This window comes from Triturus cristatus, chromosome 5_1 (assembly GCF_964204655.1).
Source record: "Triturus cristatus chromosome 5_1, aTriCri1.1, whole genome shotgun sequence".
NCBI lineage: Eukaryota > Metazoa > Chordata > Amphibia > Caudata > Salamandridae > Triturus > Triturus cristatus.
In genome coordinates, this window is record NC_140587.1 from 53,384,109 (window position 1) to 53,931,676 (window position 547,568).

General features: G+C 48.2%; 1 protein-coding gene across 1 annotated transcript; it reads left to right on the forward strand.

Annotated features, from left to right (window-relative positions):
- The first annotated feature begins 114,029 nt into the window (after window positions 1–114,029).
- Window positions 114,030–483,533, forward strand: LOC146830152 (uromodulin-like). Its single transcript, XM_085604401.1, has 9 exons — window positions 114,030–114,250; window positions 175,499–175,660; window positions 267,597–267,698; window positions 326,066–326,283; window positions 349,111–349,268; window positions 373,719–373,961; window positions 403,089–403,248; window positions 439,828–439,896; window positions 483,376–483,533. The coding sequence occupies exons 1-8, from the start codon at window positions 114,172–114,174 to the stop codon at window positions 439,864–439,866; spliced, it is 1,161 nt and encodes a 386-aa protein (XP_085460527.1). The 5' UTR covers window positions 114,030–114,171; the 3' UTR covers window positions 439,867–439,896; window positions 483,376–483,533.
- Window positions 483,534–547,568: the final 64,035 nt, after the last annotated feature.

A 547,568-nucleotide genomic window follows, 5' to 3' on the forward strand; every position in this document is an offset into this window, starting at 1 on the left:
TCGTGAAAAAGGAAAAAGAAGAAAAGAAGAAAAAGAAAAGAAGGAAGAAAAATAAAAACTATACACAGAAATATACAAAAATAAAATGCACACAAAACCACGCACGCGCCGAAAGCAAACACAAGACAACCACAACGCACACAGGTTTCGTAAACGGTTCGTGACGCCAAATGTTCTGCTTGGGTTTTCGGATCAGATAGAACCCGCTCAACAGAGCCTCTCTAACCCAAACCAGAACGTTACCCCCTCCCTAGGGCCTATTTACACCTAAATAACCACATATATGTACCACCTAAGGACAGGGAATTCCTACTATATATACCAAGACCTACAAGTCACAGCCTCGCGGTCCCAAATGGACCCAGGACTTCCTGCCCAGACGGCAGCCACAGCCTCGCGGTCCCAAACGGACCCAGGACTTCCTGCCCAGACGGCAGTCACAGCCTCGCGGTCCCAAACGGACCCAGGACTTCCTGCCCAGACGGCAGCCACAGCCTCGCGGTCCCAAACGGACCCAGGACTTCCTGCCCAGACGGCAGCCACAGCCTCGCGGTCCCAAACGGACCCAGGACTTCCTGCCCAGACGGCAGCCACAGCCTCGCGGTCCCAAACGGACCCAGGACTTCCTGCCCAGACGGCAGCCACAGCCTCGCGGTCCCAAACGGACCCAGGACTTCCTGCCCAGACGGCAGCCACAGCCTCGCGGTCCCAAACGGACCCAGGACTTCCTGCCCAGACGGCAGCCTTAGCACGAGTTCATCCTATAATTACCACGACATACAACAAGGGAATCAGTGTTACTATATATCAGATCACACAAAGACAGCTAGTTGAGCACAACTTGTTCCCCAGTTCGAAGGGCTCCTTTCTCCCTTATTCAGTTACCACCTACCTGATCAGGATTAACATCTGTTCATGTCAAGTCACAGCTGACTAGAAGAATAGGTTACCCTCTTACACAAGAACACGTAGCACATATTGCTTTACTACAAACTGAATACTTTATTTAGTTATTACATGCACACTCACGGAACATAATACATATCACATAACCTGCAAAGAAAAGTGAAAGATTAAGTTGTACACTCTAATAGTAAGGGGTTGACATCACCTTGGTCGTATGTAGCCTGCACTCAATGGTCATCTAGGTTCCCTTCTCGTCTGCGCCTCGGCTTCGCCTGGAAGTCACACCTCCGCAATCACGGGTTTACTCCCGTCTCCCTCTCCGAGTCACTGGGACCTCTTCCTCATCGGCTACTCTCTTCTCTTTGGAATATCTATCTCTCGGTTTTTCTCCACCTCCAAGTTTGTCATCTGTCTTCCTTGGAATAAGTAGCAGCTTTACTACTAACGGCCAGGTGCCGCCTATGGACTAGAAGCAAGTGCCCGTATCTGCCTCAAACTTTCACTAATATAGATGTGCATTTCCTCATGGAAAATTCCAGCCCGTAACCTGCCGCCCACCAAATTGTTGTACCTCCCCGTGCCAAGGACACGTTCCCAGCCGGCCGGCCTGATGTAGTGTCTTCGGCATGAAGAAAAATACAATCCTTCGATAAGGGCCGGCCTGAACCGGTTCTCTCCAAGCGAATAACACCTCCTAACTAAAACACTGCCTATGACCTAGAAACATCCCAAGCTGCCAGAGCAGGAGGAAAGATGGAGTCTCTCCCGTTTAAGGCCTACCAGGCCTGAATTCAGCACGGCTCCATGAAATACCCTCACTACAGAACAGATTACCCCTAATGCTAACGAATCTATCCCCTAGGATATGTATGCAAACCCTGATCTATGGGGAAGAACACAGGATCATGTCGAAGTGCCTAATAAATAGGCTCTATACACTACTCTAACCCTTAGACTTGAATGGAAAGAGACTGAAGTCACCTAAATCACCCTTCAACACAATAAGACCGGAAAAATCGAGCAGTACAGATCTGCACTTATGTTGCCCCCACTTTTTTTCTGATGTATACACTGGTTTCTGGCTATAGTCTGGGTGGGTCCCTGCTAATCAGGGCCCCAGTCTCTCCGTTCTCTCTAAACAACTTGGTGTGCATATTAGATGCACTAGTGATTGGATACTGTGGTACCCTATGAGCCCCTAGTATATGGTACCTTAGGTACCTAGGGCATTGATACTTCACAGGCCTACCAGGGGCTGCAGCATGTATTATGCCACCCCTGGGAAGCATTCTCAATCTGACACCACAGGCCTGCTACTGCAGCCTGTGTGAGGTAGTGTTAGCACTCCTCACTGAGGTATAGGTTCCTATGTCTCACCATACACACACATATAAACCTATCAGCCACCCCTATAGCAGGCCCTATCAATCCTGAGGGCAGGGTTCTTGGTTTACTATGTGAGGGGGTGCTTCTGCATGAGCAGGACCCCTCTGCAGCTGGAAGAGTCTATTCTCTGCTGCTGTTTGTGGATGCGGTTAAACCATATACTCTTAAGTGCATTATAACCTCGCGGGAAATGCTAACTTTGGAATGACTGCATCAAAACATGTCGTGTTTGGTGTCAAACAACTTGGAATCATACCCCCACACAAAGTAACTAGTGTGGGAGTATGAACCCACCCTTCTAGAGGGGATGACATGTACTCACTGTACTAAATAACAGAAATCCCATAGAGCCCTGGCATCACAAAATGGATGCCACCAGCACAGACACTGGGCTGCCCTCCTGCTGCTGACTGAAACTCGCAGTGGAGGAGGCCCAACAAAAGGCATCCTGTCACAGGGAGGTGTCACCACCTTCCAGACAGGATTTAGTGTATTGGAGCTGGGTGGGTGCACTCTTAGAGTGCTTTGAAGTCCTGCACTGGGGGAGCAGCAGGTTCCTCTGTGCATATGCCAGCTCAAACCGGTTCAGGGGCTACCTGCCCCTGCTTTGGCACGATACAGGACAAAAGGAAGTGGGTGTAACCACCCCCTACCCTGACCCTCCTAGAGGAGTGGTCATGGAGCTAGTCCCTCCCCTATCTTCACTATAAGATAGCAAGCATTGCCATTGCAAAGCAGATAACCCTGGACGACGCTCTAAAAAGGAGAATCCTGGCCCTTCGATGTTCCACTACCTTTGGAAGACAGAAGAATCTCCCTTGGAGTCAAGGAGTGACTCCCCTGCTTGGCAGGCACCAAAAACCTTAATCAACGGTTGCAAACTTTCCCGCTCCCGCCGGAGTTCAAAGTCCCTGCTGCCCCAGAAGTGGATTTCCTGACTTCTTGACAGCCATTGTGAGTCCCCAGCAGAGCTGTGGTGAGTGGACCCCACAAGTGACGAGGAACAGCAATACCCGGGGACCGTGCACTATTGACAAGTGAAAACCCTAAACAACGTTCTACGAACTTGTGCATTGGACCATTTGTGGCCCAAGCCTCCAGCAGGTATTATACCAAAAACCCGCTGCCTAACCCATCCCGAGTGAGCGTGGGCTCCTGTGAAGCTTTTCCTGAGGCGGTGTCTTTGTGATCACTTGCCGATTGTCTAGTGGGTCCCCCGAAGACTTTCTCATCAACTCAAAGGGCTCTTCTGGTTGCTCCAGGCCTGCCCTCACTTACCCTTGCTTGGTGAGTCCATCAAATCTTGTTGGTCTGCATCAACGACTGTCTTCAGTCTACATGAGATTTGCAGTTGCCAAGGCTTGTTGGCTCCAATCCAATTGCCAGCACCATCATCAGCTGCAGACGTCATGGGACACTCCGAATCCAGCTGCTGGTCATTGTCAATCCTTCCTGGACCTTGTGAGCGAAGAGTCAAAACACCATCGACGACCTGAGTCAACGCGACATCTGTGGTCATCCATCTTGCTGGCCCCCGGTCACTGGCAAGTGACCTTGAACACTGTCCCTTCAATTTTCAGGTCCTCTTCATCTTCAATCCACCTTCGGATTCCACCGGACACTTCTCCAGTCGTCACAAGCAGCAAGTCTTCTTTGGTCTCCATAAAAAACAGCGACGCGACCCGACACCAAAAGACACCTATGCACCCGGCTTCCGTAGGTGAGGTAACTTGTGCACTCTGGTGCCCTAGTGTGTGTTGACCCTCGAAGTACTTACCTTGTAAGTGGCTTGCTTGTTGACTTCCTCGAAGTGCCCTAAAACTTTAAAATTCAAACCGCGACTTGCTCCATTGAAACCAATAGGGAACCTGCAGCTGTGTTCACACACTGCACGCGTCTCCCGTGGTCTTGTAACTTAACTGCTAACACTGCAGTAGTGAAGCCCCAGTGATTCCCCAGGCCCTAGGCCTTGTCATTTTGCAAGTCGACTTTGTTATACCATTTTTTTAGTATATGGTCTGGTACGCCCCTAGGGCTCCAGCCATATTTGTGCTTAATTTATTGTGAAACGTTGACATTTGATTGTGTACCTGACTTCGAATCTCATAAAGAGATTAGTAGAGTGTGTCTAGAAATAAATAAATATATATTTGATATATATACCTGTGTGGTGTCCTTTCATTTGGTAATTCAAGAGATTATAAGGTAAAACAAGCTGCTTTACATTCCTCAGAGACTTAGCCTGAAGGCTGCTCTCCACAGCTACCACTAGGATAGCTTTCTTTAAAAGGTTGTCTTAAACCTATCTACCAAGAGTCGAATTGGACTGGTGCAAGGTGGCCACTATAACTAATGACCAGCATATGCCAGGCCAACTTCTCACATTGACCATCAAGTCAACCGCATAGTTGCGATCTGCTTTTGGAACATTAAAACGCTGCAGAAAGGTTTTACCTTTATCCTTCTACTAGGGTCCAAACAAGCAGCTCTGGCTCTGATTTCTTCCAGACATGTCTACTGTAATGTGCTTTTTTCTCGAAATTAATAACAAACAAAGCTGCAAATGGTATAAAATGCAAATCTCTATTTGAATTACTAACTGAAAACCACTAAAGGTACTCAAGGTACATATAAAGTCAAGCTTAGTATCAATAAGTTCTACTGAACTTAGAGCTGTTTGTGAAGGGCTAAGCACACCCTTGCTACAGCTCAAGCTAGGTTCAGTAGGCCTCAAACTAGTGTAGGTAGTACAACACTGCACAACAATTGTATGTCCTGCCAAGGTGGAGCCAGTGGGTCCACCCCAACTCAGAACAAGGACATGGCCTACACTGACTCGAAGGCCATGTGTTCTGAAAGACATCTGAGGGTAGAAAGGAGTCCATCCTCACAACACCTGATAGATCTGTTAGTAGCAGATGATCTTAGACTAGCTATAGGAGCTAGTGGATCTGGATCAGGGGGGGGGGGTCACACATAGTCTCTGGGTCTGATTATGAAAATCAAGATGACCAGGAGTCTATGGGTGAAGGGCCAGACCCAGAAAGGTCTGAACAGAACAGAGGAATTCTCCCTAAGATAACTGACAGAGTGGAAGAAAGGCCTAGGTCCCCCTCAAGGGACTCTGACCATTCATATCACTCTGTAAGAGAATCTGTTCAGCAGAGGAACTCAAACTATCCCAGAGAGACCTCCTCTGACAGAAGGTTCAAGATGCTCCAATATGAGGAAGCTAGGCTTACCCTCAGAACCAAGCAATTGGCCTTAGGTAGAGAAGCCTTGGAGCTCCAAAGAGCTTCCAAGAAAGAGGGGTTAGATACCCCTGGTGGCAGCAACAGTGTCCCTAGAGGCAGCGATTACATTCCAGACCATAGGAACCTGTCCAAGGTTGTTCCTCCCTACCAGAGTGGGGATGATATCCACAAATGGATAACTGCTATGGAGAGGGCCTGTAAAGTTCAACAGGTCCCCCAGACACAGTGGGCAGCAATCTTGTGGCTCTCCTTTTCAGATAAAGGTAGAGACAAGCTCCTCACTGTTAGAGAGGAGGATGCTAATGATTATGAAGCCCTGAAGAGTGCTTTGATAGATGGGTTTGGCTTAACCACTGAACAGTACAGGTTGAAGTTCAGAGATACCCAGAAAGCACAGACTCAGGATTGGACTGACTTTGTTGATTGTGCAACCAAGGCTCTAGAAGGTTGGCTGGTTGGTAGTAGAGTAACTGATTTTAAGGGATTGTGTAATCTTATAATGAGAGAACAGATCCTTAATAATTGCCAAAACCAGTTGTTGCATCAGTACCTGGTGGACTCTGATCTGACCTCTCCCCAAGAATTGGGAAAGAAGGCAGACAAATGGGTCAGAACCAGGGTGAGGCAGAAAACCCAGAACCAAGGTGGTGACACTAAGAAGCAAGATCCTAAAAGCTCAGATAAAGGTGGGGATAAGTCAAAAGACCAGAAGTCTTCAAAAGGGCCCCAAATATCTGCATCTGGTGGGGAGTCACAATCTGCAAAGGGAAACAGCCAATAGAAGCCCTGGTGCAAATTCTGTAAACAGAAAGGGCACTGGACTTCTGATTGTACCAAGTCCAAAGACCAAACCACCACCACTCCAGCCCCTAAGGCAACTGTTCCCCCTAGTACAGTCATTGGTGGAGGTAATACTCAGAATAAGGGTATAGTAGGGTTGACCCTGGGTTCTGATGTGGACTCTGGCCTAGTCAGAGTACCAACACAGGCATTGCTAGATTGTGAGGGAGACCTTGATATGTCCTTCCTAGTGAGCCCCAGTAATCTGGGCAAGTACAAACAGCAGCCTATCATAAATGGCAAACAGGCTTTGGCATTCAGGGACACAGGTGCTAGTGTCACCATGGTGGCAGAGGATCTAGTGGATCCTGCACAGATCATCCTGGGTGAAATGTACCAGGTGACCAATGCAAGCAATGTCAGGACCAACCATAGTCTGGCAGTTGTGAATTTTTCCTGGGGAGGGGTAACTGGCCTCAAAAAGGTAGGAGTCAGTGCAGACCTCCCTGTCGAATGTTTGTTGGGCAGTGATCTGGAGACTTCAGCCTGGTCTGAAGTAGAATTATGGACTCATGCTGAGATGTTGGGCATTCATGCAGAGGTATTTGCTGTGACCAGGTCACAAGCCAAAATGCATAAAGCTGAACCAGCTCTGGATCCTGAAACTATGGACCATATGCTACGCAAGAGGAGGAGCAGTAGGGTTAAGGATGGGCCTTCCCCTCTGTCTCAGATCTCAGATTCCCCTCCTGAGGGAGGAGAAGCAGATCCTGAAGAAGGAACTGCCCCAGAGGAACTTGAGCCTGGTCAGGGTGAGTTCTTGGGGGCAGGGGGACCTTCCAGGGAAGATCTGAGCAAAGAACAACAGTGCTGCCCCACTCTTGAACCCCTCAGACAGCAGGCTGCTGCTGAGGCTGCTGGGAGTGCTAATGGGTCCCATAAAGTTTATTTGGATGAGGGGCTCCTATATTCTGAGGCTACCCCTGGAGCCACTAGGAGGTTGGTAATACCTCAGAAGTTTAGGGGGTTCCTCTTGACCCTAGCACATGATATCCCATTAGCAGGACACTTGGGCCAAAACAAGACCTGGGACAGGCTTGTACCATATTTTCATTGGCCACACATGTCTGAGGACACCAAGGAGTTTTGTCACTCCTGTGTCACTTGCCAAGCCAGTGGCAAGTCGGGTGGCACAACAAAGGCCCCCCTAATACCACTACCTGTGGTGGGGGTTCCCTTTGAAAGGGTAGGGATTGACATTGTTGGCCCCCTTGACCCACCAACTGCATCTGGGCACAGATTTATACTGGTGGTAGTGGATCATGCCACCAGGTATCCAGAAGCTATACCCCTAAGGACTACCACAGCTCCTGTGATAGCAAGAGCCCTCATTGGAGTTTTCTCCAGAGTGGGCTTCCCTAAGGAGGTCATCTCTGACAGAGGTTCCAACTTTATGTCAGGATATCTAACTGCAATGTGGAAGGAGTGTGGTGTCAACTACAAGTTCACTACTCCCTATCACCCACAATGCAATGGGTTAGTTGAGAGATTCAACAAAACCCTAAAGGGAATGATTATAGGCCTCCCAGAAAAGCTTAGGCGAAAATGGGACCTTTTACTTCCCTGCCTTCTGTTTGCATACAGGGAGGTTCCACAGAAGGGGGTTGGCTACAGCCCTTTTGAACTTCTGTTTGGGCACCCTGTTAGAGGACCCTTATGTCTGGTGAAGGAGGGATGGGAGTTACCTCTCAAACCTCCCAAACAGGATGTGATGGACTATGTACTGGGGGGCAGATTTATGTTCCCTGGCGCATCCCTGCAAATCAGCATGGATGCGCCAGGGAAGATGCGTCACGAAAGTTTACCCTTGCGCCACAATAGATGCGCCGCATTTACAATGCAGCGCATCGTGACGCAAGGATAAACAGATGCGTGACGCATCTGATGGCGGAAGGTAGGCGCATTGCTGGAGTTGCGTCCTTACGCCTGCTTCAAGCAGGTGCAGGGTTTTGACGCAGCATGGCTGGAAAAGTGACTGAGTGAAATCTTGTAGATTTCACTCAGCCACTTTTCGGAGGCGTTCCTGCGCCGGAACGCCCCCCCCTGTGCAGGTACGCCCACATGTGGCGCAAGCTTTACAACGTGACGCATCTCCCTAGATGCGTCACATTGTAAATGGGGCGCAACATGGCGCAGGGATTACGCCGCCGCTGCGTCACAGAAGTGACGCAACGGCGGCGTAAAAGTGGCGCAAGTCCGTTATAAATCTGCCCCTTGGTCTCCGCTCCCTGATGGCAGAGTATATGAAGAAGGCAACTAAAAACCTTGAGGCTCGCCAAGAATTACAAAAAGCTTGGCATGACCAAAAGGCTGTCCTGACTGTTTATCAGCCAGGCCAGAAAGTGTGGGTTTTGGAGCCTGTGGCCCCAGCAGCTCTCCAGGACAAATGGAGTAGTCCCCATACAATTGTTGAGAAAAAGGGAGAGATCACCTACTTGGTAGATCTTGGCACTCCCAGGAGCCCCCTTAGGGTGCTCCATGTCAACAGACTTAAGCCATATGTGGACAGGGCTGACATGGGCTTGCTCATGGCCACTGATGAGGACCAGGAGGAAGAGAGTAACCCTCTCCCTGACCTGCTCTCACAGAACCCTGATGATGGGTCAGTTGATGGTGTTGCTTTGACAAGCAGCCTCACTGAACATCAGCAAACTGAATGTAGACAAGTGCTACAGCAGTTTAGACATATGTTTAGCCTGACCCCAAGTCAGACTTCCTGGTGCACCCATGAGGTGGACACTGGAGACAGTCTGCCTGTAAAGAATAAAATCTACAGGCAACCTGACCATGTCAGGGATTGTATCAGGACTGAAGTCCAGAAAATGTTGGAGCTAGGTGTTATTGAGCCTTCAGATAGCCCTTGAGCCAGCCCAGTAGTCCTTGTGCCAAAACCTCATACCCAGGACGGTAAGAAAGAGATGAGGTTTTGTGTTGACTACAGAGGCCTCAATGCAGTCACCAGGACTGATGCCTATCCAATACCAAGGGCAGATGAACTAATAGACACTCTGGCCTCAGCCAAGTATCTCAGTACATTTGACCTTACAGCTGGCTATTGGCAAATCAAGTTAGCTGATGATGCCAAGGCCAAAACAGCATTTTCAACCCCTGGTGTGCACTATCACTTTGTGGTAATGCCCTTTGGTTTGAAAAATGCACCTGCCACTTTTCAGAGGTTGGTGAATAAAGTTCTGACTGGTATAGAAACTTATTGCTCAGCTTATCTTGATGATATTGCTGTCTTTAGTTTCACCTGGCAGGATCACCTGGTCCACCTCAGAAATGTACTGGAGGCCCTGCAAAAAGCAGGCCTCACTATCAAGGCCACTAAGTGCCAGATAGGGCAGAGTCAGGTTGTGTACCTGGGCCACCTTGTAGGTGGAGGCCAGGTTCAACCATTGCAGAGCAAAATCCAAACCATAACGGAATGGGTAGCTTCAACCACCCAGACACAGGTTAGAGCCTTTTTAGGCCTGACTGGGTACTACAGGAGGTTTGTTAAGGGATATGGATCTATAGTGACCCCCTTAAATGATCTGACCTCCAAGAAAATGCCAAAAAAGGTTCAGTGGACAGCTAGCTGTCAAAAGGCATTTGATGACCTCAAGCAGGAAATGTGCACTGCCCCCATCTTACAGAGTCCAGATTACAAAAAGAAGTTCATTGTTCAAACAGATGCTTCAGAGCTGGGTGTGGGAGCTGTACTGTCTCAACTTAATGATGAAGGTCAAGACCAGCCAGTAGCTTTCATAAGCAGAAGGCTGACCCCTAGAGAGAAACGTTGGTCAGCTATTGAGTGGGAGGCCTTTGTTGTGGTGTGGGCCCTGAAGAAAGTGAGGCCATACTTGTTTGGCACTCACTTCATAGTTCAGACTGACCACAAGCACCTCCTATGGCTCAAACAGATGAAAGGGGAAAATCCTAAATTGCTCAGGTGGTCCATTTCCCTACAGGGGATGGACTATACAGTGGAACATAGACCTGGGACCCAACATGCCAATGCAGATGGACTCTCAAGGTATTTCCACTTAGAACATGAAGACTCAACTGGTCAAGGTTAATTTAATGTCCTTGCGTTTGGGGGGGTGGTTGTGTAGGAGAGTAGGATCTGCACTTATGTTGCCCCCACTTTTTTTCTGATGTATACACTGGTTTCTGGCTATAGTCTGGCTGGGTCCCTGCTAATCAGGGCCCCAGTCTCTCTGTTCTCTCTAAACAACTTGGTGTGCATATTAGATGCACTAGTGATTGGATACTGTGGTACCTTATGAGCCCCTAGCATATGGTACCTTAGGTACCTAGGGCATTGGTACTTCACAGGCCTACCAGGGGCTGCAGCATGTATTATGCCACCCCTGGAAAGCATTCTCAATCTGACACCACAGGCCTGCTACTGCAGCCTGTGTGAGGTAGTGTTAGCACTCCTCACTGAGGTATAGGTTCCTATGTCTCACCATACACACACATATAAACCTATCAGTCACCCCTATAGCAGGCCCTATCAATCCTGAGGGCAGGGTGCTTGGTTTACTATGTGAGGGGGTGCTTCTGCATGAGCAGGACCCCTCTGCAGCTGGCAGAGTCTATTCTCTGCTGCTGTTTGTGGATGCGGTTAAACCATATACTCTTAAGTGCATTATAACCTCGCTGTAAATGCTAGCTTTGGAATGACTGCATCAAAACATGTCATGTTTGGTGTCAAAGAACTGGGAATCATACCCCCACACCAGTAACTGGTGTGGGAGTATGATCCCACCCTTCTAGAGGGGATGACAAGTACCCACTGTACTAAACGACAGAAATCCCATAGAGCCCTGCCATCACAAAATGGATGCCACCATCACAGACACTGGGCTGCCCTCCTGCTGCTGACTGAAACTCGCAGTGGAGGAGGCCCAACAAAAGGCATCCTGTCACAGGGAGGTGTCACCACCTTCCAGACAGGATTTAGTGTATTGGGGCTGGGTGGGTGCACTCTTAGAGTGCTTTGAAGTCCTGCACTGGGGGAGCAGTAGGCTCCTCTGTGCATATGCCAGCTCAAACCGGTTCGGGAGCTACCTGCCCCTGCTCTGGCGTGAAACTGGACAAAGGGAAGTGGGTGTAACCACCCCCTACCCTGACCCTCCTAGAGGAGTGATCATAGAGCTAGCCCCTCCCCTATCTTCACTATAAGATAGCAAGCATTGCCATTGCAAAGCAGATAACCCTGGATGACGCTCTACAAAGAAGAATCCTGGCCCTTCGACGTTCCACTACCTTTGGAAGACACAAGAATCTCCCTTGGAGTCAAGGAGTGACTCCCCTGCTTGGCAGGGACCAAAAACCTCAATCAATGGTTGCAAACTTTCCCGCTCCCGCCAGAGTTCGAAGTCCCTGCTGCCCCAGAAGTAGATTTCCTGACTTCTCGATGGCCATTGTGAGTCCTCAGCAGAGCTGTGGCGAGTGGACCCCACGAGTGATGAGGAACAGCAATACCCGGGGACAGTGCACTATTGTCAACTGCAAACCCTAAACAACGTTCTACGAACTTGTGCATTGGACCATTTATGGCCCAAGCCTCCAGCTGGTCTTGCACCAAAAATCAGCTGCCTACCCCTTCCCGAGTGACCGTGGGCTCCTGTGAAGCTTTTCCTGAGGCGGCGTCTTGGCGATCACTTGCCCATTGGCTAGTGGGTCCCCCGAAGACTTTCTCATCAACTCAAAGGGCTCTTCTGGTTGCTCCAGGCCTGCCCTCACTTACCTTTGCTGGGTGAGTCCATCAGACCTTGCTGGTCTGTATCATCGACATTCTTCAGTCTAAACAAGACTTGCAGTTGCCAAGGCTTGTTGGCTCCAATCCGGTTGCTGACACCGTTATCCGCTGCAGACGTTCTAGGACACTCGGAATCCAGCTGCAGGTTATTGTCGATCCTTCCTGGACCTCGTGAGCGAAGAGTCAAAACACCATCGACGACCTGAGTCAACACGACATCTGTGGTCATCCATCTTGCTGGCCCCCGGTCACTGGCAAGTGACCTTGAACACTGTCCCTTCAATTTTCAGGTCCTCTTCATCTTCAATCCACCTTCGGATTCCACCGGACACTTCTCCAGTCGTCACAAGCAGCAAGTCTTCTTTGGTCTCCATAAAAAACAGCGACGCGACCCGACACCAAAAGACACCTATGCACCCGGCTTCCGTAGGTGAGGTAACTTGTGCACTCTGGTGCCCTAGTGTGTGTTGACCCTCGAAGTACTTACCTTGTAAGTGGCTTGCTTGTTGACTTCCTCGAAGTGCCCTAAAACTTTAAAATTCAAACCGCGACTTGCTCCGTTGAAACCAATAGGGAACCTGCGGCTGTGTTCACACACTGCACGCGTCTCCCGTGGTCTTGTAACTTAACTGCTAACCCTGCAGTAGTGAAGCCCCAGTGATTCCCCAGGCCCTAGGCCTTGTCATTTTGCAAGTCGACTTTGTTATACCATTTTTTTAGTATATGGTCTGGTACGCCCCTAGGGCTCCAGCCATATTTGTGCTTAATTTATTGTGAAACGTTGACATTTGATTGTGTACCTGGCTTCTAATCTCATAAACAGATTAGTAGAGTGTGTCTAGAAATAAATACATATATATTTGATATATATACCTGTGTGGTGTCCTTTCATTTGGTAATTCAAGAGATTATAAGGTAAAACAAGCTGCTTTACATTCCTCAGAGACTTGGCCTGAAGGCTGCTCTCCACAGCTAACACTAGGATAGCTTTCTTTAAAAGGTTGTCTTTAACCTATCTACTATAAGAGTCGAATTGGACTGGTGCAAGGTGGCCACTATAACTAGTGACCAGCATATGCCAGGCCAACTTCTCACACTATGTGGCTAGGACGGATGCGGAAGATGAGATATAGGATCTATTTGATACTAGCCCACCTCCACCTTATGCTCCGCAGCGTGTATATCCTGTTGTTACCCCGACTTCAGTACAGGCCCCTTCAGTTTCCGCCCCTGTTGACTCTTCTTTTCTTGCCCCTCTCGCCCCTGCTTTGTCTCCCTCTTTGCCTGAAGCAGCAACCCTCCTGCCTGTTACCCTGCCGTCTTCCGTTATGTCCCCAGTTGTTTTGTCTCCTCCCACCCCTGTGTGGGCCTCTTCTTCTGTGAGCACGACCCCGTCTCCAGCTGTTTCAACTCCGTTTCGTGCTCCGGGGGATTTCGACACACGAAAGTTGTTTACTCGTTCGGCTATAGGGCAGCATGAGAAACAGATGATTGAGGATTAGTCATCCCAGTGGATGCAACAGCCTAGTTACCATATAACTGATATATGGAGCACACTTCAAGACTATGAGCCTGTTATGCAGCAGCATGCTTTGAAACACATGGCTGCACGTCTCATTACTCTCTGGGAACAGTGTTTTCCAGAAGGGTTGGCCCCCCAAGTGATGTATGATCTCCAGGACAGGGCTCATAAGTCTGAACTTAGCCCAGAAGAAGTGTATAAAAATGTGCAGGTTTTATAAAATTATCGAGGACGGATGTATCAGAGGTGTCCCTCATGGGACACTCAGCATCCTATGCGAGAGGTCCATCCTATCCTTTATCCCGAGATACCGGAATTAAAGGATGAGTCGTTCACTACATACGCTCACCACCACAATATTACAGAGCTTGATATTTAAATCTTGATGTCTTGGCCCCATAATGTTCTGCAGTGAATATTCTGGTGGAATACCATGATTTTTCCTGGAGAGACTCGCGCCATTACAAGTCTCAGAATGAGGACGATCTCACATAGTGAAGCCCTGTAAAATGTGACATTTTGTGCCGGTTCCACGTATTCAGCTTGTGAACATCACACAACATTAATCTCGCTCTTGTTGGTGCCTGGTACATTCTAGTGAATATCTGCCTTAATTTCATATGCTTCACACACTTTCCTCCAAGACAGTCCAGGCTGGCCACCACGTCACCAGAAGACCACTTTTTAGGTCTCGCCTACGCAGCACACATGTGCTGCGTAGGAAAAGACCTTTAGAAATTGATTCCGTTTTGCTGCCAAAAACGTGCACGCATTGCATTGCTTTGAATGGCAACGCGTGCACGTTTGGCGATTCCCTTGCGAGAGCGAGCTTTCAAACCGTCTGTTTGTAATTAACAGATGGTTCCTGCTCGCTCCTGCAAGGGAAACAGGCGCAGGCCCCCTCCTCTCTCCCCTCCCCCTGCTGCCTCCTCCTCAGACTTGTTTTTTTTACTTTCAGCGCGAGGTGCCCACGCTTGTTTTATACATGTTAATGACATTTAAATAAAATACTTTTATGGGAATACACGTTTAAGGGTTTAGTTAAATCCGCTCTTTACTTGATTTGTGGTTTTTCGGTGCTGGGCTTGTTTTAGGCTTCTTTAGGCAAGCTTTGAGTTTGCTTTATGTTTCTTCCCACAGAGGAATGTACTTGTTTTTTAATTCAAACCTAGCAACACTTATGTTGCTCTTGCAGACCTCATCACTGTTGCCTGTCAACATAGTGAAAAACCTAATGCCACATTGATGCTAACAAAAGAATGAAATTACAATTTAAGAAACTAATGAAAAGATATTCTTGCTGTCTGTGAAGCAAATCTGTGTGTTTCCTCTCATTATGTCGGCAGACAGCAGCTGTGGTGACTGGGCGGCTAGGTCGGTGTTCTGCTTGGGTTTTCGGATCAGATAGAACCCGCTCATCAGAGCCTCTCTAACCCAGCCAGAACGTTACCCTCTCCCTAGGGCCTATTCACAACAAGTAACCACAGATATATACCACCTAAGGAAAGGGAATTCCTACTATATATATATATATATATATATATATATATATATATATACATACACCTATATATATATATATATATATATATACACATATACACCTAGACCTCTTATAATACAAGTGGCGGCCTCGCGATCCCAGACGGACCCAGGACTTCCTACCCAGACGGCAGCCTCAGCCTCACGGTCCCAGACGGACCCAGGACTTCCTACCCAGACGGCAGCCTCAGTCTCGCGGTCCCAAACGGACCCAGGACTTCCTACCCAGACGGCAGCCTCAGCCTCGCGGTCCCAGACGGACCCAGGACTTCCTACCCAGACGGCAGCCTCAGCCTCGCGGTCCCAGACGGACCCAGGACTTCCTACCCAGACGGCAGCCTCAGCCTCGCGGTCCCAGACGGACCCAGGACTTTCTACCCAGACGGCAGCCTCAGCCTCGCGGTCCCAGACGGACCCAGGACTTCCTACCCAGACGGCAGCCTCAGCCTCGCGGTCCCAGACGGACCCAGGACTTCCTACCCAGACAGCAGCCTCAGCCTCGCGGTCCCAGACGGACCCAGGACTTCCTACCCAGACGGCAGCCTCAGCCTCGCGGTCCCAGACGGACCCAGGACTTCCTACCCAGACGGCAGCCTCAGCCTCGCGGTCCCAGACGGACCCAGGACTTCCTACCCAGACGGCAGCCTCAGCACAAGTTCATCCTATGATTACCATAAGATACAGCAGGGGAATCAGTTCTACTATTTACCAGATCACACAAGAACTGCCAGTTTGAGCACAACCTGTTCTCTGGTTCGAGGGGTTCCTCTCTCCCTTATTCAGTTACCACTTACCTGATCAGGATTAACATCTGTTCATGTCAAGTCACAGCTGACTAGAAGAATAGGCTACCCTCTTATACAAGAACACGCAGCACATGTTGATTCACTACAAACTGGATACTTTATTATTTATTATATACGCAATCACATAACATTACTGTGTAACACATAACCTGCAAAGAAAAGTGAAAGATTAGGTTGTACACTCTAATAAGAAAGGGGTCGACATCACCTTAGTCGTGTGTAGCCTGCACTCAATGGTCATCTAGGTTCCCTTCTCGTCTGTGCCTCGGCTCGCTTGGAGATCACACCTCCGTAGCTCCCTTCTCCGAGTCACTGGGACCTCTTCCTCATCGGCTACTCTCTCCTCTCTGGCAATTCTGCTAGAAGAGTATCTGTCTCTCGGTTTTTCTCCGCCTTCAAGTTTGTCATCTGTCTTCCCTGGAATAAGTAGTAGCTTTACTGCTAACGGCTAGATGCCGCCTACGGACTGAAGTAAGTGCCTCGTAACTGCCTCAGACTTTTGCTAATATAGAGGTGCATTTCCTCATGGAAAATTCCGGCCCGTAACCTGCCGCCCACCAAATTCTTGTACCTCCCCGTGCCAAGGACACTTTCCCAGCCGGCCGGCCTGATGTAGCGTCTTCGGCATGAAGAAAAATACAATCCTTCGATAAGGGCCGGTCTGAACCGGTTCTCTCCAAGCGAATAACACCTCATAACTAAAACATCCCCTTTAACCTAGAAGCATCTCAAGCTGCCGGAGCAGAAAGAAAGATGGAGTCTCCCCCGTTTGAGGCCTACCAGGCCTGAATTCAGCACGGCTCCATGAAATACCCCCACTACAGGACAGGTTATCCCTAATACTAACGAATCTATCCCCTAGGATATGTGTGCAAACCCTAATCTATGGGGAAGAACACAGGATCATGTCGAAGTGCCTAGTAAATAGACTTCATTCACTACTCTAACCCTTAGGCTTGAATGGTAGAGAGACTGAAGTCACCCTAATCACCCATCAACACAATAGGGCCGGGAAAATCGAGCAGTACAGTCGGCTGCTCCGTGTGTGTAAGGCCTGGTGGTCAGATGGAGTGTTTGAGGGGTGCATATTAAAAACTAGCAGTCCGAAGCTTGGCCGTTCCGGACTCTGCAGGTCAGCAGGGCAGGTCTGGTCGCAAAACGGCCTATTTTCAGCTACAGTGCAAACATGAAGGAATCAGACCAGGGGCTGCACATGTGTAAGACTCCAACTCAAGAAAGGAGTTTTCGCAGTCCCTGGGCCCGACCCTTGGAGACACTCGGAAAATGCAGGGATGGGATGAACTAAGGAGTGCCAGCATCAGATCAATATATCCATAAACTTTGATGTACCTTGGTGGCTGTTCACCTTGCCCTAAGTCAATAATACACTTTCAATTTCTTAGAACTTAATGGCAATAAATGTGGCTTAAGTTGCAACATAGCAACTTTAAAAGCATCTACAAAACGTGAATAAGCAGTCTTCTGCAAATCAACACCGGCACAACAATTTCACAAGCTTCTTCGAGGGATACCTTCAAATTTGTATTCTGATTTTGTTATGGGCATTTCTATTACGCACAACCTGACACTAGTATGTTTTTTTTAGAACTGTCAGAAATCTAGGGGGTGCCTTTGCGCATGGCTTTAAGGTTTCATTTGCAGAGTAGAGTCTGAGTCGGCTTTTGATGTCACGTTTAGAAAATTGTGTTCTCATTATTCATTGCACTCTTGTTGCTTAATTCTGGCACCGCAGCACTATGGGCAGAGAACTTTACTTGTTGCTTAGACATATGTTTCACCATGAGAGCCATCAGAATTATTGGACACCAAGAAGACCCAGCCCTTCCAGCTCCCACCATAAATTAACTCAACACGTTCCCATTACACACCACATAATTCAACAAGAAACCACATAATACAAATCAACAACACAATTACATAACGCACCACATACATACAATCCACACCATATGATTTCACATCACATCACAACATTAAACAGCACACCACATAATCAAACTCCACTACATAACATTTCACAACACAAAATACCATGCCACATAGTTAATCTCTAAAATGAACAATCCCACTCCACATAATTCCTAGACACTAAATTCCACGTAATTTCAAACCACTTATCTCTACTGCACAACATACCACATAATTCTACTACACACCACATAAATTCACTCCACTCCAAAACACATAAGAAAAAACATTTTTATTTACAATGCCAATAGCATGACACTCTACTTGAATTTACAAACCTTCATTCACCACCCCTTTACACCAAAAACCTTTAGCCAAACTGCATAGCAACAACACAAATCTACAACAAAATAAAAAAAATGGACAATGTCACAACAAGCACAGTTATAAACTGTACAAATTTTATACATTAGTCAGAAACAGAAATGCTTATAATAATTTGTATTATGACTTTTAGCATGCTAGACAGCAGCCACACTGCTCTACAACATAACGTTAAGACATTGGCAAAGCCAATTGCTCTAGCTAAACACTTAAACGGTCCGAAAGGCGAGACCTATTGGCTATGCCAATGCTTGTTTGTTCTGGTGATGTTCATGGTGAAAGGTCGTCTGGCTAAACAAAGACGTCCAGAACATTATCTGGTCACTGGTCAAACAGTCCAAATATTTTCTATTAATTGAGCGGCCGGGTAAATAGTGAAGCCTTCACCTATTGTTGCCAGTCCCTGGCGATGTATTAGAGGTGGGCACTCTCTAGTGCGACTGTTGGCCGGATAAATAGAAACTTTGAAATGTGCGGCCAGGGGCACAGAGTGAGAAGGAGCAAGGAGGTCTCCACAGGACGTCCAGGGTACCAGCCCCACACAGCAGGACTTCATTCCCTGGGGGGGGAGGGGGGGGTTGAGAGCTTGTGGTGATCCATACAGTGTTGTGAAGTCACACTTTTAATGTGGGCATAGTGTCAGCCGGCACCAAACAGGCTCTACTCCCAATTTACACTCAATCAATCAGTGTTTTGAAGAAAGATGGAGGTGGCACAAGGACAGAAGTCACGAATCCGAAAACATGAACTTATTCAAAAATACTCCTTTTATTCTTCTTCATATAAAACATGGAAACACACAGGACAACAGCCAACGCATTTCGTTTCTTTTAATGGAACTTCATCAGGGCATAATGAAGTAATGATTTGTATAAAGTTTTACTAATAGTATCCAAAATGAATGTCATCCAATAGTATACAAGGAAACACGAGTATGGTATAATGCAGAGCTTTTCAAACTGTGTGTCCCGACACAGTACTGTGTCGCCTGAATATGGTGGGTGTGTCACGGGATGACACTGGTATTTGCGGGCACTTAGCACATAACTGCTGCTAATTAAGAGGCATTGCTTTGAAAGCTTTGTTCTCACTATACCTCATCTATTGCATAACGTCTCCCAGTAAATGGTCTTTTAAAGACCTGCAAAGTACTTGGGTGCGGCTGTGTGTGTGCCCGGGGAGCTGGGGTGAGGTGACAGACAGAGGGTGACAGACAGAGGATGACAGACAGAGGGACGGAGACAGAGGGTGACAGACAGAGGGACGGAGAAAGAGGGACGGAAACAGAGGGAGACAGACAGAGGGAGGGCGACAGAGGGAGGGAGCCAGAGGGAGGGAGGGAGACAGATAAAGGGGGACAGGGAGGGAGACAGAGAGAGGGAAAACGTGGGAGACAGAGAGAGAGGGAGACAGAGAGAGAGGGAGACAGAGGGAGAGAGACAGAGGGAGGGAGTCCGGGGTAGACAGAGACAGAGAGAGGGAGACAGAGGGAGAAGGACAGAGGGAGGGAGACAGAGAGAGGGGGAGACAGAGAGAGGGGGAGACAGAGAGAGGGGGAGACAAAGAGAGAGGGAGACAGACAGATGGAGACAGAGGGAGACAGTCAGAGGGAGACAGACAGAGGGAGAGAGGGAGAGAGAGAGGGAGGGAGACAGACAGATGGAGACAGACAGAGGGAGACAGACAGAGGGAGGAGGGCGACGGAGGGTGGGAGACGGAGGGAGACAGAAGGAGGGAGAGGGGGGAGTCAGGCGGAGATAGAGGGAAGGAGAGGGAGACAGACAGAGGGAGGGAGACAGAGAGAGGGAGACAGACAGAGGGAGACAGACAGAGGGAGACAGACAGAGGGAGGGCGACAGAGGGAGGGAGACAGACAGCGGAAGACACGGAGGGAGGGCGACAGAGGGAGGGAGACAGAGGGACAGAATCAGAGGGAGACAGTGCGGGAGACAGAGGGCGACAGACAGAGGGAGGAGGGAGACAGAGGGAGGAGGGCGACAGAGGGAGCGAGACAGATAGAGGGAGCGAGACAGATAGAGGGAGACAGATAGAGGGAGACAGAGGGACAGAATCAGAGGGAGACAGAGAGCGACAGACAGAGGGCGACAGACAGAGGGAGGAGGGCGACAGAGGGAGCGAGACAGATAGAGGGAGACAGAGACAGAGGGAGAGAGAGGGAGGGAGACAGAGGGAGAGAGAAGGAGGGAGACAGATGGGGAGAGAGGGAGACAGAGGGGGAGAGAGGGAGGGAGACAGAGGGAGAGAGAGGGAGACAGAGAGAGGGAGGGAGACAGAGAGAGGGAGGGAGACAGAGAGAGTGAGGGAGACAGAGAGAGTGAGGGAGACAGAGAGAGGGAGGGAGACAGAGACAGGGAGGGAGACAGAGAGAGGGAGAGAGAGAGAGAGAGAGAGAGAAAAGGAGGGAGACAGACATAGAGAGAGAGAGAGAGAGGGAGGGAGAGATAGAGAGAGGGAGGGAGACAGGGAGAGAGAGAGAGAGAGAGAGAGAGAGAGAGAGAGAGAGAGATGTGTGTACGCCGGGTCTGGTGGCTCAGTGGACGAAGGCATCCGCTGCAGGGGCCTGTGTTCAACCTCATGGTCTCAAATGCACCATTTGCCCACTTTTATTTCAACATTTTCTTCCAGGGGGAGAACTCCCCCCCCCCCCCCGAACCCCCTTAAGTGGTTCGGACTTGCTTGCTATGCTCGCTCGCTCGCTACACCGCCTTACTGTGTCCCAAAATGATGCAGCTCCAAAAAGTGTGTCACCAACATGAAAAGTTTGGAAAGCTGTGGTATAATGCATTTCAGGGCGCGTTATGATAGACGCTCTCGTTTCAAGACTCCATATCCACGATACGGGAGGGAAGTGTTTGTACAGCGTGCCTACTCATCTGTGATGTTTTCAAGGCGCTGTGTGTGGGGGCGCTGCGGACCTGTCTGGGCTCTGGGGTTCAGTCGAAGAGCCAGGTCTTGAGATCTTTCCTGAATTGGGTACACTGGAGTCTAAGAACCCCACTGGGGAGCTCTCCAAAACCATTCCAGAAATCTCCTCTGCAAACATCCTCTCGAATAAGATGACACCTTCTCCCCAGTTCCACCATGAAACTGTCACTCTGCGACTTCGACCCTACGAGCCTGTACAGCTAATTAGATTAACTTGTGCTATTTAGTGGCATCCAACATTTCAAAATGATTAAACAAGCAATCATCGCCCCAGTCTAAGACACATCAGCTGGCCGTCCCATGGCCTCCAGTGTCACGCCATTCTCTTACCGCCACTCATCAGCAAAGCTCTGAAGTCACCTGCAAGATGACTTGGAAACCAACAAGCACTGCACCATCCCAACCCCGGCTGCGGGCCAGGAGCACCCTCCACCTTCACTGAGGTACCGAGGCTCAATGTGCAGAGGCGATACAGGACGGGGGCAGGGGAGTATGGGGGGGCGGGGGTATTCCTGAAATGAGGAATAACTGCTTGTACCTAGGATTACTGTCTGATTTTCCGAGCAGATTTTCACCATGTTGGTTGAAAACAAAATGCTGACATTGTCTACCGGCTGCTGGTGATGGTGTGGGGGTGTTCAATGGGGTGCAGGGAGATGGGACCTCTTGAGACTGCCGCTGCCCGCGTCCCGCGCAGGGGGACATCAGCAGGGCAGCCTTCTAGTGGCCGCCCGTCGGAGCCTCCCCCCCCCCCCCCAATGGGACTGGCTGGGGGAGGCATGCCACCAGGGTGGGCGAGGCTAGCCCCCTCTGATCTTCCTCTGCTTCCTGCGCCGCTCCTCCCGGCAATGCGCTTCCTCTGCTTCCCGCGTGAGATGCCGTCTCTCGACTCCATTTGGTTTGTGGCCTGGTCTGGTGGCGGCATCCACTTGCATCCTTCATCGTGTGGTGCGGATCCATTGCGTTGTTGGCCGGCCTATTCGATTTTTGTTTGAGGTGAGTGCACGGGGGTTGCTGCATGCGGCGGGCGAGTGCCCCCCCCCCGCTCACCGCTTTGATCAGTGTCGTCTGCGGCGGTTGTGTGACGCTCCAGTCGTGCGTCTTTGGTTTTGATGGTTGGGCCTGCGTGGCCGGTTGATCCGCTAACCCAAATCTCCCCCCCCCCCCCCCTCCGTTGGGAGGCGGTTACTCGGTCTGGTTGTCTCCAGGAAAACACCTGGCAGAACAGGCCCGGCTTGTGCTAAACACCGCAGGTAGCTGCCGGGCACACATTCCTGAAGGGGGGGGTAGCGCTGTAAGCGATGTTTCAGTGGGTTCGGAATTACCGGAGGCCCTACTTTCCGGGACGGAACATGCCTCTTGCATTGTTTTAGCGATATCTGGGTGAAAACCTGCAGTAGAGCGGGGTCCTTGTGTTTAGTGTGTGGCGACATTCTGGGTAGTCCTCAAACGGGCTCGGATGTAGGGCCTGCTCGGTGCATAAAAGGGCCGTCCACCATATGGGTTGTAAGTGTGGTTGCGGTGGGGTTTTCTGGTTACATTGCAACAGTTTAACGGCAGCCGCAGCGTTGCAGGGTAGTGGTCTTCTTGCGATCGGTGCCCTAGTGGTTAAGGTTTCGTTATTGACATCGGTGCACTCTGGGGTCCGCGGCCGGTTTCAGGCACGGCCTGCTGGTGTGGCTTATGAGGGGGTGGCGGTAGCGGAGCAAGAGAGTTATTGGGCGGCGTTGTGGTGCCCCCTCCTCCCTAACATTCTCACGGGTTCCCCGCGGCTCGTCGCCGGACAGTGGTGGCTCAAGATTTCCGAGCGGTGCTAATGTGCAGTCCAACACGACTCTTGGAAAGGATGAGCCGAGTGTGCGTCGGCACCGGGGCTCCTGCTCCGGCCCGCGCAGGCCTGAGGTTGCGGGTGCGGGTCTGCATACCCGTGGGGGATCTGTTGTGGCAGTGAGCGTCGCGGGGCTCCCTCCCCAGTTAAGTCAGGCCTCCCCTTATCAATTACCTTATTTCCTGACTTCTACAGTATAGGAGGCTCGGGACAGTTCTAACAATGTGTCACGCGTAGTCTAAGTATTTGCCGGTAGCGTGCGCCGTGTGGCTCCCCCTCTCCCGTTCTCGGTTGGCGTTCCTATAGTTCAGATGTTAAGTAGCGCTACGTTTCAGAATTTGGCAGCAGTGACCAACTCCGCTATTGTATCTCTGGCGCCCAATACTTCTTCCTGTGTCTCGCACTGTTGTGCGCATTGCCTCTGTCTCCTTGGGGGAGTGGGTTGGCAATATACCCTGTTAGTGTCCCTTGTTCTCCAGTTTGTTGTGGCACCTCCGACCTGTATTTTCCAGGCAGGTTTTGTTTCTTTCTTGAACCTTCTGCGTGCCCCTTAGATGTGTGCCATCTTCCTACTCCTGGACTGAACTTTCTTTAGGAGAGTCCTTCCATTGGACTGTTACCCTTGCGCTGCGGTCCCCCTCTACAGAGAAGTTTTCTTTCACATCCGGTGTTCCGTGCATAGGCATAATGGCCACCGGAGGGCATCGCATTTCCTTGAAAAAGCCTAGGCCAAGAGACCAGAAACACCTTTGCGTCTAGCAGTCAACAGGTGGGCAGAAAGACAACTTGCAGCAAAAGCCTAACACCCCGACCCCGTACATGAGTTATTGAGCACCAGGGGAGTTTACTGCTAGGGGGGTTCCCTTCTTCACAGCCATTGCCCCCGCCGTTTTCTGAGAGAAAACATATTTTAGTATGTCATGCACTGGATTGATTAGTCCGACTGAGGGTGATGGTGCTTGCACAAAATAAAGCCATGCTTAATTATTTCCTGCAGGTCATCTGGCAACTAAAACGTGTAAAAAAATTTTTTTAAAAAGTGTCGACTTGTGCCCATGTTTTTTCTCAAATGAATACTATATGATCGTACTCAAAGACTGCACTCATCCTGTGAGAGACAATAACTGCCTGTAAACCAAAAAATTACTTTTGTGTGAAAGTATCATTTCTATTCAATTCAAATACATTTCATTGATTTAGACCTCTTCTGAGATCAACAATTTGAGAGAGATCAGGATTTTGTATAGTTGAGGTCTTTTGACTTCGGTGTAGTTAGTGCAGAGGGTTAAGAGGCCTGCTGCAAAGAACGTGTGCCAAGTAGATAGCAGAGTGCGTATGATGTAAATGGGCCAGCAGGTTACTGTGTTCAAAAGAGGCATCCTTTTGTGACTTGCAATGTAGATCTTAAAGCCCTAATAGTCAACAGCGAATTCAGTGCATCGGAGAGTGTGGTTATGAAGACTTGGTCACGGTAGAGGGGGACAGTGAGAGAATCTGGGGTGTAGGCGGCTTTGGGGGGGCGCCAACGAACATTGTTACACAGGGCGCCTTCGCCAGGCCGGCCTTACCGCGAGAGCGCGTGAGTCCTACAACACTTGAGTCATTCCACCCACAACAAGCACAATGCGCAGCGGAGTGTGTTTGATGCTGTTATGTTGTAACTATGTGGGGCGAATGATTGTTAGGGGCAATTATATTCCTCCTCGCCTATGAGTGTAAGTGCAAATGCGGCGATATGTCAAGCGCTCCTAGGCCTTCGGGCCCATGGCGCACTGGTTTCCTGTGCAATGTTTACTTAGCCGCAGATTGGGGACTTGCTCCTGCTCGGGAAGCTCGCTCGCGTGCTCGATGGGGTGGGCCGCCGTCAGTGTCTTTCCACCTTCACATGATCAGTTTGTATGAGATAGAGGTGGAAGAGAAGTGGCGCTTTACTGTTGTCAAAAACATGCCACGATTGTCTAATGATGCATCCCTGCTATGAAACTTGCCACACATAGAAATCTGAAACCTGAGCAGCTAGGGATGGGAGCGGACAGCTCTCGGGTGGCTGGGCAACTGATCCATAACTGTGGTTAATTCACCTTATGCAAATGGAACCACTGATCAGCCAATAGTTGGGCTTGTTGGAGGTAGTGCCCCCCCTTTTTGTAGTAAATATAGGGATGCAATGGCTGCGATGAATATGTAATGTACCTGGCGCTCATGTGTAGCGTTTCAATGCCTTGGCATCTACATACACGTTACATTTGTATAATAGATAGGTAATTCACAATGTGCGTTAGATTAATGCTAGCAAGGGCGGAGCGATCAGGCTGTCCACGGGGCTGAATGCCATAGTCAGTGCCTGAGCAAGCTGGGTAGCCCTGCAGATTCGTTTTTTCCCAGAGGCCACCATCACTATTCACACTATTGTCCCCAAGCTTTCCTTCGGTTCCTGGCTTCATGTTGAAAATGCATGGCTTTATATTTCAAATGTACTCTTTTGCGGCCCACTCGCCATTTTACTAGGGACCTCAGAGCGCTCCGTAAAGAGTGTAAAAAGTCTGAGAGAGTGTGGAGGAAAGACTGTCTCCATAGTAACAAAGACCTGTATCACATGGCAGTAAGACGCTACAAAACTGCCTTGAAATTAGCCAAATCGACACATTATGACAACAGAATCAAAACCGCTACAAACTCCTCCAAAGAATCTTACCGGATAGTTAAAGAACTACTGAACATCCTTACAGTACCATCTTCTCACTCCCCCCCCCCCCCCCCCCAGATAGAAGTCAGGATCTGGCCAACTACTTTGATTCTAAAATCCTGGGGATACTGGACTCCCTACCCACCGCTAGCCCCCCTCCCATCTTGGACATAGCGGACGCCAATAACAATCCACAGATGGACACTTTCAGAGCAGTCTCCCTCTCTGAAGTCACTTCCACGCTGGAGCAAATGAAAAGCGGCTCCCCTCTCGATCCAGCCCCGGCTAGATTCCTAAAAAAGGTATCTCACAATATAGCCCCTATCATCAAGGACCTTATCAACACCTCCTTGTCGGGAGGCACGGTGCCACCCAACTGGAAGATTGCAGTCGTTAAGGCTCTGCTAAAAAAGCCCCAACTCAACCCGGACGACATGGCCAACTACCGTCCCATCTCGCTGCTCCCCTGTATCAGCAAGATGGCGGAAAAGCTGGTCAACTCGCAACTGTCCCAATTCCTTGAGACCAACCATCTTCTGCGCCAATCCCAAACCGGGTTCCGACCCGGCCATGGTACGGACACCGCCCTCCTCTCTGTCATCTAGGAGGCAAGGGGCATTCTGGACACAGGAGGATCGGTGGCAGTGATCCTCCTGGACCTTAGTGCCGCCTTTGATACGGTGGACCACCGTGTCTTATTACATCGCTTGGCCAAGGCAGGAATTGTGGGCACGGTGCGAGCATGGATTAAATCCTTTCTCTCCAACCGCTCCTTTCAGGTGTGGGACGGTAACTCTCGGTCAGAACCTCTTCATCTGAAGAATGGAGTTCCCCAGGGTTCGTCGCTCAGCCCCACCCTGTTTAATGTTTATATGGCCCCCTTGGAAGACGTAGTGGCCCCTTATGGTATAAAAATAATAAACTACGCAGACGACACTCAATTAGTCGTCTCCCTGTCTCACCTGGACAACCATCCTGACAGCCTGCTGAACTGTCTCCAGGACATCCATACCTGGATGTGTGACTCGGCCTTGAAGCTGAACGGTGCAAAGACCGAGATCATGCTTCTGGGCAACAAATGGACGTCCATCCCACCTTCAGTTTGGCCTGACTCCTTTGGCGAAATCCCCGCACCTAAAAAGGAGATAAAAACTTTAGGAGTATGGTTGGAACCCGACCTAACCATGAAGACGCAGGCGACCAAGACTGCTGGTACGTGCATTGGTCTCTTGCGATCCGTGCGTAAGATCCTATCCATTCTCCCCCCGCTATCTAGGAAATTACTGATCCAGGGTCTTGTTTTAGCCCAGCTCGACTACTGCAATGCCATCTATCTCGGGGCCCCGGAACACACCCTGACCAAACTCCAACGCACCCAAAATGCGGCGGCCAGGCTTATTATGAACCTCCCTCCCAGAGTTTCAGCCAAGCCTGCCCTTAAAACCCTACACTGGCTTCCTGTCCGCCAGAGAGTAGAATTTAAAGCCCTGTGTATCACCCATAAGCTTATTAATGGAGTTGGTCCAGCCGCACTAAGACACATGGTTACACCCTATAAAGCTTCCAGACCCCTCCGCTCTGACACCGGACATCTGGCCACTGTACCAAAATTGAGAAAGGCTAGAACCGGCGGCCGCCGCTTTGCTGTCAAAGCTTCCAGAGGCTGGAATGCACTCCCTCACAGCCTTCGTTTGGAACCCTCGCACACCCTGTTTCGTAAGAAACTCAAGACTCATCTGTTTTCCTAACTAATATCATCCTTCCCCTTCTCCCCCCTTCTGGTCTGACAGATTTACAGCGCGGGGATGCCTACAGGTCACCAGGCGCTCTAGAAATCACAAAATAAATAAATAAATAAGTAGGCCCAGGCTGATTGTGATTAAGTTAGTCACATGTGGTCAAAGATTGGTTAAAGGTTGGATTTGGAATACCGATGTTATTATTGTGAGTTCCACGCTTGAGTCAAGAGGTGCTGCTGTCTTTCATCTTTGCCTTGCTATTCAAAAACAGCTGGTGTAATGTTTTTCTTTCAAATCAATCATAGTGGCAGCTTAGTCTATACAGGAAGTCAGCAGCTTAAGCTGTATTGAGACAAGCGGAGGGCCTGGGGGTTGTGGGTCATACATAACATCTTGAAGGTATGTATTATTGTGAGTTCCACGCTTGAGTCAAGAGGCTGCTGTCTTTCATCTTTACCCTTGCTATTCGGAAACAGCTGGTGTAATGTTTTCTTCAATTCAGTCATAGTGGCAGCTTAGTCTAGGCAGGAAAGTCATCAGCCTGAGCGGTTTGAGACAAGCGGAAGGCCTGGGTTTGTGTGTCATACATGACATCGTTAAGGTTATTCTCCCCGTTCTACAGGGAGGCAAGGTACAGCCCAGAGTGACATGGTCTACCGAGACCTAGCCTGGCTCGCCTCTTCTGCGACCTGTTGAAGTTCCTTTATTATTTATGACTGTGACAGATGCTATCACGGTTGTTGGATAGGCACCAGGGCCAGATGACATTCAAGTGCATTGTGTTCTGGGAAATAAGGATAGGGTCCAATTTTGTAAGCACTAGGAGCGGTAAATATTTGGTGTCACTCATGAGATGCACTGTGTTGGGGTGAATGATATCTGAGAGCTGTACTCCTGCGAAAAGGACATTGCCAAATAGGCAAGCCAATGGCACATCAAGGGGTCATGGTGCAAAATCTCGAAAGTCATTTTGTTTGGTAATCCACCAATACTGCTCTAATTTATACATTCTACGATGTTAATGTGTTGACGTGAAATGTTCACCTTGGCCACGTCACGACCCACAAGAATAAAACTACATGTGGCTTCCCCAGGGATCCTCTACAGGGACACTCTTTGGTGGAACAAGGTTCAGCACACCAGGTCACTTATATTGGAACTCCCCACCTCCAGAGATTAGGTCCCGCACAGACCTCATGACTTTCCGCAAACTCTTTAAAACATGGCTAGTTAGACAGGTACATGAGTAACATACCACCCTAACCGGTTTCAGAGTAGCGCCAGGAAACCAACTTGGTACGGTGCCCTACAAATTTAGTATAACATAACAAATGTTGGATTGGTTTTCATAATCTTTTAGGAGCAGAACATAATGTGTTTGTTGCACAAACTGAGAGATTCGAAAACAGAGCTGTGGAACCACACAGGATGTTTCACAAGGTGACAGCAAGCCATACTGTTGGAATAAACAATTAACGAAAAAAGAATTTACACTATTTTGAAATTAATTGAATGGAAGTCAACAAGTTTAACGATATGTTGGACGGATAGTTATGGTTAAAGGTGAGATAAGGTTACATCGTTTAACAAAATCAATTCTAAAATTGCAGTGCAAGTTGCAGCAGTCGATAACATCAACTAACAACATTATATAACGATCAGTACACAAACGGTACATATTTTCAGTGCCTCTTAAAAAGACTTTGCACATATGTTCCCGATTGTTGTGGTTAGCATTAGGTTTTGAATTAGGGAAGGAGGTGCCGAGCCAATTCACGTATTAAAACTGATTGATTGCTACAAATATTGGTTCAAATTATGCAAAAAAAAAAAAACAACTCGAATTATCTGGTTAGTAAGGTACAGAACAGGCACCCTAGGGCAGCTGGGGCGGGAGTGTGCCAGTGCCCGGAGGGTGCGGGTTGCCTGGTTAGGGCTGCCTGTTGGGAGGGAGCACTATACGGATAGCCGCAAGAGCGCGTTTTCAGGCAGAGAAGGCTGAATTGATACTTTTATGGTTGGGTGCCAGTTGCTTCAGTTATGCGCGTGTCCCTTGACAGTGTCAGGAACATCCAGAATGCAATGCTGGTGGGCGGCCTGTTGTCCTGCTTTTCAGAGGTGTCTTAAGCCCAGGCATGGCCAAGCATGGGTCTGAGGCCGGTGTCTGCCCTGGGGATTCGTGTTAACAACTTAGAGGGGCAGGGGTCGGACCCCTGGTTTCAAGGGCGAGCCGGGTCAGCCCACTTAGCAGCCTGTCCTTAGTTCACCAATACAGGTCCATTTATAGTGAGTAACGGTAAGGGGTGAACTTTTCCCGCCCTCGAGTACTGCCCGGCAACGAATTACCTATAGCACAGCAACACCGGTATAACAAGGACTGTAGGCAAACCTATTAACTCCTTTCAGCAGCAATAAAGTCCAAAAGCTAGCTTCTATTCAACAAACAAGGAAATGGGATAAACAGCAGGACTAGTATAAGACTATTGTCGAATTTAATGTAACTTAATTTGCAAATAGAAAGGCTAAAACGATGAGATGTTGCTAAGATATGGGTCAGTTTGTAGTAAACAATAGGATAATAAGATGTGAAAGGAAGAATATTGAGATACCCGTGATGTCAGCTTGTGTTTATATACGTAGGTAAGGTGGTTAACTCACACGTTACCTTCACCCTGCTTATTGTGCTGTAGCTGTTGGGAACACAATTCCAAGCCAGGAAGGCACCTAATTTGGCCAATTGAAAAATCTTAATAGGATTGCAGGTCCATAAGCGCCTATTTCACCAATGCCTTGTTACCCATGCCATATTTTCCAGCCTGAGAAACAGATTTAGGTGTTGATCTTCTCGCTCAGCCTCTCCTTGGAGCCAGGGAGGTGGGAAACGTTCACAAATTTGGGTCCTCGAGCTGAGAGATGTATTCTTCGGCAGCTCAGTCAGTCACATTGGCTTTATCCGGAGTCATGATAAAAGCCGTCCATTTAGCAGTTACGTTAAAATGTTTTGTCCTGCTGAGAAATCATTCAATCCTCGCAGCAGCAGCAGCGATTCAGGAACCATGACGCTATCTATACATCACCTTTGTAGACAAAGTGGAAATTAAAACCTTCTTCGTGTTAGGATATGAAGGGAATCGATGGATTGACAAATTCAGCTATGGTTCAGTTCTGGCTCCATATGTAGGTGCTAGATCTTCCCATAATTACGTTAGGAAGATCTGCAGTGGCATCGCTAAGAAAGTTAGGAACACCAGTAACGTCTAAGCTGAACGGCAGTGGGGCCAAAAGACATCCTTTGTTAGTCTGCCCTGGGCTTCTGAGTAATGTTGCAAATTAATGCCGTCATTTACGGGTTACAGAACAGGACCCATAATTTAGCCCACTTAAAGCTGGCTTGCAGGGGCAGGGCGCCTATAACAGCGAAGGGAGGAAGGGGGGCTCTGGCAGCGACGAAATCCTCCCCAGAGCTGTGGCGGAGTTACAGGGCGATCTGGAGGCAGAAGGGTACAGTAAGGGTACCTCTGCGACAGGCGGTACAGTAAGGGTACCCCTGTCCGGCACAGTAAGGGTGCCCGAGCCAAGGTCCGGGAGCCAAAGGAGGTTCTGCGAAGATCGCGACGGCGCCCCGTTAGTCCTTTGGGCGGTTGGGGGGCCTGACCAACCGGGGGTGTGCCACAACACGCTCCGCCCCCGTCAAAAGGGGCGGGAGTATGCAACAGATCACGTGATCCAAAGGATGATCTGAAAATATGTGCCGCACTGCAGGGCATCGACCCACCGTGCGTGCTGGCTCGACAGGCGGGCGGAGCAGCGAGGGGCTGCTTGCCCTAGATCGCCCGTAAGATAACCCACTTATCGTCATACTTATGTTGTATGAAATAAACCTGCAGCAGTTCTTCACCCACAATGAAAGTGTCAGTGTAATCTATGGGTGACGTCTGTGCATGCGTGTTGAGTGGAGCGGATGACGGTGTGGTCACTATGCCGCTGCCCGCGTCCCGCGCAGGGGGACATCAGCAGGGCAGCCTTCTAGTGGCCGCCCGTCGGAGCCTCCCCCCCCCCTTTTTGCTCCGCCTCGCTGAGGCCGCACCTCGGGGAGGGGAGGCAGCCAATGGGACTGGCTGGGGGAGGCGTGCCACCAGGGTGGGCGAGGCTAGCCCCCCTTTTAGGCGCCTCACCCCCTCTGATCTTCCTCTGCTTCCTGCGCCGCTCCTCCCGGCCACGCGCTTCCCACCCTTTCCTCTTACCCTGCGCAGCGGAGGTAGCGCGCTATTGGAATGTTTTAATGTTTTTTCTTGCGTTGCAGGCGGAGTTACAGGGCGATCTGGAGGCAGAAGGGTACAGTAAGGGTACCTCTGCGACAGGCGGTACAGTAAGGGTACCCCTGTCCGGCACAGTAAGGGTGCCCGAGCCAAGGTCCGGGAGCCAAAGGAGGTTCTGCGAAGATCGCGACGGCGCCCCGTTAGTCCTTCGGGCGGTTGGGGGGCCTGACCAACCGGGGGTGTGCCACAACACGCTCCGCCCCCGTCAAAAGGGGCGGGAGTATGCAACAGATCACGTGATCCAAAGGATGATCTGAAAATATGTGCCGCACTGCAGGGCATCGACCCACCGTGCGTGCTGGCTCGACAGGCGGGCGGAGCAGCGAGGGGCTGCTTGCCCTGGATCGCCCGTAAGATAACCCACTTATCGTCATACTTATGTTGTATGAAATAAACCTGCAGCAGTTCTTCACCCACAATGAAAGTGTCAGTGTAATCTATGGGTGACGTCTGTGCATGCGTGTTGAGTGGAGCGGATGACGGTGTGGTCACTATGAGACTGTGGTGGGGGCGTTCACTGGTCCCCCCGGACTGTAGCACATTGAGGGTAGCAGGGTTCAAGGCTTCAGCCTTGGCGCCTCTCTGAGAGGTCGCCGTGTCTCTGGGATGGGTGTATCGGGCGTGAAGATTTCACACCCGATAGCTCCAGGCACTGAAAAACTTGTAAGTGCGAAGTGCGTTATTACACCCCGAGACGAGTTAGCTACCTCAGCGGGACTACGAAGTCAACGAACCACCACCAGTCCAGGAGAGACCTGTCAATGGTTCCGCTCACAGGGCATTCCCCCATCTGCAAGGCGATCTTTGCCAAGAGTTTCTTTCACTCATTCCTTGTTTGCACTCACGAGAATGAACTGTTTAAACTTCCCTTCCCTTCACTAATATCCTCTAAACTTCCCTCCCTGGCCTTTTCCGTCCTTTCTTCTCTTTGATTCCAATCCTCACAGCGCTCAGAAGTCGCTGCTTAGTGGCATGTAAGCGCTTTACAAAACTCCTTCAATAAATAAGTAAATTGAGTGCGGTAGCCCCCACACTGGAAGAGCCCACGCGTGGGGGGCTCCGGGGCCCTTCCAGAGTCAAGCAACCCACCTTGAGGTGAAACACGAACCGATGGGTGGCGCGTGGACTCGGTACCACCCATGGAGTTACAGGTTTGTCATAGTTTGCATACTTGTGGGTTACAAACTAGAAACGAAGCTGGTCGGTGATCTGTCCTCGAGGCCTTTCACCAGTTTGCGTGCAGGGGAGCCGGCGATAACAATGGAGAGAGAATGAATGCCGCGTGAGTGAGCGACACTTCCGGGTGAGAGCCCCACAGCTACTGAGCCTTAAACCGGTTCCTCCTGGTAACAGTCAGACTTGTAATAAGACAGGTGCTGCGCGATGGTCTTCCCTTCGTCACATGCACGGATTGTAACAGGAAATATATCGGCTGCATGAGCTATGCCAAGCTCCATAAAGGCTACATTTACAAGGCATTTTTTATCTAAACCCCGCGACTCATAAAATCTGAGCTTGTGACCACAAAATGGCTTAATGGTCAGAATTAAACTCATTTTGTGGGCTGCAAATGCATTTCTGGCTTGTTAAATGGGTTGACTGGTACCCATCGAATTGCAATTAAGAAAGGACATGAAAGGGGCATTGCCTCCTAATTACATCTCAGTAAATCGCAATGCTTTGTGATAAGAATTCAACATTTTCCAACATTTGTGAGAAGAATTTTAGATTCTATTGAGCACCCAGGGGAGATATTATGCTTCTCTTTTCTTTACTACTTTTTGAACTTCAGCCAATCACAATACACTTTTAGAAAATACTACATTTCCCACAATACTTTACTATCACATGACTAACCATGGAGCCACTGCCAGATAGAACCCCTTAATGACGTAAGAGCATCCTCTTTCTGTGCACAGATCCAGGAAAACAGTTCATGCAGTTTGAGACCAGATGATGTCCGGTTACTCCCAAAACCAGGACCCTGCAAGGACAGGGCATCAGTCCCCAGGAGCAGGGAACCTGAGACCCAAGCTGGGCCTGAATCTGAACTCGGTCCAGCGGGGGCCAAGAAAGGTCCGGTGAGCGCCCTGAACATCTCAGTCGGGAATCAACTCCTCACCGACCAGTCAATCTTAAACTCCAAGAACCTCTGTCCCTGCGACAATCATTTGCCATCAGCTCCTGACAGGGAATTAAAATGTCAAGTCGTAAAACTGACCTCATCACAGGCATTCCATTTAAAGAAAGTCAAAAAGGGAGGGAACCGTGAACATGCAGAACAATAAATATCAGCTGTAATGCACAACGCAGATAAAATAATGCATCATCAGGGGTGGGATAAGTGTCACGAATGTTGGAACATTTTTAATTCAATGCGTGTTTAAAGCTGAGCCACCACATTAGAAGCCACCTCTACAATGGGTTTATGATGTAAAGGTAGATTCAGCCGACCAGTCGGCCGCTCTCATAACGTCAGCTAAAGTAGAACCCAAAGCAAATGATTTAGAAGCCATGTGACACGCGCTGAGTGGGCCTCAAACATGGACACATTAATACCAGCTCCACTCATCAGCCAACGCACCCATCTCGCAAAAGGGGCGGATGTCTCTGGACGAAAAGGTTTTTGCAAAGCAATAAGCAACTATCCCCTCATGTTAGTATGAAACTCTGCAGTACTCACCTCATAAGCTTTCAAACATTGCACCACACTGGGCTTGTGATTATCTGGGAAAGCAGGATAAGAAACTGAGGAGGAATTGCATTTGGTGCGTCGAGAAATCAAGAAGGTTACTACTTGTGGAGAAAAAAATCCATTCAACCAGATCTAGGGGCAGATTTACAAGCCCCTTATGACGACTTTAAGCCGCCGTTGCATCAGTTCTGTGACGCAGCGGCGCCGTAAACAATGCGCCACGTTGCAATATATTTACAATGTGATGCATCTAGGGAGATGTGTCATGTTGTAAAGCCCTGCGCTACATCATACCTGCATCAGGTATAATGTATGCAGGGTGGGCGTTTCGACATGAGAAAGCCTCATAAAAGTGATGCAGTGAAATCTACAAGATTTCACGGAGTTGCGTCAAAACCTTACGCCTGCTTGAAGCAGGCATAAGGAGTGAAGCAACATGTTAGGAATAAGCATACCTGACCATTGCTGGAGTTGCGTCGTGCTTGCAACATGACTCCAGCAATGCACTGCCCTTACGCCAAAAGATGCGTCACACATCTGTCTATCCTAGTGCCACGGTGCACCACATTGTAAATGCGACGTATCCATGGTGGCGCAAGGGGTTTTTTATGGGGCACAAATGAACTGATGCATCTCTGCTAACATGCACAGATGTGCCAGTTCTTGTCAATCTGCCCCCTAATGTCTGGACGTCAGACACCCTTTTACAGGATATGAGACACAACAACATAGTCAATTTGGCCGATAATTGTCTACGAGACAGATACTTATTGTCTGAACAGGACTCTAAAAATCGCAATACCACTGACACGTCCCACAAAATTGAGGATTTGGGAAGAGGAGGCCGAAACAGGCAGATGCCTCCTGACAGTTTACGCACAATTGGATGTTCCCTATGGGTTTACCATCCACAGGACTATGACCTGCAGAACTGTCGGAACAAAAGTTGGTAACTGTTCTGTATGCCATACCTCCCGAAGCTAGGGATGACAAGAAGTTCACCACCAGAGAGAAATCTGCTCCAAAGGGATCGGCTCCTCGTTCAGGGCACCAGCCACACCAACGCTTCCAACCTGAAGAATATCGCTTGTGTGTGTTGGAGGACCAAACCTGACAGATGAAGTCATTAGCCTCTTGCGAAAGTCCAGGGACACTCCATCTGTCAGTGAAACCCTCCAGGATACTAAAGAGAAGTGCTGTGACAAGACCAATGGATGAGGAGAACCCCCCGAAGATCCAGGAGTTGATTTCAACGATAAGGAATCAGAATCGGACATGCACAGGTCAGTTCTAGGAGAACCGGAAACCAAGCCTGAGCTCTCCAAAAAGGTGTCACCAGCACCAGTTCTGCTCGTTGACAGCACAGCTGAGCCAGCACCCATGGGATCATAAAGAATGGGGGAAAGGCATATCACAGATTGGGAGTCCAGTCCTGCATAAACGCATCTGTGGCTTGAGCTTTTGGATCTGAACGTCAACTGAAAAAGGTTGGAAGCTGCCAAATGAGTCGAGACGCAAAAAGGTCTACCAAACCAGGGCCCTACAACTGATTCAGTGCATGGAACACTCTCGAGTGGAGTCTCCAGTCACTGAAATCCCGAAGGTGCAGGGACTGCCAATCTGCAATGGTGCAACTCTGGCCTGGAAGGTATTCCGCCAACACTGAGATCCAATGTCGCAGGCAAAAATGACAGAAATCATTAGAAATCTCCTCCAGAATACAAGATTTTTAACCCGCTCAGTTTGTTCACATATGGAAAGGACAAAATGTTGTGCATACAAAGCAGCATGCAACAATATGACCTCCCCAGCGAAAGACTGCGAATCGCAAAGTATCTTGCCAGGAGTTCCAAACTATTGATGTGGAGGGACAGTTTCTCCTGAGACAAACGACCCTCGGTGGAGATCGGGCTGCAACACACTCCCCAACCTCAATGGCTGGCAACGGATTCGATCACAATCTCTGTAGTTGATCCAAATATCGCCCGGCAGTTCCAGGCCTCCATGTGTTCCAAGCACCACAACATCTCCGACCTCGCTTCCTCCGAGAGGAGAATCTGTTCATCATAAGTGAGTCCTTTCTGGAGATGTCGAATCTTGAGTCTCTGAAGCGCACAATAATGCAGGGGACTGGGGAAGATGGCCTTTACGAGGCTAACAAATCCATTACTCGAGCAATCGACCTCAAGGATACAGTCGGCTTGTTCAGAATCGATTTCAGTTCCTTCTTGATATTCTTGACTTGTTGGGGAGGAAGAATACATTGGCAAAGGAGAGAAACTACCTGAAACTCCAGGAATTTTTTGTCTTGAGACAGGTTTAGGACCGAGTTCTGAGAATTTACGATGAAGCCCAGCTCTTGTAGAAGGGAGATTGTCCGCTCCAGGTAAATGATAACCAGATTAGGGCATGGCACAATGAGGATGATGTCATCTAGAAAAATGATCAGACGCACCCCTCTTGCTCTCAGGGATTCTACTGCCGGCCAAAGGAGCTTCGCAAAACCTCAAGGGACGGAGGAGAGGCCGAAGGGAAGAACTTTTTACTCATAACAAACGCCCTGCCACAGGAACTGCAGAAAGCGTCTGTGGGGTGGTAAGATGGGGATGGAAGAGTAAGCGTCCTTCAAATCTAGGTGAACCATCCAATGCCCTTCCTTGAGAATATCCAGTAAAAGATGGATGGCCTCCATCTTAAAATGGTGATACACCACCCAGCCACTGAAGTCCTTGAGATTCAGTACCATGCAAGAGCTACCACCCTTCTTTTCTGCCAGGAAAATGCAGCTGAGAAACTGCATGGTGAGGGTTTAATACTACATCGGCGCCTTTTTGAAGAAGGGAGTGAACCTTGGAGGAGATAAAATCTTGCTCTTGACAGGAAAAATACATCACTGTAGTTGCGGAGGCTTGCCTGGGGGAACTGTATTGCTCTAGCTTGTAACCCTGAACTGTCTCCAGGTACCTGGCATCTTGTGTAATCGCCTGCCAAGCTGGTAGGGAAGCTTGACTCCTGACCCCCAATATCACATCTGAAAACGGAATTGATCTCACCTTCGGTACCAGAATCCTGGGAGGCACCCTGAGAGCCTCCATAGCGTCCTCTCCTGAAACGGCTCTTGTTGGCACTTCGAGAGGGGTAGAAGGAGTGATTGTTGGCATCTTGATATCCTCTGCACTGTTGTTGGTAGAAACCCCTCTGCGGGCTTTGCTGGTACCCTCGGCAGAACATGCGTCCTCAAAAACATCCGGCCCTGCCAAAAAAACAGTCTGAAGACCTTTGTGGAGGGACCCCTGAGCTTTGCCTAGACTAATGAAGATTGCCACAAACTTGGAAAGTTCCTCAGGCACGTATGACCAAACAACAAGCCCTTCTCTATTGGGCCAGACTCTGAGGACGCAAGCTCTGTAAACTTAGGGTCCAGCTTAAGCAGGATAGATCTGCGCCTCTCACTGGACATGGCAGAGTTAGCATTGCCGAGTTGACAGATTGCCCACTGCACCCAACCTATCAGTTCATCAGGGTCAATGGCCATGGAGGACTCCTTTGCTAGAAAGCAAATCTTTGTTAAGTTACCAGACATGTCTAGTAGTTTGTCCTGGCAGGCGCGCCAAGCGCTATCAATCCCTTTTTTTGGGTCCTTCGAATATTTCTTGAGGTACGAGATGAGAGTAGGGCCAACTTCAGGAGTGTTTGCGAACTTTCCCGGTAGGTCTGACCTAGGGCACTCAGAACACAGCCGAGCTCGTACCTCATTGTCAAAGGCCTGGTGCAAGTGGGATTGCACATAATCCGCCATTTCCTGTGGAGGCATCGAAGCTGTGGGGTGTGGTCACCCTCATGTTTTTTTTTGCTTGCGCTTACTGAGCCCAGGCGTTTCCTCCTGATCCAAGCTCTGCTACCTGGAAGAGCTGGAGGCAGCCTCTTGGAAAAAATTGGGTACTGGGGCCTCCGAAGAGGCTCTATAATTGTGCTCTGTGGCCAGAGTGCTGGTCAGTCTAATAAAATCTGCTGTGTGGGGACCTTAAGGGGTGCTCCCACTAGTCTTGGCATGCAAAGGAGGAGTCAGGAGCCAACCCTGTTGTTATGCATAGCCACAGAGGTGGCGCTTTAAAGGCTCGATGGCCCTTACCAGGGCTTGGATGACCGAGTGCTGCATCCCCACATCTAATGCGTTTACCAGGTGTTGCTCCAAGGACCCAGTGGGCTCCTCATAGTGGAAATCCTCTTCATAGTACTCTGCCTTGGTGCAGAGGTGAAAGCGTCCCAGGAGGATAAGACCAAAGACCACACAAAATTAGTCAGAGACAAGCAAGTCCCAAGTAGGATCAGTAAGTAGAATCTAACCCCAAGACAGGCCAGGCAATGTTTACATATGCAGTATAGAGTGGAGGGAGTGCCTGCGCAATACTCTAGGCGAAGCCTAGGGCAATTTTCCAACCCTGTGCTACTCCTGGGATACAGGGTGTCCCTTGGGAGTAAGTCATGAGGGCCTAGGGCTAGAAGATTAATTATTTGCGTCTTCACACGTTCAATTCAAGCCTTCGAGTATCGGAGGCAGCCAAAATGGCCACTGGATACGCGCAGGGCTGCTCAAGTGTGAAATGAAGAGACGATCGCTTATCAGGCAGACGCGCGTCATCGCTCCCGTCTCCCTCTCTACAGATCTAAGAAGCAGGCAGCGGGCGCCCCGCTGAGAGGCAGAGCGCTCCCAGATAACCTAACGCAAAAGTAACCAAGCATTGGCATAGCCAATAGGTCTCGCCTTTGGGACCTTATAAGGGTTTAGCCATGCAACAGTTGCATAACTAAATACTTATAAGGTCCCAAAAGCGAAACCTATTGGCTATGCCGGCCGCGAAAGTGAAAGTGATCGTTAACACGATCAAACATCAAAGCGGCCGTGGGGCCGTGAAAGTAATCGCGGTAAAGCGCGGCGCGCGCCAGCGCACATGCACTGTAGCTCCAGGCTGGCCTGGCAGCACTTTTTGGAGCCCTCTCAATAAGTCTCGCCAGACCAGCGCATGCGCTGGGTCAGGCGAGACCTAAACACGTGACAGGACCACGACTAAACACAGCTCATAAGGCAAAATTTTACTGCGTAAGCAAAGACATTTAGAAGGCAAAGCACAACACAGGCGCGAGTCGCTACGCTAACCACTAGTGACCACAACCATTACACGCAAGTTTAGAGAGACGTGCATTTAACTGGCTGTGAAGTACAAGAAGGTGTTAGTACGTCGTCAAGGGTTATCTAGGGTTGTGGCTCTATGGTTAGTCATGTGATAGTAAAGAACCATGTCAAATGTAGTATTTTATAAAGGTTTATTGTGATTGGCTGCTGTTTAAAAAGTAGTAAAGAAAAGAGAAACATAATCGAAGCATCCGGTCCCGATATAAAATTGTGGCCGTTTGTGAGATAATAAAAACACAAAGGAGGAGATAACAGATTGGCAAAGAGGAAGATGTCCCAATGAGACACCTTCTTCTTTGAAAATGGTGTCTGCAGCTTTGTCTGGGGGCGGGGGGTTACGCAGGGATCTGTTGCCCACTCGCCCTTATGATTTTCCAGATGCGAACCTTTTTTTAAAAAAACATTCAGGTGCATTTAAAAAACATGGGCTTTTGTAAATGTTAACACAAACATGGTGCTTTGCAGGCCACCGTCCCTGTGCTTGTATCCAATTGTGAGGGTCGCAAATACACACAACTAATTAGTCATTTGCATCACATCCAGTGGCTGGATGGTTTGTGATACAACTGATTAGTGCAGACGAAGCAACACAAAATTAAAGAGTGATCACAAAAATGTTGGTGGGCAATTTGGGACCACTTCCTTTTACGCAGAAGTGCAGTGCATGCTGGGAGGACTGCTTCTGCTGGTAAAAGTGCAGTGCATGTTGGGAGCACAGCTTCCACTCGTAGAAGTCCGGTGCATGCTGGGAGCACAGCTTCCACTGGTAGTAGTGGGGAGCACAGCTTCCGCTGGTAGAAGTGTGGTGCACGCTGGGAGGACTGCTTCCACTGGTAGTAGTGGGGAGCACAGCTTGCGCTGCTGGAAGGGTGGTGCAAGCTGGGAGCACAGCTTCCGCTGGTAGAAGTGTAGTGCATGCTGGGAGGACTGCTTCCACTGGTAGTAGTGGGCAGCACAGCTTGCGCTGCTGGAAGGGTGGTGCATGCTGGGAGCACAGCTTCCGCTGGTAGAAGTGTGGTGCACGCTGGGAGGACTGCTTCCACTGGTAGTAGTGGGGATCACAGCTTGCGCTGCTGGAAGGGTGGTGCATGCTGGGAGCACAGCTTCCGCTGGTAGAAGTGTGGTGCACGCTGGGAGGACTGCTTCCACTGGTAGTAGTGGGGAGCACAGCTTGCGCTGCTGGAAGGGTGGTGCATGCTGGGAGCACAGCTTCCACTGGTAGTAGTGGGCAGCACAGCTTGCGCTGCTGGAAGGGTGGTGCATGCTGGGAGCACAGCTTCCGCTGGTAGAAGTGTGGTGCACGCTGGGAGGACTGCTTCCACTGGTAGTAGTGGGGATCACAGCTTGCGCTGCTGGAAGGGTGGTGCATGCTGGGAGCACAGCTTCCGCTGGTAGAAGTGTGGTGCACGCTGGGAGGACTGCTTCCACTGGTAGTAGTGGAAAGCACAGCTTGCGCTGCTGGAAGGGTGGTGCATGCTGGGAGCACAGCTTCCGGTGGTAGAAGTGTGGTGCATGCTGGGAGGACTGCTTCCACTGGTAGTAGTGGGGAGCACAGCTTGCGCTGCTGGAAGGGTGGTGCATGCTGGGAGCACAGCTTCCGCTGGTAGAAGTGTGGTGCATGCTGGGAGCACAGCTTCCGCTGGTAGAAGTGTGGTGCACGCTGGGAGGACTGCTTCCACTGAAAGTAGTGGGGAGCACAGCTTGCGCTGCTGGAAGGGTGGTGCATGCTGGGAGCACAGCTTCCGCTGGTAGAAGTGTGGTGCACGCTGGGAGGACTGCTTCCACTGGTAGTAGTGGGGAGCACAGCTTGCGCTGCTGGAAGGGTGGTGCATGCTGGGAGCACAGCTTCCGCTGGTAGAAGTGTGGTGCACGCTGGGAGGACTGCTTCCACTGGTAGTAGTGGGGAGCACAGCTTGCGCTGCTCGAAGGGTGGTGTTGGACTTGGCCCTTCTGGCAGGTTCACCCCCGAAACTTTTTGCTTTTTATTGGTGACTTGGTGTAGTGCTTTTTGGTTTCTGCGCACTTTACCGCTGTGTCCCAGGGTAAAGTGCGTGCGTGTTGTGAGGTTGGCCTGCCCTCTCATAGGAATGCATGGGGGAATGTATGTGTCCTGGTAGTTCCGGATGCGTGGGGTGTGCAGGCCCGAGTTTGGTATGTGCGGACTCGTGTGATTGAATGCTGCACGATGATGTGTGCGGCGTGCATGTACCTAGTGTGGAAGTGCCACTTCTAGAAGTGGGCACTTCGGTGTGCAGTATGAAATGTGTGGCTTGTCTGGCGATTGGCTGGTGGAGGTCATGTGACGGACTAGGGAAATCCCCAGAGTCAGGAGGAGTCACCCAGTGGTGAATGGGGTGTTTAGCATACTGATGGCTGGGGAGGAGTACACCTGGGTCCTGAATAGGACAGGGCTTTCCCCCCACAATGCTGGCTCCGGCCCCTGTGGTGCGTCTGATGACCCTAGCCCTGCCAGTGAATAGGGAGAGGGGCTGAGCAAAACAAAGTGCTCAGGAACCTGTTGTAACTGGTTCGCCCCTTCCCTGCACCTTCAGACAAAGGGTTTTGACTGTATAAAAATGGGGCTGTGTCCCCACAGAAACTGTTCTCTTGCAGGATCAACTTGAGGGGGGGCCTGCTGCTGCTGGGCGCCAGGAGAGACCGCCACTGGGGACTGCCTCCCTGCTGGAGGGCCCTGTGAGCTGGCTCTGGGCCCAGTCTTTGCCCCCCTGCTCTGGGAAGACTTTATTGCAGGACTCTTTTTGTTTATAGCGCTGGGAGCGCTGTTTGACTTTATAGCGCTGTGAGCGCTCTGATTCTGATAGCGGGTGCCCACCCCGCGATTCTGCCGGTGTCTGCCAAGTTCGGCGGGTGCCCACCCCGCCGTTGTGCTCGTTTGCGAGGGAGCCTACCCCTCTCATTGCCGAGGAAATCACCGCCGCGGCCGGGCTTCAGCCGGAAGTCAGGCCGGCAGAGGGCGGGCCTCCGGGACAACCGGAACTGAGAACAGGAGGGCGGGAGCCTACCCCGCCTCCTACCGAGCGTCGCGGCTACTCAGAGCCCCGGAGCAGGCAGGAGCCTACCCTGCGCCCCGGGGCGCTCTGCCCAGGAGAGGAGGGCGGCAGGAGCGGATGCGGAGGTGGCGCGAGGCACATTGTCGGTGCCTGCCCCTCCGCGTGGAGAAGAAGCCTCGGAGTCCCCGGAGACCGGAGACGACGCGGGAGTCCCCTGAAGGCAGCCCGGTAAGTGCAAAGGGCTGGGGGACTCCGCGCACGTATTGAGGGGGCATTGTCTGGTGCTCAGAGCCCCGAGGCTCCAACGTGGGGGACATTGTAGTTTCTGAGCACGTTGCACGCTCCAACGACGGGGCAATATTTGCAAGAGCCCAGCGAGGCTCCACCTTAAGGGGGCACCAGTTGTTTCGTGACGGAGCGGCCCCAGATGGCAGCGGGTCGCTCCCCCCGTGCCCCACAGTAACGTTTAGGGCCACGAAGGCTCTAGGGGGCATTCTTTTGGTAGAGCCCAGAGAGGCTCCACGAGTGACGGCGATTTGTGTGCCGAGGGCACAGTGGTGTCCACGCTCAGTTCTACAGCTGCCCAGCACTTAGTGGGCAGCTGCAACGTTTGGGTGGGGATCTTTACGTTCTGGCCTGCGCAGCTGGCGCAGCTTTACTGGGACAGGGCCTCCTAGCCCGGACAAGGCCAGTTGGCCTAGGGACTGCCACAGGTGGTGGCTTATGAGAGTTTCTCGCTAATGTTCCTAACCTGCACCTCTGAATGTGTTTTTATGCGTCATGTGCCATTGCTTTACACCGCTGAATGTATGTTATGCATCATGTGTTTTCCTTCCCTACACCTCTGAATGTTTTAGGCATCATGTGTAATGTGCGTTTACCCCTACAGGTATTGTGATACTTAGGTGGTTGTTTGTTTTCTCCTAGTAAAGAGGGTGCTAGTGAGGTCCTAGTTCCCTGCGTGACATTCTCCTAAGGTGGTTAGGGTTGCGTAGGTGGTACTTACCTGATACCAGTAAGTACTGGTTGTGTGCTATATATGTTATTTTGTACTACAGTTTTATTCCTATGTTCTAAGTGTTATTTCTAAAAAGTGCTAATTCCTGACAGTGGTCCATGTGGCCCTGTCCCCTGTACATATAATCCCTTGTAAATTCTGCCCGTGCCTGTTGGCACATTGTAAAGTGTGTGTTTTTATCTAATGTTTTGTGTATAATAGAAAGGCTATTTTTATAGAATACCTTGTGTGGAGTTTCCTTTGTGGTGGGCCTTGGGTGTTGTTGCTGGGTGCGCGCGCAAACGCTTTACACCTTGCCTCAGAGATAAGCCTGACTGCTCGTGCCAAGCTACCAAGGAGGTGAGCAGGGGTTATCTTTGGCGTGTAACTTCCTTGCCCTGACTAGAGTGGTGGTTTCTGCCTGGCTTTGGCGCAAGCCTTAGCCAACCAGAAATCGCCAGTTCTAACAGGTGGTGCATGCTGGGAGCACAGCTTCCGCTGGTAGAAGTGTGGTGCACGCTGGCAGGACTGCTTCCACTGGTAGTAGTGGGGAGCACAGCTTGCGCTGCTGGAAGGGTGGTGCATGCTGGGAGCACAGCTTCCACTGGTAGTAGTGGGGAGCACAGCTTGCGCTGCTGGAAGGGTGGTGCATGCTGGGAGCACAGCTTCCGCTGGTAGAAGTGTGGTGCACGCTGGGAGGACTGCTTCCACTGGTAGTAGTGGGGAGCACAGCTTGCGCTGCTGGAGGGGGGGTGCATGCTGGGAGCACAGCTTCCGCTGGTAGAACTGTGGTGCATACTGGGAGCACAACTTCCGCTGGTAGAAGTGTGGTGCACGCTGGGAGGACTGCTTCCACTGGTAGTAGTGGGGAGCACAGCTTGCGCTGCTGGAAGGGTGGTGCATGCTGGGAGCACAGCTTCCACTGGTAGTAGTGGGGAGCACAGCTTGCGCTGCTGGAAGGGTGGTGCATGCTGGGAGCACAGCTTCCGCTGGTAGAAGTGTGGTGCACGCTGGGAGGACTGCTTCCACTGGTAGTAGTGGGGAGCACAGCTTGCGCTGCTGGAGGGGTGGTGCATGCTGGGAGCACAGCTTCCGCTGGTAGAACTGTGGTGCATACTGGGAGCACAACTTCCGCTGGTAGAAGTGTGGTGCACGCTGGAAGGACTGCTTCCACTGGTAGTAGTGGGGAGCACAGCTTGCGCTGCTGGAAGGGTGGTGCATGCTGGGAGCACAGCTTCCGCTGGTAGTAGTGGGGAGCACAGCTTGCGCTGCTGGAAGGGTGGTGCATGCTGGGAGCACAGCTTCCGCTGGTAGAAGTGTGGTGCACGCTGGGAGGACTGCTTCCACTGGTAGTAGTGGGGAGCACAGCTTGCGCTGCTGGAAGGGTGGTGCATGCTGGGAGCACAGCTTCCGCTGGTAGTAGTGGGGAGCACAGCTTGCGCTGCTGGAAGGGTGGTGCATGCTGGGAGCACAGCTTCCGCTGGTAGAAGTGTGGTGCACGCTGGGAGGACTGCTTCCACTGGTAGTAGTGGGGAGCACAGCTTGCGCTGCTGGAAGGGTGGTGCATGCTGGGAGCACAGCTTCCGCTGGTAAAAGTGTGGTGCACGCTGGGAGGACTGCTTCCACTGGTAGTAGTGGGGAGCACAGCTTGCGCTGCTGGAAGGGTGGTGCATGCTGGGAGCACAGCTTCCGCTGGTAGAAGTGTGGTGCATGCTGGGAGGACTGCTTCCACTGGTAGTAGTGGGGAGCACAGCTTGCGCTGCTGGAAGAGTGGTGCATGCTGGGAACACAGCTTCCGCTGGTAGAAGTGTGGTGCATGCTGGGAGGACTGCTTCTGCTGGTAGAATTGTGGTGCATGCTGTGAGGACTGCTTCCGCTTGTAGAAGTGCAGTGCATGTTGGGAGCACAGCATCCACTGGTAGAAGTGTGGTGCATGCTGGGAGCATAGCTTCTGCTAATTTAAGTGCTGTGCATGTTGGGAGCACAGCTTCTGCTAATAGAAGTGAAGTGTGCATGCTGGGAGCAAAGCTTCTACTGGTACCCCTTGTACAAATGTTCTAACAATGCTTTTTCCAAATCTAAGCAAGACATCTCTGATATCAGCATCATTCATAGTGCCAATATCGGCCACACTCACCAGCCCTCACACAGCAACATCCAAGTAACATAAATAAGCAGACAAGACAACTTTGAACTTTGGACTTTCTGACTATGAACTTGTCCCCGTGAGCCATTGCTAAGTAGATGGACACTTCTGCCGGGAGACTGGGTTACTCGGTGGCGTCAGAGAAAGAGACATATGATTGTGGCTGATGACTGCAACCAAGAGTGGGTCACCACAGGTCCTGCCAGCAGTGCAGCACCAGCACAGGTGCACAGGCGCCCTCTACTGGCAGGACATCAAGCACACACTCTTCACTTGTTGTAGGATCTGGGGTGGCTTCTCTTCTGGAATTTACCTGTGGAAATGGCAGGGTGTCAATCAGGTGGCATCGTGGGCAGAGCCGTTATGCTCCCTCTGAAATGCCCACACAGGGAACCTTCAGAGGATGCTGAGGCATGCAGCTCCTCTAGTGCTGGTGCTCTGGCAGATGGTCCCAGTGCTGCACTGCAGCAGGGCCTGAGCAGGGAACCTTCAGAGGACGTTGAGGCATGCAGCTCCTCCAGTACTGGTGCTCCTACAGATGGTCCCCTGTGCTGCACTGCAGCAGGGCCTGAGCAGGGAACCTTCAGAGGATGCTGAGGCATGCAGCTCCTCTAGTGCTGGCGCTCTGGTAGATGGTCCCCAGTGCTGCACTGCAGCAGGGCCTGAGCAGGGAACCTCCAGAGGATGCTGAGGCATGCAGCTCCTCTACTGCTGGTGCTCTGGAAGATGGTCCCCAGTGCTGCACTGCAGCAGGGCCTGAGCAGGGAACACTCAGAGGATGCTGAGGCATGCAGCTCCCCCTCTACCGCTGGTGCGCTGACAGATTGTCTACAGTGCTGCACTGCAGCAGGGCCTGAGCAGGGACCCTTCAGAGGATGCTGAGTCATGCAGCTCCCCTCTAGTGCTGTGCTAAGGTAGATGGTCCCCAGTGCTGCACTGCAGCAGGGCCTGAGCATGGAACCTTCAGAGGACGCTGAGTCATGCAGCTCCTCCTCCAGTGCTGGTGCTGTGGTAGATGGTCCCCGGTGCTGCACTGCAGCAGGGCCTGAGCAGGGAACCTTCAGAGGACGCTGAGGCATGCAGCTCCTCCTCTACTGCTGGTGCTCTGGTAGATGGTCCCCAGGGCTGCACTGCAGCAGGGCCTGAGCAGGGAACCCTCAGAGGATGCTGAGGCATGCAGCTCCCCCTCTACTGCTGGTGCTCTGGCAGATTGTCCACAGTGCTGCACTGCAGCAGGGCCTGAGCAGGGACCCTTCAGAGGATGCTGAGTCATGCAGCTCTCCTCTAGTGCTGGTGCTCTGGTAGATGGTCCCCAGTGCTGCACTGCAGCAGGGCCTGAGCATGGAACCTTCAGAGGACGCTGAGGCATGCAGCTCCTCCTCCAGTGCTGGTGCTCTGGTAGATGGTCCCCAGTGCTGCACTGCAGCAGGGCATGAGCATGGAACCTCCAGAGAACGCTGAGGCATGCAGCTCCTCCCGTGCTGGGACTCTGGTAGATGGTCCCCAGTGCTGCACTGCAGCAGGGCCTGAGCAGGGAACCCTCAGAGGATGCTGAGGCGTGCAGCTCCTCCTCTAGTGCTGGTGCTCTGGTAGATGGTCCACAGTGCTGCACTGCAGCAGGGCCTGAGCAGGGACCCTTCAGAGGATGCTGAGTCATGCAGCTCTCCTCTAGTGCTGGTGCTCTGGTAGATGGACCCCAGTGCTGCACACCAGCAGTGCCTGAGCAGGGAACGTCAAGAAGACGCTGAGTCATGCAGCTCCTCCTCTAGTGCTGGTGCTCTGGTAGATGGTCCACAGTGCTGCACTGCAGCAAGGCCTGAGCAGGGACCCTTCAGAGGATGCTGAGTCATGCAGCTCTCCTCTAGTGCTGGTGCTCTGGTAGATGGACCCCAGTGCTGCACATCAGCAGTGCCTGAGCAGGGAACGTCAAGAAGACGCTTAGTCATGCAGCTCCTCCTCTAGTGCTGGTGCTCTGGCAGATGGTCCCCAGTGCTGCACTGCAGCAGGGCCTGAGCAGGGAACCTTCAGAGGATGCTGAGGCATGCAGCTCCTCCAGTACGGGTGCTCCTACAGATGGTCCCCTGTGCTGCACTGCAGCAGGGCCTGAGCAGGGTACCTTCAGAGGACGCTGAGGCATGCAGCTCCTCCTCTACTGCTGGTGCTCTGGTAGAAGGTCTCCAGTGCTGCACTGCAGCAGGGCCTGAGCAGTGAACACTCAGAGGATGCTGAGGCATGCAGCTCCCCCTCTGCTGCTGGTGCGCTGACATATTGTCCGCAGTGCTGCACTGCAGCAGGGCCTGAGCAGGGACCCTTCAGAGGATGCTGAGTCATGCAGCTCCCCTCTAGTGCTATGCTAAGGTAGATGGTCCCCAATGCTGCACTGCAGCAGGGCCTGAGCATGGAACCTTCAAAGGACGCTGAGTCATGCAGCTCCTCCTCCAGTGCTGGTGCTCTGGTAGATGGTCCCCGGTGCTGCACTGCAGCAGGGCCTGAGCATGGAACCTTCAGAGGACGCCGAGGCATGTAGCTCCTCTAGTGCTGGTGCTCTGGTAGATGGTCCCCTGTGCTGCACTGCAGCAGGGCCTGAGCAGGGAACCCTCAGAGGATGCTGAGGCATGCAGCTCCCCCTCTACTGCTGGTGCTCTGGCAGATTGTCCACAGTGCTGCACTGCAGCAGGGCCTGAGCATGGACCCTTCAGAGGATGCTGAGTCATGCAGCTCTCCTCTAGTGCTGGTGCTCTGGGAGATGGTCCCCAGTGCTGCACTGCAGTAGGGCCTGAGCATGGACCCTTCAGAGGATGCTGAGTCATGCAGCTCCTCCTCCAGTGCTCGTGCTCTGGTAGATGGTCCCCAGTGCTGCACTGCAGCAGGGCCTGAGCATGGAACCTCCAGAGAACGCTGAGGCATGCAGCTCCTCTCGTGCTGGGACTCTGGTAGATGGTCCCCATTGCTGCACTGCAGCAGGGCCTGAGCAGGGACCCTTCAGAGGATGCTGAGTCATGCAGCTCTCCTCTAGTGCTGGTGCTCTGGTGGATGGACCCCAGTGCTGCACACCAGCAGGGCCTGAGCAGGGAACGTCAAGAAGACGCTGAGTCATGCAGCTCCTCCTCTAGTGCTGGTGCTCTGGTAGATGGTCCACAGTGCTGCACTGCAGCAAGGCCTGAGCAGGGACCCTTCAGAGGATGCTGAGTCATGCAGCTCTCCTCTAGTGCTGGTGCTCAGGTAGATGGACCCCAGTCCTGCACACCAGCAGGGCCTGAGCAGGGAACGTCAAGAAGATGCTGAGTCATGCAGTTCCTCCTCTAGTGCTGCTGCTCTTGTATATGGTTCCCAGTGCAGGGCCTGAGCAGGGAACCCTCAGAGGATGCTGAGGCATGCAGCTCCTCCAGTACTGGTGCTCTGGTAGATGGTTTCAGTGCTGCACTGCAGCAGGGCCTGAGCAGGGACCCTTCAGAGGATGCTGAGTCATGCAGCTCTCCTCTAGTGCTGGTGCTCTGGTAGATGGTCCCCAGTGCTGCACTGCAGCAGGGCCTGAGCATGGAACCTTCAGAGGACGCTGAGGCATGCAGCTCCTCCTCCAGTGCTGGTGCTCTGGTAGATGGTCCCCAGTGCTGCACTGCAGCAGGGCCTGAGCATGGAACCTCCAGAGAACGCTGAGGCATGCAGCTCCTCTCGTGCTGGGACTCTGGTAGATGGTCCCCAGTGCTGCACTGCAGCAGGGCCTGAGCAGGGACCCTTCAGAGAATGCTGAGGCATGCAGCTCTCCTCTAGTGCTGGTGCTCTGGTGGATGGACCCCAGTGCTGCACACCAGCAGGGCCTGAGCAGGGAACGTCAAGAAGACGCTGAGTCATGCAGCTCCTCCTCTAGTGCTGGTGCTCTGGTAGATGGTCCACAGTGCTGCACTGCAGCAAGGCCTGAGCAGGGACCCTTCAGAGGATGCTGAGTCATGCAGCTCTCCTCTAGTGCTGGTGCTCAGGTAGATGGACCCCAGTCCTGCACACCAGCAGGGCCTGAGCAGGGAACGTCAAGAAGATGCTGAGTCATGCAGTTCCTCCTCTAGTGCTGCTGCTCTTGTATATGGTTCCCAGTGCAGGGCCTGAGCAGGGAACCCTCAGAGGATGCTGAGGCATGCAGCTCCTCCAGTACCGGTGCTCTGGTAGATGGTTTCAGTGCTGCACTGCAGCAGGGCCTGAGCAGGGAACCCTCAGAGGATGCTGAGGCATGCAGCTCCTCCTCTAGTGCTGGTGCTCTGGTAGATGGTCCACAGTGCTGCACTGCAGCAGGGCCTGAGCAGGGACCCTTCAGAGGATGCTGAGTCATGCAGCTCTCCTCTAGTGCTGGTGCTCTGGTAGATGGACCCCAGTGCTGCACTGCAGCAGGGCCTGAGCATGGAACCTTCAAAGGACGCTGAGTCATGCAGCTCCTCCTCCAGTGCTGGTGCTCTGGTAGATGGTCCCCGGTGCTGCACTGCAGCAGGGCCTGAGCATGGAACCTTCAGAGGACGCCGAGGCATGTAGCTCCTCTAGTGCTGGTGCTCTGGTAGATGGTCCCCTGTGCTGCACTGCAGCAGGGCCTGAGCAGGGAACCCTCAGAGGATGCTGAGGCATGCAGCTCCCCCTCTACTGCTGGTGCTCTGGCAGATTGTCCACAGTGCTGCACTGCAGCAGGGCCTGAGCATGGACCCTTCAGAGGATGCTGAGTCATGCAGCTCTCCTCTAGTGCTGGTGCTCTGGGAGATGGTCCCCAGTGCTGCACTGCAGTAGGGCCTGAGCATGGAACCTTCAGAGGACGCTGAGGCATGCAGCTCCTCCTCCAGTGCTCGTGCTCTGGTAGATGGTCCCCAGTGCTGCACTGCAGCAGGGCCTGAGCATGGAACCTCCAGAGAACGCTGAGGCATGCAGCTCCTCTCGTGCTGGGACTCTGGTAGATGGTCCCCAGTGCTGCACTGCAGCAGGGCCTGAGCAGGGACCCTTCAGAGGATGCTGAGTCATGCAGCTCTCCTCTAGTGCTGGTGCTCTGGTGGATGGACCCCAGTGCTGCACACCAGCAGGGCCTGAGCAGGGAACGTCAAGAAGACGCTGAGTCATGCAGCTCCTCCTCTAGTGCTGGTGCTCTGGTAGATGGTCCACAGTGCTGCACTGCAGCAAGGCCTGAGCAGGGACCCTTCAGAGGATGCTGAGTCATGCAGCTCTCCTCTAGTGCTGGTGCTCAGGTAGATGGACCCCAGTCCTGCACACCAGCAGGGCCTGAGCAGGGAACGTCAAGAAGATGCTGAGTCATGCAGTTCCTCCTCTAGTGCTGCTGCTCTTGTATATGGTTCCCAGTGCAGGGCCTGAGCAGGGAACCCTCAGAGGATGCTGAGGCATGCAGCTCCTCCAGTACTGGTGCTCTGGTAGATGGTTTCAGTGCTGCACTGCAGCAGGGCCTGAGCAGGGACCCTTCAGAGGATGCTGAGTCATGCAGCTCTCCTCTAGTGCTGGTGCTCTGGTAGATGGTCCCCAGTGCTGCACTGCAGCAGGGCCTGAGCATGGAACCTTCAGAGGACGCTGAGGCATGCAGCTCCTCCTCCAGTGCTGGTGCTCTGGTAGATGGTCCCCAGTGCTGCACTGCAGCAGGGCCTGAGCATGGAACCTCCAGAGAACGCTGAGGCATGCAGCTCCTCTCGTGCTGGGACTCTGGTAGATGGTCCCCAGTGCTGCACTGCAGCAGGGCCTGAGCAGGGACCCTTCAGAGAATGCTGAGGCATGCAGCTCTCCTCTAGTGCTGGTGCTCTGGTGGATGGACCCCAGTGCTGCACACCAGCAGGGCCTGAGCAGGGAACGTCAAGAAGACGCTGAGTCATGCAGCTCCTCCTCTAGTGCTGGTGCTCTGGTAGATGGTCCACAGTGCTGCACTGCAGCAAGGCCTGAGCAGGGACCCTTCAGAGGATGCTGAGTCATGCAGCTCTCCTCTAGTGCTGGTGCTCAGGTAGATGGACCCCAGTCCTGCACACCAGCAGGGCCTGAGCAGGGAACGTCAAGAAGATGCTGAGTCATGCAGTTCCTCCTCTAGTGCTGCTGCTCTTGTATATGGTTCCCAGTGCAGGGCCTGAGCAGGGAACCCTCAGAGGATGCTGAGGCATGCAGCTCCTCCAGTACCGGTGCTCTGGTAGATGGTTTCAGTGCTGCACTGCAGCAGGGCCTGAGCAGGGAACCCTCAGAGGATGCTGAGGCATGCAGCTCCTCCTCTAGTGCTGGTGCTCTGGTAGATGGTCCACAGTGCTGCACTGCAGCAGGGCCTGAGCAGGGACCCTTCAGAGGATGCTGAGTCATGCAGCTCTCCTCTAGTGCTGGTGCTCTGGTAGATGGACCCCAGTGCTGCACACCAGCAGGGCCTGAGCAGGGAACGTCAAGAAGGTGCTGAGTCATGCAGTTCCTCCTCTAGTGCTGCTGCTCTTGTATATGGTTCCCAGTGCAGGGCCTGAGCAGGGAACCCTCAGAGGATGCTGAGGCATGCAGCTCCTCCAGTACTGGTGCTCTGGTAGATGGTCCCCAGTGCTGCACTGCAGCAGGCCCTGAGCAGGGAACCCTCAGAGGATGCTGAGGCATGCAGCTCCTCCTCTAGTGCTGGTGCTCTGGTAGATGGTCCCCAGTGCTGCACTGCAGCAGGGCCTGAGCAGGGACCCTTCAGAGGATGCTGAGTCATGCAGCTCTCCTCTAGTGCTGGTGCTCTGGTAGATGGTCCCCAGTGCTGCACTGCAGCAGGGCCTGAGCATGGAACCTTCAAAGGACGCTGAGGCATGCAGCTCCTCCTCCAGTGCTGGTGCTCTGGTAGATGGTCCCCGGTGCTGCACTGCAGCAGGGCCTGAGCCTGGAACCTTCAGAGGACGCCGAGGCATGCAGCTCCTCTAGTGCTGGTGCTCTGGTAGATGGTCCCCTGTGCTGCACTGCAGCAGGGCCTGAGCAGGGAACCTTCAGAGGACGCTGAGGCATGCAGCTCCTCCTCTACTGCTGGTGCTCTGGTAGATGGTCCCCAGTGCTGCACTGCAGCAGGGCCTGAGCAGGGAACCCTCAGAGGATGCTGAGGCATGCAGCTCCCCCTCTACTGCTGGTGCTCTGGCAGATTGTCCACAGTGCTGCACTGCAGCAGGGCCTGAGCAGGGACCCTTCAAAGGATGCTGAGTCATGCAGCTCTCCTCTAGTGCTGGTGCTCTGGGAGATGGTCCCCAGTGCTGCACTGCAGCAGGGCCTGAGCATGGAACCTTCAGAGGACGCTGAGGCATGCAGCTCCTCCTTCAGTGCTGGTGCTCTGGTAGATGGTCCCCAGTGCTGCTCTTCAGCAGGGCCTGAGCATGGAACCTCCAGAGAACGCTGAGGCATGCAGCTCCTCTCGTGCTGGGACTCTGGTAGATGGTCCCCAGTGCTGCACTGCAGCAGGGCCTGAGCAGGGAACCCTCAGAGGATGCTGAGGCATGCAGCTCTTCCTCTAGTGCTGGTGCTCTGGTAGATGGTCCACAGTGCTGCACTGCAGCAGGGCCTGAGCAGGGACCCTTCAGAGGATGCTGAGTCATGCAGCTCTCCTCTAGTGCTGGTGCTCTGGTAGATGGACCCCAGTGCTGCACACCAGCAGGGCCTGAGCAGGGAACGTCAAGAAGACGCTGAGTCATGCAGCTCCTCCTCTAGTGCTGGTGCTCTGGTAGATGGTCCACAGTGCTGCACTGCAGCAAGGCCTGAGCAGGGACCCTTCAGAGGATGCTGAGTCATGCAGCTCTCCTCTAGTGCTGGTGCTCAGGTAGATGGACCCCAGTCCTGCACACCAGCAGGGCCTGAGCAGGGAACGTCAAGAAGATGCTGAGTCATGCAGTTCCTCCTCTAGTGCTGCTGCTCTTGTATATGGTTCCCAGTGCAGGGCCTGAGCAGGGAACCCTCAGAGGATGCTGAGGCATGCAGCTCCTCCAGTACTGGTGCTCTGGTAGATGGTTTCAGTGCTGCACTGCAGCAGGGCCTGAGCATGGAACCTCTAGAGGATGCTGAGTCATGCAGCTCTCCTCTAGTGCTGGTGCTCTGGTAGATGGTCCCCAGTGCTGCACTGCAGCAGGGCCTGAGTATGGAACCTTCAAAGGACGCTGAGGCATGCAGCTCCTCCTCCAGTGCTGGTGCTCTGGTAGATGGTCCCCAGTGCTGCACTGCAGCAGGGCCTGAGCATGGAACCTCCAGAGAACGCTGAGGCATGCAGCTCCTCTCGTGCTGGGATTCTGGTAGATGGTCCCCAGTGCTGCACTGCAGCAGGGCCTGAGCAGGGAACCCTCAGAGAATGCTGAGGCATGCAGCTCCTTCTCTAGTGCTGGTGCTCTGGTAGATGGTCCACAGTGCTGCACTGCAGCAGGGCCTGAGCAGGGACCCTTCAGAGGATGCTGAGTCATGCAGCTCTCCTCTAGTGCTGGTGCTCTGGTAGATGGACCCCAGTGCTGCACACCAGCAGGGCCTGAGCAGGGAACGTCAAGAAGACGCTGAGTCATGCAGCTCCTCCTCTAGTGCTGGTGCTCTGGTAGATGGTCCACAGTGCTGCACTGCAGCAAGGCCTGAGCAGGGACCCTTCAGAGGATGCTGAGTCATGCAGCTCTCCTCTAGTGCTGGTGCTCAGGTAGATGGACCCCAGTCCTGCACACCAGCAGGGCCTGAGCAGGGAACGTCAAGAAGATGCTGAGTCATGCAGTTCCTCCTCTAGTGCTGCTGCTCTTGTATATGGTTCCCAGTGCAGGGCCTGAGCAGGGAACCCTCAGAGGATGCTGAGGCATGCAGCTCCTCCAGTACTGGTGCTCTGGTAGATGGTTTCAGTGCTGCACTGCAGCAGGGCCTGAGCATGGAACCTCCAGAGAACGCTGAGGCATGCAGCTCCTCTCGTGCTGGGACTCTGGTAGATGGTCCCCAGTGCTGCACTGCAGCAGGGCCTGAGCAGGGAAACCTCAGAGGATGCTGAGGCATGCAGCTCCTCCTCTAGTGCTGGTGCTCTGGTAGATGGTCCACAGTGCTGCACTGCAGCAGGGCCTGAGCAGGGACCCTTCAGAGGATGCTGAGTCATGAAGCTCTCCTCTAGTGCTGGTGCTCTGGTAGATGGACCCCAGTGCTGCACACCAGCAGGGCCTGATCAGGGAACGTCAAGAAGACGCTGAGTCATGCAGCTCCTCCTCTAGTGCTGGTGCTCTGGTAGATGGTCCACAGTGCTGCACTGCAGCAAGGCCTGAGCAGGGACCCTTCAGAGGATGCTGAGTCATGCAGTTCCTCCTCTAGTGCTGCTGCTCTTGTATATGGTTCCCAGTGCAGGGCCTGAGCAGGGAACCCTCAGAGGATGCTGAGACATGCAGCTCCTCCAGTACTGGTGCTCTGGTAGATGGTTTCAGTGCTGCACTGCAGCAGGGCCTGAGCAGGGACCCTTCAGAGGATGCTGAGTCATGCAGCTCTCCTCTAGTGCTGGTGCTCTGGTAGATGGTCCCCAGTGCTGCACTGCAGCAGGGCCTGAGTATGGAACCTTCAGAGGACGCTGAGGCATGCAGCTCCTCCTCCAGTGCTGGTGCTCTGGTAGATGGTCCCCAGTGCTGCACTGCAGCAGGGCCTGAGCATGGAACCTCCAGAGAACGCTGAGGCATGCAGCTCCTCTCGTGCTGGGATTCTGGTAGATGGTCCCCAGTGCTGCACTGCAGCAGGGCCTGAGCAGGGAACCCTCAGAGAATGCTGAGGCATGCAGCTCCTTCTCTAGTGCTGGTGCTCTGGTAGATGGTCCACAGTGCTGCACTGCAGCAGGGCCTGAGCAGGGACCCTTCAGAGGATGCTGAGTCATGCAGCTCTCCTCTAGTGCTGGTGCTCTGGTAGATGGACCCCAGTGCTGCACACCAGCAGGGCCTGAGCAGGGAACGTCAAGAAGACGCTGAGTCATGCAGCTCCTCCTCTAGTGCTGGTGCTCTGGTAGATGGTCCACAGTGCTGCACTGCAGCAAGGCCTGAGCAGGGACCGTTCAGAGGATGCTGAGTCATGCAGCTCTCCTCTAGTGCTGGTGCTCAGGTAGATGGACTCCAGTCCTGCACACCAGCAGGGCCTGAGCAGGGAACGTCAAGAAGATGCTGAGTCATGCAGTTCCTCCTCTAGTGCTGCTGCTCTTGTATATGGTTCCCAGTGCAGGGCCTGAGCAGGGAACCCTCAGAGGATGCTGAGGCATGCAGCTCCTCCAGTACTGGTGCTCTGGTAGATGGTTTCAGTGCTGCATTGCAGCAGGGCCTGAGCAGGGAACCCGCAGAGGATACTGAGGCATGCAGCTCCTCCAGTACTGGTGCTCTGGTAGATGGTCCCCAGTGCTGCACTGCAGCAGGCCCTGAGCAGGGAACCCTCAGAGGATGCTGAGGCATGCAGCTCCTCCTCTAGTGCTGGTGCTCTGGTAGATGGTCCCCAGTGCTGCACTGCAGCAGGGCCTGAGCAGGGAACCTTAAAAGGACGCTGAGGCATGCAGCTCCTCTGGTGCTGGTACTCTGGTAGATGGTTCCAGTGCTGCACTGCATCAGGGCCTGAGAAGGGAACCCTCAGAGGATGCTGAGGCATGCAGCTCCTCCTCCAGTGCTGGTGCTCTGGCAGATTGTCCCCAGTGCTGCACTACAGCAGGCCCTGAGCAGGGAACCCTCAGAGGGTGCTCTGGTAGATGGTCCACAGTGCTGCACTGCAGCAAGGCCTGAGCAGGGACCCTTCAGAGGATGCTGAGTCATGCAGTTCCTCCTCTAGTGCTGCTGCTCTTGTATATGGTTCCCAGTGCAGGGCCTGAGCAGGGAACCCTCAGAGGATGCTGAGGCATGCAGCTCCTCCAGTACTGGTGCTCTGGTAGATGGTTTCAGTGCTGCACTGCAGCAGGGCCTGAGCATGGAACCTCCAGAGAACGCTGAGGCATGCAGCTCCTCTTGTGCTGGGACTCTGGTAGATGGTCCCCAGTGCTGCACTGCAGCAGGGCCTGAGCAGGGAAACCTCAGAGGATGCTGAGGCATGCAGCTCCTCCTCTAGTGCTGGTGCTCTGGTAGATGGTCCACAGTGCTGCACTGCAGCAGGGCCTGAGCAGGGACCCTTCAGAGGATGCTGAGTCATGAAGCTCTCCTCTAGTGCTGGTGCTCTGGTAGATGGACCCCAGTGCTGCACACCAGCAGGGCCTGATCAGGGAACGTCAAGAAGACGCTGAGTCATGCAGCTCCTCCTCTAGTGCTGGTGCTCTGGTAGATGGTCCACAGTGCTGCACTGCAGCAAGGCCTGAGCAGGGACCCTTCAGAGGATGCTGAGTCATGCAGTTCCTCCTCTAGTGCTGCTGCTCTTGTATATGGTTCCCAGTGCAGGGCCTGAGCAGGGAACCCTCAGAGGATGCTGAGGCATGCATCTCCTCCAGTACTGGTGCTCTGGTAGATGGTTTCAGTGCTGCACTGCAGCAGGGCCTGAGCAGGGACCCTTCAGAGGATGCTGAGTCATGCAGCTCTCCTCTAGTGCTGGTGCTCTGGTAGATGGTCCCCAGTGCTGCACTGCAGCAGGGCCTGAGTATGGAACCTTCAGAGGACGCTGAGGCATGCAGCTCCTCCTCCAGTGCTGGTGCTCTGGTAGATGGTCCCCAGTGCTGCACTGCAGCAGGGCCTGAGCATGGAACCTCCAGAGAACGCTGAGGCATGCAGCTCCTCTCGTGCTGGGATTCTGGTAGATGGTCCCCAGTGCTGCACTGCAGCAGGGCCTGAGCAGGGAACCCTCAGAGAATGCTGAGGCATGCAGCTCCTTCGCTAGTGCTGGTGCTCTGGTAGATGGTCCACAGTGCTGCACTGCAGCAGGGCCTGAGCAGGGACCCTTCAGAGGATGCTGAGTCATGCAGCTCTCCTCTAGTGCTGGTGCTCTGGTAGATGGACCCCAGTGCTGCACACCAGCAGGGCCTGAGCAGGGAACGTCAAGAAGACGCTGAGTCATGCAGCTCCTCCTCTAGTGCTGGTGCTCTGGTAGATGGTCCACAGTGCTGCACTGCAGCAAGGCCTGAGCAGGGACCCTTCAGAGGATGCTGAGTCATGCAGCTCTCCTCTAGTGCTGGTGCTCAGGTAGATGGACTCCAGTCCTGCACACCAGCAGGGCCTGAGCAGGGAACGTCAAGAAGATGCTGAGTCATGCAGTTCCTCCTCTAGTGCTGCTGCTCTTGTATATGGTTCCCAGTGCAGGGCCTGAGCAGGGAACCCTCAGAGGATGCTGAGGCATGCAGCTCCTCCAGTACTGGTGCTCTGGTAGATGGTTTCAGTGCTGCATTGCAGCAGGGCCTGAGCAGGGAACCCGCAGAGGATACTGAGGCATGCAGCTCCTCCAGTACTGGTGCTCTGGTAGATGGTCCCCAGTGCTGCACTGCAGCAGGCCCTGAGTAGGGAACCCTCAGAGGATGCTGAGGCATGCAGCTCCTCCTCTAGTGCTGGTGCTCTGGTAGATGGTCCCCAGTGCTGCACTGCAGCAGGGCCTGAGCAGGGAACCTTAAAAGGACGCTGAGGCATGCAGCTCCTCTGGTGCTGGTATTCTGGTAGATGGTTCCAGTGCTGCACTGCATCAGGGCCTGAGCAGGGAACCCTCAGAGGATGCTGAGGCATGCAGCTCCTCCTCCAGTGCTGGTTCTCTGGCAGATTGTCCCCAGTGCTGCACTACAGCAGGCCCTGAGCTGGGAACCCTCAGAGGGTTCTGAGGCATGCAGCTCCTCTAGTGCTGATTGTGAGAAGTTGGCCTGATATATGCTGTCCACTACTTCTAGTGGGCACCTTGTATCAGTCCAAAGAACCCCTTATGGTGATAGGTTAAAGGCAACCTTTATTGAAAGCTATCCTATTGGTAGCTATGGAGAGCAGCCTTCAGGCTAAGTCTTGAAGGAATGTAAAGCAGCTTGTTTTACCAGTCTATAATCTCTTGAGTGCCTAAATGAAAGACATCCACACCAGGTATATATTTAAAATATATGTATTTATCACTAAACACACCTTCCTAGTCTCTTTATGAGACTAGAGGTCAAAACACATAAGTTACACTTCAAATATCACAGTAAAATAGCACAAATACACGTCAGGCCCTAGGGGCGAGCCAAACAATATACTAAAATAGTGGTATAAGAACCACAACTTAACTAGACACAAGGCCTAGAGCCTATAAATCGCTGGGACCCCAAGGAACCTCCCAAGGTAGTGACACAGGGGACCCACGGGGGCCGTGTGCAGTGTGAGAACACAGCCGCGAGCTCCCGTTAGCTTCTATGGGGAAAGTCGCGGTTAGATTTTTAAAGATTAGGGACACTTAGAATTGAGTCAGGAACAAACCCTTTGGGACTTAGGAAGTTCTAGGGCCAACACCCACGGGAGCACCAGAGTACTCGTGTTACCTCACCCAGGGAAGCCGGGTGCAAAGGTGTCAAATGGTGTCGGGTCGCGTCGTCGATTTCAATGGGAGCTGGCAAAGAACCACTGCTGCCGGGAAGATGCGTAGTGTCCGAAGAGATCCAAGCCTGGATCGAAGATGAGAAGAACCTGAAAGCAGAGGGGCCAGAGTCTGGGTCACTAGCCAGTGACCAGGAAGGCGATAGGCAGATGCCCACCGATGTCGAGGGATTTCAGGTGAAGGAGGTGAAGCTTGACTCTTCAGCCACGAGGACCAGGAGGCATCGAGGACAACCAGGAGCTGGATTCGAGCTGTCCCACAAAGGATGTCGAGTACTGCAGCGTCAGTGCCCAGATTGGACACAACAAGCCTTGGCAACAGCAACCAACACAGAAAGTGAAAAAATGCTTTGGTGCAGACCAGCAAGCTCTGAGGGACTCTCCACTTGGTTGGGAGTCAGGGAACATATGGAGCAACCAGGGAAGCCCAAGGAAAATCACAGTTACCCCCTCAGGGACCCACCAGTCAATGGACCAGGGATCGCAAAACACAAAATGGCGGACCACGGGCCACTCGGGGTGACTAGGCTGACAATCTTCGGTGGATTTAGTGCTCGAGGTGGGGGCTACAAGTGAGCCCAAGCACGACTTCAAGAGACGTCGAGAAGTCAATGCACTTGCAGAAATGCACGGTGACCAGGTGTTCCGGTTCCATGCTACTCACGAGCGCTGCGGGTCTTAGCTTTGTTGGGGACTCGGGTCGGCCTCAGATGTCTGGAAATCATCTTCCTGGGCTGCAAATACTTCGGAGTCCGGCGGGAGCTTCAATAATGCAGACCAGCAAAATGCTTTGTTGGTGCCTGCCAAGCAGGGGAGTCACTCCTTGACCCCAAGGGAGATTTCTTCAGTCCTCTAGTCTTGAGTAGAGCGTCGAAGGTCCAGGATTCAGCTTCAGAGTTTCGTCCAGGGTAATCTAAAGTTCTGGTTACAGAGGTTCCTTACTTATACCTAAGGAAGGGGTTGGACTAGCTCTGAGGACCCACCTATGGGAAGGTTTGGAAAGAGAGGCTGCTACACCCATTTCTTTTGTCCAGTTTCGCGCCAGAGCAGGGGCTGGAAGCCCCTGAACCGGTTTGAGCTGGACTATTCACAGGGACACTAAATGTGCCCCCAGTGCAGGACTTCAAAGCACTCAGAGAGTGCCCCCACCCAGCCCCAATACACATAAGCCTGTCTGGGAGGTGGTTACACCTCCCCGTGACAGGAAACCTATTGTCCAGGCCTCCCCTGTTGGAGTTTCCGTCAGCAGCAGGAGGCCAGACCCGTGTCTGTGGCTGCAGCATCCATTTTGTGATGCCAGGTGTGAGAAGGTGGCCTGATATATGCTGTCCACTAGATCTAGTGGGCACCCTGTATCAGTCCAAACAACCCCTTTGGTGATAGGTTAAAGACAACCTTTTTTGAAAGCTATCCTAGTGGTAGCTATGGAGAGCAGCCTTCAGGCTAAGTCTTGAAGGAATGTAAAGCAGCTTGTTTTACCAGTCTAAATTCTCTTGAATGATCAAATGAAAGGACAACCACACCAGGTATATATTTAAAATATATGTATTTAGGTTAACACACCCCTCTAGTCTCTTATGAGACTGGAGTTCAAAGTACTTAAGTTACAAGATAGCAATCATCAGTAATAGCACAAATACACGTTTGGGCCCTAGGGGCGTACCAAACCATATACCAAAAAAGTGATATAAGAACTACGATTGGAATAGACACTAGGCCTATAGCCTCTAGAATCGCTGGGACCCCAAGGAACCACCCAAGGTAGTGACACAGGGGACCCTCGGGGACTGTATGCAGTGTGTAAACACAACCGCGGGTTCCCGTTATCTTCTATGGGCAATGTCGCGGTTGGAAATTTAAAGATTAGGGACACTGCTAATCGAGTCAGGACAAAACCCTTTTGGACTTAGGAAGTTCTAGGGCTAGCACCCACGAGAGCACTGGAGTACTCGAGTTACCTCATCCAGGGAAGCCGGGTGCATAGGTGTCTTTTGGTGTCGGGTCGCGTCGTCGATGTCAATGGGAGCCTGCAAAGAACTGCTGCTGCCGTGAAGAGAAGTGTCCGGAAGGAGATTCAAGCATGGATCTAGGATGTAAGGAACCTGAAAGCAGAGGGGACAGAGTCTGGGTCACTTGCCAGTGACCTAGGGCAGGATGGACCAATGTCCACAGATGTCGGGTGCTTCAGGTGAGTTGATGGGTGTCTTGACTCTTCAGCCACGAGGTCCAGGAGGCGTCGATGGAGTCCACAAGCTGGATACAAGCTGTGCCACAAAGTTTGTCGTGTGCTGCGGTGTCAGCGACCAGAATGGACCCAACAAGCCTTGGCAATGGCAAGTCACAGGAATTCAGAGAAAGGACTGTGGTGCAGACCAGCAAGGTCTGAGGGACTCACCCAGCAAAGGTAAATCAGGGCACATCTGGAGCAAACAGGAAAGCCCAAGCAGAAAAGGAGTTGCCTTCGTGAGGACCTGCTAGCCAACGGGCTAGTGATCGCGAAGGAGCCTCAAGCGGTCGCACTTGAAGCTTGCCCACAGGTCACTCGTGGAGTGGAGGCCAACAATTTACGGTGCAGGCGGTGCTCAAGGCTGGGGCTACTCAGAGCCCAAAGCACAACTTCAAGGAGGACCAGGAAGATAGTGTTGCTGCAAAAGTTTACGTTGTCCAGAGGTCACGGTTCCACGTCATCCACGATAGCCACAGGCCTCAGCTTTGCTGTGGACTCAGGGTAGCTTCGGGGAAGTCTGGAAATCCACCTCTGGTGATGCAAAGACTTCGGCGTCCGGCGGGAGCTTCAGCGATGCAGACTGGTCAGTTGCTTCTTTGGTACCTGCCAAACAGGGGAGTCACTCCTTGACCCCAAGGGAGATTTCTTCAGGCTTCTAGTTAAAGTAGAACATCGAAGGTCCAGGATATATGTTGCAGAGTTTCGTCCAGGGTAATCTAAAGTCCTAGGGACTGGATTCCTATACTTATAGTAAGTTTAGGGGATGGACTAACTCTAAGGCCCCACCTATGGGTGGGCTTGGAAAGAGGGGTGGTTACACCCATTTCCTTTTTCCAGTTTTGCGCCAGAGCAGGGGCAGGTAGCCCCTGCAACCGGTTTGAACTGGGCTATGCACAGGGACAGCAAACGTGCCCCCAGTGCAGGACTTCAAAGAACCAGAGAGTGCTCCTGCCCAGCCCCAATACACATCAGCCTGTCTGGGGAGGTGGTCACACCTCCCTTCAACAGGAAACCTATTGTCCAGGCCTCCCCTGCCGGAGTTTCAGTCAGCAGCAGGAGGCCAGACCCGGGTCTGTGGCAGAGGCATCCATTTTGTGATGCCAGGGCTCAGGAAAGTCCTACCGGGTTTAGCCAGTGTGAACATGTCTCTCCCTCTAGAAGGGTGGAATGCTACACCCGCCACCAGAAATGGTGGGGGGTAGTATTCCAAAGCGTTTGACACCAAACACGACATGTTTTGATGCAGCCATCCCAAAGTTAGCATTTACCGCGAGGTTATAATGCACTTAAGAGTATATGGTATGGCTGTATCACAGAAAAAAACCAGGTGGTGTAAAAGAAGCAGAAGCCCGAAGCTTGAGGAGCAAGGGCAGAGTCTTGTAATCAATATATCTTCAATTGAATTGTCATCAGCCCAGCTACAGGTCCTCAATAAGGGCACGTCTTTTGTACCGGTTTACCATACACATGCATTTGAGTTGGAAATTGCTGTTTTCAAATTTATGAGAAACTTACGATTGAAACACTTTTTTTCTAACGTGGTTTCTAATCAGCAAACACAAGTTTCAAATGACTATGATTCACGGGCAGAATTGAGCATCTTCAAACCCAAAAGTGTTTTTGTGCCACCTGTTTCTCACAAAACTCTAGATACTTTTGAAACATTAATTCGTAAGGATTTGTCTAAATTGAAATTACAGACATCCACCCAGACTAATTTAAAAAAACATGAAGCTGCTATCATTAAGCAGCTAGCAAATGATGACAGACTCACATTTCAACTGGATGACAAGGGCGGAGCCCTCGTCATCATGGATAGAACTTTTTATGAACACAGTGTCTGTATATCTACAAGACACTACAACGTACATCAAATTAGATCAGGATCTTACCATGATGATCAAAGAAACTCTCCAACAGATCTTGGAACACGCTGAAGACATGTCATGGATCTCTTCTAAAATCCGCAACTTTTTGCCGGTGCCTTTTCCAAGAAGGCCTACACTTTACATGCTGCCGAAGGTTCATAAAAATTTACAAGATCCGCCCTTTCGTCCAATTGTGTCAGGATGTGACTCTTTATTCACGCCTCTAGGTCAATTTGTAGATCATTTTCTCCAGAAATTTGTTCAGACATGGAGCAGTTACGTAAAGGACACTACACACTTTTTAAACCTCTTGAACAATGTCATTGATAAATTTTCTCCTTCATGGTTACTGTGTACAATAGATGTTACATCGCTTTACACATCTATACCATTAAAAGATGGCATTGAAGCATGTAAATGGGCATTGCTCCAGTTACCAGATATTGGTGCAAACAAAGTGTTCATTTTAGAACTTCTGACATTTTGTCTACAACATAGCTACTACCAGTGGCAAGATGATTTTTATTTACAAATACGTGGCACCTCTATGGGTTTTTCTGGGGCCCCAGTCTATGCCAATACGTTCATGTCCAAGTTTGAGCATGATTACATTTTCAATGACAGCCAATGGAACATGAATCTGGCATTTTATGTCAGGTTCATTGATGATATTTTTCTCAGTTGGAAAAGTTCACAATCATCCCTTGTAACATGTATCAATCAATTGAATGCCAAAAATGCTCGTATTAAATTTACAAACAACATCAGTGACAAGTCCTTACCATTTCTGGATGTATTATTTACCAAAAACAGTAACTCTTTCGTGACTACTGGTTACTCCAAACCTACAGATAGGAATAATCTATTGTTGTATTCCAGTTTTCACTCACCTTCATTACTTCGCAACTTGCCTTATTCTCAAGCATTACGCACTAAAAGAATTACATCGGATCCACATCAGTTAGACAAGGCCCTGTTGGAGCAGTGCGCTAAATTCAAAGAACGTGGATATCCCCAACAGGTGTTAAATTCAGCTGTGGCTAAAACAAATCAAAAAGAACGCTCTGAATTGCTTTCTCCCAAGCTAACAATTAGCCAAAACCGTCAAGTCTTTGTGTCTAAATTCTCCACCAATTCGGTTAACATCAGAAAAATCATCAAACCCAGGTGGGAATTGTTACAACACGAACCCGATTTCAACGGTTTATTTGCTCAGGAACCTCTTTTTGCATACACATGTAGCAAAAACAACAAGGATTTACTTAAACAAACTCATGCCGTTAATCCAAAACCGTTTATCGGAATGCGTAAATGTCTCAATTGTGTCAACTGTCATAATGTGATAACTGGCAATACAATTAACCACCCTCACTCAGGGAAAGCTATTTCACTAAGATACAATGGAGACTGTAACAGTATTAATGTTATTTATACTATTAAATGTCCATGCGGATTACTGTACGTAGGCAAAACATCACGTACACTCAAGATCAGAATTTCAGAACACAAAAGCTCTATTCGAACTAAAAGTCTCAAGTCACATTTAGTGACACATTGGTTACAGCATCAACACACCAACGCTCAGTTAAAATTCATGATTCTTGAAATTATTACAGCACAATCCGGTACAGATCCAGCTAAGTTGTTAGCTCAAAGAGAGGTTTGGTGGACCAAATATCTTCACACGTTAGTACCCGCCGGGTTCAATGACAAACTTGAGATGCAATGTTTTTTATAAAGTGTTTAGATTGTAAGTACATCTCTTTCCACACAATTATTAACTCCGTCTTCACTTCTTTGTTCTCCTGTTCATCACATTTTTCGTTTAGCATAGCACCCATTTTTTCTGTGTCTTTATTCATTCATCTGCACTACTTACTTTTCATTTCATTATTTATTTTTCATTTCATCATTTTTCCTTATAATCAATTTCTTTGTTTCACTATTTTGTCTATCACATGAGTAGCATTTGGTACACTTTCGTCAATTATTATTCAAATTTTCCTAGCCCAGTACTAACATTGTCATTTTATTACATATACCAGTATTTGTTGTATATTACGATTTCCAGCGTGAACTTTATACAGATCGGCCTTGTAGCCATCAACTCGGTTCACCATACAAACACACGTTTTCGTGTGTTCTTTTCACCTAGCTGTGCTGCCTTATATTGATACAATTTTGCTGTTTAACCACAACTTATTTCGAGCATAGTCTGAGCTTTCTGATGTGGTTGTAGTACATGTCAGGAAGACATCATTTGAACCTTTGATTATGCATTTATGTCTACTTCTTAGTAGTAAGTTTTGCATCGCTGATCCCGATTGAAGATGGCGCCCTGTTCAGTTTAGTTTCAGTCCTTCTTCTCTGTCGACTCTTATTTCTGAAGTTTCGCGCGTTAGACGTTTCGAGTGACGTTTATAAGCTGTCCGTGGTATCTCGGCGTCTTTAAGCATAACTATTACCGAGACCCCTTTTTTGATCTATCACGTCTGCAGGCAAGTGCTAAGGTAAGCTGGTAGCGATTTGGCAGTTTATACTCGTCTCCTAGTATTTTCAGAACGAGTTTTTATCAACGTGTTATTGATTAGAACGCTGTTATTTAATCTCAGGTTTCGGCGTTTGACAGCCATATTTGTTCGGATGCCTTGAAACATCAGTTTGGACAGTCGTTTTCTTGGCTGAACCAAGTCCTTATTCCTAACGGCTCAACATCACCTACTGGTATTGTTTTGATACACGGGGTAACTTTTGTTATTTCTTTTTCCATCACTGGTCAATTAATTGTCTTAGCTTTGTGCTTTTTCTTTTGTATTATTAGATTAGCAAGAGTTACTACACATTTAGCAGTGCAACGAGAAGGTCTCGTTTGCGTCCATCATAGTGAGTACATTCTTGGTGGCATGTTTTTTCATAACAAGGAGCAAGCATTTTAACATGGTTCCTCTCACGTTTCTTAGAACTTGAGTGCACAGACATTTTCCGATCAGCAATAGTACAGCAGATTCTTTTGGCCACAAGTAAGTGCTGTTTATTCAGCACCCATAAATTCTTCATTAATAGAACATCGTATTCTCTTCACTTTGGTTTGGGGTACAACTTGTCTATCTCTCTCCTGCTTTTTTCACAAGACACACTACTTTTGTTCATAATTTTAGAGCACTGCTTTCTTTGTTTTTTTTCTTATACAGGAACATAATTGTTTGGAGTTGAATACGTACAGGTGTGTTCTCACCACTCTGGCCATGTACGCTGCATCTGTAATTTTATTTCAGTGAGCATATGTTGTACAACTATGTGTTTTTGTTTTTTACTTATTTTTCAAACAGAGGCCCCTGAAGAAGGGATTTTTGGGAATCCCGAAATGCATTGGGCATCAATCAAAACAGCGTCAACAATGTCTGCGATTTATGTTTATTGCTGATGTCTTTACTTTATTACATGAAAATGTATTAATGTCTTGTATTTTTCGCTGATGTACACAAGCATAATTTCCATGTGTAATATTTTGTGCAGCAATTTTATTTTATTTTTTTAAATTTTTTTCATTGAAATTATCATAAAGTTACATAACATAACCAACAAAACAGGCCAGTTAATGTTACAGCCAATCGACAGTTGCGGTGCTTGAAATGTCTTTCGTATACATACATCATTAGCAGTGGGTCTCTCTGGTACACTTATACACATACACATAGTACATCATCCACTTCATGCTCGGGGCCATTTTTTACTGGTATGCCTACATATTAACATGGTTACGTATTGCTGGGCCACTTAGTTGCGACAGGGAATGATGGTATCAAAAAGTGTCTACAAAAATGCCCCCCTCCCCGCGCCATTAGTCGGACATAATTCCCAGCCCCTCCCACATACCGACACAGATCAAAGCCGTTCATCTTCGGTCTCACACGTCTGAAACATTCCCCTCTTCATCTACTCCCCTCCGCGCTTGAGCCCACTGCACAAAGGGTTCCCAGATGTCCCGCGGGCGGGAGGTCAGCGGCATCAACTCCCAAAATGTGTTCAATTGCGAATGCCCATAAGTCACATCTCCCAACCATCCCTTCACCGAGGGCACCCGGCTTCTACCCCAATAAAGCGCCACCTGCCTTTTAGCAAAGAGAAGAAGTAAAGCATGCAATTTGCGTGATTTAGGTGGAGTGTTCTTTACGTAGCCCAGTATCCCCAGTTCAGGGGATGGGGCATCAGAGCTCCCGACAATCTGATTAACCAGCGTAAAAACCTGGGACCAAAATCCTTCCAGGCTGGGGCAGGACCACGCCATATGCAAGAAAGAGGCAGGCACACCTTCGCATCTCCAACATCCAGTATCCTCCCTGATCCCCATCCTATGTAGATTAATCGGCGTCCTATACAGTCTGTGTAAATATTTAAAATTTATGTATTTATTAGCCGTAGTCTATAATTTGGAGAGAGCTCCTCTAACTGCCCACAACAAAAGGACCACTGTTCCTCTGATAGCGGAGGGTGGAGCTCCTCATTCCAATGTTGAAGGGATTGTGGTCGGACCACTGGCGCCGTGTTCTGCATCTGTCTGTACAGCCTAGTGACTGACCTCCGAGGAGACGGGGAACTCACCAGGCCCTCCAGCGCCAGGAAGACCGGGGGGGCCGCCGGAAAGGTCACACTTAGCACGCGGCATGCCGCCCGCAGTCTGTGATATAAAAATAATTCGGAGAAGTGCACCGTCCGCCCCTCCGCCGCCACTGGGGGCTGCATAAATTTATTACCTGGAAATAAATCTGCGAACGTATGAAGGTGCATCTTCGGCATCAGAGGCGGTCCAATTCCGTCCTCAATACAAGGCAACAGCGGGTTTCGCGCCAGGGACAGAGATGGGGCATACTAAAGCGGCACTTCTGCCCTCCGTCGCAGTTCCTCCCAGACCCAGCGCAGCATCTCAGCAGAGTCTACATCTCCCCGAGGGCGGCGCGCCTTCACACAAATGGCCACTTTCAGCGGGACTGGCGCCACAATGTCCTGTTCGACAGCTACATGAGGTTGGAAGGGAGTTGGGTGCACCCAGAAGAGCAAAAATTGGGCTTGTGCACATGTCTGGCGCCCCCAGCCCTCCCTGTTTTAAAGGCAAGGTCAGCATATCCCAGGATGCCCGTGCCTGGCCTCCAGCCCACACCAGCGTAAGCAGGTGTGAACGCAGCGTAGCAAAAATTGTGATGTCAAAGGAACTGGGATATTCGCAAATAAATATAAAAATTTAGGCAAGATAACCATTTTAACCAATGCGATCCTGCCCGTAAGGGACAGAGGCAGTCTCACCCATATCTTCACTTTCTCCTCCAGCCACGCAACAGCTCTGCCGTAGTTCAAATTCCAAATCTCCTGAGGGTCCCGGCTCAACCAAATTCCAAGATATTTAACAGCTTCCGCCTCCCACCTTAGGGAGTATTCTGAAGTGACCCTCGGGGTGCCATCCGTCATCGGAAAGACCACCGACTTGGACCAGTTCACCAAGATCCCAGCCAAACCTTCAAACCGGATAAATTCACGTAGTACTATGTCCAGGTTCTCCTCTGGGTTTATGAGATAAAGTGTCATATCATCCGCATATAGCGATATCAACAAACATCTGGAGCTGAACCCTATGCCCCGCGCCGTATGGTGTTGTCTAATGCGGGCTGCTAGAGGTTCCATCGCTATTGCGAATAGCAGCGGGGACAGTGGGCACCCCTGTCGCGTACCGCGCGAAATGGGAAACGGGTCAGAAACCATTCCGACCCTGGCACTTGGCATAGTATATAACAAGCAAATCTTTTTAATGAGTAACGGGCTAAAACCTATTCGACTCAGTATTGTAAATAAATATGGCCATTCTAGAGTGTCGAAGGCTTTGGTGGCATCTAAAAATACCACCGCGGCATGTACGTCCGGGTGCAAATAGTGTAGGGTAGAAAAAATCGTACGGATGTTGTGGGATGTAGAACGCCCCGGAATGAACCCCGACTGATCTGGAAGAGCTATTAGAGGTAGCATAGGTTGTACTCTGTTGGCAATCAATTTGGCGAGAATTTTCACATCCACATTGATCAGAGAGAGAGGTCTGTAGGAGTCCATCTCCTCCGCCGGCTTGTTGGGTTTTAGCAGTGTAATTATCAATGCTTCGCGCATTGTTGCACGCAATATCCCCACCTCCAAAGCTTCCTCGTAGACTGCCAGCAGTCGGGGAGCCAGTTCCTTAGCGTATGCCTTATGAAAAGCAGTAGTAAGGCCATCTGGGCCAGGGGCCTTATCCAGAGGTAGGCTTTTGATTACTTGGGCCACATCCTCCACATTAATCGGGAGGTCCATATATTCCCTATGGGTATTATTAAACCAGACCAGCGCTATGGACTCCAAGAAAGATTCCATCCCTTCCGGACTTGCTTCCTGAGTGGCAGTGTACAGGCCGGAGTAGAAGCCCGAGAAGGCATTCAGGATGGCACCTTGTCCCCTAATCGTGGCGCCCGACTTCATGTGCAACTCATAAATGTATGCCGCGGATCTGGAAGGTCTTCTCATAGTTGCCAGTGTGCAGCCTGGTCTATCCCCCTCTCCATACCTTCTGGCCTCAGCATATTTGCCCAAAAACTTCACCTCGCGTTGTGCCTCCTCAGCGTATTCTAGTAGCTTAGCCTTCAGTAGACCTATGGTGTCGTGGGTGCCCGTCTCATAAAAGTTTTTTTCAAGGTCTTTTATGCTAGCCTCCAGGGATGTAAGCGTGCCTCGTATTGCCCTCAGCACCCCACCTGGCGGGCTATGCATTGGCCCCTAATAACAACTTTAAATGCTTCCCAGAGGGAGGATTCGGTAGCCACCGATCCTGTGTTCAGCGCAAAATACTCGGTAATATCCCCTCTAATCTCTTCTTTAAAAGCCTCATCAAGCAAGGCATGCGGTGGGAGGCGCCACGTAAAGCTACGATGGGGCAGACCAGGCATCGACAACCTCAGCAGACACGGCGCGTGGTCAGACAGAGAACGGGGCATATGTTCGACATCCGTTGTCCACAGAGCCACATCCCTGGATAGTAACCAATAGTCCAAGCGGGACCATGCATAACGGTGATCAGAGATATAGGTGCCCTCCCTCAGCCCGCCATGCCTGTCCCGCCACACATCAACCAACCCCTCATCTGCCACAATCGCCCCCAGGGCGGCGCCAGCCATCGGGTGCAGGCTACGGGCAGCGCCCTGTCTGTCAAGTGCATCATCCAGGACAGCATTGAAGTCGCCAGCCCAGAGAATGGTATTACACCCAGTTGCCCCCACCATCGCCCAGATCTTGTGAAAGAACTCCGGGGAGTCCACATTCGGGCCGTAAACAGCCACGATGGTCACTGGCACCCCACATAAGAGTCCCTGAACCAGTACATATCTCCCCTCTGGATCTCTTTGTGCCATCCCTTCCTTCCAGTCCAACCCTCGCTTAATCAATACAGCCACCCCCGAGCAGAATTGGAATACATGGCAGAGTATACGTGACCCCATCTGGCATGGCGAAGTCGGGGAGACGGGGAGACATTCAGATGCGTTTCTTGAAGGAGGCAGATATCAATGTTGTGGCGAGCTAAGTAGGCGTGTACCAATCTAGCCTTCCTGCAATCATTCAGACCCCGAACATTCCACGTTAAGCAGTTTAGAACATTAGTGGACTTGTGTGTGTCGCCTATAATGATTCGATAAGCTTAACAGCACCCACATCCTTCAATAATGATATCAAACACAGGTCGGATGGCATTGTTACTGACAATAAGGAACAAAACAAAACCCATTTGGTATTAGAAAGTAGGATCATTTTCCAGTTTCATCAGGTATATATCTTTTGAATTATGGGTCTTATGATTGTTTATGATTGATCGTGCCTCATGTGTGACGCAATGACTAAAAATGAGTCATTTATATTGTTTTAGATTTGCAGTTCATCAAATAATTGAGGTACAGACTATTCCTTTTCTTTAATTATTCATAATATCAGACTCACATGGGTTGGTGAGTAGTTTCTCGAGAGGTATTTTTTCACTATTTTTTCACTGTTATCTCATATTATTTTGTGCTTTTTTTTTTTTTTTTTTTTTTTTGAAACCTTTATTACAGAATGAAAGGATATACAAAGATGGGCCTACAACCTTCAGGCCGGCCGCTAGTAAACAGTGAGAGCATCAAATACAGTCATTAAACACAAGCGGCAAGTGATACAGGTCCCAGAAGTCGAGGGGAGCGTTGGCGGCCACCCCGGCCGGACCCCACAAATGGCGGTTCCATTTTTTATAAGAAACCACAAACAAATCCACAAGGCAGCAAAAGTCAAAGCAGCATTATGAGTTCCCCTGGGGAGGACCCTACCGATCCACAGGAATAGGGGGGGGGGACAGGAGGGGACAGAAACAAAGTAGGCACAATGCCCAGAACCAAGGTGACAAACAGACTAGGGAGACTGGTCCACTGCCAAGTCAGGAGTCAGTGGCGGGGTACAAATCCCGCCACGGTAGGAGTTCCAGGGGCCCCACACCTTCACCCATTTCCCAGGCTTACCTCTCGCCACATACACTACCTTTTCCCGAAACATACACCAATCCATGTTGTCCTTCCACACCGAAACCGTTGGTGACCTCTGGGAGCCCCACAATTGTGCTATGTCACGCTTGGCCACCATATATCCCAGAGTCACCCACCACGTCTGCGGCCCCGTATAATCCGTCGGCTCCCACACATTCAGCAGACATCTCCTGGCCTCGGGAAACAACGCCACATGCGTGACCGCTTGCAACACCGCATGCACACCACGCCAGAATCGCGCCACCTCCGGGCATTCCCACAAAATATGGATGAAGGTCCCTAACAAACCACACCCACGCTTGCACAGTCCGTCCACGGCATATCCCATACGCATCAGACCCGGCCCCGAAACATAGACCCTGTGGAGTATTTTGAGCTGGACGAAGCGAAGGCGGGCCGGTATGGCCACCTCTTTCGGGGAGGCCACCGCAGACACCCAGTCCTCGTCATCCAGCTCCAATCCATCGGCGACCCATGCCTCACGAAGGCCAGTCAGCAGTCCCGAGCGATCGTTGATGAGCTTTTTATAAATCAATGAGATAGTGCCATCCGGTACATGCCCATCTAGCACTCTATCTTCCAGAGGGGAGCACTCCGGGATGGAGGCAACATCCGGGAATACAGAACACAGCGCGTGACGAACCTGTACATATCGGAAGTACTCCCTGTCCTGCAACTGGAATTCCTTCTGCAGCACATCGAACGTTTTGAATCCCCCCCTCGTCCAGAGATCGCCCACCCTGCTGATGCCTATCATGTCCCACTTCTCAAAGCCCTTCGAGGTCCACAAGCCGCCCAGTCGCTCAGATGCATACAGTGGCGTCGCCCGGGTCAACCGATCCTTCCACCCCATAGCCAAATTCGCCGCGTGCCACACCCGTACCGCGACCCGCGTAGGGCCCGTCAAACGTGCGTCGAGCGATGTAGAGTAAAGCGCCCGATTATAGTCGCCACCCGGCAGTAACAGTTTGTCCATTTCAAAAGCCGGGTTAAGGGGGGGCCCATAAAGGCCGTGGTTGATCGCAGCCAGCTGGGAGGCCCAGTAATACCGTTTGATGTCTTGGAGGGCGACCCCCCGTCATACCACGGGAGCGTCAGCTTCGCGAGGGTGATACGCGGCCTCCCATCCCAAAACAGGTGGCGCTGCAGACCCTCCACCTCCCGAAAGTAGCGCGCTGGGACGACGTCCATCGTGTTTTGTAAAGCGTATAAGAAACGTGGCAACGACATCATCTTAAACAGTGCCGCACGGCCGAGCGGCGAGAGCGGCAGGAGCCTCCAACGCGCCATATCCTCCTTCAGGCGCTGGAGAGGGGGGAGTAAGTTCCGTTGATATCGGGCCGCAGCGTCCAGGGTAATAAAGATACCCAGATACTTAAATCCCTGCGGCGCGACCTGGATAGGACAACCCCGCGGAAGGACAGGAGCCTCCCCCGAGAGGACATACACACAGGATTTAGCCCAGTTGATAACTAAGCCGGAGTTGCGGCCGAATGAGCGCAGCACATCCACCAACACAATTAGTGATTTGCGCGGGGAAGCAAGGTACAAAAGAATATCGTCCGCGTAAAGGGATACGCGATCCTCATACTCGGGGGTCCATCGGAGACCACGAATCGAAGGGTGCCACCGCAGCCACTCCGCCAGGGGCTCCAAAGCAAGCGCAAAAAGGAGCGGCGACAGCGGGCAGTCCTGCCGTGTGCCCCTGCCCAGTTCAAACGGCGCCGATACTCTACCATTCACCGCCACCTGCGCCAGTGGTCCGGAATACAACAGTTTCACCCAGCCAATGAATCCCGGGCCAAACCCAAACTTAGCCAGCGTCGCCCAAATATACGGCCACTCAAGCGTGTCGAACGCCATAGTGGCGTCTAAGGACGCCAGAATGGCTGGCTCTCGTATGAACGGGACCCTCGCGAGCACCCCGTGCAGACGCCGCAAGTTAAGCGCGGTGTTGCGATGAGGGATAAAGCCGGACTGGTCCTGGTGAATCAGATCGCACACCACGCCAACCAGCCGATTAGCCAGCACCTTGGCGAGAATTTTCGGTTCCGCATTCAACAGCGAGATGGGCCTGTAAGACGTGACCCGATCCCGCGGCCTCCCCTCCTTATGAATAACCACAATAGTGGCAAGACGCTGGTCCAGCGGGAGGGAACCTGCCGACCGGGCCGCGAGGAACATAGCACGGAGATGCGGAGCCAGCGTATCCGGTCGTAATTTGTACAATTCAATGGGAAGGCCATTAGGACCCATGGCCTTGCCAGAGGCGATCGAGCGTATGGCGAGGGCAATCTCCTCAGACGTCGGGGCCGTGTCCAACGACAATTTATCCTCCTCCGAAAGGGAAGGCAGCGCAATGTCTTTAAGCAGGTCATGGGAATCCTCTTCCGAGCGGGAAGATACCGGGGAATACACCCCACGGAAATACTCAGCGAAACAATCAACAATTTCCTCCGGCTCGGTGACACACACACCATCCAGTCTCTCAATCGACGGGACAACTCGACTCGCTCTCTCCTTTTTATCCAGCCACGCAATCAATTTACCAGCCTTATCACCCACATCATACAGTCGCCCCTGTTGCTCTCTACTCAGGCCCCTGGCTGCCTCCGTGACTAGGGCCTTGTAGTCCGCCTGTTTGAGTCGGAGAGCATGCAGTTTGTCATCTGTTACCCCACACTCCAGACCTCCCTCCAACTCAGTTATCTCAGATTCAATACGGGTCACCTCCTCCCGCTCGCGCCTCCGGGAATGGGAAATGAGGGACAGGGCCTCCCCCCGGAGTACTGTCTTAAACGCCTCCCACAAAGAAACCGCAGACGAGACAGACCCCACATTGTCTTCAAAATATCGCTCAAGAGATTTAACCAAATCAGCGCGAATTGTGGGGTCACGCAGGTACCAGGAATTAATCGGGACCACCCTCCCCTCCCCCCTCGGGACAATGTCGAAGTGCAACAGGAGCGGGGAGTGATCTGAAATACCCCGAGCCAGGTGTCGTACCTCCCTGACCCTTCCCGCCTGTGCTGCTGGCATCAGAACATAATCAAGCCTCGAAAGACTACCATGAGCCCCGGAATGATAGGTGTATTGTATCTGCGTAGGGTGTTTCAGCCGCCAACAATCCACCAGCCCCAGGGTATCCAAGAGGCCAGATAACCAAGCTTGGGCACGGGGGAGATCCCTGGGGGGGTGACGATCCACAGTTCCGGAAATTACAGCGTTAAAATCCCCCCCAACCACTAGAATCCCCTCCGGCAGGCCAAGAAGAAGGCGCCCCAAATCAGCAAAAGTAGTTGTCTGCAACCCTGGCGGGACATAAACAGAAACCAAAACAATCACTTTACCCTCCAATCTACCCACCAGAGCCGTATATCGTCCCCTATCATCATGGAGCACCTCATCAACCTCCAACGGGAGCGAGGTTTTTACCATAATGCCCACACCCCTCGAACCAGATGTGAAGCCCGAGTGGGCTGCAAGGCGATAGCCCCGTCTGTTCATGGCACGAAAGGAGTTTCCAATGAGGTGTGTTTCCTGCAGAAATACTATATCAGGTGAAATTCGTTTTAAGAACTGCAGGACCACTCCCCGTTTTATCCTGTCCCCCAGTCCATTGACGTTCCAGGACAAAAGACTCAGTCCCCTACCCCCCATCATAGCCAAAACCGATCAATCTCTCCCCAGAGAGCACTTTAGCGATAGCACGACAATACTTCTGCCTTGTGGTACAAATAAACAATACCCAACCCCAACCCAACATCCCTAACAAAACTCCCCCCTCCCTGCACCCCTGCATGAGCCCAAACAGCCCCCCCAACTTGCAGTGTGCCTGTCGCCCCTGTGTAAACTAAACTACAAAGACCCCCTAGAGGAGGAAAGAGAGCCCCCTCGAGACACAACACCACCTCCAACGGAGGGGGAACAAGACACAACAATCAAGAGACCCTAGTCCTGGCCGAAGGGTGGCATCATCTGGAATGAACCCCAGTGTCAATACCTCATACCCGGTCCGGTGGGCACTCTCCTCCCGCCGCCCCCATCCCATCCCGATCATGTCCCCCAGACAAAGTGTCCAACCAGTCCCCGGCCACCTCAGGACGGTCAAAAAAGTGAGTGCGACCATCAGCCTCCACACGCAGCCTGGCCGGGAAAAGCATGGCGTATTTTAAGTGCATGTCTCGAAGCCGCCGCTTGACGCCCATGAAACCCAATCTCTGCTTCTGGACCGCCTGCGTGAAATCAGGATAAAAGTTCACCTCCATGTTCTCCAGCTTAAGTGGCCCTTGCAGTCTGGAAGCTTGCAAAATCGCATCCCTGTCCCGAAAGTTGAAGATACGGGCAATAAGAGGCCGCGGAGGAGCTCCGACCTTCGGTCTGCCGCCAGGAACTCTATGGGCCCTCTCCACCGCGAAGAATTTACTCAGTCCTCGAGGCTGGAGATGGGTAGAAATCAGGTCCTCTACAAAGAGATCCGCCGCCGAGTCCTCCCGTCCCTCGGGCACTCCGATAATGCGAACGTTATTCCTCCGGGCCCTGCTCTCGGAGTCCTCCAGGCGCCGCTCCGTGAGCGCACTTGCCTGCCGGAACCGGCGCACCTCCGTCTGAAGGGCCGCTACCTCAGTCGTGAGGCCCGATGCGGTATGGGCCAAGGAGTCAACCCGGTCATTTGTCTTAGATAGATCTGCTCTAACAAGGTTGACATCGATGAGGACCGCATCGAGTTTGTGCGCCAAGGTGTCGAATTGTTGGCCTACTGAGGTCTTCATCTCAGCAATGGCGCCCATGACGTCCTGCAGAGTCAGATCCGTAGGCAAATCCGAGGCATCCGGGGGACACTCGGAAGACTTGTGCGATCCGCCGGGAGACCCCTTCGGGAGGGTGTAGCGATCCATACTGTTGACCTGAAGTGCGGTGCCACGCCGGGTCGATTTGGCCTTCAGCCGATCTCCATCCTGCTTCGTGGCCATCGTCGTGTATCTCGCACCCTCACCAGTCACGCAGTGGAGAGCAAGCAATCAAGGCCGTGAGCCCCGGGGGTCACCTCAGGAGGGCGGAGTGGGTCCCCACAGGCAGGCAGGCAGGGTCCCCCAGCGAGGTCACCACCACACAAAGAGGCGCCGTGATCCCACTCGCGATGACGGCAAGGGGACTCAAAAGCGAAAGTGAAAGTGTGGGGTACGCGACTCGCCAGGCTCGGCCCGCCGTTGTTATTCACTTCGCCACTGGGTCACCCCCAAACTCGAGTCCGGGGTCAGGAGAGAAGCAGGCCGCAAACTTCAGTCGATGCTCACCCCGGCCCCCGGGGTCCGATTCAAAAACGGAAAACAGGTACCACCTCGGCTCAGGTTCACCGACACAGTCCCCTCAACCGATTCAGGATGAAGACAGGATAAACGTAGGAGGTCGCGGAGGTCCTCGGGAGCCTTGCACCTACGCGGCCATCTTGGTTGCGTGCTAGGCTCCTCCTCCTATTTTGTACTTTTTAATAATATGCTGCTTTAGACTCATGCTTTACATCGTTATTCTTACACCATTTACCAACATTGTCTTATAATTTTGCCTGTTTTTTGAACCGTTTGTCTCTTTACTTTGAGTTACAGCTATTGTGTGTTGTAATTATCTGTGTTTTTGTTTGCTGCCATTTCTCTATACATATGTTATTTGTGTCACTTCCAGCCCTGAGGAAGTCGTATGGGATAATTCCCTCTAAACGACGAAACGCGTTGGGGAGTGGAAGAACTTCGCTAATAAATTAAGAAGAATGGAAGCTGTGTGATACATCTGATTCTTTTGAACTATGCATTTATTTTAAAGCGTGTGCATCAACTCTTTTTTCTTTCAAAACAAAACCCCAACTACCCTCCCACCACCCACTCCAAACCCCCAATCAGGTTGTGGATTACCCATCCCAAAATAGAAAACAGAGAACAAATCAGGGAATCTTCCCATGGGGGCGTGACTGTGCCAGCGTCTACCCCGTGTGGAACAGGGTGGCCGGAAGATCTGCGGACGTCACGGCCCGCACAAGACCACACCAACGAAGACAGGCGCACTGCATCATGGCCAGGACTTTTAAAGAAGAAGCAGACATTCGCAACAAGGCACAGGTTCCCCAAGTAGCATAACCACTGAGTCAATATACAGCAATACGATACCCTTGTTAGTCATTGTCACTCAAATGACCCTCTGTTGCCTCTGCACCCACAGTTTGCTTCCCGGGCCTCCTGCCACCTACGTATTTGGCAAATTTTAACGCCAATTTGGCATCCGTGAAAAAATGTGTGGTGCCCTCAAAGGACACCTTAAGTTTCGCCGGGTACAGCAAAGAGTAGGGGGACCTGCGCTTGAAGGAGAAGTTTCTTGGCCGGGAGGAACTCCCTCCTCGCCGCCTGCACAGCTGGAGTAAAATCCGGAAAGAACTAAATGGTGTTTCCCTGATGCGTGATCTTGCCCTTTTCTCTGGCAAAGCCTTAGGATAATATCTCTATCTTGGTAGTTCAGAAGCTTTGCAATGATAGGCCTAGGCGGCGCTCCAACCGGTGGCCTCTGACCCAGCGATCTATGCGCCCTTTCCACCACAAAAACTGCAGATAGATGCGGGTCGAAGAGTTCATGAAGTAAGTCCGCTATGTAGATCTCCATTTTGGATATAGCGGTTGTCTCCGGAATACCCGTAACGCGGAGGTTCTTGCGTCGCGACCTGGCTTCCAAGTCATCGTTCTTCGCTCTAATGACTCCCAGTAGTTTATCCATATGTAATAGTTGCTCCTTAGTTTCAACCTGAAACTCGTGGAAGTCAGTGGTACGATTGTCGAGCGTGTCTAGGCGCTACTCGTGCGTGGCAACCTGCGATTTAACAGAGTCAAGTTGCGATGTGAGGGTGTCCAATTTAGTATCAATGTTGCGGAGACTAGACCTCATCTCCAGCATGAGGGTCCTCAAATCCTCCCCTTGATCTTCTGCGACGGGTTCGCGCCGGCCCTCTGCCTGCGTCTCAACTTTGGAGTCTGCATGCCTCGTCGCTCGTTTATGGTCGAAGCTGAGTTTCGGCTGCTTCGCGTCGCGCTTCCCCATTTCAGCAGATACGTTACGCCCCCTACGAGCTGCAGGATAAAGGAAATCAGCCGTCTCACGAGTAGACCTCACCCTCCTAGACTTTGCCAATCCTCCACAGCAGGCTGTCGGGTGGGGGCAGGTGCACAGGACAGGTAAGGTGTCCTCCAAGTAGCACGGTGGGACTGGGCCACGGCCTTCCCTCCACCCTCAAGCGTGTGTCATCCACCGCGCCGCAGGCGGACCAGGCTTCACATCCACCTTTTCAGCTTCCGAGCACGGGATAACTGGGTGCAGCCTGCGAAGCAGGCGATCCCGGCTCTGCAGCAGCGTAGCAGTGTGTGCTTAAGCGATCACATCCAGGCCCTGTCTACAATAGTTAGGGTCCAGACAGGTCTCCTCTTCTGCCCAATGATAGTACTGCCAGCGGCACAGCGCCAGGTGACCACAGAAGCCTCGAGTACAGGCGGCTCAGCGGGCAGGTTCAACTGTGTTGGCCAATACACCCAAGTTGGCACGATGTGCGCATATGACAGACAGGGGGGGACCGGCAGCACAGCGACACAGCAAAGCACCTCCACAACTCACAGGGGGGGCCTGTGTCCCGCATCAAGCACCATCTAACTTCACAGCAGGCATAATATTACAGTCCGGCATCTCACCTCCTCTGCCCCTCCGAACAGGATGCTCTCGCGGATAGCAGCCACAGCGCTAGAGAAAATGGCGGTCGCCAAATACCCCCTCACAGGTATCGCAGAGTGGCGGTCGCGGCAGGGCCACCGGAGCAGCAGCACACACCGGCGCAGCAGCGCCCGCGCCTCCAGGCCGGCGCTCGCTGCCCCACCGCTCCGCACCAGGAGTATCCTAGGCGACCCGGCAGGACGTCTCTCACTTCACAGCTGCACTGGGGCCCAAGCGGCTTCCCAAGCATCTCCGCCGGATCATCAAGCAGACGAGCGGGGTCACAGCAGCCACGCCAGAGTCGGCGTCCGGGCTCCACAGGGTCGCTCAGTCAGGCCTTCCACTAGTCGCAGGCGTAGGTACACCTCACCGGCTTCAGGGCCTTAGGTGGCGCGGGCGCCCCGGGCTCGATTTTGACGGCCCCGCCCACGCTCCAGGGAGGCGTCCGGTCCTCTCGCGGCCAAGGCTTCGGCAGGTGATATCACCTTTATCTGTCGCCCTGCGTCCTCAATTTTTGGCCTGCCAATGCCACATAGCCCGCGCCAGATCCGCGGCAGGTCCGGGCGGGTTTAGCCGATCCGAAAGTGCAGGATCATTAGAGGATCTTTTCCCGGCCGGCGGAGCTCGCTCAAGAGACGGCCATTTCGCAGCTCAGCAGGCCACGCCCCCACAATTTTGATTTCTTGATAACTTCAAAATCAAATGAATACAAACATTGTTTATTTACATTAGGGTTGACACAATTGTTTTTCTTTATTGAGGAGTGTGTTTATCAGTAATAATTCCGTTCACTGCTGTGCATCTGGTATACAGGTGATAGTTCACCTGCTTCTTCCTTTGTATCACAGAACAACCATAAGGAAGTATTTCCGAAAGCTGCAGAGGGGCTCAGCTCATGCTGTCAAGTCAAATGTGCTAAGGTACTTGGCTGAGACCAAAGTATCTATAAGCTCACCTGCCCTTGGTATTGGATGGGCATCAGTCCTGGTGACTGCATTGAGACCCCTGTAGTCCATATAAAACCTCATCTCTCTTTTTCCACCACTGGTGTGAGGTTTTGGCACAAGGACCACTGGACTAGCCCAAGGGCTATCGGAGGGTTCAATAACACCTAAATCCAACATTTTCTGGACTTCTGTCCTGATACAGTCCCTGACATGGTCTGGTTGCCTATAAATCTTATTTTTAATAGGTAGATTGTCCCCAGTGTCCACTTCATGAGTGCACCAGGTAGTCTGACTTGGAGTCAGTGAGAACATGTGTCTGACCTGATTGAGCACCTGTCTGCCATCAGCTTGTTGCCGGGCAGTGAGGCTGCCTGCCAAGGCTACACCATCCACTGACCCATCATCAGTGTTCTGTGAGAGGAGGTCAAGGAGTGGGTCACTCTCTTCCTCCTGTCCCTCATCAGTTGCCATGAGCAAGCCCATGTCAGCCCTGTCCACATATGGCTTTAGCCTGTTGACATGGAGCACCCTATGGGGGGACTCCTGGGAGTTCCTAGGTCTACTAAATAAGTAACCTCTCCCTTCTGTTCAACAATACTGTGGGGTCCACTCCACTTGTCCTGGAGATCTGCTGGGACCACAGGCTCCAACACCCACACTTTCTGTCCTGGCTGGTAAACAGTCAGTACAGCCTTTTGGTCATGCCAGGCTTTTTGCAGTTCCTGGCAAGCCTCAAGGTTTTTGTTTGCCTTTTTCATGTACTCAGCCATCTGGGAGTGGAGACCAAGTACATAGTCCACTATGTCTTGCTTTGGGGGCTTGAGAGGTAACTCCCACCCTTCCTTCACCAAACACAATGGACCCCTGACAGGGTGACCAAACAGAAGTTCAAATGGGCTGTAGCCAACCCCCTTCTGAGGCACCTCCCTGTATGCAAGTAAAAGGCAGGGCAAGAGCAGGTCCCATTTTCGCCCTACGCTTTTCTGGGAGTCCTTTGATCATGCCCTTTAAGGTTTTGTTGAATCTCTCAACTAAACCATTGCATTGTGGGTGATAGGGTGTGGTGAACTTGTAGTTCACTCTACACTCCTTCCACATAGCAGTTAAGTAACTAGACATGAAGTTTGGCTCCCTGTCAGATACTACCTCCTTAGGAAAGCCTATTCTTGAGAACACACTCAAGAGAGCTCTTGACACTACAGGTGCTGTAGTGGTCCTTATGGGAATTGCTTCTGGATACCTGGTGGCACGATCCATTACTACCAGTATACATCTGTGCCCAGATGCTGTTTGCGGATCCATGGGACCAACAATGTCAATCCCTACCCTTGCAAAGGGCACCCCCACCACAGGTAGTGGTATCAGGGGGGCCTTTGTAGTGCCACCTGCTTTGCCACTGGCTTGGCAGGTTACACAGGAGCGACAAATTCCTTTGTGTCTTGAGACATGTGGGGCCAGTGAAAGTGAGGAACAATTCTGTCCCAAGTCTTGTTCTGGCCTAAGTGTCCTGCCAGGGGAATATCATGGGCTAGTGTCAATAGGAAACCCCTAAACTTCAGAGGTATAACCAACCTCCTGGATGCACCAGGATTGGGGTCTCTATTCTCTGAGTATAGGAGTCTGTCATCCCAATAAACTTTATGGGTGCCACTAGCATTCCCAGCAGCCTCATCAGCAGCTTGCTGTCTGAGGGTTTCAAGAGAGGGGAAGGTTTTCTGCTCCTGGCTCAGATCACACCTGGAAGGGCCCCCTGTCCCCAAGAACTCAACCTGGTCAGGTTCAAGCTCCTCTGGGACAGTTCCTTCTGCAGGCTCAAGATCATCTCCCTGAGGAGACTGATCAGTATACTGAGACAGGCGGGAAGGCTCTGCCTTAACCCTACTGCCCCTCCTCTTGTGGGGCACCTGGTCCATTATTCCAGAATCCAGGGCCTGTCCAGCCTTTGACATTTCTGCCTGTGACCTAGTCACAGCAAAGACATGTACAGGGATCCCTAACATTTCTGCATGTGTCCTGAGCTCCATTTCAGCCCAAGCTGAAGTCTCTTGATCATTGCCAAGCAAGCACTATACTGGTAGGTCCGCACTTACCACAACCTTCTTTAGGCCAGTTACCCCTCCCCAGGAGAAGTTAACGACTGCCAGAGAATGGTCTGTTCTGATATTGCTAGCATTGGTCACTTGGTACATTTCACCAAGTATAATCTGACCAGGATCCACAAGATCTTTTGTCACGATTGTGACACTTGCACCTGTGTCCCTGAATGCCCAAGCTTCTACTCCATTAATTAAAGGCTGCTGTCGGTATTTGCCCAAGTTACTGGGACTCACAAAGAGGGACATATCCATGCCTCCATCACTGACAAGCACAGTCTGAGTTGGTACTCTGACTAGGCCAGAGTCCATCTCAGAACCCAGGGTCAACCCTACTACACCCTTATTATGTGTATTCCCAACACCAATTGTAATTGCACTTGGGGGAGCAGGTGCCTTAGGGGCATTGGTGGGAGCTGGAGTATTTTCTTTGGCCTTGGTGCAGTCACTAGTCCAGTGAGTTTTCTGTTTACAGATTTTGCACCAAGGTTTTTTTTGGCCTTTACCCTTTCCTGACTGTGAATCCCCACCTGAAGAAGATTTTTGGAGCCCTTGAGAAGACTTCTGGTCTTTACCCGTGTCCCCACCCTTGTCAGAGTTTTTGAAATCTTGCTTCTTTGGGTCACCACCTTCGTTCTGTACCTTCTGCCTCACCCTGGTTCTGACCCATTTGTCTGCCTTCTTTCCCAATTCTTGGGGAGAGGTCAGATCAGAGTCTACCAGGTACTGGTGCAACAGCTGCTTTTGACAGTTATCAAGAATCTGCTCCCTCATTATCAGATTGTACAATCCTATGAAGTCACACACTTTACTGCCCAATAACCAACCTTCCAGAGCCTTAGCAGCACAGTCAACAAAGTTAACCCAGTCCTGATTTTGTGCTTTTTGGGTGCCGCTTAACTTTAACCTGTATTGTTCAGTGGTTAGGCCAAACCCATCTATTAGAGCACTTTTCAAGACTTTGTAGTCATCAGCATCCTCTTCTCTTACAGTGAGAAGCTTGTCTCTACCTTTGTCTGCAAAGGAGAGCCATAAGATTGCTGCCCACTGACCTTGAGGGACCTTCTGTACTTTAAAGACCCTCTTCAAGGCAGTTATCCATTTGTGGATGTTATCCCCACTCTGGTAGGGAGGGACAATCTTACTTAGGTTTCTATGGTCATAAGACCTCTCCCTATCTCTAGGGAAATTGCTGCCACCAAGGGACTCTAGTTTCTCCTTTTAACTAGCTCTGTAGAGCTCCAGGGCTTCCCTTTATAAAGCCATCTGCTGCTTTCTGAAGGTGAACTTGTCTTGCTCATACTTCAGCAGTCTCTCTCTCCTCTCTTGGGAGGTTTCCCTCCCTCTGTGAGAAGAAACAGAGGTTCCTATAGAGGAGTTAGACTGGATAGATCCCCTTGACAGAGATCTATCCCTTCTAGCCCTGTTGTCAGGCCTACCAGGAGAAATAAAGGAAGTGGCATTATTGTCATCCTCCTCATCCTCATCCTGGTGGACTGTGCTCACCAGAGGCTGGTCATTGTCACCAGTCTGGTCAGCATTAGTGGTAGGGTCAGGGGAGTTTCCACCCCTAGACCCACCCTCAGGTGCGGCCCCACCCACACTGTCTAAATCATCAGGCCCACAAGGCCCTGTGATATCCTCCAGTTTCAGTATCTTTATGAGATGCTGGGTGGATGGACTTTTGCCTGTCTTCAGCTTCCTAATGGAACATAAGGCCCTAAGCTGAGCAAAGGTGAGATCCTCATATTTATAGGGAAGGAGCTCACTGGTTCCTGGTAGGGACCCACTGGTTCCTGGTAGGGACCCACTGGTTGCTGGCTGGTTAGACATTACCAATGTGGTGTGGTGTATTGCACTACCTACTCTAATGTGGCCTACTGAACTCTCTTGAGTTGTAGAAAGGGTGTGCTATCCCTTAACACACAACTCTAAGTTCAGTAGAACTTACTGTAGCTAAACTTGATATTATATCTACCTCAGGTACCTTTAGTGGTTTTCAGCTGATCAATTCAATTGAGATTATCTGGTAAAACAATAGCAAGCTGGAGTCCCACACGCGGCACAGCAATGTGAGAAGGTGGCCTGATATATGCTGTCCACTAGTTCTAATGGGCACCCTATATCAGTCCAAACAACCCCTTATGGTGATAGGTTAAAGACCACCTTTATTGAAAGCTATCCTAGTGGTAGCTATGGAGAGCAGCCTTCAGGCTAAGTCTTGAAGGAATGTAAAGCAGCTTGTTTTACCAGTCTATAATCTCTTGAATGATCAAATGAAAGGACAACCACACCAGGTGTATATTTAAAATATATGTATTTAGGTTAACACACACCCCTCTAGTCTCTTAATGAGACTGGAGTTCGAAGTGTTGCAGCGTGGAATACTAAATCCCTCTCTTCGTCATAGACCATAGATCTTCACAGACACATTAATTCACTCCATTCACTGGTGGGGCCCATAACACCAACATTCATTCCCTATTGATCCATGTTTCTAAGGAGGTGATTTATTCCATACGCTGTAATGAGAGGAAATACACGTAGTCCTTAATAAGCAATATATAGTAAAATCACTTCAACATGTAACAAGTTTTGGGGCACATTCTTCTGATCGGTTGATTTAGTATAGTCTCTAAGGTTTCTCACAGGCATTTTGTCATGAGGTCATGACACGGGTAAAATCCGGTTTGAAGAAGTGTCCTTTGTTTTATGAATTCTTGGACGTGGTCCCGGTGTAACCTTGATGGGTACAGTCTGGCTGGGGTCAGAAGAAGGCCACTGTTGCTAGCGGCGACGCATGCGCACTTCACCCAGAGACTTCCGTAATGGAGTCAATTCGTCAGGTAGGGATGTCAGCCATTTTGTGGTAGGCCCAAATGGCCAACTTAAGCAAAAGAAACACAAAACGTAATTAATACATTGAAATGGCTATTAAAATGTTATTCCCTCGCTAAACCCCTTATGTGTGTGTATTTATCTAGCAAAAGCAACACTCATTGCGGATTATAATCACATTTTAAAGCACAAATCTCCGAATACATCACGAAAGCAACATATAACATGCAATATTCTAATTGTTTATCATTAATATGCGTACTCAATGTAGTTTACATATTAATTAGTCCATGCAAAGGCAAATCCCACGTGTATTTCATATATTAGTAAGGTTGATAAGTTCTTACAGCAAACCATTAGTACAATTATTATTAATCAATTATTCTTATTAATGTAAACCTATAGAATGGAGGGGGTATACAATTTTCTAGAAAAAACCCGCTCCAGCAGAAGTACTTAAGTTACAAGATAGCAATCATCAGTAATAGCACAAATACACGTTTGGGCCCTAGGGGGCGTACCAAACCATATACCAAAAAAGTGGTATAAGAACCACGACTGGAATAGACACTAGCCCTATAGCCTCTAGAATCGCTGAGACCCCAAGGAACCACCCAAGGTAGTGACACAGGGGACCCACGGGGACTGTATGCAGTGTGTAAACACAACCACGGGTTCCCGTTATCTTCTATGGGCAATGTCGTGGTTGGAAATTTGAGGATTAGGGACACTTCTAATTGAGTCAGGACCAAACCCTTTTGGACTTAGGAAGTTCTAGGGCTAGCACCCACGAGAGCACCGGAGTACTCGAGTTACCTCACCCAGGGAAGCCAGGTGCATAGGTGTCTTTTGGTGTTGGGTCGCGTCATCGATATCAATGGGAGCCTGCAAAGAACTGCTGCTGCTGTGAGGAGGAGAAGTGTCCGGAGATCCAAGCCTGGATATAGGATTTAAGGAACCTGAAAGCAGAGGGGACAGAGTCTGGGTCACTTGCCAGTGACCTAGGGCAGGATGTTCCAATGTCCACAGATGGGCGCTTCAGGTGAGTTGATGGGTGTCTTGACTCTTCAGCCACGAGGTCCAGGAGGCGTTGACGGAGTCCACAAGCCGGATTCAAGCTGTGCCACAAAGTTTGTCGAGTGCTGCGGTGTTGGCGACCAGAATAGACCCAACAAGCCTTGGCAACGGCAAGTCACTGGAATTCAGAGAAAGGACTGTGGTGCAGACCAGCAAGGTCTGAGGGACTCACCCAGCAAAGGTAAGTCAGGGCACATCTGGAGCAACCAGGAAAGCCCAAGTAGAAAAGGAGTTACCTTCGTGGGGACCTGCTAGCCAATGGGATAGTGATCGCAAAGGAGCCTCAAGCGGTCGCACTTGAAGCTGGCCCATGGGTCACTCGTGGAGTGGAGGCCAACAATCTTCAGTGAAGGAGGTGCACAAGGATGGGGCTACTCAGAACCCAAAGCACAACTTTGAGGAGGACCAGGAAGATAGTGTTGCTGCAAAAGTTCACGGTGTCCAGGGGTCATGGTTCCACATCATCCACGATTGCCACAGGCCTCAGCTTTGCTGTGGACTCAGGGTAGCCTTGGAGAAGTTTGGAAATCCACCTCTGATGATGCAAAAGACTTCGGCGTCCGGCGGGAGCTTCAGCGATGCAGACTGGTCAGTTGCTTCTTTGGTGCCTGCCAAGCAGGGGAGTCACTCCTTGACCCCAAGGGAGATTTCTTAAGTCTTCTAGTTTAAGCAGAACGTCGAAGGTCCAGGATATATGTTGCAGAGTTTCGTCCAGGGTAATCTTAAGTCCTAGGGACTGGATTCCTATACTTATAGTAAGTTTAGGGGATGGACTAACTCTAAGGCCTCACCTATGGGTGGGCTTGGAAAGAGGGGTGGTTACACCCATTTCCTTTGTCCAGTTTCGCGCCAGAGCAGGGGCAGGTAGCCCCTGCAACCGGTTTGAACTGGACTATGCACAGGGACACCAAGTGTGCCCCCAGTGCAGGACTTCAAAGCACCAGAGAGCGCTCCCGCCCAGCCCCAATACATATCAGCCTGTCTGGGGAGGTAGGTGGTGACACCTTCCTTCGACAGGAAACCTGTTGTCCAGGCCTCCCCTGCCGGAGTTTTGGTCAGCAGCAGGAGGCCAGACCCGGGTCTGTGGCAGAGGCATCCATTTTGTGATGCCAGGGCTCAGGAAAGTCCTACCGGCTTTAGCCAGTGTGAACATGTCTCTCCCTCTAGACGGGTGGAATGCTACCCCCGATGCCAGAATTGGCGGGGGGGGGGGGGTAGTATTCCAAAGCGCTTGACACCAAACATGACATGTTTTGATGCAGCCATCCCAAAGTTAGCATTTACCGCGAGGTTATAATGCACTTGAGAGTATATGGTGTGGCTGTATCACAGAACACCTAATAAATCACAAGTATGGGGGCTTGTGTTTGCTGCGCACTGTTCACTGGTGTGTAACCAACAATTTTTAACCGTGTATGTTCATTTTTTACATTTACTTGCTAATAAGAAAAGCATTTCAAACCTTAATAGCAAGATTTTGCATACATTTGTATTTGGTGACGTTACATAAAACTCAATAGTTAATTGAAAATTTCATTTTTCAAGTATTTCAACAAAATACATAAATTCAGTTGTACATTTACAGAAATATACATTCATAGGTGCTCATGCCCAATGCATTTCGGAACATACAAGTTCCTTCCTCAGGGAAAAATTCTGAAATGAAAAAAATATATAAAGGGTAGTTTTATTATGTGTCTGTCCATGTGGAGGCTCAAAAAAATGAATATATGTTAACTCAGCTATTTTTCATTGTGTATTGAATAATCATACCTTAAGTGGCCTGTGTATGTCCGCATAATCGATGGTCCTAAAATGCCAGATTACAATAGTGATGGTTTTAATACCGTAACGATTTAGTAAACCATAAAAGTACCCCATTTATGAAAGCTTACCTAATAAAGATTTGCCGGTAGTGTTATCTGAAATTCAGAGCCGAAAAAAATCTAATATGAAAACCATGCGGTTACATAAGGTGTAAATATCTTTTATATAACGTGAACTGCCTTACCTAAATGGCACCCATTTCATCAGATTTCTAAATGGAAACACAAAAAAAACGAAAGGACAGCTTAAAACGGAGTTGGGCTGTGAGTGGTATTTTTAAAAATGTGTGCGATTAAATCTAAGTAGCCAAAAGCAAAGTGCCGGCAAAGAAGTACCTCATACCTGAAACTGGTACGGTCGCGCTCAACAGAGTTACTTCTGTGATGCTGGTCAAATGGTGCTATGCGTTCACGTTTTAAATCGCGCGATGAGAGCGCGAAATGTAAACATAGAAGACGGGCTAACAAATAGGGAGTAATCTTGCGAAAATGTTTGTGCGGGCGCCATATTTGAACGTAAGAAAAAGAGTATCCATCAGCATGCACCTGTCTGGATGGTAATTGAAAAGTATAAAGCACGTACTAAAGCAATAGATATTAAAGAGGCGACTGATTATGCTTGATGTACCTGCTAAATGATAAGTTAATTTATCAAGTGGAATACGATACATGTGTTTAAAGATTAGCATTCCAACTGCAAGGAATGCTATTAATAAAACTACTTTTCGGTCAAAGATGTTCGCAAGTCAAACCGAACCTGAACACCAACAACATAGTGTTTGTATCTAAATATACAACCAGTTATCCAGCAATTAAAAGAATCATCAATGCGGGAGGAGAGTGCCCGGGCGGCGGGAGGAGAGTGCCCACCGACCGGGTATGAGGTATTGACACTGGGGTTCATTCCAGATGATGCCACCCTTCGGCCAGGATTAGGGTCTCTTGATTGTTGTGTCTTGTTCCCCCTCCGTTGGAGGTGGTGTTGTGTCTCGAGGGGGCTCTCTTTCCTCCTCTAGGGGGTCTTTGTAGTTTAGTTTACACAGGGGCGACAGGCACACTGCAAGTTGGGGTGGCTGTTTGGGCTCATGCAGGGGTGCAGGGAGGGGGGAGTTTTGTTAGGGATGTTGGGTTGGGGTTGGGTATTGTTTATTTGTACCACAAGGCAGAAGTATTGTCGTGCTATCGCTATAGTGCTCTCTGGGGAGAGATTGATCGGTTTTGGCTATGATGGGGGGTAGGGGACTGAGTCTTTTGTCCTGGAACGTCAATGGACTGGGGGACAGGATAAAACGGGGAGTGGTCCTGCAGTTCTTAAAACGAATTTCACCTGATATAGTATTTCTGCAGGAAACACACCTCATTGGAAACTCCTTTCGTGCCATGAACAGACGGGGCTATCGCCTTGCAGCCCACTCGGGCTTCACATCTGGTTCGAGGGGTGTGGGCATTATGGTTAAAACCTCGCTCCCGTTGGAGGTTGATGAGGTGCTCCATGATGATAGGGGACGATATACGGCTCTGGTGGGTAGATTGGAGGGTAAAGTGATTGTTTTGGTTTCTGTTTATGTTCCGCCAGGGTTGCAGACAACTACTTTTGCTGATTTGGGGCGCCTTCTTCTTGGCCTGCCGGAGGGGATTCTAGTGGTTGGGGGGGATTTTAACGCTGTAATTTCCGGAACTGTGGATCGTCACCCCCCCAGGGATCTCCCCCGTGCCCAAGCTTGGTTATCTGGCCTCTTGGATACCCTGGGGCTGGTGGATTGTTGGCGGCTGAAACACCCTACGCAGATACAATACACCTATCATTCCGGGGCTCATGGTAGTCTTTCGAGGCTTGATTATGTTCTGATGCCAGCAGCACAGGCAGGAAGGGTCGGGGAGGTACGACACCTGGCTCGGGGTATTTCAGATCACTCCCCGCTCCTGTTGCACTTCGACATTGTCCCGAGGGGGGAGGGGAGGGTGGTCCCAATTAATTCCTGGTACCTGCGTGACCCCACAATTCGCGCTGATTTGGTTAAATCTCTTGAGCGATATTTTGAAGACAACATGGGGACTGTCTCGTCTGCGGTTTCTTTGTGGGAGGCGTTTAAGACAGTACTCCGGGGGGAGGCCCTGTCCCTCATTTCCCATTCCCGGAGGCGCGAGCGGGAGGAGGTAACCCGCATTGAATCTGAGATAACTGAGTTGGAGGGTGGTCTGGAGTGTGGGGTAACGGATGACAAACTGCATGCTCTCCGACTCAAACAGGCGGACTACAAGGCCCTAGTCACGGAGGCAGCCAGGGGCCTGAGTAGAGAGCAACAGGGGCGACTGTATGATGTGGGTGATAAGGCTGGTAAATTGATTGCGTGGCTGGATAAAAAGGAGAGAGCGAGTCGAGTTGTCCCGTCGATTGAGAGACTGGATGGTGTGTGTGTCACTGAGCCGGAGGAAATTGTTGATTGTTTCGCTGAGTATTTCCGTGGGGTGTATTCCCCGGTATCTTCCCGCTCGGAAGAGGATTCCCATGACCTGCTTAAAGACATTGCGCTGCCTTCCCTTTCGGAGGAGGATAAATTGTCGTTGGACGCGGCCCCGACATCTGAGGAGATTGCCCTCGCCATACGCTCGATCGCCTCTGGCAAGGCCATAGGTCCTAATGGCCTTCCCATTGAATTGTACAAATTACGACCGGATACGCTGGCTCCGCATCTCCGTGCTATGTTCCTCGCGGCCCGGTCGGCGGGTTCCCTCCCGCTGGACCAGCGTCTTGCCACTATTGTGGTTATTCATAAGGAGGGGAGGCCGCGGGATCGGGTCACATCTTACAGGCCCATCTCGCTGTTGAATGCGGAACCGAAAATTCTCGCCAAGGTGCTGGCTAATCGGCTGGTTGGCGTGGTGTGAGATCTGATTCACCAGGACCAGTCCGGCTTTATCCCTCATCGCAGTACCGCGCTTAACTTGCGGCGTCTGCACGGGGTGCTCGCGAGGGTCCCGTTCATACGAGAGCCAGCCATTTTGGCGTCCTTAGACGCCACTATGGCGTTCGATACGCTTGAGTGGCCGTATATTTGGGCGACGCTGGCTAAGTTTGGGTTTGGCCCGGGATTCATTGGCTGGGTGAAACTGTTGTATTCCGGACCGCTGGCGCAGGTGGCGGTGAATGGTAGAGTTTCGGCGCCGTTTGAACTGGGCAGGGGCACGCGGCAGGGCTGCCCGCTGTCGCCGCTCCTTTTTGCGCTTGCTTTGGAGCCCCTGGCGGAGTGGCTGCGGTGGCACCCTTCGATTCGTGGCCTCCGATGGACCCCCAAGTATGAGGATCGCGTATCCCTTTACGCGGACGATATTCTTTTGTACCTTGCTTCCCCGAGCAAATCACTAATTGTGTTAGTGGATGTGCTGCGCTCATTCGGCCGCAACTCCGGCTTAGTTATCAACTGGGCTAAATCCTGTGTGTATGTCCTCTCGGGGGAGGCTCCTGTCCTTCCGCGGGGTTGTCCTATCCAGGTCGCGCCGCAGGGATTTAAGTATCTGGGTATCTTTATTACCCTGGACGCTGCGGCCCGATATCAACAGAACTTACTCCCCCCCCCTCCAGCGCCTGAAGGAGGATGTGGCGCGTTGGAGGCGCCTGCCGCTCTCGCCGCTCGGCCGTGCGGCACTGTTTAAGATGATGTCGTTGCCACGTTTCTTATATGCTTTACAAAACACGATGGACGTCGTCCCGGCGCGCTACTTTCGGGAGGTGGAGGGTCTGCAGCGCCACCTGTTTTGGGATGGGAGGCCGCGTATCGCCCTCGCGAAGCTGACGCTCCCGTGGTATGACGGGGGGGTCGCCCTCCCAGACATCAAACGGTATTATTGGGCCTCCCAGCTGGTTGCGATCAACCATGGCCTTTATGGGCCCGCCCTTAACCCGGCTTTTGAAATGGACAAACTGTTACTGCCGGGTGGCGACTATAATCGGGCGCTTTACTCTACATCGCTCGACGCACATTTGACGGGCCCTATGCGGGTCGCGGTACGGGTGTGGCACGCGGCGAATTTGGCTATGGGGTGGAAGGATCGGTTGACCCGGGCGACGCCACTGTATGCATCTGAGCGACTGGGCGGCTTGTGGACCTCGAAAGGCTTTGAGAATTGGGACATGATAGGCATCAGCAGGGTGGGCGATCTCTGGACGAGGGGGGGATTCAAAACGTTCGATGTGCTGCAGAAGGAATTCCAGTTGCAGGACAGGGAGTACTTCCGATATGTACAGGTTCGTCACGCGCTGTGTTCTGTATTCCCGGATGTTGCCTCCATCCCGGAGTGCTCCCCTCTGGAAGATAGAGTGCTAGATGGGCATGTACCGGATGGCACTATCTCATTGATTTATAAAAAGCTCATCAACGATCGCTCGGGACTGCTGACTGGCCTTCGTGAGGCATGGGTCGCCGATGGATTGGAGCTGGATGACGAGGACTGGGTGTCTGCGGTGGCCTCCCCGAAAGAGGTGGCCATACCGGCCCGCCTTCGCTTCGTCCAGCTCAAAATATTCCACAGGGTCTATGTTTCGGGGCCGGGTCTGATGCGTATGGGATATGCCGTGGATGGACTGTGTAAGCGTGGGTGTGGTTTGTTAGGGACCTTCATCCATATTTTGTGGGAATGCCCGGAGGTGGCGCGATTCTGGCGTGGTGTGCATGCGGTGTTGCAAGCGGTCACGCATGTGGCGTTGTTTCCCGAGGCTAGGAGATGTCTGCTGAATGTGTGGGAGCCGACTGATTATACGGGGCCGCAGACGTGGTGGGTGACTCTGGGATATATGGTGGCCAAGCGTGACATAGCACAATTGTGGGGCTCCCAGAGGTCACCAACGGTTTCGGTGTGGAAGGACAACATGGATTGGTGTATGTTTCGGGAAAAGGTAGTGTATGTGGCGAGAGGTAAGCCTGGGAAATGGGTGAAGGTGTGGGGCCCCTGGAACTCCTACCGTGGCGGGATTTGTACCCCGCCGCTGACTCCTGACTTGGCAGTGGACCAGTCTCCCTAGTCTGTTTATCACCTTGGTTCTGGGCATTGTGCATACTTTGTTTCTGTCCCATCCTGCCCCCCCCCCCCTATTCCTGTGGATCGGTAGGGTCCTCCCCAGGGGAACTCATAATGCTGCTTTGACTTTTGCCGCCTTGTGGATTTGTTTGTGGTTTCTTATAAAAAATGGAACCGCCATTTGTGGGGTCCGGCCGGGGTGGCCGCCAACGCTTCCCTCGACTTCTGGGACCTTTATCACTTGCCGCTTGTGTTTAATGACTGTACTTTATGCTCTCACTGTTTAGTAGCGGCCGGCCTGAAGGTTGTAAGCCCATCTTTGTATATCCTTTGCATTCTGTAATAAAGGTTTAAAAAAAAAAAAAGAATCATCAATAATAGATGGGAACTACTGGCCAATGAGGCGGACTTCAAGGATATATTTAAAGAACCTCCTCTACATGCTTACACAAGGGGTAAAAACCTGAGAGAATTATTGTCTCAAACCAGCACTAACGCCGCTACCTCAACATTTAAAGGCACACTCAGATGTTACAACTGTTCTCATTGCAATAACGTAATTCTTGGCAACTACATCACTCATCCTACTACAGGTAAAGCTATTCCATTAAAACATACGAGTGACTGCAATACCAGCAATGTGATATATGAAATAAAATGCCCTTGCGGAAAAATTTACATTGGCAAAACAGAACGCAAAATCAAGACTAGACTGACAAAACACAAAAGCCGAATAAGAACTAAGAATTTGAACTCGTCACTGGCGGCCCACTGGATTGAGGCTAAACATTCTATCTCCCAATTACGGTTTCAAATCATAGAGACAGTCAAAATCACGCCAGGGGTAGATAACAACAATAAACTACTCCAACGTGAGGTTTACTGGATCAAGACTTTGAATACCATGATTCCAATAGGCATGAATGACAGGTTGGACATGTCATGCTTTGTATAACGTCACAAACATGGAGCACTTACTGCACAATCATTTTCATTTTATGTTTTTCATTTTATGTTTTTCATATTTCTCCTCCGTTTAGTATTACATGCTATACAATCAGCTGTTTTTAGCTTGACTTTATACATTTATACATCTTTAGGCATTTCATCACATTATCACTAGAATCTCATGCGTTGTCACTTAGCAGTGTCATAGTTATGATACAACATTATCCCTTCATCTAATGGACAGAATGATTCACGCATATATTTTTGGCATAAACATGTCATCTTACCAAGCTTAGAAATATTACGTTCAGGTTCGGTTTGACTTGCGAACCTCTTTGACTGAAAAGTAGTTTTATTAATAGCATTCCTTGCAGTTGGAATGCTAATCTTTAAACACATGTATCGTATTCCACTTGATAAATTAACTTATCATTTAGCAGGTACATCAAGCATAATCAGTCGCCTCTTTAATATCTATTGCTTTAGTACGTGCTTTCTACTTTTCAATTACCATCCAGACAGGTGCATGCTGATGGATACTCTTTTTCTTACGTTCAAATATGGCGCCCGCACGAACATTTTCGCAAGATTACTCCCTATTTGTTAGCCCGTCTTCTATGTTTACATTTCGCGCTCTCATCGCGCGATTTAAAACGTGAACGCATAGCACCATTTGACCAGCATCACGGAAGTAACTCTGTTGATCGCGACCGTACCAGTTTCAGGTATGAGGTACTTCATTACCGGCACTTTGCTTTTGGCTACTTAGATTTAATCGCACGCGTTTTTTTTTAAATACCACTCACAGCCCAACTCCGTTTTAAGCTGTCCTTTCGTTTTTTTTGTGTTTCCATTTAGAAATCTGATGAAGTGCCATTTAGGTAAGGCAGATCATGTTATATAAAAGATATTGACACGCCTTATGTAACCGCATGGTTTTCATATTAGATTTTTTTCGGCTCTGCATTTCAGATAACACTACCGGCAAATCTTTATTAGGTAAGCTTTCATAAATGGGGTACTTTTATGGTTTACTAAATCGTTACGGTATTAAAACCATCACTATTGTAATCTGGCATTTTAGGACCATCGGTTATGCGGACATACACAGGCCACTTAAGGTATGATTATTCAATACACAATAAAAAATAGCTGAGTTAACATATATTCATTTTTTTGAGCCTCCACATGGACAGACACATAATAAAACTATCCTTTATATATTTTTTTCATTTCAGAATTTGCCACGGAGGAAGGAACTTGTATGTTCCAAAATGCATTGGGCATGAGCATTCATGAATGTATATTTCTGTAAATGTACAACAGAATTTATGTATTTTGTTAAAATACTTGAAAAATGAAATTTTTAATTATCTATTGAGTTTTATGTAACGTCACCAAATACAAATGTATACAAAATCTTGCTATTAAGGTTTGAAATGCTTTTCTTATTAGCAAATGAATGTAAAAAATGAACATACACGGTTAAAAATTGTTGGTTACACAACAGTGAACAGTGCGCAGCAAACACAAGCCCCCATACTTGTGATTTATTAGGTATTTACATTGGCAATTGTTGACAGCTCTTGCTTGCTGCAGCACCTATTGATTCTTGTATTAATTTGCAAAATTGAGGAGTGCACCCCCTACCCCACAATTCATATTCGTTACTTTCTGTCAAATTAGGAGGTTGCACCCTAGGATAATGTCATTTGAAACAATCACAAATTTAACGGACAACAGAGCTACAACGATGGGTTATACAACAGATCAGGCAACTGAAATATATGCTTTAATTCAAGAAGTCAAATCAATGGATGCCCATGGAGGCTCAATATCTCAACAATTAAAGAAATTAGAATATTTAACTAGAAGACAACTAAATCAAAAACGACATGCTTCAACGTTAGTCCAGTACCACAAGGCCAAACGCATACCTAGAGGTTTACGCTTGTCAATCAAACCTATGCTTTTTCGCTTTCGCTTAAATCCGGCTTTCATGGACAAATGGTATTCAATCTTAAACTAATGTTCACTAGACCTTATATTGCTGATCATTGAGGAATTGTCAAAAACAATACGGGAGCTTGAAGATGAAATAGCAACCTTAAAAGGAGAGTTGGAACTAAGATTGGAACACAACACCTGGCAAATCAACCTAGAGGGATTAAATCAAAAACTAGAAAAATACAGTAAAGAACTACAGGAAGGCAAACTAAGAAAATACAAGAGAGACACTATAGATTATAAACTAAATGAAGTCTATACGTGGGCAGAAATGTATGCCCGTAAAAGATTTGATCAACGGAAACCAACTACACACTCATCTGAGGAAAGCATAGTTACTGATAAAGAGATCTCAACGTCCAGAGCCCCAATGCAACCTGGTACAACAACAAACAACCAAATGGGTTCTACCACAGATGTAACAGTTGACAATCAAACAGCCAGTACATCGTCTTTTTTGTCACAGGCTCCACATCAAGGATTACCACCAGAAATAAATATAGGAACTCTAGGATCACAGGCCCAACCAGGAGAGGGAAGGGTAGGCAAATCGCTCCGAAGCGGGAAGAACGTAGTCTAATAGTAAACATTTCGTCAATGATTTTGACCACGCAACAAACCAAGATTCTCAATAAAGGCTTGTCATTTGTACTGACTAGTACCACCAACCCCCTGGAAGTAGAAGTATCACTATTCAGATTCATGTGTTCTTTACGTCTACGACATTTCTTCAACAATGCGGCAATATCTGAACATCAAACAACCAGTGAACAAGTTCGATTTAAGCCCAAAAGCACATTTCAAGCACCAACCTCTCACAAAATGATAGACACATTTGAAATAATGGTAAAAAAAGACATCAAATCCTTAAACTTGAAGAAAATGAACTATCAGAATGTTACCAGACAGGATCAAGCTATCATCAGAACAATAGCAAATGATCCAGCAATAACCATACAGCCAGCTGACAAGGGTGGAGCAATAGTGTTAATGGACACTACATTTTACCAACAGAAACTCAACGCACATGTCATGAACTCTGAAATATACTTGCCTTTACCTACAGATCCAACGTTGGAACTCCAAGAGTTACTGGATAAGATTTTACAACATGCAGTAGACATGAAATGGATCGATGGTTCCACCAGACAATATTTGACAACAGTCAACCCTCGAAGACCTCGACTATATATGATACCAAATATACACAAAAATCTTGAAGATCCACCATTCAGACCAATTGTTTCCGGCTGTGGATCCATTTTTGATCCCATAGGTAAATACCTTGATTACTTTTTGCAGAAATTCGTGCAGAATTGGACATCGTACATCAAAGATACCACCGACTTTCTTTCCAAACTAGCAGACATTCGTTCTGATATACAAACATCTTGGTTACTGTGCACAATTGATGTGGTAGCCCTGTATACCTCCATACCCCATGCAGCAGGTATAGATGCAGTAGAGTGGGCTCTACTCCAATTAGAAGAAATTGAAACAGACAAGGTCTTCCTGTTACAACTTTTACACTACTGCCTACACCACAGCTATTTCAATTGGAATGAAACATATTATACACAACTCTCAGGTACATCAATGGGTTTTTCTGGGGCACCAGCCTATGCGAATATTTTCATGGCTTCTTTTGAACATCAATACATCATGAGCAATCCACACTGGTGGTCTAAAATTGGATTATACTGTCGCTTCATAGACGACATTTTTCTCATTTGGATGGATTCGAGTGAAACACTGAATCACATGATTTTAACAATGAATTCATTTGATCCAAGAATACAGTTCACTCACAAGATTGACAACAACAAGATTGAATATCTGGATGTCATCATCACTAAAAATCCTGTTGATGCTCGTGTTGAAACCTGCATCTATTCCAAACCTACGGATCGCAATAACGCTTTAGACTACACAACTTTTCATCCCAGAAGTCTTTTAAAAAACTTACCGTATTCCCAGTTCATACGGATCAAGCGAATATGCTCCGATCCTCAAGTTTGTTTGGAAAAAACAGAAGACTATAGACAAAGATACATCCAAAGAGGATATCCTGATACCATTCTTCAAGAGTGCATACAGAGAGTCACCAATCAACAACGCAGTGATTTGTTTGTTAAACACAAATCAGCAAACACCAACAACATAGTGTTTGTATCTAAATATACAACCAGTTCTCCAGCAATTAAAAGAATCATCAATAATAGATGGGAACTACTGGCCAATGAGGCGGACTTCAAGGATATATTTAAAGAACCTCCTCTACATGCTTAACAAGGGGTAAAAACCTGAGAAAATTATTGTCTCAAACCAGCACTAACGCCGCTACCTCAACACTTAAAGGCACACTCAGATGTTACAACTGTTCTCATTGCAATAACGTAATTCTTGGCAACTACATCACTCATCCTACTACAGGTAAAGCTATTCCATTAAAACATACGAGTGACTGCAATACCAGCAATCTGATATATGAAATAAAATGCCCTTGCGGAAAAATTTACATTGGCAAAACAGAACGCAAAATCAAGACTAGACTGACAGAACACAAAAGCCGAATAAGAACTAAGAATTTGAACTCGTCACTGGCGGCCCACTGGATTGAGGCTAAACATTCTATCTCCCAATTACGGTTTCAAATCATAGAGACAGTCAAAATCACGCCAGGGGTAGATAGCAACAATAAACTACTCCAACGTGAGGTTTACTGGATCAAGACTTTGAATGCCATGGTTCCAATAGGCATTAATGACAGGTTGGACATGTCATGCTTTGTATAACGTCACAAACATGGAGCACTTACTGCTCAATCATTTTCATTTTATGTTTTTCATTTTATATTTTTCATATTTCTCCTCTGTTTAGTATTACATGCTATACAATCAGCTGTTTTTAGCTTGACTTTATACATTTATACATCTTTAGGCATTTCATCACATTATCACTAGAATCTCATGCGTTGTCACTTAGCAGTGTCATAGTTATGATACAACATTATCCCTTCATCTAATGGACAGAATGATTCACGCATATATTTTTGGCATAAACATGTCATCTTATCAAGCTTAGAAATATTACGTTCAGGTTCGGTTTGACTTGCGAACCTCTTTGACTGAAAAGTAGTTTTATTAATAGCATTCCTTGCAGTTGGAATGCTAATCTTTAAACACTATCGTATTCCACTTGATAAATTAACTTATCATTTAGCAGGTACATCAGGCATAATCAGTCGCCTCTTTAATATCTATTGCTTTAGTACGTGCTTTATACTTTTCAATTACCATCCAGACAGGTGCATGCTGATGGATACTCTTTTTCTTACGTTCAAATATGGCGCCCGCACGAACATTTTCGCAAGATTACTCCCTATTTGTTAGCCCGTCTTCTATGTTTACATTTCGCGCTCTCATCGCGCGATTTAAAACGTGAACGCATAGCACCATTTGACCAGCATCACGGAAGTAACTCTGTTGATCGCGACCGTACCAGTTTCAGGTATGAGGTACTTCTTTACCGGCACTTTGCTTTTGGCTACTTAGATTTAATCGCACGCATTTTTTTTAAAATACCACTCACAGCCCAACTCCGTTTTAAGCTATCCTTTCGTTTTTTTTGTGTTACCATTTAGAAATCTGATGAAGTGCCATTTAGGTAAGGCAGATCATGTTATATAAAAGATATTTACACGCCTTATGTAACCGCATGGTTTTCATATTAGATTTTTTTCGGCTCTGAATTTCAGATAACACTACCGGCAAATCTTTATTAGGTAAGCTTTCATAAATGGGGTACTTTTATGGTTTACTAAATCGTTACGGTATTAAAACCATCACTATTGTAATCTGGCATTTTAGGACCATCGGTTATGCGGACATACACAGGCCACTTAAGGTATGATTATTCAATACACAATAAAAAATAGCTGAGTTAACATAAATTCATTTTTTTGAGCCTCCACATGGACAGACACATAATAAAACTATCCTTTATATATTTTTTTCATTTCAGAATTTGCCACTGAGGAAGGAACTTGTATGTTCCAAAATGCATTGGGCATGAGCACCCATGAATGTATATTTCTGTAAATGTACAACAGAATTTATGTATTTTGTTAAAATACTTGAAAAATGAAATTTTTAATTATCTATTGAGTTTTATGTAACGTCACCAAATACAAATGTATACAAAATCTTGCTATTGAGGTTTGAAATGCTTTTCTTATTAGCAAATAAATGTAAAAAATGAACATACACGTTTAAAAATTGTTGGTTACACACCAGTGAACAGTGCGCAGCAAACACAAGCCCCCATACTTGTGATTTATTAGGTATTTACATTGGCAATTCTTGACAGCTCTTGCTTGCTGCAGCACCTATTGATTCTTGTATTAATTTGCAAAATTGAGGAGTGCACCCCCTACCCCACAATTCATACTCGTTACTTTCTGTCAAATTAGGAGGTTGCACCCTAGGATAATGTCATTTGAAACAATCACGAATTTAACGGACAACAGAGCTACAACGATGGGTTATACAACAGATCAGGCAACTGAAATATATGCTTTAATTCAAGAAGTCAAATCAATGGATGCCCATGGAGGCTCAATATCTCAACACTTAAAGCAATTAGAATATTTAACTAGAAGACAACTAAATCAAAAACGACATGCTTCAACGTTAGTCCAGTACCACAAGGCCAAACGCATACCTAGAGGTTTACGCTTGTCAATGAAACCTATGCTTTTTCGCTTTCGCTTAAATCCGGCTTTCATGGACAAATGGTATTCAATCTTAAACTAATGTTCACTAGACCTTATATTGCTGATCATTGAGGAATTGTCAAAAACAATACGGGAGCTTGAAGATGAAATAGCAACCTTAAAAGGAGAGTTGGAACTAAGATTGGAACACAACACCTGGCAAATCAACCTAGAGGGATTAAATCAAAAACTAGAAAAATACAGTAAAGAACTACAGGAAGGCAAACTAAGAAAATACAAGAGAGACACTATAGATTATAAGCTAAATGAAGTCTATACGTGGGCAGAAATTTATGCCCGTAAAAGATTTGATCAACGGAAACCAACTACTCACTCATCTGAGGAAAGCATAGTTACTGATAAAGAGATCTCAACGTCCAGAGCCCCAATGCAACCTGGTACAACAACAAACAACCAAATGGGTTCTACCACAGATGTAACAGTTGACAATCAAACAGCCAGTACATCGTCTTTTTTGTCACAGGCTCCACATCAAGGATTACCACCAGAAATAAATATAGGAACTCTAGGATCACAGGCCCAACCAGGAGAGGGAAGGGTAGGCAAATCGCTCCGAAGCGGGAAGAACGTAGTCTAATAGTAAACATTTCGTCAATGATTTTGACCACGCAACAAACCAAGATTCTCAATAAAGGCTTGTCATTTGTACCGACTAGTACCACCAACCCCCTGGAAGTAGAAGTATCACTATTCAGATTCATGCGTTCTTTACGTCTACGACATTTCTTCAACAATGTGGCAATATCTGAACATCAAACGACCAGTGAACAAGTTCGATTTAAGCCCAAAAGCACATTTCAAGCACCAACCTCTCACAAAATGATAGACACATTTGAAATAATGGTCAAAAAAGACATCAAATCCTTAAACTTGAAGAAAATGAACTATCAGAATGTTACCAGACAGGATCAAGCTATCATCAGAACAATAGCAAATGATCCAGCAATAACCATACAGCCAGCTGACAAGGGTGGAGCAATAGTGTTAATGGACACTACATTTTACCAACAGAAACTCAACGCACATGTCATGAACTCTGAAATATACTTGCCTTTACCTACAGATCCAACGTTGGAACTCCAAGAGTTACTGGATAAGATTTTACAACATGCAGTAGACATGAAATGGATCGATGGTTCCACCAGACAATATTTGACAACAGTCAACCCTCGAAGACCTCGACTATATATGATACCAAAAATACACAAAAATCTTGAAGATCCACCATTCAGACCAATTGTTTCCGGCTGCGGATCCATTTTTGATCCCATAGGTAAATACCTTGATTACTTTTTGCAGAAATTCGTGCAGAATTGGACATCGTACATCAAAGATACCACCGACTTTCTTTCCAAACTAGCAGACATTCGTTCTGATATACAAACATCTTGGTTACTGTGCACAATTGATGTGGTAGCCCTGTATACCTCCATACCCCATGCAGCAGGTATAGATGCAGTAGAGTGGGCTCTACTCCAATTAGAAGAAATTGAAACAGACAAGGTCTTCCTGTTACAACTTTTACACTACTGCCTACACCACAGCTATTTCAATTGGAATGAAACATATTATACACAACTCTCAGGTACATCAATAGGTTTTTCTGGGGTACCAGCCTATGCGAATATTTTCATGGCTTCTTTTGAACATCAATACATCATGAGCAATCCACACTGGTGGTCTAAAATTGGATTATACTGTCGCTTCATAGACGACATTTTTCTCATTTGGATGGATTCGAGTGAAACACTGAATCACATGATTTTAACAATGAATTCATTTGATCCAAGAATACAGTTCACTCACAAGATTGACAACAACAAGATTGAATATCTGGATGTCATCATCACTAAAAATCCTGTTGATGCTCGTCTTGAAACCTGCATCTATTGCAAACCTACGGATCGCAATAACACTTTAGACTACACAACTTTTCATCCCAGAAGTCTTTTAAAAAACTTACCGTATTCCCAGTTCATACGGATCAAGCGAATATGCTCCGATCCTAAAGTTTGTTTGGAAAAAACAGAAGAGTATAGACAAAGATACATCCAAAGATGATATCCTGATACCATTCTTCAAGTGTGCATACAGAGAGTCACCAATCAACAACGCAGTGATTTGTTTGTTAAACACAAATCAGCAAACACCAACAACATAGTGTTTGTATCTAAATAGACAACCAGTTCTCCAGCAATTAAAAGAATCATCAATAATAGATGGGAACTACTGACCAATGAGGCGGACTTCAAGGATATATTTAAAGAACCTCCTCTACATGCTTACACAAGGGGTAAAAACCTGAGAAAAGTATTGTCTCAAACCAGCACTAACGCCGCTACCTCAACATTTAAAGGCACACTCAGATGTTACAACTGTTCTCATTGCAATAACGTAATTCTTGGCAACTACATCACTCATCCTACTACAGGTAAAGCTATTCCATTAAAACATACGAGTGACTGCAATACCAGCAATCTGATATATGAAATAAAATGCCCTTGCGGAAAAATTTACATTGGCAAAACAGAACGCAAAATCAAGACTAGACTGACAGAACACAAAAGCCAAATAAGAACTAAGAATTTGAACTCGTCACTGGCGGCCCACTGGATTGAGGCTAAACATTCTATCTCCCAATTACGGTTTCAAATCATAGAGACAGTCAAAATCACGCCAGGGGTAGATAGCAACAATAAACTACTCCAACGTGAGGTTTACTGGATCAAGACATGCCATGGTTCCAATAGGCATTAATGACAGGTTGGACATGTCATGCTTTGTATAACGTCACAAACATGGAGCACTTACTGCACAATCATTTTCATTTTATGTTTTTCATTTTATATTTTTCATATTTCTCCTCCGTTTAGTATTACATGCTATACAATCAGCTGTTTTTAGCTTGACTTTATACATTTATACATCTTTAGGCATTTCATCACATTATCACTAGAATCTCATGTGTTGTCACTTAGCAGTGTCATAGTTATGATACAACATTATCCCTTCATCTAATGGACAGAATGATTCACGCATATATTTTTGGCATAAACATGTCATCTTACCAAGCTTAGAAATATTACGTTCAGGTTCGGTTTGACTTCCGAACATCTTTGACCGAAAAGTAGTTTTATTAATAGCATTCCTTGCAGTTGGAATGCTAATCTTTAAACACATGTATCGTATTCCACTTGATAAATTAACTTATCATTTAGCAGGTACATCAAGCATAATCAGTCGCCTCTTTAATATCTATTGCTTTAGTACGTGCTTTATACTTTTCAATTACCATCCAGACAGGTGCATGCTGATGGATACTCTTTTTCTTACGTTCAAATATGGCGCCCGCACGAACATTTTCGCAAGATTACTCCCTCTTTGTTAGCCCGTCTTCTATGTTTACATTTCGCGCTCTCATCGCGCGATTTAAAACGTGAACGCATAGCACCATTTGACCAGCATCACGGAAGTAACTCTGTTGAGCGCGACCGTACCAGTTTCAGGTATGAGGTACTTCTTTTCCGGCACTTTGCTTTTGGCTACTTAGATTTAATTGCACACGTTTTTTTAAAATACCACTCACAGCCCAACTCCGTTTTAAGCTGTCCTTTCGTTTTTTGTGTGTTTCCATTTAGAAATCTGATGAAATGGGTGCCATTTAGGTAAGGCAGTTCACGTTATATAAAAGATATTTACACGCCTTATGTAACCGCATGGTTTTCATAGTAGATTTTTTTCGGCTCTGAATTTCAGATAACACTACCGGCAAATCTTTATTAGGTAAGCTTTCATAAATGGGGTACTTTTATGGTTTACTAAATCGTTATGGTATTAAAACCATCACTATTGTAATCTGGCATTTTAGGACCATCGATTATGCGGACATACACAGGCCACTTAAGGTATGATTATTCAATACACAATGAAAAATAACTGAGTTAACATATATTCATTTTTTTGAGCCTCCACATGGACAGACACATAATAAAACTACCCTTTATATATTTTTTTCATTTCAGAATTTTCCCCTGAGGAAGGAACTTGTATGCTCCGAAATGCATTGGGCATGAGCACCCATGAATGTATATTTCTGTAAATGTACAACTGAGTTTATGTATTTTGTTGAAATACTTGAAAAATGAAATTTTCAATTAACTATTGAGTTTTATGTAACGTCACCAAATACAAATGTATGCAAAATCTTGCTATTAAGGTTTGAAATGCTTTTCTTATTAGCAAATAAATGTAAAAAATGAACATACACGGTTAAAAATTGTTGGTTACACACCAGTGAACAGTGCGCAGCAAACACAAGCCCCCATACTTGTGATTTATTAGGTATTTACATTGGCAATTGTTGACAGCTCTTGCTTGCTGCAGCACCTATTGATTCTTGTATTAATTTGCAAAATTGAGGAGTGCACCCCCTACCCCACAATTCATACTCGTTACTTTCTGTCAAATTAGGAGGTTGCACCCTAGGATAATGTCATTTGAAACAATCACAAATTTAACGGACAACAGAGCTCCAACGATGGGTTATACAACAGATCAGGCAACTGAAATATATGCTTTAATTCAAGAAGTCAGATCAATGGATGCCCATGGAGGCTCAATATCTCAACAAGTAAAGCAATTAGAATATTTAACTAGAAGACAACTAAATCAAAAACTACATGCTTCAACGCCTGGTAGGCCTCTGAGGTACCTATGCCCTAGGTACATAGTATACCACATACTAGGGGCTTATAGGGCCCTCAAGAATCCAATTAGATATGTACCTAATGTACATGCAAACCATTTTAGAGAGGAAGCAGCTAGGCTGTGGTCCTGATTAGCAGGGCCACAGCCAGACTAAGGTCGAAAAACAGTGAAACACCAGCAAAAAGTGGGGGTCCCCAGTACTGCACTGCATCAGGGCCTGAGCATGGAACCTTCAGAGGATGCTGAGGCATGTAGCAGCTCCTCCAGTGCTGGTGCTCTGATAGATGGTTCCCAGTGCTGCACTGCATCAGGGCCTGAGCATGGAACCTTCAGAGGATGCTGAGGCATGCAGTTCCTCCAGTGCTGGTGCTCTGGAAGATGGTCCTCAGTGCTGCACTGCAGCAGGGCACTGAGCTGGGAACCCTCAGAAGATGCTGAGGCATGCAGCTCCCCATCTAGTGATGCTTTTGTGACAGATGGTTCCCAGTGCTGCACTGGGGCAGAGCCTGAGCAGGGAACCTTCAGAAGACTCTGAGGCATGCAGCTCCCCCTCTAGTGCTGGAGCTCTGGCAGATGGTCACCAGTGCTGCACTGCAGAAGGGCCCTAATTAGGGAACCTCCAGAGGACGCAGAGGCATGCAGCTCCCCCTCTAGTGCTGTGCTCTGGTAGATGGTCCCCAGTGCTGCACTGCAGCAGGGCCTGAGCAGGGAACCTTCAGAGGATGCTGAGGCATGCAGCAGCTCCTCTAGTGCTGGTGTCTGGTAGATGGGCCCCAGTGCTGCACTGCACCAGGGCCCTGAGCAGGGAACCTTCAGAGGATGCTGAGGCATGCAGTTCCTCCAGTGCTGGGACTCTGGCAGATGGTTCCAGTGCTGCACTGCAGCAGGGTCTGAGCAGGGAACCTTCAGAGGATGCTGAGGCATGCAGCTCCTCCTCTAGTGCTGGTGCTCTGGGAGACGGTCCACGGTGCTGCACCGCAGCAGGGCCCTGAGCAGGGAACCTTCAGAGGATGCTGAGGCATGCAGCTCCCCCTCTAGTGCTGTGCTCTGGTAGATGGTACCCAGTGCTGCACTGCAGCAGGGCCTGAACATGGAACCTTCAGAGGACGCTGAGGCATGCAGTTCCTCCTCTAGTGCTGGTGCTCTGGCAGATGGTTCCAGTGCTGCACTTCAGCAGGGCCTGAGCATGGAACCTTCAGAGGATGTTGCGGCATGCAGCTCCTCCTGTAGTGCTGGTGCTCTGGTAGATGGTCCACAGTGCTGCACTGCAGCAGGGCCTGAGCAGGGAACCCTCAGAGGACGCTGAGGCATGCAGCTCCTCCTGTGCTGGTGCTCTGGTAGATGGTCCACAGTGCTGCACTGCAGCAGGGCCTGAGCAGGGAACCCTCAGAGGACGCTGAGGCATGCAGTTCCTCCTCTAGTGCTGGTGCTCTGGCAGATGGTTCCAGTGCTGCACTTCAGCAGGGCCTGAGCATGGAACCTTCAGAGGATGTTGCGGCATGCAGCTCCTCCTGTAGTGCTGGTGCTCCTACAGATAATAATAATAATAATAATCCACATTTGTAAAGCGCGAACAATCACCTGTAAGGGTCTCTAGGCGCTGGGGGCCGTCGGGAAGATTAAGCAAGCTATTGCCCAGAGTCACATGGTGCTGGGCTAATCTGCCGCCGGCGCCGGGGATCAAACGGTGATGCCCAGATTCCGGAGTCAGTCGCCCTGGCCGCGGTGCCTGCATCTCTCCCTCTACTGCTGGTGCTCCTACAGATGGTCCCCTGTGCTGCACAGCAGCAGGGCCTGAGCATGGAACCTTTAGAGGACGCTGAGGCATGCAGCTCCTCCTCCAGTGCTGGTGATCTGACAGATGGTCACCAGTGCTGCACTGCATCAGGTCCTGAGCAGGGAACCTTCAGAGGATGCTGAGGCATGCAGCTCCTCCAGTGCTGGTGCTCTGGTAGATGGTCCCCAGTGCTGCACTGCAGCAGGGCCTGAGCAGGGACCCTTCAGAGTATGCTGAGTCATGCATCTCTCCTCTAGTGCTGGTTCTCTGGTAGATGGTCCCCAGTGCTGCACTGCAGCAGGGCCTGAGCAAGGAACCCTCAGATGATGCTGAGGCATGCAGCTCCTCCAGTACTGGTGCTCTGGTAGATGCTCTGGTAGATGGTCCCCAATGCTGCACTGCAGCAGGGCCTGAGCAGGGAACCTTCAGAGGACGCTGAGGCATGGAGCTCCCCCTCTAGTGCTGGTGCTCTGGTAGATGGTCCCCAGTGCTTCACTGCATCAGGGCCTGAGCAGGGAACCTTCAGAGGATGCTGAGGCATGCAGCTCCTCCAGTGCTGGTGCTCTGGTAGATGGTCCCCAGTGCTGCACTGCAGCAGTGTCTGAGCAGGGAACCTTCAGAGGACGCAGAGCCATGCAGCTCCTCTAGTGCCGGTGCTCTGGTAGATGGTCCGCAGTGTTGCACTGCAGCAGGGTCTGAGCAGGGAACCTTCAGAGGACGCAGAGCCATGCAGCTCCTCTACTGCTGGTGCTCCTACAGATGGTCCCCAGTGCTGCACTGCAGCAGGGCCTGCGCATGGAACCTTCAGAGGATGCTGAGGCATGCAGCTCCTCCAGTGCTGGTGCTCTGGTAGATGGTCCCCAGTGCTGCACTGCAGCAGGGTCTGAGCAGGTAACCTTCAGAGGACGCAGAGCCATGCAGCTCCTCTAGTGCCGGTGCTCTGGTAGATGGTCCGTAGTGTTGCACTGCAGCAGGGTCTGAGCAGGGAACCTTCAGAGGACGCAGAGCCATGCAGCTCCTCTACTGCTGGTGCTCCTACAGATGGTCCCTTGTGCTGCACTGCAGCAGGGCGTGAGCAGGGAACCTTCAGAGGATGCTGAGGCATGCAGCTCCCCCTCTGGAGCTGGTGCTCCTACAGATGGTCCCCAGTGCTGCACTGCTGCAGGGCCTGAGCATGGAACCTTCAGGGGATGCTGAGGCATGCAGCAGCTTCTCTAGTGCCGGTGCTCTGGTAGATGGTCCCCGGTGCTGCACTGCAGCAGGGCCTGAGCAGGGAACCTTCAGAGGACGCTGAGGCATGCAGCTCCTCTAGTGCTGGTGCTCTGGTAGATGGTCCCCGGTGCTGCACTGCAGCAGGGCCTGAGCATGGAACCCTCAGAGGACGCTGAGGCATGCAGCTCCTCCTGTGCTGGTGCTCTGGTAGATGGTCCCCAGTGCTGCACTGCAGCAGGGCCTGAGCAGGGACCCTTCAGAGGATGTTGAGGCATGCAGTTCCTCCTCTGGTGCTGCTGCTCTGGCAGATGGTCCCCAGTGCTGCACTGCAGCAGGGCCTGAGCAGGGACCCTTCAGAGGATGCTGAGGCATGCAGCTCCTCCAGTGCTGGTGCTCTGGTAGATGGTCCCCAGTGCTGCACTGCAGCAGGGCCTGAGCAGGGAACCCTCAGAGGACGCTGAGGCATGCAGCTCCTCCTGTGCTGGTGCTCTGGTAGATGGTCCCCAGTGCTGCACTGCAGCAGGGCCTGAGCAGGGACCCTTCAGAGGATGTTGAGGCATGCAGTTCATTATGTGCTGGTGCTCTGGCAGAGGGTCCTCAGTGCTGCACTGCATCAGGGCCTGAGCAGGGAACCTTCAGAGGATGCTGAGGCATGCAGCTCCCCCTCTACTGCTGGTGCTCTGGCAGATGGTCCTCAGTGCTGCACTGCATCAGGGCCTGAGCGGGGAACCTTCAGAGGATGCTGAGGCATGCAGCTCCTCCAGTGCTGGTGGTCTGGTAGATGGTCCCCAGTGCTGCACTGCATCAGGGCCTGAGCAGGGAACCTTCAGAGGATGCTGAGGCATGCAGCTCCCCCTCTACTGCTGGTGCTCTGGTAGATGGTCCCCAGTGCTGCACTGCAGCAGGGCCTGAGCAGGGAACCCTCAGAGGATGCTGAGGCATGCAGCTCCCCCTCTACTGCTGGTGCTCTGGCAGATTGTCCACAGTGCTGCACTGCAGCAGGGCCTGAGCGGGGAACCTTCAGAGGACGCTGAGGCATGCAGCTCCTCTAGTGCTGGTGCTGTGGCAGACGGTCCCCAGTGCTGCACTGCATCAGGGCCTGAGCAGGGAACCTTCAGAGGATGCTGAGGCATGCAGCTCCTCCTCCAGTGCTGGTGCTCTCGTAGATGGTCCCCAGTGCTGCACTGCAGCAGGGCCTGAGCATGGAACCTTCAGAGGATGCTGAGTCATGCAGCTCCTCTAGTGCTTGTGCTTCTACAGATGGTCCCCAGTGCTGCACTGCACCAGGGCCCTGAGCAGGGAACCTTCAGAGGATGCTGAGGCATGCAGCTCCTCCTCCAGTGCTGGTGCTCTGGTAGATGGTCCCCAGTGCTGCACTGCAGCAGGGCCTGAGCAGGGAACCCTCAGAGGACGCTGAGGCATGCAGCTCCTCCTGTGCTGGTGCTCTGGTAGATGATCCCCAGTGCTGCACGGCAGCAGGGCCTGAGCAGGGACCCTTCAGAGGATGTTGAGGCATGCAGTTCATTATGTGCTGGTGCTCTGGCAGAGGGTCCTCAGTGCTGCACTGTAGCCGGGCCTGAGCAGGGAACCTTCAGAGGATGCTGAGGCATGCAGCTCCCCCTCTACTGCTGGTGCTCTGGTAGATGGTCCCCAGTGCGGCACTGCAGCATTGCCTGAGCAGGGAACCTTCAGAGGACGCTGAGGCATGCAGCTCCTCTAGTGCTGGTGCTCTGGTAGATGGTCCCCAGTGCTGCACTGCAGCAGGGCCTGAGCAGGGAACCTTCAGAGGATGCTGAGGCATGCAACTCCCCCTCTAGTGCTGGTGCTCTGGTAGATGGTCCCCAGTGCTGCACTGCAGCAGGGCCTGAGCAGGGAACCCTCAGAGGACGCTGAGTCATGCAGCTCTTCTAGTGCTGGTGCTCTGGCAGATGGTCCTCAGTGCTGCACTGCATCAGGGCCTGAGCGGGGAACCTTCAGAGGACGCTGAGGCATGCAGCTCCTCCAGTGCTGGTGCTCTGGTAGATGGTCCCCAGTGCTGCACTGCATCAGGGCCTGAGCAGGGAACCTTCAGAGGATGCTGAGGCATGTAGCTCCCCCTCTACTGCTGGTGCTCTGGCAGATGGTCCTCAGTGCTGCACTGCATCAGGGCCTGAGCGGGGAACCTTCAGAGGACGCTGAGGCATGCAGCTCCTCTAGCGCTGGTGCTGTGGCAGACGGTCCCCAGTGCTGCACTGCATCAGGGCCTGAGCAGGGAACCTTCAGAGGATGCTGAGGCATGCAGCTCCCCCTCTACTGCTGGTGCTCTGGCAGATGGTCCTCAGTGCTGCACTGCATCAGGGCCTGAGCGGGGAACCTTCAGAGGACGCTGAGGCATGCAGCTCCTCTAGTGCTGGTGCTGTGGCAGACGGTCCCCAGTGCTGCACTGCATCAGGGCCTGAGCAGGGAACCTTCAGAGGATGCTGAGGCATGCAGCTCCTCCAGTGCTGGTGCTCCTACAGATGGTCCCCAGTGCTGCACTGCACCAGGGCCCTGAGCATGGAACCTTCAGGGGATGCTGAGTCATGCATCTCTCCTCTAGTGTTGGTGCTCTCGTAGATGGTCCCCAGTGCTGCATTGCAGCAGGGCCTGAGCAGGGAACCTTCAGAGGATGCTGAGGCATGCAACTCCCCCTCTAGTGCTGGTGCTCTGGTAGATGGTCCCCAGTGCTGCACTGCAGCAGGGCCTGAGCAGGGAACCCTCAGAGGACGCTGAGTCATGCAGCTCTTCTAGTGCTGGTGCTCTGGCAGATGGTCCTCAGTGCTGCACTGCATCAGGGCCTGAGCGGGGAACCTTCAGAGGACGCTGAGGCATGCAGCTCCTCCAGTGCTGGTGCTCTGGTAGATGGTCCCCAGTGCTGCACTGCATCAGGGCCTGAGCAGGGAACCTTCAGAGGATGCTGAGGCATGTAGCTCCCCCTCTACTGCTGGTGCTCTGGCAGATGGTCCTCAGTGCTGCACTGCATCAGGGCCTGAGCGGGGAACCTTCAGAGGACGCTGAGGCATGCAGCTCCTCTAGTGCTGGTGCTGTGGCAGACGGTCCCCAGTGCTGCACTGCATCAGGGCCTGAGCAGGGAACCTTCAGAGGATGCTGAGGCATGCAGCTCCCCCTCTACTGCTGGTGCTCTGGCAGATGGTCCTCAGTGCTGCACTGCATCAGGGCCTGAGCGGGGAACCTTCAGAGGACGCTGAGGCATGCAGCTCCTCTAGTGCTGGTGCTGTGGCAGACGGTCCCCAGTGCTGCACTGCATCAGGGCCTGAGCAGGGAACCTTCAGAGGATGCTGAGGCATGCAGCTCCTCCAGTGCTGGTGCTCCTACAGATGGTCCCCAGTGCTGCACTGCACCAGGGCCCTGAGCATGGAACCTTCAGGGGATGCTGAGTCATGCATCTCTCCTCTAGTGTTGGTGCTCTCGTAGATGGTCCCCAGTGCTGCATTGCAGCAGGGCCTGAGCATGGAACCTTCAGAGGACGCTCAGGCATGCAGCTCCCCCTCTACTGCTGGTGCTCCTACAGATGGTCCCCAGTGCTGCACTGCAGCAGGGCCTGAGCATGGAACCTTCAGAGGATGCTGAGTCATGCATCTCTCCTCTAGTGCTGGTCCCCAGTGCGGCACTGCAGCAGGGCCCTGAGCAGGGAACCTTCAGAGGATGCTGAGGCATGCAGTTCCTCCAGTGCTGGTGCTCTGGTAGATGGTCCCCAGTGCTGCACTACACCAGGGCCCTGAGCAGGGAACCCTCAGAGGATGCTGAGGCATGCAGCTCCCCATCTAGTGCTGGTGCTCTGCAGATGGTTCCAGTGCTGCACTGCACCAGGGCCCTGAGCAGGGAACCTTCAGGGGATGCTGAGGCATGCAGTTCCTCCAGTGCTGGTGCTCTGGTAGATGGTTCCCAGTGCTGCATTGCAGCAGGGCCTGAGCATGGAACCTTCAGTGGACGCTCAGGCATGCAGCTCCCCCTCTACTGCTGGTGCTCTGCAGATGGTTCCAGTGCTGCACTGCACCAGGGCCTGAGCATGGAACCTTCAGAGGATGCTGAGGCATGCAGCTCCTCCAGTACTGGTGCTCTGGTAGATGGTTCCCAGTGCTGCATTGCAGCAGGGCCTGAGCATGGAACCTTCAGAGGACGCTCAGGCATGCAGCTCCCCCTCTACTGCTGGTGCTCCTACAGATGGTCCCCAGTGCTGCAGGTTTAGTGCTGCTGCATACTATCCCGGTGCTGACCCACCTTCGCCTCTCAGTGCTCTCCCATCGCCAAAGAGGTCTCAAATGTTGAAGACGCAAAATGCCGTCAGCCAAGAAGGCTGCCTGAGGCCCCTGCCCCTGGATGCTGTGGCAGTCCTAGAGAGCCAGCTCAGCCCATTCGGTGGGGTCTTCTCTCTCAGTTTCTGCTTCCATGCTCCCCTTCCCATGTCACTTCCAGGGGTACCAAGCATCCCTTGTGGGAAGAAAGATGTGAAATGAGTGACGAAAGACATTGTTAATCAATTACAAATTACAGATTTGCTGGCAGATCCAATAGCCCCCGCGTAAAGGAGAGTTGAAGTCATCGCCAGGTCCTGAATCTGTACGCCCACGAGAGGCTGAGATCCCGTCCTTTAATGAGGGCTCAGTACTGAATTCATCTTGAAGTTGTGATTGAATCTCTGCCAGCTCCCAATGTCACAAGGCTCATCAACCTGGGCCAACCAGACGCTTCCAGGCGCTTCTCCCTGTATTTACATGCAGGCATTTACAGCAACCTTCAGACAAGCAACAGCCCTTCTCTGTTGCCTGGTTATGCACTGTCACTCACCCATGTGTGTATGTGAAACAGCCAGAATCTCCAGTGTGTCTCAAGGACACAACGCTCACTGGTCTGGAAGTTAGTTCTGAAAATGACCTTGACACATGGTGGCACACATTCCTTTCATTGCTGTGTTATGGCGGTGGATGGACCGGTTTATGTTTTACCTGAGGGAGTGGAACAGAAGGAACCTGTCACTCACTGCTCTCTCCTCCCTCCCATCGTGTGCCCTCCTTTGGAGGCAGGCAGATACGAGGAGACTAGGACACCTCGCACAGATCTGCCCCCCACACCTGCCCTCTGCAGTCACCCCTCTCTTGCTGCACTTTGTCACCTCAGTTACTTCCCGCAGACACCCTCTGTGGGTAGCAGTTCGACATGACTTGGCACAGCCTAGCCCCAATACTGGGCTTTCTGCTCATCTGGACCGCGACCACCGGAGGACAGGTCACTGATGGTAAGACAGCGCTACCAGGCTCTGGGCAGCACCAAACCTCATCTTGAGAACTGACAGGCGCTGCAGACACTCCTGTGCAAGGATAGGATATTATATATGCTAATAATAGCACTTCTGAAGGCATGCCACATTTAATGTATAGTTTTAGCGCTTCTGTGTAGGCATGTCATATTAATGTGGCATTTAATGTGCAGTACTGATGTCTCTATGCAGGCATTGGACATGTAACGTACAGTTTTAACACTTCTATGCAGGCATGTGATATTTACTGTGCCAATAATGTCGCTTCTGTGCAGGGATGTAATATCTAAAAGGGCAGTAGGGGCAGTCCTGTGGAGGCATGTCTTATTTAATGTGCAGTGTTAGAGCTTATTTGCTGGCATGTCATATGTGTGTCATTTAATGTGCAGTACTTGTGCTTCTCTGCATACATTTGGTATGTAACATGCAGTATTAGCACTTCTGTGCAGGCATGTGAGAAGTAGCATACAGTATTAGCACTTCTGTGCCGACATTTGATATGTACCATACAGTATTAGCACTTCTGTGCAGGCATTTGATGAGTAGCATACATTATTAGCAATTCTGTGCGGGCATTTGATATGTAACATACAGTATTAGCACTTCTGTGCAAGCATGGGAGAAGTAACATACAGTATTAGCACTTCTGCGCAGGCATTCGATATGTAACATACAGTATTAGCACTTTTGTGCTGGCATGTGATATTTACTGTGCCAATAAGGGAACCTTTCTGTAGCCATGTTATGTAATGTTAGAGGCATTTGATGTAGCGCTAAAGGACTAACACCTGGAGCAGTATCTCGGCGCTAGCAACCAGACATGGCAAGAAACCCATTAAAACAGCCATGTTTTAAAAAGTTTTTAATTGTAGAAAAATCCCGGCATGTTGGAATTTACAAAGGAAGCTTGTTCCAGTGGAGCTGGGCAAGGTGGGAAAAGGATGGGCCACCAAATATAGAGACGCGCATGCGATGGATTCTTTGTTCTAGGATCTGAGCAAACTGGTCGACTGTTGTAAACTGAGTCTCTAATGCAAGTGCGAGGGAAGCCGTGTGGTTAATGCTTTGTGCGTTGCGCAGCACAATCAAAATACAGCCCGCCCTCTGATGGGGAGCCAGTGAAGGGCTTTCACAATAGGAGTGGAGGATGAGCGGGGGGTGCAGATTAGGGGGGCTGAGGTATTCTGCAGCACCTGGAGCTTGGCCAGCATTGACTCCCTTGCTGCCTCTAGCAGTGCGTTCCCATAGTCCAGGCGGTTGACGATCAGTGCCTGGACTAGGGTTTTTTAGGTCTCGCCTGAACTAGCGCATGCGCTGGTCTGGCGAGACTTATTGAGAGGGCTCCAAAAAGTGCTACCAGGCCAGCCTAGAGCTACAGTGCAAGTGCGCGTGCGCCGCGCTTTACCGCGGTTACTTTCACTTTAGCGGCCGCGCGGCCGCTTTGATGTTTGATCGTGATCACTTTCACTTTCGCTGCTGCACGGCTGCTTTGCATAGCCAATAGGTCTCGCTTTTGGGACCTTATAAGTATTTAGTTATGCAACTGTTGCATGGCTAAACACTTATAAGGTCCCAAAGGCTTGTTTTGGATGACCAGGAGCCGCGGGAGGGTTTTCCCGAGCAGCCGCAGAGAAACCTGATGCCTCATGGTGCTGCTTTGGTCCTTCATAGAAAGTGCCTGATCTAGCTTGACACCGAGATGTTTTACTACCTGTTTAGGGGAAGGGGCGGAGCCTAATTCGACGGGCCACCAGTCCATTGACCAAGTCTCCTGAGCCTTGCCGAACAGCATTATGTCTGGTTTTTGCCATTAAATTGAGGACAGTTGTTAGCCATCCAATCTGTGATTTTCTTCAAACAGTCCGCAAACCTTGTTTTAGCCGTATCTGGAGCTTGCCCAAAAGAGATGACTAGTTGGGTATCATCAGCATAGGACACAATCATGAAAACCCGCATGATCTGGCCATCGGCACGAGCGGGCAATGTGGACACTGAATAATGAAGAACCCTGCTGGACTCCTCTGATAACCTGCACAGAGAAGGAACTGAAGGAGCCTAACGTGATGGTTTGGGTACAGTTGCTCAGGTCCTGCTGCAGTGCAGCACTGGGGACCATCTTTTACCAGAATACCAGCATCCAGGGAGAGTCTAATGGTCTCCGTGACGGCCACTGGTGCTGCTTCCATGCTGTCCATTGCTCTGAAACCCGATTGTGAGGGGTCTAGGATTTTGAGCTCTTCCAAATGTGCGGCCATGTAATATCTGATGGGGAATTAGGAGTACTCCTGTGCAGGCATGTATCATTTAATGTGCAGTACTAGGGCTTCTTAGCAGACACACAACAGTTAATGTGCCAGTAATGGCTCTTCTCTCTCTCTCTGCATGGATGTAATGTGCAATGCGTCAGTGGTAGCTCTTCTATGAAGGCATGTACTATGTTGATGCACTGCCAGTGCTTCTCTGCAGGCATGTTTTATTGCATGTACCAGTAATATCAATTCTGTGCAGGTGTGATATTAAATATATCCCAGTGGTAGGATTTACCCACACCGTGTCAAAATTTAATTTGCAAGACGTTTGTCAAATTTATTTATTGCTTTGTTTTGGTTTAAACAAAAAAGTGACAGGTGGAATGATTACATTAATCTCAGTCACTGGTAATTACTTGAGGTCACATCACAGCCCACCCTGTTTTGCCCACGCTGCCACCTTAGATTAACCCAGCCATATGCAAATGAGCCTTGGTCCTGCTCCAGTCCGAACTGCCAAGCGAGACCCTCTCTGAACCAGAACAGGCAACGCAACACTGATTTTTCCCTAGTTGGGGGCTCTTCAGTCGGGCACAGCTTGATTTCAGTGGCACAGTGAGCAGAGGACCCACACCTGGGCATACCATTGGCACAGAAGTAAAGAAAAAAGTAATTTGGGGAATGCTTGGATTAATATCAGACACTGGTAATCACTCTGGCTGCATCCCAGTCCATCTTTCTCTTTTCCTGCAATTCAACCTGAGATTAGATTTAGCCATATGCAGATCAGTATTGGCTAGATTTGAGCTGGGGAACTGGTCTGGGAATTGTTGGGGGAACATTTGTTGAGCAAGTTTTAATTGTTTTTACGTCTGTACTCACAATTTCCTATCTGCTCCATTTTTTTAAAAAAGTGTAACTCTGCCTATTTACATCGGAATCGCCGCTCTCACTTCCTGCTTTGCAGAGCGAGCGCGCTGATTGGTTGGCTCTTATCCAATCAGTGCGCAGCCCGGGTGGAGTCTGTCGAAGCCCCTGTAGCATTTAATGGGCGCCACTGCGAGGACGCGCGGCTAGATTTGAGCTGGGGAACTGATCTGGGAATTGTTTGGGGAACATTTGTTGAGCAAGTTTTAATTGTTTTTACGTCTGTACTCACAATTTCCTATCTGCTCCTTTTTAAAAAAAAGCGTAACTCTGCCTATTTGCATCGGAATCGCCGCTCTCACTTCCTGCATTGCAGAGCGAGCGCGCTGATTGGTTAGCTCTTAGCCAATCAGTGCGCAGCCCGGGTGGAGTCTGTTTAAGCCCCCGTGGCATTTAATGGGCGCCGCTGCGAGGACGCGCAGGGCCCACAGTTGGGCTCCAGATGACTGCCCTACTTTCTGTGGACAATGCACTTACAGGATGAAACCTCCAGGACACCCTCTATCTCTAGGTCCTAGGACTTCAATACACTCCATCCTAAGCATTAACTGCCGTTCACTGTCTAAACACCATGCTGAGGTGTTTGACCTCCTCCAGGACTATTCTCCTGAGGATCTCTTTTTAACAGAGACTTGGATCTCCGAGGCCTCCATGGCTATACCTGCACTTGCCCTCCCCTCAGACTATGCCATCTGTAGTCTCAATAGAACAGGGGGGAGAGGGGGCGGTATTGCCATCATATATAACACCGTCTATTCATGCAGCTTCACTCCCGAAGACCTACCTGATTGTGAGAGTGCGCTTTTTAAAATTGCTATGAGTGCTAATTTTACTTTCTCTGGCCTCCTAATCTATCGCCCACCTGGCCCATCTAAAACTTTTAGAGAAGCTCTGGTGAATACCACTTCAATCCTAGCTCTCCAGACTGCCAATTTCAATATTATAGGTGATCTGAATCTCCACCTGCAAATGCTAGAATCCCCAGATATTCTTAGCCTCCTAGGAGACTTAGCAGCCTGCCAATTGACCCATTGGTTCCCGGTGCTACGCATAACGCCGGGCACCTCCTTGATCCTGTTTTCTCTAACCTGGAGTCACTGGAAGTTCTAACTCCTCTTCCCATGATCTGGACAGATCACTCTCTCATCCAAATGCAACTAACACTGGTTGACTTGAAGTCCTAGTCCAATCAGCCCCCCTCACTGAAACGGCTGTGGCATAAATTTGACCAGGAGGCTTTTCTCACAGCCTTGAGGACAAATCGTCCAAACAGATCCTTTAATATGGTACAGGCTGACACACTCTTTCATAGGTGGGTAACCGAAGCCCTAGATACCTGCATTCCTTTCAAACCTACCCATTCTAAAGGAACGCGGGCTAACGCCCGGTTTAATGAGGAACTGACCCTAGCTAGGAAGAAATGCAAAGTTCTAGAAAGAGCATGGAGACGCACATATGACCCTCAGGCTAAATCTCAGTATAGAGCAGCTATAAAATCCTACCACAAACTAGTGCATAGAACTAGAGCAGCCCACTACTCTAGCCTGATTACCACCAGCACCAATCGCAGTAAAACCATTTTCTCTCTTCTAAAGGATCTTGTCACTCCTCCTTCGGCTCCGGGCAGTGCCATCTCCTCTAGTCAACAATGCGAGGATCTGGCTAATTTCTTCCTTGATAAAGTAGAGGGCATTTACCATAACTTTGAGCATGCAGGAAATCATGACAACAATGAAAGGAATATGTACATCCGCCCTGAGACCGTCTCGCTCACATCTCTACCCACTATCCTCCTCAAAGACCTAGAAGGACTAGTGATTACAATTAAATCAGGATCTCCAGACGACCCCCTTAGACCTGACGCCTTCAGGAATGCTCAACAGGGTCTCCTACCAAAGTGCCTTGATCTACTGAATTTATCCCTCACTTTGGCGGTGAGCCTGAAGAAATCAAAACCTTCTCAGGGGCTTCACTGATACACCTGGTCCTTTTAAACCATCAAAGAAGAGATTGGCACAGAAGCTGTAATATAAAAGACATCTTTTTATTTAACCTCAGAAGAGGGAGAAATGCGTCATACAGTATTCTCAAATCACTGTAGGAGACATTTCTAAGGAGTACAGAGAACAGGGGCCTTATATACCCACCCAGGGGCTCAAAAGAAGGCGGTACAAGTACACATGAGAAGAGGTATACACATAGATGGTCATACAGAAAATGCACAGTCAACAAGTAGGAGGAGAAATAAGTTGCTGACATCAGTTAGAACAGCCTGACAGTTCTATACTAGGAGCAGGTGCATTCTACTAGCTAGGCCCTTCTGAGCATGTGCCAGACTCTGGGAGAGGGAAACAGCAAATGGCCAGCACATAGCTAACTAAAATGGCTGCCAAGTACAAAATGGCTTTCAGCTCGTGCTAACAGATTCCTGCAATCTTTTAACAAATGGTTCTTTTTGCATGAGCTAAAGACATTTCCCATGATCCAGTAGGAAAACAGAAAATGTGCACATTCATTTTTCATAAATTTATCAATATCCTAATTCATTGCTCGGTGGGCATTTCTCATTCTAAATATTGTTAAGCGGGTATGTATAAGGTATAAGCAGGACAGGAGTACAAAGGGAACAGAGCATTGGGTCATACAGATAGCAGAAGAGAGTAATTACTATTATCAGAAACAGAACTATTAGTTTTCTAGTCCTAAGCAAATCCTAGAACCATCCAGTAAAAACATTTTCAAGGCTCCTATGCATTTCAGTGACCATCCATTTAACTTCAGAATAGCCAACAGCACATATCTAATAAAAACATTTTCGCTAGACTTTTCCAGTGTTTCCTTTATGAGGGCTGGAGTATCAACCATTATAATCAAGGAAAGGGTAAAGCAACATTTGTCAACTGCTCAGATGAACTTTTCTCTCACAGAATAAACATTATTCCTAATGTAAATATAAAAGCAGTCAGACATATTATTACAAAAATTTTCGTGGATCCAGGGGACCAGGAGGACCACACAGGGCCATGAGAATTAGGAAGAAGAGCTGCAAAGGGCTGCTCCTCCTCAAAAATGGGACGACCAATGGGGTACATTTTCAACAAAAAAGAAGAAGAAGTCCTTGGGAAATTAAAGCCGCTGTACAACCAGCCAGAGGGGAGTCTTCTCCCTGTGTCCGTTTGAGCCTCACAGGCAGGCACTTGTTGTTCCCACGGTGGAGCTGCACAACTCGCAACTCAGGAATCACGGCCCAGTTTCAAGGGAAAAGTTTCTTCTTTCAGAATAGGGCAATCACCCACCAGGGCAAATGCTCTCAGCGATCCTGTCCAGTGTCTCAGGCAGTGCACCAGTTTTCTTCACTTCAATCTAACAGGCACCAGAGACACAGCACCTGTACCCTGAACTCAAGTCCTTCCCTAACTCCTGTATTGCTCTGCTGGCACACTGCTCTTTCGTTGGCGCCATAGATTGCATTCAGTGTGCCCAGGTATCTCTTGACCAACACAGGTGAAGACTTTACAGCCACTTTGGGACCAGGATTCAGAGGCCTGATGCTAGGATCTCTGAAGCAACCCTTGTTTCAAAGGGGGTCACCTCAAGCAAGAACTTCCTCGTCTTTCTGTTCGGTCTGTGACTCTCAGCTGGGCATCAAAAACTTGACCCACGATTTCTCCTTTCTGATTTGTGACCCTGTCTTTCGCCCAAGACAGTGGCAGGGGTACACACTTCACATCCCAGTGCTTCCGGGCCTTCTACCTTCACTGAGGTCCTAGTTGCCAGCAATGCCTGTGCTGGTTACCTTCACCTTGACTTCAAGCTGGACTGGTGCTGACTCCCCAAGCTGGATCTGATGTCCGCGCCCCTCTTGCAATGGTTGTAAGGCAGCAAATATCTATTGGTGGACAGAACAAAAAGGTCTTTAGACAAGGCACAGAAATAATCTATCAACAGAGAGGATAGTCTCAGAATACTTCCTAGTCTAGGGACGCCCCATATATTAGCAAGGCACCCAAGAACCACTTTCATCTATGTGAGAGTAAAAAAAAACAACAGCCTGGGCCTATTGGCAGGTATAAAAGGAACTCTTTGGTGAACTGACAAGAGTAATATGTCACCCAATCCCAAGCAGCCAAGGAAGTCTGTGTTAATTTACTAAATTCTGAGGAAAAGAGAAAAACAATAGACATACTCCAAATCCTTACATCTGTATATTCCTATCTTAATCATCTAAAGACCTCACGAAAAAAGGAAATGTTCTACACTTTTACTCATAGACTTTGCATTACTTGTACAGGACGGCAGACACTTCTAAAATGATTTCTCTTAATAAAAGCACCTACATTGTACGCTTAGGACCATGCTCTCATGTTATAGGAGCAACAGGAAAATCTAAAACTGCTAATTTAACATGGATTTCTATTACATAAAGAACTAAAAACTTCAACATAATGGGTAGATTTTCTCCAGCAGAACATGTTGTGACAAACTCCTATAAAACAATATTTTCCTCAAAAATGTTTGCTAAGGATCACATGGGCATCTTCCCTTTCACAATCCAAACTATGCAACATCAGCTCTAGTAAGGACTGTCAGATTATTTACACAGACTAGCTAATAAAAACTAGCAATGCCCTTGCAAAACTGTATGTAGCATGAGAATAACAAACAATAGTGGTGTTATCACCTGAGAAGTTTAGAACAAAAACTACCCACATCTAGTTCCCCTTAAAGATCAAATAAGGAAACAGAAATCTAGACTACTCATCCTTTCATAATTTCATCAGACAGGATGGGCAGTAACATAACAAATTTATTTATTCATTTTATTGATGCTAACAATGTTTAAAACAGTATTACTGAATAGCCAATTAAATGTCTCATGGCTATTTCACAGACAGTTTAGACAGGCTAAAAAGAAATTGAGAAAAAGAGAGAGAAAATATAAATTTGCCTACCCTTAATTTGTAGAAGAGGTAGCCTCCTTCCCCCATTTTTGACAGTAGGAAACCTGTAACAGGTTTCACTTCTGTCAACACTATCAACCCCTATTTGTAGCAACTGGGCATAAACAAACTCTGAGGAGGTAAATAGCACATTAAGCTAGCTAAAGAACATATATCTTTAGCAAATGTACAAGTGTAACATGAGGGCGCATGAAATCAAACTAAATCCCATTGCTTCCTTAATTCAGCCCTAAAAGCATTAGTGCTATATATATGGCAGAGCCATTCTCTTAATCAGAGCTCACATATACCATTATATTTCCCTCTGTTCATATGAGTGCACAAAAACTTGCTTTTGCCAAAAAAAGTAAACAAAACCTCTTTCTTTCCCTGCCCTGCCATTTCGTCTTTCAAATGTCGAAATGTCAAAGCAAACCTTTCACTGAGCCCTGCTAGGCTTCTAAATGTATCACTTCGACCTTTAACCTATTCGCAGCTGTTCCATCTTGCGTGCAAGGTTTTCATGCAGTTTTCCCAATTCAAAGTGACCCTGGAGACTGAGAGCTCAAGAGCAACCCACTCCATTCCTGTCTACCAGCAATTCAGAGGTAAGCTTAATAACTTCTGCCAGTTTTTTGTACATATTTATATTTGTGAGCAGTGTGCTGAGTGCTTGGCTAGCAGTATATATGTCAGTTATTCATTCTATACTTACATATGTGCATTTACTGGAGCCTAAGGCAGTTTAAAAGCTGCTCTGATTGGAATAACCTCATTTAAATAGGGAATTTTACCAAATTTCGACTTTGATGTTTGGGGCACTTAAAAATGAATATCCTACAATGTTTTTGCATAATAGTCATCCCCAGAAAGTCCTCTACATATCCCAGAGATGTGGCATCAGAAGTGTATAATGTATACCCTTATAAAAATGAGTTTTGTACGCCTGGGTAAAGTGACATTTCACATGTAAGTGACCCCCTATTGCTGTATAGCACGGCTTAAATTCAGTTTCGATGCTAGGAGGTCACAGCATCATTATTAGGCATTATAAATATTAAAAAACAAATTTAATGCACCTATTTTAAATAACATTATTTTATATAATCAAAATAATTTTTTTTTTAAATAAATCCAATTATTTTGATGAGTCCACATATGAAAAGCAAGCTGCATCCCTTGCCTATCATATTTAAACACATTCATTCATAACCCTAAGCACAGAAGCCTAACTTGAAACATGAAAGTCTGCCCCACTTTTAAAAGACAGTCATTATTATTTAACATCAAAACCACTCTTATCCTTATTTAAAAAGGCATTAAGAAAAGAAATCCCTACTGTCAATCTGTTCCCCGTTATCCAAAAATAATGAAACTATATTTCTAACTTTTAAAACAGCAGTCTGAAATGCAGGGTTTTACACCGTGTTTGCACTGACTTAAGATGTAGTCGACTGGGGCGTGGTCTGGCCACAAAGGAAGATGGCCCCCTGAATGTGAGGCTCCACTGCGAGGGGGACCCTTGACGGAGGCGGCACACTTTACACCTCAGCTAGGATCACCCCTGTGACAGCTCTGCCTTCCTATAGCAGCGCTTTTACTTGTGGCTGAATTTCAGAGTCGAACAACTCTTTTTAGGGTTAATTCTAACTGAAATACTTTCTGCTCTGACAAGCTCGTCCTGGGCCTCAGAAGCCTCGGCTCTTGCGTAACCGGAGAGCCTCTCTGGCTGCATTCTTGAGAGGGTTTTATAACCGGGCATAGTGGAAAAAGGCTCTCTTCGTTCAGTGTTCAGTGCTTCAATATTTCTCAGCCGGTAAGAAGTATCTTTGCCTTCTGCTTCTGTGATTAATTCCTGCAATGACATGACCCTTTTCAAGGTTATCTCTGACTGGAACAATTATTCTTTCACCAAATACTTCTGAAGTATCGGAACTCAGCTGTTCTATTGAAACTTCACACACAACCTTTTGCGCTTCGATTAATGTGTGAAATGTTAAAGTTCTTCACTGTTTTTTCTTTTTTTTTATATTCTCCAACCTTCGTCTGCAAACAACTGCAGAGAGTAAAATTCAAGAATGGAGTTCACAGGTCAACTAATACTTTTTTCTCTCCTGTGACATATTCATTTCCAACATGCTTTCAGATAGACTGTTACTCTTCATTTCAAAGCGCCCTTTCATGTTGGTAATGCGCAATATCTTCACTTAATACCACCTCACTGTCCAGTGGAAATATCTTTCCGCCTATGAAGTATTATTTATTAGGAATTTCTATGGCATATTATGCGTTTTTTCGCTCAATGATCTTAACACACTGTCAGCTTTATATTGCATGTTATGAAGGTCTAATGATTTTATACACAATGCAGTAGAAGATTGAGCTCTTTTTTCTTATAATTTGTATCTTGCTAGTATCTTATGCTGATGTTGTTTTTCAGTGACAAACGCTAAATATTTTATGTCATAGGATGCCATACATTGTCATTTGTGACTGATTATTTTTGTCATTATTATCGGTAAGAGACTAAAATATTTATTTAGGTGAGCCTACAGGATTAAGTGCGATAAGTTTACTCTTTCACCCTCATATTAACCCCTACGTGCTCTAATTGTTTGCATCTAATTGCTAATCGCTTCATTTGTGTCTGGTTTTTTCAACACTCTGCGGACACATTTTACAGATGTCGAATCACAAAAATTACAACAAAAATTCAAAATTGTCTCCTCCTGTAGACACACATAAGCAACTGCGCACTATGCCTACTAAAGGTTCACCCCCATCACCACCTACTTCATCTTTGGTCAACTCAACCGCTGAGTCAGCAGCAACTATGAATCGTATTTTGCAGGAAATTTCAACTATTAGTTGCCGTCTGACAGAAATGGATAATAACATTTCCTCCCTCACGACAGAAACCAAATCCATTAGAGCGGATATTGCGCAATTTCATAAAAAAACTGATGGCGATTAACTGTAGTGGAAATCAGGCTTTGACTCAGTACAAAACAGGGACCAGGATCTTCTACTTCTTCGCAGTAAGCTTGTTGACTTGGAAGATCGCAATAGAAGAGACAATGTTCGCTTCTTTGAATTTCCGGAGAAAATTGAAGGCCAAAATGCTCGGTTATTTCTATGTAAAATTCTTCCCAAATTACTTGGTACTACTTTTGACTCACCATTGGAAATCCAACGTGCTCATCATATTGGTCCTCCACGACCAAACCTGGATTCTCGACCACGGCCTCTAATTGCTTGTTTTCTGAGACATGAGCAAGTCAGACAGATACTATTATCAGCTCGCACGCAAAGATCTTACATCTATGATGGTCATCAAATACATATGGCAGCTGACTTCTCGAGAGAAACCAACGAAAGAAGGAAACTATTCTTAGCTATGCGACCACAACTGCGGAAGTTGGATATCAAGTATGGCCTGTTTGACCCAGCTCGCTTCCGCCTTACTAAAAATGGTGAATCACAAGACTTTTACAACCCTGAAGAATTACAGCATTTTCTAGAAAGTTTAACAGTTCAAGACATGGATGTACAACATATTTCTCACGAGCAGTCTGGTCAAAGTTCTACACAACCTCAACAGTCGACAGATAAAAGGCGTCGCAACCTTGGGGATGTGCGTCCTTGAGGTAGAGAAACAGAGCGACCTTTTCGTACACACGAGGATCAAGCGTCCGCCTTGCAGTCTGCAATTACTACCACACAAGATCAACGTAGAGATAAGTCCAGATCTCCCTTCAAATCTGCTCCAGATGGAGAATGAGTTAAGTCCCTATTTATTATCCTCATAGTTACGGTCTTAGTTAATATCGTTTTATCAACTTACCTGACTCTTTAAGTTCAGTTAATGCTTACTCCTTGTGTTTACTTACATCTTACTCTTCAGCCAGAAAGATAAATAAGTTCTACTTATATTTATTATAGATGATTATAATATAATACTGAGTGTTTTTCCTTATGGATATACTTACTATGTATTTTAATATGTATCTTATTTCAGTCCCTTTATCAAAAGAATTTTATTCTAAACATTATTTATAATTTTATTTCACATTGGTCATATGTTATACGCTATGATATGTGCTTTTAATGTATTACTATCTCACTTTTTAAGAACAGGCTCTTTATCCATATTTACATTGCTGATATTCTTTCTTAAATAATCCCAACGTTTTTTCTTATAGTTATTTATAAATTTAAGTTATCAAATGTTGTTTATTATGTAAATATTATGAGAATTGTATTTATGAATGATAATTTTAATAGTTCACTTTAACTTCTGGTATTCATTCTCATTCATTTATTGCTTTTAGACCCGTTTAATGCTTATCTATGTTTCTTAATGAAATGTGCTTATCCTCCTAACGCATACTATTATATGTATTTGGGTCACAGGAGTTTTCAGTCTCTTTATAGCTTTTCTAATTTATTGTCCTGGCTGATATTCATTTTAATTGTCTACCCTCCTTAAGGTGTCTGTACTCATAGTGGTGCTCCAGTGATTACATAGAACATTTTGATCCCTCTATTATATATCAATAAGAACATTCTTTTACATTTTCTTATATCTTTCTCTATTGTTCTATACAATACTTTATTATATTCTTTATTTGCTTCTTTATCACGTTTGTCCTCCATAAGTCTTTTTCTTTTCTTCTCTTTTTCTTTTCATATACTAAACTTTCTTAACCTGTAAAACTCTTATTTTCTTACACTTTTCTATTACTTATCAACCAGAGTACTCTCCCTTCCCATACAGCCCTATTCCCTCCCATTGTATTCCTACCTCTTATTTTTCCCATTTTTGACTAATACATTGATTCCCGATCCCTTTTGATTGTATCCCATCATGGCTAATATTCATCCTTTATCTACCATTACTTGGAATGTCCATGGCCTCACTCATTACATTAAACGGAAGAAGGTACTTTCTTATTTACAGTCCAAACATGTAGACATAGCTTTATTACAAGAAACGCACCTCGATGAGATTGAATCTGGCAAACTTTGCAGAGATTGGGTGGGGAAGGTCATTCACAGCAGCATTCACAAAAATGACCCCACAGATACTAACCCTTTCCGCAAATGTGGAGTTGCAATTCTTATCCGCAGATCACTTCCAGTCACGATCTCCAAGACTTGGTCAGATCCTGATGGTCGATATGTATTTGCCAAATTACGTATCGGGAATTCTTACATCTGTCTTGGGTCTATTTATGCTCCGATTGGCACTAAAAAGTCTTTTTTCCTTCAATTGAATCGCCTCCTCACAGAGATTGATGCCTCGCAATACCTCATTGGTGGGGATTGGAATTTGGTACAAGATCCTATTTTAGATAAAACTGGTTTGTTTGATAAGGCCAATGCAGCGGATAGAGCGGTATTAAATGACATTTTCGGATAACGGTTTGGTTGATCATTGGCGTCTTAGTCATCCACAAGACAAAGAAAATACGTTCTTCTCATCCTCACATGGTACATTTTCCCGCTTAGACTATTTTATGATATCGCACAAAGCGGTTCAATTAGTCACGGAATCACATATCCTAGAAGCAGCCTTGTCTGATCATTCTCCTGTCCTTTTATCTTTAGATTTAGGTCTATCCCGGCCAGGGCGTAAACCATGGCGTATGAGCATTCAAAGACACAGGAAGCCCAAGGGTAAACTTCAGTTACAATCCCATCTGCAGGACTATCTCTCTATTAACCAGGGTTCTGTCACTTCCAGCAGAACTGTTTGGGCGGCGGCTAAAGCCACTATTAAAGAGCAACTAATGCGCGATGCAGCACTTGTCAATAAGAATAATATTGCAAAGCAGACAGAATTAGAACAAGATATTCAACTCTGAAATCAAGACATGTCACCAGCAATCTTTTTTTGAGTTGTCATTATCCTCTCAATGACGGGTGTGCATAGTAGGGTGTGTAGAGGGACTGGCCTCTCTGCTGAGACCTCTCTCTGTAATGATGGGTGTGCGTAAAACACTGGCTGTCTACACAAAATGGCCACCAGTCACATGGTCAAACAACAACAAGAAGCAAGCAGGCATAACCACAGCAAAGAACACATGCAGGCCTATGTCAAAAGCACATTGGCTGCCTATACAAAATGGCCACCAGCGACATGGTCAAACAATAAGCAAGAGCCATGGAAAACAAAGAACAAATGCAGGCCTATAGACATTGACCATACAAAATGGGCCCCGGCCACATGGCAAGCGTAACAAAGACAAGTGGTGGCCTATGGTGAACACACTCACACACTGGCCAGACAAAGGAGGCATGATAATACATGAGAAAACAGCATTAATTCAGCAATGCCAAAAGTGAAAATTAACTGTGCTAAAAAAAATATTACAGCACACATCCTCCAAAGGCATCAAATATATTACTCCATGTATACACTGTTTGTAGAAAAAAAACATGAAATACCCCCCCCAAAACAATTTTTTAAAATGTAATCTAATGCCACCCATGGCCTAAATGATGTTTCAGTTAAACAGACATCACAGGAACAGTTGTTTCATGCACCCATGACTAGTACTGAGCCTACTGAAGGTCCATTGGCAGACTAGGCCACATCGTGAATTAGGTGACTATTGCAAATTTATTAAAAAAACATGGAGAAAATGAACTGAACTATGCAACATGTTCCCTTCATAAAAGAAGAAAAATTACATGCAAAAAATTAACTAGGCCTCTACTGAAACTGCTGGTAACCCACCACACTAAATAATAAAAATCGAATAAAAGTACAAATAAAATCTGATGCATTCCCTCTATCAAACAAATAACATCTTTGCACAACAGTTTTTGCAATTTCTTTTCATATCACAAAAAAAGTCCTCCAATCCAATGGTATATATGCAGCAGACAAACAGAGTGATACTTCCAACTCCAAATGAGAAGTGGCCAGGAGGTGGACAAAGGACTGGGAGGAGCCTGCTGGACAAGAGCAGAAAGTTGGAGTCTCTGGGGCACTTCCTCTTTGTTGAAAAAAAGTCAAATATAAAAAGGGTTCCTCGCACAAAAAGACAATGTGAACGGTCATTTGAGAAGTTTTTTAACTCCAAGTTTTCTTTTTGAGGAGATTTAGCTGCTTCTTGAAGAGAGAATCTTCTCTAGGTTGCAACCGCAGTCAATTGCACTCGCCTACAACAAAAAAAAAGGGCCTGTTGTGCCTAGCGCGACTGCAAAATCTCGCGGACATCAAACAAATCTCGTGGGCCCTCATGAAATGCCTGGGAATTCTCATCTCCATTGCGGAGTGAAGAGTTTATTGCTAACTCCACATTTTCTGCGGAGTGCAGAATTGCCGAATACCACAAACTCCGCGAGCAGAGCAGCATTTTAAGCCCAGGCCTAAACATTATCTTGTCCCTAAATGCCACGGCATGAACATAACTGGGAGAGCACTTAATACTGGCACCAAAGCAAGTGGCTGTCCACCTCATTAATTCAACAAGCATTTCATCATACGAATAAATGCCATCACATATACCATGAACGAGGACACCTAATACTGGAAATAAAGCATGCAAACTTTAATCGCGAGTCTCATTATTAAAATAAAGCATTAGCAAGAATCAATGTCTAAGCAGAACTGTCAACATGAATAGCGCAATTCAATCACATTTATAATTACAATACTGTGCAATCATAAACAGTCACCTAGAAGGTGCTTGCAACAAGCACTTTGAACATTTTCAACATACATTTTTTGTACTCACCCTAAACCTAGGGCGGGGACTGGGGAATTACGTTTTAGGGGGAGTATGCGTTGCTCCTGCAGCATCCCCACCCTTTGGGAACAGTTTTGGTGGTGACTCCAATCTCTTTGGGTTACCACAAGCCACAAATGTGTGGCTTTCATTTCGTAAATGTGGCAAAATCATTGAGCCCCGCAACGCAATATGAGGCACTCTTGTGAGCAAAGTGATTTTTTAAACAGCTGCTCTCCTGCTGCGCTGGGGAGAGCCGTGGCCCTAGTTTCTTTGGGTACTTTGCGCCGTTCCTTCTTCTCAGGTGCCAAGGAACCCACGTGCATTCACAGCGGTGGAGAGCAGCTCACGGAGCCCAAACCAGCTGCTCTGGCTGGCTCCCCACATAGCCAGCACACTCACTTGCTGCTGCAGGAGCCAGCCCTTTCCTCTCGTCTGCCTGCTCCGGTGGGCAGATGCATGCTGTGTGGCAGGGCAAGCGGGCCACATCTGGGAGTGCAGTGGTGCTCCCCCTTCTCATGGGTGTTGCCGGGGTCAGGATGGGTCCCAGGCCCTGTGACAGTCTTGCGGGGGTGCAGCAGCGCTTCCCATCTCCATCTCATCGCCGGGGCTTAGGGATGGGGTTCTGGGGCCCCATGCAGCTTTGCAGGGGTGTTACAGCATTTTCCATCTTGGTCTTCTTCACCGGGGCCCAGAGGCGGGGTCCTGGGCCCTGATGTGGGGTGCGACGGCACTCCCCGCCTTTGTCTTCTTTGCCGTGGGATGCTTGATTGCACTCCCAGTAGGTTTTCTTCTTGGGGGCAGCCTCCGCGCCCTAACCCACCCCAGGGTGAGACTGATTTCTGCAGCGGAACCCTACATGCTTCATCGCCAGTCCTTCCAAGGGTCAAAGATCGCCACACTTTACACATGCATATCTCAGGCCCCGTTGGGCTGATTTGGATGGTCTTCAGCTCACATTGCTCTTGGGTGTAGGCCTTAGCCACCTAGATCACTTTTCATCAGAAAGGGGGACAAACTTTGCAGTGGGTGGGTTTCACTGGCTCCCTGTGCCAGCCTTTCGCTTTGCTCTCCTTCTGGGCCTCTCTCCTCCTTGTGCAGAAGCTCAATCTTTCCACCACTGGTCCTGGGGTCAATCAGAGACAGAGGTGCTGATTCCGATTCGGAAAAAAAATTCCCCTTACGACTCGTATCCGGAGTTTTTTCCGTACGAATCGTACAAGTCCCGTACAAACTGGCAAGTACGATCCGCATGGGAAAAAGTCCGTACGAATCGCATTGGGAAAATTCCCCCACACGTACTCGGGTCGGAAAACGTGTCCGACACGTCCCCGGACGTTTTTACGTACAAATGTGAAAACCGAAGTCCGAGCGCGCAAGTACGATTCGGACCGTGCGTCCGAAGTTACAACCGTATGGAAAATACACCGTACGGACCGAACTCCCATAGCATCCATGGAGACATGTGCTCGCATACGCGCCGAACACCCCCCGGCCCCCGTATGTACGCGCCGAACCCCCAGCCCGTAGGTATGGTGCGGACCCACAGCCCCCCCGTAGGTACGGCGCGTACCCCCACCCCCGTAGGTACGGCGCGTACCCCCACCCGTGTATGTACGGACCGTACCCACACCCCACCTGTGTATGTACACCCGTGTATGTACGGACGGTACCCCCACCCGTGTATGTACGGACCGTACCCCCACCCGTGTATGTACACCAGTGTATGTACGGACCGTACCCCCACCCGTGTATGTACACCCGTGTATGTACGGACCATACCCCCACCCGTGTATGTACACCAGTGTATGTACGGGCCCTACCCCCACCCCACCCGTGTATGTACGGACCGTACCCCCACCCGTGTATGTACGGACCGTACCCCCACCCGTGTATGTACGGACTGTACCCACAACCCACCCGTGTATGTACGGACCATACCCCCACCCGTGTATGTACGGACCGTACCCACACCCCACCCGTGTATGTACGGACCGTACCCCCACCCGTGTATGTACGGACCGTACCCCCACCCGTGTATGTACGGGCCCTACCCCCACCCCACCCGTGTATGTATGGAACGTACGCCCACCCGTGTATGTACGGACCGTACCCCCACCCCACCCGTGTATGTACGGACCGTACCCCCACCCCACCCGTGCATGTACGGACCGTACCCACACCTGTGTATGTACGGACCGTACCCACACCCCACCCGTGTATGTACGGACCGTACCCCCACCCCACCCGTGCATGTACGGACCGTACCCACACCCGTGTATGTACGGACCGTACCCCCACCCCACCCGTGTATGTACGGACCGAACCCACACCCCACCCGTGTATGTACGGACCGTACCCACACCCGTGTATGTAAGGACCGTACCCCCACCCCACCCGTGTATGTACGGACCGTACGCCCACCCGTGTATGTACGGACCGTACCTCCACCCGTGTATGTACGGGCCCTACCCCCACCCCACCTGTGTATGTACGGACCGTACGCCCACCCGTGTATGTACGGACCGTACACCCACCCGTGTATGTACGGACCGTACCCCCACCCGTGTATGTACGGACCGTACCCACACCCCACCCGTGTATGTACGGACCGTACCCCCACCCGTGTATGTACGGACCGTACCCCCACCCCACCCGTGTATGTACGGACCCTACACCCAGCCCCCCTTGTATGTACCGTGCGAAACACCACCACCGATGGACGGTGCGGACCAACACCCTGCCCGTGTTCGTACGCACCCTACCCCAGGCCCACACACCAGCACCCTCACCCAACATCGGGCATGTACGAGTCGTACTAAGCCATAGGAAAGGACAGCACTGTACAACAACATGGCCCATGTACGCACCGTACAGATGCTAAAAACACTCCTACTGAACCAGAACTAACCAAAAAAACACAAGGACAGTCAATCCGAGGCACACAACACCACAATACATATCCAACAAGGCCAAATACATCCTATACACTGACCTGCAACTGACAAACAGAGAAACAGAGGCCCAAACCACTACCACTCCTTATAACACACCCACCCCAACTTCAAACACAGCCACACCCACAAATTGACCAATAAAAAGGCCCAACACACACAAACCATGATCCTTTGCAACAGATCCACTGCTGCCAGACCCCAGAGACAACGCACTGCACCATACTTCAACCATCAATACACCTTACACTTGCACTCCTTCACACAACCACCATCACAAACACACCCTCATCACAATCACGCACACACACCTGCACACCCACAACCATCCACACCCACACCCATCCACACCCCCATCCCCACAACCATCCACACCCCACACCATGCCCACCAACAAGAATCCAAAGTTCACTAAGGAGGAGCTGGAGGTCCTTGTCGATGAAATCATCAGAGTCGAGCCACAGCTCTTTGGAACATTGGTCAGACGGACCATCATATCAGAAAAAACTGCCATGTGGGAGAGGATAGTCAATTCTGTGAATGCTGTTGGGGCCACCAGAAGGACCAGGCATGAGTGCCAAGCCAGGTGGTACGATCTGCGGAGGACGGTCCGCCGCAAAATGACGGACGAGCACAACCAGGCCAACATCACTGGAGGAGGGCCATCCCGCAGACCGGTACACTACCATCCCTGGGAGGAGAAGGTGATGACCACGCTGGAGCCGTTGGCATGTGACGGACTAGAAGGAGTCCGAGATCCTGGTGAGTACACAAACAACTCACCTCACATGGGGGGAACGCCATATACAACCCAAATACCAATCATGCACGCAACCCCCCCAAAGCCAGCATCGAACACAACCACACTCCAAAAACACACACATGCCACTAGCGCCTCTATGCCCCATGCCCCAAGCAAGGCCATGCCAAGTCACAGGCCACACCAAACACCAACACAAGACAGGATGTCCATGATGCCGGGAGGGTGGGCCTCAAAACTAACATAGAGCAACTCTGAAGCACACAACAATGCCCTCAGCCCATATGGCTAAGGGCACAGCCATACAAACAGTGTGTCCCCACACAGTACTGTTTTGCCTACTAATGGTGGCCGCGTTGCAGGACGACATGGGTATGAAGGCACAATTTGCACATAACAGCAGCCAATCAAGACGCAGCACACTGAAAGAGTGTCAGCACAAACCGCCACAGCAGCAGCGCAGACTCAGACACTCCGCCCAATGGGTCCCCGCAGAGAAGAAACAAACCCACATGAACAAGCCAATGGCCTTTGCAAGACCTGCAAACTGTGTGTGCCCAGGAAGCTGGGCTGAGGTGACAGAGGGTGACACACAGAGGGAGGAAGAGGGGCAGAGTGAGGGACAGAGACAGAGGTGGACACAGGGAGACAGACAGAGGGAGGGAGGAGGCTGACAGAGGGAGGGAGAAGGGGAGACAGAGGGAGACACACAGAGGGAGGAGGCTGACAGAGGGAGGGAGAAAGGGAGACGGACGGAGGGAGGAGGCTGACAGAAGAAGGGAGAAAGGGAGACAGAGGGAGACGGACAGAGGGAGGAGGCTGACAGAGGGAGGGAGAAAGGGAGACGGACAGAGGGAGCAGGCTGACAGAGGGAGGGAGCAAGGGAGTCAGAGGGAGACGGACAGAGGGAGGAGGCTGACAGAGGGAGGGAGAAAGGGAGACGGACAGAGGGAGGAGGCTGACAGAGGGAGGGAGAAAGGGAGACAGAGGGAGACGGACAGAGGGAGGAGGCTGACAGAGGGAGGGAGAAAGGGAGACGGACAGAGGGAGCAGGCTGACAGAGGGAGGGAGCAAGGGAGACAGAGGGAGACGGACAGAGGGAGGAGGCTGACAGAGGGAGGGAGAAAGGGAGACGGACAGAGGGAGGAGGCTGACAGAGGGAGGGAGAAAGGGAGACAGAGGGAGACGGACAGAGGGAGGAGGCTGACAGAGGGAGGGAGAAAGGGAGACGGACAGAGGGAGGAGGCTGACAGAGGGTGGGAGAAAGGGAGACAGAGGGAGACGGACAGAGGGAGGAGGCTGACGGAGGGAGGGAGAAAGGGAGACGGACAGAGGGAGCAGGCTGACAGAGGGAGGGAGAAAGGGAGACAGAGGGAGACGGACAGAGGGAGGAGGCTGACAGAGGGAGGGAGAAAGGGAGACAGAGGGAGACGAAATCACCCTTGGGTGGTGTGGCCATGTCCGCTCGTCAGCAGGTGGACTGTGTGCATGTAGACAAGGTTTGGCAGTGCCTTAACCTCCCCTTCAACCTTTGATAAACACTAGGCCATGTGTCAATCTGTGCACGAGTACATCCGTGCTGCAGGCACGAACAGAACCTTACACCCAGTATACCTACCCACTGTGTTCGTCAGAACCCTGTCACAAATAGTTAAGTTACCTACCTGCATTCTCAAATAGCATGGAAAAAACACCATTTGGCCACGTACAGTGCAACACGTAAGGCGGCTCTGCATGGCTTGCTACGCCCGCTCACTACACTGCTGACTGCGTTCCCAAAAGATGCATCAACTAAGATTGTGTCACACATAGGTAAAGTGTCGACAGCTGTGGCCAAGGGACATATCCATGCACAAGTGCACTGTGTGAGGAATGCTAGCCAAATCCAACCACCCAGAGGAACTGTGCCAAATCAAAAAAGAATGAAACATGTATGTCGCATGTGACACAATTAACACTGTCTCTCTCACACACAGGTCAACGTCATCCATCTCCCCCCAACACTGGGGGGGAAGACTCACCGGACCAGGCTCTGCGTGAAGAGGAGCCCACCGGCAGCGACGACTCCCACCACTCCGTGGATGACCCAGACCAACCTGGCCCCTCTGGTGTCCATCCACCTGCAGCACCTGCGTCAGGTACAACTGTGCCAACCACCACCCCCATTCCTGCCACATCGCAGGAGACATCTAGGAGCCCTGCCCGCACACGACAACACAGCCAGTCTGCCCAGGAGGGACACGGTCCTCCGGGCACCCAGGAGGAGGCAGGCGACACCGCAAATGCCATCCCTCAGGGTTCCCGGAGACCCGATGTGCCCACAACGGCAGGCCAGGCACATGTGGGCAGGGGTGGCGGGAGTGGAGGAAGGCGGAGGCGCGAACCTGACCAGTTGGCTCAGGACCCGGCTATGGCACACGTCAGAACCATCCTGGACGCATACCGGTGTGACTCCAGAGGCATTGCCCAGGTAGTGGAGACCCTCAATGAGATGAAGGCCCTGCAGGTTGAGCATCATGCCAGGATGGAGGCAAGACATGCAGAGCACTTGGCGGTGCACAGGGACGTGAGCCAATCCCTCCGTCAGATCGCCCAAAGCCTGGCAAACCCTCCCTGTGCCACCAGGCGTAGAGCAGCACCACACACAGGGAGGGAGGAGGGGGAGGAGGATTCATCTGATGGAGCGTCCCTTGCACCGTCAAGCCAGGCGTCTGAGGGTCCCCGCAGGAAGGTGGGTCGTCCACGCAAAAGACCGTGAGAGTCAGCGGAACATCACCATCTCCCAGGTCACCTGGCCTGGCACCTGGCCCTATGTCCCAACAGCAGCACAGCAGCAAAGGACATTCTCTGCCACATGGCCTTGCTGGTCACTGTCTGACCAATGTTGACAAAGACTGTGGCACAGACTCTGATGACTGTCAATGGCAAGGACACCAACTCCCCCTGTGAACTTTGGATTCTACACTCCCGCCAAGCACCTCTTGTCACCCCCCCAAACACGTACCCCAGCACTAATAAAATTCATCACAATCACAAGATGATGCCGTCATTTCGCATTATACCACTACATGTCTGTGTTGTAAAGTCAAACCATGCCTGATCTCAGAATTAACTCCGAACCACCATACCCTGGGGTGTGAGTCTGGCACAGGACACACATGGGTCACAACGTACCATCCAAGACAGACATGGAGCACCATACCCACCCGTGATGGGCCCAACCAGCTGAGGGTGTGCCCGCACAACTGTGCCCACAGACCTATTTAGAAGAGCAACAGTCATGCGCAGAGGTCAGGGATCATGTGCAGTGTCCTGGGGTGGGAGTCCCAGGTATGTGTAGACACGTGGCAGAACCATGTCCTGCATGCTTGAGTCAGGTGGATGTGGAGAATGGTGGGCCAGCCAAGGTTGGATGCATGGAGATGGCACAATTGGGTGTTGGATCACAGTGCCACAAGGTTGTGACGTGGGTGTGCGCTGCATCCTGAGGGTGTGCGTGAATTGAGAAGGTCATCCTGCAGCTGGCAGTGATCCACTCCCCCCCATCTCTGTTGGACGTTGATGTGGCCTGGTCGCCGGATGTAGTAGCAGAGCTGTGCAGATGCACCCTGGATGTGGACAAGTATCATGGGGTTTCTAACGCACATGTCCGTAGAGTGCAGGGTAGGAGTAGACATGGATGCCATAGTTGACCTGGGGGATGGTCTCCCTCTTGCCTTGAGGTGGATGGAACTGGGGATCTTGTGCATAATGCAGAGTGTGCTGCCGCATGAGGCACAGATGCTGCTGATCAGCATAGCACATGTCAGCAAGCAATCCATGATGGACACCAGCTCGTTTGCGTGGACACTGGGTGCCCTTGCAGCAGGGCCTGCAGCAGCATGCGCCATGTCAAGGAAACAATGCCACAAGTAGCACACAAAGACAAGGATCTCAGGAAGGAACCATGCAAAAGGTGTATGTCAAGGAAGGAATGTCTGGTTCAACATGGCACACACACACACAATGGATTCACATGCGGCACAGTGGCCGTCGTGGAGACTGACATGCCACAAAACCTACACAGCCATGGACATCATGCACAATACAGATTATAATCCCTGACAAACAGCTTGCATCTTGCTACTCTACACATAGACTCATATGCACCATCTCTGAGAACAATGCCAGACATGCCGCATGCACAGTGGCAACAGACCACCATTGACAGAGATGAGGCACCTTGGAGGCAGAGGGACACCTTTATTACTCATGTGTGTCGGAATGCTAATGCAACTCTGTCAGCACATACACAGGTCATGTGGATGAACACGTGGGACCAACACTGGCACCACCCTTAGCACCACAGATGCTGGAAATCCATGGCACTGGCACACAAGTGACGGTTTACAGCTAAACACCCCCTGCTGCTCACGGAGAGCCTGCTATACACCATTGAGCCCCTAATGGGGAATTCACACACCATGTCAACCCGGTGCAACCCATATGTTTCCGAGGCCAGTGTTACACACATTGATGGCTCCATCACAATCCCATTACAGATGACTGTCACCAAGTCTGACCATCAATTCAGGTGAATTCTGCTCCAGGTCATGTGCCCCATGGTGATTCTACATGTATGCTAAGTAACCAAACATGAACAGGAGCAGTGCACACACATTCAAAACAAATACCACTCCCAAAAAGCCGTGCTGCATCCCTTACCCGAAGGAGATCTTCAAACTTGTCCGTGCATGTAACGCTGATTCAGCACATGTTGCTGTGTTCATGAGGAATAGCAGGAGCACAACGATGCCACCAGCAGACAGCATGCGCAAGTACCTGTGGATGGGAGACACACCAGAAGTTAGACAAAAGAAGTACATCCGCATGCATGTGCATGTACTCGACACGTATTAGGTTGTCAACATGCTAGGTGACAATGATGACTCTGGAAAAACATTCTTCTATTGCACCATCACTCGAGTGACACATCCAAACACACCTCAGACTCACTTGGAAGACATGCAGATGGACACACACATTGCAACACATGCCACACACAGCCCAATGCGTGCACACTCAGACACTGGAACTCACCACTAAGCAAAGAAGTCGCGTATGAGCCGACTCCGCATGTCCTCTGCCGCATCCTCCTCCTCCACATCACTTGCCTCGTGCCCAAGTCCTTCATCCTCCACGGGTGGATGGTCCTGCTCATCTGGATCCAGGATGAGTGGCACAGCTTTCTCCACTGCCATGTTGTGCAGCATGCAGCACACGAGGAATATCTTGCAGACCTTCACCGGTGCATATGGGAGTGCGCCACAGGTCTTGTGGAGGCAACGGAATCGGCTCTTCAGGAGGCCAAACGTCCTCTCTATCACTCGCCTGGTCCGCCCATGGGCGTTGTTGTAGCGTTGATCGGGAGCCGTGCGGGGGTTGCGGAGAGGCGTGATCAGCCATGGCATGTTGGGATAGCCAGCGTCCCCTACATGGAAACATCATGGACAAGAGTGGGTCAGGAGAAGCAGTAAGACAGGAAGATGACGTTAAATACAGGACTGCAAGAGTATACCCACCAACAATACATGCTCGCTCGTTGCGCAGCTGCAGCATCATTTCAGGCACCCTGCTACGCCTCATGATGTACACATCGTGTGCTGATCCTGGAAAACGAGCACAGACATGTGAAATCACCATGTTGGCACGACACACCGCAAGGGCATTAATGGAGTGGTAATGCTTGGGGTTACGGAAGGCTACCTCCTGTGCCTGTGGTGGTACCAAAGCCACATGTGTTCCATCAATGGACCCAATGACATGGGGCATCCCTCCCAGGGCATAGAACTCACGCTTGACAGCTGTCAACTGCTCAGGAGTTGGGAATTTTATGAACTCATCAAGGTGCTCCAACATGGCCTCTAAAAAATCATGCAGAACATGGCTCAACATGGTTTGGGACATCCCACCGACATGGGCAATGGTATGTTGAAAGGTACCCATGGCCAAGAAATGTAGGGCTGCCATCACCTTCACCTTGGGTGTCAGTGCACCAGGATACCTGTGTAGCGGTTGGAGGTGTGCTGCCAGCCGTGTCGTCAAGTCCACAATCAAACGTTGGGGGAAGCGGTAGCGGCGTATACAGTCATTTTCCCGCATGTCAGCCAAGTCCGGAATTGCTCGAGGGAGAGGCGGAGCCCTCCAGTGAATTAGAAGGGACAACGAAGAGTGAGTACAGTACACCACCAATGTCAATGTACTGAGCACATGGTCATCAGGCACTACACATATGCTACATACAGAGTCAGGTCTGTGCAATATGGCCTGGACACGTATGCCAGCCATGTGACACTCCTACCAAGAGACAGCTCCAAACGTTCATTCTCAACCTCATAATGCCATGCCATGAAACTAGCAGTGGCCCAGTGTAAGTGAGCAGGCAGACGCATTGCAGGAGTTACAGACAACCAAATATGTGCAGAGGAAGGATGTTTATTGTACAGACAGGTTGCGGAACACTAGAGGCACAGGTCACATGTCATCGAAAATGGACAGACCACACACCTTGCCATGAAGGATTACATTCCAAGAATGATCCCACATACATTGAGAGGATGCAGATATGTCCTTGTTTTGAAACTCCGTGTCGATGCATACACACACACCTTACGTCGGATTCCACATGTGGCCTGGTATGCGTAACACTGTGCCATGGCCCTCTACACACAGATGCATGTTGGTTGCAGCAACTGCAGATGTATTTGACCAAACACCTACAGCAAGCTAATGGGAACACACGACACATACATGACATAGTCACATCGGGCAACGCGGGGAGTCACATGTCAGGTGTGAAAACCCCTGTAGCTGGCATCAGGGGACACTTGCGTGTGTTGTTGACTGTGCCATGGCAGTGACGCTTTTCACAAGTGTTCTGTACTACATGCACACATGTCAAAGGAGTGAAGGGGATGTCTGGAACATAGTCCACCATCACACATGACATCTGTACACATCTCATCATACATCTATTGCATTCACAACTCAGGAGTAATGTGCCACATTACAGCCTGACACACCTGTGCCCCACACATGTAGTACTGCACAGACAATGCCTTGATGTCCAGCCTTGGACAAGTATGTCAGCTCTATTCCTTTCTGTGTGCTGCCTGTCACCACTGTCAGGTGTGAAATGCACCGTACATGCGCTCTGAGGGCGTGTGTACGTTCCCCATCACAATGGGAGTGCTGCCGTAGGCCTACCCATAGTGATACGCCCCGTACACGCGCGTGTACGGGCCGTTTCACTATGGCTTTGCACGCGTATGCGTACCCATAGTGATACGCCCCGTACAAGCACGTGTACGGGCCGTTTCACTATGGCTTTGCACGCATATGCGTACCCATAGTGATACGCACCGTACACGCGCGTGTACGGGGCGTTTCACTATGGCTTTGCTCGCCTATGCGTACCCATAGTGATACGCCCCGTACACGCGTGTGTACGGGGCGTTTCACTATGGCTTTGCACGCGTATGTGTACCCATAGTGATACGCCCCGTACACGCGCGTGTACGGGGCGTTTCACTATGGCTTTGCACGCGTATGCGTACCCATAGTGATACGCCCCGTACACACGCATGTACGGGGCGTTTCACTATGGCTTTGCACGCGTATGCGTCCCCATAGTGATACGCCCCGTACAAGCGCGTGTACGGGCCGTTTCACTATGGCTTTGCACGCATATGCGTACCCATAGTGATACGCCCCGTACACGCGCGTGTACGGGGCGTTTCACTATGGCTTTGCTCGCGTATGCGTACCCATAGTGATACGCCCCGTACACGCGCGTGTACGGGGCGTTTCACTATGGCTTTGCACGCGTATGTGTACCCATAGTGATACGCCCCATACATGCGTGTGTACGGGGCGTTTCACTATGGCTTTGCTCGCGTATGCGTACCCATAGTGATACGCCCCGTACACACGCGTGTACGGGCCGTTTCTATGCATTTGGGGTGCCCCAGGGCCCTGGAACTCACCGTACCTGTGTGTGAATGTCCAAATTACATAGGGGACACATGAGGGACAAGTATAAAGCCCTACATGCATGCTGGTTGTCATGGAGACCGAGTTTAAAGTTTGAATTTTTTTTCATCAGGTGCCCAGCAAAAGTCGGTTTGAAAGAATCTACTTTGTTGCAAAGTGGTTGTTGAGTTGACATCATGCTCAATAAAAAAAAAAGCTAATCCACTGACTGTGTTAGGTTTAAAGGGATTGGAGGAAGCATAGGATGCAAATGTGAGTGACCAATCACTCTGTACTCCTGTGAATGAAACAGGGCAGCAAGGCAGATATAAGGCAGCCAGGTCCCATGAGAGAGCACTTGCCTGCACATCCTTTGATTCAACTACACTGCTGCTGCTTGTGAATCCTCTGGCACCATGTCCAGGTCTGTGGAGAGGGCCCCGCCTTTCACCCAGGAGGAGAACCAAGCCCTGCTGGATGTGATCCTCCCACAGTACCCTATGCTGTATGGTCGACCAGGGGTTCAGGTGAGTGCTGAGTCCACTAGCAAAGACTGTGCCCCTTTTCAGTGACAGTGACTTCTGCCATTGTGTCCAGGTGTAACACACATGCAATGTACTGTAGGGTGGGTCCCGGGTGGGGGAATGCCTAATGTTTCCCAGCCAGAGCATGCTGTGGTGCATGTCTGCTCTCCTCACTTGCATTGTGTGTACTGTGACAATCACTGCATGTGGCATTACACATTCTGCCTGTCAAATCCTCCTGGGAATGTTGTTACTACAGTCCTTATGTGAATCTGTGGTCCCCCCAGTGTGACAGGTGGCAGTACCCACAGATGTGTGTGTGTTTAGTGTACAAATGATGTGTTTGTCCCCTGGACATTGGTGTGTGTGTGTGTAAGTCCCCTGTCATGTGGGTGAGTGCATATGTGGAGTGTAGCACCCCAGCTGCATGAGGGATGGATATACCCTGCCCATCTGATGTGAGCAGGGAACAGTGCTGTATGTCTGCGGTGATGGGCCAGCCCCACACCTGTGACACCCCCCAGTCTAGTGGCACATGTGCAGAGTGAGGTGTGTAGCTGCAGTTGGCAATGGCAGGTGATTGTCCTGTGGCTGTGTGTGTCTGTGTACTCTGCTGAGGGCTCCTCAGTGGCCTGTGGCATGTGCCTGCTTTGAGGTGCTGCACATAATCCTGGTGTCGCTTGTGATGCACAGTGTGAGCCCGGATGATTGATTGTGTCGTACCCCTTATGCCACCTGTGTACTCTACAATGCCACCTAGTGCTTTTTGCCTTCCACAGAGGAAAGTGTCCCTATGACACAGTTGTCATGAGCGTGATGCATTCTATGCCCTGTTAAAACCAGAAAAATTGCTCTAATGTGTGTCTCTGTGACATGTCGCAGGTGTATTAATGTTGTACTTTTACATCCTCACAGGTAGGCGCCTGTGCCAAGGAGCAGATCTGGAAGGACGCCGTCAGTGCCGTGAGGCAGACAGATGGTCGGAAGCGGTGCCTAGCCCAGGTGAGGAAACGCTGGCAGGATATCCGGTGCTGGACGCGGAGGATCGCACGGGTCCTGCTGGGGGACTCACCTGTCAGGATAAAGAACCATGGGTGCCGCCGTCTGACCCACATCCACAAGCGTGTGCTGGCGGTCGTCTTCCCTGACATGGACAGGTGCTTACGGGAAAAGCAGCAGCAGGAAGGGGGTAGGTACATGTGTGTTTGTTGTGTGTCACCAGCATTTGTGAGTGCACAGTTGCATGGATACACTGCCAGGGTTTACATGTGCAGTGCAGTTCCTGGTCCCCAAAGTGTAGCGGTGCTGTCCTTCCTCCCTTCCCCTCCTTGCCATGTGTACCCTGGTCTGTGTGTAGTCACACTTGCAAAAGGTCATCTAGACTGCCAGTTTATCGATGTGCCCAGTGCTTGCAGCTTCATGTGTGGGGGTGGTGTGTGACAGGTTTTGGGACCTTGCCTGTGCCCTGTCCAGTTCAGTACTTGTGGGGTCCATGTCAGTTGTCACTGATGCTGAGTCCAGACATAGGAGTGTGTCTCTCACATGTATTGCTATACAGCATGCATGTCCTATTTTGTGGCGTGTGACATGATGTGCATGAGTGTGAGATATGCAGAGTGCAGGGATGGTGGCTTGTGTTGCAGTCATTACCATTCAGGACCATGGGTAGTGTGGCCACTACTGTCCCCTGGGGCATCTTTTCCTAGGTGTCATGTGTGTAATCCAAAAATGTCGACAATCCCTGTGTCTACAGCATAGGTTGTGGTCTGTGCCATTGTACCCTGGCACCATTTGTGTTAACGTAAACTCTGCTACATGTGTCCACTGTACAGGCTGACCAAATGTCCCTTGTTCATACTTACGGGGGCCAGTGCCTGTGTGTCTTGGTACAATGATCTGATGATGGCCATTTGTAGATGATGTATTTGTACCGGCGCACCAGGGGTATTTTGTGTACAATCTGGATTTCTTGCAGGCCATTTGTTTGTATTCCAGACTAACAGATGTAAGTGCCTCCTGTGTCTCAAAAATATTGCCTCATGTAGGGGGTGGTTGGTGCGGGCAAGGCATACATGTCTAGACCTGAGGTCTCCTTGCTAGGTCTGGCCAGTGTGTGATGTTTGTCTGGACATACACTCAAGGTGCAGTGACCCATTAATGTTGGGCATGTTTTTAAGTATTGCCTTTGCAGCATGTGCCTACAGTTAATAGACATGTTTCCTGCTCATCCCTGTTTACGCCAACGCTGTGTGCTGCAGATGCTGTGCTGGATTGTCCCCAGTGCCTGGCTCCTCTGTCCAAATCCATATCATGTTATTTGCTTTTGTGTCATGCTCTCCATAGTTGGTCAGTGGCATGGTGGGTCAACCAACTGTGTGTTGCAGGGCCTACATATGTACCTTGTATTGTAGATGTTACTCATGTTGCTTTTCAGGCTATGCACTGTGACCTATGTGGATTTGACTCATGTGACATATGTATACAGGTGTCTGATTATTTCCTGTCTCTTCACCTTGCCCACAGCATCGTCGGGGGACACAGAGGGAGACACTGGCACAGACCGTGAGGAGGGAGCGAGCACCAGTGCCAGCGGTGCAGAGTTGTCTGGCACATCGACTGGCACGGAGGCCGACGGGAGTGCAGCGGAGGACCTGTCCAGTCAAGAAACCACCGACTATGACGCAGACGGGTCCGAGGCTGAGCACTCCGAGGGGGCGGAGGCTGGTCCCACAGCTGACACCAGCACTCCATCACTACCCGCCCCCTCCATTCCGATCACCGGCCTCCCACTTGCTCATGTCCCATCCCGCCGTGCTCGGTCACCACGTGTCTCCTTCTTGCCAGGCACCGCACCCCCTGCCCCTGTCTCCACTGCTGCCACCAATGCCGAGTCTGTGGACATCCTGCGGCAGTTGCGGGTTGGTCAGACTGCGACGCTTAATGTCCTCCATGGCCACAGCCGAGTGCTCGACCAGATGGAGGCATACTTGGAGGGCATTTCATCGGCGCAGTCTGACCAACGCAACTTGCTGAGGTCCATAGACTCGACACTGACTGCAGCAGTGGGTCTCCTGCAGCACTACGTCCCACCCCCTACCCCTGCCCCATCCACACTTCCCACTCCCATGCCTGTCCCACGTACACCCAGACGTCAGCATGCACACACCCCACCAGACACAGGCACCACACCAGCAGGGCAGGGCAAGCGCACACCTCCTGGCACGCACACACAGGGAGAGGTAGGCACACCCACTGGGTCAGGGGGCAAACGTAAGCCACGCAGCCAGAGTGGAAGTCCACATTCCTCACGACCACCACCCTCCAAATACACTCCCCTCAGCTCTCCTGGCCAAGAGTCGGACACAGGGTCAGTCCTGCCCAGTCTGTCCATCAGCCCCAGTGTGGCACCACCCCGCAAGTGGTGGAGGCAGGACACCGGCAGGGGAGTTGAGGCCCCCCCCTGTCCACGACCTCCCCTGGTAGCGCTGCGACCCATCCCTGCGCCCCCCCCCTCCTTGGGGTTCATTCGGGTGCAGGGGAGACGCTGGGCGACCTGGCAGTAGTGTGCAGCGCCGTGCTCCAATCCACCTTTGGCGCTGCCCCACCCCCTGTGTTGGAGTCGTCCATCCCTGCACCCACAACACCTGCCCTTGCCCCCCCTGTCCTTGCAGTGCCTGGTCGTTCCCCCCCACATGATGCCCCCCCCTGTGGAAAACAGGGTGGTCTGAACTGTGCAGGCAAGCTAGGGGACACGCGTCCCACTGTGTCCCCCTTCCAGCTGTGACCAATGGACTGCCCTATGGGCTTTGTAAATATTGAACATTATCCATGCAAAATATTTTTGGATCATGCTGAATAAAGCAATATTTTTTTCCTTAGATCACTACTGCTTTTCTGGTATTGCTGTTGGTGGGGCTGCTACATGATTTTGGGTGGTGATCATGTGTTGGGTGTGTGGGAAATGTAGTAGTGTGCTGGTCATAGGGGGGACCCTGGTATCTGTGTGCCATCACAAGGTGTTAGCTAAGTTTCTTTGTTCATGTAAGCAGTTACTGCATGGTGACATTGTCCCAAGGTGTGTTCCTTCCTCTGTGTACCCTGACATCTTCCCTGCAGGGTGTTTCCAATATGTTGTGCTGAGCTGTGTCTACATTTCCTGGGTGTGTGACGGACACCTTCAACTTTGGCTATGCATGCAGAGCGATGTCTCCACCTGCATCATCAGTGGCATCCTTGGTGATCACTGTACTTGTGTATGTAGCCTGTTGACATGACTTCATGTGGACATGTTCCCTTTTAGGCAGTATGCATGTGTGTACTCCCAGCCTCGCACACATGTGTTACATGTACTGCAGGGTCTTTGTGCACCTGACTGACAATTGTGGCCATTGGATCTGTGGGTACTCCACCCTTTTTCTTTCCATGGGCACAGCTGGGAGGACTCTGCACCCTCCCCTCATATGTCTGGGCACTGCTGGGGGGACTCTGCACACACCCCTCCTGTGTCTGGGCACTGCTGGGAGTGATAGGCACACACCCCTCCTGTGTCTGGGCACTGCTGGGGGGACTCTGCACACACCCCTCCTGTGTCTGGGCACTGCTGGGAGTGATAGGCACACACCCCTCCTGTGTCTGGGCACTGCTGGGGGGACTCTGCACACACCCCTCCTGTGTCTGGGCACTGCTGGGGGGACTCTGCACACACCCCTCCTGTGTCTGGGCACTGCTGCGGGGACTCTGCACCCACCCCTCCTGTGTCTGGGCACTGCTGGGGGGACTCTGCACACACCCTCCTGTGTCTGGGCACTGCTGGGGGGACTCTGCACAAACCCCTCCTGTGTCTGGGCACTGCTGGGGGGACTCTGCACCCACCCCTCCTGTGTCTGGGCACTGCTGGGGGGACTCTGCACACACCCCTCCTGTGTCTGGGCACTGCTGGGAGTGATAGGCACACACCCCTCCTGTGTCTGGGCACTGCTGGGGGGACTCTGCACACACCCCTGCTGTGTCTGGGCACTGCTGGGGGGACTCTGCACACACCCCTCGTGTGTCTGGGCACTGCTGGGGGGACTCTGCACCCACCCCTCCTGTGTCTGGGCACTGCTGGGGGGACTCTGCACACACCCCTTGTTAGAAGGCGACCCAGAGGGGCCCGGAGGGGGCCCTGACTGTCCTGAGACCAACCCTCGAGGTATCATAGCCGGGCACTGGCGGGAGACTCCTCAGGGGAGGAATCTCGTATCTAGGATCGTACACTCGGCACCACACGACAAAGAGACACCACACCGAGAGTTCTTAAGAGCAAATCTTTATCAGATTGGAGGGGTAAGATCTTTATAATCAGCAAGGCAAAATATATACAAGTGGAGCGCGGGCTCACAAAGTCTTGGAGGGGGGTTAGGAGGTAGCGGGACAGTCTTTGGGGGAATGGATCAAATGCAGGAGCGTATCCGGCGCACAGCTCACAATCCTCGAGCTGGGGGTTACGTTTGTCGTCGTGGGGTCCGGCGGGACCAAGGGAGTCTGGGGGCGCTGCGAGATGCTCAGCAGGCTCGAGTACAAGTTCGGAGGTCTTACGATCTTCAGGGAGCCGCGAGTCACTCAGCAGGGCTCAAGCACAAGTTCAGAGGTCTTACGATCTTCAGGGAGCCGCGAGTCACTCAGCAGGGCTCAAGCACAAGTTCGGAGGTCTTACGATCTTCAGGGAGCCGCGAGTCACTCAGCAGGGCTCAACACAAGTTCGGAGGTCTTACGATCTTCAGGGAGCCGCGAGTCACTTAGCAGGGCTCAAGCACAAGTTCGGGGGTCTTACGATCTTCAGGGAGCCGCGAGTCACTCAGCAGGGCTCAGGTGTTTCCAAGGCGAATCTGCCGGACAGTCCCAGGGCACCCCTTGTTATAGGGCGACTCTTCTTTGATGTCCGGAGTCTTTGCAGGCAGGGGTCTTGTCACCTGGGGGTCGCTTGTTGGGGGTTTCCTGCTATTGTCCTTTGATCCTTTCAGGGCCGGGTCGGGAGGAGCCCCAGACACCCAGCAGGCGTGGAGCCAGCCCTCGGGGAGGCCGGCGGGTCGATCGAAACCCACCTTCCCAGGGAAGCGCAGAGGTGTGATGAAACTGCTCCTCCCTCTCTCATCCCAAGGGGAGCGCGACGTCCTCCAGCCGGAGTGGCGCCTGTAGGCTAGGGTCGCGCTGGGGCCGGGCGGCCATCTTGGTGCATGAAGTGGGCACGCGGGCCCGGGGTGGCCGAAGGAGGAAGGCCTACGGACGGGGGAAATCCGGGTCGGGTGTGTGTGTTCTGGTGGGAAGGATCGGCCAGGCCAGGGGCTCGGGGATGGTGTGAGGTGCAGGGGTCAGGTCTGACTATGTTACGAGGGCCGGGTCTAACACCCCTCCTGTGTCTGGGCACTGCTGGGGGGACTCTGCACACACCCCTCCTGTGTCTGGGCACTGCTGGGAGTGATAGGCACACACCCCTCCTGTGTCTGGGCACTGCTGGGGGGACTCTGCACACACCCCTCCTGTGTCTGGGCACTGCTGGGGGGACTCTGCACCCACCCCTCCTGTGTTTGAGCACTGCTGGGGGGACTCTGCACACACCCCTCCTGTGTCTGGGCACTGCTGGGAGTGATAGGCACACACCCCTCCTGTGTCTGGGCACTGCTGGGGGTACTCTGCACACACCCCTCCTGTGTCTGGGCACTGCTGGGGGGACTCTGCACACACCCCTCCTGTGTCTGGGCACTGCTGGGAGTGATAGGCACACACCCCTCCTGTGTCTGGGCACTGCTGGGGGGACTCTGCACACACCCCTCCTGTGTCTGGGCACTGCTGGGAGTGATAGACACCCACCCCTCCTATGTCTGGGCACTGCTGGGGGGACTCTGCACACACCCCTCCTGTGTCTGGGCACTGCTGGGGGGACTCTGCACACACCCCTCCTGTGTCTGGGCACTGCTGGGGGGACTCTGCACACACCCCTCCTGTGTCTGGGCACTGCTGGGAGGACTCTGCACCCACCCCTCCTGTGTCTGGGCACTGCTGGGAGGACTCTGCACACACCCCTCCTGTGTCTGGGCACTGCTGGAAGTGATAGGCACTCACCCCTCCTATCTCTGGGCACTGTTGGGGGGACTCTGCACACACCCCTCCTGTGTCTGGGCACTGCTGGGGGGACTCTGCACACACCCCTCCTGTGTCTGGGCACTGCTGGGGGGACTCTGCACACACCCCTCCTGTGTCTGGGCACTGCTGGGGGGACTCTGCACCCACCCCTCCTGTGTCTGGGCACTTCTGGGAGGACTCTGCACACACCCCTCCTGTGTCTGGGCACTGCTGGGAGTGATAGGCACCCACCCCTCCTATGTCTGGGCACTGCTGGGGGGACTCTGCACACACCCCTCCTGTGTCTGGGCACTGCTGGGGGGACTCTGCACACACCCCTCCTGTGTCTGGGCACTGCTGGGGGGACTCTGCACACACCCCTCCTGTGTCTGGGCACTGCTGGGAGTGATAGGCACACACCCCGCCTGTGTCTGGGCACTGCTGGGGGGACTCTGCACACACCCCTCCTGTGTCTGGGCACTGCTGGGAGGACTCTGCACCCACCCCTCCTGTGTCTGGGCACTGCTGGGAGGACTCTGCACACACCCCTCCTGTGTCTGGGCACTGCTGGGAGTGATAGGCACCCACCCCTCCTATGTCTGGGCACTGCTGGGGGGACTCTGCACACACCCCTCCTGTGTCTGGGCACTGCTGGGGGGACTCTGCTCACACCCCTCCTGTGTCTGGGCACTGCTGGGAGTTATAGGCACACACCCCTCCTGTGTCTGGGCACTGCTAGGGGGACTCTGCACACACCCCTCTTGTGTCTGGGCACTGCTGGGGGGACTCTGCACCCACCCCTCCTGTGTCTGGGCACTGCTGGGGGGACTCTGCACCCACCCCTCCTGTGTCTGGGCACTGCTGGGGGGACTCTGCACACACCCCTCCTGTGTCTGGGCACTGCTGGGGGGACTCTGCACACTGCTAGGGGGACTCTGCACACACCCCTCTTGTGTCTGGGCACTGCTGGGGGGACTCTGCACCCACCCCTCCTGTGTCTGGGCACTGCTGGGGGGACTCTGCACCCACCCCTCCTGTGTCTGGGCACTGCTGGGGGGACTCTGCACACACCCCTCCTGTGTCTGGGCACTGCTGGGGGGACTCTGCACACACCCCTCCTGTGTCTGGGCACTGCTGGGAGTGATAGGCACACACCCCTTCTGTGTCTGGGCACTGCTGGGGGGACTCTGCACACACCCCTCCTGTGTCTGGGCACTGCTGGGGGGACTCTGCACACACCCCTCCTGTGTCTGGGCACTGCTGGGGGGACTCTGCACACACCCCTCCTGTGTCTGGGCACTGCTGGGAGTGATAGGCACACACCCCTCCTGTGTCTGGCCATGTACGCTCCATACATACACGGGTGGGGGTACGGTCCGTACATACACGGGTGTGGGTACGGTCCATACATACACTGTTGGGGTGGGGGTATGCTCCATACATACGCGGGTGTGGGTACGGTCCGTACATCCACGGGTGGGGTGTTGGTACGCGCCATACATACACGGGTGGGGGTACGGTCCATACATACACTGTTGGGGTGGGGGTACGCTCCATACGTACGTGGGTGTGGGTACGGTCCGTACATACACGGGTGTGGGTACGGTCCGTACATCCACGGGTGGGGTGTTGGTACACGCCGTACATACACGGGTGGGGGTACGGTCCGTACATACACTGTTGGGGTGGGGGTACGCTCCATACATACGCGGGTGTGCGTATGGTCCGTACATCCACGGGTGGGGTGTTGGTACGTGCCATACATACACGGGTGTGGGTACGGTCCGTACATACACGGGTGGGGTGGGGGTATGCTCCATACGTACGCGGGTGTGGGTACGGTCCGTACATACACGGGTGGGGTGGGGGTACGCTCCGTACATACACGGGTGGGGTGTGGGTCCGGTCCGTACATACACGGGTGTGGGTACGGTCTGTACATACACGGGTGGGGTGAGGGTACGGTCCGTACATACACGGGTGTGGGTACGGTCCGTACATCCACGGGTGGGGTGTTGGTACGCACCGTACATACACGGGTGGGGGTACGGTCCGTACATACACTGTTGGGGTGGGGGTACGCTCCATACGTACGCGGGTGTTGGTACGGTCCGTACATCCACGGGTGGGGTGTTGGTACGCGCCGTACATACACGCGTGGGGGTACGGTCCATACATACACTGTTGGGGTGGGGGTACGCTCCATACGTACGCGGGTGTGGGTACGGTCCGTACATACACGGGTGGGGGTATGGCCCGTACCCAGGCCTTTAGAACGTGGGTACGGGCCGTACCGCCATTATTGGGGTGACGTAGGGGTGGGCGTGGTACGACACGTACCCACGCTCTTAAGGCGTGGGTACGGTACGTACCTGACTTGTTGTGTTGCCGGTTCGCGTCTACATCCACTTCCGTTGCTGGACACGCCCCCACCCCCTCGAAGTGACCAGGCCCTGCAGGTCAGGTATGTCCAGGGCATGTATGATGTGTGACTTGGGTGGGGGTTATGTGTCCTGCCCCTGCCCCCCCCTTTGCCCCTGGGTGTTGTTCTGACCTTCTGCGGCGTCTGCGTCGGTGCCTGTAGAGCAGGTGGACTGCTATGAGGGCTAGGATGACACGTAGGTTCGGGTCCATTGCTGTCCGTCGCGTACAGGTGCTCCTTGTGCGCGTCGTCCTGATTTCCCGGCAGTTTTTGCCAGCCGAAAAATATAATCCGTGCGGGGTGACGTCGGTGCGGATCGTACTTCCTGGTTCGTGAACCGCAGCCTGAATGCGTCCCGACGTCACATCGGCGCTTTCCCGGATCACATTTGTATGCATATTTTCGTCGGTCGGTGTTTTGTACGATTCGTACGGAAATGGTGTTTCCGTGCGAATCGTACTTCCATGTTTGTAATGTATTTTTCCCGGGTACGAGTCGGACGGAGAAAACGCTCCGACCGACGGTTCGTACCCGGTTTTTCCCGGATCGGAATCGGCACCAGAGTCTTTAACCCGGAGGGCAGTCAGATGGTTCCTCCCTCCAATAGTCCATGGCATCAGCCTCCAGTCGCAGCGTACCTTAGAAAAATCACATCCGAAAGGGAGCTCTTCCTCCTGCACAAGACCTTTTAAGGGGGAGTGGGAGGTGCCAGCAGGAATTCCCTTTTTGCCTATCCTGAGGTGCCCTATCACCTCTCTGACCCTGTTTCAACCTTCCCGCACAGGCGTCTGATATACTTCAAGATACCATCACACAGGAGTCACTTGACACATGTGCTTTGGGGATCCCAGCTCTACTCCTCACTGACATAGTTACCGGGGCCTTCCCCCAGCAATTCTTCAAAGGAGCGACCCCTCTGGTCCGTTTCAGGGGTTTGGACTCCCTCCTTTGTGGAGTAGCTTGGGCAGGCCCTCGTGCTGCCACAGGATGACAGCGGGCTGATTGATTCAGAGAAATTTCACCCATTCCCTTCCTCCTTGAGAGTTGACCTAGGCACTGACAATTACTTTCTTGGAGGGGTGAAGACTTTGTTCCTGCAGCTGGGGAGAAAAGTAATTAATCCAGCCCAGCAGGGTCACAAAAGGCCTGGGCTCTGATTCTTTTTTTTTGATAAACAAATTTTTATTTTTGCAAATAAACATACAAAGTTACATGGACAACCGTCCAAGCAAACTGGCATCAAAAGATATCGTCTACGACCACTGGCAAACAACAGCAAGAACTCCCGCCCCTTACCCGACCACCTCACTCCCTCCACCCGCATTGACGTCCCTAAATTATACCCCCTAGCCACTTCCCCCATACTCTGTGAAACTTCTTAGGACAGCCCCGCGCTGAGTACAGCACGCGCTCCTGCGTTGCGCACCAATCCACCCCCCTCCTCCACGTAGCACATGTGGGTGGTTCAGACCGCTTCCACGCGGCCGCAATGTCCCGTTTTGCTACCACCAAAGCTGTAGTCAAGAAAAATTTCTCATGACGGGAGCCATCCAGACCGTCCGTTATCCCCAGCAGGGCCATTCTGGGATCATGGGGGACCTCCCACCTCAGTGTCTCGGTTAGCTCAGCCTCAATCTCGCCCCAGTAGTTCTCCAGACGCGGGCATGTCCACACCATGTGGAAAAAATCCGCCGGGTCTGCCCCACAACGGGCACAGGAAGCATCAGTAGAAAGACCCGCACGGTGGAGGCGCTCCGGGGTCAGATAGGCAGTGTGCAAATAGTAAAGCTGGATGAGCCTCAGCCTGGCCGAGGAGGTGATCGTCCTAGGTGCCATAAGGGCCTCCCTCCAATCGATCTCGTCCAGCGGCCCCACCCAAGCCTCCCAACGCGACTTCGTGTCCTCCCAGTCCATAGGGGTGTTATTGACCAGGGTCCGGTAAATACGGGAGATACCCCCCCTACCCAGAAATCCCATCATCACCTGCGCTTCTGGTGGGCTATGATCAGGGATCCGCGAGTCAAGAGGTATATGAGACCGAAGCGCATGGCGCAGCTGAAGATATCTGTAAAACTGTGTGGGGCACAGCGAGAAGCGAGCCTGAAGCTCCTGGAAGGAGCACATGTGACTCCCTCGCCACAGATCGCCTAAACAGGAGATCCCAAGGAGATCCCACGCCCGAAATCCCTCCAAGCCCGTGACCCCCCGCAGCCAAGTGCCCTGCCAGAGTGGTGTAACGCGGGTCAGTTTCCTCGACCATCGGGTATGACGTAGAGCAGCACGCCAAGCCAAGAAGGGGGCCCGCACAACATCCGGAAGCGACCGAGGTAGCGTCGCCCCGTAGAGCATATTTTGAATAGAGGGGAACCCCAGTATCTGCACCTCCAGCCTGTAGGCCGGGTCGCCCCACCCGCCCGAGAACCAGTCATGGACCACCAGGAGCCGAGTCGCAAGGTAGTATAAATAAAGGTTGGTCATGCTCATACCTCCATCGTGCGATGGAATCCGGCACCGGCCCAGGGCCAGACGGGCCCTACCGCCACCCCATAGAAACCTGGTCGCCATACCATCCAAGTCCCGGAACCACAGACGGGAGAAAGAGCAGGGCGTGTTTTGCAGCATGTATAGGAATTTGGGAAGGATCATCATCTTGTAGAGAGCAATCCTCCCCAGTGGGTTCAGGGGGAGCGACTGCCATCGCGCCAGGTCCGATCTAGCTTTATTAACCACGGGAGCCACGTTAAGGGCCCAACAGAGCTCTGGTAAAAGGGTGACCCAGATTCCTAGATACTTAAAAGAAAGCCTCCGGAGGGGAATATCGGACTGCCAATCGAAGCAATCCCTAGCCGGGTGTAGCGGATCCAAGACCGATTTCCTAGGGTTGAGGCGAAGACCCGACGCCTGACCAAACCGGCGAAGAATCCCACGCACAATAGGACCAGAGGTAGCCGGGTCTGAAAGGTAAAGGAGGACATCGTCCGCATACAGAGCTATTTTATCGGGGACCATGCCCGGCCAAGCCCACCCACGGAGAGCAAGGTCCGAGCGGACCAAAACCGCCAGAGGCTCCATCGCCAAGGCAAAGAGGAGGGGCGAGAGCGGACAGCCCTGACGCATCCCCCTCCCGATAGGAAACGGGCAGGATAGAGCCCCATTCACCAACACCCTAGCCCGTGGAGCCGCGTATAAGATCCGGACCATGGCGCGGAATTGAGGACCGAACTCCATCCTCTCCAATACCTCATCAAGGTAGACCCACCCCACTGAGTCAAAGGCTTTTTCGAAGTCGACCAACAACAGAGCTAGATATGGAGAGAGGCATGCTCGGTGGGCCATGGCGAGATGCAGGCGCCGCAGGCAGTGCCGCGTACCTCGGTTCGGCATGAACCCACATTGGTCCGGGTGGACCAGGGAGCTGAGGCATGGATGCAGCCGCTGTGCCAGGACGGTGGCGTATATTTTGACCTCAGTATTAATAAGAGATATCGGTCGGTAGTCCGAACAGGACTGCGACGGAGGCTGCGTCTTAGGGAGAACGACTATCGTAGCCGTGTCAGTCTCCCATGGGAATGAACCTGTCTCTAGCACCTCTGCATAGAGGTCCAAAAGCTGCGGAGCGAGAGTCTCACGAAAGTGGGCATATTACTCCTGCGGGAAGCCGTCCGGGCCCGGGGTTTTCCCGGGGGCCAGATGGCTGATGGCATCATCGATTTCTTGTAAGGTAATGGGCGGGTCAAGGGACTCCCTAGTCTCACGCCCCAAGCATTGCAGCTCCGCACCACCCGCTCCCAACAACTCCCTAAGGGGGGTCCCGGGCTTCCGAGCGCGGTACAGCGTGGAGTAGTAGTCAGCAAAGGATTGAGCCACCGCCACGGAGGCCGTGTGAGTATCACCGGTAGGGCCCACAATAGAGGGGATAATCCTGCTCGACCGGGGGTACGTGGCCAGCCGGTGGAGAAGAGCACCGTTCTTGTCTCCCCATCCGTACACCCGCGCCACCGAGGAGCGCCATAAGGTTTTCGCCGCCTCCATGGAATGCAGGCGAATTTCATCCCGTAGAAAGGCCAAGCGTCGTGCCCGCCCGGCGTCTCCCAGAGTCTCTGGGTCGCGCTCGAGCTCCAGGGCCTGCGCTTCACATTCGGTAAGCCGCTGGAGCTGTTTCCGGCGCTGCTGCTGTACAAGACCCTTGGCCGCACCCCTAATAGTCGCCTTCCCAGCCTCCCAGAGGACGGCCGCGGAAGAGACCGATCCCACATTGTGGTGGTAATAATTGGAAATCTCAGTTCCCACCAACTTCCGGAAGTCCTTATCCTGTAGGAACCAAGCGTTCAGGCACCACACAGGGCGGGCGGAAAAGGGGGGCGGGCCGAGGGCCAGAAACAGCGGAGAGTGGTCTGAGAGACCCCTAGGAAGAATGCGGGCATCCTGCACCCCCGCGCATTCGGTGGAGGGGACAAAAATTAAATCAATCCGGTCGTGTGAATGGTGCGCTGCTGAGGTGTGGGTGTACTGGCGGGCCTGCGGGTGCCAGACCCTCCAGACATCACAGAGACCCTGGGCCTCAGCCCAGCCCGACAACAATTTCGAGCGGGTAGCCCTGGCAGTGGAGACCGGACCCGTCGCATCCATGCTGGGTGTATATACCGCGTTGAAATCCCCCCCAAGACAAGTGCACCCGCCGGGAGTGCTGGAAGTAAGTTGGCAGTGTATGAAAGGACGGGCTGCAACAGGGACGGTGCCGCATACAAGGAGACAAAGGTCAGGGGACGCCCCTCAAGGGTGCCACAAACTGCAACCGCTGTACCCTGGGAGTCAACGTGCACCTGGGCAAGAACGAAGGGAAAAGTCCGCCGAAGCAGGATAGCCACTCCCCCGGAACCCCTAACAAAGCCCGAGTGCCACACCCTATCGTACCCATAACGAGCAAGAAAGGGACAATTGTTGCCCAGAAGATGAGTCTCCTGCAGGAGAAGGACATCAATCCCCAGACGCTGTGCGTATTTAAGGATTGCCATGCGCTTGAAGCGATCCAGAAGACCATTAACATTCCATGACAGAATACGCATGGCGGCCCTAGGAACGGTAGTGTCAGCCATCACCCCATGCTGGAGCATCTATGGTACGGAGTAGGGGGGAGTCCCTTGAGCGCGATCTCCGCAGCGAGACCAGGGGGGACGCAGGCGCAGGGGCTCCCCAAGGGGAGAGATCACGGGCAAGCAGGCCAGTGGGAAGGTCAGGAACACAATGATGCCGTAGAACAAGAACCCTGAGGAAGACCTCTTTAACCAACAAAATCCTCCCTAGAAGGAAGAAACAACCCCGAAACCACCCCAACCCCCCCACCCCCCACCCTATACTTCGAGAACAGAAGCATCTGTCGCCCTAACTGTGAAGAACAACGACCAAGCTAAAACGCTCGGGCCTGAGCACCTAGTGGACCCCCGATCAAACGGATAATGACCAAATCCCCCGCCCTGGCCGAGAGCTATCTCTGAAGCGGAGCACGGAAGTCCAAATGCTAACATTAGCAGCCCGGCAGACCATCCCCAGTCCCCTCGCACTCAAGCAAACCATCAACATAGAAGGAAGTCAAATAACTGGACTGCGGGAGAGGTCCGAGATGTCCATTTGTGCAGCGGGCAGGGCAGCAGAGCCCGACCGCACCGGGGATCCGGCCCGGCAGTCCACGGCATCGGGACTGACAGGGGCAACAGAAGAGGCAGGGGAAGCTCCAGAGGCCCGACGCGGCCGTCCCATGGAGCGTGTAACCACCACCGCCCCTTCAGCGCGTCCCCGGGGCACGGTGCGTCTCCTACGACGGGTCCTGGACGGCCTGGGCGTAACCGGTCCCTGCGATTCCGTGCCGGGGAGCCCTGCCCAGGACGGTGGAGCGGGTGCTCCTCTGTCAACCAAGTCCAAGCGGCCCGAGGCGTCTCAAAGAAAATGGCTTTGTTTTGAAAGATGACCCGGAGGCGGGCTGGGAACTGCAGCTGGTACTGAAGGCCCAGGGACCGCATCCTCTGTTTCACCTCCGTGTAGGATCGCCGCTGCTCCTGAACCTCCCGGGTGTAGTCGGGGAAGATCATGATAGTATGATTCTGGTACTTGAGGGATTCAGCCCGCCTGGCCTCCCGGAGAATGGCGTCTCTGTCTCTGAAATTAAGGATTTTAAGAATGAAGGGGCGGGGGGGTGCCCCCGGAGGCCTCGGGGCCAAGGAGCGATGGGCCCTTTCAACAACAAACCAGGCCGATAGGCTGTCCGCTGGCATCCAGGAGCGGAACCAGCGCTCCAAGAAGTCGTCAGCCCGGCCCGACTCGGCCCCTTCCGGAAACCCCACCAAGCGGAGGTTACTGCGACGCGCCCGATTCTCGGCGTCCTCAGCCCGGCGGTGCAACCCCTTAGAGTGGGTGGTGAGCTCCCATACTTGATCCTGCAACTGCCGGATATCGTCCTCCGCCGTTGAGATTCTCGATTCAGCCTCAGAGATGCGGGCAGTGGCGTTGCGCAGATCCTGTCGGAGAAGGGCAACATCTACCTTAACCTCGCCCACCATGCCCTCCAGGGAGGAACGGGATGCGTTAATGGCCTGCAAGATGGCCACCAAATCCGTGGCCGGCGCCGATGCTGCCTCCCCTGTCGGACCAGTTCCCTTTTCGGAGGTCGTAAATTGATCGATCCTGGTTTGGGTGGCCGCAGGCGCCGGTCTGGAGGCCTTGTCCTTGCCCATGCCTGCCGCACTGCAGTCCGTCGGGAACAGCCGCACCCGCCGGTGGGCCCCACAGAGGATCCCGGTGGGCCCAGGAGGGCCGAGGAACCGGGCGGTGGGAGGAGGAACGTGCAGTCAAGGCCTCCCCTCACCCGGGCAGCCGGCAGACACAGGCCCCGCAAATCGCCTCCCGGGGCGCTGCCCGATATGACAGCCGAGCCCTCCCCAGGGTCCGCCGCCGTGCCACAACTCGTCAGGGTCCAGGGTAAAGTACCGCCACCACTCTTCACCCACAGCCGATGCCGCCGCCACCCGCGGGGCCCCGTGCCCCCTCACTCCTTACAGGCGTGCAACCGCTGCAGGGCGACCCCCCGGGGCACAGATGGAAGGAGGAGAGAAGGAGCCAGGCCTCCCGACCGCCGGTCGCGGCCCGATACACGGGAACAGCCTCGGCCCCAAAGCGTCCCTTCGCGGGTCCAGACGGGCACCCCCCGAGGGCCCGCAGCAGCCACAGGGGGGGGGGGAAGGCAGGCAGCTGAGAGATCGCCGGTGCCCCCCCCGAGTCCACCACCGGATCCCAAGCACCACCGCTAGGGCCCCGCAGGCCGCCTCGATGCCGTCGCACTCACCAGCCGCCACCCGGCGCCGAGCTGTCCCCCGGAGGCTGCTCCACCCCCCCACCGGCAGGCAGGATCAGTAGGTGGGTGTTGAGGGGGGGGAAGGGCCCCCGCGATCGCCGCGGTCAAACTGCTCCCTCTGTGTCTCCGGAGACCCGGGGCCCAGAGACCTCGTGGGCGCCGCGGGCTCCCGCTGATTCCACCGCCGGGCTCCGCTCCAGGTGCTCCGCGTCCGCGTCCCGGGCCCGCCTCAAATATGGCTGGCTGGCGGCCGGGGAGGACCGGAGCTATCGAGACTTCACCCCCCAGACGCTGGACCAATGCAAGTCCTGAAGCGCCCGTCAGCTCCCGGCCAGGGCAGCGAGGGACGGCATAAGCAGCAGAAGACGGGGCCGGGCGCTCGGAGCCGCTCTGCTAGGCAGCCATTGCGGTCCGGCGCCCCCTAGCGCTCCCCTGGGCTCTGATTCTTAGCTAAGCTAGAGAATCATGACATTTCTGGATGACCCATAAGTCATACAGATATGCTTTTAGACTTTACAGAAGTGCGCTTTTCACACATGTTACAGTATACATTGGTGCGACTCTGGAGTTTGCGGTTCCAAGAGAACTGAAGCTGCACCCTAAGGCAGCCTATCCTTTTGGTGTATAATGGAGTGTGACTACATTCAAGGCATTAAAGCACACTGACTTCCCTATAAGTGTCCACCCTATCATAAGGCCTCCACCCAACTCTGCATAGTCCCTTCTGCGCCAGGCTACCTTTGCGCAGTTACTGGGCTGCGCATGGCAGGAGTCTCCCATCCACATCCCTCACACATGTTCACACGCGTGTGTACATGTGTCTACATGTAACCAGCCCAATGCCCCTTACCCTGCCTGCGTTGCAGCGGCCTCATCACACAAGGCAGCCACTGGAGGTAACACGAGCAGTCTATTTTACTATGAATTTACTGTGGGTGAGTCCCAGGTTCTGAGGCTCTCCCACAGTAAAAGGTCAAAAATCAGGTGAAGAAAAAGTAAAAAATCCAGGTGAATTAGATGGTCAGAACCATCTTTTAACAAGGACCCAAAGAAACTTTTAAGGAGAGGAGGGCTAAGTGCCAACCCTGGGACTTTATTGGCCCTAGGTTCTGCATACACTAGGGCTAGTTCCCTTGCTGTGTCCTGGGGAGCTCACCCCTGGGATACAGCAGTTTCCCTGCCCCCACTGGCATGGGCAAGGAAACTGTGTTTGCTCCTGCCTGGCGGGAGCGTTTTTAAAAGTCCCATCAAACACAAGCAATTACAAAGCATGCTCCCAGTTCGCAAGAGCTTTAAAAATGCTCCCGCCTGCTGGGAGTAGACTTGAGATCTGTTTCCCTGTCCACACTAATGCGGGCAGGAAAACATATCAACACATTTCTCCCACCCGCATGGAGCAGCAAAAATAGCTGCTCCCTCCAGGTGGGACAAATGCTGGTTCCCGCAGCATGTGGGGAACCGGCAGTGGCTCTGGGTGCCCTTGGGCTCCCACAGGCATCTAATGTTGTGAATGTTGGGTACCATGGGTACCATGGGTGGGTGCCGGGGGCACCCACCTATTTAAAAAGGAGGCCACAGGGGACAGGGTCCCCAGGGCCAAAATACACCCATGTAGGGGGCCCCTGGCCCACCTCTCCTTTAAAAAAAAGTTTCTGGGGCTTAACAAGGTTACATAAGGCTCTTGGGGATGTGAATCCCAGGGCCCAATAAGAATGGGGGAGGGAGCTATGCGGCCATCGCTGCTTTAAAGAAAAGGTCCTAGGGGATGGGATCCTTAGGGCCTACTGAGGCTTGGGGAGGAAGGGAGGTTACATGTGTTAAAGGTTAAAGTAACGGTATAGTTAAGTGTGATACAAAGATTTGTTTTTGTTTATTTTAAAAAAACATTGAAATTCACTGAAAACGCCACAGATTGAAGTAGCGTTCTAGTTAGGTGAATATGTCAGTGACAACATTAACATTTTGAACTAAAAAAAACACAGAAATTCACCAGTCATAATTAGCAGAGCTAACTATAACTTACCCCGCAATACACTGCTTATGACCTCACATATTACATCACTCATGACGTTCTATGACATCATTTATGACATCACTGACGACATCTCAAATGACAAACATTATAGTTAGGTGACAATTTCTGTCACAACATTAAACATAAAAAACCCACAGATATTTACCAGATGTAGTTAGCGCAGTTAACCATAGCTTGCGTACCCACCATGCACTGCTTATAACCTCACATATTATATCACTCATAACATTGCTGATGACATCTCAAATGGCATCATTGATGTCATCACTGATGACATCATCCAAGTTACTTTTGTACATATTACTCTATAGAGGAGTATGGCTTTAGAGGTATGAAATTAAATACCAAATAGCTCAGAATAATGTAAGGCATAATTAATGTCATGATACATACAATCCCCTTCAGTGAAACAAGCTTTTGTCCTTTGCAGCATTGACCCTATACCATACACTTCATGGGTACCCGATCTCATGTTGACAATCAGCCACACAGATATGGGTGAACCCTACTGCACATGGTGCTCAATCTGTTGAGAGAAAACCAAGTTCCTCCAGACACTTACGATCTCTTACATAACTAATGCCCTTCTGCAGACAGTCTTCAGCCTGTATCCACTCTTCACAATTCGTGAACCTCTCCTGAGGTATAAAGTGGATTTGAGTGGGAAAGTGAGTACTATAAACAGTGTTTAGCATTTGTAAAGACTTCACCCTGTACCAAACTGTTTGCTGACAGACAAACTCTTATGAGGAATATACCACAAATTATTGAAAAGTAATAAACTAATTGAAAACCTATTTGTCTTAGATGGCCTTCTTAAAGTTGCTGATGGACTGATTGTGGACCTTTCTGTGACCTTCACCCCAAGGATGCAATATGTTGATTTGGTAATACATACCATAGTGATTGCTGGTCATTTGAAGTGCTTTCCTTCTATTGGTTTTATAAATATTTTGCCTTATAATTTCACTAGTTAATACCTGGGAACGTTGTTTACTTCAATAAAAAGAATTTTCTATGGACGATGTTCGTGGAGTACCTATGAAAACCTGTATGGGAGTTGATTATACTATACTCGCCTTTGGACTTTAGGATTTGATCAGTTGGGGTTAGGATACATTAATATCCAATACATGTATCTTGGATTTATTGTAATCAATAAGGGTGTGCTATAACAGCGCTTTCATAAATACCCTTTGTTAAGTTGCCACTAAAGGCCATAAGTGTAGAAAAGTATAGAAGAAATAGAAAGCATATAAGAAATAATGGCTAGAAGAGTAATAGACAAAGGGAATCAAGAATCACAGACATCACAACAGTGTAACTAAAGAAATTCATCAATGCATCACTATGAAACACGATCAATGTAAAAACTCACCACAAAATGCAAGACTAAATCAATATTTTGGCATATGATAGTCATCTAAATTCAAACTGGTCTCTCAAGAAGTGGGCACAGGACACCTTTGAAGGACTCATTCTTATTTAAATGATACCCAGACAATCAATATCTATATTCTTGAATGTAAAGACTCACACTAAGCAGCTGATCCTTATGATCTGTTAAGACTTCCATAAAAACCTATCAGTATTTTACCGCTGCAAAGCATGACCATTGATAATCATTCAAGTAATCCCTAAAATATTCAGCATAAAAAAGCTCAAAAACCTTATGTAAAATACATTGTTTTACGAAATTCTGCTAAAGCAAGAAGGTAGTAAAACGATCCACACAAGCCTAAAAGCAATTAGCTTTAGTGTTCAAATTGGCCCCAGTGAAGAAGCAGCAAGGCATACATCCAGCTGGTCCAGTCTCTTCAGAAGCTTTAGTTAGAGCTCATCATGTACATTCCATACTACATCATCCATTCTTATATCTAAATCCTATATGCTAAGAAAACTCTAAAGGGACAATAAAGAATATGGGTAATTAATAAGGATAAGCTTACAATAATACAATTCTAATAACAACTCACTTCCCTTAAAGAAAAGAAACAACATGCTAAAAAAATATATCTGACAAGACAACTAAACCTGCAAGAAACAGTATATAATTAGTTGCATACAAAATCCTGAAATTTCTTTGGTCTAATTAGACTTTCGATCCAATCTACTCATTCTTGCTGAATCACCTACTTTGGAGGTAGATGGCAACTGCTCATCCCCTTCTACTTTGGAGGTAGAAGGTGATTGCCCTTCTCCTCCTCTAGAAGTAGAAGGTAATGGCACCGCCTCTATTTGGACCTCACCATTATCATCCACTTGTTGCAAACATTTAAGACCACTTCTACTTTCTTCTACTCCATCTTCACTTGACATACTGTGACTGCTATCGCACAATAACCAATCAGAATTCTTAGTATTCACAGCAGTGGAACCCAAATTGGTATGCCTAATTTCTCCTTTATACAGGGCACTACACCCCAAGTGTCACACTTTTTCACCACTCAACTAAACTTAATTGCACAGTACTTTCTGCGCAAGCAAAGGCTGCAAGAATTTTCCTCTACCTTTTCCATAAATACCAGTTTTTTTTTATAACTCTCTCCAAATCTCCAACCTTAATCACCATGTCCTTACATTTGTTCTTCTTATCATAATATGTTTTGCATTTATCCTGTGCCTTACACAACTGTTCCTTGATAGCTAAAGGAAGTCCACCACTCTTTTTAGAACACTTCATCCATCCCACATTGCCCTTCCCATGAGGAGTCCTACCCCTCATTACTTTAAAAGGCTGAAACCAGTAGAACATGGTTTAATACTGTACGACCACACAGTTCTCCACACTTCTTTCACCCAAGCTACCCACTACTATAGCTAGTTGTATGGTATTTTTTAGCACACTGTTGAAGCCCTCACCACATCCATTGCCCACTGGGTGGTATATAGATGTGGTCTTGTGCAAAACACCATTCCTTCTTAAAAACTCCATAAACACCACTGAACTGAATTGGGGTTCATTATCAGTTAAAACCATTGTAGGTAACCCTTCTCGTAAAAACAACTCATCTAAAAAACAAAAACTGTTTGGGCATCAACCTAGCTAACCATCTCAATTTCTGGCCACTATGCAAAACCACAAATCAACACAATGATATACTTAGGGGCTAATTAGGATGTCGGTCGGAACACCTCCGACCGCTGATCGGAGGCTTTGTAACCAACATCCCTGGTTTGACTGCCGACTGCCGAATCACAGTCATGGCGGTCGGAATTCAAACCGGCCGGTCAAACCAACGGACTTCCGATGGGCTCCAGGAGCCTGTCAGCCAGTCGGAAGGGCCGCATAATCCCGTGAATGAGGCATTTCCGCCTTTGGGATTATGATGGCACTTTCTGAGAGCAAATCTATGTTGGCCGTTCCAACATGGATTTGCTCTGGGAAAGTGCCTTTGGGGGGTTAGCAGGGTCCTCTTCCCTCTTGGCTCTCCAGGTGGATACTAGGGGAGCACCTATGGTGCCCCCCTGTGAATCCCTGCACCGTGTGGCAGGCATCATGAGGTGCCTGCCACACGGTGCAGGGATTTACACATGCTCCCAATTCTCAATGGGAGCTTGTGCTACAGCCGGTTTATGGCCGCAGCACAAGCTCCCATAGAGAAATGGGAATATGCAACCCACCATGTGCGGTCGCATTGTAATTGTGGTGTCGGGGCGGCCGACTGAAGGTCGGTCGGTCCTAAGACTGCACTGGTGTCAGGCAGCCATGAGTCCGCCTGACATCATAATTATGCCTTTAGACTGGGAACCAACTGGCACGGGGCCTAAAATGTCTAACTCAATCTCTGGGCATTTTAAAGGACAAAGAGGTGGTTTCATAGTGTTGAGCCTTTTCTCCAAATTTTTGCACAACACACAATTCTGCACCTTCTTTTCTATCTGCAGCTCTATGCCAGGCCATCACTACAACAATTTCATCCTAGACTTGGTTTTAGTAATCCCTAGCTGGCCCTCATGGAAAATATCTAGCAACATATCTTTAAAACATCCTGGAGGAATTATCCTGCCCCCACGTAGTACTTTGCCTTCTTCCACAGACAGTTGATGTCTTAATTCCCAATAAGCACGCAAACTGTTTTCTATGTTTCTCTTGATAGGTCACCCCTCCGGAATGAAAATTTTACTTTCTGTAAAATATCATCTTTCTCAGTCGCCTCAACCCACTTACATTCATGTATACCGTCAGTGATTTCTGTGACACACGTCTTCAAACTCTTCTTCTGGTTTGGTTTTCAAAGGAGGGGGCAATATGCTTAGAAAATCCGCAATCCTATTCTTGATCCCTGGAACATAGCATACATCACAGCGCTTGCGTTGAGGCTGGTGTCAGTGCGAGTTTTGTGCAGTGCTTGTCGGTGGGCCATAAGATCCTCCCCTTCTTTCCGCCTGAGAGTCAACGTACAGTTGTTACTTCTCTCGTGATGGCCAAGATTGATTATTGTAATGGTCTATATTTGAGCCTACAGGAATGCCATTTGAACAGACTGCAAACGCTTCAGAATGCGGCAGCTAGGCTGCTGTCAGGTACAGCTAAGTTTGCGCCTATTTCCAAAGAAATTAGCAAACTGCACTGGCTTCCTGTGAGGAAGCGAGTCTGTTTTAAAGCCCTTTGTATTGTGTTTAAGGCACTTCGGGGCATGGGCCCGGAGTTCCTGAAACAAAACATCCAATGGAATCATCCTAAAAGGACGTTACGGTCAATGGAAGCCAGGTTGGCGATAGTACCACGGATAAGGAAGGCTTCCTGGGGCGGAAGAAGCTTCATTTTGCGAGCCACCAAGGCATGGAACGCCCTTCCGCCCTATCTTAGAATGTGCCCTGATCTTCTAGCCTTCAGGAAGAGCTTGAAGACCTGGTTGTTTAACAGGTAGTGTGAAAGCTTTTGTCCCCTCCTTTAGGAATAATGGGTAGCGCCAGGACACCCTTGGGTAATCGCGTGCTATATAAATCCCCGTAACATAACATAACATAACATAAATATAAAAATAAAAAGGTACTTACCCACAGAATGCGCTGGCTCGCCTCCTCCGGTCCTCATGATTCCAGTCCATCGGCGCTAGTCTGCAGCAATTCTCCACACCATTTCAGGCGCTGCTGTTATGCTGCTGTTAATGTTAAGCACCATCAGAGCAGCGCCAGGGTTGGTTGGAGCGGGCTGTTTCAACGCTCTTGGGCACTTGGAGTCTGTGCCTGCTGTGCACCCAGCTGTCTAGCACAGCTGGCGGGAGAGGTTTAAAGTGCCCTTGTCAAACTGGCCATCGCAAAACAGCCAACCGAAATGACATGCGCACTCCAAACTGGAGTGAGCCCTACCCCCAAAACACGGCTCGGGCTGGGGAATAAAATGATAATAAATTAATTTTATTGTAATTATATTTTTCACCTTTGCTGGCAGCAGTGGGGCAATGCTCCTCTGCCCTAATGAGGGGACGCCACCGCAGCTGATACTAGTGTTAGCTGAGAAAGGACTGTGTCTGTGGTACCCTGCTCCAGGAAAAATCATCCCTGAGCCCCCAGACAGAAGAAGAGACTCCATGAGTCAGTTGGCTGACTTCCTGTTACAGCTAGAAGGCCACACAAGCTGAAGAAGTCTGCCTTGGCAAGTTGGTAGCCAGGATCACATGACGGCTGCTAACTGCCAAAGTGCATGCCGGGAGACTGATTCCTGACCCTCAAAGGTTTCACCCGAGTCTGCTGGACCCGTGAGAGTTGTCAGAGAGAAGTTTGGCTACCCAAGACGGACACTAGCCTCTGTTAAAGGGAACCGCTGATTTTGTTGTGACCGGAGACCAGTGATAACTGTTTTTTGGCTTGACTTAAACTGGACTTTGCGAGATATCAACCCCTGTGGCCAAAGCCACCCCACCATGACTGTGGACCGAGTAGACTCAGGAAGACCCCCGTGCCCGGCACAGAATCCTCAGCACCCTTGAGCATCTTCAGCATCTTCAGCATCTGTCCCTTGCATCAGGACCCCTCCATTGATGTCTATAGCACAACACCCAGAAAACCTGGAACTGGACTAGAGACTGCTTTAAGTGCAAGGTAACTTTTCTGGCAAGCCACATTGGCCACTTTCACTCACTTCCTGCCGGAGTTCATCACCCAAAGCATGCCAGAGTAGTTGTTCACAACTTTACAAAAGTTTTTAGTTAACTGTGGTAGATGCTAAAGCTTGTATGGGATTAGAGTGAAAAGCAGTGATTTAGTATTTGCTTCTTCAATTATACCTCTGGAACCCCCTTGTGGATTTTATTCATTTTGGTGGCTATAAATTCATAGAAATATAAGCTATTTTTACAAATTAGTATCAGAATTTCTTTGTGTCGTGTTTCTTTATTATTCAGCTTTTTGGTTCTTCTAAATGCTGTGCATGTATTCCGTTGACAAAATCTGACTGCTCAAAGCCACAACTACGCAGGGTTGAGATAAGGATTTGCAAACAAACCTGACTGATACCAAGACGGGATTATGAGTTTATTATACAGTGAGGGTGCCCAACCGCACCATATAATTAATCGCTTTCCTCACAATACCATTCCATAATATTTATCACGTTTGAGCTTTCCACAGATGTATCCATAGTTAGAAGAAAGATAACATACTCTACAGCAGGGATCATATATATATATATATTATATACATATAAAGAAGGAGCTGAGAGAGTACTGAACCCTAAAGTAGTCCACATCAAATATTCTTAGAGGTGAAAAAGAAAGGAGACATAACCACTGTTAGTAGGAACCAATTAAACTTTGCAATATGATGGCTTATTGTTTTAAACTTTGGCTGCTTACACATAGAGTCATATCCAAGTCAAGAGTCCAACTTAGCCTTATATCTTTCCAAAGTTGGAACCATTAAATTTGTAACAGACATAGAAGCACTGTCTAAAACACACTATCAATATCAGAAGTAGTAGGAAAGAATTTAGAACAAAAACTGTGAGGCCATATCAGTTAACTCCAGTAACAGTTGGTTACAATCAGTATTCAGTAGTTACAATTAGTTTAATCAAGATGTTACCAGATGGAACCAGTAAATCTGTATTAACCCCTAGGAACAATAAGAACAGTAATAAACATTAAGCATCAGTAAAAGGCAGCTGGTGTTTTAAGGACCACTCTGATAGCACCAAGGACATTTAATAGATCAAATGTGGGTGTGAGAGGTATTTCCTTGGAGTCCTGCAACAGTTGACGTCTACTGGGCATCGCCATTTGTGGGAGCATCATTTACCACTGGTCCATCAGAACTCAATACTATTGTAGTCCAAGTGAGTAGCCAGTCTACTCCCTTTGGGTATATGCCTCTCTATCTAGTCACTGTGATCAGTGAATTCTTAGTGTACAAAGTTATAGAGATTACAAACATCAATAGAGTGTGACAAATTCCATAACACGTAAAACTGTCTAGTCAGGAGTTTTATAAACAAGTTGATAAAACGATAAGTTAAATTAATATAAACGAAGAGAGCAACAAGTCTGACACAATCCTGAACATGTTATCAGCACATATTTGCTCTTAAGTCTAAACTAGGGACAATCCGCACTGTGGTCCAAAGGAGAGCTTCAGAAATGGTGGTCTTTTGTGAAGAGGTTCACTCCAGTCAGAGATTCTGGTTTTTGAAAGGTATTCTGATGAAAGAATGATGTACCTAAATTCAGTTCTGGTTTGAAACTGGACTCCTCACTGTCCACCTAAGTTGGCAGAGATAGAACCTAATGTAATGCGGTACCACAGGAATTTTTTAAACCCCAAACCAGTACCAAATGTAGTCACTGGTGCTATCCAGAAGCACCAGTGGTAGTATCAGTGGTGCCCAGGTGACCGGTCACTAATGTCCTCTAAAGATGCAGTCTGCATTTTACGGACTCGTCAAACAAGTTTCGGACCCAACTGTTTATGGTACTTTTGAGACAGATGTAGCAGTAGACCAGCACTTACGATTGAGTCCAAATGATACCTCACATTTACCCAATGAGATTGATGGCTTCACCATTTCCCACTGGGAAGTAGACTTTAAAGGTAGGTCTTGATTGTAACAACAAGAATGAAGAGGTACCCAGAACCATAAAGGGTACAAAGAAGGAGGGTCAAATGGTTCTGCAATCATGTCCTATAGCCAATTGAACAAGATCCGAAGTAGGGGGCATGAAGATGGGGCTTGTGGATCTGGAGGGAGATTACAGATAGTCAACAGACAGAAGTCAGACTGGGCAGCGCAGGTTCACTCCGTTGATGAAGACATGGAAGGTTATGGCTCATGATTCAGATCATGTCTTTTCTTCGCTCTTCCTTCTCCTAGCCAGGTGTGTTGAGCAAATCTTATGCCTCTTAGGTGACTTATTCCTGGCAGGTGAACTCCAGCATTCCACCTCTCTACAGGGCACAGCTTCTGTTCTAAAACTGGATTCCAAGACGCAGTCCAATTCCAGAAAAAAAGCTTCCACTTCTGGTTTGATGTCTTCTTCCTACTCTGTTGTGCGGGTCTACTTTCCATTCAGGTGAATTACCACGTGCTGGTCAAGAGAGCCAGTGCTCATCCTCCTCCGGTAATCAATGCGGAACGCCAGAGCAAACTTATTATCAAAGTGAGTACGCACCCTGATTCCGGAAGAAGCCCATCTTCATTTTCTTGGCTATTTCCTCACACTCTGAAGCATGGAGGTGTAGGCGAGGCCAGGCTGGACACGTACCAGTTGCCCTTGCGGTCAAAGGCAGTCAGAGAGCCATATGTATTCTCATAGCCCGGGAGACCTGCAACACTACAGTAAGAGGAAACTCCCCTACCCTGCATTTAGAGGATGTTTGGGAAACGACACCTGAGATAGAATACTTGAAGGTTTCATTTCTATCATGAACATAGCCACTCCTCACGTCAGGAAATCTTCATCTTGTGCAGCAAACAAAAGTGGAACAAGTATACCCCATTGTTTACCAAGTCATACAAAAAGTAGATGTCTCTCACTCACTCACATGCAGTCTATGCTTTACGGAATTCCATAGCAAGTTTATGAGCCGACTGTTTATGGTGCTTTTGCAGCAGATGCAGTGGTGGGCCAGCACCCACTATTAACTCAACTCACATCCTCCCACATGATGAAGGCAAGAGATCGCAGGTATGGTTACTGGCTAGAACTTTAAGTATGAAAGGCCAGCAAACCACTTGGTGGCTGCCCGCTGGTGTACTTCTCTAAAGCCAGATCCTCCTCGTTACAATCCTAACTACGTGAGGATGACTCCCACCAATGAGGCAGACGCTTCTGAAGACCTGTAAAGTGAAATGTCAATAACATTTAAAATCTTGAATGTTCTGAGGAAGCTTAGTGCTTTCCCTCTGTTTACGACTGAAGCCTCTAGGCATATATCCTCCCACTGCCGTTCAAATGTTCTATAATACCAAGCGATGGACAGAGGGCACCAAAGGTCCTACAGGGAGGAGATGGGGGGACTGAGACTGTAAGGAAGAGGAGCTCCTCTTTGGTGTAATGAAGATTACCATGTAAGCATTCCAGACAATATCTCCATGTTCACTAACTGGCTAATGACGCATGTGCCTTATTGAGTACTTTATTGGTAATGTGTCTTTATTATTATGTACCTTATTGAGTACTTTTGGGACAGGAAGTAAAGATCACAAATCTTTACTTCTTGTCCCAAAAGAAATCAATAAGGTGTAACAAAAATGAGAAGACTAGAGATGGTATACAAGTATGGCCTAGATAAATTAATAAGACTCACCGTGTCTAATGTTCTCCAGTATGACTTTTCCTGGGATGTTTCTGAAAGTAAACAGTCAAGTGAAAATGAGAAAACATCTTCAGCTGGAATCCTAGGCCAGGTCTTAAACTACGGTGTACGGAATAATCATTCAGTTTGATTCAACAGTGGCTAAAGATCCCAATTCTCCTAAACAAAGATGCCAGTAAAAAGGATACATTGGCAGAGGGGGAATGAAAAGCCAGTGAATTCAAGGGTGCTGTTGTAGGCTTCATAAGGCCAACCCGAGATCCCAGACAGGAAGCGAGGACTTGGTTTGAGCTGTTGGAAAATGTGATGGTGACAGCTTTCTATTCCTCCTAAAGCCTGATCGTGCACTCTTACTGCTCTGATGGCCAATATTAAACTTTAAAGGCGGATGCTGACAGATATTTTAAAAATTCTTCCTACAAGAAATCTAGGACTTTGGAAGAAACACAATTAAGGGCACCCAACCCTTGCGTGGAGCACCACTGAGAACAAACTGTTCAAGTGCATGTTGCAAGTGGATAAGGTAGAAGGCACACAACATTATTGAATTCATTTTATAACGTCTTCGAGACAACCTATTTGCTGAAGATTGAATCATTTGATCTTCAAACTGTTAGGTGGATTCTAAGGATTGCTGTTCAGTGGATATCTGGCTGTATTAAAGGGCTTGACAACCTGTTTAGTAGAGAAACCACAGTCTTCTTGGAAAAAAATGGGGCAATTAGAATATAGCCTTATAGCCTGTGGCCAAGGGCTATGCCAGTTGTTAAAGGCCCTGAACCTGAGTTATAGGCCTGAGCCACTGGCGAGGGCCTATTACGAGGGAGGAGGCCTTTAACAGCAGGTATAGCCCGAGGCAGAAGGGCTATAAGGCTATTGGAACATTCCGCCCACAGAGGGTAGAATGTTCTAATTTGAAAAGGGAGAAACATGAAGACAAACATCGGAATGTTAGAGGCCGGGCTTAAACCGTCATTATAAGATCCAAGCTATTCCATTGTCTTTAATTGAGCTCTCAACATTCCAATGTGATTATTAATTATTTGAGCCTTCTCCTGCTGAATAATCCTGAGCACCCATGGAGGAGGAAAATAAAATGAAATGCATTAAGGAGAACTCTGGGCTCTCCTTAGGAGAGGTCAACTATTTCAAGCACCATCGGGCATGTTGATCTGGTAAAAAATTGTGGAAGTGGAACCCCTAACTAGAATGTGAATAGGTCCATCCGGAAATTCCTAGTTGCAGAACCAAGGATCAAAATGGGTCTGAATGGAGATGAAAGTTCATAGAGAAGAAAAACACTCTGTTCAATTTGTCTACTAGGAAATTCTCTGAACCTGCCAGGAAACATGTCCCAAAAAACAAATTGAACGCTGCCCGAACCTAAGAAGTAAGCTATTTTTGGTAGGGGCTGACTTTGCTTTCTCCCTTATCCGTTTACACACAAGCAAGTCACGTGATTGTCTCAACAAACTAATACAGCATGGCCTGCCAGGAGAGGGGTGAATGCTGTAAGAGCCTGGACAACTGCAACAACACTCTCCAATTGGGCAAATAATTTCCTTCCAACTTTAACCAATGTCCTCGAACCTCAAAGTAGTACAGGGTGCCCCCTCCCATATACATGGTGTCTGTGGTTAAAGTCTTCAGAAGAGGAGGGTCCAGGGAGTTATTTTTCAACAGGCTTGAGACCACCAACCACTGTGACCATTCCTTTCTGAGTTTCTGAGATACTGAAATCAGAATTCCAGGTCATGAACACAGGATCCCCAAAGAGACAATAGATGGTGGTTTGAGGTAGAGACAAGAACAGGGGAGCATGGGCTTGTGGTTGATATGAAGCGCTGACTTTGTAGCCACTCTATTGCTGGAGTCCACTTCTTGGTGAAAGGAGTTATCAAAGGAGATTTAAGTGTGGCTAGTCCATCCAAGGAAAGAAAGTTCCTCTCTAAACCTGTGCAGAACTTGGCTCCAATGAATACTCAATCCTGAGCTGGAATCAGCTGTGATTTTCCCTAAATTAGTAGGAATCTGAGGTTTTGCAGAGCCTGGCATCCTGTGGATGCATCTTTTATATACTTCAAAATAGATGGAACATAGAACACAGTCATGGATGGAACGCTTGAATTTATCTCAGCCACTGGTAAATGTTTGGGCCACATTCAGACCATGTTTTTGCCCGCTATGTCACTGAGAACTGCTACCTGCAAATCAGTTTCGGTCCTGCTCCAATATTCACAGTCCAGACAAAGCTTCCAGGCTACATCCTCTCTAGAAGGCGACCACAAGCAACCCCAGACCAGTTTCAACTCTCCTCAGCAAAGTACAGCTTGAGTCTGGGATTGCTTGTGTTTCCTTCTGGAGGGGCCTCGTCTGGCTGTTCGGGATGGACTGTTCCCATGAGGAGCAGGGTCAGTAATGGTTTGCAGAAGGTGAGCTTCTCTCTGGAGTGACACAGTGAGTAAAACATGACGGCTTGGGATACTATCCACAGAGAATGCCAGTGGATTAGACTATTTGCATGCATTCCTCCCACTACCTTTGGTGTTTTTTGATGCAACGCACCTAGAGGGCATGGGTATGCTAACTTTGACACAGGATCTATGCTATACCTCACTGGTGTAGCATGACTAGGCTGAAACTGGTCTGGGTTGCTTATTCTTTCTTCAGGAGGGGGCATCAGATGGCACTGTGAGATGAACTATGCCCAGAAGGATCAGTGTTCAACTGATCTGCATATGGAGGACTTGTGTTTAGAGTAGGAGTACAATGATGGGTTTGAATCTTCCCCAGTGCTGTAAACTATTTATAAGCATACGTCAAATCACCTTTGGTGTGTTTGATATAATGCCGTAAGTGGCAAAGTGTATGCCTAGACAGGGATCCCTTGCTTGCTGTGCCACCTCATCCTTGCTATGCCTCTCTGAGGAGACACAAAAGGCCATAATCATTCTGCTGCTGTGCTCCCTTCTGGAGGGAACCTTGCCTGGCATGGCTGCACTCTTTCCATGAGGAGCAGGGTCAGTACTGATTTGCATACGGCAGGAGATTGCTTAGGGTGGCACTGTGCATGAACATTGATAGGTTGGAATGCTTCCAGATACAGCTACAGAGCCAGAAACAGCTGTAACTCATTGAAATGCCTACAGCAAAGGCACCGGAACAAGGTTTCTTATATTCAGATAATTATGTGCAGTTTAAACTATCAGTATTTTTATGTGTAAGAGAATGCTGAATTTCTTTTTGATGGAACAGGCCTTTTAGTAGACACATGTTTACTGGTGAAGAGATGTGAACTAGAGGTCAGAGTTGTGGACTTTTCAACTGGGGAGCCAAGATTGGATCCTGGCCTCATCTCAACATCCAGTGGTTCGGATCAAATAATTTTGCATCCATGTGAATGAATTAAATAAATGTATAATGTTTGGGCCAAGTTTGCTCCATAAAAAATGAATTAAATTAAACTCTGAGAAAGGAGGGGTGCTCTTTGGTGGCCCACAGGCTTCATATGGAAAATACCCTGTCCTTGCCAAAGGGACATTGGAATTATGCAGCATTGGAGGTTCAAAATATGTGTCAGGGTCGGTTGACTAAATTATGCGGCATCAAAAGGCAAATTATGCTGCCTAATGGGGCATAATCTGTTCTACCACTACATCATTATTTTTACATTTTTACATTTTAACCCTGTCTGAGCAAAGGTTTCACCTCATTAGCACCAGTTTTATATCCAAATATAGCAATAAGAAACTTTTGGTGAATTTAAGATAGAAAAATCTGCAGATTATGGAGTAGATGATGGATTAAGTGGTAAATGTGGCAAATCCACATTTATGCAAAAAATGCCATGGGTGCAAAATCACATAATTCCAGTGGCCCTGCTGATGAGTAAGGTGAGGCTGCCAGCATAGACGAGAGGTCCTCATCCTGCCTCACCTCAGCAGGCTCACACATCTATACCAGTCTCCAGGTGGAGACATACAAATGAAAGACAGGTGGGAAGCAGGAGAGGAGGTATGTGCCTAGAGGTGTGAGTCAAATGTTTAAAAAGACATCTGGGGAGAGGATGTGGCCTAACCGCTAGAACGGTCGACCTCGATGTTAGAGTCTGGGCAGGGACCCTTGCCATCCTGTGATTCCGGGCAAATTACTTAATCTCCCCATGCCTAACAAAATGAATGTGTCCGTCTGTAATGCAACTGGTGCTCATGTAAAGCGCTCTGATAACTTCGGGTCGAGTTTGTGCTATCTAAAACTAAAAAATAAATGAATAAGAAAACATCTTAGTACATTCAATATTTAAAACTTTATGGACATTTTACTTTAGAGGTGCCTGTCACTCTGCATTTGTGTACCTTATGGAGGGTTAATATTTATAACAGCAATTCTGATGTTACAAGTGGATGTAGTGTTGAAACCTGTCTGACCCCTCCTCACTGACACTGTATGTGTGTGCTTTTAACAGAAAACACCATAATACCTTTGACCATTCCAAGCAACTCTACAACACCGCCCTTCGTATACACTGCTGGGGCCACCGTAAGCAGCATTACAACACCGCCCCCCACAAGCTCTCTATTCAGAACAGAAGAGACCTTCACGACCATCAACGAGCTTGCAACAACAGGTACACTTTGTATCTCGATTTCTGCTGAATGATTTCTTAGTAACAAAGTAACGTGATGTTTGCCCTAGTACTATCCTAGCGGGTTTAGTGTTCAAAACATAACTTCTTGAGCAGAAACTGTTTTAGGACTTTAAAGGAATACTGGGTCATTTTTTTTTTGTCATGTTTCACTATAAGGGGCTTATTTAGAAGTCCCTTGCGCCACTTTTGCATCATTTTTAACATGGGAAAAGTGACCTAGGGGTGACGCAAGGGGCTTGTAAATAAGCCCCTGACTCAGGAGAGAGCATAAATTGTGTGGTCTGTAAGAGAAATCAAGTAACTAATGCTGCCTTCTAAACACGAACTGTCTTTCTGTCTCCTGGTTGTTTCATGTTTCATCTCAAATGCAAGACACCAATGGAAAAAATAAATCATATTATGTTGAGGTAGCAATAATTTTCAAACCAAGCACACTTTGCGTTCTGGTATTTGTAGCTTCAGTTTTAGCATTCCAATTGTATATCTACAGTTCTCAGTTCTCAGCATGCGCAGTCCTGTTAGCTTACATGACTGGCTAAAAGTGTCACAGACAGCATGGGCAATTCAAGGTGACTGCTTGGGCTGTTCCAGGTGGCTTGAGCTGTTCAAAAAGGCTGCTTGGGCTGTTCAAGATGGCTACATGAAGTGTCCAAGATGGCTGCTTGGGCTGTTCAAGAAAGCTGCATGAAGTGTTCAAGATGGCTGCTTGGGATCTTCAAGAAAGCTGCATGAAGTGTCCAAGATGGCTGCTTGGGATCTTCAAGAAAGCTGCATGAAGTGTTCAAGATGGCTGCTTGGGAGCTTCAAGAAAGCTGCATGAAGTGTTCAAGATGGCTGCTTGGGATCTTCAAGAAAGCTACATGAAGTGTCCAAGATGGCTGCTTGGGATCTTCAAGAAAGCTGCATGAAGTGTTCAAGATGGCTGCTTGGGATCTTCAAGAAAGCTGCATGAAGTGTTCAAGATGGCTGCTTGGGCTGTAAAAGAAAACACAAGATGATGGGCAGAGTGCTAAAGCTTTTCAACCACTCACCCCCAGTCACAGATCTGGATTTAATCCATCATTCTTTTGCTCACTATGCCACCCCAGTTTGGACCCAGCCATATGCAAAACAGTCTTGAGCCTGTTCCTCATGGGAACAGTCTAGCTCGAACAGCCAGACCAGGTCCTCCCTGGACTGGAAACAAGCATCATGGGACCGGTTTTGGGTATTACCTCTCATCTGCCAGGCTAGCTTAAATCCAGTGGCACAGCGAAGAAGGGACCCACGTCTGGGCATACCCTTGGCCACTTAGGGCGAACATAACAGTCACTGATCTAGGTTTAATCCATCGGTCTTTTGCTCACTATGCCACCCCAGTTTGCACCAAGCCATATGCAAATCAGTCTAGACTGACTGGGCTGTTCAAGAAAGCTACATGAAGTGTTAAAGGTGTCTCCTTGGGCTGTTCAAGACGGCTGCTTGTTTTTGATGCTTGAGCGCCCAATTCAAGCTACCTGCCCATCTCTCCACTCCGGCTACTGAAAATCCACCAGGGCATGTAGAACTGGGCTGTCCATAACATGGTGCCCGTAGGGCATTAGTGTTGTAGGAAACATTCAAGAACGTGAACAGCAGACAACAGAAGCTAAGGCTATAATGGACAAAACGGTTTCCTTTAAAAACTGCTATTTTAAACTGCCTCAAATCTGATTATAAAAATTGACCTACTCATAGATTTGTGGGGGAGCCTTCTGCGATTCTGCAGGATTCGTCAACGACTGAAAATTATCACGTGTTGTGTGACCTAATGGCACACAGACTGACTGTGAGGGACAGTATACAGGGTAAAGAAAGCCTATAGACTTCCCCAAAAATGTAGAGGTGGAAGAGTGATGGTGGCACTCCACAGGTGAGGGAGAAAATACTGCAGGAAGTGACCTGGAAGAAGTCAGTGATGATGGGCGAGTGTTGCCAAACCTGAATCAGGACACCCTCGTAAGGAAGACAAAACAATAATTTCAGTGAAATAGGAGTTAGTGGGTTGATGGTTTATGGGTTCAATAGCTTTCCCTATTAAGTTTACAGTTGAATATTGTGCCAAGGTCTATCCCTGGACATGGGTTGCCATCAGAAGAAGAATGAGTGGTCCAGTGAGGGCTGCAGGAGGTGCTCCAACATCTTCCCAGCTGCTCCTTATATCCTGTCCCTGAAGTAGCTGCTGCCTGGTTATGATATGTCATGTTATGTTCTGTTACGTTACATTACAGTTGTTTATATTGCCCACCTACACTGAAGTTCAGAACACACAAAAAACAGCTGCTCTGTTGCTGAACATGTTGGCTTTCACCATCATCCTAAACCGAAGGAGCGATTGTTCAGATTGTACAGAAAAAGTCGAAGATTTTCATCCTTTGACTACCGCCACTGAGAAGGTGCATTCAAAAAGGGAAGAGGTTCTGAGTGTTGTAACCTCCTGAAACTAAGAGGAATGGAATCCAGAAACCCTTAGAGAATAGCCTTATGTTCAACAACCATTGATTTGAATAATATTTTACTTCGGATGGGAGGACAAATGAGTTGCATTAAGAGGAGTGGAAAACTATGGGCCCGATTCCAGTCTCTTTTGGAAAGCAAACACAAAAGCCGCCTGTGTCTGGAATGCTTTCCGTACGACTCGTGTAAGGGGAGTCTGACTGAATAAGTGCGATGCATTTGAATACATCCGGATACGATGCGGTTGGACTCTCATTGACTTCAATGGAAGCCTGTGTACTGAACGCGTGCACAGGCTCCCATTGACTACGGTGGGTATCACTTGGTACTGCCACACTGTGCATGGTCTGAAAGGAAGGACCCATGGGTACCCCCACAGGCACACGTCGGAGGGCCCTGGGTGAAGGGGGGCCTGCTACGGGCCTCCAAAGACCGATTCCGGCAGCCTTTTCGATCCGGGCAAACGGAATCGTAAAGGTTGTCCGAATCATTTATCATACTTGCTCGCTTGGAAAACCTACTCCATAGAGCTGTACGATTTGGCTCTGGAGGGCTCTATCTCTCCGTATGCCTTCTGGAAATTATTTGGTCAGTGCTAGGGGGTTTCCAGGAATCGTACTTGGTCGCTCGGAATTGGGAATGAGTCGGTCAGAAAAAAGGGCTTCGGATCCGCTTAGGTAAAACCAAATCCGATTCGGAGCCCTTCCGACCGAGATCAGAATCGGGCCCTATGTCTTCTTCCACCTTACAAAGAAGCCTGGCATTCATGTTTTGAATAAGCTGAAGGAGATTCAAAACGTTTTTGGAGAAGTTAAATGAATGGCTTTGAGATACTCAAAGTGAGATTAAACGAATGCATTCATTACAGAGATGTAAACATTCCTATCAACAAGAAGAAGGATGTGCTGTAGAGTTTACAACTGAAAATAACAGGAACCGGCTGCCTTGACTGCCTGTGCTTCAAGCAACAAGTTAGAGTCAAGCATGAGTGCCAAGTTACAAAGTACTGAGGACGAAGAGGGGAAAGAACCAATAGTGAGCGGCCAAACAAGAATCTGATGTGAAAAATTCCAGCTAGACAGATCAGTCGTTACACTTTTGAAGTGTTTATTTACATACAATTCTCTGACATCCACCAACACACCAAGGCTAAGCTATGTGCCATATTGGAGAAGATGGAGAATCCTCAGGGCTGCCCAAAGATCACCGGGGTCTCGTCAGTATAGAGGTCAAAGTGCACACCCATCTGGTTGAGAAGGAGCAACAGCAGTCTCGTATAGCAAGGGGAAAGAATGGAACCCTGATGCATGCCACAATCAAGAGCTCCCGACTAAGAATTAAAAGGTAGCATGACAATTTGGTGATGGCCGATCACAAAGACATCAGCTATTTGAGTACTCTCCCAGACATAATCACATTGCTGACTCTGGTGGGCAGAGTAGCATTGCCAATAGCAGGCTGCTAAAAGATCTAATGAAACAAGGGCCTTGATTTCACCTTTATCCACCAGCCTCTGCAGATCGACAATGAGTGAAGCAACCACCAAAAAAGCCTTTGTGATAAGAACCCAAGACACTGGTCTGCTCGATACAACTTTGAAGCTGTATAAATTACAAATAAATAAGAAGAGACACCAGTCTCAAATATTCGGGTCTCTGGTCTCTGTTACCTTCTGGTCTCTGCTCTGATGCAGCTGCTCACTGGGCCATGCCCCTTATGCAGCTGCTCCCTGGACCATGCCCCTTATGCAGCTGTGTATATAAGAGAAAGGTTTTCCCCAGTTACTTTTAGGTCCAAGAGGGGGGAAGAAAAACAAATATGTGGGGTTACTGCCTCTTTACCGACCTGTCATTCTTTTATTTTCTGGTAAATACTCTCAATGAGAGTATTTACCAGAAAATAAAAGAATGACAGGTCGGTAAAGAGGCAGTAACCCCACATACCTTATGCAGCTGTGTCCTGGACTATGCCCCTTATGCACCTGCTCTCTGGACCATGCCCCTTATGCAGCTGTGTCCTGGACTATGCCCCTTATCCACCTGCTCCCTGGACCATTCCCCTTATGCAGCAGTGCCCTGGACTATGCCCCTTATGCACCTGCTCCCTGGACCATTCCCCTTATGCAGCTGTGCCCTGGACCATGCTCCTTATGCAGCTGCTCCCTGGACCATGCCCCTTATGCAGCTGTGCCCTGGCCCATGCCCCTTATGCAGCTGTGCCCTGGTCCCTGAAGCAGCTGTTTCATAGTCCTTAATGTTATTGTTCAGGATCTCTGACAAAATATCGAAGGTCAGAAAATCGACCTATAAAAATATCGATGTCAAGAATATCGACATCCTATCTACAACATGGTAAGTACAAAAATATCGAAAATAAAATATCGATGTCAAAAATATCGTTTTTAAAAATATTGGGGTTTTTTTTGTTACAGAAAATATGTAAAATAAACATAATAATACTTATAAATAAAATAAACATAATTAAATATATTTCATAATGTTAAAAATTAATAATAAATATAATTTAATAAAAAATGTATTAAACATATACATATAATATATAATATATAGACTTACTTAATAATGTTTTAATAATTATTTTAAAAAATTATAAATTATTAAAAAATATTAAAAATTGCAAAAACATTACACACATAAAACAATAATATAAATAAAAATTAAATAATTATGTATAACAAATTAAAAGATACATTTAATTTAAATATTATTAAAATTAATTATATACTACATTAGCTAAAATATTTAAAAAATATTAAATAGCAGAGAGAATAAAACTACTACTCCAGCTGCAAAAAAAACAACAGAAAGGAAAATGTTGGATAGCGGAGGGCTAAAAATTACTATATCCACTCCAGATAGTGTAACAGTAGGGAAAGTATTGGATAACGTAGAGGTATAAATTACTATTCCAACTCCAGGGAGTGCAACAGTAAGGAAAGTGTTGGATAGCGTAGGGGTAAAAATAACTATTCCAACTCCAAAGAGTGCAACAGTAGGGAAAGTGTTGGATAGCGTAGGGGTAAAAATTACTATTCCCACTCCAGAGAGTGCAACAGTAGGGAAAGTATTGGATAGCGTAAGGGTAAAAATTACTATTCCCACTCCAGAGAGTGCAACAGTAGGGAAAATGTTGGATAGCGTAGAGGTAAAAATTACTATTCCAACTCCAGAGAGTGCAACAGTAGGGAAAGTGTTGGATAGCGTAGAGGTAAAAATTAGTATTCCCACTCCAGAGAGTGCAACCGTACGTAAAATATTGGATGGCGTAGGGGTAAAAATTAGTATTCCCACTCCAGACAGTGCAACCGTAGGGAAAATGTTAGATGGCGTAGGGGTAAAAATTACAATTCCCACTCCATACAGTGCAACAGTAGGGAAAGTGTTGGATAACGTAAGGGTAAAAATTACTATTCCAACTCCAGGGAGTGCAACAGTAGGGAAAGTGTTGGATAGCGTAGGGGTAAAAATTACTCTTCCAACTCCAGAGAGTGCAACAGTAGGGAAAGTGTTGGGTAGCGTAGGGGTAAAAATTACTATTCCAACTCCAGAGAGTGCAACAGTAGGGAAAGTGTTGGATAGCGTAGGGGTAAAAATTACTATTCCAACTCCAGAGAGTGCAACAGTAGGGAAAGTGTTGGATAGCGTAGGAGTAAAAATTACTATTCCAACTCCAGGGAGTGCAACAGTAGGGAAAGTGTTGGATAGCGTAGGGGTAAAAATTACTATTCCAACTCCAGATAGTGCAACAGTAGGGAAAGTGTTGGATAGCGTAGGGGTTAAAATTACTATTCCAATTCCAGAGAGTGCAACAGTAGGGAAAGTGTTGGATAGCGTAGGGGTAAAAATTACTATTCCAACTCCAGAGAGTGCAACAGTAGGGAAAGTGTTGGATAGCGTAGGAGTAAAAATTACTACTCCAACTCCAGAGAGTGCAACAGTAGGGAAAGTGTTGGATAGCTTAGAAGTTAAAAATAACATACTTATAAATAAAATAATTCTTTAAAATAATTAATAATTTAATTATTAAATAACTCAAAATTACTTACAAATACCAAGATATTTATCAAAAACATAACTACCAATAAATAATTAATTAGCAATCAATTATTAATAAATACCAATAAATAATAATTAATGAATATTAATTACCCATTTAAAAATATTGATCAATTACATTTTTTATACCAAAAAATAATTATCAAACATTAATTACCAATTAAAAAATATTAAACAATTACCTATTTTTGATACCCAAAATAATAATTATTATACATTAATTACCAATTAATAATTACTTATTAGTATATTAATTAGACTTATCAATAAATAATATTTAAACATATTTAATTACCAATTAATTATTAATCAACAATAAATTCTTTTTCATAACCAAAATATTATAATTTTACCAATTAATAGTTAATCTCCAATTAATTAATTATCAATACCCAACAACAAATTTATAATTACTTAATTTGATTTCAATTACTTCCAACACTATTCCCCTATAAACACACGAAACACTCAAATAATAAAATAATACAGTTAACATAATTATCAATTAATCAATTAATAAAAACTAATTACCAATTAATAAAAATTAATTACCAATTAATACTTAATGAACAATAATATAATTATCAATACCAATAATTAAATAAAAACATTACTTAATTACAATTAAATTACTTCCCACCCTATTCCCCTATAAACCCACAACCCGCTACAGAAGTTAAACGCAAAAATTATTTATAATTAATTTATAATTCCTAAAAATGTATAATTAATTTCATATAATTAAATTACTTCCCACCCTAATCCCCTATAAACCCACAACCCGCTACAGAATTTAAACGCAAAAATGATTTAAAATTAATTTATAATTCCCAAAAATTTATAATTCAATTCATATAATTAAATTACTTCCCACCCTATTCCCCTATAAACCCACAACCCGCTACAGTACTAAAACACAAAATTAACTTAAAAAAACCATTATTAACATATAAAAATTGTATACATATATTTTAAAACCAGTAGAACACTTAACAAAAAATAATTAACACATACATATTAAATACATAATAAAATACATAGCAATATTATAATTATCGATATTAGTGACATCGATATATTTGATATCGATATTACTAACTTCGATAATATTAACATCGATATAAAAAAAATCGATATTACTTACCTTAGGGTCGATATTCTGTCCATCGATATTCTTGACATCGATATTCTGTCCCTTCGATATTCTAAACTCAATATCATTGTAGGTCAAAATAAAATTTTCGATATTTAGACTGCTCACCTATTGTTCATCAGTTTCTGTCAATGAAGCAGATGCTTTATAGTCTCCTGAAACAGCTCTGTCCTGCGTCCTGAGACAGATGCTTCATGGCCCCTTAGTAGTTGCTCAGTGGTCACTGAGACTGAAGCAGTCATTCCATGCTCCTGGCCCTGAATCAGCTGCTCAATCACCTTGCACCTGAGGAAGGTGCTCGGTAGTGCATGCTACTCATGCATATGCTCCGAGGTCTTTGCCCCTGAAATTAGTTGCTTTCCTGTCCCTTCCCATGAAGCATCTGTTCACTAGTACCCCCCCCCCTACACTGAAGGAGCTGCTCCCTGAGCCTGGAGAAGCTGATCTCAGGCCGGTTCCCTAAAGCAGCTGCTCTGTTGTCCCTTCCAGTGAAGCAGCAAGTCTGTGTTGACTGCTGCAGCTGCCCTCTTATTTCACAAGCAGCTGCATCCTGGTCTCTGCCTCTGATTCACAGTCACTAAAGCAGACACTCCTTAGCCTCTTAAATAGCTTCTTAGTGGTCCTTGTCACTGCAGCTCGTCCATGGTCCGTGTTTTGAATTGGCTGATTCCACATCCGTGAAACAGATGTTCCATGGTCCCTCAAGCAGCTGCTTCATGGTCCTTGGTGCTATAGCAGCTGCAGCCTGTTTTCTCCTCAGATGGTCCCTCACCATAAAGATCCCTGACCATATAGATGCTGCACTCTTTTTCATACCCTTGAGGCAACTACTCCCAGAAACTCCACTCCATGGTCTTTGAATCGCCATGCACTCCTCCATACCGCATTGTGCAGTTCATGCTGATTTTCTCAGCGCTGTTCGTGCTACTGGCTAATGAGGGGTGTTTCCCCTAGGCCGTTTCCAGGATGCTTGTTTCTGGTCCAGGGAATACCTGGCTTGGCAGTGCAGGCTGGACTGTTCTCATGAGGCACGGGGTCAAGACTGATTTGCATATTGCTTGGTCTGAACTGGGGTGGCAAAGAGAGCTAAAGAACGATGATAGATTCATCCCAGATCTGTGACTGGGGTTGAGTGTCTGAAAAGTTTCAGCACTCCGTCCATCATCTTCTTGTGTTTGCTTTGTTTGCCCTAAGTTGGCAAGGTATGCCCAGCCGTGGTTCCCTTGCTCACTTTGCCACTGAATTCAAGCTAGCCTTGCTGATGAGGGGTGTTACCCTGAAACCAGTCCTGGGATGCTTGTTTAAGGTCCAGGGAAGACCTGGCTTGGCAGTGCAGGCTGGACTGTTCCCATGAGGCACAGGGTCAAGACTGATTTGCATATAGCTGGGTCTGAACTAGGGCAGTGAAGTGAGCTAAAGAACGATGATGGATTCAACCCAGATCTGTGACTGGGAGTGAGTGTCTGAAAAGTTTTAGCACTCCGTCCATCATCTTCTTGTGTTTGCTTTGTTTGCCCTAAGTTGGCAAGGTATGCCCAGACGTGAATCCCTTGCTCACTTTGCCACTGAATTCAAGCTAGCCTGGCTGATGAGGGGTGTTACCCTGAAACCAGTCCTGGAATGCTTGTTTAAAGTCCAGGGAACACCTGGCTTGGCAGTTCGGCCTGGACTGTTCCCATGAGGCACAGGGTCAAGACTGATTTGCACATAGCTTGGTCTGAACTGGGGTGGCAAAGCGAGCTAAAGAACGATGATAGATTCATCCCAGATCTGTGACTGGGGGTGAGTGTCTGAAAAGTTTCAGCGCTCCGTCCATCATCTCCTTGTGTGTACATTTCCTAGTAAACATATTATCAGGATTGCCTGTACACTCTGTCCAAGGCTCGGAACATTGAATGTGATGCCTTTGCATTTGATTGTCCTATTGGAGACAGCTCTAAGTCTTCAGACAAACAATCACATCAGCTTTGCACCTTTGACATAGTGCAATTGGAACAGTGCTTTTATTATTTAAGCTGCCTCTGTGCCACATTTCGTTAGAGGTTTACTTCTGCTGAGAATATCCTGGTACGCTGTTCACTGTGACTGAGATGCAGCCCTGCTGACACTAACCTTCATCCTGCAAATTACGATAATCTGCTCTACACTAAGGTGCCGATTCCGATCCTGGAAAAAGTTTCCCCGTACGAATCGTATCCGGATTTTTTTCCGTACGAATCGTACAAGTCCCGTACAAACTGGTAAGTACGATCCGTATGTGAAAAACTCCATACGAATCGAATTGGGAAAATTCCCCGACAAGTCCTCGGGTCGGAAAAAGTGTCCGACACGTCCCCGGACAGTTTCACGTACGAATCGGGAAACTGAAGTCCGAGCGCGCAAGTACGATCCGTCCCGTCCGTCCGAATGCACAACCGTATGGAAAAAACACCTTACGGACCGAACTCCCACCCCGTGTAGGTACGGAGCGAACCCCCACCCCGTGTAGGTACGGTGCGAACCCCCACCCCGTGTAGGTACGGTGCGAACCCCCACCCCGTGTAGGTACAGTGCGAACCCCCACCCCGTGTAGGTACGGTGCGAACCCCCACCCCGTGTAGGTACGGTGCGAACCCCCACCCCGTGTAGGTACGGTGTGAACCCCCCACCCGTGTAGGTACGGAGCGAACCCCCACCCCCGTATGTACGGTGTGTACCCCCAGCGCGCTCCGTACCTACATGGGGTGGGGGTTCTCACTGTACCTACACAGGGTGGGGGTTCGTTCCGTACATACGGGGGGTGGGGGTTCGCTCCGTACATACGGGGGTGGGGGTTCGCTCCGTACCTACACGGGGTGGAGGTTCGCACCGTACCTACACGGGATGGGGGTTCGCTCCGTACATACGGGGGTGGGGGTTTGCTCCGTACATACGGGGGTGGGGGTTCGCTCCGTATCTACACGGGGTGGGGGTTCGCACCGTACCTACACGGGGTGGGGGTTCGCTCCGTACATACGGGGGTGGGGGTTCGCTCCGTACATACGGGGGTGGGGGTTCGCTCCGTACCTACACGGGGTGGGGGTTCGCACCGTACCTACACGGGGTGGGGGTTCGCTCCGTACATACGGGGGGTGGGGGTTCGCTCCGTACATACGGGGGTGGGGGTTCGCTCCGTACCTACACGGGGTGGGGGTTCGCACCGTACCTACACGGGGTGGGGGTTCGCACTGTACCTACACGGGGTGGGGGTTCGCTCCGTACATACGGGGGTGGGGGTTCGCTCCGTACATACGGGGGTGGGGGTTCGCTCCGTACCTACACGGGGTGGGGGTTCGCACCGTACCTACACGGGGTGGGGGTTCACTCCGTACATACGGGGTGGGGGTTCGCTCCGTACATACGGGGGTGGGGGTTCGCTCCGTACCTACGCGGGGTGGGGGTTCGCACCGTACCTACACGGGGTGGGGGTTCGCTCTGTACATACGGGGGTGGGGGTTCGCTCCGTACATACGGGGGTGGGGGTTCGCTCCGTACCTACACGGGGTGGGGGTTCGCACCGTACCTACACGGGGTGGGGGTTCGCTCCGTACATACGGGGGGTGGGGGTTCGCTCCGTACATACGGGGGTGGGGGTTCGCTCCGTACCTACACGGGGTGGGGGTTCGCACCGTACCTACACGGGGTGGGGGTTCGCACCGTACCTACACGGGGTGGGGGTTCGCACCGTACCTACACGGGGTGGGGGTTCGCTCCGTACATACGGGGGGGTGGGGGTGCGCTCCGTACATACGGGGGTGGGGGTTCGCTCCGTACCTACACGGGGTGGGGGTTTGCACCGTACCTACACGGGGTGGGGGTTCGCACCGTACCTACGGGGGGTGGGGGTTCGCTCCGTACCTACGGGGGGTGGGGGTACGGCGCGGACATGGGGGGGTGCTGGGGGTACGGTGCGGACGTGTAGGGATGGGGGTACGGTGCGTACCGGGCCCCCTTTTCGCCGTGCATCGTGGTGTACTTAGCTTTTCCGGCACTTTTTGGGTCCCGTAAAAATATTGCCGTGCGAAGTGCTGTGGGTACGGATCGGACTTGCTGGTCCGTAAAACGCTGCCTGACTCCGTGCGAATGTCGCGTACGCGGTGTCCCGGATCGGAATTGCGGGTAGAGTTTAGCCGGTCGGTGTTTTTTACGATTCGTACGGAAATGGTGTTTCCGTACGAATCGTACTTGCATGTTTGTAAGGTATTTTTCCCGGGTAGGAGTCGGACGGAGAAAACGCTCCGTCGGACGATTCGGACCCGGTTTTTCCAGGATCGGAATCGGCACCTAAATTGTCTTCCTGATACATCACACACAGGTATAGGGGTTGGTTGTCCCAGGAGATCTAGCAGAGGGTACTCCCACTATGCTCTTGCTAGTGCAGATAGAATCATAGAGCAGTATAAATATAATTATATAATCATATAATCACACAATAATGCTATAATGGTTGAACTGTTTATTGTCTTCACCATTCCTGTAATACTGGTTACAATGCTATGTTTCATCCTACTAATAATTGCAGGTCACACGTTTTATACAAGAATACGATTGTTTCAATAGATTTTTGAAGAGCCAATTCGTATCTTTCTTATGTCTCCCTTGGGCATGTCTGAATAACAACGAAAGGGTAGATCTGTTTCCATGATGTTCTTGGGAATATAGAGTGATCGTGTTCTGAGGTTACAGATACAATTGCTACTGTGGTAAAGTTAGGGGTTCAGATGGGGCACTGTGAGCTAGCGAGAAATTAGAGCAATATTTTCTGATGATGAGTATGGACTCAGTCCCCATATCCTGGTGGGGTGGGAGGAATGCTTAAATCTGCCGCAGAATTGGAAGAATTTGGTGAGTCTGAATTACTTTTGTAATGTGGAGTTCCAGCCAAATTCTGCCAAATGTTGCCTGGCATAAATTGTTCCCATGAGGCTCCAAAAATGCGAACCAGATTTGGCAGCCCTTAGCGCAATTTTCTAAAGTGGGTGATCCCGGTCAGAGGGCTGCTTCTTGAGTAGATCTGCTGCCCCTTGAGTAGATTTTCTGCTTCAGCGGCAGTAAAATCAATTCGAATGGCAGTACATTCCCGAGCACTGCATAGTGATCTTCACTCTGATTTTTCAGCACTGCTCGCGCTATGGGCACTAAATTCGGCACAAGCAACACAATCAATCAGGTTTCTTGTAAAGCACAACCACTGACATGCTAGGGTCTCAAGGTGCTGTTGGGGGGGAATCTGCGGTTCAGTCAAAGAGCCAAGTTTTGAGGCTGTTCATGAATTGAGACAGTGATGGTGATTGCCTGTGATGTAGAGGCAGGGAGTTCCAGGTCATTGCAGCGAGGTAGGAGAAGTATCTTCCTCCAGATGCGGTCTCATAAGCTCCATGGGATGGTGATCAGGGCCAGTTGGGTGGAGCGGAGATGTCTGGTGGATGTGTAGAAGGAGAGGCTGCGGTTGAGGTATACAGGTCTGGTGCTGTGTAGGGATTTGTAGGCATGCATGAGGAGCTTGAAGGTAATTCCCTTGTCAGTTGAGGTCTCTCAGGTGACTGGTGATGTGGCTGTGGCGGGAGATGTTCAAGATGAGTTTGGCGGAGGCAGTCTGAATGTTCTGCAGTTTCTTTAGGAGTTTCTGGGTGGTACTGGCATAGAGTGCGTTCCCTCAGTTGAGTCTGCTGCTGACGAGCGCATGGGTGACCATTTTCCTGGACTCGGTGGAGATCCACTTGAAAAGTAGGCAGAGCGTGTGGGAGCAGGAGGACAAGACGGTGTTGATTTGGCGGTTCATTGAGCGTGAGGAGTCCAGGATGATGCAGAGGTTTCATGTGTGGTCCGTGAGTGTGGGGTGTTCTGAGCACTGCAGGCCACCAGTAGTTGTTCCAGGCAGAGGGAGTGGAGCCCAGGATGAGGATTTCGGTCTTGTCTGGGTTGAGCTTGAAGCGGCTGTCCTTCATCCAGGGGCGACTGCCTTCACCCTGTTGTGGAAGTTGCTCTTGGCGGCTCTGGGTTAATCGGTAAGTGAGAGTATCAGCTGTCTGTTGTTGGCGTAGTAGACTATGTTGAGTCCTTGGCTTCTGACGATGGCTGCTAGCAGGCTATGTAGATGTTGAAGAGGGTGGGGATCAGGGAGGAGCTCTGAGGCACTCTGCAGCTGTTCTCTGTGGGTTCTGAGTAGAACGGTGGAAGTCTGTCTCTCTGTGTTCGGCAGGTGAGGAAGGAGCGGATCCATTCTAGGGCTTTGACGCCGATGTCGGTGTCGTGAAGTCTTGTTCAGAGGGTGTGGTAGGAGACAGAGTTAAAGGCGACAGAGTGGTCCAGGAGGATTAGTGCTGCCATTTCATGTGTATGTTTTCCTCCTGTTGCTGGACCTCAGCGCAAACTTGCAGATATTTTATGTAACTCAGCAGAATTCTGCAGAGTGAAACTCCATGAGTTCCACCCACCCCAGTCTTGCTGCAGGTGATCCAAGGCCATACTACTTTGTGGTCCCTGACCCTGAAACAGCTGCACCCTTATTTCTACCTCAGTGGTTCCAGACTCTAAAGCAGTGACTTCCTGATTTCTACGGCTGTGGTTCTTGACTTTGAAGCAGTTGCTCTGTGTTTTCTACCCCTGAGGCAGCTGCTCATGGTGCTTAGACTCTTAAGCACTACATAATGGTCTCTGAACTTGAAACAGCTGTTCTGAAGTCATGGCCTCAAAAAGCAGGAACTGTGTCTTCCCTTCCCTCTTGCAGCAGCTCCTCACTAAACCCTACTTCTGGAGCAAGTACTTCATGGCACTGGCCCTCGAAGCAGCATCTTCCTAATCTGTGAACAGCTTATTGCTGCTAGTCCCTGAAGTTATTGTTCCCTGGTCTCTGACCTGTAAAGCTGTTCTACTTGTTCTCTTTCCCCGGATTCCCTAGTCTCTGACCTTGAAGAAGAAAATCTGAGCTCCTTACACCTGCAGCAGTTGCTTTGTAGACGCTGCCTCCAAGGGAACTACTTCCCTTAAATTTTACAGCTCCCTGACCTTCAAAATGGTGACATAAAAGCGGAACACTGAAAAAAGTGATTTGCGGCCATTTCATTACAAGGGAAACATCAACTAACTCTTGATGCCGATGTTTGCCCCACAGTGATTTGGTGCTTTGTTTTTCCTTCTAGGATTCATGAGGGCCTCCCTTCTGGGAGCTCTATCATCCCGCCCTAAATTACTAAATCCACTTCTGCTGTCTCATCCTACCTTATAAATTGGATGTGTAGCTCATCACCTTCTGCCGAATCTGTCAAATCTTTTCTCTACTGCGCCACTGAGGGGGTTGTGTTGCCCCCCAGGGCCTCACCAGCACCCCTCCTAGTGTAAACATCCTGGCCTCCATCTTTGTCTGCTGCAACCTCGGGACAATGCCTAACAAACACAGTTTAACACAGCTCTCCAGTGCCAGTCCCATAATCTGTGTAAAGTGCAGCACTACATCTCTCCAGAATTCCAATATATGGAAGCATTCCGAAGTTATGTGGTAGAAGTCTGCTGAAACTTGGCCACCTTGGTTACATGTCAAAGGTGACTTGGATATTTCCTAGTAAGCTTATCTGCGATCATATAGGTCCTATGTGAAAAATGGAGGTGTATAAGCTGGAATAGTGCATTGGATGAAACTTGTTTAACTTGTGCTCGAGCTTTTTTCCAGTTTTTCAATGTCACGTCATTTGGGTAATCCACGTTCCAGCGCTCCTGAACACACCTTGCGTCCCCCACCATCTGTTTCTAAGGCAGCATATATGTGGGTTATCAGCTGTCTACAACAGGTCAGTTCCAGCAACTGTGTCACTGTAACATGTTCCTGTGACCTGGCGGGGAATGGCGGTCAGATGGCACATGCAGTATGCACCATCCTAGCTAACAGTCCGAATTGCCCTGGTACTACACCAAACATCTTTTGAGCCTGAGCAAAGGATACGAAACGGTCATCAAGATACCGGTCCCCAGCTGTCATGTAACCCCCCTTGTGCCATTCTGCAAGCAATATGTCTTTATTTATATAATTAAAACGCTTCAACACCCACAGGGGATGATCCACAGCAAATGGGGCTCTGCGGCAGACCTTATTAACTAACTTGTACCACACCACCGACAATTGCCAGATCGGGTATGTGAAGTCTCTTGGGGCACACACCCCCATTAAGAACATCTCCGGGAGGGTCTAGGGGCTGTGCATGTCTACCAGGAGCGTTTGTTCCCAATTTGGACCCTCGTCCAGCCAATGCACTGCATGCTAACTCTGCATGGCTGCATCATAAAGAAATAGGTCCAGCAACTCAAACCCACTTTTTGTCAATCGGGGTTTTGGCATGGACAAGTATATGTGGCTTCTCTTGTCTGCCCACACCAGGTCTGTCAGCAGCCTATCAACCAGTCAAATGTTGACTCTGGTACTGGGCACATCACACAGGTAATGTAGCAAAAACACAATTTTCTTCAGGGCAACCTTCCCCATCATAGACAGTGGGAGCGCTTTCCAGAAGTCAACAGATCTCGTTCCCCCATCTAACACTCTTCCCGCATTTAGATCATATTGTTCCTGTTGGCCTCGGGTCACCCATATCCCAAGTATTGGAATGTGTCTCGTTCCCAGCTGAGTCCAAGCTCCTCTGGAAAAAGGACTCCCTTGTGTCCCAGCCCACCCAGTGGAAATATTCTAGATTTATCTCTGTTGGTGCAAAGTCTTGACACTTCAACACAGTTGTGCAGTACCTTCAACAGCAGGGTCACCGAATGCTCCGTGTCCCTGAGATAGAGTAACGTATCATCTGCACATATTGAGACTACAAGGGATGTATTCACTGTCCGGATGCCCCACGGTCCCAGGGGCCCCCCCAAGACAACAGGCCAACCATTCCACCACTAGTGCAAAGAGGACCAAGCCAAGCTTAAACCCCTGTCCTACATTTCGCCACACCATGAAGCAAATGAAATGCATATTTAAGTTATAGGCCTAAAGACCATACCTCTATCCACGTTTCGTCTGGACCAAAGTGTGCTCATAGACAAACACTGGTAAGTGCTTCCACTCACTAATAACACACTTTCCAGAAAGCCCTGAAGTATAAGAACTCCATAAATATTTCTTTAGTCCTGACGAAGGCCTTAGACCCGTAGGGGCTGTTCCAGGCCGAGACCTGTCGACCCGACCACTAGGTTTCCTGGGCCAGTGACTCATCCACTAAACACTGCTTCGTTTTTAGACTTATCCCTATCCTACTCTTTTCCCCCTATAATATTCACTTAAAGGATAGGATATAATGTAATCCACTCACCACTGTCAACATCCAGACAGTCTCCCTTCTGGTGGAGGTTTTGATGTCACTTGTAGAACAGGACACTCAAGTGACAAGACTTGATGATGATGCTATCCACCAAAACACACTAAGTGGAGATTACATGCACTGCAGTCTGTGAACGTGTGGTTAAGGGTCTCCGAGACAAACGGTTCTGAGACTCTGGTATTGAGACTTATGTGGTTCATTCCCCCCCTTTCTGATAGATAACCAATGTTGAAGCATAGACATGTCATTTTGAATGATATCAAATGCAAACAAAACAATATTATTTAATGAATAATACACGTAGGCAATGTGGTGATCCCATTACCCACAACTGTCAAAGCCTTTTCAAAATTTTCATTATCAAGTCGTAATCGTTCAGCAGCTCCTTGTTGAGAAATTTTCCAAAATTCATTTTATGTGGCATAAATAACATGTTTAGAACGAGGAGCTCTGGGGCCAAATGAAAAATCTTGTAAATCCATATCATCAGAAAGCAGAGTTAGGGGATCTTTAACTGTGGACAACGTGTATGTATGTATGTGTGTATTGGGATTTGTAAAGCACAGGAATCACCCCCATCGGGGTATCTCCACACTATCGTAGCAGGTAAGTCAGATGAGCATGGGCAGACAGGTTTAAGCTCTGAATAATGCTGTTTTCAGGAGTTTCCTGAAGCGAAGTAGATTGGAGCATTTGCGCAGATCTTCGGGCAAGGTGTTCCAAAATTTAGAGGCTAGATGGACAACGGTTTTGCCTCCTGTTCTAAACTTCTTAAACCGCGGGACCACCGGCAACCCTTAACCTTCCGATCTAAGATGGCGATTCGGACAGTAGATTTTGAATTTGTCTGACAGGTAGTGGGGGCTCGCACCATATAAAGCTTTATGGGTAAGACAGCAAAGCTTAAAATTAATTCTCTGGCAGATGGTGAGCCAGTGAAGTTGTTGTAGCAATGGTCCTGAAGAGGTGAGAGGAGGTTCTTTTAGGGCCAGGCAAGACGCCACATTTTGTACAACCTGCAGTCTGTTTAGTAAAGGCTCATTTGCATATGCCAGTAGGAGCATTAAAATAATCTAAGCGGTCAATAATCAAAGCCTGAGTTAGGGTTATTTGTACAGAGAGAGTTAGCCATCAGAACACTCTGTGCAAGATGCTTAAGGTATGGTAGCAAGTCCCTGCCGTAGTCATCACTTGGTCCTTCATGGATAACAATACATCTAAGCGTACTCCCAGGTTTTTTGCCACCAAAGTAGGAGTGGGGGCTGAACCCAATGTTGCAGGCCACCACCTAGGGGCTCAGAAACTCTGGGCTGACCCAAACAACAAGATTTCTGTCTTGGACACATTTAGTTGCAGACAGTGGTTCGTCATCCACTCTGATATAGCTAACATGCCCTTAGTAAAATGATGATCAATAGACTCAGAGTCCTTATCAAAGGACCGAGCAATTGGGTATTGTCAGCGTAAGAAAAAGGAGTGAAACCGTACTCCCTAATAACCTTGGCAAGGGAAGCCACATAGATATTAAACAAAGTTGGGCTCAAACAAGAGCCCTGGGGCACCCCCTTAGTACGTTTCAAGGTTTGGGAATGGAATGGACCCAGGTTAATTGTCTCAGTGCGTTGGTCTAGGAAACTGACAAGCCAATTAAGTGCCTGTCCCTGCAGACCTGCCTTCCACAGTTGAAAAATCAATTTCTGATGACAGACCGTGTCGAAGGCTGCTGTCAGGTCCAATAAGACCAGTATCACTGCTTTATTAGCATCCAATGCCATTTTAATATAATCCATAACCCCAATAAGAGTTGTCTCTGTAAACCCAGACTGAGTGGGATCCAGAATGGCGTGTTTGTCGAGGTAGTCCATTAACTGAGTGTCAATATAACTCTCTGCCATTTTACTCATCAACGGGAGGAGTGAAATGGGGCAGTAATTTGAGAGCACATCAGCAGGCAGTTGATCTTTCTTTTAATAGGAAGTACTTGAGCGGACTTCCAGTCAAGAGGCAGAATGCCTTTTCTTACAGAGATGTTCAAAATCTCAGTAATTGGGGCGGCTAGAAGAGGAGCAAGCAGAGCATATTCATGTGCTGGCAACACATCTAGAGGAGAGACGGATTTCACCGTACTAAGCATGGCTTCCACCTGAGAGATCTGAATACCTTTGAAACCAAACAGGCATGCAGCTAAGTCCTTAACCGTTTGAGAACTAGAGTGAGTGGGCTCAGTGTGACAGGGGTTTTGAGGAAATTGATTATAAATCAAATTAATGTTATCCTCCAGGTGCACAGCTATGTTGTCACACAGTTCCTGAGAGGGGATAATCTGTTGTGCGCAGGCTGTGGGCTTAGTGAAGGAGTTAAGGACTTTATATAGTTCCTTTGTTGAGTTTCCTGCCCGGTTCAGTTTTAATATAACATGATTTTTCTGTGCTGTTTTTTAATTCTTGTGATAAGCAGCGAGAGCCAGTTTGAAGTTAGATCTTTCACTATCTAGCTGAGATTTGCGCCAGCACATGGAGTACTATCTACGTGTAAATAGTGATGTGTATGATGATGGTAACAAAACATTTCACCATAATTAACGTAATTCAAATACAAATCCTCATTCTCAAATGCAGTGTACGATTCAAATTCAGATAGCACATTAGAAACAGTCTTCAGAAATAGAACCTGAGGAGAAAACCTCATCCATAGCTACTTTAAAAACATAGGGAATTTGCAATGTTTCTGCTGGAACAAAAAAGTCATAGGGAACATTATCCCAAACAATACCATCATGGACAAGGACTGCAGTAATGTTTACCAGGCACAAGTTTCTTTAGAGCTTATGTGATGAATTCTGTATAAGCACTACAGCTACAGTTTCTGGTGAAGTATAATCCGGAAGATAGTGATCATTGATTGTTAGAAAGAAGACTATAATAAATCCAATTCAGAGGAGGAGAAGAAACAAGGAAAGTAAAATCCAACTGTAGGACCATGGAGGAATCATAGAAGTCTGTTTCAGCCAAAGGAAAAGTGCACGCCCACCACGCAGGGAAGTATGGGAAGAATCAGAAGAAAAATCATCAATGTTGACAAAATAACCAGAGGCAGTCCGAGTAAAAACAGGGACCTCATCGGTCAAAGGAGAACAGGTAGATAACTCTAAAGGCGGTTGATACTATATAACTTTATTGCTGGGAGTAGCAGTGGAAAACAACAATCTAATGTTAGAAACACATCCTGTGTTCGCATCATTATCTGTAATGATTGAACTTTCAGATGCTGACGACCTCAGCCATGGTGTAGAAATATTTGGACTGCTTAGTGTATGTAGAGGCATTTTATGCAGGGTAGGGATGGGTGTGAAGGAACTTTTCAGAAACCCTTGCGGCCTACTATGGAGGACTGGCCGCATTGTGTAACTTGAGAATACTAATAGAACTAACAATGGGACCTTCTAATTAACAGCACCTGATTCTAATGTCACCCTTTAAAGTGTTTCCCCCAATGAAGTGTTATCACACATGGATTAAGGGGATGTGTGCATTCTGAATAGCACCCATTGTTACAATGCTAGTTCCCTGGGGAACTTAATCAAACGAATAAAGCAAAAGCTAAGATGCACCACACATTTGTAAAAGACAATCCAATAGTAACAGTATATGTAAGTCAAATCCAGTTCAAAAAGACAGATAAGTGTTCCTCGATTTTAGTCTTTTTATTCCAAGTTCAATGGACAATACAGTGCGATACAGCCAATGCGTTTCGTCCTGAGCCAGGACTTCTTCCGGGCTGTTAAAAATACATAGACATATAATTACAAATACAAATATATATAACAATTAAAAGTGTCATATAATGAATGACAATCTGAACAAACAAAGCCTACACTGTGACAAACATTTCTCATGAATTTATCATTTCAAAAAAGTGAATTATAACCAAACATAGACATAATGAGGGTTATTACGTCATTCCACATGTCCATAATGTCTCAATGGACCCCACAATAAAAAAAGCTTTACAATATTACATTTTATATTTGGGATATTCTCCCAATAATAATATTGCATGAAAGTCAAGTACTCAAAGAATTTGAGACGGAAGGAAGGAAGGAAATAAAGAACAAGGTCTACACTATCATTTGCTGCATTTATTCAATCTACACCAATTATTTAGAGAAGGTAATAAAGTAATTAGAGGTTTAGTGCATATTACACCTAGAAATCCAGGGGATACCGTAAATATGGTGGGTTTGTAATATACCTACCAAGTTGTAAAAAAGAACGCTCCTATATGTTGTAATCATTATTCATACGATGGGGAAGAATGTCTTCTATGTAGTTTATTTTCGTCCGTACAGAGTTGTCTGTAATACGAGACCAAAAACTATCATTGAGAGATAGTATATATACTATTTATATGGCATTTAGATGGGCAAGAATTGTTATTAAGTAGGCATAACTATATTCATATATCATACAGTTGACACAAAGAAATTTTATCTCTATAAAAAGAAATTATTTAATTTAAAGTTTAATACTGGGAGCACATGCTTAGTCCATGTATAGCATACCTTCTCTATGTATGGAATGTCCAGGACCTTGAATTTTTCAAAGATATTACTAGCAGGATGTATTCCACTCATATATTCGAGAAAAGAAATGATCAAATCTAGAATGAGAGAGCAAAACAACAACTAAATGATAATTATATTATATCCAATCCCTCTCATAAGGGCTACAACATGCTGGACATACGACTATGTAAATATGTCCGGACCTCAACTACTCCGCTATTGTGATAAGGGCTGATTGCATTATATCTAAACCCTCTCATAAGTGCTACAACAAGCTCGACATTTGGCAATGCCAATATCTCTGGGCTATAACTACTCCTTTATTGTAAGTAACAATCAAGTTGGGGTATGTATATTTCGCTATGCCCCAAAGATTTGAATATTCCGCAATAATAGGCCAACCTGCATTTCTAGTCTGTGACATACAAGGCGGTCTTAAATCGTCCAACCCCTTTGTAAATAACCACCCTGAGCTGCAAGACAACCATTCGTGACAGCTGTAATGATATAACAAGCCCCTATCTTAACAACATCCCATCACAGAGTTCATAATGTTTCAAACAGAGCACATTTAAAAGCGAGTTAGAAGATCCTCTCTCTTAGTTAAAGCCCCAATAAAAATACACCAGAAACTAAAGTGGAAATTATGGAGCCTCCAACCCCACTGATACAAGAGTCCCAGCGTATGCTTACCGCAATATGCTAGTCGCGACCGATAACAAAAAAAGTCTGCTCCAAAATGACAGGTCCTTCGATCCGGTAACCTCCTGAACAGAAGCACTTTCATGATATAGTTTCAAATAACCCGGTAAATTTTGAGCACCTGTGTCAAGTCACGAAGTAACGCCCCCTTAAAAATCACATGACAATTAGCGCGAACGTCGTGGCCATCTTAAGCTGTATAGGATACCCATAAAGAGGTGGAGAATAATGGCAATGTATATAAAAACGGCCTGCCAATCGGACATATATATTTTAAGTTCGACAAAATTCTTTTGCATAAGAGAGTGCTAATACACTTAGCAATAATTCAAGGTATAGCACTCTTTTGTTACAAATTTGTTACATGAGGAACGATCTTCTCGAATCATATGAGGGAAGCTTTCGTGGTCGGGTACTATAAATATTCTCCTAATAATCGCATAATAAATGCTTAAGGTTAGGCAGCCAAATGTATGTATGTATAAAAAATACAACATTAAGAACAAGAATACGAATAAAAATACGGTAAATGCGAAATGTACAATTTACCTCAAAATCATATGCTAATAGAGTACAAAACGAAGAATCCACGTTATTCACATCCATTCCTTGTTCTCATTCAATACCAATAAATTCCCAGTGTATAGATCTTATAAAATCATACGGTGATTATTCGCAATATGGCGGCCATCTTGGAGTGTGCAAGTATTGATAATCATACAGATAAGTTAAGGTCTGCATGTGCTACCAAATTATACAGCGGGCCTATTTGTATACATACATAGTCTACCTTTGGCGGTCTTCTATATCTGCATGTCGATTATTACTGAATTAAAGGTTATTTTATATTCAGATCTATTTCTTGTTCCCAATCATTACCAATAAGTGCAAAGTGGAGTGATCTCATAAGATCATGCGAGAATTACTCACAATCTGGCGGCCATCTTGGAGTGTGTGAGTATGAATAATTATACAGACAACTCAAAGTCTGCACATACTATAGAATTATCAAATGGGCCTTTTTATATACATACATACTATATTTTTGGCAGTCTTCTATATCTGCATTTTGGTTATTTTAGAATTTGAGGTAATTGCAATCTGTATAGTTAAGTGCCTACACCAAGAATGTAACATTTAATGAAATGCTAGTATCTAGAAAGACTGATTTGTATAGTCTTAGTGCTAAGTTTCATATATTTGGAAAAGAAAAAGATCAGAGATAGAAGGAAAAGTAGAAGATAGGAATGACAGTGTATAAGGACAAATTTACATAGTTTCAGTTCAGAATACAATGTTAAGAGGGACTAATAGAGGAGATGCCATAGTCAAAACCAGAAAATGTCTCATTTAAATATCTTATAAAAAATAATGCATCTCATTATCGCTGTTATGCCCCAACTCTACACTCCGTAATCTGCATATCCAGCCTGCTTCCTTCTTTCTGAGTGCCAGCTCTCTGTTTCCACCCCTGGGATGGGCTGGAACATGGTCTATACCTATAAACCAAAAATTGTCTTCACTGGAGTGTTTTTCCTGCATGTGGAAGGTCAGGGGATACCTCATATCCCCATTACGATAAGCTCGGGCATGTTCTTGAATTCTAGCTTTTAGGGGTCTTTTTGTGCTGCCCACATAGATTTTATTACAGGGGCAGCCTATTATATATACTATGTATTTCGAATTACAATTAATGAGATGTTCTATTGTGTATTTGCGTCTGGTATTAAAGCAGAAGTTCTTAGTCTTATTCCTGCCTAAGTTACAGACACTGCATTCATTACATGTATAAAACCCTATTGTTTTTGTAGTAAGCCAGGTTTGTTTTTTAGGGGTTGTGACATAACTTGGACAGAGCATATCACGCAAATTTTGTCCTCTTCTGTATGTCACTTTAGGTCTTTTGTCCAATTGGTCATTTAAACCCGGTATTTCCGTTAGTAAATGCCAATGCTTTCTAAGAGTGTTGTTCACCCTACTACTTCGTTCGTTGAATTGAGTATTGAACGATATATGACCCTTGTTGGATACCCTTTTTTGTTTGACAGCTAGTGTAGTAGTTCTAGAGATCTTTTTTGCTTTATTCTGTGCTTCGCTCAGAATATTTTTTGGGTATCCCCTTTCCAAAAACAGTCTTTCCGTTTCCCTTAGGTTTAATGTAAAGTCCTCATCCATGCTACAGTTCCGTCGCATGCGGATCATTTCCCCGTAGGGGATATTCTTGATCACATGTTGTGGGTGTGAGCTTTGAAAGTGTAGAGTGCTATTAACAGAGGGCTTAAAAATAAAATTCCAACGACTAGAAAAGTTAAAAAAACACGAGATGTCCAGGTGGTGGGACGGCACCACTCTGGAAAAATACATAGAGAACGAAAAAATTCCACGAGGTCTTCGGATCTTAATTTTCCCCACATTTGAGGATTTAAACAAAGAACAGCTGGAAGATTGGGAGGGTAATCTTCGCAATGCATCATTTAATATGATGAGAATTTTGATAAAGAATGCAGAGATCAAGGGAGCAAAACTACAACAGGAAATTGAAGAACTAGAAAAAGAAATTGAAACATCAGAACTTAAGGAAACCGTCAAAAAGAATTATGCTGTCTTGGATGGAATCCTTGAAGGATATCAAATATATCTAAGAGACAAAAAGGTAAAGAAGATAAAGAGGGATGATAAGGATTACAAAGATGGCAGGGTCTACACCTTCTCCCACAAATATGATAATGTCAAGACATCAGGAGAGGGAAAAAGACAAAGGGAGGAGACGTTAGAACTAGCCTCTGCAAGTAGTATAACCTCTATATCATCGGCAGTTAGCTCAGCAACCACAGAAGACTCGGTGGGGGCTGTAGAGGGTGAAACAAGGTCCAATACTTTTTTATTGGAAATGGAGAGGCTAAGATTAAGTGCAAAAACTATGCCAAAAGATCAAAGACAAGAAGGGGAGGGAGGAAATGGCAGAAATCAAAACAAAGACAACAACAACAAGAAATCGAAATTAGAGCCGGGGGCCAGAGTAACGAGAGCCAAGAGAACAGGGAAATAATGGGAGCCAATGAGGAAGGGACATTGAAAACATTAATTGTAAACCTGTCCAATAGAGAATTGTCTAGAGATGAAATATCTATCTTGAATAAGGGACTGGGATTTTGCCCTAACCAACTTGGTGGTGATGTTGATATTTTTGTAGATTTATTCAAGTTTGTCAGATTGCTCAAACTCAAAGATCATTTCATACGCAACCCACCGATTTGTAATCAACCCTCTAATGAAACAGCTTTGTCTTCGTATACTGTACAAGAAATAAAAACAATTCAAACAATGATGTCCATTGAGTTGGAAACTTCAATTGATATGGAATCTGTATGCAATGAACTCAATATTGTTGAAAATATATGTATCAATGGTGGGTTGAAATCAAAATCTAAGCTTATACCTATTGGCACACATCCCAATATAGATATCTTTTTTTAAAGGGTTACACAAGGTTTTCATAGGCTCTTAGTGAATCCCATTCATGCTAACAAACATGCCCACAACTTGACATCTGGGGAAAAGGTAGCCCTGAAAGATCTTAGAACTGACCACACTATTGTTATCCGCGAGGCGGACAAGGGGGGAAACGTGGTTGTGATGGAAAAGGGGAGTTATATGAAAGAAATAGAACGGCAACTCACAGATACCAATTGTTACATGAAAATCACCGTAAACCCTATTAAAGCACTGGGGGATCATATCAATATGAGACTAGTGGAGTGGCGGGAGGATGGTTTGATCAGTGATGATGAATGTAGATACCTTAAAGTGACAGAGCCATCCTTTCCCTGTATCTACATATTACCCAAAATACATAAGGGCGGCTCTTTTCCACCTGGCCGCCCTATCATTTCAGGGGTAAATTCACCCACAGAAAAACTTTCTGAATATGTAGACCAATATATCCAACCCTTGGTACAGAATTTACCTGCATATATAAAAGATACGAAGGACATTCTAGGGAAATTTGAGGGCTTTACATGGTCAGAAACCCTAATGTTTGTTGCCTTAGATGTAACAAGTTTGTATACCTGTATCAAAAAAGAGTTTGGCATTATAGCCTTACAAACTTTCTTGGGACAAAGAGCTGCGGATCACTTTCATCACAATGAGATGCTATTGGAGATGACAGACATCATCCTATCTAAGAACTATTTCCTCCATGATTCCAACTGGTATCATCAAATTCAGGGCACAGCCATGGGCTCCAGGTTTGCTCCTGCTTACGCCGGGCTCTTTATGGGCTGGTTTGAGCGGGGGCACGCCTGGGGCAGACATGCGACGACATGGATGCAACATGTAATTTTTTGGGGCAGGTACATTGATGACGTTATTATACTTTGGGATGGACTTGTAGTGGACCTTATGTCATATTATAACTACCTCAACGACAACCCATTCAATGTCAAATTTACCATGAATTACAGCTCTGAAAAAATCGACTTTTTGGATATAACTTTTTTTATCCAAGACAATCACATCCATAGCCGTACACATAGGAAGACCACAGCCTGTAATAGCACTCTACACTTTCAAAGCTCACACCCACAACATGTGATCAAGAATATCCCCTACGGGGAAATGATCCGCATGCAACGGAACTGTAGCATGGATGAGGACTTTACATTAAACCTAAGGGAAACGGAAAGACTGTTTTTGGAAAGGGGATACCCAAAAAATATTCTGAGCGAAGCACAGAATAAAGCAAAAAAGATCTCTAGAACTACTACACTAGCTGTCAAACAAAAAAGGGTATCCAACAAGGGTCATATATCGTTCAATACTCAATTCAACGAACGAAGTAGTAGGGTGTACAACACTCTTAGAAAGCATTGGCATTTACTAACGGAAATACCGGGTTTAAATGACCAATTGGACAAAAGACCTAAAGTGACATACAGAAAAGGACAAAATTTGCGTGATATGCTCTGTCCAAGTTATGTCACAACCCCTAAAAAACAAACCTGGCTTACTACAAAAACAATAGGGTTTTATACATGTAATGAATGCAGTGTCTGTAACTTAGGCAGGAATAAGACTAAGAACTTCTGCTTTAATACCAGACGCAAATACACAATAGAACATCTCATTAATTGTAATTCGAAATACATAGTATATATAATAGGCTGCCCCTGTAATAAAATCTATGTGGGCAGCACAAAAAGACCCCTAAAAGCTAGAATTCAAGAACATGCCCGAGCTTATCGTAATGGGGATATGAGGTATCCCCTGACCTTCCATATGCAGGAAAAACACTCCAGTGAAGACATTTTTTGGTTTATAGGTATAGACCATGTTCCAGCCCATCCCAGGGGTGGAAACAGAGAGCTGGCACTCAGAAAGAAGGAAGCAGGCTGGATATGCAGATTACGGAGTGTAGAGTTGGGGCATAACAGCGATAATGAGATGCATTATTTTTTATAAGATATTTAAATGAGACATTTTCTGGTTTTGACTATGGCATCTCCTCTATTAGTCCCTTTTAACATTGTATTCTGAACTGAAACTATGTAAATTTGTCCTTATACACTGTCATTCCTATCTTCTACTTTTCCTTCTATCTCTGATCTTTTTCTTTTCCAAATATATGAAACTTAGCACTAAGACTATACAAATCAGTCTTTCTAGATACTAGCATTTCACGAAATGTTACATTCTTGGTGTAGGCACTTAACTATACAGATTGCAATAACCTCAAATTCTCAAATAACCAAAATGCAGATATAGAAGACTGCCAAAAATATAGTATGTATGTATATAAAAAGGCCCATTTGATAATTCTATAGTATGTGCAGACTTTGAGTTGTCTGTATAATTATTCATACTCACACACTCCAAGATGGCCACCAGATTGTGAGTAATTCTCGCATGATCTTATTAGATCACTCCACTTTGCACTTATTGGTAATGATTGGGAACAAGAAATAGATCTGAATATAAAATAACCTTTAATTCAGGAATAATCGACATGCAGATATAGAAGACCGCCAAAGGTAGACTATGTATGTATACAAATAGGCCCGCTGTATAATTTGGTAGCACATGCAGACCTTAACTTATCTGTATGATTATCAATACTTGCACTCTCCAAGATGGCCGCCATATTGCGAATAATCACCGTATGATTTTATAAGATCTATACACTGGGAATTTATTGGTATTGAATGAGAACAAGGAATGGATGTGAATATGTGGATTCTTTGTTTTGTACTCTATTAGCATATGATTTTGAGGTAAATTGTACATTTCGCATTTACCGTATTTTTATTCGTATTCTTGTTCTTAATGTTGTATTTTTTATACATACATAAATTTGGCTGCCTAACCTTAAGCATTTATTATGCGATTATTAGGAGACTATTTATAGTGCCCGACCACGAAAGCTTCCCTCATATGATTCGAGAAGATCGTTCCTCATGTAACAAATTTGTAACAAAAGAGTGCTATACCTTGAATTATTGCTAAGTGTATTAGCACTCTCTTATGCAAAAGAATTTTGTTGAACTTAAAATATATATGTCCGATTGGCAGGCCGTTTTTATATACATTGCCGTTATTCTCCACCTCTTTATGTGTATCCTATACAGCTTAAGATGGCCACGACGTTCGCGCTAATTGTCATGTGATTTTTAAGGGGGCGTTACTTCGTGACTTGACACAGGTGCTCAAAATTTACCGGGTTATTTGAAACTATATAATGAAAGTGCTTCTGTTCAGGAGGTTACCGGATCGAAGGACCTGTAATTTTGGAGCAGACTTTTTTTGTTATCAGTCGCGACTAGCATATTGCGGTAAGCATACGCTGGGACTCTTGTATCAGTGGGGTTGGAGGCTCCATAATTTCCACTTTAGTTTCTGGTGTATTTTTATTGGGGCTTTAACTAAGAGAGAGGATCTTCTAACTCGCTTTTAAATGTGCTCTGTTTGAAACATTATGAACTCTGTGATGGGATGTTGTTCAGATAGGGGCTTGTTATATCATTACAGCTGTCACGAATGTTTGTCTTGCAGCTCAGGGTGGTTATTTACAAAGGGGTTGGACGATTTAAGACCGCCTTGTATGTCACAGACTAGAAATGCAGGTTGGCCTATTATTGCGGAATATTCAAATCTTTGGGGCATAGCGAAATATACATACCCCAACTTGATTGTTACTTACAATAAAGGAGTAGTTATAGCCCAGAGATATTGGCATTGCCAAATGTCGAGCTTGTTGTAGCCCTTATGAGAGGGTTTAGATATAATGCAATCAGCCCTTATCACAATAGCGGAGTAGTTGAGGTCCGGACATATTTACATAGTCGTATGTCCAGCATGTTGTAGCCCTTATGAGAGGGATTGGATATAATATAATTATCATTTAGTTGTTGTTTTGCTCTCTCATTCTAGATTTGATCTTTTCTTTTCTCGAATATATGAGTGGAATACATCCTGCTAGTAATATCTTTCAAAAATTCAAGGTCCTGGACATTCCATACATAGAGAAGGTATGCTATACATGGACTAAGCATGTGCTCCCAGTATTAAACTTTAAATTAAATAATTTCTTTTTATAGAGATAAAATTTCTTTGTGTCAACTGTATGATATATGAATATAGTTATGCCTACTTAATAACAATTCTTGCCCATCTAAATGCCATATAAATAGTATATATACTATCTCTCAATGATAGCTTTTGGTCTCGTATTACAGACAACTCTGTACGGACGAAAAGAAACTACATAGAAGACATTCTTCCCCATCGTATGAATAATGATTACAACATATAGGAGCGTTCTTTTTTACAACTTGATAGGTATATTACAAACCCACCATATTTACGGTATCCCCTGGATTTCTAGGTGTAATATGCACTAAACCTCTAATTACTTTATTACCTTCTCTAAATAATTGAATAAATGCAGCAAATGATAGTGTAGACCTTGTTCTTTATTTCCTTCCTTCCGTCTCAAATTCTTTGAGTACTTGACTTTCATGCAAGATTATTATTGGGAGAATATCCCAAATATAAAATGTAATATTGTAAAGCTTTTTTTATTGTGGGGTCCATTGAGACATTATGGACATGTGGAATGACGTAATAACCCTCATTATGTCTATGTTTGGTTATAATTCACTTTTTTGAAATGATAAATTCATGAGAAATGTTTGTCACAGTGTAGGCTTTGTTTGTTCAGATTGTCATTCATTATATGACACTTTTAATTGTTATATATATGTGTATTTGTAATTATATGTCTATGTATTTTTAACAGCCCTGAAGAAGTCCTGGCTCAGACGAAACGCGTCGGCTGTATCGCACTGTATTGTCCATTGAACTTGGAATAAAAAGACTAAAATCGAGGAACACTTATCTGTCTTTTTGAACTGGATTTGACTTACATATACTGTTACTATTGGATTGTCTTTTACAAATGTGTGGTGCATCTTAGCTTTTGCTTTATACATTGTGTAACTTGAGCAAATCAATTGAAACTAGTCGGCTATATTTAAAACTAGCAAACTCACAGTTTGAGTACTTTTGACGACAAGAAAGATAGAAAGCGAGGACCTGGTTTCTGCTGTTGTAAAATATGAAGGTGACAGCTTTCTATTCTTCCTAAAGCCTGATCATGCACCGTTACTGCTCAAAGTCCTTGGAATTTGAATAAGGATACTTACAGATATTTTTAAAATTCTTCCCAGAAGAATTCTGAGATTTTTACAGTTACACAAAAAAGGGCACCCAACCCCTGTAAAAATCTGTTCCGATGCCTGTTATAAACGGATAAAGTAGAAGGTCTACAACATTAATGTAGTCATTCTGTTACATCTTTAAAACAACTATTTGTTAAAGAGTGAATCCCTTGACCTCAAAACCTTTAGGTAGATTCTAAGGATTGCTGTGCAGTGGTGATCTGGCACAGTAAAGGGCTTGTCAATCTGTTTAGTAGGGTAAACTGTGGGCTTCTTTGCAAAAATGGGCCGGTTAGAATTAAAATTATGCAAGCCTTCTCCTGCTGAATCTTCCTCAGCATCCATGGGAGGAGGGGAATAAGATGAAATACATTAAGGAGAACTGTGGGCAAACTGAAGGACAGGTCAGCTATCCGCCACACCATCGGATATGTTGATCTGGTGACAAAATGTTGGAAGTAAAGCCCCTAATTGGGATAGACAACTTTGCTTCGTGGGGGCCAACAACTCGCTGTTGTGCCCCATTTCACCCTGGTGGGACTTTTAGTTCCAGGTTCCATCAGCTGCCTATCACTGCTGCTGGTGTCCTGGGGGAGGCATGGTCATAGCGCTTCAAGCGCAGCCTCTTAACCTGCGACACGGGACACTCTCACTCTGCTGAACGCCTTTGCTTCGTGGGGGCCAAAAACTCGCTACTTTTGCCCCATTTCACCCTGGTGGGACTTCCAGTGCCAGGGTGCATCGGCTGCCTGTCACTACTGCTGGGGTCATAGGGAGGTGAGGTCTGAGCAAAGGTTTCACTTCATTAGTACTAGTTTTATATCCAAATACAGCAATAAGAACAGAAAGTGAAACTTTGCATAGGGCCTTCCACTGCACAGCCACATTTTGCTGCGCTTTTAGTAAGTTTTGGTAAATTTAAGCTAGAAACATTAATTTCCTTAAAATCTTCAGATTATGCAGCAGATGATGGATTAAGTGGCAAATGTGGCAAATCCACATCTATGCAGAAAATGCTGTGGCTGCAAAATCACATAATTCCTGTGGCCCTGCTGATGGGTAAGGTGAGGAGGCTGCCAGTGGACAAGAGAGGGCCTCATCCTGTCTCACCTCAGCAGGCTCACAGAACTGTGCCTGTCGCCAGGTAGAGACATAAAGATGAAAGAGGGACGGTAAGTAGGAGGAAGGTATGTGCCTAGAGGCGTGAGTCATGAATATAGTCAAACGTCTAAACATTTTACGATATTCAAGATTTAAAACATTATTGACATTTTACTTTAAATGTGCCTGTCTCAACACCTGAGACCATCCCAAGCAGCGCTACAACACCGCCCTCCACAAGCTCTGCGGCCACAACAGCTGGGACCACCCCAATCATCACACAGCTTGTAACAACAGGTACACTTTGTGTCATGATTTCTGCTAAATGGTTTATTGGTAACTCGATGTCTGCCCTAGTGCTATCCAAGAGGGGGTTTAATGTTCAAAACACAACTTCTTGTGCAGAAACTGTTGTAGGACTTTAAAGGAATACTGGGTTATTTTTTGTCATATTTCTCTCTGAGTCAGGAGAGAGCATACATTGTGTGGTCTGTGAGAGAAGGCAAGTAACTCATATTTCTCTCCCTCCATCATAGGCTCCTCCGTATGCTCAATGGCATTCCTTGATTCCAACCAGGCCCTCAGCGCCTTTTGGTATTCCTCCTTTCTGGTGAGGCCTCTCACAGAGATTTTACATTTTCTGCAGACAGCTTTAAGTTGTGTCACGGTGTAGGTATCAACCCTTTCCTCTTCAAATTCAATATCTACAGTTGCAAGTGATGCTGGTTTACTCATGGTGAAAATTGGCAGTTCTCAAGATGCAAAAAAAGTCCAAGGAAAAAAACTCTATGGTCTACACTATACTAGTAGTGTACACCAATCACTGTGTGTAAGTCACAAATGCAAGTCCAGATCCTCACTTCTGACCACAAATGTTAGAAATGGGGGTCTCTAGTTGGCAGAGGTAGGTACCTTTGTCCAAATAGGGACCCTTGCTTCTAGTCAGAGTAAGGGGGATACACTTCTAAAATAATCCCTGCTCACCCCCTTGGTAGCTTGGCACGAGCAGACAGGCTTATCTCAGAGGCAGTGTGTAAAGCATTTGTGAACACTTACAGTAATACAGTGAAAACACTACAAATGGACACCACACCGGTTTTGAAAAATAAATAATCTTTATCTAAACCAACACAAGACCAAACGACACAAATCCACAATACAGTAATAAAAATATGACTTTCAGATGGTAGAAATAGTTTGGTTCAAAGCAAATTGCAGATGCAACACTTTTCCCACAAAGTACCTTGGATGTGTCACGCAAACAGACAAAACGGGACGCACGGAAGGTGATGCGTTGGTTCCTTACACTCAGGGACGGTGATGCGTTGGTTCCTTGCTCGGGGGAGGTGATGCATCGGTTCCTTATTGCAGCGCAGGAGAGGTGATGCGTTGGTTCCTTACTGAAGAGGAGGCGATGCATCGGTTTCTTACTGTGTGTGGAGGTGATGCGTCGGTTTCTTACTGCGTCCCCCAACGATGCAACAAACTTGGCACCTCAATGCGATGAGACAATCCGGGACAATGCGTGAATTCTTGTAGCTGCACAGCAGACCTTGCATCGAACTCAGTGCAATGATCTCGGACTTCGGAGATCGGTGCACTTGATGCGGAGTGCGGTGATTTCTCGAGCCGCGGCAGGAGCTGCGACGATTTCTTTGGCGGAAACAGGTGAGGTTGCGTCTCGCTTCTTCGAAGTTGCATTACTTTTCCAGATCCCTGAGGAAAACAGTCTCTAGAGGTCCAAAACAACAGCAGGCACCTCTTTGCAGGTCAGACCTCCCAGCAAGGAAGTTCAGGAGAGATGGTGGTGAAGTCTTTGTGTCCCTGAGACTTCAGAACAAGAGGCAAGCTCAGTTTCAAGCCCATGGAGATCTTTTTTCAAGCAGGGGACAAAGGAAAGAGCAAAGTCCTTTTCTCCTATCCTTGGTAGCAAGTAGCCACTGCAGGCCAACCCCAGAGAGCAAACAGCACAGGGGCAGTATTCCTCCTTAGCTTCTCCAGCTCTTCTCCTTGGCAAAGGTTCCTCTTGATTCCCACAAATGATCTAAAGTTCTGTGGTCTGGGCCCCAATATTTATATCACAAAATCCTTTGTTCTCTGGTGGCAGAGAAGCCCTGGGCTCAGTCCAAACCACTTCCGTCCTCTCTGGTGCAGCTTCCTGGCAGGAGGTGGAAACATCCTTGTCAGACCAGGCCCATTCAGGTGAAAGGAAATCTCCTCCCCCTACTCTGAATGCAACCCATGTCTATTCAGCCCAGCCCTGACTAATCAGGCTCTCTGGAGCCACTGCACCTCTCTAGCCTCTGTCATCCAAAAGCCAGACATGCAATACACAAACCTAGCAGAGGCACACTGGATGGCTGAGCAAGAAAATACCTACCTACTAAAAGTTGTATTTTCAAACACAGAATATAAAAATCACCCTCACTAAAAGATGCATTTTAACATTCTGAATTCAGGCATACCAAACTTTATTTTCCTACCTTGTTCCCAGGGGTAGTTCTGTTTATAAGATGTTATAAGCAAACTCCCCATTCTTTCCAATGGTAACAGGTAGCCTTGCAATAGTCAAAAAAATGAAATTGGCAGTAATTCACTAGCAGGACGTGCCACCCACAGCAGGACATATCATACCTTTCACATACACTTGACCCTGCCCACAGGGGTACCTTGGGCCTACCTTAGGGGTGACTGATATGTAAACAAGCATTTGCAATGCAATCGGTCTCGCATTTGCAAGAGTTAGAGCTATTGTATTTGTAAATGACAATGTATTTTACCCAAGTGTCTTGGTCTGGATGTATGTGGTTTAGAGTGGAATTATGTGGGTTGAATTGGAATTTTTAGTTGTGGAATTGGGTGGGGTGGAATTGGGTGGTGTGTAGTGTATTTGTATGGCGGAATTGTGTGGCATTGTGAATAGATAGGGGTGAGAGCTGCACAGAATAGATAGGAAGATAGAGAGGGATAGGTAGTTTGTGCACGAAGTGGTGAATGAACTCCAGACAGAGGAATAGAAAGATTGTGTGAGAAAGAGAGAAAGAAGGGGAGGACAGGCCATAGACACCTAAACACTTAAGTTCAGGATAGTACTTAAAACCAATAGTGACACTGAATAACAGCTAAAGGCCTGCTTAATTACTTTTCTTCTACACTTGGGGAGCGAGTGTGTGGCAAAATGACATTTTGCTTGCAGCACTCAGGCACTAAAATTCCGGTGCACTGCTAAGTTGAGCATATAGGTTCATGGTGTTGTGCAAAGGGTTGGACAGTTAAGGCAGTTTAAAATCCAGGTTGCGTTATACAAAGCATCAGCCATTCAACATGCCACCATTAGGAGCAAAAGAAATGAGATTGCATTTTCTAAAATGCAAATGCCACGGCAGCTGGGCAGACAGTTGATGTTTGCGCTACGAGGGTAAATAGGTTGGGTTGTAGCAGGCTTCATTATCTAAACTTTTCCATCTACAGAACGTGAACAGAAATGTGATGCACAAATGAAAGTCTACCTACAAAACTGCTCAAAAATACTGTTTCCGAATCCCTGTTTACATATAATGACTTATAGGCAAAAAAAAGATCCGAAAGAATGGAATTTTCCCTGGAAAGTTTCTATATTTAGCATGTGATCATGAACTCAAAAACTCTGCCCATCCTCAACTGCGCAAAGTCATGAAAGAGACACTATAGAGGTGATTTGTGTAAAAGACAACAAAGAAGTGTAGTGCAAGCCTCGTTTTGGATAATATTCTGGACTATCTAGACAGTGTGGTCCTTGAAATATCGTTATGGCCGCAAGCTTTGGTTGGTCTGTCTTTCTTTGGTTACAGTAGGAGTACGACCTAAATTTGTGCAAAGACAACAAAGAAGTGTGGTGCAAGCCTTGTTTTGGATAATATTCTGGGCAAACATTTAGACTGTTGTCGTCCTTGAATTATCGTTATGGTAAGATGGTTGCAAGCTTTGGCTAGCCTGTCTTTCTTTGGTTCCTGTAGCCGTACGACCGTAAGCCTCTTTCAGGCTGTTGTAGCTGATACATTTACAGTGGAACAGAGGGGAGCGAGGGGTAGGTAGTTTATTGCAGTTATTTTGAATAAAGTAATTGGGAAGCTTTTTTTGCAGCTGATTATCACCCCTACAGAAGAGATAAGCATTCGAGGCACGCGCAGGGCAGCAGTGCAACCTAGCATACCGTGCCCTAGTGCCTGCGACGAACAGTGTCACGAGGCCCCTGCAGCACCTCCCTGGCACCTTCCATGGTGAAATACACAATTCCCAAAAAATGTGTTCGCAAGAGAAAAACACGATTCGTTTTGTACAGAAAAGAAAGCCCTTTCATCCGAGGAGTTGCAAAAACATCAAACAGCTTCAATAAATTCATAAACACTACACATTAAAAAAACAATGGTCCGTTCACAACGGAACAACTCCTTTTTTGCCAAACCGAAAATAAAAGCAGTTTCAGCCATGGAACTGAAACCAAATTGGAGAATAAAGCACGTTCATCCAAGGAGCTGCTAACACAACCTGCAGCTTACACAAAAACACTACAAATGAAAAATCGAAATGTGCAAGGCTTAATCCAGCAGCAGCAGTCCAGGATAGCAGCCGCAGAGGTATTTATTCTGCAGCAGTAAGGGGTTTGCTTGCAACGCGATGTAAAATAATTGGCGAAAATAAATGATATGTCAATAACACCCTTGGCACGTCATTTTATTTTTTTAAATGAACACTAAAGCAGGTTCAGCTAGGCCACGGACTAGGCGAGGTAGAAGAACCAAAGTTATTTATAGCCAGCCCAGTGCAGTCGGTCTACTGTTAGCACAGCATATGGCGGTGAGCAGCGGTGGAAAAAAATAAACAAGGAAGTAGTCCCTACATCAATAGATAATGCCGAGCAGTGGAACAAAACTGTATTTGGTTGCTTCCTGCAAGACGGAAGCCAAACGGAGGTGACGCATCGACTTGCAAGCCAACCAAAAGCCTGCTAACAAAATAAATGCAAGAGTTAACAAATAGCAAGCGGCAGGAGAAACTACCGGCATGTTTCTCAACATACAAATTACTTGATGCCTCGTAGAGGCAGTGCATACGCTGCCCTATGCGAGACCTAAAAAAAGGGAAGGGTAGCGCCTGGCAAGTGGGTGCACTTGTCAAGTCGAGATGGCAATACCAGACTGCACACAGGCTCTGCAATGGCAGGCCAGAGTTATACTTACAGGCTACTTACGTAGGTGGCACAATCAGCAACTCTAGGCCAATTGTTTTTGTATAAAAAATATACTGTTTTATTTTTAGAACCAAGCAAGCCTGGCACAGGTAAGCATTAAACACTTTACAGTAATAAGTTGCTGAATATAGAACACTTTGAAAATAGGAATTGTACTTTGTTTGATTTACAGGGGATGCAGTAGGTTGTAATACTTAGCAAATACAGTACATTGAAAGGAATAGGCTTTTTCAGTAAATTACAGGTAAGTTACTTTTTATGTTACTTTTCTAACTCAGTGCTGGATATCTAGATTCAGCACTGCAACATTTCTTGCACACAGGTAAGTAAATAAGTTTTGGTTCTTCGTGCAATTTTTAAAGAATATTTTTAGGCTTCAAAACTCCACACAAAAACTTTTTGGGAGAAAATTGTCAATGTTATCCTATACAGGTTATGGGTTCAAAGGTAAGTTATCGACTGTGGGAGTTAAGGTTCTGGGGTTAGACTCAGGGGTCCCCCAGGGTCAGGGATGCACTCTTGTTTCATCCTCAGAGGCACTAGGGCAGCCAGGTGCAGAGAGTTGAGGCCCAATGTTATCCTATGGAGGATAGGGGGTCTCCGGTTGGTGGCTGCTAGCAAGCAGGCCACACGGCTGAGCAAAGCACCTAGGGTTTAGCTCAGGTCAAATGAGGAAACAAATTAGCACCTAAGGTGCACCCTCAGTGGCACTAGGGCGGCCGGGTGCAGGGTGCTGTTTCGAGGTCGGATGCCCTGTTGTTTCCAATGGAGAACCTCCGGTCTGCAAAAGCACTGCAGGCAGGGAGACGAAGGACTTCTGGGTGTGAGCACCACTACGAACGGTAAGTTGGGAAGTTAGGGGTTGGTTAAGCACCGTCGGTTTGGGCACACAAGGCCGTGAGGCGTTGGGTGCAGGGGTGTCTTTTGGGGTCGGATCTTCTTACCAGCTCCTGGTTGAGGTAAGGGGGGTGTTGGAAGGCGGACCCCGAGGAGTCGGCGAGACCACCAAGGGGGGGCCCTCACACTGTATGAAGTAGCCGAGCGCTGCCGAGAAGTCTCCTGAGAGATCCTTCTCCTATCACGTACTAGCACAGTAACACCACCACACAGGACTCAAGGAGGTTGTCTCAAGACAAGCGATTCTTTATCAGCAATAAAAAGGTTACGAGGTCAATATTTACACGAAGGGATCGAGGGATCCACCAAAAGTCTTAGTGTCTCTTTGGAAGGGTAGGGGTAGCGGGACAGTCCTTGGCAGGAGTGCGGTACGAGGGTACCTGGGGCCCAGTTCTTATCCTCAAGCTGGAGGACCTCCGGATCTCGGAGGGGTCGAGCCGCGACGGCGTCAGCAGGGCTCTGGCGGACAGTTCGTGGAGAGCCGCGATCCAATCAGCAGGGCTCTCAAGATGGTTTCTGCTCAGCTCGAGCCGCGATGTCATCAGCAGGGCTCCGAGGGAGGTTTCAGCGAGGTTGGGCCGCGACAGCGTCAGCAGGGCTCCGATGTTCCAGGTGGCTTCAAAGTGTTCACAAGAAGGAGCCGCGACGCAGTCAGCAGGGCTCGTGATGGTTCCGACAAGAGTTCTTCTCCGTAGGGTCAGCCGCGATTCAATCAGCAGGGCTCTCGACTCCGGGATACAACTGCCGATCTGTGGCGGGGTCGCCCCAGATATAGGTCTGGAGCCCTTTGATGTCCGGACCCAGGCGCCCGGTGGGGGCGGAGAGGCCGGGTGGAGGTGGCCAGACGCCCAGCAGGAGAGGCGCCAGGCCCAAGGGAGTTGCAGGGTGATCACACCTCGAGAGGGGAGGACAGTTGGGGGTCCCATCGATACTGTCCTCCGCCGGGGGCGATGAATGGTTCCTGCGGCACCCCCTGGCCAGTTCGTGGTGCCTCGATGTCGGGGCTTCGCTGGGGTCGAGGCCGGGTTGAGCGGGGTCGCGCTGGCTCGTGCACAGAGTCACGTGGGTGCCAACAAGATGGTGGAGCCACGAGGGGTATGCGACCTCGTGCCGCTCAGGAGGAAGGGCCTCGGTGCAGTTCAGAAGGGTGGCCCGTGAAGGCCGGGGCAGGGAACGGGCACAATCCCCGGGGGTAAGGACCATGCCACGAGGCCGGGTCCAACAGGCGTCCCCCCCAGCCGAAGGCATGGAGAGTCACCCATCTCCTTGGGGATTCTCCTCGTCAAGGCGGAAGAAGCGGGACAGGCCGTCGGCATTGGCGTGGTCATTGCCGGGCCGGTGTTCAACGTCAAAGTCCATCCCTTGTAGCGAGATGGACCACCGCAGCAGCTTGGGGTTCTCGCCCCGCATTTGCATTAACCACCGCAGGGGCCGGTGGTCGGTCTGGACCCGGAAGTGGGTACCGAAGAGGTAGGGCCGGAGTTTCTTAAGGGCCCACACCACAGCGAAGGCCTCGCGCTCGATGGTGCTCCATCGTTGCTCCCGGGGCAGTAGCCGTCGGCTGATGAAGGCCACTGGTCGGTCGAGCCCCTTTTCATCGGCCTGGGACAGGACGGCCCCGATCCCATACTCAGAGGCGTCCGTCTGCACCACGAACTCCCTATTGTAGTCAGGGGCCTGTAGCACCGGGGCAGTACACATTGCGGTCTTTAGGGTGTCGAAGGCTGCTTGGCAGCGGGGTGTCCAGTGCACCTTCTTGGGCTGCTTTTTGGACGTTAGCTCTGTGAGGGGGCCAACAATGCTCCCATAATCCCGGATAAACCGCCGGTAGTATCCGGTGAGACCCAGGAAGGCCCGGACAGCGGTCTGGGTAGTGGGGGGTTCCCAGGCCTGGATGGCATCTATTTTCGGTTGGAGAGGGGCCACCTGCCCGCTCCCCACTTGATGGCCCAGGTAGGTCACGGATCCGTGGCCGATCTGGCATTTGCTGGCCTTGATTGTGAGCCCGGCCCGCTGGAGGGCGGCCAGGACGGCTTTAATGTGAAGGAGGTGCTCTGCCCAGTGGTTGCTGTACACGGCAATGTCATCTAGGTAGGCCGCGCTGAAGGCCTCAAGCCCGGCCAAAACCTTGTTCACCAGTCTTTGAAAAGTGGCCGGGGCGTTCTTCATTCCGAAGGGCATCACCCGAAAGTGGTAATGCCCATCCGGGGTCGAAAAGGCGGATCTTTCTTGGGCGCCGGGGGTGAGCTGGATCTGCCAGTACCCGGCGGTGAGGTCCAGCGTGCTCAAGTAGCGAGCGGCCCCTAAGCGGTCAATGAGTTCGTCGGCCCGGGGTATAGGGTGGGCGTCCGTCTTGGTCACTGCATTCAGGGCTCGGTAGTCCACGCAGAATCGCGACTCCGGGGGGTGGCCGGGAGCTGCGGCCTTTGGCACCAGGACGACAGGACTGGCCCACGGGCTGTCGGAGGGTTCGATGACCCCCAGGGCCAGCATCTTCGTTACTTCGGCCTGGATGCATGCCCGCACTCGGTCGGGTACCCGGTAGGCTCTGTGTCGCACGGGGGGGCTCTCCCCGGTGTCGACGTCGTGGACGCACCAGTGGGTCACCCCCGGGGTGAGGGAGAAGAGGGCTGCGTAGTCCTGCAGCAGTTGCTGGCAGTCGTTGCGCTGTTCCGGAGTCAGGGAAGAGGCGAGTTGGACACCCTCGATTGTTCCATCATGGACGTTGGACTGCAAGAGGTCGGGCAGGGGCTCGGAGTCGTCCTCGCCCCCCTCGTCGGTCACCAGTAGCAGGCTCAGTTCGGTCCGGGCAAAGTGGGGTTTTAGCCTGTTAGCATGTAGGACCCGGAGGGGGTTCCGGGGGGACTCCAGGTCGACCAGGTAGGTGACGGGACTTTTCTTCTCCACTACCTTGAAGGGCCCAGTCCACTTGTCCTGGAGGGCGCCGGGTTCAACCGGGGCCATGACCCATACCTTCTGACCTGGCTCGAATTCTATGGTGGAGGAGTTCCGATCGTACCACCGCTTCATGTCCTCCTGGCTGGCCTCGAGGTTGGCTTCGGCCAGGGCTCGGAACTTGCGGGTCTGGTTTCGGAGGGTCAGGAGGTATCGGTAGACGTCAGGAGGGGTGCCTTGGGGCTTCGTCTCCCAGCTCTCTTTGACCAGGCTGAGCGGTCCGCGGACCGGGTGTCCGTACAATAGTTCAAACGGGCTGAACCCCAGGGACTTCTGCGGGACCTCCCGATAGGCAAACAGGAGGCACGGCAGCAGGACATCCCATCTCCGCCTGAGGGGCTCTTCTAGGCCCTGGATCATTCCCTTTAATGTTCTGTTGAACCGCTCAACCAGTCCGTTCCCCTGAGGGTGATAGGGGGTCGTGAACTTGTATGTGACCCCGCACTGCTGCCACAGGGACCGCATGTATCTGGAAATAAAGTTCGTGCCTCTGTCGCTCACCACTTCGCGGGGAAATCCCACTCGGGAGAAGATCCCCATTAGGGCCCGGCCTACCACGGGGGCCGTTACAGTTCTTAGCGGGACCGCCTCCGGGTACCTGGTGGCGTGGTCCACGAGGACCAGGATGAAGCGGTGGCCCAGGGCGGTCTGGGGGTCCAGGGGCCCCACGATATCGATTCTGACCCGTTCGAACGGGGTGCTGACGGCTGGAAAGGGTTGGAGGGGGGCCTTGACCCGACCCCCCGTCTTCCCGCTGGCTTGGCAGGTCTGGCAGGACCGGCAGTGGTTGTCCACGTCTCTCCGCATCCGAGGCCAGTAGAAGTGGGTCACCAAGCGGCTGTACGTTTTGTCTTGCCCCAAGTGTCCGGCGAGGGGCACATCATGTGCCAGGTTGAGCAGGAACTCCCGGAAGCGGAGGGGGACCACCAACACTCGGCTGGCCCCGAGTTCTGCCACTTTCTGCTCACTGTATAGCAGGCCCTCGGCCCAGTAGACCCAGTGGGTGCCGGTCTGGTCCCCGTTGGTTTGGGCGGACGCTTGTTGGCGGACCCCTTCGAGAGTGGGGCAGGACTGCTGCTCTTGTTGGAACTGCTCCCGGGTGGGGCCCCCTTCGTGTCGCCATTGTGTCAGCTCTGGTAGGGCGCACGGGGCAGCCATCTCTTCGGGGGAGGATTCACTAGGTCCAGGGTCGGTGTCCGCCTCCCCCTCGCTGCTGGCGGGAGGTGGTGCGAGCCCCTCGGGCTGGGCGGCCCCGGAGGCCGAGGATGAGCGGGGGGCCCGGGCGGTCATGGACCGGGTGATGGCACAGGCCCAGTCAGATAGTCCCAGCATTCGGAGGTGCTCTCGTCGCTCTACTTGAGCCCAGGGGGAACTCTCCAAGTCGTTCCCCAGGAGGCAGTCTATGGGGGCGTCGTCGCGTACCGTCACCTTCAGCAGGCCCGTCACCCCTCCCCACTCGAAGGGGACCAGGGCCATCTGGCACAGGCTTTCGCTGTTGTCGGCCGTCCGGACGGGACACAGCACATTCGGTAGGATCTGTTCGGGGGTCACCAGGTGGCAGCGGACAGCGGTGACACTGGCGCCGGTGTCACGAAGGGCTTCGGCCCGTTGTCCATTGACCGTGACCTGCTGCCGGTACTTCTGGGTGTTGCTTGGGATGGGGGTGCAGGGTACCATTTCTCGGCTACCCAGGCAGACCAGGGACATGGCTGCCGGCTCCCATTCAGTGGTCCCTCGGTCGAGGGTCTCCTCTTCCTCTTCTCCTTCTCCCAGGGCGGCAGCCGCCAGCTGTCGGGGCGGGGGCCCGCCGGCCCCGTTTCTTCGGTTCAGGGGGCAGACCGGATCGCTGGCATAGTGTCCGGTTTGTTGGCAGCCGTAGCACGTTACTGGTGGCCGTGGTCCGGATCTGACCGGGGGCGCCCCCCTTCGGGCTAGGCTCGGGGAGAGTTGTTGCTGCTGTGGCCCTCGAGGGGGACTCCTGGGGGCCCCGGCGGGAAGGGTCTCGGTTCCTGTTCGGCCCTCCCCCTCCACCGCGTTGGCGGGGGGGTCCGGTGGGGTTCCTCTGGTACTCCCCCATTGAGTTCCGGGGGACCCGGGAGTTGACCCATCGATCGGCCTCGACGGCGAGTTTTCGCGGGTCGGTCATTTTGCTGTCGAGGAGGTGCTGTCTCAGTTCCACGAAGCAATTGTTGGAGAGATGTTCCCACACGATGAGGTCAACCAGCTGCCCGTAGGTTGTTACTTTGCTACCTCTGATCCACCCTTCTAGGGCCCGACTGAAAAAGTCCACATATTCCACCCAGGTGGTGCCCGGGATTTTCTTGCAGTCTCTGAACCGCTGGCGGTACATTTCTGCGGTTAGCCCGTAGCGGGTGAGCAGAGCCTCCTTCATGTGATCGTAGGAGGTCATCACCTCCTCCGGTAGCTGGAGCAGTGTGTCTCGACCCTCACTCAGGAACCGCCCCCACAGGCCCGCGCCCCAGTCTTTTCGGGGCACCCGATGAGAGGTCATGGCCACCTCGTAGGCCTTGAACCATTGTTGGATGTCGTCATTCTTGTAGTACTCCTTGACGACCTCTTTCGGGATATGTACCTTGGTCTCGGCAGGCGGTAGAGTGTCTCTAGTACTGGGGGCGTTGGTCCCTCCGTTCTTGGCCTTGATTTCGAGCTCCTTGAGACTGCGCTCGTGCTCAAGGGTCAGTTTCTTTTCCTCCAACTCCCGGTGTCACCTCTTCTCCTCTATCTCCTCTTGAAGCCGTAGCTGTTCTAGGGCCAGTTTCTTTTCCGCCAGCTGGAGTTTGCCGTCCAGCCGCAGTCGTGCGAGCTCTAGCTCGTGGTTCCGGACCTTCTCCCGCTCTCGTATTTCTTCTTCGGAGAGGCCGGTTTCTAGGCTCTTTCTTCCTCCGGTTGCCGGAGTCCGTGCGGTTGATGAGGTCTCAGTCAGGGGTAAGGGACCTTCTTCCTGGGAGGGGCCTGCCCCGGCCTCCAGCCATGTCCTCAGAGCTTTCTGCATGTCCTCTTTGGCACTTAGGCCGGTGGTTGCAATGCCATTGTCTTTGCAGAACTGTTTTAACTCTTTGTGCGTATATTCTTCCAGCCGTTCGGGCTGGAACTCCATTGTCGCGTTGTTTTCCTGGCTGCTCATGATTACTGTACGTTTGGATGGGTAGCTAGTGGGTACTGGCTGGTACGTACTGCGTTTGGCTCGGATCCCGTCGCTGGCCACCAAATGTTGGAAGGCGGACCCCGAGGAGTCGGCGAGACCACCAAGGGGGGTCCTCACACTGTATGAAGTAGCCGAGCGCTGCCGAGAAGTCTCCTGAGAGATCCTTCTCCTTTAACGTACTAGCACAGTAACACCACCACACAGGACTCAAGGAGGTTGTCTCAAGACAAGCGATTCTTTATCAGCAATAAAAAGGTTACGAGGTCAATATTTACACGAAGGGATCGAGGGATCCACCAAAAGTCTTAGTGTCTCTTTGGAAGGGTAGGGGTAGCGGGACAGTCCTTGGCAGGAGTGCGGTACGAGGGTACCTGGGGCCCAGTTCTTATCCTCAAGCTGGAGGACCTCCGGATCTCGGAGGGGTCGAGCCGTGACGGCGTCAGCAGGGCTCTGGCGGACAGTTCGTGGAGAGCCGCGATCCAATCAGCAGGGCTCTCAAGATGGTTTCTGCTCAGCTCGAGCCGCGACGTCGTCAGCAGGGCTCCGAGGGAGGTTTCAGCGAGGTTGGGCCGCGACAGCGTCAGCAGGGCTCCGATGTTCCAGGTGGCTTCAAAGTGTTCACAAGAAGGAGCCGCGACGCAGTCAGCAGGGCTCGTGATGGTTCCGACAAGAGTTCTTCTCCGTAGGGTCAGCCGCGATTCAATCAGCAGGGCTCTCGACTCCGGGATACAACTGCCGATCTGTGGCGGGGTCGCCCCAGATATAGGTCTGGAGCCCTTTGATGTGCGGACCCAGGCGCCCGGTGGGGGCGGAGAGGCCGGGTGGAGGTGGCCAGACGCCCAGCAGGAGAGGCGCCAGGCCCAAGGGAGTTGCAGGGCGATCACACCTCGAGAGGGGAGGACAGTTGGGGGTCCCATCGATACTGTCCTCCGCCGGGGGCGATGAATGGTTCCTGCGGCACCCCCTGGCCAGTTCGTGGTGCCTTGATGTCGGGGCTTCGCTGGGGTCGAGGCCGGGTTGAGCGGGGTCGCGCTGGCTGGTGCACAGAGTCACGTGGGTGCCAACAAGATGGCGGAGCCACGAGGGGTATGCGACCTCGTGCCGCTCAGGAGGAAGGGCCTCGGTGCAGTTCAGAAGGGTGACCCGTGAAGGCCAGGGCGGGGAACGGGCACAATCCACGGGGGTAAGGACCATGCCACGAGGCCGGGTCCAACAGGGGGCCTTCTGGATTTAGACTGCAGGCGTCGGCTGGAAGCTTGAGGCTTGAGGCAGGTCAGGTATCGCCGGATCTCGGTTTAGGATCGCCGGGGTTACCTCCTCGAGCTCGGACAGGGTTCGGCGGTTGCAGAGTGGGCTGGATTTGTGGTTTCCGTTGAACAAATCCGGTGTTCACAGGAGAAGCAGTCTTTGGAAGTGAAGGTTTTTGAGGTTGCTGGCTGCAAAACACACCGGGATTTCGCAGGAGCAGGTTCGAGGGGAGACAGGCCTGTAGGGCTGGGGCCAAGTCAGTGGGCGTCATCCTCTTGTTAGCTCTGCTCGGTTCTTCTGTCCTTCTTCTGATCTTCTTTCTAGTCGCGTCTGGATCTGAGGAAGCAAGGTTCAGGGTGCCCCCTAAATACTAGATTAAGGGGAGTTACAGGTAGGTAGAGGGCAGGGACCAATGGGTCCCTTCCCTGGGGTGGGTACACCCCCTATTGTGCCACCCTCCAATGGGAGGGGGCATGAGCCTGTCCCTGGTGGGTTGGGACCCCCATCCTCAAGATGGCTGGGACTTAGAGCTGTGCTTCACCTCGCCTTCCCCACCTGAAGGGTGGAGTTGGCAGAGGTGGGCACACCTCTTTCCCTCACTTTTTTTTTGTTGCCGGTTCTCCCACCCAAAGTGGGGGGCAGAACCAGTGGGGACCAGTTGCTGAAAGCAGCAAGTGGTCTGGGGAAGCTCACAAAGGCGGCATGCCTGTGAAGCTTCCCCGTCATGAACCCTGCTCATCCTGGGGGAGGAGGCTTGGCACCTCATCCCAGGATGTGCATTATTTCAGGCCCCCGAGAGCAGCAGGCTCTTGACCCAAGGGTCCAGAAACATGTCTGTTGATGGCAGCCTAAGCAGCCACTCAGTCGGGAAACTATAAGTTGGTCGAGTCTCAGGGGGCATCTCTAAGACGCCCCCTGTCATGCATTTTACATTACATCCCACACTGGCATCAGTGTGGGTTTAATGTGCTGAGAAGTTTGATACCAAACTTCCCAGTTTTCAGTGTAGCCATTAAGGTGTTGTGGAGTTCATAATGACAAACTCCCAGCACAATATGCTCTTAATGGCAGCACTGCACTTACAATGCCCAAGAATGGTCTTGGGCACTGTAGGGGTACAGGGCTCATGCACCTGTACCCCCACCACTGGCATAGTGCACCCTGCTGGAGGGGTGCCTGATCTAGGCCAGGGCAGTGGGTTGTAGGCATTGCACACAGGGATGTGTGCCATGTCAACTCTTCACTTTTGTTCTGCACCAAGACACGCAGCCTGCACAGGCAGTGTGTGGGTGAAAAGGTGCAGGGCCTCTAAGGGTGGCACAATAAGTGCTGCAGCCCTTAGGGGCCTTCCCTGGTCACAGTGCCCTGGGTACCTATGGTACCATTTACCAGGGCCTACCCGTGGCGAGGGATGCCAATTGCGTTTAGGCTTCAATGCAATTTTAGGGAAGGAACATAGGCCCTGGGTACCTGATTAGCAGGAGTCCAGGGCACACTTAGTCAAAGAACATCAGCAATTCAGCAAAAAGTGGGGGAATACCATGCAGAAAGAGGGTACTTTCTCACAAAAATTCCAGCTAGACAGATCAATAGTTACACTTTTGAAGTGTGTATTTCCATACAATTCTCTGATGTCCACCAACACACCAAGGCTAAGCTATGTGCTATATTGGAGAAGGTGGAGAACCCTCAGGACAGCCCAAAGATCACCTGGGTCTTGTTAGCATAGAGTTCAAAGTTCACACCCATCTGGTTGACAAGGAGCAACAGCAGTCTCGTATAGCAAGGGGAAAGAATGGAACCCTGCTGCACACCACCATCAAGAGCTCTCGGCTAAGAATTAAAAGGTGGTAGCAGGACAATTTGGTGATGGCCGATCACAAAGACATCAGCTATTTGAGTACTCTCCCAGACATAACCACATTGCTGGTTCTGGTGAACAGAGTAACATTGTCAATAGGAGGCTGCTAAGAGATCTAATGAAACAAGGGCCTTGATTTCATATTTATCCACCAGCCTCTGCAGATCGCCGATGAATGAAAAGCCACCAAAAAAGCCTTTAAGACTCCAAGATTCTGGTCTGCTCGATATAACTTTGAAGCTGTATAAATTACAAATATATAGGAATAGATATCAGTCCAAAATATTAGGGTCTCGGATCTCGGAAGCTGCCACGTTCTTGCTTCTCAGATGCTTATTGGTCTCTGCTCTGATGCCGCTGTGCCCTGGGCCATGCCCCTTAAGCAGCTGCTCCCTGGTCCCTGCCCCTTATGCAGCTGCTCCCTGGACTAGGCCCCTTACGCAGCTGTGCCCTGGGCCATGCCCCTTATGCAGCTGTGCCCTGGGCCATGCCCCTTATGCAGCTGCTCCATGGAACATGCCCCTTACGCAGCTGCATCCTGGACAATGCCCTTTATGCTGCAGATCCCTGGACCTGCACCCTGTTTCCTACTCAGGTGGTCCCTAACCACGAAGATCCCTGACCATGTAGATCCTGCCCTCTTTTTCCTACCCTTGAGGCAGCTGCTCCCAGAAACTCTACTGTTGTATCCTAGCAACATGTGCATTGTATCCTAGTGATGCTGAACATTCCAATGCTATTGGAAAGTAAGCCGAACTGGAACTGCTGTTGCCTGAAGAGGAGTCTTCAGGGGTTGTTCTCCTGTACTGAAAAATACCTTCTTCAATTTAAATCCTACGTGTACCTCTACTTAAAATCTACCCCATGGTCTTTGAACTAGGGTTGGATGGACATTCCATCGATGGAATTGGCAGACTGTTTAGGCTCCTTGTTACTCTTGTAATGCAGAGTTCTGGGCAAATTCCGCTAATTGCTGCATAGTGTGATTTTATTCCTGTGAGGCTACAGAGATGCAAGCAAGATTTGGAGTCCTCTAGTGTTGTTTTCTAATGAATGTGTCCTTAGGTGATTGTGAACGGTCATGGTCAGAGGGCTGCTCCTCGAGTATATTTGCTACCTCCAGAGTAGCATTTCTACTCAAGCGGCAGCATATCAACTCAATTGGCAATGCTCTCCTGCGTACCGCATGGCGCAGTTCGTGCTGATTTTCTCAGCCCTGCTCATGCTACTGGCACTGAATTGCAGCACAAGCAGCGCAACGTGTAAATTTTCCGCTCTTTGAAGGAACTTCACGGAATCTCGCTGAGTTTTTATGTAACTCTGCGGAATTCTGTGGAGTGAAGCTCCACGAGTTCTGCCCATCCCCACTTTGAAACTGACGCAGATTCTCAGTGGTACCAGAGCGAAAGAAGCAACTCTGTGGTCCCTGACACTGAAGCAGCTGCTCCATCATCCCTTCCATGGAGCAAATACTTCATAGTCTCGTCGCCTAAAGCAGTATCTTCCTGGTCCCTTAACCTCTTACTGGTTCAGCCCCTGAAGCAGTTACCCCCTGGTCTCTGGACAATGAAATCGCTGCTGTCTACCCCCAGCTCTTAGCTGCTTTGCGGTCCTTTCCCATGAAGCAATTGCTTTGAAGTCCTTCCTTCCGAAGCAACCACTTCCATGGCATTCCAGCTCCAGGAACTTTAAACAGCTCATCCAATGTTCGACCACAGAAACCACTGCTCACTTAAATTCAGCTTTATGCCTACTTGTAAGGTTCAATATGGCCGGTGTTAAAATCTCCATTTTTAAGTACACGTTTAACTTGACATCTTTTTCTAATGGTGACTTTTTACATACTTTGCACTAACACGATAACATATGCAAAAAATCTTCTGTACGCAGATAATTTTTTTGTAGACAAATTATCAGGGTTTTTGTACACTCTGTCCAAGGCTAGGAACATTGAATGCAATGCCTTTGCATTTGGTTGTTTGGTTGTCCGATTGGATACACCTCTAAATCTTCAGACAAAGAATCACATCAGCTCGGCACCTTTGAAACAGTGCAATCAGAACAAGGCTTTTATTTTATGAAGTGCCTCTGTGACACATTTCGGTAGTGGAGCACATCTGCTGGGAATATCCTGCAACGCTGTGCACTGTGACTGCACTGAGATACAGCCCTGCTAACTCTAACCTACATCTGGCAAAGGACGATTGCCTGCTCTACACTAGACTGGCTTCCTGATACATCATACACAGGTATGGGGGTTGGTTGTCCCGAGAGATCTGGTACAGGGTACTCTCACTATGCTTTTGCTAGTGCAGGTAGAATTAGATAGGAGTGTAAATATAATTATATAATAATATAATCACAGAATAATGTTATAATGGATGAACTGTTTATCATCTTCACCATTCCTGTAATGCTGGTTACAATGTTATGTTTCATCCTATTAGTATTTGCGGCTCATGCTTTTTATACAAGAATACGATTGTTTCAATAAATGTTTGAATAGCCAATTCGCATCATTCTTATGTATCCCTTGGGCATGCCTGAATGACAACAAAAGACTAGATCCGTTTCCACAATTTCCTTAGGGATATCTTGTGATCGTGTTATGAGGTTGCAGATACCATCTTGTACCCTGGTAAGGATGGGGGTTCAGATTGTGAGCGAGCGAGGAATTAGGTCAACATATTCTGATGATTTATGTGAACTCAGTCCCTCTGTCCTGGCGGTGTGGGAGGATTGCTTCATTCTGCCTGCGGAATTGGAAGAATTCGGTTACTCTGCATTACTCTTTTAAGGCGGAGTTCCAGCCAAATTTCGCCAAATGCTGCATGACAGAAATTTTCCAAAAATGCGAACGAAATTTGGTAGCCTCTAGCACGATTTTCTAAAGTGGGAAGTTATGGTCAGAAGGCTGCTTCTTGAGTAGATCTGCTGCCACTCAGGTTGATTTTTTTATTCGACCGGCAGCAAAATCAACTCAAATGGCAGTGCATACTTGAGTACCGCATGGTGCTGTTTGCGCAGATTTTTCATTTCTACTTGCGCTTTGGGGACTAAATTGCTGCTCGAGCAACGCGATGTGTATATTTTCCTTCTGTCGAGTTTTTATGTAACTCAGCAGAATTACGAAGAGTGAAACTCCAGAAATTCTGCCCACAGCTACCTTGCAGCAGCTGCTCCAAGGTCTGACTACTTTGTGGTCCCTGACCCTGAAGCAGCTGCACCCTCATTTCTACCTCATTTGTTCCTGATGCTATAGCAGCGACTTCTTAATTTCTACTGTTGTGGTTCTTGACCTTGAAACAGTGGCACAGTGTTTACTACCCCTGAGGCTCTGCTCATAGTGCTTGGACGAGGACGCACTACTCCATGGTCTCTGGAGTTGAAGCAGTTGCTCAGAAGTCATGGCCCTAAAAAGCAGGACTTTCATCAGCCCTTCCCTCTTGAAGCAGCTGCTCACTAAACCATACCTCTGGAGCAACCACTTCATAGCACTGGAACCCCGAAGCAGCATCTTCCTAATCCATGAACAGCTTCTTGCTGCTAGCCCCTGATACTGTTGCCCTGGTCTCTGGCCTGTAAAGCTGTTCTACTTGTTCTCTTTCCCCTGATGTAGGATTTCCCTGGTACCTGACATTGAAGAAGCTACTCTGAGATCCTACACCTGCAGCAGTTGCTTTGTAGTCGCTGCCTCTAAGGGAACTACTTCCCTTATTCTTCAGTTCCCTGACCCTGAAAATGTGACCTAAAAGCAGACCACTAACAAAAGTGGTTTGCGGACACTTCATTGCGCGGCAGAAATCGACTCACACTTGATCCCTGTGTTTACCCCACATTGATTTAGTGCTTTCTTTAATTTTTAATGTTTATTTCCCCCACTTCCAGGATTCATGGAGCCTTCTGCCTCGGGGCACAGTTCTTCTAATGATCACCCGCCCCAAGTTACTAAGTCCACTTCCGCTGTCTAAATCCCATCTTGTAGGTCGTATGTGTAGCTCATCAGCTTCTGCTCATTCTTTCAAATCCTTCCTCTACTGCGCCACCACAAGCATGTCATGTAAATCCTTCGTGCCATACCTCAAGCAATGGGTCTTTATATTATTAAAAGGCTACAACATATACATGGGGTACTCCACTGTAAATGAGGCTCTGCGGAAGACATTATTAACTACCTTGTACCACTCCATTGACAATTGCCAGATCAGGTATGGGACGTCTCTCGGGACAATCTCAATTAATAACACCTGAGGGAGGGTATAAGGGCTGTGCATGTTTGCCAGGAGCACTTGTCCCAATTTGGACCCTTGTCTAGCCAATGCACTGCATGTAAACACTAAGTGGCGGCATAAGAAACTAATAGGTTCAGCAGCTCCAACCCGCCTTCTGTCACTCAGAGTTTCAACATCGACACGTACATGTGTCTTCTCTTGCCCACCCACACCAGATATGTTAGTAGCCTATCAACCAGGCAAATGTCAATGCTGGTACAGGGCGCATCACACATTTTGCAGGATGTACCGACTCTGGAAAAAACACCATTTTCATCAGGGCAACCCTTACCATCATAGACAGCGGGAGCGCTTTCCAGAAGTCTGCAGATCTTGACTACCCATCCATCACTCTTCTTACATTGAGATCATATTGTTCATGTTGGCCTCATGTCACCCATTTCCCCAAGTACTGGAATGCGTCTCGCTTCCAGCCGAGTCCAAGCTCCTGGCAAAAGGAATCCCTTTCGATCCAGTCCACTGAATTGAAATAGCTTTGATTTACCTCTGTGGGTCCAAAGTCCTGACACTTCAACAAGGTTGTGCAGTACCTCCAACAGCAGGGGCAGCTAATGCTCCTGGCCCCAGAGATAGAGTAATGTATTCTCTGCATACATTGAGACTACATGGGACATTATCACTATCCGGATGCCACATGGTCCAAGGGGCCACCAAAAGCGGCTGACCAACCATTCCACCGCCAGTGCAAAGAGGACTGGGGACAGAGGGCATCCTTGTCTAGTCCCCCTGCACAAGTGCCATGGTTTAGAAATTATGTTCCCTGCCCATGCTCTAGACACTGGTTTTGTGTACAGTAGCTTAACCCATTCAATAAACCCTGGCCCAAAACTCATTCGATGCACAATCAACCACATGTAAGTCTGTTATATGGTTCTTTCAAATCTAGTAAAATTGTGTATTTGGAACAACAAATTTAATGTTACAGAGACTGAGGGCCCGATTTAGATCTTGGCGAACGGGCTACTCCACCACAATGGATATAATGGGATTTACATTTCGGTGGACGAGATATCTGTAAACGTTGTAACAGAGTAACTTGTCCACCGAGATCTTAATCAGGCCTTTAGTCTTTTCATATAATCAGCAAATGTTGGTCTGTTTGGCTAGCTCGCAGTACTGTATCTAAACCCACAAAGTTATAGATGTTGTCGGTAACCTAGAACATGACTCGCAGATTCCCAAGGAAATCATGGAAACAGATCTAAACATTTCTTCTGTTACTTTTGCATGCCCAAAGTGTCATAAAGAAAAGATACGGTATTGCATTTCCAAACGTTAATTGAAAAGCTCAAATCTTTGTAAATAAAACATGAACTGCAATTATAAAAAAGATAAAACAAATCATTGTAATAAGCATTATTGGAATGGTGAAAAACACAAGCAATTCAACCATGTTAATTGTTCGTAATATTACGAACATTACTCCCATCTATTACTAATATCTCTATGTTAAAGAGAACATCTCAAGTGTACCCATCTTCTAAGCTTATTGGTAATGGCCCTATCCCATATTTATTGTACGTCAGGAAGCCGGAGTTATTGCATATGATGCACTCTATCTTGAGTGGACACTCGCACAGCTATCTTCCTACACCGGATGAACGTTGGGGACAGCTAAACTGCATCTCAGTCACAGTGCACCCTCAGCATTCCGTGATGATTCTGGCAGGAAGTGCAACTCTCACCAACTTCAGCATGGATGCTATTTTTATGAAAAAAATGTTATGCTTATATCACACTGTGCCAGAGGTGGGAATCGATGTTTAAATTAGACTGAAGCAGCTGACTCGTCTCCTACGAGCACAAAACAATAAAACAAGACAGCGTGTTCTGGGTTGTGTGACCCTGGAACTAAATGCACAGACAAGGCGACAAATTTTATCAAAAATAAAATCAGTACAGGACACATTCTCGCAATAGTGAAAACATGTGCAAACCGCCACTAAAAACATATGCTAAGTTAAAAATGAAAAGCTAAAATCAAGACTAAATGTAGGCTACATAACACCCTCCCCTTGGTCTGAAAGGAGACGACTCAAAATAAAAATAAGTGAATACATGTATAATGCCTTGTGATATGCATGTAAATTTCCCTGTTTTTCACATAAACAACTTAATTAGTGGAAGCAGATGATAAATGCCATACAAAATGGCAAATTAAAACCAGAGAAACTGTTAAAATATTAAGAAAATACATTTTCTTAAAACAAAAAATCAATTAAAAGAGTCTAGTAGGCATCTGAATTGAAATGAGGAATGTCCAACATGTCAACCACATCCAAAATTTAGGTGGGCACAGAAATGAACCCCCATCCACAGACAATATGTCACCAGAGATCCCCTCCAGATAGGACCACAAGCAATCCAGTTTCAACCTTTTTAGATCTCCTCAGTGAAGTACAGCTTGAGTCTGGGATTGACTGTGTTTCCTTCTGGAGGAACCTCATCTGGCAGTTCTAGATGGGCTGTTCCCGCGAGGAGCACTGTCAGTAATGATTTGCAGAAGGTGAGCTTTTCTCCAGACTGACACAATGAGTAAAAAATGATGGATTGGAATACTATCCAGAGAGAATGCCAATGGTTTAGACTATTTACATGCATTCCTTCCATTACCTTTGGTGTTTTTTGATGCAACGCACCGAGAGGCCATGGGTATACACAGACGTGGGTCCTTTGCTCAATTTGCCACAGAATCCAAGCCATACCTCACTGATGAAGCATGGCAAGGCTGAAACTGGTCTGGTGTTGCTTCTGCTTTGTTCAGATGGCACTGTGGGATGAACTATACCCAGGAGGATCAGTGTCAGTACTGATCTGCATAAGGTGGGCTTGTATCTAGAGTGGGAGAACAATGATCGGATGGAATCTTCCCCAGTGTGATTGCTAGTGCTTTAACCTATTCGTTAGCATTTCCCCCGATCACATTTAGTGCGTTTGATATAATGCCGTAAGTGGCAAAGTATATGCCCAGACAGGTGTCCCTTGCTTGCTGTGCCACTTCATCCTTGCTTCATCTCTCTGATGAGACATAGAAGGCCATAATCTTTCTGTTGCTGTGCTCTCTTCTGGAGGAGACCTTTCCTGGCAGTTTCACTCTTCCCATGAGGAGCAGGGTCAGTACTGATTTGCATACGGCAGGGGTCTGTTTAGATTGGCACTGTGGGTGAACATTGATAGGTTGGAATGCTTCCAGATAGATACAGCTAGAGAGCCAGAAACAGCTGTAACTCATTGAAATGCCTACAGAAAAGACACCAGAACAAGGTTTCTTATAGTCACATAATTATGTACAGTTTAAACTATCAGCTGTTTTATATGTAGGAAAATGTTGAAATTCTTTGTGATGGAACAGGCCTTTTAGTAGACACATGTTTACTAGTGAAGATATGTGAACTAGGGGTTAAAGTTGTTGACTTTACAACTGGGGAACCAATATTGCATATTGGCCACAGGTTAACAGGTTGTGGTTCTGAGTAAATAATTTTACATCTTTGTGATTGAATTAAAATTTGTAATAATATTTGGGTTGCATGTAGAATGTCAGGGGCTTGTGTAAAGCAATCTAATGCATTTTGGCCAAATTTGCGCTATAAAAAATAAAATTAACACCTTGCCCTGAGAAAGTAGGGGTGCTCTTTGGTGGCCCACAGGCAAAGTCCTACTGAATTGAAAGCACTTGCTGTGACCTGTCAATGGAAGTTGAGGAATTCTGGTTTAGCTTGGGTTCCTTTACTGCCTGTCTTCATATGGCCAGGTACTACCTACACCCCCTCCTCCCCATTCAGGACCCGTGACAGGAGAGAAGTGTTTGGATGCGGGGGGCGTGACACCCCCCGGCTGTATTTATTATGTACAATTAATACACATTAATCATAATTACAATATTTACAAAATGTAGCAGAAAATATACTTTACACTGATTACAATTGATAAGTACAGATATCTGATGGCTAACCTTAACAGAACTCTAATACAAAGGTTTCCTATCCGTATCTAGACATATCTTTATTAATCTTTACAAACTGTATTTTCTGCGTACCTAATAGAGTCTACGGCAAGGTCACTAACTGGCGTCAGATCCTTATCAATTTCTAACCACGCCCTCCAGTCGGAGTGCGCATGCGCAGAGGGCCCGTTCACTGTGAGGGTACTTCCCCCCCCCCCCCCGGTTACCCCCGTACGCTCTATACCTGATCTCCATAAAGGGGCCCTTGCAGCCGTTGTGCACGTGCGGGATGGCCAATCAGCCTAGAGAAAGCGTGACTCCCTCCTCCCCCGCACCCAACTGCCCCTGGAGTTCTAGGAGAGACCAGTTGTCCCTCCCACTTGGGCAACACCATTCGGGAATGGCGCCGCCCTCTAAGGACCTTAAATTTACTGCTCACCAATCATGACCTTACCGCCACAGGCTAGCATAGTTGACCGACTATCTAGCCCCCCCCCGTGCTCACTAGAAAGGTCATCCCTTACGACTAAGGCCGCTCAACCATGCCAACATATTCTCCAGGAACACCTCGTTGCCTACTTGGGATAAGTGAACGCCGTCTTTTAAGAAGCACGGCTCACCCCTAATGCATCCATGGGCCATGGTCTGTAAGTGAGGAGCCCTGAAAAGTCTCTCAATCTTGTTATTTATTTTCCTTGCAGAGTGATTCAAAGCCTTTACAGATTCCCCCCCCCCTCCATTGGAATCGGGGTATCATCTGAGACCACCCGATGATGCAGCCCTGACAAGTCTTAGCTAATCAGCCTATTTCAGTGACTATAGTTTCCACCAACCCTCTTCTTCCCAGTCTTGCTAAGTCATTCCCCCCCCAAGTGTAGTATGATTATGTTAGGGGGCGGACCCCTTTTCTTTAACAGGTCCAGTACGATACCCCTGAACCGATCAAAACATAGCCCCCCTTTTCCATGGCATGCTATTTCAAAACCTGCCTGCCGTGCTCTTTCCCTATAATCAACTGTAGAAAAAAGGTTAGACAGACGCCTTACATATGAATGACCTATGATCCACACAGTCTGTAACCTTTCCTTCCGCGGTGTTGACATCCGAGTTGTTGAATGATGCTGGTGCAGTGTCTTTAGTTTCTCCCCTGCGTGACAGGCTTGAGAAACTGTAATGGAAGCAAAAAACAATGCATCAGCGCTGTGTGGCTCTCACACTCACAGCATGTGTAGGCGCACATAACGTTTGTAACAATTGGACACCCATCTCCCTATCTTCTGTAAGTCGCTGATTGATAGACCCCTGGCCGTTGCTTCAGTGGCAGCCCCTATCCTAAAGGAGTGGGTACCAAACATTTCTGGATTCTGACCTGATTTCAGAATTGTCATGTCCAGCACCCTTTTGAATTGAAAGTGTGTCAGCGGGACCCCGTCCGCATGGATCAGGAAAGGCCCCCCTACGTTAAGTGGCCTAACCTGTAAGTAGCTCTCAAAGTGTGATACAGGGCAGCATGGGTTACCCTGTGCCCGGTGGAGAACTACTCCATCACCCCGGGCCTCCTGATCGGTCTTGGACTTCTTGATAGATATTAGTAGGGTGTCGGCCCTGATGTTAATGCATTCAAACTGCAGGCCGCCGTGTATGTCTAGCTTGTTTTGTGCCACTAGCTCCCCAATTCGAAATGTGCCGTAAAAGTCCAACGAAAAGGCTACCGTGGATAACCGCACTTCCCCTGATGTGCTGCAAATTGCGGGGAGGGCTGCTAGTATTGACGTCAGAAGGTCCACCCCAATTGGCTGTTTTGTGTCTGGGGCCGCCCCTGGAGGCGTTGCCACCCTTTCAGAGCCTTCCTCACTGTGAAACTGTTGGTGGGATCACCCATGTCGCTGATCTGAGCGAAGAAGGAGATCGCCGCCACCTGCCTCCTCGCTGCTGCTGCCGAATGCCCGTTGGTCCTTAAACAACCCAAGTATGCAATGAGTGCCCCAGTGTCGTTCCACCGCTCAGCACACCCTGCACCCAAGAAAGAACAATATTGCCAAAACGCCCCTTCGTATGCTTTCCTGGTCCTGGGTGCTAGGCTGGCTGCCACGAGGTCCGGTAGGTGGGGGCACCAATCTGCCAGAGTCGTTCTGGGAAGAGGGTGGCACACTCTGCCGCTGTCGGGAGGTGGGCCCTGAAAACCTGCATCTTAAAGCGAGAAAGTGCATCAGCAGCATGATTAAGGACCCCAGGCACGTGTTTAGCCCTAAATTGCACATTCAATTTCATGCATGTGAGAACAATCTCCTTCAAGAGGCGAAGAATCATCTTACACCGGGCCGCTTGCTGATTTGAAGTACTCCAATTTTTGAGACCCCAGAGGTGCTAGGGGTAGCACCCTATGACTTCGAGTACTTCCTGATGTGGTATTATAAAATTCTGCATATCTTGATAATATCACAAAGAACTTGGCAACAGAAGCTGAAATATGAAAAGACATCTTTATTAAACTCAAATGAGTGAGACTACGTCGCACAGAAGCCTTAGCAACTGAATGAGGCAGTCTGCAGAACAGAAACCAGTTTCCTTTTTTATACAGAATCTGGGCAACACCGCCCTTCTCTTGCAGTTGGTCTTTCACATATTTTACTTCAAAGAACAAGCAGAGTCATGATTGCAATCTCACATTTCAGTTCAGCCAGCCCGCAATTATTTACCCAGCAAGGCTCAGATCCCACATCTGACCCCAATAAACATGAGCATCTCCTGTTTTGAGAAACAGGCCATAAAGCAGGAACAAGCAGGTGCGAAAGTGATTAGCCGGAGGCTTGTGTGCGATGAAAGGACTTTATGGTGTGTCAAGCCCTGATGCTAATCACAGGTGGCCGGAGGAAGGGGAGCTCGTGAGACCGGACTGACCTGGGGCAGCGGAGACCAGCTGCCCAGGTCATGGAGAAGTCAAGCAGAAAGTACATGTATTCTAAAGGCCCGTACTTGCTTATAATGTGTTTGTCTATGTGAGGGCAATGACAAGATGGCCACCGCTCCAAGATGGAACCCACGGAGTCAATGTATAATAACGTATACATAGTGCATTTGGCAATGGGACGTTATGCAAAGCGCTTGTAAATACCGCATTGACCAATCGCGGTTTGCTAATACATGAATAAACAGGGGTAGGGCCCTGTCTCCTACGTGGTCCCAAATACCAAAGTACGACAGATTGATGCATTCAACCACTGTCATGTTGTCTGACCAGAAAACTACTGACTGGTTACACAATTGTTCAGGCCATACCGTCAATGCCACCCATATGGGGAAGAGCTCCAGGAACCCAATGTTACCTGTTAGACCATTCTATACCCACCAAGGCGGCCAACGTTGTGCCACCCACTCAGTACCGAGTATGGCACCAAATCCCTCACTGCCCGCGGCGTCAGTTATTAAACTCAACTCCGCGGACGCCGTGGGCGGACCAGGCCACACTACTCTGCCGTTGAAGTCCTGCAGGAATGCCATCCAAATCCGCATGTCCTGCCGAACCTCAGCAGACAGCCTTGTGTGGTGATGTTTCTCCTTGAGGTCCGCCATGGCTTGGGAGATGGATCTGGAGAAATGTCTAGCCATTGGAATGACCCTTAAAGCAAAGTTCAGCTGCCCTACTGTCTGCTGCAGCTGGTGTAGTGTGACCTTCTGTTTGCCCAAGCATAGTTGTAAAGCAGCCCTGAACTTGTTGACTTTGTCCATGGGTAACCTACTCATCTCTGAACAGAATCCAGCTCAATGCCCAGGAACTCTATCGTAGAAGCCGGCCCAACTGTCTTTCCCGGAGCCAAAGGAACCCCCAGATCATGCATGAGCGCGCAAAATTCCTGCAGCGCCCACCCACATTCCGGGGAGCCCCGTGTCTCCAGGATAAGAAAGTCATCCAGGTAATGCATGACCCACTGGTGCCCTGTCTTCTGTCTGAAAACCCATTCCAGGAATGAACTGAATTTTTCAAAACATGCGCATTAAACAGAGCAGCCCATTGGCATACACATATCCATATAAAAACTCCCTTGAAATTTAACACCCAGCAGGTGGTAATCATCCGGATGTACCGGGAGTAACCGAAAGGCCGATTCTATGTCAGATTTTGCCATCAAAGCACCAGGGCCCAAGCCCCTGAGGATCTCCACCGCTTGGTCAAAGGATGCGTATTTAACACTGCACAACTCATTATCAATTGCATCATTCAGTGAATTACCCTTGGGTGCTGACAAATTGTGTATTAGTCTGAATTCCCCTTCTACCTTTTTGGGGACTACCCCCAACGGGGAGCAAACAAAGTTCTGAACCGGCACAGACTCGAAAGGGCCCGCCACCCTACCCAGGCGCAACTCCTTGGCAATCTTTGAGGAGACTACACCTGGATTGGTCCGGGCAGAGAGTTGGTTCTGGCACTCAGATGACCCCATATAGTTAGGGGCTGGTATCCTAAAACCATCCCTGAAACCCTCTAATAGAGTTCTTGCCGTAATGTGGCATGGGTATTTGTTGAGCCATGGAGTCAGAGCCGTCACATCAATGGGGGACCGTGCTTTGAGCGGGGACACAATCTCACTCCTGCTTCTTTCTACCCTTATCCTTTGCTCTTTTGAGGCATTTTGATTTGGGGTGGGATGGGTTGGTGCAAATGGAACATGCGTGTTTGAACCTGCACTGCCCCTGTAGTCTGGTGCAAGTCCGCCTGTTGTAGTCCCAGCACGTCCCCTTCCTTCCACTATTACTGCTTGAACTAGTGGTGTAGCTTGTGTTACCCTGTGACCGAAAGAGCTGAAAAGGCTGAGCTGACTGCAGGGGCTGACTCTTTGTGTTCCCCTGTCCCTCGCCGCCGAAAAGATCCAACCAAGATATAGTGTAAATTCGGTCCCATGACAGTGTTGGGTCGAATGCCTTGGCCACCCTGAAATTTTTGTCATAAACTAACCACCCTCCGCCTGCAAATTTATCGTGGGCCAGCACTATCCTGTTCTGGTAACAGGCCATCTGTGCCTGTAAGTTTGGGAAACGCTTCGCTGTAACTGCCATAAATATGGAAAAGGCTCTAATCCAGTTGAGTAATTTCTCTTCCACCCTATATTTCAGCATCTCACTGGCCCATTCTCTGGGGAGCATATAATCTTTGTTCTTCCTCCCTCTCCCTTTCGCAGATCAGTAACGAAAACATGTTAATATATATTCACTAGCCCAAATTCTGTTCTTCAACTCAAGAGACACGTGCCTGCCTAAAAACTCTCGTTCGGAGCTGGCCTCGCCCACGCCCAACATTGGTAATGCTGGCAATTTACCTGTTACCGTTGTCCCTGGTGCCTCGGGCTGAATCCCTGCCTCCGCACTGGGGACTGACACCCCTTTGTTCTCGAGAGCGCCGGAACCCCCCCTGAAATGACAGGTAACGGTGCAACTGGCCCAGCATTGATTGGTTCCTTGGGCCCTACAGCTAAAGCATCGGTACCCAACTCTTTTACTCCCACCGCTGGGGCGAGAATGCCTGCCTTCCCCAACCATGGCAAAATTGCCGCGAAATGTGACACTACATCCTGAGGGACCCCTCCCCCTCCCCGGTGGAGTCCCCCCCACAGGTGTTGGTAGAGGAACGGCGACCGGCACGGCGGGGACTGGGTTGGGGCACTGGAACCACGGGGATCGCTGGTGGCTCTGGGTGCAGGGGTGGGATCAGTGGTGCCCCTGGTGGTGTAGGTACTGGCGGGGCTGTTGCGGGGAGCGGTGACAATGGGCACACTGGCTCTGGTAGAGGTACAGGCAATGGGGTAGGTGGCACTGGGTCGTTACCTCCCGGGGTCTGGGGAGCGAGTGGAGGCATTCCCTTAGGCACACGCTTTTTTATCCTAACCTTTTTGGGGATTTGCGGCAGGACACCCTTGGGAGGCACATTATCTCCTTCTCGGCCCTCCACTTTCTCCCTGAGGTTAGCCAGATCCTGCCCCATCTCAGTCACTTTCTTCATCATATCCTCTAACAGCCTCTCCATGCGAGAGCCCTGCTCCCCCCTCTTAGCCTTCCCTGCCATAATGTACTCACTCTCAGTCAACTGCACCCCTTAACCGTGAAGGTGTTAAGATGAAAATTGATTTCACAAAGGCTAAACAGGTGGAGAATGCTAATTGCACAGGGTCATGTGACTTGAACCAGCAACCTTGAGTGTAGCCGCCTACAGCCAATAATACAAACTGACGTTTGACTTGATATGTTACGAGTTCAGCTGATCACACACATTCAATCACGTTGAACGTGCCACCCTGCGAGTAAGCATCTCAGACCATAACCATCAGGCTACCCTCACAATAATACAATGATCCACATTCATATGGCACAGTGTAACAGAGATCAACCTGAACAGCCTTCAAATGAAATTGCACCTATCACCTTTGGAGTAAGAGTCTCAGACCTTAACCGTTAGGCTACTCTCATAATAATACTAACCTACCAAAAAACAAACAGCGTTTGGATGAGGTTTTACACACTAATCTTAAAGCGATCTACCTGAACAGAAATCTTTAGTTGCTCAAGCAATCACAGTCCCGCAACCGTCAGGTACGGCAGTACAATTGGAGCCTTTAGCCCTTCACTCCTAATCTCGTGGGGATTTATACAGTTATTACTTTGCCCCCAATGCTCGCGGGTCTAAAAGGATGATTTTAGCCAAATACAAACCAGCATTAACCATGAGCTGACGACTTTCAGAAACCGAGCAGGACGTGTGCCCCAATGCGTGCGTTACGAAATGCGCGCTGTTTACTTAAGCTTATCTTCCAGTCGGCCCCGGCGCTCTAACGCTGCCGACCGCCCACACGATTTCAGTAATACCAGCGCGCACACAATACGACAAGCAGCCGCCGGAGGGGTGGGCGCTCACACGAGCCACTCGCGCCACCACCTCCTGATACCTGCTGCTGTTCCTCGACCGTCTCGCCCTCAAGTGCTCCGCCTCAAGCGATCCCGTGGCTCATCCAAGCTTGCTTGCACCAAGCAGTCCCACGCCGATCGCGACCTCCGGGGGCGTATCTTGACCGCAAACCGAGAAACGAGGAACGCGACGTTCGCGATGGTCCCACGATGTCGATCACAGTTTGTAGTCCCGATCTCCTTGCAGCACCGACCTGAAAAACAAACAAAAAATACAAGTTACCGCCTCCTAGCGAGGCGTGTGGGGCAAGCTGGGGAGTCAGGAAACAAGAGGCCGGTTCCCTGGCTCCCTGGCCCTTTATACCCGGACGTTTGGCCATCGTCACGACCCGGAAGTGATTCAAGTCACTTCCGGGTCGCGCCTGAGCCAATGGGGAACGGGGGCGCGCCTGCCGCGTCACCTTGTGCGCGAGAGGCACGCCCCCGGCTGTAACAGAGGGGGCCACCTCGACCGCCATACTTTTGGCATGGCCGATGCCGGCCCCGCCGTTCTATATGAAAAACCCCTTCCCATGCTAAAGGGCCATTGGAATTATGCAGATTGGAGGATCAAATTATGTGTCAGGGTCGGTTGACTAAATTATGCGGCCAGAGAAGGCAAATTATACTAGATCATTATTTTTTCATTTTTACGTTAGCACTCTCTGAGCAAAGGTTTCACCTCATTAGTACCTTTTTTATATCCAAATACAACAATAAACAACACCAGTCAACCTTTACATTTTGCTGCGCTTTTAGGAACTTTTGGTCAGTTTAAGCTAGAATTTTCTTTTACTTAAACTATGCAGATTTTGCAGCAAATCCACATTTATGTAGAAAATGTAGTGGCTGCAAAACCACATATTTCATGTGGCCCTGCTAATAGGTCAGATGAGTCTGCCAGCATAGACGAGAGGGCCTCATGCTGCCTGACCTCAGCAGGTTCACAGATCTGTGCCCGTTTCCAGGTGGAGACATAAAAATAAAAGCATTGGTAAATGCATTATGTTTCACTTATGTGATTAATAATAAGCTGTTTTTTGTTGTAAGTTGTAGGTTACTGAGTAGATGTACAATATAAGTTACAGAACATCTGTTAAAGTGTTATGACTTGTTTATTTACAAAAAGGCTGTTTCTAGTAGTATGTTGCGGGTAAGTTAGAGCAACATTTTGAAAAATGAAATGAAAGAGGGAAATAATAAAATTAATTGATGTAATAGCAATAGCATGTGTTTAGAGGAGTTCTGACAACTTTTGGACCTGGTGCCACTGCACCTGCTGCACCATTCAAACATGCCCCCATTGCCTGCTAGATAAATGCACTTGTGACTGTCTTGCTTAGTAGTACAATTTAGCAATATCTGGGTTTAGTGGGGTACCTAGAGCTTTTGGCCCCAGTTCTACTGCACCTGCTGCACCCTTCAAATCAGGTCGCTTTTAACTGCAAGGTAACTGCAATTGTGACTGCCTAATTAGGAACAAAATATAGTAATATTAGGCGTTTAGTGGGATGCCTGGAGCTTTTGGTCTTGGTGCCACTGCACCTGCTGCACTGTTAAAATCATGAACCTAGTACTTGCTAGATAACTGCACTTATGACTGCCTGTTTAGTAGTAAAATATAGCAATATTTATTGGTTAGTGGAGTAATGACAACTTTTGGTCCAAATGACACTGCACCTGCTGCACTATTTAAATCAAGACCTTTCAGCAGTATTAGGTGTTTAGAGGAGCCCTGACAACTTTTTCGCCCAGTGCCACTGTACCTGCTGCACCATTCAAATCATGACCCTAGTGACCGAAAGAGAACTGCACTTATGCCTGCCTGTTTAGTTGTAAAACATAGCAATAATCGGTGTTTAATGGGGTGCCTGGAGCTTTTTGTCCCAGTGCCACTGCACCTGCTGTACTATTGAAATCACAACCCTAGCGCTTGCTAGATAACTGCACTTGTGGCTGCCTGTTTAGTAGTAAAATATAGTATAACTCTTGTATATTAGCTTTGTTTTTAACGTGCAATGTTTATTACAACATTTAGAATTTCATTATAATGACCAGATAGATTAAGTTGAAAAAATCAATCCGATAATGCCGACAAAGTGCAAAGAACGGTACCGAGGTGCGAATAGGAAATGCCACAAACGTTGTAAGGCTAAAGCATCTGCTTTACACAACATACAGCCTCATGCATCAACCCAAAATCCAGTCGGTAAAATACCGATTCGCTAATAGCTCCCGGTATTAAGTTAAAAATACCCAATCCCAATGCATCAACCCAAAAGCAAAAATCGCTATTTAAGGAATCCTTAAATAGCGATTCTTTAAATAGGGATTCCTTAAATACCGATTCCTTAAATAGCGATTGCATTTAAGGAATCCCAAAGTGAGATTCCTTAAATGCAATGCATCAAAGTTAAAAAAATAGCGATTTCGCTAATAGGGGGAGCAAATTACCATGAAGATGAACTGCATGGTAATTTGCAAAAACTTTGAAAAATGCACTTTTGTGCATTTTTCAAAGTTTCATGTTGCGCACACACATGCCCTTAGAGCATGTGTGTGTGCCACATATGTGCACATATCATTTTCAGGGGTGCTATAGGGTGTCATTTTGACACCCTTGCACCCTTGAAATTGCATGAGCAATTTGCGAGAACCTACTGGTACTCGCTATTTGCTCATGCAATCTCCGATTCATTCCTATGGGCCTGGAGGCCCATAGGAACGATTGGGACGGCATTCCTTAATTGCTACTCGCTATTTACTAGTAGCAATTAAGGAAAGTTAAGGAATCGCTATTTGAATAGCGATTCCTACATGCATAGCCTTTTGCTATTCCTTATTAGCGAATCCTTATTTTTCGCTAATAAGGAATCGCAAATGCCAATGGTGATGCATATGCCCCTAAGTAATAACACTATGGGCCATGTGTAGGAAGCCTAATACCGGTTGGTAACGGCCGATTTTCGGTAAATATACCGTTACCGACCGGTATTTAGGCTTTTGAGATGTAGGGGGATCATTTCTGTATTCGGTAATTTACCGAATCGGTAAAATTACCGAATCGGTAATTTTACCGATTCGGTAAATACCGAATACAGAAATGAGATGTAGGGGGAGTGTGTGGTGGGTGTGGGGATTCGTTATTTACCACCAACTGAAAGTTGGTGGTAAATGACGAATGTCTCTGTTAATGCATTATTAGGCCCTTATATGTGTGCAATGTGGCAGACACACATGCCCTCAGGGCATGTATGTGTGCCACATGTGCACACATGCAGGAATCAGGGGTGCAACAGGGTGTCAATGTGACACCCTGCCACCCTTGATTGAGCTCCCCCCATTACCGATTCGGTATTTACCGATTCGGTAATGGTAACTGGCTTCCCATTGATTCCTATGGGCCTGGAGGCCCATAGGAATCAATGAGATACAGGTTACCATTACCGAATCGGTAAATACCGAATCTAAAATACCGACACTTACCGAATCGGTATTTTTTTACCTACATTACATTTACCGATTCATAAATACCGAATCGGTAAAATTCGGTATTTAAGAATCGGTAAATGTAATTTACCTACATAAGGCCCTATGTCTTCTTTACCACTTACAAAGAAGCTTGGTGTCTGTGTCGAATAAGCTGAAGGAAATTCATATCATTTTTGGGAAGTTAAATGGATGCTTTGCAATAATCTAAGTGAGAATGAACTAATGCCTACCTGTGCTTCAAGCACCAAGCTAGAGTCAAGCATGAGCCCCCTGTTCCGAAGTACTTGAGACGAAGAGGGACAAGAACCAATAGTAATCATTTGTATGCGTTTGTTTTTATATCCAGTCATCCCTTTGGCAGAAATATTCCTATTTTTTCTGAGTAATCTCAGCGCCATTGATTCTCCAGGGAAAATCAGGCGTTTTCCAGTTGAGCGCGACAGGCGTTTTTAAAGGAGCGCTTTGAATGCTGCTATAAACAACCCTTTGGGACCCTTCTTTGGTGACATCCCCTTGATGGTTCAGTATGGGAGCTGTCTCTGAGAGAGGTCCTGTAAAAAGGTCGTCGTCACTCCATCAGCAGGAACGCGGAGACTCGGCAAAGGTGGAACAAGTGGATTTATTAAAGTGAAGTACACAGGAGGACCCCAGCCACAGCTGTGATTGCGAACACACTCTCGTCAATGTTTTGTGCAGGGAGCTCACCTTACAACGTTGGCCACTATGACATTCTAATGACTGTCACAGTGGCGACCAACAGAACACCAGAAGAGAGGGTGGGTGGCTCAGAAAAGGATCCCCCCGTGGCGGAGGATACCACACATCCCCCTCCTTACACATTTGAAGTAGAGTGCAGATAAAGTAAGAACAAATTTACAGACTATTTGTCAACATAATGTTCCAAGTACTTGGGGCGGCAAATCTTCCTGCCACTCGCCCTGGGAAGAGGGTTAACCAGTCTGGAACACCCCTGCTTTGGCCCCTCGTCTCTGCAGGGTACTGCTCTCATGCATAGAGGCGTTGTTGTTGTCTACAGTGGGAGCAGTGTATTTAACTACCCTCCCCAGGTTTTATATTTTCCCTTCTTATGTCTTAACAGCATTATTAAACAATTTCACCATCTTGGTGGGTTCAGTGTACTTGGACCAGTGTGCTCTGCCCGTGGGTGCTTTGATTTTGACTAGATCTCCCACCCGGAATTCCACCTCTTTGACCGCATGCCGTCTGTCGAATCTAGTTTTCCTCTCTAACATGGCCTTGCGTTCTCTGTCCTGCCACTGTGATTCCTTATTGAGACTTGTACACCCTTTATACCGCTTCATCCACCCTGGAACTAACCTTGTGTTGGGTTTTCTTGCTTTCAGCAACTCGAAAGGTGTCACACTAGTGGTTTGGTTTGGTGTGGTGTCAGTCTGTAGGCTTCAAGACGCTTCAAGAACTCATCTTTCCAACACAACCCACTGGCCTTCACTAGTTGGATGCCCTCCTTAATAGTCTTATTGAAACATTCGACCATCCCATTAGTCTCTGCGTGGTAAAGTGCACACCGCTTGTGTTGCACTCTAGGAATTCACTAATTTCCTTCGAGAAGAGCTGCACCCCATTATCTGTCAACTAACTGCTTGGCAATCCTTCCCTGATAAACACTTCTAGCAAGAAATTCATGACGACCCCGGTAGTGATTTCTGACACAAATTTCACTTCAGGCCACCTGGAGTAGAGGTCTATCAGCATCAATATGTAGGGTGTGTGATGTTCCCCTGTCAGATGACCTACGATGTCTAAAGCCACATCCACCCAGGGACCCACAGGAAGAGCAAAACACACAAGATGATGGACGGAATGTTGCACATTGGCAAAACATTCACCCCCAGTCACAGGTCTGGGTTTAATCCATCGTTATTTTGCTCACCACGCCACCCCAGTTTAGACATGGCCATATGCAAATCAGTCTTGACCCTGTGCCTCATGGGAACAGTCCAGCCCGAACTGCCAAGCCATGTCTTCCCTGGACCGGAATCAAGCATCCTAGGACCGGTTTCTGGCTATCAGCCGTCATCAGCCAGGATAGCTTGACTCCAGTGGCGCAGTGAGCACGGGACCCACGTCTGGGCATACCCTTCCCACACAGGGCGAACAGCAATTCAACTCAGGAAGATGTTCCAATATTTCTTGCCCTTCTGCTCCTAGAAAGTGCAAAAGAAGTGCCACTTTCCTTGCCAACCCCAAGTTAGGTCCACAAACCACTGCACAGTTTTGAAAAACTTTTTTCCACTTGTTCCATTTTAGGACTGGCTCCTCTGGGGTCGTTAGGAAAATAGGTGGAGGAGTAACATTCTGCATGCTGTCTACAGGATAATATAGATGGTTAATGGCAATACCATGTGCAACACAAAATAATCAATATTCTTGATGTTTCAGCTCACAACTGCACGGCTTCCTGCGCTCCAGAACTTTCACACCCTTTGTACAAAACAATTTTGTGTAGGGAACTGAGGGAGCAACTAATATGGAAGAAGGAACAATGATCTCCAGTCTGTCCAGGCGTAATGGGAAAATCAAACAAAAGGGAACAGTGTGGGGAATGTGTAGTTCTAACCACTAGGTGGCAGTATGTGCTTGAGAATCGGTTTTCAGCATAAGTCACAGTTCCTCTCACAAACCACTCGTCATGTGTACAGTGCACGTTTTATTTCCTCTTTGTCGTGGATAGAGAAGGCCAGGACTGTACTCTTCCTGGATCACGCTCCTAGATCAGTGACTCACATTGAACATGTTTGCTTACACGCCACAATTTCCAATACCGGCGTGACCCCAGCACTTTTCTTTTCCTCACCGAGTGGGAGATGCCTGTGAGGAAATTGGCGCCGATCGAATGGTGAGAGGAAACGCGGTGCCAATCAGCGTGACAGGCCACAATTTGGAACTCACGTGGACAGAGGCTGCACACAAAACTTCCCTATGCCATGGAGCAGTGCCAGTCAGCATGACCGGCGATGCTCTGAAGCGTTGAATACAGTCTCTTCAGCGGAACGTGTTTTCCTTTAACATCGGGCGGGCCACACACCTGACGGGACGATGTCTCGTGGGGGGCTTGGGATGCGAATCTCCTCACCACCAACACCAGCTGTGACTAGCATGGGATGACCTGCTGTCACCTGCCCTTGGTAATATTTCCAAACAAAAACAAGGCAGATGTCACTCGCCGCTCCGGCTTCACATCAACACGTGGCAGCTTGGGCAAGAAAAAATGTACTTGTTCCTCGAGAAGCAAACCACATTTGTGTTTTTCCCAAGAGCAAAAAGGTGCTCGCAGAGTCGCTACCTCATCGATATCGAGACTAAATGTCACCCAACTTCCTCCGCCCAAAACTGCGCTCGAACTCCACCTAAGAGCCAAGACGCCACTCGCAGGGCTGGCGGAGTGTCTGCGAAGGAGCCCACCCGGTGGGGTGATACTGACGCCCCCCTGACCCCCAGCTGCTCTAAGTTGACGATCGGACACGACAAGTGCCCGGGACAGTCTGAGAGATAGCAGTCCCAACCGGCAAGGTGAATACAACTTCACATACGTTTTCGAGGTGTTTTCCAATTCAGACAGATCGTGAGTGTATACTGTTTCCCTTAACATGTAGTCGGGAGCTGTTCCTTTTAGTGTCACGATTCCTGTCAGTCACCCTTCAGCATACTTCGTGAGCGTGTTGAGGCCCCTCTCACAGGTACTTCTGGTGTTAAGGATCCCAATAGTCGTCGCCAGTGTAAGAAGGTCGTCGTCACTCCATCAGCAGGAACGAGGAGACTCGGCAGAGGTGGAACAAATGGATTTATTAAAGTGAAGTAACGGTCTAGTTGTTCCGACAGCTAGCAACCCCGGAAGAGCACACACACAATGTATCACTCTCTGGCCAGGTGTGGCCAGAGAGAGTATAAATAAAAGGGCGGAGGTCGCTCGGAACCTTCCGGCCCGTATCAGTACCCCTGCCTCATGTGTAGTTATTTATCTGTCCAGTCCCCAATGACAAAGCAAGCCAACGCAGGCGGGCCAGAGTCCACACACTTAGGCCAGGATGTAGAGTACTAATACGAAACAGAAGGAGTGGAGGAAAATTCCGGACGCCCTATGAGGATGGTCCTTGGTCGGTGCGGAAGGTCCGAGGAACAGCTGTAACGGTGGGGCGGAATGGAGTGGTGATAACCAGGAACATCTCATGGTTTAAAGAAATTCCTGAGTCAGGGAATGGACTTCAGAGTGGTGGGCAAGACACAAGCCTAGACTTGACCCTCCAGGATGCAAGACCTGTTCACACCGATGGACCACAACAAACTCCGGCACCAGCAAGACAGGAAGCAGAGACTGAGTCGCCAGGGAGGAACAGCAAAGCAGGAGTTGCCAGTCCTACCAGAGGATCAGGCACAGGGCGACATCAATACAACTTGCGCCCAAACCCGCGACTAAATTGCCAGCTAACTGAATTTGCATGGGGAGCGCAAGTTGGACACGGAAAAGAAAAGAACTGATTTGAAATGGGATGTAACGGTCTAGTTGTTCCGACAGTTAGCAACCCCGGAAGAGCACACACACAATGTATCACTCTCTGGCCAGGCGTGGCCAGAGAGAGTATAAATAAAAGGGCAAATGTCGCTAGGCCCGTATCAGTACCCCTGCCTCATGTGTAGTTATTTATCTGTCCAGTCCCCACGTGTCCCCGTACCTTAGGCCGTCGGCGTCCACTGAGTCCCGGCACCCGAGACTCTCACACTGGCGACGAGGGTGGGATCGGAGCCCTCAATTGAATCCCTCGCGGAGCGTAGACGTGCCCCCGATACACCCACGGTGTACCAGCAGGTGTGGAGGCCTGTAGAAGTGGAGCGGCCCATCTGCTGTGCCCGGTTCGCGTTGCAACGCGAGATACAGTTGCCCAGACCCAGCGCCTGCCGACGCGTGTGCTGCCGAGGACGAACACCGGAGGAGCAGTGCGCGCGCGTCCTGCGCGTGACTCATCGTTTCAGCGGAGTGCCGGTAAGCCTGGGGAGAGACACGTGCGCGGCGGAGCGCTGAAGCCACCAGCGTCGTGGGAAGGGCTCGGCGAGCCAAGGGTGGAACACAGCCTTCGAATAAACATTGGGACACACAAAAAAAAAACAAAAAAAAACATTGCAACATCTCCTGTCCAGTCCTATGTGCCTTGTGCATAATAGAAGGGAGGCATTAATGTAACCAAGCATTGGCAAAGTCAAGAAGACTTATTCACAAATTACCCTAGTGCATCTCAACATTGAAGGGAAAAGCGTACGCAAGACAACACTTGTGGGCAGCGGTACAGACAGCAGCTTGCTGGCAGAGGCAAACAAGCATTGGCAAATACAATTGGCGAGACAAGAGCTTATACAGCTATGGGCAAGGCACGCACATGAGACTACACAGGGAAGCAAAGCACGCGCTACCCCACGCTAGTGCAGACCTGGAGAGGCGCATTTTATCTGGAACGGCGTCCGGCAAGCAATCAACATGATTGACCAAGCGGGGGCAGGGACAAGCCAACAACCAGTAGCACAAGCATTACCAGCAGCCCACATACACTAGCAAGTAAGCGCGCTACCCCCATTCAGTGAACTAATTGACCCGGCAACGGCGTCACCCAGATGGAAGGTGTAGCTGGGCCGTCTCGATAACTATTTCATAGCAACGAGGGAAACCGACGACAAAGTCAAAAGATCACTCCTGTTGCATTTTGCGGGGGATGAAATCTACAAATTATTTGCACACCTGCCAAACACAGGGCCGGCAACAGACTATGACGCAGCGGTCAGGGCATTAAATGCGCACTTTGACCCCCAACTCAACCCAGATTATGAGCGATTCAAGCTGCGGCAAGCGCGCCAGCGAGACGGTGAATCCATGGATGCATTTCATGCCCGTCTGCGAGAACTAGCCAGCACATTTACGGAGGATGACCCAGTCAAGGAAGCACGTGCGCAGTTAATCCAAGGATGCCAAAACAAAACTTTGAGAACGTTGATCCTCCGCCAACCTCGCATCTCACTGGAAGACATCCTAATTTTAGCGAGATCTCACGAACTCTCAGATGTACGTGCGTCCGCGATGGAAACGGCTCTTCACACAGCAACCGAACAGACGGTGACCGTCAAGACTGAGCGCGCTGATGCAGTATGCACAATGTCACGTGGAGCTCGAGGGAGGTGGCCCACCAGAACGCCACGAAGGTCGCAATGTGGATACTGTGGCAAAGAGGAGCACCCACAGGAAAACTGCCTGGCAAGAGGGAGGACATGTACCAAGTGTGGCATCCCTAATCACTTTGCCAGTGTGTGCAGAGGCAACGCAAGGCCGAGAGGGGCGTCAGGGAGAAAGGCACCGTATAGACAAGTGAAACAGCTGTCGTTAGACGAACTGGCGCAGTCAAGACCACCCAACTCAGGGCCTGCGCGGCGGCAATATTTGGAAGACTCGTCAACAGAGGAAGAGGAAGAGTGCCACTTAGTGTCATTTGTGAACGACTTAAAACGACGACGTCGCCCACAACCAACCTGCGATATCAAGATAGCCGGAACGCCGGTCACTGCTCTGATAGACACAGGGGCGTCCGTCAATGTCATGGGATACCAACACTATCAGGCGCTCACAATCAAACCTCAGCTAGCGCCATCCAAGGTGAAGATCCTTACGTACGGGAGCCAGATACCGCTCCCATTGAAAGGGAAAATGGTAGTGGCCGTTCAATCAGAAGACCAGGAAGTCACCACGACATTTCATGTTGTAGACAAGGAAGCCGACATTCTACTTGGGAGCCACACAGCAGAAGACCTCAATCTAGTCAAGTTCGCTAATACTGTGAAAACTATACAAACGGAAGACATCCTGGAGTCATTCCCACAACTATTTCAAGGACTAGGGAGCATAAAGAGGCCTCCCATAAAGTTACACATCGACACAGCAGTAAAGCCAGTAGCGCTACGACACCGACGGATACCATTCCACCTGAGACCGCTAGTTGAGCAAGAACTACTAAAACTCGAACAACAAGGAGTTATTGAAAAAGTATCAGGTCCAACTCCGTGGGTGTCCCCGATGTTGATTGCTGAAAAACCCCGCCAACCAGGGAAAATCCGAATATGCATCGACATGAGGATGCCCAACCAAGCGATCAAGAGGGAACGGCATCTGACGCCCACCGTTGATGATATCTTAGCAGACCTGAACGGATCACAATGGTTTTCTAAATTAGATCTGAACGCGGGATACCACCAGCTGAAGCTGGACAAAGACAGTAGATACATCACAACTTTTTCAACACACCTGGGCCTGCGAAGATATAGGCGTCTGAACTTTGGGATATCATCAGCTGCTGAGATATTCCAGAATGCAGTAAAAGAAGTGTTGACAGGCTTACAAGGAGTCATAAACGTAAGTGAAGATATCTTGATACACTCGGCGACGCTGGAGGAACACCATCGACGACTCAAGGCAACCCTGAAATGGCTGGCCGAACATGGAGTGACGCTACACAAGGAAAAATGTCAGTTCTTTCGGCGCTCAATTGAATTCTTCGGATACGTATTTAGCCCTGACGGAGTGAAGGTAGACCCTAAGAAGTCGAAGGCGATTCAACTAGCACCTGCACCCAACACGACCTCAGAGGTCAGGAGCTTCATGGGTATGGCAACATACTGTGGGCGGTTCATCCCGAACCTGGCAACCATTGCAGAACCTCTACGCAAGTTAACAAAGAAAGACGCAGTGTGGCAATGGACCCAAAGAGAGGAGGAGGCATTCCAGAAGGTAAAATCGTCGTTGCTGGCAAGTACGACGATGGCGTACTTAGACACCAACCGGCAGACAGAACTGGTAGTGGATGCCAGTCCCGTAGGGCTCGGGCCGTGTTAACTCAAGAAACAGAACCAGGGATCTGGGCACCATTGGCGTTCGCCAGCAAGGCGCTGACAGCAACAGAAGCCCGATATTCTCAGATAGAGCGAGAAGCGCTTGCCATCAAGTGGGCCTGCAACCATTTTCACTTATATGTTAGCGGGCATCCATTCCGAGTAGTGACAGATCACAAACCACTACTGCCATTGTTCCGAGGGTCGGCGCCACATCCCCCACCTAGAATGGAACGGTGGGCAATCCAACTCCAGCACTACCAGATGGAGCTAGTGTATCGTCCTGGCGCAAAAAATCCAGCGGACTTTTTGTCACGACATCTTGCGCAACAAGAAGAAACAGATGCTGGTCAAGAACAAAAAACCGAAGAGTTCGTCAACATGGTAACTCAATGGGCATGCCCGCAGACAATCTCCAAGGAAGAAATAACAGCTCACATGGAGTCGGACATGGTCCTCAGAAGAACGACGGACGCAATACGAAGAGGATCGTGGTATGGTTTCCTTCACGACACCCAGGGGTGGAATGAAACAGAAAGAACACGACTGGGGAAGATGTGGAGAGTCCGAGACGAGCTAAGCACTGCTGAGTGTGGTATTCTACTAAGAGGATCACGCATCGTCATCCCTCAGAGTCTGCAAGACCGAATAATTGCCCTAGCACATGAAGGCCATCAGGGCACCGGAAGGATAAAATCCCGGATAAGGGAAAAACTATGGTTCCCAGGGCTGGAGGAAGCCGCAGAGAGGGTAGTCAAAAACTGCCGAGCATGTCAACTAACAGGGAATGCCGAGTCACCAGCCCCAGTGATAACCGAAGACCCTGCACCAACACCCTGGTCATGGGTGAGCCTGGACTTCGGGAGTTTCCCCGACGGGAGAGTGACAGCGGTAATAGTAGACAGCTACACTAAATACCCCTGTGTCGAAATTTTACCATCCACGGCTTTCAATCATCTGGCCCCGGCACTCATGAAAATATTTGCACTTTTTGGTCTACCACACGCAATTAAGACTGACAACGGACCTCCGTTCCAGGGGAGTGAGTTTAAAGAGTTCCTATCGCTACTGGGGATAAAGCATCACCGCATTACGCCACAATGGCCGCCAGCAAATGGCGAGGTGGAACGGTTCATGCGAACCATCAACAAGATCTTACGTATAGCCGTAGCGGAGCAAACAGACCCTGAAGTAGAACTGCAAAAATTTCTGCGTGAATACCGCAGCACACCACACTGCACTACTCAGAGATCCCCATGGTCACTGATACTAGCGGGGCCTCGGCGTGACCAATTCCCGGTAGCTGACAATTGGAAACTGGAACTGTAGGAGAGTAGGGTCTGCTATCCTATGGTCACCCCAAATTTTTGCTTTTTGCTTCACTGGTTTTTGACATATTGGGGCTGTGGGCCTGCCAAACAGACCCCCAGCCTGCTGTTCTCTCTACTAAATTGACACTGTGCACCCTAGGTGCATAACCTATTGGAATTGGATCACCCTGTGAGCCCCTGTACCAGTGTTCACTAGGTACCCAGGGCATTGGTGTATCTAAGGCCTACCTGGGGCTGAAGCATGTATTATGCCACCCCTGGCCTGGCCTAACAAATTTGACACAACTGGCTGATCACTCAGCTGGGGTAAGTTGGTGTAACCACCTCTTACTTAGGTGTAGTATACCTATACCTAACCTTAAATGGGACACATGTTAACCTATAAGTCACTCCTATGGCAGGCCTTAACAATCCTGAAGGCAGAGTGCTTGGTTCCATGTGAGATGGTGCTCTGGCATGAGCTGAGCCTGTCTGCAGTGGTCGGAACAACTTCCTTCTACTGTTTCCAGATATCGTCATACCATATACTCTTAAGTGCATTATGAACCTCGCGGTTAAATGCTATCTTTGGTTTGGCTTTATCAAAACATGTCGAGTAAGGTGTCATACGAATTGGAATACTAACCCCTCGCCAATTCTGGCGACGGGGTTAGCATTCCACCCTTCTAGAGGGACACGACATGTACAGTACCTGAAACCCGGGTAAAATCAGACATAGCCTCAGCTCCACAAAATGGATGCTGCCACCACAGACACAAGTCTGCCCTCCTGCTGCTGGGAGTCCTTCCAGCTTGGGAGGTGTGGACAAAGGGTTTCCTGCCAGGGGAGGTGCGTGCACCACCCCAGACAGGATTTTGTGTATTGGTCAGGTAGGGCTTGAAAGAAACCAGACATGCCTGAGGCTCACAAGGAGCCTCGGTGCATATGCCAGTTCAAACCGGTCCTGGGGCACACCAGTCCCGGGCCTGGGGCGAGCTGGACAAAGGATTGGGGGTGTAACCACCCCCCTTCCTGGTCCCACCCATAGGGAGGGACCTAGCAGGTAGTCCGGCCCCTAGAATCCGCTTAAAGGTAGGAGCTGTGTCCTAAGACTTCAGACATCTTGGAATCAACTTGAAACTAAGAAGAAGACGGGAACTTCGACATTCTGCTGCACAGAAGACTGAAGGAAATCTCCCCTGTGGTCAGGGAGTGACCACCTTGCTAACGCAAGCACCATCCAGCGAATCAACGTCTGCTTTGCCGCCGCCTCCCGCCGGAGCCCGAGCCCAGAGACTGACAAGACCTGGACCTCCAGACCTCTCACCGCCCGATCCACAGTCCCTGAAAAGAGGAGACCCGTGGAGGCACCGAGACACGTGGAGCCAGCCATCTTGGAACGACTACGACAAGCTGACAAGTGCAACAACCGAGGCTCCCTCCAAGTTGTGCTTTGGGATCTGAGAAGCCCAACACCCGAGCAGCATGTGCACCAAAGGTGAGCCCTCCAGCATCTCCACGATCTGCGTGGGGCCCTTCTGCATTTTGCCACTCGACGCGCCTAACCGGTTGCTGGCCCGCTGGCTAGTGGCCATCTTGGCAACGAACTACACAAAATACACCGCTGGTCTGGTTGCTCCAGACTGGCCCTTGCTCCCCTCCAAAGGAGCAGACCCTCTGACCTTGCTGGTCAGAGCCATCAGCTTATTTCCTTTCCTACAACAATTGCTTTTGCCAAGGCTTGTTTGCTTCGATCAAGTCGCCGACACCGCCGACAGCGAGAGCGTGCGTGGGACAGCTCGTGACTCGACTCCTGGACGTCGTCGACCTTCAGGGACCACGTGGCTGCAGAGACAAGCTACACCTTTCTTCCTGTTTGCACCCGACATCGCCTGGTACCCACCTGGTGCCACGCTGGTCACTGGCTGGTGACTGTGAACACTGTCCCCTCTGCTTACAGGTCTTCAACATCTCCGATCCACTCTTGGATCCACCGCATCTCTTCCAGACCGACCGCCTGCAGCATCTTTGTCCACAGGCTCCACGGAACAGATAAAAGAAACCCGACGCACTTCGACGCCTATGCACCCGCTTCCTGTGGGTGAGGTAAAGCTGGCACTCTGGTGCCCAAGTGTAGAGAATCATCTCTAGTGTCTGTGTTTCCAATCTTAAGTTCCTAGGTCATCCGGAAGATCCTCTTTGCAGTAACTTTGTACTTTTTACGCACCCATTGAAACCTATGGGAGCACGCGTGTGACTATTTGCTCTGCACACGCAACCCGTGGACCTCCTGGTCACTAACTGAAGTTAGCTCCTTGTAGGCCCAGCGATTCTAGAGGCCCTAGGCCTTTTCCCTTTTCTGTTCGTGGTACTTATACCACTATTTTAGTATATGGTTTGAGCGGCCACCAGGGCCTATCCATATAAAGTGCAACTTCTGTGTATTCTACTGTAATCTTGTTTGACGATTTGTGCTCCTGTGCTCATAAAGAGACTAGGGGTTACTTTGAGAAATAAATACATATATATTTTGAATATATATCTGTGTGGTGTCCTTTCATTGGTATAAAAGGGGGTTACATTTGGTAAAACAGCCTGCTTAACACGCTTCACGAGTTTAGCCTCAAAGACTGCTTAGCCTACGCTACCACTAGGGCAGCTAGTCCGAAAAGGTTGACTTACAACCACACCATAAGGGTTGCTTGGCATGGTACAAGGTGGTCACTTTAACTAGTGAACATCATATACCAGGCCAACTTCTCATATTGGTGAGCAGCGGTTGGATTTGAGCTTGCTGTGTTTTACCATTGTAATCTCTTGGTTACCAATTGAAAGATCACATAGGTACCTGTAGGTACATATAAAACAAGATTAGATATACATAAGTTCTACTGAACTTAGTTGTTGTAGAGCAAAGGGAGTAGCACACCCTGACTACAACTACTAGATAGGTTTAGTAGGTAAACCCAAGTGTAGGTAGATTGCAACACATCCACCCACACTTAAGAGCAATGGCTGGGGCAGAGGGGTCCACTGTACCCATCTCTGTTGAGAGTGACCCCCAGAGGGCACCATCCATCTTTGCTACATTACATCAGAATGAGCTCAGGCATTTGGCAACTCTTAGAGGCCTTAAACAGCCCAAGAACCCTACCTCTGCTGAGCTCAGAGAACTCTTACAGAATGATGAAAATCAGAAAGAGCTCGAGAAAGCTTCCCAGTTAGCCCCCTTAGGGACAGGAACAGGAGGCCCCCCTTCTGAAGATGCTACAGAGGTACCCAGTTCCAATAGTCACCCCTTAGATGGCAATAATACCACAGAGGATGAGAGTGATAAAGGTACTGATACAGAGAGTAGTGATGGTGAAGGGAGAACTAGCCCAGTGCCAAGTGTTATACGTGGCCCAGCTAACCTAAGGCTATTGGGGACTGATAGTGGGTTCACCCCATTGGATCTCCCCAGTGGACTTAACCCAGGGCTTGGGAGGCGAAGGAATCGCTCAGGTGACTCCAATGCTTCCCATGGCTCTAGAGGCTCTCAAGGTCACTCCAGAAGGAGACTGACCACCCCTCAGAGGAGGGAACATGAGGCCAGAATGCAGGAAGCCCAGTTGAGGATCAGGAAGCAGGAGCTAGAAGTAGCCCTGATGGAAGAAAAACTGAACAAGGCTAGGCAACCTAAAGAGAGTGGGTCTATACCCACTGGTGGCAGCATTGTCCCTAGGGACAAAGATAGGGTCTTTGACAATAGGAACCTGTCTAAGGTTGTGCCCCCCTACAAAAGTTGGGATGACATCCACAAATGGATGACTGCTCTTGAGAGAGCCTGCAAAGTGCAGCAGGTTCCTGAAGACCAGTGGGCAGCAATCCTCTGGCTCTCCTTTGAAGGAAGAGGCAGAGACAGACTCCTCACTACTAGAGAAGAGGATGTCAGAAATTACAGAGTCCTGAAGAGTGTCCTAGTTGATGGGTTAGGCTTAACCACTGAACAGTACAGGTTAATGTTCAGAGACACCCAAAAGACACAGACTCAGGACTGGTCTGAATACATTGAATGTGCCACTAAGGCTTTGGAGGGTTGGTTGCTGGGAAGTAAGGTATCTGATTATACAGGATTGTACAATTTGATGATGAGAGAACAGATTTTAAATAACTGTCAAAACCAGCAACTGCATCAACACTTGGTTGACTCTGAGCTGACCTCTCCCCAAGAATTGGGAAAGAAGGCAGACAAATGGGTCAGAACCAGGGTTAAGCAAAAGAACCAGAACCAGGGCCAAGGGGGTGATCAGAAGAAAACAGACCAAAAGGGTGGAGATCAGAAACCTAAAGACCAGAAGTCTTCAACAGGGCCCCAAACTACTGCTAAGGAGGGTGGGTCCCAACAGTCCAAAAAGAAGAAAGAAGGTCAGAAGAAACCCTGGTGCAATCATTGTAAAAATACAACTCACTGGACTAGTGATTGCAAAAAGGGTGGAGCCCCCAACACTGTTGCCCCTAAGGCACCTGCTCCCAGTACTACTGTTAGCAGTGTTGGTCCCCAGACAAAGGGTGTAGTGGGAATCACTATGGGAACTGAGGGAGATTCTGACTTAGACAGAACCCTGACACAGGCAGTCTTGATCTGTGATGGGGACATTGATTTGTCCCTGACTGTGAGCCCCAGTAACCTGGGCAAGTACAGACAGACTCCTTTAATCAATGACAAAGTGGCTCAAGCCTACAGGGACACATGTGCCAGTGTCATTATGGTGACACCAGGCTTTGTGGACCCTGGACAGTACATACCAGGTGAGAATTACCTGGTGACCAATGCCAGCAATGCCACTACTTCACATAGTGTGGCAGTTGTTAACTTCTCATGGGGAGGGGTAACTGGCCTCAAAAGGGTTGTGGTTAGTGCAGACCTCCCAGTAGAATGTTTGTTGGGCAATGACCTAGAGAGTTCTCTATGGTCAGAAGTGGAGTACAGGACTCATGCAGAGATGTTAGGTATATCATCACATGTCCTTGCTGTGACTAGGTCACAGGCCAAAAAGTGCCTCACTGAACCTCAGGTCTTGGATCCTGGAACAATGGACCAAGCACCTACCAAGAAGAAGAACAGGAGGGTCAAGGCTGTGCCTTCCCCCCTGCCTCAGAGTGATGATCAGCCTTCCCAGGAAGCTGATCTAGAGGACCCTGAAGGAACTGTCCCTGAAGAGCTTGAACCTGATCAGGTTGAGTTTCTGGGGACAGGGGGACCTTCAAGGGCTGACTTGAGGCAGGCTCAGTTATCCTGTCCCTCTCTTGAACCCCTCAGACAGCTGGCTGCTGCTGAGGCTGCTGGGAATGCTCAAGGTACCCATAAAGTGTATTGGGATGAAGGGCTCCTTTATTCAGAGGCTAGAGACCCCAAGCCTGGTGCCACCAGGAGGTTGGTCATACCTCTGCAATTTAGGGGCTTCCTTCTTACCTTGGCCCATGATATTCCTTTAGCAGGACACCTAGGCCAGAACAAGACCTGGGACAGACTTGTCCCTCACTTTCACTGGCCTCATATGAATGAAGATACAAAGGAGTTTTGTCGCTCCTGTGTGACCTGCCAAGCCAGTGGCAAATCAGGTGGCACAACAAAGGCCCCCCTAATACCACTACCTGTGGTGGGGGTCCCCTTTGAAAGAGTGGGAATAGATATAGTGGGTCCCATGGATCCTCCCACTGCATCTGGGCACAGATTTATACTGGTGGTAGTGGATCATGCCACCAGGTATCCAGAGGCAATTCCCCTTAGGACCACTACAGCACCTGTTGTGGCCAGGGCCCTGCTGGGAGTATTCTCCAGAGTGGGGTTTCCTAAGGAGGTAGTATCTGACAGAGGTACCAACTTTATGTCAGGATACTTGACAGCTATGTGGAAGGAATGTGGTGTCAACTACAAGTTCATCACCCCTTATCACCCACAATGCAATGGGCTTGTTGAGAGATTCAACAAGACCCTAAAGGGTATGATCAAAGGATTACCTGAAAAGCTCAGGCGAAGATGGGACATCCTTCTACCCTGCCTTCTGTTTGCTTACAGAGAGGTCCTACAAAAGGGGGTTGGCTACAGCCCCTTTTAATTGTTGTTTGGGCACCCTGTGAGAGGCCCACTGTGTTTGGTGAAGGAAGGATGGGAGTTACCTCTCAAAAAGCCTAAGCTAGACATAGTGGACTATGTACTTGGTCTCCGCTCCAGGATGGCTGAGTATATGGAGAAGGCATCCAAAAACCTTGAGGCAAGCCAGGCCTTACAGAAAGCTTGGCATGACCAAAAGGCTGTCTTGGTTGAGTTTCAGCCAGGACAGAAGGTATGGGTGTTGGAGCCAGTGGCCCCAGCAGCACTCCAAGACAAATGGTCTGGACCCCATACAATCCTGGAAAAGAAGGGAGAGGTCACCTACTTGGTGGACCTAGGAACTCCCAGGAGTCCCCACAGGGTACTCCATGTTAACAGGTTAAAAGCATATGTTGACAGGGCAGACATGGGCTTGCTCATGGCTACAGATGAGGGACAGGAGGAAGAGAGTGACCCTCTCCCAGACCTGTTGTCTCAGAACCCTGAAGATGGCTCGGTTGAAGGAGTGACCCTTGGAGGCAACCTCACTGCCCATCAGCAAACTGAATGTAGACAGGTTCTACAATCATTTTCACATATGTTTTCCTTGATACCTAGTCAAACTGACTGGTGTACCCATGTGGTGGACACTGGTGACAGTCTGCCTGTAAAGAACAAGCTTTACAGACAACCTGACCACGTCAGGGACTGTATAAAGGCCGAGGTACATAAAATGCTGGAATTAGGTGTCATTGAACCCTCAGAGAGCCCCTGGGCTAGCCCAGTGGTTCTGGTCCCCAAACCTCACACCAAAGATGGCAAGAGAGAGTTGAGGTTCTGTGTGGATTACAGAGGACTCAATGCTGTCACCAGGACAGATGCACACCCTATTCCAAGGGCAGATGAGCTCATAGATAAACTAGCTTCTGCAAAGTTTTTGAGCACATTTGACTTAACAGCTGGCTATTGGCAAATCAGATTAGCTGAAGAGTCTAAGGCCAAAACAGCATTCTCAACCCCAGGTGGGCATTATCAGTTTGTGGTGATGCCCTTTGGTCTGAAGAATGCACCTGCCACCTTCCAAAGGCTGGTGAACCAAGTCCTTACTGGGTTGGATGACTTTTGCGCAGCATATCTGGATGACATTGCTGTCTTTAGCACCACCTGGGAGGATCACCTGATCCACCTGAAGAAGGCTCTTGAGGCTCTGCAAAGGGCAGGCCTCACTATCAAGGCTACTAAGTGCCAGATAGGGCAGAGTAAGGTTGTGTATTTGGGCCACCTTGTAGGTGGAGGCCAAGTTCAACCACTGGAGAGTAAGATACAATCCATCAAGGATTGGTCCCCTCCAACCACCCAGACTCAAGTTCGAGCTTTCTTGGGCTTGACTGGGTACTACAGGAAGTTTGTTAAGAACTATGGGTCCATTGTGACTCCTCTTAATGATCTGACATCCAAGAAGATGCCCAAAAAGGTTCAGTGGACAGTAAGCTGTCAAAAGGCATTTGATGACCTGAAGGAGGCCATGTGCTCTGCACCTATCCTAAAAAGTCCTGACTACTCCAAAGAGTTTATTGTCCAAACAGATGCTTCTGAGTTGGGTGTTGGAGCTGTGCTGTCACAACTTAATGTAGATGGTCAAGACCAACCCATTGCTTTTATTAGCAGAAGGTTGACCCCCAGAGAGAAGAATTGGTCAGCTATTGAGAGGGAGGCCTTTGCTGTGGTGTGGGCCCTGAAGAAGCTGAGGCCATACTTGTTTGGCACTCACTTCAAGATTCAGACCGACCATAAGCCCCTCTTGTGGCTAAATCAGATGAAGGGTGAAAACCCCAAACTGCTTAGGTGGTCCATTTCCCTACAGGGGATGGACTTTACAGTGGAGCACCGGCAAGGTACTGACCATGGGAATGCAGATGGTCTCTCCAGGTACGTCCACTTAGGACATGAAGACGAGACTGGTCAAGGCTAGTTTAATGTCCCAGCGTTTGGGGGGGGGGGGGTTGTGTAGGAGAGTAGGGTCTGCTATCCTATGGTCACCCCAAATTTTTGCTTTTTGCTTCACTGGTTTTTGACATATTGAGGCTGTGGGCCTGCCAAACAGACCCCCAGCCTGCTGTTCTCTCTACTAAATTGACACTGTGCACCCTAGGTGCATAACCTATTGGAATTGGATCACCCTGTGAGCCCTTGTACCAGTGTACACTAGGTACCCAGGGCATTGGTGTATCTAAGGCCTACCTGGGGCTGAAGCATGTATTATGCCACCCCTGGCCTGGCCTAACAAATTTGACACAACTGGCTGATCACTCAGCTGGGGTAAGTTGGTGTAACCACCTCTTACTTAGGTGTAGTATACCTATACCTAACCTTAAATGGGACACATGTTAACCTATAAGTCACTCCTATGGCAGGCCTTAACAATCCTGAAGGCAGAGTGCTTGGTTCCATGTGAGATGGTGCTCTGGCATGAGCTGAGCCTGTCTGCAGTGGTCGGAACAACTTCCTTCTACTGTTTCCAGATATCGTCATACCATATACTCTTAAGTGCATTATGAACCTCGCGGTTAAATGCTATCTTTGGTTTGGCTTTATCAAAACATGTCGAGTAAGGTGTCATACGAATTGGAATACTAACCCCTCGCCAATTCTGGCAACGGGGTTATCATTCCACCCTTCTAGAGGGACACGACATGTACAGTACCTGAAACCCGGGTAAAATCAGACATAGCCTCAGCTCCACAAAATGGATGCTGCCACCACAGACACAAGTCTGCCCTCCTGCTGCTGGGAGTCCTTCCAGCTTGGGAGGTGTGGACAAAGGGTTTCCTGCCAGGGGAGGTGCGTGCACCACCCCAGACAGGATTTTGTGTATTGGTCAGGTAGGGCTTGAAAGAAACCAGACATGCCTGAGGCTCACAAGGAGCCTCGGTGCATATGCCAGTTCAAACCGGTCCTGGGGCACACCAGTCCCGGGCCTGGGGCGAGCTGGACAAAGGATTGGGGGTGTAACCACCCCCCTTCCTGGTCCCACCCATAGGGAGGGACCTAGCAGGTAGTCCGGCCCCTAGAATCCGCTTAAAGGTAGGAGCTGTGTCCTAAGACTTCAGACATCCTGGAATCAACTTGAAACTAAGAAGAAGACGAGAACTTCGACATTCTGCTGCACAGAAGACTGAAGGAAATCTCCCCTGTGGTCAGGGAGTGACCACCTTGCTAACGCAAGCACCATCCAGCGAATCAACGTCTGCTTTGCCGCCGCCTCCCGCCGGAGCCCGAGCCCAGAGACTGACAAGACCTGGACCTCCAGACCTCTCACCGCCCGATCCACAGTCCCTGAAAAGAGGAGACCCGTGGAGGCACCGAGACACGTGGAGCCAGCCATCTTGGAACGACTACGACAAGCTGACCAGTGCAACAACCGAGGCTCCCTCCAAGTTGTGCTTTGGGATCTGAGAAGCCCAACACCCGAGCAGCATCTGCACCAAAGGTGAGCCCTCCAGCATCTCCACGATCTGCGTGGGGCCCTTCTGCATTTTGCCACTCGACGCGCCTAACCGGTTGCTGGCCCGCTGGCTAGTGGCCATCCTGGCGACGAACTACACGAAATACACCGCTGGTCTGGTTGCTCCAGACTGGCCCTTGCTCCCCTCCAAAGGAGCAGACCCTCTGACCTTGCTGGTCAGAGCCATCAGCTTATTTCCTTTCCTACAACAATTGCTTTTGCCAAGGCTTGTTTGCTTCGATCAAGTCGCCGACACCGCCGACAGCGAGAGCCTGCGTGGGACAGCTCGTGACTCGACTCCTGGACGTCGTCGACCTTCAGGGACCACGTGGCTGCAGAGACAATCTACACCTTTCTTCCTGTTTGCACCCGACATCGCCTGGTACCCACCTGGTGCCACGCTGGTCACTGGCTAGTGACTGTGAACACTGTCCCCTCTGCTTACAGGTCTTCAACATCTCCGATCCACTCTTGGATCCACCGCATCTCTTCCAGACCGACCGCCTGCAGCATCTTTGTCCACAGGCTCCACGGAACAGATAGAAGAAACCCGACGCACTTCGACGCCTATGCACCCGCTTCCTGTGGGTGAGGTAAAGCTGGCACTCCGGTGCCCAAGTGTAGAGAATCATCTCTAGTGTCTGTGTTTCCAATCTTAAGTTCCTAGGTCATCCGGAAGATCCTCTTTGCAGTAACTTTGTACTTTTTACGCACCCATTGAAACCTATGGGAGCACGCGTGTGACTATTTGCTCTGCACACGCAACCCATGGACCTCCTGGTCACTAACTGAAGTTAGCTCCTTGTAGGCCCAGCGATTCTAGAGGCCCTAGGCCTTTTCCCTTTTCTGTTCGTGGTACTTATACCACTATTTTAGTATATGGTTTGAGCGGCCACCAGGGCCTATCCATATAAAGTGCAACTTCTGTGTATTCTACTGTAATCTTGTTTGACGATTTGTGCTCCTGTGCTCATAAAGAGACTAGGGGTTACTTTGAGAAATAAATACATATATATTTTGAATATGTATCTGTGTGGTGTCCTTTCATTGGTATAAAAGGGGGTTACATTTGGTAAAACAGCCTGCTTAACACGCTTCACGAGTTTAGCCTCAAAGACTGCTTAGCCTACGCTACCACTAGGGCAGCTAGTCCGAAAAGGTTGACTTACAACCACACCATAAGGGTTGCTTGGCATGGTACAAGGTGGTCACTTTAACTAGTGAACATCATATACCAGGCCAACTTCTCACAGGAACCATACAACGCGTCAGCGACACAGCGCAGACAAACAACGACTAATGACAAAGCAAGCCAACGCAGGCGGGCCAGAGTCCACACACTTAGGCCAGGATGTAGAGTACTAATACGAAACAGAAGGAGTGGAGGAAAATTCCGGACGCCCTATGAGGATGGTCCTTGGTCGGTGCGGAAGGTCCGAGGAACAGCTGTAACGGTGGAGCGGAATGGAGTGGTGATAACCAGGAACATCTCATGGTTTAAAGAAATTCCTGAGTCAGGGAATGGACTTCAGAGTGGTGGGCAAGACACAAGCCTAGACTTGACCCTCCAGGATGCAAGACCTGTTCACACCGATGGACCACAACAAACTCCGGCACCAGCAAGACAGGAAGCAGAGACTGAGTCGCCAGGGAGGAACAGCAAAGCAGGAGTTGCCAGTCCTACCAGAGGATCAGGCACAGGGCGACATCAATACAACTTGCGCCCAAACCCGCCACTAAATTGCCAACTAACTGAATTTGCATGGGGAGCGCAAGTTGGACACGGAAAAGAAAAGAACTGATTTGAAATGGGATGTAACGGTCTAGTTGTTCCGACAGTTAGCAACCCCGGAAGAGCACACACACAATGTATCACTCTCTGGCCAGGTGTGGCCAGAGAGAGTATAAATAAAAGGGCGGAGGTCGCTCGGAACCTTCCGGCCCGTATCAGTACCCCTGCCTCATGTGTAGTTATTTATCTGTCCAGTCCCCACGTGTCCCCGTACCTTAGGCCGTCGGCGTCCACTGAGTCCCGGCACCCGAGACTCTCACACCCAGCCACAGCTGTGATCGCGAACACACTCTCGTCAATGCTCCGCGCAGGGAGCTCACTGTAGAACTTTGGCTTCTGTGACATTCTAATGACTGCCACAGTGGCGTAAACCAACAGAACACCAAGAGAGAGGGTGCGTAGCGGAGGATACCACAGATCCCCCATATCATATTTTCTTTGTTTATGGGATGCCATTTACAAAAGGACTTCATGATTGTTTTACTGATATTGCTCTGAGATGAGACGGGAAGGATATACCTGGTTAAAAGGCGGTCTAACCAGAGGAAAGGCGGAACCTGTAAGTCGGTCAGCTTTAAATATCCAGACCAGATCAGGGGTGTGTCCCTTAGAGTGAGTTGAGGTAGAGGTGTGTTGATCTAATTTTGAACATTTCATTAACTCCAAGCATTCTAGTGCGTTAGGTCCTGCTCTATCCTGCCCTGTCAGTTTTGACCCAATGCTGACAATTTAGTCGGTGACACAGCCCTAAGATGCAACTTTGGTTAAAGTTGCTCTTGTCTTTCATCTATAATAGCCTTTGCTGTTGACTATTGACACCTGCTTACAAGGGATTCTTTCAAGGATGATTATTCAATGGCTTACTGGTTGGCTTCTAAGACAAACTGAGGCTAGGATGCAAACTGCCAGTACAGTGCATGTTTGGAGATGGGAGCTGCTCACTCTTTAAATGAGCGCCGTATGTTTTATACCCTTGTGCACTCTTGATCTAGAAGCCACCCTTGTGGCTCATTTTTTCTGTTCTGCACCTCAAGGTTTCAGAATTGGCTATTGCTAATGTGAGTCATTTAAGGCCTGGCCTTGGACACAGCTGTAGCTTTCCCACAAGACTATTGTCTTAAAAAAAAATAGATATTATATCAGTATATATACATACAGAAGGGGTTTTGCTCAGTAGGCGATATCCATTGGATGGTGAAACTGCGATTCACATTATGGTTCCTCAAATAACAGCATACAGTATGGGGTAACAAGTCAGTCCACTTTCCCCATTGGCTCTCTTCACTTTGAGTGCAGTAAAGTCTCTGAACAACATCTAAAATAGTTCATTTCTTCTCAATGACAAAGCTGGTTAAAATCCAGTACCTGTAGGCACCTATACACACCCCGTGACTGCTCCCACCAACACACCACACAAGCAAGGTCTCACTAACTCACCCTTGTCATAGATTGAAAGGCGCCTTCACTTCTCCAGTCTGCTGTGCGTGTGCACTCTGTCGATCCAGTACCTGTAGGCACAGGAGCACACTCCGTTACTGCTCCCACCAACACACCACACGAGAGAGCTCTCACTAACTGTCTTCTTCATCACCAGTTGAACAATTACGATGTTTAAAAAGAAAGGATGATGCGAGAGCCCCACATACATCTATCCTATAAGCAGCCAAAGACAGCTTTCTCCCTCGTAAGCTAAGTAGACATTGCACAAGCAGTGCTCTTACAGGGGGTGTGCAGAACACACTAGGAGTTCACAAGCAGTGCTCTTACAGGGGGTGTGCAGAACACACCAGGAGTTCACCTGCAGTGCACTTACAGGGAGTGTGCAGAACACTCCAGGAGTTCACCAGCAGTGCTCTTACAGAGGGTGCGTAGGACACACCAGGAATTCACCTGCAGTGCACTTACAGGGAGTGTGCAGAACACTCCAGGAGTTCACTGCAGTGCTCTTACAGGGTGTGTGCAGAACACACCAGGAATTCACTGCAGTGCTCTTACAGGGTGTGTGCAGAACACACCAGGAGTTTACTACAGTGCTCTTACAGGGGGTGTGCAGGACACACCAGGAATTCACCTGCAGTGCACTTACAGGGAGTGTGCAGAACACTCCAGGAGTTCACTGCAGTGCTCTTACAGGGTGTGTGCAGAACACACCAGGAATTCACTGCAGTGCTCTTACAGGGTGTGTGCAGAACACACCAGGAATTCTCTGCAGTGCTCTTACAGGGGGTGTGCAGATCACACCAGGAATTCACTGCAGTGATCTTACAGGGGGTGTGCAGAACACACCAGGAATTCACCATCAGTGCTCTTACAGGGAGTGTGCAGAACACACCAGGAGTTCACTGCAGTGCTCTTACAATGGGTGTACAGAACACACCAGGAGTTCAGCAGCAGTGCTCTTACAGGGAGTGTGCAGAACACACCAGGAATTCACTGCAGTGATCTTACAGGGGGTGTGCAGAACACACCAGGAATTCACCATCAGTGCTCTTACAGGGAGTGTGCAGAACACACCAGGAATTCACTGCCGTAGTCCTACAGGGTGTGTGCAGAACACACCAGGAGTTCGCTAGAAGTGCTCTTACAGGGTGTGTGCAGAACACACCAGGAATTCACCAGCAGTGCTCTTACAGGGTGTGTGCAGAACACACCAGGAATTCTCTGCAGTGCTCTTACAGGGGGTGTGCAGATCACACCAGGAATTCACTGCAGTGATCTTACAGGGGGTGTGCAGAACACACCAGGAATTCACCATCAGTGCTCTTACAGGGAGTGTGCAGAACACACCAGGAATTCACTGCAGTGCTCTTACAGGGGGTGTGCAGATCACACCAGGAATTCTCTGCAGTGCTCTTACAGGGGGTGTGCAGATCACACCAGGAGTTCACTGCAGTGATCTTACAGGGGGTGTGCAGAACACACCAGGAGTTCACTGCAGTGCTCTTACAGGGGGAGTGCAGAACACACCAGGAGTTCACCAGCAGTGCTCTTACAGGGGGTGTGCAGAACACACTGGGAATTCACTACAGTGCTCTTACAGGAGTTGTGCAGAACACACCGGGAATTCACTACAGTGCTCTTACAGGGAGTGTGCAGAACACACCAGGAGTTCACTGCAGTGCCCTTACAGGGGGTGTGCAGAACACACTGGGAATTCACTACAGTGCTCTTACAGGAGTTGTGCAGAACACACCGGGAATTCACTACAGTGCTCTTACAGGGGGTGTGCAGAACACACCAGGAATTTACCAGCAGTGCTCTTACAGGGGGTGTGCAGAACACACCAGGAGTTCACTGCAGTGCTCTTACAGGGGGGGGGGGGGTGTGCAGAACACACCAGGAGTTCACTGCAGTGCTCTTACAGGGGGGGGGGGTGTGCAGAACACACCAGGAGTTCACTGCAGTGCTCTTACGGGGGGGGGGGTGTGCAGAACACACCAGGAGTTCACTGCAGTGCTCTTACAGGGGGTGTGCAGAACACACCAGGAGTTTACTGCAGTGCTCTTAGAGGGGTTGTGCAGAACACACCAGGACTTAACTGCAGTGTCAGGGACTAGAGGTCCACACTTCATATCCCTTTGCCTAACTGTGAACATGTATGATGGCATGTACACATGTGAATGATGTGGGGTGTCCTGCTGGATGGCCTGACAGAGCTGAGCACAGGGGTTGCTGAGCATGAGATGATCACATCTTAATACACAGACATAATAGACCTGCGAGTCATGGCACCCGCAGGCTCTTGTGCTTCCAAGCTGTGTCCACCCACTTCTCTCACATGCAAAGGATGAGGATGGCCACAGAATTAAAAGCTGTCATTCCACAAGCAGTGGGGAAGGATACACCAAAGCATAGTGTTGGTGTGTTTAGCAGCATTGCCGCAAAAGGTGCCAAAGTAATCAGGCTGCGCCGAGGCACAGTGTTGGTGTGTTTAGCAGCAGTGCTGTAAAGGTGCCAAAGTAATGAGGCTGCACCAAGGCACAATGTTGGTGTGTTTAGCAGCAGTGGTAAAGGTGCCATAGTAATCAGGCTGCACCGAGGCACAGTGTTGGTGTGATTAGCAGCAGTGGTAAAGGTGCCATTGTAATCAGGCTGCACCAAGGCACAGTGTTGGTGTGTTTAGCAGCAGTGCTGTAAAGGTGCCAAAGTAATGAGGCTGCACCAAGGCACAATGTTGGTGTGATTAGCAGCAGTGGTAAAGGTGCCATTGTAATCAGGCTGCGCCGAGGCACAGTGTTGGTGTGTTTACCAGCAGTGCTGTAAAGGTGCCAAAGTAATGAGGCTGCACCAAGGCACAATGTTGGTGTGTTTAGCAGCAGTGGTAAAGGTGCCATAGTAGTCAAGCTGCACCGAAGCACAGTGTTGGTGTGTTTAGTAGCAGTGGTAAAGGTGCCATTGTAATCAGGCTGCACCAAGGCACAGTGTTGGTGTGTTTGGCATCAGTGGTAAAGGTGCCATTGTAATCAGGTTGCACCAAGGCACAGTGTTGGTGTGTTTGGCATCAGTGGTAAAGGTGCCATAGTAATCAAGCTGCACCGAAACACAGTGTTGGTGTGTTTAGCAGCAGTGCCGTAAAGGTGCCAAAGTAATCAGGCTGCACCGTTGACCAGTGTTGGTGTGTTTAGCAGCAGTGCTGTAAAGGTGCCAAAGTAATGAGGCTGCACCAAGGCACAGTGTTGGTGTGTTTAGCAGCAGTGGTAAAGGTGCCATAGTAATCAGGCTGCACCGAGGCACAGTGTTTGTGTGTTTAGCAGCAGTTTCGTAAAGGTGCCCTAGTAATCAGGCTGCACCGATGCACAGTGTTGGTGTGTTTAGCAGCAGTGGTAAAGGTGCCATAGTAATCAGGCTGCACCGAGGCGCAGTGTTGGTGTGTTTGGCATCAGTCGTAAAGGTGCCATAGTAATCAAGCTGCACCGAAGCACAGTGTTGGTGTGTTTAGCAGCCGTAAAGGTGCCATAGTAATCACCCTGCACATTGGCACAGTGTTGATGTGTTTAGCAGCAGTGCCGTAAAGGTGCCATAGTAATCACTCTGCACATTGGCACAGTGTTGGTGTGTTTAATAGCAGTGCCGTAAAGGTGCCATAGTAATCACTTTGCACATTGGCAGTGTTGGTGTGCTTGTCAGCGTTGTCATCAAGGTGCCATAATATTCACAGACTCTTCAAAGATTCTGATCTGTTGTTTTGTGTTGTTGCAGGTGTGCCGCAGTGTGACCCCGCGTGTGCTGATAACGAGCTGTGCACTAACAGTGCAGGGTACGCCGAGTGCACGTGTCAAAGAAGCAAATACCTAAATGCAAGTAAGTATGTAAGGTTCTCATGTATCGATGCATACACAGACTCTGGTGCATTCCTATAGTGAGCACAGCATTATAATACCACTCTCCACAGTCACATTTGATACATAAACACAATTGAGTAAGGCAGCACAACAGCCTCACTCTACACAGACCTAAAATACAATCCACACATACATTTCCGTAACCTGAGCAGAAACCAGCATTTGTTTTTACATAGATATAGCTGTTCAGAGATGGACAGAGGGCACATGGTGAAACAAAACAAGAATCACCAATACAATTAACTAGATATGGTTGTGGTGCAGTACATAATTCATGCCACCCCATCAGCACCAGGATTCCCTTATGAATTAGAGTGCATCTTACAAATAAACAGAACATAATATAACATTGCTCTGTGTATGACATCACACATGACATTTTTGATGACATCACAAGTGACATTATTGATGTCATCCCTTATTACATCTAGCAAATTTCAGTACTTTGTTTCGTTTGAGTGAGAATCATAACTGAGTTATAACCAAGGTCATGTTTTTATGATACTCAATTTTGAACCCCTTCTGCTCATGGCCAAAGACCCTGCACAGCTGAGGTTGGTCATGGGGCTGGGCCTCTGACCAGGCCCTAAGTCCATTCCGCAAGGACTTGGCAATTCCTACGGCATAGGGTTAGCCATAGAGCATGGCCTTCAGTCTGGCACTGTGCCCAATCTTTGGCAGATGTCCCACACCAGTGAGTGCATATAAGTGAGGAAGCCAGTGAGACAAATTGCACAAAGGGATATGACCTCCAGCCAAAGCTGTGCTCAGTGAGGGTTGACTGCAATGCTTGGTCTTCCACAAAGCCCTACATGTTGCTGATACAGATGGCAAACTCCAAATGTGCATGACTGGTCCACAGCAGGCACTAAACCCCCTGTAGCCCATGTCCAATACACCTTGGGCGGCACCATCACTGTGTACAGCCTTTGCTTGCACACCGCAACACAGTGCTCTTCACCTGGCGTCCACCAATCCCATGGCCTAGGCTTCCACAGGCTTGCTTCAGGCGACCAACTACTGCTCCACACAGCTTTTGGCCATGTGCAGCTAGGGTTGGCCAAGATAACTGGCTTCCGGCCAGGCGCTGCCGCAGCCCACTGTGGACAGCCAGCACTGTTGCGCATAGGGTTTGCATCCCCCACCTTTACATTTAGCCAGGCTGTATTCTTAACATTTTTTTTAGGTTTGTTCCTACTTTTGTGGAGCTGCGGATCTAGGGTAAGTTTCATGCCTGGCCCTTGCAAACCCAGTCCAAGCATCGCCAGCCCGTGCACCCCCTGTTGGAGAATCCTGGTTCTGATTCCGTTTCAGTGATTACTCCATTGTAGGGCTGGGAGAAATGTAAATTATGCCGGTGTAATTTGCTTGATTTTAAGAATTTCTCTTTTTGCTTCTTACTGGAAATTCCAGAAATTGTACCATTATGTGGCTTCGCGTAATTATGTATCATTCACTGTAAAAAGTTATCACATGGAGGACAGAGCTAGGATCACACAGAGATATCCACTCCCAGAGAAGCTCTGCTGTAATGCCATCCTGTACCCCTGTTGCACATTGCTCTGGGGACCCTGAATAACAGCTATGGGACGGAATCCAGAATATGAAATGTCCGGGCTGCAGAAAATGAGCTGGTGAAGACCCAGTGACCAGCCCAAAGTGCATCCTGATTGACCGTGGCTGTGAGGCCTGGCCATAAGACGCCCAGTAGTTTGGGAGCCAGAAGATCCTACCATAAGGTCCGCTGGGCGTGCCAGCTTCTCCCAGCCCTGGGCAGCTGAAAACAGCAAAGAATCTCATTGACCTGTCTGAGAGGAGTTGGCCTAACCGCTAGGACGGTCGACCTCGAATCTGGGGAACTGGGCTCGAGTCTTGGCAATGACGCTGAACATCCTGTGATTCTGGGCAAATCACTTCATCTCCCTGTGTCTAACAAAAATGAATGTGTCCTCATGTAATGCAACTGGTGCTATGTAAAGCGCTCTGATACCCGATTTGGGTCAAGTTCGAGCTATATTAAACTCTGTAAATGAAAAATAAAAAAATGAAGTGGATGACCGCATTGAGAGGGACAGTTCTCCTCAAAACACAATGCTTCCGCGGCACAAACTGCTGGTGATTGGTGTGGGAATAGGTACACGAGGAAGGAACTGAGCTATGTGGGCCAGCCTTTGGCTGGACTGCTTAACGCAAAGGGGCCTAGGCCTCATGAAGCTGTGGAGGAATAGTGGAGAGGCACGCCAATCCCCACCACCCCACCACAGAAGGAGAAATAAGGCAGGACACGATGGGGCACCCTGCTATTCATTCTTCATGCAGTAAAACAGGGGAGCTCCACAAAGGTCTCAAGTGGGGAAGCTAATGGGAAACATCAACCTGAGGTAAACTGAGGCAGTCGAAGGTGATTAGCAACACAATTACTGCTGACACTATAGGACAACCTTCACATAGCACGATCGAAGACTGTGGAGGATTACTTCCTACTCCCTAGTGCTCCTTCAGGAGCTATAGTAGCGGAATACAGTCCCCACATACAGGGAGGCAAAGGTTTGGTCAGTGGGCACTTAGGAGTTGGTCAAGAGGCCAAATATGATAACCTACCTAAAACCTATCCATTACCTATCCATGGACAGCATGCCCTCTTTCCCCCTCCGCTATTGTGAACACAACAAGGGGATACCGCCCAGTTGAATAAGGTATCTAGAATGACTTTATAAGAGCATTCTGAGAACAATACAAGGTAGATCCCAATCCCTTCCCATCAGCTACAACCAGGGAGCAAAGGGAATCTGCTAACATTCTGATCAGCCTCCCCTGACAGAAGTGGGCGTGGACTGTATCATGCCATACATCGAGAAGGCAAATAGTTAAGCATCCGCAGGCCCACAGTGTCGACAAAAAAGGACCCCCAACATCCTTGTCCACATTGCTGAGGGGACTTCTTTTCCCTCCACTTGCTGCACCTTTCAAAGGGACTTTCACCCAAAGAACATATACTACACCAGGATGTAGGGCTCAGTCAATGAAGGAGGAGCATGTCACATCAAACTGAAATTCTTCATACTCAAAAGGAACTGTCCTGCAAGATAAGACACTCCCAAAGAAAAGGCCTGCATTGCCCCCAAGACATTAGGAAGGATCCGATAAAGTATCACTAGAAGGGGCCATTAGTCAAGAAGGCAGTATCATCGTGGACCCAAGCAGCATGTATTCCAACATGCAAACCAGCTTCTAGGCAGTTATTATTCTCAGGCAGTTAGGAAAGACAGGTCAGCGCAACAGTACATCTCTGACAATATGCCTGCCAGCAATATGGAGGCTTAACTTAAAGAAATAACAGCTATCATCAAAACTCTGTCAAACATGGATAGGAAGAACATGGACCTCACTACGGATGTCAAATCCATGTGGATGGGTATGTTTTCTTTTCAGAAGGTATGGATAAAGGCAACCAAATATTAACCTTTGAAGAATCAGTCATGTACCGTATGCCTGTTGTGGGAAGAGACATTGAATAGTTAAAAGAGAAAGTGATTGACCTTGAGGATATATATAGGAAAAATAACTTCAGAATTTTTGGAATGCCTGGAGGCATCGAACAGGATGATATGCATTTCTTCCTACAGACCATTATCTCACTCCTGCTCTGCCTCTCCTTTTGAGAACCACTGGAACTATAACGGGCTCAATGAGTCTGTTGCCGCAAACCTCCTTGTTCAGAGAACACACATCCAATCATAGAATGTGCATACTAGCTGTCAAGAAGAGGAATGGACCAATTCTCCATGAAGGACACAGAATCTCTTTCATAGCTGATTTCTCTCTGACTACCAATTACGACAATAGGAGATTCCATGCATTGAGACCGTGGAATAAAAAACCTCGAACTTAAGTGTGGCCTCCTGGAACCAGCCAAAATGCTGTTGACAGTAAATGGCAAGACCAGAATGTAAACTGACGCAGCACACCTGGAGCAGTTCTTGGATTCGTATGAGGGTGAAGCAGTGGAGGACAACCCGGAGGGAGCTATAGGCCCCCTGTTCCCATGAACTACTAGATTGGGAGGAGCATCTAGGAGAGGACTATACCGAGAAAACTTGTTATAAGTTGTCAAAGTGCTCTCTCTATCTCTCAAAAGAGATAGATAAGGATAAATCCACTCACATTTGAAGCAGAATGCTCCTGGAACAGAGAATGGGAACCGCCTCTAAGGGGACAAAAGACAGGGCAGTCTTTCTTGCAAGACGCTGGATGTATACTTCCATTTAATGAATATGATTGCTGCATTCTAATGCTAATTGCTGAATATTCCATGATTGTATGCTTCTGATGTCGTGCCTCACTACAGGAAGGATCCTCCTAGATCTCTCCATGCTTGGAGAGAGCTGTATTTTCTGAACTATTATGAACTAGCAGGACTACTACCAGATAGACCTCCACACTGATGTGCCTGTGACCCTCTTGATAATCTCTAATCTCTCCCCTTGTAAAATAAAATTGTCATCGTCACTCGCTTTTGGAAACTTGCCACTGGGATCTGCGGGACCGAACAATCAATCACCCTGCATGATGGGGGACTACCCTGACACTTGCAAATCCTCCCATATAAAGTATTTCTCCCTGGATTTGCCCATATCCTTACAAATTAGAAGGGCAGGGCTCGTTAGGTGGCACACCGGCTAGCTCAGCAAACAAAGTAAGTTTAGTTCCCTGAAATCCTCAACTCCTTCCTCAATATCTGGAGAAGATATGGTGGTCCTGCATCAGGTCTACGGTGTGCTCCTTAATTTTGTTCACTCAATGCCGAATGTGAATCATACCCGACTTACATGACAATCCCTTGTAGGGATAGAATATACAGCACTACAATCATCTACACTGCTTCACAAGCATGACAAGGCCCTCAGAGACTCTCAACTAAAACTCTTGATTTTTTTAAAAATACTCAATGACTGGTATTGTACCATCCCAAGCCCAGAAAGTCAAAACTCCTGCCACATGATCAGTGCTGGAGAGTTGCTTCCATGAACGGAGATTTACTTCATATCCTATGGTTCTCTTCAGCACTCTCCAGATATTCGACGGATATCTGGATTGGCATTAAAAATTATAGTACATTCCGGAAAACCCCCTCACCCCAGAGGGCCATCCTACATGATGTCTCATTATCCAAAATATCACCTCGCAGAAGCCTGCATATATTACAACATTGGAGGCAACCCGAGACCCCAACATGCATGCAAGGGCTGATAGAGCTCATCAGGATTGCCCTACATGAAAAGGTTACATATTCTCTCAATGACAATCTAGCAGCATATAATAATATATGGGGAGTATTCGGTCCAGCTATAGCAAAGGAGTCTTAGGAAGGGCTATACCTAGGTAGGATATGAATGGGGTAACTCCTTGATATTTTTGTTCTTATACCTGCAGAGCACGTCAACTGATTATTGATGACACTGTTATGGGGAGTTTGTGGTTTTTGACTATTGAGCATAGTATACCCATCCTTCTCCTCTTTTACCTCTCCATCCCTCTCTTTCCTTGTTGCCCTTAACCCCATCCCTCGTCTTGGTCTCTTTTCTATATGAGTTTGGGCCGTTATCATGCACAACCTTGGCTATAGACTGGAATATGTTAAAAATGTTGTATGAATCCACAATGGTTGATTCCCAGAGACTTCATTGGATACTGCATGGTCATACAAATTGTATTGTAACATGCGACACACAAAAGGTGATGGAAGGCAGCATGCATTACGTCTGACCACTGGAAATAGCTCGAAGTAGTACTCCAACCCATCGTTCTTTTTCTCACTACCATGCCACCTCAATTTGGACCCAACCATATGTAAATCAGGCTTGACCTTGCGGCTCATGGGAATAGTCCAGCCTGAACTGCCAAGTCAGGTCCTCTCTGAACTGGAATACAACCAACGCAGGACTGGTTTTGCCCTAGTTATGGGCTCATCAGCTGGGTACAGTTTGGCTACAGCGATACAGTGACCACAGAACCATGTCTGGGCATATCCAATAGTATTGGAACAACAGGAAACAAGCTGCTGATGTTTGTGGTATTTATGTTTTTGCACTACTTTTTAGCACAAAATCTGTCATCATATAAAAAATGTATGTGAGGGTGCATTGCACAATAAAATAAGTGGTTGATTTGCATTTCACGCAATTATGCATTTTTTCTGGTGAAATTTAGCATAGTTACATGAAAGAAAATTATACGAATTTCACACATCCCTACTTTGTGTTTTGGTGTACCTCATTATTAAGCAAGCCCTTTTATCACAGATATTTATTTGGATCTGTGGATGCAGGAAACATTTTGAGGTGAGGAGGGCCCAGTGTACCTGTTTTTGTATTGCTGATTCCAGTCACCTTTTTCGGTGTCCAGATCCTAAAATGGATCCACACTTCCCACAATGCAACATCATTATTTTTCAGTATCTGTGCCATGAGCCTGGGCGTCAGGTTGTGCCTCTTCTAACCCCTTACAAGGCTTTTAGCTTTTCCAGGACTACACCCTGCATCCTGGACTATCCACTGCAAGAAAAATATTTTATTGGCAGCCGCCAATAAGATCACTTGAATCACCAGTGTATGCTACTGGGCAAGAAACTCCTTTGTTCAATGGATTTGTTTACGTTTTTTTTATTTTGGGATTTCTAGTGGATTTTTGGATCCCAAACAATCAAAACATATACATTACTTATATCTCAAAAACTTCAAGAACGGATTTAGACAAAAGCAGATATTTTAATGCCAAATCTGTTGTAAAACTGGTCAGTAGTTTTGACTATAGTAGTAAACAACATTTTCTATGGCAGAAAAAATGAGAAAATATATTTTCCTAAGCCCTCTTAACTTTATTCTCTCTCCAGAGATGCATGGAAATTGGCACGTTGGACCTAGCTCACTTAACCCAGTGATTGTTACATTTGGTGTAAATCCATCCACACTATCAAAAGTTATACACAAATCAACAACTGCCTTTTCAATAATAATACAAATAATGTAAAGTGCAGCTGACCCGTAACTACACAGTGGCAACATATACATTTTCTGTAGACAAAAAAACAAAAGGTTAAAGTGAAATTATGATTAGCTTTAATTATAAAACTTTAACATGTGTTTAAAAAGCACAGGTCGTGTTAAATTGAAGTTTTTGTTACAAAACAAAACCTAAATGCACTGAAATTCACCAGTCATGCTTAAGTTAACTGCCCATAAATAAACATAACTTTCCCCCGTCATGCACAGCTTTATGACGTTAGATATGACATCACTCATGACATGTTAAATGACATCATTGGTGACATCTCCAATGACATTGAAATGACAGTATGCATTGGGGTTTGACGCAGGGTTCCCCGTGCCCTACCCTTTATGGACAGGCAGTAGCCGCTGAGCACAGCCGTCAGCTTTTGGTGTAGGGCAGGCCTTTCGGGGAGCCCTTTTTTAGGGGTTGCATACCTGCGTCAAGCTTTTTGATCATGGAGCTCCAATCTGCTGAAAGTTTCACGGGTCTGCGTTGGGCTTTTGTGTGTCTTTAGATGGTGCTAAAGTCCAGTGAAAAACCCACTACCTGCCCCTGTAGCTTGCTGTGGGTCTGTGCATCCTGACAATGAAGACTCCTTCAAAGGCCACAGTGGCCCATGAGATTCCCACTGACCCAGCCAAGGGATCTGCAAAGAAGCTGCAAAATCAGATGTTTATCATTATTATTATTTTGTTTACCGAGGGTCTTTTGGGTGTACCTTCTTAAAGGCTAACTTAGACACAACGGGCCCGATTCACAGAACAAACTTAAGACTAAATCCTAAACTTAGTACCATTCTGGTATTCACAGAATGCACCTAGTACTTCTGGTATTCACAGAATGAACTTACTACTTTTGCTATTCACAGAATGAACTTAGTACTTTTGCTATTCACAGAATGGATTTACGACTACTAAACTTGCGTCCGCACTCGGGCCGGAAATTACGGCCCGGAGGCGGAGCTTCCGGCCCGGAGGCGGAGCTTCTGGCCCGGAGGCGGGGTTTCCGGCCCGGAGGAGGAGCTTCCGGCCCGGAGGTGGGGATTTCGGCCGATTTAGCTATGGCCGAAATCTCCACCTCCGGGCCGGAAGCCGGAAATTCCCCTACGAGAGAACTGGAGTTACAGGTAAGAAACTATGGGGTATATTCACAAGAACATGTGATAACTACCGCAAGAGTAGCGGAACGCAACTTTCAATATCACAGCCCTTCACAGGAAAATAACCCTGTGTCAACGTGGAATTCACAACACGGAGGTAGCATGCGATAGTCCTCCGACAACGCGGCCAATGTCCACGATACAACCACCCCGACGGAGATAAAAACACAAATCACAACACCAGAAAACTTGCGATGAGCCCGTCCGCGAGGAGGAAAGCAGGGATAAGCACCGCCCGTACCGCGAAACACACGGCAGGCGGGAATAAGCACAACCAAAGCCTGAAAAAGCAATCCAAGCCAGCAGACAACCCCACCAAACTCATTGGCAACAAAACATCGTACATGGCAGCCCAACGTGGACAAGATGAATGCATCCTGAGAGCGGAGGAGGTCAATGGCACACAATCAGAATCCCAGCAATGATCCGAAAGGCACAAACAAGCAGAAACATGCCAACAACAAGGAGGCAGCAATGCACACCGGAGGTGAGAGTCCAGTGCCACACCAGGAGCTAGATGACATGGAGGAAATGGGGTCCATCACATCAATCCGGAGATGGTGGCAGGACTCAGGGACCGCAAAATGCACCAAACAGACACAACAACAACAGGGAGAGGGACCAGCAGGGACTGGGGACGGAGGGAGATGGGCACAATGGCACACATGCACAACTCAGCACAGCACAACAGCAGAAAGAACATGCCCACGATCAACAACACTAATCATGTGCACAAGTCACACAACCCAGCAATGTCACACCACTGAACAGGCACCGAAGTGAACACAACACCACCTGAAAGGGAGAAGGGTGAACCAAATCAGAGCTGAAGGGACATCTCACACACATTGCAGCACACACACACAGGAAGCAGAGCACCCCAACACCCAACACAATGTGGGACAAACACCAACTTGCGCACAAACACAGGACACAAGTGCACCAGTCTGTGGCCGGTAAAAGGCCATACGCATCTGGCAAAGCACGAAACAGGGACATGATAATGCACAAGTACAAACACACAGTCCTGATGGGGTAGCAATGCACATATGGCAGGGAGCCAGAGAGTCCGTGACACACATTGGCATGAAAATCAAGACACAACACATCTGGAGACAAGTGAAAGTGCGGAAACTTTATCAACAAGTGCGAGTCAGTACAGACAAGAGAAGTGCCACGACATGCAGACCAATGCAGCAGCATGTCCGAATGAGGAACGTAGGAAAGCGCCCATGTTCATCTCGGGGGAGTCCCTCACCAACACAAGTCAGTGCCAACCCGCGTTGGTTGTCCGCGCCTGGAACATGAGTCCTGGCCAATGTAGCCATGTCCACGGACGTCTCTGGACTGGTGACCACATCCACAACATGCAAGCATGTGTCGTGACAAGTGCAATGACTCACATCCAGTTGTGGCAGCAGGTACCTTGTCACTTGTCGATGAACTCGAGTGCAGTAGCGTAGGCCAACATCTCCAATGAGCGATCGTTGGCCACCACATCTGACATGTCCTCGACGTAATCCATCAGCTGAGCAGGACAGATGTTCTGACTCCAACCACTGGACCCAATGTGCACCAAAGCCCAATCGGGTAGTGGCTCAATGTGCTCACTGCACACAACGATTCGTGCAATCTCCTAGGTCCAGTTTCCAGCCTGCATGCCGAACATCCATGCATGCCATAAGCGGTCATCCTGGTGACACCCTGGTCGTGGTCCAACAGGGGGTGCACACACACGTCAAAATCCAGGTCAGCTACCGTTACATTGGAGAGGCAGACATCCATGGACCACTCGAATATGCACGAGCGACAATGCAACACACGTTGCACGCAGGTGACATGCGCAAGGCGGAAGCTCAGACGGTAACTGATCCGCAGCACTGCCAACGGCAGTGCACCCAGTGCATGCGGCAGACGTGCACAGTACAGCTCCACGTGACTGGAGTAGACCATGTGTCCGGGATGGTCTGCCATTGCGTCAGTGGCTCTGCTTGAAGCGGGACTGGCCTGCCCTGAGACAGTCCGGAGAGTGAAATGGCACAGCTCGGTGCAATGAGCAGTATCTGTGTGCAATGGGTGCAGGCCTTTGGTGGCTTGGGAGTACGTGCGTAGGCCAGATCACGCACGCCAACTACGACCAAGGACCACTGCATTTGGCATGTGTACACAGTGAAGTTCTCCTGAGGCTTCAGCCGGGAGACACCCACATCAGTGCCAGTCAGTGTCACTGCATTTGCACTTAAGCTCTTTTACTCGCCACATTGTAAATTGTTTTTAAGTGTTTTAAACTGTGCGCATTCAATGTCCTCCTGAGGCTTGAGCCGGGAGAGACATTTTGGGTGAATAAGTTTGCATCGCTGGAAAGGCACTTTAACCCCGGAATTTTCCTGCATTTTAAAACCGATTTTAGGGTTTTTAAACTTGCTCTTTTTGCACACACACACGGTCACCTACCACCTGACTCAGGATTCCAATCACAAAGCCTCCCGCAGGCTGAGCGCGGGATTTCCGGTTCCTGGGCAGACATCTTGGTGGGAGTAAGTTCAGCCGGCTAGGTTTCATGCCCCTGACCTCATTTAAACAGCCGCTGGCGCGAGCACGAATGGTGAAATCCTCCTGAGGCTTGAGCTGGGAGACACCCACATCAGTGCCAGTCAGTTTTGCCGCATTTGCGCTTAAGCTCTGATACTAGCCGCATTGTAAATTGTTTTTAAGTGTTTTAAACTGTGCGCATTCAATGTCCTCCTGAGGCTTGAGCCGGGAGACACATTTTGGGTAAATAAGTTTGCATCGCTGGAAAGGCACTTTAACCCCGTAATTTTCCTGCATTTTAAAACCGATTTTAGGGTTTTTAAACTTGCTCTTTTTGCACACGCACACGCTCACCTACCAGCTGACTAAGGATTACAATCACATAGCCTCCCGCAGGCTGAGTGCGGGATTTCCGGGTCCTGGGCAGACATCTTGGTGGGAGTAAGGTCAGCCGGCTAGGCTTCATGCCCCTGACCTCATTTAAACAGCCACAGGCACGAACAACCAGCGGGCACGCCTGCGCGCCAAAGGCAAGCCCATTTATGCCCGTCCACGCTCGTTCCGTGCTCAGCGCCAGTCCCCCTGCACAAATCCTATCAGAAAAGAAGGAAACTAAACAGTACTCTAGCAAAGAGTTGAAATAATTAAAGCTAATCACGCCTACACAGATGTGCTACAGCTTTCACCCTGATTCCACGCCCCTTCAATATCAACTAACATGTCCAGGGTGCAACTCTGAGTTTCTGTTTCAATCAATATCTGCCTTAAAACATCACGAAACTCTGAGTGGGAACAACACTTCCCTTTCGGTTCGAAAATCTGCCCTCTTTAATGCAAGGTCTCTGGTCAAACATAGCCAGGAATGTGCCTCCCTTATCGAGGATGAGAAGATCCTCGTGGCTTTCATCACGGAAACCTGGACAGACAGGGCATCCGGTCCAGACCTAGTGAAAGCCACTCCTCCCGGGTACCTCTGCTACACGCTAAATAGACTACAGAGGAAAGGGGGGGAACTAGTGGTCATCTATCACAACTTTATCACAGCGAATTTCACTCCGATAGCTAATGAGGAATGTGAAGCACTAGAGTTTGGTCTAAATCTCTCACACTACTATACCTTCAGAGGTGCTCTCATTTACAGGCCTCCGGGCCCGAGAGGACGATTTCAAATTCAAGTAGGTAGTATATTAGAAAAAGGGATCAGCACCAACTCCTATACGATTTTAGGAGATTTTAATTATCATCTTGAGTCTCCCTGCGACCATGACACCATCAGTCTGCTGGATCTGATGAGGGGTGGAAATCTGGAACAACAGGTGATGGGCGCAACTCATCAGGCTGGTCATACATTGGACGGCATTTTCTCAAATAACGCGCAGTTTTCGTTAACGAGCACACTTCCCCTGGTATGGTCAGACCACTCAGCAGTGTTGTTTGAGATCACCATCCCTGACCGCACAGTTCCGAAACTAACAACAAAGGTCTCAGAGAAGAGAGCTTGGAACAAGATAGAAGCCGAGGAATTACAACAATTGCTAACCTCGACTACTACCACAACTCCTAATGATCAGGGCGGCGAGGCAACAAGGTCCTATACTAAGTGGATAGAAGCTGCAGGTAACAAATTAGCACCCCAAAAATTCCTTCGCAACACTAGGCAACAGCCTTCCTCCCCCTGGTATTCTCAAGAGCTCAGGAACCAAAAATTGGCCTGCAAGCACCTGGAAAGAACCTGGAGGAAGAATTACAAAGAAAAGGACAAAAAAGAATATAAAGCATGCCTTACATACTACAAATAGTTTCTGCAAAGTAAGAAACAAGAAAATTTTGCTAACAGAATAAAAATTGTCAAAAACTTGTCTAAAGAGCTCTTTAACTCCTTAACCGCGATGCAAATTCTGCCGCGGTGCAGGAGTTCTATAGAGTGGGTGGGGCCGCGTCAGCCAACGGACGTGCGCAGCACTAGCCAGGTACTGCTCGCGACGGCCGTTGGCCGTTGGCCGACACGCGAGGGGTTAAAATAGTAAGCACTCTGACCCGCCCTTGCTCCCCAACTATTCCTGCCAGTCAAGAACTATGCAATAATATTGCTAAATTCTTTTTTGAAAAAGTAAACGGTATCTTCCAAACCTTTTCAGATTCTTCATCAAATACTGGTAGTGACTTGTCAACCGTTCATAAGAACATAAATTATGATGGCCCACGATAAAATAGCTTCACCTTACTAACGGAGCTAGACTCCCTCAATCTATTGGCGAAGGTTAAGTCAGGCTCCCCATATGATCCTTGCCCAAGCTCTATAGCAAAACTAGCAGTGGAACCAGTTTCTCAAAAACTGACCACCATCTTTAACACAATGTATTCAGAAGGATATTTTCCCAGAGTTTGGAAACATGCATCAATCTTGCCCCTTCTGAAGAAACCCGGCCTTGAGGCTAATGATCCCAATAATTTTAGACCCATATCCAGACTACCACTACCAGCAAAAATCATTGAAAGAAATATGAATGTGCAGATCAACAAATTTCTGATCGAATCTCAGGCGCTGAACCCAACTCACTACGGTTTCAGAGAAGGCCACAGTACGGAAAGCGCACTCCTCAAGTTCACAGAAGAGATTAGGACCATCTTGGATCAGGGAGGAAAGGCTGCACTGATCATGTTGGACCTATCTGCTGCATTCGACACTGTCCATCATGCTTTGCTGATGAACCAATTGGATGAGATAGGCATCAGGGGCACCGCCTGGAAACTTCTTCGATCCTTTCTCTCCGATAGAATGCAAACAGTGGCCATGGAAGAATTTGAAGGAGAATCTTTTTCCCTACCTTGTGGTGTGCCAAAAGGGTAATCATTAAGCCCGACACTATTTAATATTTACGTGTCCTCTTTGGCACCCCATATCAAATCCTTTGGATTCGCCCTGACGTCCTATGCGGATGCCATCCAAATCGTGGTGTCCATTCAACCAGAAATGGTCCAGGAAACTGCGTCAAGACTACAAGACTGCATGAACACCATGGGTAGGTGGATGGCACAAAATTGCTTAAAGCTAAACTCCAGCAAAACGGAGGTCATGCTGTTCGGCATCAACCCCAATTTCTGGACCCTAGATTGTTGGCCCGAGGCGTCAGGTCCGCTTCCCACGCCCATAAGAAAAGTGAAGAATTTGGGAATTTGGATAGACGACAAACTGCTTATAACCTCAGATCATGCAAAAATATTATGCCACTACTACCCAAAGACGCTCAACAAAGTGTTGTCACTGCATTAACAATGTCCAGACTGGATTACTGCAACAGTCTATATCTTAAAATCCAAGAAGGGTCATTAAACAAACTCCTGATCTTGCAGAATGCAGCAGCCAGACTCCTTACAGGCACACCAAAGTTCGAGTCAATCTCAGCCAAACTTCATTGGCTGCTGGTTAGGCAGCACACTCAATTTAAGTCTCTCTGTCTGGTTTTTAAAGCCAGGGAATCGGACCACAATTTTTCAAACAGCGATTTCGCTGGTACACACCTCAAAGAACACTGTGGTCCTCAGATGCAAGACTGATAAATGTCCCCAGGGTGAAAAAGGCCACCTGTGGTGGAAGAGGCTTTACAGCAAATGCAGCCAGATCATGGAATGCTCTGCCACTACATCTGCGAAGCATGACCAATCTCTTTGCCTTTAGGAAGGCATTGAAAACATGGTTGTTTTCAAACTGATCATACTATTTCTCCTCCTCTCCTCTGTAGGCCTTCACACAGCGCCAGGACACCCTCGGGTAACAGTTAGCGCTATACAAATACCAATAACATTAACATTAACATTACCATTACACGTCGGTCTCACGCCGGGCAGTGCGAAGTGTGGGAGTCGCAAGCAAATGCCCTTGTACCTATCAGGGGGTGCTGGGCACATGCAAGTTCCTGCTCGGAGCTGCAGATGTGCTACCGCCTGATATTACAGACAAAGCACCTTTCATCCCTATGTAAACTTCGCCAGCTGCATGCATACAGGAGACGTAGAGAGGCCGGTCGTGGGTGTGGTGGTGTGTCTGCGACCCTGGGAATCATGGGTGATTTGCCCAGCACGATGCACATGAGCTGACTCACTGTGTGTTACATTGCCACACAGCTGCTCCGCCCTGCCATGGGCAACCACACTTGTGTGCGCTGCACGGTTGCATCACGTGCACTCCTACGGAACACCATTCCAATGCCTGTCCACGCATGTCCAGCACCATGCCAACAACACCGCAATGCTGGCCTTCGAAGGTGTGCGCCCACTTGGGTATAGGCCAATGGTCCAGACAGGGCGGACACAGGTGTCCAGCCCATGGCTGGCCGGGACCACGCAGCGAAAGAGGACAGGCAACAGACTCATGCATCCGCAATACTGATGCACATCACACCTGGCATGCATGTGCCAAGAGCCCTAGCGTTCTAGCCCTCCGACATGTCCCCGTACCTGCGGGCTCACCCTCCTGGAACATGCCACATTGCAACACATTGCAACATCATGTACTGTGGCCCTGGTTGCGACAACATCCCAATACAGAGACACACTTACCGCACTTCCTGCACCTGGCCAGGTCCGGAGCACGGCCTGCTGAACCAGCACACGCAGACAGCGCATGCAGGGGGGCAGGTGCGGGGCTAAATTTCCAGAGTCACTGCCAACGCTGAGGTGACATGGCAACGTCTGCAGAAGACAGCACACTGTGATGTTGCAGGGCCCGTGCCCATCAAGCTGACACAATGAACACACGGACACACTTGCTCAGATGGTGTGAATGGCTACGGGCACGTGCGCACGGCCACATTTATTAGCAGGCACACCTACAGAGTGACACCTGTGTTGGATGTGTGTGGGGTGTGTGCACACCAGCCGGCAAGTCCTGCCTGGTGCAGTCAGAAATCAACAACAGTGTACATCGTAAAGGACACAACTATACAACCATAAAGGCCCAAGATTTGTGCTGCACAGAGTTAGTGGCCCGGATGCACTACGTCCTGCACGGGCCTGCCGCCACGGGCCGCTGACTTGCGGTGCACTGGGGCAGTGTCACGAGTTCAGAGCAGGTTCTTGTAGATGACAGGGGGCTTGTCGCGGAGTGTCTCTGTGGACAGTGGTAGGTGTGTCCCCAGGGCAAGATGCAGAGAGCAGGACCAGGCATAAACAGTCACTTTGGTGGAGAGTAATGGGACAGACACATGTCGGACACCAAGTCCGGTCCAGCCAGATGAAGATGCAGGAAATTACCAGCCTCTGGACTCAGTCGCCACCAAGGTCCAACCAGATAGTGCCCATGACTCATTGCGCACAGAGTTAGTGGCACCAGTGCCGTTGGGGGATGCCGCCTGCGAGGAGGCGTGTCCAATGGTGTTGGCTTCTCCACATCTTGGCCAGGACACAGTTCCACATGTGTGACATACTGGACCGCAGTGTAGGCTGAGGCAGCGGTCAGCATGGGCCATTCACCTAGTGTCACCGGCTTAGGTTGGATGGCCCCACCGGCCTGCGTAGTTCAGGTTCGGTGGCACCACGGCTCGCGGACTTGCGGTGAACAGGGTTGTTGGCACCAGGTCAGTTGTTGATAGTGTGCGATCACCTCCGTGACTCGGATCCGGGTTTCGTCTGAACTGAGCCGCATCTTCCTCTTAGTCCTCTCCGTGCGTTCACTGGTGTGGAGTCTGCCATTCGTGGTTCGCGACTAGGTGCTGGATGTGGTACCTACTGGGCAGCAGGGTAGGCCTGAGCCCTCATCCACGTGTTGCCGGCTGGCGTTGAACAGGGATGATGGCATCACGTGTCACCGGCTGGCGTTGAACAGGGTTAGTGGCACCACGTGTCGCAAGATGCCCATATGGAACTATGCCTCACTGATCGGAGGTGTCTGGTGCTGTGGTTGCTGCCCAGGCTTTGGGGTCACTGCCATTCAGGACTCAGGACACAGTTTCACACATGAGACCTACTTGGCCGAAGAGGACGCCGGTGTAGTATGTGTTTGTGGAAGAAGTAATGCGGGCCAGCGTCGGGGGCCAGGGATGGACTGCGGAGGCCGCAGAAGTCACGGAAATGGTGCTTGGAACTTGCACCGGCATGTGGTGGACTCCCCTTGACACACGCCGGTGTCGGCAGGTGATCAGTGTGGCCTGGCTGCGCAGGGGCAGGCCTGCCGGGCAACTGGTCCAGTGTGCCGGGGTCCGGCAGGCCCACAGGATCGCAGGCAACTCCGCTCACGAGGACGGCGTTGGCCTCGTGGCACGGTGAAAGGTGCCGCCCTGGCAGAGACGTTGGGATTTCCGGAATCGGACCACACTGAGGACTACGTGCTGTTTATTCATACACCTATGCTGGCCTGGCATACGCCAGGCAATCCCACTCCGCTCACGCTTACGGGGGGGACGTGACTGGCAACATTTGTGCGAACTCCCCCACTGGCCGGGGTGACATGGTTGCGTCCACTGTCCACTACACTCCATACACCAGAGGTGTGTGTCGCCATGGATATGAGTGTGTTCTGCATACTGCGGTCTGTCCAGCACATCTCCGCCACTCTTGGCATTGTGTGCTTTCCCAATCATGGTTCTCCTGCCTTCTTCACACATGCCTGGTTGCAACCTCTGCCCACATTGGGCTAGTGTGTGGCTGAGGTGCCATGCCGTTTATGGCTCATGTGCAGGGCTTGCCCAGGTTACCATTGTGAGTTGTTCTGTCGTGTCTGGTGGGTGGGCATGTTGTTTGGCATGTTGGTTTTGATTTTGTGGCATGTGCATTGCTGGAGTTGTGAGTTGCATGGTTGTGGGGTGGATAGGAGTGGGGGGTTACTTTGGACATGCCAGGGGGCTGTGCATTTCCCTTGGTGCCATCCTGGGGACGCTGGTTGCTGATGAGCTGTCAGAGGATGACAGACTCATGCACACTGGCTGGGTATTTGGAGGCTAGATTGGTGGTGGTTCCATGATGTTCGGTTGTTTTCTGCACATTGCTTTGAGACGTGTGCTTTCTGTTGCAGTGATTATGTGCAATGTTGGCAGGGGGCATGGGTATGAATTGTGTGCTGTGGATTGCCCCCAACAGGTGCGTGCATCCAGCTATGGCGTATGGTTCTTGCTTGGTGTCCAGCGGATCCTGCGCATTGTGTTGGACGTATGGGTCTTGGGTGACAGGCTGATGGTGTTGTCCAGGTCAGGTGTGAGGGCCTTGGGTGTGGCTGGCTGTGTGACTCCTCCGACTGTGTTGGTTGAGAGGTGCCAGGGGCCAACAGGTGCAGCCAAGCCAGCAGCTTTGTGTGGGGTGGGATGTTGGTTGTCCGCTGTGTTGGTGCCGTCGGCCTGTTGGACGTTGTTGGTCAGGATGCGTTGGAAGGTGTCCCTTTCAGCCTGTGGTGGACGGTGACATTTTCAGGGGTTGGGTCTGTGCTGCTGGTGCGCTTCCTGGGGGTCCGCTCTCTTTGTCTGCGCTGCGTCTGTGGTGGTCAGGGGGGGTGTTCCGGGTGTGGGTTGTGGTCCTGGGGTGGTGTCAGTGGGTGTTGTGGCCCTCTTGGGTGTCCGGGCCGCATGATGGGTGGCAACATGGCATCTGTTGCCCTTCCGATGTGGCCCTGGGCTGTGCTCCCTTTTGTTGTGCAGGCTGCCGCCTGACTTTACACCAGGTCAGAGCAGGTGTAGATTTCCTGGTGCTAACGAACCTTATGGCCTGTTTTGTGTTTTTAGCGCAGTTCTGTCTGGTCATTGAGAATGTTGAGGTGTGATGTTGTCGCGTCTTTTGGCATGGGAACGCCCACTCTGCATCTCATTAGCGATAGTTGCGGTGGGCCTCTATGGTGATGTTTTTTGCGGCTGCTACCGCGAGTAAAATGGTGCTGTGGGCTGTTTACACAGGCTTGTGAATGGGGAGGTATTGTCACAACTTTGGCTGCGATAAAGTGACGTTAGTTCAGCTATAGTTTCTTGTGAATATGCCTCTATGCCTTCTTGCATAGGAGATTTCCATATATAGTCATAAGCAGTTAATAGAGTAGCAAGCCCATCCCTACTAAGAGAGGTGGAGTAGACAGAGAATGAACTTAGGTAGCCATTTAAGAAAATAGATTTCTGAGGGAAGCCTTCCTACGTAAGCGTCTGCTCTAGCATCAGACTCTAGGCAGTAATGTTTGGTAAATGTATAGACAGATCTCCATGTGGCTGCTTAGGGATATTCCTCAATAAAGCAACAGTAGCCGCTTTACCTCTAGTGGAGTGTGCTTTAGGTTTAGCTGCTTGTGTCTTATTAGCTTTTTGGTAGTTCAAAAGGATGCTGGAAACTATCCATTGGGAGAAGGGTTGCTTGGAAGTGGCTAAACCTGTGCGAACTGGACCATAGTTGATAAACAATTGGTTCGATCTCCGGACGTCCCTTGTCTTATCAATATAGAATTTAAAAAATCTCCTCAAATTCAGAGAATGAAGAGATCTTTCAGCTGGAGTAAAGGGATTCTTAAAGAATGCTGGTAAGGATATAGTTTGATTGACCTGAAAGTCTGAAATAACTTTGGAGAGTAGTTTCAGGTGATTTCTCATGACCACTTTGCTAGAGTGGAAGACTATATATGGTTTGTGAAAACAAAGTGCTTGGATCTCGTTAATCCTGCAAGCTGAGGTTATTGCTACAAGGAAAGCTGTCTTCCAAGAAAAGTGCTGCAAAGAGGCATTGTGGATAGGCTCAAAGGGGTCTTACATAAGATGAGAAAGTACTACTACTATTTTAAGCTCCCAGGGAGGAGAAGGATGCCTAATGGGATGGAAAACCTCCTTTAACCCTTATAGAAAATATTTGATTACATGGATTTTGAAAAAAAAGGTTTGTGAAGGACATTTTCTGTAGGTGGTAAGAGCTGCCAGGTGAACCTTTATAGAAGGAAATTGCAAGACATACTCTTCCAAATAGAGTAAGTATGGAAGAATGACATCTTCCTGCCAAACCGTAGCGTCCACGTGTTTAGAGGAACATTATATGCAAAATCTCTTCAATTTGAAGGCATATGAGGAACGTGTTGACGGGCGCTTAGCTTCTTTGGGGATCTCCATGCAGTCTTTTGGCAGGTTCAAGTGTCTGTACTGTACTAGCTCAGGAGCCATGCAGCCAAATTCAAAGAGGAGAGATTATAGTGTACCATCTGGCCTCCGAACTTCGTCAGAAGGTCTGGTTTGCATGGTAGTTTGAGATGTGAACGGACGGACCAGTAAAGGAGATCTGTGAACCACCATTGACGTGGCCACTCCGAAGCTATGAGGATCGTCTTGGTTCTCGATTGGGACAACTTGATGAGGACTCTTGGGATCAGGGGAATCGGTAGAAAAGCATATTTTTTGCCGGACCAATTGATCCATAGGGCATTCCCCAGCGTCCCCGATTGGAAGAATCTGGAGGCAAAGCTTCTGCATTTTTTTGTTTTCTGTAGTGGTAAGCAAGTCGATGGTCATAGTTCCCACAGTTGAAAGATGTTTTGAATGACATTGTTGTTTAAGACTCTTGCAAGAGTCTGTTGAGGGAGTCTGCTTGAGCATTTTGGACACCTGGAAGGTGGGTTGCTGTGATCTTAAGGTTGCTGGCTTGAGCCATTTCCAGATCGCCTGGGCCTTGTGTGACAAGGGCTTGGACCTCGTCCCTCTCCCCTTGTTGAGGTAGTACATGGTTGTTGTATGGTCTGTATGAACAAGCAGGGAGCACGATCTTAATGATGGATGAAGCATCTTCAGCACCAGATGGACTGCGTGCAGTTTGAGGAGATTGATATAGTGTATTGATTCTCTCTGTGACCACTTGCCCTGGATTTGGAGGCGATCGGTGTTGGCTCCTAATCCCATTGTTGAGGCATCTGTGACTATAGTTTGAGGAAGAACCTCCTGATCAACTGGGATTGTAATCCAGCGGTTGGCCCAAAGGGCTGTCGGCAATCGGACCGCCACCGAAGACCTGTCGATGTTTGTCTGACCTCTATCCTAATCAGGCCCTACGTTTTTGGAAACTCTTTGTAAAAGTCCAGAGGTCCTGATAAGCCCATCAAATGTGCACATATGCTCCTACATGCACTTTTCTCAACGGAAACTCTCTTGAACAGTCACTTCTCACTCCGAATCACTTGTGCTTTAATTTACACATTTGTAGCTTTTTGGAAGTCTAAGACGACCATCTTTGTAATTTGTCACATTCTCCCAGTCTCCGATTGTTGCAATTGTGTTCTGCCCATTCAGTACGCCTGTATTGTTTTGCTTTTTGGATCACCCGGTTTGGGACTTTTTATTCTAGGTGAGTCTCAGTACATGTGTCTCACCCATGATAACCACATGGCAAATGTACTGCAAGTGTTTAAGATAAGGCCACTGTGATGTAGCAAGGGTAAGGGGCACTTGAGTGGTTACATGGGAACATGTGTAGAGGAGTAGATATTGACCTGGGGTAGGCCTTATAATGTTAGCGTACATCAATAGCGAAAGTTAGGCTGCTTCAGGATTCCCTCTGGCCAAGGAACAGGGAACATGGTGGGCAGCTGAAGGGCTGGTCGGGAGCAACCCTGAGAGAGGAATCACGCGACTACTAGTGGCATGCTCACAGCATTAAACTTTTGGATTTACGGATGAATCCTCCCCTCTTTCAAGGATCTCAAGGTTTTCGGGTGATATTAGCTGCCGGTGTCGGACGCGGTAAATGGTGAACCAGGGAGCCCAGCACTGCTGCATCATGGCAGTACAACTTAGGCGGCTCCGTGACACGTGGTGTGCTCTCCCAAGAGTCTGCAGCATCGTCCGGGTTAGCGTGGGCAGAGACAGCACTGGTTGTGAGTGCAAAGGAGGGGTGCCCCGGCAGCGGAGTTCAGATGCTAGCAGGACGGGAGGCAAAGGAGACTACACCTCTAGGTATGCTCTGAAGGATGGTGAGCTCCTCGGGTCAGAGGGTAAGCCTTCTCCAGTTAATTGCCCCCAGTTTGAATGCGCAACACATACATTGGTGGGTTACAAGGAGTAGAGGTGTGGGGGCCAGATAGGAGTTGACAGACCTCAGGCGGGGGGGCAGAAGGAGAATATAAATCGATGTGGACTGAGGTCTCACAATCCTGAATGGGCAGTAGACGATGAAAGAGCGGAGTTCCCTTCCACCAGCGAAGGTGTCAATTAAGCACATAAAGCCCAATTTTCCACCGTCCTTGGGAGTGTTAATCAATAAAAATTAATATTCCATAATGGCACCGCTTTAGACCCACGGGGAGGCCATTTGTGAAGACCACAGTGAGGTCTAGTCTTTTACCGAAACTGATGACATGCGCGGAAAGAACCACTACGCATCAGTTGAAATAAGGAACCGGAGACACGCATCGCTAAGATGCGGTCTCCAGGGAATCGATTTAGACAAGAAGGCCGAGGCCAGCCTTGACGAAATAAGTAGACAGGGCGGTCTTACGTGGCATACCTCCCGGTAGCCACAAGCAGATATACTCACTTGACAACCTTTGCTTTTTCTTCAGTCCCGCGTTGATTACTATCTCCTGACGATCAAATGTTCCATTTTCTATCTTTCCTTAGGGTTTGACTACAGGCCCCTCCTCCCTGGCAAAGACCATGACGCACTAGTGTGGCGTCAAAAATGTATGTAATATGTTGTTTGTGTTTGTCTTGCGATGCCTCACTATAATGGTGGAGACATTTTCACAGCCACTGAGTGAAAGCTACGATAGTGGGCATTTTTGTTTTTTCACGTACGAAGTGATCACTGTTCTACAGTTTTAATCAGCACTCACACAGTACGGTGTTTCACATTTGTGTTTATTTGCATTACTTGGGTTTGTCAGGCAAGGATGATGAACCATTTTGTTTTTTGAACTTCTTTTTGTTTCAAATACGGAATGACACTAAAGTTACCGTATGTATAATAGGGGTATGCATATAGCATACTATCCACTGTGTCCTTATTGGAGGATTCTGAGGAGTGGTCCCAATGGGATTAGATTCCCTTTCGGTCCTGAAGAAGAGCTGTTGGAAATGGCCCTGTTGGAAGGCGTTTCCCGGGGAGGCTGCGGAATGGGTTCCTGACCACCCTGAGGCCCACCTTTCCCAGAATTAGGCCGAGCAAGAGCAGGGAGGCCCTTCCTGGAAGGGTCTCGCACCTAGGATCGCACGCGCTGCGCTTACTCTCTCTTCGGATAGAGGGACACCACACAGTAGTTCGTTATAAGGCAATAAGCTTTTATCGGTAGTTGTCAGGGATCTTTATGATCCGGCAGGCAGGTGCAGAATTAATGCCACAAGCGGCAGCGATCTTGTGATGATGGGAAAAGGGGTAGCGGGACAGTCTTTCAATCAGTGTCTTTGCGAGGTATCCGGCGCACAGCTCTCAATCCTCGAGCTGAGGGGATGTTGCTTCTCTCGGCAATCTCTGCCGATTCTCTTGGAGGAGCGGGCCGCGAGTCACTCAGCAGGCACCGGAGGGTCGTAGTTCAGGGAGCCGCGACGTCGTCAGCAGGGCTCAGATGGTTCAGCGTTCGGGGAGCCGCGACGGCGTCAGCAGGGCTCAGATGGTTCAGAATTCGAGGAGCCGCGATGGCGTCAGCAGGGCTCAGATGGTTCAGCGTTCGGGGAGCTGCGACGGCGTCAGCAGGGCTCAGATGGTTCAGAATTCGAGGAGCCGCGACGGCGTCAGCAGGGCTCAGTTGGTTTCAGAGTTCGGATAGCGTTTCTTCTGTTCGGTGAGCGATCGAGCCGCGACCAGGTCCGCAGGCTCTCGTCAGTCCAGGTCTTCTCTGCCCTCGTCCCTTCAGCACCCCTTGTTATACTCCCCCTCCTCTTTGAAGTCCGGAGTCCTCGCGGAGAGGGGTCTCGTGCCTGGGGGGCGATGTGTCGGGGTTTCCTGTCGCTCAGCCCCTTGATCTATTCAGATGTGTCCGGGAGGGACCCCAGACGCCCAGCAGGAGAGGCGCCCGCTCACCGGGGGCCTGGTGGCCGATCGAAACCTCCCTCGGGGAAGAGTCCAGAGGTGTGACAGAGTCGGCGCCTCTCTGTCTGGTTTGGGGGGGGGGTTTCGTTCTCCCTCGGCCGGGCATGCGTGTTGGGGATCTGGTCGGCCCTCGGGATGTTGGTCCACGGGAACCGGAAGGCCGTGTCCACGAGGTTCGGCGTGGTTGTAGTGTACTTTGCTGGTCGGGAGGGCCCACGCCACGAGGCCGGTCTCACACGTGCCCCCCTCAGCTGAAAGGCGGGGAGAACTACCCATCCACTTGGGAGTTTTCCTCGCTGAAGCGGAAGAATCGGGACAGGCCGTCCGCGTTGGCGTGGTCAGTCCCGGGCGATGTTCCACAGTGAAATCCATCCCCTGGAGAGAGATGGACCAGCGTAGCAGCTTGGGGTTTTCCCCTCGCATCTGCATCAACCACCGCAGGGGTCGATGATCTGTTTGCACTCGGAAGTGTGTTCCGAACAGGTAGGGCCGTAGCTTTTTGAGAGCCCAGACTACGGCGAACGTCTCACGTTCAATCGTGCTCCACCGCTGTTCCCGGGGCAGTAACCTTCGGCTGATGAAGGCTATGGGCTGATCTATGCCTTTGTCGTCGTATTGTGAGAGGACTGCCCCGATGCCGTGTTCCGAGGCGTCCGTCTGGACCACAAACTCCTGGGCGTAGTCGGGTGCTTTGAGTACTGGAGCCGCGCACATTGCGGCCTTTAGGGTGTCGAACGCCTTCTGGCAGGCGGGAGTCCAGTGTATTTTCTTGGGGTGTTTTTTGGAGGTTAGTTCTGTGAGAGGGCCTGCGATGCTGCCATAGTTTTTAATGAACCTTCGGTAGTAGCCGGTGAGGCCCAGGAAGGCTCGGACTTCCGTTTGGGTTGTAGGGGGTTCCCAGGACAAGATGGCGTCGATCTTCGGCTGGAGGGGGGCGACCTGCCCACTCCCCACCTGGTGCCCCAGATAAGTTACGGAGCTGTGCCCAATTTGACATTTGCTAGCTTTGATGGTGAGGCCGGCTCGGCGCAGAGCCAGCAGGACTTGACGGAGGTGCTGGAGGTGCTCGGTCCATTGGGAGCTGAAGATCGCTATGTCGTCAAGGTATGCTGCGCTGAACCCCTCTAGTCCGGCCAGGACCCTGTTCACCAGCCGCTGGAAGGTGGCCGGGGCATTTTTCATTCCGAACGGTATCATCCTAAAGCGGTAGTGCCCATCCGGGGTGGAGAAGGCAGAGCGCTCCTTGGCTCCCTCGGTGAGGGCAATCTGCCAGTACCCACTGGTCAGGTCGAAGGTGCTGAGGTAGCAGGCGGCCCCAAGGCGGTCAATGAGTTCGTCGGCACGGGGGATAGGGTGAGCGTCTGCTCGGGTGACCGCATTGAGGCCTCGGTAGTCCACGCAGAATCTCAGCTCGGGGGCAACACCCGGGGTAGTCGCCTTCGGAACCAGGACTACCGGGCTGGCCCAGGGGCTGTCGGAGGGTTCAATCACCCCAAGGTCTAACATCTTTGCCACCTCGGTCTGGATGCAGGTCCGGACCCGATCAGGGACCCGGTAGGCCCGATGTCTCACTGGCGGGCTGTCTCCGGTGTCCACGTCGTGGACACACCAGCTGGTGTCCCCGGGGGTCAGGGAGAAGCGATCCGCGAACTGCCCAAGTAGCTGGCGGCAGTCGTCGGTCTGTTGGGCTGTGAGGGCGGTCGACAGTCTCACTCCCTCCACCGATCCATCGGTTTCCTTCGCCCCCAGGGGGTCTGGGAGGGGCTCGGTGTCTTCTTCGGTCCCATCGTCGGTGGCCAGGAGTAGACTTAATTCGGTCCGCACAAAGTGGGGCTTGAGGCGGTTCACGTGGAGAACCCGGAGGGGGTTCCGCGGGGACTGCACATCGATGAGATAGGTGACTTGGCTCTTCCGCTCGATCACCTTGAAGGGTCCAGTCCATTTATCCTGGAGAGCGCAGGGTCTCACCGGGGCCATGACCCAGACTTGTTGGCCTGGCTGAAACTCGACCAGCGTAGCATTCTGGTCATACCAGCGCTTCATCTCTTCTTGACTGGCCTCGAGGTTTGCTTCTGCGAGTTCCCTGAATTTTCGGGTCTGGTTGCGGAGCGCCAGGATGTATCGGAACACGTCTGGAGGGGTCCCCCGGGGGGTTGCTTCCCACCCCTCCTTGACCAGGCTCAGGGGTCCTCGGACGGGGTGTCCATATAAAAGTTCGAATGGGCTGAACCCCAGGGATTTTTGGGGGACCTCCCGGTAGGCGAACAGGAGGCATGGGAGGAGGACGTCCCACCTCCGGCGTAGGGGTTCCTCGAGGCCCATGATCATCCCTTTCAGTGTCTTGTTAAAGCGCTCGACTAAGCCGTTTCCTTGGGGGTGGTACGGGGTGGTGAATTTGTACGATACTCGGCACTGCTGCCAGAGGGACTTCATATATCGGGAGATAAAGTTCGTCCCCCGGTCACTCATGACTTCGCGGGGGAACCCCATGCGGGAGAAGATCCCCATCAAGGCCCGGACCACCACGGGGGCCGTTACGGTGCGGAGAGGGATGGCTTCGGGGTAACGGGTGGCATGGTCCACCAGGACGAGGATGAACCGGTGGCCCTGGGCGGTCTTAGGGTCCAGTGGTCCGACAATGTCGATTCCTACCCGCTCAAAAGGGGTACTGACGACGGGGAAGGGTTGGAGCGGAGCCTTGCGCTTGCCCCCCCTCTTTCCGCTGGCCTGGCACGTGGGGCAGGACTTGCAGTGGGCCTCCACATTTGCTCGCATCTTGGGCCAGTAGAAGTGGGTGACGAGTCGCTGGTATGTCTTATCTTGGCCTAAGTGTCCGGCCAGGGGTACATCATGGGCCAGGCCCAGGAGGAGACTTCGGAAGCGTAGGGGTACTACTAGTACTCGGGCCGATCCCAACTCGGCCGACTTCTGTTCACTGTACAGCAGTCCGTTCTCCCAGTATACCCAGTGGTTGCCAGTCTGGTCGCCTGCTGCTTGGGCCTCGGCCTGTTGTCGGGGTCCAATGAGGGACGGGCAGGTGGATTGTTCTTGGCAGAACTCTTCACGGGAGGGGCCCCCTTCGCAGGGCCACGGGGCCAGTTCTGGCAAGTCCCCGGGTTTGGTCAGGGTTGCGGGGTCGGAAGGCCCGGATTCTTCGCCGGGAGCGGTTGGTTCGTCCAGAAGGGGGTCGTCGGCCTTTGGTGGTGTATCCTGGCTCTCAGGGATGGTGGCGGTGTTCAGGGGCATGGCCTCTCCCCCCTCGGAGGAAGGCGCCCGGAGAGTCATCGAGCGCGTGGTGGTGCATACCCACTCGGGTAGGCCCATCATCTCGAGGTGGGCCCTTTGTTCCACTTGTCCCCACGGGGAGTTCTCCAGGTCGTTGCCCAGGAGGCAGTCCACGGGCTGGGAGGTTCGGACCGCTACTTTTAACTTGCCGGTGACTCCCCCCCATTCAAAGGGGACTAGGGCCATCCGGCAGAGGCTCTCGGAATTGTCTGATGAGATGACGGGGCAAAAGGCGTCAGGCAGGATCTGATCCTCGGAAATCAGGTGACAGTGGACCGCCGTGACACTCGCCCCCGTGTCCCGGAGCCCCTCGATGCGGTGACCGTTGACCGTCACCTGCTGTCGGTACTTCTTCGTGTTGGCGGGCAGGGGCGTGCCGGGGACCATCTCCCGGTCCCCTAGGGAGACCAAGGCCATGGCGGCTGGTTCCCATTCTTCGGAGTCTTCCATCTCTTCCCCCAGGGCTACAGAGGCCATCTGTCGAGCCGGCGGGGGTGTGGTGGTGGTTCGCTGGTAAAGGGGACACTGCGGGTCACTGGCATAGTGTCCGGTCTGCTGGCAGCGGAAACATGTGATTCTCCCTCGGGGTCCCGGCCTCCCTGGGAGCCTGGTGCTGGCCGGAGGCGGAGCTGGAAAGGGCGGAGATTGTCCTCTGGGAGGGCTGAGCGGGGATCCCCCCGGGAGCTCCCTTTGCCGGCCTTGGTTCCCTCCGCCCCTCTGGCGGGGGGGTCCCTGATTGTGGCGACCGTAGTCTCCCACGGGGCCCCGGGAGGTCCGGGTGTTCACCCACCGGTCAGCCTCGACGGCCAGTTTCCGAGGGTCTGTGAGTTTGCTGTCCAGGAGGTGCTGGCGCAGCTCTACGAAGCAATTAGCGGCCAAGTGTTCCCATGCGATCAGGTCGAACAGCTCCTCAAAGGTGGAGACCTTGCTGCACTTGATCCATCCGTCCAAGGCCCGGCTGTAAAAGTTCACGTACTCCACCCATGTGGTACCGGGTATCTTTTTGCAGTCTCTAAACCGTTGCCGGTACATTTCAGGGGTGAGCCCATATCTGGCTACCAGGGCCTCTTTCATGTGACTGTAGGAGTTCATCACGGTGGAGGGCAGGTCCAGCAGGGTATCTCTCCCCTCGCTCAGGAACCGGCCCCACAGCCCAGCCCCCCAGTCTTTCTGCGGGACTCGGTGGGAGGTCATGGCGACTTCGTAGGCCTTGAACCATTGCTGCATATCGTCGTTTTTATAATATTCTTTCACCACATCCTTGGGGATGTGGACCTTTGGTTCCACGGTGGAGGAGATGGGTTGCGTTTCCGAGGGTCGGGTCTCCGCCCGCTTGGCCTTGAGCTCGATCTCCTTCAGGCTACGTTCGTGCTCTAGTTGGAGTTTCTTTTCTTCGTGTTCTCTCTGTCGTTTCTTTTCCTCTAGTTCTCCGTGTAGGCGTAACTGTTCTACTGCCAGTTTTTTCTCAGCCAGTTTTATCTCTCCTTCGATTTTTAGCTTTGCTACTTCCAGTTCGTGGTTGCGACTTCTTTCTCGGTCCGCTAGTTCCTCTGGGGATAGGCCCCCCTCGGGGGCGCCGTTCCTCCCCGGGCTGCTTCGTGGTTCGTTGGGGTGCTCTCCTTCTGCTTGTGACCGGGGAGTTTCTGCCTCGACCCAGGTTTTTAATGCCCCCTGGAAGTCCTCTTTCGTGCTTAGTCCTGTGGTAGCGATTCCAAAGTCTTTGCAAAATTGTTTCAGTTCTCGGTGCGTATACGATTCTAACTGGTCTTTTTGAAATGCCGTGCTTGGGTTGGTGCCTGCGGAACCTAGGGAAGTTTCTCCTTCCATTCTTCTCGGTGGTGCGTAAGCCGTCTACTGCACGATCTCCAGGTGTTGGCTCGGATCCCGTCGCCTGCCACCAAATGTTGGAAGGCGTTCCCCGGGGAGGCTGCGGAATGGGTTCCTGACCACCCTGAGGCCCACCTTTCCCAGAATTAGGCCGAGCAAGAGCAGGGAGGCTCTTCCTGGAAGGGTGTCGCACCTAGGATCGCACGCGCTGCGCTTACTCTCTCTTCGGATAGAGGGACACCACACAGTAGTTCGTTATAAGGCAATAAGCTTTTATCGGTAGTTGTCAGGGATCTTTATGATCCGGCAGGCAGGTGCAGAATTAATGCCACAAGCGGCAGCGATCTTGTGATGATGGGAAAAGGGGTAGCGGGACAGTCTTTCAATCAGTGTCTCTGCGAGGTATCCGGCGCACAGCTCTCAATCCTCGAGCTGAGGGGATGTTGCTTCTCTCGGCAATCTCTGCCGATTCTCTTGGAGGAGCGGACCGCGAGTCACTCAGCAGGCACCGGAGGGTCGTAGTTCAGGGAGCCGTGACGTCGTCAGCAGGGCTCAGATGGTTCAGCGTTCGGGGAGCCGCGACGGCGTCAGCAGGGCTCAGATGGTTCAAAATTCGAGGAGCCGCGACGGCGTCAGCAGGGCTCAGATGGTTCAGCGTTCGGGGAGCCGCGACGGCGTCAGCAGGGCTCAGATGGTTCAGAATTCGAGGAGCCGCGACGGCGTCAGCAGGGCTCAGTTGGTTTCAGAGTTTGGATAGCGTTTCTTCTGTTCGGTGAGCGATCGAGCCGCGACCAGGTCCGCAGGCTCTCGTCAGTCCAGGTCTTCTCTGCCCTCGTCCTTTCAGCACCCCTTGTTATACTCCCCCTCCTCTTTGAAGTCCGGAGTCCTCGCGGAGAGGGGTCTCGTGCCTGGGGGGCGATGTGTCGGGGTTTCCTGTCGCTCAGCCCCTTGATCTATTCAGATGTGTCCGGGAGGGACCCCAGACGCCCAGCAGGAGAGGCGCCCGCTCACCGGGGGCCTGGTGGCCGATCGAAACCTCCCTCGGGGAAGAGTCCAGAGGTGTGACAGAGTCGGCGCCTCTCGGTCTGGTTTGGGGGGGGGGTTTCGTTCTCCCTCGGCCGGGCATGCGTGTTGGGGATCTGGTCGGCCCTCGGGATGTTGGTCCACGGGAGCCGGAAGGCCGTGTCCACGAGGTTCGGCGTGGTTGTAGTGTACTTTGCTGGTCGGGAGGGCCCACGCCATGAGGCCGGTCTCACAGGCCCTTTTTGCAGGGTCATCCCTAAACTTTTTGCCTTCCTCCTGTATTTTTTCTAACCTGTTTTTGTTGGCTTTATGACTCTGGGCACTTTACCACTGCTGATCAGTGCTAACGTGCATATGCTTTCCCTTGGTAAATATAACAGTGAATTGGGATATCCCTGATTGGCTTATTTGGTTTACCTGTTAGTCCCTATAAGCGTGGCCTGTGTGTCCCCAGGGCTGGTAAGCCAAATGCTGCTGGTGGGCCTGCAGCGCTGGTTTGCGCCACCCACAGAAGCAGCTTGTAAAGTGTACCACAGACCTGCCACAGCAGTGTATATGTGCAGTCCAGAACTGCCATCTTGGCTGTGAAGTGCCCACACTTCCCAGACCCTGAACCTTCCCTTGGCATCATATCAGTCACCCCTATGGTAGGGTGCATTGTGTGTGTGTAAGGTAGGACATGGCTTGATATGTGTAGCATGTCCCGGTAGTGAATTACATCCCATTTTGTTTTTCACTACTGTAGGAGAGTAGGATCTGCTTCACATGGGTACCCCTACTTTTTGCTGGTGTTTCACTGTTTTTCGACCTTAGTCTGGCTGTGGACCTGCTAATCAGGGCCACAGGCTAGCTGCTTCATCTCTAAAATGGTTTGCATGTACATTAGGTACATATCTAATTGGATTCTGGAGGGCATTATAAGCCCCTTGTATATGGTATACTATGTACCTAAGGCATAGGTACCTCAGAGGCCGACCAGGGGCTGAAGCATGTATTATGCCACCCCTGGGAAGCACTCCAAAATGGCACCACAGGTCTGCTACAGCAGCCTGGGTAAGGGTGTGCTTGCACCCCTTACTGTGGTATAGGCTACCTATATCACTATCATTGCAAACACATATAAAACCTATTAGTCACTCCTATGGCAGGCCTTAACAATCCTGAAGGCAGAGTGCTTGCTTTTTTTGTGAGAGGGTGCCCCTGCCTGAGCAGAGCCCCTCTGCAGTGTTCGGAGTACCTCCTCTGATGCTGTTTGTGGTGCAGCCTGACCATATACTCTTAAGTGCATTATAACCTCGCGGTAAATGCCAACTTTGGGATGGCTGCACGGAAACATGTCGTGTTTGGTGTCAAACGCTTTGGAATACTACCCCACACTATTTCTGGCGGCGGGGGTAGCATTCCACCCTTCTAGAGGGAGAGACATGTTCACACTGGTCTAACCCGGTAGGACTTTCCTGAGCCCTGGCATCACAAAATGGATGCCTCTGCCACAGACACGGGTCTGGCCTCCTGCTGCTGACCGAAACTCCGGCAGGGTAGGCCTGGACAATAGGTTTCCTGTCCCAGGGAGGTGTAACCACCTCCCCACACAGGCAGATGTGTATTGGGGCTGGGCGGGAGCACTCTCTGGTGCTTTGAAGTCCTGCACTGGGGGCACACTTGGTGTCCCTGTGCATAGTGCAGTTCAAACCGGTTGCAGGGGCTACCTGCCCCTGCTCTGGCGCGAAACTGGACAAAGGAAATGGGTGTAACCACCCCTCTTTCCAAACCCTCCCATAGGTGGGTCCCTAGAGTATGTCCAACCCCCAAACTTAGTATAAGCTTGGGAACCCAGTCCTTGCGACTTTAGATTACCCTGGACGAAACTCTGCAACATATATCCTGGACCCTCGACGTTCTACTTTAACTAGAAGACTGAAGAAATCTCCCTTGGGGTCAAGGAGTGACTCCCCTTCTTGGCAGGCACTAAAGAAGCAACTGACCAGTCTGCATCGCTGAAGCTCCCGCCAGACGCCGAAGTCTTTGCATCACCAGAGGTAGATTTCCAGACTTCCCCGAGGCTACCCTGAGTCCACAGCAAAGCTGAGGTCCATGGCTATCGTGGGTGACGTGGAACCGTGACCCCTGGACACCATGAACTTTTGCAGCAGCACTATCTTCCTGGTCCTCCTCGAAGTTGTGCTTTGGGCTCTTAGTAGCCCCAGCGTTGAGCACCTCCTGCACCAAAGATTGCTGGCCTCCACTCCACGAGTGACCCGTGGGCCAGTTTCAAGTGCGACCGCTTGAGACTCCTTTGCGATCGCTAGCCCGTTGGCTAGTAGGTCCCCAGGAAGGCAACTCCTCTTCTAATTGGGCTTTTCTGGTTGCTCCAGATGTGCCCTGACTTACCCTCACTGGGTGAGTCCCTCGGACCTTGCTGGTTTGCACCGCAGTCCTTTCTCTGATTTCCAGTGACTTGCCGTTGCCAAGGCTTGTTGGGTCCATTCTGGTCGCTGACACTGCAGTACTTGACAGACTTTATGGCACAGCTAGAATCCGACTTGTGGACTTCATCGACACCACCTGGACCTCGTGGCTGAAGAGTCAAGACACCTGTCAACTCACCTGAAGCGCCCGACATCTGTGGGCATTGGTCCATCCTGCCCTTGGTCACTGGCTAGTGACCCAGACTCTGTCCCCTCTGCTTTCAGGTTCCTTCCATCCTAGATCCCGTCTTGGATCTCTTCGGACACTTCTCCTCTTCACGGCAGCAGCAGTTCTTCGCCAGCTTCCATTGTAATCGACGACGCGACCCGACACCAAAAGACACCTATGCACCCGGCTTCCCTGGGTGAGGTAACATGAGTACTCCAGTGCTCCCGTGGGTGCTAGCTCTAGAACTTCCTAAGTCCAAAAGGGTTTGGTCCTGACTCGATTCTAAGTTTCCCTAATCTTTAATTTTCCAACCGCGACATTGCCCATAGAAGATAAAGGGAACCCGCAGTTGTGTTTACACACTGCACACGTCCCCCGTGGATCCCCTGTGTCACTACTTTGGGTGGTTCCTTGGGGTCCCAGCGATTCTACAGGCTTTAGGCCTTGTGTCTAGTCCAGTCGTGGTTCTTATACTACTTTATTAGTATATGATTTGGTATGCCCCTAGGGCCCAAATGTGTATTTGTGCTATTACTGTTGATTGCTAACTTGTAACTTAAGTACTTCGAACTCCAGTCTCATAAAGAGACTAGAGGGGTGTGTTTTATCCTAAATACATATATTTTTAATAAATACCTGGTGTGGTTGTCCTTTCATTTGATCATTCAAGAGATTATAGACTGGTAAAACAAGCTGCTTTACATTCCTTCAAGACTTAACATGAAGGCTGCTCTCCATAGCTACCACTAGGATAGCTTTCAATAAAGGTTGTCTTTATCCGATTCACCATAAGGGGTTGTTTTGACTGATACAAGGTGCCCACTAGAATTAGTGGACAGCATATATCAGGCCAACTTCTCACAACTACTGCAAGGCTACATGTTCTCCATAGGCCAGAATGGGCAGTTTGACTATTACATTCTATATTACTAACTGACCCAAGGAACATGGTAGAAAAACAAATTTAGTACGCCTGAGCTCAGAATATTAAAATACATCTTTTAGTGAAGTTTATTTTTATATTCTGTGTTTGAAAATACCACTTTTAGAACGTAGGTATTTTCTTGCCTAAGCCTTCCAGTGTGCTCTGCTGTTATGTGTATTGGCTGTCTGGTTTTGGAGGGACAGGGCAGGCTGAGTCAGACCTGAGTTGAATAGAGAGATCTGCATTGGAGTATTGGGAGGGGTAGCTCCTTGACCTGAATCGGTCTGTGCCTGGCAAGGGGAATGCTGGCTCCACCTCCCACTGTGCGTCTGATGGCAGACCCCCTCTTTCTGAAAGGAAGGATGCAGCCTGGTAAACAAAGTGCTCCAGGTCTGGGCAGAACTGGTTCTGGCTTGGTTCAGTGACTTGTAGCCTCTGAGAACAAAGACTTTTGGGGTATAAATCTCTGTGCTGAAACCCCTACAATTTGTATTGCTCCTGGACAACAAGAGGAACCTCTGTCCGTGTAACTGAAGGAATCTGCAGGAGGTGACTGTCCTTGTGCTTGTGTGCTGTTTCTTGGATTGGCCTGCAGTAGTTACCATTGGACTTGGAAGAAGAAGAAAAAGGACTTTGAAGAAACTTTTATTTCAACTTGCTACAACAATCACCCAAGGCCTAGAAGAGAGCTAGCCTCCTGCTGGAGTCTCAGGCACATCAGACTCCACCACCAGCCTCCTGATTCCTCCCAGCGAGGATTTCTATCTGCAGGTGAGGCTCCTGTGAGTTCCAGGGCCTCTATTTCTACTACAGAGAAGAGAGTGTTGAAATCGTCGCTAACGCCCGTTTGCGAGCCGCCGCATCTAAAGAGCGTACGAAAAATCATCGCGCTGCTGCCGCCGAGCGCTCGCAAACCAAGGATCATCACATCGCACGCTTGCAGGCCACTAAGTGCTCGCTAACACCCAAAGATCATCGCATCGCACGTTTGCGGGCTGTCGAGTGCTCGCTAACCAAAGATCATCGCATCGAGATCATCGCATCACGACATCGCAGCGCGGATGCCGTGCGTCCGCCATTTTCATCGCATCGCACCAGGATCGTCGCTCCCTCGCGGAGCGCCATTTCTTCTCATCGCAACAAGGTCGCACACGCAACAGGTTCGGAGCATCATCCTCCCTTGCGGCAAGGATTCAACGCATCGCCGGTCTCGCGTGAGGAAAATCATCGCTACAGCTCGTTTGCAACATTTTGTTTGGTTTGCTACGAAATCCAGGTACTTTGTGAGTAAAAGGGTCACAGAGACCACTGCTTTGAACTGAACTCCTCTTTGCACACTTTGAACTATTTTTGCAGCATTTCCAGAGTAATTCTATTTTATAGTATTGTGGCTTTTTACCGTTATTGGTCTTGTGTTAAGTCTATATATAAAGATACTTATTTTTTATAACTACTTGTGTGGTGTCCCTTTGTAGTGTTCTTCACTGTGTTACTGTGTATGGTCATAAATGCTTCACACACTGCCTCTGAGATAAGCCTAGCTGCTCGTGCTACGTTACCACAGGGTTGAGCAGGGGTTATCAAAGGGTGTAGCCCGCTTACTCTGACTTAGGAAGAAGGGTCCCTACTTGGACAGTGGCCAGCCATTGCCAACTAGAGACCCCCATTTCTAACAAGAGCCAATAGGAGAACAGCTCAAAACATGTTGACCGATCATTTCTGAAGAGAACAGACTCGTTACAGTTCACGCCTTCAGTCACAACCCCCGATTTTAACTTTGCCGGCTAGAGGTGGGAATAAAACAATAGTCCTACTAGTCAGGTATTTATAAACTTACCAGCACTTCTTTTCCACTCCCCTTCATGTACACTATATTTATCATAGACTCCATCCATAAGGGCTCCTGTGTAACCGTTGGGTTGTATTATGCCTCAATCCGTAGAGGATTTGGATGAACCCCAATGCTGAAGCATGCCACCAAGGAGCAACCCTGGTGGGTGAGGGGTCTCTAGGAAAAGCGTTTTCTTTCTACTGAACAATCTTAGTGGAGATTCGCTGTATCTCTCACCCTCCCCTGGGCAGGTTTTTTTTCTCGAATCTTTCAATTTTTTGGAAAACATAATCCCAAACATAATCAGGACAGTGCTTACCTCCACCTCTGTACTCAATACGTTAGAAATAGTCTTACCCATAGCTAACCAGAATTCTTCTAGCACTGGGCAAGTAGCAAACGTGCATATCGTCTGCCTCATTTCTTCTGCACCACTTACATTTGGAGTAGCCACTTTCCCTTATTTCCTCCAGCCTTTTTGGGGTCCACTCGACTCTATAAAGGGTATAAAAGTGGTTCTTCCTTAATGCAGCAGATTTAACTACCGTGTAAAGTGTAGATAACGATACTTGCCATAACTCTTCCATCTCTGCGTCTGGCAAGTATCCATCCCATGCGGAAGATTGTGCTTTCATCTTTACAATGGCTGCTGTGAGTAAGTATTGGTACCATAATGCCACTTCCTTCTTCTTGGGCCCCATCTACTTATTACAGTCTGTCTGAGGGAATCCGTAAGAGTGTCAAACATAAATTCCGGAAAACCCGGAGGATCCATATGGGAGACAGCTTACTGTGGTACGCACTACCTAAAAGGGATCTAACCTCAAACCAAGTTCTGGCAGCTGCTTGTAGGCATTTTAATCTGACCTTCTTGAAGCATTTGGAAGTACCAAATTTATAACGAAAGCCTTTCTTAGGTAATCCACCAAGCATTACTCTGTACATTCCACCCACTAGGGTTTTATCAGGGCTGGATAGTAACATTCTGTTGTTTTTCAGCTGGAAGGCCAAGCAATATAACTGATCGTCTGGGAGCCCTATCCCCCCTGCTTCCACCTTTCTCTTAAACTTTTTCCAAGAAAGACGCACGTCCTTATCGGCCCAGATAAAGGATGTAATTTTCCCCTGTAATGCTAAAATGCTTTTTTTAAAATAAAACTTTAAGGGGATATTATCAAAAAGGAATGTGATTTTAGATAAAATGAAGAACATTTTTAGCAGATTAACCCGCCTGTAGATAGACAATGGGAGATTCTGCTATCTTTTTAACAATTTCCCCACTTCTTGGCTGGTTTTCTCAAAATTTGATGCAGCAAGTTTTTCTATATCCATGATTATATTTATCCCTAGGTATCTCATTTCCGTAGAACTCTTTATTTCCCCTTCATTTTGATTCCAGATCATTAATTTTGTTTTTTCTGCATTAATTTTATACCCTGATAAGACGCCAAACAATCTTGCCTTTGCCACAAGTTGGGGCAGGGCCGAGTGGACATCTGATGTAAACAGCATTGAATCGTTCACATGCAATGCAATCTTCTAGAGAATGTGTCTACCTTGAAGTTCTTTATTCCCTCATTCAGTCACAAATGGCTCAATATAAAGATCAAAAAGAATAGGTGAAAGAGGACACCCTTGTCTCGTCCCCCTTTCGATCCTTACTGGGGATGATAAGCTCTCATTCACTAGAATACGAGCAGTTGGAATTCTACATATCCTCTCTAGTGTGTCTATCAGTGGTTTACCCATACCAAAATGCTCTAATACTGCCATAAGTTAGCTCCAGTTGGCCCGGTCAAAAGCCTTACCAGCATCTACAGTTATTACCGCAAGGGGGACACCATTCGTTATGGCTAGATCTATGGTACCAATCAAAGCATGATTCAACGCTCTCAAATTCCTTAGAGGAATAAACTCCTTTTGGTCTTCATGTATTAACCCTTTCGGTGCGCCAGGCTACCGGCCGTCCTGGCACATGGCACCGGAAAGCTGAGGGATTTCTTTTTCTCCCCTGTAGCCTCGGGAGCTGGGTAAGAGCTTCCCCAGCTCCCAAGGCCCCACCCCCGTTTCTGTGAAATGACGATCAGCGCGCACGTCGCGCTGACGTCATTTCACGAAGCCGAAACTGAAATGAGCCTTTAGGCTCAGTTCAATTTCACTTTCTATGTGCTCAGGGGGCTATCTCAGCCCCCTGAGCACGTAGAAAGACAGGAGAGGTATCATTGGAAAGGGGAGAATCTCCCCTTTCCAATGGTACCCCAGTGGATCCCTTCTTGGGGATCACCCCAGGTGGGCAATCCCAAAGCAGGGATCCACCCACTAGACAATAGGGAGGGGGGAGCGGCCCCTTGGGCAAGGGCCTTTGCTCCCCCGAAACAAATTGGCCATATTCAGTCTTTCTGCCCCCCCCGGGGGTGCAGAAAGCCCCCTTGACGCCAGGGATTGTTTTGTTGGCATATGTAATTAGGGCGGGGGCTGCCCAAAATGGGCACACCAATGCCCCCACCCCCCTGCCAAAATGACAGCCTTTCTGCCCCCCCCCGGGGGGGGGACAGAAAGCCCACTTGACACCAGGGATTTTTTTTGTTGCCATATGTAATTAGGGTGTGGGCTGCCCAAAAAGGGCATGCCAATGCCCTCACCCCTGCCAAAATGACAGCATTTCTGCCCCCCCTGGGGGAAGATGGTGCAGTAGCCCCCAATCTGCCCCCTCGGGGGGGCAGAGAGCCCACTTGACGACAGGGATTTCTTTTGTTGCCATATGCAATTATGGTGGAGGCTGCCCAAAACAGGCATGCCAATGCCCCAACCACAATTACAGCCTTTATGCCCCCCCAGTGGGGCATATGGGGGCAGTAGTCCCCAATCTGCCCCCCGGGGGGCAGAAAGCCCACTAGACACCAGGGATTTTTTTTGGGGCAATTATAATTAGGGTAGGGGCTGCCCAAAACGAGCATACCAATGCCCCCACCCCCTGCCAAAATTACAGCTTTTCACCTCCCCGTAGGGGCAGAAGCCCCCAATCTGCCCCCTACAGGGGGGGCAAAAAGCCCACTAAATGCTAGGGATTTTTCTTTGGGCAATTTTAATTAGGGTGGGGGCTGCCCAAAAAGGGCATGCCAATGCCCCTACCCCCCCACAACAATTAGAGTCTTTCTGCCCCTCCGGGAGGCAGATGGGAGCTGTAGCCCCCAATCTGCCCCTGGGGGGGAAGAAAGCCCACTAGAAACCAGGTATTTTTTTTTTAAATTCGTGTAGGGGCTGCCCAAAATGGGCATGACAATACCCCCACCCACCCCCAGAGAAATTCCAGTCTTTCCGCCCCCCCCCCCGGTAGGGCAGATGGGGGTGGTGGCCCCTGATCTGCACACTGGGGGGGCAGAAAGCCCACTAGGCACCAGCGATTACGCTGGCTTTTTTTATGCATGGGCTGCCCAAAATGGGCATACCAATGCCCCCACCCCCACAAAAAATAGCCACAGTCTTTCTTCCCCCCTTGGGGGCCTATCGGGTCAAACCCCCCTCCCCCGATTTCCCCCCAGGGCGGCAGAAATCCCACTAGGCACAGACTTTTTTTTAGCAATGTACCTTCCTGTGGATTTTGGGCCCTAGCGCAGCTGGCACATAGGGAACCCTAGCAAACCTGTAATTTTTTTTAAACTGGCCACCAAGGGGAATCCAGGATGGGGTGACTTGTCTGGCTCTCACTGGGTTCTGTTACCCAGAATCCCTTGCAAACCTCAAACATTGTCAAAGAAAACACATTTTCCTCACATTTATGTGGTGGAAAGTCCTGAAATCTGCATGGATCCACAAAATTCCACCCACTCCGCATTCCGCAAAGTCTTCCGACAAAAATGGTACCTCACTTGTGTGGGTAGCCCTAGTGCCTGCGACAGGAAACGGCCCAAAACGCAAGGTGGACACACCACATTTTCACAGTGAAAATTGACCCTATTTTTGCAAAGTGCCTAGCTATAGATTTTGAACCCTAGCTTTGCGGGCACCTAGGAAAACCTAGCAAAGTAGACACCCAGGGGAATCCAGGATGGGGTGACTTGCTGGCTCTCACCAGGTTCTGTTACCCAGAATCCCTTGCAAACCTCAAAATGTGTCCAAAAAACCTAATTTTCCTCAGATTTCTGTGGTGGAAAGTTCTGGAATCTGCAGGGATCGACAAAATTCCACCCACCCAGTGTTCCCCAAAGTCTTCAGAGAAAAATCATACCTCACTTGTGTGGGTGGGTCAATTACCCGCGACAGGCAAGGGCCCAAAACCAGTTGATGCGACGTCAAAATTACCTATCACAAAACAACCTGGTTTTGCAAGGGTGGTCCCATGTGTTTTGGGCCCAGGGCTCGGCGGTCATCTAGGGAAACCTAACAAAACCACACATTTCTGAAAACTAGACACCCTGGGGAGTCCACCAAGGTATGGCTTGCGTGGGTCCCCCAACATTTCCCTACCGAGAATCCCCTGCAAACCTCAAATTTAGATGAAAAAAATCACTTTTTTCTCAAATTTCTGTGTTGTAAAGTTCTGGAATCTGCGTGAACCCACAAATGTCCTTCTACACAGCATTCCCCCATGTCTCCCGATAAAAATGGTACCTCACTCGCGTGGGTGGGTCAAGTATCCGCGACAGGCAATGGCCCAAAACCTATTGAGGCGACATCAAAATTACCTATCACAAAACAACCTGGTTTTGAAAGGGGGGGGGTCCCATGAGTTTTTGGCCCCGGGCTTGGTGGCCACCTAGGGAAACCTACCAAACCCTCACATTTCTGAAAATGAGACACCCGAGGGAGTCCATCAAGGTATGGCTTGCATGGATCCCCCAACATTTCCCTACCCAGAACCCCCTGCAAACCCCAACTTTTGTTGAAAAAATATTTTTTTTCTCACAATTCTGTGTGGGAAAGCTGTAGGATCACAGGGCTGATACACATTTCCTACCACCCAGCGTTTCCCCAGGTCTCCCGATAAAAATGGTACCTCACTTGTGTGGGTAGGCATAGAGGCTGCAACAGGAAATGGCCCAAATCGTACTGTGAAGACTTCAAAATTACCTATAACAAAACTACCTCGTTTTGGGGGGGTGCACTTGGGGTTTTGGCCCCGGGCTCGACGCCATCTAGGGAAACCTACCAAACACACACATTTCTGAACACTAGACACCCTGGGGAGTCCAATGAGGTATGGCTTGCGTGGATCCCCAGATGTTTCCCTACCCAGAATCCCCTGCAAACCTCAAATTTAGCTGAAAAGAACACATTTTCCACATATTTTTGTGTGGAATCACTGTGGCGGCACAAATGTCCTACCCCACAGCGTTCTCCTTAGTGTCCTGAGTAAAGTGATACCTCACTTGTCTGGGTGTCAAATGCAGAATTGGCTAAAAACTTATTTTTAAAAAAATGTAGCGCTTAGAATTCAGTACTATACCCTTATTCCCTATGTTTTGGGATCTTCCCAGTCACAGGCCCATGCCCCACCCACACAAGTGAGGTATCATTTTTTTCGGGAGACTGATGGGAACGCTGTGGGGTAGGACATTTGTGCCGGCACAGTGATTCCACCCAAAAATATGTGGAAAATGTGTTTTTTTCAGCTAAATTTGAAGTTTGCAGGGCATTCTGGGTAGGAAAACGTTGGGGGATCCACACAAGCCATACCTCGCTGGACTCCCCTGGGTGTCTAGTTTTCAGAAATGTGTGGGTTTGGTAGTTTTCCAAGATGGTCGTCAATCCCGGGGCCAAAAACCCAGGTGACCCCTCCTGCAAAACCAGGTTGTTTTGTGATAGGTCATTTTGATTTCTCTTCAATACCTTTTGGGCCCTTGCCTGTCGCGGGTACCTTCCCCACCCACGTGAGTTAGGTATCATTTTAATCAGGAGACCTGGGGGAACGCTGGGTGGTAGGACATTTGTGGATCCACCTAGATTCCAGAACTTTCCCACACAGAAATTTGAGAATAAAGTGATTCTTTTAGCAAAATTTAAGGTTTGCAGGGGATTTTGGGTAGGAAAACGTTGGGGGACCCACGCTAGCCATACCTCGCTGGACTACCCCGGGTGTCTAGTTTACAGACATGTGTGGGCTTGGTAGGTTTCCCTAGATAGCCACCGAGCCCCAGGCCAAAAACAAATGGGACCCCCCTTGCAAAACCAGATTGGTTTGCGATAGGTAATTTTGATGTCGCCTCAATAGGTTTTGGGCCTTTGCCTGTTGTGGGTACTTGACCCACCGACACAAGTGAGGTACCATTTTTCTTGGAAGACTTTGGGGAACGCGGGTTGGGTGGATTTTTGTGGATCTACGCAGATTCCAAAACTTTCCAGCAGAGAAATGTGAGGAAAAGTGTTTTTTTTTTACAAATGTTTAGGTTGCAAGGGATTCTGGGTAACAGAACCTGGTGAGAGTCAGTCAAGTCACCCCATCCTGGATTCCCCTGGGTGTCTAGATTTAAAAAATGTATAGGTTTGCTAGGTTTCCCTAGGTGCTGGCAGAGCTAGGGTTCAAAAACTACAGCTAGGCACTTTGCAAAAAAAGGATCATTTTTCATTGTGAAAATGTGGTGTGTCCACGTTGCGTTTTGAGCCGTTTCCTGTTATGGGCACTAGGCCTACCCACACAAGTGAGGTACTATTTTTATCGAGAGACTTAGGGTAACACAGAATTGTAGAGCAACCGTTATTACCTATTGACTTTCGATGCATTTCTGCCTTCCAAATGAAAGACAATGTGTAAAAAATAAGTAATTTTGAAAAATTACCTATAAATCTCATGCTAGTATAAGTACTCTTTCAGAAATGTGCAAATATCTACTGTTTCTAATCTCTATATTTTGTTCCCATTTCAGAAATACATAGGTGTCTTTCATACCAATTTTTCCATGTATTCATTGTCCCAAAATAATTGCTATATACCCGGTACTTAATAAAAAACCATTGCATGATGCCCCTCAGTTATTGGCTCTGGGTTCGTCGGGTTCTTGGTGAACCTACAAGTCCTATATATCCCGACAACCATAAAGGTCCTGTGGATGCAACGGTATATTGCTTACAAACAGCTGTCATAATTAGAAGAAGTTACAGGTGAAAACGTTGACACAAATGGCTGTTTTTTTCAACTAATTTTCAATTTTTCCTATATTTAACTTTTAGTTTCTATACAGTAACCTTGAAGGATCTACACAAATGACCCCTTTCTGAATTAAGAAAAATGCCAAAACTGTGTAAAACATTTTGGTTTTCTGACAAAAGTCTGCTTGTCCCTGAAAGCTGGGAAGATGGTGATTTCAGCACCACAACCCCTTTTGTGATACCATTTGCAGGGGAAAAAACAGACGCTTTCATCTGTAGCCCTTTTTTCCCATTTAAAAAAAAAAAAAAAAAAAACATTGCTATATTTTTGCTAATTTCTGGGTCTCCCCTAGGGGAATCCACAAACCCTGGGTACCTTTAGAATCCCCATGATGTTGGAAAAAAAGGACGCAAATTTGGCATGGATACCTTATGTGGTCAAAAAATTACAGGGGCCTAAGCGCGAACTACCCCATATAGCCAAAAAAAAGGCTTAGCACAGGGGGGAAATGCCTAGCAGCGAAGGGGTTAGGTGTCCCGCTACCTTATTGATACAGGCTGCCACAATACTAGTAAAGATTTTATTGTCACTATTGAGTAAGGAAATAGGATGAAATGATTGACATTGAAGTGGGTTCTTACCGGGCTGCGGAATAAAGGTTATTACTGCCTCATTCCATGATTTACCCTCTATTAAAATTGAGTTAAAAAGTTTAATCCAGATTTGGATAATCTCGTCTGCAATGGTGGAGTAGAGTTCGCTAGGAATGGTATTGGGCCGGATGCCTTGCCTTTTGTTATTTTCTTTACTGCGTCCAATATCTCCCCACCAGTTATTTTCTAACCTAGGTACCCTTGCTGTTCCTGAGAAAGTTTTGGAAGATGTTTATCTTTAAGCCAGGCATCTATACTCACTCTAATTGTTACAATGTAATCTGAGTATAGTTCCTGAAACAACCCCTTAAAGACCTCTCTTGCTGCTCTTTTCTGTGATATGTCCAGCATTATTCACTTTAATCTTCCTGATAAAGTTTTGATTCCTCTCTAACCTTGCCTTCCATGCCAACAGTTTTCCACAGTACTCTCCCTGCACTATATCTCTGGCTCTGCTAGCGTGCCACAATTGCCGGACTTTCTCTTCTATCTTAACTTTAAATTCTGTTTGTACTTCCTCAAGTGTTGCAACTGTCTTTTTCCTTTCTTCTATATCCTAAGTCTTACTTTTCAATGCCATTTCTACTCTCCCTATCCATCCCTCTAATCTAGAGAATTCAATGTTTTCCCTCCTTGCCCTGTTTATTTATATACTTTTAAGTGTCCCCCTTAGACACTGCCTGTCTGCGGTCTCCCTAGCGACGTCTGATCTAATCCTGAAAATAACTCCCAATACCTGCAATGATTTGTCTTTCAGGACCAGACTTAAAAGCCTCTCTTTCATGGTGTTGGATAGGAAGTTTACCAAAATCTTGTGGGGGCTCTTTCTCCCTGGGCGTAATTTAAAGGGATCTCTGTGCACTCGCTGTATTTCTGCTTCAAGGTTAGCAAGACTCTCCTCCTGTGTGAATGCACTTCTCAACAGTTTTATCACAAGGGGTTTCCTATCTGTTCCCTCGCACCTTCCACAACCCCCCATAATTTTGACGTTGTTCCACCTGGTGTTATTCTCCAATTTTCTAGCTTGTCCGACAGTATTTTCTCCCTTTGTTTCAAGCGTACTACTTCTTGGATGTTTCCTTGAACTACCCTCTGACGTTCTTTTAACCCGGATTCTAAAGCCTGTGTACGTTGCGCTAGGTTCTCTAACTTTACTTTCAAACCCATGCAGGTTGCCTGAATCTCCTTTTGATTGGACTCTGTGATCGAGAAACAATCTTTGATCTCTTGGGCAAGTTGGCCTAACATTCTCTGCACCAAGTCTTTTCCTTTTGGCCCATCGTTACCTGACTCCACATCTAGTGTGGGGCTGCGTGGGGTGATTTCTACTTCACTACCATTAAAAGAAGGGATCGAGGCTAGTGAATGGGCTTTACTACAATTACCAGAGATGGGCATCAATAAAGTTTTTGTCTTGGAACTTCTTACATTTTGTCTGCAACACAGTTATCTTCAATGGAAAGATGACTTTTATCTCCAAACCAGCGGAACTTCGATGGGCTTTTCTGGTGTCCCAGCGTATGCCAACACATTCATGTCGAAGTTCGAACATGACCACATTTTCTCAAACTATCTATGGAGTTACAATCTGGCATTTTATGTCAGATTTATTGATGACATTTTTTTAATTTGGAAAAAACTCCAAGGACTTATTGGAAACACAAATTAAGGAGTTGAATTTGAAAAACGCCCGCATCAAGTTCACACACAACATTAGTGCAGACAATTTATCATTCTTGGATGTACTTATCACTAAAAACAATAATGTTTTATCAACCACAGTGTAGTATAAACCTACTGACAGAAACAACCTGTTGTTGTTTTCGAGTTTTCATTCTCCATCGTTGATTCGCAACCTTCCTTACTCGCAGTTGCTCAGGATAAAAAGAATCGTATCGGATACTAACCAGCTAGAAACAGCCTTGCGAGCACAATGTGACAAATTTACACAACGTGGATATCCTGACAACATGTTAGAACCAGCTATCACGAAAACTCGTGCTAAGGAACGTATCGAGTTACTATCCACCACACCTAAAAGCAGCCAAAACCGCCATGTCTTTGTTTCCACATATTCAACTAATTCAGCTAAAATCCGCAAAATTATTAAATCTGGATGGGAACTATTGAAACATGAATCTGACTTCAATGGTTTCTTTGCTCGTGAACCCTTATTCGCGTATACACGTAGCAAAAACATCAAAGATATGTTGTCACAGAGTAGTACATCAAACAAAGAACAATTTAAGGGCATGCGCAAGTGTCACAATTGTGTAAATTGTCATAATGTTATTACAAGCAATACCATCTACCACCCTCATTCAGGTAAATCTATATCATTAAGATATAACGGTGATTGCAATAGTACCAATGTCATTTACACAATCAAATGCCCGTGTGGCTTACTGTGTGTTTGTAAAACATCCCGCAAAATCAAAGTGAGAGTTTCTGAACACAAGAGTTCCATCCGCACAAAAAGTTTGAAATCACATTTAGTCACGCATTGGTTAGAACACCAACACACCATCGCCCAGTTGAGATATACCATTCTTGAAATCATTCCTATGAATTCTGTAACCAATATTGACAGATTATTAGTCCAAAGAGAAGTATGGTGGACCAAGTATCTGCAGACTTTACTGCCAGACGGATTGAATGACAAATTAGAAATGCAATGTTTCTTGTAATTTCTCATCAGATTGTAAGTAGGCTAACTCCCTAGCAATCGTTTCACCGCCCTTTACTTTTATTTATCATGTGGGTCAGGTCACAGCATTTTTTCTTTCTATTTTTTTCACTTTCACTAGTATATTTGTTTTTATCATTATCATTCTTCATTTTAATTTTATTTTGCATTCTACACTACACGAGTATTCACTATTTATTTGTGTTTTACTAAACATCTTTCTATCTCATCATTACCTCCTCGCTGCTGCATCATAGTTTTTGTGCACAAAGACATATATTCCTTTTTTTATTCCTTGATATTACTTTTCATTCCTTTCTTTTTTCCATTTGAATTATTATATATTTTCCACTTTCATCTTCCTGCTTGGGTTTTGTTGTGTTACATTCGGTATTTGGGTATTGAGTTTTTTCTTTAATTATCTCCCCTATTTAAGATGGCGCTCACATTCGATAGCGTCTAGTCCTTTTTCTATGCTATCTTTCGCTCCACTTGATATTATTACACCCACGTGATAATGCCCTCATTTACCGGCAAACATTGCCGATGCCTGTTCACATTTTTTCAGCAACGCGCTTAGGCACATCGGTGAACGGACTTTCTCGCCAACCATAGGTAAGCGTATCGCGTTGTTTCAGTCCGCACCACACAGGGGTTATTTAGCAACCATCCTTGTATTCCACTGCGTTTCCTTCCTTTTTTTCTCTTTTTTTCGGGCAGAAGTTTGTATCACGTTAACACCAACGCCAGTCATACACACTTTTCTGGCTACTTCTACATTCGGCGTCCAGACGCACTTCAAGCTGTATCCATATCAGCGTGTCTATGAGCGGGTCTACAATTACCAGGTATCGCACCACCGCCTCTAGGTTTTTCAGCTACGTTTGGTTATCTTCTGGTTTTACTGACAAATGTTCATTTGTTCCAGCAGCGTTTCCATACCGCTCCTCGTCACGGTTTTTTCAGCAGTCTATTCACTTGCAGTAAGTCCCTTGCACATGAGTTATAGACTTTCACGTAACTGTTTACAATTGTTTGTTCTCCATATACATGAATCACTTTTTTCCTTTCATAGAGACCGAGCCAGCGTTTATGGTTTCTCAGACATTAAGTGCACAGCTATCAGGATCCTTCTAAAGCGTCTTTCTATCAGTAAGCAATCACTGGCAGTCACTTTTGATTTTTATTTGAATAGCGCCCTGCACTAATTACTATTTTAAGCATGCAGTCTCTTCACTACACACACTTGGCATGTTTTTGTTATCACGTTTTTCAATTTCTGCTTTGATTTGTGCACCAGTTTTTCACTTTTCTATTTCACGGGTTTCTTTATTTTATTCTTTCGTTTTTCTTTTTTCGTTGATCATTGCTATGGCTAGAAGCATACAGGAATTTCTATATTATTTGGTTACGGACCCTGCATCTTGTACATTGTTTTCGTATACATATTATTACTTAACTTATCATTGATGATATGTTCTAAAATGTATTTCCATCATTTTTACAGCGGCCCCTGAGGAAGGGATTATTCCAAATCCCGAAATGCATTGGGCAGATCTTTGTCATTTGACGCATATTGTTTGCTGTTAGCTTCAATGTTAGAAATGGGGGTCTCTAGTTGGCAATGGCTGGCCACTGTCCAAGTAGGGACCCTTTTTCCTAAGTCAGAGTAAGCAGTCTACACCCTTTGATAACCCCTGCTCAACCCTGTGGTAACGTAGCACGAGCAGCTAGGCTTATCTCAGAGGCAGTGTGTGAAGCATTTATGACCATACACAGTAATACAATGAGGAACACTACATATGGACACCACTCAAGTAGTTATAAAAAATAGGTATATTTATATAGACTTAATCACAAGACCAATAACAGTAAAAATCCACAATACTAGAAAAATAGGGTTACTTTAAAATGCTGCAAAAATAGTTCAAGGTGCACAAAATGATGTTCAGTTCAATGCAGTGGTCTCTGCTACCCTTTTACTCACAAAGTATCTGGATTCTGTAGCAAAGCAACAAAAATCTCGCTAAGGAGTTGTAGCGATAAATTTCCTCACGCTAACCAGCGGGCAGGACAAAGCGACAAACTTCTTCACGCTAAGCCGGTGATGCGATAAAATCCTTGCCGCTAAGGGAGGATGATGCACCGAGCCTGTTGCGTGTGCGATCTTGCTGCGATGAAAGAAAATGGCGCTCCGCGAGGGAGCGCCGATCCTGATGCGATGCGGGGAAAATGGCGAGCGCTCGGCGTCCGCGCTGCGATGAGCTTGATGTGATGGTTTGGGGTTAGCGAGCGCTTTGGGACCCGCTAACAAGCAATGCGACAATCCTTGGGTTAGCGAGCGTTTTCAGACCCGCAGACAGGTGATGCGACGATCTTCGGGGATAGCGGGCGTTTTCAGGCCCGCAGACAGGTGATGCGACGATCTTAGGGGATAGCGGGCGTTTTCAGACCCGCTGACGGGTGATGCGATGATCTTCGGGGTTAGCGAGCGCTCGGCGACAGCAGAGCGAAAAATTTTCTCACGCTCACCAGCTGCAGCGGCTCGCTAACGGGGGTTAGCGACTATTTTCAGCACTCTTTTCTCAGCAGTAGAACTAGAGGCCCTGGAACTCACAGGAGCCTCACCTGCAGATAGAAATCCTCGCTGGGAGGAAACAGGAGGCTGGTGGTGGAGTCTGATGTGCCTGAGCCTCCTGCAGGAGGCTAGCTCTCTTCTAGCCCTTGGGTGATTGCTGTAGTCACAAAATAAAAGTTCCTTCATAGTCCTTTTCCTCTTCTTCCAAGTCCAGTAGTAACCACTGCAGGCCAGTCCAAGAAACAGCACACAAGCACAAGGACAGTCCTTCTCCTGCAGATTCCTGTAGTCACACAGACAGAGGTTCTTCTTGTTGTCCAGGAGCAATACAAATTGTAGGGGTTGGGGCACAAATATTTATACCCCCAAAGTCTTTGTTCTTAGGAGCCACAAGTCTCTGAACCCAGCAAGAACCAGTTCTGCCCAGCCCTGGAGCACTTTGTTTACCAGGCTGCATCCTTCCTTTCAGAAAGAGGGGGTCTGCCTTCAGACGCACAGTGGGAGGTGGAGCCAGCATTCACCTTGCCAGGCACAGCCCTATTCAAGTGCAGGAGCTACCCCTCCCCTCACACCAAGGCAGATCTCTCTATTCAACCTAGGTCTGACTCAGCCTGCCCTGTTCCTCCAAAACCAGACAGCCAATACACATAATAGCAGAGCACACTGGAAGCCTTAGGCAAGAAAGTACCTATACTCTAAAAGTGGTAGTTTCAAACACAGAATATAAAAATAACCTTCACTAAAAGATGTATTTTAATATTCTGAGCTCAGGCATACTAAATTCGTTTTTCTACCATGTTCTGTGGGTCAGTTAGGACTATAGAATGTAATAGCCAAAACCTCCCATTCTGGCCTAGGGAGAACAGGTAGCCTTACAGTAGTGAAAAACGAAATTGGGTGTAATTCACTACTAGGACATGCTACACACATCAGAGCATGTCCTACCTTACACATACAATGCACCCTACCATAGGGGTGGCTGACATGATGCCAAGGGAAGGTTAAGGGGCTGGGAAGTGGGTGCACTTCACAGCCAAGATGGCAGTTCTGGACTGCACGCAGACACTGCAGTGGCAGGTCTGAGACACGCTTTACAAGCTGCTTCTGTGGGTGGCACAAACCAGTGCTGCAGGCCCACCAGCAGCATTCGGTTTACCAGCCCTGGGCACACATGGGCCACGTTACTAGGGACTAACAGGTAAACCAAATAAGCCAATCATGGATGTACCAATTCACATGTCGTCATCTTTACAAAGGGAGCATTCGCGCTGTGGCACTAAATGGCAGTGGCACAGCGCCCAGAGCATCTATAACCAGCAAAAAACAGAGGAGACACAGCGAAAAATGGAAGGGAGACTCACGCCAATGGTGCCAGGTCTAACACGCGTCCCCTCCAGCTGAAATGTAGGGAGAACTACCCATCCCCTAGGAAGTTCTCATCACTAAGGCGGAAAAATCTGGACAGACCATCAGCATTGGCGTGTTCTGTACCAGGGCGATGTTCCACCGTAAAGTCCATACCCTGTAGGGAAATGGACCACCTTAACAACTTGGGATTCTCACCCCTCATCTGCATCAACCATCTGAGGGGCCTGTGGTCTGTCTGAACCCGGAAGTGAGTCCCAAACAGGTATGGTCTCAGTTTCTTCAGTGCCCAGACCACAGCAAATGCCTCACGCTCAATTGCACTCCACCTCTGTTCCCGTGGAAGTAACCTCCTACTGATGAAGGCTACAGGTTGGTCTAGTCCCTCCTCATTCATCTGTGACAGAACAGCCCCCACCCCATGCTCTGAAGCGTCTGTCTGGACAATAAATTCCTTAGCAAAGTTGGGCGCCTGGAATACGGGTGCTGTACACATGGCAGTCTTGAGGGCATCAAAAGCTTTCTGACAGTAGTCAGTCCAGTTCACAATCTTTGGCTGCTTCTTGGAAGTCAGCTCAGTCAAGGGGGCAACAATGCTGCCATACCCCTTGACAAACCTCCTGTAATAACCCGTGAGTCCTAAGAAGGCCCTCACCTGGGTCTGGGTCCTTGGGGGCTCCCAAGCCAGGATGGTTTCAATCTTGGGTTGTAGAGGTGCCACCTGGCCACTCCCTACCTGGTGTCCTAAGTACACCACGGAACCCTGCCCAATCTGGCACTTAGTGGCCTTGATTGTGAGGCCTGCTCTGCGCAGCGCCATCAACACTTCCCAGAGGTGGTGTAAGTGGTCCTCCCACGAGAAACTAAATACTGCAATGTCAGGTAGGCGGCACTGAAATCCTCCAGCCCAGCCAACACCTGGTTGACCAACCTCTGAAAGGTGGCAGGGGCATTCTTCATTCCAAAGGGCATCACACGGAACTGGCAGTGACCATCTGGGGTGGAGAATGCTGACCTCTCCTTTGCCCCATCAGTAAGGCGATCTGCCAGTACCCAGATGTTAGATCAAACGTGCTGAGGTACCGGGCAGCCCCTAACCGATCTATGAGCTCATCAGCTCTGGGGATGGGGTGCGCGTCGGTCCTCGTGACCGAATTGAGACCTCGGTAGTCCACACAGAACCTAAGTTCTGGAGTGTCACCAGGCGCTGCAACCTTTGGCACCAAGACCACGGGGCTGGACCAAGGGCTGCTAGAGGACTCAATCACCCCCAGGGCAAACATTTTGGAGACCTCCTCCTTAATGCAGGCCCTTACCCTGTAAGTTACTCTGTAAGCCTTGTGCTTGACAGGAGGACTGTCCCCGGTGTCTACCTCATGGACGCACCATTCAGTGACACCAGGTACCAGGGAAAATAAATCCGGAAATTGCCCCAACAGCTGGTGCCAATCTCTCTGCTGCTCAGGGGTCAGTGTGGTCTAGAGGACCACACCCTCCACTGACCCATCCTTCTCTCCTGCGCACAGGAGGTCAGGAAGAGGCTCACTCTCCTCCTCCATCCCTGCATCTGTGGCAAGAAGCATGCCCACTTCAGACCTCTCAAAGTGGGGCTTTAGGCGATTCACATGCAGGACCCGCAGGGGGTTCCTGGGAGATTTAAAGTCCACCAAATAGGTAACTTGACTTTTTCGCTCCACCACCTCAAAGAGACCGGTCCACTTATCTTGGAGCGCACAAGGCTCCACTGGGGCCAGTACCCAAACCTTCTGACCAGGTTGAAACTCGACCAGAGTGGCATTCTGGTCGTGCCAACGTTTCATCTCCTCCTGGCTGGCTTCCAGATTTGCCTCAGCAATGTTTCTGAAACGCCGAGTCTGGTTCCTGAAGGCCAGGATGTAGCTAAACACATCCTGGGGAGGTTTCCTGGGAGATTGCTCCCAGCCTTCCTTGACCAGACTCAGAGGCCCTCTTACCGGATGGCCATAGAGCAGTTCAAAGGGACTGAACCCTAAGGACTTCTGTGGCACTTCACAGTATGCAAACAACAGGCATGGCAAGAGGACGTCCCACTTACGCCTCAGGGGCTCTTCTAGGCCCATGATCATGCCCTTCAAGGTCCGGTTGAACCTCTCAACCAGACCGTTACCTTGGGGGTGGTAAGGAGTGGTGAACTTGTAAGTCACCCCACACTCCTTCCACAGAGACTTCATATACTGGGAGATGAAGTTGGTCCCCCTGTCGCTCACCACCTCTCTGGGGAACCCCACACGGGAGAAGATCCCCATCAGTGCACGTCCCACCACGGGGGCCGTCACTGTCCTGAGCGGGATGGCTTCAGGGTACCGGGTGGCATGGTCCACCAAGACCAGGATGTACCTGTTGCCCATGGCTGTCTTGGGGTCCAGAGGCCCCACAATGTCAATGCCCACTCGCTCGAATGGGGTACTAACAACTGGAAAGGGCTGGAGTGGGGCTTTGATCCTCCCCCCACTCCTTCCACTTGCCTGGCAAGTCTCACAGGTCCTACAATACGTATCTGAACTCTTGCGCATCTGGGGCCAATAAAAGTGGGTGACCAGCCTCTCAAAGGTCTTGGTCTGCCCCAGATGTCCTGCCAATGGAATGTCATGAGCCAACCCCAGTAGGAAGGCTCTGAAGCACTCGGGTACCACCAGCACACGGGCTGACCCCGGCTCAGCAACCTTAGGCTCGCTATACAGGAGACTGTTCTCCCAATAAATCAGATGTGAACCGGACACATCACCTGCTGCCTGGGCTGCAGCCTGTTGCCGCATACCCTCAAGAGAAGGGCAAGTTCTCTGCTGCTCACAAAATTCCTCCCTGGTGGGCCCCCCTTCCTGCTGCCACTGGGTCAGCTCAGGCAGGTCCCCCAGGTCGGTACTCTGCTCCCCGGTAGGCTCCAGGGCATACCCATCGGGGTCTGCTCCCTCCTGGGCCGTGGGAACCAAGGGGGCCGGCTTCCCGCGCCCCCTGCCCCTTCTCTCTAAGGCAGGGACCTGGGCCATACTCTCAGGCTCCAGGTCTTTCTCAACACCCTCTTTGGCCGCCATGGACCGAGTGGAAGCGCATGCCCACTCAGGCAGACCCAACATTTGTAAGTGAGCTCTCCTCTCCACCGTAGCCCACGGTGAGTTCTCTAAATCATTGCCCAACAGACAGTCCACAGGCATGGCGGGCCTCACAGCCACCTGAAGAGTTCCTGAGACCCCCCCCCCCCTCAAAGGGAACCTGAGCCACCTCACATTGGCTCTCTGTGTTGTCTGCAGACACTACTGGGTAGAATGCATGGGGCACAACCTGCTCTTTGGACACCAACCGGGAGCTGACAGCAGTTACACTGGCTCCTGTGTCCCTCAGAGCCTCCACTCTATGGCCATTGATGGTTACCCACTGCCTGTATTTTTTTGTGTTATCAGGCAGTGCAGGCTTAGGAACCATTTCAAAGTCTCCTAGTGAGACAAGGGTCAATTCTACGGGGTCCCACCCACCTTGGGCACCCTTCTCCTCCTCCCCCAGGGCTACACTAGCAAGCTGGCGGGGTGGTGCATGGGGTGGTGCAGGAGTATCCCTTTGGGGACACTGGGGATCAAAGTATCTGTGGCCCACCTGGCCACACTTAAAACAAGTAGGGGGCCCCCTTGGAACAGGCCTACCTGTTGGGGGCATTGGCTTCTTATCCTGGGGAGGCTGGGACACCACTGCCTGGTTCCTTTTGGAATTATCTTGGGGCCCTCGGTGGAACACCCTTGGTTTACCCCCGTCCCCTCCACCTCTCTGCTGGGGACCCTGCCCACCTTTGGCGAAGTCTCCCACTGGACCCTTGCGAACCCGGGTGCTCACCCAGCGGTCCGCCTCCTCAGCAAGCTTCCTAGGGTTAGTTAGCTTGCAATCTATCAGATGCTGGCGTAGCTCAGGAAAACAATTACTAGAGAATACTTTGCTGCCATTTACCCAGCGCTCCATTGCTCTGCCAAAAAAAGACACATATTCAACCCACGTGGTACCCTCTAACTTCTTGCAGGTTCTAAATCTCTGCCTGTACATTTCAGGGGTCAAACCATAGCGGGTAATCAAAGCTTCCTTCATGTGGGCATAAACCATCCTACTTTCTGGGGGCAGGTCCAACAAGGTATCCCTCCCCTCACTCACAAAGCGTCCCCACAACGCCGCTCCCCAATCCTTCTCAGGGACCCGGTGGGACACCATAGCTAATTCATAAGCGGCAAACCATTGCCCAATATCTTTCCTTTTATGGAGATCCTTAATAACCTCTTTAGGTATATACACTCTACTCTCAGTATGCACTACTGGTATGCTGCCACCAGAGGGGGAGATCTCTATACTCTTTGCTTTAATCTCCAACTCCCTCAAAATTCTCTCATGTTCAAATTTCACTTTCATCATCTCAAATTCTAACTTCTTATTCTCTAGGTCTCTGACCATCCAATTTAAGTTTAGCCATCTCCATATTATCCCGCCTATCTCTCTCCCTGTCCTCCATCTCTTCTGGAGTCAGGCTCCTTGAGGACACACTAGTGCCCGGGCTGGAAACTGCTTTATCTCCTACCAAATCTACCACTTTCTCCTGCTGCTCTCCTGCATTCTCTCCCCCCTCCACAGGCCCTTCCATATTCCTAGGGGCATCCCTGGCTTCTAACCAGGCCTTCAGCGCCTTGTAATACTCTTCCCTTCTAGTGAGACCTGTGATAGGGACTATGAAGCGTTTGCAAAAATATTTGAGCTGCTTGGCATTGTAGGTTTCTAATTTCTCTTCTTCCCAGGAGAGATCCACCGAGGTATTGGATCTGGGCTTGCCCATTGTAGCAATAACTGGCAATATCCATCAAAAATAGAATCAAAAATCTCAAAAAACGTATGTGGTTATGTTATGGTCTGCTCTCACTAGTAGTGTACACTATAATTACTGTATGCAATCATAAATGCAAGTCCAGATCCTCACCGCTGACCACCAATGTTAGAAATGGGGGTCTCTAGTTGGTAATGGCTGGCCACTGTCCAAGTAGGGACCCTTCTTCCTAAGTCAGAGTAAGCAGTCTACACCCTTTGATAACCCCTGTTCAACCCTGTGGTAACGTAGCACGAGCAGCTCGGCTTATCTCAGAGGCAGTGTGTGAAGCATTTATGACCATACACAGTAATACAATGAGGAACACTACAAATGGACACCACTCAAGTAGTTATAAAAAATAGGTATATTTATATAGACTTAATCACAAGACCAATAACAGTAAAAATCCACAATACTAGAAAAATAGGGCTACTTTAAAATGCTGCAAAAATAGTTCAAGGTGCACAAAATGATGTTCAGTTCAATGCAGTGGTCTCTGCGATCCTTTTACTCACAAAGTATCTGGATTCTGGATTCTGTAGCAAAGCAACAAAAATGTCGCTAAGGAGTTGTAGCGATAAATTTCCTCACGCTAACCAGCGATGCGTTGAATCCTTACCGCAAGGGAGGATGATGCGCTGGGTTGCGGGCAGGACAAAGCGACAAACTTCTTCACGCTAAGCCGGTGATGCGATAAAATCCTTGCCGCTAAGGGAGGATGATACACCGAGCCTGTTGCGTGTGCGATCTTGCTGCGATGAAAGAAAATGGCGCTCCGCGAGGGAGCGACGATCCTGATGCGATGCGGGGAAAATGGCAAACGCTCGGCGTCCGCGCTGTGATGAGCTTGATGCGATGGGGTTAGCGAGCGCTTTGGGGCCCGCTAACAAGCAATGCGACAATCCTTGGGTTAGCAAGCGTTTTCAGACCCGCAGACAGACTCTGCGACGATCTTCGGGATAGCGGGCGTTTTCAGGCCCGCAGACAGGTGATGCGACGATATTCGGGGATAGCGGGCGTTTTCAGACGCGCTGACGGGTGATGCGATGATCTTCGGGGATAGCGGGCGTTTTCAGGCCCGCTGACGGGTGATGCGATAATCTTCGGGGTTAGCGAGCGCTTGGCGACAGCAGAGCGACGATTTTTCTCACGCTCACCAGCTGCAGCGGCTCGCTAACGGGGGTTAGCGACGATTTTCAGCACTCTTTTCTCAGCAGTAGAACTAGAGGCCCTGGAACTCACAGGAGCCTCACCTGCAGAAAGAAATCCTCGCTGGGAGGAAACAGGAGGCTGGTGGTGGAGTCTGATGTGCCTGAGACTCCTGCAGCAGGCTAGCTCTCTTCTAGCCCTTGGGTGATTGCTGTAGTCACAAAATAAAAGTTCCTTCAAAGTCCTTTTCCTCTTCTTCCAAGTCCAGTAGTAACCACTGCAGGCCAGTCCAAGAAACAGCACACAAGCACAAGGACAGTCCTTCTCCTGCAGATTCCTGTAGTCACACGGACAGAGGTTCTTCTTGTTGTCCAGGAGCAATACAAATTGTAGGGGTTGGGGCACAAATATTTATACCCCCAAAGTCTTTGTTCTTAGGAGCCACAAGTCTCTGAACCCAGCCAAAACCAGTTCTGCCTAGCCCTGGAGCACTTTGTTTACCAGGCTGCATCCTTCCTTTCAGAAAGAGGGGGTCTGCCTTCAGACGCACAGTGGGAGGTGGTGCCAGCATTCACCTTGCCAGGCACAGCCCTATTCAATTGCAGGAGCTACCCCTCCCCTCACACCAAGGCAGATCTCTCTATTCAACCTAGGTCTGACTCAGCCTGCCCTGTCCCTCCAAAACCAGACAACCAATACACATAATAGCAGAGCACACTGGAAGGCTTAGGCAAGAAAGTACCTATACTCTAAAAGTGGTGGTTTCAAAGACAGAAGATAAAAATAACCTTCACTAAAAGATGTATTTTAATATTCTGAGCTCAGGCATACGAAATTCGTTTTTCTACCATGTTCTGTTGGTCAGTTAGGACTATAGAATGTAATAGCCAAAACCTCCTATTCTGGCCTATGGAGAACAGGTAGCCTTACAGTAGTGAAAAACGAAATTGGGTGTAATTCACTACTAGGACAAGCTACACACATCAGAGCATGTCCTACCTTACACATACAATGCACCCTACAATAGGGGTGGCTGACATGATGCCAAGGGAAGGTTCAGGGGCTGGGAAGTGGGTGCACTTCACAGCCAAGATGGCAGTTCTGGACTGCACGCAGACACTGCAGTGGCAGGTCTGAGACACGCCTTACAAGCTGCTTCTGTGGGTGGCACAAACCAGTGCTGCAGGCCCACCAGCAGCATTCGGTTTACCAGCCCTGGGCACACATGGGCCACGTTACTAGGGACTAACAGGTAAACCAAATAAGCCAATCATGGATGTACCAATGCACATGTCATCTTTACAAAGGGAGCATTCGCGCTGTGGCACTGAATGCCAGTGGCACAGCGCCCAGAGCATCTATAACCAGCAAAAAACAGAGGAGACACAGCGAAAAATGAAAGGGAGACTCACGCCAATGGTGCCAGGTCTAACATTCAATGTTTTATTTATTGATGTATTCTTATTTGCAATTGTTACAGATTCTTCTAACGTAACATGTACGCACAATTTGAATTTTGTTTTTGATTGATGATCAAATAATTGTTTTGTGAAGACATGTGATCAATTATCTGGAGATAAATATTGTGCCAATCACAATTGTTTCACTTTCGTCATGTTTGTGAATAATTGGTTGAAATATTCATTAATTTTATTCAGCTGTGCACCCAGTATACTGGTGGCAATCCACCAGATGTTAGCTGTGATTCCTACTTCTGCCATAGTGCCCTCTCTTTCCAGGTTTAACTCCTCTATATCTAAACATGAGAATTAATTTGGCTTGAAGAGAAGTTTATTGGTAACACCTCAGACACAGCTTGGAATGTCATGTCGGAACATTCTATTCTTCGAAGGAAGAGGGAGGGCATAGGCAAAGGGTGAACCCTTATGGAGGATACCACACTGCACCATGCTTACATTTTTCCAAAGAGCTGGTTACCCAGGCAACGCAGATGCGCTCCTCGCAGCCCTCACGTTGACCATCATAGTTTCCGTCTCCCGTGGCAGGAATCGATGAGCTGGTGGGAGAATGGTTGAAGGATGATGAAGTTCAGAAGAATGGAGAGGACACTTTATAAGTTTTACTTCATGGCTATCATCTCGTTCAGCTTTTGTAAAGGAGTTGTGGACGGTACTTCTTACCTCATATATTGATCTTCTAAATCACATGCACTGACCTCAATTGTGAAGGCTTGACCATGGAACTAATGCCTGAAATGCACTTCTCAGGTCAGGTGAATGGCTGACTGGAAGAGTCTAAAAGCCCCTTTCTGTATGCCTGTGCATATGCATGTGAATACCTGTGCTGTATGTTGTATTTGTGTGGAGTTTGAGTGTCAGTAATTTGTATTTCCACATAGCTAATGCGGTCTATAGCGAGACCTAAAGAAAGGCAGTGAAACAGTTACAAATACAAGGAGTCCAACTCGGTTTCCATGACTGCCCCCTTGCTTCGACCACTGACCTCCTTGGCCTGTACTTAGGGGTGGTGTCTGTGATGTACTTAAAACATGAACACCATACTTTAAGAGAAAGACTTTACTCAGTGCAAATATGCTGAAACATGGAGTCAGAAAATCTCAGTGTGCATTTTGTGGTTATTGTGATTGATTGTTAGGGTGTGTCTCGCAGATTGATAAACTACAGGAGTGGTAAATAATCTGTCTGTGCATGTGAATATTTCTCAACCGGTTGTGTTTTGTTGCAGGTCGCAGTGACATCGTTCCCACTGTGCAGTGTGAAGGTCCAGTAATGACAGTGTCTCTCAACAAGTGCCTCCTGGAGAGGTTCGGGTACAGCGTCCCGCAGATACATTTTGCGGATACGAGCTGCATAACCACAATGTATCTGCAGCTGGAGGGAAATGAGCGGGTGGTCAGAGCTAGCATTTTTGCACGGGCAGGATGGTGTGGAAATAATATGACGGTAAGAAAGGATACACTGTGTGCATTTCAGGCCTTTCATTTCGCAAAGGTGGTTGTTGTCATATGACATATTTACTTCAGTGCAGGAATGCATTGTGCAGTAGTGTTCTTCAACTCTTTCCTAAATTGGAGCAACATTGGGGTGGTCCTGAAGGAGACAGGGTTGCTGTTCCAGATCGTGGGTGCATGACTTAAAAGGCCGGCTATCTTGTTTTTAAGTCTGCAGTCTGATGGTTTCCTGGCTGAATGATACAGCTGGTTTAGAAGATGGTGGGCTGGGAAGGAGAGTCAATGGAGTTCCATTATGATGGGGTGATGTGATCATATTTTTTCAGGCCCTGGATGAGTCTTGCTGCAGTGTGTAGAATGCCTCTAAGCGGTGCCAGTTCAGATTCTGATAAGCAATGGAGCAGGGAGTAAACACTATCCAGATGCAAGAGCTCTACGATTCAAACAACAATTCTGATGTCACTTTCTGAGAGAGCTGGTTCCAGTCCATCTTTTTTTTGACAGTGTGCTGCTCCTCGAGGGTGACATTGATGTCCAGGGTGAATCCAAGTGACTTGGCATTCGGTTAAGTTCGGATTCGAAATGATCAAGGTTCATGTTTTTATCATGTCATGTCATATCAGGTTTGTAGGGTTTCTTGTTTTTTGTTCTTGACAAATAATAAGAATTCTGACATGGTTGGGAAGAGCTTCGGGTAGGTGCTGAACATCCATGTCTGGATGATGTGCGGGTAATGTTTGAGGCTTTGGATGTCTGAATAAATGGAGGCTTTCAAATAGAGTTGTGTATGACCAGCATAATGGTACATTTGTATGATTTCTAGACCACCAAGCGCTATGTGGGATCCAACAGCTGGTAGACACTCAGCAGATTCAAGGCTTGTGCAGGTGAGATCTAACACTCGCTAGCTGCTCATTAGTGTCAGAGATCTACTTCATGTGCAATCAAAGTGCTACTAGACACTCAGCAGATGCGCTGCTGCTAAATGGAAGATCTAGCAGCTGTTAAATACACAACAGACTCACAGCTACTTCATGTGGGATCAAATAGCTGCTAGACACCTAGCAGATGCACAGTTGCTGCATGTACGGTCTCATAGCTGCTAAATGTTCACTATTATAGCCATATAGCCCACTGTAGAGGACAATACCAGCCATTAAAGGTCTGTTCTAGCATGAAAGGCCTGAGCCGAAGGCTTTTCCTCATTCGGTGGGTCTTAATTTAGAAGTTACTTACTTTCGGTAACACTCTTTATGGTACATAATATTTCTAGCTGCATTTTCCTCACCTTTACAATATCTCCAAGGGCGAGCCTTTTTTTTCTGAAATGCACCTGTGATCCACTAGATGGTGCCATATGGCTCCTTATTGACTACATAGTAGCCTGAAGAGCGTGGTTTCTAGCTGCTATGTTGATCCAACCTGTAAAATTGTTCACCGCCATACCCACCTACTTATTTGATTTGAACAGAACCTCAAGCTCACCTCTGTCTATTTTCTGCAGTGGGCGGCACTTTACAGCGTATGAAAGTTTGGAGGGGCGGTAGTTGTTTTCTGGTACCATTACATTGAAAAAAACTGCTCTGTGATCTGTTCACGTTAGTGGTAAGACTTTATGACCAAGCATTTGCAGTACAATAGATCTTGCTTTAGGGAGAGTTTAAGCTATCGGCATTGTAAATAGCAATGCCTTTTATTCATCTGATTTGATAGTTAACACAGAAATAAAAGGCATTGCCATTTACGATGCCAATAGCTCAAACTCTTGTACATGCGAGACCTATTTCACTTCAAAGAAGCGACCAACAAAGTCTCGGGCTGCTTGGAAAGTGAAAGCGTTCATGGCATGCTCAATGTTGCAGGAGAGCATGTCATGCCTGCAGTAGGAGAAACACATTAAGGAAAATAGTGCTTACGGAATAAATAAGACCTACCGTGTAACAACAGAAGTAAAAGGGCCAGTTCTCATTAGGGGTTACAAATGAAGACAAGGCGGTACTAAGCAGGGAATAACAAGCCTATTAACGAATCAGAAGCCAGCGTTTACGAAGGACAATGACACAAGCCAATGGAAAATATGGATGGAGAGTGGGCGGGGCTTCAAGTCCATTCTCGAATACAGCATGCCTCACAGAGCAGCGTATGCGCTGCCCAGGATCGACCTAAAAATGAGGCCACATACATGTCAATACTGCCAGATGGCTCCATATGCCAGAGCTGCTGTGTTTTCTCTTTCCCCGGAGGATGTGTGTTTTTTAAGTCTGGTCTGACAGCCTAGCTGACGGCAGATCTATTGTTGTCAATGTTTTAAATTACATGAAGAGCACTTTGCCTCTGCCCAGACGACTATTTTTCTTTTCACCTCATGCTATATTATCAGCCCAAGGTATTTTTATGCCTCTTGTGAAGGCACCAGGCATTATTTTACATCTCAAAAGTATAACATATGTTGAATACTAAAATCAATCCTGTTTTTTTTACAACAGCAGAGTTTATCAACTCTTTTAGTCAGGAAATGCATCACAGACAAATAGACATTTATGTTTTCGACACACAGCCTTAAAAGCACACAGCCCATCTGCTTTACAACAAAACACGCATTGGCAATGCAAATGGCTTTAATGTGGGAACGCATCAAAATATAGCATACACAAATGCAGTTTGCATCCATCAGCACCTTAAAGTCAGACCTGTTGAGTTTGCCAATGCTTGTTTACACATAGAATAAGCTGCTCATGGCACCTGGCAAAATGGAAGATGCTTCTAATGGTGTCCCACATTGGGTTTGTGACCCAGGACCCACAGAAACTTTGAACAGCCGATCTCCTAAACGTGCACTGGAGAGATACAACAGTCAACACTGCTCCTGCACTTCAACACTGAGGATGCCTTACCCCACGCCTTCCTACATCATTTCTGTTGCATGCATCTGTCGCGCTGCACCACTGTCATCTGCACATGCGCACACCTGCACGCCTCCGTGGGCAAGATAACAGCACACACGTGACAGCAAGGACAAACAGTAAAGAAACAGAAGCAGGTGGTGCAAATTGTTTTTGCCATTTTATATACTGAAACAACAGTTTTAACCGACTGACCCAACATAAACAAGACTGGTATGCTAACTGAAAATAAAAAAGTAACAAAATCTTTGAAAATGCAAACACTTAGAACACTTTGTAACATTTAGTGGCTACTAGTGTCTGTGTAGCGCCCAGACCCTTGTGATGAAGACAGAAGACATCTGAAAAAAGATGTTTGTTAAAAGTTTAGCCCATCATTTAATCTTTCCTCTTTGAGAAAATGTTTCCTTTGTTCACTATGCCTCTGTATTTTTCCTTTTATTAAAAAGAAAGAAAATCCAAGAGAGGCCAAAGGAGGGGGAGGGTCACCTCGCAGTGTGCCCGGGGAGTTCCCTGTCTGCATGGGAACTCTTCACGACTGACAGCTCCATCTAGGCCCTCTGTTATCATTGAAAAGGCCTTTTTCTCAGAGTCGGGCCAGTGGAGGGCATTTGGTTTGATGGCCCCAGGGGGAGAGAGAGGAAACAAAGTCGCCGTTTGCAGTGCCAGACATTAGCAAAACAAAGAAGCTGGGAGGCGATAAAAAAACATAATTAAGGCAAAATTCTACCCACCCCCAGAAAAAAAGAATAAATACAGGACGCCCTCCCATTGTTTTTAACTTTAATCCCTTTTATCAACAAGATTAGGAGTATTGCTTTGAAAGAGGGTTTAGCTATTCGAGAAACGTGCCCAATGTTACTTATTTAGAAAGTGAAACTGTATGCTTAGTCGAAAACGCCTGGGGAAATAGCACATGAGAGCGAATGCTAGGGCCGAGCTAACTGTAGCCTAATCCTTTTCCCCGGAGGCGTTTGGAAAGACTTGAGCAAGAATTCTTTATTTTTCTGTCTGCCTCGCTCTCTTTCCCTTTCCCCGTTTACAGACGCGTTATTTTTTTCTCTTTTATGCCTTTTCTTCCTCTCACAACAGCCTCGGTTTTAAGCGCACCGTAAAAAAACAGTAAAACGGAGACGAAGTAACCGAGGTTTTGTTGTGTTTAAGAGGGGACGCAGTGCAGCTGCTCTCTGTCTTCAGCCAGTGCCGGTAAAACTGAGGTTGTTGTGAGACGAAGAAAGGGCATAAAAGATATGGGGGCAGATTTACACGCTCCACTTCTGACTTTCTAAGGCCATTCCGGAAAGGGTAAACGCCCAGACTCCTGACCCAACATTTTATCAGCATCGCGTCCTACCACTTTTTTTGCTCACAACTGGCAGACGCAGGGATGGGGTAGGTGGACAGGTGTCAGCATCCCGGCAAATTTGTAAGTCTTTTCATTCGAGTAGGGACTTGGAAATCGTGAAGCGTTGGCTCAAAAGCATGTACTTTACATTCATGGGTGCATTTTCCTTTCCACTTTCCACTGTCTTCCAGCCCGACAATGTGCGGGCGCCCATTGCTTGAGCCAGAGAAGAACCACCATGACAGTGGGAGGTATCGACCTGGAGCGGTATACACCATGCAGTTGCAGCCAAATTATAGGTCCACAGGCTCACTGCCCGCCCTGACTGATTTAGAGGGTATTTTAATTGGTTTTATCTCACGTGCACTTTAACTTTATAGTTTTGGTCCTGAGGAAGCGCCAACGACCATTAAGGCGACGCAGGCGCGAAACATGTCGACCTATGACCTTTCTGACACCCAGGCATAGTGTGCCGCAGGGGCAAGATTTCACACAGCAGTTTAATTTGTGAAGGGTATACCATCTAAAACATTTGCTGCATGTTTACCCTTTATGAACTGATTCATCACTATGCACGCACTATTTTTACCCTCATCGGACCCCCACCCCACACACCCGCATGCACCATCCGGCAGTCCAAAAAAGATCTCCGATAAAGAGACCCTTCGGGGGACCCGTGGGGAATTGCAGCGCCGGCCCCACGAGGAGTAAACGCCCGATGATGAAGCATGACACTCCTTGGGGTGTGTGAGGGCAACAGAGGACTATTTGTGTTCCTTCATTTCACTGGTGGGTCCCCATCACCTAGGATCTCTCTTTTTTCTTCTTTTGTTTTTCCTTTTTAATAAATGGGTGACTTTTTGCACCTTTATGCATTGGTGACTGTTTGCACCATGCAATAGGAACAGTGTCCTTTTGTGGTTTTGATATTGGCAGATTTACAAGACCATGCGCCACATTTGCGTCACTTTTAACATGGGAAAAGTGACTCACGGGACTTGTAAATCTGCCCCATGGTTTGCACGCTGCGCATTCAAACCAGGCTTCTGCTCGCCTGGCTCTTGCAGGGGATGGCTGAGGCTGAGGGAGGAGGAATGAGGACGCGTTTCCGCCTGCCGATGTGTGAAAGTGAAAATGCGCATGGCGTGCTGAAAAGAAAAAAAATATTTGCAATGCATTTAAATGCCAGACCTATGGCATGGATAGAAGTGGCCGCCATTGTCCCGGCTGCTTGAAAAGAGAAAGCACTCATGGGGCGCTGAATGTAAGCAAAACACGTTGTGCCTACAGTGAGAGAAACTCAATAAAGAAAATAGTGCTTACAGACTTAAGAACACATACCGTGTAACAACCAACGAAAAAGGGCCAGTCGGCATGGAAGGTTACAAATGAAGACAAGGCGGTACTAAGGATGAACTAACAAGCCTATTTACAAATCAGAAGCCAGCATTTACAAAGGACAATGACACAAGCAAATGTGGGCGGAGAGCGGGCGGGGCTTCTATTCCATACTCCACTACAACAAGTCTCGAAGAGCAGTGCATGCACGCTGACTCTAGGCTCGACCTAAAAATGACTGCAGGATTATTAATAAAAATTCCATCCAGTGTACGACTGGGATTATGGTCGGTTGAGTGACGATCTGATTAAGATCAAAGCTTTGTGGACAATTGAACAAATGCTCAGTGTCACTATTATCTCCACTTTCTAAATGAAAATTGAAATCTCCTAACAAAGGAACCTTTGGGAATTCCATGCAAAACTCAACAAAATACTGAACGGATGCTAAGAAGATGTCTTTGGGGCTAGGTGGATGATACAGTGGCGACTCCTCCATTGGGGCGTGTGGGCGTCGCCCCACTGCTTTCTCGCAGTGCGAGAAGCAGAAACATAAAATGGTAAAACTACCATTTCATGTTTCTGATTCTCGCACGGCGAGAAAGCAGAAGTGCCTGGTTGGGGCAGGCAGGTGGGCGGTCCTGCTCAAGGGCAGGGGGGAGTGGCTTGCCCACTATTGTGGTCCCTGACTGTTTGTTCGGCTCCAGGGGCGACCAAACAATTCATGCACAGTCTACATTGTCTCTATGTAGGCTGCAGCCTACATACAGAAAATGGCCTCCCTACAGGCGCCCGGCTGGGGCGCTGTCTGCTGCACCACACCAATCACAACGCTGCCATTGCAGCGCTGTGAATTGGCTTAGGGGAGCGGAAGGGAGGCTGCTTAGGTTAATCGCAGGCTTGGCCGGGAGCAGCAGGAGCTTATGGTATGCTTAACAAACCAGTAGGTCGTTGATAAACTTGAAGCACCTAAGTAACAATTTCAGAAGTAAAGGCGCTAAAAGACATAACACCATATCTATCAGATGGCTTTAAATCCTGTATATAACGGAAAAAAGAGTGCCCTATCGTATGCGTTTGAGTTAGATTTTCTTAGCAATCTATTAAGACTGGGAATTGAAAGGACATTTTTTTTTTTTTACCTTTGAACATGTGTTTTTAACAGGCTGAGTTAATTAAATCATGACGGTGAGTTCACCCGTCCTGCGCCTCCGCTGGAAAGCGTAAAGGCACACAAAACAAGCCGAAAAACACACAGCAAGCAAACCCCGGGAACGAGCTGTCATGTTAAAAGTTGAAGTGAGGTGGGCGCCGTGTTGATGAAAGAAAACACGCTACGCTCCTCCGGAAGTGGCCGGGATACTGCCACCATGCCAGTAATAAAGTCCTGATACTAATTTAAAGGAATCTTCTTGGAATCTCCTTTACAACCAGGACGTGCACAGGCGTGTGCGCCAGAAACATACAAAAGCTGTCAGTGCAAAGATGGGGGCACACATTCCAGAATCACCCAGTTTCCTGTAACTTGGACGGTGCACCAAGTGCGCTGGAGGAGGAAGTGAAGCATTTACATGCTTGTATTGCGCATGTGTTATAGAGTCAGGCAAATTAAGCCGTCAGCAACGCGACATCAAAAAAGAGTGCAATCAGCCAGCCAATCCCACAACAAACAAGCATTTCTTAATGCAATAGGACTCGTATTTACGCGAGACCTATTGCATTGGAAACGGGAGGGTGGGGGTCCAGGAAGGCACGAACGGGAGTGGGGGGGTGAGGGGGTGGCCTGAAAAGTGATGGACTGCGGGAGAGGGTGGGTGGAACACAGGGCCAAAAATAGTTTTGGAGTAAAAGGGCCATTAGCCAGGGAAGGATATAAATGACAACATGGCCGTCAGGAGGAGGGACTAAGAAGTCGAAAACAAATCAAAAGGCAGCATTTATGATTAAAGTCAATCAAAAATTTGGCCGGAAAGTGAGCGGAGCTTCCTCCCACTATAGTGTATACTGCATGTCTCGCAAAGCTAACAGCGCGTTGCGCTGCAACGCTATGCGAGACCTAAGAAGGCACTTTTCTAAGCACATAAAGTTTAGCTATTCAAGTTTTATTGGTTATGAATTTATTTTCATTAAACCTATTTTATAAGCATCATAAAATGGGAGGACAACCTTGCAGACCTTTGGTTCCGTTTTTCGCGGGAAGTAAATAGTACGCTGTGAGACAGCCTTCGCATAAATAAAAACATGAGTATTTCTTTAAAAAACGACATCACGTTAAAAGATGAAATATACGTGTTTGTTTTCGAGGTGGTAAAAAAAATCATCCTCTGTCACATCAGCCTCAATTTGTTTCTGCACGCATGAAAGGCGAGGCAGCGAAATTACTCTCCTGTGGGACCCCCAATGGCAGTGCCCGCTGTGATGTCGAATGTAACATCTCCAACCTGCTGCAATACCTGATTTTTTCACACCGAAGGATTCAAATCAATATATAAGAGTTTACAGCTGAAATATCATGTTTAGGAAGATAAGATGTGATTTAAAAAAATGAGTCACACATCTACATACCCACTATATGCTTAATATTTCGGATGCTAATTGGTCATTCCACCGCTCTCGTGCTGGAATTCTGTTTCAAACATCCCTCAATTGAGACAAAGGGCAGAGTTTTGTAGAACAACCTGCATCTAATACTTAAGGTAAATAGGGCCTGGCACATTAGATACTGGATTAGTTTTAACAATCAATGTCAAACAAGAAAAATATAATGATGGGTTTGCATTTCACAGGCCACAGTTGAATATTCCAGTTCCTTTCGAAATATGTCAGGACGATGGGGTCTAAAATGTTCCCACTATCTGCCAGGAGACTGCCTTAATTACATTCGAGCTCGTGGCAAACTTTGCCGCGTTGTTATCTGTCTTCAACAGTCACTTTGATGATCTGCGCTCTTTGGCACCCAACACACTTCACTTTTCCGTCTAATTTATAGTTGCCACTCTCTTCATAATTGCATTTCAATCTTTCGAATCTGGGCTGTTGGCTGATCCATAGAGTATATTGCTTTCATTTTGCGCGCCTAGGATGTCAGCAGAACAAGCGATAGAGCAGAGAATGGGCACGAAAGAGATGGCCAGCGATGCCTGTGGAGCCGCTGATGTATTGGTGAAATACAGTCGCATAACAGAGGGCCAAAAAGTACCGTAATTTGCTTGTTGGCTTGTAATTGTTGCCTTGCACGGCCTGGCGTGAGTGCTTCGAACTTCCATTTTCTTGCCATATGCTCCCCTGCTGTGGTGATTGATTCTCAGAGGTTGTGTTGGCGGCCGTGCTCTCTACTCCTGTTTATGATACATTTGTGCTGAAGGTTGCACGTGGCAGTGATCACAAACGTCCTCGTGAACAGCGAAATTAACTGTTCAGAAGTGCTATGTAAATCCTTTGCCTTTGCTAAGGTCCTTTCATCCAGTGGATGTCGGAGGTACTATTTACAATACTTAAAGCAAAGGTATGTGTTTATTTCAATGTACGGCGTTCAAAGTGGAAGCCAAACGATTCCTAATGAACAAATTCTTACCCTAATAGGGACAGACTCTAGTGCCTGTTGACATTGCTCTTACTAGCATTGTACTTCCATCTGATTCAGCCCCCCCTTACTGCATACTGTGACTCCCTCTTGCTGCTCGCCTACACCCGTCTATTAAATTACCCTCCTGGGTGCAATTGTACTGTAATATATATCATCCAATGCTGCTCCCCAGGCGCGGCTGCCTCCTCGTGGCCTCTGCCCCAGAAAACACAGAGATACACTGTGAACAAGCCTGCAGGTCAGGCGAAACGCATCTAGCATTTTCAGCTGGCATTAAAGAATTTTGCACAGACACGGCGTCGATTGCTTTTTGAAGAAGTTTGGTGAATATATATATATATATATATATATATATATATATATATATATATATATATATATTCTGTCAGCTCACAGATCCTTCATCTCCTGTAAGTACGAGCCACACAAATCCAGTTGAGTTGCAATATTTTAATATTTACGGGCAAACAAAAATGACGCGTTTCGAGCAAACTTGCTCTTGGTCACATGACCATAGGTTCCGAGTTCAGTGTATTTAAAGTCATACAGGAACATAGACAACAGACTTTTCAGTTCATTCATTTGAAAGAAAAATAACAACGGTATTTAACTTATAAATCATCAAGCTGCTATGCAATGGTATTTATAAACATAAAAATATAATTTAAAGAATTTAAAAAATATACAGGAACACCATTTGTTTTCTAATGCGTCTCCTGTGAAAATCACATATATAAGAAAGACAAGCAGAATTTACATACTTCATTGTGTTGTGTTTATGTAAGTACAAATCAAACTTATAGTAAGTCAAATTAAACATAGGTTTTGCCGCCGACGAGATATACAGAAAAAATAAACGATTCATTCTTCTTAGGTTTCACCAGAAATCAAGGTATAGTACCCTATCAAGCTCAAGAAAAGTGTGTTTAGAACTCTGTTCATTACATACTATAATAAAATTCACGGTGACCCTTAAGGAGATGGTGCTAAAATATAGTCACCAAATACTCCGTGCTCGTATCAGATAACAGTAACGGTGGTGTCTGAAAGCTTCCAGGTCCCATCTAGATGTAAAAAACAAGAATAAAATTTATATTAGAACACATAGTACAGTGTCATTTGAAACACACATATATAATGTAGTATTTCTGGACTTCACCTACCAAAAGAGAAAAGATTTTAAATTCAGAAGCATATCTACAGCAGGGGTCATAAAATCAACCAAGATAAATTCTGCAGTCATTATTGGCGGCCTATTTCAAAAAATGAATAAGTTTTCTAGTACACAATGTTTCATGAATAATACCATGCATAGCAGCTAAAAAGACGACCTAAACTGAACTCATATAGCACGGAACAGTAGTAACTGGATTTCTTGAGGCTAAAACTACAACTTATCAACAATATACAGTTTACAGATGCACATGCATCTCTTCGTCATTATTCATCCCGAATGGGGCTACACTTCCTGCTTGTAAAATGAACTTGGATTCTGCTCTACGTAGGGCCTGAATTCTGTTCCCTCCTCGGGGGTCTTTAGTTATAGTATCTAGGGCAAAAAACTTCACCTTGGTCCAATCTCCATTGTGTTCTTTATGAAAGTGTCTGGCTGTACTATAACTAAAGTCTTTATTGGTTATGGCACGCCAATGTTCCAGTATTCTCTTCTTCACTGGAAAAGTGGTAGAACCTATGTACCACTTGCCACAAGGGCAAGTGATCACATAGATTACAAAATCTGTGCTGCATTGTATATTCTTGCGAATATACCACTTTCTCTTGGTTCTCTCGAGGATTACCTCTTTTACATTAACGCTGTGGCTGCACGCTTTACATTTTCCACAACGATGGAACCCTCCTATTTTGTCTAGCCAGGTGGGTTTGGTGTTACTGAAGTGGCTTCTTACAATCATATCTTTAATCGAGGTACCCTTTCTGTAGGTGATCGCTGGATATGGGCCTAACTTCTGTTTGAGTATCTTATCATGCGTCAGGATATCCCATCTTTTCTTAACAATCTGCTGGAAAAGATTAGATTGCGAATTAAAGGTGGTAATCAACCTGATAGGAGCCTCTGTTTCAATTTGTTTGCTCCTAGGTGCTTTGTACAATGCCTCGCTTCTGGTAATAGCATCTGCTCTTTTCTCACCTTTCTTCAGCATTATATAAGGGTATCCTCTATTGTTTTTTCAGTGAATTTCTAAGGTTTTTTAAATGCTAATTCCTAACTATATCAGGCCTGAAACCTATGGTTTTTTCAGTGATTATATATATATATATATATATATATATATATATATATATTCACTGAAAAAACCATAGGTTTCAAGGGTGTTATAGTTAGCTGGACTTTTCACTTGTACAAAACCATTGAAATCCCCCCGTTATAGTTAGTTCAGCTAACTATAACTCGCGCGCCCGCAATGCACTGCTGATGACGTCACATATTACATCACTCATGACATGGTCAGTGACATCACTCATGACATCACTGATGACATCTCAAATTACATCACTGATGACATCACTGATGACATCATCCAGTGAATGTGTGTTTTTCTGAAAATTAAATATGTTTTATATATGTATATCTCAAGGTCGATGGAAGAATAAATGGGTATATAAGTGTCTAAATGGATGATTTGTTTTTGAAAAATTGATTGTGTAACTGACTGATTAAGTGTATCATAGTGAATACATGGCTTAGTGAGTAATGTTTAAATATGTAAATATCTGTATCAGTCTCTCACTTTGTGTATAAGTGGCTGCATGGGTTGGTGAGTAGCTACATGGGTGTCTATATAGGTTATTAGTTGGTTTTTTGAGTATCAGTCTGAGTGTCTGCATGGTTCGGTGGGGGGTATTACGTAGTGCATAGGTGCATGAATGAGTGACTCACTGTTTGTATGTGTTGAACACAGCATGTGTGCAGGACTGTATGGGTGGATGAGTGTGCGTATGGGTGTGTTAGTGAGTGAATGACTGTCTCAATAGTGTCTTTATGAGTAACTACATATGTTTTAAACTAGTATATGTGACTATTGGTGTATATATGTGAGTATATGTGAGAGTGAGAGATTGAAAGAGTTCCTGTATGAATAAGTATGTGTTTCTATAAGTGATTGTTTAAAAGACTAAGTATGTGTAAGTTTCCGTAGAAGTAAGTATGGTGGTGTGTGTATAACTGTATATGCAAGTAAATGTATGTTTGATTCTTTATTAGCATGAGTGACTATGTGTGTGAGTAACTCTATGGATGAGTGGCATTGTGTAACAGGATGTATAGGTGTATGAGTACATATGATGAGTGAGTACATGTATGAGTGACTGTATAGGACTGTTGGTGAATGAGTGGATGTGTATGTGGATCTTAGAATTACTGAAGAGGTTGTTGTAACTGGTATTGGTATGTCCATTGTTTTGAAAATGTTAGTCTCTATTTTTGAATGTGTGTATCAAAGGTTATATTAGGGTGAGAAGAGGTCTGCCACTCTATCACAAGGATGATGTCATCAGTGATGTCATCAGTGATGTCATTTGAGATGTCATCAGTGATGTCATGAGTGATGTCACTGACCATGTCATGAGTGATGTAATATGTGACGTCATCAGCAGTGCATTGCGGGCGCGCGAGTTATAGTTAGCTGAACTAACTATAACGGGGGAATTTCAATGGTTTTGTACAAGTGAAAAGTCCAGCTAACTATAACACCCTTGAAACCTATGGTTTTTTCAGTGAATTTCTGAGGTTTTTTAAATGCTAATTCCTAACTATAACGTGCCTGAAACCTATGTTTTTTTCTGTGAATTTCAAAGGTTTTTTAAATGCTAATTTCTAACTATGCCTACAGTGATAGGACATGTGAAGAAAGAAGAAAAAATGCACAGAAAGAAACAAAAGAAGTGCAGAAAGAAGCAGCAGAAGTCCTCAAATACGAAGATAAGTGCAGGAAGAAGGATAACGTGTAGAAAGAACAAAAAGAAGAGCAGAAAGAAGCCTTGTTGCAAAATCATCCTGTACCCTCAACTTTTTCAGACGGATACTGGTGGTAACTGAGTCTGACTAACCAGTCCTAGAGCCAGTGCTATGTTAAAAGACACTTAGAATACAGTGAAAACACCTACATACACTAGGGAACATTATGCGTTGGGGTCCCCCTGTGATTAGCATGACCTCCTCTGTAAGCCCCTAGTGTATAATAGGGCATGGGGATTAAAACTACCTCTTAAAACAGGCCACAGGGCGTTTTTGCACACGTTAACTCAGGCCCCGTCCCCTCCCTTCACCACTGTGTAAACACGCCCTGTGTCAATTTTTAGTTGGGAGATTAAGTTCATTTGAATACTGAGGGTCCCTAGGGTCCAACTAGCCCACTAGGTACCTCCAGTAAGTGCCACAGAGCTGCGTTGCAGAGAGGTGTAAAAAGTGGCACGGCCTGGACCACCTCTCTGCAATGCAGCTCAGTGGCGCTTACTGGAAGCACTTGGTGGGCTAGTTAGCCCCCAGGGCCCCTCAGTATTGAAGGGAAATTATATCCCCAATTTAAAACATGCCATAGTGCGTGTTTGCACACGTCACCTCAGGCCCCGTCCCCTCCCTTCACCACTGTGTAAACGCGCCCTGTGGCTGTTCTAAGTTGAGAGATTAAGTCCCCCTGATTCCTAAGGGTCCCTAGGGTCAAACTAGACCACTAGGTACCTCCAGTAAGCGCCACAGAGCTGCGTTGCAGAGAGGTGTAAAAAGGGGCTTGGCCTCAGAACACCTGGCTGCAGCGCTGCTCCCTGGCGCATACTGGAGATGCCTGTTGGGGGCGCGTTTGCAGAGTGCTGCACGGAGGGGGCATGGCCTCCGGCACGATGCCAGTCTTTTATTTATTTTAGTTTTTTAAGAAGGGGGGCTGTTTGGTTCCCCTTCTTATTCTAATTTATTGGCCCTGATGACCCCATCCCCCAGGGCCAGTCTCCTAATTATATTTTTTTGACCCCAATCCCCAGGGCCGGCCACTGTTTTTTATTATTTTAAAAAAATATATATTTATAGACACACCTAGGACATGCTGGACAAACCGTACGTACCTATCACCATGACGATTTGCGTGATATTCATTAAAAGGCGACTATGCATGCAATGAATCCACGTGGAATGTATTTACACCACTAGTGAAGCTCTGACATGTCTGATGCCCTACCGTGCCTAATCCTGGTAGACACCCTTGTCGTTTATTTATACAAACATGGATAGCTATTGACGGGCACATTTAATACACATGCACACCAAGCCATTCAAAGGGGATTCGACAAAAATTCGACCAAAACTATGCAAGAAACCCCCCTCACGGTTAATAAAACACACATCCACTGCCGGATGTGTAATACTTTTTATTTTACTCTCTGGAAAGGGGACGAACGTCACTTGAGAGTCACAGCGTGCTCCTGACAGAGCCCAATGCTGTGTTACACCCACCATTGCCTGCCGAGTGCCACACACCTCTGTGTTGTATTCCACTAGCTAGTGCATATGCTATGACACTCTCTAGCCCATGTGCACTGTAACACCACCCCGTGAATATGTCATGCCACACTTGTCTTCGCACGGGTTATATTGCCCCATCTAACGTGCCTTTCTCGATGCCTATGTTATAACGCACAGTGCTATGCCATACATATTACAATCTGGGATCCATATCTTTGTCACAGTGCATATGCAACGTTACACTCCCCAGCACATATTTTATATTACAACTTTAGAGACTAGTTAGGTTACACAACACTGCCCTGTGCATATTACACTCCAAGGCGCATATCGCATAGCACGCGCTGGAGCCTGTGCTATCTCGCGCTCTCCAATGAATCTGTCATTGCGCACAATGTATTGCATATTATATTTCACGCCCGGTTCATCTTATATCACACTTTTTGGTGCATAGTTTATACCATACACTATATCTAGTTTTCATTTTCAATCGTGCTCTCAGGACTATGTTCTATAAACCACTGTGTTCACCTACCCTTTTCACGGGCATTACATTTTGCGATAGGGGGTGGAGGGTCAGGGGGTGTTTCTGCCAAGTGAGCCCGGAGTCACAGTCACAAACGTCCTCTTCTTCCTGAATAAAAGTGAGATTATGCTGCATACTTGTTCATATTTTAAGTAGTTCGCACAGACACAATGTTTTAAAAACAATAAAGTTCCTAATACCCGCCTTCTCTGAACAGTTAGCTTGCTGCCCCATCCCCTTCCTCCCTATCCTCTGTTGTGTGAATCCATGGACTAGCCTCCTCCCTCCTGCCATGCATGGTCTGATGTGCTGCCACTGCCCTCAATTTAGTATGATGTACCAGTCCACTCCTCCTGCCCTCCATTGCCCAATTCTATGCCCCATCATTGACCTCCTGCTTAAACTCTGTGCTTAGCTTGCTGCCCCTATTCTCCTTCCCCCTGCCCTCCGATGTCTTTGTGCATGCCCCTGCTCCATCCTTTTTGCCCACCATGTCCCATGGACCTGCCACTCCTATCTACTCTGAGTGTTCTGTTGAGCTGCCACTCCCCTCCCACCTGCCTAGCATTGTCAGATGACTGTAACCTGTCCCTGCCACCTCCACCCTGCCTGTCCACATGCCATGCCCCTATCCTCTTCCTCCTGTCCTACATGGTCCATTGTACTGCCACACCCTTCTGCCCTCCCTGGTCTGTTGTGCTGCAACTGCTCCTCCTGCCTGCCCCGTGTGGTCTGTTGTGAGGTCCCTTCCCCTGAACTTTCTTGTCTGTGCACAGGTCCTGACCCTCCCTTCTATCCTCCATCGTCCTTTGTGCATGCCCCTCCACCCTCCTTCTTGCCCATCATAGCCATTGTGCTGCCACTAACCCTCCCACTTGCCATGCATGGTCTTCTGTGCTGCCATGGCCCCTCCCACCTTCCCTGTGTGGTCAGTTAGCTGCCCCTGACCCCCTCCCACCTTCCCTCCATGGTCTGTGTGTATGCCATCACAGTCTCACTGTTGCTCTTCATGGTGTGTCTTGCTTCTAGTGCCCATCCTGCCTGACCTCCATGGCTATCTTGTTGCTCCTGCCCTGCCCCCTTGCCCCCAGCCCTACTCCCTCCCTCCTGGCTTGTCTGTTCCATTGTAATGCCCCTGATCCGTCCCTCCTGCCCTTTATGGTCTGTTATGCTGCAGCTTTCTCTCCTGTCTGTCCATTATGGTCAGCTAGCTACCATTGCCTCTTGCCCCTCTGTTCTCTGTTGTCCATGTGCATGGTCCTGTCCCCTCCCTCTTGCTTTCTATGGATTGTTGTGCTGCACTCCCGTCCTGCATGCCCTGTGTGGTGTATTGTGCTGCTGCAAACCCTGATGCCTGCCCTGCAGGGTCAGTTTGGTGCACCTCTCCATGTCCCTCCTGTCCTCTGTTATCCAAGTCCATGTCCCTATCCCATTTCCTTCCATGATCCAATGTACCATACTTGCGAACATTTTGAACTTGGTAAGAGGGAGATTTTGAAAAAAAACTGGGGTATTGATTTTCCCCTTTGAGTTACATTGAAAAAGAGGATATTGTAGACAGGAGACAGATCAAATAAAGCCCATTTGAGCTTAAAAACATTGGACGTTTCCTGGCTGAATCGGGTCTGTTGGCATGTATGGTTGTACTACCATTGCCTCTTCCTTCTGCCCACAATGGTCTATTACATTGCCACAGCCTTGAAGGAGGGTAGATTTTGTATCACAGGGGGCTCCTGGCCCGTTCTGTCCACACCTGAAGTATGAGACCCTTGTCATTGCCCTGCCAGCTGCATTTGTAGGCCGTATTAAATTGACCAGCGGGTCCTGTGTTGCTATATAATTATCCTGAGACATCCTTACCACTCAGCCAGCATAAAACCCCTGTGTAGGCCCTTCTGTTCAATATGTAGGCCTCTTTGTTAAATTGACCATAGCTCTGCAATTTTAGTGTATAGCAGTCTGAAGGCAGGTCTGCGAGGCCTTCTGATCCAAACTAGTAGCCCCCACCCTACCCGAGTGCTCCGTGCTCGGTATCAAAGTTCAACATCCCCCTGAAGCTGTCGACATACAGTAGGCTGCATCCTGGACTGGTACTTGCTTCCTGGGCAGGTTTCCCGCTTTTAAGGAAGTGGCAACCGCAGAGCGTCAAGTTAGGAGAACTGAGGAGATTTTATACATGAATATATTGAATTCCCGTACAATACCCATTATTTTCTGCTTGCTCTATGGAACTTACGATAAGCGATTGGCCTGAGAGACTGACCTTTTCACCCAGTCCATTGTCAGCATTAAGTGGGTAAATGACGAAATGTCTGGTAAAATCTGCAGACGAAGCTTTTGGGTAGCATACGTAGGTAGATGTAGCGTGCAAAGGAGCCCACAAAATGATATAAAAAGGGAGCACCCACAGATATCGACGGACTACCTCGCCGTCTGTATGTAGGTTAACAGGCAGTGCAGGTTTTCCCCAAGAGCTGGGAGCTCTTGTCTTCCTTTGCTTAAAATGTCTTGCTCTGCTTTGCTTGAAGTATCTTATTCTATTTTACCTATATGAAATGTCATGTTATGTTTAACCATTGTTCTCTTTACTTTTGCATTTAAAAGATTTTGTATTGTAATTGCAGGAATGCTTGCTCTAAGAGTAAACGTGAGTGTTCCTAGGTAACATTTTCCTTGGTGTAACTTGTTTCTCATGATGCATTTATAGATGTGTTTTCTCTCTCTCTCTGTCAGTACATTAATTGAGATACAGAGAATATTATGACAGCTGTATGATTATCTGGATTCTGTATTTTGTACTTTATGTCTCTATTCTGCGGTTTCTTTGAAGTTGCATCTTCTCATTAAACTGCCATTGTATTCTGCCTCCAATTCCATGTCTCATATGTCTGTTTTCTTCATTTTTGGAGCAAGCGTTCCTAGGCACCCCGGCTCAAATTAAGGTGCCCCTTTTGTCCCTGACTCACTCTCCTGCTCAGTTCTGTGGTGGCTCCCGGGGATCTGGGGACCGCCCCTAGCTTCCTTGACCCGTAATAGATCTTCCCTCCAACAGCCTCTCTTGCAAGTCCTGTATTGTTGGTTTGTTGCCCCTGCCCCCCTTTCCACTGCCCTCCATAGTCTGTTGTGCTTCCACGGCCCTTCCTGCCTGCTCAGTGTGGTTAAATTGTTGCCTTTGCACCCTCCTACCTGCCTTCAATTTTCAGAGTCCGTGCCCCTGGCCTCTGCCTCTCAACAGTATCCTAATGAACAACTAGATTGCTAACATTCTATATTTATTACAAAAGTGTGGAACGCCTGACATCATCTTGATGTAATCAAAACTGTAATACCTAGAGCATTTCCTTTAGAAATTACATATATGAGAGGGTCTTATTGGCATCAAAATTATGGTTAGTGCTCTAAAAGACTAAAATAAGGACATATTTTCTGAGTTTTCAAATAGCGACAAAGCACTTTTAAATTATTTGTTATCTTTATGTTTTTTTATCCAGTTGACCACTTGATTAAATGTTGCAATTAGGGGAGAGGATGTGGTGTTACTTCCAGAACTGCAGACTTTGCAACTGGGGAACCAGGTTGAAGTTTCTGCTTCAGCTCGACATTCTGTGATTCTGGTCAAATCACTTAGTCTCCCCATGTCTACAACCAAAATGAATTTGTTCTTGTGTGATGTAACCAATGCTCATGTGAAGCACTCCAATACCTGACAAGTCTGCACTATATAACACTGCAAAAACACAAAATAATAAGTGTTTTGCACACTTCTGTCATTGGGCTATATTTGGGCTACATCTGGGTGATTTTGGGCTACATTTGGGCTCTTTTGTCTCCGGTGGCCATCTTGGGAGATTTATTTGTTATGAAGTTTCCTAATTTCCTCATGTACTGCAGTCTCCTCAGTAGGAAATGCTTTCAGTTTTTTACTTTGATTCCATCATGAAGGTATTCAGATATGTCACACATTTGCCATAAATTCTGAATGTTAGCACTCTAGTTGCTCATTAGATCACTGTAGTAAAACTACTGCACCATGGAAGTCTGCTCCTGGTATTAAAAGTGCATGTTTCAGTCTGCATGTCAGAATTTTTTAATGAAATAGAAGAGGATTTGAGAAGTCACTCAAAATGTGCCCTCATTTTCTTTCTTCAGCATTAATCATAATTTCTATGGCAAAATGAACCTCCTCATTGTGTTCCTTTTTAAATTAAATGTTTTAAGTGTTACCAGTTTATTCCAATCAAGATGGCTTCAGGTGTGCCATACTTTTGTCATAATGAAGACAGTAAGCGCTCTAGTTGTTTTTAAGAACATTCTGGGACATTCTGTCATTGGGCTATACTTGGGCTACATCTGGGTGATATTTGGGCTACATTTGGGCTCTTTTGTCTCTGGTGGCCATCTTGGGAGACTTATTTGTTATGAAGTTTCCTAATTTCCTCATTTACTGCAGTCTCCTCAGTAGGAAATACTTTCAGTTTTTTACTTTGATTCCATCAAGAAGGCATTCAGATGTGTCACACATTTGCCATAAATTCAGAATGTTAGCACTCTTTTTGCTCATTAGATCACTGTAGTAAAGCTACTGCTCACCAGGGAAAACTGCTGCTGGTATTGAAAGTGCATGTTTCAGTCTGCATGTCAGAATTCTTTAATGAAATAGAAGAGGATTTGAGAAGTCACTCAAAATGTGCCCTAATTTTTCTTTCTGCAGCACTAATCATACTTTTTATGGAAAAATGAACCCCCTCATTTTGTTCCTTTTTAAATTAAATGTTTTAAGAGTTACCACTTTAATCCAAGCAAGATGGCTTCAGGTGTGCCATACGTTTATCATAAGTAGGACTGTTAGCGCTCTAGTAGTTCTTTGGAACACTCTGGGAAGCTGCAGTAGAACACAAAGGAATCAACTGACAGTCTCTGCCCTTGTTGGATGTACATGTTTTACTGAGAATGTCAGACTTCATTCTCACATGACTGAGAAAGATAATGTGAATTTACAGAAAATAAGCTCTCAGTTTAGCCTATAGATCACCTTCCAAACCTCTGTGGTAAAAGCATGAGAAAATATTTTTCTCTCAATCATGATATCCCAGCAGAAGGCTTTTTCACATGGTGAAATCACCTTAGAACATACCACAATTCCTAAAATGAGTATGGTACCATCAACAAATGATTTATAATGTAACTAAAGTCTTAAAACCTTCTATTAACTGCAATGCTTTTTAATGAGGTGCTATCATGTATATTGGTCCCAAGATGGCTGCCAACACTTCTTGGATGAAGTGCTGACAGCCAATCAGATCTCAGGATGAGATGTGTGGTTAGGCTCCGCCCACATATATATATGCTTTTAAATGCTATTTTCTCAGGAAATACTGAACAGATTTACACCAGACCTGCAAAAGGCACTTCCTTGACCTTATGGCTACCTCTCTGCCAAATTTCAAGTAATTCTGTTCAGCCGTTCGGGCTGTAGCTGTGTCTAAAGGTCCTATGGAAAAATGCATGGGGAAAACGCGTTTTGGGACCCCCCTTTTTTCTCGGCCCCTGCTTGACGAATCCCCCCGAGACTTTCAGGGTAGGAGCGGAGCGTAGCGCCCCACCTATTTTGAAAATTTCGCGAGGATTCGTCGACCGGCGCCGAAGTTATTCCAAATAGAATGTTGCGGATTTCCTATGGAAACAGGGTCCTAACTATAACTACCTACTGGCGACTGCCAGTAGGTAATATATATATATATACTTCACAGGTGGATGGGGACACCCGTTGCCTCCAAAACAAAGGGCGCGTCGAAGAAAAGACCTCCCAAACACGGTCACAGAAATTCACCAAACTTCTTCAAAAAGCAATCGGCGCCGTGTCTGTGCAAAATTCTTTTATGCCAGCTGAAAATGCTAGACGCGTTTCGCCTGACCTGCAGGCTTGTTCACTGTGAACAAGCCTGCAGGTCAGGCGAAACGCATCTAGCATTTTCAGCTGGCATTAAAGAATTTTGCACAGACACGGCGTCGATTGCTTTTTGAAGAAGTTTGGTGAATATATATATATATATATATATATAATTCAATTAAAAAACCATAGGTTTCACACATGTTATAGTTAGCTGGACATATCACTCGTAAAAAACCAATGAAATTCCACGTTATAGTTAGATTAGGTAACTATAACTCGCGCGCCCACAATGCTCTTCTGATAACGTCACATATTACATCACTCTTGACATGCTCAGTTACATCACTGATAACATCAATGATGCCATCTGAAAGCACACATTTTGGATTGCGGTCGCGCGAGTTATAGTTACCTAATCTAACTATAACGTGGAATTTCATTGGTTTTTTACGAGTGATATGTCCAGCTAACTATAACATGTGTGAAACCTATGGTTTTTTAATTGAATTTGCAAGGTTTTTTAAATGCTAATTCCTAACTATAACGTGTATGAAACCTATGGTTTTTTCAGTGAATTTGTACGGTTTTTTAAATGCTAATTTTTTTTTTTTTTTATTTGTTATCTTTTTTATTTATTTATTTTTTTTACCGTGCGCCCCGCGATATTTTTTTAAAAAAAATAAAACTTATTTTTTATCCGTTTGGGTCCTTCTTGGACCCCCTGACAAAGCCTAGGGGGTCTGCAACTGTCTGTGTTGCCCCCTTTTCTCGTTTTCCCCCTCTGTTTTCCAAGTGCGAGAGCGAGAAAATGGCGGCCGATACTTCCTGATTTCGACCGATTCGAATGTTGACAGTCACGTAACCACCAATCAGAATTGAGCTCGCGCACGCCACCGTACGCGTACGGTAAGCTTACGGAGCGCGCACGGAGCGCGCTTACAGATATATATATTGATTTAAATGCTATTTTCTCAGGAACCACTGAACAGATTTACACCAAACCTAGAAAAGGCACATCCTTGACCTGAGGACTACCTCTCTGCCAAATTTCAAGTAATTCTGTTCAGCCGTTCGGGCTGTAGTGCGGACTAAAGGTCCTATGGAAAAATGCATGGGAAAAACGCGTTTTGGGACCCCCCCTTTTTCTCAGCCCCCGCTTGACGAATCCCCCCGAGACTTTCAGGGAAGGAGCGGAGCGGAGCGCCCCATTGGTTTTGAAAATTTCGCGAGGATTCGTCAACCGGCGCCAAAGTTATTCCAAATAGAATGTTGCGGATTTCCTATGGAAACACGGTCCTAACTATAACTATCTACTGGCGACCGCCAGTAGATAATATATATATATATATATATATATATATATATATATATATATATATATATATATATATATATATATATTCTATGTTTCAGACTTGGGGTATTGGTAAAATGCCTTTTCAGAAGTTGGTCTTTTTGTAAATTAGATTAGTGAGTTTATTTGTCATGGTTGTAAATGTCATCTATTCTAATAATCCCAAAGGTTGCTTGCTCAATCTGCTCACCCATTTCTTTTCCTTTCATCCCATCTTCTTTTGACAGCTGCTTCGTATTTTATAAAAAGTTTTTTAATAATTTGCTTTCATAATTAAAATTGTACTTTTACCCAATGGTGCGTGTTTTATTGTGCTAAGAAAAGAAAATAAGAGCATATGTAGAAGTTTGTGTTATATTTTTTGAAACAGTAATTTTTAATGTCTTTATTTTCTATTTTAGATATATGACAAGACAGTGACTTATTCAAATGTCCTCTATATTCCCCCTAACGATGCAAGTGGGATTATATTAAGTAGTAACCTGATGTTCAACTTCTCATGTACATATAACAGGACAATGCAGACCAGCCTGCTCACGGCACTACATGCTAGTATTGAGTAAGTATTCATGGAAAGTGCTAAATGCAGAAAGGAATGTCTTCCACTAATGCATTCATGAATATTTTCAATCTCTAGCTTTGTGTTAAATATTTTTACTCTGGGTTTCCTTTATGCCCTTACTTTTTCTTTCTCTTTCTGCTCTGTTCTGATTTGTTTCTTTACATTATGTTTATATGAAGCATTTTCTATGGCAATGTAGGCACTTTGCAATATGTGGAATGACAAGGGAGGGTCTTTCCTGGAGTCTACAGACAGTAGTTTTCCAAGACTGGTAGCCAATATTGCTACAATAATAAAAAGTTAAATACAAAGGAACATTACTGTGGTTGATCACTCCTAAAGGAGACAATGACAAGACATGGTCAGCATGCCTCAAAAGTGAATATGCAATGCAAAAATAGTAAGTTAGAACATTTTTATTCAACAGATGCCTATGAGAATGCTTCAGATTGTGGAGGTAGGTGCAATGGTGAGAAATCTACAGGTAGAGTATCCACCTGGAAGATCGGTAACGTAGGGAAGTTACTTTTTATTCTTATGGATACTTCTACCCACAGATTGCTCACCTGCTCAATAGATACTCTAGCAGCACCCTCTTCCTAGGTGGTAGTTCTGAAAGAGTAGTAAGACCAGGAAATTCTGATGCACTGAACAAGCAAAATGCCCATCCATTCTCAATATTCGGTCCAAGCAATAATGCTTTGTGAATGTGTATGTGAAGGGAAGATTTGGTCACCTTGCAACATATATCTGCTATGGGTACTCCTGTGGGAAGCGCTAGGGTAGAGATGTTTGCTCTGTTGAAATGAGCCTGAATTCCTTCTGGTGGATTCTTTTTATAGCAATGCAGAGGACAATCTATAGTGATAGACTCCTCTTTTAGAAAGCCTTGCTCTTCTTGTTGCCCACATAACCGACAAAGAGCTGATCTTCAAATCAATTCAAATCAAACAGTATTTGTAAAGCGCTGCTAATCACCCTGGGGGTGGGGGTGTAAAGTTGTTCAGATGTTGCAGGTCTTATTCCAGGTCTTAAGTCCCTTTCTGAAGTCTGATAGTGAAGGTGTGGTTCAGAGGTGTAGTGTGGAGGTCATTCCAAGACTCAGTGGCAAGGTAGGAGGGCAGTTGTCTGGAGGTTTGGTAGAAGGTCAGTATGTGGTTGAAATATGCAGGTTCTTGGTTGTATAGGGCTTTGAAGGAATGGGTTAACATTTTGAACAGGAATCTCTTCTGGACAGGGAGCCAGTGGAGGCTTCTGAGGTTGGGGGGATGCTGGTCCATTTGGGAAGGTTGAGGATGAGTTTGGCTGCAGTGTTCTGTATGGTTTGGAGTCATTTGAGGAGCTGTGTGGAGGTTCTAGTGTAGATGTATTTCCGTAGTCGAGTTGGCTGGTGATGAGGCCTTGCATGACTGTTTTCCTGGTCTTGATCGGGATCCATCTGAAGATATTAGGGAGCATTTGTAGGGTGTGGAAGCATGAGGAGGATACTGAGTTAACCTGGTGCTGCATTGTGGGCTTGCCATTCAGGATGATCCAGAGATTGCAAGCTAGGTTAGATGAGGTGGGTGTGGGTCCGAGTTTGGTATAATCCCACTGTGAGGTGTTCCTCCCAAAGAAAAGCACCTCCATCTTGTCTGAGTTCAGCTTTAGTCAGTTTGCCTTCATCTAGTCTGTGACATTTGTCATGGCTTTACTGAAGTTGGTTCTCGTGGTGGCCAGGTGTTCAGTGAGTGAGAGAATGAGTTGGGTGTTGTCCGTGTAGGAGATGCTGTTGAGTTTGTGGGTGTGTACGATGTCGGTCTGCGGGGGCATGTATATTTTGTGGGTGGGGCTGAGGGAGGAGCCTTGGAGGACACCACAGATGATACTCTTGGGTTTGTAGATGTAGGGTTGTAGGCGGATTCTCTGAGTGCGTCCGGTGAGAAAGGATGCAATCCATTTGAGGGCGTTTCCCCGGACTCTGATGTGGTGGAGTCTTCTGATGAGGATGTGGTGGGAGACAGTGTTAATAGCCGCTAATAGGTCGAGGAGAATCAGGGAAGCTGTTTATCCTCGGCTGAGGAGGGTTCTACTGTCACAGCACTGAGGGCGGTCTCAGTGCTGTGGTTGGTGTGGAAACTGGATTGGGAGGTTGTTTCCTTCCAGGAATTGGGTGAGCTGGCGGTTGATAGGTTTTTTGAAAACCATGGCCGAGTAAGGGAGCAGGAAGATGGGACAATAGTTCTTTAGTTTGCTGGGGTCTGTAGAGGGCTTCTTCAGGAGGGGTTTGATCTCAGTGCATTGTGTACTTGAATGTGGAGATGGATGCATTGAGGATGTCTGTGACTGTGCTGCTGATTTCTTTGTGCTTCAGGTTGAAAGAGCTGGTAGGGGCAGGGGATTGCGGGAGCTCTGGAGTGAGTGGAGGTCATGATGGCTGAGGCGTTCTTTTGCGCAAGTGACTTCCATGCATTGAGTAGGTGGATGTCGATTGGTGTCAGGGAGTGGTCGATGTCTGTGGGTTGTGGCTTTTAAGTTGCAGTAGATGTTGGTTATTTTGTTGCGGAAGTGGTCCGCCAGGGTACTGCAGAGAGCTTGGGATGAGAGGATCCTGTTCTCGGTGGTTTAAGGTAATGAGATCTCTCTTAGGATGCTGAAGAGTTCAATGGTGTGGTTGGTGCTTTCTTCGATTCGGATTGATAGGGCATCTTTCTTGGTTTCTTTGAGGCGATGGTGGTATTTGCTGAGGGTTGCTCTGAAGGTGGCAAGGTCAATGGTGTTCTTGTGGATCGACATCATTTTTCTAATTGCTTGCATTTCGCGTTTGGGCCCACAGAGTTCAAGGGTGAACCAGCTGACCTGTTTGCTGGATCTGCTAGTGGTGACTGGTTTTGTGGGGGCAACTGTGTCTGCGCAGTTGGATATCCAGTTGGAGGAGTTCAGGATGTCCAGCTCCAGGTTGCTGATGAGGATGGACCTATTGATGCTGAGAGCGTTAGTCTACAGGATCTCTGTGACTTTGTTCCATCTGTGGTGGGGATGGTCGGGAGGCATGGTGGAGGAGCCCGGGGCACCTACGATGGTGAAGTGGACTATGCTGTAGTCGTGCACTTTAGTTCGGAGACATGGCTGAACTTGACTCTGTAGCTGGCTGTGAAGATGGGGTCCAGTGTGTATCCTGAGATGTGTGTGGTGTTAGTGACCAGCTGCATGAGGCCGATATTTCTCATGCTCTCCAGGAGGTTGGTAGAATTGGTGTCTGTTGGGTTGTCGAGATGGAAGTTGAGGTCGCCAAGGAAGATGTGGTGTTTGGATTTGATTGCTAGAGGGAAGATTAATTTAGAGATGGCATTGCAGAAGCCAGGGCGAGGGCCCAATGGTCTGTAGTAGAAGGTTTCACTGATGGTTGTTTGTGGGTCGGTTTGGATTTAGAAGTTAAGGTGTTCCATGATTGGTGTGATGTCATCTTCGGTGGTTGTGCATCGGGGGCTGTCCTTGTGGATGATGGAGATGCCTTATCCGTGCTTGTTGGTGCGGTCTCTCTGTATCATCTTGTAGCCATGGGGCTTCATCCATTTTAAAAACTGACCACCCTCAAAGACCAGCCTGTGTAACCTCTCCTCCTCTTTTGTGGAGTGAGGTGAATAAAAAATGTGGAAAGTGTGATGGATTGCCCAAAATTCAGTAGCCACTTTAAGTGCTGGGAATCAGCTTGTCCAAGTGACTACATGTAACAGACGTTATGATGCAAAATGACACACTGGGTTGATGTGACAGCCACCCAGTTTTCAGAGTCAAAAGCTGCAACTTTCTGCTGTGTAAGCGCTCAAATGGAGTCTCTATCAGAAATGTCAGAACAAAATTAAGGTCCCCTTGGGGCATAGTGCATAGTGAAAATTTAAGCATTAAACATCTTTTTTTCCATAATCTTCCAACAATCAGGATTTCAGCAGAGAAGGATGGTGGGGTAAATCAATGAATGACAATAAGACTGTAACGTATCCTTTAACTGTGCCAGCCACACCACCTTGCTGGGCCACATAAAAAAAACATAGAACCTCAGAAATGTGGGCCTTCAAAGAATCCACAACTGTCCATTGTTTAGCATTAGCTAACTTTATGGAGGTGTGACAAGCAAAATGAATACAATCAACCATCTCCAGTATCAGTTGAAATGAGTTCAGCAGTCCCTGATCATCTTCGTATTTGGAGGTGGAGGTGCTGCATGTTGGTGACCTGCCATTCTGTCTGAGAGAAGAGGCTCACTCTGAAATGCATCTTGAGATGGGGATGCAAGAAGAGTTTCAGAAGGTCTGCATACCACATCCTCCTTGGTCAGCCCAAAGTAATCGGAATACCTTTAAACTAGTCCTGCAGCAGCTTCCTCGATAGTCAAGGACTCAATGGTTTGAGGAGAAATACATAATGAAGTGGAAAAATCCTCGTCAAACAAAACATATTCCCCAAGACTTCCTGCAGTGCTAATTGGAGGGCATAGAACTGTGGAGAATGTGCAGGGATAAGATGTCCTGAACCACCTCCTGATGTATATGTCACTCATGGACGGCAAGATGACACAGACTCAGGCTGTCACATCTTATGTTCAGGGAGCCTGCCATATAGCTGGCAACCAGCCGGTTTCATCCACCTTCACAGAGAAGCAAAGCTTCCATGCAGGGAAGACAGGAGCCCACGCCTCCCTGCTTGTTTAAATAAAATATTGCATTTGTATGGTCTCTAGGGAGATCCGAACAATTCAGCTTGTAGCAGACATCGGGTGTGTGGAGAATGTTCTAAAACAATTTAATCCAGACTAAGTTTAAAGAAGTGTGGAATAGGGATGGGCATCGCCTGAGCAGCCTCATGGAGTGAAATTGATCCCCTGGCAGTGAGGCGCCAATTACTGACTACAGTCAAGCCGTCAGTACAACTTTGTAAAGTCTCTGTGGCAACTGGGATTTCTAACTAAAGATTTTTCATCACATCTCATGGCAAATTGAACCGTCAAGCACTTAGAAGAGGTTTCAACTATTCCTCTACACACAAGGCGGACGCACATCGTGCCGCTTTTAAGATATCAACCTTGTCCAAGTCCTGAGGAGAATCCATGAATTGTATGGATTCGAAATGCGTTGGCTCTTGTGAGCCCTGGGGATTGTGTATATTGTGCCTTAAGGAATGTAGTAATAATTTTTTCCTCTTGTGTAGGCAACAGTGGTTTGAAGACATAATCCCCGGTCTCTTGGCCTAGGCAGGACAATTAACAAAGTGTAGTTAAGAATCTAACGTCCGCTTGGTGCCTTATGTGAAAACTAGGACTGGTGTTGGACTTTCAATGTTAATGTTACTTCACACGATTGTCTAAGTTTGTTTCACTTGTCATTTTTGTCTTTGAATTTTTCCGTTTTTAAGTGGAATATAACATTGTGTATGAATGTGTTTTTGTAAATGTGGAGTTCTGTAAATGGAAGGTTTCTTTTCTAAGACATGAAAAAATATTTATTTGCTTCGCTAATCTAAATAATTTAAAATAAGCTAAATAAAGCAATAAGAACCCTAGAATTGATGGTCTAGGGTATTCTCTTTAAAGTGTGCAAACTAGTCCTTCTGGACACACTCTTTTCGCTTGTATTTACAGTGGTCCAGTCCAGGAGGTTTTAGGACCCGAGCCTTCTTTGTTCTCCCTATTTTATAAGACAGTGTATGCTTCTGGTGTTGTATGTCTGAATTAGTATGTTTTTCATCGCCAAAGACAGGAAGGAGCCCTTGAGAGTCAGACGGATTGTCCTCATCTCCAGCTAGTTGATCTGGTAAGAGCTCTCCTTGGCTTTGCAATGGCTTTGCACTGCCAGATGTCCCAGATCTCTTGAGCACCCCATGAGACAGGCATTTGTGTCAATTGTTTGTGACAGTGTTTCCTTCTGGAAGAGAATGCCTTGGAGCAGATTAAGCCTTGTGCCCCTCCATTAGAGGGGAATGCATCGCTGGGAGAGTCAGTCAGTGCTTGACTTCCCACCTGTCCTGTATTTGTGACCATTGATCTTCTAGGTACACACTGCTGCAGGAATCTCATGTGCAGCCTTGAATTCGGGACTATGGACATACAGTATGTTAGGGTTCTAAAAGTGGCCAAACAGTCAGAACTGCTGACTTCATCACTGGAGAACAAAATTCAAATCCCAGCCTCGACTCAATGTCCTGTGATTCTGGGCAAATCACTTCATCTTCCTGTGCCTAAATATAAAAGGTGGGGGACATAGTCTGGTACTTGTGTAATTCCTTTGGGTCAGGTATGTGCTATATAAAACTGCACAAACAATACTATAAAACTGAGACGAGATCGGGAGATGAAACTGAATTTTGATGATAGATTTGGAAATGTAATCTGTTTAGTAACATGGATATACATCTCAGTCGACTGGATTTGATCTTTGATTAGCCATATTCATCCAGGTAAGACATTCCTCAGTGAACAGCTAAAACAGCCATATATTTGGAGCACATACATGGGGTTAACTTGAGGCCAAATGTTGATACGGTGCATTAGAAATTAGATCTTCTTACCACAAGTCTTGGGTACCACTGCTATGGGTATGTGGAAGTAAGCATTCTGTAGATCTATCATGCAAATCCAGCCCTTTTTCTATAAATGGTCATCAATCTGATGGAAATTATCTGATGAACTTGTTGGTGAAAACCAGATCTATGAGCAGCCTGTATTCCAAATTCAAACATTTCTTTCAAATTAGGAAGTGCCTGAACTATATTCCATGCTCTTTTTGTTGAGATGGTACTCACTTGATCGAATGGTTTTTCAATAGGACAAATGTTTCCTTCTTCGAGATGGGAATTTGGTGCTGCAATGTTCGTTTTAATTTGTGATGGTTTGGTTTACAATGTAGAGAGTATCCATGACTCATAATATTTAGCACCCACTTGTCTATTTTAATCTCATTCTTCCAGGTGTTGAGATATCAGCATTGCTGTGGCAAATTAACAGCTTATTGGCTGTCATTATCTGTTTCCAGGGGAGTGTTTTCTTAAGGAGCTCATAGGCCTTGCAGGCATTGATTTATACTTTGATGATTCCCATTGGCACTGGAGCTTCTGGACTTTCTGTTGAACATGTCGCATCTGTCTGTGATCTCACAACCTCAAAGGGAAATGATAAATCTTGGAATGCATCAATGCCAAAGATTGTATAACCTGTGGCAGTGTCCACTGTGGTGTTGATGTTGATGCAAATTTGTCTGGAGACCCAGCATGACCAAAGCCTTCGATGTCTACCTCATGATCTTGAAACGTTGACAGGAATGATGATGCAGATGCATTCTGACATCTGTTAACCTCCTCACTCTAGAGCTCTCTGTCGGGGAATGTTTACAGGGTGCGGGATATGTAAAGACTGCCAGTTTCTTCTTCTTCCTCTCAACCGCAAGTGTTCCTGGTCCTTTAATGTACTTTAAGACATTTTTGGCAAAGTCACATTCTAGGGCAACTGGGGAGGGTTCAGGAACTTCATTAACCTGAAAGGGATCAGGGTGAGGCCTGCTCATTCATACTTTAGTGTAAAGAGAGAAATTTAGAAGAGAGTCCTTCTGTTTCCTGGGCTCTCTGTAGCCAGTTTCTCATCAGCCCAGTGGAAGGAGGGATGGTTTCACAGCCCAGTTTGGTGTAATGCAGTGAAAGAGGACTGCTCATTACTCCAAACCCACCTCAGCCTGGGGCAGCAGCAGCCTCGAAGGGCATAAGGGTGCTACCATCTTCAATCTACCCCAGATTGTGCACTGTGGGAAAGATTGTAGTGAGACAAACAGGAAACCCAAAATAACTTTCGCAGTAAAGAAAGATTCATTCTTAGCAAAATGTTATTATGAACAAATAATCAAAACCAAGAGCATGAAGTAAAGTTAGGCTTTTGGTCCTTGTTAGACTTTTGGTCTTTGTTAGATTTTTGGTCTAAACTTAGACCAAAAGTCTAACTTTGTTACTTGTCAAGTTGATTTTGGGTCTAAATTTAGACTTCAGGTCTAAACTTAGACTTTAATATAAACTTAGACTTCTGGTCTAAGTTTACCTTTGTGAATCAGGCCCTATGGGTTTTGAAGGCCAGTGGTCTAATTTGAGCATTGTTAAGTTTTTATCTGTAGAAGATGAATCTAATTGTGGATGCTCCAGCATGAACTCATATGTTAGAATTCGCTTGTGCTGTTCCCTTATATGACAACTTAGCTTGTATGATTTTGCATTGGAAGACCTGGGAGGTGCATTGCAATAAGGCAATAAATCTTCTGATCCTCCAGGGATAGAACTCTGCACATCATAGTCCCTTGCTAGCGCAGGCAATACATAGCTGACATGTTTGTCTGAAGAAGAAAACTTGGCTTGATCAGTGAACAAAATATTGTCTGTGCTTTCAAATATAAACCAATCTCAGCTCCTTTATATTGATGTTATATCTCAACACCTCACATTTTGGTCAGTAAGGGTTTACCTATAAGCATCCCATACTTCCAAATAAGCATCTGTCACTACAGTCTCAAATAGGAGCACATGATAAGGGGAAGTGCCCTAGCTAGACGATTCTTCTTTCTGCACCACCACATTACAGCCAAAAGGCATGATCCAATAGCTGTATCTTGTCTTCCCAACCCCCTGACGTCTGCTCCGCTGATTATTTAAGGGTGCCTGTAGAGTTCTCATGTGCAAGCTTGCATCTCAGACTAGAGACATGCATGCAGTCATCAAACTCAGAAGAGATGACTCTTGCCGAAGCAAAGGATATTGAGCTGCTCAGAGTTGCAGCCATTTCTCATGAATGTAAAGTTCCACATCTAGGTCAGCTCCTAAGTGAAGAGTTTGCAGAGTTGTTTGAGTTGGTACTAATGTTGAATATTTAACATTCACATGAAGACTCGGCTTGTAAAGAATGTCTACAGTCAGCTATAAATACTGAATAAGATTGGGACATGAGGAAGCCTTGCATTGTCAGTCATCCAGTTACGGAAAAAGTAAACACTCCTTTCCTGCGAAGCAAAGCCGGTATTACTGCCACAACCTTTACAGCTGACTTCAGTCCAAAAGGAATGACTTTGGATTGGTAGTTTTTGCTAAGTTAGAATCTCAAGAAAAATCTGGAAATTGCACATGGTTTCTTAAAAAGAAGTTTCTTACAAATTTAGATTGCATATTCAATTGCCCCACACTGAGGATGTGGGAACATCTGACCAAGGGTAGGCATACTGAACTTTTCCTTTTACTTCCATTTGTTTGCATTTTTTCTAATCCAAAATGGGTTGGAAGTCATGTTTGCGACCTTTTGTTCTCGATAAGAAGGTGACTGAACCTATTGCTTCTTTTTCCAAGAGTTCTGTGGTCTCCAAAATTAGCTGGTCTAGCATTGCAGGATTTTAGCCCCTTAATAAAATCTCAGGCAGAAATCTTGAAAACCTAATTTTGCACCCATTTTAGACAACATGCAATGCATATTTGTCTTTACTAATTTGCTACCATGCCACAGAACAGTTAAATATACTACCGCCCATCAAGGTGCTCGTCCGTGGTGGCAGATTGATGGAGCCATTGCTTTATTGGAGCTAGACCTGAGGCAGCAGACAGCTGTTGACCACTAACTATTGTAGAAGAAGTCTTTGTCTTCTGTTGTCTTTTCCAGAAAGTTGTATGTAAGTTATGCTTGTCCTTTCTGAAGGAACAAAACTGTATTCATGGAAATTATTTACTTCTGGGTCTGCAAAGCCTCAGACTTCAAAGTCTAAGCCTCAACCTCTTGCGGAGCCATCAGGAATGAAGATATCACTCTATGGCGCAAACATCGCCTTAGACACATTAAATGGCAATAATCCCCAATAACTAGATTTACAGGGTTCCTTGCAACACAAATGATATTTTCTGATATCAACACACCTTCCTTTACCCCAGCAAGTCTTACCTGTTCTTTCTTGGGAGATGTTGCATAATTTGACCCGCAGAATCCTAAAGAGTATAGTCATATTTGCTTGGCAAGGGCAGCTTTAGGAATGCTTCCAGATGTTTGTCAAGTCTTACCAAAGACATCCCCTCTGCTGTTCTTCCTTTCAGGGGGATTGAGAGATGTTGAACCCTCTGAATTAAATAAAACTTTATATTTGTTGCAACTACTACCAAGGAATCATCTGGTACTACCTCTTTCAGAAGCCTGGGATATGCAGTTCTGAATTTCTTTTTCATACGTCTCTTCACTGCCTGGACAGAAAGTGGGTTTGTGAAGGTTTACATCCTGCGTTCAAGTAATCTATGGACTAATGTAAGAATGGGAAGAGCCAGTGGCTTTGCATGGATAGTCTCAACATGAAAGAAAGAAGTGGAGTCCTGAAGATGAAAGTTCTTTGAAGCCTTTTGTAAAGTTTGTGAAGGGCAACATAGGCAACAACTAGAGAGATTCTTGTGGGAAGAAAATCTGGAGATGATGGAGACCACGCCCAGAAAGAGGATGATGCCGACCTTGAATACTGGGGGAAGATTAATAAATGAATGAAATAAAATGTATAAATCGCATACAGCTGCTCTCGAGGGGAGCGTTCTGGTGCTGAGCCATTCAGGTAACCACTATTCCTCTTAGGTTCTCTAAAGAGACAAATCCTTATGCCTTTTCCGAAGGCTGATTCCAGTTTTGTGTCCCACACATGCTCTGACAGAGCATTACAGAGCCTAGGGACCCATGCGGCGAAGGATCTTCCACCTAATCCAACTTTATGGACCCCAGGAATATATAATAAGTGCTGGTTAGCAGATCTAAGGGCACTAAGAGGAGTGTAGACTTTCACTCTGTCCTCAAAATAGATAGGACCTTTTTTGAAAATTCAAAGGTAATCACTAAAGCTTTAAATGTAAACCGGTGTGTAATGGGGAGCCAGAGCAATGCCCACATGACTTTCTGAATGGAGGGCCATCTAGGAATGTTCAACAGAAGCCAAGCAGCTGCATATTGCACAGACGGAGTCCGTTAAGCAGTTCATCAGAAGACCCTAAATACAACACATTAGCTTATTCCAATTAGGCCGTAATATAAATATTTACATGTGTCGACAGGCAATCACTTGATTGTCTTCTTGAGGGCTTTCAGTAAAGCAAAGCAAGTTCCTGTTAAAGTGCATATGTTAGGCTTAAAAGATAAGTTCTTATCCATTTATATCCATGGATCTTTCACTACCTCTGCCAATGTGGTGCATTTCCTAGAATCACTGACCAAAGACCTTTTATATCCAAGGGAGAGTGAAAAAAAGGCCAGAATCTCTGACTTATCTGCATTCATTTTGAGGCAGATTATACGGATTCAATTGGCTACTTCTGAGGCCTGGAAGTAAGCTGCTATAGAATCATAAAGGTGATAAAATGCCAGCACTAATAGTGTATCATCAGCATAAGATACAATGTTAAAATCCCCCGGTTCCACAACATGTGCCAAGGATGCCAGATAAATGTTAAATAAAGTTGGGTTAAGCACTGAGCCCTTTTGCACTCCACATCTCATTTTCATATTTGTAGATGTGAAAGAGCTTAAAATATTTCTTGAACTCTATTCAACAGGAATGATCTTAGCCAATTCCAGGCCTTGTTTAGTCTCGTAGAAAGCATTGTGGGACACTCTATCAAATGCTCATGAATAGTCAATCAGAATTATCACCGCTTTTTCCTCTGATGAAGATTAATTGTAATAAAATCAGTGACTTCAAGCAGCATCACTTCTGTGCCAAATCCAGCATAAAGTTCAGAGTAGGAGTGAATATTTCCCTTATTTTCAATAAATCTAGTCAGCAGACTATTTGCCAGTGTTTACAGTGTTGTTTTGAGCGCTGGTATTAGAGAGTTGGGTCTATAATTGTTCAGGTCCCAAGGATCTGAATTTATTTTTTAAGTAAAGGCAGTAGTAAGGCCTTTGATCCAAGCAGCAGACACAACATCCTCTGCCAGTTACCTATCACGTTTTCCTCTCCTTGGACTACATGAGATATATTCGGGTCCTTATTTTCCTTCTTAACCACATTGGTTATGAGAAAGTTCAGATGGAGAACTCTTTCTGGCCTCTTGATAATTCTCCTCTTCCTGAAATTAGCCTGTTGAGGAGAAGCAACAGGCTCTAGAGTCTAATAAAAAGGCTGTGGAAAAGGATAGACTCTCTGTGGAGATGCTGCCACTGCAGGGTTATGTGGTTCAGCTTCATTCCTCCAACAAGACTGCTACCACCACGCCTGATGACTCTGACAACGAAGGAATAAATATCTTCCTAGACTTTTGGATGGGCAAAACTGCAGTACTAGAAGAAGAGGTAGAGATTCTGATGTTTAAATATGTAATGTTCAAATATGCAATCTCCAAATATCCCTCAAGGATAAGTTGGCAGGGTATGCCCAGACGTGGGTCCCCTGCTCACCTTTCCACTGGATTCAGGCCAGCCTGGCTGATGAGGGGTGTTACCCCTCAACTGGTCCCAGGATGCTTGTTTCCAATTCAGGGAAGACCTGGCTTGGCAGTTCGGGCTGGACTGTTCCCATGAGGCACAGGGTCAAGACTGATTTGCATATGGCTGGGTGTGAACTGGGGTGGTGAAGTGAGCTAAAGAATGATGATGTATTCAACCCATATCTGTGGCTGGGCGTGAGTGTCTGAAAAGTTTCAGCGCTCCCTTTATCATCTCCTTGTGTTTGCAAATATCCCTCACATTTAGAAGGTGTCTTAACATTGAGCCAAGAAAACTTGTATCCTTTTGATGTTGATATGTGTGTGCACATTGACGCCGAACCTATGATCCTTGTGGTCAATCTTCTGTTTAGCATTAGGTGCCTTGAATTTGACCACCTACACGTCGATCAGGATCAAGAGTGTCAGTGGTAATGAGTTGCTGCCACTGGCCTTCAAAAGTTGCCCGAGGAGAAGAGAGGGTGGAATGGTGGCCTCCTCCCTTGAGGTAGAGGTGGACAAAAGAAGTTGCAGTCTTGGCTCAATTTCCCCTTTTTAGCCATGAGGCTAAACCCTTCCCAGCCTCTCCGCCTCCGATAACGCATATTTTTCCAAATTCCACAATCTGTGATGGGGTGAAAGTCAGGAATCAGAAAGACACACCACACAGACATTGTGGTTGCTATTCTTCAACTTCTTGCCCCCACAGGCTGGGTATGTATCTCCTGTGTAGTGGTATAAAACAGGGAGGTGAAAATACCCCAAGAAAATTCAGCGAAGATCATGTTTTCCTAGAATAAGTGTTTAAGTACAGGGGGCGTCCTAATACATTGAATGAAAATAACTCCAGACATTTGGTGTTAGTAGCCAAAAACACCCAAAGGAAAGCAGGAGAGTGTTCAGTATTTTTCTCACAGAGCAGAAACTATCACCGGCTGGGCATGATAGGGGACACTTCTGTATGTGGCTGCCAGTAAATTCACATTGGGACTTCAGGTACCAGAGACACTTGTATTCTCCCCAGCTGGTGTGAGAGGGTTAGGGAGATGGGCCCCTCCCTCATGCAGCTGAAGCACTCAAATGCACCTACTCTCTCCCATAACACGAGAGGTGTTCTGGTGCTGCCCCGGGCCAAGAGCTGACCTGTCGGCGCCTGTCAGATCCTAAAGGATGCTGGGCCGGGCCACCCCTCTTGATTTTGCACTCGTACATGGGACACAAATCTGTGCCAATATCCTGTACCATGGTGAAGAGGAAACCCATGGCCATCACTGGTAAGGAGCACCCTCAGAAAAGCTCAGTTGCTAACTTTCTAACTACTGGTATGTGGGTTATTAACTTAGAGATTCTGTAGAAGAAAGACTGGACATTACCAAAAGAGCAGCACCTGAAGCCTCTGGCAATAATGCCAATCTTGATCCTGCTGTCCCACCTTGCTTCCCACAGCGAGCTGTCCCTCAATTGGTGGAAGGAAGGCCAATCCATCTGCTCCAGAGGCACCACTTAGCATGGAAAGAGAAGAGGCTACAAACCGGAGTTCTGATTCACCCTTTTTACCTCCTCCCCCACCGACCAAAAACATCAAGCATTTGCAATGCAATAGGTCTCGCATTTACGCGAGTTTAAAGCTATTGGCATTGTAAATGACAATGCCTTTTAGTTATGTTTTAAAAACAAAAACAAAAATAAAAGGCATTGTCATTTGCAATGTCAATAGCTCAAACTCGCATAAATGCCAGACCTAGTGCATTGTAAATGCTTTTTTTTGCAAAGCTATTGCGGGTTTTCATTTCTTTTTTGTTACCAATCGAGCTTGGATTGCTACTCCAAAAAGAAAGAAAATAGCGCCTTAGTCATTTTGAAGGCACATGCATGCATGCGTGGTGTGCGCGCCTACAAAATCATAAACTTATGAAGGTGGCCGTATTGAAGGTTTCTTTTTTGCTTTCTAACCTTCAGCCACAAAGACAAGACCTATCCTCTTTGCCAAGGCACCTCTAAATTATGTTGCCACCAAACAGTCAACCATGGCCAGCCATTGATATCAATCCCTGATGTACATAAAGGAGGAGCATTAAGGTGCTCTACAACCAGACAGAAACTGGCTCTGCATGGTGGCACCTTGGACTTGCCTTGGGGACTGACAAACGGACAGACAAGCAAATACACTTTCCCCCATGCCCAACAGTACTGGCTCTTCCTGTGACTGCCCCTTGGGACTAAAGAATATGTTTCTGTGTAAGTGCCTGCTTCCAGGTGGTGTATGGGCTTGCAGTTATTGTGTGTGTACAGTCACTCTTTGAACACAGTCCCCTTTTGTTTGTGTATTTTGTACGTGTGCTGCCTGTATGTGCAATCATAGTACAGAGTTGCTGTCTGTAAGGTGCACATTTGCTGTGTGTGCAGTCTTGTTATGTGTCTGTTGGTGGATGCGTGTGTGCAGATATTATATATTTATAAGTGGGGGCAGTTGCTGAGTTTATGCAGCCAGCTCTGTTACTGTATGTGTGTGTGTATATGTCTGCATACATGTGGGGTTGACCTGCTAACTTAAAAACAAAATACTTCACTGTATGAGGAGGGGGCGGGGCCTCATGTCGACAAGTACCCAAGAGTCACTTCTGCCCCCTCATACCTACAAACTCCCCATTCAGAAAATAAAAAAAGCTTGCTGAGACTTTTGTGCAGGTCCTGAGTGTTTTCACACCCCTTAATAGACATCGCCTTGTCAGGGCTTCCAAATCCCATCTGTAAATGCATTGGTTTCCAACTCAACTTCCCTGCCCCTGTGTGATACCGGCTCCTCACTTGGCGACCTTGTGGATGGTGCCAATGTGGTGTACTGTGTGAGCTTGTAGGTCTGTGTCGGCATTTATTTGCAGGATGGTCTGTGTTTGTATGTATTTAGACGCTGTGGGCGTTCTGCAATATCTGATAGCTGAAAGAGAGCGTTTCTATTCATAGTCTTCTTTTAAGTGTAATAAACTTGGAAAGTATGTAACAGTGCTAGAAATAAATGATAAAAGATGAAAGCTCTGCCAATCTAGTGCCTCAAGAAAGCTGTCCCTTGGGGTCCCCAGATCGCAAGACTGGACCTCTCTGTTAGCATTCTTCCGTAATATCTTTCACAACAACGCGGTACCCTCTAATTTAATCAAACACAGCCATAATTCATTTATTTATTGCTCATTTACGCTGCCTTGTTGCTCATGTTGTGCTTTATATAACTGATAACAAGAAATGCTAATAATAATATACAGTCTTGGTAAACTGCACTATAAAGTTTAAAATGTAAAACCTTAAAAAACTGTCCACACCAGAAAAATGTGCCTGCCGAAAAGCATACAACCCAGACAAAAATCAAGTACTCCCCTGCTCTGCTCCTCCTTCGGTTCACCCTCTCAAATCAAAACACATTTCACAAACTGGTTATTTTACCGAATATATCCTTCCGGAAAACGATCAGTGTAGCAGCCAGTCTAAGGGCAGAGGATTACAGAACCAGAGGGCGCAACTGAGCAAGCCCTGAGAAGATTTGGACTGTTGAGGCCCAGTGGCTCTTTGCCCTTGGGCACAGACGTACCCGTTGCTGCCAGGGTGGTTCATATGCCAGGGACAGCAGCCTCGACTGAATGCAAAATCCATGCGGTAACGTGAATGGACACAACCTGTCCACCTTGGCAATAAAGAGGGCGGCATGGAAGGCAGTGTTCAGCCGCCCGGTGTATCCCCAGCCCTCCCATCACATGCAGCACTGCAAAGATTCGCCAACAGAACGAAGGTATCAGAAAGAAGCAAAAGCTTGATCTGCGGAGAGGTAGCTGCCAGTGCAGTCCCCAGTGCAGCCCCCAGCATTTTTTGTCGCTTTGCATCCTTATCTAACCAACGGGAATGGGAGCCTGAGGGGCAGCTGAGCACAGTGAGGTCTGCCCCCTGAGCAGATTGGGAGGGGGGGAGTTTTGTAGATATTGGGCTACATTTTTCACACACAATAAAGTGGTCTGGTGTCGGCTTGCCCCCTCCCACCTTAATCTCCCAATGGGAGCCTGGGGGGGCAGCCGAGCACAGCGAGGTCTGCCCCCCGGGCAGATTGGGAGGGGGGAGGGGGGGAGTGGCCGGAGCGGCCATTTTGTAGATATTGGGCTACATTTGGGGATAGCCCAAATGTAGCCCAATTTTATAAAGATAGCCCAAGGGGTATTTATGCTAGTTTCGCGCTATCCCAGCCACCATTTTAGGTTTGGTGACCTGGTGGCTGGGAGCGCTAGTAGAGAATTTTTTTTCTTTTTTTTCAAATTTAGGAGAAATTTGCGTTATTTGGTCGGCGATCGTGCAGGCGGAATTGGCATGGCAGGCGGCGATTACCGAGTGTTGGAGGCGATTCGCCTGCTGAGTGAGGCGGGGAGGATGGATCTACTGATCCCGGAGGTTGTGGATCTGAGCGCGGTGGGGAGGGCGTGGGTAGCGGGTACGTGGGGGGCCGGTAAGCGGGGATGGGATGGTAGTCGGAAAGGAGGTAGGCCCAGCACACCAGACCATTCCTTTTCTTTTCAGGCGGTGGACCAATAGCTAGAACGTCGCGGGGTGCCGGACTTGGTAGGGCTGGGAGCAGCTCGACGGCACCAAGGAGAAGGGAGGGTGGAGCCTTGGGCGGCGTATCCTGAACCGGCGGGGGATCCCGGCGCGGCTGGCATAAGTAGGCCCGGTACGGGCTCGCCAGCCCCAACACCCACGGGGTCACAGCGCCCCGGGGGGCAACGGCAGAGGAGCAACGCAGCGGAGGATGTTTGTTTACCGAGCAGGCAGTTTGCGCCACCAGCGGGGAGTGCTGGGGGTGTAGGGCAGGAGGAATTAGATTATGAGGAGGATAGCATGGAAGAGGGGGAGTTGCATGATGTGGGGGACGACAGGGCGGGGGGGCCGAGTAATGTTGTGGCTAGTTTTTTGCAGGTGTCACGACGCCAGGCGAGGCCCACGGGTCGGACATCGAGATGGGAGACCGACTCGGCCCCCAGGACAGGACGCCAGGAGGAGCGGCGAACAGAGACACTGGCGCCAGGTAATAAACATTTGCTCGGGCGCCCAGTGATGGTTTCCAGAGGAGTGGGGGGGTCTGTTGGTGAGGGGGGGTCGGGGGGAGGTTGTGCAGGGGAGCGTACGTGGTGGATGTGTCTGTGGGCACGGACTGCACAGGTAAGGGGGACGAAGGTAAGAGCGACAAGGGTGTGACGGACAAGAAGGAGACAGTCGATGCTAAGACAGGGGAGGGGGAGACTAAGTTGGAAAGTAAGGAACTGAAGATCAAACGGTTACTGTATATGGGGGTCACAAAGCCCTTGGGGGCGCATCTGATGTTGACAACGAAAGAGAGGATCTGGAAAGGGGAATATGTGGAGATTCTCAAACTCCTGCACAGGGAGGTCAGGGCTAAGGAGGGCTCCAAGGAAGAGGAATTTGAGTTGGCAAAGCGGCCTAAGGTGCCGTTGACGATAGAAAATTGGACGGCGGCTTTTCTCGTTTACTCTAGTGTGTATTGTGAGAAATTTCCAGAGAGGTCGGTGGCCATGTTTAAATACATGGATGTCATTCGGAAAGCGCAAATTACAGGGGGTGGATATGCATGGGCCCAGTATGACGAGGAGTTCAGGGCATGCATGGCTTGAGATACAGAGGCGAAGTGGGGAGAGCTGGACACGGATCTGTAGCAGCATACGATGGGGGTCGCGGGGTCGTGGAAGACCATTTTTACGGCCAGCGGGCTACCGCTCGTGTATCAGCCCTTTCGAGGGGGTCCCACCCGAAAGGGGGTGGGGGGAGCAGGCAAGGGTACGACAGGAGAGAAAGGAGCGTGCTGGGACTATAATAAGGGACTGTGCACGCGGGATTATTGCCGTTTTCGGCACGAATGCTCAGGCTGCGGCAAGCGCCATGTGTTGGTCAAGTGTTGGGGGGCCCAGGGTCAGTTGCAAGGTGGTCAGCAGTGGCAGGCAGGAGCCTTTAAGGCTGGGGGCCAGCAGCAGTCACAGCAGGCGGGAGGGGGGAGGGGGGCTAAGGGGCCTGGGCCAAAGGGCTCATACTCCGGTTAACGTGGAGAATTTGGTGGGGGCTCTCGGGGGATATCCGGACAGGGAGGCGGCAGAGCAGCTGCGGTTGAGGTTTCGGGACGGGTTCAGTTTGGGGTATGAGGGTCCAAGGGTCCGGAGGTGGACAGACAATTTGAGATCGGCGCGGGAGCACCCACAGGTGGTACAAGCGAAACTGGATAAGGAGGTACAGGAGGGCTGCATGGCGGGCCCCTTTCAGAATTGGCCGTTGCCTAATTTGATTGTGTCACCCATTGGAGTCGTGCCCAAAAAAGAGCAGGGACAGTTTCGCCTGATACAGCATTTGTCATGGCCGGAAGGTGGGTCGGTCAATGACTTTATTGCGGAAAGTGCGGCCACTGTGTCTTACTCATCTGTTGACGTGGCTATGTCACTGGTGGTGACCGCGGGCGCAACAGCGCAGATGGCAAAGTGCGACATGAAGTCAGCTTTCCGGCTGCTGCCAGTTCATCCAGATGACTGGGATCTGTTGGGCATACAATTCGGCGGTCACTGGTACGTGGACAAAGCATTGCTGATGGGCTGCTCCATGTCTTGCACACTTTTTGAATGCTTCAGCACGTTCCTACAATGGTTGTTTACGGAACGGACGGGTCACCAAGGCATGACGCATTACTTGGATGACTTCTTCTTTGTCGGCACCTCAGACTCCGCGGACTGCCAGAAGGCCCTGGACAGTTTCCATGAGATCATGGGGGACATGGGCGTGCCGCTGACCCAGAAAAAACACAGGGGCCCAGTACGGCACTGGCTTTTCTAGGCATTGAACTGGATTCCGTTCGGATGGAGGCGCGCCTCCCGGCGGATAAAAAGCAAAACATGTTGGAGCTGCTGGCAAGCGTGTTGGCACGACAGAAAGTGACGGTCAGGGACATCCAGGTGTTGCTGGGACATCTCAATTTTGCCTGTAGGGTGGTCAGAGTAGGGCGGACGTTCTGTAGGCGACTGGGGAGAGCGTTAGAGGGGCAGAGGCCTCCACACCATCATGTTCGGCTGTCAGCCGGGGTGCGGTAAGACTTGAGGATGTGGCAGTTTTTCCTGCAACAGTTTAATGGGGTGCCTTTGATGAGAGACGTGGACATGGTGTGGGATGTGCAGATCTTCTCGGATGCAGCGGGGAGCAAGGGGTTTGGGCTGTACTGGCAGGGGAGGTGGTGCGCAGAGCCATGGCCCGCAGAATGGTTGGAGGGAGGCAGGAGTATTGCTTTCTTGGAATTCTTTCCCTTGGTGGTGGCTGTCACGCTGTGGGGGGCTTTGTTAGCCCACAAGAAGGTCACGTTCAGGATTGACAATATGGCGGTGGTGCAGGTGGTCAACAGGCAGTCGGCTCGGGACGAGCAGGTGCTCAAGTTGTTGAGGGTTTTTGTGCTGGGGTGTTTGAGACATGATATGGCGTTTCGCGCGGTCCATGTGCCAGGTGTGGACAATGACATTGCGGATGCCTTGTCTCGTTCACAGTGGGGGAGATTCCGTGGGCTCGCCAAGGACGCGGACGTGAACCCGACAAGAATGCCAAACCAACTATGGGAAGTAGGCAACACAGGATGCTACAATTGGTTCTAGGCTCTTTAGCACAATCTACGAGGTTGGCATACCGGGCGGCGTGGGAAGAGTTTGTCCGTTCAGGGGCGAGGTGGCGGGCTTCCGGGGTGGCGAGACGGGAGGATGTTGTTCAGTTCATACTGGACCTGGTGGAAAAAGGGCTGACGAAGGTGACGATAGTGGGCAAGTTGGCGGGGGTCGCTTTCGTCGGGAAATTGTTGTGGGGATACTGGGGGCTCGGATTTTGGAAGGCTGGGCGCGGGAATGTGGGAGCATCGCCCGGGTGCGGAAACCACTGTCTTGGGAGCTGTTAGAAGGGGTGATGGGGGTCCTGCCGGGGTGTGTTTGGGGTGTGTTGTGTCCTGGATGTTTTTCGGGGCCTTTCGGGTGTCAGAATTGTTGGGGTCTAAAGGGGAGCGGGGCCTGGCCTGGGGGGAGGTCTCTTTCGGGGAGCAGGTGGTTAGTATTTGGCTCAGGAAGGCGAAAACGGATCAAAAGTGTCGGGGTAAATGGGTTGCTTTGAAGAAGGGGCGCTTGCCGCCGGTTTGTCCTTTTCGGTGGGGGTTGCGGTGGAAATCATGCTCTGGAGGGTTGGGGGAATTGGTCTTTTCCCATCGGCAGGGGCGGGGAGTTAAGGCTTTGGAATTGCTGGCAGTGCTGTGCAAAGCGCTGAGGAGACTGGGCGTCGAGGAGAAAGGTTTTGGCACGCATTCTTTCCGAATTGGGGCGGCGTCAGAGGCACATGCGAGGGGTTGGGACCACGGGGACATCATGAAGTTGGGGAGGTGGTCATCGAATTGCTATCAGCAGTATGTGCGCAGCGAGACAGGGGGTGGGGTAAAAAAAAAAAAAAGGAAAACAATAACATAGGTTTTAGTTGGTGTTTTCCTGGTCTTCATTCTTGTTTTTCTTTTCAGGTTCGGTTATGGGACCCCTCGCCAGGGAGATGTCCATTTGGATTGTGGGGCATTCTTTTATGAGACGGGCGCAGGTCCAGGCACAGGAGAGCTACTTTGGGGAAAGTTTGGGGTTCAATAAAGCTTTGTTCTCTGTGGGATGGAGGGGTAGGGGCGGCATGCGCTGGAAGGAATTGGTACCGGTGTTGAACGGGATTTTAAGGGCGGGTCGGTGCCCGGATGTGTTGGTTTAACATTTGGGGGAGAATGACATGGTCAGGGAGACGGGTTTGGCGCTGATGCGGGCTATGAAAAAGGACTTGGTGTTGATCAAGGAGAGATGGGCTGGTTGTTCCATTGTTTGGACTGAATTTGTCCCCCGGAGAAGTTGGAGGGGGGCTGTAAACCCTGGGGCAGTGGATAAGGCGAGGAGAAAGCTCAATACGGAGATGGTGAGGTTTTGCCGTCATTTGGGGATAGGGCGGTTGGCGCATAGGGACATCCGTTATGATGCGCAGGAGATGTTCAGGGATGATGGGGTGCACTTGTCGAGGATGGGGATGGACCTGTATCTTTTGGAGTTGTGGGAGGTCTTGGCACGGTTGCTAGGGGTTTACAGGCGTTACGTTTCCACGCGGTTCTGCGGGGCTTGGGGGGGGGCAGAAAAAAGGGAGGAAGAGGCGTATCCGCCTACACTTCCCCCTTTCTTCTGGGTGGCGGGGTGGTTGACAGTTGGCCGGGATTGGCTAGAGTTTGTTGTTATAGGTTTGATAGTTTGGGTCCAGGAACAGGGAAAGGGTAACCAGGTTGGATAAGTTTAGATTAGAGGTTGGATAGTTACAGTTGCACAGAAGGCAGGTAGGGGTTACGGTCAGGGGGGTTTGGGAGTTGGAAAGGCTACATGGTGTAGGATTGGGTTATATGTTGGTTATGGAATGTTATGTTGTATTTTGGGGGATGGGGGAACTGATGTGGGGATCGTAGGGGTGGGGGAAGGAACAAGGGGTCAGGAAATTATTGTATAGCGAGGTGTTAGTTTTGTAAGGCAGTGGCCAAGGAGTTAAAATTGTGATATGCACCTGTTTCAATAAAGCGGCCTTTTTCACACACAATAAAGTGGTCTGGTGTCGGCTTGCCCCCCCCCCCCCCTCCCCCCTTAATCTCCCAATGTTTTCCGTTTAATGCATCGCGCACATGCACCAAATACTAATGTCTGAACTCTGCCGTCTCAGGCACGTTAAAGACGTGCTTTCGGGCACCTTAAAACACGGGCCTCATTTGGCAAGTTTGGATGCAACTGGAGAACCTCAGAGAGTCTCAAATGGCCGGTTGTTACAGGTGTATCTGGAGCTCACAAAGCAGAGTCAATCCCCAGCTTTTAAAAGGGACGATCGTCTTTCAGAAAGAATGAGGCGACATGAGCCTGGCATCCCTGAACTGAGCAGAGTTAAACAATCCAAGCCCTTTTATCACAGGCAGCCATCTGTCTAAGGCTGACCGCGAGAGCTCTTCGAGGTGCCCCAAAATCTGAGGCAGAAAATATGTTGCGGACAGACTCACGGGCTCCAAGCTAGGAGAGCTGCCCCCGTGCACAGGCATGTGATGGGTGGAGCCTGCATCAAGCGGGTCACTTCATGTGGATGTAGAAAACCAATCACTGTCAAGCAAGGCGTGCCACAGGGAAAACAGAAAGAGGGTATGACAGCACCGGTGTTTCTAATTAGAAACACATGGCCCCATAAAGATAAGAAACTGCTTTGCGACAGCAGCAAAGCAGGTGAGCCAGTCTGGCTCACAGGCGAAAGGGCGTTAACCAAAAATCCTCATTTCCAATGGCAGGCCACCGTTTAGCAGAAATGGTGACATCAGCCAAAGGAAATCAGGGGCGGGGCTTAAAGCCCTTTACTGAAACTCCTCGTTCACAAAGGCGAGCAGCGCTTTGTGCTGCCATGCCACTAGAGACCTAAAAAGGACTCTGTGTGCAAAGCAGCTGCTTCCTTTTTGTAGTCCGTGGTTGTATCACAGTTCCTGAGGAGGCGCAAGAATTGGCCGAATGGCAGATTGTCCCTAAGTGCTTTAGGGTGATGGCTCCCATAGAGCAGCAGATTGCTGCGATCCTTGGGTTTTTTGAAGGTGTGTGTGGACAGTCGACCATAGTGCCTTCACAAGACGATGTTATTCGCATAGATGTTGTTGTCTGCAAAGTGGAGGCATTCGAATTCGGCCACATAGAGACAGGCCAGACTCGCGCAAATGTGCTCCCCATAGATGTGCCCTGGGTCTGGTGGTATAGCTGTTCCTGACACTGAAAAAATTTCTCACACATTGCTAACAAGGCACATTCCATTATGAAAGCCACCAGAGTTTTTGACGTCCAGTCTTCTGCCAAATATATTCAAATATCAATTAAGTTGTGAGGATCGCTGTTCTAATAAGTGGGACTCTGAAATGTATTTCAAATTATTGTAGAGTCTTTAATTATCAAAAATACATGATTGGCATGTTGAACATTGATTGTGTCTGGGCCAGCTATACAGTATTTGGCATTGCACAATCTCTTATTTCTGCATTTTATATTTGTATTGTTTTGACATGTTTTCATGATGAGACCATTTACTGTGTTGAGTAATTTTAATAATGTAGCATGTTCTCATAATGATGAATATTTTTACCATTTACATCTGTTTTTATGATATTCTTGTTCCATGGGGTCTTAAAAAATATCCTGCTGTACTATGCTTTTCTTTTATCTTGTTTCTTTTAGGGTTATGTTTTTATCCAACTAAATATCTTTTAATGGTAGGATAATGCAGGGTTCTAGGGTTCTTAAAGGCATGGAGGTGTTTCATGCTTGTGATACTATTTACACTGCCACACCACTTCATGTTTTTTATTTAAAGTTGACTTTCTTAGCCAAATAGCTTGCTATTCTTTCATTTTGTATAATTTGTTTAAAATAAAATTAGCAACTCTTGCTTTTAGATAATGTTTCTATTTATGGATTGGGCTAGGAAATATGAAAATATTTCTTTAAATTTGTGTTTTCCGGTATGTTGCACATGCTCAGAGGCACCCTGACTTTCATGAATATCAGAAGGTATCTCAGGGTGAAGAACTTCTCTTATATAATGGTGCTAAGTGCTGTTCGTACCAAGCAATTGCTTACCACCAAGGATATGCAACAGCATCAGTCTAAACTTTCCTGTGATCAGGGCCCTATGTTTCATAAATGCCTTTGAGCATGACACAATTCTTTCATCCCTCAGATGTATGACTTGCCATTCCCTTCTGTTGACATTAACACCAAAATATTCCTAGAAATGTCAGGGTCTGTAACACCCTCTGTCGCGTAAGGTGTTCTCAAGCCTCTTTCCTGAACACTAAACCAAATAACATTCTTAGTTTATTAATCAATAAATTTGAACCCCCTCTCTTCTATGTACCCTAAAACCTATTTTTTGTATATGCAGCACAGTTCCTCTAACACCAGAGGAGGGCTCTGGATCAATTACTGCCACCATGGCCGCCTTCAAGTCGAATTACTTTACTGATCCAGTCTCAGACAACGACACCCTGACAGTGGGCACACCGGTCTACATTGGTATTTCAACTACATTCCCTGATGGGGACACATTTACCCTCAGGGCGGAGAGCTGTGTTGCTTCCCCCAGCATCAACCCGGCTGATCCCAGCGTTGAGCTAATATCAGGCGGGTAAGTGGCCATTTCTCAATACGGATCTACCTGTCTCCTCCTGCAATAGCCTAGTCGCTCCCTACGCCCTGTGGAATGTGGGCACTTCAGTATGATCCCAATGCAATTAATAGAAGACCCTGAGTATCAGCAAATGTTATTGATGAATAAAAGAGAAAAAAAGGTTGAATACAAATACTAGAAATCAAATGACGTTAAAATGAAGGTAAATACATTTATGCAAATATTCATCATGAACTTATGCGTTTTTTGCTTGGAATGGGAATAGACATGAGTACGTTAATATTGTATCATGTGCATGGCAGCGGCTCGCGCGACGCCGCACCCTCCTCTTAAATGGTAGCGGTGAATCCATTCTTCATGGGAAACAGCGGCGCATTTGTTTTCAATCGTTCCTTAAGGAAGCGCCATAGAGTACTTCCCAGTCTAGACGCAGCAGGATACACAGTGTATGTGAGCCTGCCAAACCTACTGCAAAGGGTGGAGGGAGAAACCAGAAAGATGGTTTTCAACTCACATATAGGAAGTTGGAGGAACATTTTGGAGATGTATATCCTGGGAGACATATATTCTTTTGACTTTGAAAGGGAAAAAGAAAAGGTTACTACATATGTTGCAGAGTTAAGCCAGGTATCTAATACTTGGGAGACTGAATTTATGTGACACACTAATGCATGATTAGCATGAAGCACAAACAAACCCAGCATTCAGGAGCACCTGTGTGAGTTGATAACCCTAACCTCAGGGATGTCACAATACTATAATGTATAACACACACTGCACCATGTGTAATGGATGTTCAGCCTCCCACTGAACATTCTGTGTGTGGCAGAAAGGGTCAAGCAAAGCTGCCAACATCTTGAGATGTTTCAGGAGACAAAGCAAAAGCTGCCAGTCACAATGCCAAGATAAAATGTTTTAGATGTGTTAATAGTGGGCACTTAGCTCGTAGTCATGTATGTTGTGTGAACAATTCCACTCGCAGAAGAAAATGTAACAAAGGCCATTACGCACCTGTTAGAGGGAAATCTCACAATTCCAAGTAAAGAGGGTGCAGGAGTTGGAGCATGATGCCAGCAAAGTTCTTTTTCACACAAATGGTAATGATGAAAAAATACAAGTTCCAAGTTGTGAAATATATTGAAACAAGTCAGTTTGAAGAGATGCTTCTTCCCCATTTACAATTATTGACAAGAGCTTTTTGCCCAACAGGGAGAATCACCAATCATGAATTACTAGAGATTAACCCTGATGAGTAGAACAAGGTCCCAATCCCATCGGAGAGTGTGATAATTGTGCAAATTCCCTTTAGAAAGTATTCTACAAAAGGGAAGGTTTATATCACCAAAGAAGGGTGACATGTATTTGTGCACAAAGTTTGCCCCATACCTGGCTTCATGGGGAAATGTTCAGAAGCATTAGAACGAGTAGCAGGATAAGAGGTTATAGAGCCCATTGTGGTCACTGGATGGCTTGCATCTGTAGTAGTGGCTAAAAAGCCTGAAGATAGGGTAACATGTCGCTATGTAGATTAACATGGCCTAAATGCTGGATTGTCACCCCAAACCCAAACACAATGACCTTCTAAGGATGGTGGGTGATGCTGTTTTTTATTTAATTCATGGTTCAGTCTGTACATACCAGAATGGTGATTTCCGCCCTTAGCCCTCATTTGTTACACCTCTGGGGGCATACAGATTTCACTAAATATCATTTGGGTTGGCTGTGGTTGCAGTCACCTTAAAATACCTCACATAGGGCCATATGTAGGTAGCTAAATACCGGTCGGTAACGGCTGAAAATCGGTAATTTTCCAGTTACCGACTGGTATTTAGCCCTTTCTAATGTAGGAGGCAGGTTTTAAGGATTCAGTAATTTACCAATTCCTTATTTTAAGGAATCGGTAAAATACTGAATCCTTATTTTAAGGAATCTGTAAAATACCGAATCCTTAAAAGCTATGTAGGAGGCACTCATGTGAGTGCATTTTTGCATTCAGGATTCGTTATTTACCACCAACTACAAGTTGGTGGTAAATACCGAATGCCTTCAAAAAAGCAACAATGAGCTTTTTCAAGGTGCCATGTGGCAGACGTACATGTATGTGCGCCACATGTGCACACATGCACGATTCAGCGGTGCAACAGGGTGTCAATGTGCCACCATGCCACCCTTGAATATGCTCCCCCTATTACCGATTCGGCATTTACCGAATCGGTAAAATCCGGTATTTAGGAATTGGTATTTCATATTTACCTACATCGGGCCCATAGTGCTTATTGCTAGATCTTCCCAAAGTTATATTCTTTTCAGGATTATATTCTTACAGAATTGATATTCTAAATCAATAGAGTTGATATTGATGAACACATTAAAAAACAGAAAGGTATTAATTCACTTGAAGGCTTCAGGCCATACCATTGTTAAAAATAAATGTTACATTTGTGTGAGATCGGTTAACTACATAAGAAATCTGATTTCCCAAGAAGGTATTAGGCCTAAACACGACCTTATCTTGGCAGCGAAAGCAGCTCCTAGTTCCACTGATAAAGATCAGCTGACAACATTTGTAGGCCTCGTTGAGTTCTGTTGGAGGGATTTTAAAGAAGGGCATGCAATCTATGAGGAGTGCATGCCCCTACTTTTGGATGCTTGACATTCATAGAAGTACAATGCTCACAGCTGATGCTTGTTCAAAAGGACTAGGTGCCATACAAACACAAAATGTAGGCAGGAAAGAATGTAGAGGTGCTTTTGCATCAATGGCAGTCAAGTGATCGTAAAACCCCTATACGAACCAGAGGCACCAGCCTATTCCTGGGCTATTAGACAATCCAGGGGCCCGATTCACAGAATTAACTTAAGACAAAATCCTAAACTTACTACTTTTGGTATTCACAGAATGCACTTACTACTTTTGGTATTCACAGAATGCACTTACTACTTTTGGTAGTCACAGAATGGTTTTACAACTACTAACTTTACGTCCACACTCGGGCTGGAAATTCCAGCCCGGAGGCGGAGCTTCCGGCCCGGAGGTGGGTATTCCAGTCGGTGGCAGAGATTTAGCCATGGCCGAAATCTCCATCTCCGGCCCGAGTGCGAACGTAAAGTTAGTAGTCGTAAATCCATTCTGTGAATACCAAAAGCAGTAATTTAGGATTTTGTCTTAAGTTAATTCTGTGAATCGGGCCCCAGGTGTTTTTGGGGGGGTATGCAGTTTGCCAGCCCTACTGATTACAAACTCCTTATCCATGCATTTGCCCCTAAGGGGTCGGATCGTTCCACTCCTGCAATAGACAAAGGTTAGATGTTTATAGCTTTGTTATGGAATATAAAGCTGGTGTAATAAATGTAGCTGCCCCTGTTTATCATGCTCACCTCTCTGGGATGTTGATACTGAGGAGAGTAGCCTGGATGAGGATGTGATTCCGAATGGTGAGTGGGTAGATGTCTAGCTGATGGAGAGACTTTAGTAAAAGCACCACAAACCTTTAGGAGGGCTGGTCTAACAATATTTCAGTAGTTACATGAATATGAGTGTATTTGCCTCTGGATTACGAATGAAACACTACTAGCACAAGAGAACGAAAGACCAAAACGTGTTTTGATACTTATTACATTAACCTATTGCTTCTTCTGGGCTTACAAATAAACCCATGGTGTTCTGAAGTCAGTTATTGATAAGGGTGCCGATGGACGGTTTCACCATATACCCAGCCGTGAGCATTATAGCGCCATTCACACCTAGCTGTGAGCATTATAGCGCCATTCAATCAATTCTCGTTGTGTCTTGTAGCACTATACGATTCAACCTGCCAGAATCAATTGCACTGAGTTATCATGCTCACGGCTACATATTATGGCCCAGATTTACAAAACTCCATGCAACGCAGCGCAGCGCAGCACCCAAAGCTGCTGCGCTGCATTGCATGCGAGCGAGAGAGGACAGCACCCTATCAACCGAGATTTGGCATTCTCCTCCCCTCTCCCTAGATCCGGTGCAGAATTATGCTGCGGAGCACCACACATCAAATGAGGTCACATGACTGGTGGCCAGGGCTGTATGCTGAAAAGAAAGGTTGGGATTAGTGATAAGATCATGGTAATTCATAAAACACCTCTTTCCTCCATGAGGCTTCCGCCAAAGCATAGGCCAGGATGGCCATGGGTATTGTGAGTCCAGTACAGGGGCACAGCTTGGTCAATAAGATTGGGGGTGTCAACTTCAGACTTCTGAACAAACATGCTGGCACATCTTGTTAAAAAACATTATGAGAAGCAGACAGGAGAGAGCCTCAAGAGGCAGTGGAAAGACAGAGAAGTGCAGGTTGGGTACATGAAACAACAGCTTTCACACTAACCATGTGTTAAGGCAGAGGCGAGAGAGTGTGTGTGCGTGAGGGTTGTTCTCTGTGTCAGAACGTAGAAGTCCATGGTGAAATCTGACAGAAACCTCACCATACCCAACTGAGAAGACTTGTACCCAACTCTTTACTACAGAATACGTTTATAGGGGGTGTAACACCCCCCACCCCCACCCCCCAAAAAGACCTCCCTACCTGAGTCCAGTATCTGCCAAGGGCTTGGATGGCATCGAGTCTGTGAACTGTTCTTCTTGCTGAGATTTTCATGGAAAAGGGATTCCTGAAATACGGACCGTGGGTCCCAGTTAATGTCTGATGAAATTACATTTATTTTAAAGAAATTAAAAATGGTGCATCAGAAAACAGCTCCATATTGTCTTAGGTTCAATGAATTAGATAAGCTTGTTAACTGTATGGCTAAAGAGTGTTTCTAGAGGATCAGGGCCAAAGGTTCCAATGGATGGGATGATTTTCAAAATATTGTGTAGGCTCCCAAACTTCCCCCATCCTGTGACTGTTGCACTCTTTTTTTGTATGCCTTAGAGGAAGGGAACCCAGTCCTGAACTGCGCCCCATTGGGTTAATAATAATTGGTAAGTGCACATAGATAAGGCTGACACAATTAAAAAAGCCAGCAGAAATGTAAAAGGGAGCATGGTAAACTGCACAGTGTGAGAATGCACAGCTGGGGAGTAGGGGGCGTGGTTCAAGTTCAATGGCCTGAGCTTAAAGTAAGCAAAGGTACACACTCTTCAGAAGCTCACAGAATAGATTAAAAAAGTGGTACACATGTTTTATTACCAGATCATGGACAGTACTGGAGTAAATTTGCGAAGAATATTGTCTTATTCCTTCCAGTATACTCTGAGTCGGAAAGTTGTTGTGCTCTCCTCAGGAACGTTCTATAACTTTCGGTTTATTATGCGTCTATGAGCTACTTGAGGTGGAGTGACCTTTTTTTGCCTTAAGATCTCAATAAACTTATTTTAATTCTTACAGAAACTCTGACTCTTTTTTAATGCCCAGTAATGGGAAACAGCTGGAGAATTTCAGGTCCCATATATGTCGTTCCATTATGACAGAATTCGTGGTATCTGTGTCTAGAGGATGAAAAGAGAATTATGAAGGACAAAACCTCTCTTCATCCTTGTGTAGGCTTCATCATAGGACCTCTCCTTAAACCCCTTGCAGAGGATTGTGGTGTGGGCTAGGACTCCCCACTGTGTACAGGGGAACACTTATGAGATGGTATATGTCATGGTGGTGCTATGTGACCAAAAATGTACAAAGTAGAGTGGAATACAACTATTTCTTGGTGGACTTCGTTTGTTTTAATAATGTGCCCAAGAGATTGAGGTAAAACTAAGAGGGGAATTATTTAACCCAATAGTTGGAAGACGGTTGAGAAGTTTCTGCCTACTCTGTCGGTGTAAAGGAGAGGAGGCATTCGTCACATCCTGTATTGTTACCTGCCAACTTGTGTAATAAGGAAAAAAGAGAAAACAAGTAGCAACAAGGACTTGGGCCTGAACTATAGGAACTGGGCTAACATGCATAGACCACCTCCACCGTGAGCAGCATGGTATAGAGTTGGTTCACCAAACCCTTGGTGGCCCCCACAACCCTGGAAATACCCCATTCCTCCTTTCCAAGCTTCTTTTTTCAAGTAACTGCCACATCCCTCTTTTCTAGGAAGAGAAAGAACAAGAGGAAGGAGAGGCCCTTCGCAGGTACACTGGAGCCTTCAAACATCACCGTGGCAAACCAGGAGTGCAGCCATGGAGCAAAGGCCCGCTCCAATCCCAGAAACCACCCAAGAATTGGAGATGTTGAAAAAAGGATTGGAATTTTTTCGTATCTACCATGGTGACGACTTACCCATTCGTACAACATCAGAAACCTTCTTTAGGCAGATTAGTCTGAAATTATTTTCCTGGAAATTCCAATATCCACACCTGACCAAAATGCTGGTCTGTAAAAGAAAATATCTTTCAACCAATCTGCTCATGCTATTCCCCTGAAGTCCTAGATCCTGTCATCATTATAAATCCAGCAGCCAAAGGGGGAACTACTGTCATCCTCCAAACTACAGATTATTGCCAATAATGTTTGGGTGGCAATCCCTATTACTGCTCTGTTCGACAGGACATCACACCTATGCTCAAACGCGTCATCAAGAGACTCATCGATGGTGTTGCAGATTCAAAAGAATCACTCAGAGGAGGCTGAATGTTGTCGCTCATAAGCACGAAATTCCATATTTTATAAAGACCCACTAACCAGCGAGACCAAAAGATTCAGACATCGGTTCCATTCTGGGACTCCTTTTCAGTTTTCTGAGACATTAGAGTTGTATCTGTGGTGCTGTGATCGCGGCCTCGCATTTTTGGGGGCTCGTGGTCGGTCTCGCCTGTAATGCACGGGTAGAGTGGTGTAAGGCATTCTATGTGAGACGGTTGGAGAACCGACAGAGCAGAGGAGGCAAAGCCTCATTTGGGGCTTCACTGTAGTCAATAAACTACATTATCTTTTACTCACTGTGCCATGCCTCATCCTCAGCCCTGCCAAGTACCACGCATCACGTGTTAGACTAACGCATTTCAGTGTGGTGGTCCGCATCACCGCACTGAAATGCATTAGTCACACATTTATAGCACCCAGGAAGCACTATGAGGCACGCACATGGAGGCTGCCCTTCGATACATAATTAAGTGGCAGAGGCTGTGACCGCTGGTAGAAGTGTTCAATGCGCTGTTGAAAATTTGTAGTGTTAACCATAGGAGTCAGTTTTCAGGAGGATGACTGCTGTAATGCGCCATGCGGGCAGGATCGCGGTTCGCATCAATCAAGTCAAGCCCGGCTGACGTCTCTCAGCACACCACGTGGTCTGGGTGAGTCTGGTGGGAAAAACAAAATCCGGATTCATTCCTGTAGTGGAAGCACATGGATCCAGGGCGGTGCCATGCCTGTTGTTCTTTCACATCAATATAGGATAATGGGGTAGCCCAGTTATGTGCAGAACCTGGGGATTTGCGCATTAAAGAAAAAGTGGCTCTGCCACTAATTAAAAAATCTTATGATCTGTATTCATTTTTATATCCCTCTGTTCTGATGGGACTCAAATCTATTGCAAATGTATATGCATCTTAATTACATCAATACCAAACCAAAATCAAAAGAACCTTTTGTTTTCTTAAATACGATTTTATAATAAATTCATGTGAATCATGTATTCAAATCAGGAATACATACACAGATAAACACTGTAAACTTACAAAAGATAATAAGTGACATGAAGTGAACACTAAACAATGACTCTACTAATCACAACACCATATATAGGAGACATCAACCAAAATTCCAAAAAACAATTTGGACAAAGTGTGAAGTGTTTTTAGAAAAATATATCATCCCAGGGTGAAGTAGATCTTGTTAATCTTGATCTGGATGATCATTTACACTTGATAATGATTGTCGACGTTTCGACCCCTGAATAAATGCGAAATTGTACTCGTCTATGACGGGGTCTTCCTCAGGACTAAAAAGAGTCTGTGTATGGCCTTCAAGGAAGTTCCACCTTGAATTCTTTTGACAGCGCAATTGCTTTTACACAACTGATGACCTGTATTCGGCGTTAGTCCTCACAATTTCAAGTAATTATTGGTCCAAGGCATAGCCATGCCTCTGTATCTCCGGCGTCTGGTGCTCGGGGTTCGAGGTACAAATCGCTAGTAATTCCACATTGGATCTCATGGGGCCATCTGCCTCCTGAACATTGTTGTATATAAGGAAAAAGGCTATTTACTTGCCTTTGAAACCTCGGGCCTCTAAATGCGCCGTCTGAAATTGGGGATTCCTTGAAATTACTTGATTTTGTGAGGACTAACCCCGAATACAGGTCATCAGTTGCCAAGGTCCAGTAAGCGCTTCTAGGTGGCAATTGTTGCTGGGCTGTCCCCTTCAATCTACAGTGCCAGTAAACGTTAACAGCAGCTATTTACCCGCCCTTTTAATAAACCACTTTAATGCCGTGGCACTGCTGGATCTAAGGGCAGTTATTTCTGCACTAGTGCGAGACCCAATAAGAAAGTGCCATAGGTCATGGTTGCCATCTCTGCCTTAAAGTGGCAGTTGCTCTTTTTTACTATGCCTGGCAACTGCGAGTTCTGCTACACTTTGAACCCAGCTTGGCCCTTGGGGGCCCTTTTGTTGTTTTTCCTCAGTTTACGACGACCTTTACTGTAGTCTCCCATTATTCCTGTGACCTAGAAGATTTGCTGATTCCTCAGAGCTCTTTTCTTAACTTTTGACCTCTGGAATATTTACACTTTCATTTTACGTGCGTTAGTTCAGTTGTTTTAATTGAAACAAACAAAAACTACAATTCCCAGAGTGCACTGATTTGTCAAACGAAATACCAAGATGGCCAGCGTAGAGTCCTGGAGTCGGTGTATACTCATCTAGCAGCCCTAAAAGGATGCAGAGCTAATTCGCGTACCGTGATGTCAGCCTCTTAACTGATGTTATAACTGGGCGGTAGGTAACAGACTGTGGCAAAGTGGCCCTGGCTCACAGATGTACTAACAAGCATTTGCAATGCAATAGGTCTTGCATTTACGCGAGTTTGAGCTATTGATATTGCAAAAAACAATGCCTTTTATTATTGTTTTCGTTTTAAAAACATAAATAAAAAGCATTGCAATTTATAATGCCAATAGCTTATACTCGTGTAACTGTAAGACCTATTGCATTGCAAATGCTTGTTGTTTTAGCCTCTCAGTTTTAGGCCACTGCAGTATTTTACTGTACTGTGTTATAGCGCTTGTTTAGCACTTACTACCCTTATGTTGCGCACTGATGCGCTTATCCATGCAGGTAGCACACTACACCCTGTGGCTTGTGTGGTTAGAAGTGTGTTGTGTTTGATTTAGGCTTATGTGGAAAGTGTTTCCAAGTCATGAGTGAGGGCTACCATGGAGCAGTCATTGTGTTACAACGCAGCACTTGTCGGTGTAATGGACAAGGAAGTGTGAGAGACTGAAATATGTTTTATAAATTGTGTTATGTTGGCAGTACACATATTTATGCAATGTTGTTGAAGCATGAGGTGCTGACAAGCGCATGGAAGGGGAGGAGTCCACATGCATGTCATGGCTGGGCCGTGGGATGAAGCAGAGTTTGTTATTGGTCCCAAGATACTTCTATCTTTGAGGTATACACAAGGCTCTTCGGATGCTTACAGGGTAGCCAGATAATGCTTCTTCTCAGAAGACTGCCTCAACTGATGCGAAAGACGCTCAGATGGCACTGGTGTTATATTTCAGCTGTGTCCTTTTATGTTAAGAGTGTGTTTTCATCCTTTCTCATCAGACAAAGACCAATACAAGCCCCAGCTAGTGCCCAGTCCTTCTGTTATTCCTGAAGGGAGCAGATTGGCTTTTATTTGACTCAGGAAACCTCTTCTTAACCAGTTGCTTAGTCTAGTCACTGACATAGGGCTTAGTGGAAGACACAGCTGTGCTTTAGGTACCACAAGGAAAGAGAGTCCACTGCTGCTTAGGATTTTGGGATGGGGATATCATTCGGTAACATTTTCCTAACATTAGCTCAATTGCACTTATTTAGATCTGTGATGGAAGGATAAACGTCTGTGCCGGCCCGCCCAGCCTTGAACCCCTGACCTGCAGGCTACACTAATCCACTCATCAGGTGCATTATCCAACTGAGATAATTCACAGGCTTCATCAGATAGGCTGATGGGTCACTGAGGCCGGTGTGGTAAAGATTCTGCGGCAGGAAACATGTTTTAGTATCTAACAAAGTCAGAAACACAATCTCTGCTAAATATAGAAGCCTTGTGTGGGCTTTGATAACAGGCTTCTACCAATGGTATGAGCCTTGATGACTTCATCAACCAATACAGTAAAGAGGCAGAGATGTGTTACAGGTAGAAAACACTTAGCGGCCTGTTTCTATTGCTTGTCTTCTGGGTCATTTTGCAGGCAGACCAGTTAGAGGATTGGGCACATTTTTTATATGTTTCTAATGTTTTCTTCTCACTTGTGCTTTAAAATGCTATATTTGGACCCCGTGTGCAACAATCTGCAGTAAATATGTGGTGTAAAAGCTGCATTTGAATGCATATTTTGAAAACTTTTCTTGGAGGGGAAACCCCCGCACCCTCCTTTTGCAGTTCGGGCTCGCTCGCTCGTTACACTACAATACAATTTGTCGCCCACCAATTTCAAAATCCACTAGCCGCCCCTGCTTATCTGTCCACGGGTCCTTAAACCAACAAAGAAAAAATTGGCACTGAAGCTGAAATATCAAATAACAAGTTTATTCATCACTCATGAGTGGGACTACATCAATACAGAACCCTCAGGAACTGTAGGAGGTAGTACATAGAATACAGAAACCAAGGGTCTTTAATACCCATTTGAGTAAGCATTGAGACTAAAAGAGGAGGTACAGGCACACACAGGAATAGTCATTGACAAACATGGTCAGATAGAAATCACTTAGCCAGCAGAGTGGGAGGAGAAACCAAACTGCTTACATCAGTTAAAATAGCCGGACAGTTACACTCTAAGACAGATGCTTTCTAGCAGCTACAGGCCTTTCTGAGCCTTCATTGCTCTGGCTCAGTGCTGAAGGACTCAATTAAAGTTGATGACTCAAGCAGAATAGAAAGGCAGGCAACAGTAAAGACAGAAGAAGCACATGGCTAGCACATGGCTAACTAAAACGGCTGCCGCAACCAAAATGGCTTCAGCTCATGCTAACAGTAATTCCTGTCGATTCCCACAGACGACCCATTTAGCATTAGCTGAAGACATCTCTATGATTTAGAAGGAACATGGAAAATATCTTGCATATCTATTCTCATCAGGTTATTGATCTCCTGGTTTATTACTGGTTGGGCATTTACATTCTTAACATTTCTTTTAACGGGGGCACACGAAATACAAGCAGAAACACAAAGTATCGGGCCACATTCTATACATAAACTGCATATAAAGAGGATCTCAATGAATAGACATAGAACTGTTAACAGTTTCCAGCCCCAGGTAGTAATCAGTGTCCATAGCCATCCGGTAAAAGTCCAAGTTCCTGAATCCTGATGGATTTCAGTGGCTATTTTATGCAGCTTAAAAATTGCTTCGAAAAGTGACAGGCACGGTCAGGGATATAGACACAACAACTGCTCCCAATGATGCAGCATGCTCCACCACGATCTGCAAGGACAACATCGAGCACCATCCGGTTTTGGAGTGCCACAATTCTCACAATTTGTAGTTCTTCTGTGATGCTCCCAAGTGCCATAGCTGTCTGATTGGTTACAGCCTCCACAACATGTGTTAAGCGCCTGATCTTTCTGCTGTTTAAGGCGGCACCAACAAAGAAGAACAGTCCCAAATTGAAGCCAACATACTGTTGCCGTGCAGTATCAGTTTGATCCACCTCATCATGATTTATTGTCCTCTTAAATCTGTTTTTAGAAATATCATTAAACAGTTTATAGTCTGGCTGTTCGAGCAGTAGCGGACCCCCCCCACCCCAAGCGCCTTGAGACCCTCCGGGTAAGTAGCGCGCTATACAAATGCTTTGATTGATTGATTGATGCAGGTGCCAAAAACACAGGTGGTAGCAAAAAGGACACAAAACAAGTTCCGGACCAACCAATGGGTAAATGATAGTATCCCTTATTTCCACATATAAAATAAGTGTTGTGTGATGACATAAAACTGCTGTTATTTACTCCAGTAATATTTAACACCAGAGTACAATCACTTTTCCCCACAGGAATACTACCAACACTGTTTACACACAGGTCTGCTCGAGCTCTAGTAACACCGATACCAAAAGGTCCATTACCCTTGGCAGTTCAAGTGTTTGGGAAAACATAATGTGTGGAGGAATTTCCTCAGCGATACTCCTCCATTTCCCATACAGGTCCTTTGGCCTGTGGATCTCCTTCCTCATCAGGGTAACAGGCTTTGTTTAGCTGAAAGTTCAGTCTTCCTACGCCAAAGTCAGAAATGTTAGCAACATGTGCAGCCCATAGCGGCACAAACCAGGCTCTGCTGAAGCTGTTATGTGAAAATGGCAGAGGAATAAAAGGCGTTCCTCCCTTCTTCTGATGAGCTGACATCATTCCACACACCCAACAGTTGGTAATGTTCGTAGCATTATGGGTGTGATGTAACATTTGAATGAACGTATTGTTGAGATAAGACTGTCTATGTTTCTGCTCATGATAAGGGAGGGTGAAGTAGTGGTGCTCAATGGGGACAGGAGTAGTAGCAGTCAGTAGATTTCGAGCAGGAGCTACTCCCTCTACAACCCATGTTATCGTTACAATGATGATAACAATGGAAGTAAGCCCAATGATGAACACAATCTTTCGATCACAAATTCTCGTTGTAGTTGACTTCGTAGGCATATCCATCTCGATGTTGAACAATAAAGCAGATAACACACTAGGGTCCTGGGCAGCCGTTGGGTTCTTCACTGAGGTTGAGACGGGTATCACTAATAGGGTCCCCCCTTTGCTACTCAGGCTTTCACTAACCCAGGACAGTGACTCAACCAGTCTTTTTCAACAATGAGGTCTCTCTCTTCCTGGGTCTCAACTGATATCGAGATGTACCAGGGATCATGTGGTCCGGGAAGACTTCCTCAGGTCCTTCAGGTGTCACAGCTTGGCCTTTCTCGGTGTCCAGGATATCGCGGTGATCTTTAAGTGCAGCAGGTTCTACCAGGGCGGATGGCACCTTCTTACAGTGGGTGGAATGGACCCAGTTCTTCCGATTTGTCCCTCGGACTGCAGTTCTGGTCACCAGAAGAACTTGCTCAGGCCAATGCCAACGAGGTTCTAGGCTGCTCGACCTCTGGAACACCTTCCCCATCACCTGGTCACCGGGCCGCAGATCATGACCATCACATTGCGACCTGTCAGAAAGAGCCTCTCGGACCTGTTGATAAATAGAAAGCAAGCTGTCAGTCAACTGAGACAAATATTCGTTCATCAATACATAAGGTACATCATGTATAGGGCATGGCTTAGGAATTCCCCAAATGTTCATTGGCCTTCCAAATACCACCTCATATGGTGTGAGGCCAGATCTTGTATGTGATATCGATCTGATGGACAATAAGGCCAAGGGCAGTGCATCAGGCCATTTCAAAGATGTGGAAGCCTGTATTTTGGCAAGTTTCAGTTTTAGCGTGGAGTTGTAGTGCTCCACCAGCCTATCTGATTGTGGGTGAAACACAGCATGGAACTTCTGCTTAGTTCCCAGTCCTTTCAAAAGATACTCAACAACTTGCCCAATGAAATGGGGTCCGTTGTCACTCCACAAAACTCTGCAAATGCCAAATCTGGGGGAAAACCCCTTTAGGAGCACCTTTGCTGTAGTAAGAGCTGCCTTATCTTTCATAGTATATGTCTCTATCCATTTACTAAAGGCACAGACCACTACTAGAACATACTTCAAGTTATTACAGCGTTCCAGCTGAATATAATCCTTTTGCAGAACCTCAAAAGGTGCAGTTGGTATTGCAAACCCTCCTGTTGGAGTTTGTGTTCCCTTTCAAGGATTATACTGGACACAAATCAAACAAGACTAGACTATCTTTTTAGCTGTGCCGGCAATATCTGGCTGATCCCAAACTTGCATAAGTAACTTTGCCAATGAGGATGCTCCAACATGTGCCAGCCAATGTGCCATGTGAATCATGGGGTGTAAATAGGCTGTGGGTAATTTCTACCTAGTCATATCTTTATTCCTCCAACAGCCCTCATCATTTAGTGTTCCCTCCTTGGACCATTGATCTAGTTCATCAGCAGAGGCAGATCTCTGCATGTCCAGCGCCTCTTGTCTGACATCATGCCAACGTTTAGCCTGTGACTTGATCACATACATAGATGTAGTACTTCGCTGCATTGCAGTCTCACGAGCTGTACAGTCTGCAAAGGCATTCCCTGCTCCTATTTTGTCAGTTACTTTCTTGTGGGCGCTACACTTAACAATTGCTACTTTCTTAGGATCAGTCAAGGCAATAAGGAGATTATGTACTAATTCCCCATGCACTATTTGTGTCCCGTGTGATGTAAGGAAGCCTCTCTCTTTCCAGGGCTGCCCAAAGTCATGAGTCACTTCAAAAGCATACCGGCTATCGGTATAGATGTTAACAGACAGATCTGTGGTAAGCTCACATGCTCTTGTTAATGCCATCAACTCAGCTGCCTGAGCTGACTTTTGTGGGATGCGAGCTGTCTCAACTACCGTCTGAAGTGTTGTAATTGCGTAAGCAGCTGATGTCGTGCCATAGGGTAACTTCAAGAAAGACCCGTCAACCCACAATTCCCCATCAACTTAAGAAAGGGCGTATCTTGTAGGTCAAGCCGACCCTTTGTTTGTTCTTCAGTAAGGAATATACAATCATGAGACTCTTGTGACTGAGACTGAGTAGCTGGGAATGGCAATAGTGTAGTGGGATTAAGAGTCGAACATCTTTTCAACGTGATGTGAGGGGCCAAGAGTGTCAACTCATATCCTGTAAAACGAGCGTTGTGTTTTTATCTCATTTAAAAGGGCATTGACTGAATGGGGCGATAACAAAAGCAATCTGTGTGACAGGACTATTCCCTCACTTTGACATATGGACACAGCTGTTGCCTCCACCGCTCAAAAACACCCAGGCAACGCACAGGCGACTGGATCAAGGACAGCTAATAAATATGCATAAGAACGCTGCTTATCACCGTGTGTCTGTACTAAAACTGAGAGAGCGCAACTATCCCTCTCATGTACATAGAGTATAAAGGGCTTAGTGTAGTCTGGAGTTCCTAATACTGGTGCAGAGCAAAGAGCGTGGCGTAACTGCTGGAAAGCATCCTGACATTCAGTAGTCCATGGGAGGGGCATCGGAGGGTCTTTAGGCAAAAGGGCCAACAAGGGTTTAACGATCTAAGAAAAGCTAGGAATCCACTGCCGAAAAAAGGAAGTAAGACCAATCAGTGCACGAACATCCTTCTGAGTACGGGGCACAGGTGTGTATAAAATGGCTTGAATGCGGTCTGGTATGAGAGCACGTCCCTCCTTAGACAGGAGGTGACCTAAGTAGGTAACCTGCTGTCTATAATTTTCCATTTTTTTCCGAGAGACTTTGTGATGATGAGATGCAAGGAATAAGAGCAATGACAGTGTCCCTTCTTCACACTGTTCAGGGGTATCAGCAGCCAACAAGATGTCATCAGCATATTGAATAAGAGCCACCCCTTTCGGTACAGGAAAAGAATCAAGCTGCCTTTTCAATGCCTGGCTATAGATGCTAGGACTCTCTGTATATCCTTGTAGAGCTGTACAAAATCTGAAGGATCGATTATTCAAAGTGAAGCCAAACAAATAACATCTGTCATGATGAATAGGGATGGAGAAAAATGCATTTTTCAAATCTACTTCGCTGAATGTAGTTGCAGTAGGAGGAATCATATTAAGAAGTGTTGTGATGTCAGAAATAACCGGGTATTGAGGCACTACTATCTTATTGACCTCTCGTAAGTCGATGATAAAACTATAGATTTTAGAATCAGTGTCTTTTTTCAAAATGTGAAGAATGGGGCTATTACAGGTATTATAGGGGACTTCCTCCACAACCCCCACTCTGATCAAATCCTGAACAATGTGTATCAATGCCTCTTCACCTTCTCGAGAGATTTTATATTGGGGCAATCGAGGCAATGAAGCACCCTCCTTTACTTGAATATGTACTGGTGGAATAACCATCTGACCCTCATCAGTATCTGATGTAGCCCACAAGGTACTAGGTAGCGATGCCAAAGCAATATCGTCTTTAATAAGGCAAGACCTCCCAACCATTGGATAGTTATCGTTCAGAATGACACGTACACTTTCTGGGAAACAACATATTGTAGCACGAACATGTTTAAACATATCAAGACCCACAATGGTATCTGGTGTGGTAGGGTAAAGCAGAAATGGACATGCAGCAGTGAAGTTACCGAGACTAAATGCAAGTGGTTGTGACAGTGGGCTAAGGGAAGGTGTCCTATTGAATACTATCGATGTTATCATCGTGCCAGACGGGGGAGCCCTAGGAACCAACTGTTTAGACAGAGCACTACAAGTAGCTCCTGTATCAACCAGAAAGCGATCAGTAGAACCTAAGACGTTTGCATCGACATAGGGACCCCTTTGAGCTACTGGGACCTCAACCAGTTCCGTACCCCATCCTAGGCATTCCTATGTATAATCAGATTCCTTAGGATCATTGATCGAATAATCAGACATTTGATATTGATTTCGTCTGTCAAAAGTATTAGAAGAATTTGGATTCTGTGCAACTGCCTCAAATCTAGCATGACTATCCATGACTCCCCTATTACCTGAGTTCCCGGGATGACCTCTCATGTTCCCTCTACCCCGCCGATACTACTGACCTCGCAAAAGGGGGCACTCAAAACACCAATTTCCTCTCTCCTTACGATAAGCACACTGATCAGAAGACAGAGTTGCTCGTGGGAAAGGGGGTGCATCACACGTCCACCTCTACCACCACCTCTAAATGATGGATCATAAACTTGAGCCAACATAACTTTCGTCTTTAAATTCTCAACCTTTTTATTCTTCTTGCCTTTCGCTTCCAATTCCTGATGCTCATAATACTGGGCCATAGTCAAAAGGGAGACGGGGGAAGACGTAGTCCATGAACTCTTGCTGGCCTTTAGGCGACTAGCTATTTCTGGCAACATGTTCGCGACAAATTTGTCGACGAACAGATGCTTACCCATGTCATCTGTCAACGACTGTCCACTAAAGTCATGAAAAGTCTCTTCAAATCGGGTAAAGAAGTTTGAAACTGACTCATCTGTTTTCTGCTTACAAGACGCTTATGTAGTCCAATTTATCTTCTTAGGGGTATAAGAGTTTTAAACTTTATCACAAGGGCTTTGGGAAGATCTAATATCTCCTGTTGTGGTTTTTGCGCAGGCTCCCTATTCGCATCCTTTTCCTCCAAGTGCACCCAAGTATCACCGTAAGTTGTAATATCATCTACCATCCTAATTAATCTCCACATAACGGGGGCATAGTACAGGAGCTAATAGCTCCTTCCACTTCTTCATAAAAAGCGGCTGGGTTTTTCCGTGGGTCAGGCAAAGCAGCTTTAAGAGCCATAACATCTGCTCTACTCCAAGGAGTATAAACCCAATTATAGACAAAATATCCTTTTGCATCATCTGAATCTTTGTCATCAATCGTGCCTGCACCCTTCGTGGGGACATACAAAGGCGCAGCTTCACGCATCGGTTTCACAGTAACTACAACATTACTAAGGTCATCATTTGACCCTGTAGCTCCTTCTTGTCGCACCAAGGTCTGGACTGTTTGTTCAGTTGTGGCTTTAGTAGCTGCTTTTTTCTCTTCTCGCAGACGGAATGTATCAATTCGCAATTTAACTACTCGCCTAATGAGGTCAGGTACCTGTGAAAAAAGAAAAGTGCCCTCATGTAATTGTTTATGATCAGAATTTATATCAGAGGGCCCTAAATCGTCAGAATGTTTTCTAAAACTGGATATCACTTCCTCAGCGAACATTTCAACAAAATATAACTGCTCTAAATCTTTCCACTGCTGAACCATTGCTAGAATTTCTAGAGCAGAGGCACTCCCATGAGCTGCTTTACGAGCAGCGGATCTAAGAGTGGCCATGAATTCAGTAGTTAAAGTAGAGCGAGTTTGAAGTGAAGAGGTCCACGCAAGAAGTGATATTTAAGTAAGATTTATTCAAGTAGTTAACTGGTAGTAAGTTCCATACAACAAGTTGTTAAGTTCAGAAGGAGAGCCCGACCAGGAGCAGCCTGCCAGCTGCTCAGCCCATGACCAACTGTCACTTCACCTCTCTCAGTCCCAACATTCTGAGGCTCATCCAGACTACAACATTCTATTGGGCATTGAGCACAGACACTGGGCTGAGCAGGAGGAGAATAATACTTAACCTTACAAATGCAGGATACTACAGAGTTGTTCGCCCGACATCCTTATCGTTATCTTTTTCTTCTGAAGAAAAATGCTCCTCATCAGAATCGTCATTCTTAGGGGCACTAGGGAATATATACGGTGGCGGAGATCGATCTATTAAGTAAAGGGTAAATGGGGCTCCTAACAGGGTACTGGCCAGTTACCTCTAAGCGACGCTCCCTATCTTCTTTCTCTCTTATTTCCTTCATCTCTTTATTTTTTAATTCTAACGCTTTTTGGTAGATAGTCTTGCGTCGTTCTTTTTCTGTTATAGTTTCTTCTTTTCTCACTGTCTCATGCACTTCTTTCTCCCACATTCGTACACAATCAAAAATATCCGGACGACTTTTACGTTGAAATACACACTGCTCTACATACTGAATCTTTTTAACATCAAATTACCCATTTACTGGCCATCGTAGATCAGGATCCTTTTTGGTATATTTGTTCCACAATGTACTATACATTATGGAAGAAATACCGTATTTGACATACGTATGCCTATTGGGTGTCCTCTCTGGGGGACCAGGCTGACTTTTTTCTAAATCCCTTTTGGTACCAACAAGATAGCAACACAACCTGCGAATCGTGCTGGAAACAGGCATGACAGAAATATTATAATAAATATAATATTATTAGTTAAATAGTACTATCACCAAATATAGTACCTATCCGAATATAGCAAAAATAGAGAAAAATCTCCTCATTACCTGCCCCTTTTTATTGCAATAAAAAGAATCAAACCAAACCAGAATCTTGGCCAAGCACACCCAAAATCAAGAGTGTCGCTTCAACGACCTTACCAAACAAAAGTCTCCAGCCTCCAACTGCCAATCTCTTGTGTGGCCTAATGGTCTCTGCAAACATGTGCCAAAGTAAGTCTCAGTCGGGACCGGCCACCATCTGGAGGGTCAAATCGGGAAAACCGGAACAACAAGTCGGTCTGCAAAGACAACGTGCCTCCTCATCCAGGGTACCTCCTCAGTAGAATTCCATTCCTCTGTCAAGACCACTCCTTCGGGCAGCCGCGTCTCCGATGAGCCCCATGTTGGGCGCCAAACTGTGGAAATTAGCCTTTTTAGGGGCACACCGGTGCAGGGGTTCACCCTTATCTGTCCACGGGTCATTAAACCAACAAAGAAGAAAGTGGCACTGAAGCTGAAATATCAAATAACATGTTTATTCATCACTCATGAGTGGAACTACATTAATACAGAACCCTCAGGAACTGTATGAGGTTGTACATAGAATACAGAAACCAAGGGTCTTTTATACCCCTTTGGTAGCTGAGTAAGCATTGAGACTAAAAGAGGAGGTACAGGCACACACAGGAATAGTTATTGACAAACATGGTTAGATAGAAATCACCTAGCCAGCAGAGTGGGAGGAGAAACCAAACTGCTTACATCAGTTAAAACAGCCTGACAGTTACACTCTAAGACAGGTGCATTCTAGCAGCTACAGGCCTTTCTGAGCCTTCATTGCTCTTGCTCAGTTCTGAAGGAGTTAACTAAAGTTGATGACTCAAGCAGAATGGAAAGGGAGGTTTCAGCTCATGCTAACAGTGATTTTTGTCGATTCCCACACCCTGACATGGTCAGGTTGCCTGTAAATCTTGTTTTTAAACGACAGACTGTCCCCAGTGTCCATTTCATGAGAGCACCAACATATGTCTAAACTGATTGAGAACTTTTCTGCAATCAGTTTGCTGCTGGACAGTGAGTCTGCCTGGCAAGGCTACACCATCAACTGAACCATCATCAAGGTTCTGAGAGAGCAGGTCAGGGAGTGGATCACTCTCTTCCTTCTGTCCCTCATCAGTAGCCATGGGCAAGCCCATGTCTGCCCTGTCAACATATGGTTTGAGCCTGTTGACATGGAGCATGGGGGCTCCTGGTAGTTCCAAGGTCCACCTCTCCCTTCTGCTCAATTATGGTATGGGGGCCACTCCACTTGTCTTGGAGGGCTGCTGGGGTCACAGGCTCCAACACCCATACTTTCTGCCCTGGCTGGTAAACAGTGAGCACAGCCTTTTGGTCATTCCAGGACTTTTGCCATTCCTGGCTAGCCTCAAGGTTTTTAGTGGCCTTCTTCATGTACTCAGCCATCCTGGAGCGGAGACCAAGTACATAGTCCACAATATCCTGTTTAGGGGGTTTGAGAGGTAACTCCCATCCCTCCTTCACTAGACATAACGGACCCCTAACTGGATGTCCAAACAGAAGTTCAAATGGGCTGTAACCAACCCCTTTCTGTGGATCCTCTCTATAGGCAAAGAGAAGGCAGGGCAAAAGGATGTTCCATCTACGCCTAAGCTTTTCTGGGAGACCTTTAATCATGCCCTTGAGTGTTTTGTTGAACCTTTCAACTAACCCATTGCATTGTGGGTGATAAGGGGTGGTAAATTTGTAATTTACTCCACACTTGTTCCACATAGCAGTCAAGTAACTAGACATGAAGTTTGCATCTCTGTCTGATCCCAACTCCGTAGGAAGGCCTACTCTGGAAAACATTCCCAGGAGGGCCCTTGCCACCACGTGTGCTGTGGTGGTCCTAAGGGGAATTGCCTCTTGGTACCTAGTGGCATGGTCCACCACCACCAGTATAAATCTGTGCCCAGATTCTGTTTGAGAATCAATGGGACCAACTATATCAATCCCAACCCTCTCAAAGGGAACCCCTACCACAGGTAGTGGTATCAGGGGGGCCTTTGTTGTACCACCTGCCTTACCACTGGATGGACAAGTGACACAGGAACGACAAAACTCCTTGGTGTCTTCAGACATGTGATGCCAATGAAAGTGAGGGACAATTCTGTCCCAAGCCTTATTTTGGCCTAGGTGACCTGCTAAAAAGAAGTCATGTGCTAGGGTTAATAGGAAGCCCCTAAACTTCAGAGGTATAACCAACCTCCTGGTGGCACCAGGCTTGGGGTCTCAACACTCTGAGTAAAGGAGTCCATCATCCCAATTGATCCTATGGGACCCACTAGCACTCCCAGCAGCCTCAGCAGCAGCCTGCTATCTGAGAGGTTCAAGAGAAGGACATCTCAGCTGCTCCTGGCTCAGATCTGCCCTGGAAGGACCCCTGTCCCCAAGAACTCAACCTGATCAGGTTCTAGCTCCTCTGGGACAGTTCCTTCTTCAGGACTAAGGTCAGATCCCTCCGGAAACTGATCTGGATTCTGAGTCAGGGGGGAAGACACTGCCTTACCCCTACTGCTCCTTTTCTTGGAAGGCGCCTAGTCGATTCTTCCAGGATCCAGGTCCTGTGCAGTGTTATACATTTTTGCCTGTGACCTGGTCATAGCAAACACATCTGCAGGGATTCCCAACATTTCTGCATGAGTCCTGAGCTTTACTTCAGCCCAAGCTGAAGTTTCTAAATCATTGCCCAACAATCATTCCACAGGGAGGTCTACACTTACCATAAACTTCTTAGGGCCAGCTACCCCTCCCCAGGTGAAATTAACAACTGCCAAGGAATGGACTGTCCTGACATTGCTAGCATTGGTCACTTGGTACATCTCACCAAGTATGATTTGCTCAGGAGCCACAAGATCTTTTGCCACCATTGTGACACTTGCTCATGTGTCCCTGAATGCCAAGGCCTCTTTTCCATTTATCAAAGGCTGCTGTCTGTATTGGCCCATATTACTGGGACTGACAAATAAGGAGGCCATATCCATGGCTCCATCACAGATCAGTATAGCCTGAGTAGGAACTTTGACTAGGCCAGAGTCCACCTAAGATTCCAGGATTAACCCTACTACACCCTTATTCTGAGTACCACCACTTGGAGCTGAACTAGGGGGAACAGTTGCCTTAGGGGCAACGGTGGCTGGAGTTGAGTCCTTGGACTTGGTACAATCACTTGTCCAATGGGTTTTCTGTTTACAGATTTTACACCATGGTTTCTTTTGGCCTTTTCTCTTGTTGGATTGTGACTCCCCACCAGATGCAGACTTTTGGGGCCCTTGAGAAGACTTCTGATCTTTATCCTTCCCCCTACCCTTATCAGAGTTTTTGGAATCCTGCTTCTTTGAGTCACCACCTTGGAGTCACCTTCTGCCTCACCCTGGTCCTGACCCATTTGTCTGCCTTCTGGCCCAATTATTGGGGAGAGGTCAGATCAGAGTCCACCAGGTACTGATGCAACAGCTGATTTTGACAATTATTAATGATCTGCTCCCTCATAATTAGGTTGTATAATCCTTTAAAATCAAACACCTTACTGCCAAGTAACCAGCCCTCCAGAGCCTTAGTAGCACAATCTACAAAGTCAACCCAGTCTTGAGTCTGTGCCTTTTGGGTATCTCTGAACTTTAACCTGTATTGTTCAGTGGTTAGGCCAAACCCATCAATCAGTGCACTCTTCAAGACTTTGTAATTATCAGCATCCTCTTCTCTAACAGTGAGGAGCTTGTCTCTACCTTTATCTGCAAAGGAGAGCCACAAGATTGCTGCCCACTGCTCCTGAGGGACCCTCTGTACTTTACAGGCCCTCTCAAGTGCAGTTATCCATTTGTGGATGTCATCCCCACTCTGGTAGGGAGGGACAAACTTGTTCAGGTTCCTATGGTCATGGGTATGTTCTCTACCTCTAGGGACACTGTTGCTGCCACCATGGGGCCCTCGCCCCAATTTCTGTGAAGCTCTCTGGAGCTCCAGGGATTCCCTGTCTAAGGCCAGCTGCTCTTTCTGGATTCTGAGCTTTGCTCTCTCAAAGTCAAGCAGTCTGCACTTCCTGTCATAAGAGGATTCCCTTTTATGAGAGGTAGTGGTCCTATTAGACACAGAGACCCCTACAGAAGTACCAGAATGATTAGATTCCTGAGAAGGAGATCTAGATCATCTTGGTAAACTGTTAACCCTTCCAGGTGGGGTTAAAGAGAGGGCCACTAATGCCTTCTCCCTCACCTTCACCTTCACCTTCACCTTCAGGAAAGATTGGATTGTCCAGGTTAGAATCATCGTGATCCTCCTCGTCAGCTTCAGAGTCCAGGTCCTGGATGTTTTCACTTCCAGGCCTGTCATCATCTGCTGCCTCACCCAACTTGCCTGCCTCATCAGACGCTGGGGTCTTTCTGAGGTCATCTAAAAGCAAAGCCTCTATGAGGTGCTGAGTCCTAGGGTTTTTTCCTGTCTTCAATTTTCTAGATGCACACACATTTCTCAATTCCTGAAATGAGAGATGGTCATACTTAGTTAGCAAGGAGCCACTGGCTTCTGCTCTTGAAGACATACTAGTGTTGTGAGGTGTTGCACCTACCTAACCTAGTGGGAACTACTAAACTCTCTTGAGTTGGATAAAGGGTGTGCTAAGCCCTTGACACACAACTCTAAATTCAGTAGAACTTACTGTATTCTAGACTTGATTTATATGTACCTATGTACCTATAGTGGTTTTCAGTTAGTCACTCAATGAGATTATCTGGTAAAGCAATAGCAAGCTTGAATCCCAACCACTGCACACCAATGTGAGAAGTTGGCCTGGTATATGCTGTTCCCTAGTTATAGTGGGCACCTTGTTCCAGTCCAAACAACCCTTATTGATGATTAGGTTAAAGACAACCTTTATTGAAAGCTATCCTAGTGGTAGATATGGAGAGTAGCCTTCAGGCTAAGTCTCGAAGGAATGTAAAGCAGCTTGGTTTACCAGATTATAACCTCCTGAATGACCAAATGAAAGGAGAACCACACAAGGTATATATATATAAAATGTATGTATTTATTCCTAAACACTCTCTACTAACCTCTTTATGAGATTAGAGAGCAAGGCACACAATATTACAGTTCTAAAACGACAGTAAATAGCACAATATACAATGGGCCCCAGGGGGAGACAAAACCATATATTAAGAAAGTGATATAAGAACCATGACTTGACTAGAAACAGTGCCTAGAACAAGTAGAATCGGTTGGGTCCCCAAGGTATTGACACAGGGGACCCACGGGGGACGCGTGCAGTGTGAGAACACAGCCGCGAGCTCCGTACAATCCTATGGGAAAGTCGCGGTTGGAACTTTAAAGATTAAGGACACTTAGGAGAGGACTTGGAGCAAACCCTTTCAGACTTCTAAGACCAGCACCCATGTGAGCACCGGAGTACTCGTGTTACCTAACCCAGGGAAGCCGGGTGCATTGGTGTCAAATGGCATCGGGAATCTTCGCTATTTTCAATGGCAAGTTGCTGCAAAGTGCTTCTGCTGTGGAAAGGAAAAGTGTCTGGTGTGATCCAAGCCCGGATCGAAGATGAGACGAACCTGAAAGCAGAGGGGACAGAGTCTGGGTCACTTGCCATTGACCAGGGGCACGATAAACATATACCCACCGATGTCGGTGTTTCAGATGCGATGAGGTGAAGTTGACTCCACTGCCACGGGGACCAGGAGATGTCGACAATGACCACAGTCCGCAGGCGAGCTGTCCCATGAAGGATGTTGAGTGCTGGGGGGTCGGTGTCCGGATTGGAGAGCAACAAGCCTTGGCAAAGGCAACCCACGCAGTGAGAGTAAAAAGGCTTCGGTGTGGACCAGCAAGGTCCTGTGGACTCCTCAAGCGATGGAGAGTCAGGGCACGTCTGGAGCAACCAGGTAAGCCCACTGAAAGTTAAAGTACCCTTCTCAGGGACCCACAAGTCGACGGACAAGGTATCGCGAAGGGACCTCGAGAGGAATCACTCAATAACAGCCCACGGGACACTTGTGGAGTGTAGGCCAGTAATCTTCGGTGGAATCACTGCTCGGGGTCTGGACTACAAGTAGCCCAAAGCACAGCCTCGGGGATCACCAAAAAGCATATGCTGCTGCAAATGTGAAAGGTGTCCAGGGGTTCGGGTTGCACGGTCCCACGAGGGCTTTGGATCTCAGGTTTGCTGAGAGCACAGATCGGCCTCAGGGAAGCTTGGCAACCCACCTCCTGTGTTGCAAAATCTTCAGAGTCCTTCAGGAGCTGTGTAGTTGCAAACCGGACAGATGCGTCTTTGGTGCCTGCCTTGCAGGGGAGTAACTCCTTTACTCCAAGGAAGATTCTTCGGTCATCCAACGTCGTGTAGATAGGTGAAGTTCTGGGATTCTGTAGCAGAGTTTCGTGTAGGTAAATCTAAAGTCCTGCAGCCAGGGGTTCCTACTTTATACCCAAGGAAGGGGTGGGACAAACTCTGGAGAACCACCTATGGGAGGGTAAGGACAGAGGGGTGGCTACACCCATGTCCTTTGTCCAGTTTCACACCAGAGCAGGGGCTGGTACCCCCTGCAACCGGGGTGAGCTGGATTATGCACAGGGACACCAAATGTGCCCCCAGTGCAGACTTCAAAGCACTCTCAGAGTGCACCCACCCAGCCCCAATACTCTAAAGAATGTCTGGGAGGTGGTCACACCTCCCTGTGACAGGAAACCTATTGTCCAGCCATCCCCTGCCGGAGTTTCGGTCAGCAGCAGGAGGGCAGACTCTTGTCTGTGGCTGGCAGCATCCATTTTGTGATGCCAGGACTGGCAAAGCTGGTACTGGGTGCACCAGTGCTGTCATATTTCTCCCTCTAGTAGGGTGGAATCATACCTCCCACACCAGTTACTGGTGTGGAGGTATGATTCCAAGGTGTTTGACACCAAACACGACATGTTTCCATGCAGCCGTTCTAAAGTTAGCATTTACCACGAGGTTATAATGCACTTAAGTATATATGGTATGGCTGCATCACAAACAACCCTGGAATAGAGGTTCCGAAGGCTGCAGAGGGGCTCTGCTCATGCATGGGCACCCTCTCAAATAAAACCTAGAACCCTGCCTTCAGGATTGATAAGGCCGCCATAGGGGTGACTGATAGGTTTATATGTGCAGTGATATGGATAGATATAGTGAACCTATATCTAAGTAAGGGGTGCATGCACCACCTTACACAGACTGCTGTAGCAGACCTGTGGTGTCATTTTGAATGGTCTCCCAGGGGTGGTATAATACATGCTGCAGCTCCTGAGAGGCCTCTGGGGTACCTATGCCCTGGGTATATAGTATACCATATACTATGGTCTTATAAGGGTCCCCCAGAATCCAATCTGGATTGTACCTAAGGTACTGATAATCAATTTAGAGAGACAGCAGATAGACTGGGGTCCTTATTAGCAGGATCCCAGTCAGACTAAGTCGAAAAACAGTGAAACATCAGCAAATATTGGGGGTAACTGTAAGAAGCAGATCCTACTCTCCTACAGCATTATAAAGTCCTGACTTTTGGAACATTCTGGCAAATTCTGCAGAGTTCAGTGAACGTGAGGAGTATTGTTCTACCACCCCTTATTAAGTCCCCTTGGCTGCTGAGGGTCCTTGGGAGCAAAGAGCTCAAATTCTTGCCACCAGTACATCCCCCACAGCAGGATTGCTGAGACCTCATCGAAGGCCTTGCCCCCTTTCTCAACCACTCTTCAAACGTAACTCCTGGCGCAATATTGGCTAGGGGATGAAGTCCCCTTGGCTTCTGAGGGTACCTTGGGGCCATGAACCCCCATTGTTGCCATCAGTAAGTCCCTACCACGGGATTGCTGAGACCTCTTTCTCAACCACTCTGCAAATGAGCTTCCTGGTGCATTACTGGATAAGGGATGAAGTTCCCTTGGCCGTTGAGGGTCCTTGGGGGCGAAGAACCCCTATTGTTGCCACTAGTAAGTCCCCCACAGTGGGAATGCTGAGACCGCATCAGAGGTCCTGCCCCCTTTGTGAACGACTCTGCAAACACACCTCGTGGTGCACTACTGATTGGGGGATGAAGTCCCCTTGGCTGCTGAGTGTTGTTGGGGGCCTCTTTCTGCTAGTTTCTGACCTTTCTTTTTACCTCTTTCTGCTAGATTCTAATCTCTATTACGCCTCTTTCTTGACCTTTATTTTACCTCTTACTGCTCATTCTTGACTTTTTTTTGCCTATTTCTGCTTGTTACTGATCTCTATTTTGCCTTTTCTGCTCGTTTTATTCCTTTATTTTACCTCCTTCTGCTCATTTCTGACCTTTATTCTGCCTCTTGCTGCTCTATTCTGACCTCTATTCTGCCTCTTTCTGCTCACTTCTGCTTTCTGTTCTGCCTTTTTCTGCTTGTTTCTCACCTATATCATGCCTTCCTCTGCTCTTTGCACACCTGACCTTTATTTTGTCTCTTTCCGCTCGTTTCTGCCCTTTATTCTGCCTCTTTCTGCTCTTTTCTTATCTGTATTTAACCTCTTTCTGCTCGTTGCTGACCTTTATTCTGCCTCTTTCTGCTCCTTTCTGACCCTTATTCTGCCTCTTCCTGCTCATTTCTCAGCATCATCTTGCCTCTTTCTGGTCATTACTGACCTTTATTCTGCTACTTTCTGCTAATTTCTGACCAATATCTGCATCTTTCTCCTCGTTTCTGGCCTTTATATTGCCTCTTCCTCTTTTTTTCCCCCTCGATCGAGAGTGAAGCCTCAAGGCCCCCCTAGTCCCAGCTGGCTCTCTGCCTCTTATGGGAGCCGGCATTACTCTTGCTTGCAGGGAGCTGCTGCAAATGCGGCTCCCTGCATGAGGGACTGATATTTTCATCTGTTTCCCTGCAGGCATATTTGCGATACACCTTTCATCCCAAACCTCATTTTACTACTATGATCTTCCAAAAAGCACTTTCTAGACTCTCCCTTCCTCTACCCCTCCTTCATCTTAGTCAATCCAACAAACAGACTCACATGTCCACTGCTAAAATAAAAAAAATATATTTCCCTTTACGAACCCATCACTAATCCAGTAGCGTGCTGCTTGCTGAAAACCTTGTCAGGGGTAGTAAGCGCCATATAAATACAATTTTAATTGGAATATAATGTTTTATTTCAAGTAGCTTGTTAGCTAACCCTCTTGTGGTGACTGCATGGATGAGGGATTTGTGGTATGGTATGGTATGGATTGTGATAGTGCATATACAATATGTGTGAGCATGCTAACTCAGTACAATTGGTTCCAACAGGTTGAATGCTTTAGTACTACAGGACTCAACCAGAACTGATAGAATAGAGCTATCATGCTCACGGCAAAGTGTTGCATATGGTGAAACTGTACATCAGTACCTCTATCAATAATTGACCACACAATACCATGCATGTTATTTTTAAGTCCTGAAGAAGTGAAAAATTAAGTTTCCAAACACATGTTGGCTTTTGGTTCTTTTGTGCTATTAAAGTGGAACAAGAGAAGTCCGAAGTTCATTTTGTTTTATAAATGATCCAGAAGTAAATAAGCTCATATTCAAGTATTTAAAAAAGATGGAAAAACAAACAAATCCTGGGAACTAATTACTTTGTTAAACCTCAGCTTTGTCTTTATAACAAGAACTGAATTCACACATTTGTAAAATAAGAAAATTTCACCCATCGCTAGTGTAAGGCACTGACGGACACATTGCGGGCCCCGACCACAAAGGTAAAAACTTGGATTTAAGTCTAAGTTTACTACTTTTTGGTATTCACAAAGGTAATTTACTACCAGTAACTTTACTACTAGTAAACTTACTAGTAGTAGGTTTTGAACTACTATTAACTTTACTACCAGTAAGTTTACTAGCAGTAAAGTTACTAGTAGTAACTTACCTTTATTACTTAAATTTTAGTTTACATTTGTGAATCAGGCCCTGCAAGTCGGTTGCCTTTAGGAGGCCCTGTACTTGTATATGCAGATATTGAAATCTAGCTTCACAATGCTTTTCTCTTTGCAGCTGTGCAGTGACACAAGGCATGAATGTACAGGTAGTAGAGAATGGCCAGTCCCTGCAAGTCATGTTTGAGTTCGAGACATTCATCTTTAATGGCCAGCCTGACGTCTATATGTGGTGTAATGTGTCCCTCTGCCTGAAGGATGCAGCAAATACCTGCCAGGTAAGTCATGAGGATTGATGCAGAAAAAGAATGTAAATAACTTTTCAAACATGCAGATGTGTAAATCCCTCTAGAAGCAGGTGTGAGTGCAGCAAGACTCTTGAACATGCAGATGGAATCGTCTAGATTATATGCCACTAACCTTCATGACTACGATTCCTCCTTCTTCATCCCAGCACTTATTGAAGAATTATACTTCAGCTCCCAAATGGCCACCCCTTTCCAAGCTCTTTTTCATTTTCAAGGATGATGCCAGCTAACCTCCTATAAACCCCCACTGCCTCTTTCTTGTGTTAATTGTAGGTCTCAGCTAGACAGAGCATTCACTGTCTCTTCAAGACCTTTAGCTTTCTAACAGTGGGCTTACCACTTGTTGGCTTCATTGTCATGCTCATTTGCTTACCTTTTATTGGTAACTTGCAGTAGTCTTCATTCCTTTTCATGTGTTTGTCTCTTCCTTGGAGCCTTGATGCATTACTTGTGTCCTCCTCAGTTCATGTTTTAGAGAGTCTTTTTCAGTTGGATTCCTCCTATATTCCTCCCACCATTTTTCCTTTCCACCACCATTCCTGTTGCTTGCTCCCACCCATCCTGGTTCACAAAGTCCTCTATCAGATTGTTGATGGAGGTTTGCAGGAAGGAAGGGATGCCGGGAGGCTTGTGACTACTGAGACGAGGAAGGAAGATTAAAGATAAGTAATCTAAACATTAGCTCCACATCTCCTTCCTCTTCCCATTCTTTACATATTGAGGATATGCCCAACCAGTATGTCACAATAACAGTTTGACTGAAACAACCAACAAGACATACTACCAAGACAACAACATCCCTGTGTGCAGAAAAAAAACAATTCTATCATTACTACACTGTGGTGAAACAAAGACATGCTATGATAAGGTCAATACCAACCTTAAAAAATGCCTGCATTAGCCTGCATTACAAGGAAACCATAATCCCACAACGTAATTGAATTCACTGAGTTCCATGTGAGAAACCAGAGAACAGCCCAAGTGGAAGCCTAAAGATGTCTACAAACATGATAAATCACCTCTAGAACACATCTGTATTGAAGTTAGAGGTCCTTTGTTCAAATAGTAAGCTATCAAAAATGGTGAGAACTTACAAGTAGATACAAAAGGGATACAGCCTTGCTTAGTTGACTAAAATATAATATTTAGATCTCTGACATCAATCATCCCCAGCTGCACCAACAGAACATATTCCCATAACCTCAAGAGAATGAATCTCAGACCTTGACTCTGAAGAGACATTGGAATTCAGAATGGGATGAGAATTCTTTAGTCTCTAGTAACACTTAAAATAACACCATACAAATATTTATAATCCACAAACAAAAACAAATCTACCCTTAAACAATCTTTAACTATGGATGGGAAATAGAGATGGCTTCATTCTCCATACTCCTTGATGTTGAGCATGCTACCGAGAAGAAACTCCTTGTAGAGAGGAAGGTTGCTGAGTCTCCTAAAGAAGGTAACTCTAAAAACAGAAAACAGCAATAGTGCATTCAATGAACTGGAAAAACAGAAACCTTTGTACTCAAGTAGGTAAAACCTTAGAAAACACAAGAGCTGTCTGCAGACTAATAAAGGCTTATGGTCGCTTAAGCTTACCACCTGACAATATAAGTCAGGATTCTGCCATCCTGCCACTAGATGTCACTCAAGACATGGTTTTTTGACAGGGACACACACCCCCAGCACCCAGATACCCTTAGTGATGACAGAGCTGTGCTATATAAATACTGGTTGACTAACTCACTAGGGCCTTGCATCAATGTTGGAAAGAATTCACATCTCCACTTAGTATACTTCATTTCCCCCCACCTCCCAGCCCAGGTTTTTGTCCCAGTTCCCTGATGCATTATGGTCCTTGTAGTTCCCTCTTTCAGACCCTTCTTAGATCATGGCCTGGTGGCTGTTCCCTATTCACTAGCTTGGTTCCTGGATCCTATGGTTATTCTGACCCCTTTATATTTGCATTCTGGACAATTCTCTATATCTGTTCCAATCTATACTCTGTTCGAGGGTTTGCTATTCCTTGTCTTGTGCCGCCTGGTTTCCCCGGCCTTCCCTTCAGTGGTGGTTCCTTGATTCCGTAGACCTGGTTAAGTCCTTTCACCTGGCTTTCTCCCTGCACCTGTGCTCCTCCCTGGAGCCTCCAGCTATTTCAGCCCTGTGGGCGCAGATTCTTGTGACTTGCAATTGATTTCTGCGTGTCCTTGTGTTCTGTTGTGTTCCTGCTGCTGTAAGTACAGGCTTGTTCTTTGTTTCTGTTTCCTTTTCACTGTACCCATTTCTTTTTTTTGTTGCTATTTGTAGTATCTGTTTTCTGTCCATTGTTTTCCTTCATCTGTGTTCCTGTGTTAGCCATTGATCATCGTCTCCTGCCTGCACTCTTCTTGATTTCCTCTGTTACATGCAGACTCCCTGCTTTGTGTTCTATGTTCACGTTTGTCTGCATATTTCTGGTGTGTCTTTTTTGAGTATACATCTTTCCTAGCCTTGTTATCAGTACTTCCGCTCAGTATATTTGAGTCCTGTTCCTGACCCTGATTTCAGTCCTGCTTTTCCCTCAGCCCAGTTTCTGTTTTGGTTTTCCTTGTTCTGTTCCCTGTTGTTCTGTCTAGTGGTTATATTGTACTTTTGATTGTCCGACCTTCCAAGGGTGCCACTTAGACTCCAAGGTTTGTGCCTTTTTGGCACAGAGAATCACAAGTGCTCCTTCTCCATAGGAGCTGCTGGGTGTCTCCCTGAACTCTATGCTCCTTGCTTTTGTATAAGATTATTCCCCCATCACAGATAGATCACTAACCTGGGAGCATACAAACTATCATTTATGCTAGTTTGAATATTGTCTCCCTTCATTCCCTTTGATGTGTAACTTGTTATCCTATAGTTTCCCTTTTAAAATTTTCAGTTTCCTAATCAAAGCCTGTCCCTGCCTACTTCAGTCCTCAGTCTCTGTGCTCCCTTCCTTAGCCTTCAGGTACCTACTTGTATATGGTTTACAACGGAATCTCACACCCCCTATATTCCAGCCTTGACCCAGGGAGACCCAGCTAGGCCCCCTTTGGGAAACTTTGTTGAAAAACTCTCCTGCATGAATAGTGAAACACATGCCATAAAACCATGAATTATAAGAAGGTTTTTCTTTTTTTCATCTCTAATATGAACCAGTTTAAAAAGACCTGACCACTAGTTGAAAAACCTGAAGGCCCTCTTGGTAACACTAAGGGCCCGATTCACAGAACTAACTTAAGACAAAATCTTAAACTTAATACCATTTTGGTATTCACAGAAGGCACTTACTCATTTTGGTATTCACAGAAGGCACTTACTCATTTCGGTATTCACAGAAATTAGGAGTCCTAACTTTAGGACTCCTAAATGCCTTCAGTGAATATCGAAAGTCTTAAAATTAGGATTTTTCTCAGTTTAGGAGTAGTAAAGTTAGGACTCCTAACGTTAGGAATCCTAAACTAAGAAAAATCCTAACTTTAAGACTTTCGGTATTCACAGAAGGCATTTAGGAGTCCTAACTTCTGTGAATACCGAAATGAGTAAGTGCCTTCTGTGAATACCAAAATGAGTAAGTGCCTTCTGTGAATACCAAAATGGTAGTAAGTTTAGGATTTTGTCTTAAGTTAGTTCCGTGAATCTGGCCCTAAATGCCTTAGGATAACCAGTCTTCCAAAGTACTCATCAATTCAAGCTGGAGGCATTTATACTCAGAATGTCTTGGATCCTAGAGTGCAAATGCAGTCCTGTATTCCAGATGTCAGAGGTTGAAGGAAGTTAACCATTCATGAATACTCCATAGGACTGAAATTAGTGTATCATCTATTTATGATGAAGATTCAGGGCTACCTTTGTCCAGATTAATTTTTGTGCAAGGAATAAAAGCAGAGTTGCTATTTGCCCATACAAATAATCCTTACTTCAATATGATTAGCTCTACAAAGGAAACCCATTTCAAGAATAGTACCATATCATGGCCTATTTTCTCTAAATGGTGCCTCTTATTATTTATTAAAACACATACTCTGGTCAATCTGGAACAACCAATTGTGCATCTTCCCAAAAGTCTGATGACAAAAGGAGACAGACTCCAGAGGACGTCTGAGAAAGCAAGAACCAATTAATAAATACAGATGTTTTTAGGTTAGAATATTGGTCTAGTCGCAAACTAAAATGGAGGATCCAAATTGCTAATGAAACTCCACCTAGGAGTGTCCAGAGAATTTTCTAATGAGACCTTTTCAGAAAATATCCTAAGGGACACATTCACAAGTTCTTAGCTTCTCCCTCATTGCTTTAACCATCTGAGCCCACCTCAACCATCGGCAAACAGAACGAGGCTGGAAAACTATTAGGCTTGAAAAAGGAACATATGTTGACTGAGTTTCATGGACACTTTCTTCTTGAACATCTTAAAGCTGGAACGATTCATTGGGACAAATTGCAACCTCGACTATACGGTCATTTCTATGGAGACCACACAAAGAATCTACAAGAAAAACCTGTAGGAATTTTCCTAACTGGAAAATCAAATAAAAAGACAATGAGTTATTGAGCTAAAGTAAAGCAATCAGCAAAATTATTGTTAAGAAGATTGAAGAACGAAAATTGGAGACATTATTAAAATAATAATAAATAATAATGAGCTGAGCCCCTCTGCAGCCTTCGGAATCTATCCTCCGGGGTTGTCAGTGGTGCATCCTGACCATATACTCTTAAGTGAATTATAACCCAAAGGTAAATGCTAACTTTGGACTGGCTGCACGAAAACATGTTGTGTTTGGTGTCAAACACCTTGGAATCTTACCCCCACACCAGTAACTGGTGTGGGAGTATGATCCCACCCTTCTAGAGGGAGAGGCATGACAGCACTGGTATACCCGGTACCAACTTAGAAGAGCCCTGTCATCACAAAATGGATGCTACAGCCACAGACACAAGTCTGGCCTCCTGCTTCTGACAGAAACTCTGGCAGGGGAGGCCTGGACGATAGGTTTCCTGTCACAGGGAGGTGTACCCACCTCCCAGACAGGCTTTAGTGTATTGGGGCTGGGTGGGAGCACTCCAAGAGTGCTTTGAAGTCTGCACTGGGGGCACATTTGGTGTCCCTGTGCATAGTCCAGTTCAAACCGATCACAGGGGCTACCAGCCCCTGCTCTGGCACGAAACTGGACAAAGGAAATGGGTGTAGCTACCCCTCTTTCCAAACCCTCCCATCGGTGGGTCCCCTGAGTTAGTCCAACCCCTTCCTTGGGTATAAAGAAGGAACCTCTGTAACCAGAACTTTAGATATCCCTGGATGAAACTGAATCCTGGAACTTCGACGATCTGTTCAATGCCAGATGACTGAAGAATCTCCCTTGGAGCTAAGGAGTTACTCCCCTGCTTGGTAGGCACCAAAGATGCATCTGTCCGGTCTGCATCTCTGAAGCTCCCGCTGGACGCCGAAGACTTTGCAACACCAGAGGTGGATTTCCAGACTTCCTAGAGGCCGAACCGAGTCCCCAGCAAAGCTGAGACCCATAGCCCTTGTGGGTACCGTGGAACCGGAACCCCTGGACACCGTGCACATTTGCAAGTGCATCAGCTTCTCAACGTCTCCTGAGGCTGTGCATTGGGTTACTTGTAGCCCAGACCCCGAGCAGAGAATTCACCAAAGATTGTTGGCCTAGTTACTCCGAGTGACCCGTGGGCTGCCATTTTGTGATTCCTCCAGAGGTCCCTTCGCGATCCCTGGTCTGTCGACTGGTGGGTCCCTGTGAAGGTAACTCTGACTTCCTTTGGGCTTCCCTGGTTGCTCCAGACATGTCGTCACTTCTCCTTGTTGGGGTAGTCCTTTGGACCTTGCTGGTCTGCACCGAAGCATCTTTCTCCTTTCTGCGTGGGTTGCTGTTGCCAAGGCTTGTTGTGTCCAATCCGGACACTGACACTGTAGCACTCAACATCGTTCATGGGACCGCTAGAACCCAGCTCCTGGTTATCCTCGACACCTCCTTGTCCTCGTGGCTGAAGAGTCAAGCTTCACCTTCTTCACCTGAAACATCCGACATCGGTGGGCATTTGTCTATCGTGCCCCTGGTCACTGGCAAGTGACCCAGACTCTGTCCCCTCTGCTTTCAGGTTCTTCTCATCTTCGATCCAGGCTTGGATCTCTTCGGACACTTTGCATCTTCCCGGCAGCAGCACTTCTTCGCCAGCTTCCATTGAAAACGACGACGCGGCCCGACACCATTTGACACCTATGCACCCGGCTTCCCTGGGTGAGGTAACTCGAGTACTCCAGTTCTCCCATGGGTGTTGACCCTAGAACTGTCTAATTCCATGAGGGTTTGGTCCTAGTCTATCTCTAAGTGTCCTTTACCTTTAAAAATCTAACCCCGACTTTCCTCATAGAAGCTAACGGGAGCTCGCGGCTGTGTTCTCACACTGCACACGGCCCCCGTGGGTCCCCTGTGTCACTACCTTGGGTGGTTCCTTGGGGTTCCAGCGATTCTACAGGCTCTAGGCCTTGTGTCTAGTTAAGTCGTGGTTCTTATACCACTATTTTAGTATATGGTTTGGCTCGCCCCTAGGGCCTTACGTGTATTTCGTGCTACTTTACTGTTTATTTGAAGTGTAACTTATGTGCTTTTGCCTCTAGCCTCATAAATAGACTAGAGGGTGTGTTTAGTAATAAATACATATCCTTTATATATATAACTGGTGTGGTTTCCTTTCATTTAGCCATTCAAGAGATTATAGACAAGCTGCTTTACATTGCTTCAAGACTTAGCCGGAAGGCTGCTCTCCATAGCTACCACTAGGATAGCTTACAATAAAGGTTGTCTTTAACCTATCATCAATAAGGGGTTGTTTGGACTGGTGATAGGTGCCCACTATAACTAGTGGACAGCATATACCAGGCCAACTTCTCACAGGAAGATACAAACCAATCCAACCATGTGAGATGAAGACAAGACACCAAATATATAAGAATCCGTAAAAACACCTATTGGAAACCTTTCCAAAATACCTTTAACAGAATGTCCTGACTAGTGACCACAGTTTTATCTTTTGTTCTTGACTGTGTGAAATTAAAAACAAAGTGAATGGAAGTTTAAACTGAAGGTCTTTTTTCACAAAATGAAAATAAGAAGTCTTTTGAAGCACCTGGTCTCCACAATCAGTCCACATTCTGCCCCCTCCAAGTTAAATACCAAGTGAAGTTATCACCTTGGATAAAATGGTCTTCTCTGTAATTAACCAACTCAGAAAAAAAAACTATGGGGGGCATTAGCATTGCGGGTGGATCGCCACCGCCGGGCCGAAGGTGGCAATCCGCCTGCCAAATGCCCCTGTTGGACCCCCCGCCCTATTAGCATGGCGAGGGGGCAACACGGCGGATGGAAAGACCGTCCACTGCTTTTCTGCCAGTCAGATTGCCGACCGGGCAGAAAAGGTAGCTACTATGGTGGCGGTGCCTTGCAGGCACCACCATCCATATTAGCATGGGAAACCTGAAAGGCCTTTCCATGGCGGCGATGCCGCCATGGAAAGGCCAGAAGAGATTGCTTTGGGGGCCTGTTACGGGCCCCCGGGGAGGGTGGGGGGTTACACTTGGGGGGTACCTATGGTAACCCCTACATTGGCATACACAAGGTGGCAGGCACCGCGAGGTGCCTGTCATGTTGTGCATGCCAATGCACTGCATACATCTTGAACATTATGGCAGGTGCTGCTTGAAGCACCGCCCGCCACAATGTTCAATATGCGGGATGCGGTCGCATCCTAATAGGCACAACGGGAGCGCCGCACCCCTGGTGGCTGGTCCCGCATACCTTTACGGTGGTGGGCGGACAAAGTCCGCCTGCCATCATAATGGTGCCCTATATTTCAAACATAATGTACCATACTCTCAAGTGGAAGTGAAGTCACCCATTGAAGAATGAGAACATGTGGTTATAGAGCGGGCAGTCAAATGTGTATTTAGGGACAAAGAAAAGTAACCGGAGGAGGGGTACCTTCAGGTTTATGATCAACACTGCTGCCAAAAACATTTGTAACGCCCTACTGTGGAAATCAAGTAAGACCTTTTCAAAATACTCTGGCAACTTTTTGACAAAGGTTATGTTGGTTCAAAGTAATTCCAATTTCTGGAAAAGAATTCACTTCGACATTGAAAACCAAATTTGCAGGACAATTCATTTCAGGGTGGCAGTCTGTTCTAGAGTCCATATAAAAGAAAAGTCATATATTCAGGATACCACAGATTTTATCAAGGACACTGGAGGAATACCTTTTGACAAACAAACACAATGGTTAGCAACACTTGACATTGTCTCCCTCTATACCAATATACAACACGGAAAAGAATTGGAGGTGAATTAACTTTATTTAAAAGACAGGGCACAAACACATCAGGTACCAGCCCAATTCAGTCCTGTCTTTATCCAGAATTGCTTGAAAAAACCTTTTCTTGCTCAGCAATGATTTTTTGCAAGTTAAGGGTACTGCAATGGGTTGCTCTTTTGCCCCTGTAACAGCAATACTCTTGCATTTTTTTGGTGTTTTACCCTTATTGTTTTATTATGAACTGGAATCCCAAGAAGTCGGGTGGTGAGTTGTAGAGAGGTGGCGCCTCAGTGAAATACACAATAAATGTGTTTGTTCATACAAGTGAGGAAATGCGGTGCTAATGGGGTAGGGAGAACCACACCTCTCCCTAAAATATAGTCAAAGACAACATAGTAATAAAGGAAAGGTTGTTGAAATCTTTTAGCCTCATAAGCCAACTCGTGTTACGTCGCTCACAGGGAAATATCCAGCGACTTCCTCAGGGCAATTTTCTCTTTCAAAGTTTGGCCATGGCTAAGTAGGTAGCCAGCCAACAGTGTTCATACGCAGACACACCAGGGAGATCTGAGATGTCATGTAGTCTGGCCAGCTGGGACGTTTCATTACTTTTTAATGCATCACTCTTTCATAAACGCTGAGGACGCTCCGCCGCGCGGGACGTGCTATTGGAGGACCTTACCAGACTCTTTGCTTTGCTTTTCCAGCTTGCCGTGACGGGAACGGCCATCGTGGGGGCGAGGTCAGGAGTGTAATAGCTCCTTAAACACCGCGAGGGGCGAGGCCGCTGGACTACCACCCCCAGAAGCCTTGGTGCTGGGCGCATGCCGACGACGTCATCCGGCTGCGCCTAGCGCATTCATAAACGCTGGGGACGCTCCGCCACGCGGGACGCGCTATCGGAGGACCTTACCAGACTCTTTGCTTTGCTTTTCCAGCTTGCCGTGACGGGAACGGCCATCGTGGGGGCGAGGTCAGGAGTGTAATAGCTCCTTAAACACCACGAGGGGCGAGGCCGCTGGACTACCACCCCCAGAAGCCTTGGTGCTGGGCGCATGCCGACGACGTCATCCGGCTGCGCCTAGTGCATTCATAAACGCTGAGGACGCTCCGCCGCGCGGGACGCACTATCGGAGGACCTTACCAGACTCTTTGCTTTGCTTTTCCAGCTTGCCGTGACGGGAACGGCCATCGTGGGGGCGAGGTCAGGAGTGTAAAAGCTCCTTAAACACCGCGAGGGGCGAGGCCACTGGACTACCACCCCCAGAAGCCTTGGTGCTGGGCGCATGCCGACGACGTCATCCGGCTGCGCCTAGCGCATTCATAAACGCTGAGGACGCTCAACCGCACGGGACGCGCTCTCGGAGGACCTTACCAGACTCTTTGCTTTGCTTTTCCAGCTTGCCGTGACGGGAACGGCCATCGTGGGGGTGAGGTCAGGAGTGTAATAGCTCCTTAAACACCGCGAGGGGCGAGGCCGCTGGACTACCACCCCCAGAAGCCTTGGTGCTGGGCGCATGCCGACGACGTCATCCAGCTGCGCCTAGCGCATTCATAAACGCTGAGGGCGCTCTGCCGCGAGGGACGCGCGCGGGCAGCGCCCAGGCGAAGCCCGGGCCAAGGGTGGGCCCGTTTAAGCCCGTTAAAGACTGGGTAAGACTGGACTGGGCCCCCCCCCCCTAATATGTGCCCTGGGAGTAGCCGCCCTGCAATTCGTATGATTACTTATATGTGCTGAACTGTAATTTATAACCTGTCTGACACTTAGGTTGCCCACATTGTTGAATTAGTGGAATGAAGACGCGACCTCTGACCCTGTCACCAGGCTGGTCGCTCCCTCACCGCCGCACAGCCCCTGTGAGACTCGCGCTCCGCTGCTCCAGCCGCATGCCAGGGGATTCCTTGTGCCCCGCACTGGTGTGTCCCTGACTGTTTCTCTGCTTGTACCCTGTGCCTTTTCCCTTTTTGCCTTCTGTACCCTTCCTAATCGCTCTTGCTTGTACCCCTGTGCCTGTCCCTTTTTGCTTCCTGTACCCTTGTGCCCCCTCCTCCTTGCCCCCCTGCCTCTGTTTTCCCGCCGCTTTTTGCCCCCTTCCTCCGTTTTCCCGCCGCTTTTCCCCGCCGCTGGCCCTGCGGCCCCGCCCTCCTTGACTCCCATTGGACACCCCGCTCCCAGCTCCTCCTCCCTCCCTCTGCCCTCCTATGGAGGCCGCGCAGCGGTAGAGAGAGCGACCTCTGACCCTGTCACCAGGCAGGTCGCTCCCCTCACCGCCGCACAGCCCCTGTGAGACTCGCGCTCCGCTGCTCCAGCCGCATGCCAGGTGATTCACTGTGCCCCGCACTGGTGTGTCCCTGACTGTTTCTCTGCTTGTACCCTGTGCCTTTTCCCTTTTTGCCTTCTGTACCCTTCCTAATCGCTCTTGCTTGTACCCCTGTGCCTGTCCCTTTTTGCCTTCTGTGCCCTTGTGCCCCCTCCTCTTGCCCCCCTGCCTCTGTTTTCCCGCCACTTTTTGCCCCCCTTCCTCCGTTTTCCCGCCGCTGGCCCTGCGGCCCCGCCCTCCTTGACCCCCATTGGACACCCCGCTCCCACCTCCCAGCTTCTCCTCCCTCCCTCTGCCCTCATACGGAGGCCGCGCAGCGGCCACGCAGCGGGCACGCCGCTGGCGCACCGAAAGCGCGCCAAAGGCAAGCCCGTCTGCGCCCGTCCGCGCCTGGACCGTGCCCAGTGCCAGGACCCCTGGCCCCCGCCAACGCCAGCCCACACGACGGATCTGCGACGCCGCAACCCTCAACGCACTCAATACCGGCCGGAACCCCACCTGCTGCCGGTCCGCCCCGAAACGCTTCCACGGACCCTTCACCTGCACAACTTGCAAGTTCACCTGCCTCCGAACATGCACCGCGCCCGCCAAGCCAAACTCCAGCAGCAACCTCAAGTGCATCCTGCTCAACACCCGCTCCGTCCACAGACACGCCGTCGAACTCTGGAACCTCCTCGACACAACCTCACCAGACATCGCCTTCCTTACTGAAACCTGGATGAACGCCTCCTCAGCCCCCGACATCGCCATCGCCATCCCAGATGGATACAAGATCATCAGGAGGGACCGCGTCAACCAGACCGGAGGAGGCATCGCCATCGTCCACAAGAACACCATCCGCATCACGACCGACGCCGATGACACCTACGCCACCGCCGAACACCTCCACTTCCAGATTCACACCAACCCAAAGACGACCCTCAGAGGCACCCTCATCTACAGACCCCCGGGACCATGCACACAATTCAGCGAAGACATCACGGTCTTCATCAGCCCACACGCCCTCCCCTCCGCCGACTACATCCTCCTAGGGGACCTCAACTTCCACCTGGAGAACAACAAGGACCGCAACACCGTCACCCTGCTGGACAACCTCGCCAACCTCGGACTCAAGCAACTGGTCAACTCCCCCACCCACTACGCCGGCCACACGCTTGATCCCGTCTTCTCATCCAGCAAGCACATCGCTTTCAGCCACTCCACCGGACTTCACTGGACCGACCACAGCTGCGTCCACTTCAGCTTCAGAAAAACCACTACCCACCACCACCCGCAACAGGTCCCTCACAGAAGCTGGAGCAAGATCACCGCCGACCAGCTCACCACCTCCCTCAGCCAGAACCCACCTGCCAGCACACCGGACCCCAATGTAGCAGCCCGCAACTTCACGCAGTGGCTGACCGCCTGCGCCGACGACCTCGCACCACTAAAGAACCCTCCCAGCAAACCCAGAAGCAAGAAGGCCCCCTGGTTCACCAGCGAACTCAAGGACTCCAAGAAGACCTGCCGCACGCTCGAGAAAGCCTGGCTCCTCGACCAGACCACTGACAACATGACCGCCCTCAAACACGCCACCCGCAAGCACCACCAGCTCATCCGCACCACCAAGAAGAAATCACTGAAGGATCGACTGGACAACAACGCCCACGACAGCAAGGAACTCTTCAGCATCGTCAAGGAGTTCTCCAACCCCAGCACCGGCAACAACAACATCACCCCCTCACAAGATCTCTGCGACTCCCTCGCCTCGTTCTTCCACCGCAAGATTGCCGACATTCACAACAGCTTCGGCACACCATCCTCGCACCCAACCATCGAACCAACGCACCCCACCGCCACCCTCCGTACCTGGACCACGGTGACCACCGAAGACACAGCCCGCACGATGAATACCATCCACTCCGGATCTCCGACTGACCCCTGCCCCCACCACGTCTTCAACAAGGCCGCCTCCACCATCGCACCCCAACTCCGAGACGTCATCAACACCTCCTTTGACACCACCACCTTCCCGGAGAGCTGGAAGCATGCCGAGCTCAACGCCCTACTGAAGAAACCAACAGCAGACCCCACCGACCTCAAAAACTTCTGCCCCATCTCGCTCCTCCCTTTTACGGCCAAAGTCATCGAGAAGATCGCCAACAGACAGCTAGCCGCCTTCCTCGAGACGAATGGATCCCTCGACCCCTCGCAGTGTGGAAATATGGATTTTTATGATCAGTTATGTCCCCTATCTTGGACCCCAACGGTTTCATGTATAAATCACAAATACATGTATGTTCCCTCCAGTTCCAGTTATGAAGACGCAAACACATGTGCGTCCACCGTCAACATGTCCTCTTTCAGATCCGCCATGAATGGGCCGGATATTCTATTTCTAAGTATGAAAGGCCACCGGCTTTATATGGTTCACTTCCCACATTTTACAGTCCAGGCGAATAGGCCCTGATTCTGCCATTAAGCCTTTTCCTGCCTTCTGCCTCTGAAAGCTCCAGTCTGAGCTCGCATCTGTACCCATGAACTTTGTCCTACTCCCTGCGCGGCTAACGGTGCCTGACTCGATCTGTCTGCTTGCCAAAAACTGTATTTCACCTTCAAGATTATCTGCTCTGCTCCGCTCCTCACCCAATGCATTCCTGTCTAGTAGTTTAAGTAAACATTCTTCCAGCTACCGAGCAAAAGGCCCGGCTTCTCTGTCTTTATGCAAGTAATTCATAGCCCTGTTACCATGGAATATTCCTACCCCCTCGCATCTAGTGTAGACACTTAGACGCTTGTACACGCACTAACAGTCAGTATAGTCAGTATAGAATAAGATTCTATCCTAAGAGACCTCTCTTTTTGGATAACATAGTTCTTTAAACATAGGATGTTAGATATGATTTGGGATTAGGTTGACATAACCCCAGACTTCTGTCTCCACATGTAGAGCTAAATGTCAAGTCCCCTTCACCCCCTAGTCGCACGTCAATCACACGTCATGCTGCTGCGCGCGCATCTCTGCCAAGTATTTCTGTTGACATTGAGAAATTCTTTCATGGAACCACCCTATTGTGACATCATACCTGATGACGTTCTTTAAGTTACGCCCAGTTACACCCATTTTAGTTACGCATGTATGTTCTTATCTTTGTTATCAACTGTTACGCCTCCTGCATCTGTTTCACTGTAATGCCTATTGTATAAAAATGATTACTTGTCAATAAAGTTGGTCCTTCACTTCCTGAACCTTCGTGGTGATGGAATATGGAGTCCATCAATTCGAATTGATTTTGGAATAAAGCCCGTTCCGAACCTCTAATACCACGGATTCTGCCTCTTATTTTACTGAGCTATTATTATAGATTTTCCGCATCAAATTAAGTCCCGGTAATTAAATTATTTACCACATATATGGCGCCCGAACAGGGACACTTTCTCATCTCACGCGCCGGAGGTGCGTTGCAGGCCCGGTCTCCTGTCACAGCTGGACGGACAACAACGCGTACCCACAGGATTTCCTGTATCTCCCTCCTGCCGAGCGGGGGTAACTGAGGCTGCGATCAACACCCAGACGAGGCGGTGAGAAGTGCGAAGTATCCCGACCAGAGCCTAGCTGAGAGAGCAAGATCCGAGGTATACAGAGGCCCACCAGGTTCCGAAGTTCCGAAGTTTCGAGTCGAGTCCAGTCCGGTCCGAGTCCAGTCCAGTTCAGTTCCGAGGCCTTCCGTTCCGAGCTACCCGGTGAGTACCATTGTCGGGGAGGCGTTCTGACGTGCACATAGGTTGTGCCGGTCAAGACGGGTTTGGGTACACAAATCCGGTCTGCACTGTTTCAGCAGTGTATCTGTACTGTTTAGCAGTATATCAAGTATGTCTAGTATATAATCCAGAATTACCTAGTTAGTGCCGAGTATTATGCTTAGTGACTAGTTCCCTAAATGGCCATCATTGTTGTTCATTAAAGGTTAAATGTTAAAATGTTTTAAATACGTTCTGCATATTGTGGTGTGAATGACTGTTCAGTATTGTGCTTTGTTGTATTAAAACGTGTTCAGAATTAGGTATCAGATCAGTTCTCTAAAATGCCGCTCTTTTCGAAATTAAGACAGATCAAAACTAGAAAAGGGGTACTCGAAGAAGCTGTTCCCATTCCTCCTAGGGACACTCCAGGGTACTTCATGTATCATAAACATGGCCTAGACGCCATATTATTTCTTGATTTATGGGTAGACTACACCAAGGAACTACCAGAAAGTCAGAGGTGGCCCGCAGCTGGGACCTGGGATGCAGATTGCATCATGAAAGTAGAGGAAGAATTATGGAAAAAGAAAGCTAGACAGTCACAGAAAGATGCCATTGAATTATGGCGTAAAGAATCATATAGACGTACAGAAAAAGCACTCAGACAGGAAGAGAAAAGTAAGGAGAATTCAAATAAAGTTCGAGAAAATCTATTAATTGAAGAAGGTACTCGAGTAAAATCAGAACAAGTAGACAGACAAAGAAATGCCCTTATGAATGGTATGTATCCTCTTCTGGCCGAAGGATTACCTAAGGCTACTCCGGAGATACCAAAAGACTTGCCACCCCCATTGTTCCCGATAAAAGTACATCCCAAAGGGCATCCCAGAACCGCAGAAGATGTTTTTCTTTCCTCTTATTTAGACGACGCAGCTCCCGAGTATGCTAATGCTGCGCCACATAGACCGCCTGCCGAGGGGGTTCAACGCCAAGACCCTCCTCCGTTTGTACCTCCGCAACAACAAACTCCGACACAAGTTCCGGCAAGCACATCTGTTTCTACAGCTGTACCCACACCTATGGTTGCTATATCACGTTCAACGAATCCTTTCACATCCAGCACCCCAGGCGGTGCTACAGGAGGTGCATCCAACATTTTTTCCACGCCACCCAGAGTAAATAAACTTTCCTTTCAAGAATTAGCCCACCAACGTACGCCCAAACTAGTAACTCCCGACGCGCTTAAGGAACTTCTAATAGATTGTAGATATGACCCGGTGCCCGGAAAAGGGGACGAAATGCTGCTGGCATCATTACGTATCCGACGAGCTGCAATATATTTAGGGAGGCTACCAGGAATGACTACACATTTAGAAAATATATATCACTTTGTCCAGTCAGGACGAGATTCCGAAAGTATTAATAGAGCCTTGGAGTACCAGAAAGTGGAGATACAGGGGGAACTGTTACGTTTCCTCATAAATTGTGTGATCAGAAATCAAGACCGACCAGGGGTAAATTCGGAAGAAATGCAAATTCTTACCACATGGAGTCGGAATATATCAGAGGGGAGACACGATAAACGATCATGTATAGTAGCTATGTGCCGCAAGATCCGCAAAGAAGTAGAACGAATACACGAAGAAAGATTAGCAGTAGACGAGCCTGAACAAACCGAGGAGGAGGAAGAATTAGAACTGCCCACAGGACAGTTAGAAACCATGGCCTATGTAGGTAGAGGAAGATCTTGTAATAATACTAGAGTCTTTACTGATCCGATACGTCCGATACGTCCAGATAATAACAGAAATTTCCAAACCCCTATAATAAATATAAGGTCCCCCGAGCATTCGTTCCAAGCTGCTGACAAATTACTCCGAGAACGAAGGGGTTATCAGATACTCGATTCTATGGACGAACAAGAATTAGCCAGGTCAGCCGTTCACTGGGTTGACAGTCCCGGAAAATATAGTGATGATACATTAGCACACACGTTTTTGAACCTCACCCCAGATGAACAGCGTTTAGCTGGTATCTATATGATTCAACAACTCCTTATATTACATAAAAGCCAACACTCCGATCCTGGCCCCTTACCTAATATCTTGACTGAATTACTCGCGAATAAATGGAGAGGTTCAGGTACTGAGCTAATTAGAGAAATACTAGTATCCAGAAAGCAGTACATTCTTTTTGTATGTCCCGAACATGTCTCACTGCCCATCAAGGAAAGAACGACGTATTATATGGATAGACAGAATCCCTTACGCGAAGTGCACCCGATAAAAGGTGATGACAATCAGTTTAAACGTGTGTTTGTATACACACCCATACCTAAAATAGAACTATTAGAAATGAAGAAAGTGGTACCCAGTCATGACAAAGACCCAGCGGGTTTCCACCGTGAAATTAAAGACATGTTGCTCATGGGAGAGTATACCTATCCCGACATTATGACAATATTGAAGGTATTAATGCCTGCGGGCATTTACGAGAAACTCAAGGAAAAGGATTGGGAGGTGGGAGACCAGAAGATAGATTGGACAGCATTAGAAAACGAAGAAAAAGCTCGAGGTCCAGGTTCAGGGCTTGGGGAAAAGACCAAAACACTACCAGGTTTACTAGTACAGGTACTGCCACGTTTATTAACTACGAAAAAGGAAGACTGGGGTGCAATCTCAGCCTGTAAACAAAAGCACGATGAGGACACTAGTGATTTCTATGCCCGATTCGAAAAATGTTTTGGTATAAATAGTGGAATAAAAGCAAGTAGCGAATCGTATCCACATCTGTTTGTGACAAAATTAGTTGAAAATTCCTTGCCCCAAGTTAAGAATAGAGTATTGAAATTCGAGAGTACCTGGCAAGGTAACTCTCCGTCACAAATGTTACAAATGCTACAGTACCATCACAATAGAATTAGAGAGGAACAAGAACATGAACAAAGACGCATGAAAGACACGAAAATGAAAATGCTAGTTTCTCAGACAGTTCCAGCTGACGGTCATAAAAAGGGTATGACACAGTCCAGTGTTTCAACCGGTCCTGTAAAAGGGACATGCAACTATTGTAAACAGCCAGGCCATTATGTACACGATTGCCCAGTTTTAAAACATAATATCGCCACAGGTAATACAAAAGAAAGACCACGGCCACTTAGACAGGATCAGAACCAACAAGGAGCTCCGCAGCATGCACAGTCCATGCCAGCTCCGCAACAGTCTCTGCCAGCTCCACCACCGCAGCCTATTGCTGCCACACAAACAACGACACGACAGATGTACCAGACCGCACAGTATGATTATCCTGATTATCAACGATACTCATGAAACAGCCTAGAGAGGGAAGTTGGCTTACCCCTTATCGAGGTCCCTGTAGATCAAGAAGGACCTTATGTACACAGTGAACTATTAGGCCAAGATAGAAAAATTTTACTTGATACAGGGGCAAGCCGAACAACCATAAAACGTAGTGAAGTTCCAGGGGCACCCCACTCAGGCTCACAGAATATTTCCCTTGGTTTTTCAGGAAAACCTATCATTAACGAAGTGTCACAGCCTCTTCCACTTACGATTAGTCCCTTGACACGAACTACAGATTTATTGCTTACTAAATCATGTCCAGAAAACCTGTTAGGTATAAAAACTTTGAAAGCTCTAGGAGCTATAATATGTTGTTCTCCGGAAGGAGTAAGATTGTTTCTACGTGATTTCAAAGGGCACTATGTGTCCCGAGACATGGATCACCGACTGCAGACTTTACCCACACATTTATGGGCACAAGGCCCTACAGATGTTGGTTGCATGAACATTACACCATATCGAGTCACACTAAAGACAGGAGTGGTACTACCACGAATGCGACAATACAAGTTACCCACAGATGCTGTAGTGGCTTTACTGCAAATCATTGACGAACTTATTACTCAAGGAGTGGTTGTGGAAACCGACTCCAATGTATGTAATTCACCGATAATTCCGATTCTTAAACGAACTGATCCGAAAGCCCCGCCAGTATATCGATTGGTTATTGATCTGCGCGAATTAAATAAATGTATTGTACCACAATACCCCGTAGTCCCAGATATTTCTTCATTACTGACAGCCATTGATTCCGAAGCAACATTCTTTACTGTAATTGATCTCAAGAATGCCTTTTTCAGCGTCCCAATAGATCCGGAAAGCCAATACTTGTTCGGATTTAGTTTAAATGGACGAAGCTTTAAATTCACACGCGCACCTCAAGGATTCACAGAAAGCCACAGCATCTATAGCCAAGCACTGAAACGAGAACTTGACAGTATACACATGCCAGTCAACACTGCCCTGTTTCAATATGTCGATGATCTGCTGATCACCGCTAGAAGCGAACCTGAATGTGAAAAAGCCTCACTGACGGTTTTACAATTCTTGGCCGAAAAGGGGCACAAGGTGTCCCCTTCTAAGCTGCAATTCTGTGTCCAGCGAGTTGTTTACCTTGGTCACTCGCTGTCCAAGGAGGGAAGGCAGCTTACACCCGATCGCATCCAGTTAATTGCTAACATGCCAATACCCAAGACACAAAAGGAGGTGCGGGCTTTTATAGGCCTCACTTCATATTGTAGGCAGTGGATCCCTCAGTATGCATTTCTAGCAAAACCACTCATTCAGTTGACGACACAGGAGGCAGCCACATCGACTGTCCTCCCTTGGACTCAGGAACATACACAAGCTTTTGAAAGCCTAAAGAAAGCTTTATGTCAAGCACCTGTCCTAGCAACACCATGTTACAGCAAACAGTTTACGCTCTTTGTTACAGAACGCGAAGGTACTGCTTTGTCAGTACTCACACAGGAACAAGCAGGATCACACAAACCATGTGCTTATTTTTCTAGTACATTAGATCCCGTAGCTCAGGCTCTTCCTGCGTGCCTGAAATCAGTGGCAGCGACAGCTTTAGCAATCAGACAAAGCGATGCCATAGTGTTAGGACATCAATTGACAGTACAAGTACCACACGCAGTAGAGGTTCTCTTGAACCGCACGCAAACACAACACTTGACTATAGCAAGACTCACCGGTTACGAACTAACATTGTTTCAGCCACACATAGAAATCAGACGTTGTAGTACATTGAATCCTGCCACACTGTTACCCGTAAACGGAACAGACCCACTAGCACATGATTGTATTGAAGTTATTACTATCACGACGAAACCCAGACAAGACTTGATGGACGTCCCATTGTCAGACCCAGACCTGACGTTGTATGTAGATGGTTCATGTATGAGAACAAGTACAGGAGAGCTAGTGGCCGCGTATGCAGTCACAACAGACACTGAAGTCATTGAAACAAATCGTATTAATACCTTATCAGCTCAAGCAGCAGAGCTCATCGCTCTGACACAAGCCTGTATTCAAGCCACAAATAAGAAAGTCAACATATACACTGATTCACGTTATGCATTCGGAGTTGTACATGACTTCGGCGTGCTGTGGCGAGAGAGAGGTTATTTAATTTCTCACGGTGCCCACATTCAGCACGGACCCCTCATTCATGCCTTATTAGATGCAATACATCTACCCGCTGCAATATCAATTATGAAATGTAAAGCTCATACGAAAGTTACTGATATCATTTCCCAAGGCAATGATCTAGCTGACAAAACAGCTAAACAGACTGCTCAAACTCACACATCTGACATGACAAAGACAATAGTTCCGACACCAACACAGTGCATGATGGTTAAGGATCCCGCTCTTGACGTAATTGACATACAGACACATGCTACACCAGACGAAATAAAGAAATGGACTGAATTAGGAGGGATCCAAACGGATCAAGGATGGATGACGAAGGAAAAATCTGTATGGTTTCTTCCCGACTCAATGGTCCAAGTTATCATTAATACAATACATAGTCCAGCGCACCTAGGAGAAAAGGCTATGCTAGACAGCATTCAACACATTTGGTTCAACAAACATTTACGAGCAGCAGCTAAACAAAAAGTCCGTACCTGTATGATCTGCTGTCAGTTTAACCCAGGTAAAAGCATTCCCGTAGAACAAGGTGGATTTCAGCCTCCTGATCACCCTTTTGAAGTCCTCCAGATGGATTATATCCAGATGGAACGATGTCGAGGATTCAAATACGTTCTTGTAGTTGTTTGTGCTCTTTCCCGTTGGACAGAGGCATACCCGGTTTCAGATTACACTGCCCCGACTACTGCCAAACAGTTAGTTCGAGAATTCTTCCCACGGTACGGTTTACCACGTGCTGTCTACTCAGATAACGGCCAGCCGTTCTCATCCGAACTAATGAAACACGTTTCACTTTTGTTAGGATATCAATGGAGATTTCATTGTGTTCGACACCCCGAGGCAGCAGGTCTCGTGAAACGACATAATCAAACTCTGAAAATTAGATTGTCCAAAATATGTAGAGAGAAAGGTGTCGACTGGGTAGTAGCCTTACCAGTTGCACTCTTTTACATGAGAATGGTAGCGCACTCTCGAACAGGGCTATCCCCTTATGAGGTGATCTTCGGTAGACCACCAAATATGTGGGGGACGCCTATACCACGCAAAATAACTGATGTAGACTGTAATATGCTGACAGATTACCTAGCTTCCTTGATGTCTGCACTACAATCTTGTCGTTCACAGGTAGCTGCAGCCTTTCCCGACAACACCGAGGTGAAACCCCATGACGTAATTCCCGGGGACCTGGTGTTAGTGAGGAACTTTGACCGGAAGTCTCAGCTGGATCCTAGGTGGAAATCGCCTCAACTCGTACTGTTAACCACGAGGACAGCCGTGAAGATCGAAGGTCGAAAAGGCTGGATACATTCAAGTCATATCAAGAAATTTCATGGACTACCATCCGATATAGAGACTAAACCCTGTATTTCCTCAAAGACAGACTCAAAGCTTCCTTTGGTTGAACAAACGAACTCAGAACTATATAGACTAAAATTGAGGTCCAATAAGTCAGACAATTTGATTGTTTAAGTCCTCTCCAAGGTGAATCGGTTGAATTTGTCTCTGACATGTATCCTCTGGACCGGAATAGAGAAAGAAATAATCAAATCCAGTTGAAAAAACATGCGTACTGTAAATCACTGCGTAGTCATTGCACAGTGACGTTATTAATTCTGTTTTTCTTATGTCTTTTAATAATCGCTGCAAGTATATTATTGCACATATATTATCCTATTTCTAAACATGTTTACAATGTTACTGCTGAACATTCTTTTAGTGAATTACCCCCGCATGAGTTGTCCTATAGATTTGCGCTGCGCAATAACACTTTTATTAGTATGTTACATCATTCCCATCAGGTTAGCAATGCTACAAATTGTTGGATATGTGGCCGACTCCCTCCCTATCAGAACTATAAGGGAATTCTGCCTCTCTTTCCATATCCGTTCACACACAATGGCTCCTGTGGAGCATGGTTTAGTTTAATTAATTCCCTAGATTCGAATTCCGCGGTTTATCAAGACAACTGGGTATGGGGAAACCTGAACTTAGTCTTGCTTAAAGTCTGTTACCCTAACAAGGAGGGACTTCCCAAAAGAACAGGAACTGATCTAGAAAATGAAGTATATGGATTAGGTAATTTCACGCTTAATCTCATGATCCTGAATGTCGAATCCGAAGCTGCACCAATTTTGCCCGCTATGTCAGTATTTCCAGTTAAAGGTGAATTGTGTATAAGAAAGAATGGCTCCCTACACATGGGCCATAGTAAATGCATCACTGTAATAGAATTCAGTGATCAAGGCAAATCTACATTTAGAGCTTCTCGCCATTCCTACTTTGTATGTGGTCAGACTGCATATATACGTCTGCCTCTAGATTGGGATGGTACCTGTTACATCGGATTCCTTTTGCCACCTGTTTTCCTAGCTCCTCCTGATTATCACAGAAATACTCATTTAGTACACAATAGAGAACGGAGAGATCTCCCAATCGTCGATTACACTGAAACAGCATGGGAAAAATACACAGATTTCAATAAAGGTTTCTTTCCTTATATAGGTACAGTCACTAATAGTAAGCTGATACGTAGATTAACCAGAACCCTTGAAGCAGTAGTGAACGAAACTATTTCCGCCTTAGGCAATTTAACAGAAGAGCAGTCTGCTATGCGGATTGTTGTGCTTCAAAATCGTCTTGTCCTTGACGTCATCTTGGCCGATAGGGGCGGAGCTTGTAGGGTCATCGGATCAAGTTGTTGCATTTTCATACCAGAAAATTCGCCATCTGTATATAAAGCCATAACTCGCCTTCATAAGATTGTAAGCCAGATACACCAGAATCCAGGCACCTGGACTTGGTTCGGTTGGTTTTGGAGTGTATTATCAACCTTTGGATGGAGAATCCTATCCTTCCTAGGTATTGGCTTTCTCATACTATTCAGTTGCTGCTTATGCCTACAATGTGGACCAGCGATTTGTGGTCTGTGTGCCACATCGTGTATTCCACCACCAAGATTTCATTCATCCCGGAAGAAGAAAGAAGAACAAATGATGCTATATGAACAGATCAACGGATTGATGAAGATTGATATCTCTTAAGGGCAAGTAGGGGACAAGGAGGGAATGTGGAAATATGGATTTTTATGATCAGTTATGTCCCCTATCTTGGACCCCAACGGTTTCATGTATAAATCACAAATACATGTATGTTCCCTCCAGTTCCAGTTATGAAGACGCAAACACATGTGCGTCCACCGTCAACATGTCCTCTTTCAGATCCGCCATGAATGGGCCGGATATTCTATTTCTAAGTATGAAAGGCCACCGGCTTTATATGGTTCACTTCCCACATTTTACAGTCCAGGCGAATAGGCCCTGATTCTGCCATTAAGCCTTTTCCTGCCTTCTGCCTCTGAAAGCTCCAGTCTGAGCTCGCATCTGTACCCATGAACTTTGTCCTACTCCCTGCGCGGCTAACGGTGCCTGACTCGATCTGTCTGCTTGCCAAAAACTGTATTTCACCTTCAAGATTATCTGCTCTGCTCCGCTCCTCACCCAATGCATTCCTGTCTAGTAGTTTAAGTAAACATTCTTCCAGCTACCGAGCAAAAGGCCCGGCTTCTCTGTCTTTATGCAAGTAATTTATAGCCCTGTTACCATGGAATATTCCTACCCCCTCGCATCTAGTGTAGACACTTAGACGCTTGTACACGCACTAACAGTCAGTATAGTCAGTATAGAATAAGATTCTATCCTAAGAGACCTCTCTTTTTGGATAACATAGTTCTTTAAACATAGGATGTTAGATATGATTTGGGATTAGGTTGACATAACCCCAGACTTCTGTCTCCACATGTAGAGCTAAATGTCAAGTCCCCTTCACCCCCTAGTCGCACGTCAATCACACGTCATGCTGCTGCGCGCGCATCTCTGCCAAGTATTTCTGTTGACATTGCGAAATTCTTTCATGGAACCACCCTATTGTGACATCATACCTGATGACGTTCTTTAAGTTACGCCCAGTTACACCCATTTTAGTTACGCATGTATGTTCTTATCTTTGTTATCAACTGTTACGCCTCCTGCATCTGTTTCACTGTAATGCCTATTGTATAAAAATGATTACTTGTCAATAAAGTTGGTCCTTCACTTCCTGAACCTTCGTGGTGATGGAATATGGAGTCCATCAATTCGAATTGATTTTGGAATAAAGCCCGTTCCGAACCTCTAATACCACGGATTCTGCCTCTTATTTTACTGAGCTATTATTATAGATTTTCCGCATCAAATTAAGTCCCGGTAATTAAATTATTTACCACAGCAGTCCGGTTTCAGAGCCAACCACAGCACTGAGACCGCCCTCATCGCAGCCACCGACGACATCCGAGCCCTGCTCGACAACGGGGAAACAGCGGCACTCATCCTCCTGGACCTCTCCGCAGCAATCGACACTGTCTGCCACCGCACCCTTGTCTCAGCAACACCGGCATCCAAGAGAAGGCACTGAAGTGGATCATCTCGTTCCTCGCCGGAAGAACACAGAGAGTCCGCCTCCCCCCGTTTCGATCGGAGGCCACCGAAGTCATCTGCGGCGTCCCGCAAGGATCATCACTCAGCCCCACCCTCTTCAACGTCTACATGAGACCTATCGCTATCATCGTACGCCAACACAACCTCAACATCATCTCCTATGCCGACGACACCCAGCTGATCCTCTCCCTCACCAGAGACCCCGACACCGCCAGAACCAGCCTCCACGAAGGGATGAAAGACGTCGCCGAGTGGATGAAGAACAGCCGCCTGAAACTGAACTCAGACAAGACGGAAGTCCTCATCCTGGGACCATCACCCTCCGCCTGGGACGACTCCTGGTGGCCCCCAGCCCTGGGCACCGCCCCCAAGCCAACAGACCACGCACGCAACCTGGGCTTCATCCTGGACTCCTCCCTCTCGATGACCAGACAAGTCAACGCCGTCTCCTCTTCATGCTTCCACACCCTCCGCATGCTCCGCAAGATCTTCCGATGGATCCCGACCAAAACCAGGAAGACGGTCACCCAGGCCCTCGTCACCAGCCGACTGGACTACGGAAACACCCTCTACGCCGGAACCACAGCCAAGCTACAGAAAAGACTCCAACGCATCCAGAATGCCTCCGCTCGACTCATCCTGGACATCCCCCGACGCAGCCACATCTCCGGCCACCTGAGGGACCTGCACTGGCTCCCCGTCAACAAGAGGATCACCTTCAGGCTCCTCACCCACGCACACAAGTCTCTTCACGACCTGGGCCCTAAGTACCTCAACGACCGCCTGACCTTCCACACGCCCACCCGCCAGCCACGGTCTGCTAGCCTCGCCCTCGCCGCCGTACCACGCATCCGAAGGGCCACCGCCGGAGGCAGATCCTTCTCCTACCTGGCGGCCAAGACATGGAACTCCCTCCCCATCCACCTTCAGCTGACCCAGGACCACCTCGCCTTCAGGAGACAACTCAAGACCTGGCTGTTCGAGCAGTAGCGGACCCCTTCCCCCAAGCGCCTTGAGACCCTTCCGGGTGAGTAGCGCGCTATACAAGTGTCTTGATTGATTGATTGATTGGGGTAGCAGAAGTAAACCTGCACATGGAGCAGGGCATGCTTCGGGCCCAATTGATCAATATATTACCAGGGCTAACGAAGCTATTAATCAAGGGATATCACTTTTGGAGCGTAGGGTGTCTCAAGATTTGGCTCTTGCAAAGCGATCTTCTATAGGCACCTTGGCATTATCCAAGTCACCCATAAACCTTAAGGAGACTAGGCCTTTAATTGTAGTCCAGGCGGAAACTCATGGTGTGCCAAACTTGGTCGATCTCTCGGCATCTTCGGCCTCTTTGGATATGCAATCTAGTGAGGCACTTGAGAGGACGCCTGAACTTTTTTTGAGCCCAAGGCAGGAGGTCCCTATTGCTGATCACTTAAGGGGGAAGAGGGAGGGCGCCATCCTGAAACGCAAGAAGCCTAGGGAGGTGAAAAAATGCAAACGCAAACTCAATAAAAAAACCCTCACTAGCCAGATACAAACTAAAAGTACACTTACACAGAGTGGCTCAACCAACATAGCCACGGATATTCTTGCCCCTTCCTCGAATCCAATCTTCCTTAGTGAGCTTGCTAGTTTGGGGGAGGGATGCAAAGTTTGCAAGGCTAATAACCTACTTTTGCGTAAATTAGGAGAACTCATTAAAGTTTATATACAACCCATAGAACTATCCCTTTCTAATATTGAAAAACTGATAGTCTCTATGAATATATCTCCTACGAATGCATCCCCTAAGGTACAGATGGTTGCAGGGATGGGTAAACCTGGGGAGTTGAAAACAACTAATATATCGTTGAGGACAGAGCAGATAATATCGAAAGCACCATCCAATAAACTGAAGAAAAAATCAAACCCACTCCCAGATGCTTGTAAGAAGGTTGTTGAGCCTCCTAAATCCCAAGCCCCTGTAGCAATTACGAAATGCACACCACCTAAATCACCAGGCCCAGCGTATAATAATAACAAAAGTAGGGGTGAGATCAGGCACCACATACAATTACCAGTAGAAGCGGACCCATACGTTGTGATTATGACCGGCGTACCCGGCTTAAGGCCTGGCACAGAGGAACCAACGTGGTCCTTAAAAAACAAGGTGCAGCATTGGCTCACTAATAACAGACCGCTTCCACCCTTTTGTGCCAGTAAGATACTAATGGTACGTAGGGTTCCATGGCTAGGTAGCGAAGAAAAAAACGATCCGGGGGGACTGTGTCATAGTTAATTTTGACAACTCGCGTACGGCAGACTATATCTGCCGTCGTGCCACGTGGGCCAAGTATGATGGAATTGTGACGAGAAGGCTCTCCTTCTTCTATCCCCCCTCAAACTGTTACACTGTTACTCCTGAAAGGAGCAGGCCACAAATCAGTAAATGGAACAAAAGAAGGGAGTGGGATGATTGGCTTGGTCATGAGAGTAGAGACACAGCTCTCACTGGAGGTTGGAGAGACATACCTCTGGCCAATAGATTTAGTTGTCTAGAAGCAGTGGACTGACCATCATTGTGTACAGGATATGGCCCTGAGGACACTGAACATACCAGTCCCAATCCATCTCAATCTCCAGTCAGTTCCATGTCTGAAAATAGTATAGATACCATCCTTATTATTCCTAACCTAAAGCCAATTGACCAAGAATTCTTGCAGGCCTCACTCCCATGCCCATGCCCTACTTCCACATTAAGGCCGAGTGCTATACTGCCTATGTATCCCACTAACCCCTTGTCCCCTGTTGCTTCTATGTCTTCTAGCGAATGCCCTAGTTTCCCAAATATCAATACTCACAATTCTTTGAGCACTTTAAAGGTCTTAAGCTGGAATCTACCAGGCATCCATAGGAAATTGTGTCTACCAGAGTGGATTGCCCTAGTGGAGGCACACACGATCTGTTTATTTCAGGAGACTTGGTCCTTAGAACCACTCCATCGGGTTGGATATGTTACCTATTTTGTCCCTGCAGGTCTTCCCAGAAATGGGAAGGGTCGTCCCTCGGGAGGCCTACTCATTTGGGTAAGCATTGCCTTGAATTGCCGCATAGATCTGAAACAAATTAACTGCCCTGATATCCTAGGAATTTCCTTGAGAGGTCCCCAAATGGGACCTACCCTTGTTTTGTTCAACGTCTATGTTAGAGGCACCAAACATGGTTCAACGTCTCCGACAGTGTCCATCCTTGAATCCGAACTTAAGAGATAACCCAGCTGTAGCCCAAGTTCTGGTTGCGGGAGACTTTAATTGTACCTATGAGCCTCTCACATCAGATGACATCAGTGACCCGGGTGAGGATGATGTTAGATGGGGTATCCCAATTCTAACCATTCCCCCGATTAAAAAATGGTCTCAAACTGCGTTACAGCTGAATGCCCTAACATTTGAGTTTGGCTTAAGAGCCACCAATGGGCGTACAAACTCAGATCCTACGGGTGCGGTTACATTTAACAGAGCCAACCATACCTCAAGGATTGATTACATCATGTTAGATTTTTCTCTTTGGGGTTTGGTGCAGGACATGATAGTCTTGCCTACCGTCGAAAGCGATCATAATTCGCTCTCTTTGTCCCTCAAGAATCCTTGGCCGAATTAAATGACTAAAACATCCCTTAAGTTAGCCCACACAACCTCTGTCTCCTCTTGCGGGAGACGACTGAAGTGGAAATTGGTTGAAGGGGACGAAACTAAGCTTAACACCATTAATACAATGCTTACTGCCTCACAAATGGTGTTGGACAACATTGATCTGGTCCCTCCAATTATTGATAGGATCACATCTATTTTTGAGGGAACCCTTGAGACTATTGGGAATGTATTTTTGAAAAAGGACAGGGTAGGCAAGAATATGGCAAATCGGAACCCTAGGGGTAAGCAGGATTGGTATACATCTGATTGCAGGTACGCTAAAACTCTTCTGATTAGGGCCATCAAAAGTAAATCCCAAGTAGCGATACAGGGAGTGAGGAAAAATTACAAGGAAACTCTGGCAAGTGCCAGAAAGGAGTGGGACCTAGAGTACTGGTGTACCCTAAAAGAGGCAAGCTTTGGGAAAGATCCAAGGCGCTTCTGGGACACAATCAGAGCCAGAAGTAGACCTGATAGTGACATTATAACATGTAATATCACGAGTCAGGCGTGGGTCATTCATTTTTCTAAATTATATACTCGCCAAACTGGTGATATTGCTATAGCTTCCCTCAACGAAGAACAGGCCTGGGAGGTGGATCGAATAAATCCCGTCGTCCCAATAAAAAGAGTCGACCATGCTGCTGGCATTTTATGCTCTATCATGCCCCCTAATGATTGGGAGGCAGTTTTGGCAGATCACGTTTTTCCTATTAAAGAAGTTGAATACGCAATTAGTACCATCAGGCCACAAAAAGCAGCCGGCCCTGATGGCATTCCTGGGGACCTGCTACGTTCGGACACTCCAAAATGGGGTAAATTAATCTATACCTTGCTCAATGCTATCAGTAGGGGTGCACCTATTCCCGCATCTTGGAAAGGGGCGGAGGTTGTCCCTAATTTTAAAAAAGGGGCTAGGGACGACCCTTCCAATTATAGACCTATAAGTCTGCTGGACATAACCCAAAAGGTGGTCGGCAAGGTGTTGTTGGTTAGATTACTACAATGGATTGCCGAAAACAACATCCTTTCCGACCTCCAGGCAGGCTTTAGAGTAGGTACCGGCACAATCGAACAAGCGTTTAGATTGTTGCTAGTATACTGGAAGGTGGTGGTCCTGGGCAAGGGCAGTCTTTACCTCGCATTTATCGACGTAAAGACTGCCTTTGACCTAGTACCCAGAGAGACCCTTTGGAGAGTTCTTGCTGACATGGGGGTACCCCATTACATACTATCATTAATTGTAAGGATGCATGAAAACACCTTTGCTCAGATCAGATGGGGTAGGGATGGAGAAAAAACTAGTAGAATTCCGGTAGAGAGAGGGGTCCGCCAGGGTTGTGTCCTAGCTCCCACCCTTTTTTCTTTATATGTCAATGGTGTGGTTGAGCATCTGCTGAAAGATCCCTCAGATGAACCATCCCTGGCGGGGGAACGTATCCCTACCCTCCTCTTCGCGGATGATACACTCTTACTCTCCAAATCCCCAATGGGCCTCCAAAAATTATTAAACAACTTCCAGCTTTTTTGCGTAGAACGGGGCCTAGTAATCAACACCGACAAAACTAAATTCTTAGTGATGAATCCCCCTAAAAAATCTGTGCGCCCCCCAAGGTTGAATGCTGTACCATTGAGGAGGGTGGATGCGTTTGATTACTTAGGGATTCGCTTATCGCACAACATGCTGTGGGCTCCACATATATGTAAGATGTTGTTAGCCCACAAAAGGGTAACAGGGGCTCTCTTAAAGGAGCAGCGCTCCTGTGTAATTAGACCCATAGCCCCTGTTATTGAAATCTATACAGCAAGGGGAGTTAGCTCCGCTCTTTATGGGGCTGAGTTGTGGGGCTCATGTAATACTAGTGAGTTGTCAAGATCAGAGAGAAAATTTTGTAGGGCCATCATGTCACTTCCCCAAGGGACCCCCACGACCCCATTGATGCTTGATTTAGGTTGTCGTCCCATCGGTGATCTGGCGAAATTTCGCCCCCTATTGTTATGGGCTCGGTTGTGGCGAGTCCCGGAGTTAGCTTATTATGCTAAAGGCCTCTCTGAAGTTATGTCACTTCCCATGTGGCATAGGATTAAATGGTTGAGAGACATGAAAGCCCTCCTCTGCAATCTGGGGCTAAGTACAGCATGGGAAAGCAGGTCTTCCCCTCCGAAAGCTACACTCAAAACTTTATACTGGAACTGGATTGCATCTCAACAGAACTCTAATTGCATATTGGGTAGACTTACGGAGGACTTTCTGAGATTCAAGGATTTGCCTATCCGGGAATCATACTTAGATATTATAGAGAGGCCTTTCGATAGGTCCCTTTATTTCAAATTTAGAACCGGGACTCTTCCACTTCATGCTTTTACATCTCGGTGGAAACCCCCTGCCCAGACCACAGAATTTTGCCCCTTTTGTATATCCAGACATGAGTCTGTGGCACATTTTTTATTTGAATGCCAGGTGTATGTGCAACCAAGAAGAAGATGGCTCAAGCATCTGTGTCGCTCGTTAAAAACCAGGCAGCACCCTGAGGCCCTTCGTATTTTAATGTCTGACTCTCGCCCCTTGTATGCTTGTGCCCTCTCAAAATTGTTATCATGGGCATGGTGCATCAGAAGCAAAAGGCTTAAAGAATCTGTTTGATCTGTTCCTAACCTTTATTTATGATGTGTTCTCTTTTTATTGTAAAAAATGGTTTTTAAGGGTAAATGAAATCAAACTCCATTTTACTGTGACGCTTTTATGATATGTTTTTATCGAAATAAAGCCTTTTGAACTGAACTGAGCATCACTCTTTAACAAAAATCTTGTTGCGTTTTATTTTTTCTGTTTAACTTTCCTATTCATCACCCAGACGCTTTATTTGCTGGTGCCATGATAGATCTCTCATCTAGCCTTATTCTTGCATCCGTCCATACTCGATCCCTACTCCTGTTAGTGATTTGAAGAAGGCTCAGGGATGTGTAGGTGAGAAGGAGTTAGCTACTCTTGATAGCACTCTTTCGGGGTTAAGGGTCTGTAACTGCAGATTCCTTACCTTTCAAAGCCCCCAAGACTAGATCAGGAACGTTTGCCAGTAGTTGCTCCTGCGTGCCAACAGGTAGCATCAAGGAACTCTGTAACGGCTTCACATCCCTTCCGGAAGTAACATCACAGAGCCGTATATTGGTGCCCCACCTGCACGCTGACTTAATTATGTGACCTTTATAGATCCCTAAAAGTTCCCTCTGAAGAACGGTGAAGAAGAAAGGCATTGAGAAATGTGGTGTTAAATTAAGTGTCAAAAAGACGGGAAAGTTGCTTACCTGCAATTCTAGTTCTCTAAGGGCTTCATTAAAACCATAAGCACTGAATAAATATACCTATATACAGATGAACAAAGCTTTTCATGCAAAAAGTGCACTTTACACAGAAGAAAAACTGTCTGCGTAGCATGTAAGGAGGTTACAATTGCCAAAATGCTTTTCACTTTGAAAAAGAAGTGATTAAAAACAAAACACTCCCTATTCTTGGCAAATTGTGACCAGAAACATCTGTCACAGACCTTTTATGAAAGACAGAAGGAAGGAGATGGTGTACAATGGTAGCAGATAGACTGCCACAGAAATGAAAGTAAAACTGGTACTATGCCTGGAAGGGCCTCACCCTTCCACCTCTGTCCCATCATCCCCCACGGTGATAGTTAGGTCAGTTAATTTTTATGGACCCAAGAGGATCCTAGGTGGAAGAGTCAAGAGCACTGCATAGTACAGCAAGTCCATCCCACTAGGAAAAGACAGATTAGAGAGCACAAGCAGCATCCACTGTCACCCGAATCAAGTTTGAATGGAAGCCTGTCCTAGATGGAGAGTAGCTGAGGAGTCCAGATGAAGACATAATGTCTCATGAAAGTATAGACGCATGCCCATGTTTCAGCCTTAAAAATCTCTGAAATAAGGACATTCCTTACTAGAGGCACAATTGCTACTCTTCCATGGTTAAGTGAACTTTGGGTCTACCTTATACAAATGTGTTTGTGTGTAACATAGCAAAAACAATCACCTCACTGCCTAATTTCTATTGTTCTGTCCAAGCAGAATTTAAAAAACTCTCTCCGCACCCCACATGTGAAGGACTCCCTCTGCTGGTGCTGAAGGGTAGGAAAGGAATCTGGTAAGGCAACTGCCCAATTGATATAGAAGTCTGAAATTACTTTCTATCAAAAACCTGGGCGAGTTCTCATCACCACATTACACAAGGACACAGTGTAAAGTTCCGGGAACCCAATGCCTAATGGTTGCTTCTTTTGTAGGCTTAGATGAATTGCTCCAAAGAGACAGCTTCCCAAGTTAACTTTGGCTTGGTTATAGGCTCAAATGGTGGAACCATTAACCATGTTTAACATGCATAGTGAGGAAGAGAACTAGCAGGAGGAAATACTTTCCTAGTTCCTTCCAGGAAAGCTTTCACAAAATAAATTCCAAAGTAAGAAGTTTATGAGGATTTCCTATAGGCTGCTGAATTTACCTCAAATGATGAAAATTGAAGCAAGGCCTTGCCAAGTTTAGAAGTTAAGGAATCTCTTCTTCTTCCTGAACTCTGGAGGGATCACACTTTTATTGGATACTCTAGATGCAGGACCTCTTCCATTTAAAAGCGTATGATGTTTTTTGGAAGGTTACGTTGCTTCTTTTAAAACACCAGTGCAGTCTTGTGGCAGGTTCAAATATCCATACTGTAAAAATTTAGGAATTTAGAAATCAGGCCAACGAGTTCAACAATGGAAGGATCTGCGCCAAACGTGTACAGGAGATCCAGTCTGCATGGCAACTTCCTGTGTGGTCGCCCAAATGGATAAAGAAGGACCCTGATCCACCAATGACGTGGCTACTGGGGTGCTATCAAATCATTCTGGCTTTGCAATGGTACAAATTGAGCAGCACATTCAGGATCCACCAAATGGGAAGAAAACACATACAGAAATCTCCCTGACCTGTCGATCAAAAGGGCACTCTCCTTCGACCCAAGTTGATAGTATCCTGAAGCTCAGTCTGAGCATTTGTGTTTTCTGCATCTGTGAACATGTCTATTTGATAGATGATATGTAGCACATTGGCATTGAGAACCAACTCATGGTTTTTGGAAAGATAGGCTGTGCAAGGCTGTCAGCCATCTCAGTTTCAATTGTGCTTCCGGAGACAGTAGTCAGACTCTGCCGGCTGTCTGGCTCCAAAACTACATTTCCAGCGAGTATTCTGGGAACAGACTTAAAGTTGTGCCCGAGAATTTACAACTCCTTTTCCCTGCACTTTGGTCATTTATAACATACACCGTTGTTCTAGGTATCTACAGCCCACGTAGCTTTCAAAGTGGGCTAAAAAACCTGCAGTTTCAGAAACTTCTCATCTCTATCCTATTAAACGTTTGGAGATACACTGTGAGAAGTTTTGCAATTCGAAGTATATAGCTTTTTTTTAAATGAAGATGTACTCCCCCATTAGAGCAATATAAATGTCGGAACTGATATGGCCATTCCCCTCTTTTGTTCTGTATATTTCTTTCCTGTTGATCGCAGAAGCGCGCTCACTTGCCCAACTGAGCCTGGGTTGCACTAAAGAAAACTGAGTAGAAATAAGTAAGCTAGGCACGCAGGGAACATAGGAGCTGCATTGGGAATCAATGGATTCAGAGGCATCCTGAAGTGACAGTGAGTGTGAGATGAAGGGAGGCCAAAAGCTTCAAAGACACAAACAACTGATTAAAAACCATGAGCTGGAAATCCCCACGCTGTGGATAGGCCTGAATGGTAGCAGAGTTAAGAGTAGAAGGGGACCCAGTATCTGCAACAATGCCAAGAGCTGAAGGGAACCTTCAGCCAAGTATCTTCAGGATGAGACAGAGCTACAAGAAGATCAAGAAGAGCTGTGAGAAGGCTTGGAGCTGCAGTGGCCGGACCGGTGTGAAGGGGACAGAGAGGCCGGGAAATGAGGGTGCAACGCTGGTGAGAAAGAACAGCACAACAAGGAGCAGCAGGACATGTGAGAAGATGATCCAGGAGGTAGAGCTCCCAGGAGCCCAAGAGCTGCAGCAAGGCTGAGGATCCAGTAAGGTCTGAGGGTGACCCAGGTGCACTGGTGCAAAATCTGCAAGGGCATCAGGGACTGTAGGTCCCCCTGAGCCCATGTGCTTCATTGAGGACAGCAGCCGCAGTAGAGATAGAACAAGCCGGGAGGCTTCACTTTACAGAGGTCCAATTGATCAGGTTCTGACTCAATAGATTTGTAGTAAGACAGAAGTTACAGGGGATGCTTAGCCCAGCAAAATCTAGTGCTGCAGTAGAAGTCAGGATGTATCTCCATTTTGTTATGCATTGGCATTTCAACAAGCATGACAGCATATACAGTATTCCAGAAAAAAATCTGCACAAATACTATATGCCAGGCTTCTGCTCCATTTGCACTCATCATGCAGTATAACTTGCAGGGATAATATAGCATTCAATGCATATAATCAACATAATAGACGATAAACCAACTCAAGTATTTGAATTCCCCCACCCACTCCCTCCCCCAAGCTTCCATACAGTAATGGGTCAATGTACATAGGAGAACATCCTGGCGCACCTACAGGACATCCATACTATATCACAATCAGGGTGTCCATTATCACATCTATGCCCGCCAGCCCTATCCATCGCCCAACACCACAGCCTTCAGAGCTCTGACCCACATAATGTTAATTGCTGTGTATTTATCTGGGAATAGAGTCCTCCGGAGTTGTCGTCAGCGCCTGCACCATAACTCCCCAGAAAAGCAAATCATCTGTCACCCTTTCACCCCACTGTGTTCTTCACATGTGCACCTCCTTTGCCCCACCCACTCTAGCAAGTCTTTCCTCCAATCTCGAATCAAGGGTTGCCCTAGCATTAAGCAACTGATTGCAAAACGCATCTTAGCCACTATGAGACCCCTCATCATGAACCGTCTAGTGAGTTTCTTTTTAGCACTCTCTGGGAGTAGGCCCAGCAGACATTGTTTAAGCGCGCAGGGGACCTCCCACCCCGATACAGTCTTGATTTGGGCCAGTATCTCCTCCCAGTAAGTCGCAATAACTGAGCAGTGCCACATTACATGGAAGAAATCGGCCTCAGCGTGACCACATCTAGCAAATTCGGGGTCCCTATTGGGATAAATAATATGTAGTCGTGTTGCTTGGGTTCGAAATCCCTTAAATAACAGAAACCAAGAGGTGTTATGGCAAAGCAGGAACAGTTTCCTTAATTAAATATTTCGGCCAGGAGAACAGATACAGGCGCATGGTCGGAGGACTGTCTCAATTTACAATCTGTAGGTATTCTTCTTTTATACAAAACATGATGGGTTGTAAAAGTTTCCGGTGTACCATATATGGTGAGGAATGTTGGTTGCTGGCTTTCGAGTAATAAATTACTTGTCTAATGGTTTCCATTGGTGGGTCTCGACCTTACGTGGACTGGGATTACGCTAGCATTTTCTATCCTTGTGTATTAGGCAGCCTGTGGTCAAGGTAATGTAAATAACCATGTCTAATGTGCATACTGGGTGAAGCTAACATGGGTAACTATGTATAGTGTGCAAACTGGTCTTAAGGTAATTTAGTTAATCGTGTACTGTACAGGCAGGGGTTAATACAACTTAGGTAACCATATGTCCTGGGTATACCAGGGTCAAGTAACATAGGTAACCTTGTGTGCTGGGTATACCAAGGTTAAGTAATATAGGTAACTTTGTCTATTAGGCAGCCTGTGGTTAAGGTAATGTAAGTAACCATGTATACTATGCAGGCTGGTTTGTTGCTAATATAGGTAATCATATACTGTACAGAATGGGCTTATGGCAATGTGAATGCTCTTATAGACTGTGAAGCCTGATGTTTAGGTAATGTAAGTAACCATGTGTTCTGTGCAGACTGAGATTAAAGTAACATAGATAACCTTGTGTATTAAGCAGCATGGAGATATGGCAATGTCAGTTATATGATCCTGGAAGTAGTGGATATGAGAGATTGTGACATTTTGTACGGTGATGATTTGTCAGATAGAAAGTAGGGAGTGGCTTGAGAAGGTGTTGGATGTTTGTGTGACGGGTGAGCAGCTTTTGAGTGAGAAGTAGTGTCTGGATTCCATTGTATGCCCTTTGTGAAGAGGGCTTGGATGTGAGCAGGTGCTGAGTGTGAGAGCCTGCTGGATACAAGGGTACCAGCGGTGCTTTTCTTGCTGGGCGCAGTAGGAGCATTGGACTAGTTTGTGTTCCAGATGTGAAGGTTGGTGTTGAGAGGAATGCCAGATGTTAGGGGTGTGCTGAGTCACAATGTGGGAGATGTGTGGTGTGATGGTGCATAATGTGATCTCTTGGTAGTTAGCAGGGGTGCCCGGGGTGAGTGGGGTGTTTGGTGCTCTGGATGAATGAGAATTCCAGATGTGATGGAGGCTCCGGATGTGAAGTAAAATTTTAACTACTCTCTGCCTTTCTTATTCCCTTTTAGTGTTCATCTTCATCTGGTTCTGCAAGTACGGGCCCTTAACTTGTGAAATGGCTTCGATTGGGATTTCAGGTATATTTTACATATTGTCTCACTTGCACTGCTGTGGAGTATTGTTTTGGGTAATCAGTGTCCGCTATATAAGAAGCCCATCCTAGAATACCCTGCTCTGAAATTATTGACGCACCGCTTTAGTAATACCTGCTTATCAAGATAGGCACCCAACCTTCCTCTGTAAGCTCCATGGAAATACAATTTATTATTGAATTAAGTGGTATGCTACTGGCAGGATGAACCAGGTAGAGGTACCTGCTGGATAGGACGAGGAGCCTTGTGACCATCCAAGACCAACCTTCACACCCTTCTGGAGCCTGCTGTGAGAGTCTTTGCTTACCTGCATGGTCTGGGGAGACAAGGCACTGGCAGTCCCAGCCTGCTCTTTGACAACAGGAAGGAGACGCAGGCTGAGGCTCAGTCTGAGGGGGACACAGAGGTGCTGGCCCAGGTGGCATAGACACCCCATGGAACTGTTGTTCTGAACTGCTTTGGAAATGTGCTGAGTGTAGATGAGTAAAATGCAAGAACGCGGGGTCTGGACTGCCAGGTGGGATCCGGGACTAGTGCCAATTAAATCCCATCCACTCTGGTCAGCCACAAGGAGGGGGGCACAAGCTGCCAGGCTGCTTGGCCATCACTCTGCTGGGTGGCCTCCATGAAAGGCAGACTCTTGTGTCGAACAGTCCTGGCAGAGTGGAAGCTTTTTGCTTGAAACAAAAGCCAAGGCTGGGCAAGCAGTCCATCCATAAATCCACCAAGTGTGCTCATTTTGATCAGAGTACAGTGCTGCTAAACCACCTGTGACCAGTCTGTTCTCTACGTGGATGTCAGCTTCACATTCCTCCCTGTTCTCTGTGAATGCAGGCTCTGAGGAAAGGCCCTTTGAATAGGCTAGAAAGCAGCCGCAGACCAGGGCCCCAAAGGGAATAGGGCAGGCTGTTCTGTACCCTTGTGGAACCTAAGGCAAACAAATGGATGACAAGGTGGTCCCTAGTACATTGTCTGTACTAATCCCGAGGAAGGTTACCTGCCTAACTTGTAATCCTTGTATCCCGAGTAACAAGAGAGGGACGTTCAAAACCAACCTCCTCAAGCTCTGGCTGGGCTCAAAGAGTCAAATTAGCCCACATCTGGACTTTCAAGACAGCCTGACCATTTGGGCGCCTATTCATTCCTATGGCATGCATGACCAGACAGCTAAGCTAGGAGTCCTCAGATTACACAGCTTGGAGGAGGGCCATCTGGTTGCACCATATCTTAAGGATCAGTTTCCACTTGCCCTTGTGTTCCAGGGACTCCTCGGGCTGGGCGCTCTGTGCCCAGTTGGTCTTAGGCATAGGTATCTCACAGAGCTCTGAATCAAGGCCTGGACATAGCTTTTTCTCCCAGCCAAGCAGGGAAGCTATGCCTGGGGCAACGTGACCCTGTTTGGGCACTAAGTGACACAGAGGGCTGGGATAAGGAGCCCATAACCAGTGGCTTCCTCCCTTGGGCTAGCAGGAGCTCTGACCAGGGCCCAGTCAGAGCTTCTTAACCTGGACACGTAGGAGAGACATCCACGGACTTGCACGATCTCATCCTGGGGACTTTGGGACATGGTGGGCTAAAGAATGGAGCTCAGGTCTGGATGCTTACACCCTTTAGCCAGCTGCAGCTCTGACTCAAGTTTCTAAGAGCTTCTGAACCTAGACAGGCAGGGGATACCTCCTTGAACATGTAGGATCCCTTCCACAGCACTTTGCGACACAGTGGGTGTAGGAAGCCGTTTTTTTATGTGGTGGTGCCAAAGTAGGGACACACCATGGAAAAAGTCCAGAGGCCCCTTATTTGTTTTACAGGGCTTAAGGTAATAACCCCAAGTGCTCTTTTTTGGTTGAGCAGCTTAGGCTTACCAGAGGGTAGAGTTAAGCATTTGTTGTACATACAGAGTCAATACATGAGAAATATACTCAAAAAGAAAATTAGAGACCAATTTAGAAAAATGACACAGATTTGTATACAAATTTAGACGCCAAGATCATCAATATCAGGTAAGTACTTTCGGAGCTATTAATTTTTAGGCAAAAATATTCAAATAATGGTTTTGAGGTATGAGACTCGAACACGGTAATGTTATGTTATGGGAGAAACTAAACTGCATAGATACACTTATGATACGTTTTGAGGGATACCTTTAGGGACTTAAGGTGCTAAGGAACCAAGGTTCAAGAAACCATCAGCAGTTCAGGTTAACCCGCCCTGCTGAGTCTGGGAGCAGAGTGTTGGCTGTGTTGGTAGCCTTGAGCACTATGCTGCAGAGTCAATGGCAAAGGTACCTGCAAAAGAAAGGCTGCAAGTGAGGGTTCAGCTCTTGCGGGTCTTTGGAGCACAGGGACACAGTCGGTTTCTTTGAACCTGGGCTGGGTGGCTCGGGTGCAGAGGTGTTTTAGCCGACAGTTTGCTGTAGTATGAAGCTCTCACTTGGATTTTGGTGACCTGGAGAGGGAGAGAAAACAGCACAATAGGGACACTCTCTGTGTTAGCTTCAGTGAACCTGAAGTCCCTCATCAGCAGGTCGGTGTTAGCATCAGTTGTGTCCAGACTGGACACACAAGAAGCCTTGGTTGTGGCTAATGCGCTGGTACCCAGGGTAGTGATGCTGGGCAACTCATGGAGGGCCTGGCATCTCCAAATGAAGCAGGGAGACAGATCTAACCTCCTGGAGCAGCAAAGACTTCTTCCTGGCGAGATGCTCCCTCAGTGGACCTGATGGCCAGCAAGTCCATGTACAGGGCAAGTGTGGATAGTGCCTGCATCTGCAAGTGATGGCTCCTTCACCCCAAGTGAGATACTGCTTGGTTGCTGAAGTGCTGGACAGTCTTCCACAGGCTTAGGAGGATGCACAGTTTTTGGACAAGCTTAATCAGTGCAATGGTTGAGGTACCAGTAGCAAGGCAGGATTTGGCGACAAGTTCAGGATAAGACCTCAGTTCTTGTGGTGCCTACTCTCTTCTGTCCTTCTTTGGTTCCCAGGTAGATGAATCTTAGTTCCTGGTATCAGCGGACCCCTAAATACTGCATTTAGGGGTGTTTAGGACTGTGGGGTAGTAGCCAATGGGCTACTTACCGTTGGGGTGACTACACCCCCTATATGACCACTTCCTCTGGAGAGTGGGCATAATCCTGGCCAGAGTTCCTAGATTTGCCAAAAACAAGATGATGATACTCTTCCTTGACTGTCCACTTCAATTTGCCCACCTTAAGGTTGTGCCCAGCCTTTAAGTGTGACTTGCCTTCTGACTAGCTCATTTTTCCACGTGCTCTAGTGCCAAATGGGCCTCAGGGCAGGGTGTGACTTTCCCCAGGACGGTGGGAAGCCAGTGTCGCATATCACAGGCAGCAGAGTCTTTGAAGCCTCTGGCTGCGGCATGATAATTCACTAGCCACCCTGTTCGATGAGGTGTAAACACCTTTGTTGGACCCGGCCCTTTTTACATGGTTATCCCCAAACTTTTTTTGCCACCCGCCTCTTATTTTTCTTTTTTTTTTTTTTTTTTTTTTTTTTTTGGAAAACCTTTATTTCAAGGATCAGGACACAGCTATTCAGCCGACAACCCGGGGGTTCGGCAGCATGGAAAATCAGGCACAGTGATGAGTCCGCAGTACAGTACAAGGATTAGTGCAAAAGGTCCAATTTTAAATAAACACAGAAACAATAACAACAAACCCCAGCAAGGCAAGAAACAGTGAAGAAACCCATGGTGAAAGTCCCCGGCGGAGGTGGAACCCCACTCTTCTACTAATTCCAAGACAATGTGTGGAGGAAGAAGGGGGACAGCAGAAGCTCAAAACGGTGTCTAAGATCGAGCTATGCTGGAAAGAGGGTCAGGGGGAAAGCTGTTCCTCTGGCAGGTCCAGATCAGGGGCAAGACATATATCCCCCCTGTAATGGTTCCACCGCCCCCAGATAGCGTGCCATTTCCGGGGGCGACCTCTGGAGCAATAGACCGTCTTTTCCCTGAACATACTCCAGTCCATGTTCTCTTTCCACGCGGTCAGTGTAGGGGGCCCCGAGGAGCCCCATAAACGCGCAATGTCCCGTTTGGCAATCATGTTACCCAGGGTCACCCAGTGGGTCTGCGCCTCATCAAGGTCAGTGGGTCCCCAGACGTTCAGGAGGCAACACCGCGCCTCCGGCTGCACCGCAATGCCCGTCACCTCCCCCATAACTGCATGGACTCTCTTCCAGAACTCCGCAATGACACCACACTCCCAAATAATATGGAGGAAGGTACCCACCAAACCACATCCCCTCCTGCACAGGCCGTCCTCCGAAAAACCCATGTGGACCAGCCGCGGCCCCGTCACATAGACCCGATGCAGTATCTTAAGCTGCACCAGCCTCAGGCGCGACGGGATCGCAACCTCCTTAGGGGAAGAAACCGCCGACTGCCAGTCCTCATTATCCAACTCGAGGCCATCCCTAGTCCACTGTTCTCTCAGCCCCGACAGCAGGTCCGCTCGGACATTGATCAATTTCTTATATATAAGAGAGATCGTACTCTCGGGCATGTGACCATCAAGGACCCGGTCCTCGAGGGGAGAGGACTCTGGCACCTTCTCGCCCTCCACGAGGACTGATCTGAGAGCGTGGCGCAGCTGAGTGTACCTAAAATGTTCGGAGGGCCCCAGCTCATACTCACTCTGCAACTCCTCAAAGGACTTCACCCTCCCCTTATGTAGCACGTCCCCCACTTTGGATATACCTATCAGGTCCCACTTGTCGAATCCCTTCGTGTGCCTGAGCTTCCCCAACCTCTCCGACTCAAACAATGGGGTAGCGAGGGTGAGCCTGTCCTTCCAGCCCAACGAAGCAGTCGCCATCTTCCACACCCGCACCGCCACGCCCGTGGGCCCCGTGAGGGACGAGTCCAGGGACCGCGAATATAACGCCCTGTAGTAGTTGCCACCACGTAGCAACCACCTGTCCATGGCGTATCCAGGGCTGAGGGCAGGGCCATAAAACCCATGGTTGATCGCGCTCAGCTGCGTGGCCCAGTAGTACCGCCGGATGTCTGGGAGCGCAATGCCCCCATCATACCATGGGAGCGTCAGTTTTGTAATGGCTATTCGCGGCCGCCCATCCCACAGCAACGTCCTTTGGAGGCCTTCGACCTCCCGAAAATATTTGGCCGGCACCCAGTCCAAGGTGTTCTGGAGGGCGTATAGGAAGCGGGGGAGCGACATCATTTTGAACAGGGCCGCACGCCCAACGAGGGAGAGCGGCAGCCGCCGCCAACCCTCCACATCGCGCCTCAAGCGTGCCAGGGGGGGGAGCAAATTCCTCTCATAGCGCACTGCAGGGTCCATGGATATGAAGATCCCCAAGTACACAAAACCCTGCTGGGCGACCTGTATCGCGCACGTTCTAGGGATCGGGGGGACCTCACCACTAAGAACATACAAGTACGACTTGCCCCAGTTAATGACGAGCCCCGAGTTCCTTCCGAATGATGCAAGCACATCACAAACCACAATAAGCGACTTCTTAGGTGAGGCAAGATATAACAGGATATCGTCTGCGTAGAGCGAGATACGGTCCTCGTGTTCGGGCGACCACCTGAGGCCCCGTATTTCAGGGTGCCAACGTATCCATGCCGCCAACGGTTCAAGGGCGAGGGCAAACAACAACGGCGACAGGGGGCAGCCCTGCCGAGTTCCCCTTCCGAGCTGAAACGAATTAGATGCCCGGCCATTCACCACCACGTTCGCAAGCGGCCCCTCGTACAGCAACCTAACCCAACTCACAAAACCGGGTCCAAAACCAAACTTTGCCAGCACGGCCCATAAGTATGCCCACTCCACCGTATCAAAGGCCATCGTGGCGTCAAGGGACGCCACAACCGCCGGTTCCTGCAACGTGTCCGCCCTGGCGATAACGCCATGGAGACGTCTGAGGTTTAGTGCCGTGTTGCGGTGCGGGATAAAGCCGGATTGATCAGGGTGGACCAGGTCGCCGAGTACTCTAATCAAACGGGTCGCCAGGAGTTTGGCCAGAATTTTCGGCTCAGCGTTGAGGAGTGAGATGGGCCGGTAGGAGGCGCACCTATCCCGGGGCTTACCCTCCTTATGTATAACAACGATCGACGCCAGCCGCTGGTCCAACGGAAGGAACCCATCCTCCCGCGCCTCCAAAAACATGGTGCGCAGGTGGGGGGCAACTCTATCCGGGAACAGCTTATATAGATCTATCGGCAGTCCGTTCGGCCCGGAGGCCTTACCCGAGTGCAACGCACGGATAGCCCCCGCCACCTCGTCGACCGTTATATCGCCATCCAGATCGTCCCTATCTATGTCGGAGAGGCAGGGCAGCTCGATATCACGGAGGAGGGCAACCGAGTCCTCGGGCGGCCTGTCCGACACAGAGGAATAAACCCCTCGAAAGTACTCTGCAAAACACTGCACAATCCCCTCCGGTTCCACAATCACATCCCCGTTCACACCTATCAACTCCGGCACCACTCTATTGACCCGTTCTTTCCTGTCCAGCCACGCTAGGAGTTTCCCTGCCTTATCACCGACGTCATACAGGCGGCCCTGCTGTTCCCTACTGAGGGTCTTAGCGGCGTCCGTCACCAGGTCCCTATATTCTGTCTGTTTCAAGCTAAGCTCATGCAGCGATGAGTCCGTAACCCCCTCCTCCATAGCCCCTTCAAGGGCCGCGATCTCCTCTTCTACCTGCCGTACCTCTCCATCCTTCCGACTCTTGGCAGCCACCACCAGGGAGAGGGCTTCCCCCCGAAGCACGGTCTTAAAAGCTTCCCACAGCGACACCGCCGAGTCCACAGTGCCCAGATTTTCTTTGAAGTAACTATCTACCTTTTTTACCAGGGCGCTGCGCATCTTGGGGTCTCGGAAGTACCATGGGTTAATGGGGGCCACCCTCCCTCCTCCCTCCCGACCTAGATCCAGCCGGATCCACACTGGTGAGTGGTCGGAGATACCGCGTGCCATGTGCCTCGCCTCGGACACCAACGGGGCGTGAGCGGCTAGAGTGAGCAGGTAGTCAATCCTGGAGAGGCTACCATGCGCTCCGGAATGAAATGTGTATTGGCTCTGTGTGGGGTGCCGGAGCCTCCAGCAATCTATAAGACCAAACGTGTCCAGGAAGTCCGGAAGCCATTTCTGAGCCCCCCCTGTGTCCCTGGGTGGGTATCTATCTAACAGTCCAGAGCCTACTGCGTTGAAGTCCCCTCCCACTACCAGTGTACCCCCCGGGAGAGTCAGCAAAGCCCCGCCCAGATCAGCAAATGTGGAGGCCTGCAGGGCAGGCGGGACATAGACCGAAACCAAAACCAAAATTCTTCCTTCCCACCGCCCCGCTACCGCCACAAACCTCCCCCTATCGTCAGCAATGGTGGAGTCCACCTCAAAAGGCAACGAGGCCCTGACAAGGACACCCACACCCCTGGACCCAGAAGAGAATCCCGAGTGTGCAACAAATTTATACCCCTTCCTATTCAAGGCATAACACGTATTGCCTATGAGGTGCGTCTCTTGCAGTAGGACAACATCAGGCATCGAGCGTTTCAAGAATTGCAGAACTATCCCCCTCTTGATACGATCCCCCAACCCATTAACATTCCAGCTTATCACTTTTAAGCCTCTACCCCCCATCCTCAAACGGAAAGAGGCCCACCCCGCACCCGAAGAGCCACCATGGAACAGTCCTGAGAATAGTCATCATGCCTTGCAAAAACAATCCCCCCAGCAACAACAAACACCAAACCCCGGCAACTCCCCCCACCCTGCACCCCTGCAGCAGCTTACAAAGCCCCCCCAACTCGCAGTGTGCCTGTCGCCCCACAAACCAAAATCTACAAAAAGTACCCTAGGGGAGGAAAAGAGCCCCCCCTCGTCCTCCCGCAACCCTCCACAGTTACTGCACTCAATTCAAGTTCCCAAGTGTAGCCAACGCAAGTCAGTTCAACATGAGGTTGTCAGCCCTGTCCATCCCGGCCACCATCTCCATGCTCGACCGTGTCGGCACCCGTCCCACGGCGGGGCAGAGCGTCCAGCCATTCATCCGCCATAACAGGAGAGTCAAAGAAAAATGTCCGGTCGTCGCGCACCACACGTAGTTTGGCAGGGAAAAGCATGGCATACTTCAGATCCAGTTCCCGAAGCCTCCGCTTCACCCCCAAGAAACTCTGTCTCTGTCGCTGCACCTGCTGGGTGAAGTCCGGGTAAAAGTTGACCGATGCATTCTGGAAGGGAACTGGGCCCGCCACCCTCGATGCTTGCAGGATGGCATCCCGGTCTCGGAAGTGGAAGAGCCGGGCGACAATCGGCCTTGGCGGGGCACCCGCCTTGGGTCGCCCACCCGGCACCCTATGGGCCCTCTCAACGGCAAAAAACTTTCCAAGGCCCCTCGGCTTTAGGTGGTTAAGGACCAGATCCTCCACGAGTAGGTCCACCGATGCCTCATCTGAGGACTCCGGGACCCCGATGACGCGCACGTTGTTGCGCCTGGCCCGGCTCTCAAAGTCCTCCAGCCGGCGGGCGACGAGGTCGCTCTCGGTCCTGAGCTTACGGACCTCGGTCTGAAGCTCCGCGACATCGTCAGTGAGGCCCGTGGTCTTAAGGTCCAGGCTCTTAACACGCTCGTTGGTCTTGCCCAGGTCCGAGCGGATCAGGTTGACATCAACCAGGATGGCGTCCACCTTTTGTGCCAGGGCCTCGAACTGTCTCCCCATCGAGGTCTGCATCCCGTCAAGCGCACTCATGACATCCTGAAGGGAGAGCTCCGGTGCCACAGGCGAGTCCTCCTTCTGGGCCTCCGGCGCCTGGCTCGATCCACCCGGTGACGCTTTCTGGAGAGCATAGCAGTCCATGATGTTGGCCTGGGTATACGTTCCCCGCCTGGTCGACTTGGTCTTCAGCCGGTCCCCTTCCGCCTTGCCCGACATAGTGGGCTCCGGGCAGTCCAGTACAGTTAAGACCGATCCCTCTCAAAGAGAGGAGGAAGGAGTGTGCGGTACTGCCTTATGCAGCCAGGACAGCCCGCCGAGCGGCCTCGGGGCAATAAAGCCACCCAGAGCTCTCCAGTGTCCGGGCAGACAAAGGGAACGAAACCGAAAGTGAAAGAGCAGAGACCTCCGCCCGACCATTCACGCCTCGCCTGGCCGTTGTTGATCAACTAGGAGCCGGGCTTCCTGCCAACTCTGGCCCCTGGCATCCCCGGGAGACAGGCCGCAATCTTCCGCCAGGTGTAAGTCCGGTTCCCGGTGGGCGATCGGATCACAGGTGGCATCAATCGTCTCCCTGCCTTCTCAGCAACACGATGCCGTGCATACCATCAGGATCAGAGACAGGATAGTCGACGGAGGGCGCGAGGGTCTCGGGAGCTCTAAGCTCACGCGACCATCTTGATCAAGCGCTAGGCTCCTCCGCCTCTTATTTTTCTGACCCTTTTTTTTGTTGGCTTTAAGACTCTGGACACTATTTCACTGCTAATAAGTGCTTAAGTGCATGTGCTCTCACCCCTAAAACAGAGTATGATTGGTTTACAACTGTTCGGCATATTTAATTTGCTTGTAATGCCCTTGTAAAGTGGTATACTATATACCCAAAGCCTGTAAATTAAATGCTACTATTGGGCCTGCAGTGCAGATTGCGCCACCCACAGAAGTAGCCTTTCAATTCAAACCTGTCTTAGGCCTGCCACTGCAGTGCCTGCGTGTACAGTTTACTGCCCCAGTGATGTGGCATTTAAAACTAGGTGCCAAGCTTTGGACTCCCCTTTTACTACATATAGTTCACCCATAGGTAGGCCTTAGGTAATCCTATGGGCAGGATGCTGTGTAAGTAAACGGCTGAATATGTGTCTTTATTTTGTGGCATGTCCTAGCAGTGACAAACACCCTATTTCGTTTTCCACAACTGTGAGGCCTGCTCCTTCCATAGGCTAATATTGGAAATCCCCTCACATGCGTTTAAGTGGTAATTCCTGATCTGAAGGTAGTAGCGCTCCCATGTTTGGTATGTTTAGAATGGTAGTGGAGAATCATGCTTATTGGTGTAGGTGGATTTTAGAAATACCACTTTTAGAAGTGAACATTTGTCTGTGCCTTCAATTCACGTCTAGGGTACAGTGACAGTTACACTTGGTGCATGTAGGAGAGTAGGGTCTGCTTTCTATGTTCACCCCCACTTTTTGCTTTTGATTTACTGGTTTTCGACTTAGATGTGGCTGTGGGCCTGCTAATCAGACCCACAGCCCTGCTGTTCTCTCTCTAAATTGATACTATGTACTTTAGGTGCATAACCCATTTGGATAGGATCACCTTATTGGCCCCTGTACAGTGTACCCTAGGTACCCAGGGCATAGGTGTACCCTAGGCCTACCAGGGGCTGCAGCATGTATTATGCCACCCCTGGCCTGGCCTTCCATTATGACACAACTGGCTGATCACTCAGCTGGGGCAAGGTCGTGTAATCACCCCTTGCTTAGGTGTAGTATTCCTATACCTAACTTACATATAGACACATGTGTACCTATCAGCCACTCCTATGGCAGGCCTTAACAATCCTGGAGGCAGAGTGCTTGGTAACATGTGAGATGGTGCTCTAGCATGAGCTGAGCCTGTCTGCAGCTTTCGGAACCATGTCCTTATAGCTGTTCTATGATATAGCCTACAATATACTCTTAAAGTGCCTTATAATCTTAAACGGTTATGGTAACTATGGTTTGGCTTTATCAAAACATGTCGTGTAAGGTGTCTAACACTTTGGAATAATACCCCCATCCCATTTCTGGGGATGAGGATATTATCCCTCCCTTCTAGAGGGAGAAGACATGTTGTAACCTACTTACCCGGTTAAAGTTAACCAGAGCCCCAACATCACAAAATGGATGCTGCTGCCACAGACACGAGTCTGACCTCCTGCTGCTGGGAGAGATCCCGGCAAGGGAGGCTTGGACAATAGGTTTCCTGCCTTGGGAGGTGCGAGCACCACCCCAGACAGGCCTTAGTGTATTGGGGCAGGGAGGGATGAATAGAATGAGACATGCCTGGGGCACACAAGGTGTCCCGTGCATAGTCCAGTTCAAACCGGTGCTGGGGCACTCCAGCCCCAGTCCTGGCGCGAAACTGGACAAAGGGAAGGGGGTGTAACCACCCCCCTCCCAGGTCCCACCCATAAGGCGTGACCTAGCAGGTAACCCAGCCCCCCAGATTTGGATAAGAGTGGTAGCTGGGCCCCAGGAGATTAGATTATCCTGAACCTGCAACTTGAACAGAAACTCTGGACCTTCGACATTCGACGAAAGAAGAAGACTGAAGAATCTCCCTTGTGGCCAAGGAGTGGCTACCCTGTGCAAACAGGCACCATCAAGAGACTACCCTTTGCTTTGCTAAAGTTCTACGAGGGACCGACTGCAGAGCCCGACCAGAGCCTTGACTTCCAGACTTCTCCGATCCTGATCCACATCCACAGCCGAGCTGAGATCCGTGGAGGCGACGAGAGACGTGGGACCGGCTACCTGGGAAAAGTGGCTAGTATCTTCAAGCGCGGCTTCTGAGGCACCCTCGAAATTGTGCACCGGGGATTGAGAATCCTCAACCCCAAGCACCATCTGCACCGAAGATCAGCCCCCCACACTCCACGAGTCCTGCGTGGAGCCCTTCTGCATTTTCCTGCTTGCCGCGTCTGTCCGGTTGCTTGCCCGCTGGCTAGTGGCCTTTGAGACGACGCACCCTGAAATCTTCAGCGCTGGTTTGGCTCCTCAAGACTGGCTCCCGCTTCTCTGCAAAGAAGAAGCACCCCAGACCTGCCTCCGTTCTTCGTGGGTTCCGCTTGCCAAGGCTTGGTGAGTCCTAGTCCAACTTCGACGCCGCCGACAGCAAGAGCCTTCGTGGGACAGCTCGCCTCCTGGTCGTCCTCGACGTTCCCTGGTCCTCGTGGCTGCAGCGACAAGCTTCACCTTCACCTGCAATCTTCACAACATCGCCTGGTTCCTTCCTGGTTCCACGTGGTCACTGGCTAGTGACCTTGACTCTGTCCCTTCTGCTTGCAGGTCTCCTCTCTTCTTGATCCCAGCCTTGGGATCCACCGGACACTCTTCACTGACTGCCTGTCAGCAACTTTCCTTCAGGCATCCATAGAAGTCCACGACGAAACCCGACGCAAGTTCACACCTATGCACCCGCAGCCTGTGGGCTAGGTAACTTGGGTACTTCGGTGCTCACAAGGGTATTGACTATCCTAGGGTCTAGTTTCCGAGTCTCGACTCTCTAGCTGCTTCAGAAGTGTCCTTAAACTGTTAATTTCTAACTGCTAGTAATTCTATCGACTTTTACGCATTACGCGTGAGTGTTTCCACTCTGCACCTGAATCCCGTGGGCCTCCCACTTCCTAACTGTTGCTAGTGTAGTGTAGCCCCAGCGATTCCCTAGGCCTAGGCCTATCCTATTTCCGTGACAGTGGTCCTTATACCACTTCTTTAGTATATGGTTTGCGTGGCCCCTAGGGCCTAACTGTATTACTTACCTGTGTGACTTAATGTATGCTTAAATAAGACTGTGTTGTACTTACCTCTAATCTCATAAAGAGAGCTGAGGGTTTGACTAGAATAAATACACTTTATTTTATATATATATCTGTTGTGGTGTCCTTTCATTTGGTATTCAAGGGATTATATATGGTATCACAGCTGGCTTCACATGCCATTCAGAGTTTAGCCTAAGACTGCTCTTGTCCATGCTACCACTAGGATAGCTGGTCTATAAGGTTGACTTTACAACCAATCACCATAAGGGTTGTTTGGACTGATATAAGGTGTACACTAGAACTAGTGACATCATACATCAGGCCAACTTCTCACATTGGTGAGCAGCGGTTGGGATCTGAGCTTGCTGTTGTAATACCATTGTAATCTTGAGATACTAAATTGAAAGATCACACAGATATTGTCTAGGTACATATAACATAGATTATAATACTTAAGTCCTACTGGACTTAGTGGTTGTAGGTTGAAGGGAGTAACACACCCTGACTACAACTACCAGAGAGGTTTAGTAGAAACAACTAGTGTAGGTAGGTGCACACACCACACCCTCACTAGATCATGTCTCTGGGAAGAGATCAAGAAGATGCTCTCTCAGGAGGGGTAGATCCTAAAAAGATACCCTCCAGATATGATACCCTAACTTTTCAGGAGATGAGACAATTGTGTACCTCCAGAAAGTTAAAACAGGGTGCAAACCCTACCCTCCTTCAGCTAGTGCAACTCCTAGAGGAGTATGATGCTCTTAGGGCCTCGGAGGCCAGTACCCTAGGTACCAAGGAGGGTCTACCCGCCACAGAGGAGTCAGATGGGGCTTCAGATGAAGAGGTAGACAGCCAGGGCCAAGTAGGAAGACTTAGCCAGGCTAACCTAAGCTTACATGGGAGTTTGCATGGGGTCCCCCATACAGACCCCCAAGTGGGCTTACACAGAGAAGCAGGAGGGACAGATCCCCTTCAAGGGAATCCATCCACTCCCATGTCTCTAGCATCTCTAGTGCTTCCTCCCACAGGGGAATGACTTCTCCTGAGAGAAAGGAGCATGAAGCCAGAATGAGGGAAGCTAATCTGAGGATTCAGAGGGAAGAACTTGCCCTTGCCAAAGAGAAGCTTGCTCTGGCTAGAGAGCAAAAGTTAAGTGGGTCAGAACCCACTGGTGGCAGCAATATCCCTAAGGATAGAGACAGGCACTATGATAATAGAAACCTGAGCAAGATTGTCCCTCCCTACAAGTGTGGGGATGACATCCACAAATGGATAACTGCTTTGGAGAGAGCTTGCAAAGTACAGCAGGTACCCCAAAGTCAGTGGGCAGCTATCTTGTGGCTCTCCTTCTCTGAGAAAGGAAGAGACAAGCTCCTCACAGTTAGTGATGAGGATGCAGACAATTACACTGTCCTGAAGAGTGCTCTGATTGATGGGTTTGGCCTAACCACTGAACAATACAGGTTGTTGTTCAGGGATACCCAGAAGACACAGACTCAGGACTGGACTGACTTTGTAGATTGTGCCACTAAGGCTCTGGAAGGCTGGCTAGTGGGAAGTAAGGTTAAGGACTATACAGGATTGTATAATTTGATCATGAGAGAACAAATCCTTAACAACTGTCAAAACCAGCTACTGCATCAACACCTGATTGATTCTGATCTGACTTCTCCCCAAGAATTGGGAAAGAAGGCAGACAGGTGGGTCAGGACTAGAGTTAAGCAGAAAAACCAGAACCAGGGCGGTGATCAGAAAAAGGCAGACCAGAAGGGTAATGATCAGAAACAAAAAGACCAGAAGTCTTCACCAGGCCCCCAAAAGGCTCAGGGGGAGGGTGGTCCCAAAAAGGATAAAAAGAAAGATGGCCAAAAGAAACCATGGTGCAACTATTGTAAGTCCAACTCACATTGGTTTAGTGAGTGCACCAAAAAGGATAAGCCCCCAGCCACCATTGCCCCTAAGGCAACTGTACCCCCTAGTCCAGCTGTAAGTGGTGGTTCCCAGCAAAAGGGTGTAGTAGGGTTAACCCTGGGAACTGAGGAGGATTCTGGCCTAGTCAGAATACCTACTCAGGCTGTTCTGATCTATGATGGGGACTTAGCTTTGTCCTCTTCTGTAGGCCCCAGTAACCTGGGCAAGTACAGACAGACTCCTTTTATCAACCAAATAATGGCTCAGGCCTACAGGGACACTGGGGCTAGTGTCACAATGGTGACACCTGCTTTTGTGGACCCTGGACAGATCATACTAGGTGAGAATTACCTAGTGACCAACGCTAGCAATGCCACTACCTCCCATAGTGTGGCTATTGTTAACTTCTCCTGGGGAGGGGTAACTGGCCTCAAGAAAGTTGTTGTTAGTTCAGACCTTCCTGTAGAGTGTTTACTGGGCAATGATCTTGAAACTTCAGTTTGGTCTGAAGTGGAGTATAGGACCCATGAAGAAATGCTGGGGATAGATGCACATGTCCTTGCTGTGACCAGGTCACAGGCCAAAAAGTGCACCACTGAACAAGTGCTGGATCCTGAAACTATGGACCAGTCACAACCCAAGAGAAAGAGCAGTAGGGTTAAGGCTGTGCCTTCCCCCTGCCTCAGGTGGTGGATCAGCCCTCCCAGGAGGATGATTCTGAGAGCCCTGAAGGAACTGTCCTAGAAGAACTTGAACCTGATCAGGTTGAGTTTCTTGGGACAGGGGGACCTTCAAGGGCAGATCTGAGGCAGGCTCAATTAGACTGCCCCTCTCTTGAACCCCTCAGACAGCTGGCTGCTGCTGAGGCTGCAGGGAATGCTCAAGGTACCCATAGAGTGTATTGGGATGAAGGGCTACTGTATTCAGAGGCTAGAGACCCCAAGCCTGGTGCGTCCAGGAGGTTGGTCATACCACTGAAGTTCAGAGGCTCCCTTCTTACCTTGGCCCATGATATTCCCCTTGCAGGACATTTAGGCTAGAACAAGACTTGGGACAGGCTTGTCCCTCACTTTCACTGGCCCCATATGTCAGAAGATACTAAGGAGTATTGTCGCTCCTGTGTCACCTGCCAAGCCAGTGGCAAATCAGGTGGCACCACAAAGGCCCCCCTCATACCACTACCTGTGGTGGGGGTTCCCTTTGAAAGAGTGGGCATAGATATTGTAGGACCAATGGACCCACAAACAGCATCTGGGCACAGATTCATACTGGTGATAGTGGACCATGCCACCAGGTATACAGAAGCTATTCCCCTGAGGACCACAACAGCTCCTGTTGTGGCAAGGGCCCTGCTTGGAGTATTCTCCAGAGTGGGCTTTCCAAAGGAGGTCATTTCGGACAGAGGTGCCAACTTCATGTCAGGATACTTGACTGCAATGTGGAAGGAGTGTGGTGTGAACTACAAGTTCACCACACCCTATCACCCACAGTGCAATGGGCTTGTTGAGAGATTCAACAAGACCCTAAAGGGAATGATAAAAGGGTTACCAGACAAGCTTAGGCAAAGATGGAACATCCTTTTACCCTGCCTTCTGTTTGCTTACAGAGAGGTCCCACAAAAGGGGGTTGGCTACAGCCCTTTTGAGCTTTTGTTTGGGCATCCTGTAAGAGGACCCCTGTGTTTGGTAAGGGAAGGATGGGAGAGACCTCTCAGACAACCCAAACTTGACATAGTGGATTATGTACTTGGTCTCCGCTCTAGGATGGCAGAGTATATGAAGAAGGCTTCTAAAAACCTTGAGGCAAGCCAAGAACTCCAAAAAGTTTGGCATGACCAAAAGGCTGTGCTGACTGTTTACCAGCCAGGGCAGAAAGTGTGGGTGTTGGAGCCAGTGGCACCAGCAGCACTCCAAGACAAATGGTCTGGACCCCACACTATTGTTGAGAAAAAGGGAGAAGTCACCTACTTGGTGGACCTTGGGACTCCCAGAAGCCCCCACAGGGTGCTTCATGTCAACAGATTGAAGGCATATGTTGACAGGGCAGACATGGGCTTACTCATGGCTACAGATGAGGGGCAGGAGGAAGAGAGTGACCCTCTCCCAGACCTGTTGACTCAGAACCCTGATGATGACTCAGTTGATGGTGTGGTCTTTTCTGACAGCCTCACTGTCCATCAGCAACAGGACTGCAGACAAGTTCTGCAATCCTACAGACATATGTTCTCTCTGACCCCAAGTCAGACAAACTGGTGCACCCATGAGGTGGACACTGGTGACAGTCTGCCTGTGAAGAGTAAAATCTACAGGCAACCTGACCATGTCAGGGACTGCATAAAAGTTGAGGTACAAAAGATGTTGGAACTGGGAGTCATTGAACCTTCAGAGAGCCCTTGGGCTAGTCCTGTAGTTCTTGTGCCAAAACCTCACACCCAAGATGGTAAGAGAGAGATGAGGTTTTGCGTGGATTACAGAGGTCTCAATGCTGTCACTAGGATAGATGCCCACCCAATACCTAGGGCAGATGAGCTCATTGACAGACTGGCAGCTGCTAAGTTTTTGAGCACATTTGACCTGACAGCAGGCTACTGGCAAATCAGACTAGCTGAGAGTGCAAAGGCCAAAACTGCTTTCTCGACCCCAGGAGGACATTATCAATTTGTGGTAATGCCCTTTGGTTTGAAGAATGCCCCTGCCACTTTCCAAAGGTTGGTGAATCAAGTCCTTACTGGGTTGGATGATTATTGTGCAGCTTATCTTGATGATATTGCTGTCTTTAGCTCCACCTGGGAGGATCACCTGGTCCACCTGAGGAATGTTTTAGAGGCCCTGCAAAAGGCAGGCCTCACTATCAAGGCCACTAAGTGCCAGATAGGGCAGAGCAAGGTTGTATACTTGGGCCACCTAGTTGGTGGGGGTCAGGTTCAACCACTGGAGAGCAAGATCCAGACCATAAAGGACTGGACTCCTCCAACTACCCAGACTCAGGTCAGAGCTTTCTTGGGCCTGACTGGGTACTACAGAAAGTTTGTTAAGAACTATGGGTCCATTGTGACACCACTTAATGACTTGACCTCCAAGAAGATGCCAAAGAAAGTTCAGTGGACAGTAAGCTGTCAAAAAGCATTTGATGACCTGAAGCAGGCCATGTGCAGTGCACCTATTCTGAAAAGTCCAGACTACTCCAAAGAGTTCATTGTCCAGACAGATGCTTCTGAGTTAGGTGTGGGAGCTGTTCTTTCACAACTGAATGTAGATGGTCAAGACCAGCCCATTGCTTTTATAAGTAGAAGGCTGACCCCTAGAGAGAAACGTTGGTCAGCTATTGAGAGGGAGGCCTTTGCTGTGGTTTGGGCCATGAAGAAGCTAAGGCCATACTTGTTTGGCACTCACTTCAAGATTCAGACCGACTATAAGCCCCTCTTATGGCTAAATCAGATAAAGGGTGAAAATCCCAAACTTCTTAGGTGGTCCATTTCCCTACAGGGGATGGACTTCACAGTGGAACATAGACCTGGGACTGACCATGCCAAAGCAGATGGACTTTCCAGATATTTCCACTTAGAACATGGAGACTCAACTGGTCAAGGTTAGTTTAATGTCCCTAAGTTTGGGGGGGGGGGTTGTGTAGGAGAGTAGGGTCTGCTTTCTATGTTCACCCCCACTTTTTGCTTTTGCTTTACTGGTTTTCGACTTAGATGTGGCTGTGGGCCTGCTAATCAGACCCACAGCCCTGCTGTTCTCTCTCTAAATTGATACTATGTACTTTAGGTGCATAACCCATTTGGATAGGATCACCTTATTGGCCCCTGTACAGTGTACCCTAGGTACCCAGGGCATAGGTGTACCCTAGGCCTACCAGGGGCTGCAGCATGTATTATGCCACCCCTGGCCTGGCCTTCCATTATGACATAACTGGCTGATCACTCAGCTGGGGCAAGGTCGTGTAATCACCCCTTGCTTAGGTGTAGTATTCCTATACCTAACTTACATATAGACACATGTGTACCTATCAGCCACTCCTGTGGCAGGCCTTAACAATCCTGGAGGCAGAGTGCTTGGTAACATGTGAGATGGTGCTCTAGCATGAGCTGAGCCTGTCTGCAGCTTTCGGAACCATGTCCTTATAGCTGTTCTATGATATAGCCTACCATATACTCTTAAAGTGCCTTATAATCTTAAACGGTTATGGTAACTATGGTTTGGCTTTATCAAAACATGTCGTGTAAGGTGTCTAACACTTTGGAATATTACCCCCATCCCATTTCTGGGGATGAGGATATTATCCCTCCCTTCTAGAGGGAGAAGACATGTTGTAACCTACTTACCCGGTTAAAGTTAACCAGAGCCCCAGCATCACAAAATGGATGCTGCTGCCACAGACACGAGTCTGACCTCCTGCTGCTGGGAGTGATCCCGGCAAGGGAGGCTTGGACAATAGGTTTCCTGCCTTGGGAGGTGCGAGCACCACCCCAGACAGGCCTTAGTGTATTGGGGCAGGGAGGGATGAATAGAATGAGACATGCCTGGGGCACACAAGGTGTCCCGTGCATAGTCCAGTTCAAACCGGTGCTGGGGCACTCCAGCCCCAGTCCTGGCGCGAAACTGGACAAAGGGAAGGGGGTGTAACCACCCCCCTCCCAGGTCCCACCCATAAGGCGTGACCTAGCAGGTAACCCAGCCCCCCAGATTTGGATAAGAGTGGTAGCTGGGCCCCAGGAGATTAGATTATCCTGAACCTGCAACTTGAACAGAAACTCTGGACCTTCGATATTCGACGAAAGAAGAAGACTGAAGAATCTCCCTTGTGGCCAAGGAGTGGCTACCCTGTGCAAACAGGCACCATCAAGAGACTACCCTTTGCTTTGCTAAAGTTCTACGAGGGACCGACTGCAGAGCCCGACCAGAGCCTTGACTTCCAGACTTCTCCGACCCTGATCCACATCCACAGCCGAGCTGAGATCCGTGGAGGCGACGAGAGACGTGGGACCGGCTACCTGGGAAAGTGGCTAGTATCTTCAAGCGCAGCTTCTGAGGCACCCTCGAAGTTGTGCACCGGGGATTGAGAAGCCCCAACCCCAAGCACCATCTGCACCGAAGATCAGCCCCCCACACTCCACGAGTCCTGCGTGGGGCCCTTCTGCATTTTCCTGCTTGCCGCGTCTGTCCGGTTGCTTGCCCGCTGGCTAGTGGCCTTTGAGACGACGCACCCTGAAATCTTCAGCACTGGTTTGGCTCCTCCAGACTGGGTCCCGCTTCTCTGCAAAGAAGAAGCACCCCAGACCTTCCTGGTCTGCACCAGAAGCAAGTCCTCTGTTCTTCGTGGGTTCCGCTTGCCAAGGCTTGGTGAGTCCTAGTCCAACTTCGACGCCGCCGACAGCAAGAGCCTTCGTGGGACAGCTCGCCTCCTGGTCCTGGTTGTCCTCGACGTTCCCTGGTCCTCGTGGCTGCAGCGACAAGCTTCACCTTCACCTGCAATCTTCACGACATCGCCTGGTTCCTTCCTGGTTCCACGTGGTCACTGGCTAGTGACCTTGACTATGTCCCTTCTGCTTGCAGGTCTCCTCTCTTCTTGATCCCAGCCTTGGGATCCACCGGACACTCTTCACTGACTGCCTGTCAGCAACTTTCCTTCAGGCATCCATAGAAGTCCACGACGAAACCCGACGCAAGTTCACACCTATGCACCCGCAGCCTGTGGGCTAGGTAACTTGGGTACTTCGGTGCTCACAAGGGTATTGACTATCCTAGGGTCTAGTTTCCGAGTCTCGACTCTCTAGCTGCTTCAGAAGTGTCCTTAAACTGTTAATTTCTAACTGCTAGTAATTCTATCGACTTTTACGCATTACGCGTGAGTGTTTCCACTCTGCACCTGAATGCCGTGGGCCTCCCACTTCCTAACTGTTGCTGGTGTAGTGTAGCCCCAGCGATTCCCTAGGCCTAGGCCTATCCTATTTCCGTGACAGTGGTCCTTATACCACTTCTTTAGTATATGGTTTGCGTGGCCCCTAGGGCCTAACTGTATTACTTACCTGTGTGACTTAATGTATGCTTAAATAAGACTGTGTTGTACTTACCTCTAATCTCATAAAGAGAGCTGAGGGTTTGACTAGAATAAATACACTTTATTTTATATATATATCTGTTGTGGTGTCCTTTCATTTGGTATTCAAGGGATTATATATGGTATCACAGCTGGCTTCACATGCCATTCAGAGTTTAGCCTAAGACTGCTCTTGTCCATGCTACCACTAGGATAGCTGGTCTATAAGGTTGACTTTACAACCAATCACCATAAGGGTTGTTTGGACTGATATAAGGTGTACACTAGAACTAGTGACATCATACATCAGGCCAACTTCTCACAGTGCATACTTTCCAGACAGCCATCACACAGGAGGGGCTGGGTGCATCTGCATATAGAAGGACCTTCCTGGGCTGGGAGAGCGGGAGGTGGGGAGCTCTTTTATTTTTATAGGCTATGTCCTGCCCTAGCTTAAGGGCATTGTCTGTGGCTGTGCTTCATCCAGGTTCTTCTCCAGGCCTGTGGGCATCAAAGACACCAGAAGTAAAGTAAAGCATGTATGAAGGTGTATAGCCAAGAATCCCCCTATGAAAGAGCCAACCCCATTAGCTGATGGGAGAGAATGAAGGACTCCGTCTTGGTCTCAAAATGGACACTCCGCAAGGGATGTCAGACCACTGCGTGCTGGAGTGTCTGCAGGCAAGGACTTCAGCTTCTCGCGTCAGTGTGTCAGCATGGAAGCTTGTTCTCCTCTGGTTTGCTCAGCGAAGATGTGGGGCTTATATACCAGAAAGGTACCCTATTTAGACGTTTCATGGTACTGTGGGCTTGTCGGCGAAGGATGATGGTAGTGGTGACTTTTGTACATAGTTAATATGCAGCAGATGGTAATCCTGCTGTGATACTAATAATCCTCATGCATAATAAATGTGGCTAGTTTTCGAAGAAAACCATACAACATTTATTCGGCACCTAACTAGGTAAAAGCTAAAAGGTCAGCACCATAGCCATTATGCAGAGCAAGGATGAACAAATATAGGTAAAAGATTGTGCAACTACCTAGGCCTATTATGGGGTACATTGGGTCTCATGACACCAACGTTGCACCTTTTTTTGCCTGGCCTGGCTGTTGCCGCTGCCAAGGCTTGTTGGTATACCGACCCTCTGCTTCTCGACTTCCAAATTGGAACAGCTCGTGAATGGCTCCTGGTCTTCCACAGAGTCATCTGGTCCTCACAGCTGCAGCGGCAAGGTCACCGTCAACTCTTCTGCAGCTTCCATCATCGGTGGTCATTGGTCATCTGTGCTTCCTGATCACTCCCGAGTGGCATAGACTCTGTCCGCTATGTTTGCAGGTACTCCTCCTCAAAAATCCATCTTTAGATTCTACTGGACGTTTTAACCTTCTTCACCAGCGGCATCTTCACTGAAGTCCTCCACTGTGGTCTACGGTGGTGTCTGATGTCACTTTGCACCTATGCACCTGGCTTCCGAGGTGTAGGTATCCCCGGGTGGGTCCATCCTCCATGCTGTTTCTTCAGGGCCCTCTGGGAAGGGTCCGTCCTAAAAACTGCAACCACAACATTCCCATTGACCCACATTGAGTACACAGCTGTGTTTCCACTCTGCACACAGCCTCACTATGGCCCCCCTTTGCCTTAAGAGTAAGCCTGGTCAAAGCACAACGCTATGCTTGCGTAGTTTGCGAAGTTTGCGCTACTTCGCACTACACGAATTGCACGTAGCACAGTGCAAACACACGTAGAGTAGTGCAGCGGTCATTTTTTGCTTGCTCGCGGTCCTCAACGTCAAGTTGGCGACCGCAAGCAAGCAAAATAACATCCCAGCAAGACTTTTTCCTCGTTCGCGATCACCAACATCAAGTTGGCGATCGCGAGCGTGGAAAATAAACCTCCCGGCGAGATCCTCAATGCGGGGAGGTCACGTTTCTCATTGCGAGTGGTCGTGTATGCTCGCGACCGCTCGCGATGAGAAACTACCAGTCTGCGTTGAGAAAGCTGCCGCTCGAGTAAAAATCTACTCGAGCAGCAGAAAACTACATCTCGCACTGTGCAAGATGCCGTTTTCAATGATTGCACAGTGCTGGATGCTTGTCCGCACTGTGCAATCATTGAAAACGGCATCTTGCACAGTGCGAACAGGGTACTACGCATTTCGCGAAGTGCTACGCGTAGCTCGCGTAGTGCGAAGTGCACTTTGCGTAGCTACGCGTAGCGCTACTTCACGAACTACGCCCAGGGTTACTTAAGAGATACCAGCGAGGCATGTAGACCTCTGCTGGGACTCCCCCCAAAAACCTTCCCCCATAGCGGCCACCACAAGGAGGAGTCACACCCACATGAGACACATTGGGGTTTCACCTATGGCCTGCTTCCTTCTTCAGCTTTCACCAGATGCACTGTTGTTCATCCACGCTGGCTACATCTCGGTGTGGGGACCCTGAGTTGGACACTGAAAACTGCACCTTTTTCAGCCAGGGGATCACCCAGATACTGCTATGGTGAGACGCTAACCCTCTTTGACTACCACCGAAATTCCCTTGGCATTGAGTGCCCCCAACCATGCCCTTTTATGCCACAGCGCTACCTCTGGGGACTCCTGCGGGCTTCCCTGTGGGACACTACTCTGCCTCCTGCCACCCAATCCCCCCTCCTAGGGGACCCTGACTATGATGAGAACTAATCACACTATAAATGCAGGCTTGTGCTGCCCTCGAAAGGTCTAATACCCACAGATGCCCTTACCATGGCCTCACCCTTGCAAGCCAAACGAGATGCCATTTTTGCTGCCATAGGGTTTACTAAAGACTTGCTTGAGGCCAAGATTGATACGCTAGTGGTGGACCGCGACCTTCTGCTGATGATCACTGGAAAAGGGCAGACCTGATCAAACGAGTGGAGTCTGGTCTAGTGGACCTGGTCCACAGTGTTAAATAACACTCCGTGATGTTGGGAGTCCTGGCGTCCAGAGTTCAGAAACTGGAGGCCAGGATAGAAGACCCTGTGGCTAGAGTCTGAAGAAACAATACCAGAGTAGTGAGACTGCTGGAGTGGAATGCATGCTTGTCGAGGATCTCCTAACTCGAGGACTGGCTGCAGTAGGTGGTCACTCCGGAGAGGCTTTCCAAACACCATGCCTTTGAGCAGGTACACTGAGTTCTGGTTTATGCCCTTTACCTGGGGTCTGCCCCCCTCCCAGTGGTGGCACAGCTGTTGCACTACTGAGACTACATTTTGAAGCAGGTACGCACATCTAGTCCTTCCCGAACTTTACAACAGTGGTTCAATGCCAACAAGCCTCCTTCCTATGCACCAAAAAGAGACTGTGGGAGCTAAGAGATACATTTTTCTTGTTGTTCAGTGTGAAACTCTGCATCCAGGTGGACAGTATATCTTCTTTTTTCACCTACAGAGGAGGTTTGGCACTGGATTGACTCTTATTACAAAACTGCATGAACCTACCTCTTCTCAACCTCAGGGCACCCACAACTGCAAGCGACAGTGGGCAAGAACCAGGGTGGTGGTCGTTCTACCCAGCAATAGATTTAGGGTGTCAGGAATCTTTGCTCATCTCTGCCTTTCCGCCTTTCCTGGTGGCCTGTCTAGTGTCCCTGATCCTATATTCTGCAATCTCCCCTCCACGCAACCATGGACCCGCGGTCAAGTGCTTCTGTACTTGGCGGCTCCTGGTTGATTCCCCTATTCAATGGTTTGGACAACACACCCAGTATGACAGTTCTTGATGACAACAGTTGGGAGTTGTTGATTTTCTCGCTTGTTGTCGCATGCTGGGACTTTGTTTGGACCCACCTGGTCTCCTTTGTTGCCCGGGGCGGCTCTGGGTGTGAGCCAGATGCCATGGACCCCAATACTACCCTATGTGTAGTCCCCCCTCCATGGTGAAAACTCTTAAATGGAATGTCAGGGTGCTTATCTCTCTGAGCAAGAGGTACCAACTCTAGGCATATATCAAGCTGCAAAAGGTACTGAAAGGTACACATTGCCTTTCTTCAGTAGACCCACCCACCAGGGCAACCGACTGCGCTCCAGAAACGCTGGAGGGGACAGGTGTCCTACATCTCATTCTCTCCCTTCTCTAGCAGGATACTTCTTAGGATTTATCCCAGGGCCCCTTTTCTACCACAATTGGAGGCTATTGACTTAGAGGTTAGATTTATTGCTGTTGGGGCAAACTAGAGGGTAGGGACCTTGCAGTCGTCAATTTATATGTCCCGCACCTCGACCAGCAGTATTTTCTTTCCTACCTTGCCACACACATTGCCGAGATCTCCCATATCCCCCTGGCCCTTGGGAGTGACTTCAACTGTATTATGGTCATGAATCTAGATAGATCCCACCCCCTCTGCTGCCCTCCTCCATACATTCTGCATTTAACTTTTTCTGCCAGTGGATGTATGATGGGCTTTGATGAAAGTGTGGTGTGACCCTAATCGGACACACAGGGAATACTCCTTCTACTCTGGTATACGTAACTCATACATCTGCCTCGATAAATTACTGTGTAACTGATTCTCGCAGGATGGGAAACTCCATCCACAGTACTTGGCCAAGACGCACTCTGACCATGACCCTGTAATATTGACTCTTGGTTGGAACTCCCCACGGCCACCAATGCCCTCTTAGAAGTTGAATCTGGCTGCTTTGGAGTACCCGGTCTTCTGAGATTCTTTGTCCACTGTTCTCACAACGAAATCACTGAAAACACTGGCACTAAATCCTTGATTTTGGCCGAGTGGAAAGCACACAAGGTGGTGGCGCGAGGGACATTGTATATCCACATATGCAGGGGTACAAACTCAACTGCTTCGTGAGAAAGTGGAGCAAGAGAAATTGTTGGATACTTTCAAAATAGTGGGCAAACACACCACGCTGCTCGGTAACCCCCCCAGGTAGAGTGCCCCAAGGATATGGCACTGACTATCGATATTGAGAAGGCCTTTGATCCCTTTGATCGCATAGAATTCTCAAAAGAATGATATCAACTCATGCACAGATAAAGATATAAATGAATCATAACATCAAGCAATCAGTAATTAAAAAACAATATTAATCATGAGAACATTAATAATACTTCCTCAGGGCCCTGGCAGATGGGGAGGCACGGGCATACGCACTGGCTACGCAACATTATGTCTATGACGTGGAAGACAAAGAGCTAAAGCTCCTGACATGGTTGGAGCGCCAAGATCGAGACTGATCTTGGGTTTTGGAGGTGCGTGATGTTGACGGGTCACTTCAGTTGACAAGTAGGGGCATAGCGGAGGCCTTTGCCACGCACTTTGAGCAGGTCTATGCCCCAGTGTGTGCTAGGTCCGATGAGGACTGTGCAGATTTCCTGCAGGACTTTGCTTTGGCCGTGTTGTCCTCAGAGGCGTGCGAACCGCTCGAAGAAGACCTCGCGGAGAAAGAGCTTGGTATTGCTCTGAGTTCCCTCAAATCCGGGAAACCACCCGAGCCCAATGGCCTCCCCAAAGAGATTTACAAAAGTGGGCCTAATATCCCCACTTCCGGATCAAAGAGTGGCGATGATTATGGATGATTGTGGTAATTCACAAAGCGGGAAAGCCGCTCGATCAGTGTAGCTCCTACCGTCCCATTTCCCTCATTAATGTAGAAGCGAAGGTCCTGGCAAAGGTGTTGGCGGATAGACTTGTGTCTGTCATTACAGAGCTGGTGCACGTGGACCAGTCAGGATTTATGCACCACAGAAGTACCTACCACAACTTGCGGAGGCTCTATGGAGTGCTACACATGACTGAGGGCGCACAGACTTCACAAACAGCATTGATGGCGCTGGACGCATCAATGGCATTCAATAGCATCGAGTGGCCCTATCTGTTCATGGTCCTTCAGCGGATGGGTTTCGGCCCGAACTATTGTAGTTGGGTTAGACTCCTTTACGAGAGGCCAACGGCCCAGGTGCGTGTTAACTGGACTGTATTGAGGTCCTTCCAGCTGTGCAGGGGCACCAGGCAGGGCTGCCCCTTGTCTTTACTCCTGTTCGCTTTGGCATTGGAGCCACTGGCGCACTGGATCTGGAGAGATCCTATGGTGTGGGCCATAACAGCACCAGGGGGATGGGAGGAGCATATCTCCCTCTACGCCGACGATATTGTTTTGTATCTGGCGCGGCCCTACCATTCCAGTCTCCAACCCCTACAACCCGACAGAGCATTGCTGTTGTTGAAGGATTTGGGAAGAAAGTTTTCAGTACTACAGGCTCATTAGGATGAAAGTCAGAAGGGACTTTGGGTATGAATTTTGGATTTGTGCGGAGAAGTACTCCATCAGTCCAGAACTGCAGAAACAGTTCCTTCATAACGAAAGCCTGAATCTCACTGACTCTTCTAGCTGAAGTTAAAGTGAGCCAGTTCCCATGACAGGAATTTGATGTCCGCTTTTGTGTATTGATTCAAAGGCATATTTCATTAACTGTGAGAGAACAGTGTTCAACTGCCACGAAGGAGGTGGAGGCCTTACTGAAGGAAAAGTATAGAACAATCCTTTGAGGAACTCTTTGATTATTCTAGAAGACCATAATGGTGGAGAAGAAAGACATCTGCTAAAATTGGAAATAGCTGCCCAATTAACTTCAGTGGAATTATGCGCTAAACCTGCCTGCGCCAAATGTAAAAAATATGGTAGAACAGCTTGTTGGCAGCAGAGACAAAACATATTCCACTTGAGGTGGTATGTTGTGTTTGTACTGTCAGCTGGGCCAGGATTTTTCTACACTCCCTTGGTATGTTCAAATGTCGAAACTCATGGAACTCAGGAGCCATGCCTTAAAGTGGAGGTGCCTGGGATCAGTGTGTGGAATTTGTCCATGGTTCAGTCTCAGATGTTTGAGGAGAACTGTAAGTTGGATGTGTCGATCCTGGGATAGGAGAAGTAATTCTGTGTACCAGTGTTGACATGGCCAGGCTAGAGCACTGAGAATCCGTTTGCAGTGTTCTGCCTTCATCTTCATGATGACTCTTAGAAGGAGAGGAATTGGCGGAAAAGCGGAGGCAAAGATGCTGGACCATGCAACTGAAAAGGCACTTACCCATGATCGCCGTTGGGGATGCCAACTCACATAGAATCAGCATTTGCGGTTCTGGAGATTTGCGAACAGATCTAAGTCTGATCTACCCCAGCGAAAGAAGATCTTGTCTAAGGTCTGCTGGTAATGACAAGGAACCAACCATGTGTGCCTGGCTCGTCTAAGGTCTGCAGCTGCAGTTCTCATCCAGGGGATACTCATCAATAGTCATAATCTATGAATAATCCCCGCCCACGTGCGGGATCCCGGAGCATATAGAAAATACATATATATACATATATATGCATATGTGAAAACATATACATGCAGCCTAAAGAATGTTTCAAACATGGCAATGCTGTAAATTACATAGGTTTGCATTATAGTGCCCCCTAACCCATAAGGAAAAAAGGAAGCACCAAGCCAATTGTCACACAACAATGCTTTATTGCCATAAAGCAAACCTTTAATTGCAGGCACTTGCCTGTAGGCTGCAGTAGAGTATCAAGAAACAAAGAAAACTGACACCTTGCCTTTAAGGCATTAGAGTAAGGGGACCGTGCCTTTAAGACCTGCAGGAGACCCCTTGCTCCCATGATGCACCACAGGCGACAGTTAGGTCAGTTCTTTTTTCCGGCTCCTTCTATGAGGATCCTGGAGCTTGAGCTCTTCAGTTTTTTGATTGAAAGTTTTATAATTCAGAATTTTTCAGAAAATTCGACATTTTCTGGCTCCTGAAGGCTTATTCTGCTGGTTTCCTGAAGAATTAAAAAAAAATTCCAGTCAGAATGCCTGCTTTATTTAGGAAATGTCCTTCCTGTGGCAATAAGATGGCACTGGCGGATCCACACTCTGTGTGTATTGTGTGTTTGTAGAACATACATCAATGATGGCGGGATGCACTCCGATTTAGAACTCTAATGATTATGTCTGTTTGGTGCGTGCAGCTTGGTGGGTGCCCTGCCCAAATGACACCCAGTGTTAACATGAACAAGGCGACGACTTATGTCTCGCCGCGAGTGGGCCGTTCGACGTCAAGGCATTCGACGTCGATGAGGTCAACCCCCATTCGACGTCATGAAAGGTCGACGACGAAGTCGCCAAGCCGACGTCATGGAAGGTCCACGTCGAAGTCACCCAGTCGACGTCATGGAAGGTCGACGTCGAAGTCACCCAGTCGACGTCATGGAAGGTCGACGTTGAAGTCGCCAGTTCGTCGACAAACACCTGTTCGACGACGAAGATCGACGTTGAGGTCTCCGCAACGACGTAGGCGGTCGGTGTCGAGACCATCGTCGAGGGCAGAGCGCCATTCGCAACAATCGGCGCCGATGGTGACACAAACATCATCGACGTCGAGGCGTTCGACGTCGAAGGAAAGAACAGCAGTGACCGCGGAGAGAAGAGCCAGATCTAGATCTTCAGGAGATCGTTCATCATCTCCAGGCCTGCATATCGTGCAGATCTCTCCAGAAAAATCACCTAACACACCGGAGAAGTTTGGACTTTCACCACGCTGGTTGGAGAATGTGGGTACAGGTGACCGCAGAAGTCCGGGCTCGGACTTTTCCCGCACACACTCTCCCACCAGGTTTTCTCCAAAGCCACCTTCTCCACGCCGGTCACGATCCAGGGATCGTCCCTCTCCTCGCAGAAGGCCAAGATCTCCTTCCAAACACGGATCACGGTCCAGGGGTCATCACAGCGACCGTCCCCACAAGAGGCGACGCACTAGATCACCCACTTGGTCTTCCTCCACAAGGTCCTCGGTCCGGGACTATTCTCCGACCTTGTCTTCTACACCCCCGCCGCGAGTGTCCCCTGTGGATGACATCGCTACTTTCTCTGACGTCCTGGTTAGAGGTGCGCAGAAATTGAATATCACGCTACATACTCCTCAGGCCCCCACGTCAATTATATTTGATACCTTGCATCACCGGTCAGCACCAAGACCTTTGCTACCACTGGTGCCAGGATTGTTGGAGCCAGCGATGGCCACATTTCTCACTCCTGCTACGGTGGGCTCTGTGCCTTCAAGAATTGCGAAAAAATATAAGGCTCCTGCTGAGGATCCCTTGTTTCTAAGGGCGGACCCACCAGCGGACTCAGTTATCGTGGCGGCTGCCATGAAGTCCCATTCTGCCTCTGAGTCTTCTTCTGTCCACCCGGAGAAAGACAGCAAACAAATGGATTCGTATGGCAGAAAGATGTGCAACACTTCTGCCTCACACATGAAAGTGGCTAGTGCTTCAGCCCTGCTAGGACGGTATGATCGCTCTCTATGGGATTCCCTCTCCAGATTTGCTGAGAAACTGCCAAGGGAAGACAGGCAGGATTTTAATGAAATTCTCCTGGAAGGTGGGCTCGTAGTCAATCAAATTATCAGCGCGGCTGCGGATGCTTCGGACCTCGCCGCACATGGCTACTCTCATGGCGTATGCTCTCGGCGCTCAGCCTGGCTACGGCTGACGGGCCTCAAGCCTTATGCGCAGAAAAAAATTCTTAATCTGCCTTTTAACGGATCATCTTTGTTTGGGGCTCATGCTGATGACCAAATGACCAAAATGAAGGCCGAGTTGGACACTGTAAAAGCTGTTGGGCTTGAAAAGCGCAAGGAATATCGAAAGCGCTTTCGCCAGGGCGACAAGCGTGCCTTTCATCAGCGCGTTCAAACACCCCAATGGTCCTCACAAAATCAGCAGAGGTCCCAGTTTCAACAAAGGGGTCGTGGCAGAGGGAGAGGAAATGCAAAGCAGCAACAGTCCTCCACCAAACAGCCCTCTAAACAGTGAGATCTTACTTCCTCCACGCTCGTTCGCCACTCCGGTAGGAGGAAGTATCAGTGCTCAACTGGCAGAGTGGGAAGCAATTACAAAAGACAGATGGGTGCTGAATATTGTACAACATGGCTACTTGCTGAGGTTCAAGTCTCCCCCTCCGCGTGTATCCCCACGGAGGCAGCATCTCCCTCAAATCCAAAATTGGCTTTTACTGGGCGAAGTAGCTACTCTCCTCTCCAAGAATGCCATAGAGGAAATTCCGCTCCTGCAAAGAAATCAAGGAGTATACTCCCGGTACTTTCTTGTTAAAAAACGAGGAGTACTCAAAGAGTACAGACCCATTCTCGACCTCCGTCTGCTCAACGGATTTGTCAGAAAAGAAAAGTTCAGAATGCTGGCTCTGCATCAGATCTTCCCGCATTTTCACCAGGGAGACTGGATGTGTGCCATCGACCTACAGGATGCCTACTTCCATGTTCCTATCTCAGTGAAACACCGGAAATTTCTCAGATTTCAGATCTCTCGGCAGCACTATCAGTACAGAGTTCTGCCGTTTGGCCTCAAATCCGCCCCACGGACATTCTCAAAGTGCATGGCGGTGGTAGCTGCCTTCCTCCGCAAACGGAAGATATTCGTCTATCCCTATCTATACGACTGGCTCCTGAAGAGTTCCACTCCCGGTCGACTCCAGAGCCATCTCTCGTTCTGCCTCAATCTACTACAGTCGCTGGGATTACAGGTCAATTACAAAAAGTCGGTCCTCAATCCCACTCAGCGGATTCACTACCTGGGCGCCTCTCTGGACTCCTCAAAGGCAAGCGTGTGTCCTTCGGAGGAGAGGTTATCATCCATGCTTCAGAAATGCCACACGCTTCTAAACGCGGCATTTCCCATAGCCAGGCAAGTGTCGTCACTTCTGGGGTCGATGGCTTAGTGCATTTACATTGTGCCCAATGCACATCTTCACATGCGCCCTCTGCAACAAGAGCTAGAGGATCAGTGGTCGCAGAGGTCCGGCCGCTGGGAAGATCTCATCTCTCTTCACCAAGCTGCCAAAGACTCCATCAGATGGTGGATGAAACGCTCCCATCTACTTCAAGGCGTCCCCTTCCATCAGGCGCCTCCGACACAGACAGTGGTCACAGATGCCTCCATGCAGGGCTGGGGTGCTCATATGGACCAGCTTCAGGTACAAGGTCTCTGGTTCAATACCGAACAGAGTTATCACATAAACTTCTTGGAGCTTCGAGAAGTCCATCTAGCTCTCAAGTCCGTGTATCCGTCCCTCCAAACCAACTACGTGCAGGTTCAGACAGACAACACAACAACTATGTTCTATCTGAACAAGCAAGGAGGCACCAGATCACTAGTCCTATCTCTGGAAGCTCAGTCCATTTGGCGATGGCTACTAGCGAGAGGCCTTTCGATCATCGCTGTTCACCTGCCAGGGACCCTGAACGTCCAGGCAGACGGCCTCAGCAGAGACTTCGTCGAAGCGCACGACTGGGTGCTCAACGAAGACATCGCTCAAGAGATCTTCCGGCAGTGGGGAGTACCGGACATAGATCTTTTCGCAGACGCGGCAAACAAAAAATGCCCCGTCTTCGCCTCCAGGTTCCCCCAACTGGGATCTCAGGGGAACGCACTTTTGATCAGCTGGTCACGGACATTGCTATACGCTTTTCCTCCTCTCCCTCTCATCCCAGCTGTGATACAGAAATTCTACAGGACCAGAGCGCGGATGATCCTGATAGCTCCGGAGTGGCCCCGTCAGTGGTGGTACCCGGATCTACTACAGTTGTCAGAGGTGCCACACCGGAGATTGCCTTGCCTGCCGAACTTACTGACCAAGGACCAGGGGAGAGTGTTCCATTCCAACCTCCCCTCTCTTCGCTTGACGGCATGGCTCCTGAACTCATCCAGTACGGACATTTAGATCTTCCTGCGGACTGCATGAACATTCTGCGAGAAGCAAAGAGGCCCTCCACTAGGAAGTCTTATGCCTTCAAGTGGAAGGGGTTCTACATTTGGTGTAGAGATAACGCCCTTGATCCGGTTCGGGGTCAAGAGCAGGTTATTCTCCCCTATTTATTGCATTTGGCAAAGTCTGGTTTAAAGTATACTTCCATCAGAGTCCACTTAGCTACTATCAGAGCTTATAGAAAATCTCCTACCCAGGCCTCATTCTTCCAGATGCCGGTAGTCAAAGATTTCCTATAAGGGCTTAAGAAAGTCTTTCCACCAGTGAGGTCTTCTTCTCCTCCCTGGGAACTCAACATTGTTCTCTCTAAGTTGATGGGAGCTCCTTTCGAGCCTATTCATAAGGCATCCTTACAGCATCTGACCTGGAAGGCTGCCTTCTTAGTAGCCATCACTTCTGCCCGCAGGGTGAGTGAGATTCAGGCCCTCTGCTGCAAGGAACCTTACACTGTTTTCCATGCTAATAGAGTGGTACTACGTACTCATCCGAGCTTCCTGCCCAAGGTGGTCTCGGACTTCCACATTAATCAGGTTATTACGTTACCCACTTTTTTTCCTCAGCCAACCACTCCCCCGGAGAGAGCTTTACATTCTCTTGACCTCCGGAGGGTATTGAAATTTTATCTTTCTAAGACCCTTTCACTTAGAAAGTCTGACAGACTCTTTGTTAATTACGGTCCAACGAATACCGGGCTGGCTGCCTCCAAGAGGTCCATTTCTAGATGGATTGTCTCATGTATAGCCTTGTCCTATCAGCTGTCTAACAAGGTGCTACAGGGTAGACCAAGAGCACACTCTACTAGAGGGAAAGCTTCTACTGTAGCTCTCCTTCGCAACGTTCCCATGTCTGAAATTTGCAAAGCAACTACATGGCGCTCCATACATACTTTTACACGCCATTACTGCCTAGATTCAGACGCACAGGCCGACGCCCAGGTGGGGCAGGCCTCTTTGAGGAATTTGTTTGCATGATTGCTATGCTATGTGATGTTAATGCATGTTCTAAATGCTATAAACGCTCGTCCGTGAGACTTTGGGTATGGGCTTGCTACTCTATTCATAGATTATGACTATTGATGAGTATCCCCTGGATGAGAAGGATTAGTCACTTACCTGTAATCCTAGTTCTCATCCAGGGGTATACTCATCAAAGTCATAAGCGACCCACCCACCTCCCCGGACGAGCTTTTTCTCCTCAAGGCATTGTTTATTAATTACAGATCTACTCAGGTGCGAGTGCACCGTCAAAAAGAACTGACCTAACTGTCACCTGTGGTGCATCATGGGAGCAAGGGGTCTCCTGCAGGTCTTAAAGGCACGGTCCCCTTACACGTCGAAGGTACTGTCGAAAAAACAGAAGACGACTTCTGCATCAAGAGATTCATCTCGACGTCGAGTTTCTCCGCCGCAGAGAAGTAAGTCGGCGTCGAGGCGCAGTCCTTCGGGCTCGAAGGCTGTTAGTCCGGTGAGATCTGGACTGTCTCCGTCGACGTTGTGGCTTCCATCGACGTCGAGACACTCTCCGCCACCCTCGAGGGGATCGACGTCGAGAGAGGCGACGACTTATGTCTCGCCGCGAGTGGGCCGTTCGACGTCAAGGCATTCGACGTCGATGAGGTCAACCCCCATTCGACGTCATGAAAGGTCGACGACGAAGTCGCCAAGCCGACGTCATGGAAGGTCGACGTCGAAGTCACCCAGTCGACGTCATGGAAGGTCGACGTCGAAGTCACCCAGTCGACGTCATGGAAGGTCGACGTTGAAGTCGCCAGTTCGTCGACAAGCGCCTGTTCGACAACGAAGATCGACGTCGAGGTCTCCGCAACGACGTAGGCGGTCGGCGTTGAGACCATCGTTGAGGGCAGAGCGCCATTCACAACAATCAGCGCCGATGGTGACACAAACATCATCGACGTCGAGGCGTTCGTCGTCGAAGGAAAGAACAGCAGTGACCGCGGAGAGAAGAGCCAGATCTAGATCTTCAGGAGATCGTTCATCATCTCCAGGCCTGCATATCGTGCAGATCTCTCCGGAAAAATCACCTAACGCACCGGAGAAGTTTGGACTTTCACCTCGCTGGTTGGAGAATGTGGGTACAGGTGACTGCAGAAGTCCGGGCTCGGACTATTCCCGCACATACTCTCCCTCCAGGTTTTCTCCAAAGCCACCTTCTCCACGCCGGTCACGATCCAGGGATCGTCCCTCTCCTCGCAGAAGGCCAAGATCTCCTTCCAAACACGGATCACGGTCCAGGGGGTCATCACAGCGACCGTCCCCACAAGAGGCGACGCACTAGATCACCCACTTGGTCTTCCTCCACAAGGTCCTCGGTCCGGGACTATTCTCCGACCTTGTCTTCTACACCCCGCCGCGAGTGTCCCCTGTGGATGACATCGCTACTTTCTCTGACGTCCTGGTTAGAGGTGCGCAGAAATTGAATATCACGCTACATACTCCTCAGGCCCCCACGTCAATTATATTTGATACCTTGCATCACCGGTCAGCACCAAGACCTTTGCTACCACTGGTGCCAGGATTGTTGGAGCCAGCGATGGCCACATTTCTCACTCCTGCTACGGTGGGCTCTGTGCCTTCAAGAATTGCGAAAAAATATAAGGCTCCTGCTGAGGATCCCTTGTTTCTAAGGGTGGACCCACCAGCGGACTCAGTTATCGTGGCGGCTGCCATGAAGTCCCATTCTGCCTCTGTGTCTTCTTCTTTCCTCCGGAGAGAAAGACAGCAAACAAATGGATTCGTATGGCAGAAAGATGTGCAACACTTCTGCCTCACACATGAAAGTGGCTAGTGCTTCAGCCCTGCTAGGACGGTATGATCGCTCTCTATGGGATTCCCTCTCCAGATTTGCTGAGAAACTGCCAAGGGAAGACAGGCAGGATTTTAATGAAATTCTCCTGGAAGGTGGGCTCGTAGCCAATCAAATTATCAGCGCGGCTGCGGATGCTTCGGACCTCGCTGCACATGGCTACTCTCATGGCGTATGCTCTCTGCGCTCAGCCTGGCTACGGCTGACGGGCCTCAAGCCTGATGCGCAGAAAAAAAATCTTAATCTGCCTTTTAACGGATCATCTTTGTTTGGGGCTCACGCTGATGACCAAATGACCAAAATGAAGGCCGAGTTGGACACTGTAAAAGCTGTTGGGCTTGAAAAGCGCAAGGAATATCGAAAGCGCTTTCGCCAGGGCGACAAGCGTGCCTTTCATCAGCGCGTTCAAACACCCCAATGGTCCTCACAAAATCAGCAGAGGTCCCAGTTTCAACAAATGGGTCGTGGCAGAGGGAGAGGAAATTCAAAGCAGCAACAGTCCTCCACCAAACAGCCCTCAAAACAGTGAGATCTTACTTCCTCCGCGCTCGTTCGCCACTCCGGTAGGAGGAAGTATCAGTACTCACCTGGCAGAGTGGGAAGCAATTACAAAAGACAGATGGGTGCTGAATATTGTACAACATGGCTACTTGCTGAGGTTCAAGTCTCCCCCTCCGCGTGTATCCCCACGGAGGCAGCACCTCCCTCAAATCCAAAATCGGCTTTTACTGGGCGAAGTAGCTACTCTCCTCTCCAAGAATGCCATAGAGGAAATTCCGCTCCTGCAAAGAAATCAAGGAGTATACTCCCGGTACTTTCTTGTTAAAAAACGAGGAGTACTCAAAGAGTACAGACCCATTCTCGACCTCCGTCTGCTCAACGGATTTGTCAGAAAAGAAAAGTTCAGAATGCTGGCTCTGCATCAGATCTTCCCGCATTTTCACCAGGGAGACTGGATGTGTGCCATCGACCTACAGGATGCCTACTTCCATGTTCCTATCTCAGTGAAACACCGGAAATTTCTCAGATTTCAGATCTCTCGGCAGCACTATCAGTACAGAGTTCTGCCGTTTGGCCTCAAATCCGCCCCACGGACATTCTCAAAGTGCATGGCGGTGGTAGCTGCCTTCCTCCGCAAACGGAAGATATTCGTCTATCCCTATCTAGACGACTGGCTCCTGAAGAGTTCCACTCCCGGTCGACTCCAGAGCCATCTCTCGTTCTGCCTCAATCTACTACAGTCGCTGGGATTACAGGTCAATTACAAAAAAAAATCGGTCCTCAATCCCACTCAGCGGATTCACTACCTGGGCGCCTCTCCGGACTCCTCAAAGGCAAGCGTGTGTCCTTCGGAGGAGAGGTTATCATCCATGCTTCAGAAATGCCACACACTTCTCAACGCGGCATTTCCCACAGCCAGGCAAGTGTCGTCACTTCTGGGGTCGATGGCTTCGTGCATTTACATTGTGCCCAATGCACATCTTCACATGCGCCCTCTGCAACAAGAGCTAGAGGATCAGTGGTCGCAGAGGTCCGGCCGCTGGGAAGATCTCATCTCTCTTCACCAAGCTGCCAAAGACTCCATCAGATGGTGGATGAAACGCTCCCATCTACTTCACGGCATCCCCTTCCATCAGGCGCCTCCGACACAGACAGTGGTCACAGATGCCTCCATGCAGGGCTGGGGTGCTCATATGGACCAGCTTCAGGTACAAGGTCTCTGGTTCAATACCGAACAGAGTTATCACATAAACTTCTTGGAGCTTCGAGCAGTCCATCTAGCTCTCAAGTCCCTGTATCCGTCCCTCCAAACCAACTACGTGCAGGTTCAGACAGACGACACAACAACTATGTTCTATCTGAACAAGCAAGGAGGCACCAGATCACTAGTCCTATCTCTGGAAGCTCAGTCCATTTGGCGATGGCTACTAGCGAGAGGCCTTTCGATCATCGCTGTTCACCTGCCAGGGACCCTGAACGTCCAGGCAGACGGCCTCAGCAGAGACTTCGTCGAAGCGCACGACTGGGTGCTCAAGGAAGACGTCGCTCAAGAGATCTTCCGGCAGTGGGGAGTACCGGACATAGATCTTTTCGCAGACGCGGCAAACAAAAAATGCCCCGTCTTCGCCTCCAGGTTCCCCCAACTGGGATCTCAGGGGAACGCACTTTTGATCAGCTGGTCACGGACATTGCTATACGCTTTTCCTCCTCTCCCTCTCATCCCAGCTGTGATACAGAAATTCTACAGGTCCAGAGCGCGGATGATCCTGATAGCTCCGGAGTGGCCCAGTCAGTGGTGGTACCCGGATCTACTACAGTTGTCAGAGGTGCCACACCGGGGATTGCCTTGCCTGACGAACTTACTGACCAAGGACCAGGGGAGAGTGTTCCATCCCAACCTCCCCTCTCTTCGCTTGACGGCATGGCTCCTGAACTCATCCAGTACGGACATTTAGATCTTCCTGCGGACTGCATGAACATTCTGCGAGAAGCAAAGAGGCCCTCCACTAGGAAGTCTTATGCCTTCAAGTGAAAGGGGTTCTACATTTGGTGTAGAGATAACGCCCTTGATCCGGTTCGGGGTCAAGAGCAGGTTATTCTCCCCTATTTATTGCATTTGGCAAAGTCTGGTTTAAAGTATACTTCCATCAGAGTCCACTTAGCTGCTATCACAGCTTATAGAAAATCTCCTACCCAGGCCTCATTCTTCCAGATGCCGGTAGTCAAAGATTTCCTAGAAGGGCTTAAGAAAGTCTTTCCACCAGTGAGGTCTTCTTCTCCTCCCTGGGAACTCAACATTGTTCTCTCTAAGTTGATGGGAGCACCTTTCGAGCCTATTCATAAGGCATCCTTACAGCATCTGACCTGGAAGGCTGCCTTCTTAGTAGCCATCACTTCTGCCCGCAGGGTGAGTGAGATTCAGGCCCTCTGCTGCAAGGAACCTTACACTGTTTTCCATGCTAATAGAGTGGTACTACGTACTCATCCGAGCTTCCTGCCCAAGGTGGTCTCGGACTTCCACATTAATCAGGTTATTACGTTACCCACTTTTTTTCCTCAGCCAACCACTCCCCCGGAGAGAGCTTTACATTCTCTTGACCTCCGGAGGGTATTGAAATTTTATCTTGCTAAGACCCTTTCACTTAGAAAGTCTGACAGACTCTTTGTTAATTACGGTCCAACGAATACCGGGCTGGCTGCCTCCAAGAGGTCCATTTCTAGATGGATTGTCTCATGTATAGCCTTGTCCTATCAGCTGTCTAACAAGGTGCTACAGGGTAGACCAAGAGCACACTCTACTAGAGGGCAAGCTTCTACTGTAGCTCTCCTTCGCAACGTTCCCATGTCTGAAATTTGCAAAGCAGCTACATGGCGCTCCATACATACTTTTACACGCCATTACTGCCTAGATTCAGACGCACAGGCCGACGCCCAGGTGGGGCAGGCCTCTTTGAGGAATTTGTTTGCATGATTGCTATGCTATGTGATGTTAATGCATGTTCTATATGCTATAATGCTCGTCCGCGAGAATTTGGGTATGGGCTTGCTACTCTATTCATAGATTATGACTATTGATGAGTATCCCCTGGATGAGAAGGATTAGTTACTTACCTGTAATCCTAGTTCTCATCCAGGGGTATACTCATCAAAGTCATAAGCGACCCACCCACCTCCCCGGACGAGCTTTTTCTCCTCAAGGCATTGTTTATTAATTACAGATCTACTCAGGTGCGAGTGCACCGTCAAAAAGAACTGACCTAACTGTCACCTGTGGTGCATCATGGGAGCAAGGGGTCTCCTGCAGGTCTTAAATGCACGGTCCCCTTACTCTAATGCCTTAAAGGCAAGGTGTCAGTTTTCTTTGTTTCTTGATACTCTACTGCAGCCTACAGGCAAGTGCCTGCAATTACAGTTTTGCTTTATGGCAATAAAGCATTGTTGTGTGACAATTGGCTTGGTGCTTCCTTTTTTCCTTATGGGTTAGGGGGCACTACAATGCAAACCTATGTAATTTACAGCATTGCCATGTTTGAAACATTCTTTAGGCTGCATGTATATGTTTTCACATATGCATATATATGTATATATATGTATTTTCTATATGCTCCGGGATCCCGCACGTGGGCGGGGATTATTCATAGATTATGACTTTGATGAGTATACCCCTGGATGAGAACTAGGATTACAGGTAAGTAACTAATCCTTCCCACTCATGGCATGACGTTAGCCTGCTGAGTGTGTCTGCCATAGTGTTTTGTCCCGGAATGTGCTCTGCAAGGAGGCAGATCTTTTGTGCTATAACCCATTCCCATATATTTTGCACTTCTCTGGAAAGCGGGTGAGATCTTGTGCCGCCCTGGTTCTTGTTGTAGTGCATTGTCGTCGTATTGTCTGTTTAGATAAGCACTGTTGAATGATGTAATCTTGGAAGAAAACCCTGCAGGGCCACATATACTGCCCTCAATTCCAGTTAATTTATGTCTGATTGACTTTGAGTTCGGTTACACCTTCCAGGGATGCATCTGAAGTGATCACTAAAGGGGCTGTTATCTGCTGTAGGGATAGCCCAATTGACAGATGCTTTTTGTCTGTCCACCACTCTAAGGCTTTGATCATTTGTGGAGTAACTTTGATAATGTCGTTGAAGGAGCCGTCAGACTGTATCCACTGCTTGTCCAGTTCCTCCTTAATCGGTCGCATTTTGAAGTGACAGAATGGGATGAAGGGTATGCATGATGACATCATTCTCAAGAGTGACTTGCACAGTCAGACCGAAAGAGACTTTTTTCTTTGGATGGGACTTGTTAGCATGACAAGCCGTTGTTGTCGTTCTTCTGTGGGATACACCTTTGAGCATATAGTGTCTAATTTGACTCGTAGAAAGTCAATTGTTAGCGATGAGTTTTGTTCGGATTTTTGTAGATTAAGGGTAAGACCCAGTCACCGGAAGAGATCTGTGCAGACATTCGTGGATGCAAGCGCTGCTGCCTTGGAAGGTGCCTTGATTAGCCACTCCAGATATGGAAAGACTTGATGCTGGTGTTGTCTGAGAAATGCTGCAACCTGTGCAAGGCACTTTGCAAAAATCCTCGGTGCGGACTTGACACCAAAAGGGAGCCCCCTGAACTGGTAGTGGCATCCAGCAACGAAAAACCTTAGATATTTCCTGTGCTTTGCGTGAATAGGTATGTGGAAATAGACATCTTGGAGGTCTAGGGTGGTCATAAAGTCATGCTGGTTGAGGAGCTTTAGAAATTACTGCAATGAGACCATCCAAAACTATTGCTTTTTCATGTAGATGTAGTAGTAGTTGAGGCCAGGACTGTTCTGCTCTCGGAGCAGGGCAGGGGAGGAGTGGTTTGACCACTCCTAAATGTGCATCGACTATTTGGTCAGCCCTCTAAGGCCGCCCAAACGAGTCATGCGCACTTGCCCCATTCTCCGTGCAGGCTGCATTAGAGCCTGCGTGGAAAACAAGTCCAGGCCCCCATTCCCTGGTTGAGCGTCGAACCAGGATGCTCAAAACCAATCACAACTCTGCATTGCAGTGTTGTGATTAATCGGAGGAGCCTGGGTGCTGACCAATCACAACAATGTGAGTGGTCAGTGGAGCCTGTTTCATGTTCCTCGAGTTCCACGAGGAGAACAGGAACAGAGACGAGGGACCCGGCGCAAAAATACTTTTTTTTTCAATTTTTCTTAAAAATATGCGTGACCCCTCCCACACCCACCGTGCAACCTCACCCCCCTCGTGACCTGCCACGCCACCCGTGAGCCATGCCGGCCACCACTATACAGGGGGAGACCAAACCATATACTTACGAAGTGGAATGTAAACGGTGACCGAAGTCGAGACTGGACCAGAAGACTCATATTTGTTGAGAAGACAGTGCAGGCCTGGAGGAGGTTACAGAACCACCATCTGTGTTGTTGGGCCTTTAAAAATCCATGGGCCGTCGGGAGCAGCAGACCAGTCAGCTTGGTTGCGGTGCCAGGAGAAGCAGGGTAGTGACTCCGTCTCTCCAAGGGACATTCCTTCGGGTGTCTTTGATGCCCACAGGCCTGGAGAAGAACCTGAATGAAGCACATGCACATATGACGCAGAAGACTGGCAGCGCGATGAGACCAGGAGCAGCAGGAGTCTTTCTTGATGCATTGTCGGTTCCCAGGTGAAGTCCAAAAAAGTCCAAAGTGCCCAGACGGTAGAAGTAGAAGTGGTTTCAGGTCTGAATTTTGTCCCATTGCAAATCTGAAGAGCCACCCACGAATAAGCCCTGAAGTCCCCAAGGGAAAGGGTTGTGATGATTCAGGGACCCCTCCTAGAGGATGGACTGGACAAAGGTAAGGATACTCCCATGCCCTTTGTCCAGTTTCACACCTGAGCTGGAGCCAACGACTCCCTGAACAGGTTCCAACTGGAGTTTGCAAGCAAGGCACCAAATGTGCACTTCAAAGCAGTCAGGTGGCGCTGGCAAGGGACCCCACCCCAGCCCAATACATTAAGTCCTGTCTGGGAGGTGGTAACACCTCCCTGTGACAGGAAACCTATAGCTCTACCTTCCCCTGCTCGAGCTCAGCTCAGCAGCAGGAGGGGAGAATCGTGTCTGTGGTCGGCAGCAACACTAGCTTGGTGTTAGACCCTGAAAGGCTGGGACCAGGAATGCAAGGGGGCTCACTAGGGGAGGCCCCCAGTACATAGGATCCTGCATCCAGCACTAACATTGGTGTTGGGGTAGGATTCCAACATGTTTGATACCAAACATGACCGGTTTTGGTGCAGCCAATATATAGTTAAACATCTCGTAATTGACTTGGTGCCCACTATATGTATTAAATGGCTGCCCGCATTTACAAACCTTGGTACATCGACTCCGGGGTATGTAGGGGGTGTACTGCTCATGCAGGACACCCTCACACTTCTAACCAAGCACCCTACCTTCAGGAGTGAAAGGCCTGCCTTAGGAGTGACCTATAGGTTTCAAGTGCAGTGACCTCAGATATTAGAACACTTATATCTGTTGCAAGTGGTGCTAGCACCAGCTTACACAGGCTGCAATGGCAGGCCTATAGTCACAATTTGAGCGGTCTCTCCTTGGTGGCATAATACATGCTACAGCCCATGGGGGACCCCTGGTGTACCAATGCCCGGGGTACCTTAGTACCATTTACTAGGGTACACCAGTAGCCAATTTGGAAGCTGCCAAAGTACTTACCATAGTCACATTTAGCGAGAAACCACAGTGCCTGGGGTCAGGATTAGGAGGATCCCAGTCAGACTAGTCAGAAAGCAGTAGAACACCAGCAAAAAGTGGGGCTAAGCATGAAAGCAGATCCTACTTTCCTACAGTATCCTTGCTAGCTAAGGCGTTTTTCCTCTGCTCGATCTGACATAAGATGATTGAGGCAGTCGTCTTTGCTGGAACTGGGGACGGTAAGACTGCGTATTCGAGGAATTGGAAGTGTAACAGTACTGTTGATACCCCCTCTATTGAAAGGTTGTCCCTTTCCTCTGGATTTGCGAAAAGGAGTTTTCCGGAATTGCAACGTCCTCAATTTCTTGGCAGTATCGGTGTCTGCCTTAATGGTTTTGAGGTCCTCCTCTACATGGTTTCCAAAGAGGGCCTCTCTGCATAAGGTAAGTCCAAGATCTTTTTTTGAACTACCTGACGGAATGAGGTGGCTTTGAGCCACACCTGTCGCCTACGAACTGCCGCACCTGTCAAGTGTCTGAACCCTGTGATGGCAACATCCATGTCTGAATCTATAATCTTACTAGATTCTATTTCTTCTTCAATTAAGATCTTTTTAACCTCCTCTTTAGCATCCTCAGCAAGCTGGTTGATGTAAGAGGCAATTATTACTCGCGATGGCTTCATGTGCATGATTACAGTGAGACATTGAGGGAAAGGCAGGGAACTTTAGGCGGGTAACAGCGAGGGATAGGTTGAATGAATAGGAGTGATTTGAAGGAGAGCGAGGGATAATGGAGGATTGAGGGAGAGAGATAGTACATGAGGGAAATTGAAGCCATCGCGAGGAATAGGTTGAAAGAGGATTAAGGGAAAGATACAGCAAGGAGAGGTATGGGGAGAACCATGAAAGGGGAAACAAGTTTAAGTGGCTCGTTTAAGTGACTAGTGTGAGTATTTTGGCATTAATGGGAAGATTTGAGGTATTACCGGTTTAGGTAGGATGGGAGGGTAGTAGGGGGTGTATTTTTCTATGTATTTTTTCATGTCTTTATGTAATGTGGGGGTGATGGTACAGGGCATTCAATAGGAAATGTGTTTTTGAAAATCACTGCTTGATGGTTGTTTGTTATTATACATGAATCGTACTGGAATTGTTGAGTTATACTGTCTATTTTATATGTTTTAGAATCCCCTGACGAAGAGCCTTTGGGGCTCGAAATGCATTGGGACAATACATGTTGTGCTTACTTCATATGGAGATCAATTCGAAAAAGTACTGCTGTATTAAGCTTAGAATGGCAGACAGCAAGTATCAGAAATGTTTAATAAATATTATGGATTGCATCTCACCGTCTCCGTTGTGGTGAATAATTTCAAGAAAAAGACCAATAAGGAAGATGAAAATGTCATTGGTTAAAAGGAATACCTTGGATTACCGGGATGAATTTGATACAGTGGAGGGAGCTGTTCCCACCTATCGCAGTGCGACAGTAAAAGAGCGCAAGGATAGAGCTCGGTTACTTAATACAGTTGTATTTATTGTGGTTCAGGCGATCTACAATATACTGTTCGCACGCACTTTACACAGTAGTTTTCCAAGATGGTTTCTCATCAAGGGAAGGAGTGCATACCCACCGTGTTTTTTCTACTAGACAGGGAATGTCATCATTGACGTCTCTCTCCAGTCATGGGCAACAGAAAACAGTTCCCTTATGTCTATGGTCATTCAAGGATTTGGAGCTTGAAACTACAACTTGGGGTCACCAAATTCTGTAGATAGTAACTCCACATGTATGTACCTTTAAGATAGTGAATCTAGAGTATGTATAGCTTATGCATGTTTACCCTCATGATATTCCATTTCTCAATATTTTGGCTGTGAAGCTTTTGTAGCAGGGTATTTAAATGTGTGGTAGTGTGACATTTAACTGTATGTTGTAAGTGTCCTGTACGTTTGTGTGTTTTTATATGCTCTAAATGTCTTGGTGGTTGTAGATATATTTTTCCCTCTGCATATTACCCAGTATGTGTCCCCTGTGTCCGTGTGCACATGGATGCTGTGTTTGTATGAATGCACTATGTAAAGGTCACACATGTTGGCTTTATCAGATCCTTTTTGAGCTGTCTTAGTTATTTAGGATGCATTATACTTAAGAAATGTTTACAGCTCAGTCTTTTTACACTAGCGTTATTGATGAACCTAGAATGTAAGTCATTTTTTAAACATCTGCTGTTAACCAAAAACATCTGCTTTCTTTAATAAAATGCATAAATATATACAGATATACAGGACCTTTCAGTCAGTACTGTTAATAAAGGGGTCTGTTCAGCTGTCATTCATATTTTGCTTTTATCAATCACAGCTAAGCTAAGCCCACTTTATTCATTGGCTGTTTTCAGAGTTAATAAAGAAATATTACTTGTCCATAATGAATGTGTACGTCTGTGTTAGAAATTGGGTTTCTGGTTGGCTAGGGTTTGCACCCAAGTCAGGCAGAACCCACCACTCTAGTCAGGGCAAGTAAGTCACACACCGAAGATACCTGTGCTTACCCTCTGGTAGCTTGGCACAGGGCAGGCAGGCTTATCATCAGAGGCAATGTGTAAAGCGTTTGTACAACACACTCACACAGACACAATTATTGATTATCAATGAAATAATAACATAGTATATATTATACATAAATCATAGATGAAAACAACATAACTCATAACTTCTGTGTATATTATGGGAATCCTGACGTAATAATCTTTATCCTGAACAGTGCAAGGATCAAAACAGGATACATTGTTCACCAGGGCATGAGATGTAGCAGGTTGATCAAATTTAGCAAACACATGAATCACCATTGGTACAGAAATCATAAAATCTCACCATAAACACATCAGCAACAGTAAGTCCATGTAGGCAAATGAAACCCTGTGCCCCTATTAGCGGGGTTAGGGTAATCTTTATGAGCACTAGTGAGAAAGATGGTTTGCTGGCATAAACGTAGGCAGCAGAAGCACCTGTCTGCCTAAGACGCGTGATACAGTCATTTTCCTTGGTCAACAAAATGGGGGTCTCTGTCAATGACTCACCCTGGAGAACCACAGTGGTTTCAGTTCCCTCACCAGGTACGGCCCAAATGGGGGGGGGGAGGGGGGAGGCAAGTGCTGCTGCCCTCAAGCGTGTGGAGCAACTGCTTAACACACACTGCAGAACTCCTTTTGTGATAAGCCTAGTCCACCTACGTGGGAGCGCAGGATGGTGGGCTCTCTTCTGCGACGGTGAAAATTCTGCAGATATCTCAAGAAAGAGAGCGGGGAAACCTCATTGCTTCCCAGAGTCCACATACAGTTTTTAGGCCCCGGTACCTAAAGGTTGGAGGTTGTCATTGGATCCCTTTAAGTTGGACTGCACACACAACGGCAGACCTTGTGAGCGGGGCCCGCATAGTTCAACAACCCGGCGTTCTTGGGAGGTCGGGCTAAACAGTGCAGCCTTCTGGTGTAGGCCCAAAGAGATCCTGAATGTCTGGATAACGCGCCTGATTAAGATGCAGCAGACAGAACCTCTCACAGTACTCGTGCTAGGAGCTTAGCTCTCTGAGGCTCACCAAACCAGATGCTCTGCTCCCTGGGCACTCTTCTTGGAGCAAAGAGTGGTTCTAGTTAAACTAGACGAGGTAAGGGTGGGACAAACCCACACCTTGGAAAGCACTATCAGGGGGCACAGGTAAAGGTGACAGGCCGCACATCCAACCAAGTTTAGTGGCAAAGTGGCAGTCCCTCCTTCCGCCGAGCAAACTGAAAGAAGTATAGAAGAAGCAAAGCAGTCCATCTGAAAGGCGGTTTCTCCTGGCAGCACAATGGTCCTCTGGTGCAGTATGTAGAGCCAGCAGAATCAGGTTACAAGTCCATGCAGTGTATAAAATTATGGGGTCAAAGCCCCTGTACTTATACTCCGATTTAGAGGCAACTTCAAAAGAAACCTTAGAAGTGTACAACACTCCCTTTCAACCACTGCCCTGGCTCCAGACATCATTAGGGAGTAAATCAGCCCTTGGTGTGAGGGTAGGATGCAGCCTATACAAATATAAGTGCATCCCACCTCACTCTTTCCCAGCCCAGGATGACTATCAATATGCAGATGTAATCCTGTCACACTCAACCCTTCCTGTGTGATGGCTGTCTGGAAAGTATGCACAAAGTGTAGCTATCAATAAGACCTTTGAACGGGCAGTGGTATTGAGCTAGGTGAAACAGCGGCACTCAGAATCGCACATATATTAGTTTCAATAGATCTTGAATTCTGGACGGTGCTGTAAGGTGAGGAGAACCACCAACCTCCCCCAAAATTGCGGCCGGGGCCCCTGAATACACAAAGGAAATCCTCAGCACACGTCTGTAGTGTATCTAAACATTTATCTGCACATTGTATGCATAAATATTAACACATTATTTTGAGTCTCTTGTTTTTCTTTCTTTATTCTTATAGTTTCTCTTCAGCAGACACGTGTTTTGTCGCATTCACTGGGAAATCGTCCCCCGACTTTCTCAAGGCTCTACACTCTTTGGTATATTACTTTCTTATGTGGTGATAATTCCAACCCACAATGGGTAAAATATCGGTTTTCTGCATTATAATTGGTTCTTCATTCAGGAAAGGTCTCCGTCTGACCAATCCACGAGCTCGTAAGGACAGCTCCGTCTTCAACATAGTCCACAACCGCGACTCTCGAGTGCGAGATTTCCCAGTGTATGCGACAAAACACGTGTCGGCTGAAAAGAAACTATAAGAATAAAGAAAGAAAAACAAGAAACAGGGGTGGTTCACCAATGTTTTATTTTTTATAAATAAATATAACTTTTTGGTTTGCCCGTGTGTTTGTTCATTTTCTCTTCAGAAATAAGGAGTCAAAAGAACATTGCCTAAGTTTTCTTCTGTGCTCACTGCTATTAAAAATGAAATTATTTTATAAGTTTCTGATAAAGAGTTTGCATGATATGTGTCTGTCTATATCAAACTGCTCAGTGATTAACGCCCCCTAAAGAAGAGTGAGTCAGAAAATAAGTCTCTTACCTGTAACTGTAGTTCTCCAGTATCGGTACATTTCATAAATTCACATGCTTGAATCAATCCCCAGCGTCGAGTGGGAGTCCCAAAGTACTATAATACAGCAAAAAGTTAATAAACATAGCATATCATGGCACCAGGCGATGAATTAATTAGCCTGTCTATGTCCTTTCTTTAAAAGGACCAAACTTGACCTACATCCAATCAGGCGACAGCACCCTCTAGAACACACCCCAATGATGCTAGATCCCTCAGATTTTCAAGCACAAGTGGGAATAAATATAGTCCCAAAGTGTGAGGGGAGCCTCTTGGGGAGGAGGGTGGGTTGCATGTGAATCTATGAAAGATACCCACACTGTAGAACTACAGTTACAGGTAAGTAACTTATTTTCTTCTCTAGTATTGATTATTCCATAGGCTCCCATGCTTAGATCAGAATAGGTAGCAGTAAACATGATCAAATATTAGCATGCAGTTAAAATACAACTATTATCCATAGTCATAATAATAACAATAATGATAATAATAACAACAAAACAATAGTAGTGGATGGTGGGAAAAGAAACTGATAAAAGGCTCACCTTACTGAAATAGATGGCCAAATCAGCTTGCTGCACAGCCCCATCATTTTTGTCTGCGGCATCCAGACAATAATGCTGGGCAAATGTATGCCCTGTGGACCATGTCGACGCTCTGCAGATTTTTGGGATCGGCACACCCGCAAATAGAGCTGTGGATGTAGAAACAGCTCTTGTTGAATGAGCCTTAACTCGTGTAGTAGTTATAGGTTATGACAGAATTGAATGGCTGATCAAATCCATCTTGCAATGGAAGGTTTAGAGTTCTTTTATGCAAATTGCCAAAGGCAATAAATAACTGATCAGATGTACAGAACTGCCTTGTTCAGTGCAGATAAAACTTAATACACCTTTTAACCGCCAACGGTGTGCAGAGACCTTTCAGCAACAGTCTGTTGGTTTGGAAAAAATGTCTTTAAAATAAATAGTTTGTTAAGATGGAAATCCAAAGGTATTTTTGCAATCAATTTAGGGTTAGTCCTTAACATCACATTGTGTTTTTTGAATTGCATCAATGGTTGTTTTATAGTGAATGCTTGGAATTCCCTAACTCTTCTAGCTGATGTTAATGCTAATAGCATAACCATCTTCCAAGTAAGATATTTCAGATCTGCCTTGTGGATTGGCTCAATAGGGGCTTTCATTAACTGACTTAATACCACATTGAGATGCCAAGAAGGAGGAGGTTCCTTCACAGGTGGAACATTTCTAAAAGGTTCTTGAGAAACTCCTTAATTATTCTTTCAGACAAGAGAGAGAAAGAGTTTCCCGATCACTTAAAGTGAGGTATCTCTGCTAAATGTGATTTTATTAATGAATGTGCAGGCCCCACTTGGCTAGATGAAGAAGATATTGTAAGATCTGCACTGGTGTTGAGAGGAACGGATGTAATTTTTTTCCTTGACACCATACACAGAAGTATTTCCACTTTCGTTGATATGATTTGTTAGCGGCATCATCTCAAGCTTGCAGCTTACACAGCAACCCCACACATTTTCCTACTCCCTGCTGACGAGAGGCAACTACCTCGAAACACGTGTCCAGGGATGGCACACGCCACGCATACTTGCATTCACACTCGAGCATAGGTGTATCCGCCGACGCTGACCTTCAGGGACCATTTTCATTGGGGGAACACGACTGGTAGGTGTAGCAGTGTGCGACCAATCTGGTTTAACTTTATATTCAGGCTCCCTTGAGCCGGTGGAGTCGACGGACTCATGGTTACGCACCTGCGCGCTACGAGAGGTACTAGACCTGATAACGATTTTAGCAGCTTACACAGCAACCCCACACATTTTCCTACTCCCTGCTGACGAGAGGCAACTACCTCGAAACACGTGTCCAGGGATGGCACACGCCACGCATACTTGCATTCACACTCGAGCATAGGTGTATCCGCCGACGCTGACCTTCAGGGACCATTTTCATTGGGGGAACACGACTGGTAGGTGTAGCAGTGTGCGGCCAATCTGGTTTTACTATACATTAATACCAGCCTAAGGGCCTGATGAAGAGGAGATTGTATATCTGATCGATATTGAGAACAGAGCCAACTATTGCAATTATAACATTTAAAAAAAAAAAATTATGTGACACCCCACCAAGTCAGCTATGCCAGGTTTGACAAACTCCAGACAGTCCTGTCCTTCGAGCCAATAGCGTGTTGCATTTTTGGAGATGTTATTCATTTCCCTAAACTGAGTCGGTACAATCTAGTGCAGTTACAAAATTAATTAGGAATATAATCAAAATGGCACAATATATCAGAGCTAGTGAAGAAATACATCAAACACCCTCCTTTGTATTGAGAGAGCCTAAATACCTAAAAGCAGACCGGCTGTGGGCTTGCGTTTTACATAAAAATTACTAAGGGGCATATTATCAAGAACGGCGTTAAAATTATCGCTGCTTTAGTGGCAGAAAACGGCCGCTAAAGTGGCGATAATGGGCTTGATAATATGCCGTAGAGAATTCCCATAGAAGCCCATGTTCTGGTGAGAACCTGGGCTTCTTGATTGCCACTGAGCTCTGTATGAACATAGCTGGAGACCATGCAAGGCCCTTGTGTCAAAGGTCACAAAGACTATGACAGTGATTGCATGCAATCTAGGAGACCATGTACTTCTGGTAAGTGGTACTCTGTCTTTGGAATAGATCAGCTCTCCTGAAAATTCAGGCGTGCCCCTTTCCAAAACAAGAGATGTGGGTGCTTGAAGTCTGTAAGCCCCTACCCATATCATATCTAAGTTATCAAACCATTACAACATCCTTCCTTAACAAACCTAGCCCCAAGAAAATAGTAGCTAAAGGAAACTCAAAAACAAATGTATCATACATTAACATCTCAGCTACGCGTCTGCACGGGGACTGCAAGTATATAAATCTGAGATCTTATGTGTGAGAACGCATCCATTTCCCTTTAGAGATCTGCATAGTTAGTGTGATCTGCTGGGTAACTTCCTGGAAAGCTCCTAGGCACTAGAGAGGTGGGTTCTAGACAGCCAGATAGAAGATGGATGCATCTCTTCACATAAGAAAGATGGAAACTTCACCCTTCCCCTGGCCTTCTCCCAGACATTTACCTGTGGCCAGTTCTCCGACAAGGCCTGGCCCTTGAAGACCCCTTTCTGATGCTGCTTTGATATTTATAAGGTAGGTCAAATTCCAACCGACTGTGATTGAAATTTAAAGAACCGGCCGATTAGTACAAAGGTCAGTTCTTAAAATTCTTTACTAGTTGCAGAAATAGTATTTTGCAACCTGTAAATAGTATACCTGACCCCAACTTACTTTGCCTGGTAACGGCCATTAGAATATATTGAAGAACATCCTTTGGCATACAATGGTTATATGGAGCTTGGATAACTATAGCCTATACGTGTGCGCAACAGAGGAGCACCACTGTGTCTAGTGGTTAATCAATCAATCAATCAATCAAAGCATTTGTAAAGCGCACTACATACCCATGAGGGTCTCAAGGCGCTAGGGGGGGCAAAGCTGCTACTGTTCGAAGAGCCAGGTCCTGAGAAGTCTTCTGAAGGTCAGAAGGTCTTCGGTCTGCTGTAGGCAGATGGGGAGGGTGTTCCATGTCTTGGCGGCGAGGTGGGAGAATGATCTGCCGCCGGCGGTCACTCTTCGGATGCGGGGGACGGTGGCGAGGGCGCGGTCTGCGTGGTGGAGCTGGCGGGTGGGGGTGTAGAAGCTGAGTCGGGTGTTGAGGTACGCTGGTCCGGTGTTGTGGAGTGCCTTGTGTGCGTGGGTGAGGAGTTTGAAGGTTATCCTCTTGTTGACAGGGAGCCAGTGTAGGTCTCTCAGATGGGGTGTGATGTGGCTGCGGCGAGGGATGTCGAGGATCAGGCGTGTGGATGCGTTCTGGATGCGTTGGAGCCGTTTCAGGAGTTTGGTCGAGGCTCCTGCGTAGAGGGCGTTTCCGTAGTCCAGTCTACTGCTGACGAGGGCCTGGGTGACCGTCCTTCTCGTTTCGGTGGGGATCCACTTGAAGATCCTGAGAAGCATGCGGAGGGTGTTAAAGCAGGAGGAAGAGACGGCGTTGACCTGCCTCGTCATGGAGAGGGCGGAGTCGAGGATGACCCCTAAGTTGCGTGAGTGGTCGGTGGGTGTTGGGGGTGTTCCTAGTGCAGTCGGCCACCAGGAGTCGTCCCAGGCAGAGGGGGTGGATCCGAGGATGAGGACCTCCATCTTATCCGAGTTCAGCTTCAGTCGGCTGTTCCTCATCCAGTCGGCGACGGCCTTCATTCCCTCGTGGAGGTTGGTGTTGGGGGTGTGGGGGACCTTGGTGAGGGAGAGGATCAGTTGGGTGTCCTCGGCGTAGAAGATGATGTTGAGGTTGTGCCGACGTGCAACGTGGGCGAGCAGTGCCATGTACACGTTGAACAATGTTGGGCTGAGCAATGAGCCTTGGGGTATGCCGCAGATGATCTCGGTGGCTTCTGAGCGGAAGGGGGGGGAGGCGGACGCTCTGTGTTCTGTCGGAGAGGAAGGAGGAGGTCCAGTCCAGGGCCTTCTCTTGGATTCCGGCGTTGTAGAGGTGTGTTCGTAGTGTGCGGTGGCAGACCGTGCCGAAGGCAGCTGACAGGTCCAGGAGGATGAAGGCCGCGGTTACTGGTGAGGATCGGTAGCCCATACGCGAGGCCTGGCTGGAGTGAGGAGTGACACACCACAGGACATGTGCTGCTCACCGTCACCAGGATGGTTGCTCCAAGGATACACCTAGAAGTGACGAAGGGGCAGTCCATGGACTTCTCATGTATCATTATTCATCCGGATATGCACTCCCTATGGTCCATTGATGCCACTGGGAAAAAATGCCAAGGTTATATGCAACCTGGATAAGTGTTCTATAGCATTCACTGATGCGCAACAGAAGCCGTGAGGCCTAGAGTGAGAAGTGACGCAGCGTAGAACATGTGCTGCTAACGAATAACCAGGATGCATGCTCCAAGGATACACCTAGAAGTAACTAAGGGGCAGTCCATGGACTTCTATGTATCATCATTCATCCATATGCACTCCCTATGGCCCTTTGATGCCAATGGGGAAACATGCCAAGGGTGATATCGCTGGCAGTCTAAGGTTGGCATGAATCTTTACTTCTCACATTTCCTTCTCCCCTTTCATCTACTTTTAGCACCCTGCCATCTCTAGCTCCTACTGCTAGGACGATATTGAAGATTCTGTGACTTGAAGACGTTATAAAGCTAGAGAAACTAAATAAATAAACTGCTCCAGGTTCCACCCGAAATGACTGCAACTTTATACTGCACCTTAAACAAGCAAGGACAAAATAAAGTTATTACAGTCGGATTTTACATGGAATTAATATAAATGTGATCCGTTTTATTTTGGGATTGCAACAAACCCCCAGCGGAAGTATGCGGCAGCGATGCAGGCATTCTCCGGAGTTCAGGTCGGTTTATAAATCTTGTAGATAAATTCTGCTGTCGTCTGCTGAACAGTCACCCACGGAATGCCGCTGGCCGCGTCCCACGCAGGGGGACATTAGCAGGTCAGCCCTCTAGTGGCCACCCGTCGGAGCCTCCCCCCCCCCCTTTGTTCCTCCTCTCTCGTGAGGCCGCGCCTTGGGAGGGGAGGCCCCAATCAATGGCCCTGCTGGGGGAGGCGGGCCACTGGGCTGGGCGGGGCCAGGCCTATTTATGCCTCCCGCCTCCGTAGATCGCCCTCTGCTTCCTGTTTCTCTCCTGGCCGCCCAAGTTTCCTTCGATTCCTGGCTTCATGTTGAAAATGCATGGCTGTATATTTCAAATGTACTCTTTTGCGGCCCACTCGCCATTTTACTAAGGAAGTAGGCCCAGGCTGATTGTGATTAAGTTAGTCACATGTGGTCAAAGATTGGTTAAAGGTTTGGATTTGGAATACCGATGTTATTATTGAGTTCCACGCTCGAGTTAAGAGGTGCTGCTGTCTTTCATCTTCGCCTTGCTATTCAAAAACAGCTGGTGTAATGTTTTCTTTCAAATCACAGTCTTAGTGGCAGCTTAGTCTATACAGGAAAGTCAGCAGCTTAAGCTGTATTGAGACAAGCTGACATTCAAGTGCATTGTGTTCTGGGAACCAAGGATAGGGTCCAATTTTGTAAGCACAAGGAGCGGTGAATATTTGGTGTCGCTCATAAGATGCCCTGTGTGGGGGAATGATATCTGAGAGCTGTAGTCCTGCGAAAAGGACATTGCCAAATAGGCAAGCCAATGGCACATCAAGGGGTCATGGTGCAAAATCTCGAAAGTCGTTTTATTAGGGAATCCACCAATACAGCTCTATTTTATACATTCTACGATATTAATGTGTTGACGTGAAAATGTTCACCTTGGCCAAGTCCAGACCCCCAAGATTAAAACTACATGTGGTTTCCCCAGGGATCCTTTACATGGACACACTTTGGGGGAACAAGGTTTATTACACCAGGTCACAGATATTGGAACTCCCCACCTCTAGAGATTAGGTCCTGCACAGACCTCATGACTTCCCGCAAACTCCTAAAACATGGCTAGTTAGACAGGTATATGAGCAGCATACCACTATAACAGGTTTCAGAGTAGCGCCAGGAAACCAATTTGGTACGTGTGCCCTACAAATTTAGTATAACATAACACAACAAATGTTGGATTGGTTTTTCATAATCTTTTAGGAGCAGAACATAATGTGTTTATTGCACAAACTGAGAGATTCGAAAACAGAGCTATGGAACCACACAGGATGTTTCACAAGGTGACAGCAAGCCATTCTGTTGGAATAAACAATTAACGAAAGAAGAATTTACACTATTTTGAAATTAATTGAATGGAAGTCAACAAGTTTAACGATATTTTGGACGAATAGTTATGGTTAAAGGTGAGATACGGTTACATCGTTTTACAAAATCAAATCTAAAATTGCAGTGCAAGTTGTATCAGTGAATAACATTAACTAACAACATTATATAACGATCAGTACACAAACGGTAAATATTTTCAGTGCCTGTTAAAAAGACATTCGCACATATGTTCCCGATTGTTGTGGTTAGCATTAGGTTTTGAATTAGGGAAGGAGGTGCTGTGCCAATTCACGCATTAAAACTGATTGATTGCTACAAATATTAGTTCAAATTACATGCCGTCTTCAGGAATTAAGCTTTAATTTTTACTATTGAAGAACAAGGCTGGAATAAGACTCCATCATCTAATTTAATGTAACTTAATTTGCAAGAATATGCAATAAAACTCGAATTATCTGGTTAGTTAAGATAGATCCCGAGAATGCCAGGTCATTAATGGCAGTAGGAAGGCCAAAACCAGGAGATGTTGCGGAGATATTGGTAATTTGAAAGTAAACAATAGGATAATAATACAATGTGAAAGGAAGCAAAAGTAGGGAGCGTTGGCCGAAAAGGTAAATACGGCAGAGCTAGCAGTTTTATCTAATTTTATTGCGTGCTGTAGGAAGGTGAGATTGTCTCAACGAATCACTTGCCAAGAATGCTGTCACTAGCGAAGGGTGGCAGTAAGCATTCAGAGACAGTGTCATGAAGCAGCCAGGGACTGCAAGCATATGTTGCCCGTGTACTGGGTGAGAGTACAAAGACAGAGGCTGTTGCCCCCCTACTGTCTGATGTTCACAGCTTTTTAAGCGCCCATCCCATCATTAGATACCCGTGATGTCAGCTTGTGTTGATAAACGCAGGGAAGGGAGTAACTCACACGTTACCTTCATCCTGCTTTATTGTGCTGTAGCTGTTGGAAACACACTTCTAAGCTACAAAGGACTCTAATCTGGTCCAATTGAAAAGCACAACAGGATTTCATGTCCATACCACAACCGCCAGTTTCAACGCCTTGTTGCCCATGCCATATCTTCCAGCCTGAGAAACAGAGTTAGGTGTTGCTCTTCTTCGCTCAGCCTTTCCTTGTAGCCCAGGGGCTGGAAACGTTCGCAAAGTTTGGTCCGCGAGCTGGAAGATATGTATCCTTCAGAGGCAAATTCTCATCTGTAGCAGACAGCGTTAAATATTTTGCCCTGCCTAGAAATCATGCAAACCCCGAAGCAGCTGCATGGCGGGAACCATAAACACTATCAACACATCACCTTTTTAGACAAAGTGGAAAATTAAACCTTCTTCGTGCCAGGAAAGATACTCTGTTTTCCGTAAATACATCCACCTTCCCCTGCAGAAAACATAGTCTTCCATTGTTTATAAAATTATGTTCAAGGAACGAAGGGTATAGATGGATTGAAGAAACTATGGTTCAGTTCTGGCTCTACAATGCAGGTTTTAGATCGTCACACAATTACGTTAGGACGATCTGCAGTTGCATCGCAAAGAAGTTAGGAACAGCAGTCACGTATAAGCTGAACAGCAGTGGGGCCAAAAGACATCCTTGCGCCAATTCGCTTTTGGAGGAAACCCCCCTCTGTTAGTCGGCGCTGGTGTTCTGAGTAAAGTTCCAAATTACAGAACAGGATCCATAATTTAGCCCACTAAAAGCTAGCTCGCAGGGGCAGGGCACCTATAACAGCGAAGGGAGGAAGGGGGGGCTCTGGCAGCGACGGAAGCCTCCCCAGAGCTGTGACGGAGTTACAGGGCGATCTGGAGGCAGAAGGGTACAGTAAGGGTACCTCTGCGACAGTCGGTACAGTAAGGGTACCCCTGTCCGGCACACTAAGGGTGCCCGAGCCAAGGTCCGGGAGCCGAAGGAGGTTCTGGGAAGACCGCGACGGCGCCCCATTAGTCCTTCGGGCGGTTGGGGGGCCTGACCAACCGGGGGTGTGCCATAACACGCTCCACCCCCCTTAAAAAGGGGGCGGGAGTATTAGACAGATCACGTGATCCAAAGGAGGATCTGAAAAGAATGTGCCGCGCTGTCGGGCATCGACCCACCGTGCGTGCTGGCTCGTAAGGCGGGCGGAGCAGCGAGGGGCTGCTTGCCTTGGATCGCCCGTAAGATAACCCACTCTATCGTCATACTTATGTTGTATGAAATGGGAAAACAGAGTTCAGGTTAACAATCACATCTCTTATTTACAGCGCTTAGAAGCAGTTTAAAAAACAAGTTAATATTGAGTGTGTGTGTTTGTAGATGCATGTGGTTGCCTGGTCATATAAGGTACAAATAGACCCAGGCCTTAGGGCCCCCAGCCCCCATCCCTTTTCCGGGGCGGGCTCTGACTGAAGAGAAACAATGTAACTTGTTACTTTGTTTCTCTTCAGTTCTCGGTCAGCGCAGGAGCTCAGGGCAGGCTGCTTCAGAGAGAGAGAGAGGCTTGCTTTAGAGCAAAGCAAGTCTAAAGCAAGCCTCTCTCTCGCAGCTCTCACCGAAGAGCTGAGGGGGCCCCCTTCACTTTCTGAAGACTGGGGCCCCCCCCGCACCGCGGGGGCTGCGGGGGTGTTTGTTACGCCCCTGGTTACTAACGGGTCCTTGTAGTCAGAAGCAAGGTCTCTAGGGACAGACACAAATCAATTTCTGATGCAGGGCACAGTGCCTTAGCCAGCTACTCACACTAACATTCATAACGAATAGCAGGCACTTGCAAGGATGGGGAGTGTGGAAGTGAAGCACAACTGCTACTAATGTTGCCATCTCTTGAAGTGGATTTTAAATCAATATATCAAGCAAAAAATCCTTCTGTGGCATTAGCAGTGGGAACATACAACTCACCCAATCAAAACACTGTCCTTCGTGTCTGACATAAATCCTTTTCCGTATCAGGCTGAAGTGTATTAGGTGCTTCCTCGACATCCCTGGAATGAAGAATAAAATCTTTTCTAGCAGATTGCAGTACCTGAGATAGTCACTAGAAGTCCCTGGAGTAAGATATACGGGCTGCGTCACTTTTGCGCCACTGGTGCGTCACATTTTGTGACGCACCAGTGGCATAAAACATGCGCCATGTTGCGCCATATTTACGAAGTGACACATCTAGGTAGATGCGTCACTTCGTAAACCCCTGCGCTACATTACACCTGCGCCAAGTATAATATATGCAGGGTGGGTGTACCCCCGCAAGAAAGGGTCATAGGAGTGGCCCAGCGAAATCTATGTGATTTTGCTGCGCCACTTCTAGGACGGTAATGCGTCAAAACCTTAAGCCAGCCTCATGGCAGGCGTAAGGGTGACGCAGGCCCGGAACATTGCTGGAGTTGCGTCAGGCTTCCGACACAACTCCAGCAATGCGCCACTTTTTGCACCGACAGATACGTCAGTTATACTGACGTATCTGTCCATCCTTGCGACATGATGCGTCATATTGTAAATATGACGCATCATTGGTGTCGCAAGGAGGGGGCACTGAGAAGTGACGCATCGCTGCTTTCACGCAGCGATGAGTCACTTCTCATAAATGAGGCCCTTGGTCTTGCTGTAATCAGATTGGAACACCTTTGGCTGTTACTAGAGATCCCTGGAGTCAGAAACAAATATTTTCCAGGCAGGCTGCAGTACAGGATATCCTTACTAATCCATGGACTCAAACTTACGTTACATTAGGTTAGGCTTTTATAAAGTGCAAATGTTCACCCGAGGGACATTTTGTAACTGAAAGAAAACCAGTGCTTAAAATGGTGAAATGCAATGGCCAAGTCTTCAAAGCCTTCATCAACAGTAGCAGATTTTAAGCTAGGCATGGCACAAGCCAGATGGAATTTGCTTAGGTGGCAGCCACCACAAAGAAGGCCCTACCTCCCAAAGGCATCTGATGGAATTTGCTTAGGTGGCAGCCACCACAAAGAAGGCCCTGCCACTCAAAGGCATCTGATGGAATTTGCTTAGGTGGCAGCCACCACAAAGGAGGCTCTACCACCCAAAGGCATCTGATGGAATTTGCTTAGGTGGCAGCCACCACAAAGGAGGCCCTACCTCCCAAAGGCATCTGATGGAATGTGCTTAGGTGGCAGCCACCACAAAGAAGGCCCTACCTCCCAAAGGCATCTGATGGAATTTGCTTAGGTGGCAGCCACCACAAAGAAGGCCCTACCACCCAAAGGCATCTGATGGAATTTGCTTAGGTGGCAGCCACCACAAAGGAGGCCCTACCTCCCAAAGGCATCTGATGGAATTTGCTTAGGTGGCAGCCACCACAAAGGAGGCCCTGCCACTCAAAGGCATCTGATGGAATTTGCTTAGGTGGCAGCCACCACAAAGAAGGCCCTACCACCCAAAGGCATCTGATGGAATTTGCTTAGGTGGCAGCCACCACAAAGGAGGCCCTACCTCCCAAAGGCATCTGATGGAATTTGCTTAGGTGGCAGCCACCACAAAGAAGGCCCTGCCACCCAAAGGCATCTGATGGAATTTGCTTAGGTGGCAGCCACCACAAAGGAGGCCCTACCTCCCAAAGGCATCTGATGGAATTTGCTTAGGTGGCAGCCACCACAAAGGAGGCCCTGCCACTGAAAGGCATCTGTTGGAATTTGCTTAGGTGGCAGCCACCACAAAGGAGGCCCTACCACCCAAAGGCATCTGATGGAATTTGCTTAGGTGGCAGCCACCACAAAGGAGGCCCTACCTCCCAAAGGCATCTGAAGGAATTTGCTTAGGTGGCAGCCACCACAAAGAAGGCCCTACCTCCCAAAGGCATCTGATGGAATTTGCTTAGGTGGCAGCCACCACAAAGAAGGCCCTACCACCCAAAGGCATCTGATGGAGTTTGCTTAGGTGGCAGCCACCACAAAGAAGGCCCTACCACCCTAAGGCATTTGATGGAATTTGCTTAGGTGGCAGCCACCACAAAGAAGGCCCTACCTCCCAAAGGCATCTGATGGAATTTGCTTAGGTGGCAGCCACCACAAAGAAGGCCCTACCACCCAAAGGCATCTGATGGAATTTGCTTAGGTGGCAGCCACCACAAAGAAGGCCCTACCACCCAAAGGCATCTGATGGAATTTGCTTAGGTGGCAGCCACCACAAAGAAGGCCCTACCACCCAAATGCATCCCCTGGAATTTGCTTAGGTGGCAGCCACAACAAAGAAGGCCCTACCACCCAAAGGCATCCCCTAGAATTTGCTTAGGTGGCAGCCACCACAAAGAAGGCCCTACCACCCAAAGGTATCTGATGGAATTTGCTTAGGTGGCTACGACCACAAAGAAGGCCCTACCACCCAAAGGCATCTGATGGAATTTGCTTAGGTGGCAGCCACCACAAAGGAGGCCCTACCACCCAAAGGCATCTGATGGAATTTGCTTAGGTGGCAGCCACCACAAAGAAGGCCCTACACCCAAAGGCATCTGATGGAATTTGCTTAGGTGACAACAACCACAAAGAAGGCCCTACCACCCAAAGGGACCCACTGGAATTTGCTTACGTGGCAGCCACCACAAAGAAGGCCCTACCACTCAAAGGCATCTGATGGAATTTGCTTAGGTTGCAGCCACCACAAAGGAGGCCCTACCACCCAAAGGCACCCCCTGGAATTTGCTTAGGTGGCAGCCACCACAAAGGAGGCCCTACCACCCAAAGGCACCCCCTGGAATTTGCTTAGGTGGCAGCCACCACAAAGAAGGCCCTACCACCCAAAGGCATCTGATGGGATTTGCTTAGGTGGTAGCCACCACAAAGAAGGCCCTACCACCCAAAGGCATCCCCTGGAATTTGGGGAACTAAAGGAGATATGAACCCTTAATGAAAACCTACCAATCTTTGAATGGTTTTTCCATGATAGGAAACTCATTTCAAGATGTCTGCAGATGTGCATGTATGCATGTGATGCATGCATGGCTGTGGGTCCTGAATGCATGTACCCTCATCAAAGACTTGTACGACACATGGCCATTTTAAATTTATAGTTTTAACATGTCTGATTACCATGTAGGAATAGTAAAACGAAATATTTACAAATGTGCACATGAAATGAGTGACCCAGAAGCACTCTTCAGCTGCAAGCCCCCCTAGATACACAAAACAAAGTTGGAAAGGGAAGAGGGAGGAGGGTGGTAAAAAGGATGTGGGGCATCAGGGAGCTGGGGGAAGAGAGCACAACAGTGCTCTGATACAGAAGATAAAGGGGGAGAGAACAAGTAAAGAAAGGTGCTCCCATGCAGTGCTCTAGAACACCTAATGAAAGAGTGCATTACTGGGTGCTCTACTTGCAGATAACAGTATCAAGGTTCTCCAATATGCCGATGACACACAACTCTAAAAACAACAGCAAAGATTATTGTTTGATTAATCAAAATCATTACAATGATTAAAAAAAGAACAATGTAAGTTCAAATCTTAAACACATACCTATAAAAAGCAGATAGCTGATCAGAAGACAAGGAAAGGGAAGCATACTTAATCATAATACAAATGGGAACACTCACACAGCTGGAACCTTTCCATCTTTACCATGATTGATAGAAAATAACAGGGTCCCCTTCGCATATTCATTTATCCCCATCATCCAATTTGAAAGGCAATGACATCACGAGGGGTGGAGCTTGAAAAGCAGAGTCTCACAGTCAAAAGAATCTGCTGTGAAGAAATTGACAATGCGGACAAATGTTAAAGTAAATACGTTTTAGAATACTTAATTGGAAACAAAAAAGCTGCATTGTAAAACATTTTACAGGGTTAAGACACCTGCTGCAGAGCTCTTTGAGTGTCCAGCAAGTTTGAGGAGATTATAATAGCGGTGAGGTAACTCTGGTGGTTAATGGAGTTACGGGAGAGCGATGGGTTTTGTCCAGTCAGTTTTGATTCATAAAGTAGCATAAAAGGTTAAAGTCCCTGCTGCAAAGTACATTGGGAAACATGCAGATTGCAGATGCATATTTTATGTTTGATAGGTAAGTGGGCTACTGCTTCTGGAACTTCTAGTTCATAAGTTGCACTCCTTATATAACACATTGATACGTGGGTATTGGAGTCACTGAATGCGTGTGCCTGCTACTAACTGCGTTATGTGCACATTCTTGTAAAAATTATGAAAATTGTGTTTTGGGATTGTTTTATTTAAAAAATTGCACTGACCTGATTTTTAAAAAGTTAACCGACCGGAGACCCGCGGGGCCGCCTGCCAGAGCGAGCCCGCTATTTCAAGGGTCAGCGGTCTAGTTTTTCACCCCCCAAGATGTTAAATATCGCGCTGGACCGACCGCGCAGCAGGCGCGCCAAAGGCAAGCCCGTCTGCACCAGTCGGCGCCCGGAGCGCGCCCAGCGCCAGGACCCCTGGTCGTGTTCCCATCCACAAATATAGCCAACAACAGCTCCATGATATACAGACCGGTGAGTGCTCGACATGTAATAGTTGGAAGGAGGGGATAAGACCAAACGCCTACAAATGTCGGGGCTGCGGGTTTCGCTTTGCTTTACCATCTGGGATAGAGGGGAAGAATTCCACCCTCCTAGACATAGGATGTAAAGACCCCTTTAAAGATAATAAAGGTCAGGATAGCCGACAAGCTCCTCCACAAGGACCAGGTGGTAACAATGGCCACATGAAGGGAAAGACGAGGGTGAAGCCAATACAAACTTTGTCATCCATATTATTGAACACACGTTCACTTGTGAAACATAAATATCAATTAGAATGTCTCTTTCAACTAGAAAATCCTGATATTGTCTTTTTAACTGAGACTTGGACTGATGCCAGCTCAGACCCAGACTGGAATAATGCGACTTCCCCCAGGCTATGCGATGGTGCAACATGATAGGATAGAAGGCAGAGGTGGGAGTATAGCCATGATTTATAGAGAGAATTTAAAATTGTGCCATGAGGCTATAATGGTGCTTCCAGCTGAGGCACTAATGTTTTCATTTAAATTTAATGACTTCTTCACATTTCAAGGGCTACTTGTCTATAGGCCCCCGGGACCCAGAATGGCATTCTCGCAGGCCCTTCAAAAAATGTTTAGAATCAAGTTTGGATTCTGATTTTTTTACCATTATGGGGGATTTTAACTATCATCTCGAATTAGAGACTAACCCAGATACGGTAAGACTTGTGGATAATTTAGCAGCGTATGGACTCTCCCGAATTAAACTGGAACCCACACATTTAGCAGGTCACACACTGGATGGTATTTTTACAAACCAATCAGGCACAACTATAACAAAGACGTTACCCATACCTTGGACCGACCATAGAGCTATTTATTTTGAGGTGATCAACGAAACGTTTATTTTACCTCAGTCCTTTCCTGCCACGAATTTGAGGGTTTGGAAATGGAATAAGGTAAAAAAGGCTGATCTGGAACAGGCGCGGAGTTCGGGTCTATCTGTATTAAATAGCGACAATGATATAGCAGCCAACCAATTTGATAATTGGATTAGAACAGCCGTAGATAGTGTTGCTCCTGAAATTAATAAAACCACTAAAAGAGCAACAGCAACAGCACCCTGGTACAGTCCGGAGGTAAAAATAATAAAAATGAAATGTAGAAGGACAGAACAGATCTGGAGGACAGATTATAGTAGGGAGCACAAGCTAGTTTATAATCAATGTCTGGAGGAATATAAGCAGGCCATCATTAAAGCCAAAAGGGCTATTTTACTGCTAAAATAGGAGATGCAACACACTCCTCAAAGGAATTGTTTAAAACTGTATACACACTTGCCACACCTCAACACACAGCCAAGTTCAAACCAGACCAAGCCTTCTGCAATGTGATGGCCAATTTCTTTCAAAGCAAAGTACAAGTGATCTATGATGATCTTTTAAATTTGACCAATACTATGCCAGATAATAATCCTCTAAATATAAACGTATGGGCAGCAACTGGCAGACTTGCACGCTTTAGGACACTTACCGTGGAGGAGGTCCATGACCTCCTGATATCCACCAAATCTGGTTCACCAAATGATCCATGCCCTCCAGCAGTTCTCCACTTGGTACCTAAGATCATCAGTAGACATCTTACCCCTCTCTTAAACCACGTCCTTGAAATGGGTAAATATCCAGATGCATGGAAAAAGGCCTGTATAAGGCCAATTCTTAAAAAGCCACCCTTGGACCCACTAGAACCAAAAAACTATCGGCCAATCTCCTGATTATCGCTACCAGCAAAAATTCTGGAAAGAGCCATAAATAGGGAGTTAATTCACTACCTAGAAGATAACCTTCTGTTAGACCGCACACAACATGGCTTTAGGCCTTGTCATTCGACAGAAACAGCGTTGGTGCTGGCTACAGAGGGGATTCGGAGGATAGTGGACGGAGGTGGCAGAGCAATTCTGGTCTTATTAGATCTCTTGGCGGTGTTCGACACCGTAAATCATAAGGTGTTGGTGCTGCGGCTGAGAGATATAGGGGTGGAGGATATATCACTAAATCTCCTCTCCTCCTTCTTAGAAACCAGAGAACAAAATATACATTGGGAGAATACACAGTCCGGAACTTTCCAACTCCCATGTGGTGTTCTACAAGGATCTGCTCTGTCACCAACCCTCTTCAACATATATGTGTCCTCACTGGCCGACTTAGTCAAGAAACATGGGTTCTCATTGATTATGTACGCCGATGACTCACAGCTTACCATCTCAGTCGCCAAATCCTCAAAGACAGTAGCCATCGGCTTTCATGCATGTCTGAAAGGTATCATGTGTTGGATGAGCTCAAATTTTTTGAAAATAAATATGGATAAAACCGAGGTCCAGAATTCTGTAAAGGACCACCGTTATGAAACACCAACTGGTGGCCCACAGAGGCGGGAGTTTGTCCTACCACTTTTACCAAAGTTAAAAATTTAGGGGTGACACTCGATGAATAGCTCAATCTGTCCGCCCATGTCAACCAACTAACATCCTCTTGCTTTTTCCTCCTAAAAACATTGAGGAAAATCTTCCCGTTCATTGCACATGAACGTCAAAAGACAGTTGTAGTTGCACTTTTTTAATCTAAATTAGATTACTGCAACGCTCTCTTTATGGGAATTGATAAAGCACAGGAGAGGAAGTTACAATCATTGCAAAATGCGGAGGCTAGATTACTCATGAATATTCCTAAGGGTCGCCCCACCTCAGAGGCCATAAAAGCACTACATTGGCTCCCTGTCCATCAAAGAGCCAACTTTAAAGCTCTCTGCTTAGTGCATAAGGCCCTCAATGGTGGCATTTCTGGGGAGGTGCGGAAACTTTTTACTAGGTATCTTCCAGCAAGAACTCTTAGATCCTCTACGGAGGGCCTTGTCTGCGTTCCAAAAACATGCAAGGTAAGATGGGGGGGCCGCACACTGTCTTTTTGTGCGGCAAAACTTTGGAACCAGATGCCATCTACCTTGCGCTGCAACCAAATCGGATGAGTTTTAGGAAAGAATTAAAAACCTGACTATTTGCCAAAAACTAAACACCCAGTGTCAGGTGCCCCAATTACCTATGTATCACAGTTAGCGCCAAGACGCCACGGCATTCGCTGCGCTCTATAAATACCAATTCAGATCAAATCAAAGCAAAATTTATAGGCATAAAGGAGCTACATGAAAACCTTACGTCATGGGTTTAGATCCTTCTTGGCTTTTAATCTCCATCTGTTGTTATTCTAAGATTGCAAGAAAGGGTTTCTGTGGAAATTAATAAAGTCTTGTTTGTACAGACAGCCCTTCTGTTTTTCCTGAGCATTTACTCTGATCATATAATATCTACAAGTATGGAAAATATGTGATAACTACACCTTATAACCCTCATTGTCCTATGTAACACATCATGTAAACTGGGTCACACACTTGTAAGTTTTATTGTGACTCTGTGCGTCATGTAAAGCTCCCTGACAGCCTTTACTAGGACGAGTAGCGGTATAAAAGAAATAAATAAAACAAATTAATTAGTAGGTGCCATTGAAATCATTATATGTGTAATTGATCATACACATAGATACATCTTTTATTTTTACAGTTCATGCACATGGTCCTTTCCCCAAAAATACCTAGGCTGAGTGTCGTTGTTTTCTTTCATTGTCTTTATTTTTTTGAATGTTTTAATTGTTTTTTCCAAGACACACTGCTATTCATCCGTGACTGAATGAATAGCAATCAACCTAAACTAAACTCCAATAAGACAGAGATTGTCCTGGCTGGAGGCACAAAAAATCTCTGTAACTCCATTTTCTGGCCGACTGAAATGGGTATCCCCCTGAACCAAAGAACTCAGTTAAAGTCTTGGAGTCCTCGTCAATAATGAACTCTATATGAAGCCTCAGGTAGGAGCACTAGTGCCATCCTGTTTTCTTCAGCTCAGGATGATTAGGTCAATCAGAAGATTCCTTACTCTTGAAGCCCTCATCAAAGGTATCCTCAATCTAGTGATCTCACCAATAGATTATGCAACTCACTCTACCTTTGCCTCCCGGACTACCTAACAAAGGAACTGCAACTGGTACAAAACCAGGTGGCCAGGTTGATCTACCAGCAACCAGCAACCTAGGAGGTGTCATATTACTACCTTGATGAAGAAATAACACTGGTTGCCAGTGAAACAGCGCGGGCCTTTAAGACTGGACGTATCATTTGGAACACCCTCAATGGCAATAGCCCAGAGGGACTAGGACACTTGGTTCCCGAGGGCACCGGAGGAGGTGCCGGTGGAGGAGGAAAACGGAGGACGGTGTGCAGTATACAGCGGGCTGCACGGTGAGGCCCCCTAATTGACTGTGCAGCGGGGAGGGCTACAGCGAGAGAGCGCTGACTTGAGCCCAGCTGCTGCTGTTTTCTCCGCGGTGTTACCCGTGCCGCCCACAGGCTTGGTTGGGGAGGACTTTGAGCGAGGACTTCTGCGGTGGCCAGACTCTGGAAGGTTTAGGACAGCCAGATAGGCCTGTAGCAATTGAGTACAAACCACTGCTGTGAGCCAGGTGAGCAAGCGGTGAAGTTGTTTGCAATTCCAGTACATTTTGTCGCCATAACCCGCTAATTACCTTCCCCTGGGTTCTCACAATCAAGTTTAATCATCACCCTAACCATAGCACTCATTATCACCAAAAAGACCTCTCATAAAAGGCTGCTAAATATCTATAGTCCCCCACAAGTATTTATAGTAACCACCTACCCTACGACTTACAAAAAAATTAAGATCTCGTACGATCTTTATGAAAAGAATCGGAACACAGCAAGATATATGCAAAAATGCATGCAAGAAGGTCCATGCAGGACACATGGTGGGGACTACTGAAATAATGGCTTTCTTTCCAAAAATAAATCATAATGCACAAAGGATCGATTCCAACAACCAAGGAAGTGCTCTGAATGTCGGAAACTCCAATAAAGTGACCCTGACTGATCCTAGTGAAGATCAAAAAAATTCTAAGGGGCATAAAGTCAGCAACTCCACCGCTCAAGATCTGGTACACATAGAAGTATTGCAGGAGCAGGGAATAACATCACCACTTTCCTTGGAATCCAACTTACAACAAATTCCTGCTACAGACTTCACTTTACCTGACATCAACATTTCTCTCTTGAGACAAGCACCTAGAGAGATGAAGGATCATTTGACAATTACAAATAGTACCCCCCAAAAAAATTCGAATTTAATTCCACTAGGGAATCTCTCCCAATCTCCAGAATTTCTTTCCACAATGCACTTACAATCTCTAAATGCTGATACACCGGTATCAAATTCTTTATTTTCCCTACAAAAAATTCTAGAATCAATTCTTCACCTTTTGGGGAATATGATGGATAACTCAGATCAGATGTTGGACACACAAATAGGTATGTTGCAATATCTCGTTGATAAAAAAAGGAAACAGCACTGTATCTGCCACTCACCACCCCAAAAAGGAAAGGGAAAAACTGAGGACAACCTTCCTAATCATAAAGATATTCTTTTAAATGGAGAAATATTATTAAAGACAAAGCATGCATTAACCCAAACGGGGAGGAACAAGCATAAAGTATCACAGAAAAAGTTGGAGATCACTCAAACGTTTTCGCTTAATACATTTTTTAAGGAACCAGATAATGATATTGGGCCCGATTCACAGAAATAACTTAAGACAAAATCCTAAACTTACTACCATTTTGGTATTCACAGAATGCACTTACTCATTTTGGTATTCACAGAAGTTAGGATTCCTAACTTTAGGACTCCTAAATGCCTTCTGTGAATACTGAAAATCTTAAAGTTAGGATTTTTCTCAGTTTAGGAGTAGTAAAAATAGAACTCCTAACTTTAGGACTCCTAAATGCCTTCTGTGAATACCGAAAGTCTTAAAGTTAGGATTCTTCTCAGTTTATGAGTAGTAAAGTTGGGATTCCTAACTTTAGGACTCCTAAATGCCTTTTGTGAATACTGAAAGTCTTAAAGTTAGGATTTTTCTCAGTTTAGGAGTAGTAAAGTTTGGAGTCCTAACTTTACTACTCCTAAACTGAGAAAAATCCTAACTTTAAGACTTTCGGTATTCACAGAAGGCATTTAGGAGTCCTAAAGTTAGGACTCCTAACTTCTGTGAATTCCCGAAATGAGTAAGTGCCTTCTGTGAATACCAAAATGAGTAAGTGCCTTCTGTGAATACCAATATGGTAGTAAGTTTAGTATTTTATCTTAAGTTAGTTCTGTGAATCGGGCCCAAAGTCTCAAACCCGGTCAAAGCATATTATCCAATCTTTAATCAGATCAATTCTAAAGTTACACCCGATCAAACTAATAAATCTTTGACAACTGAAATCAAAAAAAGAAGAAAATTTCTGAATCCCCTGCCTCACCCCCCCTGATACCCTCTTATCAAGAAAGGAAAGGAGAATCACTAAGAACATTAAGAAAAGGCACAAGAAAAGAATGATAAGGAGGTTCGCGAAACAAAAATTACGAGTGTTAAAGTTTCCAAAATCTTCATCTCCCGAACTCCAATCATCTGAACAGGACAAAGATTTGGAAAATAATCCAAATCAGTACATTACAGAGCACGTCAATGCACAATTAAAAGAGATCAATAACGCTCTAAACCCCTTGGCAGTTAGCTTTTCAACTGCTTTAAGTTGTAATGAATCTCCCCAATCTGTGCCCACCCAACCGATAAAAAAACTCCGGACCCCTGACGAAGAGCAGACTCACTCACATGTTTAGGAGTTCACTGATCTATTCCCATCAGGAAATTACCCACTTAACCGGGAGAGAATAACAAACCATATACAAAAGATTCATGTGTTACACTCCTTTTCAAGTGCAGAGGTGAAATTAGTAGTCTTTCCCTTAAAATCTAAAATTACGGTAGCCGTTGTGTAATTTTGGTCCCCGGTGATTCCGGGCATCATTCTAAAGGAAAGAGAAATTTTGTTTGAAAATGGATACGATGTAGTAGCAGTTGACCATAAGGGATTCCACAATCGGAACAATCCTAAAGAGATTACTGATAAGAAAAACTACTCACTCCCACAAAGCATTAATGAAAATCTAACACTATCAATCAGGAACGGTGAAAGAAGGATCTGTTACAAATCTATCCCTAAAGAGGAGACAAAAGCAGATGAAAAGCAATGATCCTGGATTACAGAGAATTTAAATAGTAAAACACAGGGAAGGGCAAAAATATTCCCTTTTTAACCAAGGCCTGAGCATTACCTCCTGGAATATTGCAGAGAAAACCCAGGAGAAACTTGCAAAGATTATGGAAGATGACCCAGGGATTGTGGCACTCCAGGAAACATGGTCAACTACAACTTTTCATCTAGATAACTATATTGTATATGATATCCCAGCGAAACCAGTCAGCCGAGGATATGCTAAGGGCAGTGGCGGACGGTGACATTTGAAAGTGGTGAGGCGCAAAATGTTTGTCATACTTCAGCATAGCGAGCGAGCGTAGCGAGCGAACCTGAACAACCTAAGGGGGGTTCGGGGGTGTTCTCCCCCCGAGAAAATTTTGAAAAAAGAGTGGAAAAATGGTGCATTTTCAAGCAAATTTGAGAAAGCAGAAAGGTTAATAAAGCAATGAAGAAAGTGCAGTTATTACAGTAATAAAGAGATCATGTCATATAACAGGTAGCTGCTTATTCAGTATAACCACAGAGCTTCATAACAGACTTTGAGATATAATGCATTTCTGAGTACCTCACAGGTGTTTTTTATTTAACAAACAACTCAACAGGTGGTCGGAAACTAGCAGCATTGAACATACATATGTTTACTTTTTGTATCTAAAATCAGCACGTCTGTCTTTGAGAGCAGCAAACTTTTCAATTACTTGAACGTTAAAATCTGAGATATTTTGAACTTACTTGCTCTCTATAGCGAGCATTGCCAAAGCATTTAGTCTTTCCTGAAGCATGGTGTTTCTTAGGAATGTCTTAATCCTCTTTAAGGCGGAAAAAGATCGTTCTGCCTCTGCTGTTGTCATAGGAGTGGTTATGACAATTTTAAGTAAAGTCACTGTCTCTGTAAATGTCTTTTCCATATTAAGTTTATGAATTAAATCAGCAAAGACCTGGCATCTCTGGCCTTTCGGTACACAGGCATTGAGTACAGTACAGTCAACTCACTTTTGAGGTCCTCTTGGTTGAGCATAGGATAAGCTTCCACAGCCTCATGCAGAGCATGCTCAGGGAAGGATTCACCATATTTAGCAAAGTTTTGACTTTCCAATAATGCGGCACTCACCAAATGTTTTGTGAAAGCAAAACTTTCTTGTGCATGCACAATTACAATGTCACATATCTCCTTTGCATTTCGGACCAGAGTGGTGATGTTTTTCCTGTGGTTTGCAAAAGTTGAAGCCTCTGGCAGTTTGCTGTCTAAATTGTCAACCTCATTTCTCACTATGCTTATGCGCTCGATAAACATAGCAGTATTTCTTTTCACAGAGACAGTATCGATCTCTCGTGCTTGTAACTGATTGTATAAATTTTCGACAGCTGACATTATGTCTTGAAATAAAAACAGAAAGAACTGAAACTCTCTATCTTCTAGTGTTCTAACAAAGCCACGGGCTTCACGTTGAGTTTTGAAATCAAAGGTTTCATTGACTTCTATATTATGAAAACATTTCACAAGGTCCTCCCTATATTGATATATTAGTTGGACTGTACGTATGTTAAAGTTCCAACGAGTTGAGGATCCCCTTGGAACCCTTTTGTCCACAATCTCCTGAAGTGCTTCCGTTCTTTTTGGGGAACGTGAGAAGAATGCTGCCATGCCTCCTACATCCTGAAAGAAAATTCGTGTCTCGGAGATCTTTGATACTGCCTGCTGCATAATAAGATTAAGTTGGTGGGCGTAACAGTGCACGTAATGAGCATAAGGGTACACATCTCTAATTCTTTTCTGTACTCCACCAAGGCTTCCACTCATTACGGACGCACCATCATAGCTTTGTGCAATAATTTTTTTTTTTGGTGCACCTCTGGAAAAATGAAGTTCAGTTGACGCAGTATAGCTGCAGTAATGGTTTCTGCAGTAGAGTCTCTTAAATGAGTGAAACCATAGAACCTCTCCACAACATTATTGTCATTGTCCAGGTACCGAAAGACTAATACGGACTGTGTTTGTGTGGCCACATCAGTGGTGTCATCAGCCTGAATAGCCACAAAGTCTGTGTTTTGCAACTCTTGGACAATATGGCTTCTCATAATTTCGAGCATACACTCAAGGAGTTCATTTTGTATAGTTTTAGAGGTGCCCTTAAAGACTGTAGCAGTTGCTAAATGTGCTTCCGTTTCCTTGTCGATGCATGCTATTAAATCCACAAGGCCTTTGAATATTCCTGGATTTGTGGAATCTTCAGATTCATCATGGTCTCGCAATGGCAGTTCGAAAGCACCACAGAAACGAATGCAATCAATTATTTTTGATAGTATGTGCCTATTCCGATCAACTGCTTCATTGTGTTTCTGTATTGTTTGGCGGTATGCACTGTTTATGTGCTGCTCAATCGGTGTGTCTCCCAACATTCCCAGTCTTGTCGGGTTTTCCATATGCTTTCTTGTGTGTGCATGCTTTTTGATTTTTTCAGACAGATGCTTCAAGTCTATCACTCCTTCTCTTGTCCAAGGAAAATCACCATTAAACAGCAAGCAGGGGAAGCAGAACAGTTTGTTTCTTGACGGACACCCTGTAAGCCAATCAGCTTTTGTGTACCAGATGTTTGAGAATGTACGTGTGTACAATTTTCCTCTGTCCTGGGTAACTTGTTATAGTTGTAGGTCTGGCCGATCAGGTCCTAATTTCTTTATATGTAGTTTATCTTGTAGTGGCCGTGCATGGAATGACCGTGTAATTAATTGTTCTACCGTATTCATCATGGATGTCGATGTTGTCCTTACCAATATGAAAGAAGCCTGTCAATAGTCAAAGTACAACGTATAAGATTTGGTGCAATAATATCAAATTTCAGTATAAGTACATCTATCATGTGCATTATCGTAATATATCTCCAAAGCTCCCCTTTGGACAACAGGACTGCTAAAAATACAGCCTTACTGCCTGCTGCCTCTGTGTGCCATAGTGGTTGCTGAAGACACTGCAAAAGAGACTGTTTGAGGGCCTTGAACAAGGCAAGGAAGGAATAGATAGTGCCTTGAACAACCGTTATTGCCCAAAGCACAGGGCTAAGGCTCAGTATTAGTAAATGCTATCCACTGAGAGAAAAATCTTCAGAATGTGCACCCACCCCGACCACCATCTAGAGTGACCAGTGACCACAAACATAGCCCTAATTCCAATCTAAAAAAAGATATCATCAGTTTCCTAACCTTTAACACTGTTGTTTGCTGGGTCGTAGACGGGATGAAAGAGCAGCAAAGGAGGTTGGGTCCTCCTGTTCTCTGTCCAAACATTGCCCCACAATTAGGTAGTGGTTCTTCAGTTAATGTTTCAGGCTTTACCAGGTGCTGAAAATAAAAATATAACAATTTATTTATTTAACAAGAGAAATGGCACAGTTCATTCTCTCACTCATTCAGATACAAAACTCACATCAAAGCGACTCTGTGCAAACTTAGACTCAGAAACGGCACATAAGCGGCTCTTCCATTAATCCAGTAGGAATAGCTGTTAACCTGAATACACTGGAAAGTCCCACAGTTCAACAGAGGTGATAAAAAGACCAGACTACCATGACTCTGCTCAGCGAGAAAGGCCAGAACCGAGGGGAAAAGGTATCCTGGATAACCGGCAGCATTGTGAGACCTAAACAAATCGACGAACCGTGCTTTACAGTTACTGAAAACATAATAATATTGTTCTGTGAAAAGCATTTTGTCCCTTTTGCAGCTGGGTGATCAGTTATAGGGCAGACCTACAAAGATGACACTGATATGTGGTTTTACTTTATGATGGCCCTGGCCATGGCGGTGTCTATTGTATAGGACATTTTACAGTATTCATAAGCGTTGTATGCAACAGCAGTAAAGGAGGGGCTGTGCAGCTGTGAGCCACTTCAGAACCGCACAGGCTCAGAGACATGCATGGGCAAAGTTGGCATATGCAGAAGGCCTCCACCATCCATGGGGCACCCTGGGAGAGTGACATTTCTTTCGATTTCCCTATCTTAACCTCTCTCCCTCTTCTCTGTGTGCCTCTGTCTCCACGGAGCCTTCTGAAGGAGGTCTGAGACCCATGCAAGACATATGTCAACTGCTTTTGTGTGACATTTTTATTGAAAGTTTCGCACATAATTAAGTATTGTTTTGCGTTATGTGGGCTTGAATTAGCAGGCAATGGGTAGAACAATTCGAAATTGTTCCAAACAGGGACTCCTAAAATTTGTCTTGCCCGTGGCCACCATCATCCTTAAAATGGCCCAGCAAGAGCTCTCCTTTGGCAGAAATAATCCTAGTGATGGGGTACGTGACCTGACCTTCAAAATGCCAGCAAATCCCACAATGGTTAGTCGGGGTGCCTCTACTGTGACGGCCACTGGAACAAATACTAGGTGTGTCTGCGAAAAAATAGGTCGCATAACGTTGAGGACTCGAGCGCGCCGTGTGGTCCACAGACACAGGGCAGAGGCCTCCTACTTGAACTAAGCGGTGGGTGAGATCAATCGCCGTGGTTGTCCTGGAATATTCTTTTACCTGTTTCATTTTTTTTAATAGCCCGGATTCAGAGATATCCCGGCCAGTAATGCACCGTGCGGCAATCTGCCTGTATGGGCCCTGACACGCACTGAGGCAGCCAGCCATAGGTGTGACGCGAGTCGAAGGGCATTTACTGGCTGCCAGTGCCACAACACAACAGTAACGGAACCAGGGGAACGGGGAACCTGCGTATCAAGATCAGCCAGAGGCAGAGACTACTAGACGTCACGTCATTGATCGGATTTTGAAGGTCGCGCTGCCGCTGCCTGCACCTCTCTGTGATTCAAGGGACCGACCGAGCGCTGCTGCTGCACTGCCTTATACTGTTACACACATTAATAAAAACTTACATTATATGGGAATGAAATGATGATTGATGAATGGATAATGGGAGAACGATTGCCTGACTGAGCTTCCTCTGAATCCTCTCTCGACGAGTGAAGAGTCGTGCTCGTGAGTGACTGGTGACTAATAAGCTGAAAAGAAGTAAACGCCACGGTTTCAAAAAGGACAAGTATTAATAACTCAAGAGACATAATTGTAGTCATTGTAATTATGATATTGACTAATTCTACCATCAAATTCTAATCCGAGGAAGCAATCTTCTCTGTAGATGTTATGTATATATTTAACTATGAAATCATATTTTTAACTGTTTTAATAATGAGTATTATATTTTTGTCTGTCTGCAGTGTCCATTAAAGTCCAAGAGATAGTCCAAGACATAATCAATGATATTACACCATGCTCCTTTTTCATGAAGTTGTCTGTGCCTCTGATGTTTAACACGCAAGTCCTAACAGCTGTATATCTATTTTATGTGATGTCTCCACACATGTTGGCAGTCCATCAATTGAATACCCATACATTTCTTTGAAAGCTACTCCGCAATTAGAGCTGAGGTTCAAACTAGTTTGTAACCATAAAATAGACATAAAATAATTATAACTCATTTAGGGAAATTAGAAAAGGAGCAAATAATAGACTCCCATGGTGAAGCTTTGCTGTGGGGAATGGATGATCTATCTATAGAATATTCTTTGAGGAAATAATTTTTGAGAGACATAAGATGTCTGAGTGATTGATTTTTCTATGCTAAAACTTTTGAAAAGGCCCAAGTTTCCAAAGTTTGTAAACTTCTTCTCAGTAGATTTTGAACTTCCTCTACACAAATTTCTCCTTCTATTATTTCTGCAGGGATTAAAACGAGCGAGCTTTTTCCATATTTGTAATGCTAAACAACATAGTGACATTATAGAGGTACGTATCTGATTCAAAAAACACAATTGCAAATTTGTAGTTTAATCAACCTTTTGACTCACTTATACTTCAACATTAGCACACAATTGTGCTTACATAATCTGCTATCTCATAAGGTTACACTGTGCACAGTGGGCCATAATACAGGAGGCACGTGTACGTGTACAGTACCATTTTATTATTTTAGTAGCTTTGTACAAGCGATTGCTACTCGTTTTCCTGTTAAAAACACACAGAGACGTGTGCGGTTGAAAAGAAATGAATGGCACTCTCGAGAGACGGGTTTTCTGTCACTTAAGAAGTTTACAATTAAATTTCACATTTTTTGCAGTTTTTTCGAGTTGTGATCACAAGGGAACCCAATGTTAGCTCGGGGTCATTTAGGCTGTGTTGTTCAAATTCAAGGCCCCCTCTGGCGCGAGCCGCCATCAATAAAAGTAAAAGATAAGGCGCGTGCCTCCAATTTTACCAGTGGTGATCATCTCATTATAGCTGGGCCCTGGGGCCACAACACGACACTAATGGAACCAGGGGGGGAACGGGGAAGCTGCATAGCCGCGCGTGCTTCCAGTTTTACAGCAGGAAAAACTTACATTCACTTCAAGCATTCAATTGAGTCAAAATGGGCAAATCCCTAAGCCGCTGGGAGCATTTCTCGTATAAATAACCGCTGATCAGCAGCGTCTCGGTTCACAGAGACACACATGACACGCACACAATAGCTCCGACCTCCAGAGATATCTGTGTTTTGTTATTTTATAGTTTAACAAGATCACAATCAAGGCGGTTCGCAAACCGAGAGAACCGTCTGGCCCAAACCCCAGAACAGCGAAATCAAAGACTGCCAGAACCGGGCACAGAACCTCGAGCGCGTCCCAGAACCTCAGGAGCGCTCCCCGCTTTTAGGAGACCCCGACTCACCTAGGGGAGGCCGCAATGCTGCTCCCGCTTCCCACAATGTATTGCTAATTATTATCCCATGAAAGGTTAAGATCTTGTAGCGGGTGATGCTCCCGGCGCTTGGCACCGTGTCACGCCGATGCCACTGAGCATTTTTATGGAGCACTACTTATGTCACCCTAATTGCACAAAGGCTGCTCCACCAGGCCCCCTCCCTCCCTCGCAGGATAATTCTAGGAGAAACTAAATAAACGCAACCCGCAAAACTTTGAGTCTGATGTTACTGGCCACACATTAATAAAAACTTACATTATATGGAATGAAAGATGAATGGATAATGGGAGGGAGAACGATTGCCTGACTGAGCTTCCTCTCTCTGCTCTGACTCTCAGTCTCACTCTCTCTCTCGACGACTCGTGCTCGTGACTGCCTGACTGGTGACTCTCTGACAGTCTGATCTGACTCCTCGTGTCGCGTGTCGTCTCGTGTCGACTGACTCGTGTGGCAGCAGGCGCACTGGCGCGGTGACGTGGTGCGCCGACAGCGTAGGAATGGCCAATCACTAATGCAGGGCTTCACATTGCCGCAGTGTGATTGGCCATACGCGGCACCATGAGTCATCATGATGACCATCATACCATGCTGCTGCACTGCGCGCTGCGCGGTGAAAGACTCAGCCAATCCTGGGGCTGCATTACCATGCCACTGCGCCAGCAGCGCCAGGATTGGCTTAAGAGCAGGGTTACTCCCTGCCCATAATGAGACCCGGGGGGCTGCGTCATAAGAAGCACCCTCGGGTCCCAGTCGCCACTGAAGTCGATGGTGCTATAGCACTACAGCACACACACGTGTGCGCATGTTCGGGCCAGGATTCAACAATAATAGCCCCAAAACGTGACATGCGCACTGAATGTCTGCTGCGCTATTCCCACATCAGCGGCAGCCCCGCCCCCACACACACCCACAGACTGCGAGTCACTCTACTAGTGCGCTGCGCTGGCATTTATTGCAAATATAATTGGGGAATTATAATTTATTATTTTTGTGTGACTGTGGTCATCGTAGTGAGGCAACGCCCCAACGCCCCCAATGGACGCACCGCCACTGGCTAAGGGCATTAGCACTACTTCTGAGCGAAGATTTCTTATGGGATCAGGAAATCATCCCCATGAAGACATTAAATAGCCAATGTATAAAGGTTAAGTGCTGGAAGGAGCTAGCAGATATTCCAAATGACTTACTCATTTACAATTTATATATTCCACCTGGCTCCAAGTCGGATTTCCGTATGTACGAAATATTTGAGGAATTGGAAGAGGTGGTAGAAACCTTAGGATTCCCGTCAGTCTTCCTAATGGGAGACTTTAACGGAAAAATTTCCAATGACTTGCTGGAGAAATGGGAATGCGGATTACACGAAGAGGCCCAGTTAACTTCAACACCCGTTTTTCCTCTCCTCGCTGCCAGCTTTCAATGGAGTTATCTTAAATGGTAACACAGAAGGAGACATTCCGGCAACAAGTACAAGAACAGGTATGTTTAATTCCTCAATATTAGACTACACGATATGTAGTCAGGACTTGTTCAGGAAGATAGAACACCTAGGCATTAACTTTAATCAGGGAAGTGACCACACAATTCTACTCTTACAACTGGTCTAATCACGAACTTTACCTCTGCGGGTTATAACATGTATTTACAAAGCCCTGCACTCGTGAATCAAGAACAAGGACGAATCACTTGGAATACGAGAGCACTCGACAATAACAACATAACAAAGGCACTTACGCAAATATTTGAGAGTATACATCTCTCAGACCCAAAAATACATTTTGAAGTCGCTCTAAAGAAACCAGTGAAATTCCTGCAAGAATCCCTTAATCTCCGAAGTTCCCAATCAAGAAATCACAAAAAGAGAAACCCTGACAAAAATGTAATATTACTTAACAAATAAATTTGGGCACAATTGTTATGTTTCTCCGATAGAAGACAATAGGAAATTAAAATACTCACAAATCGTAAACGGAGGGCGAAAGAAAAGCAAAGAAAACAGCAACAGGGTAAAAAAATGGATGGACATTCAGATAGCGGCTAAACAAAAAAATATACGTGAATACTGGATTCTTATTGCAAAAGAAACAGGCAAAAAAACCTTTACAAGCCTCACCAGTCCCCCCAAGGGAATGGGAAGTGTATTTAGCAAACCTACACAAAACAAACGTGAGGAAAAAAACTATGATACGACCATCGGGCAAGACACGGGTTACTACTCTTGAAGATCTTGCCCCTTCACCATTTCAAATTGAACTTCATATAAGAAATGCAAGAACATCTGCAGCAATGGGCCCTGATCTAATTCCAATAAAGGTGCTTCAAAAGAATCCAAAGGAGTGGAGTTTGCTTTTAGCCTCCCTCTTTTCCCATAGCTTCGCCACTGGCAAAATTCACAAATCTTGGAAAGGAAGTATAATTATCCCTATTTATAAGAAGGGCTCCAGACTGTCCCCTGGCAACTACCGACAGATCACCCTGCTTGATGCGACAGGAAAGATCTTCGCGGCCAGTGTATTGGACCATCTCAAAGAGTGGGCCTTCTCAACTGGATCAATTCTATTTAACCAAGCTGGTTTTCGCAAAAAACATTCTGTAACTGATAATATTGCGATGTTACAAACAATAATTGATAAATATGTGGTCTCAAAATCACAGGTCGTCTACTCTGTCTTTGTTGATTTTTCAACAGCATTTGACAGAGTGGACAGACCAACACTTTGGTGTAAGCTAGAAAAAGTGGGAATCCCGGTTAACTTATTACATATAATTGTGTCACTCCACTCCGAAACCTGGTGCCAAGTTTTATTGGGGAAAGAGAAGGGCCTCACATCCCCAATTCAAACATTGAATGGCCTAAGACAAGGGTGTCTTTTAGCTCCTTTACTATTTTCCCTCTACCTTAGTGATCTCCCAGATTGTTTTAAGCAGATAACTAATTTCCCTCCGAAAATATCACTACATAAAATTCATACTTTGATGTACGCAGACAATGTGATTATCCTTGACCTTACTCCGTTCGGCCTCCAAAGGAACTTGCATGCACTTGCGTCATATGCAGAACAAAATATTTTGGTCCCTAATATAACAAAGACAAAAATAGTTCTTTTTCAAGGAAGTAAAAAATACGTAAACTATAACTGGACTTTAGGAGGACAACCGTTAGAAATAGTGAATGAATACATCTACTTAGGTCGTATTTTTTCGCAAACCTTAAAAAATCATTCCCATCTCCAGCACTTGGCCTACAAAGCTGATGTTCATGCCGGGGCGCTTCAAAGATTATACTCTTCTACTGGGCAAAGGCACTTTTCAACCCTTTTACAGGTCTTTAGCATCAAGATCCCTCCAGTTCTTTCATACGCTCTTGAGCACATTCCCATAAATCAATGGCATCCAATACAACTCAAAGAAAGTAAGATTCTTCAGGAATTAACCAAAATGTCTCAAGCAGTACCCGTGCAAGCCCTGCGCCTCGGGTTTTCTCTAACAAGTGCATACGCTAGAGGAATCACTAGTATCATCCGATGGGTGTACAACATCTTACATGCCGAACAAGATTCTCTAAGAGCTCTATGAAAACTGGAAATTTTTGATGAAGGATCCACAAAATACGTCTTTTATCGAAACTTAATGTTTGCACTGAAGTTGTCAGAATGTACAGTTGATCTGTTAAAAACCTGGACCCCGGCACATTTGAAACTCTTTTTAAAACACTTGACTCCAAGAATAAGTTATGATCTCGATTTCCAGCACTGTACAAAACTGCAATGTTATAAACAATATGCTGAGTCAACTGAATTTAAACAAAGGCAACATTATCTCACTTTCACTTTAAGACATGGTGCCCAGCGTTGTATGGTTTTGCTTCGGTTTGGGATCCTTCCTCTAAATTCTTTTACTTGTAAATGGACAAATAACAATAAGGCCAGCAGTTTATGTGACCTCTGTAAAGGAGGAGTTCAAGATCTGACGCATATTTTATTTGTTTGTTCTAACCCCACAGTAGTTGACTCTAGAAAGCGATTTCTAAAACCAATTCAAACAAAGTGTAATTCTACAAGTGTACAGAGTTTGATCTCCATTCTTAAATCACCTCCCAATGAATTTGTATGCTATAATCTGTTTAAATTTTTAAAAACATCTTTTAAACTGGTATTAGGGTAAGCGCTCACTATTTTTGCTACTTATAAATGTAATTTATCGTTTTATCATCTTATTTGTTGTTCTCAGTAGAGAACTAAATCAAATAAATAAATAAATTTGAAATTTGAGCACTGAATAAATCATTTTAACATGACATAACATTATCATTTAGGTATTAGACTGCAGGTAGCTCCCAGCCAAGTTGATACTTGAGCAAAAGATGGGTTGCTGGACCTTTAATTTAGACCTTTGTTTTTGGCTCAGGTGAAAGTGAAAACAAGAAAGAGCCTCCTCACTGTCTGCAGGTTGCTGCTCCAACTAAAATGCAGACACTGGCACTGCTAAATAATGGCCAGGCATCAGAAAATGAAACAAAGACACACTCAGCATATTCCCCTGGGTTGGCCAGATCCAAGGATCCAGCCCAGAAACAGCTCTGGAACCGGGATCTGGCTCCATATTCTAACACTCCAGTACTGAGTTTTTATGCAGTTAATAAAAGTAATTGTATTGTATCTGCTATGGTTCAAAGCCTTGACATGAAGAATGCAGTTTTATCTTGTCTAAGAATTGACTGGTCATCACCCAACCCATCTGCTCCCTGCCTGGGAGTTCAGTCTGTAAAAGGGAGCCATACAGCTGAAGAACGGATTGGCTTATATAAGCCTGTCCCTCATATGAGATGTTGAATGCAGAATTTGGAATAGTGGACCTTGGGTTCAACATCAAAGGAAATATAAAGGGGGGGGGGGCATTATTACTGTCTTCCACATTGGAAATATGCACCTTATTCTTGGTAAATAAGCAGTGAAAATATAGATTCTTAAATTTTACTGTGAGAAACTGGTTTGTTGGTTGGGGGTTGGTTTCAAGCAACAGCCACATTCCTTATCAGTGGTAACCACAAAAGTCACTAAATAAGCCTGTGCTTAACCTTCTGGGAGTTTAGCACAAAAGTAGTCAGGCTTAACTTAGAGGCAATGGTTAAAGCATGTATACAACACTCAAACAGCAATAAAGTAAAAACACAACAAAAGAAACAATCCACACTAATTTAGAGAAATAAAGTGACATATAATCAATTATTTGACTCCAAACCACAAATCCAAACAGTAGAACCAGAGTTATTAATTTTTAAGCTTAAAGTAAAAAATATCAGCTTAATTATTAGTTCAAACCAGTTCTGGGTGCATTCTGCCAGTGTGCACCTTCTTTCTTTGTCAGTGTGGGCCAGGGTCATCAAACGCACAACAAGAGATGGATTAGACTGTGGAAGGCAGGCACAGCCAAATTCAGACCCAGGTGCGACACCTCTCACCCATCTATGTGCAGATAGGTCTATTCAGCCCTGTGCTGACTCATCCTGTCTCCTGGAGTCTCCCCCAGCCCCTGTCACTCACAAACCAGACAGACAATACACAAGCTAGCAGAGGCAGGCTGTATGATTAGGTAAGAAAATACCTACTTTCTAAAAGTGGTATTTTCAAACACAGAATGTTAAAACCAACTTCACTAAAAGATGTATGTTATCATTCTGAGTTCAGGCATACTAAACTCGAATTCCTACCATGTTCCCTGGGTCAGTTAGGATTATAGGATGTTATAATCAAACTGCCCATTCTGGCCTATGGGGAACAGGTAGCCTTGCAATAGTGAAAAACAAAGTAGGCTGTAATTCACTATCAGAACATGCCACACACACCAGGGCATGTCCTACCTTTTACATACAATGCACCTTGCCCACAGGGGTACCTTGGGCCTACCTTACGGGTGACTAACAAGTAGAAAATGGAACGTTTAGGGACTGGCAAGTGGGTGCACTTGCCAAGTTGACATGGCAGCCACAGGCTGCACACAGGCTCTGCAATGGCAGGCTAGAGTTACACTTTACAGGCTGTTTGTGTGGGTGGCACAATCCATTGCTGCAGCCCACCAACAGCATTTGATTTATAGGCCCTGGCACTCACAGTGCACTTTACTAGGGACTGCCACATAAATCAAACGGGCCAATCATGGAAACACCAATCCATAACACAGTTTACACAGAGAGCATATTCACTTTAGCACTGATTGGCAGTGGGCAAGTGCCCAGAGTACTAAAACCAACACAAACAGGTCAGGAAAAAATAGGAGGAAAAAGCTAAAGGTTAAGAGATAACCCTGCAAAAAGGGCTATTTGCAACAATGGGTTTGGCCTAACCACTGAACAGTACAGGTTGAAGTTCAGAGATACCCTAAAGGCTCAGACTCAAGACTGGGTTCACTTTGTAGATTGTGCTACTAAGGCTCTGGAAGGTTGTATACATGGCAGCAAGGTGCATGACTTTATAGGATTGTACAATTTGATTATGAGGGAGCAGATCCTTAATAATTGTCAAAACAGCTATTACGCCAGTACCTGGTGGACTCTTATCTGACCTCTCCCCAAGAATTGGGAAAGAAGGCAGACAAATGGGTCAGAACCAGGGTAAGGCCTAAGAATCAGTGTGGTGACCAGAAGAAAGATTTTACCAAGCCCCAAGAGAAAGGTGGGGATAAATCTAAAGACAAGTCCTCTACAGGGCCCCAAAAGTCCTCTTCTGGGGGTGGGTCCCAAACTCCTTCCTCTCCTGAAAAGAAACCATATTGCCATGTTTGTCAAAAGCCTGGCCACTGGAAAACTGATCCCAGTTGCCCCAGGATTGGCAATAAAGAAAATGTTCCTCCAACTAATATTACCACCCCTCTTGGTACTAGTAGTAATCCCCCAGGTGGTAGTGTTGCACCCAAAACGTTAGGAGCATTCTCCGACACCAGTAACTGGTGTGGGAGTATGATCCCCTCCCCCCCTTCTAGAGGGAGAGACATGACAGCACCGGAATACCCGGTACCAGCTAACAGAGCCCTGGCATCACAAAATGGGTGCTGCCAGCCACAGACATGAGTCTGGCCTCCTGCTGCTGACCGAAACTCTGGCAGGGGAGGCCTGGACAATAGGTTTCCTGTCACAGGGAGGTGTTACCTCCTCCCAGACAGGCCTTAGTGAATTGGGGCTGTGTGGGTGCACTCCAAGAGTGCTTTGAAGTCCCGCACTGGGGGCACGTTTGGTGTCCCTGTGCATAGCCCGGTTCAAACCGGTTGCAGGGGCTACCAACCCCTGCTCTGGCGCAAAACTGGACAAAGGAAATGGCTGTAGCCACCCCTCTTTCCAAACCCTCCCATAGGTGGGTCCCCAGAGTTAGTCCAACCCCTTCCTTGGGTGTAAAGAAGGAACCTCTGTAAACAGAAATTTAGATATCCCTGGACGAAACTCTGAAACTGAATCCTTGACCTTCGACGATCTGCACAACGCCAGATGACTGAAGAATCTCCCTTGGAGTAAAGGAGTTACTCCCCTGCTTGGCAGGCACCAAAGACGCATCTGACAGGTTTGCATCTCTGAAGCTCCCACCGGACTCTGAAGTATTTGCATCACTGGAGGTAGATTTCCAGACTTCCCTAAGGCTGACCCGAGTCCCCAGCAAAGCTGAGACCCGTAGCTGTCGTGGGTACCGTGGAACCGGAACCACTGGACACTGCTCATATTTACAAGTGCATCAGCTTCTCAACATCCTTTGAGGCTGTCCATTGGGTTAACTGTAGCCCAGACCCTGTGCACCTTTTCCACCGAAGACTGCGAGCCTACATTCTACGAGTGTTCCGTGAGCCTGCCCTTTGTGTTCTCGCTCGAGGTACTTCGCAATCCCTGGTCCGTCGACTGGTGGGTCTTTGAGAAGACAACTTTAACTTCCATTGGGCTTCCCTGGTTGCTCCAGATGTGCCCTGACTCTCCATCGCTTGGGAAGTCCCCTGAACCATGCTGGTCCGCAGCGAAGCATCTTTACTCTTCCTGCATGGGTTGCTGTTGCCAAGGCTTGTTGTGTCCAATCCGGGCACCAACGCTGCAGCACTCGACATCCTTCGTGGGACAGCTCAAATCCAGCTCCTGGTCATTGTCGACGCCTCCTGGTCCTCGTGGCTGAAGAGTCAAGCTTTCCCTCTTCTCACTTCGAGCACTCAAAATCAGTGGGCATTCATCTATTGTGCCCCTGGTCACTGGCACGTGACCCAGACTCTGTCCCCTCTGCTTTCAGGTTCTTCACATCTTTGATCCAGGCTTGGATCTCTTCGGACACTTCTCCTCTTCCTAGCAGAAGCACTTTTCAGCAAGCTGCCATTGAAAACAATGACGTTACCCAACACCATTTGACACCTATGCACCCTGCTTCCCTGGGGGAGGTAACACGAGTACACTGGTGCTCCAGTGGGTGTTGGCCCTAGAACCATCTAAGTCCAAAAGGGTTTGTTCCTAGTCCACTCCTAAGGGTCCTTAAACTTAAAAATTCTAACCGTGACTTTCCCCATAGAAGCTAACGGGAGCCCGCGGCTGTGTTTTCACACTGCACACGTCCCCAGTGGTTCCCCTGTGTCAGTACCTTGGGTGGTTCCTCGGGGTCCCAGCGATTCTACAAGCTCTGGGCCTTGTGTCTAGTCAAGTCGTGGTTCTTATACCACTTTCTTAATATATGGTTTGGTTCGCCCCTAGGGCCTAACGTACATTGTGCTAATTTACTGTGATATTTGAAGTGTAACATATGTGCTTTGACCTCTAGCCTCATAGAGAAACTAGTTGGGTGTGTTTAGGAATATTTTATATGTATACTTGGTGTGGTCTCCTTTCATTTAGCCATTCAAGATATTATAGACTGGTAAAACAAGCTGCTTTGCATTCCTTCAAGACTTAGCCTGAAGGTTGCTCTCCATAACTACTGTTAAAGATTACAGGAATCTGTTAGCATGAGCTGAAAGCCATTTTGTACTTGGCAGCCATTTTAGTTAGCTATGTGCTGGCCATTTGCTGTTTCCCTCTTCCAGAGTCTTGCACATGCTCAGAAGGGCCTAGCTAGTAGAATGCACCTGCTCCTAGTATAGAGCTGTCAGGCTGTTCTAACTGATGTCAGCAACTTATTACTCCTCCTACTTGTTGACTGTGCATTTACTGTATGACCATCTATGTGTGTAACTCTTCTCATGTGTACTTGTACCGCCTTCTTTTGAGCCCCTGTGTGAGTATATAAGGCCCCTGTTCTCTGTACTCCTTAGAATGCCTCCTACAGTGACTTGAGATCACTGTTGTGACGCAATCTCCCTCTGAGGTTAATAAAAAGATGTCTTTATATTACAGCTTCTGTGCCAATCTCTTCTTTTCTGTTGGTTCCTGAGAAGGTTTTGATTTCTTCACTACCACTAGGATAGTTTTCAGTAAAGGTTGTCTTTAACCTATCATCACTAAGGGGTTGTTTGGACTGGTGCAAGGTGCCCACTATAACTAGTGGACAGCATATACGAGGCTAACTTCTCACATCGAGGAGTGCAAGAAGCGCTGGCATGATGTGAAAAGCCAAACCAAGCAGAAATCCACTGCCAACAGGATGCCAGCAACGGCGAATGGAGGTGGAAGTCCTGCGCCACAGGAGGAGCTGGAGCAAATAGAGGCCACAGTCTTCACTGTGGAGACAGTGCAAGGAGTCGGGAGTCTGGACACTGTTCGACACGACCTGACACAACATCAACAGGGTGAGTCACGAACAGGGACTCGGGGATGGGGGTGACGGACACACTGGCACACATGCACAACGACGTGTAGCACACCGCACACCCACAATGACCCTGGGTCATGTCCCTGATCCCCGTGGCACACTTCGGTACACAGACAATCATCAAGTAGGCCCCCGTCCACCATATGCCCAAAAGAGTCCCACCCAACACATCACCAATTCCACAACACACACATGCACTTGTGCGAAACACAGCAAAGATGCGTATCTGTGAGCCACACTGACAATGCAAGTGACACTAAATGACGAGCAGTATGGCTGGAGTACAATCACCATAACATTGTGCACGCCACGAGACTGAAGTGGCTGAGTGTGGACCACATCCGTAAAAGAGCAGGTCACACTCTGACACATCCACGTGCACAAACAACCACCGATGTCAACAATACATCTGCAGACAAACATTGCACAAGAGTACAAAAAACGTCCTAGAGCACGAATGACCCAAGTCGCCAACATCACAGCACCTTAAAAGCACAAAAGTCAAAGGCATCCCGCCTCCGCGGGATACGGGGCAGCAAAATAACAGCAACTGTGCGACTCTCCCACAATGCAGCACACACACATAGCAACGACAGCACATCCACATGGACGACAATGTGGTACACAGTGCAACACTTACACTGCAGAACAAAGGACACAACTGGGTCCACTTGTGCGTAGAAAATGGCCAATCACATCTGACATAGTAGGAATCTGTGAGATGAAAATGTACGTGTACAACCTCACCTACATCATGTAGTCCAAATGTCCACTGTCCAGCATCAAATAGTCCACTCCTCCCAAACAGTCACAATGTACATTGTCATGCAGTCTGTATGTAAACTTGAACAATGCATCAACATACATGCCAACACAATGTCAACAAGTATCTCTCCTTCACATTGCAGAGTGACAAACAACACCTCCAGCAGAGCAGACCAGACAACTCTACAGTGATGCTGAAGAGGACCTCCACACTTTCGACACCGATGCCCTACAACAGTTCACGGACATCTTAAGCAATCGACCTCCAGGAGCAGGGCAGCCCAGCTGCTTCCAGGATATACCCCACGCCCTGCACAGACAACACAGCTGGACACACCCACCACCACCGCTGGCTCCCAGCAGCCCACCGAAGCACACATCGCATTCCAAGGCCTGGTGTCAGATTGCTAGAAGGGGGTGGCCGAACAGGTGCGGGTGGGGTTCTACCTCATGGAAGCCGAAATAGATCACATACGTGAGTGCCAAAGACCACCTACAGTCCTCAATTGAGACCCACACTGCGACAGTGACATATGCCTTTGCACATTTCCAGGACTGAACCATACCCAGAGCCATGGGATAATCATCCACCCCCCCGCGCTGGACTGGTGTATGCAGGTCCAGTTCACTCCTCTTACGTATTGAGTGGGGGACGACAAAGCTACATGTGAGGGGTCTCACCCACTGCCTGCGGTAACATGGCTGCATCCGCTGTACACGGCACAATGTAATGTTGTAGGTCACGGGGCCCTAATGCATACATCATGGGCACATGGACACACTCGGATAGTTCGTGGAACTGTCTATGGGCATGTGCACTCGACACCTCTATTGCCAGGGTCACATATACAGTGATGCCTGTGCTGGATGTGTGTGAGGTGAGTGTAAGCCAGCCCTCAGGGAGTCATTGGTGCTGGCAACAACTTGAACTGTGATCACAATTAAAGCAGAAACAGAAAACACCAGCATAACATAAACAACTGTGAAGCATCATGGTGGTAGCCGGAGAAAGTACAGTGTGCACCCAATATGCAACCAGAATGGTCCATGAGTTGGGGTGCACTGAGTCAGTTACACCCGAAGAGCTGAGCAGGGTATCAAGCTGATGATGGCACCCACGACAGGTGTGGGCAACTCTGATAGCCTGACAATAAGACACCTCCAACTCTGGCACCTGTTGTATGGAGTTGGTCCTGGCGGTGGTGGCATGTGTATCCTGTGGTGATGCAACGTCCAGGCAGGTCAGGACTTGATTTGATGTGTGAGCCCTGGTGGACCGCAGTGGAGGCCAGAGGCAGCGGTTGGCACGGGCCACAGACACATGGCGTTGATGACCCCCAAGCCATCGACTCAGAGGCCATCCAATAGTCAGTCAGACAGGGTCCATGACTTGAGCTGCACAGAGTTAGTGGCCCTGGATGCACTGCGGCAGGCACACCACCAGGGGACAGTGACTTGTGGTGCAGGGAGATAGGGCCACAAGAGCTGAGCGGGTCTTCGCCGATGTCGAAGGTGAATGGCGCGGAGTGTTACGGGGTACAGTGGAAGGTGTCCTCCAGGGCATGATGCAGAGGGCAGAAGCGGGCCGGAAGCAGCAAATGGAGGAGTGGAATGCTACAGCCTTGTTTCTGCCACAAAGTCAGTATCACCAACATGATGATGAAGACAACCCCCAGTCCATAGACTCAGTCACCACCAAAGTTCAACCAGAAAGTGTCCATGGATGTCGGGGAACAGACTTAGTGGCACCAGAGCTGAAAGGGGATGCAATCTGCGATGAGGCCAGTACAATGAGATCAAAGCAGTCATAAATAAATCAAGACTGAGTTCCCAATGTGTGACCTACTCGACCACAGTGTGGGCCTGAGGCAGCGGCCAGCAGGGGCCCACAGCCACATGTTGTTGGCTCGCGAAGCACAGAGTTAGTGCCACTAGAGCAGTTGTTGGCAGTGTTAGATCACCTCTGTAACAATGATCCATTCTTTTCCTCCAGACCCAAAGGCGTCTTCCTCTTACACCTCTACTTGCGTGCAATGATATGAACTATGCCATACAGAAATCAAGACTCAGTTCGGAATGTGTGACCTACTCGACCGCAGAGTAGGCCGAGGGCAGTAGTCAGCAAGGGACCACAGACAGGTGTCATTCGGATACTATGCACAGAGTTGGTGGCACCACATCGAAGGGAGTGCGGTGTTATAAACTCTGCCATGAAGTGTGTACTCTGCCATTGCATAATCAAGACTCAGTTCCAAATGTGTGACCTACTTAACCGCTGTGTAGGCCGAAGTGGTAGTCATCACAGGTCCACAGACATGTGTGGCTGGGATGCCATGCACAGACTTGGTGTCACCACATCGAAGGGAGTATAGTGATTTAAACTCTGCATTGATATGTGCACTTGGCCATTGTATAATCAAGACTTAGTTCCAAATGTGTGACCTATTTGACCATACTGTAGGCCGGAGGCAGTGGTAGTGTACGTCAACGAGAAAGGAGTACAGCAGGCCAGTGTCGCGGAGGCCGTGATGGTCTGAGGAGGCTGCCAAGGTCGCGGCCTATTGCTTGGTGCTTGCGCCGGCACGTGGTGGGCCCTCTTTGACACACGCTGGTGTCGGCAGGTGAGCAGTGAGGCCAGGCTGCGCGGGGGTGTCCAAGTCGGATTCGTCGACCAGAGGGCCGGGGTGCAGCAGGCGTACAGGATCGCAGGCAACACCGCTTACGGCGACGGCGTCGGCCTCATGGTGGGGTGACAGGCACGTTGGGCATTCCGGATGAGAACCACACCCAGGGCTATGTGCTTTTATTTACACTTCTATGCTGTCCTGGCATACGCCGGGCCTGCCCACTCCACACACGCTTTTGGGGGGGTTGTCACAATCTACATTTCCCAGATCTTCCCCACTGGCTGGGGTGACATGGTTGCGTCCACTGCCCACTACACTCCAAACACCAGCAGTGCATATAGAGATGGATATGTCTGTGGTCTGCATACTGCAGTCTGTCCAGTACATCTCCGCCACACTTGGCATTGTGTACCCTCTCATTCATGGATCACTTGCCTCCCTTGCAGAAGCCTTGTTCCCACCTCTACCCACATTCCGCTATTGTGTGGCTGAGGTGCCATGCCGTTGAAGGCTCATGTACATGACTAGCCCATGTTGCCACAGTAAGTTGTGCTGTCGTGTCTGGTGGGTGGCATGTTGTTTAGCATGTTGTATGTGATTTGGAAACGTGGGCATTGCCAGAGTTGTTAGTTGCATGATTGTGGGGTTGAGGTGTGTGGTGTGTTCATTTTGTAGTTACCAATGAGCAGTGCATTCCCATGAGTGCCATCCTGGACGCACTGGTTGATGATGGGCTGTCGGAAGATGATGGAATCATGAACACTGCCTGGGTAGTTGCTGATGACATTGGTGAGGAGTCCCCGGTGGTCCACTATTGCTTGCACATTGATGGAATGCATGTGCTTTCTGTTGCGGTAATTGTGTGCAGTGTCGGCAGGGGGCACAAATAGGACATGTGTGCTGTCGATTGCCCCTAACACATGCAGGAATCCAGCTATGGCGTGTAGTCCTTGCTTGGTCTCCAGCTGTTCCTGCGCATTGTGGGGGACGTATGGGTACTGGGGTACCAAGCTGATGATGGCATCCAGGACAGGTGTGAGGGACATAGATGGGGCTGGCTGTGAGACTCCTCCAACTCTGGCGGTTGTTGGTTGGGAGGTACCAGGGGCAACAGGTGCAGCACAGCCAGCAGCTTTGTCTGAGGTGAGATGTTGGTTGTCCCCTGTGTTGGTACCGTCAGTTTGTGGGCAATAATGGTCAGGATGCGGAGGATGGTTGTCCTGTTGAACCTATAGTGGGAAATTACATTGTCTGGTGTTAGGTCTGTGAGGCTGGTGTGTTTCCTGAGGGTCCGTTGTCTTTGTCTGCGCTGCCTATGTGGTGGTCAGAGGGGGGGCTGGCAGTCCTTGGGGTGGTGGCAGTGGGTGCTGTGGCCCTGTTGGGGCTCCGAGCTGCATGATCAGTGGCTCCATGGCATCTGTTGTTCTTCAGGTGTGGCTGTGGGCTGGGCTCCCTTTTCTGGTACTTTCACCAGGTCAGAGCAGGTGTTAATTCCCTGCTGCTAACGCGCCTTATCGCCTGTTTTGTGGTCTTATCGCAAATCTGGCTGCTTGTTGAGAATGTTGCGAAGTGGTGTTTATGCTGCTTTTTGCACGGGAACGCCTACTCTGCATCTCATTAGCGTCAGTTGCCAGTGTCATCCGTGGTGATGTTTTTTGCGTCTGCTATTGCAGGGAAACTGGTGATATCGTCTGTTAGCACCAGCTTGTGAATGGTGTGATATATTTATCACCACTTTGGCTGCGATAAATTGCTGATAACACAGCGATAAATCAATGAGACTATGTCCCTAAGAAGCAAACATATAGTGTGCTTAAAAAAGCTTCCCAGCCTCTGTCAGTAAATGTCATATTTCAAAATACAAAAGGGATCCGAGGTCTAATATGCAACCCTTGATATAAATTCAAGAAAGTTGTCTAATAGCAAATTTACGCCAATAGTGAAATAGTATAGGTAAGCATGTGAGAGAGCGATACAAAAAATAGAAGACAACAGAAGGTGAAGCAAAAAAGCTTGATCAAAGGATAATCAGCATCCCATCATTACACTCTGAAAGTGCCCAGTGTCATCATCTGGGGTACCAAACAACTCTTCTCAGAGACCTCATATTGTATCGAGGCCATATGAATGAGTTGTATCCTCTTATCAAGAAACATCCAGAAAAAGAGGGAAAAATAGAAAATTATTAAGAGTGCAATGAAATAAACAAATATTTTTTGTATTTTACCAGTGTTCATAAAACAGAATACACAATTGACTTGCACTAGATATATGTATTTCTAAACTGTGCCCCATCAATCGTATTTCTATCTAAAAACAGTGTGAGATGTTTCTTGATAAGAGGATACAACTCATTCATATGGCCTCGATACAATATGAGGTCTCTGAGAAGAGTTGTTTGGTACCCCAGATGATGACACTGGGCACTTTCAGAGTGTAATGATGGGATGCTGATTATCCTTTGATCAAGCTTTTTTGCTTCACCTTCTGTTGTCTTCTATTTTTTGTATCGCTCTCTCACATGCTTACCTATACTATTTCACTATTGGCGTAAATTTGCTATTAGTCAACTTTCTTGAATTTATATCAAGGGTTGCATATTAGACCTCGGATCCCTTTTGTATTTTGAAATATTTAGGAAGGGGGCTTAGGAATCCTTGTAGGTCTTTAAACACTTGCCCTCAGACCCTATCTGTTTTTTTTTTTTTTTTTTTAGTAAATGTCATATATCTACCGTGCCCTCGAGGGACAGAGGACTCATTTGGAATGCAGGTGAGAGGGTGTGGGTGGCCTCAGGTGGCCCACAGAACATAATCAAGTGGCTGCAGTAACTCTTCTAGAGAGCTGTCAGACAAGGATTTTTGAGTGGACAGGTGACTGTGATGAAAGATAAATAACAGAAGTGAATAGGCCTGGGTAGCTTACCACCTAGAGGCCATGGACAACCCAAGCCCAGGTTCGAGTTCTAGTCCTCTGTGCATCAAAGGTGCAGCTGGTAACTAGAACACCGCTACATTCAACTTCATGGTTTATGTCTTCCCAAAAGTAGTGCATATCACCATCCATAAAAGACTCTTCTCTAACCATAAAGCAGCCTTTGGTGAACTGGAGGCACCATCAACAGTCAGTGAAGCGTGCAGCACAGCAAAGACAGCGGGAGTGGTAGCAGAGGCGTTCTGTTTACTAGAAAACAGTGAAAACACATACAGCGTGAAGGGAAGATCTTTTACTGTGGGAAGCTTGAAAAGGCGGAAGTGAGTACCGAGTCATGACATATGGTTGAACACCCAGGGCTTCAATGTATCGCCTCTATGTTTTCACCTCCATTCACCACTATGGTGTCACCTCGCCTTATGCAAAGCAAAGGCTGAAAAGAAGTGAGCCCCACGTAATGATGTCACCCTGTAAAAGATAGTCAGCGCCAGGGCTTTAGGTGGGCCGGGACTCACCAGGTCTGAGCACCGACAGTTTTTTAAAGGGGGTCTCGAAACTGGTCTCTATCAGGCTCTATTTTGTTCCCTGGCACAGACGGTCCGTGTTTTTCCCGGACCGCAGTGACAGCAGCACATCATGTGTTCCGTGCTCACATTGCTCACTTCTTACTAGTGGAGAAGTTATGGCATGACCTCATGCCAGGTGAGCTTGTAGGGGAAGGGAGATCCTTTAAAGAGAGTCATTTTCTCTCCGGATTTCCCTTCTCTTTTTGAAACTCAGGAGCAGCAACATTGATGTGGTGTCACCAGGGCTTTAATTGGAAGCTTTTTCAATATTATGTACACGCCATAGTTGCTGCTTATTTATCTTATGCAACTAACAACCATTGTCAAAACCAATAGTGCTGACTTGTTGTATTTATTTATTTCTTTTTTTCTTTTTTTTATTAAGTACTTTATTAACTTTTTACAAAACAACCAAGAGACTGTGATTCCTTCCACATAACAGTTGCAATTACATATGGAATTCATACAGTCCATACCATATTACTACAGTTCAGCAGGCAGTCTGTATCAAATGACATCATGTTTTTGGTCAACACCCCCTACCGCCCCCATCTCTACATCACATTTCCTCGTGTACCGGTAATTAGATCCTGGAGTAGTTTAGCAAGTTCTTCCCCCTCTGCATCATTACACAGCCGCAAGGACCTGATAAAAAGGTCTAGCATGAACCCGTGAGTCTATTAGTTAGGAGTGCTCTCTCTGACTGCTTGATCAACAGCGACGGCTGGCCCAGTACCGCTGTCTCTGGTAGCCATATACGTTTGGTACAGTGCCCAGAAGTTCTTAGGTTTTCTACGTGGTGGGAAGAGCTCACAAAAGTTCTCAATTTGTGTGCTGCAATACATCATGTCTCTCGACCACTGAGCTATCGTAGGGATCGGGCCACGCGACCAGCATATCGCTACCCTGCGCCTAGCAAGTAGCAAGCCCATGTCTACTAGCCTTCGGGCTCCTTTTGGTATCGACTTAGAATAACCCATCAGGGCCTGCGCAGGTTCTGGGTAGAGCGGCAAACTCGTCACGTGTCCCTATTCCCTAAAAACCAGATCCCAAAACTGGATATTCCCGGTCAGAGCCAAGCTAAGTTGAAAAAATCAGCCTGCCTAGCACTACAGCGTTCGCAATCTGCCACGTCCCTCAGTCCGTACCTACATAGTCTCTCTGGGGTGTAGTAAACCCTGTTTAGATACTTAAAGTGAATCAATCTGTGTCTACCATTTAAAGATATACGCTTTATGCAGTCGCAGCAGTATTTCCACATACTATCATCAATGTCCCTACCCAGGTCCCTCGGCCAAGCCAGGCGGGCTTTAGTATAATGATTTTCCCTGTGACACATGGTCAACTTGTATATCTTAGACACTATCCGGGTCGGCGAGCCAGTTTTTAGGTCTCGCCTAGGCAGCGCTTGCGCTGTCTCGTTGAGACATGCAGTATACACTATAGTGTGGAAGCTCCGTGAAAGCTCCGCCCACTCTCCACCCCTCATTTCCATTGGCTTGTGTCTTATATGCTGCCTTCAGATTGGTTGTAGGTCTGTTAGTCCCTCCTTTTGATGGACATGTCTTCATTTGTGTCCTTCCACGGCTATTGGCCCCTTTACTGCACAGACTACTTTCTTCCCTTGCCCCTCCCCTCTTGCATTGCCAATGCTTATTTTATTTGTCTTTCCCCACCCCAGTTCTCCGTTTATTTATTTATAATTTTTATTTGTCTTTCTCCGTTTATTTATTTATAATTAATACAGCCCACACCGAGGCTCGAACCCTGTTCTCCTGCTTCAAAGTCGGCAGCGTTATATGTTGAGCCACCTCCTCCCTTCAATTCTGAACACCGTTTGTTTCAGTTGGTTTCAGATGCTGCATTTGACAGAGTTTGAGTTTGTTTTAATTGTATCTGTTGCGCCCCTCCACGTGTGTTGTGTTTTTTTATTCAAAATAGCTGCTTATTTATTTATGATTAGATGATACAGCCCCCCCCCCCAAGGATCGAACCCTGCTCCCCAGCTCCAAAGTCGGTAGCTTTATATGTTAAGCCACCTCCTCACTACAAAACAAGCCCCTTAAAAGGGTTTCTCTCACCGAGACACCCTCGCTCCCACCATGCACCCACCCTTAACCCCTTCCTCCCTCTCGCTTTCTCTGTGCTCTCCACTGATTTTGGAACAGGGAAATTCCTTCCTGCTTGGGTTTAACTTTAAAGGCGGCGCTGCTTCTGCAAGCACATAAACGCTCCAGAAGAGAACCGATGCTCCTCCCACGTCTTCATCCGCGGCCTTCCAGCCTCATCTGCAGCAGCTGATCAGCAGCCCATGTGACTTCCAGGAACCCGATGCGATGCATGTGCATACTGTGAGAAGTTGGCCTGATATGTAGTGCTCACTATTCTAGTGATCACTGTGTATCATTCCAAACAACCCTTATTGATGATTGGTTGTAAGGCAACCTTATAGACCAGCTATCCTAGTAGCGTGGATACGAGCAGTCTTAGGCTAAACTCTAGAGGGCGTGTTAAGCCAGCTGTTTACCATCACATATACCCCTTGAACACCAAGTGAAAGGACACCACACAAGTTGTTATGAAAATAAAGGATATTTATTTATAACAAGACTACCCTGGCTCTTTATGAGTCAGGGAGCTAAGCACAATACAAAACTCTTAGGAAAATACTTCTGGTTGCACAATTTACACAAATGCCCGAGGGCACGAAACCATTACACTGCAAGTGGAAGGGGAGAGGTTAGAAAGTCTAAAGTTACTGATTCCGGAGTGATCCGATCAGTGGGACTAAACGACAAAGGTACTGGACACTTGTAAAGCGAACCTGCGATGGAGCACCGAAATGCTCGAGTTACCTAGCCCAGAGGCTGCGGCTGTGGAAGGTTCGGCAAGATGTCGGAAGTCCTCGTTGTAGTCTCAGGAGCCTGAAAGAAGAGTTGCTGGCAGGCGACCAGTGTCGATGTTCAGCGAGATCCAAGCCTGGATCGGTGATGAAGGAAACCTGAAAGCAGAGGGGACTCAGTTCTCAACCGCTAGCCAGCGATCGTGTGAGCACCAGGAGGGTACCGGCTGAAGTCACCTCGACCAGGTGAGTGGATGACGTCGGACTCGGCTGTTCCTCGGACCAGGAGGCGCGGTGGCGACCAGGATGGAGGGCGAGCTGTCCCATGAAGGTGTCTGCTGTCGATGATGCTGGGCCCAGGAATGGGGCAGCGGATCTTGGCAGTGGCAAACCCACGCGGTGGAGTCAAGATGGCTTCTGGAGTGGACCAGGAGGGTCCATGGTACTCCTCTGTTGAAGGGGAGCAAGAGCCAGTCTGGAGCAACCAGACTAGTGATGAAAACAATCGTGGTGCGTCGTGAAGGGGGCAACAAGCCGGTCGGCAAGTGGTCGAACAACGCGGTGAACAGCAAGGAGCGGAAGGGCCCCCACGCAGATCCCGTGGATGCTGGGGAGGCAGACTTCGGTGCTGGAGCTGCTCAGGGTTAGGGCTTCTCAAACCCTAGGTGCACTCACTCGAGGGTCCCTCGGTGGGCGTGCTAGATAAGCGTCGTGCAGGTTCTGAAGATGGCCGGTCCCGCAAGTCTCGTCACACCTACGACTCTCAGCTGGGCTGATGAGGTAGGTAAAAGGTCAGAGATGGCAGGGAACTCGGGTCTCGTCGAGCTGGGCAGTCTTGATCCGTAGGAGAGACTTACAGCAAACCGCAAGCGCTTAGGTGGTGCCTGCTGGTGCAGGGTGGCTACTCCTTAGCCACAAGGGAGAGTCTTCAGAAATAGTCAAGAGTTCCTTTCGTGGAAAGTAGTTCAAGATTCAGAATTATCCAATTTGGGAAGGGGACTCGCTCCTACCTTTATTCTAAGAAAAGGGGCTGGCCCGTGACTAGGTTCTACCTATGGGTGGAGCTCAGGGGCTGGTGTGCCCCCGAAACTGGTTTGAGCCGGGCTATGCACAGTGAGCACCGGGGTGCCACTTGCAGTCACCTTCCTTTCAGCCCTGCCTACCTGGGATACACAAACCCTGTCTGGGATGGTGCTAACACCGCCCTCGACAGGAAACCCTTTGTCCAAGCTCCCCTCGCTGGAAGGTCTCCCAGCAGCAGGAGGTCAGACTTGTGTCTGGTGGCAGCATCCATTTTGTGATGCTGAGGCTTGAGTCAACATTAACCGGGGTTCAAGGTTACTTCCATGTCGTGCCCCTCTAAAAGGGGGGAATGCTAACCCCGTCGCCAGAACTGGCGAGGGGTTCGTATTCCAATTCGTATGACACCTTACTCGACATGTGTAGGTGATGCGATGCCAAAGCTAGCAAATAACCGCGAGGATTATAATGCATTTAAAAGTAGTTGGCCCGCGTCACCATGGAACGGCTATTAGGACTTGGTTCCGCAAGCCGTCGACGGGCTCAGCTCGCGCTCGAGCACCGTCCCACATGATTCCCTGCACTCTGCCTTCAGGATTGATAAGGCCTGCCATAGGAGTGACTGATAGGAATCCATGTGTCCATCTTAGGGTTAGGGGTAGGAATACTACACCTATAGCAACGGGTGATTACACCACGTTGCCCCAGCTGTCGTGCAGCCAGTTGTGTCAGATTTGGGCGGCCATTCCAGGGGTGGCATAATACATGCTGCAGCCCCTGGTGGGCCCTGGGTACACCGATGTCCTGGATACCTGTGGTATGCTGAGACAGGGACTGACAAGGCGGCCCAGTTCCAATTGGTGGATGCACCTAATGTACATGTGTGTTAATTTCGAGAGAGAACAGCTAGGCTGTGGGTCTGATTGGCAGGCCCACAGCCGGGGAAAGTCGTAAACCAATGAAGCAAAAGCAAAAAATCTGGGTGATCATAGGATTGCAGACCCTACTCTCCTTCATGACCCCCCCCAAACTTTGGGACAATAAGCTAACCTTGACCAGGTGAGTCTTCTTGCTCTAAGTGGAAATACCTGGAGAGCCCATCTGCATTGCCACAATCAGTGCCAGGTCTATGCTCCACTGTGAAGTCCATCCCCTGTAGGGAAATGGACCACCTAAGTAGTTTGGGGTTTTCACCCTTCATTTGATTTAGCCACAAGAGGGGCTTATGGTTGGTCTGAATCTTGAAGTGAGTGCCAAACAAGTATGGCCTCAACTTCTTCAGGGCCCAAACCACAGCAAAGGCCTCCCTCTCAATAGCTGACCAATTCTTCTCTCTGGGGGTCAGCCTCCTGCTAATAAAAGCTATGGGCTGGTCATGACCATCAAAATTCAGTTGAGATAGAACAGCTCCCACACCCAGCTCCGAAGCGTCTGTTTGGACAATGAATGGTCTGGAGTAGTCTGGACTTTTTAGGATAGGTGCTGCTGTGCACATGGCCTGCTTTAGGTCATCGAATGCCTTCTGACAGCTTGCTGTCCACTGAACTTTTTTTGGCATCTTTTTACTTGTCAGGTCGTTTAGCGGGGTCACAATGGATCCATAATTTCTGACAAACTTCCGGTAATAACCAGTCAGGCCCAAGAAAGCTCGAACCTGAGTCTGGGTGGTTGGAGGAGCCCAGTCCTGGATGGCCTGTATTTTGCTCTCCAATGGTTGAACCTGGCCCCCACCTACAAGGTGGCCCAGGTATACAACCTGTGTCTGCCCTATCTGGCACTTAGTGGCCTTGATAGTGAGGCCTGCCTTTTGCAGGGCCTCTAACACTTTCCTCAGGTGGACCAGGTGATCCTCCCAGGTGGAGCTAAAGACAGCGATATCGTCCAGATACGCCGCGCAGAAGTCGTCCAACCCAATGAGAACTCGATTCACCAGCCTTTGGAAGGTGGCAGGTGCCTTTTTCAGACCAAAGGGCATTACCACGAACTGATAATGCCCACCCGGGGTAGAAAATGCTGTTTTGGGCTTGGCCTCCTCAGCTAACCTGATTTGCCAATACCCAGCTGTCAGGTCAAACGTACTTAAGTAGCTGGCCGAAGCCAACCGGTCGATAAGTTCGTCTGCTCTTGGTATTGGGTGGGCGTCAGTCTTAGTGACTGCATTGAGACCTCTGTAGTCCACGCAAAACCTCATCTCTTTCTTACCGCCCTGGGTGTGAGGTTTCGGCACGAGAACTACGGGACTAGCCCAGGGGCTGTCCGAGGGTTCAATGACTCCCAGCTCCAACATTTTCTGCACCTCCGTCTTGATGCAGTCTCTGACATGATCAGGTTGCCGATAGATTTTACTCTTTACGGGCAGACTGTCCCCAGTGTCGACCTCATTATTATTATTATTATATGTTCTTATATAGCGCTCAACTACCCTTGGGCATCTTGGCGCTTGCCTTGGGAACCCGTCCTGGTTTTTCCCTGTGAGATAACCCGTACTGGGCATCCCCAAGGTGAAAGCCAGGCATCCCGCCGCGGGGGGGCCGTTGTGGAGATAAAGCAAGCTATTGCCCAGAGTTGCAGCGTGGGACCCATGATTAGAATAGGCACTGAGGCGAGAATATCCAGTCCGCGGAATTTATAGCCCGAGACCCTGCCGCGACGGGAATCGAACCCTGGTCCCGGACCAGTGCTCTGCATCGAGGTCTGCCGCTCTAACCATTGAGCCACACTTCTCCACCTCATGGGTACACCAATTGGTCTGACTGGGCGTCAGAGAGAACATATGTCGAAAGGATTGAAGAACCTGTTTACAATCCTTTTGTTGATGTCCAGAGAGGCTGCCACAAAAGACAACACCATCTACTGACCCATCGTCAGGGTTCTGAGAGAGCAGGTCCGGGAGAGGGTCACTCTCCTCCTCCTGTCCCTCATCTGTGGCCATGAGCAAGCCCATGCCCTCCCTGTCGACATATGCCTTGAGCCTGTTTACATGGAGCACCCTGTGGGGGCTCCGGGGAGTTCCCAGGTCTACCAAGTAGGTGACCTCTCCCTTTTTCTCAATGATCGTGTGGGGCCCAGACCATTTGTCTTTGAGTGCTGCTGGGGCCACTGGCTCCAGCACCCACACCTTCTGTCCAGGCTGGTACACAGTCAGGACAGCCTTTTGGTCGTGCCAAGCTTTCTGTAATTCTTGGCTCGCTTCAAGGTTTTTAGACGCCTTTTCCATGTACTCCGCCATCCGCGAGCGGAGACCGAGTACATAGTCCACAATGTTCGATGCCGGCTTTCTGAGAGGTCTCTCCCATCCTTCCTTTACCAAACAAAGGGGTCCCCTTACAGGATGTCCGAACAGAAGCTCAAAAGGGCTGTAGCCAACCCCTTTCTGCGGGACCTCTCTGTAGGCGAACAAGAGGCAGGGTATCAGGACATCCCATCTCCGCCGAAGCTTTTCAGGTAGTCCGTGAATCATCCCTTTTAGGGTCCTGTTGAATCTCTCAACAAGCCCATTGCATTGTGGGTGATAGGGTGTGGTGAACTTGTAGTTGACTCCACACTCCTTCCACATTGCAGTCAGATATCCCGACATGAAGTTTGCACCTCTGTCTGAGACGACCTCCTTAGGGAAGCCCACTCTAGAGAACACTCCAAGTAGGGCCCTTGCCACCACAGGTGCTGTAGTGGTCCTAAGTGGAATAGCTTCAGGATACCTAGTGGCGTGGTCCACCACCACCAGTATAAACTTGTGCCCTGATGCTGTCTGGGGTTCCATTGGTCCGACAATGTCGATCCCCACTCGTTCAAAGGGTACCCCCACCACCGGTAGTGGTATGAGGGGGGCCTTTGTCGTGCCACCTGACTTACCACTGGCTTGGCAAGTGACACAGGAGCGGCAAAACTCCTTCGTATCTTCGGACATGTGGGGCCAGTGAAAATGTGGAACAATTCTGTCCCAAGTCTTATTCTGGCCTAAGTGACCTGCAAGGGGAATCTCGTGGGCCAAGGTAAGAAGGAAACCTCTCAGAGACAAGGGGATGACCAGCCTCCTGGTCGCACCAGGTTTGGGGTCTCTTGCCTCGGAGTACAGGAGTCCATCGTCCCAGTACACTTTGTGGGTACCTGTGGCGTTCCCTGCAGCCTCAGCAGCAGCCTGCTGTCTGAGGGGTTCAAGGGAGGGGCAGTCTAACTGTGCCTTCCCCAGGTCTTCCCTGGAGGGTCCCCCTGAGCCCAGAAACTCAACCTGACCAGGTTCAAGCTCTTTCGGCTCAGTTTCCCTCAGTTCTTTAAGGTCAGCCTCCTCAGAGACTTGATCCACGACCTGGGGCAAGGGGGAAGGCGGAGCCTTACCCTTACTGCTCCTCTTCTTGGAAGGTGTCTGGTCCGTTCTTCCAGGATCCAGCACCTGTTCAGTGGGGCATCTTTTGGCCTGTGACCTGGTCACAGCAAGGACATGTGCTGGCAAGCCTAACATTTCCATGTGAGTCCTCTGCTCCACTTCTGACCATTGTGACGTTTCCAAATCATTGCCCAACAGACATTCTACGGGGAGGTCTGAACTAACCACAACCTTTTTCGGGCCACTTACCCCTCCCCAGGAGAAATCAACAACTGCCATACTGTGATTGGTAGTGACGTTGCTGGCATTGGTCACTAGGTAACTGGTACCTAGCATGATCTGTCCAGGGTCCACAAAGTTAGGCGTCACCATGGTGACATTGGCACAAGTGTCCCTGTAGGCCTGAGCCACTTTTCCATTAATCAAAGGTGTCTGTCTGTATTTGCCCAAAGTATTGGGACTTGCATCAGGGGACATATCCATATCCCCTGTACAGACAAGGACGGCCTGAGTGAGTGTGCCGACTAAGTCGTCACTCCCCTCGGTTCCCAAGGTTAACCCAACTAATGCCTTGGGAGGCGCACTACCACTGCTGACTGTACTAGGGGGTGCAGGTGCCTTAGGGGCTGCAGTGGTAGGAGTTTGCCCTCCTTTCTTGGTGCACTCACTAAACCAGTGAGTCTTACTTTTACAGTATTGGCACCACCTTTTTGACTGGCCTTCTTGAGTCTTCTTCTTCTGTGAAGCCTGACCCCCACCCTCTTTGGTTTGTTGGGGACCTGTCGAAGACTTCTGGTCATTTGGTTCGTTCTTGTTACTACCCTTCTGGTCTGCTTTCTTCTGGCCACCCTGGTTCTGGTTCTGGTTCTGCTTGACCCTTGTTCTGACCCATCTGTCTGCCTTCTTTCCCAATTCTTGGGGAGAGGTCAGATCCGAGTCGACAAGGTGCTGATGCAACAATTGGTTCTGACAGTTGTTTAAAATCTGTTCTCGCATGATAAGATTGTACAATCCTGTGTAATCAGTAACCTTGCTACCCAGCAACCAGCCTTCCAAAGCCTTAGTGGCACAATCGACAAAGTCAGTCCAATCCTGAGACTGAATTTTCTGGGTGTCCCGGAACAGCACCCGGTACTGTTCCGTGGTTAAGCCGAACCCATCAATCAGTGTGCTCTTCAGGACTTGGTAGTTGTTAGCATCCTCAGCTCTAGTAGTGAGGAGCTTGTCCCTTCCTTTACCTTCGAAGGAAAGCCACAGTATAGCTGCCCACTGACTTGGGGGGACGCACTGGACAGTGCAGGCCCTCTCCAAGGCAGTTATCCACTTGTGGATGTCGTCCCCTTGTTTAAAGGGGGGCACTATTTTACTCAGGTGTCTAGTGTCTATACCCCTGTCTTTCTCTCTATTGAGAATGCTGCCACCAGTGGGATCTAACCCACTCAATTTCTGCTCTCGGGCCAGGGCAAGTCTTTCTTTGGCGAGGGCAAGTTCTTCCCGCTCGATCCTCAGATTGACTTCCCTCATCTTCGCTTCATGCTCCCTTCTCTGAGGGGACGTCATTCCTCTCTGAGAAGATGCCTGAGAGACATGTGTACGAACCGATCTGCCAGAGCCTCTGGAGAGAGACCTAGCTCGTCCGTTCCCAAGGTTAGGCCTGCTTGAGCGTGGGCCCGGGGCTCCCCCAGTTCCATTCTCATGCCTGCTTAAGTTGGTCCTTGTAAGCCTGCCGACTACCACTGGACCTTTGTCTGCCTCGTCTCCTGATAACTCCTCCTCGTCCTCCTCCTCTGTGTGGAGGTCGAGGTCTGGGTCACCGAGGGTTCCCTCTAAGGGAGGCATGTTCCCATCAGCACTGGGGGGACCTGTGTTGGAGGACCTCCTAGCATCGTACGCCTCTAAGAGACCTATCAGAATTGCGATGGTAGGGTTAGAACCCTGGTTTAGCTTCCTGGAGGCACACAGTTGTCTCATCTCCTTGAAGCTAAGAGCTGTATATCGTGACACGACCTGTGGAGGGTCACTGACCACTAAGGGAGTCTCCGAAGACTCTCCGTGGACCGACATGCTTTTCTAGTGAGGTGTAAGTGATGCACCTACCTACACTATGTATTTACCTACTGATCCCTTGCTAAGAGTTGTAGTCAGGGTGTGCTAAGCCCTGTTACACTACAACAGCCGGTTCAGTAGAACTCGGAGTATTCTAAGTTAAGTTATATGTACCTGGGTACTTATGTGATCTTTCACTGCGATATTCTTAGGATACGTGTGTGGTAAAACAACAGCAAGCTCAAATCCCAACCGCTGCTCACCAATGTGAGAAGTTGGCCTGATATGTAGTGCTTACTATTCTAGTGATCACTGTGTATCATTCCAAACAACCCTTATTGATGATTGGTTGTAAGGCAACCTTATAGACCAGCTATCCTAGTAGCGTGGATACGAGCAGTCTTAGGCTAAACTCTAGAGGGCGTGTTAAGCCAGCTGTTTACCATCACATATACCCCTTGAACACCAAGTGAAAGGACACCACACAAGTTGTTATGAAAATAAAGGATATTTATTTATAACAAGACTACCCTGGCTCTTTATGAGTCAGGGAGCTAAGCACAATACAAAACTCTTAGGAAAATACTTCTGGTTGCACAATTTACACAAATGCCTGAGGGCACGAAACCATTACACTGCAAGTGGAAGGGGAGAGGTTAGAAAGTCTAAAGTTACTGATTCCGGAGTGATCCGATCAGTGGGACTAAACGAAAAAGGTACTGGACACTTGTAAAGCGAACCTGCGATGGAGCACCGAAATGCTCGAGTTACCTAGCCCAGAGGCTGCGGCTGTGGAAGGTTCGGCAAGATGTCGGAAGTCCTCGTTGTAGTCTCAGGAGCCTGAAAGAAGAGTTGCTGGCAGGCGACCAGTGTCGATGTTCAGCGAGATCCAAGCCTGGATCGGTGATGAAGGAAACCTGAAAGCAGAGGGGACTCAGTTCTCAACCGCTAGCCAGCGATCGTGTGGGCACCAGGAGGGTACCGGCTGAAGTCACCTCGACCAGGTGAGTGGATGACGTCGGACTCGGCTGTTCCTCGGACCAGGAGGCGCGGTGGCGACCAGGATGGAGGGCGAGCTGTCCCACGAAGGTGTCTGCTGTCGATGATGCTGGGCCCAGGAATGGGGCAGCGGATCTTGGCAGTGGCAAACCCACACGGTGGAGTCAAGATGGCGTCTGGAGTGGACCAGGAGGGTCCGTGGTACTCCTCTGTTGAAGGGGAGCAAGAGCCAGTCTGGAGCAACCAGACTAGTGATGAAATGAAAACAATCGTGGTGCGTCGTGAAGAGGGCCACAAGCCGGTCGGCAAGTGGTCGAACAACGCGGTGAACAGCAAGGAGCGGAAGGGCCCCCACGCAGATCCCGTGGATGCTGGGGAGGCAGACTTCGGTGCTGGAGCTGCTCAGGGTTAGGGCTTCTCAAACCCTAGGTGCACTCACTCGAGGGTCCCTCGGTGGGCGTGCTAGATAAGCGTCGTGCAGTTTCTGAAGATGGCCGGTCCCGCAAGTCTCGTCACACCTACGACTCTCAGCTGGGCTGATGAGGTAGGTAAAAGGTCAGAGATGGCAGGGAACTCGGGTCTCGTCGAGCTGGGCAGTCTTGATCCGTAGGAGAGACTTACAGCAAACCGCAAGCGCTTAGGTGGTGCCTGCTGGTGCAGGGTGGCTACTCCTTAGCCACAAGGGAGTGTCTTCAGAAATAGTCAAGAGTTCCTTTCGTGGAAAGTAGTTCAAGATTCAGAATTATCCAATTTGGGAAGGGGACTCGCTCCTACCTTTATTCTAAGAAAAGGGGCTGGCCCGTGACTAGGTTCTACCTATGGGTGGAGCCAGGAGGGGGTGGTTACACCCCTATCCTTTGTCCGGCTTCGCCCCAGCTCAGGGGCTGGTGTGCCCCCGAAACTGGTTTGAGCCGGGCTATGCACAGTGAGCACCGGGGTGCCACTTGCAGTCACCTTCCTTTCAGCCCTGCCTACCTGGGATACACAAACCCTGTCTGGGATGGTGCTAACACCGCCCTCGACAGGAAACCCTTTGTCCAAGCTCCCCTCGCTGGAAGGTCTCCCAGCAGCAGGAGGTCAGACTTGTGTCTGGTGGCAGCATCCATTTTGGGATGCTGAGGCTTGAGTCAACTTTAACTGGGGTTCAAGGTTACTTCCATGTCGTGCCCCTCTAAAAGGGGGGAATGCTAACCCCGTCGCCAGAACTGGCGAGGGGTTCGTATTCCAATTCGTATGACACCTTACTCGACATGTGTAGGTGATGCGATGCCAAAGCTAGCAAATAACCGCGAGGATTATAATGCATTTAAAAGTAGTTGGCCCGCGTCACCATGGAACGGCTATAAGGACTTGGTTCCGCAAGCCGTCGACGGGCTCAGCTCGCGCCCGAGCACCGTCCCACATGATTCCCTGCACTCTGCCTTCAGGATTGATAAGGCCTGCCATAGGAGTGACTGATAGGAATCCATGTGTCCATCTTAGGGTTAGGTGTAGGAATACTACACCTATAGCAACGGGTGATTACACCACGTTGCCCCAGCTGTCGTGCAGCCAGTTGTGTCAGATTTGGGCGGCCATTCCAGGGGTGGCATAATACATGCTGCAGCCCCTGGTGGGCCCTGGGTACACTGATGCCCTGGATACCTGTGGTATGCTGAGACAGGGCCTGACAAGGCGGCCCAGTTCCAATTGGTGGATGCACCTAATGTACATGTGTGTTAATTTCGAGAGAGAACAGCTAGGCTGTGGGTCTGATTGGCAGGCCCACAGCCGGGGAAAGTCGTAAACCAATGAAGCAAAAGCAAAAAATCTGGGTGATCATAGGATTGCAGACCCTACTCTCCTACACATACTGATTTTGTTAAATTTATTTTTTATTGTTTTGTGTTCATTTGATTTTCTTTGCAATGGTGTTACAGTGGGGCATTGCGGCCCCCGGGGGAAGTAAGACCAGCGGTCTAGTCTTCCCCCGGGGATTTCGCGCAATTGAAGGACAGGGGAGGAAGGGGTGGGATAAGGGGTGGGGTCGTCAGGTAGGGATTAAAAGGGGGAGGAAGAGGAAGTCCTTCCTCTTCCTCTCCCCAGCGCCTCAGGGTGGGTCAGTTAGTGGATCGTTGGAGTGGATCGTTGGGGGATCGTCGGGTTTGTGGTGCACTATTCGTGGATTGTGTTTTTTGAAGGTCTTGGTATCGGCGGGAGCTTCGGAACGGTGAGCGGGGGGTGCGGTTGTAGTGTGTGGAGCGGTTTGTGGCGGCCTCGTCAGGCGACGGTGGGCGGCCTGTGTGTGGCGGGTAGGGCCGGCGGGGGCGGTGTTTGCGGCGGAGCGTGAGTGGTTATGGAGGCAGGGGGGGCTCAGGTGCCGGACGATGCGGCGGTGCGGGCGGCGCTGCAGTTGTTGGGACGCGCGGGGAGGGCTGATTTGTTGCGGCCGGGCGTGTTGGACCAGGCGTGGGTGGGGATGTCTCGGACACCGCGTTCGGCGTCCGCAGGGGTGGCGGCGGCCGTTGCGGCCTGTATGGAGGAACCGCCTCCTAAGAAGCACGCGGCGGGTGCGCGAGGGGGGGGCAAGAAGGCGGTGACTATTGTGAAACCCGGGGATAGGCGTCTGAGCCTCCCGGCCTTGGGGACGGCGGCGGAGGTGCCTGAAGTGGGGGGGCGGGGGGGGGCGTGTATCAACGCGGGCGGTGCTGTGGGGGCGTGGCTGGGCCGGGGGGGGCCGGGGGCAGCGGGGGGGCCTCGTTTTTGGTGGACTACAGTGAGGACAGCGAGCCGGAGGGGGAGTCAGAGGAGCAGGTGGGGGATGATTTCGCCCTGTATCTTTCGGGGAGCGAGTCGGCCGGGGATGGGGCGGTGGGTGGGGGGACCAGGCTCTGGACACAGCGGGTGGGGGCAAAGGGAAGGGCGGAGGGCGGGGGGGTAAGGATAAGGGACCGGCTAAAGGAGTGGGGGGGCGGGGGTCAGGGCACGTGACGCCTGGCCCCTCGGGGGTGCAGGGCGCGGCCGTGGGGCACGGGGCGCGGGGGAGGGGCGGTGGGACGACCGTTGGGCGGAGATGTCTCTGGAGGAGCGTATCCGGGAACAGCGTCGGCTGATCGAGGAGACGGAGCGGCGATGGGAGGAGATGTGCGCGGCCAGGGAGGGGGAGCGGGCGGTGGACCGGGTTGCGGCGCGCGGGGGGGGCTCGGGGCCGGCGCGGGGGCGCGGGCGCTGGGTGTGGCTGGATGAGGCAGGGACGGACTTGACATTGCAGAGACCTGGTGGCGCTGGGGCCCCCTCGGACTATGCCGGTCACGAGGGGGGGGGGGATCCAAGCCAGCGCAGACTGCTGGTAGAGGCCGGGGAGGGCCGGCGGGGTGCATGACGGCCTCCAGATGCCGGGGCGAAGCAGTAGGGGGGTCCGCGGCGGCCTGCCCTCCATCGAGGGAGCGCGCATCATCGGCGCCGGAGTATGAGTTTGTTCAAGGAGAGAAAGGAAAAGGAGTGAAGCGTGTGGTGCGTGAGGTGCGTGTGGAGCCCAGTGAGCCTGTGGTGGTCGAGGAGCTGGATTACGAGTCGGAGAGTGAGGAGTTGGAGGAATGCGAAGTGCGTGAGGTGATGGGGACGGAGGCAACGCGGAAGTTTGGTGTTTTCCAGGCCAACAAAGCCAGCTGCAGCACGGCGCCAGTGGCGAGGGTGTCAGCCCCGGGTCCCGGCAGACGGGCGCAGGAGGTGCCACGCACTCTGACAGGTGAGAGCACATGGTGGGGAGTGTGGGATGAAGGAGCCGGTCTGGGGCGCCGGAAGTCGTGTAGGTCTGTGGGGGAGGGGGATGGGTCTGTGAGGGTGGAGGGAGAGTCGGCGCAGCCGAAGGTGCCGGCTAAGGCGGCGGCCCCGGAGGGGGATGAGAAGCGGCTTGTTGGGGCCGGTGTTCAGACAGATAAGGAGGGGGAGAAGGAAGGGAAAGAGGAGGGGGGAGAGAAACATAAGAAGAAGCTGCCTTATATGGGATTGGCGATGCCGTTGGGGTCCCATCTGTCCGAGAAGACGAGGGGCAGGATCTGGAAACACGAGTATGTGGACGTTTTCAAACTGTTGCACCGGGAGATTCAGGCGAAAGAGGGGTCTAAAGAGGAGGAGTGGGAGTTGACGAGGCGGCCGCGGGTGCCGGTAAATATGGAGAATTGGACGTCGGCTTTCTTGATCTATGCCAGTATTTATTGTGAGAAGC

Coding starts and splice junctions, on each gene's coding strand:
- LOC146830152 (XM_085604401.1), top strand. CDS start 114,172: ATGACTTGGCACAGCCTAGCCCCAATACTGGGCTTTCTGCTCATCTGG. Junction 114,251..175,498: donor CGGAGGACAGGTCACTGATG/GTAAGACAGCGC, acceptor TGCTTTTAACAG/AAAACACCATAATACCTTTG. Junction 349,269..373,718: donor GCACTACATGCTAGTATTGA/GTAAGTATTCAT, acceptor TTGTATATGCAG/CACAGTTCCTCTAACACCAG.